This window comes from Eretmochelys imbricata, chromosome 1 (assembly GCF_965152235.1).
Source record: "Eretmochelys imbricata isolate rEreImb1 chromosome 1, rEreImb1.hap1, whole genome shotgun sequence".
NCBI classification, from domain to species: domain Eukaryota; kingdom Metazoa; phylum Chordata; order Testudines; family Cheloniidae; genus Eretmochelys; species Eretmochelys imbricata.
The window spans coordinates 243,743,345-244,320,060 of record NC_135572.1 but is presented as its reverse complement, the minus strand read 5'-3'; the positions used below and the strand labels follow the sequence as shown (position 1 = coordinate 244,320,060).

The window sequence follows — 576,716 nt, the reverse complement described above, 5'->3', positions numbered from 1 at the left end:
GGAAGTGCTAAGGTAGTTGGCTGCAGTGTAGTGCTTTGTAATTAAGTAGAGAATTCATATGTGCCTGAACAAGGCCCTGTCACAATCCAGCCCTGAGAATTTAAGGTAATCACAACTCGTAACTAACTATCGACAGTTCTATGCTACCTTTACAGCCTGAAAACATGTTAACTGATTTTATTTGTTCTTTCTGTATTGAGGATCACTTGAGGTTTTGGTTGATTGGTTGTTCCAACAGAGTCCTTACTACTGTTTCTACATAATGTAAGGCAGATGTTTGTAACAGTGTGACTGACAGCCATAATTAATTCTCATGTTCCCTCTGGGCTAAAATATTGAAATTAAGTTCACTCATTCACTGTGGGCCACAGAATACAGGTTGCAGGAGTGGGCTATTACATATGTGAACTTTGGTCACTGAAAGGTCATCACGATATTTTTGTAAAGGGCTTGTAACAATCCCAATGTAATTTTGAACTACAGTCTTGAAATTTGGTACACTCATTCACTGTGGGACACAGTTAGGTGAAAGAGGGAATCCCAGTGTTGACCTTTCCATCAGATGTCACCCCAAATCTCTCTTTCTGGATTTAATCATTCAAGTGCCCCTTTGAGCTACAACCTTCAAAATGTGGAACAATCATTCATTATGGACTGCTGCTTACAAAATAGTAATAATAAATTGAATTTTCCCTTAGGTCACCAAATGGTCAGTCTAACAGTTTATTAATTTCTTCCATGGAGCATTCATGTTTGGTATTAGGCCTTCAATTTAGAGAAATTAGGGATATTTTAGGGGATCAGTTGAATTTAGCAAATTTTAACCAAGAACATTGTTGAAGGTGAGTAAGCTTTGCAAAGGGTAGACTGCTGTCAACTAGCGGTTTTGTATTTTCTCTGGCCAAATTGCCTTTCTGGATTTCACAGTTATACAAAAGCTGGGTGAAACTCAGAAGTTTTGTTTTGCAAGTGTTGAAAGTGAGAACTTTTTCTTTGCTTTTGACCCACAGTAGTTTATGTCCCTGAGCTTCACTTTGAGTTCCAAGTTCAAAAGAAACCAAAATGTTTTCAAAGTGAAACAATCAAAACTAGTTATGTTTGAATTGTTTGACTAAAATCACAAAAGTACTCAGAATCATCCCTTTTTAAATGATAGAACTGCATTTATGATCCACCAGTTAATCACTGAAATTTTGGTTAAGTGAAAAGCTTTATCTTTTCCCCTCCCTCCATTGAGTGATCATCAGATGTTGTCAGACTGCTGTTTGTGATGCATTCCACGTCTGAGCCTGGTTTGTTGTGATAAGTTAGCAGGAAAAACTCAGGTTTCAGAGTAGCAGCCATGTTAGTCTGTATCCGCAAAAAGACAAGGAGGACTTGTGGCACCTTAGAGACTAACAAATTTATTTGAGCATAAGGGTTTTGTGAGCTACAGCTCACTTCATCGGATGCATGCAGTGGAAAATACAGTGTGGAGATTTATATACACAGAGAACATGAAACAATGGGTGTTACCATACACACTGTAACAAGAGTGATCAGGTAAGGTGAGCTATTACCAGCGGGGGGGGGGGGCGGGGGGGGGAACCTTTTGTAGTGATAATCAAGGTGGGCCTTTTCCAGCAGTTGACAAGAACGTGTGAGGAACAGTGGGGGGAGGGGGGCGAATAAACATGGGGAAATAGTTTTACTTTGTGTAATGTTAGTCTGTATCTGCAAAAAGAAAAGGAGTACTAGTCATTACACAAAGTAAAGCTATTTCCCCATGTTTATCCCCCATCCCCCACCGTTCCTCACACGTTCTTGTCAACTGCTGGAAATGGCCCACCTTGATTATCAAAAGGTACCCCTCCCGGCTCTCCTGCTGGTAATAGCTCACCTTACTCATCACTCTTGTTACAGTATGTATGATAACATCCATTGTTTCATGTTCTCTGTGTATATAAGTCTCCCCACTGTATTTTCCACTGCATGCATCCGATGAAGTGAGCTATAGCTCACGAAAGCTTATGCTCAAATGAATTGGTTAGTCTCGAAGGTGCCACAAGTACTCCTTTTCTTTTTGAGGAAAAACTCACATGTTGGAAGTCATATTTTTTGTTTCTCCTGTATCCCTGACTAGTTGAGCATAAGTCACATGATCAGAAGGACCAGACCAACTCAACAGAAGCTGTTGTCATATGTTATTTCAGAGGTAAGTTGAATTTCTGTTGAGCTACCTGATCCAGCTGGGAAAATACAGGGGAAAAATTTCTTCTAATTATATTCCCTGTGTCCGTCTGACTCTGGCAGACAATGTCCTCGTACATTTATTGCTGTCTGTAATATATTTGGAAACTATCTTAGACCTGATATAAGTTTATCTTGATTTTACAGGAGTAAACTTATTGGTTTCACTGACTGAGTTCTCTGTATCAGCCTGAGGCCTATAGGATCTTGTTATTGAACAAAGGCATTCAGACTGTCTTCTTCTCTAGCTCCCCAATTTGTGGGATGTTATCTTAGCATTTTTGTTATTGAATTGTCTCCCTGTTTTACACCAGGAATTCTCCCTCAGATCTGAATTGTGTTGTACCCCAGGAATGAAGAGTAGTATATAAGTATGTTAAAGAGAGATTGTGGGGAGGGTTTGGGGCAGAACACATTTTAACAGCTATCTTGTCAGTTCCCATATCAGGTCTGTCTCTTTCACATTTCTTGATCTTTTTATGTAGCTGAACAGAAGTTGTATTTGGCAGCTACTTCATATATAAAAAAATCATCTTACCATTAGTGGGAGAGAGTGATCCTATTTATCCTTCGTTGCCAAACAGAGGCTGTATATAGAAAAGCTTTTTGCTCTGCAGTAGTTGTAGTATAAGAATGTGTGTATTCTTAGAACTAAAATTGCATCTAGGTAGCAATAAGTGTCTCAGAGAGACAGGAAATTTTGTGTTATGGTTAAATGAGTGTGCTGGATAATACTTTTCCACTTCCTGACCATTGTGTGTTGGCCCAGTATTTATGTTTTACTGATGTTAATACTGCATATGTTGAAAATTGTCAATGGAAAGTGTAGATTCTGGATAGCTCTATATTTGCAATCACAAAAATAATGTTGTGCCATATAGTTATCAGGTATCATTATTTATTATGATATATGAGTAAAGTGTCTGGTGCTTAACAGAGCTTGATGGCTAAAGATAAATATCTTGACTCTTTATGGGGGTTTTTAAAGTCATTGGCAGTTAGTTTTTGCCAAAGTTGGGAGAATGCAACTGGCAACAATCACCTGTATAATAAATATCTGCATGACTAAAAAATTCACTGCTCATTTGTTACCAATATAGGTTTATTTGTTATTTTTAAAAGCCAGTGTTTTTACTTAGTTTTTGGTTTTTTATAAGACTCTGACTCGTTTTGTACTGCTGGAAACTCAAGAAATCTATATACTCTGTCTCCAAAACTGTGCTCACGTCTGTTGATGTTGTTTCCTGCATTTAGCCATATGGAGTGGAAATCTACCAACTGCATGAAAAAACTTGTACAGATACAGAAAGACATCATCTTCCTTTCCAAATGCAAACAGATGGACATCGTACCAAAAGGACTGAAGGTAAAAAATCCATTACAATCTACATACCACACAGACTATGATGACAGCTTGTGCCACACGCTCTCAAAGAAACTGCGGAACCACCTGATCAACATCCTCTACAGCAAACAGGGAAAGATAAAGAATGAGCTCTCAAAAATGGATACTCTCATAAAAAACCAACCTTCCACACAAACTTCTCGTGGCTGGACTTTACTAAGACTAGACAAGCCATTTACAACACACACTTTGCTTCTCTACAAAAGAAAAAGGACACTAAACTTTCTAAACTACTACATGCCACAAGGGGCCACAGCAATGGTTCCCTCAACCACCCAGCAATATTGTTAACCTATCCAACTATACTCTTAGCCCAGCAGAAGCAGCTGTCCTATCTCAGAGCCTCTTCTTCTGCCCCTCCACCCCCACGAACATGATACAGTTCTGTGATGCCCTAGAATCCTATTTTCGACATCTCCGACTCAAGGAATATTTCCAACACACCTCTGAACAACATACTAATCCACAGAGACCTCCCTACCAACACTACAAAAAGAAGGATTCTAGGTGGACTCCTCCTGAAGGTCGAGACAGCAGACTGGACTTCTACATAGAGTGCTTCCGCTGACTTGCACGGGCTGAAATTGTGAAAAAGCAGCATCACTTGCCCCATAACCTCAGCCGTGCGGAACACAGTGCCATCCACAGCCTCAGAAACAACTCTGACATCATAATCAGAAAGGCTGACAAAGGAGGTGCTGTTGTCATCATAAATAGGTCGGAATATGAACAAGAGGCTGCTCGGCAGCTCTCCAACACCACTTTCTACAAGCCTTTACCCTCTGATCCCACTGAGAGTTACCAAAAGAAACTACAGCATTTGCTCAAGAAACTGCCTGAAAAAGCACAAGATCAAATCTGCACAGACACACCCCTGGAACCCCGACCTGGGATATTCTATCTACTACCCAAGATCCATAAACCTGGAAATCCTGGACGCCCCATCATCTCAGGCATCGGCACCCTGACAGCAGGATTGTCTGGCTATGTAGACTCCCTCTTCAGGCCCTACGCTACCAGCACTCCCAGCTACCTTCGAGACACCACTGACTTCCTGAGGAAACTACAGTCCATCGGTGATCTTCATGATAACACCATCCTGGCCACTATGGATGTAGAAGCCCTCTACACCAACATTCCACACAAAGATGGACTACAAGCCGTCAGGAACACTATCCCCGATAATGTCACAGCTAACCTGGTGGCTGAACTTTGTGACTTTGTCCTTATCCATAACTATTTTACATTTGGGGACAATGTATACTTTCAAATCAGCGGCACAGCTATGGGTACCCGCATGGCCCCACAGTATGCCAACATTTTTATGGCTGACTTAGAACAACGCTTGCTCAGCTCTCGTCCCCTAACGCCCCTACTCTACTTGCGCTGTATTGATGACATCTTCATCATCTGGACCCATGGAAAAGAAGCCCTTGAGGAATTCCACCATGATTTCAACAATTTCCATCCCACATCAACCTCAGCCTGGTCCAGTCCACACAAGAGATCCACTTCCTGGACACTACAGTACTAATAAAAGATGGTCACATAAACACCACCCTATACCGGAAACCTACTGACCGCTATTCCTACCTACATGCCTCCAGCTTTCACCCTGACCACACCACACGATCCATCGTCTACAGCCAAGCTCTGCGATACAACCGCATTTGCTCCAACCCCTCAGACAGAGACAAACACCTACAAGATCTCTATCAAGCATTCTTACAACTACAATACCCACCTGCGGAAGTGAAGAAACAGATTGATAGAGCCAGAAGAGTTCCCAGAAGTCACCTACTACAGGACAGGCCTAACAAAGAAAATAACAGAACGCCACTAGCCGTCACCTTCAGCCCCCAACTAAAACCCCTCCAACGCATTATTAAGGATCTACAACCTATCCTGAAGGATGACCCAACACTCTCACAAATCTTGGGAGACAGGCCAGTCTTGCCTACAGACAGGCCCCCAACCTGAAGCAAATACTCACCAGCAACCACATACCACACAACAGAACCACAAACCCAGGAACCTATCCTGGCAACAAAGCCCATTGCCAACTGTGCCCACATATCTATTCAGGGGACACCATCACAGGGCCTAATAACATCAGCCACACTATCAGAGGCTCGTTCACCTACACATCCACCAATGTGATATATGCCATCATGTGCCAGCAATGCCCCTCTGCCATGTACATTGGTCAAACTGGACAGTCTCTACGTAAAAGGATAATGGACACAAATCAGATGTCAGGAATTATAACATTCATAAACCAGTCGGAGAACACTTCAATCTCTCTGGTCACGCGATTACAGACATGAAAGTTGCGATATTACAACAAAAAAACTTCAAAACCAGACTCCAGCGAGAGACTGTTGAATTGGAATTCATTTGAAAATTGCATACAATTAACTTAGGCTTGAATAGAGACTGGGAGTGGTTAAGTCATTATGCAAGCTAACCTATTTCCTCTTGTTTTTTCCTACCCCTCTCCCCCCCCCCGATGTTCTTGTTAAACCCTGGATTGTGCTGGAAATGGCCCAACTTGATTATCATACACATTGTAAGGAGAGTGATCACTTTAGATAAGCTATTACCAGCAGGAGAGTGCGGTGGGGGGAGAGAAAACCTTTTGTAGTGGTAAACACCCATTTTTTCATGCTTTGTGTGTATAAAAAGATCTTCTATACTTTCCACAGTATGCATCCGATGAACTGAGCTGTAGCTCACGAAAGCTTACGCTCAAATAAATGGGTTAGTCTCTAAGGTGCCACAAGTACTCCTTTTCTTTTTGCGAATACAGACTAACACGGCTGTTACTCTGAAACCTGTCCCTTATTTTTGGTCATCAAAATCATCAGCCATCATTGAGATAAAATTTTCAAAAGTTTGGTTATCCCATTTTTTGGATGCTAAACCCTAAACAACAATAGCTTCCAGTGACTTCAGTTTGAGTTGTGGGAGAACTGGTCAGATTCTGCTATTAGCTATACTTTTATAAATCCGGAATAACTTCATTGACTTCAGCAGAGTGAATGAGATCAGAATCCAGCCTTAAGCCAAACACACAAAGTTAAACAGGTTACATTAGGTGTATTGTATTACATTAGAAAACAGAGGGGGGGGGGAGAAGGTAAAAAATGGTTCCTCACTCTTCGCTCCCTGACAACACTGCAGTATTTGTCATAGCAATATATATAGCTATAAATGCACAGTAAATACCAAAAATGCTAGTAATTTATATCCATGGGGTTTCACTTTGACTTGCCTACCAATTGCTACAACTGAGTTCTATTTTTTTTTTTTTTTTGGTCTGTTTGGTTGGCTGAAGCTCCTTACAGCTGAGAGATCCCTCAGCCTTATATCACCTGTTGAAATCTCAGGGATGATTCAACACATTCCATGCATGACACAAATTATTCATTTTCAGTAGGTCTGACTGTGAAGGCTATAATAATATTTATCAGTTCAGTCACATCTAAAAACACTCTCAGACCTTGATTTAAACTACATTCTGTTTCAGAGATGGCCACACTTCAGTAGTAGGCGAGTATTGCTTCAATGGGGCCTGATCCTGGCAGAACTGAGCAACCTCAACTCTCACTAGAGTTGAGGGTGGTCAGCACTGTGACACTGCACCCTGTATTCTTCACGGTGATGTTATTATGATATGATTATAACATAGTTATGAGTATTTTATGCAAGATAAGTCATGTGAGACGTCATTGGAAAGGTTATGATTTGTATGCATGGATCATTTTTGTATCCAAAGTTATGAATATTGACCATGTATTTATTTCACATATAGCTATTCCTGGGCAACACCCACTAGACAAAACGCTCTCAGTCTAGATGGCTAGCTGGGAAGGGCCCATTCAAATTAATGAGCCATTAGAGAGAAAAATAGGCCTTAGGAGAGCCTGGGGGGGCCTTCCTGAGGATGCTACAGACGGCCTCCAAGTAATGGCTGCTCTGACCCTACAGGGACGGGTCACCTGGTGCTGGACGGGTCACCTGGTGCTGGACTCCTTCTTGGGATGTATTTGAAACAAAGGGTTCCTTCCATATCCAGAAGCTGTATAAGGCAGAGGAGTGACATCATTGTGGTTCTTCACTGACTCCCCTACCCAAGAAGACTCCTGGAAACACCTAAGGAAAAAAGACTGAACTGGAGGAAGTGCTGGACCCAGGCTAAAGGGAAATTTAGCCTGTGAATGGAACACCTGGGGATTCCAAGCTGTAAGCAAGTGCAGCTTGCCCCTTAATTATCTGCAGCTTGCTTGTATCATCACTTAAGGTGAAAATTTGCTATTCATATCCAATCTATGTAGTATATTAAGGTTAGTTTGAATTATTTTGTTTATTTGCTGGGTAATCTGCTTTGATCTGTTTGCTATCCCTTATAATCACTTAAAATCTATCTTTTGTAGTTAATAAACTTGGTTTTGCTTTATCTACAACCAGTGTGTGGGAGTGCTCAGGGTGGGTTAAGTGATTAGGTGGGAGTGCAGGGCTTTTTTTTAAATTCTGAGACACGGAGAGATTTTGTTCTGCAGTTTTTTCCAACTTGACTCATTGTTTTATGTGAGTGGGGTTTGCTTCTGTTTTCTTTTTTATTGTTATGAACTGTGTTTCTGATGATGGCAGAGCACCTGAAGCCTGAGAATAGGCTTGTTTTATTTTGTTTTAGTTTAAGTACCTAGAAGTAAATAATTCCCAATTATGGAATTCCCTTCACTCTAAATAGCTGAGTCTTTATGATTTACTTAATAACTATGACTATTTCTCAATAACCATACAGCATTCAAATACCTATATTTTATCTGAGGGCCATTAAAATCAACTCAAAGTAAAGGGATTCGTATACTCTTTTTTCTGTGCTGTGATGAAGTGCTGGGCTCCATACAACCAAAACAAACTTTGCTGCTTTAACTTCCAACTCCCTCTCACCAGTGGTTTTTCAACCAGAGGTACACATACCCCTTGGGGTACGCAGAGGTCTTCCAGGGGATACATCAACTCATCTAGATATTTACCTAGTGTTACAACAGGCTACATAAAAAGCACCAGCAAATTCAGTACAAACTAACGTTTCATATAGACAAAATGAGAAAGTAAGTAATTTTTCAGTAATAGTGTGCGGTGACACTTTTGTATTTTTATGTCTGATTTTGTAAGCAAGTAGTTTTTAAGTGAGGTGAAAGTAGGGGTACACAAGACACATCTATCTGACTCTTGAAAGGGGTACAGGAGTCTGGAAAGGTTGAAAACCACTGCTCTAAAGCCTTTCACTCTGCCTAGCACTAGATACTGTTGCACCTCGGCTGAGTTGTAGCCAATTTTGGCACTTTGCAGCAAGTAATTTGCCATTCTTGGAGAGAAATTGAGTCAGGTTACCATGTGATTTGTTTGCTTATACTATGTACAAGGTCTTATCTACACTCTATAAATGAGCCATGTTACTCCCCAACAAAGATAAACCCAACAGCACGCAGGCAACTTGATAAATCCCAGCTCAGTCACCAAGAACCATCACCAGGAACAGCTGCCCTTATACTCTTCAAACACCATGGAACCTTCCTTTCCTGGATGCCCTCTCACTCACCAGTCAAGAACGGAAGAGCAGCAGCAGATTCACCATACTGCCCCTGCTGACCTATTATCACTCAGTGGATTCATTGCAATGTTAAATACTATTTAATTACAAACCTTCTCTTAGCTGCAGGAGGGGTCTTCCCCCAGGGAATCAATAAGGGGAAAGTCTTGTGATTCAGACAACTTAGAATGGCATTCATGAGATCTGAGTTCAATTCCTTGCTCCATCACAGACTTCCTATGTGACCTGAGGAAAAATTGCTCAGTCTCCCTGTGCCTGAGCTTCCTATCTGTAAAATAGGGGTATTTTTATTTATTTAGAAATATTCTCTTTCTTTCTCCCTTTGTAGGTCTTGTTTATTTAGATGGTAAAGGAAAGGAACTCTCCCTTACTATGCGTACATACAGCACACAAGCGGAAAGGGGTCACAATCTCAGCGGGGACATCTAGGCACTTACTCATACAAACAATTCATAAAAAAGGGTCAGGAAGAGCAGGAGGAGATATTGAGAAGGCTGGGGTTAGGTTGGTGACAAGGTGGGGAAACTGTCAGAGGCTGAGGAAGCTATCTTTGTTGTGGCATAAAGACGGGGATTTCTGGAAGCTGTAGTCATTCAGAGAAAAGGGATTTATAGCAGCTAGTTTTACCAAAGGGATTAGAGGAGGAGGAGCCCATTTCAGTTTAATCTTAACTCTCTGTTATAATATACTGGTAATCATCACACCTTGGGTTAGTGAACTTTTTGGATATTAGCACTGAATTTTATTTAGCTGAGGCTATGGTTAGCAACTCAAACTCAGGTTATTATTTAGGTATATTGTAGTTATAATCCTAAAACAGGAATGATTTTAGCATTGCTCTTTTGTTTCATGCACTCAGATCATCCACTTTGTGTCACTACTTTATTTCCTATTGTAAATGCTGACATCTGGAGTGTGTAGATCACCAGTAAGGCTAGTTTTAAAACTTAGACAGACTGCTTTGCAGCACAATGCAAAGATGCCAGAAAACACACCCTCACATCTTGGGGAAATACATAAAAGCTAGAAACCAACTTAGGATGTGATTCACTTCAATGGCGGATAAGAGTGCTCAGTACAAGCAGTTCTGTTTTGTTTATTTTTAAATTTTGGTCCTGATTCTGCTACCTTTGTCACACTGAATAGAGCCTTACTCAGCAAATAGTCCCACTGAAATATGACTATCCATGCATGGAGCAAGGTATGACCCAGGGTGGGTAAGGGTGGAAGAATGTAGACATTTATTAATTGATATGGTACCAAAGGCAAAAAACAAAAAAAGTTAAATAAACCAGTACCAGTAGGCAATGCTTGAAAAAAACCAAAGCTAAATAGGCTCAAAACCCCGCAAAAATCTAGAAAGAAAGAAGCTGTTCAAACTGGGGGAGAAATTGGCTAGGGAGGAACTAACCCAAATAGGCACAGATCCTAGATGACAGCAACTGAGGGACTCTTGTGACAAGGCTAATTCTTAATCACAATCAATACTGGCAGATGCTTAGGCCCTGTATTCCGTGCCAACTCTGCAATTTACAGGCTAGACCTGCCTCCCTCTCTGGTCCCGAGACAAGAGCGGAAGGCAACTCAGGGCCAGATTCCCCCTCTTCTGGAAACTTGAGGTTCTGCTTTTACATGGTGCCGTGTAAATCATTGTCCACTCTAGCGAACATACTAGGGCAAGTTGTTCCCTACTTTTAAAGCTTACAGGTTTAAAATGGACAGTGGAATTTTACATCCTGCCACCACCAGCCAAATAAAAAAAAAGTCATTTTTGAAAATTATTTCTTACCAACAAATTTACTTCCAATAGTTTGTAGTAGTCAAGCAACCAAAAGTTATGAAAATAAATAGCATTTAATATTTATTGCTTTGGCCATTAAGTAAAATATTGTCATTGCAACCATAATTTTAGAAGACAATTTATCAAAACCCTACTAGATTTTTCATGTGTGTTTTATGTCTTCCAGCTTTGGGAAGTGCAGTTTGACAGCAAAAATATTTGGCTTCAGATTCTCACAAAAACTTCCTTTCAACAGGGAATGGCATAAAAACTGTAAGTAAAATATTTTAATTAGAGATATGTGGGTTATAAAAGAATCTAACTATACTACTAGCATAAGTACTTTGTAAACACCCTCAAATACCCTTAATTCAGACTGGGTTGGTTTTCTCAGTTTTTCTGCTGTCCAGCCCTAAATTCATGAGGTATAAATTAAAAAGACTCAGCAATTATCTGCAGCTGCATCATAACATCTCATTTTAACAGGTGTATAAAGACATAAGATTAAAATAATAATAATACACAGCATTTATATAGCACTTTACTTCTAGGAAGTGCTGTGCAAACATTAATTCATACAAACAACACCCTTGTGACAAAGGCAAATATATTACTATCCCTTTTCTGCAGATTTGAAAGCAGAAATAGAGAGAGAATAAAGCCAAATTTTTAAAACTTTGGGTGACCAAGGTTATGCAGCCAAATAAGTGGCCCAATTTTCTGAGGTAATGAATATACACAGGTGTCCATTGACTTTAGTAGGAGTGGCGGGTGCTTAGCATCTTGGAAAATCAGATCACTTATTTTTGGTAGCTAAGTATGTATTTAAATGCCTCTCCACAGATACCCTCATTTGAAAATGTTCATTTAAGTGACTTGCCTAGCATGTAAGGCAGTGTCAGGGATTTGGATTAGAACTCTGCAATTCTTTGCTTTTAGGCCTCTGTACAGTCTATTAGACAACATTACTCTCTCAAACAATTCTGAGGTGGACTTGCTGGATGTAACGTAGCAGTGTGAAAATAATTATAATTCTTACTTACTATATACTTTCACCTTTTCATCTGAGGATTTCAAAGTGCCTTACAAACATGAATTAATTCTCATTGGTCCATTACATCATAAGTAAGTATTATGATCCGTATTTTACAGATAGCAAAACTGAGACAGAAAATGAAGTGATTTACCTCAAGTCACACAGTAATCCAATAGCAGAGGCAGGAATAGAACCAGAAGTTCTGACTATTAGTTCCTGCTTTTACTGTTAGAACATACTTAATTCTTTCACAACTGTAGCTCAAGCAAAACCAATGATGCTGACATAAAATAGTTTAGTCTGCTGAAGACTGTAATACTTTAGTCTAATTCTGGTTGTTGCTAGGTGGTGTTTAGTGGCCTGTGATATGCAGAAGGTCAGACTGGATGATCTGATGATCCCTTCTGGCCTTGTATTGTATGGCTCTATGTTGGAATTGTGTGAGAGCCTGCTGGATATGAGCCCCAGGGGTAAGTAAAATAAGTCCAATAATTTGAAAAAACAGTCTACCATGGAATCTTTATACAGGATCCCTCCCAAAAATATTGCCCACTCTCTCACTGACGTGCCTACATGTTGTGCCAAAGCAGCTCTGAAGAAGTCAACACCCTCTGTCAATAAGCGAGGAGGAAAAACTGTACTGAGTCCATTTACAGAACTTCCTCGTTAACTGTACTGAAGTACTCTGTCCAGTTGAATGTCATTGTTGAGGTATAGTAGTGAGATATAAAATGAGAGAGAACAGAATTGATGGAACATAAATAGAACAACTAGGGAAAAGAGAGACAAAGGGAAACATGACACTGGGATGGTAGAGGAGAGACACAAAAGGAGGGCATATTCCTTGATATTTAGTGTTTGCATTTATCTCCCCCAACACACACTTCACAGAAGAACCACACCATGTTGCTTGGGACAAAGGCCTTGTATACATAAAGGGCTACGCAAATCTATGGCTCTACATAAGTTAAAAATACATCCAGTTTCCTCTCTAGACTACAAAACTGCAGCAAAACAGTCTGCATAAGCTTCAGTCAAACAAAACACTTGTTTAACTTTAAACACGAGTAGTCCTACTCACAGCAAGTCACGTACTTAAGTGATTTGCTGAACTGGTGCTGAAGCTGGGCATAAGTAGTGCTGAATCTGGTCTACAAGAATGCAGTCCCTTAGTTTTGATAGTCAGCACATTTTTATACAAATCTATCATGTAGAGCAGTTCACCTACCTCAAATACATGATTAGTGGTAAAAATACCATTTTCCCTTCATGACATTTTTACAATAGCATGAAACATTTTTTAAAAGTCATACTTGTTGAATGTCTGAAAAGATTTACCATTAAGTGCCAGATTTGTACGTGGGAAGTACAGAAGCATTCAGTATTGTTTCTATGTAATGCAACACAAAATTAAAATTAAACAGAATTGGCCAGAACCAGCAGAAAAGCAACAAGAATTTATAAATGTTGTATAGAGTCAGGAATAAAATGATCACCCTCTTCTTAATCACACAACAAGCCTGAATACAGAGGTGATAGTCCTTTGGTCCTAGAAAATGGGAAGAAACCAGTCTATTATGCAGTGACAATATAATAGTGAATTTATAATCCATACTAGAGATTATTTTTGTAATCCAGAGAACAAAATAACCCACTCCAGAGCTCTGGATAGGCTGAGAGTTCAGAGTATAAGCAACCAGGACAGCAGTGGTTTTGTAGGTTCTTCATAGAAGTTTAATTATCACCTCAGCTACTGTCTTATTTCATTTGTAAATAAAAGGGAACCCTATAGCCATAATGGAAAAATATAATTAGATACACATTTTCAGAATGGTACGTGGGCGTTTAGATGTGCTCTATTCACTGATTTGAGGGGCGGGTTTCACATCTAAAACCCAATGTACTACTTAGAAAAATGACCCTTTAGTGTTTAATATGGAGTGCATTTTAAGCAGTAGTTAACAGGAACATTTATTAGGCTAAGGTATAGCCATTACTAACTGAATGAGCTTCTATACTATTGGCCTGATTACTCAACTTGTAATTCATGCAATGTTTCCACGTAAAGGTCAATATCTGATAGCATATACCACACGGTCACCACAATTATTTCCTATTCTAAGGGGATTAGGTACCTGGATAGGTAGATAGGGTGGATAGGAAACTGTGGTATGTGTTGGAAAATACTGATATCTTAATGGTAATTGGAGAAGTCAAAGTAAGTTTTAAAAAGGAAAATAATCACTGTTAAACAAAATAGAAAATAAGTTAAAGATAAGGAGGGAAGGCAGAGGCAATGTCAGAATTCAGATCAAAAGGGAAGCATAACAATTTTGAAGCCCTTCAGAGACTAATGAACAAATGCTCCTGAGAAAAATACTCTGTCAGAGAGTGTAGGGATCACAGACAGCAGCCTGTTAAAGTAACCACTGCTTCCAAGAAAACTACAATTATCATAGTAAATACTGATCCTTATTCGAACCTGGCTTTGTTAAGTTAGAATTTGGCTCAGGAGTTATGATGAATACTTCAGTGGGTCCTTTGCAGCAGGAGTCCTGAAGAGCAATCAGATAAAAGTTATTCCCTCTCAGACCTTTCTGGGGCTGAGGAAAAACACCTGATCTTTAGTAGCTGACTCAATCAGGCCAGGAGACTTCATTACTTTAAAATAAGCCTATTTAAGGGTAATCATACAAGAAGGTCTCCAATTAGAAAGGGCTATAGAAGAAGATGGGAGGGAGATGCTGCCTAGTTCATTGTTGTAGGATGTGTATTAGGGAGACTACTATCTAGAATCCAAAAATGTGGTGATTATGCTATTTTCATTAGAGGCACTAGAAAAGTGACATACCAGTCCTAGGGAGGGGCTCTTTCTTTCACTCATTGTGTCTGTTCTCCTGTGCTGCCCCATGTTTTCCTCAAGTTGGGAGGAAAAAGTATATGTCCTCTTAATCCTTTCAATATCCAGGTATTATATATGGCCATATAAATTATATAGAATCAGAAACACATATTTATTTTTATTTAGTTAATGTAAATACCCACCAAAGATAATCCCTGTGATTGATACTTGAACCAATTCTTTGCTGTTGCTGAGTTGTAGATGGGGGGGAAAAATAGCTCCCCAGTTTTGTTCAAGACCTCAGCTATCTCCTATTCCTTGTTCTCCTTTCAGGCATTGCTCTCCACTCTAATTTACTTTTAAAGATAAACATACTTATTATGTCCTAAATCAGTGGTGACAGGCTACTTTGATTTCCAAATTCTGAACTAGACTTTAATAATTCAATGCCTAGTAAATTCTTTCAACACTGTCGGTGTTCATTTTCAGGGATGTTAGCTGTTCCACATCAGCTGTGGTCTTTGTTTAGGAACAATGATAATGCTGGTTATGAAACTCTTTATGATGGCTGATAAGCAGCTCAGGAATACAAAACTGAGCTTTACCAGGTGAGGCCACTGTCTTCTCTTCAGCTTCCAAAAGGCCAGTAAGCTCTGCCTGGGGCCAATTTCAGAGTGACAAGCAAAGTGTTCCTGGGTCACTTCACTGGGTGAGTAGTAGCAACCTAGCAGATGAATTAACACTCTACAGGATACTAAGTCTGACAACTGCATGTTTTACCTTTTAGCTAGGAAGAGAAGGTGCCAGATCAGTAGTAGCTGGTAAAAAAGATGTGGCTTGTGAGGCAGCTAAAGAGAGGGGCTGTCAGCACCTCAGGCAGTGTGATGGCTCGATTAACAGAGGACTAGTTTGTTTTCCCTACTGCAGATAATGGCAGTATGTCACAAAGTTTTTGTAACAAGGCTATCTTCCTACTGTTCAGTGTACACCCCAGAGAAAGGATGCGCTCAATGTTGTATTTAAAGTATGGGTCGACTAAAGTTTCCTGTTCCAAAATCTTTTATAGCTATCCATTCTCTGCTAGCCTAACATTATTATTATCAATGGGCTCTTCAAATGGTCTCTTGCTACCATCAAAATAATTGCATAGAAATCTAATCAGAATGCTTCTGGGACTAGACTTTGCACTTACTGATGTTGTGTGTGACAATTTCAAAGATTTCCAGTAAGATGATTATTATGCTTATTTAGATTTCAGCTACTAGAAATGAACAATAATTTGCCAGTCTGATATTGTGTATATAATAGTCATTTCCAGCTTTATTTTTAAATGTATATATATTTTGCCTGTCCAGAATTTAAAAATATAATTCTAGGATTTTCAAGCATTGTTTATGGCCTAATAAATTGCATGGCCACTGTGACCTTTTTAGATATTTTTAGGCTTTTACTGGGTAGCTTCAGAGCTGATTAATATTGTATGTCAGAACTACTGTTTTTACAGACTATGAGGAGTCCTTGTGGCACCTTAGAGACTAACAAATATATTTGGGCATAAGCTTTTGTGGGCTAAAACCCACTTGATCAGATGCATGGAGTGAAAAATACAGTAAGCAGTATATATATATGAAAAGATGGGAGTTGCCTTATCTAATGAGGGGTCAGTGCTAATGAGGCCAATTCAATGAAGGTGGAAATGGCCTATTCTCAACAGCTGATTACTTTTGTAGGGCTAATGAGGCCAATGAAATCAAGGTGGATATCGCCCATTTCCAACAGTTGACAAGAAGGTGTGAGTATCAGCAGAGGGAAAATTACATTTTGTAGTGACCCAGCCACTCCCAGTCTTTATTCAGGCCTAATTTGATGGTGTCCAGTTTGCAAATTAATTACAGTTCTGCAGTTTCTCATTGAAGTCTGGTTTTGAATTTTTTTTGTTGAAGAATTGTATGCATCTTAATTTTGTCACAGGATATAAAGGGACAGTTTCACAGAGAGATGAAACATGATGACATTTGCTATCCTTGATAGGTTTTGACTAAAAAAAATTATTGCAAACTGGGAAAAAACAACAGTTTGTGCTGGAGTAATAGTAATGGCTATAAAATATTGGCTGCTTTGTAATCAGCATGGTGTACAAAATATTCTGCTCCCTATACTCCTTAACATTAGGCAAGAGCTACACCCATGTGCTCTGTAGAGTCCTGAAGATCCAGGTTTCTTTATATATAGGGCTCAATCTCCATTTAGCAGTTGGATCCAGTTTACATTAAGTGTAGAATCAACAGGGAACAACTGGTCCTCTTGAGAGGACCTCAAAAATAAGTTAATTTAGGGTGACCAGATGTCCCAATTCTATGGGGACAGTCCTGATATTCTGGGCTTTGTCTTATATTACTCTCTTCCCCCCCCACCCCCTTCCTGATTTTTCACACTTGCTGTCTGGTCACCCTAGGCCAGTGGTTCCCAAACTTGTTCCGCCACTTGTGCAGGGAAAGCCCCTGGCGGGCTGTGCCAGTTTGTTCACCTGCCACGTCTGCAGGTTTGGCCGATCGTGGCTCCCAGTGGCGGCGGTTCGCTACTCCAAGCCAATGGGAGCTGCTGGAAGCAGAGGCCAGTACATCCCTTGGCGGAGGCGGCAGGTAAACAAACTGGTGCGGCCCGCCAGGGGCTTTCCCTGCACAAACAGCAGAACAAGTTGGGGAACCACTGCCCTAGGCTAACCAATAGTTAACCACTATAAATGAGAAACCTTTCAGTTGCACACAGTTAATGGAGGGCTTCAAATACTCATTTTAGAGAAGAGAAATAGATTATATTTATATTTGACTTGTATTACAGTAGTGCCTAGAGAGACCAACTGAGATCAGCCCCCATTGTGGCAGTTGCTATACAAACACAATCTAAAACAGCCTCTGCCTACCTTATACTCAAAATAGACAAGATGGAAGAATGGAGGGAAAAAGAATATAGCAGATTAAGTGACACTGAAGGTCACAAAGAAAACCTAATGCAGAGTAAGGAATTGTTCCCAGATCTCTTGAGTCCTAGTCCAGTGCCTCAGCCACGTAACTATCCATCCTTTCTAGCAACACTGCCACAAAGATTTTCTAGGGTACAGCATTTACTAGCTCTATGCACAGAGAATCAGGTTTCTTTTTCCTCCCTTTCATTTCTCTATCTAAAGAAAATATTTTGGGGTAGGTCTTAGGGAGTTGGAAATAACTAAGGGGCAGCATTCTGGGCTTGTTAATATTTCTTTGTTCAAGCCCTGAAGCCCCTAGAGAGCTCACTGTTGACACCTGTTGCTGAAAAGGGGTGAAGAGAGGCCCTGAGCTCCTTGAGGTCTTAAGACAGAAGTTCCATAGGGTAGGGAGCTCTCTGCAGGCATCTGCTGGAGAGCAAGAGGAAATAAATGAATGGGTCAAGCCTCATTTGCATTTCTGTTTTGTGAGACAAAGCAGGTGAGGTAATATCTTTTATTGCACCAATGTTTGCTGGTGAGAGTGACATGCATACAACAATGGAAGATATCAAATTTTTCTGTTTTGTGACAGTTTGAGATATTTTGGTAAAATTTGAGTTCAATTTTACATTTAGGGGTGATGAAACTTTATTATTTCTGTTGGGAAACTAAATGACCAGTGAACTGCGCTAAATGTGCCTGGGTTGAGGGGTCACCTTGACCAAACCACAGTCTGACACATTTGGATAAGAGAACCTAGATAAGGCGAGAGGGATTTTTACCTTCTGCTAGGAGTGCCTTTCTAGTGGCAAGGGCTCTGTTAGAGGTTTTGCACGTCATTAATTCCTCTCTAAAGATTTAGCACAGAGGTGAGGCAGCTTTGAGGTGGTGGATGGTACAGATGTGACTTTGAGGTCACAGACAGGATGGAGGCAGCACTAAGATGGTGAGGATTGAAGTTGCAGAGAACAGCAGCCTCGCTGAAGGAACTCTGGTGAGGCCTGCCCTACCCAGCATGAAAGTTATAATCACTTCAACTGGGGCTGGTGGAAGAGCCCCTCAAGCAGATGAGGCAGTACTTCCCTTAGAGGCTGGACATGGATTTGCCCAAATTTTGGATTCTGTCAACCCTGCATAACAAACTGAGTGGGGAGCAGGGAAGCGGCTAACACTAGAACACATTGCCTTTTGAGCCGCTCACAAACAAGAGAGGAGGACTGAGGTTAAGACTATTGCTGAGACAATCTGGGTGGTGTGGGAGACTCACCTAATATTTCTGATTTTATTCATTGCTGGCTTTTCCCGTGTTTATTTTGTGTCACCTTCTTCTCTCCCCACCACTGCCTTAGAGCTGTCTTGGTCTTAAGCCCTTGGACTCAGTGGTTGTGAGGTGGGAAGTATTGCCTATCCAGTGTGATTCTGGAACTTCATGTTAAGAGCGTTAAAAATGATCTTGTCAGTAAGATATTTTGTCTTGCAAGCTCTCACGTCATTGCAAAACTGTATTTAAGTACTGTATTAATCAGTCCCCAATGCCTTGGTAAAATCTGCAAGTGAAGACCACCTGTCAGTCATCTACTTTGACAGAAAGACTATATCAAGCTCCGTCAAACACATCAACCCAGTAATGTGCTTTTAATGAGAAGTCTGAAGCAAAGAAAACTGAACATGTCCTCCTTGCATGTACATATCACAGGTTAAGCTGCCAATTTCATAATGTATATTTCTGCCATATTTTCTGTACTATCCACAACTTTGTTTAAAACTTTTGCATAGCCTGGAAGTATTGACCATGAGTCTAATCCAACTCCCACTGCAGGCAGTAGGAATCTTGCCATTGACTTTAATGGAAGTGGGATCAGGGCCTAACTCTGCCCTCTACAAGCTTTTATAGGGATTCAGTGGTACAACTGTTCATTGGAATGAACAACTTGAGTTCAGATAGGCCTCCTGTCAAACTCTCTGTGGCAAGTACATATTTATATACATAATGATGAATATACTACTCAGTTTGTCCACATGAATACCCTGGAATTTGCTCTCACTTGTGGTCTGCCCAAACTTGATTTTTGCAACTCCAGGACATAGTCCAAGAGAGAGCTGTTTTCTCTGTGTTTAGTTGGCAAAGGACCTGCTGTTAGCAGGAAAGGATGGAGAACACTTCAATTTTGTGGCCAAATCTTCTGGTCATTGTTTTTGTTAGTATTTTTTTAAACTGATATATGTGACCAGATACCATGATAAATATTCATTATTCATGCAATAAATCAATACAGTATGTAAGTTAAAAATAAACAGTTCTCTGTATCTTGCAGTGAATTTTTAGATTTCAAAAATTATCCTCAGTTAATTTCTTGTGATTGCCAGGGTAGTGACTGGTGACTGTCAGTCTATCAGGATGTCTTACACTAGAGCTGGACTGGGACACACAAACCCACCCACCCACCCCCCCCCCCCCCAGTTGGAAGCAGGTACCTGTGCTCAATTGAATTGTGCACTCAAAATGTGGGAAATTTAAGAAGTAGGAGGAGGATGGCCTATATTTGCATTATTATATCAATCCCAGTATTCTAATATGGGCTGAAGGAAATGGATCATGTTACATTATCAGTTTTGGTGACCCTAGGTCGCTTTTATTGTGAGAAGAGCCCATCTGTTCACTGTCTTAGAAAGCTAAAGAATGTTTTGGCAGAACTTCCATGAAATGGATTATTTACTTCGGCAAGTCGTACTATTGTTTCTTTCTAAGTATTAAAGATTCCCATTTTTGGCATTCAAATGTTAGTATTTCACTTTTTTGACATCATGTAAGCACTGTGCTATTATCTGTGTGCATTTAAATGGGACTTTTTATTAGTGGACAATCAGAGAAGCCCCAATACGGAAGTAATATTCCATCCAGCAACTTATATGTAGCACAGTTTGTTCAGCATTCTGATAGCAAGTAAAGCAAACAGTTGCAAAGCAAATCTCTTTCCCATTTTTTTCTCTTTAAAGCAAATATTTTGGAACTAATCTTTTTGGTTCAAATACTGATGTACAAATGTATCAGAACTGCTGGAAGAGAGTGCTGTAGGGTATGTGATTTAAAGAGGCTCTTGATTCATTTATGTACTTATTAAAAATAGAAACTTTATAAGCATGATGAGTATGCTTTGCCACTCTTGTCATACTAGCTCAGAGATCTAGTTGAACTTTTCCCCTTTCATGGCTTTTTTCTTCTGCAATATCTGTGAGCATATTAGGTTTTTGGTTTTAAACCCTAGTGTATATTCAAGTACACATTTAGATTAATGCATGATGACTGTAGCACATTGTTCACTGTCCTCAACTTTATCAGCCATATTCTGCTCTTGGTTACACAGAAGCATAACTCCACAGACGTAACTGAGAGAAGAATTCTGGCACATTTTCACTTATGTACTTGTACTCTTATAACTTGATGACCCTACCTTTGGTTGCTGGGTACAGTAATAGACACCCAGCTTCTAAAAAGGCCCTTGTAATTCTTGGTTCTTCTAAGTTTCATATGACTTCTGATTTGTGTCTATTGGAAACAACTGGTTGATCAGCACCATTAGAAATCAAGCCACTTATTTAGGTTCCATACATATGGATTTGGAAGCTTAACTTTAGATTCTTGTTTTTGACAATCTTGGGTTAAGATTCACCTTCCTTTCAGGGGCAAGCTGAAGTTAAGGGTAAAATCCTGATCCAGGTGAACTTGTTGGTAAAAATTCCTATGGACTTCAACTAAACCCGGATTTGGCCCTCAAATTCTGAACTCGTGTTCACGCAGTAGTAGATAGCATGTGTGTGTATATTGAAACTCACTTCATGGCTTACTTTCCTTTTTAGATATACTGTAACTTCACAACTCCTGCGGTTTCCCCATCATTTCATCTCTGGATAACATGTTTATAGTGCAAATGCTTAGAACTGCATTTTGCCTCACAAGATTAATGATACTGGATAGCATATAATAAATGCCTGTCTGATACTGCAGCAGGAAGCATTCCTTATGTTTGTTGTACAGATTTGACTTTCAGTTATATACAGTGGAGACCACATTCAAACACTCACTTGGATATAAATGTTTTTTTCATGGAACATTTAGTAGTACATTCAGAAAGGCTTTGCCTACCTTTTTAACTTTCAAAATTGGAGAATGTATATGAACTTGGGAAAATAAATCTGCCAGGTACAGTAATGTGCATTCTCTTTTCCACCGCTATAGAACTTCCCGCTCACCATAACTTTGAACCAATTACATACCCTCCAACTATGGACTGAATCAGTCCCTTCAAACCAATAAAAAGGCATCACATAATCCTATTTTCAAATCTCCATTTGAAGCAAAACTCCTGTGGAAAAATTCAATTTGGTTTGAGTAATGATTTCATTTAAAATAATTTCAAAAAAATAAAGTCAGCTTGAAAGCAAAGGCTACCTACTACAGATAGCAGTATTATGGAAACTTGAAATATGTTTTCCTCTGCAAATAGTGTGTAATACTAAGGTTTACTGTCAGACATAATAAATAATGCAGTTTCTTTTTCTACAAATGACTGGACCTATTCTGCATTCTTTTAGTCCTTAAGCAAAACTCCCACTAATGTCAGTGAAGTTGGACGACTGTCTTCTCAAAACAAAAGTAGAGAAGCAGACCTATTTTCAATGGGACTTCAAACCATCTTCTAGTTTTGTAGGACCAATCAGTTGTATGAACAGATAAGCAAGCAGGACAGATATGAAGAAATTGGTAAGCTAACTACCTGACTAACATGCTCAAAATAATGTTTCAAATGCTGTAATTCACTTTATTTTTTTCCATCCAAACTACTGCCTTGTGTTCAGCCATGGCAGTGATGCTTCTATTGATGTTCCTATTTCACCCATCACTGTCATGTCTGAGTGTGTTGCACGCATTACATCTTCCTGTTTCTTGTCACTAATAATAGACAGAGCTCAGCAGATGGAGAACTTGTTCTGCAATGAATTTTTACAGCAACTGCATCCAGATGTTAGCTTTTTTAAAAAAACTTCTTTACTTGTCCTTTGTAACATTCTCTTTTGTTCCACTTTTGGCTTTGCTGACATCTGTGCTTATGGCAGTAGCCTCATGCAAGGACTTCAATATTGATGCAATGACCCTCTGACTTGCTGAATAATATCTTCATTTCACTCATATATGATTATGAAGAATGTGCTCTCTGTCATCCTGAGGTTTAGATCATAAATTCTTCAAGAGGGGAAAAAGAGCTTGCCTATTTTGGGCCTAACAAAGGTCAATTAATTGGGCCCTTGGGCGGGGGGCGGAGGTTGCATTCTCTTTACTGGTGTACATAAAAAGGCAGCTTATATACCAGTATAGATCCCAATTGTAAATCATTTTATAAACAGAGATCAGTAATTGCAAATGAATATTTAACACAGTGACAGCCTTCAGCCTATGCAAATTGTGTGGTTGCACAGAGCCCCTATCACATGCTGGAATATCTCTCTTCCCAGACATGCAGCTTCATTCTAAAGTCCCCACTAGTTCCTCCTTCAGCTGTTTGCTATCTGTCTATTCCAAAGAATTCCAGTCATAGCTCCCTTCTTGGTTGCACTCCTGATCCCCTTTTGTACCAAACAGGATTTTCAGTCATCAAGGCTGCTTGAATATAATCATAGAGGCTGGTTGCCATACTAGGGCAAAGCAAATCAGGAATCAGCCAGAGGTCAAAATCAGAGGAGGTATTCTGGATTTACACAGGTGTAACAGAGCAAAATGTAGCCCATTTCAATGCTCAAAGATGATAGAGGGAAGGTTGCCCTTTTTTCTTTTTGCCTTTTAGAGGGGTAGATAGAATCCAGTGGGTAAGAGTGAAGGGGCTGTAATAGGAGATAACAAGACTGTCCATTTTGGCAACTGTGGGGTTAGCAAGATTAAAGGTATGTGTTAATATTGGGGTACTGCTGCATATTGATGCACTGCTGCAAGAGAACAAAATGACAGTTGTCTTTGCAATGTTAACTGTGCATTTTCTGGTTGTGTGAAGTTTGAGTTTTGCTCCTCTCAGTGTCCTGCAAGGGGATGACAAACTACGCAGCGACAACTCTGCCTTAACTTCAATGGCAAAAACTACATTACTAGTTTTTTTGAACATGAAAAGATATGTTGCTGGTAAGAATTAGTAGTCATTTAGGGAGTTGTGTATATATATATATATAATATATATAAAATAATATATATATCATGTCCCTCAATTTGCTTACCAAGCTTGCCAGTCTTCTCCCTACCCCACATATACCCCTGAGGTAGGCCTGTTGGACCAAAAGAGTTAAAGCAGATAACACTGTTACTGTCCAAGCCCTGGTCTACACTACAGGGTTAGGTCAAATTTAGCAGTGTTAGGTTGATTTTATAATGAATGCGTCTACACAAGCAACCCTGTTCCATTGACCTAAAGGGCTCTTAAGTAGACTTCTGTACTCCTCCCCAGTGAGGGGAGTAGCATGTAAATCTACCTTGCTGGGTCAAATTTAGGGTAGCGCAGATGCAAATTGACGTTATTGGCTTCCAGGAGCTATCCCAGAGTGCTCCAATGTGACTGCTCTGGACAGCACTTTCAACTCTGATGCACTAGCCAGGTACACAGGAAAAGCCCTGGGAACTTTTGAATTTCATTTCCTGTTTGGTCAGTGTGGCGTGCTCAGCAGCACAGGTGACCATGCAGTCCCCCAAGAATTGTAAACTAGCTCCAGCATAGAGCAAACGGGAGACACGGGATCTGACTGCTGTATGGGGAGAAGAATCTGTGCAGGCAGAACTCTGATCAAAAAGAATATATATATGCATGCCAAAAATCGCATAGGGCATGAGGACAGAGGCTACAACAGCAGTGCCACGTAAAAGTCAAGGAGCTCAGGCAAGCTTACCAAAAGACAAAGGAGGCAAACGGTCGCTCTGGGTCAGAGCCCCAGACATGCTGCTTCTATGCTCAGCTGCATGGCATTCTAGGTGGGGGGGGGACCCTACCACTACCTCACCACTGTCTGTGGACACCTGCAAGGGGGAGGTTGGGGAGTCTCACACAACACAGAGGAGGATTTTGTGGATGAGGAAGAGGAGGAGAATGCACAGCAGGCAAGCGATGAATCAGTTCTCCCTGGCAGCCAGGATCTTTTCATCACCGAGGACCTTTTCATCATCTTCTGTCTCCAGCTCCTCCCATCCCATCTAACAAAAATTTTGGTTAGACCAGCTACTGGCTATTCTGCTGTGTTCACAATAAATATATCCATAAAATAAAAGTTATGACAACTTACTAAACTTTAGATAATCACGACGGTCCCTTGTGGCCTTAGTCTGGCCTCTTGCACATTGCAGGCCATAGAACCTCACCCACCCTGTCCTCTAATAGATCCCTAATCTCTGGCTGAGTTACTGAAGTCCTCATATCATGATTTAAAGACTTCAAGTTACAGAGAATCCACCATTTAAACTCACAAATGACCTGTGCCCCATGCTGCGGGGGGTGGGGGTGGGGAACCCACACAAACAGGGTCTCTGCTAATCTGACCTGGAGGAAAATTCTTTCCCAACCCCAAATATGGTGATCAGTTAGATCCTGAGCATGTGGGAAAGACCCAGCAGCCAGATATCTGGGAAAGATCTCTGTTGTAACTCCACCTTCCTCATCTAGGTCCCATCACCAGCCATTGGAGATATTTGCTGCTAGCAGTTGCAGATCAGTTATATGCCATTGTAGGCAATCATACCATCCCCTCCATAAATCTATCAAGATCAGTCTTGAAGCCAGGTAGGAAGGCTGTTCCAGAACTTCACTCCTCCAATGGTTAGATACTTTCACCTAATTTCAAGATTAAACTTGTTGGCCAGTTTATATCCACATTAGTGCTTAAGTTAAATAACTCCTCTCCCTCCCTGGTATTTATCTCCCTTCAGCCTTCTTTTGGCTAGGCTAAAACAAGCCAATCTCTGAGTTTCCTCTCATAATGTAGGTTTTCTATCCTTATCCTAGTAGCCCTTCTCTGCACCTGTTCCAGTTTGAGTTCATCTCTTTCTTAAACATGGGAGACCAGAACTGCACACAGTATTCCAGATAAAGTCTCACCAGTGCCTTGTATAATAGTATTAATACTTCTCTCTCTACTGGAAATACTTCACCTGATGCATCCTAGGACTGCATTGTCCTTTTTCCACAACCACATCATGTTGGCGGCTCAGTCATCCTGTGATCAACCAATACACCCAGGTCTTTCTCCTCTGTCTCTTCCAATTGATAAGTCTCCAGATTAGAGACTAAAAACAAGAATTTTTGCTATGTGCGTGGTCTTGCACTATTAAATTTCATCCCATTTCTATTACTCCCGTTTTCAAAGTTGTCCAGATCTTCTTGTAGGATATTCCAGTCCTCCTCTGTATTGGCAATACCTCCCAACTTTGAGACATTTGCACATTTTATTAGCACGCTCCCACTTTTTGTGCCAAGGTCATTAATAAAAATGTTAAATAAGATTGGTCCCCAAGACCAGTCCCTGAGGAACCCCACTAGTAACCTCCCTCCAGCCTGACAGTTCACTTTTCAGTATGACCTGTTATAGTCTCCCCTTTAACCAGTTCCTTATCCACCTTTTAATTCTCATATTAATCCCCATCTTCTCCAATGTAACTATGTTTCCCATGTGGAACTGTATCAAATGCCTTACTGAAATCCAGGAAGATTAGATCTACTGCATTTCCATTGTCCAAAAAAAAAAAAAAAAAAAAATCTGTTCTCTTCTCAAAGAATGAGATCAGGTTAGTCTGCCTTGATTCTACCTTTTGTACCATGTTGTTATTTTAACCCAATTTCTGTTTCACCTCTATGTGCTTAACTACTTTCTCTTTCAAAATTTGTTTTAAGACCTTAGATACAACTGAAGTCAAATTAACAGGCCTATAGTTTTACCAGATCACCTTTTTCCCTTTCTTAAAAATAGGAACTATTAGCAATTCTCCAATCATAGGGTATGACTCCTTTACAGACACATTAAAAATCCTAGCTATTGGGCTTGCATTTTCATGTGCCAGTTCCTTTAATATTCAGGGATGGAGATTATCTGGGGCCCCCAGTTTAGTCCAATTAAACTGTTTCAGTTTCACTTCCACCTCAGATATGGTAATTTTTATTTCCATGTCCTCAGTCATTAGCCACCCTGTCACTACCCCTGAGCTCTTCATTAGCTTTGTTAAAAACTGAGGTGTTGGGCCATGTCTAGATTATCTTTAATCTCCACTCCATACTCAGTGTTTAGCAGTCCCACTTCTTTCCTTGCTTTCTTTTTATTTATGTGGCTATAGAACCTTTTACTTTTGGTATGGATTCCCTTTGCAAGATCCATCTCAGCTTGGCTTTTGGCAGTTCTCACTTTTTTCCTACACTTTGACCTCCAAGAACTAACTTTCCTTGCTTAACCATCCCATCTTTTATTTGTTGTAGGCTGTCTGCTGTTTCTTAGTAACGTGTTTGAGATGTTTTCTCATCTAATTTGGTCTACAGTCCTTCCCTACAATTTTTCCCCCCTTGCTTGGGAAGTAGGCAGAGGCAATGTGCCTTCCCCCCGCCCCCCAACCCTTTGCTGCTGTTTGTACTGAGCATGCTCAGTACAATCTGCTGAAGTCACTGCCATCATAGTGGGGAGGGGCACAATCAGCAGGCACAGGTCATCTCTAGATGCAGGTTTCAGATAGCTTCTACTTTGATTTAAAGTAATCAGAAGCCTCCTCCACATTCAGATCCTTGAGTTCCTCAGTCTAGCCCAGTTCCCTAACTAATTCCCTTAATTTTTGAAGGTTTGCCCTTTTGAAATCACGGACCCTAGTTGCAGACCTATTTCTTTGTCCTGCCATTTAGTTTAAATGGAATTTGCTCACGATCACTTGAACCAAGGCTCTCCCCTAGAACCAGTTCTTCTAGGAGGTCCTTGCTATTAACTAATACTAAATCTAAAATATCACCTCTTGTTGGTTGAGTGACTATTTGGTGAAGAAATCTGTCAGCTATCACATCCAGGAGTATCTGGGCCCTACCTTTATTAGTAGCACTTTTCTCCAAGCTATATCTGGGAAATTAAAGTCTGCCATAAGCTCACAACTGCTACTAGTATTTATTTCATTCAAAACATTAGAGATCTTTTTTCATAGCCAGATTAGATCATGGGCATCTGTGCTTGGGATCTGCTACTAGCCCAGTGGAGCCTCAGTTTTCTTTCTTCCCAGATTCTGTTTTATCCATTCCATCACTTCTAATTTCTTTAGAGTTTACCTCATCATTAGTATACAATGCTACTCCACTACCTTTATCTTTGTCTTTTCTGAACAAAACATACCCTTCAGTACCTGAGTTCCAGTCAGGATTACTGTTCCATCATGTTATCTTTTAATATCTGGTTTCACTTCCTGCACTAATAGTTCTAGTTCCTCCATTTTGTTACCCTTGGCTCCTCACATTGGTGTACAGACATCTTAGTTTCTTCTCAGCTTCACCCAGATTCTTTGCCCAATTAGGTACAGTCATTCTACTGCCAGTATCACCTACTTGACTATTTGTGCCAATACCAATGACACTTTCTCCCACTCTGTTCCTTTCTCCATGGCTGTATCATCTAATTTGATTTTTCTTCTGCTCAGTGTTAGAAACAGGCATGGAGATTACATGAGCATCTCTCAGCTGTCTCCATGAACTCCTAGTTTAAAGCTCTTTTAAGGAGTTGTGCCAAGCTGTGTACCAGAAATCTGTTCCTCTCCCTACTCAGGTGGAGTCCATTTCATGAGAAAAGTCCTGTCCATGAATGCCTCCCAGTGGTCAGACATCCCAAAGCCCTCCATATAGCACCACAGCCTGAGCCATCTGTTGATCACCATAGTCTGGTCTCACTCTCCTCCCTCTAGGAGGAAGTAGAATCCCACTGAAGATCACCTGAGCCTCTGTTTCTTTAAGCATCTTCCCCAGCCTGGCATAATCTCCCTTGATGCGTTCCAGTGAGAATCTAGCTCCATCATTTGTTTCCCATGTGAAGGGCAATCAGTAGATTCTTTTCTGTTCCCATTAGGATCCTCTTCAGCCTCAGGTCTACATCCTGTATCTTAGCTCCCAACAGACAACACAGCCTTCTGTTCTCTGGATCAGGTCTGTCTGTTGTTCTTAGCAGGGAGACACCAATCACAGACCAGCCTTTTCCTGGTGTTGGGGAGAGTCTTTGATCTCACTTGCAGTCTTCTGCCAGTCATCCTCTATCCTCCTGGGGCTTTCTGGCTTTCTTCCTTGCCCTCCCACCTGTTGCCTGCTGTGCCTTTTCTTCATTTCTCTACTTGGCTGACCTGTTCCTGAGCTCTATTTCTCCTTCACTAGCTTGTCTTTTCCTCTGCCTGGCTCTCCTAGTCACATGCTTCCACTGGCCACTTCCCTCACCCAGCAGCCTCCCTCCAAATTCTTCAGTCCACTTGCATCTGCAAGACGAGTCTTCTCTTCAGCCTCCTCTTGCCTTTTTTCCATCATCTGCTTGAATCCCCTTGAAAACCCAACCATAGTTTCTACCTGTTTCTTCCAGCCTCAGACCTTCTCTTCCATCAGCTTTATCAGGCGGCACTTCATACAAATGAAACTTTTCAGGTACCTGCTCCAGGATAGCATACATGCCGCAGCTTCCACATCCGGTCATCTTCATTGTCTCTTCCATTCCTTGGGTCACTACTACTGCTGCCTCTGTAGCAGTCATAGCCTGCCTTCTTAAGCACCTGTCAGGGGGCAGGGAGAAGGGACAAAAACCTCACATATAAACTAAACAAAAATAGGACACCACACACTCCCTCCCCCAAGCTCCCCCTCAAACTCCCTTGTTTCCAGCTCTGTTTGCTGGCTCCTGTGCCATAGCAAGCAATGACAGTTATTAAATCTTTATTGCACAGGTGTACAAAGATTGAGACTAGAAACATTAGAAGCAGGTATTCACCAGGAAAATGGCATAGGCATGGCAGTCTCTTGAGCTATCCAGGCAACCATAAAGTGGCTGCATAAAAACCATCTCACAGCAGTAAAGAAAAATACTGTAAATGCACTGTAATCCTTTCAGATTGTTCACTTCATTTGCATAAATGTATAATTCTTAAATACTGTTTTCCAGTTCAGCTCCCCAAAGGCTTAGTGGGAGCCATTCACTAGTTTGGCTAAAACTCAGATTGAGACCATTTTGACCCATATCATATCAATAGTTTGATCCCTAGTGCTGCACACAAAAAACCCCACCTACCCGGAAACCTTTGAAAAATGGTTATTGGGGTGTGGGGGGGTTATATCTATGCAACACCCAGCTCAAATGACCCAAAATTTGGTCTACTAACCCTGCCCTGCACCCTCTTGAGGCACACCACATTTCAAAATGATCTGACTTAGCATTTAGAGGACTTCAAAAGTTCCACCATAAAACAGAAATCAGGACATAACCTCAGTTAGAGTGGACCTGATGCCCCACTATACATTTCTAGCCCTGCAGTTTCTATGGCTAAGAATGTGAATTCTATGGCTAAGAATAAGTGAATAAGACAATAAGGACAGATTCTCAGGTCTGGCCAAGTTGCTTTAAGCTATCTTTGTGGTTCACCAATCCTGGGGCTAGCTGGGGATTGATTCATTTCTCTGTACTGTATAACTTGAAGCAGCTTCAGGGCTGCTGTGAATTATTCCCGACTGCCCCAAGAAGCTGTTCTGGCAACAGAATTGCTAGAGTGCAAAGGCACCATGGTTACATTTCCTTTTCCCAGCTAGGCACCCTAAGCTATAAGCTGGGAAGAGAGGCAGTATGCAGCCACTTTCATTCCTAGCCCTCATATGGATTTCTTATTAAACTGAAGGAACCCCATGTAGCCATTTAAATTGTTTTTTTCAGCTGCTGTGTTCTAGTATAGAGCAAAGCCAGGGTATAGATCTGGCCCTACATGCTAAAGGCAACTTTAATTGCCTTATATCTAAATTAATAGGTGATCTTCACTCCGAAGTTCAGATCCAGATTCAAATTTCCCAAAATGCAGGAGTGTTTGAACCCAGGATTTTGGTTTGGGCTGATTGCTAAAATAAATGACAATTCTAGAAAGAGAGGCAGGGGCAGGAGGGAATGAAGATTTGTAGAGGGTTATGTCTTCAAGCAGATTTTTTTTCCATTTCATGAATTGCTGATTCTATGAGAGATATTCAGATAAAACTCAATTGAAGTCTGTGTAAGGACAGAGGAATCGTGGAGTAAGAACTTTAGTATTTGACATAGTGAAGTAGAATGAAAAAACCTGGATTGTTTCACTGAATTCAAATTTTGGTTATAGGACCAAATGAAACCCTCAGTTATGTATGCACAACTTCCCTTGATGTCAGTGAAGTGCACCACTTATGCTAGTGGCATAAGTGGTAAACAATGGCAGAACACAGTGCTGTTTTTGGAGGGAGACTGTTAAAGTTCCAGTATAAACACAGCATTTGGTTGCATACACTTTGTTGTACTGAAGAGGTGAGATGAAGTAGAAACTACAAACTATGACAGAGCACTCATCAGAATTCATAGCTTACAAAAACAAAACTGAGGTACAAGTAAAAGGATGCTGGAACAGATAGGGACAGACCAATATGAATGGCAGTTGAGAGAAGCGGACACTCAAAAGTGTACAGAGACAACTAATGAAAGGGCTATTGTGTTTTTATTACATTGTCTTTTATTTCTTAGAGTACATCTTGAAGGCACATTTAGTTGCTGTGTGTTACTTTAGTTTGTTGGATGCAGAATGCAAAACTTGTAAATTGTTATACTTACACTAAGTGATGCGTAACTCATCTGTATATGTCAATGTTACTATAGGTATGTTAGCTGTAAATAAACATTGCTTTTGACAGATGAGCTATTGTGACAGAGAATGAATTTGAGAGTGATGTTGTGATTGCATGCCATATCATTAATACAAACAGCAGTCCATTAAAGAAGCAGTTTCCCTGATGGTATCCACATTTCCTCAAGTGGATCAGTCACTTGTATTTTTAGTTCCTGCATAGTCAGTTTTGATTGGTTGTAAAAAAATGGACATTGAAAACCTAGTGTTTAAATAAGTTTCTTCATCACACTAGCAGCTAAATTAAAAAAGAAATGGGTAACATTCAGTACTGAATTCGCTAACCTGTTAAGGCTTAATGAATATATGCAGATTTCTTTTGAAGAGTGGAGACGTTTGAGAACCAAAATCAGTTTACATGTCTAGTTAGGAAAAAACCTGCCATGAATTCTGCTGATTTTGTAAAATGTAAAACTTCCAATCACACACACCACAATTTTAAACTCAACATTTGTATAGGAAATGCATTATTTATTCTATCTACATCAGTTTCCTTTGCTATGCCTGAAGTGTCCTGTTTTATCCTAAGAGTATGTTTTATATTACATGTAACTCATTTACTCCATTTACTAGAATTGTAGACAAAGTACAAATGGCAATATCCATGTATTCTCTCTCATTTACCAAAGTACTTTTACAGTCTTACAGGCTAGAAAATGTTCTTACTTATGAAAAGGAGCTAAGTTGATTGTACAGTGCAAGATTAAATGGGAAAGCTCTAGCTAAATCGTAAAGTATCTGAATCTTGCTGCTTAAACTGAAATGAGGGAACTTTTGCCCTGATCCTAAAAGCAAACAATTAGTTGGGATAGACAAGTATAAATGCTAGTATGCACTATACTAACATATACATAGCTCAGTTAATCACAAATCATAAATACAGAAATCCCCTTATTTTCTACTGAAATAGAACCTCCTTATGGTGTTAAACATGGTCTCTAGAGGACAAAAACTAAACAACATTTTATGGTGGGAATTGAATTGACATGGCAGAGGCAATTAACATAGGCAGAATGTAAACTGGGCCAGGACATTAGCATCATCATACCTACTCTAACTAATACTGCCAGGGGATCTTTCCATGACCACAAATAATCAGGGTCTGTTTTACATCTCAACCTAAAGGCAGAACCTCAAGATCCATAGTGTCCAAGGATGAAGCAGTGTGGTTTTGGTAGAGCTGGTCAGGAAATGTTTATTCCAACAACATTTGACAAAGTGTGCAAAAAATTTTGGTTTTGACTAAATCTCAGGTTCCCCACCCCACCCAAACATTGTTGGAAAAAGCTTGACCAATTGTAGTTTTTGGTTTCCTATTGATTCAGAGAGAAGAGGACCGCCCATCAAATCACCAATATGACTGTATTCAGCTTTCTGGGTTGTATCTGAAGCACTCCAGTCCAAGTACAGATACATTTTTGCCTCTGTTTAGCTTTCAAGAAGCTAATGAAATCACAGTCCAAGTTGGGTATAGCTGCAAAATGGGGACTGTACAACACCACTTGTCAGAACTAACCCACAAGCCTCTGAAACAAACATTTCCCATCCCATAAAAAGGCTTTTAAAGAGCTATCAGAGACCTGACATTTCCCCATCCACACAGGGGATCCCTGTACAAAATTCTTCTTTAGGTCAGTAATCCAGCAAATCTTTTCAGCCAGAGATTTTCAAACAGATTCTTTACACAGCTCTGGCCTTTTGGGGCCACTCAGGTAACTCCCCTCCTGCTCTACTGTGCCAAGCAGAGCTCTGCTGCAGGACAGAATCTCATTCACAAATTTGCAAGTTCTTAAAAACTGTGCTCAGTTTTCTCAAAGTCAAAGGATAGACTTTTAGAAACTTCACCTCTCTCTGTATGGGGATCTAAAGTGACTGGGCTGAAAAGCATGCCTGAGCCTGTGTTGGAGAGAAAGCATGCAGGATCACAGATTATAGTCACAAGGCCGCCACGAAGCACTGAGGCTGCCAAGAAGTACACAAGTGCATGTGAGCCCTGTCAATGTGAACTAGCACTTTAGTCCAGTGCGAGGAATCAATGTTAGGCCAGTTACCAGTTCTAAAGAAATAGTCAGGTTCCACTAAATTCACCTTTGAGAGACATGAGGCTGTGTGGTTCCTTCTCACCTAGTCCCAGCCATAGAAGCCCTTGAGTCATGGCTGGGGCTGCTTGTCTGGTCCCTCTCCAATTTCTTCCTCCCTGGCAGTATCCCAACAGGGAGAGGTGAGCATGCTTATAAAATGAAGGAGATTAATGTGCTGGAGCTGTGACAAATTATTGCTATCCATCAAGAGACAATCAAGGAGATTATATCAAAATGTAATTATAGCTCTATTTTGCAAGCACTTCAGCTTCTGATATGAAGCCACTTTTAAAACAAAATGATTTTGGAATTGCTTTTCTGTGTAACTTGCTAACAGGAACAAAATATATATTTGCTAAATTTGGAGGATTTTTTTTTCCAGCCTGGGAGATTGGCTTGACTAATGTAAAAATTAAAAATATCTAAACAAGTATATTCTGCCAAGAGCAATGAGTCCATGATACATCATAGTTTGAGATCATTGAGTCTTTAAATATTCATAGAGATGGGCTTTATTCTTGATTCTTCCAAGTGTAATGGTCAGTAGAGAATGGTTTGGCAGAGTACTCACAGGGAGACAAAACCTAAAAATTGATGAACTAGAAAATACTTTGTTCTCTAGCTGGAAATTGGGCCAAGACATTCAGTTTAGATTTAAAATCGAGAGAGAATCTTCCCCAAAACTTGAGGGAGTCTACACCTGGGATTTTAGTTTGGGTCTGACTGTTAGCATTTTTCAGGGTGCATGAACGCAAGTGTGGTGTTTTCCTTTAACTTTGTTGGTGATCTTTAACTTGACCTTCTTGTGACATTTCTTTAATATGTACTATAAAAATGTAGAACAATCTGCTATGAGAAATGTATGGTGGATAATCATCTGGTATTTACAGGGAGATTAACTAGATCAGTCGTTCTTAAACTTATTTTAGATTGGGCCCCCCCTTCTTGTATCTGTAGTCATTTATGCCTCATCTCTCCCCCCCAGTACATGTACTGCCACCCAGCTCTGAAGGCAGAGCAGGGGCTCCTGGCCAGGCACCCGGCCAGGCACCCAGCTCTGAAGTCAGTGCCATGCCAGCAGCAGCACAGAAGTAAGGCTGACAAAGTGATATTCATCAGTATCACTTTTCACAGCAGACTTAGCACCCCATTGCCATCTTTACTTCTGTGCTGCTGCTGCCAACCTGGGATGGACAGCCAGAGTCCCACCACCTCCAGGGGAGGGATTGGGGCGGGGAGGCAAGAGAGCCTGAGCCCAGGTGGTGTGGCTCCAGGTGTCCCCTTTATCCCTACCTCCCAGGTGTGCACAGCCATTTTGCATTGGCCCCAGCCACCCAGGGTGGACAGCTAGAGCGCTTTTAAAAAAAATTAAAAAAAATTAAAAAGCACAGCTCACAGCTCTCTTGGGAGGCCCACCCCATAGTTTGAGAACCACTGAAGCAGAGGATTTAACAGGTCTTTTCCATCTTGAGAAACAGGCCTAACCCATGTCTACATCTGAGAGTTCTCAATTATATTTCAATGGAGTTACTTGGTTGTAGCTAACACATTAGTGCATCCAAACATGATACTTACACACGTTTAGCAGATTTGCAGTTATACCCCCGATCCACATTAGGGCTATACTCCATCAACAGTGTCTTCTGGGCAGGGGCGGCTCTACCAATTTTGCCAATTAGTTGCCACCGAATTTCTGCTGTTGCAACAGCAGCAGAGCTGCCACCGAATTGCCACCATGCCCGGAAGAGCAGCGGAGCTGCTGCCGAATTGCCGCCATGGGACACGGACTGCCACTGCATTCTGAATGCTGCCCCAAGCATGCTTGGAGCCGGCCCTGCTTCTGGGCATGTATCTCAGAGTTCCCGAATTTGATTTCTGGGTTTGAACTGTCCCATAGTTGGAGGTTCTGTCCATTATAAAGAAAGGCTCAGTCATGAAATTCAGATTTACAATTTGTTTCAAATTTCCCTAAATTTAAGAGATGTTCAGATCCATAGGTTAGCTCCATTTATACTAATTCCTCAGCTTCTTTTCTGTGAATCCAAGAAAACTAAATAAAAGATCACACTAACTTTGAGGGCTCTGAAACATGACAATGTCATGTGATCTGGCCGTGACCATCTCTAAGACATCAGAAAGATAGGACATAGTAGTCCAGGAGCTCCTATGAACACACTGCAAGTATTCTAGGTTACTATGATTAATAACTAAAGATACAGCTCATGCAAAAAGATCATAGCTACAAGAACATATCTTGGATACCTAGGAGCCCAACTATATACCATATCACTTCATAATCCTTAGAGAAGACAAAAGGGTTATTTGATACAGTGCAACTTAAAAGTTAACATTTGTTTTTGCCAGTCTGTGGATTCAAAACCCGACAGATGGGACCAAAAACAAAAACCATGATTCCAAAGTTCCCCCCCCCCCCACCATCATGTTCCAGTATATTATGCATAGCTTTGAAGTGTCATCTGGACTTCACTGGGGAGGGGAGGGGAGGGATTGTCTTGTTTCATGGTTGATTAAAAAAGTTTTTAAAAAAGTCACTAATTTTTAAACTACTGTTTTAAAAAAATGGTCTTTGAAACGCTAGATCCATGAGGGTTTTGCCACAACTAACAGTACCGTCAAATTTCTATACAGTGCTGGACATATGGGATCAGGGCTATACATGATAATAAAGGAACTGGCTACATGACTGAATTACTTTGCTTGACATAGAATGCAAAAGCGCTTTTGCGGATATTGCAAATTTGGACCCTGACCCAGCAATGGAATTCACTACCATGGACACTTATTGGATTCTGGGTAGGCAGCTGGCATCTGCATTGTCAGATCACATTGCAGGATTGGGAGTTTAATGCTTGAATCATGACCATTAGGCCATTGCACAACTATGAAATGAATTGCAAAAATGTGTGAAGGACTTATTTTTTTCAAATTAAAATACCACCAAAGCCCTACACATTCTTACAGTTTGGTTCATGTCCACTGTGGATTGTGTAGTGAACTAAGTATCCGGCTTTTAATATGTCGGCTTCCTGCAACCAGAGATTCAGATTTGGCCAGGGCAGAGGCAACTCAGTTCTTTCTTCTGAGCCAAAAAAAAGTATGCATTATAGTTCTGACAGAGCCTAAATTCCTTAACTCCCAGTCTTTACCCACTGGATTATGCTGCCACCTCATTAGATTTTCAATAGCTATTAGTTACTAAGAGTGGCTATGAAAACAAGCACAGCAACTGTGAGTGGGCAGTAGAACTGATTTTATGAAGAAAGATATTGTTGGCTAGAACACCAACAGTCAATCCTGCTCTTGCTGGAAAAGTGCCTAGGCATCTTTAACATTCACCTGACAAACCTCTAAGATTTTGTTTTATTCTCATTTGAAGATCACCTGGACTACATGTACTTACAATTGCAACATCAAGCCTTTACATAGAAGTCCATGGAAAGCTGAACTCTTGTTCCTTTGGCTCAAAACCATTAGTGCCACCAATAAACATAATTGTGAGTAAATTTTATATTGGAATTGCATTTCTCTAATAACTGGTGGTGTTCAGTCTGACAATATGTTCCACTACAGAATGTGGTCCAGGAGGTAGATATAGTAAATACTTAAGCAGAATTAATCTTACATAAATGATCTGATTCAACAACTCATCAGCTACACAGCAAGAGATAAGCTTTATAAATTGTCTGTATTCTACTAATTCAGGCCAGTGTTGTCAATGGAGTGAGAGAGATTTACAGTATTGTGTTTGGAGGCAGATTTAACCTGACACAAACAGTTAAGATGGGCAAGTAAAAACAGAGTTGAGAAACAACATTTTATTTATTATTTATTTTACTTTGCACTATACGACTGCTAATAAAGTAAATATTAATTCTGAGGCTCCAATGCCTCAAGGCCTGTAGGTACCTCAATAGAAAATAGAAAGAAAGTTGCATGCACAAGTCATCTTTAAAAATGATTAAAATATCCTATAAATAATAATCAAGTTTTGTGAGCTAAGATCTTATACATCCACCTACAAGAAACAAACCCCACAAACAATGAAAGGAAAGGAAACCAGCCAATGAGTCTAATCTAAAAATAAGGGTACAGCCATCAATATCCTTTTACATTTGTTGACAAAGTTCCTCCTCTGTCTTGGTGGGTCTTGTGCTTATTGGCAGATTTGCTCGCCTTGGAGTTTCATGGCAGCCCTCAGTTTGGCCGTTTTCGTGAACCCACAGTCCAGGTCAACTCCTCCTGTGTCTGACCAGGAGTTTGGAGGGAACCCGGGCCCACTCTCTACTCTGAGTTCCAGCCCAGGGCCCAGTGGAATGCAGTTGTCTAGAGTGCTTCCTGGAACAGCTGTGCGATAGCTACAACTCCCTGGGCTACTTCCCCATGGCCTCCTCCCAACACCTTCTTTATCCTCACCATAGGACCTTTCTCCTGGTGTCTGATAATGCTTGTACTCCTCAGTCCTCCAACAATACACATTCTCACTCTCCGCTCCTAATGCCTCTTGTTCCCAGCTCCTCACACGCACACTACAAACTGAAGTGAGCTCCTTTTTAAACCCAGGTGCCCTGATTAGCCTGCCTAATTGATTCTAGCAGCTTCTTGATTGGCTGCAGGTGTTCTAATCAGTCTGTCTGTCTTAATTGTCTCCAGAAGTTTCCTGATTGTTCTGGAACCTTCCCTGTTACCTTACCCAGGGAAAAGGGACCTACTTAGCCTGGGGCTAATATATCTGCCTTCTCTTACTCTCCTGTAGCCATCTGGCCCGACCCTGTCACAATTTTTATATATTTAGAATACTTTGTACTTCCAAAGTGCCTTCCTTTCAAAGATCTCAGAGTGCAGTCTTTATATTAAGTTCATAGCAGCCCTGTGTAGTAGTAGTATCTCTATTTTAAAAATGGGAAACTAAGGCATAGCTATGGTAAGTGATATGCCTATTGTCACAAAGTGAGTAAGTGGCCAAGCTCAAAACAGAATCCAGGAGTCCTGACTCTCTGGCCCTTGCTCTATTTATTAGACGCACGCCAATTTCTTTACAGTGTTTATATAGCTGCCTTATTGTATTTAAATCAGATCAATTTTTTCATATAGCTCAGTATGACTGTGCACACTCACCTCTTGTGAGCACCTCCTGTTGGACAGGTACAAACCTACACACTCACTCTGCTCCTGGCACCCCCAGTCAGCTGTTAACCTCATCAGGCAGGTCTTCAGTGGCTCAGCCCTCCTGCCAAGTTACACACTGTCTAAACACATAAAGGAAACCTTTTCAGGGTAAAAGGGCCAACAATAGTTGCCCTCTTCAGGGTCTTCAACCTCCTCTCAAGGCTGATTTAAATTTTAGCCCTTTAGCAGGCTTTTATAGTGAGTTTTATCCTCTTCTAGGGTCTTAGGCCACTTCCCCAGTGAAGGGACCGAGACCCACCCACTACTCCAGGTCCCAGACTAGGGACCCTACAAATAGCAGCCACATGCTGTATCCTTTAACTCCATTGCTGCTTCTATTCCCTGAGCTACTTCCCACAGAGCCCCTTTTTCTTAACTTTTTCTTTAGGGTTCTCTGGCTTTTCCCTGCTTGAGCAGGGTCTTTTCCAAGCCTCTTTACCTGTGGAGTTTCACAGCCATCTGATCCTTTCTCCCCCTTCTGGTCCCAGTCAAGAATTGAATTGCTCGGCCCCTGCAGCTCCTTTTAACTAAGCCTGGTGAACTCTGATTGGCTGCTTTCATGCAGCCTTTCTAGGCAGGCCTGGAGGACCCACCTTTACTGCTCCCTGCACCCAGACCATCCCCCGCCACTGAGCCTCCCCACACTCAAACCCCAACTCCAATGAGTCCCATCCTCTCTGCACATGCATCCTGACAAGCCCCTCGCACCCAGACCTCCACCCCACTGAGCTCCAACCAGCTGCATCTGGACCTGCACCCCACCAAGTCCCACTCCCCCAATCCTGGATTCCCCACTCACATACCCCCTGCTGAGCCCTGTTTCCCGACACTCAGGACCCCACTAATGAGCCCCAACCACCTTCCCCTGGACTCACCTGCAGAAGCCCATTCCCCCTCCACCCAGAACCCTGCAAAGAGCCCCTGTATATCCAGATCCCCCTGTACCTGGACCCTGCACTGAGCCACCCACACCCAGATTGCCCCACACAAACCCTCTCACACCACAACTGGATCCCCACACACTAAGCCCCTCCACACTTGGATCCTGCCTGGCTGAGCCTGCTTTCTCCATACCTGCATCAGGGGCCAGGGCTGGACATGCATGCGAGACTCTGTCCCTCTCGCTTGCTATCTTGATATACCTAGCATGGAGGGAGAGAGGCCTGGGGTGTTTCTGGGGAAGGCCCATCTCTTGCACTGTATCAGAGTTGGGTGCAGCCTCACTGCTAAGTCTGTATCGTGCGGGGAGGGGGCTGTGGGTGATATCCACTTTATTGACAAATAAAATATGCCAAATATTAAAATTTTGTGTGCAGAATTTTTATTTTTGGAGGCATGTGGAATTTTAAATTTTTGGCGCAAAATTCCCTCAGAAGTAGATTGTATGGTTACAGCAGCTTCATGCTTTTATCCTGTTACTCTAGTATTTTTTAAGATGACATTATATAATTAGTTGTTCCTGAAATGTTGGGCTAAGGTGTTAATAGTAATTCATTCCCATAGAAGTGCTGGTAGTACCTGTGTAAAAATGCACATGTACATTGGAGGTGGTGAAAGTAGCAACATCTGTAGTTAAGGTTGTTTGACACTTTCCATTACAAGATCCTGGTTTTGGTTGTTTATAACTTTGCAAAAGTTTAACAATTTGTAGTGAAATTTTCCATGCTGAGTGTTTGTCTCACGCTGAAATTTAAAAAAAAAAAAAAATCAGCAAAACCAGCCCAACTGTTTCTCTGAATGAGGGTAAGGAAAAATATGCTGTTGGGCCTATCATCTTTTCTAGCATGGTTAGGCAGCCAAGAGTGTTTTCTTCAAGGGTACACTGCAACCTCCATATTTCAGGAACCAGAGTGAGACCAGGGATGTAAAGTTTAAACCAGAACTCTCTTTATTAGTTACTTGACAAGATAGCTTCTGCCAGGGCCGTCCTTAGGATTTATGGGGCCTATGCAGTATCATTAAACTGGTGCCCCTATGCCCGATGGCAGCCTGGGCTCGCATGTGTATTTTAGATAAGGGTGGTCTATTGAAGGATTTATTTTAAAAGCTATCTGTCTGACGATCCAAGCATTTAAGGCTAACGATGAATACTCAGATTGTGCATCTAAACATCTATGCAAGGATTTTTTAGAGATGTGATTTTATAACTTCAGCAAAACACTAATTAAATATTTTTAAAGCAAATTTTAAACTGAGGTCCTGTAGACTAACATGTTCTGAGTAAATATTACAGTAATGCTCAACTGCTTTTGTCAGTAAATTCAGAAACTGACAGTATATACCTGGGAGTTAGCAAATGCCTGTTAAATGGCTTCATTACCACTTGAATGGCTCTTTAACAGTTTCAGTGTTGTGCTAATAGATCTGGAAGGCTTTTTCACTTTTAATTACTAGATCCCCTCTGGAGGAAGACTCACCAGGCTGCAGCAGCTAGCTGTGGTGGGAGCCTGCAGGAAGGGTCAGAGTAGGGATAGGAAGAGGTGGGAGGGTGGACATTAAGGTCCAGGGGTGCCCCAAATTTTCGGCTGCTGCTTATGACTAAGGATGGCCCTGACTTCTACAGACTGTGAGCATGCAGACCCTGAAAGTATATCTTCACTTATGGTGGCATATAAAGTACAAACACTGCATGACCAGCAACAGGTATGAATAGCAGCGTATGTGGTGAGGCGTAGCTAATGTGACTAGAGTAGAATACTGTACATACCTGAACCTTAGCGAAAATAGGCACTGACTCTGTGGGTACTCCAGGGCTGGAGCACGCCCAGAGAAAACAGTAGGTGCTCAGCACCCACCAGCCGCCCCGCGGATTAGCTCCTCCCCCTTCTGTTCAGCAGAGTGCAGGAGGCGCTGGGGGAGGAGCGGTGGCAGGAAGAGCCAAGGGGAGGGGGCAAAACAGGGCAGGAAGAGGCAGACTTGAGAGAAGGGGTAGAGTGGGGACAGGGCCTGGGGCAGAGCAGGGGTCCAGCACTCCTGGGGAAATAGCAAAGTTGGCGCCTCTGTTAGAGTGTATACCCTTCATGGCTCTCTACACACCCAAGCAGTGCCTCCCATATCTACACTGCTATGTTTAGCAATGTAATGTCTGACTGCCTCCCTACTGCAAGACCCTTTCCCTGTGTTGGGGACACTGGAAAGGGGGGGATGGAAGACCTCGAGTGTCGATGATGCCCCCTCGCACTAGGTCCAGGTGTCCTTGGCTCCCCCCTCCTGCCTGGAGGTACTCGCAGCAGCTCTGCGTACTAGGCCCAAGTGTTCTTGGCCCCCCGCCTGGAGGCACACACAGCAGTTATGCTGAGAATCTGCAACAATATGTTGCAGAGTCAGACTGCCTGAAACTAAGCAAGGCCAAACAGGGGAGATATGGAAGAACAATGCTGAATAAAGCAGCTTTATGTATAGTTTAACAAATGATACAGAGAATCAGGGAACTAGCTGGGACCTGGATTGGCTGGCTATATGGATACTTGGGGCAGCTTGCTATTGGATAAGTATGCTGGGAAAAAGGATGTATAAAAGCCTGTGTAACTTCCTGCTCTGTTGTGCAGGATTTGAAATTTTATTCTCCCTGTACCTTTTTGCAGCTGCAAATAAACTTTTCTGCTTCTCCACCCCGTTGTGATTATTGGGTGTAGCACACCGGGTAACGAACCAACTCAAGCTGTTGTTCAGCCTCTCGGCACTGGGTGCCGGCAACACCTGCTACCTCCCCCTACCGGAGCCTTTCCCCTCTTCCTTCCAGCTGCCGGAGCCTTTTGCTTCCGTGTGCTGTTACACACGGCAGCGACAAGCATGGACGCAGCCTGCATTTCACTGCAACATGTAGCTACACATTTCCTACACCCCACTGCAAGGCTTGAGTGTGTCTGCTTCGTGCGAGAAACCCCTCCCAGAAGGAGGCCTTCTGGTGACTAATTTTAAGGAGACTGTATCATAATATACTGCAGTGCTCATGTTAAAAAACTGTTTCATTGAGAAGCATTGGAGCAGGGACTGAAAATTTGCAGAGGGAAGGAAAAGAGGAGGCGCCTTTGTCAGGGAGGTGTCTTTTTCCATCCCTGTGTAAAATTTCCCAAAATTTAGCCCAATTATAAGCCTCTGAAAATCGGTTTCCACATGCTCAGTAGAGGTGTGTTAAAGTTTGGCATCTAAATTCTCTGAATATTCTATCTGCACTGCTCCTATGTGCCAACAAAACTGCACGTGTGCCATCCTCTTGAGCAACTGCACGTGTTCCATCCCCGAGCTGCAGGGGCTGAGCAGCATTTTCCCAGCATTTGTGGGAGCCAGGGGGTGGTGCTTGGCGCTGGAATTGAGAGCAGGGAGCCTGCCTCTCCCATTCTGCTGATGCTTCCCCCTGCTGGGGCCCAGAGAGAAAGGAGAAGCCAAAGGAAGGTTGACTGGTGAATCAGGTTGTAGAGTTTTAAGCTATATGAAGCTCCACATCTGCTGCTATAAAGAGAGAGTCCAGGATGGAGTAATTCCTGCTCCCTATTCCCTGATGAGAAAACTTTAGTTTAAAGGCCTTCAACGATTGTATAGGTCCTCCTGCAGAAAGATGGAATTTGGGACTTCAGATCTATTATGTAAAAAATGAGCCAGAAATAGCTTTAATAAATTTTTTGATGAGGATAGCTTTATAAATCAGAAAGAAACACAAATGTATTTTTTAAATTCCATTCAATCTTTAATAAATTCAGGTCAGTATTTTGTATTCAAATTGAAATTATGAGTATGGAAAATCCAAAGAGGTTTGGGATTTAACCAGACCCCATGCCTGCCCTGTGTACTATGGCTAGAGCTGGGCAAAAAATGAATATTTTCCTTTAGTTGCACCTCTTTCTGAGTACAAATGGTTTATGAGTAGATGACCATTTTTGAAGGTATTATGAGCAATTCTTGTACAGCAAATTATTCAAAAGCAGCTTGTTGTGAATATTTGTTATATGAGCTGTTTGACTTTATTGGGCACATAAGTTATTTGGTTTGTTTCTTTTTCCTGAGTATTCTGTATGAATGTTTGCAATTACAAATTAAAGATTCACTTTAATAATGAGTAAACTTACCCTTTGGGGCCCCTATTCAGGAAAGCACATATGCATGTGCTAATTCTATTCCCCGTTCAGGAAAGCACTTAAGCATATACTTTAAGTTAAGTATCTGTTTGTCTCATCATTCCATGGGCTTCAATAGGACTTTGTGCTTAAGTCCTTTCCTGCCTATGGATGCTATCCTGAATCAGAATAGTCACAAAATGCAAACATAATAGCAGCGAGAGCACTACTTAAGCAAATTCAGGTAAAATTCAAATATTAATGGAAAAAATGTTGCAGTGTTTGCCTGGCTTGTCACTGGGCCATATAACTCTGCAGATTGTAAAACCCAGCCTAAATCAGTCCAGTTTAGCTCTAAAGGAAGCCCAAATTCACTTGAAACGTCACCGAATTTAGTCTAGACTTGCTGAAAGGTTTGCAAACCTTTTAATGAACATAGCTTGAATTTGCGGTTTATATCACACTCCAGAACAAAGTGAGCTTCATGTGGTTTGGGGATTTGTAAGGAAAGCTTGGCACAGCTCTTCAAAGGAATTGCTTTGTATTTTAACTGCAGAAGTGCAAAACTTGGACACTTTTAGTTACAACAGAAGAACCTATTCATGAAAATCTTTCATGTCCAAGACTTGCCATGAATTCAACCCAGGAGTATACAATCAAAAGCCTGGCAAACAATTCATTGTTTTTTCAGAACCAAGACACCTCATGGGTTTATTTAATACTACAGATCTTTATAGTCGTGAATAATAATTATTATTAATTATTATGCTAAGCTCTTGGAGGTAAACTGTCTCTTTCTGTGCGTGTTCAGCACCTGGCATGATAGGCCCCAATCTCGGTGGGGGTCTTGGTCTTACTGTATTACAAATATTTCATAATAATTCCTGAGAGTTCTGCACACTAGATTTTTCCCAGGAAATTTGGAATTCAAAAGGTGATAGGAACTGAATAAGATTATCAGACATGTACTGTGTAGCTTGAAAGAAATACTTAATTTATGCAATAAAATTTCCAGATTATTATTCCACCATCTCTCTGAGTTTTATTTACCAAAGATTCATTCTTTCTGTCTGCCATTTGAATGGATTTGCAATTAAGGCCTTTGTTTAATTTCCTTAAAAGATCATTCCTGTTTATACATCCTCTGCAGTTCTGTTTTTAAATGTAATTGCTTCTAAATCCCAGAGGATATTAATAGTAGCCTTCACTAAAACCTTTTAATACTAAGAATTGTGATTTAAACTAGCAAAGTAAAAATTGAACAAGGAAAGCTAGACATAATTCTAACTGTGATTTCGGGGCTGATTTCTTCTTTCTTCTTGCTCTATTTATACCACTTAATTCTGCAAATAGGGTCCATTTCCAGCAAAATGCCTCCATGGTCTTAGAGCTGCAAAAGGTGATGTAGCCTGGCACCATAGACATTATGGGGACAGCAATGAAAGGGCTCTCTCTGCAGTAAGTAGGTACAGAATTAATTGGGGAAAAGTTATAGGTAACCTCTCTTTTTCCAATACTCCACATCCCTGGTCTTCTTGTGTACTCCTCCTTATCCTACGTAAGCTGTTTAGACTGAGGAAATTATTTACATCCTCAGAGCTAGAACTACTTCTGTATATAGCTCCCTCAATGGGGAGATAAATGAATTTTTTCTTCAGTGCCTGCTGTGTGAGGGGTGGGGGAGTCCTTCTAGGCACAACGGCTGGAAAATTGAGATAGAAGGTTCTTTTCCTCCTTACTGAGAGGCCATGGAACCCCCATTTACTGTTTTCCTCTGAGATAGATGAGGGAAGTGATAGTCTTTGACTTATTGAGAGGCACAAAGTTCTCTGTTAGGGAGAAGTGACATCTGCTGCACATACCCTTTACATTTCCTGAGGGCTTGTCTACACTTGAAATGCTACAGTGGCACAGCTACACTGCTGCAGCTCTGCTGCTGTAGCATTTCAAGTGTAGACACTACCTATGCTAACAAGAGGGATTCTCCCATTGGCGTAGGTAATCCACCTCCCCGAGAGGTGGTATTAGATCAGTAGAACGACCTATTGCTGTCTACACTGGGGGGTTAGGTCAACTTAACTACGCTGCTCAGGAGGGTGGATTTTTCACACCCCGGAGCAACACAGTTAAAATGACTTAATTTTGTAGTGTAGACCAGGCCTGAATGTCAGTCAGACAGGGAAGAGCCCACTTCCTCATTTAGGGCTTATGGGAATGCATACTCATTGTCTCCAGCCACACAATTTCCATGAGCCTCTCTGGAGGGGGTAGTAGTCTTGGTGGTTCCAGTTTTCAGGACTTTTTGTGAACCCCCTCTTCCATTCTGATTCGTGTGGAATTATCCCCTGTAATCTTTTGTGAAAATAAACCCAGGTACCCAGAGATACAGCAATAGTGTTGTTTAATAACAGAACTCCAGCAATCCTTTCTATACTCTAAATCCAGCAGCACTTCTCAGATTACAATAAAGGGGCACCTCATTACATCTTCCTTCCAATGCTTTACGCACACACTAAGAGCTAATAAGCATAAACCTCTGTAGTTTTGTTTTTAGTTCTCATATATTATTATCGTCCTGTTGATCTTCTTGAGCGGAAGATAGTCCCATGAAAACACTGCTTATCCCTTTATATCTGAAATTGAGTTAAAGAGTAAAGATAGTCAAAAGTTGCTAATGAACTAACTTGGCATGGTGTTGTTTTACCATATTGTGCCATTCTGAAGTCTTTGTGGCTTTGTACAACATTTTTTCTCCATAAAGACCTTGCTTTTGTCATTTTCTGGTGTCTTCGAATGTCCCAGAATGAAGGGCAGAACATATTTATCTTGCCAGGCTCTGCCTTTGCTCTGCTACACTGGAAGTATACATCCAGACTTCTTCCAACAGCTTTTTGTTTTGTTTTTCCTGATCTTCTCCTGCATTTTGCGGACCAGAGCTTGAGCCACACCAGAGCAGCTTTTAGAGTAGCTCAAAAGGATGGGGTGGCATTCAGCCCCTTTATGCTCCCAAATGCTGGCCTGTCTCCACATTCGACCACTCCCCTGGCACAGCTTAGAGCAGCAAAAGCTGCTCAATGTTACATGAAGCTTCCTATGGCCCCAAGCAACCATTCTGGCAGCCAGGCATCATTGATGGGGCATTTCAGCTACTTCCCTTTCCCCTGGACAAACCTCCTGTTTTGGAGGCTCAGAAAATAAGATTTTCTTTATGCAAGGGGTTTGTTTAAGCAGGCTTTTCAACGCCTTTGTCCTGCCCAAGTCAGCAGACACATGGGGAGAATGGGGGTCCTAGTCTCTGCCTATTTTGGCATCTTTTACCCTTTCCTTTTTTAAGTCCCTCTGTAGTTCTTTTCCAAGCACTTTCTTTTTGGTCTGGGAATGCTTGTAGACTCTGCCATGTCACAACTTCTTCACTTTGCCTTCCGGCTTCTTTTTCACAGCATCACTTTTTATGCTTTCTACTCTTGCATGAACATATTCCAGATGGTCTTGAGAGACCTTTTCCTCTTCCAATTCTGTTATTCCAAACTGTCAGGTTCATCTGTCTCGAGTTAGCAGAATCTCCTCCTATGGCCATTTTCTGATCCACCTGGACTTATTACACATTGGCTGTACATTTGCAAATGGACTTCCCTTCTCCTGTTTTGGATTCAGTCACTTGAGATGGACTGTGTTCCACAAAATGGGGTTTTGTTTGATTTTTTTGTTTTTGTTGTTTGTTTGCTTCTTTGTTTTTTGGCTGTGTTAACAACATTCTTTTCCAAACACCGTCATCTTCTGCAAGGTTATTTTTTGAGACTTAAACTGCTTGGACTCTAGTCTTGCATGCTTATAGCATACACACAGGCTGGTCATGGCATTCCATGCTCTGAGCCTCTAACTCTGCTAATTCCATAGCTCATCCACTGTCCAGTTTGGGATCACTAAGAGCTGTCCTAAGATTAATGAACAAATTGCATAATTTATATCTTTACCTCACAATCTGTGTAGACTACATGGAGTTACATAGGTGGTGAATTATAGCTAAGGCTACGATTTAGTCATGGAGGTTGCGGAAGTCACGGAATCCGTGATTTTCAGCGACCTCCTTGACTTCAGGGGTGGAAAGCTGTAGGGTTCCCCACCACCCATGGGGCCGGGAGCTGCAGGGTACCCACACCGCCTCTGGTGGCAGCCGCAGCTCCCAGCCACCAGGTGAGGTGCGGGAACCCCTGAGCTCCCAGCCACCAAGAGGCAATGGGGGAACCCACGAGCTCATGGCCACCGGGGGCAGCAGGGGAACCCCTGAGCTCATGGGCAGTGGCGGCGGGGAACTCCTGAGCTCCTGGCAGCTGGGGGCAGAGGGGAACCCCGAGCTCCGAGCCGCCATGGGGGGAACTCCCAAGCTCCAGAGCCCCAGAGCTGCGGTTGGTGGGGATACCCCACAGCTCCCGGCTGACATGGGAGCCGAGGACAACCCACAGCTCCCAGCCCCCGCAGGGAGCTGCAGGCGGCAGGGGTACCCCCCCCCCAGCCCTAGCTGATACAGGCAGCTCCTAGCCCCTCTGCAGCTATCCCCTTTCAGGCGGTGTGGGGATCATCAGATCTCCATTTTGTCCCGGATATTCTTAGTAAAAGTCACGGACTGGTCACGGCTTTCATGAATTTTTCTTTTTTGCCCATGACCTGTCCATTACTTTTTACTAAAAATATCTGGGACAAAATCTTAGCCTTAATTATAGCTATGAAATTTGCTAGTGCAGAGACAGCACTGCCTGCTCCAAATAACCGCTCAGGCCCTAGACCAGGGATCAGCAATCTTTGGCACATGGCCCATCAGGGAAATCTGCTGGCGGGCCGGGATGGTTTGTTTATCTGCAGCGTCCGCAGGTTGGGCCAATTCGCAGCACTGGCTGCAGTTCACTGTTCCAGGCCAATGGGGGCTGCGGGAAGCTGTGCAGGCGGAGGGATTTGCTGGCCATCACTTCCCACAGCGCCCATTGGCCTGGAACGGCAAACCGCAGCCAGTGGGAGTTGCGATCGGCCCAACCTGCAGACACGGCAGGTAAACAAACCGTCCTGGCCTGCCAGTGGATTTCCCTGACGGGACGCATGCCAAAGATTGCCGATCCCTGCCCTAGACTGATAGACTCGCTGTGCTGGAGTTTTCTGGTACTGTGGGTTTTCAGTGGCCTCAAAGGGACACATTGTTGCACACACCCCTGAGTTTGTTTTAAATTTGAGTATTGAATTAAGGTAAAAACTGAAACAAAAACCCATTTGAAACCAAAAGGAAGATAAGTGGAGAGCAAATATTGACTTCCTTTTTTTCCCATACGTCTGATATTTTCTTCACTTAACTTTATTGGGACATTGTAGCTAGTCTTAAATGTGTATGAGTTGGAAACAGGAACTACGCAGTGTTGCCAACCCCTGAGCCTCTCACATTTTGCTGGGAGAGTGGAACAGCTGAGGGACAGATATTAAGTTTTAGTTTTTGAAATTAGTGAGACATTATATAATTAGCATTCTGTCACAACAAAAATGCTGAAAAAATATAACAGCTTATGAAATGCCCACCCTTTAAAGTCAGGTCATTGTGATTTCTATTATCTCTTTTCCCCTCTCTTCAATTTCAGCATGATTTCAGCAAAAAATCGTTTAGCTGATTTTAATTAGATATTATGGTTCCAATTATTATCATTCAGATAAGGCTGGAAAGAAGACTTTGTACTTTTATACAGATATATTTCACAATTTTAAAAGTCATTGACTCCATTAACATGATCAGGATACAACATTCAATTCTGTCTTCAACAGATGTCAAAATGGCAACAACTGGAAACAATATGAAATGAAATGGGGTAAGAAAGGGCAAATTGATTATCTAGGTGATTTGCATGTTTGCAGAATCACTAACACAGTAACTCTCAACCTTTCCAGACTACTGTACCCCTTTCAGGAGTCTGATTTGTCTTGCGTACCCCCAAGTTTCACCTCGCCTAAAAACTACTTGCTTACAAAATCAGACATAAAAATACAAAAGTGTCATAGCACGCTATTATTGACAAATTGCTGACTTTCTCATTTTTACCAAAGAATTATAAAATAAATCAATTAGAATATAAATATTGTACAGTACTTACATTTCAGAGTATAGTACATAGACAGTATAAACAAGTAATTGTATGAAATTTTAGTTTGTACTGACTTTGCTAATGTTTTTTATGTAGCCTGTTGTACAACAAGTAAATATCTAGATGAGTTGATGTACCCTCTGGAAGACCTTTGCGTACCCCCAGGGGTACATGTACCCCTAGTTGAGAACTACTGCTTAACCAGCTCGTTAGAAAAAAATATGAATAGATGGGATTCCTAGTTTGCAGTTGCATTCATTAGGATTCCTGGTGGCTTGAGAGATGCTGTACCTTGAAATGGTCACTGACCCTCTAGGACCAGGCAAAAATATAGGTTTCAGAGTAACAGCCGTGTTAGTCTGTATTCGCAAAAAGAAAAGGAGTACTTGTGGCACCTTAGAGACTAACCAGTTTATTTGAGCATGAGCTTTCGTGAGCTACAGCTCACTTCATCAGATACAAAAATATAGTGCATTTCCCAGCAAAGTTAGGATGCTTTCAGCATCTCAGGTATTCTGGGTCTGTCTGTCACGATCCTGACTCTCTCTCCTGTATTTTAACTACAAATATAATGCATTCTCCTTTTACATACTACTGTATAAAATTGACTTTAAAAAGTTAAAAGCAACCCATTACTTCTATTACCTTCCTTCTATTTAGAGTTGTTCTAGGAATCCTGGCTAAAGCATTGTCCACATAAAGTATAGTTCACCAGAGTAAGCAGAGTAAAGAGGCAAGAGTAAACTGTGATGAGACTAAAAAGAACAAAGGGGCAGAAAGTATTTAGAATAGCCAATACCTTATCCTCAGCTAAATATTGAGTATGTCCCATCAGTATCTTTCTTCCATTTTAACCAGTTCCATTATTGCATACAATTAACTTTTCTTTTCTTTTCTTAAATGTTTCTTTTTAGCTTGTAACTTTCTCATTTGGAGATAGACATTGCTTTTCATCCTAATTCTCTGAGTCACTCTTAGCCTAAGAATGTGCTCCATCTTGCACTCCAATGGGCAGCTAATTTATTCTGTGGAATCTGTCTTTCTCTAAGTGTTCTGATTCAGCAAGTCCACCTCCAAAGCAAGACACACATTTTAATTCTCTACCGCCTCCTAACTTTGGCTGGGATTGTTCATAGAATTAATTCAGGGATGATTTATGTAATTGCATTTGAGGGCAGCAGACGGAACTCACTTTTTTATAGTCTCAAGAGATAGAGACTATAGAATGTTTGAATTTGCTTTTTTGTTTTCCAAACTCTAAACTCAGGAAATCAGTATCTTCATTTTACACACCTGTCTTGTTTGTTTTAAAACTTAGTCATTCTTTACTTAGTCCACAACTACATATCCAGAGACTTCCCAGGTGCAGTATGTGAATTCCGGAAAGCTGCTGATGCTAACTTCATGGCAGACAACTACAATCAGAGGGAAGGTTTGTGTGGAATCACACAGAAGTGGATCCAGGGAAACTGCAGAGCTGCCCAGAGAAGTTGCCTCCCTCCTATGTCTCAGTGCTCCCTATTCTTTCAGACAAACCTTTCCCTCTGGGCCGCACAATGTACCCTATCATTGGAGCTATTTTTCATGGCACTTTGGGTTTCAGATGTCACAGTTGTCAGGATAGCTGCACCTCTGACTCCTCTTGGTCTCTTCAAGTGTACCCCCATTCAGGTCTCAAGCCCTGAGCTGTCACCTCTCTCATGGTGAAGTCACACAATTCTTCTGCTCTCAGACTGAGCTTTGAGCTGCAGTCTTTGGTACTAATGGTGATTACCTGAGCAGGCCTGACTTTGGTTCATTACCTGCAGTTCTGCTCCCTCTGGCAGCTATGATCAGTGGTATCCAGTGACCAGACAGCCTTCTTAAGGCAAAGTATTATTTATTTAGATCCAAAGTATTTCACAGAAAAGTATCTTAAGACAATAAACAGATTATATAGGCATGTCTAGCTTACCAGGTGTCTGTCCAACTTCCACTTGGGGATTTTGGCACGGCTAAGCTTCCTACAGACACCCAAAGACTTCTAGCGTCTGGTGCCATAATCTTCTCTTTAATTCACAAACCAGTTCCCTCTTGCTATCTTGGGGAGTGTGTTTTTTTAAAAGCTGCTCAGTCTTTTTATCATCCCCCTTCACAGCAATCAAGTCACTCTTTAACTGTTACAGCACTCTGATCTGTTAGCTCCCAGCATTGGCAAAATATGGCTTGCAACTTAGTTGGCGATAGTCTGTGGGATCCTCAAAGCTGATTTCTCTCCCCATTGTCTCTCAAGGATGTGCAGGGATGTTCTGATCTGGGAACTATTTTCTTCCTGGTGACAGTGTCCATTGATTTAAAGTAATATAGGCACAAACAAACCCGTCACTCACTCTAATATAGTTATATAGTCTATCTCAATAACTAGGGCTTTTTTATATGAACACTTTAGGTTATTAACCTTTATTGTGGCACTGAGGATTCCCCCAACATCTGTAGTCCTATCTGCCCCAATTATCCTTAGTTAGTTAGTTAGTTAGTTTAGTTATATCAGGGAGATCATCTTTGTGGGCACATGGCCCCTTATTTTCTTTCCTTGACTGATCTACAAAACAGATCTGTCAGCCAGAGAGATGCCAGTTATCTTCAGCACATAATCCCTTTAAAATCTTTCCCAGTTCACTGGCACTCACTCAGCTTTCATTCCCAAGAGACTAATAGCTATATTTAGTATGTTAACTATTTTATTTATATATGAAGCCCTTTTTCTCAGCATCTGGATGTCTTGCACAAGATAAAAAAAAACCTTCATAAAAAACTACAACGGATTGGTTTCTAAGAGGAAGACACAAAGGGCCAAATTCTGCCCTAAACCATATAACAATGGGAATGTATATTCTTTGTACGTATCTGGGGGCAGAATAGTAATAGCCCCATATAATGCAGTGTCACGACTGCAAAATGTAGAGTTACTAACTGTTACTGCACAATTCTTTAAGGAAATCTTAAGACAGCCTCTAATTTTGCACCCAAAATCAGTTGCTGGCTCAGTTAGACTTCAAACCACACATGAATGCACATGAATCAGGTAAATATCGAAATACTACCTTTTGTGCATGCAAGTGATTGTGGTGCAAACTTGGAGCATGTTTAAGAAAAAAATTGGCTGAGTCACACAGCAGTAGAAGCAGTGTTTGAGAAGAAACAGCAGTCAGAGGCATCTGGGAGGGAACTTGCACACAAAACTATTTTGCTGGCTGGCATTTTGCAAGTGATGTGCACCATCTGTGAGCTAGATATCAGCTGCACTTTGCTTTTGCCAGCCAACATCCCTAGTCAAGAGAGTACATATTTCTAAATAAATTAGACTGGGAATATAGCAATATGTCAACTCATTGATATTCCAATGAGGAAAAAAGGCAATCCTGGAGGCCAGATATTTGTGCACTCTAGGAGTCCAGGACAAGATTATGCAAAACTGTTTCTGGCTCATCCCTACTGCAGCATTAGGCTTGCAGAAGGAAGCCAATGACCATAAATGAATATCAAAGCTAGGTATTAGTAAGTGCTGCTGTTGTGTTGCTATTTTTTTAAAATACCGTAACTGTATCTCAATGGGCTTTCGTGCTACCTTCACCACTAATAACTAACTAACTAACCATTAATTTGATAAACAAACCTAATGGTGGGCAAAATGGCGTAACATGGAGATATTTGCCAAATGCTATTTAAACATTGACTGTAGTTCCTATCGGTGCATTTGTTTTGACATTTTGTTCAATGAGAACTGACATAGTTGTTAAAAAAAAATCAAATATTGCTGAGCATCGAGCTGAATATAAAAGAGCTGCATTCTCTCTAGAGAATGGTCAGACGAAGTTGGAAAGTGTCAGGTATCTCACACATCATGTTCAGGAGGCCTGTGCATATTTTGGGGTTTTTTGCACTTAACATGCTTTGGCTTTAAGATTTTGGAGTGTCTCAACAAAGATAGTCTTTGGGGCCTGTTGTATTGATGTAGATGGAATATATGGGTCTAAATTGTTAACATGACCCTGTATCTGTCCAACATTCAACAGTTTTAAACTAGGGTCAGGATTTGGAATACAGAGACCTCAGCCTACTTAGTAGCATGGCAAACAGCATTAAAAAAAAATTGAACTTTTTTGTTAAAGATACAGGAAAAAGAAGGGGAAACAGTTAGAGCATTTGAAAGGTAAAGTATTAAGTAAAGTTTTAATTTTAAAAACACCCCTTGTTTCCTTTCCCTTCAGCTGGAGAGAGTTTTCTGAAAGAAACTCCCACTGTCTGACAGTCTCTTAGATGGTATTAAAGATGGTAATAACTGTCCTTTTAGGGGACAGGAGAAGTAATTAGTCAAGCAGGGCTGGAGATGTTGTTAAAGTCTGATTGTTCTTCTTCTAAGACAAAACAAGACAAACATATGCAGAAGGGGAGAGAAAAGAACACCAAAGAGAAAATACAACTTCTGTGTCTGGTGTTGACTTTTACTTGCAACCTTACTGCTGGAGAAACACAGGCAGGGCACACAATTGTATCAGCTACTCTGAGATTTGGCAAACTTGTTCTAGCATCGGGCTGTTTGGGGCATTGCTTTTAACTGACTCTGGTCATAGGTGACATCCGTGTTGCAGGATACTGAAGTCTTGGTCAGATCACCCAGACTCTTATTAAACAGAAGGCAAAAGGAGAGAGATAGGAAAGAGAAGAAATAAGGTGGGGAAGGTAAAAGAACACATGGAAGGAGGTGGGTGACAAAGTCTCACATCCCAGATGGGGGCTGGGACTTAGCCAAAGCCGGTGGAAGTGGCGGCATTATCTGGGTCCTTCTCTCTGGCCTGGCCTAGTCAGGATGTCTCTCAGGATTAGGATGATGAAGGCCCAGCAGTGTTATGATGGAACTGAGGAGATGATGCAGTGGTGTAGGTTGCTCCTTTCTGTTTTCGGTCAGCCAACCTCCCTCTACACATCCTTCATATTTCCCCCCCTCCCCCAAGCCTTTTTTTAAGGACCCCAGAAGAGAATGATGGGTGGAATAGCACATCCCCTTATTACTGTGGCCACCAGTAGGCCTAATTTCTGACACACCAGTTTTGGTTCATTGACTTCTGATTACACACTTCTTTTGTTTACCAGGCATGATTTTAACACAGTCCTTGAATTATATCAACAGGTGTCACACTGACTGGAGTGGCTTGTGACCAAGAGTGCCAACCTCAGAGCAAACTTTCAAAAGCACAGGAAATACCCCAAACTGGTGGTATGTTCTATAATTAGATTTCACCAGCCCAGTAACAAATGCGAACTCCTGGATCACTGTAACAATCTTACCGTGGAGTCACAGACAGTCCCCTTGGGCTCTCTAATCTATCTTGCAACCCAGGCAAGCTGGATTTAGTCATAAATGGTCAGTTATACCAAAAATCACAAAATATTCAGGTTGCTTCCTATCCCAAGAGACCAGTTACTTACCCCTGATCAATTTGAACCTTAGTTCTCACACCAAAGGTAACGCCAATCCTACAGTAAACTAATTAAGGATTTATTAACTAGGAAAAAGAAATGAGAGAGTTGTTTACAGGTTAAAACAGACAACATATGTACATAAATGAGTTTAGTGTATGATTCCAAAAGGTAACAGAGACATAGCAATCTGTTAGCAATGATTGTCCTTTTAGGGCTATCCCAGGTTGACTCTGGGGATCTCTGCCTTTTTGTTTCTCAGCTTTAGCCCTTGTAAGAGTCCAAACAGCAAAAAAATTAAAAATCTTCATGTCAGCTATCTTTATTTCCCTTTTCCAGAATTCAAATTGGTGGGACGTGCTTTCTCTCACCTAGCACCTTCATGGCTGTAAGAAGCCTTTAAACAAGCTTTTGTGCATGATGTTCCACAATGGCCCACTTAATTTTGATAGTTCTTCTGGATAGGTGGGGGAACCACTTTCCGTGCCTATGTTCACAAGTTCAGAGCAGGCATTTTTACAATTATAAAGCAAAACTTACTTATTACCTTATAGTACAGTTTACAGAAATGACAAGTCAGATTAATGCACGCAGCAACTTACAAGCATTTCATAGACTCTAAACACATTCTTACACGTTCAACACCTATCTTAAACAATGTTAACATACAGGTGAGCTGGCCTGGATTCCAGCTTTGAATTTCAGTGCTGAGTTGACACTTTCAGGCTTCGCAAGAGCTGGCACCTGATTTACAGGTATCATAGTAGGCCTTTTTGTTTAAGCTAATACAGTCTTTCAGTCTCCCTTTTGTACCTTGTCCCATCAACATTTATTCTGAGACTTTATAAACTTGTATTCACTTTCCCACAGGAAGGCTCACAAGTTGGGTAAATTTGTAGGCCCAGTTATTACAACAGGCCACATTAACCACATTATCACCTTCACCCGATGAAGCTGTGTCGTAGATAGTCATACTGAGTGTAAGGGGACTGTTGCCTCCTTTCTAACATTCAGTGGGGGTGTTTTAGTTGCTAGCTCCCAGTACTAAAAAGGGGGAAGGATCGATGGGGAATCTGGACCCTGAGACTGACAGCCCCCAGGAACAATGGGGAGAGGCCAATGCTTCAGGGCAGCCTGAATGACAGGGCGGGCAGGCTAATCAGGGAGTCAGGAGGCCAGAGAGGTCCCGTCCTCCATCTGAGCTGGAATTGCCTGGGTCAGACAGCGTGGGGCCGAGCTAAGGAGAAAGCAGGGGCCCAAGCTAAGCTGGGGAGCAGAGCTGTGCCAGATCCAGAGAGAGCAGCCCCTGTCCTGGGAGCAGAGCTGCAGCAACCAGAGACAGAGGGGCCAGAAAAGCAGCCCAGGAAGCAGGTAAGTGCTGGGAGCAGAGTCACAGAAGCAGCCTGCAGAGCAGACCTGTCCTGGGAGCAGAGCTGCAGCAACCAGAGGCAGAGGGGCCAAAGAAGCAGCCCCGGGAGCTGGAGGCAGAGCAGCAGCAGCAGTGCTGAGACCGAGTGGTGGAGCTGGGGCTGGAGCAGTCTGGAGCTGGGTGCGGTGAGCAGCTGGGGAGAGCGAGGGGGACCTTGGGCCACGGTCCCAGCACAGGGAGATGCCTCAGCCAAGAGGCTCTGCAGGCCAGGCTTGGATCATAACCCTGACAGGGTGGGGGCGACACTGAGAAGAAGGGTCCTACCACTTAGAGCCTGAGAGCGTGTGGCCACCACCAGAGCAAGTGTCCAACCCACAGCATCCCTGCAGCACAGCCAGGGCCTGAGAAGAAGGCCTGGGACTTACCAGGAACAGACTGTGAACTGCCATGATGTTCCAGAGACACTGTTTGTGATGTTCCCTGCCACAGAGCAGGGTGATGTGTTTCCTTTAACCTTTCCCATTTTTCCTTATTCTTTTTAAAATTAATTGTTGATTAAATAACTTGCATTTGCTCTAACTTGTATGTAATGGTCACTGGGTCAGAGAAGTGGCCAGTGCAGAGAGAGTACCCCAGAGTGGGGACACCCTAGCCCCTGTCCTAGGTGACCACAGCAGGGTTGGGGGTTGAGCCCCCCAGGAATCCTGGGCCCAGCCTTGTTGGGGTTACGAGGACTCTGCCAGACAGGAGAGTGGAAGGGGAGTCCTCAAGGGCAGGGGGCCACTGGGTAAAGGAAGTGGGAGCGAGGACTCGGATCCTTTCGCTAGCCCACTTCACGGGGGTAGTGCAGAAGCCAGGAAAGTTCCCCACAGTAGCGGGACTATTCCCCCACTTACATGAGGAAAACTGATCCCTAGTGAAACTTCTCTGAAATCAGAGAAGTCAAACCCAGGATGAATTTGGCTCATTGGCCAAGATTTCCAAGACAGCCAGTGACTTTAAGAACTCCGGTTTTGTGCCCAACTTTTGGAGCTTTAGCACTATGAGGGAAGCCAACAATTATGAACTTTGAGAGGAAGGGTGGTTGGAAGCCAATTCTGAATCTGGATACAAATTTGCAATTGGCTATTTCTATAATGAGCTGGCTCAAAACACAAGGTATGAACATCCTCAAACTTTGATGTTCAAAATTAGGATCTGGAACCAAATTTTGCAGTTTGTGCTTATCTCTGACTGGGTCTACATTTCATTAGGATGATAAGACATGAATGTGCAATTTCATCCTGTTGGTGCCATTCGGATACAATAATACAACATTGCAATGCCTGTAATAAATGTGGGGTGCCTTTTCACTGCAAATGGAATAGACATGGACTGCCTGTGAAGTTTTGGTCTGGTGGTAGCTGGACTACAATTACCCCTCACGCTTACTGATATTGCAGGAACCTAAAGTAGACCTTGCATCTTCCTGGTATAGATGTCATTGTGATTTTTGTGATCATTCATGATGCTAAAAAGGCCCAAAGCTAAGATAAAGCAATAGCTAGGGGGACATAGAGAAGATTAGGAGGCTTAAGAATTCCTTGGACTTCCCTCATACAGATCTCTAAGTTTAGACTTAAGGCATTATCCTTGGTTTGATATTGAGTGGTTGTGTAGAAAATATATGTGAAAACTGATGTCATTAGATGAAATAGGGCCTGAAGAACTATTTAGATTTTTGAGCCAGATCCTCAGCTGGCATAAATCAGCCTAGCTCCACTGAAGTCAACAAAGTTATGCCAGTATACACCACCTGGCCCAGTGGTTTTATTTTAGGTGTTTAATCTGAAATGTACTGCATTTTTTAAATTTTGGGGCACCCTGACTGTTTCTACTAGGAAGGGAAGCTAATAACTGGGATTATATTATGTTTTTTAGAGGTAAATACAAATGTGAAGGTATAATAGGAGCAAATATATGGAGTGGTCATATCAGGGGTAAGGCTGTGTGTGAAAGAAAACATATAATAGGTTTAACTTACTGCACTTACCACCTTTCATGTTGTTCCTTTAAAATCAGATGGTGAAAATGAGAAAGAGGATTTGAAGTGGCTTGATCCAGTGAGGTAATTCTCTACTGTATTGAACCATTCTCATAACAGTTTAAGAACCTTTGCATCACTTTAATAAATAAGTCTGTTTGTGAGATATACCATGTTATAGAGGGGGAAATGCTAATCATTTAATAGTGTGTAATAATAGTACAGCTTCCAGTAGCCCCACGTTAATTATTAGTCGTCTTTTTTTTTATTTTTGTTTTCATGAATTATACTATGCTGTTTGAACAGCGATCGCTTCCTCTTTTGGATTTCACAGCTCTCCAGGGTACAGTAGAGAGTAAATCAGTTATGCCCAGCATGCAAACATTAAACAAACAAGAGAGCCATAGAAGTTATTTTGGTATTCTCTTGATTGATGGCATAATTTCAGCAAAATACCCCATGTAACAAGTGCAAAACTCATCTGTGCATCCGGTTTTTAATTGGACCTATTGTAAAAGACAGTAGGTATGTCAGACATACAATTTTGTTGCACGGTATTGATTTGTGTTGGGAAACGATGTCAAAGATTTTATGTGACTCAAAAAATATTGGCTGAGGAAAAGAAAAAGGAAAATAATAATAGTATTTGACACATTTCATCCAAAGTTCTCAAGGTGCATTCATGAAGTTTCACAATACTCCTGTGATACAGATAAGTATTACCCTTCTCATTTACCTATGTGTACACTCAAGATAAAGACACTTGCTCAAAGTCACACTATCTGTGAATGCCAGAGTTTGAGCATATACTAGCGGTCCTTTCTTCTGTTCCTATGGTCTAATCCAGTGGTTCTCAAACTTTTATTTCACGAACCACTTGAAAATTGCTGAAGGTCTCAGTGGACCACTTAATGATCTTTCGAAATGTTCTTTGTACCGTTAACTAACTGTTGTAAAGCACTTTGGATAAAAGCGCTATATACAAAAAACTTAATAATAATTAACTTTTTTTGTTCTACAAATAAAAGCACACAACTCATATTTTAATATCAGTTACCTTTCGCATGCAATGGATGTGCCCTCTCTCCCCTGCTGTGGCAGCCCCCGAGCTGGGGCTGGGAAGGAGAAGAGTCTCTCCCTCTCTCCCACACCGCGGTAGCCCCAAGCTAGGGCTGGGAAGGAGTGGGGTCTCTCCCCCGCCACAGCAGCCACGGAGCTGAGGCTGGGAAGGAGAGCCATCTCTCCCTGGCAGCCGCAGCCCTGGAGCTGGGGAAAGTCACCTTTTTCTCTGGCCACTGCAGCCTGCACGTCCAAAATACCTCTCACCCCACTGCCCCCTCCCACCTACCCCCTACTCCTCCCAAGGCCACCACCTCACCTTACATGTGTGTCTTCTGCAGGATCCAGACACCTAATTAGTGGAGCCACACCTGTGCAGCTCCACTAATTACGTGGGTGGCCCTTCACTCTCTTGTGTGTGGCCGCCCAGAGGCACCTTAGAGGGAACTATCCGTGGACGACCTGAATGTAGCTCATGGATCACTGGTAATACGGTGGACCACAGTTTGAGAACCTCTGATCTAATCCATTGGTTCTCAACCTTTTTGAGCTCAGGACTCATTCGTAATCATTTGTGGCCTTTCTGGACCCAGTAAATAGTCTGGGAGTGCAGGCTCGGGGTAGTTTCAGTTGTATCCTGCCACATGGGCAGTTGGGTCCTGCCTGGCACTCACCGCACAGCTGCAGCTTCTGTGCTGTGGGAGTGGCGGGGCTTGGCTCTCCGCTCCGGGTGTTGCAACCTCTGGGCAGCGCTGCTCAGGTTTGGCCCCACCCCCTTGACTGGACCAAATTTGTGTGAGTGGAGTTGTGACCTCGCTCATGGGTTTGCAGTGCCACTCGCTCAAATTTGGCATATCCGGTCTCCTGCTATCATGACGGCTGGGCTAAACCTTAGTGGTGCTGGGAGCCCAGAGGTTGCAGTGCCTGCAGCAGGGATGCGAGCCTTGTCAGCAGTGCCATAACTAGGCATTTTAGTGCCTAGGGTGAGCAAGCATATCTGTGCCCCCTGCTAGAGCCCTGCATGGGACTATTTTTTAAATTCCGATCCCATCTTGCCCCACAGTACCCACTCCCTACTGCTCCTGCATTGTTTGTTGAATTTTTATCCCGCTCCCGCTATTATGGCAGCGGGTGCTGGCTGGAGAGCAGCAGCTGCTGGCTGGGCGCCCAGCTCTGAAGGTAGCGCTGCTGTCAGCAGCAGCACAAAAGCATGGGTGGCGAGGCAGGGTGCTGCCACCCTTACTTCTGCACTGCTGCTGGTGGTGGCGCTTCCTTCAGAGCAGGGCAGCGGGAGAGCAGTGGCTGCTGGCCAGCAGCGCAGAAGTAAGGGTGGCAGTACCATGCCCGCTGCAGGGCTCTACCCCCTACCATTTTTTGTCATTTTTCCACCACATTTTTCCTCACTCCAACATGGCTTTGCACCCTGGGCAGCTGCCCCGCTCACTCAGCCTTGCCAGCCATGTTATAGCCTTGCCAGCCAGCCATGTTGGACAGAAGCCACAGGGGCTGCCCCGCGACCCTTTGAAACACTCTGGTAACCCAATTTTGGGTCCCAACCTACACGTTGAGAAAGCCTGATCTAATCAACAGTCTTTCATAAATGATAACACAGCCTTTAACTTCCTGTACACTCTTGGGATACTTTCCCCTCTGTAGTAAGGAGAATTATTGAAAATGATTAGATCTATATAAACATCTTAGATTGTACATGAACTTTTTGATGATCAGTCCCTCATCAGAAATAAAAATGACTCAGAGCAGATAAACTATGGATGCATTCAATCTTCACATATATTTCATCTTAAAACGCAATATATGATTCTGAATAAGAATGATTATATTGAACTTTCTTTAATTCTGTTTTTTAATTTTATAAGATGACTAACTGTTGCCAAATTGCTTTTCCCTATTGATACTTCCTCAGTTTGGAGAATTGTTCTTTTTCTGCTGGCTCTAAAATAGAAAAATCTTTATGAAATCAAATGAAGACCTCTAAACAGATCTACAATATGTGCCTGTAATGAATCTAGCAATGGTGGTGTTACTCATAGATCAGTTATACTTGTTTTATAATAATCTCAGTGACCTTGAAAGCTCAGCTATGTGCCTGATCCATTGTGTGCTCTGACTAAAAACAGTCATTAACTATTTAATGTCACTACGCCTTTCTGAAATGGTAAATTGTTATATCAGTAACCTTTTTCTCCATGTGTAAATTATGATAATATATGTTGCGTTACTCAGGATACAATCTGGACAAATGGACAGCTGTGTCCCCGCAATTCCCCAAACTGGAGTGCCTTTTACACTGCTTTGCTGTGAGAGCAACCACATCTGGTCTGCTCACACTCAGCCTCCAACATGTAAATCACTCCCAACTATACTGTATGTAGCCACCCACTCATGAATTACACTGCCGGGCAACACCAGCAAATGTGTGTTTTGTACTGCCCAGCATGTTCCTGGCACATATAAAGTCCATCATTTATCAATAGAAAATGACATGCACAAATCTTATCCCAAATGGAGTTTCCCAAACACTTAAATCCAAACACACTGGTTTAGATAAAACAACAAAACACATTTATTAATTACAGAAAGATAGATTTTCAATGACTACAAGTAATGACAGGTTTCAGAGTAGCAGCCGTGTTAGTCTGTATCCGCAAAAAGAAAAGGAGGACTTGTGGCACCTTAGAGACTAACAAATTTGAGCATAAGCTTTCGTGAGCTACAGCTCACTTCATCGGACGCATGCAGTGGAAAATACAGTGGGGAGATTTCATATACACAGAGAACATGAAACAGTGGGTGTTACCATACACACTGTAACAAGAGTGATCAGGTAAGGTGAGCTAATACCAGCAGGAGAGCGGGGGTGGGAGTTGGGGAAACCTTTTGTAGTGATAATCAAGGTGGGCCATTTCCAGCAGTTGACAAGTAACGAGGCATACAAGTCAGAATTGGGTACAAGGAAATAAAAGGTAAACACAACTAACTTCTAATTTAACAATCTTAGTGAATACAGAGTAAAAGTCTCTCTCACCACATGTTCCAGCAGTTTTACTGCCTGAACCTCTTTCAGTCAGATTTCCCCCCACCCCCAGTCCAATGCTGCTTCCTTTGTTTTTCAGGTGTTGATGAGGTTGCCAACCATCCAGGATTGTCCTGGAGTCTCCAGGAACTAAAGGTTAATTTTTAATTAAAGATTATGTCATGTGATGAAATCTCCAGGAATATGTCCAATCAAAATTGGCAACCATAGGTGTTGACGATGTCATGGGTAGAGAGCAAGGGAGAGATGATTTGGGGTATCTGTCCTTTCCTCTTATAGTCCTTTCTCTTGTGCAGAATCATCTCCAGCTGATGTTCAGAAGACAGAAAATCTGTGTGGCCAGGAAACTTAAACTGCTTCTTTGTCAAAATGTAGATTTTTCTGCTCACACCGTCTCTCATGACAAAGAGTGGCCACTTACTCTGGTAATGGTCCATTTGATCTCATTAACACCTGGCTGAGGCGTCAGCTAGCCTTTTGTCTCTGGGGAACTTGTTTGTTCCCCAGAACTGCCCTCCAGAACATGCTGGAACATGTCTTGGTAAATTATACAGTGGAATCCTATATCTTTACAATGTAGCCACGCATATTTTACCAGGACCGTAATAATCAGCAACTCATGAGTTTTCAAAAGATACTTTACACAGTATGCTATGTACACAATTTAACATTATCTTGTAAAAGGGGTGAACATAGGGGTACAGACTATCACCATATAACATCAGTTCTAATATTAGTGAAAACTATTGTATATAACCATCAAGCAAAGTGGTGTACATATTATAGCTGGAGCTGCTAGAACCACCTATTATTGAAGTTGCCTGACACTTCCCATTATAAAACCCTGTTTTCAGTTGCTTATAACTTCAGCCAAAATGGTTCAGCTATTTTGGAGAATAAGCTCAAGAAAATATGTTGTTTTGCCCACATTAAAAAATTCTAGTGAACTTTTCTTTGAAAAGTTCTAGCACCCCCATGTGCTGGAGCAGAGACTTGAAATTTGGTAGAGCATGGCCTGTGCATCAGGGATGAGGCCTTTCGCCATCCCTGTGAAGATCTGTCCAAATCAGGACAAGTTATAACCCTTTGAAAAATCTCAGTTGTCCCATGCTCAGTAGAGACTTCATAGAATGTCACAGCTTAAAAACCCCTGACAATTCCATCCACACTGAGCATGCTCCAGCTCAGAACTGTAGGAGGCTGGATGGAACTTCCTCTGCAACAGGCCAGGACAGAGATAGGCACCAGAAGTGACAGTAGTATTTCCTGTCTCTTCGTAGAATCATAGAATATCAGGGTTGAAAGGGACCTCAGGAGGTCATCTAGTCCAACCCCCTGCTCAAAGCAGGACCAATCCCCAATTTTTGCCCCAGATCCCTAAATGGCCCCCTCAACGATTGAACTCACAACCCTGGGTTTAGCAGGCCAATGCTCAAACCACTGAGCCATCCCCTCTCCCATCTTCTGTGTTCTCAGTGACCCCCTTTTGGTATCCAGGCAACAGGGAGGAAGTAGTTGCCTGATTCAAAAGCAGAGGGGACACGATCCAGAGTGGGGAGAGCAAGAGGAGTAGATTGAACAAGGATCCCTGGGGTGGGAACACCTAACTGGGACTGGAGACTGGCATTGGCTGGCAAGGAGACTGTGACTGGGAGCTGGGGATGGAAATGGGAGGTGAGATGGAGGGGAGAATGGGAGCCGATGAGTAAGGGAGGAAGAAAGACTGAGATCACATGAGGAGCTGGCAGGACTGGCTGGGCAATGAGACTGGGACTGGGAATGATGTGTGCGGAAAGGAGACAGATCTGATGATGAGCCTGTGTGCAAGGGGACAAATGGGACTGGCTGGGCAAAGAGACTGTGACAAAGAGCTGGGGAAGGTGATTGGACAAGGAACTCAGGAAGGGAGACTGGGACTGGATGTCAGTGGGTATGGAGAAAATGGAGAGGAGGAGAGACAGAAATGGACCGGGCGCTGGAATGGGGGGAACTGGGATTGAGTGGGCAAGGAAACTGTGGACAATAAGGTGTGGGGGACTGGGAATGGCTGGGCAAAGAAACTTGGACTGGGATCAGTGGATGTAAGACTAGAACTGGAAGCTGGGGGGATGGATTGGAGGGACTAGGAGAGGCAATGGGGGCAAAAGGAGTCATATTTATAGGGGGAATGGACAGAAGAGTCTGTGTTCACTGGAGAATACTCCCCTCCAGAGCCTGGAATGGAAACCCTGGTTTCTCAATTTCACCATTCCTCTGCTGTCAGCCAATACCTAAGAAACCCATTAACTTAAGTGGCAGAGGTCTGTGCAGTGGATCTAAAAGTTTCAACGCTCCTTATGAACCATGTGGCTATTAATATGCTGCCGTATGATGGAATTTCTGTTTTTCAATTTGCTATTTTTAAAACCTAGGAAATTACACAGAAAAAAACCATGTTAAAAGAACATTTATTAACATTAAGGCACAACCTTAATTCAACCCCTTGTGGGTATGCATTATGATACAATCTTCAATTACATGATCACATACTCTTTTTTTTCCACAGGCCCCCTGCCAATGGCTGCAGTAATAGCAAAACTGTTGGTTAGGTAGTACACAAATAAAGGAACCAAAGAAAAATGAGGAGGGAATCAGTGCTCATATATAGGCAGGATAATTAGTTATTTTGTAGCAGCACATTTACCAGCATTTTATACCTTTCCAAACTGGCATGCAGTTGTTGAAGCCGCAGAAGTATAGATCTTCCTCCTCTTCTAAAAGCAGAGGCACCACTCTATTTGATTTCTCTCACGCCCGTTCTCTCCAGCGCTTCATCAGAGGTCACCAGAGGGCTCAAGTGGCTGTTGTTCACTCTTCCCTGTTTCCACGGGGATGAGAAGAGCAACTGATAACAGGTGGGAAGGAATAACATAGGAGGATTAGGGTTGACCAGTTGAAGTATCATAATTAGACAGATGTTTGGAGACCTGAGAGTAGGACACAGGATTAAAATGGGACAAGGTAGGCAGTGGAGAAGGAGGGGAGCTGTGGAGGGAGAGGTCTTATTGGACCCTGACTATTTTGCCTTTAAATAAGTTAGCAAGGTCCTGACCAGAGAGAAAGAGAAGGCAACAGGAGTGGAAGGGGAAGAAAGTTCAAGTTGGAGATCCAGATATGTTAAGAAACAGTAGCATGATAGTAGATAAGAGAAGGGAAGGAGGATAAGGTCAGGAGCTGGGCAGAGCTGAAGAAAGAAGACAGTGTATATCATAAAGGAAGTTGGCATGGCAATAGGATTTCCTGCGGAAAGGCACAGCACAGCAAGAGCAGAAGCAGAGGTGAAGAAGGCAAAGACAGAGCTAAAGCTGGCCTTCGTAGGGAAGACAAAGAGATAGGAGCAAAGTAGTCTGGTGTAGAAGACAGGTAGTAACGAGGGGATTAAACAAGTGGAGGACACAAAGGGAAGTGAAGAAAGATTCAAGGCAGCAGAGAAATCAAAGCAGCTGAAAACAACAGAGGAAGGCCAAGTCAAAAGAGTGACCATAATGATGAGCAGGAGAATCAGCACATATTGCCTTTGTTGGTCTCACAATCAGTATTACAAAATGGAAACTTACTGGAAAAATATGAACATTGGTATGACATTTCCTCATCATGACTCCATGTCAGCAAAATTCTTACATACCTGCTTACATTCCATGAAAGTCAATGGGGCTAAAACATGTTTGTAACATTAAGCACTTGCTTAGAGGTTTGATGTTCAAAAGTACCTAGTAGTGTTAGGTTCCTAACCCCCATAGGCACCGTACTCTGCTAGTCACATTTGAAAATCTCCTAAATAGGAACAGTTTATTGATCAGGGCCTATCTGTTGACTTTGAAATGGCCTTTTAACTGAATTTTCTCATTTTTTGTTTTATACACATTTAAGCTCAAGCTCTTGCCAGTTCCTGTGTGCTCCAAACCTTTATGGCATTTCAGTTAACTGAATGTTTTTGGTATCCATGCAAACTTTGAAAATGCAAATGATTTACACAAAAGGCTCTGAATAGCTCTTTTGGAACCATTGTAGACGACTGTATAAATCTGCACCTTTTTCAAAGTGATGTTTTGACACAGTGGATTTCAGCAGCTGCTCCAGAGCCTCTGTGGTGTATTGTGCAAAACCTGCCTGCTGTACTTCATGCCTCATTTCCTTTCTTTTGACATTGTGTATATTTGTGGAATAATCAGTAAAAACATATCGTCGTTAAAAATGTTTACAGTTCTGTCCTAGTGGGGATAGCAATAAGAGAGTAAGGGCAAAAAACAGGTCATTTAACACAAAAAATGGCACAAGGACGCCCTTCAAAGAGGCCTCATGAGGAACTATGAAAAACTTGCTGTTGAGAAACCATTTGCCTTCTGTCAGATTTTCATTTTTGTTGTGTTCCTAATTTTTATACTGGATTTTTGTATATACTGGATATTTGCATGAAGACAGACAGCCAACTTCTGCTCTCATTTAGACTAGCATAAATCTGGAATTCAGTAGAGTTACTGTGAATGAAAGACAGTGTAAGAAAGAGCAGAATTTTTTCCACTATCTTTGTTTCTTCAGGATTCATCTAATACCTGCTGTTTATTCCTTACCTGAAATCCCAGTATCCCAGACTGGATTCCTGGGTGTGTTTCAAAGCAGTTGTCCTGGGTGTTAGAGTGAATTTCACCCACTGTGCATTGCACATTGACTGTGGAACCAGCCTGGTTTGCACTGACCTTTAATGGAAACTCCTACAATAACTTTTTTAGGAAATGGAGGAAGCAGAGTCTTTTAGTTAATACATAGGACTGGGAGTCAGAAGAACATGGTTCATTCCCGGGTTCTGCAACAGATTTCCTGTTGACACTGAGGAAACCATTTAAACCTTTCTGTGCCTCAGGTTCCCCATCAATATGGTGAGCATGCCACCTAGATCACAGAGGTGTTGTGAACTGAAAAGAGCTGTGGTTAGAAGGTACTACTGAAATGCAAAACGTCGCTATTTGAGAAACAGCAAAAGAGCTTCCGTTTTTTATCCAGACCATCAGAGTAGACAAAACAAGTTGGTACAATATGCTTTTGCAGCATGCGGTTTTTTAAGAATGTGCTATATGAGATGCTGTTGTTACCATGGTTACAGTATCCATCTAGGGAAATGTATGTCCTGCCATTATGAAATAAAGAAAATATAACTAATAACTTAAAAACCCAATGGCATGTGTTTTTTAGCATGGTGGGATTTGATTTAGTTTTTTGTCATTTGGTGACTCTTAATACTTATGAAAGTGATAGACTGAAAGAACTAGCTAGAAAATGCTAGTGTGACCGGATAGTGTTTGGATGACCTCCAATGAACATCTAAATGCTTCTGGGCATGGTGTGGTAATTCAGTAGATGACATTCTTCTCTAGGTGTCAAAACGGAACCTGTGGACCAGCATGGTTCTGGAGAACTGCACTGCTGGAGGTGACATGAAACCAAAGCCCTTTCCATAAGAATGAGAATACTAAATCCCAGTGTCCTGGCCACTAGGTGAAATCCTGCCCCCGTCCCAACCTACAGGCAGGGTACATGGTGGCAGTTCAGCCTTTCTACACAATTGCATGGGGTGAGTAGGTCAATGGATCCACATAATCATGAATTCGGTGGTGGTGGTGGTGATATAGTTATTTATTAATTATGAGAGGAGCACATGGTGGAAGAACATGTATTTACAATATATACATCAGAAAGAAATTAGGCTAGAAGCCACATGTCTCTAAAGATCTCCTATGCTGCCTAAGAGCTTGTACCTAGCAGGATGAGACTTTGGAGATGGTCAGCATTTGATAGTTCAAGCTAAACAGTTTTTTTAAAAGGGGAATATGCCTAAAATATGTAATAATGGTCATCAAAAATCAGGAAGAAATCACAAGCTGGAAGCCCTAATTGTATTTGTCAATTTGCTTCTGTTATCTGAATGCATTATAACATAAGCAAAGAATTTACCTCAAAGAATCTGTGCCAGTTTCATTTACCAGCCTTATAAATTACACAACCAATGAAATGCAATGAGATCAAAGACTCTGAACTATTTGATTTTCTCACACAAGAGTAAATGGCTGCTGAGTACATTGATGACACATCAGTGTTGAGTAACTAGAGCAATATAGAATTCTAGAAATGTGGCACAGCTAACTGAAAGCTAGTCACTGCACTGGGCTGTAAAAGAAAATTTTCCAAACTTCTCTATATATCCGTGATAGCCAGCACAACCACATTACTAATAGAGGTGGTCCAAAAAAAATTAAGTAGTTTACTGGATGAATTTGATTTTTGAATAAAACTATTCAAATCTACTTTCCAGTAATCATCTAGCTTATAGAATAGGGTGAGTATTTTGCAAAAATCCACCAGTATCTATGTATATTAATTTCAAAATAGTTTTTGAATAAATATTTGAAAATATTTTTTTCATTGTGGGCTAGATCCAAAACTCATTGGGGAATCTTTCCATTGACATCAGTGGGCTTTGGATCTAGCCTGTAGATGTGCAGCTCTGTTTTCTAAAACAGGCTTACCACGCACTCCTGTCAGCAATGGTATGTCAACATGGCTCTGTGCACACTGAGATTGTCAAAATACAAAGAAATGGCAAGACTGAAATGTTTATATTTAAAGCAAGTATCCATGGACAACATCAAAGCTCACCCTATATCCCTGGGTTGGGGAGTAAAGGTGCAAGCTTCCTCCTTTTCCCCTGCCTGGACAACATACATTGCAGCCCTTTATGGGGCTGTTACTCCCTCTGAGTGGAGAGGGCTGGGGATTGCAGAGAGTTTAGGCTCTATGCATTTCATGTGCCAGCCTGCACAGCTGAGTCAGTGCAGAGGGTGTCAGTCTATTATTGGTATAGGTCCAGAAGCAGGCTTGTTCCCTCCTGTAGTAAGGACAGTAATTGAGAATCACAATTCCCTCCCCATCCTTGGTCTGTACAACTAGACATTGCCCCTTACTTATGACAGATGTAAACTGACAATCTAGCCCTATGTTTTCACTTCAGACTTATTTACTTTTGTGCCACATTTCTTTTTACATATAAACAAGGATATATATTCTGCTAGGCAAACTGTTGGACAGTATGAAAATGACTAGTGTTGAACTAGTTTTTTAATATATAGCATTTTAATGCACATAGTAGATTGCATGGGATGGCTTACTTTAATTAATACCAGCGTTTGTATAGTTCATTGAACTTATCAAGTGTTATATCACTGCTAAGTATTATTACTAGTGTTGGGCGAATAATGCATGATGAATTATCTATTTGACATATGTCACCCCTTTTTGTTTGTCAATTGTCATCAAAATGATTGTGATTTTTCTCAGATTTATTCAAAACTACTCATTGAATAACTTCTGTCAGTGATTCTTAGTTTGCAGCTTACTTGTGAGCAATTCTCTGAGTGTTTGATACTAGCAATTTTAGCTGTGTTGATGGCCATGTAGGTCACATGTTATGGTGGATGAGTATAACTCGTAGATTATACTGCAACATAGCCTGGTCTCAGACTCAGGCTCAAACTCTCCCCCCCCCACCCCCTTCTATCTACACACAGTACTATCTGACTCAGGCCTGGACCCTAGAACCCTGCAGTGGTGGAGGGTTGGAGCCCGTGTCTCATAGGAGCTTGAGCCCAAATGCCATTGTTTTGCAGTATGGACGTGGCTTGGGCCCTGAGAATCCGCCAATACTATCCCACAATCCCATAGGCTAGAGTAGTCAATCAACTCCCAGGACACCCCTTGTTCCAGTTTGACTCTTCCATTTCATTCTGTCTGCTGAGCTGCAAGGACATTGAACCTTCTCCTGCCTTTTCAGTGGCTACCGGACAGAAGAAGTACTTTGCCAAACACGCTGCTTCCTGGTCTTGGGAGCACTGCCAGATTTTGGTGAATCTCATGTTCAAGATGAGCAAACAGTTTGATTTTAGAAAGAATTCCAGGGATGACCATGAGTTTCAGGAAATAGTGAAGGAGCTGGGGATTCACCAGACCAGTCACCAGGGCAGGGAGAGGATTAAGCAACTCCAGACTGACTACTGGAGAGCCTCGAATCAGAACCACACCTCTGTGAACTCATCATCATCCTGCGTCTTTTACTCAGAGTTTGACTGGGGGTTGGGTACTGTGCCAAGGACAGAGCCACCAGAACTTCACAACAGCCTGGTCAGCCAGGATGTCAACCTTCTAACCCCTGAATCCAGCATAGGACTGGAGGGAAGCCAGCAGGCGCCAGATGAGGCTACCATAGTGACTGGTGCTGAAACAGATCCCTGAGGAGACTTTGCCATGGGAACAGCTGCAGCACATCCTGGGTCCCTACTCAGAGGAGGTTTTTGATGCCCTCTGGAGAAGCAGCCTGTTGCAGAACCAGCAGCAGAAATAGAAGAGGCAGAAGTTGCCCCGGAGCCTGATAAGTTTCTGGCTCCATGTTTGTTTTTCTTAATGTAGTAATGGGAGGGATTTCTGATTTATGAACCAATGCAAAGTTATAACCAGCCAAAGGTAGCAGCATGTATCCACTAATGTAGATTCCCTATCGGTGGCTCAGGGCCACCATCACCACCACCGCATGGAATTCAAAATGGAGAGTGGGAAGCTCAAACAGTGAAACAGGCATTTTAAAATAAAGTATAAATAGAAACTCGCACATTATTGCTGTGAAGTGCCAGGGTGTTAAAAATATGAACCTTATATTGCCTTCCCTGTTACTTCACTGCTCAGTATCAGTCCAATGGTTTAATGAGCTACCTGTATACAGTGAACTGTACGGGGGGGGGAGTAGGAAATGTTGTCCTTTTACAAATGTAGTACATTCAGGCTAAAGGTAGTCTACAGATGATGAAATCATTTGTCTGAAATACAACGGGGGGGGGGGGCGGGGGGTTGTTGTATGCAATCCAGAAATGTGCCAGGCGGTGGGGAGGGGGTGGGGTTTTGGAGTAATTTGCGAGTATTAGCATGCGTTTGCATGCAGTCATAACAGCCTATATTGGAAGCCATGGGGAGGCAGTATCTGTGTGGACGCTAATGCAGCCTCCTGTTGATTGTCCCATACATTTTGATCCAGTCCCAGGTGCTCATAGTGGCAAACTTTTCCCATAGCAGGAACTCCAGATAGATAGCCACATTTTGGGGAAGGGTATAGTTTTGGGGGCCACATGGGTATGTGACCAACCCACTCCAGTTGTAGATTTACTGTTCAGTTGTTGCCCTGGATTTGAGGTGTGTGTGTACCCCAAAACGTGATCAAGCTAATTGCAACCATATTATGTGCATTCAGCCACAAGGAATTAATGAAATAGAACACCACATGGTTAAGGGTTAATTTGGAGACAGGCTTTCAGAAGCAAGGTCAAAACTAGCTACAGTTTCTGCTAATCAGAATGGGATGAGGGGACAAACAAGTAAACAATTGAGGCTAAAAACCTTGGTGGTTGGAAAACTTTGAGTCTAGACCCCTTTGATACTAAAAGTTTATTGAAAGTTAGAAAAGTGATGATACATTAGGGGTCATTATGATCTATGTGTTTTGCGAAGTTAGTTATAAAAGATTAGCTAATAGAGTGTACTTTGGAGCAGTCCTCTGAAGCCATTTTGAGTGACGTTTTCCCTGACACCCTTTCTCCCCAGTAGGTGAGCACTGGCCACTGCGAGCCTGCTGTTAATTACTCAATATCATTCCAGATGTTAGGTAAATATCTGGGATGTTCTAAACCTGTTGCTTATGTGTGTGCTTAAATCTAAGGGCACGTCTTCACTACCTACCGGCTTGGCGGGTAGTGATCGATCTATAGGGGATCGATTTATTGCGTCTTGTCTAGATGCGATAAATCGATCCCCGAATCGACGCCTGTACTCCACCTCAGCAAGAGGAGTAAGCAGAGTCGACGAAGGAGCCGCCACGGTCGACTCGCTGCCGTGAGGACGCCCAGGTAACTCGAACGAAGATACTTCGACTTCAGCTACGCGAATAGCGTAGCAGAAGTTGCATATCTTAGTTCTAACCCCCGGCCCAGTGTAGCCCAGGCCTAATAAACTGCTCTTTTAGACAAGAGCATGCTTACTTGCATGAATCTTATCAGAAGGAATTGCTGTGTTCCTGTTGATTTATTCCTTACACTACCTGGAGTGAAGCAGTTAAGTTGCCCTTATTGGGGTTCTGAAAGCCCCAGGTAACACAGTCTCCATAAATGTGAAAATTTCTGTGGCATACACAGCTGGCTTCTTCCTGGCAGTGTGGAATAAAATATCCCTTTGCCATTTCAGAACCACAAGAATTGTTATATCCTTCAAAGTGTGGAATGCCTGAAATGATAGAGAGGGTTTACATAGTAATCCATAGTCCACCCACTCCCCCAAAGCCCAACGTGGTCTGAAATTTCTAAACAAAACCAATTGTAATTTTTAACTTACATTCTCTGCACTCTTTTCACTGCAGTTAACCTGTGCTGTGTTCATAGAACTTCTGGGATCTGAAGCATTCCTCTCACAGTATATTGAAGATCAGTTTTACAAAGTATCATTTTTTGGCCTTAAGATTCTTTGTGGACTTTTCCTATGCTCATGCACTGAACCATTTGTGAATTACTTAGACAATAACATACTATTTTATGTCTGCTTGCTGGTCATTGTACTTTGGAAGCTCGGGCACACTCCAGCAGAACCCTGGGCTCCTTACAGTCATGTATCATTCGAAGAGGAAGTGTTTCCATGATGAACTTACGGTTGACTTTCTGGCCAGAGCCAACAGCAAGTGGAAAGGCAAGCGGAAAGGCACAGGCAGGCTGCAGAGCTTGAGGACAGAATTGCAGCATGGAAGCAGACACTTGCATAGCAGTTCCTGGAACCAGAGTGTCGTCTGAGGTAAGACAAAGCGCAGCAGAAAGACCTGTTTCACTGCAGTCTCCTGCTCCACAGCCTGAGTCCCCTCCTTGATACCATGTGCTGCAAACCAGTAACTCTGCGGACAATTCTGTGTTTGGGTGGCCCATGCAATCAAGACTTAACAGTAGCTGGACAGGGCAAATCGACCCCATACTGTCCTCCACCCCCATCCAGGCTCCTACTCTGCATACTTCCACCCCTGTGATGACCACTTCCTCCCTTCATGCTTTCACATCATGCACTAGTGTCATGCTAAACACACAAGAAAGGGAAAAGAGAACATGCCAGATGACACACAAAATCAGGGGATTGTTTTGATGGCATTGGTTTCACTGTTTGCACTGTTCAATGTTTGGTCTATGTACTTTTTTATTACTAGTTTTGATGCTGGTTTATGAGTGTTGTTTCGGTGTTCCAGTGGCAGCTGGGCTGCCTGGCAATGCTTGAATATTGTTTTTCTTTTTTGTAATTTATCCATGTTCACGAATAAAGACTTTTATTTAATTAAGATAGTTTATTGCTGTCACTACATCACATCATACAATTGTGTATTTCGAATAATAAAGATAAACACATATTAAGGCACAATGGAGAAGTTGTATCCAAACACAATCTCACAATCTCTCAATATAGCTATGTACAATTATCCATCATGTAAATGAATAGCCTCCGCTTCATAGACCGTCATCTCAGCCATTAGAAAAATTAATAATCAAACCCCTCCCCCATTCACTGTGTACAGTGACAATACCCCCATTTCATTCCGTGATGTGACAGTACCTCATGTTCTGTAAGTATTGCTACACAAAAACTCAGAAAGGTACTGTTCTCCCTCTTCCATTGGTCCATAAAAGTCAGCATCCCTGATTTCTCTGGCATGGGTGCCTCCTGCTCCAGCTGAGGTAGGCGCACTTTCTGGCTGAGCGTACCAGTTCAGCAGTCCATTCCTGTCAGGGTCCATTGAGAAGCAAATGGCTCACCTTTGGATTCTCAAAGATTGTGAAGTGCACAGCAATAATGTGAACACCATTGATGACACTGGAATCTAAATGGGTCTGTAGAATGCACCAGTGAAATTTCAATCTGCCAAATGCACATTCAACCACCATTTTACACCTACTGAGTATGTAGTTAAATCTTCTTTTGCCAGGTCCTCTGAGATCAGGATATGGTTTCAAAGGCCAAAGCAAATGGGGGTGGAGGTGGAGGGGTGTAGCATCCCCCAGAATAACAGTGAGGACAGTAACTCAGTTTATGATGATGTCATTTGGTGGTAATAGTGTCCCAGCCTGTCTGTGATTCGATCAACAAAAAACATATCATGAAATTTTCCAGTGCAGCCCACATTGGCATCCATCGATCAGTCTATGCAGTTCACAAAGGCCTGCATAATAATGGAGTCATACCTTTTGCAGATTATGTATTCGTGCTCCTTGAGGAGGGCAAACTATGCGTCCTATCAATGGCCCTGGAGCAGTTTGGAAATCCCATTCCCAAAACTGGCAGCTGCTTCAGGGATATAGTTTATGCCCACCACTTTTGGATAAATCTCACGCCTGCTTGTCTCAGAAACCTCTGCCACCACTTTGCCTACAGTTAACTTTCCAAAGCCAAAGTGTTTGGCAATGTCACTTTAGCAGTCTGGGGTAGCCAGCTTCCAGACGGTTATAGCAACCTGCTTCTGGACCAATCTGGCTGTCCTCATATGTGTATTGTGAAAGTAGGTGGTAAGTATGGTAGTGTCCTAGCATCCTGGCCAAACTGTAAATGGTATCATTACATACCTCCTCTTTAAATTCCCTATGGAATTTCAAACTGAAAAGAATGCAGCTTTCTTTATGTGAAAGTTCTGGACCCACTGCTGGTCATCCCATGTCTGCATGATGATGTGATCTCACCAGTCTGTGTTTGTAGCCCTGCTCCAGGGCTTACACAGGGGGAACAGTGGCTATACTGTTCAAGTCTTCCATGTCTGTATTGTCCTCTTCCACCTATTCCATTAAGTCAGGGGTTCTCAAACTGGGGGTCGGGACCCCTCAGGGGGTCACAAGGTTATTACGGGGGGGTGAGGGGGTCGCAAGCTGTCAACCTCTACCCCAAACTCCGCTTTGCCTCCAGCATTTGTCATGGTGTTAAATATGTAAAAAAGTGTTTTTAATGTATAAGAGGGATTGCACACAAAGGGCAAGTCTACACTTACCTCCAGAGCAATCAATCCAGCGGGGGTCAATTTATCGCTTCCAGTGAAGATGCGATAAATTGACCACCAAGCGCTCTCCCGTCAACTCCGGTACTCCACCAGAGCGAGAAGCGTACGCGGAGTCAGCGAAGGAGTGTCAGCAGTCGACCTACCACAGTGAAGACACCACAGTAAGTAGGTCTAAGTACATCGACTTCAGCTACGCTATTTTCGTAGCTGAAGTTGCGTAATTTAGACTGACTTAGCTCCACCCTCCCCAGCGTAGACCAGGCCAGAGGCTTGCTATGTGAAAGGAGTCACCACTACAAAACTGTGAGAACCACTGCATTAAGTGCTATGCTGGGTCAGAAAATGCCTCAAAAATGTCCACCATTTTCTCATGGAAGTTCTGCCCATTTCCTGAAACAGGAGTGAAAGAACAAGCAAGAGAAGCTCTTGAAATGATGAGTCCTCCATGTTGCTGACTCCAGTTGCCAAGAGCATGCAGATCAAAATGACTGCTCAGCAGCATGTGTTGGTGGGTTGTGACAACATCCTGTGACACTGCACCACAAACAAAAGGCTGGAATGGCCAAATTTCAGGAGGGCTCTAAGAACTCTGGGATATGGTTTGTCGAAATTGTGACTGCATACTGCAGTGTGGGGAGTCTAGAGCCCCGGTGTGGAGCCCGGACTCAAAAATTGTTAACCTAGGGGTCATCAATCAGTGTGGACAGTCAAGCTCTGCGCTTTTAAACCCAGAGTTCACAAACTCAAGTCCCACTAACCCTGGCCTTACATTCGCCTAGAATCATGTTTCCGATAGAGATACTCACTATTACAAATTTTACATTTGCTTTCCACAGATATTCTGTAATATTTGCTTTAATAACATTAGCTTGTGACCTTATTGTGCTAGGTACTGTACAAATGTGGAGCCAATGATAGTCCCTGCCTCAAGGCATTTACTGATTCAGTGAATGTGGCTGATTTGGCAAACATTCTTGTAAGTGAACACTAAGAGGGAGTAAATACAGTCCAAGCAAATTTCTTTAAAAATATAAATGAAAATTCCTGGAAATGTTTTGCAATATGCATCCAGTCCTATTTATCAAATATACATTGCAATAACCCAGTGTTATGCACATACATGTAAAATATACATTAATATGCAATGCAAAGTATATTGAAATTATTCTAAATGGACAATATATAGAGATATCTTTTTCTTTTAAAACTTTTATGTGGGGAAATTAAAACGTGAACAAGGAAGGAGAAGGGAGAAGTGCACTTGACTTCTACAGCATTGTTCAGCCATGTTGGTGCATATCAACAGCATATCCCAAGCTGTGTCAGTCTGCATAAGAAAACCAACTGAAAAGTGAAGGTAAATCCCATTTTAAAACAAATTTCACTTTTGAGGTTTCTCAAGTGTTATCAGTAAAATCTCTAAAGGGCTAGGAATTATTATTAATGGGAGAGTTTCCCTTTAAAGAAAGAAATGATAACTGCTAGGTAACTAATTGCTGCTGGCTAGGCTTCAAATAGGCAAGGAGATTATGGAGGATCTGATGAGCTGGATATTTTAGGTTTCCTGCACTCTGATTAACTATTATCTCCCTCCATCTTGACGCCTCCAAGAATGGAGTACAATTTTAGATGGCGCAGAATTTCTCTCCAAGAAATGAATCTGTACCTGAGTGGGTGTGGATGTGATTTGGAAATAAATATACTCTTTCCTTACCATGAAGTGTATCACAAATGGAACAACCAGCTGTGGCCTACCTACAGCTGTTTCCCTGCAAAGACTTTTAGAATAATATGTGCAATTTCTAACCCTTTCTTGGTCTGCACTAACACATTGTTGGTGTCAGTAAAGAGAAGACTTAAGTCGGGTAGCAGAGCTCTTTGGGACATTGGTATCCTTCCCATTACTGTAGAAGGAGGAAAAATAATGTTCCACTTGTGTGCTCTTGCAGAGGGAGGTTTAGGGATATCTGTTGCAATTCACTGGGGATCAGCACTGCAGAAGTTACAAAACAGCAGTTCAGATGAGGATACAGGGGCACTTACGAAAAAGGCAGTGAAGCTAGAAAACCTTTCAATACATGTATCAATGAAAAATACATACTGAATTTTAACAGGAACAGGGACAATGACAGGAAATGTAGCATTTTGATTTGGATGAAGAAGATTCTTCCCTGGAACAATATTTCAGTGTTATTGAGTGGAATTCACTCCACAGGGCAAGTGAAGTTTTAAGGCTCCGGGACTGCCCATGCATCTGTAGAGGAAACAAACATGAACTCTTGCTCTATAGATTTTGGGCCTGGTCCAGTTCCCATGGAAGTCAATGGCAAAACACCCGTTGACTTCAGTGGAAATAGGGACAGGAGCCTGGTTAAGACCAGCATAAAGCTTACATTAATCTGTAACCCAGCCTACTTGCCTGGCTCATTTTATTCATCCTGTATGAGAATGTAAAAGAAGTATTTATATGTATTACGATGATTAAATTCACTTGCAAGAATGAAAACATTTTTCTTTTAAAAAATCCATTTCCCTAAGTGTCTGAAGTTTCATTTTCCAAGCAGATGTAACAATATAAAATACTGAACCAAAAGCGTTCAGAGCCTTATTCTTCCCTGATTTACACACAGTGCAATTCAAATGACTTCACTGTGGTTGCACAGATGTACGGCAAGGCAGTTATGACAAAAGTATCTAATGGTTGTGTATGTACTAGTATAGTTTGCAAATGACATGTCTGTGTGTCTGAAACGTGCACACACATTTAGTGTCTCATCATTACATTGTGAGATAGATAAAGAAATAAAATATTGAAATGCTGTATATTAAAATACCAATGATTCTGTTACAGCAATAATGAAGCACTTATATAGTGGTCTAGCTTATATTGTTGTCTAGATGTGGCACTGACTCTAATAATGGAAGCAAAAAAATTATCCTCCCAGCAATTGTATTAACCTCTCAGCAAATGTATTAACCTCCTAGCAATTGTACTCCCAGTTTTAGCTACTTTTTTATTAAATATTTGTGGGAGGGAAGAGGGCAGGCAAAGTACCATCAATGGATTAAGGAAAAATTATGAAGATAGGTACAGAATAAAACCATCTCTATCATAGCATAATATAATATTTTACATGTGTTCATTGTTTTATGTCATAAGAAAACAGGAAAAGAGAAACAAGAAACAAGTTATAGGAAACAAGAGGGAAATGGCACACAGAGTATAACATGTCACACAGAAGAAATACCAGGCAGAGTCAGGGAATTGCCATCATACATAATATCCATCTACAGCACTGTTCCACCACTCCCTTTAATAAAGCTCCTCTTATTTATCATTGTTCCATGGTTTCTGTCAGTCTAGCAACTGTAAAAATAGAGATCAAACATAATCAAATTTATGATTTTCTTCCCTTCTTTTCTGTGCTAGTCTTTCAAGAGCTGCCAATCTAGTTTTTTGTCTTGGGAAAAGTAGGTGATTTCCAGTCTTGTAGTTTCAGACATTTGTCAGTACCAATGAAGAATCCATAATATAGCAGCAAAATGTCAGGAATAGATAAAAGGAAAAATTCAGTCATTGTTAAAACCCACTTTAAAAGTAGATGATTGGTTCCTGTGGAATTCTTGTGCCTGTGACCGTGAAAAGGGGTAATTGAGTAACAATTAATTCACGCCCAGAGGCATCTAATCTGGATGCAACAGATTGATCAGGTATCATTGTAAAAAGGGAAGAAGAAAATAGCAGGTATTTTTAGAACCATCAGATGGTAGCACCTTTAAGAGAGGCTGACTCTATTGGTCTGGAAGTTGTCAGCAGAGTGGAAAGGCGAGAAAGTGAAGAAAAAGGTTCAGGAGGACAGAGCCTTGTCACAGAGAAAGAGCAAGACTTCAGAAAGAAACAGGCTGGCTATAGAATATGGAGGAGAAAAGGTCTACAGTAGTGACAAAACAAGTTGCAACACTGGAGAAGGAGACTCTTCTGTATATCTGAAGTACTTATATGGCCTTCATTATTATATTGTCTGAGCACCTCTTAGTCCTTAAAGTATTTAGCCTCCTATCATCCTGGTGTTAGTACCTCCATTTTCCAGACAGGGAACTAAGACACAGAGAGACTAAGAGACTTGCCCAAGGTCACATAGGAAGCCTGTGGTGGAGCCAAGAATTGAATCTGTGTCTCCTGTGTCCCGTCTACTGCCCTAAACAGTAGAGCATCTTCCCTTTCTATTGGGAACAAAGCAGAAGCTACTGGGGGAGGTTCTGTGGCCAATACAGTTCTACAGAAGGTCAGTCTAGATGATCATAAAGGTGTCTTATAGTCTTAACATTGTTGGGCTAGATTCTCCAGTCTGCCAGTCTCCTTTGTGCTGCTCAAAATGGCTGTAAAATGGCCAGTGGAGAATTTTCACTGCACAAGGGAACTCTGTGCTGGTGGAGGCAGCGTAGCCTCCTCTTGCAACAGCTGCTTTCACCATCCCCTGGTGTAGGGAGAGGGAAAGAGTGTGCCATTGGTATGTGGGGGAAGCATGACAACGCAGTAGAAAGCTCAACTACACCCAATCCTCCATTGGTGTAAGGTCACTGAGGGTACGTCTACATAGCAAAGCAAAACTTGCAGCAGGCCTCTGACAGCTGGCTTGGGCTTGCGGGGCTCAGGCTGCGGGGCTGTTTCGTTGCTGTGTAGACTTCTGGGCTGGACCCTGAGCTCTGGGACCCTCCCACCCTGCAGGGTCCTAGAATCCAGGCTCCAGCCCAAACCCAGAAGTCTACATAGCAATGAAACCGCCCTGCAGCGCAAGCCCTCTGAGCCCAAGTTGGCCGGCACAGGCCAGCCACAGGATTTTCTTTGCTGTGTAGGCATACCCTGAGGGATCTTCAGAGGCATGAATTAGAGGTGCTGCTGGCTAAGTTACAGTGTAGCTGGGTAGCACAGGTTCAAGAAGTCACAGATGGCTTCCTACAGCACTCTTCTACACTGCAGCCGAGCAGAGATCAGACAAGGTGGAGAATCCCACCCTTTGAATCCATGAACATTATGCAGAGAACAACTTCCAGTTGAGGCAGACTTCGTACAGCTCCTAAGGGAGGAGCTCCATTTTGGCTCATCTGGTAGAACTGCTGCGCTTACATCAGAAGGGTCCTACTTTACTTCTTGGCTCTGGTCATGTGTAGGAAACAAATCCACTTCAAATCCAGCATCAGTCTGGTGGGGGATCCCACTGAAGGATAAAGTCTGCTCTAATGTCAAGGCATCTGCTGGCAAACATGACAGAGTGAGGGGTGGGATGTGGTCCTAAAAGAATGTGGCAGGTTGTGAAATCAGAGAGAAAGCTAAGACCTTGAAAAGGGATACAGTGTCAGCTGGATAATAGGTTGAGAATTTCAACATAGCCCATGAGAGTTAAGTGCCCAACTCCCAGTGGAATTCAATGGGAGCAGAGTGTCCAATCCCCATATTTTCCTTGGAAAATCCTAACCAGAGAGTGCTTGCAGAAGGGATTTAGGAAAAGAAAGAAGATAGAAGTCCTGGATGTATTGTAGTCCCCCATTAAGATATATTTTACAAATAAAAATATAAAAGATCTAAAATACCTCCTGAAGCATCGATAGAACTTGTAAACAGTTCTATCTATAGAACATCCCCTGGGGTGCTCCCAACCATTCGGAAAAGGGAGAGATGTATGACACAACCAGCTAGCAACAGTGATCTATAACACTGCAAAAACATGCCACGTTTGCTGCTTTGAACTCAATTTTTAAATATTCTTTATCATAGTCATATCTTTAATTATCAAGTGAGAGATTTCAAGGAGATGGTTTCATTACAATAGATTTATCTGGTCTTCCTTCATCATTTAAAAAAAAATGAAATCAAAGACAGATCATTAAATGTAATAATACAGCAATGAAAAAGATAAAGGGGAGAACATCTGTCTCATGAAAGATTTATATTTAGTCCTTAACAGTTGCTTTTTTCCCCCTGTAGTTCTGCAGATCAGGTCATCAGAGAAGGAAAGGATTACATGAACATTTGCAGTGGGATGTGCTGTTATTTAGGTTTGAAACTGATGAAATGTGAAACATTGATGAAGATGAATACAGATGATGAGTACTACAAATCACTGCTGTTTGAATCCTTTTTGATCACAGCCAGCAGCTAACAATTCCAAAAGAAAATGGTTACTTTCTAGAAATGTATTATTACAGGTTGGCATGAAAGTGCTTTCTGTGAGCTCACTCCAGCTCTCATAAATGATAATCATTAGAAATTGACCTGACCTAAAACTCGAGATTCTGACAGTCCTGAATTTAGGAGAGTTCAGGTCCAGATTCAAACTTTGTAGTTCAGGCCTATCTCTAATAATAATAAATAGTTAAAATTAATATAGAGCCTTTCATCACAAAGGGCCTGTTAATGCTTTAGAAACCTACTTTAGTACAAATTATATGGAGAGATCCCTTCATTCACCACTGAAACACAGGCACCTTTGGATTAAAATTATATCATACAGCAGCCCTATACAACAGTTTATGATAGGAAGTGAAGAATACCTTTTACAATTGAAACAGCAATGGAAATATTAAATACGCCCAATGTAATGATTTGATATGTCAGTTGGAAAACACCAGGGTTAAGCAAAATAAACCTACCCCTCCAGATTATTCTGCATCTTATTTACTGGTATTATGAATGATGACATGTCCATTCACACAGACCTTCTAGTCACTTCTCAGAATATGCAAAAAATGCACAGAATGTATTCCTCATTCCTAAACTATTTCTTCACATAATCTCAATACAGTTCGTACCTGCCAGGAGTCCCCAGATGCTAGCTGGCTGATAAAACCTGGACTGAAGTCCAGCCTACATTGTAGCTTGGCATGGCCTAACTCAACTGCACTTGACATGCAGCAGAGTCTGGGCTTGTTAAATGCTCTACCCTCGCCCACTGTGCCCCCGCCCCCACCCCCACCCCCACCAGCTTGTGGCACTGCTGTTACAGCAAGAAGATAAGACTTTGTGTGTGTCTGTGTTCTGTTCTGTTTGGTTAACTATAATGTACTGTTGGGAATGGAGATGCTTGGACAGGATTAATTCAAATGGAGAGGGACCTAAGGAGGGTATTTAAAGGTGCCTCGATGTTTTGTCATGTTAATTCATGAGACTTAGGGTTAAGATGATGGTTTAAATTTGAGTGTTTCATAGCTGAGGGATTTGGATACCCTATAGGCCCTATAAAAAAAACATCTATTGATGATTCAGGTGGCAGCTGGGAGGCATTGTCCCTTATATGGGGTGAGAAACAGATAAGTGCATTATTTCTTTTCAATAGGTCTTGTAGTGATACTTATAGATCATCAGAAGGAATGGATCAGAGGTTGGGGTGCCATACTGTATTTAGTATGTGTGAGAATACGTGCCTGTGAATGCTTTGACTGGGGCCCCTTGGCACTACTGTAATACAAACAATAAATAATAGTAATAATAATCTACCACATTGACCTACAAATCTCTCTTGAATGGTCACCTTACACTCCGTATTATGTGAGAGATGGGTTGGGAATAGCATGTAATTAAGTGCGATAAGAGTGGCAAATACCCATGTAAAGATGAGAGACTCAGGAAGAGTGCTTGCTGCTTAGGTCTGCTAATGAAGGAAGTGATAATTTCAAGATAACTTTTGAAAGTTTAGGTTCTGGGAGATCCTGTTTTCAGTAATGTATTTGAGAGGTGGCAGGGATCGATGGGTGCAGGATTACAATGGTGATGATAATGGGTGGGAGATAGAATTGGTAGTGAATTTTTCAAATGAGGACAGTGCTGTGTAGGCCCCTAAATTACCTCACTTGTTGCTTTGCCTTTACATCATGGTTTACAGAAGAGCCGTGGTGGATTAAACTAATTGGGAGACAGCTAGCAAACTGATACCAGAAGATTCACTTTGACAAGTTACAACTTAAAGAATTTTGAAGCTTTACATGGTGGCTGTGTGGACATAAAGAAAAATTGCCTCCACCATCATATACACTGTGAGAATTTATGAGACTTGAATCCAGGTCTGCAGATAGGCAGTACGCCCTCCCCACAGCCCAGCAGCCTTGGCATAAGTGTGGGCATCCTGTGAGACCAGTCAGTGGGAGACCAGTCACTGGTAGAGATGATGGGCACCCTCTCCCAAGACTTCTGATTGTCTCAGGCCTACTATTTATGTGTGGAGGGAGTAGCAGGAAATTGTACAAGGCAGATCTTTGACCTCCTGCTGAGATAGATCTTGCCTTATTCTCACCTCCTTGCCCTGCCCTTCCGGTTGCTAGCTATTGACTGTGGCCTGATTCTTTGCTCTTGTTCCTGGCTATTAACTCTGGCTTGACCCCTCAGGCCTGCCTGCCTATGGCTCTAATGACTGGAACCGATTACCCTGGTTTCTGACACGCTGGTATTTATTATTAAGTGGTCATTCGTTACTATGTTGTTTGTTTCTAGTTTTAGTTACATGAATTTATATTTCAATGTTGTGAATTTTAAAATATCATTTGGGTGTTCAGCGCTCTGGATAGACAGTTTTTGACTGTTACAAAGGGGAAAAAAGAAAGACATATATGGGCCTGGTCCAAAGCTAGGAGTCTTTCAACTGACTTCAGTGGGCTTCGCAGGAAACCCTAAATGGACAGCAGTAAATCTGTAAAGAGATATGAGGATAATGATCCTTATCATAGAGTGAAGTTGTCCTGTTTGCTTTCAGGCTCTGTTTTTATTTCCATTTTTACTCTCCCCCACCCCCAAACTGTTTTCTGGATCCAAAATCAGGCTTGTTGTCATTCCATAGGCTATGGCACCAACCAGAATTTACCAAACTCATTGCCATTGCTAGACATAAACCTTTAAGACCTCTGAACTAATGTGTATTTTTGAGCTTTTAAAAATGCAGATGATTTACAGGAGCTAAGTTAAGCTGTAAGACTCAATTCAGATTGTGTAATACTGTATTTGCAGGCAAACAAGAGTGAGTCCATCTCCTTTATAGGCATTTTGAGATCAGAGTTACTGCTCAGCCTTAAGGGCTTGTCACTCTAAACCTACATGAAAAATGAAAGGATGTCTTATTCAAAATGGCTGATTTGTCAGTCAGCCTTCAGAAATCTACTAAAAGCTTCAAACTGTGGCATCTTGGCATAGCGTCACACTTTGGCACTTTATTCTCTCTGGCTATGTGCCAAACTCTCATTAATGCCCATGAAAATTCACATGGGCACTCATCAAGAAGAACATTAGGGCCAGATCATGCCATTCTTATTCAGGCTTAGTGCTTTATGCCATAAGTGACCCCAGTGAAATCAATGGGAGTCCATCTGGGCTTCTGTGCACATTTTCAGGATGCGTTAGTGTAGAACTGGCTCACTGTTTGAACAGAGGAAAAACTTTCCAGAGAAGTAACCTGGTCTTACTGTCCTATCCCAACTTAGATAACTTTGTCTACCTAAAATCAGAAACCAAAAAATGTTGGAGTTTTTAGGTTTTTGGCAATGGAAAACAGAATCTTTTTTAGCCTAAACCAAAAACATTTGCAGCTTTTGGACAAAATTATTGTTTTTAAAATCAAAACAATGTCAGTCTGTGGCTTTTTAATGAAAACCCCAAAAAAAACTTTAAAGAAAAATTTTGATGAAGGTAAAAAAATTCATTGTTGTCAACATTGTGTGTAGGGAGAGGGAGCAGTAAAAGAGAAATGTCCTGACTAGCTCATCTGATTTCCCATAGGAACTTCTACCTAAAATCTGAAAGTCCAATATGGCCTCTTACATATAGTGTTGTTTGCTGTTAGCAGGCTTTTACATAAGCTTTCAAATGGCAGTGTTGAGATTATTAGTACCCTATCAAGGTAGCTGTTGAGGTAAAGTAGCCTTGGGTGGTACTGGTTGTTTTAATTTTATGGGTCAAATCTCCTGATTTGCAGTAGCTGAGGATCTGGCTCTGTGTCCATAAATAATGTGAAGCATCTAGAGCGTACAAAGACGAGTTCCACGAATATAAATTAATAAATTTTGCTGAGTTTCACACAAGCGGTAGCTGCCTTTCAGTAAGTAAAATGATCCCTATATGTGGTTCGTACAGACAATGGACCACACCCTCACCTGCTGAAATTGAGTGTCGTTGGAGTTATGCCAGTTTACACTACTGAGGAAGCTGAGGATCTGGCCCAGATATGTCATCTTATGTTTATAAAGACCTTTGGAGAAAAGTGCTATTTAAATATATTCTGTTATGATTTATCATAGAAGATGACATTAGTAATACCTATGGCATTAGGGTTACAGGACACCCTTGTTAAATACAAGCAAAAGAACACTTCTACATTTGTCATAATGTCGCACCTGCCCTTCCTTTTAGTACCTCAGTAAACTAAATACCTCCTTCTTTTCCCTCTGTTGCTGCCAAGGGAATAGGATCAGCCATTCATTATTAGCCATCAGAACACACTGACAACAGGGCAGTTATTGTGACTTATCCATCGAGAGGTTGTGCATGCCATCTCCAGTTCTATCCGTGGCTATTTTATCCATGGCTTGGTGTAATTTGAATTGATGATGCTAATCAAAACAGCTCAAATGTCAATATTCTACAATGAACTGCTCACAAATAGCTGCGGAGGCATACAGTTATTCACAGAAGTTGACTAGGCCAAGATTTTCAAAAATGAGTAGTGAGTTCTATGTGCCTTAATATTTGGGTGCCCAACTTGAGACACTGTAAAACTATGAAGGGACCTGATTTCCAGCAAGTGCTGAATACCACCCTTTAACTCAGGGCTACTTAGTGTGTCTCTAGTGGGACACCCAAAAACTAATGTGTTCAAAAACAGCTGGTCACATCTGAAAATCATGGCTCTGATTAATTATTTTAAATGAGTAACATTCCAGAAAATCATCTTCTTGCGGGCGATTTGCGAAGGGTGGAAGGCAATAAACATTCATATAAATTATTAGAAATTATTTGAGCTGCTCTAGTTGATGAAATTTGGGGGAAGGGATAGCTCAGTGGTTTGAGCATTGGCCTGTTAAACCCAGTGTTGTGAGTTCAATCCTTGAGGGGGGCCATTTAGGGATCTGGGGCAAAAATTGGGGATTGGTCCTGCTTTGAGCAGGGGGTTGGACTAGATGATCTCCTGAGGTCTCTTCCAATCCTGATAATCTATGAAATCTGGAATTGATTACAATGTCAACTTCAGCTTGCTGTCTCAAGTGTTCTCCAGTATAAATGTTATTTGATAGTTAATAACCAGAATGTGTCTTGGTTACACCCTGAAGTGCCTTCCATTTGGAAGACTATATGAAGGCAATAATTTTCACTAGAAAAAAAATCAACATTTTCTGATAATTACCACTCAGTATTAACAAAGATACTGAACTTGTCCCTGTACTTAGACAAAGAAATAACTACAGTGTAAAAAGAAAAGGAGGACTTGTGGCACCTTAGAGACTAACAAATTTATTTGAACATAAGCTTTCATGAGCTACACCGTGGCAGCGTGCCTGGCTCCGGCCAAGCGGCATGGCTGCCGACATGCTGCTCTGAGCGCCATGGTAAGGGGGCGGGGGCTGGGGCTGGGGGGGTTGGATAAGGGGAGGGGGTCCTGGGGGACAGTCAAGGGACAGGGAGCAGGGGGCAGTTGGATGGGGTGGAGGTTCGGGGGGGGGGCGGTTAGGGGAGGGGAACAGCAGGGGGCTGAATAAGGGTGGGAGTCCCAGGGAGCCTGTCAGGAGGCAGGGGTGTGGATAGGGGGCGGGGCAGTCAGGGGACAGGGAGCAGGGGTGGTTGGATAGGGAGTGGGGTCCCGGGGGAGCGGTTAGGGGTGGGGGCGGGGGCCCAGGAGGGGCCTGTCAGGTGACAAGGAATGGGAGGGGATGGATGGGTCAGGGGATTCTGAGGGGGGCAGTCAGGGGGCGGGAAGTGGGAGGGGTTGGATGGGGGCGGGGGCCAGGCTGTTTGGGGAGGCACAGCCTTCCCTACCTAGCCCTCCATACAGTTTTATGACCCCAAAGTGGCCCTTGGGCCAAAAAGTTTACCCACCTCTGCCATAGAGTAAACACTAGCAACACACACCATTACAACAAAGAGCCATCAAAATTGAACAAATATGTAATACATTTCTTGGAGTCTCACTTTGATGTCAGACTCCCGAGCCAATCTGCCTATTAGTTAAAATGGGCTAACTCAAGTCCTGATGTAAGCAGGAGGCGCGTCACTGAAGTATCTGCACTTACACCCTAGCACTAGATTTAGCCCATCAACTAAGAAAGGCTGTGCTATAGCATAGAACAACAATATGATTTCATTACTGAGGAGCTTCCAGTACTTGTTGCAGAGTAAACATTGTATGGAACTTGTTTGAAAGCTATGACAGCAGTTGAATTCTCTTATAACAGTAGAATGCCAGGATCCTCACATCACCAAGGAAAAGTGCCACAGCCACCCACAGAAACATGGCATTGAACAGAAACACACAAAGAAAGAAGGTGTGATAGGCTTGTATTTTGGTTTCTAGTATAATAATTTTGCTGAAATGTCTTTGAATTGATCGCAAACAGTCCCAACTTTAATTGCTTTCTCCTTCAGATGCTCCTGTAAGGTAGTATGTGACCTTTTAGGTTATTTATGATGTGAACTGAACTATCTTTAAAATTGTAATCCTTCAACTGTCAGCACATCCTTGCAAAGTTCAACAGATTCATAAATAATGGAAGCTAATATTCCCCTGCAATATTTATGTAAATTGTAAAGGCAGATATATGTGAGCTGGAAATAAAAACATGATATTTTTTCCATTAGTTTTACTTAAGGTTCAGGGGAGGCCAAATTACAGGAGTCATATTCAGAAAAACTTTATATTTCCCCCTATTAATAACCTATTTCTCTATTTTAAGAAAGTGCTTTCTGGCATTTTTCAGTGCTCAGCCTGAGCTGCAATGTCTACATTGCTTTTTAGCATCATAGCATGAGCCTGAGTCTATAGACTTGGGCTCTGAGACTCATTGCTGTGCAGTGTAGACACACCCAGAGAGGCTAAAGGCTTGTCTATATTACCCACAGGATCAACGGGCAGCAATCAATCCAGCAGGGGTCGATTTATCACGTCTAGTCTAGACACAATAAATCGACCGCCGAGCGCTCTCCCATCGACTCCAATACTCCACCGGAGCGAGAGGCACAGGTGGAGTCGATATGGGAGCATCACTGTGGTGAATAGATCTAAATATAGATTTCAGAGTAACAGCCGTGTTAGTCTGTATTCGCAAAAAGAAAAGGAGTACTTGTGGCACCTTAGCGACTAACCAATTTATTTGAACATAAGCTTTCGTGAGCTACAGCTCACTTCATCGGATGCATACTGTGGAAAGTATAGAAGATCTTTTTATACACACAAAGCATGAAAAAATGGGTGTTTACCACTACAAAAGGTTTTCTCTCCCCCCATCCCACTCTCCTGCTGGTAATAGCTTATGTAAAGTGATCACTCTCCTTCCAATGTGTATGATAATCAAGTTGGGCCATTTCCAGCACAAATCCAGGTTTTCTCCCACCCCCCACACACACACACAAACCCACTCTCCTGTTGGTAATAGCTTATCTAAAGTGATCACTCTCCTTACAATGTGTATGATAATCAAGGTGGGCCATTTCCAGCACAAATCCAGGGTTTAACAAGAATGTCTGGGGGGGTGGGGAGGGTAGGAAAAAACAAGGGGAAATAGGTTACCTTGCATAATGACTTAGCCACTCCCAGTCTCTATTCAAGCCTAAGTTAATTGTATCCAATTTGCAAATGAATTCCAATTCAACAGTCTCTCGCTGGAGTCTGGATTTGAAGTTTTTTTGTTGTAATATCGCAACTTTCATGTCTGTAATCGCGTGACCAGAGAGATTGAAGTGTTCTCCGACTGGTTTATGAATGTTATAATTCTTGACATCCGATTTGTGTCCATTTATTCTTTTACGTAGAGACTGTCCAGTTTGACCAATGTACATGGCAGAGGCGCATTGCTGGCACATGATGGCATATATCACATTGGTGGATGTGCAGGTGAACGAGCCTCTGATAGTGTGGCTGATGTTATTAGGCCCTGTGATGGTGTCCCCTGAATAGATATGTGGGCACAGTTGGCAATGTGCTTTGTTGCAAGGATAGGTTCCTGGGTTAGTGGTTCTGTTGAGTGGTATGTGGTTGCTGGTGAGTATTTGCTGGTGAGTATTTGGTCATCCTTCAGGATAGCTTGTAGATCCTTAATAATGTGTTGGAGGGGTTTTAGTTGGGGGCTGAAAGTGACGGCTAGTGGCGTTCTGTTATTTTCTTTGTTAGGCCTGTCCTGTAGTAGGTGACTTCTGGGAACTCTTCTGGCTCTATCAATCTGTTTCTTCACTTCCACAGGTGGGTATTGTAGTTGTAAGAATGCTTGATAGAGATCTTGTAGGTGTTTGTCTCTGTCTGAGGGGTTGGAGCAAATGCAGTTGTATCGCAGAGATTGGCTGTAGACAATGGATCGTGTGGTGTGGTCAGGGTGAAAGCTGGAGGCATGTAGGTAGGAATAGCGGTCAGTAGGTTTCCGGTATAGGGTGGTGTTTATGTGACCATCGTTTATTAGCACTGTAGTGTCCAGGAAGTGGATCTCTTGTGTGGACTGGACCAGGCTGAGGTTGATGATGGGATGGAAATTGTTGAAATCATGGTGGCGTTCTAAATATGTCGACTTCAGCTATGTTATTCATGTAGCTGAAGTTGCGTAACTTAGATCAATCCCCACACCCAGTGTAGACCAGGCCTAAATGACTTGCCGAAGCTCACACAGGAAATGTGTGGCAGAGCAGGGACTGGAACCTGAGTCTCCTAGGTCCCCACCTAATTCCCAAACTACTAGACCTTCCTTCTTCTGAAGTTCACAACATGATAATCTATTGTCAGCAGTTATAAATTGCACAGTGCATTTGCATTTAAATGATTTTTAAACTACAGTTGTCACTTCAAATCCAGTGCTGGGGCAGCCAGATTGCTGAAAGGAGATTTCAGTGAGTCACAATGGCAACATGACAGCTCAGCATAAGAAGCACTGAGCTCATTTTAAAACGGTTGTGATAAAGGTTTAACAGTTATTATTAAATGTGCCAATATTTTAAATATTGAGCAGGCATGTTTTTCTTCTGGTGTTGAAATCAATATTAAAGCAAGTTGAAAATTAGATAGTGTCACAGGGCGTGGCAGGAAGAGAAAAGTCCACAACTGTGTATGCTCATTTCAGGGAAACTCCACAAGGGAAAGCATGGCTGGGATCACCTGCAGTAAATTAAGTAATTCCCTTCGCCCGTTTATCAGAGGTTGGTGCTCCATGGAGCACCAAAGTTAACTAGCACTGGTAGCTAGTCATGCTTTGTGGGAAGGAGGAAAAGCTAACTGAAAAAAACTTTCTTTTTGATTGGATTCCTTGGTTATGCAAAGCGATGCTTTTAGTTAAGTTCATTCAGAAACCAGCCTGGAGTAAACCTTTTGAACTCTTCATTTTTAAGCTCCCTCCATAAGAAGGTTTAGGGTTGTTTTGACTGAACTCTGACTAGTCTGAGTATCGGTCAATGGACTTTCTAACCCTGGGGCTGTTGGTCCCACACTCAATCATGGCTTTCCTGATCCTGTTACATGTTCCCACACTAGTTTTTTCACAGTCATCCATTTTCAATAAAATGGCCACCTCCAGTGCTAGGCTCAGAAATAACCAACTGCAATTAAAATCTTCTTTAAGCAAATATATTTGTAACTTTTCCTCTGGTGAACTTTCAGACCATTGGGCTGAGCAAAGTGGCCGCCATTTTCCTTTCAGGTCAAACAATTAAAGAAAGCTAATGTCTGCTGCTTCCAGACTCTCCTATAAGTTGCCATATCTTTTCACTTTCTTAGCTTTAACGTGTGCCTGCTAACAATATGCAGTCGAAGTCCCATTACCTGAAATCACTCACTGATCTTGAACCTGCTTCACAAGGGCAATTTTTCAAAAAGCAATGCTCTGACATTTCTAAAACAGAACAAGACTGGCAAAATAACAAACATTAATGGAACTAGCTACAGACCTGAATTTGTCTTCCAAAGTAATGAATGAATACCAAACCTGGTTAGACTTGTAATCTTTTAATATTACTGCTGCATAAGATATTGCCAGTAAGTTTGTTTGTTTGTTTGTTTGTTATATTGGGGGTGTACAGAGCAATCAATCATCATATGCTGGGAATGGGCGACAGGGGATAGATCACTCGATGATTACCCGTTCTGTTCATTCCCTCTGGGACACCTGGCACTGGCCACTGTCAGAAGACAGGATACTGGGTTAGGTGGACCTTTGGTCTGACCCAGTGTGGCCGTTGTTATGTTCTTATGTTCACATTGAAGAACAGTTAGGATTCCAAGTAGTAAAGAAATATAATTATGTAGGGGCAACTATATCCTCAAGAACTTTGGTAAGAAAGGTAAGGAATGAGAAATTTTACAAGCTTTTGTTCTAAGGAGAACTTGATTTTTTTAATTTTGAGTCCAGTTGAAGAGTGCAAAGTTTGACAAGTTTTGATTCAGTCATTTGGTGTTGTGAGTGCTCAGTACTTCTGAAAATCAGGCTTATGTCTCAAGATGAGGACCTTTTTGAAAGTTCAGTCTCAACCTTTAGATGTTCCAGTTTACCTACTGTAAAATATTGCCTACCTCAGAAGTGTCATGAGGCTTAATGTTTATAAAGCTTTTTGAGATGCTCAAATGAAAGATGTTATGGAAGTGTCAACCTTCTCTCCAGAGCTGGAAAAAAAAAAGTTCAATCTGCTGTGAAAAAGAGGAAATCCAAAACATTTGCTCGCTTTCAGATGGTTATATGGGTGAATGGATCCCTGGAAGGAGATGTGCTGGAACTAATACATAATGACTGACCTCAGGTACAAGAGTCTTCAATACTAATCCTGTGACCCTTATTTTCATTTTGTTGCCCTGACCTTGTTTGAGACCTCATAATATGCTCGGAGTGTGATTTCATACTTGCTTTTCACAGTTGTCAGTTATCAGTATCTGTGGCCCTGTTGTTTCACTGTCAAAGAATCTTATCATTTTTACACTCTTTGTGGTACCATTACAAGGTCTCTTGCGAACTCTCACTGTCCTCCACGTACTTATAGATGCTTATTTCCTTTCAGCTTTACTCTTCTATTGGCCTGAAAGGTGTTTTTATTTGATTTACCAAACTAAGTCCACAGCTAGCACTTTGACAGAAATGGTTCTGATATGAAATGATGATCAGTCTGCACACCTTGAAAAAGAGGTAGATAGCTATCTTCCATGGGTAAACTCCCTTTATCATAAAGTCTTAAATTGATAGCATTTCTTTCATATGCAAGTAGTGCAAAACAATTGTAAACCATGGGTCAGATTGTGTCTGGCACTTGCATGGGTACATATGAGGAAGGACCCAAAAAGCCCAAGGAGACTGAAAGGGACACAAAGCAAAGAGTTAACATTAGCATCCTAAATAAATCCCTACTTGGATAACACTCCTTCTCTCATGTGGTATTTTTAATGAATACTAATGGTCAAAATCTCAGTATTGTGGGTCATCTCTGAGGTGTCAGAGTACCCTCTAACATCACATTGCAGCCTTGGTTTGGTATAAAAAACAAAGCCTGTGTCCTTTGGTTTTTCCTTCTGTTCCTCCTTCGGGGGGGGGGAGAGATTGGGGGAGGAGGGAATAAATGACCTTGATGCAGGTGGTGGAGATGTTGTTGTCTTGGCAGGTTGCCAGCCACTCTGTTCAGAGTCTTAAGATTCTGTCCTATTTAAAATGGCCTCTGTCAGGGGGTTGGTGTCAACTGACTCCTGTGGCTATTCTTGTATTATTCAACAGGCCAAACCTTTACTTAGCTGGAGAAAGCCAATAAGATCACAGTCCAAGATAGTATGGCTGCAGAATATACTTTTATCCAAACCACATTTGCATTTAGAAAATACCTACTTTTCTTTGTTTGGAATCCCACATCAACCACTTTCACAAAATGAAACCATATTCAAAAGCTTCTTTGATGTGAAGGCCTGAGTCTTCTCTCACACTAGTGTGAACAGGCATAACTCACTTGAAGTGCTGGTATCCCCCAAATCAGGCCTGAAGGCTTAACTTCATTTAGGGTTGCCAACTTTCTAATAGCACAAAACTGAACACCCTAGCCCCACCCCTTCCCCAATGCCATGCCCCCTGCCCTGCCCCTTCCCCAAGGCGCTGCCCCCCACTCACTACATTCCCCCTTCCTCGGTGGCTCGCTCTCCCCGACCCTCACTCACTTTCATTGGGCTGGGGCAGAGGGTTGAGGTGTGAGAGGGGGTGAGGGCTCTAACTGGGGTGGGGGCCAGAAATGAGGGGTTTGGGGTACAGGAGGGGGCTCCAGGTTGGGGTGGGACTCAGGGCTGGGGCAGGGGGTTGCAGCTCGGGGTTGGGGCTCAGGCTTACCTCTGATGGCTCCCAGTCAGCGGCTCAGCGGGGAGGCTAAGGCAGGCTTCCTGCCTGTCCTGACTCCATGCTGCGCCCCAGAAGCGGCCAGTAGGTCCGGCTCCGAGGTGGAGGTACGGCAGGTGGCTTTGCACGCTGCTCTTGCCTGCAGGCACTGCCCCCACAGCTCCCATTGGCCACAGTTCCCAGCCAATAGGAGTGCAGAGCCAGATCTCAGGATGTGGGCAGCACACGTAGCCCCGTGCCCCCCCCGCCTAGGAGCCAGACCTGTTGGCTGCTTCTAGGGCACAGCGTGGAGCCAGGACAAGTAGGGACCAGCCTGCCTTAGCTCCGCAGCACCACCGACCAGACTTTTAATGGCCCAGTCAATGGTGCTGACCGGAGCCGCCAGGGTCTCTTTTTGACCAGGTGTTCCAGTTGAAAACCGGACACCTAGTCACCCTAACCTCATTGTGCATCTTGACTGTTGTACATTCGTATCTTATTTTTTTATCTACAGTTTCACTGTTTGAAATAGGCTCACACAAAGATGAATTACAGTAAACAAACAATAACCCATGTCTCTTTCCTCAAGATCATTCCTGTATTCAGAAATAAAATTCTTCATTTGATGCAATTACTCTTGAACCCCTGTATTTAAGTATAACACTCTGCTGCAAATCTCAAAGTACAATTATCATCATTCTTCCAAGATTTATTTTCTTGTGCAATGAATAAATTAAAGAAATCAATATTTTAAATGAAAATCTGGCTGCAAAGATATTTTAATTTAAACCTTTGCATATCCAAGAAGTTCTTTAGTCCTTGCTAACGTATGGTTTCTTTCAGTTAGAAAAGAAATGATACAACTTCTGTGCAAGATGTTGCAAATCTCTGAAAAGCTGACATTTTTTTAATTGAATCCGCCCTTTAGTCCCCCTCTCCCTCCCTTGGCAGAATATAGACAGAAAAGACTTAGGCAGTATCTCCACTCCGAATGCTACAATGGCACAGCTGCAGCTATACCAGTCTAATGCTGTAGCATAGATGCTTCCTACAGCAACAGAAGAGGTTTTTCCATCACTGTAGTTACTCCATCTCTCCAAGAGGCAGTAGCTAGTTTGCTGGAAGAATTCTTCTATTGATTTAGCTGCCTCTACACTGGGGGCTGGGTCAGCTTCACTCCGTTGCTCAGGGGTCTGAATTTTTCACACTGCTGAGCGACATAGCTAGGTGAATTTAAATTTCCAGTGTAAACCAGGCTTTAGATTTAGATTCTCCATTCCTTACTCCTCATCTAGGTTCAGCACAAGAACAGGAAGTTGAAGGGGTAAAGCTGGCTTTATACCATTGTTGTACTCCTTGTATTCTCAGCACTGCTTTGTGCCAGCATAGCCCCTGGAGTAAGCCTTAGAGCAGGTCTAATTTCCATAGTAGGGGCTATTGCATAGACACAGCTCTTCACCACTCAGGAAATCCCTTTATGTTAGGGGTAATCCCAAGGACAGTTTCCACCAACTTTCAAGACAAAAGGGGCAGAACATGACATAGGGTTATATTCTCCATCTGAAATATGAGTTTTGGGGGTTTTATTTGTTGTTTTGCCGGAGATTAATGCTTAGGACCTAATTCTTTTTTTTTTCTTCTTCCCCATTTACACTGGTATAAATCAATAGAAGTACAGCAGTGTGAATGAGAGAAGTAAAGTACTGTATAAACTACATGCTGTAAGAGACATACTGATACTGATAATCCTAGCTCCTTGGATCAGGGACTCTCAAATACTATAAGTTTTTACAGTGCCTATCATGAGGGTTTACTCTACTTCGCCTTTCCTTTAAAAAGTGTGGAGGATCTCTAAGATCTGGATGGAGTCCTCCATTTCAGCCTCACTTTAACTCCCTTCACTTCGGCATCACATCCACCATACCTCCTCCCTAGGAAAGTGGGCCTGCCAAGTATACATTTTTCGTATTAAAAAGAGGAGAAGGTTGTAGTCGAGGAAATGAGTGGAGGCTTGAGGCAGCAGGAAAAGGAGAATAGAAGAGGAAGTGGAGTGTGAGGAAGTATGCATTTTCATTACAGATCACAGAATCATTTTTACAAAGTAAAGATAATGGTCAGTGATTATCACAACCAACACTGCCCTGGAGATGATTTGTTAGTTCACCTCAGATAGGGGTGACTAGAATATCAAGCTGAACAAAACAGGGGTGGGCTGCAAGAAAAGGTTTTGGACCATCCCTGACTCTGGTTTGACGTGGAGATGATGGGAGGAAGGACTCCCCTGGAAGTCTCATGAGGGCGAAGGGCAGGATGTCAACTGACACAATATATGGAATCAGTCTTTTTTTTTTTTAACAGGAAAGGTTTATTACAGAAAATAGCTAACAGCATGAATACAAACAAATAGGTCTCCACAAAGATTGAGTGCCAGCATTGTCTCCTTTGTTTACTGGGTGTCACAACCAGGATTAGCGCGGTCAGTTCTAATGGTTGGAGCAGGAGGCAGGCAGGGTCAGGTTACTGGTGAGTCCAAGACAGGCCAGAGGATGAACAGAGTCAGGTGTCAGGAGGCTGGCTGAGATCAGGTTACCAGGAGATTGGGGACATGCACCAGGTTACAGACTGTAATCGAATAGAAAAGGACAAAAAAGGGCTGGAGGTCAGAGTCTCTAGAGTCTATTGCAAGCAGGGTCTGGAGCAGAGACAGGCAGGCAGTCTATGTTGCTCAGACTGCTCCCCTTCATGGCTTCCTAATCTAAGTACTCGTATCGGCAATCAGGGGGCTGTGAGGGGCCACCACTCAGTTCCTGCTGAGCAGTACTTCCTACTGAACCCAACCTCTTAGGATCCTCCCATGGGAGCCATGCCTAAGCCTCATGTGCCAATGCAGCAGTGTCAGCAGCCCAGAACCCCCATGTTCCCCATTTCTAGCCCTGTAGGTTCTAACATCACCCCCATCTTCCCCCATTTGGGCCCCTCTTTGGGATGGTCATGGACATGGGAGACAGACCCCATTCTTCAGGTCTGTAGCCTTCTCAGTCCACCAGACAGTACAGTTGGCTGCACATCCATCAGGAATTGAGGATGGCATGCACTTTGTATTCCTTGTGACCCTGATTTTAATGGTGTGGTTTGGTCAAGGAAGAGGTTCTCATTCTAGGGCTTCAGAAGAGAAACATGGAAAACTGGTGTATTTTGAGGGACTGGGGAAGCTAGAGTTTGAAGGTGAATAGGGTAATCTTTTGGCATATCAGTAACAGTCCCAGGAACTGGTGGTCCAATCGCCTGGTCTTAAGGTGTCTGGTGATGAGCCACACTTTCTGGCCTGCATAAATACTGGAGCTTCGTATTGCCGATGGTCCACATGCCTGTTGTAGGCCTTCTTTGTCTCTTCTAGGTGATTCTTGAGTTCTTCCTGAATAAAATGGATCTGTTGGACCCAGTCGGTGGTGGCAGGGTTCAGGGAGGCTGCTAGTAATGCCAGGTGGAAATGGGGATGGAACCTGAAATTAGTGAAGAAAGGGCTCTGACCCAGGGAGGCATAGTCAGCTTTGTTGTAAGAGAACTCTGCATGTGGCAGGAGCCTAGCCAAGTTATCTTGATGGTAACTTACAAAACACCTCAACTACTACTCCAGTACCTGGTTGACCCGTTCAATTTGTCCATCTTTTTGGGGGTGGTATGCACTAGAGGTGGCTATGCAGATGTCCAGTGGCCTGAACATTTCATACCAGAAACAAGAGGTGAACTGTGGGCCTCAGTCAGAAACTGTGGTCTGAGAGTCCGTTGAGCAGGACCATGTTGTGCAGTAGGAGTTGGACAGTAGCTTCAGCAGAGGGCACCTGGTTGCAGGGGATGAAGTGGACCATTTTGGTCAGGTGATCCACAACCATTAAGACTACAGTGTGGCCATCAGATACTGATAGTTTCACAATAAAGATTAGGTTAATGGTGGACCAAGGCCTAGCTGGAGTCTCCAGGGCTACTAAGGTGCCAAAGGGTCTGGTATGGAGTGGCTTGGTACATGCACAGCACCTCCAGGAGTCCATGTGTGCTTGGTCCTCAGCCCATATGCAGGCCCATGAGAAAAAACTGGCAGCCATGTGGGAGGTCTTCCGGCAGTCAAAGTGATCTGCCACCAGAACATCATGGCACAGCCTAGCACCTCCAGTCAGGAGTGCCCTGGGGACACGTGATCATTGAAGTACATTATCCCATCCTGCACAGAGTGGCACACCTTAGTCCCCAATGGCATGGACTGCATCCTTGGCAAGTGGGGCTTCTTTCAAGGCAGACCAGATGAGGGACAGCTGGTCTTGTTGAATTGTGGCATTGGCAAAGTTACCAGGCATGAGGAGGTAGAGGGGCTTGGAAGTTGGTTCTTCACTTCCCTAGTTTATCTCCCCTTCCGTAGTACAGAATTGGCTTTCCCAGGCAGTAGGTATTTATAAATTCAAACTGAGAAATAAACAAGGCCCACCTTAATTGCCTCTGTTTCAATGCTTAGGTCTTGCAGCGGCACTGAAGGTTCTTATGGTCAGTGAAGACCTGTATTGGGTGCTGAACTCCCTCAAGGTGGTGATGCCATTCTTCAAATGCAGTTTTTATGGTGAGCAGCTCTTTGTCCAGTATTTCATAGTTCATCTCAGTGCGAGTATTCTTTCAAGAAAAGAATGCACAAGGGTGCAGAACTCACTGGCATCCAAGCTGCTGCGAGAGTACCGCCCATAGGCCCACGTTGGCCATATCTGCTTCCACTATAAATGGACAAGTCAGGTCTGGGTGTGCCAGGATTGGGGCTATGGTGAAGGAGTCCATTCTCTGGTCAAAAGCAAGCTGGGCTTCAGGCAACCAAATCAATTATAAGCCTTTGCAGATGAGGGAAGTCAAAGGGAGTCATTAAATTGGGAGACACTAGTGAGGAATCTCCTATAAAAATTCACAATGCCCCGGAAGTGCTGAAGTTTCTGAAGGATCTGGGGTTCTGTCCAGTTGCAAATGGCATGCACCTTCTGTGGGTCTATCTGGATTCCCTCCAGGGAGATGATGTACCCCAAAAATTCAATGGTGGTGTGGCCAAAGGTGCACTTTTCCAGTTTGGTGTACAACCTACGCTTCCATAGTCTCCTCAGGACAGACTGCATATGGTGGTAGTGCTGCTCCAGGTTCTCAGAAAATACCAGTATTTTGTCAAAGTAGATAATCACATACTGGTCCAGGATAACCCTGAACACATCATTCATGGAATGCTGAAATGTTGCAAGGACATTGGTTAGGCCAAATGGCATCACCAATTATTCAACGTGCCCATATCGGGTACAAAAGCAGGCTTCCATTTGTCCCCTGGCCTTATGCTCAGTAGATGTTATGCCCCCCCAAAGATCCAGTTTCATAAAGATCCTGGCTGTCTTCAGGCAGTCCAGCAATTCTGGAATGAGGGGCAATGGGTACCAGTTATGAATAGTCACTTGGTTCAGTATGTAATAGTTTACGCAGAGGCATAGTGGTCCATCCTCAAAGAGGACTAGTGCCCCTGCTAGAGGGGTCAATTGCCAAATGAAGCCTTAGGCAAGGTTTTCCTGGATATACCTACGAAGCCCCTCCAGCTCTGGTTCAGACATGAAGTATATCCATCTGTAGGGCACCCTTTGCCCTGGGCTGTAGGCTTATCTGGTAGTAGTAGCCTCTGTGGGAGGATAGCGAGTATGCATTTTTCTTTTCAAACACCTCCAGGTAATTGTGATACTTGTTAGGAAGGCTGAAGTTCTGGTCTGGAATTGCTTCCATCTAGCTAGCCTCCTCGATCTGGGGTTCCGCTTCTGAGCGTCTCCTCCCATCCTGTGGCCCTGATTGCAGTTCACTTGTGGGTTGGTTGCTTTGCTGGAGGCACACTTTCTGGCAGTATTCGAAAAAGAAGATAATGTCGTGTCTCCCCCGCCTCCCCAGTAGATATATGGGCCATGCTGCTCCAGCCAAGGAATGCCAAGAATTATCAGGAGGAATAGGGAGGAGATTGTTTCTCAGTGCCCTTCCAGTATTGCCTCTAAGGGGATGGTCTCTTGAGTCACTTGTCCTGATGATAGGGGCAACCCATCAATCATCTCCACAAGGTCTGATGTGGGTTTTGGATAGAGGGGGATCTGGAGGGTTTTGGCTACCTCAGCATCTATAAAGTTGGTAGCAGCACTGGAGTCTGTTGTTGCTAGTTGTGGGTGGGGGATCTGTTGCACTTGCCCCAAGACTTACAACCACAGTAGCAACTCAAATAGTGGGGAGGCACCATGATTCCAGGTCAGGTTCTACTTGAGGGAGGGAGTGATTCTGGAGCATGGAGCTTTGGTGGTGCCCAGTCTGTGCCCTCCCCCCATTGGGCCTGGGATGGTCATCTTCCCAAGTTCTTCCAAGCTGGGCAGGAGGCAAGGGTATGTCCTTGACCTCCTCAGTAAAAACAGAGGTTCAGCTGTCATCAGCTGTCTCTCTACTCCAGGATCAGATATTGGCAACCCAGGTTGACGTGCATGCTTTCAGGACTCCGTTCTACAGGCCACAGTGTGGAAGGCAGGCATGAGGGTGTCAGGCTACCCCTTCTTTCCTCCTTCCATTCACCCAGCTGAGAGTCAATATGCAGGGTCAAGTCACTAAAGGTGCCTAGGTGGGTTGGGTTTTTGATGCCAGGTAGTTCATCTTTTACCTCATCAGTGAGCTCCCCCATTGGAACTGGTAAAGTTGGGCTGCCTCATGGCATTCAACATCAGCCATGAGCCATCAGAAACAAGCGGCATAGAAGGTGGCCGGGCCTTGTCCCTAGTGAAGCCTCTGCAGAGCGGACACTATGTAGGTCATCGAAGATGGTCATGAAGGCTAACAGGAAGGTGTCCCAGTCACAGAGCACAGTGGGGAGGCCCCATCAAGCGCTTTGCTAGAGAGCAGGCTTACTACTAGCCCCACCTTAGTCTGGTCTGTGGGTACACTCACGGGTGGAGCAGGAAAAGCAGCCTGCATTGGTTTAGGAAACCCCAGAATTTTCAATGACCCCTGTCAAAGCATGGAGGCTGGTTCTGGTGATGCATGGTCTATATGGGCATGTAGTGTCGCTACTTCTCCCTGTGAGCATGCAAGTTTCTCATATAGGGTCTGTAAGCTGCACCACCTGAGCCTGCAACCCAGCCGCTTTTGCTCACTCACTTCCATCCTCGTGGAGGGGTTGGATGGATGTGTGAGGGGCCAAAGATGGTATAAGTAAACTGTCATGACCGGAACAAGGGCAGTCAGACCTAGTAGTCAGAACAGGAGTCAGTCCAAGTCAGGTATCAGTAGGTCAGACTCCAGGACAGGCCAGAAGGCGAACAGACATACATCAGGAGGCAGGCTGGGGTCAGGTTACCAGGAGATCAGGTTATGCACCAGGTTATAGACAGCAATATAATAGTGAAGTCAAGGACAAACCAGGGTTGGAAGTCGGTCTAGGGTCTATTGCAAGCAGGGCTGGAGCAGAGACAGGCAGCCTGTGTTGTTGCTCAGACAGTTCCCCTTCGTGGCGCCCTGGTTTAAGTACCGGTATTGACCAAGCTGGGGCACTGATAACCAGTACTTAAACCAGGGCTGCCGCTCAAGTCCTGCTGGGTGGTGCTTCCTGCTGAGCCCAGTCTTCCAGGGTCCTCTCATAGGAGCCCAGTCTAACCCTTCTATCATGATGGGGTCATCGGCAGCCCAGAAGCCCAGTGACCCCAGGTGCCATACTGGGGTGGGGGGTCACGCTCTGCATGAAAATCTTTAAATCATATAGAGACCCTGAGTGCCGGTAAACCCCTTTATTCTCCAACCTCCATCAAGAGGCCTGTCACCTGGTGATATAATATGTTTATTGTGAGACGTATATATCCTCAGCTAATCACGTATTGCCAACTCTTCAACATCATCCCAAGTGACAGGGTATAGAGCGTGCTGGAGCTCATCTTGCGATGACATGAGATACTCCAACCACTTCATGAAGTTCAACCCTGCCGGAAGCCAGCAGTCTCTCCCTTCCACTCGCCATTCTCACAGCAGGGGAAGAGGGTAGCAAAGAGCCCAGCATGACTCCACTCACTTCTCCCTACCCCTGAGAAACAACAGACAGGATGGCACTTCTGCTCCTCTCCACTGCAGCATCCAGCCTTGGAAAGGCGAGGGGGGTGATGAGCCCCTGGAGCCAACCCCACTGGCTTGAGATAGAGAACATGAAAGGAGACTCCACTGTAGCTGCCCAACTTGTGGGGTGAGGTGAAGAACTCTAAGAGGAGCCAAGGAGAGGCTGGGGGACTGAATTGGAGGGTTGGGCTTTGATGGGGTTAGGAGGGCTGAACTGATGGAGGTGATGGGGTGCTCCCAGGTCCTGGGAAGAGAAGCCCCAGGGCTGCAGGAGATAATTAAGAGTAATTAAAATAAAAATGAATTATTTTAAGCTATTTGAACAATTAATTGAGACTCTTTTTTTAAAAAAAAATATTTATTGTAATGACTGGGTAATGTACGTATTTATGTAGTTATAAAAATTATACAAAAGAATGATTTAAAATTACTTTTGAAACACTTTGTGACTGAATTGACTATTTAAAAAAAATAGTGAACAGAAAAATAATTACTGTGCTGAAATATAGAAAGCTCTGAAAGGTGGTTGATGTTGATGTAAAGATATTCTTGCTTGTAAAACCTTTGTACCTCACATTAATCTTTACCAAAAAATAATTGGAAAACTTGATACATCAAGAGTGCTGTGTGTTTCTTGGATGTTCGTTTTCCAGCTTCATTTTGTAGGCCTTGTACCATATATTTCTATGTATGTGTGAATTAGGTTTTTCCATCATATTATAACTTCATCACATGAATAGAGCTCTCCATTGAGTACTTATGTTATACCTGTTTACAAGAACTTAACATAACTATTCCCCCCTCTTTTTTTTATAAATGTGCAGAAGGATGAGTATATGGGGGACAGATAAAGGAGGAAGGTTGAGAGGACTATGGAGCGGGAGGGAGAGAAACTCAGAGGAGAGAGTCATGACAGTAATAGGAAGTGGATGGCAATTACTCTCTCCTTACTCCTGGGGGAATTCTGCAAGTGCACAGAATTCATGTCCCCCACAGATTTATTTGCTTCCCGTCAGAAAAATGACTTTCTGACAGGGAAGCTGTAAGAGCAGCACACGCACCACTCCCTAGCAGTGCAGGTACAATGTTTCAGGCACCCAGAGCAGCCAGCGGAGAGGTAAATCACCCCGGGGCTGGGGACACCACAGCCAGTGGCTCCTACCCTGAGCCAGGATCCGCTGCTAGTCCCAGCTGAGCTGGGAGCATGAGAGCACAGGACTTCCTCTTCCCCTCCAAGGAGTGGCTGTGTCAGACCCACCCCCAGAAACTTCCCCCAGCTTCAGGAAGCTCAGCATCCTCCCCTGCTTCCTGCCCCCATCACTCCTCAGCTGCTGGGGGAGAGGTCACTGTACGGGGAGCTGCTCCTCCATCCACCCAACCCCTGTGCATCCGGACCTCCCATACCCAGAAATCCCTGCCAAGCCTCACCCAGTACATCCAGAACTCCCCTAGTCCTCCATACCCAAACCCCACCCCACTGAACCTCAACCCCTGCATCTGGAGCCCCCTGCCTCCAGACCCTCACCCCTGCACCCAGACCACCCCCACTGAGCTCCCTGCACTCAAACCCCCACCCTGATGCCCCCCACACCACCCTGAGCCCCCACATCCAGACCCCCATGCCACTGACCACCAACTAGCTGCATCCAGACCCCCACCCCACCAAGTTCCATTCCCCCAGCACCCAGACCCTGGTGAGACCCCCACACCCATACCTCTCCACTGACAACAACCTGCCCCAACAACCTTCACCTGGAAGTCCCTGCAGAGTCCCATTGTCCTGGCACCTGGAACCCCCCCTCAATGAGCCTCTGTGCATTCAGATCCCCCCACACCTAGACCCCCCCCCACTGGGCTACCTGCACCCAGATTGTCCCACACAGAATCCTTTCACCCCACACCTGGATCTCCCCACACTGAACTCCTCCACACTTGGATCCTGCCTGGTTGAGCCTATCTGCCCCACACCTGGTGCAGAGGGGCATGGTCCCAGGGTGTTTCTGGGGCACGCCCAGGCCTTGTGCTCTGTCAGAGTTAGGTGCAGCCTCACTACTTAATCTGTGTCCTGAGGTTGGGGGGCTGCAGAGTTATCTTCTACCTTCATGCAGCAAGTGGCCTCTGCTCCCCACTGTCATGCTGGAGCCTCTGCATTTACTTGTTGACAAATAAAATGTGCAGAATTTTGCAGAATTTTAAAATATTGTGTGCCGAATTTTTAATTTTTTGTCACAGAATGCCCTCAGGAGTATCTCCTCACCCCTAAAATGGGTGAAGTGGCATCTCTATTTGAGCAGCTAGAAACTTTTCTAGCTTTTCAACCTAAAATTATCCCACTCATATTGCCGGAAGAGTAGACGGGAGTTAAACTCAAAAGACTAAAATTGATGATTTGATATTGATAAATATCCTGAGTAGTGGGGCCAATAATGATTTTTAAAATCCAACTTATGATTTTTGATCCCTTGAGGTTGACAATAATACTGCTTGTCTAATACCACTTCCATAAGCTCTGTTGGAAAATCTTCAGGATTTGGGAGGTTATTTTTTGAATCATTATTTTCAAAAAGGAACAATCCACTGAGTTGTAAAACCAACAGAGAGACTAGGAAAATATTCTAGGGACAGTTTCAGTCTTCAGGGACATGTGATCACCCAGTCTGTAGACCAGAAGAGTCTACAGTCTGCATATGGGTAAAAGATTGCTGTGAAGTCAGCCTGTGTTGGCCTTCACCCTGGAAGGAATGATTCCGAGAAGCTGAAAATGAAAGAAAGGCTAAATGCCTTTAGTTTAGATTAATCAAACAAACAAAGAAAAACAAATTTGATGCTTCCTCTCAAGGGCAAAATACATGTCTCACTCTATTACAGGTTAGAAATAAGTCTGAGAATAAAATGATTATTGCAGTCTGGGCCCAGCAGGCTCACATCAAAGGAGCTGCAGGGCCAGACTAAGTCAGTTCTTTGCTGGAGCTGGAGGAGCATGGATGGTGTGCCTGGCTGAGCGAGCTACAGGACCCTGGACAGAGCAGTGCTAGCAGAGACCACAAGGAGAGAGAAGCAGCTCTGGGGTGGCTGCTGGACTCAGCCAGAAAACGGTAAAGGTGAAGAATGTGCTGAGGCCATGGAGAAGTGGCCCACAGAAATGTAGCAGAGATGCAGTTTAGTTAAAGTGATGTGGTGGACAACTGCTATCGATTCTGCAGGATCCCTGGGCTGATCCCAGGTCTCCTCTTTTCCCCATTAGCAATGTGGAAGTGGCCTGGACCTTCATGCATCCCAGAAGGGGAGCTGAACTCTTTTAGTGGCCCAGCGGGAGAGCTGGGGCCCAAAAGGCCCAGAGAGGGTGAGGACATTGCCTCTAGGGGGGACGCCCTGGGCTTTGGCTTGATACCAGGGCCAAGACCATTGATACTAGGGGACTAATTAAGCCCTGAGCCCAAGGAAGGCTACAGGGAGAAAAGGTGCAGATACTTGCACACTCTGCCAAGAGGGCGCTTGCGAGACATGAGTGCCACCTCGTTACAGGCAGCAACACATTTAACTTTCCATCTGGAATCTGTGACTAACATTTTTAATAAAAGTTAAAATAAACTCAATCAGCATAAATTGACTGGATGAGTGATCTAGTTTAAAGATAAACTGCAAACAAAGGAAAAAAATTGCTAACAACTATTTTATTCTAATTGAACAGACTAGAATAAGTTTCATGTCATTCTATTCAATGTAGCATCTTTCGTACAAATTATATTCCAAAAGTGGTCTGCAGAGTTACTAAAATTTCCAGTTACATAATAGTAGGGTATGATGATGACACTATATAGAATGTGGAATTTAATCATAAATAGTAATTTTATGCATATCAATGATTATTAGACGTGAATTTCTGTAGATGTGAGGCAGCAAACTGTTTCTGTGTTTCACACACAGGAAACTTACATTGTGTAACAATAATGGCTAACTAGGTAATACATTGGAATCTCAGAGTTATGAACACCAGAGTTACAAACTGACCAGTCAACCACACAACTAATTTGGAACCAGAAGTACACAATCAGGCAACAGTAGAGACCAAAGAAAAAAAGCAAATACAGTACAATACCGTTAAACGTAAACTACTAAAAAATAAAGGGAAAGCAGCATTTTTTTTCTTTTGCGTAGTAAACTTTAAAAGCTGCATTAAGTCAATGTTCAGTTGTAAACTTTTGAAAGAACCACCATAAAGTTTTGTTCAGAGTTACAAACAACCTCCATTCCTGAGGTATTCATAACTCTGAGGTTCTACCCTATAGGCAACTTAGCAACTAAAGTGTGATCAGGTAATTTCCGTCTTCATTTCTCTTAGCTCATGTAGTCAGTAATGTATAACACATATTAATACAGTTATTTGTGATACAATGTTGAGGAAGTAAATAGTCTCTTAATGGGGAGAGAGAAAAAGTAATTTAATGTTGGGAATTATAGAGTTAAAGTTCTCAAACACAATCTATAACAGATTCCTTCAGACTGAGGAAGTTCTGTTGCCAAGGCAACCGCAATCACACTATTAGAGTCGTTTGGTCAAAGGTCTATTTTAAATGTGATCAATGAACATAAATAACCTATATCTAATTGACAATTAACAGAAGTACAACAAGGCATTTGTTTTATAACCAATGAGATGATGTATTTTGTCAGTATGCTGAAAAGCCAATGTGAAATGATGTTCTTCAAGGAAAATCAAAATATTATGAACCCCAGGTGATCGCAAGGCATGATTAACTGGTAGTTAGCAGTTATACAGAGAGCACAGCATATTCAAGTGACTCTAACCTAACTACTGCACTAAAAAAAAAAAACAGTTACTTTTAATTAGATGCGTAACTATAACATACTAATAGTGGTTTAAAATCAAGCAGATGAATCAAATGACTTATTGTTGCAAAATTAACTCAAAACTAGCTTTGAATCAAAGCCTTTTTGCATGAAGTATATATATGAACTTTAAAATGGACATGTTGCAAAATAATAAAGCACTGACAAAGAAACTGCAATTGACGGGATAAATGGAGATGTGCCAAATAAACCAAGGACAACACTTACAAGAGGCCAATGTTGGAGTAGGTTTTTGGTCGTACTCTGAACTTGCAGATGTCTTTAAAAAAAACCCACCCTAAATGCAGAATAGATATGGTCCAAGATGTTTTGCATGCATGGACTTTAAAACCCATAAAGGAGATGTTTTGTTTTATTTTTGCTTGGTGAGAACTGCACACAGCTTGCATTCTGGGTGGGTAATATCAGATCATCATAAGAAGAATTGTGTCCACATTAGCTTTTGGAATGAGTGGAGTTCCCTGGACCACACCAATTCTTCATCAGAAGTGCAGGTCGCTTTCTGATTGGCCTGCTTCTGCTTTGCCAAGAAGTACCAGCCTGCACCACCCATGAGAAACTAAATGCCTTGAGGACTTCTTCACCTGTGAATCAAAACTGGAGCTGATTGGAGGTTAACAATAATCATATATGGAAAACTTTAAAAAAAAATCAGTTCTCTTCAAAATTTCCCACTTAAATTTTTTCTATGTAAAACTAAAACCTGAAATTTTGGGTTGTTTTTATTTAAACAGTTTTTGGCAAAAATGTTTTGGTTTTGGCAAAAAATCATCATTTTTTGGCTTTGTCATAATGGAAAATTTCAGACAAAAAACATTTTCCACAGAAATTTTTGTTTTGGTTGAATTTCCATGTCTCGTCATCAATGTTTTGACAAAAGAATCCCAATCAGCTTTTGCCAAAACTCCTGGATGAAAGGGACTGATGAGAGAGAGTGCCCCCTGTGGAAGAACCATAAAAATCTTGTTAGGGACATGCACCATATTTACTTTGGTTTTTTTTTAATATTAGGGAGAATGCTACAAAATCCAGGAAGAACAAGAATATAAGTGTTATAATACTTAGAGAGTTCTGAACTGAATTTTCTATCTGTTATGGGAAACCCGTCACGGACAATGTCAAGCTGAGCTGGAGAATGCTTTCACCTCAATTCAGATTGTTAAGTAACAAGATTTTTTTTTTTAAACACAAGACTGTTACTTTTCAAGCTTAATGCTGCTTGTAAAGTATGTACCTAAATCACAGTTCTGCAAATGATTTAAGTGTACAACATATAGCTGGGTTTCACTAACAAGTTTAGCCTATGTCTAGAAAATTTAAGTCAAAGAATCTTTGAGGTTGCCAAAACTAGGAAAACTCACTACAGTGACTAAGCCTATTGGAATAGGAAATTATCTGTAACAGAAGCTATTCTAATTAATAACAAAGATAGCTAAGAGAATCCCTTAGTATCTAGAGCAAGTATTCTAAATGGACATGCTTTTTACATTAGAGAGACAAGATGCGTGAGGCAATATATTTATTGGACCAACTTCTGTTGGTGAGACAGACAAGCTTTTAAATGACACAGGGACTCTTCTTCAGTAGCTTGAAAGCTTTCTTCTCTCACCAACAGAAGTTGGTCCAATAAAAGATATTGCCTCACCCACCCTGTCTCTCTAATATCCTGGGACCAACATGGCTACAACAACATTGCAGACATGCATTTCCATTGACAGAAACTTAAAATAAAAGGAGAAAGAGGTCTGACCTGCTTTGTAAGCTAAGGACTTTTACCACTGTTCGGACAGTTGTTTAAAGTGGCGTAAGAGCCCACAGTACTTGTATATATCAGAACTAGAATAACCTTAAATTATGTTTGAGGTTTTGTGTGTGTGTGTGTGTGTGTGTGTAAGGGGAAGTCTTGCTATGATTTACAACTTCATTTTTAGTAATTAACTGTATATAACTTTAGAGTTATATTTGGTTGAACTGTGTCACTGCAGACCATAATTTGTTTAGTATATAAATCTTGGCTGAAAAATTGATAAGGACTGTATATTGAAGGATCTGGTTTTGTTTTGATACCAAAACCACTTGCATCTGTTGAACTAGGATAGCTTTACCTATGTAATACGTCTGTGCAATGAGACTGATTAAATGATCTGACACTATCTCTTAATATTTAATTTAACATGGGATGTCAATACTTTTGACCTGTTGTAACACATTTGTCATAAATATAAAGGGAAGGGTAAACCCCTTTGAAATCCCTCCTGGCCAGGGGAAAGCTCCTCTCACCTGTAAAGGGTTAAGAAGCTAAAGGTAACGTTGCTGGCACCTGACCAAAATGACCAATGAGGAGACAAGATACTTTCAAAAGCTGGGAGGAGGGAGAGAAACAAAGGGTCTGTGTCTGTCTGTATGCTGGGTCTTGGCTGGGGATAGACCAGGAATGGAGTCTTAGAACTTTTAGTAAGTAATCTAGCTACGTATGTGTTAGATTATGATTTCTTTAAAAGGCTGAGAAAAGAATTGTGCTGAATAGAATAACTATTTCTGTCTGTGTATCTTTTTTGTAACTTAAGGTTTTGCCTAGAGGGGTTCTCTATGTTTTTGAATCTAATTACCCTGTAAGATATCTACCATCCTGATTTTACAGGGGGGATTTCTTTATTTCTATTTACTTCTATTTTTTATTAAAAGTCTTCTTGTAAAAAACTGAATGCTTTTTCATTGTTCTCAGATCCAAGGGTTTGGGTCTGTGGTCACCTGTGCAAATTGGTGAGGCTTTTTATCCAACATTTCCCAGGAAAGGGGGAGTGCAAGTGTTGGGAGGATTATTCATTGTTCTTAAGATCCAAGGGTCTGGGTCTGTAGTCACCTAGGCAAATTGGTGAGGCTTTTTACCAAACCTTGTCCAGGAAGTGGGGTGCAAGGTTTTGGGAAGTATTTTTGGGGGAAGGACGCGTCCAAACAGCTCTTCCCCAGTAACCAGTATTAGTTTGGTGGTGGTAGCGGCCAGTCCAAGGACAAAGGGTGGAATATTTTGTACCTTGGGGAAGTTTTGACCTAAGCTGGTAAAGATAAGCTTAGGAGGTTTTTCATGCAGGTCCCCACATCTGTACCCTAGAGTTCAGAGTGGGGGAGGAACCTTGACAACATTGCTTTGTGTAATTTCTTGGGTTTAATTCTATTTTGGCTAATGGAATTCTACACATGATCATTCTCAAGTCTGCATCTTTACTAAGCGGTAGAGATGCAAAGAACTGAAAAACATGATATGGATATTTAGTTCATATTATTTAACGAGTTTGTATTTTATATCATATTCTCACAGTAGTGAATGGGAAGAGCAAGAGGAAACAATGTATGCAGACTTAAAAATGCAACTACATTTTAAAGCCAAGTATTTGAAAATTAGTTCCTCCAGCATTTACCTGCCAAAACTTGGGTTCAGGTTTCTGTGTTTCCTGTCCAAGAATTGATGGCATGGTCAACATGCAGAATAGCGCCAGGTGAGGAGAAGAGACATTGCAGAGAAACGTACTAAAAATGCTTCAGTATTATTACTAGTACAGAGTTACATATAGCCATGGGTAGCGTGGCGAGAAGAGGGATAAAAGAGCCTTGATGCCATGAAAAATGTGGGCTGGCTATGCAAAAGAATAAAGCCTTTCAAGCTGTCTGAAAGCATTACATGGCTCTACGTTGTTATGGCATCACAGTGGACAAGTCTGCAGAACAGAATTCGTGAAGTGAAAACAAAACCTATGTCTTACTCCTGCTGAAGTGAGAGCCTTGTTACTCCTGATTTATTTCCTTATAAAAGCTTCAAGGCACTCTTGGGAAGCGAGCCAATGTACACTAACAGGGTGACACTTGGGGTCTAACCTGCTCTCTAGTTTTGTGGCTAACTTAAAGCAGAGACATTTAGGTAGAATCTTTCAGGGCATAAAACACAGTGCAGCACTACGTGCTATGTGTACTAATAGGCAAAAAAATGTGTAGTAACCTGCTTGAACATGTGCAATTGCAATAGCATAGCATTTCAAAGTATTATTCCTTCAGATTTGTTACGTTTAATGTAGAAATTGGTCCTGAGCTGCAAAGTTCAAATCTAGATCTTTAATTTCCCAGAGTTAGGGGTAGTTTTGGTTTAGGCTCAGCAAAGGCTTTATAGAACAGTGCTCTGTTGACACTGTGGGGTAACCAACATACTCTGTTCCCTAGAATCGGATCACCACATACATCCATTCTTCTTTTTTGCGAACAGGGGCCGCTATCAGGGAGTTTCGAGAGGGAGTTCTCCAGGTGAAGGAGGAGCAAATACGGGACCCTTGGGGTAAGTGGCTGTCTGTAGTGTGTGTTTGTGTTTGGGGGTTACGTGCTGTGTGCCAAGCTTGTGTTTGTCTTTTGTAGGACCGTGTGCTGTGGCCGGCCGGTGGAAGCTGTGAGCTTCTAAACAAGGTTTGAAATCTAGAAGCCTCTGTTCATTGGCTTAGTCAGGGGACGGGGCTATCAAGGAGGACAGGGCTTTATAAAGCAGTGAGCAAGTGACCAGGGAGCTTTGCGAACAGGGGCCACTAACAGGGAGTTTCGAGAGGGAGTTGGGAAGGGGGCGAGGTACACTTGCCATTCTTTAACATCTTACACTAAACTATAATTAAAACTTCTTGATTTAAACAAAAACCCTTATCTTTAACCTAGGTAACTGTAGGAGAAAATGCAGGCTGAAGCCCAGCAGCAGAGTGGGCGCTATCCCGTTTATTGCACTCAGTATAGCATGTATGATTGGTATATGTGTGCATTCAGTGCAAGGAGCTCCTGGCCCTCAGAGGCTGTGTACGGGCTTTGGAGGCCAGGGTGGCGGAACTGGAGGAGCTAAGGGAGGCAGAGAGGTATGTTGATAAGGCTTTCCAGGACACTGTAGATCTGTCCCACCTCTGGTCAGACAGCTCCTGCGCCGTTAAGGAGGATGAAAGGTCCAGAGGAGAGCAGTCAACGGGAACACAGAGAAACCTTCCCATCTTTGGGACCCTCCTTCCAGATGATGTTGGGGTATCCTCTCACACTGAGGTTACCTCTCCCGGGGAGGGAACTCCAGTCATTAGAAAAAGGCAGGTGTTACTAATGGGAGATTCAATCGTTAAAAACATAGATAGCTGGGTTTGTGATGACCGGGAGAACCGTAAGGTGACTTGCCTGGCTGGTGCAAAGGTTGCTGATCTCTCAAGGCATCTAGATAGACTTATGTGTAGTGTTGGGGAGGAGCCAGTGGTCGTGTACATGTAGGTACCAATGACATAGGGAAAGGTAGGAGAGACGTCCTGGAGGCCAAATTTAGGCTGCTAGGAAAGAGACTGAAATCCAGGACCTCTATGGTGGCATTCTCAGAAATGCTTCCAGTTCCACGCGCAGGGCCAGGTAGGCAGGCAGAGCTTCAGAGTCTCAATGTGTGGATGAGACGATGATGTAGAGAGGAGGGGTTTAGATTTATTAGGAATTGGGGAAACTTTTGGGATGAGGGAGCCTATACAGGAAGGATGGGCTCTACCTAAACCAAAGTGAATCCAGACTGCTCGCACTTAACATTAAAAAGGTTGCAAAGCAGATTTTAAACTAAGAGATTGCTGCAGAGGAGCACGTGAATCGGACAGAGACTTCTCTTCAAGGAGAGTCTACTGATAGAGATTCTCTAGATTTTAGTCAGGAGGAGGGGGTGAAAGAGGATAAAGTATAGGCCAGATCAGACAAGAAACATTCACATAAAGAATCTGACACATCAGAAACTTTTACGGTGAGTGGCACTATATGTGAAAGATAATGTAGAATCAAATGAAATAAAAAACTTAAATGAATCCACATGTTCCATAGAATCTCTATGGATAGTAATTCCATGCTCTCACAGTAGGGATCTATTATCGACCACCTGACCAGGACAGTGATAGTGATGATGAAATGCTAAGGGAGATTAGAGAGGCTATCAAAATAAAGAACTCAATAATAGTGGGGGATTTCAATTATCCCCATATTGACTGGGTACATGTCACCTCAGGAAGAAATGCAGAGACAAAATTTCTCAATACTTTAAATGACTGCTTCTTGGAGCAGCTGGTACAGGAACCCACCAGGGGTGAAGCAACTCTCGATCTAGTCCTGAGTGGAGTGCAGGATCTGATCCAAGAAGTAACTATAACAGGACTGCTTGGAAATAGTAACCATAACGTAATAACATTTAACATTCCTGTGGTGGGAAGAACACCTCAGCAGCCCAACACTGTGGCATTTAATTTCAGAAAGGGGAACAACGCAAAAATGAGGAGGTTAGTTAAATAGAAATTAAAAGGTACAGTGACTAGAGTGAAATCCCTGCAAGCTGCATGGACACTTCTCAAAGACACCATAATAGAGGCTCAACTGAAATGTATACCCCAAATTAAAAAACACAGTAAAAGAGCTAAAAAAGAGCCACCGTGGCTTAACAACCATGTAAAAGAAGCAGTGAGAGATAAAAAAGCATCTTTTAAAAAGTGGAAGTCAAATCCTAGTGAGGTAAATAGAAAGGAGCATAAACATTGCCAAATTAAATGTAAAAATGTAATAAGAAAAGCCAAAAAGGAAGTTGAAGAACAGCTAGCCAAAACCTCAAAAGGTAATAACAAAATGTTTAAGTACATCAGAAGCAGGAAGCCTGCTAAACAACCAGTGGGGCCCCTGAACGATCAAGACACAAAAGGAACACTTAAAGACGATAAAAGAATTCTTTGCTTCAGTCTTCACGGCTGAGGATGTTAGGGAGATTCCCAAACCTGAGCTGTCTTTTGTAGGTGACAAATCTGAGGAATTGTCACAGATTGAAGTGTCACTAGAGGAGGTTTTGGAGTTAATTGAGAAACTTAACAGTAACAAGTCACCGGGACCAGATGGCATTCACCCAAGAGTTCTGAAGGAACTCAAATGTGAAATTGTGGAATTACAGTTTGTAACCCGTCCTTTAAATCAGCTACTGTACCCAATGACTGGAAGATAGCTAATGTAATGCCAATATTTAAGAAGGGCTCTAGAGGTGATCCTGGCAATTACAGACCGGTAAGTCTAACGTCAGTACCTGGCAAATTAGTTGAAACAATTGTAAAGAATAAAATTGTCAGACACATAGAAGAACATAAATTGTTGTGCAAAAGTCAACATAGTTTCTGTAAAGGGAGATCATGTCTTACTAATCTATTAGAGTTCTTCAAAGGGGTCAACAAACACGTGGACAAGGGGGATCCAGTGGACATAGTGTACTTAGATTTCCAGAAAGCCTTTGACAAGGTCCCTTACCAAAGACTCTTATGTAAATTAAGTTGTCATGGGACAAGAGAGAAGATCCTTTCATGGATTGAGAACTGGTTAAAAGACAGGGAACAATGGGTAGGAATAAATGGTCAATTTTCAGAATGAAGAGGGGTAACTAGTGGTGTTCCCCAAGGGTCAGTCCTAGGACCAATCCTATTCAACTTATTCATAAATGATCTGGAGAAAGGGGTAAACAGTGAGGTGGCAAAGTTTGCAGATGATACTAAACTGCTCAAGATGGTTAAGACCAAAGCAGACTGTGAAGAACTTCAAAAAGATCTCATAAAACTAAGTGATTGGGCAACAAAATGGCAAATGAAATTTAATGTGGATAAATGTAAAGTAATGCACATTGGAAAAAATAACCCCAACTATACATACAATATGATGGGGGCTAATTTAGCTATAACTAATCAGGAGAAAGATCTTGGAGTCATCATAGATAGTTCTCCAAAGACATCCATGCAGTGTGCAGCGGCAGTCAAAAAAGCAAACAGGATGTTAGGAATCATTAAAAAAGGGATAGAGAATAAGATGGAGAATATCTTATTGCCCTTATATAAATCCATGGTACGCCCACATCTTGAATACTGCGTACAGATGTGGACCCTCATCTCAAAAAAGATAAAATGGCATTAGAAAAGGTTCAGAAAAGGGCAACTAAAATGATTAGGGATTTGGAACGGGTCCCATATGAGGAGAGATTAAAGAGGCTAGGACTTTTCATCTTGGAAAAGAGGAGACTAAGGGGGGATATGACAGACGTATATAAAATCATGTGTGGTGTGGAGAAAGTGAATAAGGAAAAGTTATTTAATTGTTTCCATAATATAAGAACTAGGGGCCACCAAATGAAATTAATGGGTAGCAGGTTTAAAACAAATAAAAGGAAGTTCTTCTTCACTCAGCGCACAGTCAACCTGTGGAACTCCTTGCCTGAGGAGGTTGTGAAGGCTAGGACTATAACAGGGTTTAAAAGAGAACTGGATAAATTCATGGAGGTTCAGTCCATTAATGGCTATTAGCCAGGATGGGTAAGGAATGGTGTCCCTAGCCTATGTTTGTCAGAGGGTGGAGATGGATGGCAGGAGAGAGATCACTAGATCATTACCTGTTAGGTTCACTCCCTCTGGGGCACCTGGCATTGGCCACTGCTGGTGGAGAGGATGCTGGGCTGGATGGACCTTTGGTCTGACCCAGTATGGCCATTCTTACGTTCTCATGAGCCTCAAACAAAATTTCTGCCCTAACAGTGGGCCATGTGGGAAAAGAGGTAAGGCCAGAGAGTAGGAAGAGTAAGGTAGCTGCCACACTTCTCAGTATGTCTTAAATCCCTGGTGTGGAAGGTTATTTGTTATTGGTATTAAGTAGCACCCAGAGGTTGAAACATTCATTTGTTTGCTGCCCCATCGGGTTAAGCACTACACACACGCATAATAAGAGGATGCCCCTAAACTATAGCTCCTTAGGAGAGACATATTTCTCCTCCATCAATTTTATTTATTTTTTCTTTGATTTTTTTATCTCAGGAGATGAATACAGGAGCCATAGGTGCTGAAAGAAGAGAAAAAGGAGGGGAAAGGGTGTTAATAAAGAGATCAGAACAAGGAGACATAGTAAGTGATCTCTGTTTTCTAGAAAAGTTGGATGACAAAATGGTAAAATATTATACACTCGCAGGAAATCAGGGATTTGTTTGACATGGCCCTGGTGACTTCTACCAAATGATTGATCTCTTAACTTACACTAATCAATATGCCTAGTGAAGCTTCAATATTGGGAGCAGGCAGCTCAGATTGGGAGATACCAACCCTACCCATCAAATCTCTTCCATTTCTGCAGGCCACAAAGCAGCAATGGCATTTCTGACAAATTTTTTTGTTGCAAATGATGGTGGGGGAATTTGTGTATGTACATAGAAATTTGTTTCTACCTCACAGCACTTCTTAGAATAACAAAATAAAAATGGATGGCTAGAAGTCTTTGAGGAAAGGCAACTCGCGCCCCGCCCCAAAATTTCCTAACCTTTGACCTTTGATTTCAATGGCAGCATTGTCTGGGTGAGGACTGGAGAATCAAACTCAGTGTTTTTGTCCATATAATATGGTTTCTCTTTGTAATGTGAAATATGAAGTTTGCCTTGTAAAGAGCTTTTAAACTTCTTGTCTCCATGTGCTTGTGGACACGTTCTGGTACTCCTTCCTCTTACTGTAAGCTTTTTATGTCACTTCACTTGAGAATGAAAACTCTACGTGTATCTTACTGCTAATGAGGCTATCAAGGTTCCTTCCCCACTCTGAACTCTAGGGTACAGATGTGGGGACCTGCATGAAAAACCCCCTAAGCTTATTTTTACCAACTTGGGTTAAAACTTCCCCAAGGTACAAACTATTTTACCTTTTGTCCCTGGGCCTTATTGCTGCCACCACCAAGCGTCTAACAAATATAACCGGGAAAGAGCCCACTTGGAAATGGCTTTCCCCCCCGAATCCTCCCAAGCCCTACACCCCCTTTCCTGGTGATAAAAATCCTCACCAATTTGCATAGGTGAACACAGACCCAAACCCTTGGATCTTAAGAACAATGAAAAAGCAATCCGGTTCTTAAAAGAAGAATTTTAATTGAAGAAACAGTAAAAGAATCACCTCTGTAAAATCAGAATGGTAAATACCTTACAGGGTAATCAGATTCAAAACATAGAGAATCCCTCTAGGCTAAACCTTAAGTTACAAAAAGGCAGAAAAGCAGGAATATACATTCCATCCAGCACAACGTATTTTATCAGCCATTTAAACAGAATCTAACGCATATCTAACTAGATTGCTTATTAACCCTTTACAGGGGTTCTGACCTGCATTCCTGCTCTGGTCCCAGCAAAAACAACACACAGACAGAGAGAACCCTTTGTCGTCGTCCCCCCACCTCCAGCTTTGAAAGTATCTTGTCTCCTCATTGGTCATTTTGGTCAGGTGCCAGCGAGGTTATCTTTAGCTTCTTAACCCTTTACAGGTGAAAGGGTATTTCCTCTGGCCAGGAGGGATTTATAGGTGGTTAGCCTTCCCTTTATATTTATGACAAGGCACAATACTGCTCTTCTGATCCCTATTGGTTTTGCTTTCTAACTATGTAAATAAAGCAGGCAGGCCTAATAAACTGGAAAAGGGCATTGATCATGTCCCTGGTTTTGTAGTAAAAAGCATAGTCAACTAATCTGCATGCTAGAGTTGCTTGTACATTTAGGAAAGCAATCACTTGGAAGGGAAGGGGAAATAACTAAAGCAAAAGATTTTCTTTCAGCAATTGAGTCTGTTATCTAGGAAATGTTCATAAGGTTTTTATTTAGTTATATTTCTAAATATTAAGCAACAGTAGTAAAGCGGCAGAGAGTAGATTCTGGTCCCCTACTCTACCTGCAGGGCAAAGTTGCCAAACATCTGGCTTACGTAGCTACCCAGGAAATCAACTTTCATAAGAGCCAATGATATGGGTTATTGTGAATAGAAATATTTACAGGGTTTGGGTTTTTTTTTTAATTTCCTAAATGAAAATGGAGACATGGAAGGGGAAGGGAAGGGGTGGGCAGTTGTATGGAATTACCATTTTCTGTACAACCTAAACATCTCAAGATTGTGCTAGTGTAGGGGTCTCAAACTCAAATGACCACGAGGGCCACATGAGGACTAGTACATTGGCCCAAGGGCCACACCACTGACCACCCCCCCACTGCCCTGGCCCTGGCCCCAGCCCCGGCCCCCTCCACCCCTTCTGTGAAGCCCAGCCCCTGCCCTGCTTCTTCCCAGCCCCCTTTCCAACCCCTGTCCCCTGCCTAGCAAGTGCAGTTTATTTGAGGGTGAACCCCTCAATCAGGGTATGCCAAGCACAGTTCTGCTGCTCTTGAGTCAACCAACAAGAATAACAGCCCTTTAGTACTCCTTCCCCCTAATAACTGAGTGATTTGTGATCCAACACCAGCCAAAAGTGATCATTTGGGCAAAGCAGCCCCACCATGCTGAGAACCTAGACAGGGTGGGTGTGCCCATGCAAACAAGGTCAGCTCCTGAAGTCCTCATCCCCAGCTCCTCACTAGATGTCAGGGGAAAACTCATTCAGACCCTGCTTACACAGGTAAGAAAATTTATTTTGATTATTTTTAAATGTTTAATCCAACCCTCCCTTTGTAGAGAGGAAAGATGGCCCAGTGGCTTGAGTACCAAGCCTGGCAGCAGTGCAGAGGTGCACATTGCCGGCTGGCAGGGGAGCGCCACAAACTCATAGAGGCGACACGGGGGATGGCACCCAGATTTCTCCCTGCTTCCTCCCCACGGCAGAAAGTGGTGGGAAGGGGTGAGCAGTGATGCATAGATACAGCTCACCCCTCAAGGGACACCAAAATACAAGTTTGCCCAGGGCGCCATTTTCCCTAAGGTCCGCTCTGCCTCTGTGCCTCTCTGGTAGGTCACTTAAGCCCAAATCCTCGAAGTTAATTAACTCCTGTTGATTTCAACAGGTGCTAAAAGCCAAAGCACCTTTGAAGGTCTGGGCCTTAGTCTCTGTGTCTTAGTTCCTCACCTGTACAATGGGGAAAAGAGCCCTTCCCTACCTCACAGGGACGTTGTGAGGATAAATACATTAACAATTGTGAGGTGAACAGATATTACAGTAATGGGGCCATATAAGTACCAAAAATAGCTAGCTAGATTGTATGCCTACAAAAAACCTCCACAACAATGACCTCAGCTTATCACAGTGATCATAATCATCTCTGTTACCTTGTGCGTCCCCCTTGTTTGTCTCTCATCTTATGCTTATGACTGAAAATTGGTTTTGTTGTTGTTGTGGATATTTTTTTATGCAAGGACTGTCTTTTCTATATATATTTGCACAGTGGCTAGTACAGTGGGCCACCAGTCAAATGCAATAGAAATCTCTTTGTAAAGTGTTTTTGAGATGGAGTGATGGAAAAACTGCTATCTGAGCTCTATTATAATTCTGTTCCTTGAGCAGCAAAATCTCACTGAAGAAAATGAGATCTGGTTAGGCAAAGAATACAGCATTGGGCCCGTTATTTTTAACCTGCTTTCTCTCATGTGATTTATAACCCTTTGTGTCCTTTTAAAGGAATCTGACCATTAGTGCTTTACTATATTTTTGTTTAACTTACTTTCTCACTTTCTGATGTCACCCTAATGCTGTAGTTATACTGTAAACTAGGGGAGTTATTTACCTGCTAGTGTACACAGACTCGCACTAGCTCAGTGAGAGCTAGTATGAGTATATCCGTGTAGCTGCAGTAGCACTGAAAACAGTGGGTATGTACTTGGCAGGGCTGAATCATGGCTCTGCTGCTGCTACCCATTCCACCACAGCTACACTGCTATGGATACCCATGCTAGCTCAATGGCCACTAGAATGAATATGTGTACCCAAGCAGGGGAATCACAGCTCTAGCTTTCAGAGTAGCAGCCGTGTTAGTCTGTATTCGCAAAAAGAAAAGGAGGACTTGTGGCACCTTAGAGACTAACCAATTTATTTAACATAAGCTTTCATGAGCTACAGCTCACTTCATTGGATGCATTCAGTGGAAAATACAGTGGGGAGATTTATATACACAGAGGACATGAAACAATGGGTGTTACCATACAAACTGTAAGGAGACTGATCACTTAAGGTGAGCTATTACCAGCAGGAGAGCGGGGGGAAAAAGCCTTTTGTAGGGATAAACAAGGTGGGCCATTTCCAGCAGTTGACAAGAACGTCTGAGGAATGGGGGGAGGGGGGAGGACTAAACATGGGAAATAGTTTTACTTTGTGTAATGACCATCCACTCCCAGTCTCTATTCAAGCCTAAGTTAATTGTATCCAGTTTGCAAATGAATTCCAATTCAGCAGTCTCTCATTGGAGTCTGTTTTTGAAGTTTTTTTGTTGAAGAATTGCAACTTTTAGGTCTGTAATTGAGTGACCAAAGAGATTGAAGTGTTCTCCGACTGGTTTTTGACTGTTATAATTCTTGACGTCTGATTTGTGTCCATTTATTCTTTTACGTAGAGACTGTCCATTTTGACCAATGTACATGGCAGAGGGGCATTGCTGGCACATAATGGCATATATCACATTGGTAGATGTGCAGGTGAACGAGCCTCTGATAGTGTGTCTGATGTGATTAGGCCCTATGATGGTGTCCCCTGAATAGATATGTGGACACAGTTGGCAACGGGCTTTGTTGCAAGGATAGGTTCCTGGGTTAGTGGTTCTGTTGTGTGGTGTGTGGTTGCTGGTGAGTATTTGCTTCAGGTTGGGGGCTGTCTGTCAGTGAGGACTGGCCTGTCTCCCACTGTGAGAGTGATGGGTCATCCTTCAGGATAGGTTGTAGATCCTTGATGATGCATTGGAGAGGTTTTAATTGGGGGCCGAAGGTGATGGCTAGTGGTGTTCTGTTATTTTCTTTGTTGGGCCTGTCCTGTAGTAGGTGACTTCTGGGTACTCTTCTGGCTCTGAATCTGTTTCTTCACTTCAGCAGGTGTGTATTGTAGTTGTAAGAATGCTTGATAGAGATCTTGTAGGTGTTTGTCTCTGTCTGAGGGGTTGAAGCAAATGTGGTTGTATCGTAGAGCTTGGCTGTAGACAATGGATCGTGTGGTGTGGTCAGGGTGAAAGCTGGAGGCATGTAGGTAGGAATAGCAATCCGTAGGTTTCCGGTATAGGGTGGTGTTTATGTGACCATCTTTTATTAGTACTGTAGTGTCCAGGAAGTGGATCTCTTGTGTGGACTGGACCAGGCTGAGGTTGATGTGGGATGGAAATTGTTGAAATTATGGTGGAATTCCTCAAGGGCTTCTTTTCCATGGGTCCAGATGATGAAGATGTCATCAATACAGCACAAGTAGAGTACGGGCGTTAGGGGACGAGAGCTGAGGAAGCGTTGTTCTAAGTCAGCCATAACAATGTTGGCATACTGTGGGGCCATGCAGGTACCCATAGCCATGCTGCTGATTTGAAGGTATACATTGTCTAGCTTGTGTAGTCTAATGTACTTTGAAACAAATTGAAACTGCTAGTCATCCAATACATATTATTGTTTTAAACAGAATCTTACACCTGGATTGTCAAAGACAAAAAAAAAATTCTTAACCTTCAGCTCAAAAGAGCTATGAAACCGCCGACACAAGCACCTGCACCATACTCCTGTGTAAAATGTTTTTAAAAAGAGAACCTCTCTCCAGCTCTGAAGGCCTTCTGAAATATACAAAACTAAAAGAAAACTCTGCTCCTGACAACATTAAAAATTATGACTTTTTTCAGTCAAGGGAGTATTTCTAAAATCCTTTTAAATATTAAAACAATTGTAAGTATCAAAGACACTGTATTTTGTCACTGGAAACAAGTGCAAAACAATGAGGGAAAAAGTCAGTTTTCTTCACATTTTGTTACAGCAAACAGAACGGTGGAAGGGAAAGGTCATTAGCAAAATGTTAAGTTTGTTTTAAAATTACTTTTCTTTTAATAATGTCCCACATGTAAACCTAGGGCCAAATTCTGCTCTGTGATATGGGTGTTATCCTCCTGGAGTATGGTATAAATCATTTCACACCTCCCATGAAAGTCTCTGGACTAAACTCAGCATTGATGTAAATGGTCATGCAAGCTCAATATGAATTCAGTAAATAGGTAGAAAGGTGTCTGTAGGAGAAAAGGCAACTAAACAAGGGCTATTTTATTAAGGGCTCTTATTAGTTGTTTTTTTCTTCTACAAACCAACTTTCCACCTTTGGGGTGTGTAAATTTCTCTCATTTGCACACCCATATAATCAGATCAGTGAAGGTTACAGGTATTCACCACTTCATCCTTTGACTGACATTTTACACTTCACATGTAACAACTTCATTTACATCATGGCTGCAAGCACAATCACCTGCCAAATTATGTTTTGGTATCCCTAAAAGACACATGAGTTTTGAGCACTGGTAACCATAAATATAGGAGGCGCTGCTATCTAGTAGATAGGGGATCCAGCTGAGAGTCAGGCGACCTGGATTCTGTTCCTGGATGTGCCGCTGACCCAATGTGTGAACTTGGGCAAGTTGCTTCACCTCCTTGTGCATCCCCACCTTCTGTCTGTTTTGACCCTGGCCCTTCAAAAATATGTACATGCTTAACTGTATGAACTGTGAATTGACTTCAGTAGAACTACTCCCAGTGCATAAAGTAAGCATGTACATTAAAGCTTTGCAAGATCAGAGCCTTAGATTGAAAACTCTTTGGGGCCTGGTCTCTCATTCTGTGTTTGTACAGTGCCTACCACCAGATGGTCCCAAACTTGGTTGGGATTTCTAGGCACTACTGTAAAAAAATAATGATAAAATAATAAGGTTCAAAACAAAATCAATCCCGCTTCACTCTATGCGCCATGCACTCTTATTTTCCCTGACAAAACCTTGTTTTGCATTTTTGTCACACATTTTAATGTTCATTCATTATCACAGTTTTGGGCTTAGAGGGTTGATGATGATGGCAAAAATATAGTTTTGGTTTCAGGTTACTACATTTATAATCTGGGATTGTTATGCTTGTGTTGTCTGACAACAGAAAACAAGAGAGATTTAAAACAGATATTTTTTGTTTTGGTTGAAACATATTTTGCTGTCCTGCTGATGGGAAGCCAGCCCTCTCAAATAGGCAAACATTGCCAATTGCAAAATCCAGATGCTCTGGAAGTCTAAAGCTCCATACTTGCATTCAGTAATGCAACTTGCTTGGCTTTATGTTTGTTTTTGCACACATGCATACACACACTTTTTTATATATAAGATAATCAGTGTAACTGAAAGTATTAAGTGACGTATCTAGTACATTAGATATATGAGAGAAAGTGTGCTTCCTTTTTATGTTTAAAGGCTATAAAACATAAAAAAATTGATTATAAGAAACAAGAGCAAACAGAAAATATATCCCACAGATAAGACATCAGAGTTTGAATCTGATATAGCACTGAAAGACTAGAGAATTTTGAGCTGCTCCTGTATAATAAAGCTGACATTTTAAAAGCAAAGCTAAGCAATGGATTCGTTCTTCTATCTTTGTTTTCCCTGGTGTCTCACATATGCCCTGTGACAAACATTACTAAGCTACCAAAGAGAAAATTTCTCAAAAGAAGCCACACTAGGTGGGGGTTTACAGAGAAAGCTACGAGGCTAAAACAAATCAAAATCTGAGATCATTTCCACAGGGTTCAGGGGCGATTGAACTCAGGATGGCTAGCATAGTGGTGGAGCTGCTGCCAATGTTACCATGGCTACACTACTACCTTTAGTCTGCGAGCTCAGTTGAGAGCTAGCACCACTATGTCTACATGAGCTGGGAATCACACCCCAGCTCATAGTGTAGATGTCTAAGCTTCTTCTTATAAATGGTATTTGATTATAAAACTATGGAGTGGGGTTCTTTTCCCCACGTTTACTATGCAGAGTCCCTTCTAAGGATGCGTCTCACCTCTCTAACACGGAGAAGGGTCAGACACCTCTATTCCACTTTTCCTTCCTATTCCTCAACCATATGGAGCACCTTCTGTGGGTCTGGGGTTCTGCGTCTGGGGATGGGGTGATCAGGGCTTGGCACTCCATGTGGACTCCCCAAAAAGGTAATACATAGCCCTTGACATCTCCAGGGAAAAGAGTTCTGGGGTCTGTCCATAAATTACATAACACATTTTTTCAAGACCCACCCATCCCCTGTAACACTGAAACAAGCATGCAAAATTAAGGACCTACCCCAGCCCCCAATGCACCATGTAATTTATGGTTATCCCTTTAGCAGTGTGGCTCGAAAGCAGCTGCACTTCCAGGGAATGGGGAAGAGCAGCGTGTTTTCATGTCCCGCCCTGCCCTGCTTTCCAATAGGCCTCCAGAAATCTTGAGGGATCCATGGAGCTTCATAACTAGACCTCTACCCCTTTCCATAGAGCAAATCTTGCCCTCTCAGAAGAAGATTTTGAAAGAAACTCTGTCTTCCTCCTTTTGGCTCTTTCCCATAGATTTTATCTTGGTAATGCACAATCTAGCCCTTAATTCATTAATTGAAAAAAAATATATCACAAATTTCCTCCAATTAGTGCTCCCTTGGCTGCTAAACTGCTTTTCATTTGTTTCATAAGTGTGATGAATGGAGATATTGTGTTGCAGGAGTCGGGAGGTATCCATGTGCGTCAGATGTGATGCAGAGAAGAGAAACCAGTGTTCTTTCAGAAGTGCCAGCTTTTGTTTGTTGTTTTTGGAGCTCTGAAATAATCGTTTATTTGCAGCAAAAAGAGTTGTTCTGTTTATTAGGGTGAAGCTTTAGAATGCAAGGTTTAGAATCATAGAATATCAGGGTTGGAAGGGACCTCAGGAGGTCATCTAGTCCAACCCCCTGCTCAAAGCAGGATCAATCCCCAACTAAATCATCCCAGCCAGGGATTTGTCAAGCCTGACCTTAAAAATATCTAAGGAAGGAGATTCCACCACCTCCCTAGATAACGCATTCCAGTGTTTCACCACCCTCCTAGTGAAAAAGTTTTTCCTAATATCCAACCTAAACCTCCCCCACTGCAACTTGAGACCATTACTCCTTCTTCTGTCATCAGTTACCACTGAGAACAGTCTAGATCCATCCTCTTTGGAACCCCCTTTCAGGTAGTTGAAAGCAGCTATCAAATACCCCCTCATTCTTCTCTTCCGCAGACTAAAGGAATGCCTAGGAATGTTTAGGAACGCCTAATCCTTTAGAACAGGATTACCTCACCTGTGAGCTAAAGAAAAGTCACTTTGATGAAGTGAGCACAGTATCATGGGAATAGATTAATAACTGAGGCCCTATTTGAATTGCGAGGTGATTGTCAAATAACTGCGGCTGAGTTGCAGACAAGACATAGAAAATCATGGAAAAGTAATAATGGACCTTTATTAATTGCGGTAATTTGGAAAAAGCCAAAGAAGACCTATTTGTTTAAGAAAAATTTGCTGTAACGATATCAACACTCAAGTATTATGTTGCCTGCTTTTTTTTTTTTTTTTTTTTTTGATAACCAGACATTTTGCTGCAACTATATTGCATTAATGCCTCAGCTGCTGTCAGCTCGGATAAATGGCGGGGGGGGAGAAGTGTGAGGTGCAAACCTCAAAATGCATGCAGAATTGTGGACTGTGGGGAAAAAAAACACATTGAAATCAAAATTGTGGTGGAGGCCTAATAGTGTGGGATCCACAATATCACAAATTAAATAGGGCCTTTACATATAACAGATCAAATCCTCAGCTGGTGTAAATCTGAATAGTTCCATTGACTTAAATGGAGGTATGTTGATCTACATTAGCTAAGTATCTGGACAATTGTTACATTTACTTACACATCTTATTCCAAAGGATCCCCACTTGTTTTATAAATGATAAGCATAACTGGCTTCACCACTGAAAAGCAGCCACTTGTGGGGTGGATGGCAGCAGCCAGATGTTCAGCTAACATCTGGGGTTACAGGGAGTAGAAATATGTTAAGGATAAGTCCTTACTCTAACAAATTATCATGGGCTCCTGATATCCAGTAGTAAAGTAGAGCTTAGTTTTCAGGGTCTCATGTGAAAGACCCACACAGAGTAAACTGCATGGAACTCCATTTCAGTGGCTCAGAAACGAATAGCTGAGTGGATCTTGTCAGGTCCAAAGCGTTGGGATATTTTAAACTTGAAGTTTAGACTATGAAACTATTCCCTGTGGGGATTGAGTTAATCTTTTCATTTTAATTGCAAAAAAATTCCAAGCTTATTCTGAGGAATGAAACCTAGTACTTGTCATCATTGTGCTGTACTGACTCCTAAGAGCTAATGGGACTTAACCTCTCTAGCACAGAGGGCAAAACTGGACCCTAGCAGTCCCTCTAATACAGCCTGTCACTGGGTGTATATACCACAGTCTAGCCTAGCAACCAAGGGGTTAATGCAGGTGCTGCTAGCCAATGCTGAGTGGCAGCCTCACAGCAGCTGGGAGGTTAACAGACCTGGAATCAGAGGGGCGGGGCAGCTGCCAGAGGAGCAGCCAAGGCTGGAACTCCTGCTAGCAAGCTGCTGAGATGCTGTCTGTTCCCTTCTCAGAGTGATAACCGGCTGGGAAGCCTGCAGAAACCAGGGGAGGTAGGAAGGAGCTCAGGGTGCAGGGTGTTCCTGGGCTCCCCTACCAAGCCCCTGAGAGACTTAAGAACTGAGGGGGTTTCCAGACCCCCCTGGCCGCCAGAAGCAGCTGACCCCACCAGGAATAAGGAAAAGGAGAAAACCCACACACTTCACTGGGACTCAGGTGTGAGGGACCAGAGGACCACCCTGCCAGACCAAGTGAACTCTGGTGCAATGCTGTGCCTGGACAGAGGGGGCGCTAAGGTATTGACACACCACCTCACACAGCACTTGTAAAAGTGCTTCTGAAGAAAACTGCAGATGACTAACCTATTTTGCAATTAGTACCTATCTCAGGCTAATTAAAACTAGGGATGTGCAAATCAATCCTTTAAAAATTAGTAAATTACTTCAAGCAAACTGAGCTCAAACTTCTGTGTCCAGAAGTTTCAAAGCACTCCTAGTAAATTGTCTCGCTCAACCCCTAAGCCAACCAACTTTCCTCCTTTCTCAACATATCCACAACCTTTCACCAGGCCCTTCTTTCACAGTGAAAATGATGGGGGTGATAAGCTCTGAAGGGGTTAATGTGGGCCTAATAGGCCAATTAACATACCTGGTGGCACTTGTGTGAAAGAGAAAGCCAGGCTTAATTGATGATGAAGCCCAGCTGAGTGGTGGTGATAGAGCCAGGAAGTTTGTAGCAGAAAGCAGCTGTAGGGAGAGAGAGTCTATGGTTGCTCTTTGTGGGGTTAGAGGTAAGAAGTGGTCCAAGAAGGCAGCAAAGAGTCTGAGGGAGGAGACATTGGCTGCCATACAGGATTGCTGGGCTCGAACCCAGAATAGGTGGAGGGCCGTGGTTTCCCGACTGGTCACTGAGGAAGGTGGGGTGAAATCTCTGAGGTAAGGGGTATGAGGACTACGGAGCCTGGAGACAAATGGAAGACTTGCTTTAAGGTCGCTGGACTATACCGTGGTTGGACTTTATTACCACAGAAGGGGTAGATCTAGCAGGAAGGCCAAGTTATGGAAAGAGAGACCACCCCAGCAATGGAGTGACCATTAGCAGGGAGTGTCATAAGGGAAGACAGCCACTATGCAATGCCTGGTCACAAGGAGGTGCTTCTGCCTTGATTGAACCCCCTTTACAGTGACACACACTTCCCAGCCTGCAACGTTCTATGTATGGTGATCCTCCTTGGTCAGCTGGTTGCCTGTGGTTACTTCTGAAGGGGTTACTGCTCTGCTTCGGAGGCTGGGGGATCTTGTGAGATTTCCTGCAACTCTTTTGTGCGGAATTGGTTTCAGATCAATATCTGAAATTTTGGGTTCTTAGACAGTCTTTCTTTTGAAGCTTACTTATCACTAATGACAACCACATGTTAAACTTCTACCAATAATATGGAGAGAGAACATAAAAATGGCCATACTGGGTCAGACCAACTAGTCCAGTATCCTGTCTTCCCACAGTGGCTGGTGCCAGATGCTTCAGAGGGAGTGAACAAAACAGCAATTATCAAGTGATCCGTCCCCTCTCATCCAGTCCCAGCTTCTGGAAGTCAGAGGTTTAGGGGTATGTGGAACATGGGTTGCATCTTGGTGAACCCCTCAAAGAATTCTAATAGACTGGTAAGGCATGATTTCCTTTTACAAAAAGACATGTTGTTTCGCCCCCAACTTATCGTATTCATCTATGTGTCTGATAATTCTGTTCTTTACTGTAGTTTCTACCAATTTGCCTGGTACTGAAGTTAGGCTTACCAGCCTGTAATTGGCAGGATTGCATCATAATGCCAACATTTTTTAAAAGGCTCCTCTTAGCTATCCTCCAATCATCTGGCACAGAGACTGATTTAAATGATATGTTACATACCACACTTCTGCAGTTTCATATTTGAGTTCCTTCAGAACTCTTGGGAGAATACCATCTGGTCCTGGAGATTTATTACTGTTTGTTTAATCAATTTGTTCCAGAACCTCCTCTTCTGACACCTCAATCTGGGACAGTTTTTCAGATTTGTCACCTAGAAATGATGGCTCATGTGTGGGAATCTCCCTAACATCCTCTGTAGTGAAGACCAATGCAAAGAATTCACTTAGCTTCTCTACAATAGCCTTGTCTTCCTTTAATGCTTTTTAGCACTTTGATTGTCCAGTAATCCCGCTGATTGTCTGGCAGGCTTCCATGCAACTTGCAGGCATTTTACTCTTGTGACTATTCCTTTTAATTTCCATTTAATTAGCTTCCTCATTTTTGTATAGTCCCTCTTCTTGAAGTTAAATGCTACTGTGGTGGGTTTATTTCACCCCCTGCAAGGATGTAGTAATGTAATTAAATTTAACCAAGCAATTCAGCTACATTCACCTCTTAGACCAGATCCTGTGCTCCACTTAGGACTAAATCAAGAACGGCCTCTCCCTTTGTGGGTTCCAGGACTAACTGTTCCAAGAAGCAGTCATTAATGATGACTAGAAACATTATCTCTTCATTCTGCCCTGAGGTGACATGCCCAGTCAATATGGGGATAGTTGAAATCTCCCATTATTACTGGATTTTCTGGTTATTGTACCTCTCTAATTGCCCTGAGCATTTTACAAGCACCATCACCATCCTGGTCAGGTGGTAGGTAGTATATGCCTACTGCTAGGCTCTTATTATTCACTCATGGAATTTCTATCTATAGAGATTCTATGGTACAGTTGGATTCATTTTTACTATATTTAAGTAAAGTAAGATTAAGATTTTTGCTATAGCTGATTATATGCTTTCTTTCACATATAGTACCACTCCCCCCGCCACACCTCCAGCGCAACCTACTCTGTCATTCCCGTATATATTTGTACCCTGGTATTACTGTCCCCTTGGTTATCTTCATTCCATATTTAAGATTGTAACAGTTTTCCATTGTATAACTGATTAATATGCAAATATGGTACAGTGTATGTATCTCATGTTGTTAATGCTGAAGATACTCCCCAAAATCATTAAACAAGTGTAAAGCTTTTGTGGGGTGAGTGTGGTCAGGGAGAGTTATGGTCATTTGAAGTACATTCCTCCATATGTTTTTGAAGTGCTGTTTCATTTTGAAAAATGATACTTCTGAAATGGCATCATAAGGTTCCTTGTTTGTTGTCTCTGACTCCAGATAAACATCCACAAAGCTACCTCACTATCCTCCTTCCAATTCCTCCTGAAAACTCTCTTGGCCATGATGCCTATAAAAAAAATTTGACAACGTTTAGGCCGCTGATGTGCTGAGACCATTGCCCATCATGATGACCAATGTTGTCACCTCTGTATGTCTGGGGTATGTACCTCACCTTGGCACTAAAAGGGTTAACCGGAGCTGGAGAGGTCAATTAAGGCACCTGGCTGCACCTGGAGGGTGTGCCAGGCCCAATTAAAGATGAGCCCAAGCTGGGAGATTAGTATAAAAAGAGGAAGCCCAAACTTGAAGGAGGGTTGCAAAGGGAGAGGGAAAGGACTCTTCTCTCCAGTGCCAAAAGAACTGCAGAGAGACCAGCAAGGTCAAACAGGAAGCTTAGGGAGAGAACTGGGCCTGGGACCCACTCTTCAATAGAGAACTCTGACAAGATCTCAGGACAGGGATGGAGAAGGCACTGTGGTGGAGCAAAGTGTGGTGGTGAGCCCTGACAAATGGGTCGGACCTAATCCTCTAGAGACAAATCCCAAGGAAGCATTCAGATGAAAAAAGGTACAAAGGGGAAACTTAAGAGGAATGAAAGTTTGAGCCTGAGGAGGGCAGAAGTTGGTTTAAGTTTGTATTCTTCTTCAAGGGCTTGCTCATGTCAAGTCCCTATTCGGGGTGTGTGCGCCATGAGCACTGTTGCCAGAGATTTTTTTCTCCTAGTGGTATCTGTAGGGGCCAGTCCTAGCACCTCCTGGAGCCCTGCGCTTATGTGTCTGCATAAGGGGAGCCGCCAGCCCAATGCCCTCTCAGTTCCTTCTTACTGCCCATGATGGTTGCTGGAACATCTCTTGCAATTGAAAGCTTCCTAGTGGTTATTGGACTTACTTATTCTCTTGTATATAGTTCAGAGTTAGCTCTAGTTACTTAGATAAGTGTCCCATTTAGGGATGTCATCCCAGGGATGGGGCATGCCCTGGTCCCTGGGTTTCAAACTGTGTCACCTGGTATAAGCACATGCCAGTGAGCGACCCGCATACAAGCTGCTTAAAGTGCCTCAGGGAAGCTCACATCAAGGACAGGTGCAAGATCTGCAAGGGCTTCAGGCCACGCACACTTAAGGACAGGGACAGTCATTGGGAGGCCCTGTTCACGGAAGTGGCTCTTAGGCTGGCCTCGGCACCGAGCACATCACCCTCAGTGCGAAGTGCTCCCCTGGCACAATGCCCTTCCTGGCACCACTCTCCATCCCCCGTGCTGAGGAAAAGGCACAAGAAATAGAGTGCTGAAAGAGGGTACTCCCCAGTGCCTCAGAGGGATAAGTGCGGGAAGGTTGACAAGGTGGGATCTGTGTTGGGCCACTCATTCTCCCCAGAGCTGTGGGTGGCAGCGGCAACACCACCTAGGATGCTGACTCTGGTTCAAGATCCACCACGTACTCCTGGGAGCAGTTGGGGCATCCACTTATAAGCCCTATAACAATGGAGGCTTTACAGGTGGCGAGGGACTTAATGTCTCTCCTGGTGCCCCCTACACCCCAGGAACCTCAACCGGTTCCCTTGGAATCATCAAAGGTGGCCTCCTCCAGGGGGAAACCCTCCATGATCTCTGACTTGACACAGGTCTCCAGCTTCGCGGCACCGGTCTCTGGCTTTGTGTCCTCAATCTTCACATTCGTGACACCAATAGCCAGCTTCCCAGTCATCAGCTTCCCAGCACCAGTCTCCAGTGCCAAGATGCATATCCTCGGTACTGTGGCAGCAGTCACTGGCTCCAGGGCACCAGTCTTTGGCCCGACTCCACTCCCCAGCTCCCTGTCACAGCCAAAAAATGGACTTGGCAACGGCTTCACCATGGTCTCTGAGGGAAGAATCTTTATCAGAGTCCAAGGGCGAATCTATCTCTCCCTCAAGGAGATTCTGGCCTCAGCATTATGTGCTGGACTTCAGTGTAGGTCCATCTGCAGACGCTTAGCCACCAAGGCAGTGGCCGGTGCACTGGCAATATTGGAACCTGTCGGGGTTCCCTTTGATGCCAGGACTTTACTCCCAGATGTCATCTTCAGTGGTCTCAGAGAGGCAAACCCCAGTGCCACCCCAGCTGGCACTGGACCCCAATTTGGACTCTGATCCTGGTACTGAGACCCCGGTGGTCCTGGTGAATGCAGTCCCAGCAATGGAGAAGGAAACAACCCCTCCTGCAATGGTGGCCTCTTCTTCGCCATCCCCAGACAAGGCGGTTGCAGGGCCCCCCAACCCACTACCACCAGATGACTTCAGGGCTCACCGGGACCTCTTCAAGTGGGTCACTACAAATTTGGAGGTAGGGGAGTTCAAGGAATCCGTGGACAGCCTATTTGACATTTTAGCTGCAGCGGCCCCCTCCAAGATGGCCCTACCAGTCCACGAGGGAGTGTTGAAACTGGTTAGGGCATTGTGGCAGACCCCATTTTTCCTGCCCCCGACCTCAAAAAGGGTGGGGAAAAAAATACTATGTCCCAGCCAAGGGATTTGAATACATGTACTCTCACCTTCCCCCAGGGTCCCTGCCAGTGAGCAGAACAGACGGACAAGCGAGTGCAACCACCAAAAATAAGGATGCAAAGAGACTCAATTTGTTTGGTAGGAAGGTATATTCGACAGCCACTACAACTTCGAATCTGCAATGAGCAGGCATTGCTGGGGAAATACGACTTTAATATTTGGGAGTCTATGGCTAAGTTTAATGACTCCCTGCCCCAGAAATCAAAGCAGGAATGCTTGGCCATCCTAGAGTAAGGCAAGACAGTGGCCAGAGCCTCGCTTCAGGCTGCCTTAGAGACAGCCCATTCGATAGTCACATCTATGGTGTCAGCGGTGTCTGTGCGGCGCAGGTCGTGGCTGCAATCTTTGAGTCTCTCTAATGAGGTGCAGCAATCAGTCCAAGACCTCCCCTTTGAGGAAAATGCCTTGTTCTCTGAGCAGATGGATCCTAAGCTGCATGGCTTGAAGGACTCTAGGGCCACACTGCGCTCTTTGGGCCTGTACATGCCCCAGGCCTCTAGAAGACACTTCCGACCACAACCACCTCCCCAGGTGGGAGATGCCTACTGACTGACTGAGGCAGTAAGAAGTCCAGAGAGGTAGCAAGGGATGGATCTGCTCACTATAGGGTCCCTGGGCTGGAACCTAGATCCAGATAAGAGAAAGGGTCTGGATTCCCTTATCAACCACCAGAGAAGGTAATCTGAAGCCCCCTGACACAAGGGGATAAGGATTTTGAAAGCTCCGAGGAGAGGTTGCAAGGACCAGAGTTTGGGCCCAGCATTTGGGCCAAAGACATTTTGTAAGGACAATGGACTCTGTTACCTCAGAAGGGGTGGAACTCAAACATGACTTGGTTGGAGCACTGAGTGATGAGATGAGGCTGACCACCTCAGGGCTGGAGCAGCTGTTGGCAGGGACCACTAGGGGAGGAGAGCCTCCTATATCACAAGTGAGGCAGCAGGGCGCTAGTACAGAGGCCAGTCTTCTAGAGTCTCTATCTCTTCTCTCATTTTATATTAGTCTGTAAGCTCTTTGGGGCAGGGACTGTCATTTGTACAGCAGCTGACACAGTGGCGTCCTGGTCCATGGCTAGGGCTGAATGAAGTAGCAACTGTCTTCTGCAGTAGGTACTGTTCCTTCAATAACTCTTTTCTCAAAAGAGCAGAAGGCTTATGCCAATTAAACAAAATGGAGTACCTACCTGATTTAATTTTTGTTTACGTCAAATGTCATCCCAAAAATACGATCAGAGCTATGTACTAAATTCTGCCTGTGCACACACCTCTGCAGTCCCACTGAAATAAAACTCCTGTGCAGTCATTAAATATTGTTATATTTATTTCACAGAGGTGACGGGAGACTGTAAAGCTAAATAACTTGCCCAAGGCATTGAGGCAGTGACACACCTGGGAATGGAATTACCAGTCAACAATTACTCCTATTTTCCTGCAATATTCACTAGACCACATTGAAAACTTAACATCTGCCCTGCTGATTCATCTGCAGTCAGTGTGTATATAAAGGTGTGGCCTCAGTGTGTCATAGAGGTCATTCTATACACAGTGCTGATTCACTCTTCTTCTTTGGGCTTAGTCTGTATATAGATCCAGGAAAGAGTGCCAGAGCTCCTCACAATGATGGCACTGGTTCAAACTGAGCCATAATGCTGTTGCCACGAGGCACTGTAGTCTATTGGTTAATGAATGGAGATTGACTTCCTTTGAAATCCGCCTCAAATGTATTGACTTTAAGGCACAGCAATCTTTTGATGATGATAAAACACAAATCAAGAGATGTATATTGCATAAATTCTATCTCAAAAGATAATTCACTTTGACATGGTTTTTAATAACTTAATTTTGAAATCTGACCCTTTTTTTTTTTACTGAGTGTAGGTCAACAATTTTTAGGAAGACTGAATGACTCAGGAGGGTGGTAATGGTATATAAAGATTTTTATGTTAAGGTCACTGGTTCCAGTCCAACCTAGGGTGTATCCTGCAAAGGTTTATACATATAAGGAGTTGGGACATGATCCTACAAAGACTTGCTTGCTCTAAACTAAAAAGTTAGGTCAACCCAGCTATGCTGGTCAGCAGTGTGAAAAACCCACACCTCTCAGCAACAGAGAGAAGCCAATCTAACCCGCAATTTAGACAATGCTATGTCAACAGAAGAAGTCTTCCATTGACTAGCTACCACTTCTTAAGCAGGTGGATTACCCTGTGCCAAGAGTAGAACCCCTCCTGCTGGTGTAGATAGTGGCTGCACTTGAAGCGATACAGTGGTGCAACTTAATTTAGTTATGGCTTTGGGACCACATATTGCACATAATGTGACTACTCACTGTGTCCTAAGTTAGGCATGTGTATAAGTCTCTGAGGGTATGTCTACACTATGGAATAAGGTCGAATTTATAGAAGTCGTTTTTTTAGAAATCGGTTTTATATATTCGAGTGTGTGTGTCCCCACAGAAAATGCTCTAAGTGCATTAACTTGGCGGAGTGCTTCCACAGTACTGAGGCTAGAGTCGACTTCCGGAGCATTGCACTGTGGATAGCTATCCCACAGTTCCCGCAGTCTCCGCTGCCCATTGGAATTCTGGGTTGAGATCCCAATGCCTGATGGGGCTAAAACATTGTCGCGGGTGGTTCTGGGTACATATCTTCAGGCCCCCGTTCCCTCCCTCCCTCCGTGAAAGCAAGGGCAGACAATTGTTTTGCGCCTTTTTTCCTGAGTTACCTGGGCAGACACCATACCACGGCAAGCATGGAGCCCGTTCAGGTAACCGTCACACTATGTCTCCTGGGTGCTGGCAGACGCGGTACGGCATTGCTACACAGTAGCAGCAACCCCTTGCCTTGTGGCAGCAGACGGTACAGTATGACTGGTAGCCGTCCTCGTCGTGTCCGAGGTGCTCCTGGCCACGTCGGCTGGGAGCGCCTGGGCAGACATGGGCGCAGGGACTAAATTTGGAGTGACTTGACCAGGTCATTCTCTTTAGTCCTGCAGTCAGTCCTATTGAACCATCTTATGGTGAGCAGGCAGGCTATACGGATTGCTAGCAGCCATACTGTACCATCTTCTGCCGGGCAGGCAAGAGATGAGGATGGCTAGCAGTCATACTGTACCATCTTCGGCCAAGCAGCCATGAGATGTGGATGGCATGCAGTCCTTCTGCACCGTCTGCTGCCAGCCAAAGATGTAAAAGATAGATGGAGTGGATCAAAACAAAAAATAGACCAGATTTGTTTTGTACTCATTTGCCTCCTCCCCTGTCTAGGGGACTCATTCCTCTAGGTCATACTGCAGTCACTCACAGAGAAGGTGCAGTGAGGTAAATCTAGTCATGTATCAATCAGAGGCCAGACTAACCTCATTGTTCCAATAAGAACAATAACTTAGGTGCACCATTTCTTATTGGAACCCTCCGTGAAGTCCTGCCTGAAATACTCCTTGATGTAAAGACACCCCCTTTGTTGATTTTAGCTCCCTGAAGCCAACCCTGTAAGCCGTGTTGTCAGTCGCCCCTCCCTCCGTCAGAGCAACGGCAGACAATCATTCTGCGCCTTTTTTCTGTGCGGACGCCATACCAAGGCAAGCATGGAGGCCGCTCAGCTCACTTTGGCAATTAGGAGCACATTAAACACCACACACATTATCCAGCAGTATATGCAGCACCAGAACCTGGCAAAGCGATACCGGGTGAGGAGGCGACGTCAGCGTGGTCACGTGAGTGATCAGGACATGGACACAGATTTCTCTGAAAGCATGGGCCCTGCCAATGCATGCATCATGGTGCTAATGGGGCAGGTTCATGCTGTGGAACGCCGATTCTGGGCTTGGGAAACAAGCACAGACTGGTGGGACCGCACAGTGTTGCAGGTCTGGGACGATTCCCAGTGGCTGCAAAACTTTCGCATGCGTAAGGGCACTTTCATGGAACTTTGTGACTTGCTTTCCCCTGCCTTGAGGCTCATGAATACCAAGATGAGAGCAGCCCTCACAGTTCAGAAGCGAGTGGCAATAGCTCTGTGGAAGCTTGCAACGCCAGACAGCTACCGGTCAGTTGGGAATCAATTTGGAGTGGGCAAATCTACTGTTGGGGCTGCTGTGATGCAAGTAGCCCACGCAATCAAAGATCTGCTGATATCAAGGGTAGTGACCCTGGGAAATGTGCAGGTCATAGTGGATGGCTTTGCTGCAATGGGATTCCCTAACTGTGGTGGGGCCATAGACGGAACCCATATCCCTATCTTGGCACCGGAGCACCAAGCCGCCGAGTACATAAACCGCAAGGGGTACTTTTCAGTAGTGCTACAAGCTCTGGTGGATCACAAGGGACGTTTCACCAACATCAACGTGGGATGGCCGGGAAAGGTACATGACGCTCGCATCTTCAGGAACTCTGGTCTGTTTCAAAAGCTGCAGGAAGGGACTTTATTCCCAGACCAGAAAATAACTGTTGGGGATGTTGAAATGCCTATATGTATCCTTGGGGACCCAGCCTACCCCTTAATGCCATGGCTCATGAAGCCGTACACAGGCACCCTGGACAGTAGTCAGGAGCTGTTGAACTACAGGCTGAGCAAGTGCAGAATGGTGGTAGAATGTGCATTTGGACGTTTAAAGGCGCGCTGGCGCAGTTTACTGACTCGCTTAGACCTCAGCAAAACCAATATTCCCACTGTTATTACTGCTTGCTGTGTGCTCCACAATATCTGTGAGAGTAAGGGGGAGACGTTTATGGCGGGGTGGGAGGTTGAGGCAAATCGCCTGGCTGCTGGTTATGCGCAGCCAGACACCAGGGTGGTTAAAAGAGCACAGGAGGGCGCGGTACACATCAGAGAAGCTTTGAAAACCAGTTTCATGACTGGCCAGGCTATGGTGTGAAAGTTCTGTTTGTTTCTCCTTGATGGAAACCCCCCGCCCCTTGGTTCACTCTACTTCCCTGTAAGCTAACCCCCCTCCCTTCCTCCCTTCAATCACCGCTTGTAGAGGCAATAAAGTCGTTGTTGCTTCACATTCGTGCATTCTTTATTCATTCATCACACACATAGGGGGATGACTACCAAGGTATCCCAGGAGGGGTGGTGGAGGAGGGAAGGAAAATGCCACACAGCACTTTAAAAGTTTACAACTTTAAAATTTATTGAATGCCAGCCTTCTTTTTTTTGGGCAATCCTCTGTGGTGAAGTGGCTGGTTGGCCGGAGGCCCCCCCACCGAGTTCTTGGGCGTCTGGGTGTGGAGGCTATGGAACTTGGGGAGGAGGGCGGTTGGTTACACAGGGGCTGTAGTGGCAGTCTGTGCTCCAGCTGCCTTTGCTGCAGCTCAACCATACACTGGAGCGTACTGGTTTGGTCCTCCAGCAGCCTCAGCATTGAATCCTGCCTCCTCTCATCACGCTGCCGCCACATTTGAGCTTCAGCCCTCTCTTCAGCCCGCCACTTACTCTCTTCAGCCCGCCACCTCTCCTCCCGGTCATTTTGTGCTTTCCTGCACTCTGACATTATTTGCCTCCACGCATTCGTCTGTTCTTTGTCAGTGTGGGAGGACAGCATGAGCTCGGAGAACATTTCATTGCGAGTGCGTTTTTTTTTTTTTTTTCTTTCTAAGCTTCACTAGCCTCTGGGAAGGAGAAGATCCTGTGATCATTGAAACACATGCAACTGGTGGAGGAAAAAAAAAAAAGGGACAGCGATATTTAAAAAGACACATTTTATAAAACAGTGGCTACACTCTTTCAGGGTAAACCTTGCTGTTAACATTACATACATAGCACATGTGCTTTCGTTACAAGGTCGCATTTTGCCTCCCTCCACCACGTGGCTACCCCCTCAACCTTCCCCCCTCCCTGTAGCTAACAGCGGGGAACATTTCTGTTTAGCCACAGGCAAACAACCCAGCAGGAATGGGCTCCTCTGAGTGTCCCCTGAAGAAAAGCACTCTATTTCAACCAGGTGACCATGAGTTATATCTCACTCTCCTGAGGATAACACAGAGAGATAAAGAACGGATGTTGTTTGAACGCCAGCAAACATACACTGCAATGCTTTGTTGTACAATGATTCCCGAGTACGTGTTACTGGTCTGGAGTGGTAAAGTGTCCTACCATGAAGGACGCAATAAGGCTGCCCTCCCCAGAAACCTTTTGCAAAGGCTTTGGGAGTACATCCAGGAGAACCGCGAATGCCAGGGCAAAGTAATCCTTTCACATGCTTGCTTTTAAACCATGTATAGTATTTTAAAAGGTACACTCACCGGAGGTCCCTTCTTCACCTGCTGGGTCCAGGAGGCAGCCTTGGGTGGGTTCGGGGGGTACTGGCTCCAGGTCCAGGGTGAGAAACAGTTCCTGGCTGTCAGGAAAACCGGTTTCTCCGTTTGCTTGCTGTGAGCTATCTACAACCTCATCATCATCATCTTATTCGTCCCCAAAACCTGCTTCCGTATTGCTTCCATCTCCATTGAAGGAGTCAAACAACACGGCTGGGGTAGTGGTGGCTGAATCCCCTAAAATGGCATGCAGCTCATCATAGAAGCGGCACGTTTGGGGCTCTGACCCGGAGCGGCCGTTCACCTCTCTGGTTTTCTGGTAGGCTTGCCTCAGGTCCTTCAGTTTCACGCGGCACTGCTTTGGGTCCCTGTTATGGCCTCTGTCCTTCATGCCCTGGGAGATTTTGACAAAGGTTTTGGCATTTCGAAAACTGGAACGGAGTTCTGATAGCACGGATTCTTCTCCCCAAACAGTGATCAGATCCCATACCTCCCGTTCGGTCCATGCTGGAGCTCTTTTGCGATTCTGGGACTCCATCATGGTCACCTCTGCTGATGAGCTCTGCATGGTCACCTGCAGCTTGCCACGCTGGCCAAACAGGAAATGAGATTCAAAAGTTTGCGGTTCTTTTCCTGTCTACCTGGCCAGTGCATCTGAGTTGAGAGTGCTGTCCAGAGCGGTCACAATGGAGCACTCTGGGATAGCTCCCGGAGGCCAATACCATCGAATTGTGTCCACAGTACCCCAAATTCGAGCCGGCAAGGCCGATTTAAGTGCTAATCCACTTGTCAGGGGTGGAGTAAGGAAATCGATTTTAAGAGCCCTTTAAGTCGAAATAAAGGGCTTCATCGTGTGGACGGGTGCAGGTTTACATCGATTTAATGCTGCTAAATTCGACCTAAAGTCCTAGTGTAGACCAGGGCTGACAGGTCAGGGCCTATGTCAGATAGGACCAGAGCTGGGCAAAAACAGGGGGGAAATATAAATATTCTGTCAAATAAAACCGGCCAATTTACTTCATTGTTAGTGACACCTTTTTAAATCACGAGTCTATGTACATTTGGGTGAGCAAAATATTGTTCATGAGAATGCTTGTTGAAAGCAGTGCTACAAATACTAGTCCGAATCCATATTTGAGAGGGGTTTCACACCATATGGGTTCCCCTATTTTGAAAAGCCGTTCTTTCTATTCACAAAGATTTACTGATGAATTCTGGGTAGTGAACAAATGTGGAAAAACCATCACTCTTTGTCTGTCTGCTCCAGGACGTAAAGGAAAAAGATGGGTCAGTTTCAAAGGGGCATTCAGTGTCTGAAAACATATACACCTGGTCTATGGCAAATCCGAATGCAGGAGGTGCCATTAGGCTCCAAGCAATAAGAATGGTTCTGGTCATTGCAATAGCAGTGAGTCAGACCCCGAAGAAGAAACTAAAGAGTTCTAGCTTCAGTGTGTGTCTGATGCATTCACCATGGGTCTTGGTACAATCTTGTACGCACGATTTGGCGTGAAAACGTGCATTGATTCTGCAGCACACATACAAACACCATGCTCCAGGATCCAAAACAGCCCAATGATGCTGACTGTGATGGTCAGGCAGCTTATGAACAAGAAGTGCCAACTGGTCTGCACTGCAGAGCAGATCAGAGTAACCTGGAGTAACACCCTGATAGGTTTGGCTGGTAGACATTGCTGCTTATCAATGAGTGGGGTCATGTATGTTCGTCTCACCCATGACGAGTCTGCTGTTCTGGAGCCCCGGAATAGACAGCTTGTTTCTGTTACACATGCTGGGGCACCATCCATCCATGGCTCCATAAAACTCCTGTATCCTGGCTCTCTTTTCCTCTGTGTACGTGCACCCAGCCCACTCACCTAAGGCAATAAGTCATAGCTTACTCCTCTCTTCAGTCACTACCCTGTATTGCTCCCTGGTTTGGTTTCCTAATGCCTAGGATCTGACAGGTTTATGTACTCCTCACCTCTGTTTTCTCCTTGCAGGACAGAAACATTCAAGCAAGCATGAGGAGCCCCATGAGAGTGAGCCAGGAGTTTCCCTCGTACGCTGCCTGACTATGTATTGTGCCCATAGATGTGTTGTGTTGATCACCATGTCACTTTTGGGTGCCTGTGCTCAAGGTGGTAAGGACTGAATGTTGCCATGCAATTTGATCTGTGTATGATATTCTTACTGGAGTGGCTCATGGGTTTGGGGGTATTTTTGTTTGTTTGTTTTTTGTTGTTGTTTTATTTTCCATTTTGTGTTTAACATCTTGGTGTTGTGGCCTTAATTTTTATTGGATTTTGTTTCCTTATCCAGGTCTATTTCCAACAGGCCACCAGGCCTCTCCATGAAGCCCAACAAATTCTCTTCCTCTCCCACTTCTTTCAGTGGAGCCCCATAAGCTATGCTTGGAAAGCATGACTGCTGGATGCTGGAGCAATAAGGGAGAGGTAAGTGTATTTCCTTGGGGCTGTTTTGGGTGGGAGGAGGGCCTATACTATATTTCCCTGATGTCCCTGTTTAGTCTTTTCAGCTTTCTGGATAGCTGGAGGTCCTCCTCCAGAGGAGCCCAGAAAGCTCAGGCAACTCATAATTAGGTGAGAGTGCACACACTGTGTTTTATGTCTTGGAAAACAAACCGAAGGTACAGTTTTTTCTATCTGTTTAGGGCAATGACAAAGCTCCTCCACTCCTGTCTGTTTCCAGCAAGTCTTTCAATGGTTCCCCAGCTGTGCCCCAGATTTTTGAGCTCGGCTTCCACAGCTATTCACCATTTTGTTTTCAGGAAGCCTCATTTTCGCTTGCCTTCAGGTGTCCATCTTATTGCCATTCTGGTGATGGAATCAGTTTCCATCCGAAGCACATGGCCAATCCATCTCCAACGTCTCCTGGCAATGATGGTGCTCAGATCCTCTTGTCTGCACTGTGTCAATAGATTTTGGTTTGAGATTGTTCTGGGCCAAAAGATATGGAGGATTTTTCTCAGGCAGGTTGTATGGAATGAAGACAATTTGGACATGTCATACTTTCTCATTCTCCAGCATTCTGCAATATAAAGTAATGTTGTAAGTACGCAACTCTGATAAATCTTGAGTTTGGTTTTGGTGTTGTATTTTGATGATTTCCAGACTGTATTTAAGCTCCTGAAGATGTTCCTGGCTTTATTGACTTTGTTCCAGATGTCCTGGCTTGTTCTACTGTCCTGGCTGATGGTGCTGCCCAAGTATGTGAATGTTTCTACATTGGTGAGAACATAATCCTCTATCCGCACTGGTGATGGTGAGGCAATATTAAAGGTCATGATATCTATCTTATTGCGATTGATTTTCAGTCCAATTTGCTGACTGAATGTGTTGAGTCTGGCTGTTTTTTCTTGTATTTGGCATTGGGTATGTGATAGGAGAGTAAGATCATCTGCGAAGTCCAAGTCTTCGAGGGATGAGAAGGGTGTCCATTTAATGCCTCTTGGCATGTCTTCTGTTGTACGCTGCATTACCCAGTCAATGGCAATGTTGAAGAGGATTGCAGACATGACACACCCGTGACATACCTGTTTTGACTTCAAACATTTGTGAGGTACTTCAACATTAAAGTGATTAGAGCCATTTCAGAAACTAGACAGGGACCCTTTGTCTAGCATGACTGCTTGGGGAAATAGGGTTTGTGGGTGAAGAGGGCTGAGCCGGAGGATGGGAGCCATTGTTCGTATCTGCCTTGAGTGGGGTTGGGGTAGATAAGCAGAGGTGACTCACCTTACACCTGCTGAGCTAGCTCTGCCTGCACCTTTGAAAATCCCAAATGAGTAACTACACTCTTAGCCATGCCCCTGTCCTGGGAGAGCTGTGGGAGAAGGCTATGTACCTTAGCTAGGAAGAGGAAGGGGACCTCCTCTGCTTTTAGCACAGGAGCAGGAGTTGTGCTCTCCCCCATTCCAACCCCTGCTCATTTAACAATGGAGATGATATTGTCTACATGCCTCACAGAGTATTTTTGTGGATCAGTGTTGGTAAAGCACTTTAAAGGTGACCTATAAAACAAAAGATGAGAGCAAGTGAAATAGTGGCATCACCAGAGCCATGAGAGAAGAAGGAATTTTTATTCAAGAAATATTTAAAATATGTTGTTTAACTTCAATAACTAACTAACATATTGGAGAAAAAAAGCTTTTATTAAAGATTCAACAGCTTCACCCTTTCAATGCATGTCAGAGCTCAAAATAAACATTCCTGAGACCTCCCAGAGTACGGCCATCAAAACCTGGAAAAACTTGGTATTGTTCATATATTTCTAAGCTTAAAAAAATCAGAAGGAAAACATTTTATTTAAGAGAACTTTTTGACTGCCTGAGTACATCATAAAGAAGCAAAAAAAAAAAATCATAAGCCCAATTTTGAACCCAACTTTTTAGGTTGCACATCACTTGTCACAGTGATATATTCTTAGCATAATAAAGTAGATCCAGGAGAGATTTGCCATCTGGGCTTAGCCTCTCCTCCCTCACCATTAACTGCTGATTCCTCCATTTCTTAACTGGACAATTTTAGAAGTCTCTTCATGTCACTGCTGTACTATTATCCTAGCCCCCTGCTGAGCTGATCCATTTACTGTACTTGCAGATGCAGAGCTGCTTTCTCTCAGGTACTGAGTACGTGAACTGGAGCCAGCATGAGACCAGGAACAGAAAAGTGGTAGAGTTTTAAAAGGTGAGTGAGGGGAGCAAGCTGAAGGTGGAGGGAGGATAGAAAGGTGAATGTTTGACAGGATTTTAACAAAGAATACCAATAAAGATCTCGAGAGAGAATATACAAGGGACAAGGAAAAAAGGCTGGCAGATAGCCATGGCTTCAGGGTGGCAATTAAGAATTAAAAACAATGGGGCAGAAAAGAGGAGGGAACAGAAATGAGGGGTATAAATGAACAGAGATATTAGCTACTACCAATTGTGCATTACAGGTGAAATTCTGCAGTAGGTTCTTAGTCTCATTCTGCTTTCATACTTACTTTAGACCAGTGTAATTCCAGTCTTCGCTGTGCCAGAGCAGACTACAGAATCTGACCATGATTGTACTACATAGACCTTCTGCTTATGAGATCTGAAGACTGCGTAGCTGAGGTTATCAGATATGCTGACGCACTTAGTTGGATTACAGCAAAGGTTTTGGGTCACGGAGTGGGAAGGCGGAGTAGTTTTCAAATGCTTGATTTTTCATATCTAAAATAAGGTGTAGTATTTAGAATAAGAGCTATAGGATGGGTTTTATTTATTTGTTCACCTTGATCAGTGGGGAGTTTCTTGATGGTCTGAATCCATTCTCTTATACCAGACTCTTGCTATCAGTTTCTTTACGTTGGAGACATGAAAGGTGCTGAAACACCACCCACTATTTTACATCCAGAGGGCTCTTCATAGTGCGCATAATGGGTCAAATCATGCCTTCAGTTAAACTGGAATGAATCTTTAGTAACTTCACTGGAGCAAACAGACTTACTCTGATTTAAATTATTGTAAAGACAGCAGAATTTGGCTTACTCTGTGTAATAATAAGGTACGAAATTAACCGCCTGACAAGTGGACGCAAGCAGTGTGGGCATGTTAGCATTGCCATGAGAATCTTCACTTAAGCATTTCCTAACTTCTTTCTGACTAAAAATGTGCAGGTACGCAGTGCATGAACATCTTCCCCCCTCTCCGCTAGAAGAGCAGTTGAACAGGTGGAGGCGTTCATACTCTGAGGAGGGCATGTGTCAGTCACCTTCATGATTAGAGTGCCAGGGGAGGCCAGCTTTAAACTCTCACCAAGGCACCATAGGAGCCCTGCTAGTGGAGGCCCCCCAAGCAATCTGGGCTCAGTTCTTGGCTCTACCACACACCTCCTGTGTGATCTTGAGCAAATCACATTAATCTCTGTCGTTTGTCTCCATTTGTTAAAAAGGGGATAATGCCTCCCTTCCGCGGGTGTTTTGAGGACAAATACATGAATGCTTCTGGGGTGCTCAGATACCCTGCTGAAGGGGCCCATGTACAAACTGCTGCATCTCCTGGGTCCTCTAATCCCTTTTTTTAGGATGCACCAACTGGCTCTGAACCCTCTCAGTAGAGCAGGGATTGTGAGTAGCTTGTGCTCATTCACCTCGTACAGTGGACTTTCTGCAAACAGCACCCCACATCCCAGGTTCCTTCAGTAAACTCCAAGCTAACAATCAAACACACTGTGTTGAGGCTGGCACATTTAGAGAGAGAGAAGAATCCCCATTTCTCCAGTTAGGACAGTAACCATTCAAGTGTAGGTTTCAGAGTAGCAGCCGTGTTAGTCTGTATCCGCAAAAAGAACAGGAGGACTTGTGGCACCTTAGAGACGAACAAATTTATTTGAGCATAAGCTTTCCTGGGCTAAAACCCACTTCATCAGATGCATGCGGTGGAAAATACAGTAGGAAGATTTTATATACACAGAGAACATGAAACAATGGGTGTTACCATACATGCTATAAGGAGAGTGATCAGTTAAGGTGAGCTATTACCAGCAGGAGAGAGAGAAAAAAAACAAACCTTTTGTAGTGATAATCAAGATGGGCCATTTCCAGCAGTTGACAAAAACGTGTGAGGAACAGTATGGGGGGGAAATAAACATGGGGAAATAGTTTTACTTTGTGTAATGACCCATCCACTCCCAGTCTTTATTCAAGCCTAATTTAATGCTGTCCAGTTTGCAGATTAATTCCAATTCAGCAGTTTCTCGTTGGACTCTGTTTTTGAAGGGTTTTTTTGTTGTTGTATTGCCACTTTTAGGTCTGTAATCGAGTGAGCAGGGAGACTGAAGTGTTCTCCGACTGGTTTTTTCAATGTTATAATTCCTGACGTCTGACTTGTGTCCATTTATTCTTATCAGACGTCAAGAATTATAACATTGAAAAAACCAGTCGGAGAACACCTCAGTCTCCCTGCTGACTGCATCGAGGTCCAGATATTGAGGTACTTGGCTCAAATGGCACATTCATGGAAAGGCAGCACTTGATAGAACAACTCCCCAGTTGCATTTCCAGAGATTTGGGGAAAAGCAGGGATCTGCAACATAGCTAAACATGTGATGTGGTGCTTTCTGTTTGGCAGAGACCACAGGAAGTGCCACATCAAGCACTTGGATAGGACAGGAATGTGCCCAGTTAACACTGCTCTAATATTGGAATGGTTTTAGGAGCCTAACTCTAGGCATTTATTCTTGATAATCTTAGCCATTGTTTGTTTTTTATTCGGATCTTTGTTTCCGAGGGAAAACATGGATGTGGAGATATAGATAAGGGTGATCAAAATCCATTTCACAGATTGGAATACCAAAATGAACAAGTAAGAACAAGGTTGTTTCACTTATAAGCAATGGTACAGTAGTAGTTTCCTGACCAATGCAGCACATTCACACTGCCTTTATAGTACAATAACAATACTTTCTTGACATTTTTGGATAAATGTGTCTTACCAACACTAAGGAAGACTCACCTTGCAGGGGTGTGGTATTGTTCCCATTGCACGTCTTACTAAACAAAGGCACAAAGACTTGTCCAAGGCCATGCAACCAATAAGTTGCAGAGTCAGGAATGAAACCCAGGGGACAGGTCTCCTACTTCTCTGCTGTAACCACTATGGCTGGGATTTTCAAAAGAGCCAAAGTAATTTAAGCAACTAAATCCAATTGACTTTCAGTGGGAGTCAGATTCCTACTGCTCATTTGTGCCTTTGAAAATCTTCTTCTAGGTTATTATATTTCCTCTTAGTGATCTCACTTCTTCAGGGAGAAGAGTCCCAAGAATATTACAAACACAGTACTTTTGAAGATTTTTGTGTATTTGGTTCAATCAGTGACAAAGCCCATTTTTAGACTGGTACAACCAACTGTACAAAAATCCATTAAGTCCTTAAACCAAATGTGAGTTAGTTTCATTATGTTAAGATGTGTTGTGCATTCAAACAGTGCCAGAATGCTGATTTTTTGTGCTTATGTCTTTCAGTTTCCAAGACTTACTGTAAGTATCTGAAAATGTGGACTATTTCCTTAGTACAGTGACTACCATTATTGCATGATGATCTTTCTTCACTGTCCCTGCTGAAGAATCAACTACAGACGAATACTTGAACCATAAAAAGTGGTAATTATTAGGGTCCCTAGGCCAATTTTGTATCTGTCAATTTGTCTATAGTAGCAGTTGTCCTCTGAATGTAACTTGTAATTTTTCGGATGGAATTTATAGATTGTCTTTCAGAAACAGAATTAATAATTCCTGAAATTCTTTGCTAGGATTAATATATTTAGTTTTATGTACCTTTGTATAGAATATTACCAGTATCTGGGATTGTGACTCTTTTCATGTCACTTACATTATGCTGAGTGCAAGGAAAGCATCCCAAAATAAGGGGGTCCAATTTACAACTTTAATTAGCATTCAAGCTAACTTGTAGTGCAAGACAAACCAAAAATGCATACAGTTAGAGAGAACAGACTATCAGTAAAGCTAAATATCACCTTTCTGAAAATAGTCTGCTTCCTTGTGAAATTTGCATTCGGTGTCACCCACAGGTGTGGCCATATGAAAAAATGTAACATCCGAAGTAAAACTAACAGTATGAAAAAACTCTAGTCAGTGTGTGTGAAATTATTAAGGGATGGTTTTGTAAAAGCCAAGAGCTTTCAGGTGCTGCTAGGTAACAATGTCCATCTGTTCATATTGTGAGTTATGATAATCTTCTACTTAGCTGGCTGAGATTTTTAGCGTCTGCTCTACCAATAGGAGAGTTTCACTGGAAATGGAGTTAGTTTTACAATGCTTATGCAGTTTCAGTTTAGCAGCTGAATGTAGCACGAACACCAATAATTGCTTTTCTAACTTGTCCCTGGATTCTCTTCAGAACGCCAAGAGATGATCAAACCCATACCTCCTCCCACTTACCCAAAGCATTTACAACAGGGTCAGCCCTGCCATGGAAAAGTATAGGGAAGGTGCTCTTCAGGAGGAGTAGTCAGAAGAACTCCCATGTGGAGTTCCTCCCTGATGATTCTGTCAGGGGAGCAGGAATCATTTCCCTCACCTCCATCACATAAGCTGTGCGCTTGCCCTCCAAATGTGGTACGGGGAGGGAATCAAAATGAGGCCAAGGCCATATCACTAAATACCATGTGCCTTTCATCCTCAACATATATCTGGAGCCACTCTACCAGGCACTCCTTTTGGCCCAGGCTGCCTTCAGCAACCTGGGGAAGAGTGTATACAGACAAGATAATACATCCCACCTCAGTTGTGGAGGTAGAGTATGAAGTCGACCCACACATATGCAACATTCTTTGGAAGGCCCAAAAGATGTGGGGACAGTGTGTGGCAGTGACTCCTCCCCTCTTCTAGGTACAAGGTGAAATACCAGATTTGGAACATCCCCTCTAATCACAGATTTGGTTTTTGGGGAGAAGCAAGGAGAAACCCACCTTTAGGGGCTGATCCACAACTCACAGAAGTCAGTGGGAGTTTTGCTGTTGATTTAAATGGGCTTGGGACCAGGCCTTTAGTGAAGGTTGTGTGTTTTGTTTGTTTTGGTTTTTTTTAACGTCTTGATTATCTTTCCACTCAACTTTAGGCTTAGACTACCAATCACTTATTAAGAACAAGGTTTGCTTAATGCAAACTGGGCTAGATTTCTGTTTTGCCTTACACCTTGTGCAAGTAGAAATTCATCTTATTTCAGAAATTCCTAGGTGCTGGAGTTACTTTTCTAAATAGATATTGATTGCAAATTACATACACTAGGCTCCCATGCTCTCCTTTTACTTCCAGTACATATAGTAGCTGATTGTGATTAAAGTTAAAAGCCTGATTAAAATGAAACCTTGCCCAGCATTGAGATTGATGCTTTCAGTGACCAAAAATTAAAGTAATAGAAACCAGGATTCAAGCCCTAACTGCTTCAGGCTTTGGGAAAATAATAGCTGTCTTTGAAATTGCAAGGTTTCACAAATCCTGTGAGAGTGTATAGCACCAGCCCCTAAAACTCTGCTTTCACGGTAAAGAAATCAAAATGTTGTTCTCCAGCATCACTGTGTGCAATCTTCCATGTATTCAATTGTACTTCCTACAAGAACTGAACAAAAAACAAATACTTGTAAAGATGACTAACAGCTCAGCATGATTAACCTAAACAAGCCTTTCAGGAGATCTATATGAAGCCACTTAAATTTACCTGCTGTGCACATATGCTGGATGTGTGCTTAAGTCAATGTATTATTGTTTCCAATGGCACAATATGCTAGGTGCTTTCCAAACATGAAGAAGGCACGGTGCTTTCACTGTACTGTTTACAATCTAAGAAAAACAATATAATGAGGATATGATGCATTATTTGTCACTTATTGAACTTTTCATTTATCCGGCATGCCTTTTACTTTTCATACTTACTCCCCAGACCAGAAAAGCATTTATATACATGTACAATGTTAATCAGCATATGCTTCAAGTTCAGCAGATGGTTCAGTGTTTCACTGGGTTACAACATTAGAAATCGCTTGGATAAGCCAATGTCCTCTAGCCCATTAGGCTGTATAAAGCTAAACGATCTCAAAAACACATTTGCAATGGAAAAGTCATACAGTTTCATTCACCATTGCGCTCTACAAGGATCAGTCATTTATAACCATATAAAGGGAATGTAAAATGTTACCTAATCATAATGGTAGCATTTTACACCCACTTTGTACTGGAGCAAATGATTACACAAGGTAGAGAGCTATAATAAATCAGCCTCATACTCTACAACAAAGGGTAAAGGATCAGAACACAAATGCATGTGGGAGTACATTGAGTGATAGAATTTAAAATAAGGGTTCCTAACTATTTACATAGAGTGTCTCCAGAAACTCCTTCCTCCCATTCATGATCACATCCCATTCCATTCGCATCCACATCAGTTGTTTATGTGGAAAATTAATGTGTCAATAACATAAATAATATACAATATTTGTAATCGCCAGAGGATGCTTATCTATTGCAAAGGTGAAAGGAGGTCATCAGTGTGATTGCCACCTTGCATCCCACTTGCAATCTCAAGCAAAGTTATATTTAAATTAATTTCAACCTAAAAACTATGTTTTGGTGAGCGTCCTCTTTGCACCCCTGTTTATCCTGTTCTTCTGTGCACAAATGTTGTTTTTGTACTGTAACAGAGTTGCCTCATTTCTAGGATCCACCCCAGACCACTACGATGAAATACCACTCCCATTTATGGTACAGACACACCATTCTGATGAGAGATTAATTATCACCAAAGAGTACCTCCCATATTTGTCACATCTGTTTTAAAATTAAACCATATATTTGCAGATTTCACAAAACTTGTTTCTAGTAAATATAGTGAGGGGGAAGTGGCTAGTAGGGAGCCTTGGGACTATTAGAACCTACACCTGCTGGTAGTATTCCCTAAGGCACCATACATCAACCAGTGATGGCTGGAGCTCAGTGCACTCAGATGACAACTCTGACACTGACGCATTCCCTATTGCAGGAATGATACAAGAGCCAGATATCAGAGTTCTGCACCTCGAAAGCTCCCCAGCAACAGGGGAATTTTCACCAGCCAAATGTAGGTATTTTCTGACTCCATTAGGCTAATAGAATAGTACAAAGAGAATAGGAGGCACCAGAGAATCAGACAAAAAATTTTAAACTATGACTAACATCTCTTTACTTCTCAATTATGCTACTTTTACTCTTCTGATGTCGTCATTTCACTAGCTCTCTTGTCTGGCAGCCTAGGCTGGACACACATTTCTAATGTAAAAAACAGGCAGAAAAGAAAATACTTAGAAAAAAATTCATCCACATCTTTGTTACTCTTTGTTAAAGAAGCAACAAGACCTTTTTTTCCCCTTTAATTTACAGGTCACCTGCAAGCAGGGCTCTCCTTCCAGGATGGATGATCAATCTGACTTAAAAATTGATATGGCCCAGGGCCCATATCAGTGACACTTCCTGCTTGCCTCTATTCGACAATCCTGATAAAGGTATTAACAGTTCGATCCTTATTCAGGGTGGGGTTTGCGGGTTTTTTTTATACTCATGGGGTTTGCCAAGGAAGGGGTTGGGTTAAAAACAGAATTAAACCCTCAGGATTTGGCATAATATGTTTGCTGGGTACAGGCAAAGTGAATGAATTTTAATCAATACTATGAATAATATTTGTTATATATAGATATATTAACACTTTTTGTCCTTATGTAGCACCTTTCATTTGAACATCTCAAAGCAGTTTACAAATGCTAATTAATACAACGCTCCTCCAGTGAGATAGGCATTATTATTTATTATGACACTGTTTGCAGATGGATAAACTGAGGTAAAAAGCAACTATACTTGCCCAAAGTCATTCAGTGAAGACCTAATCCTGTTGCGGCCAGAGCCAAGAACAAAAAGTAAGGAGTCCTGACTCCCAGTCACCTTTTATGACTATTGGACACGCTGCCTCCCGCCTTCCTTTACTTAATATGATCTATGTCCTTAATAATTAGCAGGGAGGCTAGAGATGCCCAAAGGGAGCATCTCCCATTTACAAAAACTAAATAATAGAGCAGAATGACAATCTTGCAGAGAGCTCTGGAATGTCAAAGGGAAATAAGTTAATTCTTAACGATGCTAATATTACTAGGCAGTGTTCAGAGACGCTGGGCTTTTAACACCGAATAGATTATATAGCATTATCAACAAAAATGTCTTACATGGGTGAATTTCTGCTTTAATTATATTTCCCTCTTTTATTCTCTTTGTTTTCCTGTTGCTTGTCTGTCTGCCATATGTACATATACCCACACAGTAGTTTTTTTTGTTTGAAACTTCCTAGGTTTTAAAAAAAAAAAAGGCAGTAAGCACATATAAGTAGAACTTTTTGGTCAGACTACGGTAGAATTTCCTGACCCATGCACGATAGGAGATCCCCAAGAGAGAGACCTTCTCCTGTAAACCTTAGAAGCTACAGTACTCACTACTGTGAACCTTAGCAAGTCCCTAAGAACCTTACGGCTTCTGCAATCATTGTTATATCTGTGCAGAATGTCAAAAAATCAGAGGGGTTTCACTTGTGTGTGAGAGTCTGCCACGCACATCCAATTGCAGGATTGAAGACTACAGCCCTAATCTTATGAAAATGTATGCAAGTATTCCCTCCGTGGGACTTAGCCTTCTTTGGCTAAAACAACCATGTCAAAGAAAGACACTAAAAACATAAGAATGTGTATGCTACCCACCTCCCCATCACCCAATCCTCTCCATGCAAATACAGATATGAGCCGCAGCTAGTGGCAGCTGTTTTGGTGAGGACGGATGCCCACTATAATGAAGAGGCAATGTTTCTCCAAAGTCGGTAAAAGCACCTGCATTTGTGCCTCCTTAGTCCCAGCACACCACAGACTGTCCATGAACATAGCAATGGTTCAGAGATAAAAGATCTCTATTAGGCATAGCACAGATGTAGTGACAGCTGATGGCATCAGCAGAGGCAGGCAGACAGACAGCACTATTGTAAAATAAGTGAATAATAGGAACGCAGCTCAGGATCCCAGGAGAGAGTGAGAACTCATGACTACTGAAGTGTACAGAAGGAGAAGAAATGTTTACCTGCTTCAAAGGTTACAGTAGCTTTAAACAGAATTGGGAACTCTCTCACTGCACTAACCAAGGAAGGGGGGAGCTGATGGGGAGCACTACTTACCAAAGCCAGGGACTGGGAGGTCTCCCTCTAATTTTTAGCAGAGATGGGGAGAGCTGCATTCTCCCTACCCACTTTACTTGACCACCTTCCTGACATGGCAGTGCTTATGGATAGGCAGCACTGTGACGTATCATTTCTAAGAGTGGCACATAATGTACCTATGCATGCCTTTCAGCTCCAGAATAATTCTCTCTGATGCACCTGCTGTTAAAAATGCAGTATGCAGATTTCATTCAATCACAAAAATTGGGAACACTGTAAAACAAACAGGGATCCTATCCATAGCAGACATCTGACACTTTCAGACACTGTTTATGTGGGCACCGTTCCCCAACCTTCAGTTATGCTTGAACAATAAACAGGACACAAGCCAGTGCACACAAGTTCCAGTAGATGCAGAATGTCCGTCTGATGTCAGTAGGGTACTCCTGTCACAAAGTATTCAAATTATGTTTGTCACTAATCCATCTTTTATATACATATGGTCTCAGAAGGAACAAAGGCCACCAATACCAATTCATGCTCCACGTCTATGTGCAATGTGGTAAGGATGCAAGCTAAATCTGGTTTAGGCAGCTTTAACTTGCTATTTTTTTGCTTCTTTTTAATGTTGCTGTTGGAGAGAAGCATATTCAGGGCTCAGTCCTAAGTCAGTTAAATCAGTGGGAGTCTTTCCATTGACCTCGGTGTGGGTATTGAATTAGGCCGTGAAAGAAGGGATTTGGTCCTAACCACACCACCTTCTTCAACCACTTTTTTGACAGAGAAAAGAAAAAATGAGCAATCTCTGTACACTGAATTATGGCCCCTCCGTTCCCCTCCCCCAACCCCTTTCCCCCACACCACCACCGCCACATCTTGGGATTACAGGGTGGCCTTTCTTTGAGAGGATTGCACGTAACTTGCACCCATGTACCCATGAGGCTTTTGGGACTATACTGTACAATCATTTGCCAGACTTCACAAAGGTGCAGACAGACCAGACTATCTTTCTCATTCCTGAACTATTATTTGCTCAAATGTCCTGAATACAGATTAGAAATACCTGATTACATTAACCTAGGGAAAGTGTAGAATCAAAATCTGTGTTCATATTTCAGAAGAATATTCCTCATTAAAAAGCAAAAACTCTCTCTCTTGCTTATATCCAGCAAGTACTGGGGTGGGGGGAATTAAATCCAAGTTGGGGATCTGTTAATCCAATTTAATGTCTGTTCTATTTGAAACATTATGTAGTCATCTAGGACTCATCTCCTAGGACAGTAATCCACTTGCCTCATTGCACAAACACACAACATGACTGCTTTTAATGTTTGCTCTGTTCACTTTAAAATGCTAATAATCTCTGTTTAAATTCCATCATATTGAAACTCAGTTCATATTACCTACAGGTTACCTGAATTCATATACAATTGAAGAGTCGTTCATTGGCTTTATTTAAAGATCAAAGAGGGTTGTTCTTCAACTCTGTCCCGCAACATGCAAATGAATCATTGAAAATGTCTTAACATTTCTAAGTAGATTATAACTTGAGGGTGCTTCCTGCAGCTGAAGTAATATGTCATTGTATCTGGGACTTAATAAACTCCATAGGTCTGATCCTATAAGCACTCTGTGACCAGAATTTCTACTGCAATCAGTGACTGTTTACCCTAGTCTTTTTGGCAAAAAGAAAAATCCCATTGTTGCTACTTCAGCCCAAATCCAACAGCAGTAGCAATGCTGGAAGCACTAGAGTAGTCAAGGCTCCCATAGTTCCTCCATGTCATATACACCTGTTTATCAAGTTGTGATTATGAAACATGCTTGACCATCTCACACACCGCGATGTGACCAGCTCCAGAGGCTTGACTTCTTTCCTGGCAAGTAGAGAACTAATTCACTGCTTAGGTTTTATCTTCACAGCTAAAGAGATGAGGATAATGACAGTGAGTTAAATACCGCCAGATTCTTATCACCCTGTAAAATCCTAGTGGAGACAAACTCCTGTGAGGTAACTAGGTGAAGTCAACACTATACCGCCTACCCGTGGCTGACCTTGCCTAGTTTACCTCACAGTAAAACTACTGTGCCTTGTCTTTACTAGTATTTTACAGCGAGATAATGAACATAAATTAGTTATCCAGCAGAAAAACACACCTTTTTCCAGCAGTGGAGACAATGCCTTACACACCTCTCACAGGTGTACAAAGCAGATTAGGAGACAGGGCTGGAGAATGAAAGGACAGTCAAGTTTATCCATAAGAACAGCTAATTGGTAAGCAGAAGAAGAGAATGCAAATCTCCATATTGAGTGTTTATACATAGACTTGGCTGAATATTTGTTGCATATGTAGCCCTCTTTTCTGTTCATGAATCATTTGTGAACCAATCCAGATTTCTTCAAATATATTCATTATTCATAAACTGAAAGGCTTGAAGAGGGCTGCTGAAAATGCAAATATCATTAGAGGTGATATGAGAAGTAGGGAATTTGGTTTATTTAGGGTACTGCCTGGTTATTTCATTATTATATACATGGGGCTACTGTTTCTTTTGTGATTTATTGTCTTTTTAAACATTTGTCTGTGTACCTGGAATACTCATATGAATGCCTTTTGTTTATTAAATCTAAATAAATATTTGTCAAGTAGTTCATGGGGGGGGGGGATAATAATTTGCAAACTGCTAATTTTGAGTATTTATAAGGACACATAGTATTGTTTCTGCTTCATGACTGGATGGCTAAAACATTTTTAATAGCAGAATAATAAATTACAATAGTGAATAATGAGTCTCTAAATAAACATTTGGCTAAAAATGTTGGAAACATTCAGAATTTGTGAATCGTTTCATAAATACTCAGCAGCTACCCAAATAATTGTGAACAACAAATAATGTGACTGCATAAATAACAGCAAAACAAACTTGCCACTCTTACTCAGAAGATATGTAAAAATCACTTATATATTATGATAAACCAGCAGTAATCACAAGACCTTGTTGTATTCCAAAATGGGATGTTTCCTTGCTTATTTTTCCCATCCTGTTTGACTACTTGGTTTTCTTGTTGAATAACTTGCAGACTGAGAGCATTTGCTACCCTACCTACAGATTTCACATTTAGGCCCCAATCCTGCAAACACATGTTTAACATAAGTAGTACCGTTTATTTCCAATGGGACTACTCACAATAGTAAAACTAAATACGTGCATATGTGTTTGTAGGATCAGGGCCTTTATTTTTATCTCTCTCCTGGCAAAAATCCAAGTGGCTTCATCAGGAGCAGGTTTAGACTAAGACTTCATAGATAAATTGAGTGATTTTAATGTTTGTTTATGCGGCCTTTTAAATTTTTTCATCAGTCATTGCTGCTGATAGCACAGTTGTAGAAATAAGGTTGATCAGCTAAGTGCTGATGAACCAGCAGAGGGAATAAAAAAAATATTACTTTTACCTAATGGAGGTCCTTCATAAAAATACAGATTTTTTAAAAATATAATTTTAGGTGTCAGAAGGATAGATTTTAAAATGAACTGTGAAAACCATATTATACTTTTGACAATAAACACTTTCATGTAGGTGTATGACACATTCCTGTGCCACTTATTTTAAACTAACAGTAAGGTCAGAATGTGCTAGGTACATTCAATATTACAAAAGTTACAATTCTACCCAATATACCAATCAAGTGGGTTCTAGCCCATGAAAGCTTATACGCAAATAAATTTGTTAGTCTCTAAGGTGCCACAAGTACCTCTCGTCCTTTTTGCTAGTATTTGATCATGTAATTAAACTGTATTGTAATGTGTACTACATACCTTAATTTGGGCACTTCCTGACTTTTGAGTACCAATACCAAAAGCTTAATTTTTCTCTAACTGTAGTTTTTTGTTTGAAACTTCCTAGGTTCAAAAACAAAAAGGCAGTAAGCATATATTTATTAGAACTAGAGCTTTGGGCCAGACACTGGTAGAATTCCCTGTTCCATGAATTGAAGGAGGTCCCCAAAAGAGAGACCTTCTACAAACCTTAGAAGTTGCAACACTCCTAAATACATCACTACTGTGAACCTTACCAAGTCCCTAAGAACCTTACTTCTTCTACAATTGTTTGTTATATCTGTGCAGAGTATCATAAAATCAGAGGGACTGCACAAAAATCTGACGTGCACATCCAATTGCAGGATTGAAGACTACAGCCCTAATCTTATGAAAATTTATGCAAGTATTCCCTCCGTGGGACTAAATTGGACTCCTCACATGCATAAAAATAAACCTGTTTGTCAGCGTTTTCAGGATTGGGGCCTAAGTGGGTATCAGGAAGACAGGCAATTATTTTTAAAGGATTACTTTTAAATGTTCTTTATGTTTTAAAAAAAAGATAGTAAAGATTTCACTTGTTACATAGAAAATTCAGTTCTTTGAAGTTATTGCACCAACTTTGGAGATAAAATTAATTTATGGAAATGTGAAACAGAATTTTAGTCCTGTTTTAAGGGGTATCTCAGCATGACCTTAACTACAGTCACTATCAATACTGCCATAGTAAGCCAGCTGTACTTCTCCTTTAGTCACAATCAACCCCCAACATAAAGCTATTAGAAATAATCAAACTTAAAAAAAATAAGTCAGAATAGAAGTACTTCATTAGTTTGACCATTCCTACTACACTAGAGAGCCTATGCCACTAGTGTAGACCCAGCATATGTTGACAGAAGGATTTTTCCCGCTGCCATAGTAACACCACCTCCCTGAACAATGGGTTCACCTGTTTGTCACAGGGTAACTGACTGGTAAAGCCCTGATTTACCGAGGCTTCTTTCATCTAGCTGAATGAGTCCAGGCATAGCCAGTACCATCAATCTGTAGCATGATCTTACCCTGAAGCCTGACTTCAATGCTGACCAGCTGAGAAGGAAGCCAGACTCCTAGCACAGCACCAGATGTTTTCCCCACAGGAAGAAGGGAATTTGTTTTATGCTTTAGTCAAAGAAGTTATTGGGCTCAATACGGGAATAACCAGATAAAATTCTATGACCCGTGTTATACAGGAGGTCAGACTAGATTATTTTAGTGGTTCCTTCTGAATTTAAAATCTATTCATCTAGTCTGGACTAGGAAGTGGAAGGGAGTATTGGAGAGTTAGCACAGCTCCAGAAGCTTGACCAGCCTGCATACCATTTCAGGCAATGGTTCCCCTAAATTAATCTCCAGTCTGTTGATAGCTGCCACAGTGGGTGATTCTGAGGTTGATATCTCCCTGGTTGGAAACAGCCCAGGCCCTGGAATTGAGGAGTGGCGAGAAATAAAACTGATCCTGATTGGGTCTCAGGGTGCCATTTTCTATGTAACTTAACTTAGCTAGCTATGGTTAAGTTAGCTAATGAGGCTGTGGTTGGCTTGGCTTATTAAACTATGGCTAGCTGTGATTCCAGCTCCCTCTCTGTCTTTGTCAGTCTAAGTGTGAGCTCTTGGTTCTTAGTACAACTGATACTCCTGGGGGAATTCTGCATAACTGTGCATGCACAGAATTTATGTCCCCAGCAGATTTCATTGCTTCCCCACAGAAAAATGACTTTCTGACAGGGAAGCCACAAGAGTGGTCATGCAACCCACCCCAACAATATGTTTGGGTGCCCAGGGAGGGCTCAGCTGTTAGTCAGACCCACCGGTAGGAAACTCTGCAAATTCAGTCCCCCTTGCTTCCTGCACCCATTGCTCCTCAGCTGCAGGGGGAGGGATCACTGTACAGGGAACTGCTCCCCCATCTGCCCAACCCCCATGCATTCAGACAACCTCGTACCCATACCTTCCTACCAAGTATCACCCCCTCCTGCACCTAGAACCCCCCCCCCACAACGAGCCCCACTCCCCCTGCATCTGGACCACCCTTACAAGCCCCTGCACCCAGATTCCCACCGTTCTGAGCCCCAATCAGCTGCACCTGGATCCTCACTCCACTGAGCCCCACTCCCCCAGCATCTGGACTCCACCACACCCAGGCCCCCCTGCCAAGCTCTGTCCTCCCCACACCCAGACACCTGCCCCTGCTGAGCCCCAATCACTTTCACCTGGACCCCCCTGCAGAGTCCCATTACCATTGCACCCAGAACCCCCAACAAGCCCCTGTGCATCCAGATCTCCCCCGCACCTGGATCCCCCACTGAGCCACCCACACCCAGATTGCCCCACAGAGAACCTGCTCACCCCACACCTGGATCCTCCCACACTAAGCCCCTCCACACTTGGATCCTGCCTTGCTGAGTCTGCCTGCCCACACCTGGTGCACTTAGCATGGAGGGGCAGGGCCTTGGGGTGTTTCTGGGGCAGGCCCAGTCCTTGTGCTATGTCAGGGTTTGGTGAAGATTCACTGCTGAGTCTGTGTCCTGGGGGGAAGCTGCACAGTGGTCTCCCACCTCTGTGCAGCCAGTGGCCTGTGCTCCCCAATGCCATGCTGGAGCCTCCACATTTATTTGACAAATAAAATTTGCAGAATTTTAAAATATTGTGAGCAGAATTTTTATTTTGGGGGCACAGAATTTTTAATTTTTTGGCACAGAATGCCCTCAGGAGTAAATAACTGAAAATCAGGCCATCTATTTTGGTGCCTGAATATGGAGTTAGAAGCCTATCTTCAAATGTACATTTAGAAAATCTTGCTAATAAATCAATGCTGGGCTTTCTTCACCCTAATAATGCAAATTGCTATGATTATTGATGCTGTAAATTGAAAGCCTGTATCAGAAATCAGGACTTCAGGAATATCATGTATTACAAGTTCTGATTTTAGTTTCTTTTATGGATGAGATCTCTGTAAGTACTGCCAACTCAAAAAATTTGGAGAAGTAATCAACATGTTTCTATTCCAGAAAAACAATTTTGTGGCTGGTCACTGCCAATGTCTGTCAGGTGACTTTGTAGATATGTAGTAGTGGTTGTTTTTTCACCATGTTGCATAGTTTGCAGCTCTCTGATAGGGTGTGAATTTGCCTGCTCAATTTAGGCCGTCATCCTGCTTGTTGTGCTCTTGCCCTGCAGTTGTTTATACTCTACCATACCTTGTGGATTTTGTAAAGCATCTTTTTCCAAAGTGCTGAAGTTGTAAAAACGTGCTGTCATATCATAAGCAGTTCATCAGTGATATGATGATCATTGCCAATGAGACAGCATGTCTGGTAGAAGTTTATTCCTTCAGATTTGGGAAAGTTTTTGGCAAGCCTCATCCTGTAGTTGTTTGTTGCAGTCAGAGGGCTGATGCTGAAATTTCTGCCTTTGTAAGGACGACAGAGACCTTGCCTTTTTTCCCTAAAGTCTTTTCTTGTTCTGTGAGTAGCTAATAGCTAGTGGTAATTAATTGGAGTTCTTCATAAAATGTCTGCTATGAGTGCTCTCACTGGGACATGTTCACTTTTGAAATAAAATCACAACAGCTGAGATCAGAATATTTGTATCCTGGTGAAAGTTTATTTAGTTGGTTTAGAATCAAATAGTGCCACTAAGGATTTGTGGGGGGGGGTCAAAGGTTGGTTGTGGGGGTTTTTTTGGCTATAATCCAGCCCTAACTTATTTAAGGCCGAAGTCATTGCTAGAAGTTCCTTTTCCACTTGGGCATTGTGATCTTTTTGTAGTGCCTGCCTGAAATAAAAGCAACAGGTCTCTGTTTTTCCTTTCCCTCGGCTCCTTTTATATGAGCATTGCTAATAAACCTTACAAAGAGGTGTCAGTTGCTGCCTTTGTTGGAGCACATGCCAAGTACACAGTTTTTGTTAATGACACACTCTGTTACATGCATTACAACCATAAGGGAAAGTTATTAATGGTTTCGTTAGCTGTGCAAAAATATGGTAAAGAGCTTCCCCAAGTAACTTGTCATTCCGATGACTCTTCTTAAACAGGAAACATTTTGTGTTCAAGTGCCTTTACTTTAGGAAACAGGATTCAGCCTGATCCAGACAATTATATACCTTAAAAGTTTTATTGGCTTCTTCCCATCCAGGGTGAGGTTGGTTTGTTGGAAGCATCTCAGATTTGCATTTAGCTGGTCTTTTATACTACAACCCTCCTGCATATCAGTCAGGGATTTTCTGGGAAATAACTTTTTTTTTTTTTTTTTTTTTAGGAGTTTGGACTGTCCCCAGCAATGGTGTTGAAATGCATTGAGGACCTGAGAGACAAAGTTAGTTGCAGATGACACCACTCTTATTTTGTTCAAGTTTCCTAACTCTGTGAAGACATGTGGAGTACATCTCCTGTATATAGCTCACCTGTTATCACTGTGTAAGGGGACTGTTGGCCCCTTACTGAAACTTAGTGGGCTTTTTTGGTTGGCCATCTCCCATTACCAAAAGAAATGGACAGGGCCAATGAGAAATCAGAACCCTAAGGCTGACAGTCCCCAAGGGCAATGGGGAGAGGCCCACACTCCAGGTCAGCCTGACGAACAGGGCAGGCAGGCCAGTGAGGGAGTCAGGAGGCCAGGGGTCCCGTCATCTTTGTGAGCTGGGGCTGTGCAGGCCAGAGCGGGGCCGAGCTAAGGGGAGGGCCCGAGCCAGAGCTGAGCTGGGGAGCAGAGGCGTGCCAGCCAGAGCCAGAGAGAACCGGAGAAGCAGCCTGAGCTGAGCAGAGCCACAGCCGCCAGAAGGGCCAGAGGAGAAATCCAGGAAGCTGCACTGGAGGCAGAGCAGCAGCAGCAGCAGCGCTGAGGCAGAATGGGGCTGGAGCAGTCCAGAGCCGGGTGTGTCGAGCAGCTGGGGAGAAAAGGGGCCCAGTGCAGGGAGACTCCCCAAACCAAGAGGCCTTGCAGATTGGACTTGGACGGTGATCATAGCCCCAACAGGGGGGGGAACCCACGCTGGGAAGAAGGGTCCTGCCACCTAGAGCCCTGAAGGCGTGTGGCCACTGCTACAACAAGTGTCTGACCCGCAGCATCCCTGCAGCACAGCCGAGGCCTGGGACATGTGAGGAACAGACACTGAACTTCCCTTATGTTCCAGAGATTGCTGTTTGTGGTTCTCCCATGCCCATAGAGTGGGGTTACATGTTTTCCTTTAACCTTTCCCATTTTTTCCTTTTTTTAAAAAAAATTGATTGCTGTTTAATAAATTGTATTTGCTTGAATTGTATGTTATGATCAGTGGGTCAGGGAAGCATCCAGAGTAGAGAGAGCACCCCAGAGTGGGGACATCCTAGCCCCTGCCCTAACTGACCACAACAAGACTGGGGGTAAAGCCTAAGATTGCCAATTTTGGTGGGAGATATTCCTGGAGGTTTCATGACCCCACATAATTTGTAATTAAAGAGTAAACTTTAATTCCTGGAGACTCCCGGACAATCCTGGAGGGTTAGCAACCCTAGTCAAGCCCCCAGGAATCCTGGGCCCAGACTTGTCAGGGTTACAAGGATTCTGCCACACACAGGAACAATTTTGCAATGGCACCATGGGGCTGGGCTTATGGTCAGAACGGGGCCTGGCCTGGTCCACTCAGCTTGCGCTGTGCCCCAAGGCCCCGCCAGCCCGTTGGCTCCTCTCGGCCCCCTGGCTCTGCCTGCCAGGTTCCCTCCATGGCCAGACCCCAGTGCAGCTCTGGCTTTGGACGGTCTCTGCTGCCCACCACCTCTGGGGTCCCGCCTGCCTCCCCGGAGCTGATCGCCTGGGACCAGTGCAGAAGCCAGTGGAGGGGGGGCAGTGTGTGGGGCTTGGCTGGGCCCCTCCAGGCAAGTGAATCCTGGGGGAGCCTGGCTGGTGTGGGGGAAGGCCCTGGCCTGGCTGCTCCCACTGCTCCCGAGGGGCCGGACCGATTCCCCGCCTTGGGGCCAGGACTGGCCCCGGCCACGCTGCCAGCTCAGCCCAACAGACATAGTCACCTCCCAGCAGGGCCGGTGAGTGCGTCTGGGGGGGGTGGGGAGTGGGTCTCTGGGAGCCTGTGGGGCGGTTCTGGGCTGTGAGGGGGAAGGGGGCGCAGGGCAATGGGGGAGATCTGTGTGTGTTGGGGTGATGAGCGGGGGGGCTGTGTGGGGCGCTGTGTAGTTGTGGTGGGGCTGTGGGGAAGGGCAGTGGGGGGTGGGGGAGATCTCTGTGTGTTGGCTGCTAGGGAGTGGGGGTTTTGTGTGGCATGCTGGGCAGTTCTGGGGCTGTGGGGGGGCACTGGTCAGGGGTGGTGGTGGGCAGGGCGCTGTGCATGTGTGCTGGGGGGTCAGAGTGGGGGGTGCTGGGCATAGCAGGTCCGGGGGATGCTCGGCATAGGGAGTCAGGGAGTGTTGGGTGGGAGGCTATGTGACGTGGCACGGGACCGCCCCAAAGGGAAGGAGCACACTGGCAGCACACAGCCGGGTGGGCCAGCGTGCCTCTGGCGACCGCCGGTTTATCAACAGTGCCCTCGCAGTAGGCTGGGTGGAGCGGGGCCACCCCTGCCATGCCATGCCCCGCCCCATTGCTCCTGGCCCCTCACTCTGGGGACCGACCTCTCTGTTCCATGCTCCATCGTCCCCATGGGGGCCCACAAATATGTTTGGCACCAGGCCCACAAAAGCTTAATCTGGCCCTGCACAGGAGAGGGGAAGGGGAGTCCTCAAGGTCAGGCAGGCCTCAGGGTAAAGGGAGCGAGGACTCAGATCCTTTCTCTAGCCAATTCAACTGGGGTAGTGTATATGCCAGGAAAGATCCCCACAATAGTGGGATCATTCTCCCGCTCACAAATGCAATCAAGTTTTTCTACTACATGTAGCCCTTGCACTACTAGCAACCATAGATGGCGTGCTGAGTCCTTGTATTTTTCATACTGTTCATTGGAGAATTTTCTTTTCTTTTCTTTCTCCAGTTTCTCTTAGGAACTGGCTAAGTTGTGTTACTGGGTGCACGTGTAACACCGACATACCTCAGTTGTATCATCGGCGGGTGGGATTGAACTTGGGACAGCTGGAGCTTAGTGCATGAGCCTCTGCTGCATGAGCTAAAAGACTTATGGCCCTTAGCTAAGGCTGTAGCGCAGACTCATTAATTAATTAATTAATTAATCTCTCATTCGCGCTCTCTCTCTCTGCCACCAGATGGGAGAGAACGCCGCACCCAGGGAGTGTGTGGGTTACACATGCAGAATCTAATCAAGTCTTTTCAGATGTCGTTGGAAAATTTGTACATTTTGGAGGGGGATGGGCAATGAAAATTGCAGATTCATCTACCCTTCATACATTTAGATGGATCTTTGTCGTTTGGAGTGATATTTGTTCCTTTGAGGCTACATCCCATAGGAATATAGACTCATCGGCCAATATCACTCCTCCCCTTGATTATTGCCAATATTTTTAGTCATCATGCTATTACAGCAATAGCCTATATTATAGCATCTTCTCCATTTGGCCTCTTTTGCTGGGCATTGCTTCCAGCTGTGCATTGTCTCCCACAGCTTTTTTATTACTTCCCTTTTTGATCTACTGGTACGCTGTTCTTATAGTGTGAGCATCGCCCCACTGCTCTTTTCAGATTTATTTTTCTCAACTTCATGGTGTAATTTTTATCTGGCATCATGTCTCTTCTGCTGCTAGCATAAAAATTCTACTGCTGATGCTTTATGGTTTATTGCACTCTGACTTGAGTTTTAGCTTTCACTGGTGAGAGAGCTGGGTCTAAATGAAGAAGCTCTGACAACTCACTGTCTCTTAGAACAGTTATAGACATATCTCATATTGGTTCTTATTTTAAGGCCACATATATATTATATATAATTGCTGAACTGAAATGCTGTTATAAAAGTCTCTGCTGTTTCTCCCTTCTTCTTGGTATCACCTACTAAATTTGGCCTTTCATAGATAGTATGTCTAATATCAAATGCCTCTTTCACACTGGTGTAAACTTTTCTTTCTACATCACAGGGGTAAAACACAGAATACCTCTCAGCATCACCTATGACAAACGTTAGGGCAAGTGTCTGATATTCTTACGACTCATGTATTACATTAGAACCCATCCAGAATCTTTCAACTATTTTGGATCCAATTAACTCATCTGCCAGAGTTTCCATAATCAATCTTCTCTAGCATAAGCATTTAGACCATTGGCTCGTGGCTCTTCTGTTACAGCCTGTTGTGAAACACCAGTAGTTTCTGGGCCTTTCAAGCTGCTGCTATCTTGTGTTTGCTATGGAGATGAGTCTCCCCCTTTTTCCATACTGTTTAGTCAGCTCTACCATTTACTTCATTACAGTTTCTGTTTAGGATCCTTTTTCAGACTTCATCCTTGATCTCTGAGTTTTTCTTCCCAGTTCCCACAGTCTTTTTCTTTCCTCTCTTTGGCTAGATTTCTACCTATTTTTTCTTATATTCGAACTTTCCCTACTAACTCGCCCCTTCTGGCAGTCTGAGGTTTTCTTTTCTGTTTTCCCTTGTTGGAAAAAGGGATTCAGACGCTTCTTACAACATGGTTTGGAGGCAGAGAACATAAGACACAGATGCTGTGCTATGAGGAGAGAACACGTGAGATTAGGTACACCTTATAACACTTGCTGGCCTTTTCTGCAAACTGGAAGATCAAAAATGTTAAGGTTTTAACAAAATTTAAGTGACTGAGAGGATGGAGGGAGGGAAAAGCAGGCTGAGAAGAGCAGAGAAGCCAAGGATGCTGATGGACTGGAAATCCCTGGAAGGTTGAGTAGAGGGATGCAGGTGAGAGTGTGATGTTGAAGATGATGAGGTGGAGAGGTCAGAGAGGGAGCAGTACTTAATGAAAAGAGGAACAAGGGAATGTTTATTTTGGTGTATGAGGGAGTTGATCTAGATTTGCAGATCAGACAAGGAGGTGAGGGTGATGCGGTGAGCAAATAATGAGATGAATGGACATCAATATGGAAGCTGAAGTCACAGAGAATGAGAGTAGAAGATTGAGAAGAGCAAAAAGAAAGCTCAGAGTCAATTTCAGAGGAGGATTCATCATTAAGGGGGATGGTAGATGACAGCTATACATAGGTGGAGAGGAAGAAGAATGTTATGGAGCTCTGAGAAGGGAAATGAGTGGAAGACAGAAGTGGGAGGGGCTGGATGCAGCAGGGGCTGGAGAGAAGTGAAGCCTACCTATCTCCTCTCCCACGAATAAACCTGTGACGTTACACCCCATATTCTTCATAGAAATATTGTTTTGGTATGAATATGGCATAACTAAGGTTATGGTTTACTGAATGTGTTTATCCAATTTGTATGCATGTATTATTTCTGTACCTGAAGTTAGGAATATTGTCTATGTAACAATTACAGCTGTGTGGGTATGAGCTTGGGAAACGCCCACGAGACCGTAAGCAATCATTAGCCTTAATGGGCCATTAGGAAAAGACAATGAGTCTTCAAAGATGTGGGTCCCCCGTCTTCCCAGGAGTTCCTTCCTGTGGACCTTGCAAATTAACCTTGTCTCATGGTTGCCTCGACACTGCAAGGTCATGTGATAGTATCACCTGGTATAAAATACCATCTTGGACACTGCTGGTACTTTTCCGCTGGAAACAAAGGCTTCCCACCTTATGTAAATTCTATTTAAGGCTGGGAAGTAAGGCAATTAGGGCTTTCCACTTGCCTCCCCACCCAAGAAGGAAGACTGCTGAAAGCTCCTGAAGAAACCAAGGCACTAAGCTAGGGGAAGGCAAAGGTTAGACCCCTGTTCTCAGCCTGTAAAGAGACATAACTGGAACTCTGAGCTTCAGAAACTCTACAACCTGCCTAAACAACATTTAGGGTGAGAAATTACTATGTGTAACCTGTTTCTATAGTGTATTAAGCTTAGTTTGTGTGTTTTGTTTTATTTGCTCAATAATCCGCTTTGTTCTATTTGCTATCCCTTAAAATCACTTAAAATTTACCTTTTGTAGTTAATAAACTTATTTCTTGTTTATTTCAAAACCCAGTTTGTGCTATTCATATCTAGGGGGGGCAAAAAACTTTGCATATCTCTCTCCATATTGAAGGAGAGGGTGAATTTTTATGAGCTTGCGCTTTGTAGATCTTTCTATACAGCACAACACAATATTATTCTGGGTTTATGCCCCAAAGGAGGTGTGCACATGAGTGCTGGGCAGTCCCCAAGCTGATTCCTCCCACACAGAGCTGATCTCAGTGTCTCTGTGTCCATTTGTAGCTGGGTGTGTCCCTACTGGTGTGTGTGCGCTGGAGAAGGCTTGAAGGCCTGGCACAGCTATGACAGTGTGAGGAAACCCGGGCTAGTGGAATGGGGGAATCAGTAGGACCCCAGCACATCAGGTGGCATCCCGGATGGGGGGGGGGGTCAACCCATCACAAAACCCACATGATCTTTTGAAGAAAACTTGAAGGCAAAGGATATAAGAGAAGGCAAGGTTACGGTAAGAGAGGGCAGGTGCAGAGACAGTCAAAATAGAGGATCTAGTTTCAGTGAGAACAAAGAATAAGCAAAAGATTAAGATAACATGGATGGATGGTAATTATCTGCATGGAGGTGATGTAGGCACTCCTTGGAGGAGGCAAAAGGTTAATGGGGAAGATGGATGTGAGGTTAGAGGAGAAGGCCTGGAGGGGCAAAGGTGATGGTGGGGAAGGGTGTGAGAGAATGAGGGGGAGGCAGGGATGAAGGGAGGACCAGCATCAAGACAGCTGTCACTGGATGTAAGCAAAAGGAGGAAACAAAAGTACAGATGAGAAGAGAGGGAGAAAGGGCTGGTGGGAGTAGTAGAAGGGAATAGGGAAGAAGAGAAGAAGCAATAACAGAAGAAGGCAGTAATGGTAAGCTATGATGAGGGCTCAAAGAGTCAGGTGGAGGAATGATTAAATAGTTGATAACAGATAAATTAAGAAGAAAGTGAGTAGTGAGTCAGGGAAACCTGTAACTAAGCAGATTATCTCATACTCACCTAATTATACAATTATCTGGGTAGATAAATATTAATTTTATTGCTTCTAAATGTCAGTAAAAGCACACATATATATTACAAATAATCAAATTAAAGTTTACATTTACTAAAATTAATACTATCTGGAGCTGAGTTAATAATTGATTTTTCGATTCCATAGTTGAATCCCCAAAAATAGGTTTGGGGTTGAACTAAAGATTTTGTTTGACCTAAAACACAATTTTGCTTTGATTTTTCATTTTGTTACAATTCTGGATGGTATTTTTACCTTTTAAAAAAATCTAGCTACATTTTTAAATGTCATTTCCAAGCAAAGTCAAAACATTTTGTTTCAAAAATGTCAAAATGAACAGTTTAGACTTTTTTAATTTTTATTTGACCAATTCACAGAATTAAACCTGAATTCATTAATAATTTGTTTGACCAAAACTGCAGTTTCTTTGGTGAATAAATTATTTGCCAAAAAGGAATCACTGATCTATAATATTACTTTTAATTTAAGGGCTGTATTATTTTACATTTTTTCCAGCAGCATATACAATAAGGCCCTGATCCAGACTGTTGCCTCTGAGGGCTATGGCAGTAAAGAAGATGATAATAATGTCTTTGGTCTCATATTAGGGAGAAGTATAAAATGAAAGATCGGATTATTTTTCATTTACAATATATTGTATTCAAAAATCCCTTCTAACTTTTTTTTATCCAGGTTAAATAATCCCAGAATTTCTCATAAGTAAACGTCAACACACTGTACTGTACTTCTTGGATCAGTTCCCAACCTATAGATAAAGAGACAATGTAAACCGATTTAGGGTGCCAAATTTAGATTTAAAAAAGTAAGTGTGGGGAAATGGTTATTATGGTTAACATTAATCTGGGTGGAACAGGGTGGCCTGGCCCTTTAAGGATTGGGAGGCCTGGGGCCAGCCAGACCTGTTCTGAGGTGGAGCCCTGGTAAGAACTGGTTGCAAGGGGTTAGGTAATTGCCTGGTGAGTATCTGATTCCTATAAAAGCTGCAAGAGCAGAGTGGAAAGAGAGAGCTATAGTTTCTGTGGCAGGTGGGCTTCCAGCTAGATACCCTGTAGGACAGTAGTCCCCAAACATTTTTCCTGGTCATGCCCCCCTTTACCCCTGTCTGTGCATTCCCCCGGGAGCCGGACACAGGAGTGGTGCTGCGGCTCCTGGACCAGGGGGCCGAGGCTGGGGCCACAGCTGGGGGTGGGTCTGGGGCCAGGAATGGAGCCATGACTGGGAACAGAGTTGTGGCCAGGGACTGAGGCTGGGCCTGGGAATGGAACTGCAGCCAGGGGTGGGGCTGCAACCAGAGTTGTGGCCGGGGGCGAAGGCTGGTGCCAGGAGTGAAGCTGCGGATAGGAGCTGGGGGGCCATGGTAGAGCTAGGGGCAGAGCAGGGCTGGGTGGTGCTCTCTCACCCCCTGTTGGGGATGGCCTGGGCTCTGTTGCACACACCCCACCCCACCCCACCCCACCCCCAATGTTCCTCCATGCCCCACTAGAGGGGCATGCCCCACAGTTTGGGGACCACTGCTGTAAGAGGACTGGTAAAGAGCTTCCAGCAGCAGGGAGACTCTGGGAAGGAAGCCCTGGGTCAGGGAAGTGACCCAACTTAGCTGTCGGATTCATATCAAATTTTTTATTTTGGGATTTTTGATGAAGATTGTCAATGTCGCAAGTAAATGAAGCCCTGAGGAAAAAGACCTGTTCCAGATTCTGGGTGTGGTGTCAGGCCTTTCTTAGGCTGGGGAAACAGGCCAGCAGCCGACATTCATGTATATGAAACGTGAGACAGGGTTAATCAGTTCTCTGAACTTGCTAAATAAGCGTCCTGTCCTCAGGATTGCATTGATCAGCTAATAAGTCCTTGTGATGTGTTTTAGCTGAAGAGGTGTTGTCATGGTGTACTCTGCTGGGAGAGTTGAGTGGGTGGAGTTTCTCTGAATTCATTCAGAACTGGAGTTACTGCTCTCCTGCTGGCAGATTTGAATTAATCTTACTTAATAAGCAGTTACCATTTGGGATTATTTGCTGCTAGAAGTTTAAATATTATTTCAAACATGACAATGAGCAGAGGTGTTGTCATAAATATAAAGGGAAAGGTAACCACCTTTCTGTATACAGAACTATAAAATCCCTTCTGGCCAGAGGCAAAACCCTTTCACCTGTACAGGGTTAAGAAGCTAAAGATAACCTTGCTGGCACCTGACCAAAATGACCAATGAGGAGACAAGTTACTTTCAAAGCTAGAGGGGGGGAGAAACAAAGGGTCTGTCCATCTGTGTGATGCTTTTGCCAGGACCAGAGCAGGAATGCAGGTCACAACTCCTGTAAAGAGTTAGTAAGCAATCTAGTTAGATATGCATTAGATTCTGTTTTGTTTAAATGGCTCATAAAATAAGTTGTGCTGAATGGGCTGTATATTCCTGTTTTTGTGTCTTTTTGTAACTTAAGGTTTTGCCTAGAGGGATTCTCTGTGTTTTGAATCTGATTACCCTGTAAGGTATTTACCATCCTGATTTTACAGAGGTTTTTCTTCTTTTACTTTTTCTTTAATTAAGATTCTCTTTTAAGAACCGAGCACAGAGCTGCCTGGCCGTGCCTCCACATAGGAGCCAGGGAGGGACATGCCGTACTTCTGCCGGAGCCTGCACCCCTGATCTCCTCCTGCACCCCAACCCTGCGTCCCAGCCCTCTGTACCAACCCTGATCTTCCTCCTGCCCTCCAAACCCCTCAGTCCGAGCCCGGAGAACCCTCCTGCACCCCAAACCTCTCATCCCCAGCGCGGAGCCCACGTCCCCAGCCAGAGCTCTCACCCCCCACCACCCCAACTCCCTGCCCCAGCTCAGAGCCCCCTCCCATACTCCAACCCCCACAGCCCGCAGCTCCCTCCTGCACCCCAAGCCCTTCATCCTTGGCCCAACCCCAGAGCCTGCACCTCCAGCTGGAGCCCACACCCCCAACCCCCAATTTTGTGAGCATTCATGGCCCGCCGTACAATTTCCATACCCAGATGTGGCCCTCAGGCCAAAAAATTTGCCCACCCCTGAGTTAGCATATTAAAGCTGAAAGTGAAACTGACCAATCTGTTTGCATTGTAACATGAGTGAAATGTAATAAACACTATAAATAGAAAAAGTAAATTTAACATCTTCATAACCTAAGCGATTAAGTAACAGAGAAAACAAACTAATCTTAAGTGAGTTAAGTGTCCTGTTAACATGGAGACAAATATTGCATACAGTGCTCAAAGCACATAGTTTATGTTGTACTGTTCTTCATCTCCTTTTTAAAATACACCCACACACCTCACTTCCTTTCCTGGTAGAAAAACTGTAGTGAATGTTTTCATTTTTAGAGGAGGTTGTGAGTACCTGGCAGTGTGAAATGCACTTTCCATTAAATTGTTACACTGACTTTGAAGCAGAGTCCAATGCAATCTTCAGAAAAGTTTGGCGAGTCCCAGCAATGCCAGTCTGCACAAGTGATGATGGTTTTGGTGGCTTTTTCATACTGTTTGCAATTCCTGGACTTAATTCTGTGACATGACCAAAACTCATGGTTCCCAAAGAAATTAGTGGAATTTCAGGGGGCATGGCATCCTATAGGAGTAGGCCCTGTGGGAGTAGTCATAGTGTACCTCGTAGAGAAGTGCCATAGCTACAGATCTTCCTATCCCTGCCCTTACTGGGTCTGTTTCATGATGACAAATGAAAGAAACATGTTGGTCATTACTCAACGTGTTCTGCCTTTTGGGACAGAAGAAATGGAACATATCCATTTCCCCTTCAAGCAAATAGAATGGGGAACTCTGGCACAAACAAGCCTCAGTGCACAGAAGCCAGGGGAGACCCCTTTACAAAGAAGATAGAGTGACTACTGCCAGGGCTGGATTAACTTTTTGTGGGCCTAGTGCCAAACATATTTGTGGGCCCCCATGGAAGCAACGGAGCACAGAACCCGCACTCTCTATTGTCCCAAACACACACAGATCCTCCCTGCTCCTTCACAGCCCAGCAGCCCCAAGATTCCCTACAGACACACTCCCCCAAGCCCTGCCTTCCGGCCACACTCACTGGGCTGCTGGGAGACGACTGTGTCTGCTTGGCTGAGCCAGCAGTACAGCCAGGGCTGGTCCCTGGGCCGGGAATCACTCTGTTCCCTCAGGAGTGGTGCGATCAGCCAGACCAGGACCTGCCCGGGCCGGGGTCCCTCAAGACGCACTTGCCTGGAGGGGCCCAGCGAAGCCCTCCACACTGTTTCCCCCCCACCACACAGACACACCTGGCTGAGACTGGCCAGGCTTCTGCACCAGTCCCAGGCGGCTCAGCTCCGGGGAGACAGGTGGGGCCCCACAGGTGGTAGGAAGCAGAGACTACCCAGAGCTGGAGGTGCACTGGGGTCTGGTCAGGGGGCTGAGAGGACCGGGGGTGAGGCCAGGGGGTGGAGAGAGCCATCGGCCAGCTGGCAGGCAGGCTGAGAGGAGCAAGTGGTGAACGGGGGGAGCCAGTGGGGTCTCGGGGCACAGGGCAAGCAGAGCAGGCCGGGGCCCCTTCTGAGCATGGGCCTAGCTCCATGGAGCCATTGTAAACCTGGCACTGACTACCCCACAGGATAGCCACATTCCCCTCATTGGATGGATGAAAGGAAAGAGACTCCACAATGTTAGGTGGTGAGGAGGCCACATGTGAGGGCATGCTCCTCTCCCTGGCTGCTAGAGATGAATGGGCAGAGGCAGATTAAGATTTAGTGGAGCCCTGGGCACAAAGAACATTTGGGCTCCACCCCCTGCTCCTCCCTTCCCCCCCAAGGCCATGCCCCTTGGCCTGCCCAGAATCGGGGCCCTGGTAAGAGATGTCCAGGGAGCCCAGGCCACTGGGTGGTGCATCCTGGGGGGCTGGAACACGGGCCAGGGGCTGCTCTCGCCCCCCCCTCATTCCCCAACTTTGGCAGGTGGAGGGTCTGGGGCTCCCCATAGTTGCCCAGGCTCCCTGGGTGACTCTTACCACAGCCTAGGGCCATGGTCTCCAAACCATGGGGCACAGAGGAACGTTTGGGGGGCATGGTGGGACCTGGGTAGGCCCCCTGGGGTGGGGAGGGAGCACCACACAGCCCTGCTCTGCTCCCGGCTCAGCTCTGGGCCCGCCCCAGCTGTGTCTCTGTGTCTACGCTCCCAGCCGCAGCTCCAGCCCCACTCCTGACCCCCAACCATGGCCTCTGGCTCCCATTTCTGACTCCCAGGGGACGTGGACTGGGTAAGTGGGGGGGAGGGGTTAGGGTTTGGGGCAAAACTGGGCATTTGTCCCATTTTCTCTTGCCAAATGGTGATCACTTTGCAAGACCAAATGGAACAAATGTCCAGTTTTGCCAAAAAGGGTCTTGCGGGGAGAGGGAGCAAGTGGCGGGGCTTGGAGGGGGGGCATGGCAGGGCTTGGACCAACTCTGTGTAGAGGAGGGGGCTTGAGCAAATGGCTCAGGCCAGCTCCATCTGGGGAGAGAGGAAAGGTCAAACTAGGCACAGGGGAGCGGGGGGGAGTGGGGAGGAATATGGTGACTCTACTGCAGGCTCTGGCTTCCAGCCTGGCCTCAGGGGAAGAGAAAGAGCAGGGTAGCAGATGAGGGGGAAGAGGAGCAGGGAGTGAGGCCAGAGTTCTGGCGCTCCTGGGGGCCCCCCCCAAGTTGGCCAAGGCCACTGGGCACAGGTGGTAATCTGCCACTCTGAATGGGGTGCTTTCTCCATAAAGGTCAATAACTTGCAGACAAAGAGCTTGCATCCGGCAGCCAAGAGCTGTCTGGCTGGAGATTTTGGGGGGGTCCTGGTTCAGGAGGAGCCCTGTTCTGGTAGGCTATGGGGAGGTTTGGGTGGAGAGTGGTCGATTGGTTCATAGAGGGTTCTGATCTGGTTTGGTCTGAGGAAGCTTGGGTGTGTGTGTGTGTGTTCGTTCTGGTGGGGGATGTGAGTCTGGTCTGATCTGGAGGGTTGGTCTGGTTTTTTGGGGGGCACAGTAGGTCCTGATTCTTGTTTCTGTGCCTCTCTGCCTCTAGGGAAGGACAAGCAAGGTTAGTATGAATAATGATGCTATAAATAAAATGTATTAAAGTTTTTTGTAATTTTTATTTTTAAAATGTGTTAAAGTTTTAAATCCACCCCAATTTCATACAGAAATGTAATTCAAGCCCCTGTAGTATGAAAAATGTGAAGGTTGAGTATGATGGTTCTGTTTAATGGGGAACATGGCTTTTGTTAGCTTTTTTTACACACTGTTTTTATTTTGTATTTTTTTTAAATATAATTTTATGCACACTTGTGTGTATTCTCTTTGCTCTGGGGCTACCACTGCAGATACCCTAGTGGCAGCTATCTCCGTCTGCAATTTAAACTTGTAAAATTTGTAAATCTGTACAGCTGTGTCAAAAACAACTCTTACAATCGTTCCTCATGGGAGCCCATAAATATGTTTGGAAGGGAAAAACTTTGGTGCTTAACATCATATGTGCGCCATCTTGGAATGCCCAAACAACAACTATGAATCCATCTTGGCTTCCCTTCTCCCCCCTCCTCGGGTATGGTTTCCTGCCCTTTCTACCCAAAGGCGGGAAACCAAGCAATCATGTGACTTGTGATCTGCCCAGTAACAGCAGGGCATATAAGGGCTAGCACATCAGAAGGAAGGGGCTGCCCTTCTGAGAGGCAGAGTTTGGAGGTGCTGCTGCTGCAACTGTTGGAGAGCACAGCAGACATCTCAGCTCTCCAGGTTCCCTCAGAGGAGTACACTGAACAACGCGCTCATTCATCGGGGTGCGGGAGGGTAATTCTGACTTGCATACAGAGAGAATGTCACCAGCTGCCACTCTTTCATTGAGGACAAGCATACACCCATGATGTTGTGGGGGGAGTACAAGCCAAGTCTTCACTGGAGCAGAGCCATCATCGCCTGATCCTGAGGTCCACTCCTTACCTGTGGGTTCCATCTATCTGGATGGAGTCTAGAGCTCTCCTGTCATTGCAAGGGTCCTCAGAGCTGCAGGATATGGTAGTGATCGATTGATCCTCTATCCTGTTACCTGGGTCCCATGCTAGGGAGGGAACTTATCCTCACTACTTACCTTTATATCACCTGTTGTGGAGGTCCTTGCTTTACCTTTGTTCCTATTCATTTAGTTTACCTCTGGTTTACCTTGTTTAGAACTGATGATGGTTTAATAAATACTTTGGTTGTTTACACCCATACAGCCTAATTGGTTTAGTATTTTTAAGGGGCTAACAACAAAGCCCAATGATAGATGCAGGTAGGGGGATGTTCCTTTAGACTGGTTCTCTGTCGGCCTTACTAACCAGTCAACATGTTTGGTAGCGGGACCACAAAAGGTTAATTTGGCTCTGTGGCCAGCAGCCAGGTAGAATGACCAATTCCTTCCTGCCACCTGCCCCCTTTGGGCCCTGGGGCTGTGCAGCACTTCTGTGATCCACTAAAAGTCCAACAGGCACGCTCAGTAGCCTTCAGATACTGATGGGGAGATGAGAAATGTGACGGTGTACCTTGGTGCAAAGAAAGATGCATGTGTCCTCATTTTGCCACTATGTCAGCATCAGTATAGTAGTTACCTCAGGACCCTAAAAGTACATCATCTTCCACTCTGTTGATGCTGCCGGGGAAGATTGAGCAAAAGTTGTTGAGGCTACTGTGGGTTCTCCAAAAACATGTGGCCACAGACAGTCACTTGTCCTAACTGTGCTTTTGATAATTCCTTTAAAGAATGGATCATTTAAACTTATTTTGCATTTAACCTATTTGTATATATTCAGATGAGGATGTATATGAAACACAGCAAGTCTTTGCATACAGTGGTACTCAAACAAGGAAAAGATAGGAAGTATGGCAAGAGCCCACCCTGGTTTAACCAGGAGATCTTCAATGATCTAAAACTCAAAAAAGAGTCCTAGAAAAAGTGGAAACTCGGTCAAATTACAAAGGATGAATATAAAAAAACTCACAAGTATGTGGGGACAAAAATAGAAAAGCCAAGGCACAAAATGAGATCAAACTAGCTAGGGACATAAAAGGTAACAAGAAAAATTCTACAAATACATTAGAAGCGAGAGGAAGACCAAGGACAGAGTAGGCCCGTTACTCAACGACGGGGGAAGGACAATAACAGGAAATGTGGAAATGGCAGCAGTGCTTAATGACTTCTTGGTTTTGGTTTTCACCAAGAAGGTTGGTAGCAATTGGACGTCTAACATAGTGAATGCCAGTGAAAATAGGATCAGAGTCTAAAATAGGGAAAGAACAAGTCAAAAATTACTTAGACAAGTTAGATGTCTTCAAATCACCAGGGCCTGATGAAATGCATCCTAGAATACTCAAGGAGCTGACTGGGGAGATATCTGAGCCATTAGCAATTCTCTTTGAAAAGTCATGGAAGACAGGAGATATTCCAGAAGACTGGAAAAGGGCAAATATAGTGCCCATCTATAAAAAGAGAAATAAGGACAACCCAGGGAATTACAGATCAGTCAGCTTAACTTCTGTACCCAGAAAGATAATGGAGCAAATAATTAATCAATTTGCAAGCACCTAGACGATAATAAGGTAATAAATAACAGTCAGCATGGATTTGTCAAGAACAAATCATGTCAAACCAACCTGATAGCTTTCTTTGACAGGGTAACAAGCCTTGTGGATAGGGGGGAAGCAGTAGATGTAGTATATCTTAACTTTAGTAAGGCTTTTGATACTGTTTCCCATGACCTTCTCATAAACAAACTAGGGAAATACAACCTAGATGGAGCTACTATAAGGTGGGTGTATAACTGGTTGGAAAATCATTCCCAGAGAGTAGTTATCAGTGGTTCACCGTCATACTGGAAGGGCATAACCAGTGGGGTCCCACAGGGATTGGTTCTGGGTCCAGTTCTGTCCAATATCTTCATCAATGATTTAGATAATGGCATAAAGAGTACACTTATAAAGTTTGCAGACAATACCAAGCTGGGAGGGGTTGCAAGTGCTTTGGAGGATAGGATTAAAATTCAAAATGATCTGGACAAACTGGAGAAATGGACTGCAGTAAATAGGATGAAATTCAATAAGGACAAATGCAAAGTACTCCACTTAAGAAGGAACAATCAATTGCACACATACAAAATGGGAAATGACTGCCTAGGAAGGAGTACTGCGGAAAGAGATCTGGGGGGCATAGTGGATCACAAGCTAAATATGAGTCAACAGTGTAACGCTGTTGCAAAAAAAGCAAACATCATTCTGGGACATATTAGCAGGAGTATTGTAAGCAAGACACGAGAAGTCATTCTTTCGCTCTACTCAGCGCTGATTAGGCCTCAGTTGGAGTATTGTGTCCACTTCTGGGTGCCACATTTCAGGAAAAATGTGGACAAATTGGAGAAAGTCCAAAAATGATTCAGTGTCTAGAAATATGATCTAAGAGGGAAGATTGAAAAAATTGGGTTTGTTTAGTCTGGAGAAGAGAAGACCGAGAGGGGACATGATAACAGTTTTTAAGTACATAAAAGATTGTTACAAGGAGGAGGGAGAAAAATTGTTCTTCTTAACCTCTGAGGATAGGACAAGAAGCAATGGGCTTAAATTTCAGCAAGGGCAGTTTAGGTTGGACATGAGGAAAAACTTCCTAACTGTCAGAGTGATTAAGCATTGGAATAAATTGCCTAGGGAGGTTGTGGAATCTCCATCATTGTGGATTTTTAAGAGCAGGTTGGACAAACACCTATCAGGGATGGTCTAGATAATACTTAGTCCTGCTTTGAGTGCAGGGGACTGGACTAGATGACCTCTCGAGGTCCCTTCCAGTTCTATGATTCTCTGACAACAAGCTGACTTAACAATAGGTGTGCTATCTGTATTTGTTTTTTGAATTTTAATTAAACCCTCTGTGAACATAATCCAGCCTCACAAACTGAGTGTTTCTTTCCTCTGCTCCCAACCCATCTACCACTGTTGTGTTCTGTTCTTTCATGCAGTCTCACCACAGTTGATATGATAGTCCTTTTCTGTAGCTCCTGTCTTCTGGAACATTCAACCTGTATCTCTCTTACACCATCAGCTCTCACCATCTTTTTCTCAAATATTTGAAAATAGATATTTTCTCTTTTGTTTTTGGCTATTTTATTTTAACTTTTTGATGGTATCATTTATATTACGTCTGTATTGCATATATCTAAAGCAGTTGTGATTCATTTCAGTATGGAAGAATATGAAATCAAGTAGTGGTGTTTTCAAATGCTGCCATTTAAAGGTGCAATGTCATTGAGTAACCAGAATGGCAACAGAGCCCTTGCTATAGAACTGAGGACAAGGGGAGTTCCCAGCTTTCTTCCACTGCCAATAGCCTGTGCTTTCTCCAGTATATCTTGTTCTGACAGCCTGCAATTCCCAAGTGTCCCACATGCTCAGGGTCTAATTTATCACCATATTTGGGGTCTGGAAATAATTTCTCCCCAGGTCAGATTGGCAGAGACCCTGGGTTTTTTTCACCTGCCTCTGCACCATGGGGCATGGGTCACCTGCAGTTTTAAACTAATGTATATGGTGGGTTTTCTGTAACTTGAAGTCTTGAAATCATTATTTGAGGACTTCAGTAACTCAGCCAGAGGTTAGGGGTATATTAAAGGCATGGGTGGCAGGTATAATAGGCAAGGGGAGGCTGTGCCTCCCCTAGTCCAGCTGTCCCTGCTGCCCAACACCTGGGCTGTGGTGCCCACCCCCACCTCTTCCCCACCCTGTTCTGACCCTTCCTCCTCTCCTCCCCACCCCCTTCAGCGGCCAATGCAGCTGTGGTCCCTGTCCCTCCTCCAAACCCTCCATCCCTGCGGGGTGTGTGTGGGGAAAATAGGCGGGGTGGGGAGGGGATCTCTGAGTAACTTTACACAAGTGAAAAAGCCTTCCAGAAACCTAGTAGCAGATCACTGAAACTGTTAAAGGGCTATTAAAGTGGTAATGAAGCCATTTAACAGGCATTTGCCAATGCTCAGGAAGCCTTTGGCTACATTCAGCTGGCTTATATATTGCAGGAAAATATGTTGTTGGGGTTAAAAACGGTTTCCAAACGACCCATCAGTTATTCTCTGTACCGAGCAGAAGTATTTTTGACTAACCTGGGTCAAGGAGGAGCTGACATAGCCAGTGAGTTTATTTCTTGATCTAGTCGTTTTATTCAAACCCAGTTTAAGTAAATGAGTTTGGCAGGGAATTCTGTGTAAGAAAGGTTATTAAACTACTGCCTTAATGCAGGCTGTCAATGACAAACACTTTTCAAAAAGAGAGATTAGGCTTCACTTTGGCACAGGTAGCCTGGCTTTTCATCTCTCTATACAGTACACCCAGAACTCCTGACCATGCAGAGGAGAATCCAACTGGCAATTGATCTATAGCTGTTGCCTGTTGAGTTCTCTTGGGTAATAAGAAAAGGAGTACTTGTGGCACCTTAGAGACTAACCAATTTATTTGAGCATAAGCTTTCGTGAGCTACAGCTCACTTCATGGGATGCATACTGTGGAAAGTGTAGAAGATATTTTTATACACACAAAGCATGAAAAAATACCTCCCCCCACCCCACTCTCCTGCTGGGTAATGTTACCCTCTTGGGTAATGTTTTATTAGTGCTTTAGGTCAAAAGGGGAGGGGGGGCAGCAGGGTAAGCAGGTGAGCAGTGAGCCAGCTGCACGGCAGGTGGGGGGGAAGGGGAGGAGGAGAGCAGCAGATGGGTGAGTGGCAGGTTGGTGGGGAGGAGATGACTGGAGGGGGGAGACCTCAAAGTGTGTGTGAGAGGAGATGAGTGGTGAGTCAGTGGTGGGTGGGGCCTGGGGTAGAGCAGGGGTGAAGTGTGGGTGGGATTGTTGGCAGAACAAGGAGCAGAACAAGCCTCCCCCAGGGGAAGTTTCACCAACTGCCCATGAATACAAGAATGGGTGGGTGAGGTTCTGTGGCCTGCAATGTGCAGGAGGTCAGACTACACTATCATGATGGTCCCTTCTGACAATAGTCTATTAGTCTGAGTCTATGAACAGGGAGGATTCTTTTACTTGTATTTTGATTCTTTAAGGCATTTTACAGGGACATAAGCTATGATCCACTCATAGGTTTCCATTTTTCATGGTCTGAAAAATCCTGTCTACAGTACAAAACAACACTTAAAGGTCTTTTTAAAACTTGGCTGTAGCTCAACTGTGTCCTAACACTTTGACCACAATGTCTGAGCAGAGTGAAGTCATGTCAGAACTGTGTTTAGAAAAGACGCAGCTTTGTCTTAACTTGTCAAAAGTTGCTTAGAGAGGGACAAGGTTGTCAATTTCCAATTTACTTTTGGATACAGGGATTTAAAATATTTCAATGTACCCTTCATGAGGAAATCAGGACCTGCTAACTTATTTTAAAGAACAAAAACCTCCAGTGTGAGGGTTCTCTTGAGTATTTTCATTAATTACTTACACTCTTGCAGTTAAAACTAAGAAAGTATATGTAGATGAACGTAAATATACATACTACAGTGGGATTATTCACATGAGTAAAGATAGGTAGGTGCCTCCATTTGTTTTTTCCTGCAAGATTGGAGTCTTTGTTACCCAAATTACTACTAACATCTTAAGCCCTGATCCCAGGGCCACCTTACTGTGCCCCACACCTTTCAAATGCACCTCATTTTAAGGAACACTATCATTTTATTCTCCAAGTTCCACACACATTAGGGGTCTCCTCCCTTTACTGTTGAAAGTTGTTTATATAGGACATCTTTATATCTCAGATTAAACCAAAAGTTGTATCCAGTGCAGGGAAAGCCAACCTTTCGGAAAAAACAAACAAACCCTGAAGAGGACTTGTGGCACCTTAGAGACTAACACATTTATTTGGGCATAAGCTTTCCTGGGCTAAAACCCACTTCATCGGATGCAACCCTGTGAGTTTCCTGTAGGAATAATTTTTTGGTACTCATTCGATCTCTGGCATACTGTATCCCACTTTGGGGCCCGTAGAAGTTGGAGGGAGGGAAGTGATCCATGTGAACAACTTTAGGGAGGAAAGCTGGTGTCATAGTGTCAGGTTAATTGCGCCTTTAACTCCCTGCTGGGGTTTCCTCAAGGGCTGCCCTCGAGCCTGCTCCGCTCCCGGGGGAGGGAGTTTAGGCTGCAGCCGCGCTGGGCTCCTCCCCACACAGGTGAGGCTGAGAGAGTCCGGCACCTGCCTTGGACTTCGCTCGGTCTCCAAGGACGCGCTCTCTCCGGCAGGGTTTGTTTGCTAGCGCGCCCGCCCCGTTGCCCGAAGCGGCGGCACCCACGGCCAGCAGCGGCGTGTGAACGCCTCGGCGCTCGCCCCTCGTCAGGCCCCCTGCAGGACGCGGACCCGCCCCGCGCCAGGGCGCCCCGGGCGCAGCAATAGCAGGCGCGCCCCCGCAGGCAAGACGCCGGGCGCGTCCCCGCGGCGGCAGGGGCGGGGCCGGGCGGTTGGTGCGGTTTCCTCTCGCCCCCATAGGTGTTGGCGGCGGCGGTGACGCGCCTGCGCTCGTGGCCGCGCGTAGCCCCCTCCCCCCCCCCACCTCTCCCCGGCTGCGCTGGTGGCGGTAGCGGCGGCTCGGCCATGGCGGACCTGAGCGCGGAGCGGCTGTGCTCGCTGCCCGGCAACTGGAGCTACGGGATCAGCCAGGGCGGCCGCCTCTTCTTCATCAAGTGAGTGCGGGGGGGCCGGGCGGGGCGCGGGGCTTTGGCGGGGCTGGCGCTGGCGCTGACTGACCCGGTGTCTGTGTGTGTCCCCCCCCCACCCCCGCAGCGAGGAGGCGAAGAGCACGACCTGGCTGCACCCGCACACCGGAGAGGCCGTGATCACCGGGCACCGCCGCAGCGCAGGTAACGGCCCCGCCGGGGCAGCGACCGCCTGGGGAGCCGCCGCCGCCTGCGAGTGCAGATTCCCCTTCCCCCCGGGAGCCTTCGCCTCTCCCCCCTACCCCAGCCGTTTCCTCACCCCACCCCCGCCCCTGGCCCCACCCCCTGGAGCTGCCTCACCCCTCTCTGTTCCCCCAGAGCCTCTTGTCCCCCCCCGTCCCCCCACAACCGCTGCCTCCTCCCGACTCCCCCGTCAGAGCCCTCACCGCTGCATCCTCCCCCCCCGCCCCAGCGGCGCTGCTTCCTCATCCCTCCTGTCGAGACCTTGGCACCTAAAGGGAATTACGATAGGTGTACGAGAAATGCCTAGGGAGAGCCCACTAAGTATAGTCATCTAGAAACCTCCCCACCCCCCGCTTTTTTCCAATATAGGCTGAGAGCGTGTGCGTGTTTCTAAGTGACAGAGAGGTGGCATGGGTAGGAGGGAAAAGGGGATGAAGCATGAGGAGTAATTTGGGGGTGGAGGTGGAATCAATCTCCTCTGAGGCTGCTGTTTGTTCCTCTCGGGAGAAACAGCAGCAGAAGGAGGTGCTGGAGGAGGAGGATTTTCAGCAGGCGCTCTGGAGACCCAGAGCCAAACTCCCACTGCTGGAACTGCACGCAGGCTGCAAATGCCACTGGGAGGCTGTGCCTGTGTTTACAAATGCAGTTGTTTTCGTTCGTGTAAACTATGGGGGAGAGAAGAGGAGAATCTGTAGCTGGTCAAGTTATTGGAGTATTCCTCTTTCATGTTTGTATTCAAGAGGTTCTTTATTTTAAAATATCACCCAGGGTTATTGAAAAACATTGACTATACTCCCTCCCCTTTCTTCTTTTCCTGTGAGTTGGGAACAGTTTGTGGAGTGGGTTTCTGATTTTAAATCTCCCTACACTTTTATCTGCGGTGAATAGCTGTGAGTTATAACCATGAGCCTTTGAAATGCAGGAAGTAGAACCATTGGTTTCATGCTCTTCCCCTGTGTAATTAGCATTTATGTTAACTGAGAAGTTATCTTAAATCCACTATGAAGGGGTAAAGGGCCATATATACATGAGGTACATTTGCTGTTGGACATTGCTGCTAGTCACACATGAATTCCTTGTTAAATAACTGTTAATGGCTCTATTGAATCACTGATGTTTTATCCTAATCACCTAAATGCTTGATTTTTATTTCTACCTTCTTGTTTGCCATTATCCTCTTTCAGAGGAAATAGTTTTGTTATGAAGTATTCAGGTATTGGTTTAACTGGGGAGTTATTGGCAGGTAAACTTAAATTTTCTTTTAACGTTAGTGTGAAATATTTTCTGTGTGGTATCATGTACGTATGATAACAGATACAGTATCATGTACAAACAAACCTGTATCTGTATTTTCTGTTTTCATTTGCACATCTGTTCATTCATTTCCCATATATAGACAGGATTTTGTAACTTATTTTGGCTGATTTTGGTTTTGTAACCTAAATTGAAGTCTCTGTCTTAAGGAGGGATTGTGACCGAATAACTGATCTACATGCACATTTGCAAAAAAATAAATTCATTCAAATATTTCACACTATTAGCAGGGAATTGTCGTCTTTAAAGTCCACATCCCTTGAGAGTTAAGTATCTGCTTTGCGAGAACTCCGTTATGGGAGACTTGCTCTTTCTCCATGTGATGGCCATTCCTGTTTACGCTGGAGAGGCATCCTGTTGGTCCATACTTTCCCCTACTCTTTTATCAAAAGACTCTATAGATTTTTCTTTTCCTAGAGAAGACTGCGATATATCATGAAGTGAAAAAGCAGACTGGAGGGATAAAGGAAACAGACCCATTAGACTGGATAGTTTTGTCTTAGCTTTGAAAATGAATTGTTTTAAAAACCCAAAGCATCTGTAGATGGCCTTTATTCCCTTAAGTCGACACAAAATCCCCACCTTTTACAGTCTCGGGGACAGATATTAGAAGGTATTTAAGCACCTAAACATGTAGGTAGTAGGTAGACTTTCAGGTGTCTAATACCTTTAAAAATCTGGTCCTCAGTTTATTCTATGAAGATTTTACTTCTCTAGATGGGGCCTCTGCCTTGTTGACTCATTTTGCTTAGGAAACTGATACTCAACAGAGGGGAAAAAATAAGTCATCTCTTTCTGCCCTAGATGTGAGATGAATGTATTTTCATGCAGTGTTGAACAGAGTTGTCAACACTACAAAAAAGTTGGTGTGTGTCTTAGGGACAGTGTTTAGTGATATACCTATGCTAATATGAACCAAATATCTTCTGTGGTGTATTTTAAGAGGATATCATGCTTGTTAGGATGCATGTGACTTATATGCACTGCAGAACTTCGTAAATTGATTTGCTTAAATCTTTACCTTATCAAGTAATTTAGAACTAATACTTTTTAAGATTAGGCCTGCAACAATTCTAATTATTGTTTAAAGAGAAGGAACACTTCTGGTCTTACATATGTCCTTACCTGAATTACTACTTCTGAAAATGCTAATCTAATTTACATTTTACCATTTATATTGTTTGCACACTACAGGGAATGGTTTAAGCCCAAACAGTTTTTTTTGTTGACTCTATATAAAAACTTTAACAGTTTGTATTTTGTTTCTCTGTGTAGACAAAGGTACATATTGGCCAGGTATGCACATTGCTGTAACTCTGCGCTAGTCTATTCTATAAAATTTATGATGTATCACTTCTTGTTTTCTAGACTTACCCACAGGTTGGGAAGAAGCATATACTTTTGAAGGTGCAAGATACTACATAAAGTGAGTTGAATGATAGTTTGTCCAGATACTAAAATTTGAAATTTCCTAAGTGTGGCTGTATATTATTCTTAATGAGTACATTTTAATTCAGGATTAAATGCAATCTATGAATAATCACTTTAAAAGGAGTGTGCAGTATATAATAGCAGAGATCAATTGTATTTAGTTTATTCTACATTGTTAGGGCAATGATTTCTTGAACTTAGTGTCTAGATTTTTTTTGAGCACTTCAGGTGCAGATGGAAACTATCATATGTGCTATGATAGTGTGTACACATCTAGCAAGAAATGGCTGGAAAATTCAAGATACAGCCTGAGTTTGTGTACATATGTGCTTAAGTGATGTGTGTATCTAAAAAATTTTCAGAAGGACAGTTTTTAAAAAAAAAAATTATCTCTTGTTGGGACAGGATTCCTGGCTACTGAACATCGTATTTATAGTAATTACTTTTTAAAACCACTAAACTGTCAGTTTTGTTTTTAATCTGATTTTTCTTTTATCTTACATTTTTTCAGAAATTCTGTAAAAGAAAAAACTGTCTGCATTTACCATTGTGTGCTTAAATATGTCCTATTGTAACTTTAGCACTGGTTTGAGCGTTGGCCTGCTAAACCCAGGGTTGTGAGTTCAATCCTTGAGGAGGCCATTTAGGGAACTGGGGCAAAAGTTGGGGATTGGTTCTGCTTTGAGCAGGGGGTTGGACTAGATGACCTCCTGAGGTCCCTTCCAACCCCGATATTCTAGATCAACTCAGTTTCAGCTAGTAATAGCTCAGTTGCAGCTTGGCATGGTTTTGTGTGATTCCTTTTGTTGGGATTGGTCCTGCTCTGGACAGGGGGTTGGACTAGATGGCCTCCAGAGGTCCCTTCCAACTCTTATTCTGTGATTCTATGATTCTCAGTTCAAGTATTTTTTCAAATGTCTGTCTGATTAATGAGATGAGGTTTTTTTGTGACTTGACCAGATTTTTGTAGTAGCATAGGATGACTTGATCCTTAAGCTGTTTTCAGAATTCTTCAGTACATTAATATTTGGGTAGAATAAACCAGGTCCTTACCACTCCCCCCCCCCCTTTTTTTTTTTTTTAAGTGATTGGTTCAGGGAAGTGTCCACTTTGGTCGTTTTGTGTAATATTCTTTTAACTGAGAAACAGAGGTGAGGCTTTTTTTTTTAAAGTCAAAAGTAGATGTTCGATCTGTGCAGACTTCTTAAAACCTTTTCAATGTGAGGTGAACATAATATTCTACATTGCACCTCCCCAACCCCCCCCCCCCAAAAAAAAAACAAAACAAAAAATCACAACAACCTATAATATAGAGAAGTGCTTCCTCCTTTTCTGTTCAAGCTTTAGGCACTCCAACAAATTGTAAACGTCTTCAGACTTATGAAGGCACTTCTTAGTATGCTGAGGTTTGATATACGTCCCTTACTTGCATTAGTAGTGTATAAATGGGACAACTCTTATGAGTAAACACTACTAATGTAAGAACGGTAAGCTACTGCCCATTTTTCTACAATTCTTCGCAGTTTTCTGCTGTGAATGTTGAGGAAGGTATGTGATATTTAAGTTGTGCCAGATGGCAAGTGATGGGTACAATATAAATGACTGTATTGATTTGACCCACTGTGTAAGTCTTTTAGAATTGATTTTCGAGTTTTCTGATTTTGATTGTAATACCAAAACTTGCAATTGGAATCCTTACCAAGCTATCTCAAAAGGCCTAGTTGTTGATGGACTGTTACTTGTAGTTCCGAGAAGCTTGTTTGTCAATATTAAAATGTTCTTTCCAAAGGCTACTTTACTATACTGCATTCATGCAACTTTAGGTAGAAATGCTGTAAAATGAGGCGATAAAGAAACGGGATGTTTAAAATTGCTCTGAACTATGTCAGGAGCTTGCTAATTAAGTACCATGCTGTTCATAGTGAAGCACATTTTGTAAATGTTCAAACTTACAGCTCTTGTGGCACAGGATGTTGTTAGAAATGTTATCCAAAGTACACATTGCTGATAGTACTTTCAACACCAAATAGTTAAATATTATGCTTACTGTATCTCTGAAAACGTATGCTGCATTTTAGTTCAATCTGCTTGATATGTTATAGCAGTATAGTAGTGTATCAGTTTTTACTTTAAAATGTGAGGGATGAGCAATGATGTTCTTGACTTCAGTTTGTGTTCATTGTTTGTAAATGCAGGATTTGAGGCTGTTTACACTTTTTCACTACACTGGCTTTTTTTCCCTAAAATTTCCTACCATTCAGCTCCACTAGTGTTAGCAACGACGCGTGGTAGGGTAGACAGGACACCTTAACCAGTGTTGTCTAACTTGTGAAGTACAAGTGTGGATATGTTATAATGTGGTTGTCTGAGCCCAAATGATAGTTGTGTTCCCAGAATTGGTGGAGAATGGTGGGTTGTTGGGGAAGGGAGGTGCTAGTATGAGCAAGATCATAGTGTGAGGCAGTTTTCACTGTAATGCTGCTCATATTAATATTTTGTGTGGATACATTGTTTTGATATTCTAAAATTAACTAATCATCTTAATGAATATTTAACACTTAGAACAATAATAAAAAATAAAATATTAGAATCTTGTGGATTATCTGATTTGCCTAAATAAGAATATAAGAAAAAGACAATTTATTCCATCTTTGTTCCCAGTTAAAGGTTGTAAAGAGAAGATGATCCCAAGTTATATTTAAAGAGGGAGTAGACGGAAGTTAGTGGAACTCTACAATGGTGTTTTTAGCCATGCATGTGTGTAAACTTTATCTATGGTATTCTATAATGTATTCCAAGAGAACATAGGTGAAAATATTATTTCTGTGATAGGAAACTTGATTGTAACTTTTGAAATGTGATTTCAAATATGCTGGTTGAGTTAGAAAAGGGGTGGGCAAACTTTTTGGCCTGAGGGCCACATCTGGGTGGGGAAATTGTATGCAGGGCCATGAATGTAGGGCTGGGGCAGGAGGTTGAGGTGCAGGAGGGATTGCGGGAGGGGGTTGGTGCTCAGGAGGGAGTGCGGGAGGAGTCTCAAAGCAGGGGGTTGGGGTGTGGGGAGCAGGAGGGATTCGGGGTGCAGGCTCCAGCTGGCACTGCTTACCTTGAGCGCCTCAGGGATGGCAGCGGCGTGCAGCGGGGCTAAGGCAGGCTTCCTGCCTGCCCTGGCCCTGCGCCACTCCCGGAAGTGGCCAGCATGCCCGGTAGTGGCTCCTGGGGGTGGGGTGGGGCAGGGCAGGTGGCTCCGCCGCATGTTGCTCTCGCCTGTGGGTACCAACTCCGAAGCTCCCATTGGCCACTGTTGACTGTTCCCGGCCAATGGGAGCTGTGGGGGGTGGTGCCTGCAGGCGAGGGCAGTGCACAGAGCCCTGTGCGCCCCCCCCCCCCCCCACAGGGGCCTCAGGGATGTCATGCCGGCCGCTTCTGGGAGTGGCATGGGGCCATGGCAGGCAGTGAGCCTGCTTTAGCCCCTCTGCGCCATGGAGCTCGAGGCTGGATTGAAAGCCCTTGTGGGCCGAATCCAGCCTGCGGGCCATAGTTTGCCCTCCCCTGAGTTAGAATATTGAATGATTTTTGCAAATACTGTGTAATCAAATGGAGGTAATATAGAGGAGAATACGCATCAAGCAAATCTTAACTACATGCTTTAGTACTGGCATTAAACAAATGTCTCAGATTACATTCTGTATTGAAATGTGATTATTTAAAGAACATATTTTGTTGGGGTGCGTATTTTCATTTTCAGAATATGTAAAGTTTTTTCCACGTTTTTATTTTAGATTTTCTGCTTGGCTTTGGGTCTGTACTAATTTTAAAGCACAGATAGGTAAATAGAGTTCTGCTTGCTCTGGGTAATGAGATTCTGTCTGAAGAATTTGAATAAGATTTATTTAATGAGTTGGGAGTAGGACTTTGAACTATCTTGCAATTTGGGTTAGTAGAAGAAATCCAATACAGAAACTAAATAGCATGGTAGAGGTAGAGGCTCTCTTTTTACTGTGGAATGTCAGTGGCCAAAGCTCACTGCTAACTAAAAGCAATATGTTTTTCCAATGTCTAAGTATTTCATTAGTCTACTTCATTTATCAGTTTGTTGTATACTTCACTTATTTAGAACAACTATTATGGCACTCCATGAGTGCGTTGAATCACATTGGACTGTCTTTTTCATGCATGTATTCTTTTTTTCTTGAACACACTTTACATACATCTGTACATTAAAGTTGTAAAATTAGACGTGTACAGTCAGCTCTGCTTCCTAGTTAAAGAAAATTGGGCTGTTAAGTTATTATGAGGTGAGACATGGCTTGCATGTAAACTACATTTTGCGCCATTCTTTTTAGTAATTGTACACTTCTCTCTGAAAAATAACACTTTCACATGTAACAATTGTAGAATTAATACTTCCAATTATCACTTGCATTTCATTTCAGTTATCTCGCTTGTTAGGTAAATACTTTCACATGGCATGTTCAAATAAGTTAAGATTAAGCTAGTATGGAGAAATTGAATTTGCATAAATGGGCTCAAATTGTGGCAGTGAGTGCCATAGGAATGTCACTAAAATTAGGGGTGGAAAAGCAAAATTTTCCATTGAGCTAGTTGTATATCTTTTTGGTGAAGAGCTGATTGTCAGTGCTGGAAGTGAAATGTTCTAGAATAGGTAGTGGCACTGCAAGCTTAAATACTACAGTGCTCGTACAGATAACTGCCAATATGCCTCAATCTTATTTTGTTTTGGAGGGTCTACTTTTAGGGATATGAGGGATGTTCAGTCTCTCTCAATTCGTTCTTGATTGTGTTCTGCTGGGACATCTATACCAGTTTGGGTAGTGTAAGGTGTCAGTCTTCCCTTGCTGAGAAATGCAAGTGCCTGTGCATTAGAATTTGGGTTGAGCCTGCTAACTTATTTTACATGACCTCCAATTCCTCCAAATACCATCAAATATGACTTCCAGAGAGAATAAAACTTGGGTTTCCTTTAAAATCTGAGAAGCTTGCAAAAATTCCAGAATTTCTTCAGAAAGTTTTTTGTTTTGTTTTTTTTAAATCCCACTCTTGGATTTGAGTGTTAGGTGTCTTAAGAGTTGAGATTGGGCATACTGCAGAAACATTAGTTTTGGTGTTAAACTACAGAAGTGCATATCACATGTAATACTTCACAGATGGTAAGCTGCATGGGTCTGTGCTACAAGTTGTGTTGGTGCAGCAATCCCAGTAGCTGAAATCCTAGAGTAGGTAAGGGCTGAGGGCTTGTCTACACTTAAAATGCTACAGTGCCATAGCTGCGCCACTGTAGCGCTTCAGTGTAAGCACTGCCTATGCCAAAAGGAGGGATTCTCCCATTGCTGTAGGTAGTCTACTTCCACGAAAGGTAGCAGCTGGTTTGACAGAAGAATTCTTATATCAGACCTAGCACTGTCTACACCGGGATTTAGGGTGGCTTTACTGTGCTGCTCAAGGGTGTGGATTTTTCACACTCCTGAGTGTACTTATGTAGAGCTAATTTTCTAGTGTAGACCAGGCCTGAATTTTCATAGACTTCAAAGTAAACACCATTAAGATGAGTGAGAATTTTAGTGGTGGTAGAGTAGTGTGGCTGTAGACTCACAAGACAACAGTGCATTGGTTTCTGTTGCCACTTCTATAATGGCACATGAAGACTCTGTGATGCAGCTGAACCTGTGATAGTTGCAACTGGTTAGAACTTGCCTGAACTATTTTCTTTGACCTTGTCTAAACATAGACGTGTGCTGGTTCAAGTAATAGTGCTTTTTAAAAAAAGGTTTAGTTAAACCAGAGCAGAAACCCTATGTGGGCATACTTAAACTGATTTTAAACCTCATTTATATAATTTAGCTTGCATTGGTAAGTACATCTCTGTAAGCAAAGTTTAAAATCAGTTTAACAATGTGCACACAGGGCTTTGCATTAGTTTAACTAAACTGGTTTTTAAAGAAACCTCTTTAGGCAAACTGGTGCAAGCTTCAGATAGACAAGGCCTTAAATTTGCCTGTCTTTTCTGTAGCCCTCCTGCAGCTCTAGTGGCCATAGACTGGGTGGGAACACTAGTATGCACTAAGTCAGGGGGTTCTCAACCTTTTTCTCTCTGAGGCCCCCCTCAACGTGCTATAAAAACTCCAGGTCCAGCGGGAGATGGCTTGGGGCAGGGGCCTTAGACATAGGCGTAGTTTGACTTCTATTTTGGGGGCAGAGGTCAGCAGTCCAGGGAGGGAGTGCCACCTCCACCTCCTCCTGACTCGCCTCAGCAGACCGCCTGTCTGGCTTGGGGGGGTGGGGTGTAACCAAAAATTATAACTCAAAGGTGTGGGCTTCGCTCAAAAAGTTTGAAAACCGATTAGGGTGCAGAGAGGGGGTGGTTAGGGGCTGTGTGCGGTCAAGGGGGTAGCTCAGGGCGCAGGGAGGGGGGTAGTTGGGGCTGTGTGCACACGGGGTGGCTGTGGGTGCAGGGAGGGGGTTGGCTAGGAGCTGTGTGTGGGCAGTGGGGTAGTAGCTCAGGGTGCAGGGAGGGGGGTACCTGGGACTCTGTGCAGGCAGGGGGTAGCTCAGGGTGTAGGAGAGGAGTACTAGGGGCTGTGTGCCTGGAGGGGTCCCCTGCGGTCTGTGTTCCTGGAGGGGTCTGTCAGCCACGGAACTGGGTCTCCCAACCTGGGTGGAAAGGGGGCTGGGACTCGGGAGCTGAGGAGCAGCTTTAACCCAGAGCACCAGCAGGAGAGGAGAAAATGCTGCGTCTGCCTGCTCCATGGCACCAGGCAGAGCAGCAGCAGCTTCTCCGCACTGCCTGGTGTAACAGCAAAAACAGCAGCTGGCAAATTTTCTCACCAATAGCAGTTACTTACTGAGTCTGCTGAGTTTGGGTGAGCATGCTCAGTACAACCTATATAGGAAATTCTGCCAGGGAACTGTTTGCCACTACATCGCCTCTAGCTTCTCACCTCCGACCTGGCCAGGGGGCGGGGAGAAGAGAGGGGAAGGTGTGTGGAGCTGCCCCCAGGACTACTGTGCTCTTGCTCTGTAGGTTTTTTTGGAGGGAGGCAATGCCCTCTGTGTCCACAACTCTGCCCATGGGCTCACAGCTTCAATGCCCATGGGCTCACAGCTTCAATGCCCATGGGCTCACAGCTTCAATGCCCATGGGCTCACAGCTTCAATGCCCATGGGCTCACTCCTACAGGGAGTACCAGGGCTCAGGACTTGAGCCCTGTGCCTCCTGGCTTGAGCCCCTCAGGGGGCGCTAAGGCTCAGGGTCTGGGTTTCAGCCGCGGGGCTCCTTGGATCCCTTGAAAGGACTCGTGGAGTCCCCAGTTGAGAACTGCTGCACTAAGTGGTAAGGGGTGCATCACACAACTTGGAGCTCAGCCCCTGAGCTCAATGAGGCTTTTGTAAGGAATTGCTCTAATTAAGCAATTAATGACCAACCACTGAGTTGGCTGCACTGGTATTTACCCCTGGTGTAGATAGGCAAGATATTATAAGCCCAAGTTGAACAGAGAAGTTGTACCAGTGCAAACAGCAACATGTAGAGGTTTCGCATGTCTGTGCTTAGGCTTTCTACCATACAGATACATTGGTGGGTACAATCCCCAGAGTAGATGAATCCTGAAATTCGGAAGGATAGGGATTATAAGTAAAGATTGCCCTGTATGAAGCCTAGTCTGCTCTTAAAAAATTAGATCCATTTAGTTACATTACTTGGGGCAGTGAAAAATTTCATGCCCCAAGCACTATAGGTTGTCTAACCCCTGGTAAGGATATGGTTAGTCAGTGGCAGGATTTTTGCTACTGCCTCTGGGAGAGGTGATAAAAAGCCCTTCCTTAGACATAGGAAGTGTATGCATTACAGCATCTATACTGTAGACACACCTTTAGGAAAAAAGACTGGAGTTAGCGAGCATGTATTAACCAACTCTGATCTTACCTTGAGTTCTCTCCTCCACAGGACAAACTCAGAGAGTTTAGAATATTTTTTGTTTTTTGTTTGTTTTTGGTTAATGTTATTGGCTAACCTTTTGGATAAAGGATAGTTCTGTTAGTGGTTTAACAGCCTTCCTGTTGAGCGAAGATGGTTTGCTGTGATCTTTGCCTATTCTGACAGGTTTCAGAGTAGAAGCCATGTTAGTTTGTATCCGCAAAAAGAACAGGAGTACGTCTAAGGTGCCACAAGTACTCCTGTTCTTTTAACCTTTTCTGAGAAGGTCTTCCAGGAAAGATCAGACAAGATATCACTGGGATTTCTGTGATAAAATATAAAAAGAAAAATCCATTTTTGAAAGAGAAATGGAATTTGAGGAATAATAGTTCAGATTGCCTTCATTACCTTAAAGAAGTGTCGTCCATCTTCCCCCCCCCCCCCCCCAAAAAAAAAAAAAAGCACAAGACCAGTTCAAAAAAAATTGTTTTTTGTTGCTTTTAACAAAAATTTCTTGACTTCTACAGAAATTGAGAATGGCCTGAAACTTTTATATAGATCCCTGGCCTTTATAAGATGATCCCTCCCCCCCGACAAGTCACTATGGATCTCTGGGCCAGATTACGGACTGGAGGGTTTGAGAGGCTGTGTTCCTCTTACAGGCCCTAGAAAGAGCGGTCTTTGTCAAATAGCAAAGTAAGAACCTTCACCTGTGACACTTCCAGATTGTACTCTGGTGGCTTGTGATTTTAAAGTGGGTACTATAAAAGATCTTGAAAACAAACTGTAGTCGTCAAGTTTTAATTTTTACCTCCTTCAAAATATTACACAAATAAAAAAACTAAATACTAAGAGTGGTGGTAAGAGATGGTCTATATAGAAGATGAAAAGACAAATAATCATAATAAGTTGTGAGTCCACGGTCACCCTTTCTGGGGAGGGGGAAATGGAAGAAGGCACAGGGCTATATAGTTTGACAGGAAAGTTTTACAACTAAAAAAGAAAGCTGTGCTAGTTTGTAACTGATGGAGCTTACTACTATTACGGTCTAGATTGGTGGCCTTGACCAGTACTAAATACACTTAAAAAAAAAAAAAAACAAACCCTAAACCACCCAACAATTAATATTCAAACATACTTCAAAGGTATTCCTTGGTTATTTCTCTAGTGCGTGGAGTACTGAACATGAAAATCAAGAAAATAGTTGTGCTCTATGTACCTTTACACTGTGTGTGACAAATTGATTTCCAATTGCTGAGCCATTGAATCCTTCTGTGTTTACACTGTAAATTCCACAGTCCCATAAAATGTCTTATTCATAGTAAGGATGGCCTGGAAAATTATGTGAAGAAAATAAACTAAATAGCTGCTGCTATTTCTTATTAGTATGTAAAAATGCAGTACTCAGTGTTTCAGAGTAGCAGCCGTGTTAAATAGAATTAATTGAGAAGATGCTTAAGATACTGAAGGCTGCATTTTATTTAATAGCCAATTAATAATCTCTTTTAATCAAGTTTAAATGGCTCAGTAGTTTTTTGTAAAAGGTGATGCTTCAGTCTCAACCTCAGTCTTAGCTGTTTATTGAATTGGTAATGAGGGGGGTGAATGTGCTTTGTTTTCAGGTGCCCTTTTGTTTTGATATTACATATGAAAGGAGGATAAACAGTGAAGCAAATACTGATCGTAACTTTGTGTGGGTGGCTAGTGCAGTTGTTATGAACACAGTGATGCATTGATTTTTCCATTAGAAAAATATACATCTGGACTAATTTGCACACCAGTATTTCTCTTGAAGACTGAGAAGAGGAAACTAAAGGAGAAGAAAAACCTCTTTAACTAGTGCTTAACTAATGTTGTCTTTTTCCCTAGTTTTCCAGTCACTTCTTTCAGGACCTTTCTTTTCTTTTCCCCAGCTTCCATGCCTCTCTGGAAGCCTACTAGATACATTTTTCTTATTGAAATGAAGTACTAAAAGAGCTGAATTGGCAGCCCAGAAACTTTGGAATGTTTTAGAGTAGAAAAATATTTGATACTCTTCAGTGAAACCTTTTCAGATCCAAATGTTAGCTTCATCCCAATGCACACTTTAAATTTTTCACTTTAAAAGCATTTATTGCTTTCTAATCTGAGTGTTTATGTATATTTATTGCATTGGGTCAGAAACCAGAATCTGTCCTGGTGCTGTGATAAGCCTTTTTTTCCTGTATGTGTTCTATAGTGTGCTAGCTCTTATTATAATGAATTAATGTACATTGTACCAGAGGCACAGTTTGGTTCAGGCTAAACACTGGTGCTCACACAGACAGAAACCGCAGAAGTACAGGGATAGTACCTAGTTGGAAATTGAACCGCCAAACCCTAAATGCTGGGATTCCTGCCAGGGTGCTCTCTGTATGTTTTTTGTATCCTTTATCAAGTAAGTGTCTAAGTTTTGTATATTGTTTGCTCTTCTTCCCTCACCATCTCCTTCAGAAAGGAGGTGGGGGAAGAAACAGCATATTCTCACTCTCCACCCCAAAGAGTGCAGATCTGTGGTTGGAGGGAAGGTGGTGATGAGGTGCAAAGTCATTAGTTGTTTGTGGACTGGGGGAAGGAAGCCCTGCATCAGTTCAAATCTGTGAGATTATCTTTGCTACCTTAAAAAATGAAAGTTTAGATTAATAGAAAATTGAAAGCTTAAACACCCCAACCAAACTGCCAGCAGGAGTAGGCCAGTAGATTTTTTTTTCAAGCCCTTTTTAAATATTGCTCTATTATGTTGTGAACTCAACTAATATTGTCTTAAGTGCAGGAGAACCAGAAAATTAAATCATTGTCCACTTTTAGAGTGAGTGAAATGCAAAAAAAGCAAAGTACAGTGTAAATATTGGAAAACAAAATTTCAGTTAGCATATGCAGATTTCAAAGTTTGTACATTGTTCTTTAGGGATCAAGGTAGTTAAATCAACTTACACTATGTGAATTTTGTTTTTGAATCTTAGTGAACTGAGCACTCTTTCCTTTGGAATATCTTAATATCAGGGTATAACAAGGATAATAAAAAAATAGAATAAAAGTTTGGAATATATATAACCCAAGCAAATGCTAGCTAGCACAAATGCCTACAGACAAGATGTCTTTAGATTGTGTTAAACCTCCATCCTCCAGGCATATAAAATTGTGTCCCTGGGTTTGAATGGAACACTTGAAGTCCCTTCCTGGAAAAAGGGTAATTTTTTAAAACAAGACTTTGAAAACTTATATGGCACACATCCATTTTTAGTAATGGTAAGGGAGTTTATATGAAAATGTTTCCAAAATACTTGTGATTAAGGATAATTTTAGTCACTCTTTATATGGACTATTTTGTCTAGAACTACTTGAGGATTATTGGTAGGCAGAGATACTTTATCCAGCAATCCACTCTTAATAAGTTAGCGTATTGCAGAGTCCATTTACTACCAGAGTTAGTAGAAAAAAGCACTAATGACTATAATTTTGCATGTTCTTAGCTGAAAACATGGCAGTATCTCAAACAGCATAGGAAATAAAATCTTGATATGCAAATATCTTTGAATACGAAATAACCAAGAAAAATATTCAATAAATATTTTGGTTTAAAGTGCCATCTTCAAAACCTTTTGAGTAAATAATTTTAAAGCAGAAATATTAATTTAAGATTTTCTTGTATCCTTTGCCACTAAAAATTGTGATGTATTTCTTGCACAATCAGAACATATCTGATACTTTCATCTGGGTTGAACTACCAGCGAAAGATTATTCTGTAGCTCATCTTGTTGTGAATATTTTTTTTGTCCATAGATCCCACACATGTATTAAATGCAGTATAGGGTCCAGGAATTTTTATTTGTTTAAAATATTCTTAGAGAATGTCTTTCTGAATGTATTTAAAAAAAAAAAAAAAAGCAACTAACTTACCTGTGCATTTGATTTAGAGGAAGAAAGCATATAGACCAAAGTAAATGTAATATATTCTATACCGGGGTAGACGATAGGCCGATCGTGGGGCAAATCTTGACCGCCAAATACTTTTGAATTGATTGCAAAAGCTCTTTATTTACTTGTATTTTTTGTATTTTCTTTGGAATCTGGACCTTGACTATACATTGACCAAGAAATTTGGACCTTGACAAAAATAGATTACCCCTGTTATATATGAAACACCAACCAGTGTTGTTTTTAGAATCCATTAACTTAAAAAATGAGGAAGGAGGGTCTGTTGTGGCTAAGATAGATGTGTGAGATTTTTCAGGTAGCGAGGCCCCAAACTAACATTTGTTGCTGTTATTTTTGCTGACATTTAAAAATTTATTTTAGGAGAAGTTATAGAGAGAGAGAGATCCATACTACAGTTCCTTTAAACCCTAAAATTTCTTGGTTCTGACCTTTAATGGAGACGGATATGGAAGGTAGTTATAGAGAACCACCAACAAAAATATGTATTTGAGCCATCATTTTCATAATTCAGAATAAGGTTATTTAATAGCTATCTTAACAGCATAAAGATAAAATAGGTTAGATGCATATATAACTTTTTTTATGGTAAACATCCAATAGGGAAAAAATTCATTAGCTTCCATATTACCTTCTAACCTGATTTGGGAAGCAGTTCTTATGGAAACTGATGAAGATTCTAACTACGTCAGATTAGCTTTACTTGAATTATTAATTGATCAGTGTTTGAGACAATGAACGTGTTTTTACACTGAATATTCAGAGAGGATTTGGCATTCAGATTAGAATCCTCTTGTTTATATGATAGAAATAACTGTACAAAAGGCTTGTTGAATCACATACCTAAGAATATTTTTAGTGTCATAATTAACTATTGTATTCAATATCTACATTACAAAATCCAGCCTTGACAACGGGAAAAGATATAATTTAAAATTTGTACCTGTAGAGTTTTGAGTTGCTTTGGAGTCTCATAAACTTATGCTAGTTGTCTAAGGCACTGATACCACTTTTACAAAATTTAGCACTTACCTCAACTTTATTTTTCAAGGTTCTGTTTTATCCAATTATCTCTAACTTCTCCTCTTTCCTCCTTCACTGAATTTCAAGGTTAAGATGTGACCAAACAAATGTTGTGTGGTTGATCCATTTAAGGTGGTACTGGTTTCTTGAGATGCTGGTCTGTAATACATAAAACTGACTTGTCACTGATCCTCCTATCTTCTTCTGCCATAATGCATAGGCCCCAGGAAAAAGCACATGATGGACCCTTCTTGATGAAGTGGTTTAGGACAATCTCAGCTTTTTATGCTCTTCATGTATTCAGCAAATCTAATATTTAACTGAAGTGATTTCAGGAAATTTAAAACAAACTCTTCAGCAAAGTTTACTTTTTCCTTACAATGTTTGCAACACAAAGATTGCAAAATATTGAATGTGTTTTGAGAGCCAGCAGATGAAGCTGACCAGAAACAGAAATGAATTCTGTATTGTGTTCAGCTTGGACAAGAATACCAGACAGTGAACAAACAGCTTAAAAGGTGAAAAATGCAGTAAACTTGAAACTTTCAGTTTTAATAGTATCTGGCGTTATGCGTACTGCAGGTAAAATTATTTATTTCTGTCCTGTTAGTCCTCTGGTACCTGTGGATACTTTCATTTCCAACAGTGATTTAGTTTTGTGCTGGGAGAACATGTATTAAGAGGTGTTGAACTGTCTTATATGAACATTGTTGTGTATCTTTTTCACCAACCCCCCAAATTACATGGAATTGGGTGGTATAGTTTTATATACTGTAACTTAATCACCGTTTAAAATCAGAACAAGAATTAATCTTTCATACGCTATAGGAAAAAAATAGTGAACGTTTCCAGATGGTGTCCTTGAGTCCCATATCTTGGAAAACATCCTGAGCAGTAAACTAAAGAGTTTCCAGTTGCTTTGTTGGCAATAAAAAAAATAGGGTGAGATCTAACATATTTCAGCAAAAAGAAAAGGAGTACTTGTGGCACCTTAGAGACTAACCAATTTATTTGAGCATAAGCTTTCGTGAGCTACAGCTCACTTCATCGGATGCATATTTCAGGTGAGTGTCAGACCTGTCTAACTAGAAATGCAGGCATTCCAATACCTTTGAGCATTCCCATTGTGCTTTGGACAACAAAAAGTCCTCCTGGATCCGGCAGCTAATTCAAATCCCAGTACTTTCCATCACCCTTTGAATCTCAGGTTAGGGTCCTTACTTTCTTTTGCTGCAAAGAAATTCATGCTGATGAGCTCACAAGTTAGAATTGCAGCTGGAAACAAATCCTTTTGTGATTTTTATAGGCAGGAGTAAAGAATTTTGTGAACAGGAAAGGGGGTAAGAAGAATTCTGTTGAACCAAGCAGTGGCTTCCTGTGAGTTTCCAGGTGGAGCTTAGGGCTTTACAGGTTAAACTTAAGTGGTTTGATCTTCAACTGTGCGCGCGCAGTTGCTGCAATACGACACAGGGAAAGAGTCAGTTGGCTGAAGAGCTTGGGCTAATAGCGTCCTGGTTTAAACAAGAGGGCGTTTGGGCCAAGGTGGTGTGGGCTCAGTGAGGGATCCTCTGCTCTGTAATTTCATTCACCCCTTCCCTTGTCATTCAACAGAACTAGGATTTATTAACCTTTAGGGCATAGTGAAAAGTACATGTACGTTCCTAATCTTTTTAATGATAGGGGAGAATGCCACTTGGTACAAATTTTAATCCGACTTGATTTTTATATGGTGGCTCATTGCACAGCTTCTGCATTCTTATTGTAGGCTTTATTTTATTAATGAAAATTATCCTTAGAGAAGTTGAGAATAGACCCTTTAATGAAATCCAGATAATCCGGAATTAGGGCTTTCATTTAATGCTTCATGCAGGGTTGTAGCTGTGTTGGTCCCAGGATATTACCGAGACACAGTGGGTGAGGTAATAACTTGTATTGGATCAACTCCTGTTGGTGAGGGACAAGCTTTTCTGCTTATACAGAACTCTTCTTCAAATCTGGGCAATGTACTCAGTGTGTCACAACTAAATAAAGTGTGGAACAGATCGTTTAGCCGAGTGGCTCTCAACCTTTCCAGATTACTGTACCCCTTGTGTACCCCCAGATTCCCTCACTTACAAACTATTTGCTCACAAAATCAGACATAAAAATACAAAAGTGTCACAGCACGCTATTACTGAAAAATTGCTTACTTTCTCACTTTTACCATATAATTAATAAATAATAAAATCAATTGGAATATAAATATTGTACTTAAATTTCAGTGTATAGTATATAGAGCAGTATAAAAAAGTCATTGTATGAAATTTTAGTTTGTACTGATTTTGCTGGTGCTTTTTATGTAGCCTGTTGTAAAACTAGGCAAATATCTAGATGAGTTGACGTACCCCCTGGAAGACCTTTGTGTACCCCTCCCCCGTGGGTACATTTACCCCGGTTGATTAACCACTGGCATAAGATGTTAAAACATTTCAAGAGACCATTCAAGGTAAAGTGGTCTGTTAACACCACTCCAGTTGTAGTGGGGAAAGGAGAAAAGCAAAAAAAAAAGCTTTGCGGGGCGGGAGATAAGTTGTTATAGAGCTGTAGCTCACGAAAGCTTATGCTCAAATAAATTGGTTGGTCTCTAAGGTGCCACAAGTACTCCTTTTCTTTTTGCGAATACAGACTAACACGGCTGTTACTCTAAAACCTGTTATAGACTGTTGCAATGAACTGTAAATTCAGTGTATTCAGTCCATGGTTTTTAGTATTTAGCAAAGTTATGAGTTTAGGATCCCAGGCTCGTCTTTGGAAGGTGTTGTGTCATCAGAGGAAACCTGCACAATGGCTAAAATCATAAGCCTTGCTCTCAAAGTTTCTAGGTGGAGATTTTCTTTGCATAGACCTAGAGAGCCAACTGTTGCTGTGATGTGGGTCAGTGATTTAAATCGGTCAGTTTCTACCCAAGGCAGTGCATGGTACCCACTAAGTCTTTGGGAGACCCAAATTGTGAATGGTATTTAAGAAAATGTTCACTTTGCTTGTGTAGATATGCAGTCTAGAAGGATTACAGTGCACTTAGCCCAGTAAAGAAAAAGTGAGGGTTTCTATGCAGCCAGTTAATGCTTGTCTGGGTACTTTGAGGGAATGTGCCAATGCTATTGCCCCTGGTGAATGCCCCGCTGCTAACATTTCTAGTCCAAACCTTTGTACACTACGCAATAAAATACCTCTTTGCTTCCTGCAATTTGTCTGTTAAGTTATAATATGTTGTTGTGTTGTTGCAGGGTGGATAAAAAAATCAATGATTTAAAAAATTCAGATTTTTTATTTAAATTAGTTTTTTTTATAATGCTTTTTGGGGAAAAAAATCTAAAGATAGGTATGTTATAGCTCAAAGATATCTCATAATGGAATAGGGATTATAAATTCTAATTCTGTAGTATGAGACAATATGTTCATGTAACATTTTAAAGAAAAGTTTTGTAAATGAGTTCCAATAGTTCATGGATTAGGGACCCAATCTTTATGGAGTTAAATTATGAGCATTAAAAAAACGAACGGACAGGCACTACCTCCAGCTCGTTTTCTTGTAAATATTCTCAATACTCGGTACCAGGGTCAAACCTTAACTGCTGAAGAAGAGGAGTTGGCTATGACATGAACATCCAGCAATCATCCTTCCACAATGCCAACTATAATAAGCTTCAGAGCTAAGGGTGAACCATTCAAGAAATATGTTTGCTGATGGTGTTTTAAAGAAAGTCACACCAGTGAACTGTGGAAGTCACTTAAGCACTTGGATGCAGAGACTGTTAAAGTGATGATCTCACTTTTAACAGCAGTAGCTTCTTCTGTCGGTGTAGAAATAATATTTTCTTCCTTTGCACTAATTCATTCCAAATTGAGAAATTGTTTGGGACCTGAAAAACCAGGAAAGCTTGTTTTTCTTTTCCAGATTATGAACAAATAGGAAAATGAAGGTGAAGACGACGGAGTTAGCTGCAAAAGCCAATATTTTAAGTTTCCCATGTTGACCTGGCTGACTTAGTCCATTTGATTTTTTTTAAAATATTTCATTTAACTGTTTTAGTTAAAAACAATTTTAACAAAAACAACCTGATTTTAAAAAAGTTGAATGTTTCACTAAATTAAAAAATTCCTATGCTAGTTTTGTTAAAATATTATATGTTTGCTGTTGAAGAAAAAAAATGCAGAATACATAATCTTGTTTTAGTTAAATAAAACAATTTAAATGTCTGTCTGGTAGTGATCTCCTCCTAATACAGCATGGCAAGAAAATCCTCCAAATATTAGTTCACCTCCCAATGACTTCATAAATATCTGCTTCAGTTACCTTTCGTAAATGAAATAACCAAACAATCATTCATTTTCTGAAATAGCTGTAAAACTAATCTGAAAAGTTTTCAAAATAAATCACTTAAAAATGTACAGTGTACCTTCTAAAAATGAAACCTACGTCTATCTCTGAGTTGTGAAGAATATGTATTAAGTTTATAACCAAACCAACAAGAATGTGCTTTTATGTAGAAATCCATGATTAAATTGAGTCTTCCTGACTAGTGATTTAAATCAAATCCACCCTGTTTTATTGTGAACACAGCAATGTAGTCATCAGCTGGTCTAACCGACATTTTTATCAGGTGATCAGGACTGAGAAGGAGGGGTGGGATAGGAACGGTGAGAGGGGTTATGGCTATGGAAGGGGCAGGAAATTGGGGTGAGTCATAGGCAAGCCTTAGAATGGTTGTTTGAGAACTTGTATTTTATTAGCTCCTTTAATAGTGTCAGAATCTGTGAGTGAGAATGAATGGGTTGTAAAAGGAGATGAAGATCAGCTTGTATGTTTCAGCAACTGTGGGATTGGCAGAGTAAAGGTATGTGTGTTAATGAGGCATTTTAGAGCATTCCTTTCTGCATTTCCTAATTTTGAGAAGTTTGTTTTGCTCAGTATACTGTTCTTCAAGGGGATGACATGCGACCAAGCAACCTTGACCCTAGATAACATAGATTTTTGTCATTGAATAGCTTTATTATTCAATTATTATGCTTATTATCATTAGCATAGACTCAATTTACACTTACATTTTACCCTGGTTTCAAAGCAGGTAAATTGCAATGGTACAAATCGTTCTTCATTTGTGTAAATTTTGTCTGATAGGGTTTTGTACCAGTCTAATAGCTACACTAGCCACCAGAAACCCAGGGCAGACAGAGCCTCCGCTAATGGTCCATCAGTGCTTTTGACTCAAATGGTTTGGCCCTTCTTCATCATTTCTGTGTTTCAAAGTCTGAATCTGCTTTTCTAGGCGTTTGCTACTTCATAAACAAGGTTTTCTGTTTTTCACAGGAAATTTTAATGTCTGCAACTTTTCTGTTCCTTTCCTCTTTGACCTTCTCTCTCCTTCTTTCTTATATGCCTTTGGAACTCCTCCCTCCCATTCACCGTTACTTCTGTTTGCTTCTAGCTCTAGTAACAAAACTAGCATTAGACATGATTTCCCTCAGTTGGACAGCATGCTAAGCTTTCCTAAGGGGGAACTGTAAATACTGTGAGGTCAGTTCAGCAGTATTGTGCTTGTGGCAAAATCCTGGAGCCTAAAATGAAACCTGCAGTATGTTCTGCTGCTCTAATTTAGGATTGTCTTAGCAGACATTGTTAAATATTTGCTAGTTCAGGATTCTAGCTTTCTCACTAAACTCATTTTAAGAAATTGATAAACTTAATGGTGGCAAGAATGATTAGCTGATAAATAAACAGATGTGGATACAAATTTGTGCATATGTTTGGTAGATCCCCAATTCTTATATGATGCATGACTTTAGACTGGAAGTTTCTTGGGGCAGCGACTGGGTCGGTCAGCATGGTGTCTAGTGTAATGGCACCATCACACTATAAATATGAAATAACAGACAACCTGCATCCCTAACTTCCCTCTCTCCCCAAAAAAGAAAGGAATTCTATTTATGCAAGAGTCATCCATCCACTTAATTTAAAAACAGTATTTTCTAGTCCTGTGTGCTTTATACAAAACCCTTGAGGACCACACCACTCCCATTTCAGCCTGTGGCAGCCGTTCTTCTGAAGATCATACAGAACTAATCACTGTTGCTTTTTAATTGGCCAAATGATCCTGCAGATAGAAGTCAATCATATCCTACTAGAGGCTAACTCAGTGCTTTTTCTATCTTTATGGAGAGATGAACTAGGGTTTGGTGATTGACCTCAGTCTTCCACTTTGTGGTGTATACCATGAGATTAGCTTAGTTCAGGGATATATTTTATCTGAATTTTAGTCTTTTAGAATTTGGAAGTCAGAGTGCCCAGTTCTTCCTTAACCTTCATGGTTTCAACTCTTTATTTTTGCAGTGGAATCCATGCAGCAGAATAAATTGGGCCTGATTTTAAGTGCTGTCTGTCCTCTAGAATGGTGATTGAACAAGAGGGGGAGGCTTAAGTGTTCTTTGTGTTCTGTTGTCCAGTACATTAACAAACGGAGTCACACTTTTCCCTGTTATCTCCCAGAGTTTAAGATGATGTAATAACGTCCGTGGGAGAAGTGCATTAAATTATGATTTTAATAGCTGAACAGTTGTTGCACTGTTTTTAAATTGAAAACAAGCTGCTTTTATTTTTTAAAGCCAGAAGAAAGGTAAATGCAATGTTTGTGGTTCCAGGAGGCAAGTATGAAATACTTTATTGGAAACATTGCAGTGTACTCCAGATCTCTCCCAACATGCCTGTAGCTTTTTGTCTGAAGTTTTGTGAGATTTCTATGATCTTAAGGTGAAGAAATATATGATTATCAAATGGTGGGTTTCAATTTTTGTAATGGATTAAAGTATTGAAATCCTCTATACAGGCTGATGGATTGGGAAAGGATGAGTGCAGAACTGGAACTAAAACAGATTTTAAATATATGTGGAATAAATCATTTTAGTGAAATTTATCAGACTTGGACATGGACGGCCAAAGGTTCAAAGATGTGGGCTTATACATAATAATTACCTTCTAAAGGTGGCGTGTTTAACACTGGAATTAACACTTTGTAAAGTAGACAGCTCATTCTGAAGCAAGGGATAAATGTATTCTATCCAGGAAACCACCTGCATACAGAATAAATATCAAACATATTAAAAATTGTATTAACAGTTTTACTACTTCTGAGCTGCATGCTGTTGAACTGCATATTTTTCTCTTCCCATGTCTGTGTGCATGCAGACTAGGTTCCTTTTTGAGATCAAGTTTTAAATGAACACCTTAAATGTAAAAATAAAAACGTTGTCCTAGTAGCATCAGTAAAACAAGAGAAAATACAACAGTAGAAGGTAAATGTTTATTAAATCAGAGAAACACCTGTACTCCCAGATGTCTATTAATCTGTTATCCAAAATAGTCACATTTTAGCAAATAAGCTTTTTTAAAAAAAGTTATCCTGTGGCTGTATGTATTGCCATTTGGTTGTGATGGGAGTTAAATATGCTTGACATCAGAAAAGATTTACAGTGTAGTGGTTCATGATTGATTGCCTTTTCCTTTACACTTCCTTGTAAATGATCAGTTGAGTTACTTGAGCATCAGCCTTTTTTGTGAAAGCTATAGTTTTATAGTTTAGGGTCTGATACTGTAAATATTGATGGATGTGCATAATTTCAGTCAGTGGGACTGCTTGAGTGAATGATGTTATGGACATGCATAAGTGTTTGCAGGATGAAGATCTAAATGTAAAATTCTACCACTGAATGTTCTAAGAATTGTCCAATAATGCTGTAATTGGGAAATTTGCAAACAGATTGTAGTTATGTTCTGTGAAATATCATAAATTGTGGAGGCTCTTTTGAAAAAGCAGGGACAAGTTTTGGATTAAAAGTATCCTTTGCATCATTATAACCTTTTAAAAGAATGCTGATGCAGTTAAATTTTTCACTTAGGAAGAATGATGCAGAGCTGTTCTTTAACTTGTAGTCTGAAAAATAGTTGCCTGGATTTTCTGACTGCTGTGATGCTATGCAACTAAATACCTGTCAAAACTCTAAACTTAGATGAATTGAAGGAAAAAATGACTTGAGGGTAAGGTTTTCTGAAGACACAGTGACTATTGTTCTCCAGATCTTAACTTGTATTTAATGGAGGTATATTTATAAGTGTAATCAAACTAAAACACAAAACTACATTTTTATCAGTTATGCTCATCTTTATGTATGTGCATAATACAGCTGTATTCTCCTACTGCATCAATTCTCAACCACGGGTCCAGGGCCCTGTGGGGGGCTGCAAGCAGGTTTCAGAAGGTCCACCAAGCAGGGCTGGCATTAGACTTGCTAGGGCCCAGGGCAGAAAGCCAAAGCCATGCTGCGCGGTGCTGAAGCCTGAGAGCAACTTAGCTTCACTGTGCCCCCTCTGGTGTGGGACCCCACACAACTTGCCTGCTTGCTATCCCCTACTGTCTGTCGTGGCTTTTATATGCAGAAAAACAGTTGTGGGACAGGTGGGCTATAAAGTTTTTATAACATGTTGGGGGAGGGCGGTCTCAGAAAGAAAAAGGTTGACAACCCATGATCTAAATAAAACTAGTGTGTCTGACAAATTGTCAAGGAGGTCATCTGTATATTTTTTTTACTCATTTAATGTAATTTTTGAGATTAATGTCTTCACTCTTGGTGTGGGTTAAATAGTTTTTATAGGCTTATAGAGCTATGAAACTTAGTTAACAAAAGTTTTACTGACCCTCAGTTATAACTGTTGATAGGAAGACAAGGCTGTTGTGAGCTGTTCATGTTCTCAAAGTGCAACCCAAAATGGAAATTCATTTTTATATTTTATTCTTTAGACTAGTCTAAAGTTATAAGAGAATGATTGGTTTAAAAATGAAAGTGGAACATGTTGGGGAAATTATTTTTATACATAAACAAAATGTCGTCTTGTATATAGAGAAAATAAGCCAGAAGTGAGATGTCTAAAATCAATCATAAAAAAACTAGAAAAATGTGGGATATCTAGACAAGTACCTGTCATATTGTTAAATTAGTGTTACAGGAAATAACTGATTTTTTTTCCACAGAAATAATCTTCCTTTATTCCCACAGGCATTAACATTATTCTGAACTGAAATGCATACTTTTCCAAAAAGGCCACTAACCGTTGGTCTTAGAGCTATTGAGATATAGAGCTTTGTTGGCTGCATTTCAAATTGCAGTGTATTGAAATTGTAAGAAAAGATATATCAAGAAAATGAGGTTAGCTTTTTGGCTTGATGCATTTTCAGATAGCTTCAGCTACTCTAAGACAGTATAAAAATATGAAAAATATTTTAATCTCTTACTTCACAGAACTTGTTAATAACCTAGCCGCTTGGCTTTTGTCTTTATAGAAATACAAAACTTTTTTTGAACTTGCATCCAGGGCCATTTTCTCTTCACTTCATCTCTGGAAGGGTTAGTTTCATGCCTTAGGGTTCTATGTTCTCTTTTTTATACAAAAATGCCATGCAGAAATATTTATGGTTCTTGCAGTTTGTTTCCTCTGTGGAACATCTTTTGAGAGATCCTTTTCTTTACTACCCAACTGCCCAATCTTTCTCAGATCATTCTGTTCTTATGGTTCTGTGGAGCACAGGAAAGAGCTTTTTCAGACCATTTTATACCATAATTTGAGAACTACTGAAATAAAGAATGAGTACATGTATTCCATACTGATTTGCTCAAGCTGTACTATGACTAAATGGGTATAAGCATCAGATCTGAAATACTTAAACTCCTCAAAGTTACAGTTCTAATTCTAGCCAGGATCAGCTCAACTCTTCATCCAAATAAAGATAGCTGAAATGGAGTACCATGCACTTCAGTTTCTTTCAGATGACCTCTTTAAAAAAATGGGTCCTATCTGACCTGTGAAGTCAGATCCTGTAATTCTTTACATTAGAATAACAGCCTGTCTTTAGAGTAGCAGCCGTGTTAGTCTGTATGCTCAAAAAGAAAAGGAGTACTTGTGGCTGTAGCTCACGAAAGTTTATGCTCAAATAAATTTGTTAGTCTCTGAGGTGCCACAAGTACTCCTTTTCTTTTAGCCTGTCTTTCATCAATTTGTGTCTTCCTTGGTGCTCCATGCTGTTGTGAGCTGGCTGTCACTTAGCTGCTGCTTTATGTTCTTTTGGAATAAGAGGTGTACAGTTGTAAAATGTTTAATATATTAACAAGTAACCTTCCTCCTCTTTTTTGAGAAAGGATAACTGGTTGTGGGAAAGGAAAAGTGACACTTTTAGCGTTCGCAAAAAGAAAAGGAGTAACCAGTGGTTAGTCTCTAAGGTGCCACAATTACTCCTTTTCTTTTGCGAATACAGACTAAACACGGCTGCTACTCTGAAACTTTTAGCATTACAAAGGCTGCTTACATTTTCCAGATTAGCAGTTCACTATTACAAATATGAAATTCATATGTTAATCTCTCTGGTTTGGAATTGAGGCATAATATCACATGCTCATTAGTGAGGATGGAAAAACCTGATCCCAAACTGAAATCTTAAATATCACCTGTGAATTGAATAGGAACTAATTCTGTTTTTGATTCATTTTTAGAGTATCACAAAGGAAAGACGAGTTCCTAGAGGCTCTGACAACAATATATAAAGAACTAAAGAACTATAGAATTACAGAAAATTTACTAAAGAACTAATTAAAGAAAAAGAACTAATTAAAAGATAACTTTCATGGAACTTGTAGATGTGTATCACAGCTGAGATAACTAAATTGTTTTGGAATAGGAGTTCTTTGTCGGTGAACCACTCCAGGGTAGAGGACAGGAGGAGATCATGTCGGAGAGAGAACTTATTGAGGGGAAAAAAATAGATTTTAATGAAAGACTGACCCTGGTGTCTTTCCAAATATTCAGAGGAGGATTGGCCTGCTGTGGCAACAGTCAAAAAGGGGATGGGTAATATGTGAAGGGAAATCAGGGATTTATGAATATATAAACCCATGTGGTTGGTTTAGTAGGTTTAGAGAGAGACAACTCATATTGGAGTCAGAGCCAGTTTTGGCTATAGTAGAGAATATACTGTAGCAGTTTGCTGTAGCTTTACCAGATATTTCCAGGACTAAATAACATGGTTAATCTTAAACATTTTATATTCTGTATGTTTCCCCTTCTGTACCTTTTACGTTTTTATCTAACCTGTATTTGATCAGACTTCCTATTTGTAAGAGATCTTGTTATTACAAAGGAGGCTTTATAGGTTTTTGTTATGGAAAAAAGGACTAACAAATGAAGACGTCTGAGTCAGTGGACCAGTTAAAAATATTTTCCTATCATCTCCTAAAGTAGTTTGGCACCAAAAGGGAGCAAGGATGATAAGACCAGATAATGGTTTCAATATAATTCACTTGAATGGATGGATTGATTTCCTTTTTCTATGAGGTGTAAATATTGGCATTCTTTTTCTAGATTTTAAAGCATTTGCCTGGGCTTTCGGTAAAAGTTAATAGTAAAAAAAAGAAGGAAAGAGGAAGTCTTCACCTGGTACTAACAGTATTGCAGGGGAATCTGTGCATTTTTGAGACTTCATACTCTATTCATTCTTTACACACTGTGCAGCTACTGAAAAAGTACTGAACTTTTGTGGCTGGTTGAAAACAAGCTTAACCATTTATTTTACTTGCATATTTGAGTTTCTTTGCGAAATCTGCTATTGCTTTCTCAATATTTTTGATTTGTTTTCTTTTTAAACAGCGCTGTATTGACAGCGTTGGAAACTGCTTGCCCTCTTTGTTGAGTGACAGTATACTGCATGGGCTGCAGTAGTACAAGTTTCCACACTGTCCTACCATTGTGCCTTACCCAAAGAGGAGATCTCTAAGTATATGTCTGTATAATGGAGCTGGAAGTGTACACATAACTGTGGCAGCTCTGATTAAGCTAGCATGCTAAGTAGAAGTGTAGCTATGGAGGGATGGGCTAGTTGCCGGAAGTATGATTCTGTCTGAAACCCTGGGTATGTACTTAGGTGGCTAACGAATACTGCTGCTGCTGTGTCTATTTTTAGCACGCTAGTTTAGGGTTACCATATTTCAGGTCCCAAAAAGAGGATACTGCTATGGGGAGGGGAAGCTGCACAGGAGGATAGGGGGACCTGGGATGGGTATCTACTGTAGGGGTACTCACTGTAGGTGAGGGGCAAAGTCACTCCCTGTCACAGTGGGATGTAGCACCAGCTGTCGGTCAGCTCTTCACTGTGGGAGCCCTTCCCAGGGCTGGAAGTGGGGACCTGGGTGGGTGGGATTCAGCAGCTGTGGCTTGCGGGGCAATGGACCAATCAAATGCAGAGGAACGACTAATCGGGAATCAGACCAATCGGGGTCCTTGCTGAGCTGCAACTTGTCTGCTTTTCAAAACCATTGGACCTTTCCTGTTTTTAAAATTCCTCTCCCTTTTCCTCCCTGGACAGAGAGGTACCTTAAAAAATATGCTGTGGCTGGGAAAACCCAGATGTATGGAAACCCTATGTTAGCTTGATCATAGGTAACACAGGTACGTCTGCCTGAGTGGGAATTTAACCTCCAGCTTCTGTATAGAGAGACTGTAAGTCAAGGTAGAGAGGTCAGTATAGTCTGCATGTCCATTCTTCAGACACTTCTAAACAACTGCCAATTAGTGTGAATTGTACTGTGTATTTTCATGTGCACAGTTGGGCAAGACTACCACCTCCTTTCATATACACCACTGAATATTAGTAGTTGTTGGTCACTCAAAATGGATGTGCGCTAGCTTGCTAGAGGTAATGGCATCTATCACCTTTCTCAAAAAGAAAAGGAGTACTTGTGGCACTTTAGAGACTAACCAATTTATTTGAGCATAGTCTCTAAGGTGCCACAAGTACTCCTTTTCTTTTTGCAAATACAGACTAACATGGCTGTTACTCTGAAACCTATCACCTTTTCTGTGGAGCCATCCAGTCCCATAAGTCTAGTGATATTTCTTTACAAAACTACTTGTTTTAAGAAATGTTTTTTTAGGAAGAATGTAAGAACTACTTTTCATTGTATTTCCTTCTAAACGAATATCTTAATTGAATCCTATTTTCATTTCGTTAGAGTACTTTGAGGGTGAATGTCTGTCTGGGGAATTAGTACTTTTACAGTTTTATTGGGGGAGTTACATTTTTGTTAAAAAAATAAATTTAGTGCAAACTGTTTTGTAATCTGTCACTTTGTGTCATTCTCACTCGAGAAATGAGAATATATACCTGTAGTTACCAAGGATGGTTAGCACTGTCTCTTCACTGGGGAGGTGGATAGTCTGTGTATGTGTGTGTTCATTATGTAATAAATGCTCTACAAAGCCATAGAATGCCACAGTCTGTGCTTCAAAGATCTTGCGTTGTAAAGATGCAAGATATGGCAAAGGGTCAGGAAAAGGTTTAAAAAATATACATGCAATTTATGTATGTAATCTATTCCCAACTGCCCCTCAGCTTTAACCATTATTAGTTGGCTCATTTTACCCACTGTGGCAAGTGGGTAAAGAGGGATCTGAGTGAGTAGCTTTGTGAATCGGCTCATGGAGGCTGTTATAGATATAAGGGACCAATGTTGGAGAAAGTATGAAGATAGTTGTGTGGGGAAAATGGGCAAACAGGGCATCAATACTGGTATAATTAATAGAGCACAGAGGATCCAGTGAGGGACATTGGAGGGTAAATAAGGAGAAACAGAATTCTGCAGATCTTTAAATGCGTGAGTAGGAAGCATTAATGTTGAAGGAAAACTATTGGCTTTAAAATACATTTTAAACCAAATACAGATACTTTCAATTATTAAAACTGGTGTTAAAAACCTGATCTAAGTTTCACTGTTTGCATTTTGTCATCTTGAAAAGACTGATCATAAGTCTCACTAGTGTTTGTTTCTAATCAGCTTCTGACTGCCTGTCAATCTTCTAGTGCAATATTGCAATGTGAAAATTGTAAATATTTCAGGGAGATGCTTAAAAAAACCAGTTCAACTGGAATATAAAACAAATGGTTGTTTGCTGGGTTTTGTAAGCTGGAGGAATTCTAGAAGTAATAGGAGTAAACCATTAGAACACTTTCTGGAAAACATTCTAGACCCAAATGGAAGAAGTTAAATATTTAATTTCTTTCGAATGATTGATTTTCTTAGTTCTAAAGCTTTGAGACATTCATGTAACTCTCCTTAATCTGTGACACCGTTGCTGTTGACTGGTTCAAATACAAATTTGTAATTCTTTTAAAACTAGATTTCCTATGTGGCAGGACAGCACTCCTTTCTAAAACTGGATGTTCATCTTGTGGTGTTGGATTTGTATGCTGACAGAATGTCTTATCGTCTAGATAAAATGTATTCTAAGTATCAAAAAAGGGATTACATTTTTTCTTATGGCAGTACCATTTAATAATTATAAGATCCAGCCTCACTGAACAATGGAGAAAACAGGCTTTTAAAGTCTATCTTCAGCCAAAGAAGTCTCACACATGTAAAGGCATTAAGTAGTGTTGCATAAGTAGCTATGCCCTAGATAACCTCCAAAAAAGGTTGTAGTGCTATTGAGCATGGCTGGTGAGACACGGGCATAATTGTGTCGGGAACTAGCTTTGAATCAAGAGGATCAATGCTATTCGATAAGAAATGAATGGACTTGTCTAGGTCAAAAATGCCTGCATTAATTACTCCATTGATCATGGATAGATATGCAGATCCTCATAGGAGGTGGGTGATTGGTATCCTGTTGCTAGGGCTGTGGTAGAGATTTGACACATCTTTAGTCTGTTGAAAGGTAAGTCTTAATCTCTCAAAAATGAGGTATGTAAATATAAATGAGCTGCTGATCTCCTGTGCAGGCTGTGTTGTTGGGCAAGAGGTCATAATGAGCAGTATGGACTAAGATCCTTTTTTCCCCTCAGCATTGGGAGAGTGGGATTGAGGTAGTTGAACTTTCCTGCCTGGAAACAACAGGTAACTTGTTGAAAGGCTAGAGCAGAGGTGGGCAAACTACGGCCCACGGGACCCTCCTGCCCGTCCCCTGAGCTCCTGGCCTGGGAAGCTAGTCCCTGGCCCCTCCCCTGTTGTTTCTCCTTCCCTGCAGCCTCAGCGCGCTCTGGGCCGCCGGGCAGTACAGTTGCAGAGCTGCGGCCTGACCCAGTGCTCTGGGCGGTGCACCTGTAGCGCCGCCAGGCAGCGCGGTAAGGGGCCAAGGGGCAGGGAGTGGGGGGGGTTGGATAGAGGGCAGGGGAGTTGGGGGGGGGAGTTGTCAGGGGGCAGAGGTGGGGATAGGGAGGGGTCAGGGCGGTAAGAGGGTGGGGAATGGGGGTTGGATGAGGTAGGGGTCCCGGGGGGTAGTCAGGAAGGGGGGGGTTGGATGGGGCAGTGGGGGGCAGTCAGGGGCAGGGGTTCTGGGGGAGGTCAGGGGACAGGGAGCAGGGGGTGGTGGATGGGGTAGGAGTCTGGGGGGGGGGCATCAGGGGACGGGGGAGTTGGATGGGGCAGGAGTCCCAGGGGAGTCATCAGGGAGCGGGAAGCAGGGGGTTTGGATAGCAGGCAGGGGCCGGGCCAGGCCACGCCTGGCTGTGGGGAGACAGCCTCCCCTAACCGGCTCTCCATACAATTTTGGAAACCCGATGTGGCCCTCAGGTCAAAAAGTTTTCCCGCCCCTGGGCTAGAGAGTGAGAGTACCAGGCAAGAAAATCAAAGCTAAAGTGTGCTCTCTTAATTGCAAGAGGAGCTGTGGGTTAAAATGGCACCTGCTTTCAGTGACATTGTGATTGAATCCCCATAAGAGGGAGTCATAATGCACATGAACCTTGGGAAGATCAGGAATGGGGAGCAAGAGCATCATAGTGTTATGGCAAAAAGAAAAGGAGGACTTGTGGCACCTTAGAGACTAACGAATTTATTTGAGCTGTAGCTCACAAAAGCTTATGCTCAAATAAATTTGTTGTCTCTAAGGTGCCACAAGTCCTCCTTTTCTTTTTGCGGCTACAGACTAACACAGCTGCTACTCTGACAGCTGTCATATTGTTATGGGTTTGGTTTTGCTTTGAAAAACAAACTTCAATTTCCTGAGCAGACAGATCATACGCATGCCCCCCCCTCCCTTTTCCACCTCTTGAATGTTTCCTTTCGAACCCCAATTTCCTATCTCTAGAGCAGGAAATAACTACGCTTCAAATGGTGGCTATCCTTCAAGTTGTTCCGTTGCCTTAGAATAGTGTGTTCTGAAACTCAGCTGTCCGCTTCCAGTTAAGGGGAAAGTCCTATGGAAATGATCACAAAAGGACCATCTGCTTTGGAAAGGGCTTTCACCACCATTCAGATCACTTTTATTTCTCTAAAATTAGAATGAGCTTTTCACTGGCCAAAGAAGACTAAATGTAGGAAGTCAGAGCTGATAATGTGCTTTTTGAAGTTATTGCACACCAGAATACTAGAATATTTGTTTTGAATACATAAAACTTCAGTGAATTTGATAACTCATAACTAACACTGAACTTCAAAGATCTATTAGCTATATGCAGACCTTGCCTTATGTTCAGACTTGAGTGAATAATAGACTTTACAGCCCTACCCATTGGCTAGCATTCATAAATATATGGTATGTCTACTCTTTAATACAACTGTGGTAGCTTGTATGCAACTCTTAAAAGTTTGACACAACTTCCAGTTTTCTAACAGAAAGCTTTTTCTTGCAGAAACAATTACCTTTTGTCATGACTAAATTTGTGTCATTGCTCTTTCTCCTGCTCCTTCTCCTTCTTGAAGTATTGACTTACCGTAATGATTCACAGCAGTACTTTTTGTTGTAGACTAGCATTTATCAAAATACTTCTTTGCATCCTTTTGGAAGGTTCATCACATGAGTCCATTTCCAAACATATCCGTGAATAGCTTTAAAACTAAAATATTAGACTTTATTATGTGAAATTGCATCTCCTCCCAGAAAACAACTGTTTTTTAACCTTTTCTAAGTTTTGTGTTCAAATGGCGTTTGCTTTCTTATTCTTGAAGGCAGGATTCACATGTTCCCAACACTTAAAATCGAAGGCAGAAGGGCTAGTATAAATATGAGACCACAAATACTTCAACATACTGGAGCAGACTAAAAATTACATCTGTGGGTAAAAGGCAAAATATGAAGCCCAATGGACGTAAGTGGTAGAAGTCACTTGTATCTTTCAACTTTATCTTTCTGTCCTGCTTTTGGTGTGATGAAGGAGAGGGAATAAAGTAATAGTATTTCGCAACTATGCTGCTCATTCTCTCTCTTAAGACAAAAAGACTAAGGGAGCTATCTAAGGGCCAAAAAGTATTGGAAATTTGGCATTTCATACAAATCTTTGGCCTTAGTTTCCCACCCTTCAGCTATGGATCACCAAGCAGAATTAAGCATTGCACCAATGTCTTGCCAATAATCCAATAAAACTTTGGAATAAGGGCATTCAGTCATTTGTGTACAGGATTTGTCTTTCTCTCAACAGAACGATAAGAGTTCCTATAAAGATAAATTCAGGAGTAGTTAGGTAAATTTTAATCACAGAGCTGTGAATAGAGGAACTTGATATGCTTTCCAGTTTTCAGGTTCTTGTATGTATTTTGGTCTATCTTGCAACCAAGTACTTCACCTTCTACTTTACCGAAGAAGTTGGCTTGTGTCCCAGACTGCAATAGAAGCATTGTTTGGCAGAGAAGTCAGCAACCAGCATCTTGGCACTATCTTCAGTTTTTGAGGCCAGGTTATTGAGAACAAAAATAAGCATAAGTTCTACTTCGCAAAATATTCAGCCTTCCAAAAATGAACCAAAGTGAAAGAAATGGTATCCTTTGGTTAAGAACACCTACCTGCCAAGGTCATTCTGGTGTATCAGCTTTTTACCTCCAGAATTCAACATGGATCTCTTGAGCACCAGTTCACATTTAATACATTTTTATATTTGCAATCATTAAGGGCTATTGACGGACTCAAGGACAACTTTTGTAAAGCATTTTGTTTAGAAAAAACTTCTCATTTACTGTTGGTACATTTACTATTATTGTTGGTACTTTTTGTATGTAAATAGGTTATTTAATACAAAATACAAGTTAATCAGTTATTGCAGTTAGTTCCTTACTTCACTTACAATCCATTTGATACTATTCCCCCATCAAAAAATCAAGTTGAAAACCAGTGGGTTACAACTTCATTTGGTTCAAATTCTTGTTTCCCATTAGCAACTTCTAATATCCAATTTTCACATAAATAACTTTTGTAATAACTAAAGGAAAATAAATACAGTAAATCCTATGAAGAGTTCTCCTGAGGGTCAATTTCAAAGACTTACACAAGTTGTGGTTGGTCTCTGTCATCAATATTGTTGTGTACCCTTTTTTAAATAGCTTAACCCAATTGACTCTGTATCAATAGTTGAACACCAGCTTGGATATAGGTGTATGCTTAAGCATTAACAGAAGCCTCCTTTAATTATGTCAGGCATTCCCGTCATGGAGTGCAGTGCCCTTGTTAGCCATAACTGCCGTTAGATAAGGGGAGAGGAGCAAGCAATAACTGGTAATCTTCACTCGTTCTATAAAACCAGTTCCTGTTGATTTTTTCATTTCTGTTCTGAACCTGAGCTGAACTTACTAGTCAAGGAACCATCTTAACAAATGCAGTTAAGGAATTCTGCAAGGTGGGCCCTGCTGGTGGAGAACTAAGTGTACTGCAGCAAAACTACATGTGGTATAATTTAGATATGGCCCCAAAACTAAATGAATACTTTGCCTCAGATTTCAGCAAGTATGGTAATTTGGCACATGGGCATGAAGGCAGAATGGATGATGGAAATTGCCACAACTAAAGAGCAGTTTTTTGGTTTTCTTCCTCAGAAGTGTCTGAGATGGTTATGGCTGGAGATGGGACACTGGGTGGGGTGAGTCAGTGCTCCTGAGGTGGCACTGAACATTCTCTCACATGCTCAGCTGGTTGGTTCTTACTCGCGTGTTCAGGATCTAACTGATTTGCCATGTGTGGGGTTGGGAAGGAATTTCACCCAGGTCAGGTTGGCAGTGGCCTGGGGGGTGCAGTGGGGTTGTGCCTCTCTGTAGCATGGAGTATAGGTCACTTGCCAGCATTATCTGGGTATATCTCACTTAAATAATTTCCTGCCATTGAAGGTGCCTCAGGCATTTGTGCTCTTCAGTCCCTCCTATTCTCTGCCTGTTGAATATAATAGTTAAATCTCCTGTAGGCTTTAATGCTATAGTCCAATTTTGGTGGTTGGGTTTAGTGGGTGGGTGCTGAGGTGGTGTTCATGGCCTGTGATATACAGGAGCTCTAGACTAGATGATCTGATGGTCCTGGCTGACTTCAAATTCTATGGCTCTGTTGTGTGTTGTGAGATGCCCACTGAACAGTTCCGGTGACTCCTATTTTTATTAGTATTTACTGATTCCTTCATTCGGATCCATAATTTCAAGGTGCATTCTGTTATGGGAATAGCTACTGTCTAGTTGTTCCCATAAGTATCTAGTTGACCATCGGAGCCTCTTGCTCATATATTCAGATTCCAGTACAGAAAACATGCCTTGAAATCTGACACTTCTTTAAAAAGCACCCTAGTGATCTTTATGACCACCTTGAATAGCAGTTGTTGTCAAATAGAGTGGAAAATACCATCCACGGGACCACTGGTCCATCTGTTGTTGTGAGCCTTAGGGTACGTCCATACCTAAGTTCCCTGTAAACTATGTGGCCATGGAGCAGCCTTCTTAGCTCTGCGCAGGAGCTCGGGAAACCCACCCACTCGGGTGCTCCTCTCGCGGCCCCAACCTAGCTCATCCCCCAACCTGCTGCGGCCAGGGTGCCCTTGCCCCGGCCCCAACTCTGCCGGCCCGGACCCAGCCATGGCCCTGACCTGCCGGTGGAGGGGCACCTATCCTGCGACCCCAGCCCTGAAGCTGCCGCGGTGGGGAGAGGCACCCCTTCTCCCAGCCCACGTGCTGCTCTGGGGAGAGAGAGCTGTAGCCCTGGAGCATCCCCTCCACCCCAAGCCCCTCATCCCTGGCCCCACCCCAGAGTCTGCACCCCCAGCTGAAGCCCTCACACCCCTGCACCCCAACCCTCTACCCCACCCCAGAGCCTGCACTCCCAGCCGTGAGCCCCCTCCTACACTCTGAACCTCTCGGCTCCATCCCCACCACATGGATTTTGCTATGTACGCCAATATGAAGGTGATGTGTTACACATAATAAAATTTGTTCCGCACATGGGTAGGAAAAATTAGAGGGAACACTGGTCCATGCTGCAAGAAGCCCTGCAGCAATGAGTCTCAGCCCCAATCAACAGGCTTGGGCTCGTGCTACAGGGCTAAAATAGTTGGAGTCTGCGTTCTGAAACACATGGGAGGGTCTCAAGAGTCTGGGCACCAGCCTGTGTGGGAACACTTACGCTGCTATTTTTAGCTCTGTATGAGAGCCTGAGTCAGTTGACCTGGGCTCTGAGACTCTCTGAAACCGTTTTTCAGTGTAGAGGTATCCTTAGACTTCACCTTAGAACTTCTCCGTAAGATTGCTTATTGACTTTACTTGTCCTAAGACAGAAAGAGGTTGAACGTGAGATTTGTGAAGAGAAATGTATAAGCTGGGCCTTGTAGTCAGTCTTTAAAGATAGAGCTTCTGCACTATTTAGTTTCTCAAGACCCTGTTTTTACAGCATTACATTGGCTTAGTGAGGACTTTGGAAGAAAAGTTCCTGATATGTTGAGAAGTCTTTTGGAATTATGGTCAGGTCATATTTATAGAATGCTTTTTTCTTCTGAAAAAATGCAAAAGTGTTTTTAAAAAACAAAAACACCCCAGTAGAATTGATACCTATATTTCAAAGAACACCATTGAAATACAGCCAATTCTGGGGTGGAATATGGCAGATGTTAAAGCATCACACAGTAACAGTACACAGGAATTTGGAGCAGAATACAATGGTGTCTAAAAATATACGGGGAGGTTAGGTAATTACCTAAATAGGAATTATCTAGAGACCAGGGTTAATACTGCTAATCTTGCAGTGTGCCATTGGATCTTTAACCACAAGTGTTCAGGATCTCAATTTTAATTCTTCTGGTGGTTAAATCACTTATGCAGTGCCAGTCCTTGAAAGTTCTAATATGTCAGTTTAAGTTTTAAAGGTGACCTACAAAGAGAAAAGGATTGGGTTTGTGCCCTTTTGTGCTTCTGTATGATGTAAAAGAAGACCTGAAAGATTTTTCAGTTAGTTTGTTTATACATTTGAAATTCAGGTCTTCAGCCTAGAAGATTTGATGGCAACTAGAGAAATATTGAAATTGACATCAGAAAATGAAAGATGAGTAATTGAAAACAGATTTTTCAATCACATGTTTAAAACTTTTCTAAAACATTAGTGCCTAATGAACACTTTGAGAGGGGGGAAGTGTCTGCTAGTCATGGGTGTGCACAAGAGGGGGCAAGCAAGGGCCCGGTCCCCCTAGTCAGTGGGAGCACAGAATTCCCCTGGGGCTCGGGTGTGGAGAGTGAGCTTCTCCGGCTCTGGGGCCGCGTGGGCGGATGGGGCAGAACTGGGTCCTTTGGCACCGGGGAGAGCCAGCTCCTCCAGCCTGAGGTGGAGGAGGGGGGGAAGATGAGCTAGCTCCTCTGGCTGCGGGGGGCATGGAGGCCAAATTTTTATTCTTGTGCATGCCCCTGGTTAATGAAGAAAGCTGTCCCTCCAATATGTGTTTGAGATCTCCAGCAGTTCTTCCAGCAAAAGCAGGGAAAACCAGACTTGACATACTTGGTATCTCCAAATAATGAAGGAAGAAAATGCGTTTAAGGCTTCATTATTATCAGAAGCAAACTGAATTCTCCAGTTCTAACTTAATTTGCAGGTTACCTTTAAAGTAGTTTATACTACTGTTTATTTGTACTCCAAAGTAATAAAACAGCATTAAGTTTTAAGATTAAACTTTGTTTTAATTTGTATAAAATGGTAGATTTAAGAAAAGGCTTTGCCTACAATATCGACACATTAATTATATGTCAGGATAACGTCATAATTTTGTGTGGGGGGGGGTTTACAAATAAAATAACAAGGGAAATGGATTTTTCATTTATTACATGATTGTGCACCCAGGAAAAATATAGTTAGTGAATATCAAAATTGGGTACGGGAGCTACTTACACTCAGGTCACATTGAATGTAGTTATCTTACTGCTAGAATGAGCTATAGATTATTTCTATTGTGGACCAATACTCATTGTGCTCGGTGCTGTACAGAAGCAGAGCAAGAAGATGGTCCTTGCCCCAAATTGCTTTCAAATTAAGTAACAGGAGACAGGTGGATACAGATGGAGGAGCACAAGGGAACACTGACAATATTGGTCATAATAGGAACTGGGCTTGGCATACCAGCTGTCCAATCTTGGTCTGAGTGACAGGGAGGATAATGGTGTTGTGCAGAGTGATTGAGAAGCAAAGCAGGAGGTCTTGGAAGTGGAAGATTAGAAGTGGTGTTTAGTCCAAGTTAAACTGAAACTGACATCTGGAGATGTTGGAAATGAACAGATTTAAGTTTGGGTAAAATAAGACAGGTCTGATTAGACAGGTAGATCTGAGTCGACTGCTTAAAGATTATAGTTGAAGTTGTGTTTGGGAATGAGATTCTATAGAAACAACATGTAACAGGAAAATAGTAAAGGATCAGGAATGGAGGTCTATGGAATCCCCACAGAAAGTTGGAAGGTGGGTAAAGAGGACTCTAACAGACTGAGAGTGATTAGAGTGGTAGGAGGAGAACCTGAAGAGGATTGAGCAAGTAGTCAGACTATTGGGCCCATAGCAGTGGTGTTGGTTGGTTAGTTTCACATGCCGAGGTGGGAGGTCGGTGATAAAAGCTTGATGTCAGCAGTCACAGAGGGAAGTGCATGAAGGAAAGTTTGAAGGTCCTGGTCTTGAACGCTGTTAAAGGTGGCAAAGGTATGAACCCCCAACTGGGTAGCTGCAGTTAGGGTGTCCAGATGTCCTGATTTTTGGGTCTTTTTCTTATATAGACTCACTCGTTCTTGTCAACTGCTAGAAATGGCCCACCTTGACTATCACTACAAAAGAACCCGTCGTCCCGGTCTCCCCCCCTCCCCTCCCCCCCGGCTAGTCATAGCACCCATGGTTTCATATTCTCTGTGTATATAAATCTCCCCACTGTGTTTTCCACTGAATGCATCCGATGAAGTGAGCTGTAGCTCACGAAAGCTTATGCTCAAATAAATTTGTTAGTGTCTAAGGTGCCACAAGTTCTCCTTTTCTTTTTGCGGATACAGACTAACACGGCTGCTACTCAGAAACCTGATCTAGATGAACTGATGTATCCCCTAGAAGACTCTGCGAACCCCCAGGGTATGTGTACCCATGGTTGAGAACCACTGTCCTAGGGAATTAAACCCCTGGAGCAAAACCTTAAGAATTAAAAAATTCAGGCATTGCCATATTTTTCTTAATTTTTTCCCCTCAAAACATACATCCAAATGCTGAAAAGAAGGGTGGCCAAGTGAGTAGGATCCTAGATTGGGACTGAAGAAACCTGGAATCAGTTTCTGGCTTAACCACAGACTTCCTTGTGACCTTGGGCAAATAACATAACATACCCTATCTCTGTTCTCTGTTTTTACAGTTGGGATAGTATTTCCCTACTTCACATGAGTGTTGAGGATAAAATCCATTAATGATTATGAAATGCTTGAATGGAAGAGTGATGAGGGGTAGTTAGAAACTGTTTAGATCGTATTATAGCAATAGTCTTCTCTTCTCTGCCAGATTGCTGCTGAAGGCTTGAAGTCTGATACAAGGGAGTGCTTATAAAATTTAGCTGAATCATGAAAGGCATTTAGATTTTACTCTGTGAATTTGTTTGGTGTTACAGATGTGTGCTGACTGAAACTCACATGCTGCTCTCACATTTGCTATCACTGTGATTGTAGCTTATGACAGTGGTTCTCAACAAGGGGTCCGTGGCCTTGTGGGGCACCTCAAGTTGGTTTCAGGGAGTTGGTGAGTCCAGGCACTCTCAGAGCAGAAGCCCTGAACTCCTGGGTGGAGTTGGGGGGCAACACCACTGTGTGCCCCCCCCCAAACTGCAGTTCCAGAGCCGGGCAGTCTGAGGGACAGCTCCAGACACCCTGACCCCGGCCAGGTTGGAGGTGGGAAGCTAGTGCCAGGAAGTACGGGATGGCTGCTGCTCTGGCTGTTACCAGGTACGTAGTCACGGCATTTCCTGTCTCTTCCTCCAGCTGCTGGTGCCACGGGGCTGCGGCTGCTCCTTGGCTCCCAGCCCCTTTTGACTGCTTGCTCACCTAAGAGCCATCAGCGCACAGCCCCTAGCTACTTCTCTCCCTGCATCCTGAGCTACCCCCTGCCCTGGACCCTTCCATCCCCCTAGCCCCCAAAATATAAGTCAAACTATACCTATGCCTAAAGACCCCCCCCTGCCCAGCGGCCAGCACCCCACAGGACTAAATTCCCAAGGGTTCCCCCAGCCTGCTGGCTAAAGCCCTGAGCTACCCCACTCCCCATCTTGCTGGGCCTGGAGTCTTTATAGCATGTTGCTAGGGCCTCAGAAAGAAAAAGATTGAGAACCCCTGGTTAGGACCAAGAATAATGTACGTCTGAAACATTGTACAGCTTCTTCAGTAAACATGGTTTATAATCAAATCTGGGCACCTTTTTACAGCTTAATAGTCTCAACTGAGTTATAAGTTTAGCCACAATGGTTTGAATGTTAGAAATGTTTTGGTACAAGAGTGGAAAATGCAGTGTACTAAATACGTTGGTGCCCAGAGGAAACTGAAGCTTGGGCGAGAAATAGCTGGCTCAAACTGAATCCAGGAAAGACTAAAGTGATGCCACTTGGAAGAAGGGAGTATTAGGAGGATTGTGCAAGTTCTGTCACCTGGCTCTGGATAATAGACCATATGTTAAGTCAGTTGGCAGTGCTGGATTCATGACCAAATCATTGCTGACGGTGGACCCTCAACTCGCGACCTACACCAGAAGCATCTTTCACCTCAAGCTAGCAAGCTTGGCTTCCTGAATGGTGATCTGGCTCTGTATGAAAAGTTGTTAATCTACAGCCTATGCATAACACAGCAGCCCATCTCCTAAGTGGATGAATTGACGAGAGGATATTATGTTAGTGTTTTGTAAGCTGTTCAGGGGAAGAACTATGTCTACCACATGCTTGTATAGCACCTAGTACAATGGGGCCTAATCCCTGACTGAGGCCTTCAAGTACTTATAGTAACATTATTAGTCAAAATGGCTCTCACTGCAGCACTGAATTAAACTCAAGTATTTGGTACTGATTTATAAAACCTTTAATTGGATAGGCCCATATAATCTCAAAGACCGCTGTCCTCCCAGGATCTACCATCACAGAGGTACTAGTCTGGAACATTACAACTAACAGAGTCCAGGAATAAACAGAGCTGGAGGATCAGTCTTGTCAAGAACACCCCTTAAAAGGGGTCAGAGTGTAATCCTTCCCATCTCAAAGTCATGTTGGCAAAATCAGAAGAAAGCTGCAACATAATCCAGAGTAGAGACCTAAAATTAAACCAAATGGAACTGAGAATTGCATCACACTTCTGGATAGTTCTTCTATTCTGTAACCTACATGTGGTGCCTAGATGCCACAGCAAAAGGTATTTTAGAACTCTTTATCGACACAGGTTTGTCCTGTAATTTTTCAAATGTCTGCAATATCACTAAACAATGTAGTATTTTGCTATTTAGTTCATGTCATGTATTTGAGAACTACATTTTCCAGATGCAAGGAAAAGGATAGAATTCAAATGTTAAATTGTGATTTAAAACTGTATTTTTATTTACCCTCTAATTCTCATGCTTTGATATTTTTATGGCTGTACATGAAAAATGGGTTCAATATTATGACTAAATTGGAGCTGAAGCAATCAAGTATCTGAATGGAAAGTGAGTTTTTTTTAAATATTAAGGAAAATTATTGGCATATGTTTTTATCAAAAAATGAGTTTCTGAATGTCATTAAAGTTAAGCAGTTGCTTATAATGTTGTTGAAGTAATCATAGAATCATAGGACTGGAAGGGACGTAGAGAGGTCATCTAGTCCAGTCCCCTGCATTCATGGCAGGACTAAGTATTATCTGGATCATCCCTGGCAGGTGTTTTTGTCTAACCTGCTCTTAAAAATCTACAATGATGGAGATTCTACAACGTTCATAGGCAACTGATTCTAGTTCTTAACCACCTTGACAGTTAGGAAGTTTTTCCTAATGTCCAATCTAAACCACGCTTGCTACAATTTAAAGCCCATTGTGGTTTGTCCTATCCTCAGAGGTTAAGGAGAACAATTTTTCTCACTCCTCCTTGTAACAACCTTTCATGTACTTGAAAACTGTTATCACGTGTGTCGTCGTCCCCGCCCTCTCCCCGATCTTCTCTTCTCCAGACTGAACAAACCCAATTTTTTTCAATCTTCCCTCATAGGTCATGTTTTCTAGACCTTTAATCATTTTTGTTGCTCTTCTCTGGACTTCCTCCAGTTTGTCCATATCTTTCCTGAAATGTGTCTCCCAGAACAGGATACAATACTCCAGTAGAGGCCTAATCAGCATGGAGTAGAGTGGAAGCTTACTTGTGTCTTGCTTACAACACTTCTGCTAATATGTCTCCAAATAATGTTTGCTTTTTTTGCAACAGTGTTATACTGTTGACTCATATCTAGCTTGTGATTCACTGTGACCCACAGATCCCTTTCCACAGTACTCCTTCCTAGGCAGTCATTTCCCATTTTGTATGTGTACAAGTGATTGTTCCTTCCTATGCAGAGTACTTTGCGTTTTGTCCTTATTGAATTTCTTCCTATTTACTTCAGACCATTTTTCCAGATCATTTTGAATTTTAATCCTGTCCTCCAAAGCACCTGCAACCCCTCCCACCTTGGTATCATCCACAAACTTTATAAATGTACTCTGTATGCCATTATCTAAATCATTGATGAAGATATTGAACAGAACCAGATCTATAACTGATCTGTGTGGGACTCCACTCAATATGCCCTTCCAGCTTGACTGTGAACCACTGATAATTACTCTCTGGGAACAGTGTTCCAACCAGTTATGCACCCTTCTTATAGCAGCTCCATCTAGGTTGTATTAACCTAGGCCATGTGAGAGTATTAAAAGCCTTACTAAGTCAAGATATACCACATCTACCGCTTTTCCCCTATCCACCCTGTCAGAAAAACTGTAAAGTTGGTTTGACACGACTTGTTCTTGACAAATCCATGCTGATGGTTACTTATCTTATTATCTTCTCTGTGTTTGCAAATTGATTGCTTAATTATTTGTGCCATTTATCTTTCTGGGTACTGAAGTAAAGATGACTGGTCTGTAATTCCACGGGTTGTCCTTATTCCCCTTTTTATAGATGGGCACAATATTTGCCTTTTTTCAGTCCTCTGGGATCTCTCCTGTCTACCATGCCTTTTTTATTTTTTTTTATCATCACCACAATGGCTGTTATCTCTGTAGTCAGCTCTTTGAGTATTCTAGTATGGTGGCTTGAAGACATCTACCTTGTCTAAGTAATCTTTAACTTGTTGTTTCCCTATTTTAGCCTCTGATCCTACCTCATTTTCACTGGCATTCACTATGTTAGATGTCCAATTGCTACTAAACTTTTTTAGTGAAAACTGAAACAAAGTCCTTTAGCACTTCTGCCTTTTTCTCTCTCCTTCTTCTTCCCCCCCTCCCCCCCAAAATGAGTAATGGGCCTACCCTGTCCTTCGTCTTCCTCTTGCTTCTAACTTATTTGTAGAATGTTTTCTTTGTCTCCAGCTAGCTTAATCTCATTTTGTGCCTTGGCCTTTCTGATTTTGTCTCTACGTGCTTGTATTGTTTATATTCATCCTTTGTTATTTGACTTAGTTTCCACTTTTTTTTATGTGTTTCAGATCATTGAAGATCTCCTGGTTAAACCAGGGTGGTCTCTTGCCATACTTCCTATCTTTCCTACGCAGTGGGATAGTTTGCTCTTGTGTCTCTTTGGAAAAACTGTCAATTCTCTTGAACTGTTTTTTTTCCCCCTTAGACTTGCATCCCATGGGATCTTACCTACAAACTCCCTGAGTTTGTAAAGTATGCCGCCTTAAATCCATTTTTTTATTTTATATACATATTTCAATTCTTATTAAATATAATGCTCTAAAATGTCAAGGAATTATTTCTAGAGCGTAAATGTAAAATATTGTAACTGGAGCAAGGGAATAATAAATTGCACCATACATTTCACATGGGTAGCTAATGGTTTACTTAAGTTTGTCAAGTTTTTATTCATTTATATTCTCAGTATAGATGTACACACACACACAGATTCTGATGAGTGAAAATGAAAAGAGCTCTGCTCTCTAGAATTGTAACACAATCAAGATCTGAATCACCTTAACTCAAACAGTAGGTGAGGAATCTTGTCCCGTTGTTTCTAGACTTTGCATTGTAAATCACCTTTGTCCGGCTTGTTCTCGTCCATCCCTACACAAATGCAAGTCAGTGCCACACCATATGCATTTTAAATACAGTTCAAATTACCAGTTATTAGGTTGACGCTTAGCACAACATTGTTTTGCTAAATATGTAGGTTGATTTGTGTTATAGGGTAATTTTTTTTTGCCGTATTCACACTTTGTTTCTTAACTAGTAGGTACCTAGTGGGCTTTACAACAATGGTGTTATCCTGTGGCTGTGGTTTATATCATCCTTTCTGAGAAAGCAAACTTGCCTTTTAATTTATACACTGTAGCTCAAAACATCTATCTGTAAATAATGTAAGGACTTTGTTGTTGAACTGACACATTTGTTGATTTTTATTTGTACCTCGTGGTTTTTCTTGGGGACCAATATTGCTATAAATGCTTCATACTGTGGAGGTATAATTAATTTTATATTTACACAGTTTTGTTTTGCTAATTAGTTTTTTCTTTTGTTTAAAAAAAGTACAGTATATCATTGCTGTGCAAGATGCATCTTTTTTTTCCCCTAAGGAAGGATGCGTTTGGGGAGCATGTGTGCTGAGAGTCAGGGGGACTTGATTATTTATTGTACCTGCTGTGGATGGGGCTTCTGGCGTCTGGTTCATGTCAGACTCTGTACTTAACTATAAAAATAATAAAAATACCAATAGTGGGACAACATATCTGTTTTGCAATACAAAATATAATGCTAAAAATGTTTAAGGTGGCATAAACAACTTCCCCTTCCTGCTTTTCCTATCCCCAAGTAGGCAGGGGAATAGAACCTTGGTAGTTCAGCTCCAAACCACTGCTTAAAGCTAAAAAGTGAATTTTACAGCAGTTTTAGGCTGTCATCTTCTGTGTGTAAGGCCTACTTAGCCATTTGTTACATGCTCCCACTGCCAGGGGGAGTTTATCTCCAGCATTAAAGATCCACCGGAAGTTCAAATTCCAATACGGGGTGACCATTTTGTAACTGCTTCCCCCTCCATGGGTCAGGAGCAAAGAATGAACCTGTTACCTTGAGCCCTTTTTTTAAAGTGATAAATCTGAGGATCTCTCCCAAATTGAGGTGTCATGAGAGGAGGTTTTGGAACAAACTGATAAACTAAACAGTAATAAGTCACCAGGACCAGATGGTATTCACCCAAGAGTTCTGAAGGAACTCAAATGTAAAATAGTTTCGATACCACAGTTCTGCAATCTTTTAAATCCGCCTCTGTACCAGATGACTGAGGGTAGGTCATGTGACACCAATTTTTAAAAAAGGCTACAGTGGCGATCCTGGCAATTACAGGCCAGTAAGCCTGACTTCAGTACCGGGCAGACTGGTTGAATCTATAGTAAAGAACAGAATGATCAGGCACATAGCTGAACATGATCTGTTTTGAGGATGAGTAGGTATGGTTTTTGTAAAGGGAAATCAAGCCTCACCAATCTACTAGAATTCTTTGAGGGCATCAATAAGGATGTGGACAACGGTGGTCCAGTGGATGTAGTGTACTTAGATTTTCAGAAAGCATTTGACAAGGTCCCTCGTCAAACGCTCTTAAGCAAAGTAAGCTGTCATGGGTTAAGAGGGAAGGTGCTCTGATGGATTGGTAACCGGTTAAAAGATAGGAAACAAAGGATAGGAATAAATGGTCAGTTTTCAGAATGGAGAGAGGTAAATAGCGGTGTCCCCCAGGGGTCTGTACTGGGACTAGTCCTATTCAACATATTCATAAATGATCTGGAAAAGGGGTAAACAGTGAGGTGGCAAAATTTGCAGATCATTCAGAATTACTCAAGATAGTTAAATCCCAGGCATGCTGAAAAGAGTTACAAAGGGATCTCACAAAACTGGGTAACTGAGCAACAAACAAAATGGCATGTGAAATTCAGCGTTGATAGATGCAAAGTAATGCACACTGGAAAACATAATGACAACTATACAGATAAAATGATGGGGTCTAAACTACACCTCTACCGCGATATAACGCAGTCCTTGGGAGCCAAAAAATCTTACTGCGTTATATGTGAAACCACGTTATATCGAACTTGCTTTGGCCCCCCTGCTTCTTGTCCCCTGACTGCCCCCTCCAGAGACCCCCCCCAGTCCATAATCACCCCCCGGACCCCACCCTCAACCCAACTCCCCTGCTCCCTGTGTCCTGACTGCCCCGACCCCTATCCACATCCCCGCCACCTGACAGGCACTCACCGGCAGCGGCAGGAAGCAGAGCAGCCTGGTCCCGGCCTGCTCCACTCCGCCAGCTCCCAGCCGCAGCGCTCTGCTTCCTGCCGCCGGTGAATGCAGGGAGCTTGATGAAAGGACGCTCACCAGCAGCGGGAAGCAGAGCACCGCGGCTGGGAGCTGGTGGAGTGGAGCGGGCCGGGCTGCCCCGCTTCCGCCGCTGCCGGTGAGTGCGGGGGGGATCCCTTCCCCCAAGCTCCCTCCCCCGAGTGACACGGCTGGGGCCGGGGCGAGGGATGCGGAACGGGCTGCTCCCGGACCCCCGCCAATCACCCGGGCCACTCTGGGCCTGCGGGGCCCCCAAAAGTCCCGTCTCGTCCCCCCCCCACAGCTTCTGCCTCCCAGACCCTGGTGGGTAAGAGGTCTGCTTTACCGCGTTGTATGCAAACCTGTGTTATATCGGGTCCTGTTATATCGGGGTAGAGGTGTAGCTGTTACCACTCTTGAAAGAGATCTTGGAGTCATTGTGGATAGTTCTCTAAAAACATCCACTCAATGTGCAGTGGCAGTCAAAAAAGCTAACAATGTTGGGAATCATCAGAAAAGGGATAGATAATAAGACAGAAAATATCATATTGCCTCTATGTAAATCCATGGTAAACCCGCACCTTTAATATTGCATGCAGATGTGGTTGCCTCTTCTCAAAAAAGATGATTTATTAGAATTGGAAAAGGTTCAGAAAAGGGCAACAAAAATGATTGGGGTATGGAACTGTTTCCATATGAGGAAAGATTAAGCAAGACTGGGACTTTTCAGCTTGGAAAAAGACTAAGGGGGATATGTTAAAGGTGTATAAAATCATGACAGGTTGGAAAAAGTAAATAAGGAAGTGTTGTTTATTCCTCAAACACAGGAATTAGGGGTCACCAAATTAATAGGCAGCAGGTTTAAAACAGACAAAAGGAAGTATTCTTTCACAGAATGTACAGTCAACCTGTGGAACTCTTCGCCACAGAATGTTGTGAAGGCCAAGACTATAACAGGGTTTTAAAAAGAACAAGATAAATTCATGGAGGATAGGTTCCATCAATGGCTATTATCTAGGATAGGCAGGGATGGTGTCCCTTATCTCCGTTTGCCAGAAGCTGGGAGTGGGCGATGGCATGGATCACTTGATTACGGGTTCTGTTCATTTCCTCTGAAGCACCTGGCATTGGCCACTGTCGGAAGACCGGATACCTGGATAAATAGACCTTTGGTCTGACACAGTATGGCTGTTCTTATGTTATTACCTTCAAAGTCAAATGTGCTCAGGTATGTCTTCGTTGCTGAGTTAACTAGAATGGTAACTCAAGCCCCTAAAATCACTATATCACACTTGAGTTAATTTAAGTTGGCTGACCTGAAAGTGAATTTAGAATCCAGCTGAAATATGTGCAACCTGTCAGCTGGTAACAGTCATTCTGTGCTGCTAATCCAGTTACTCTGCAGCTCGAATGTTGGGCTTGTCCACATGGGAAAACTGACCAGCACAGCTACAACAAAATAATTATTCCTTCAATTTACATGGGTAGACAAGCCCTGATATTTTTGCTTTGGTTGCTCTCTCTGGAGCTAGGCTAACTAGAGGAGTTAATTTGAGTGTAGATGTAGACACTTGAAGTAAAGGGGCCATTCACTAGAAGCAGTTGTAAACTGTTACCTTGCTTGTAGACTGGCAGCCACAGGAGCATGTAACGCATTTGATATGCTATGTAAGCTTTTTTGAAAGAAATTGTTTCTATTTCCCCACACTATACACAACTCAAATTGTGATTTTTTTCTGCTTCGTACAGCTGCTTGTGTTAATTTAATATAATCCCCATCTCTTCCTTTTTGTGAGTTATGGATCATTGTGAAATCATGTCCCAAAGAGGTGGATTTGACTCTTTCCTGTTAAGTCTGAATAGCCACCTACAGTAGTTTGGTCAGGACAACTTTGGCTGCATATTGTGTAGTCAGTCTCTTGTTGGGTGTGGAAAATGAATAATACTCATCAGGACTACTAAAATTATTGCTTTGCTCCATCTAAATGTAGCCAAAACTTAAATATTCAGTGTCAGTGAAGAGTAATACCTTTTTAAGTTAAAAATTTGAGCTACAGTTTGGTGTACTTTTGGCTCTGAATGTCTTAGATATTCTAAACACCTTCAGTTCTTATCACACCACATCACCATGCAGATACTTAAAACTCATTATTGTCTTGCTTCTATAGTAAACGAATAACAGGCTTGGCATGCTTTTTCTAATTTTACTGCTCCTACAAATAGGAATAAAAACCATACCAGAGGGGGACAGTGACCTCCATGTCTTGCATATGACACTTTTGTTAATATACCCCAACTGCATCCCATTGTTGACTCTTATTTAACTTCTGGTCCACTATAACACCCAGATCCTTTTCAGAGGTGCTACCACGTAGGCAGTTATTCCTATTTTGTAGTTGTGCATTTGGTTTTTGCTTCCTAAGTGTAGTTCTTTGCACTTTGTCTTCATTGAATGCTTCTGAACAGCTGATCGAGGCAGGCAGGAAGTGCTGGGAGGGAGGGGGAGCGGCTGCTGGTGGATGGTGAGCACCCACTATTTTTTTTTCCCCCGTGGGAGTTCCTTTTGTTTTTGAAAGCTCCAGCCCCGAAGCCCTGTATTTCCTAGGTCTGGATCCACAGATATATATGAATCTGAAAATGTAATAAGTAGTTCACGTTAATGGGGTTTCTGAAACACAACCTCCTGTCCAAATGTTCCTGCAGTTTGCTTTCCTTTGGTTGCAGTAATTTCCCTTATTCAGGAACACAGTGAAAAGTATAAGTTGTTTATATACTTCATTACCTGAAGTTCTTATATCTTCCCTTTATTTAATGCTGGTTTCCTTGACAATACTGCTTAAGTAAATCATAGTCTGCATGTGATTTTAGAGCTCTTCAAAATATTACTCTTAAACTAGAAGCTTTGGTCTCAGGACAACATTTCCAAAAGGAGACCTGGCAGAATGCAGGCACAGATCAAGGAACATGTATTCTCTAAAACCTGCCAGGGCTCAGACTTCCAGTGTATGGGTGTTGCTCAGGCTCAGTGACCAACTGTACTGCCTTGCTACAGGTGAACATTTTGAATAGGCGTAGCCTAAGCTGACCTGAAATTGCAAACTTCACCCTTATTTTTTTCTTCCCCAGAGAGGCAGTACATAGGGTGACCAGACAGCAAGTGTGAAAAATCTGGACAGTGAGTGGGGGGTAATAGGTGCCTACATAAGACAAAGCCCCAAATATCAGGACTGTCCCTATAAAATCGGGACATCTGGTCACCCTAGCAGTACATGACACACACTAGCTGAGACTAACTCCTATGCTGCTACAGCTGTGCCGCTAAAAGGTGCACAGTGTAGCTGCTGTTTGTTGGCAGGAGAGAGCTATCTTGGGAAGCCTTTGTTCAAATGACTCCAAATTTGGCCCACAAACCCTGTCCTCCACCTCATGATGCACAACAAATTTAGACAATCGGAGTAAGCATGTAGATTTCAAGCACTTTTAATAACCTTTTAAACAGACAGTGATGCTTAGCCTTAATTATAGCAGAGTTGGTGCTCTGTATCCAAAACAGTGAGGGACAAGTTTAATAATTATTTTGTTTTTGAAAGCTCCCAAGCAGGATGGAGCAAGTTAAATCAAAGTGGTATAAATCACTGATTTCAAGCAGGGTTGCCACCGAGATGAAGAATAATTGGCCACCCACCATCCCATCCCTAAATAAAGGGTCCTAATACTACCCATGCAAACCTCATGTCCATCTCACATCCCAAAGTCCTCAAGGAGGTACTCTCTACTGTCCCCTCCCAGGAGCCCTGCTTTTGACTCCCTCCCTACTGGTTAGTCTCAGGTAGGTCCTACTTCCTGGTCCCTGGCTCTGAGAGGAGCTGCCTTGGTTTCAGCAGGGGAGGGTTCAGCTCAGAGCTGTGTGCTGGCAACTCTCCCTACAGAGATGTCCATGGCTGGTATTACAGAATTGTTGCATGCACAGCCAAAAAGGCACACTATATCTTTTGAGATCTAGGCCAGTTAAAAACTAACTGGGTGGCAATCCTAATTTTAAGCATGATTTAAATCAGCAAGCAGGAAATTCTTTTAAATCTTTGATTTTAATTTTGTTTTGCCTTTGTATTTTTTAAGCTATTTTCCTAAAGAAAGGTTGTTGGTTGGTGACCAATTAAGCCTTTACACTAAATTTGGTACTACTTTTTGCTAATCAGGAGAATATTGTCTATATATACATTTATTTAAGATGATATATAGCTTAACGGACATTTATTTAGATTCTTAATTTTTACTTTCTTAAATGGTGAATGATGCACTTCTCATTTACTAGATTAATTTTTTACTTGTGACTTATGTGAAGTTAGATTTTGATGGAAATTAAAATTCAATTAATGTGCAAAACCAACTTTTAAAATTGTTTGTTAAATAAAACTACCTAAAATGTGCTGGATGCACTGGGGGGAAAAAAAATCAAAACTTGTATTGCAGGTTAGCCTAATTTATTAAAGGAAGTACCAAGTATCTCGTTCAAAAAAGAACTAGATAAATTCATGGAGGATAGGTCCATCAATGGCTATTAGCTAGGATTGGCAGGATGGTGTCCCTAGCCTCTATTTGCCAGAAGTTGGGAATGGGCGACGGGATGGATCACTTGATGGTTACCTGCTTCAGAGTAGCAGCCATGTTAATCTGTAACTGCAAAAAGAAAAGGAGTACTTGTGGTACCTTGGAGACTAACAAATTTATTTGAGCATAAGCTTTTGTGAGTTACCGATGAAGTGAGCTGTAGCTCACGAAAGCTTATGCTCAAATAAATTTGTTAGTGTCTAAGGTGCCACTAGTACTCCTGTTCTTTTTGATGATTACTGGTTCTGTTCATTCCCTCTGGGGCACGTGGCATTGGCCGCTGTCGGAAGACAGGATACTGGGCTAGATGGACCTTTTGTCCGCCCCAGTATGGCCATTCTTATGTATCTGTAGTTACTGAACAGAACTGATTGTTTATGGTCACCATATCCTTCATGATTTTCGAACTAGTAGATCTCATTCTCACACCTAGTTTTTATTAATGAATTGGAAGAGGAAAAAAAGTTTTCTTGCATTTTCAACTTATTCATTTTCTCAACTTAGAATGAGCTAGTTACTGAACTGAATAAGCTGAATAAACTAAAATGGAGGAAGTATTCTCTGCAACTTGAAGTATACTCTGTCAAAAAGCTGGATTAGTGCTTCAGCAAATTCAAGTTGCAAGTATTTAGGCAGTGACATTCACCAGTTCAGTGGTTTGACTTTCTTTAAAACTTTGGCAGCAAACATATACTCTGATTTTGTTTGGTTGGTTGGTTTTAATAGCTTATGGTAAGTTTAGGCCTAAAACTTGAAATTGGCATTCTATATTAACTTGAAATAGGTTAATTTAAAAAAAGAAAACTTATTTAAACAATTACATTGTGGAATGGCAGAAACTTGCTGATAGTGACACCTCTCCACTTATGTTACGATTCAGTTTCCCTTTCTGTGAATAACAGACTGCACTCTGGAACCAAGTGTAATATTTCATTGGTTTTAATTGCTTCATTTTGTCTGCACTTTATTTTATCAGTCAGACAATGCAGTGTATAACCCTGAAAAATAAGATTACTGTCAGACTTGAAGCTTTATTTGTTGGTACTGCATTCAGTTGCACAATGGAGTTACAGGGAGTTGCCACTCAAGGGTCAAAGGTACAGTCACTGGTAAGATTATTTACCTATTGCACAATTTGCTGTATGTGTGAACTAGAGTTCCTGGGGGGAAGATCCTTAGCTGTTGTAAATTGTCATAGCTCCAGTGAAGTCAGAGCTGTGACAGTTTGTACCAGTTGAGGATCTGCCCCTTAAAGTATATAGCAATGTAATATACTATTCCAGTCAAACATTGTCAGATTGGAAAACTAGTTGAATGCTTGCTTTGCTGTGTTTCGATACTTGATTCAGATTTTAACACATCTTCTGCTTTTTACTGCTGTTTATTCCTCTTCTCCATACTTAAGATTCGTCTATGAAAATAAAATTATTGAAACTATTTAGCTGTTTGTGAATCATCTTTAAACAGACACAGGGACCAGCACAGAAGGAAAATATAAACATCCTTGTTCACTATTACTTAGCAAAAGTGTATACTTCCTTGCTAAGCCAGACGTTTTTATGGCTTCTGTGTCCAACAGGAATAACTTGTTTTTTAAGCCTAAAGGAGAACCCAATAATATAGCAATGAAGCATTGCTTTTTCTTCCTAGCATGTTCATGCTTTAATTTGTCTGGGGTTATGCAAACTGTACTGATATTTGTTTACTTTTTGGTTTCTTGAGAAGTAATGCATTTCTCTGGAACTGTGTGAGTGAAAGGAGGGGGCAATACTATGGTGCTTAACAGCATTGCCAAGGATCTTCTATCTCAGACTTGCATTGCTCCAGCCCAAAGTGGAGTGAATTCCTTATTGTGAGACTTGATTTGAATCTTCTTTAAAAGAGTAATTTAGGAAGGGTTGAATACTAGGAATTTGTTTATGTACAAGGACAATGGGCAGATACTTTTAACTTTGTACCATTTTTAGAAATGCTTCCTTTCACTTGTTCATACATAAGTAGAAAATGTGTCTTGGCTTTAATATATAGCCCATCTAAAGAAGAAATAGGTGAAGTCTGTGTTAAAGATTGGTCATTGCTACAGTGAACAGATTGAAGAATATAGCAATTCAAAAAAGAGGCACAGTAGGGTGTTTAAAAACTCTAGATTTGTGTCTGTGTTTTGCAAGAAATCCTTTTCATTCATCTTGGTGGTGAGGGCAGGGAAATTAGGGAGGTTCAACTAGGAATAAGATGCTTCTTGAGAGAGACACCATTGCATTAAAGCACAAGGTTCAGCTTCTGAGCATCCGATGAAGTGAGCTGTAGTTCACGAAAGCTTATGCTCAAATAAATTGGTTAGTCTCTAAGGTGCCACAAGTACTCCTTCTGATCTTTGTGACTGCAAACTTCCATTTGTACTTCTGTGATTATATACATTCTGTTTTCAGCACAAACAAAAGATACTGTTGACAAATTTCATTAACCAGTTTACATTGGAAAGCGTTATAAAGCCCATCAAAGGCCAAATAGTATATTAGAATGGGTCAGGGGGAGGGGGAATGGATGCAGGGTCTTAAAATTGGCACTACTTTTTTGTAATCCTTACCACTGTCAAATCAGTGTTCCTTTGCAGTTTTGAGGTTTGTACTTGGGCTGGTTCCAGGCTGTTTCTTCTCACGATGCAGTTCACTTTCAGAATTGACTGTATTGCTGTTTCATCTTTGTGGATGAGGCATAATTCTTGACGTTCCCAAACAGTTTTTGGGATTAGGAGGGAATCAAACTCAGTCTTGGGTTGTCCACACACAAATTTAGTTATGACTAGACTGGGGTGTGAATCTACTCTGCCTGAGCCAGCTGCATGCTGACTTTCCCATGGACTCTGCTCATGCACATTATTTGTTCCTGTGTTTTTTGATCTTGTCCCGTTTCAAAGCGGATTAGATCAGAATGCACTAACACACAGTTTAATGTATGTCAGCTGAGTACACATGGCAAGTTAGTGCAGGGTAGATTCACAGCCCAGCTTGCTCTGAACTAGGTGTTCATATAGACAAGCCCCTGGTATCCAACAGGTTTTTAAAAACTGTTCCAAAACCGTCAACTTTGCAGGGTAGAAAGTGCCTAAATCAGATGACTTTCAGAAAAATCTGTCATGCCAGAGATTCCTATTGTATCCAGTTGGTATCCATAAGAATGGCCATACTGAGTCAGACCAAATGTCCATCTAACCCGTATCCTGTCTTCCAACAGTGGCTAATGCCAGGTGCCCCGGAGGGAATGAACGGAACAGGTAATCATCAAGTGATCCATCCCCCTGTCACCCGTTCCCAGCTTCTGGCAAACAGAGGCTAGAGACACCATCCCTGTCCATCCTGGCTAATAACCATTGATGGACCTATCCTCCATGAATTTAGCTAATTTTTTTTTTGAATCCTGGCCTTCACAACATCCTCTGGCAAGGAGTTTCACAGTGCATTGTAGGAAAAGATGGGTCACTGCTAGCCCTAATAAACTTAGAAAAGTATGAGGGCAGACGTAGGAAGGGTCCAAAAGGGAGAAGGTAGGAGAAGAGAAGGTAGTTACAGTAGAACCTCAGTTACGAACATCAGAGTTAACCACACACCTCATTTGGAACTAGAAGTATGCAATCTGGCAGCAGCAGAGACTTAAAAAAAAACCCCAAAACAAATACAGTACTGTTACACGTAAACTACTAAAGAGGAAAGCAGCATATTTATTCAGCATAGTAATGTTTCAAAGCTGTATTAAGTCAATGTTCAGTTGTAAACTTTTGAAAGGACAACAATAAAGTTATGTTCAGAGTTATGAACATTGCAGAGTTACAAACAACCTCCATTCCAGACGTGCTCGTAACACGAAGGTTCTACTAAACATTCATGTATAAAGTGTCAGAGGGACACTATTGAGATGAACAGAATAGGTGGAATGGGGTAAGAGTGGGAATGTAGAAAGGGCTGCTGGTTTAAAAGGATATTAACATAAAGCACTTCAGTGCATATGATGCTTCCACTCTACCCAAATATTTTTACTAAGGGTTCCCAAAGGAGATGTTAAACCTGAACATTAGACATGCATATTTCATATATCTTCTCTAGTCATGTTTGTCTACTTTTAGACAACTAATTATTTAATTCTATTGTTTCAGTACAAATCTGAAATTAACCTATTAATAGCTAATGCAGGAACTTCTAGTCTTTTAGAGACAAATCAATGAAAGAAATAGATATTACTATGCCTCTACAGTAATTTCAAATGCTGAAAATATATTTCAGGTTCTTTAACAGTTTGTAAGCTACAATAAGTTATGACTGTGAGACAAACTGGCTACTTGTCAATCTCCTCAAATATGTCTTAAAGTTGTTTGTCAGTTGAATTAGGTATTCTGGTCTAATTTATAATATACAAGTTGAAGTTCCTGATAAATGCATGCTAACTGTTTTACTGCAATTTTAAAAAAAAAAAGTGCTGTAGGAGTTTTTTCTTTTTTCTTCAAACCCAAGTTATGGAGCTTCTCTATCATGGTTGTTCAGTCTCTTTGAAATTCTCACTCATTCCTAAAGGTAGTTGGCTATCAAGCTGTTGGCTGGAATAGCTCTCTTATGGAACCACACAAAAGGATGGATTTAGCCTGTCCTGGAGTTTTCCAGAAGCTTGCGGGGCGGGGAGGGGAAGCCACTAACTTCAGTTGTATTTAAGCATATTTGTAGCTAGCACAGTCCTTTTACACATGGTACTCAGAAAAAAATATGAAATAGCTGTATGTTTCAGTGTCAAAGGAGCCTGTTCTCCCAGTGCCCACATAGAGATACCAGATTGATGCAGGTTTCAGAGTAGCAGCCGTGTTAGTCTGTATTCGCAAAAAGAAAAGGAGTACTTGTGGCACTTTAGAGACTAACCAATTTATAAGAGCATAAGCTTTTGTGAGCTACAGCTCACTTCGCTGGATGCATACTGTGGAAACTGCAGAAGACATTATATACACAGAGACCATGAAACAATATCTCCTCCTACCCCACTCTCCTGCCGGTAATAGCCCATCCAAAGTGACCACTCTCTTTACAATGTGTATGATAATCAAGGTGGGCCATTTCCAGCACAAATCCAGGTTTTCTCAGCCCCCCCCCCCCTTTTTTTTTTCCAAAAACCACACACACAAACTCACTCTCCTGCTGGTAATAGCTTATCCAAAGTGACCACTCTCCCTACAATGTGCATGATAATCAAGGTGGGCCATTTCCAGCATAAATCCAAGTTTAACCGGAACGTTGGGGGGGTGGGGGGAGGGAGGGTAGGAAAAAACAAGGGGAAATAAGCTACCTTGCCTAATGACTTAGCCACTCCCAGTCTCTATTTAAGCCTAAATTAATAGTATCCAATTTGCAAATGAATTCCAATTCAGCAGTTTCTCGCTGGAGTCTGGATTTGAAGTTTTTTTGTTTTAAGATAGCGACCTTCATGTCTGTAATTGCGTGACCAGAGAGATTGAAGTGTTCTCTGACTGATTTATGAATGTTATAATTCTTGACATCTGATTTGTGTCCATTTATTCTTTTACGTAGAGACTGTCCAGTTTGACCAATGTACATGGCAGAGGGGCATTGCTGGCACATGATGGCATATATCACATTGGTGGATGTGCAGGTGAACGAGCCTCTGATAGTGTGGCTGATGTTATTAGGCCCTGTGATGGTGTCCCCTGAATAGATATGTGGGCACAGTTGGCAACGGGCTTTGTTGCAAGGATAGGTTCCTGGGTTAGTGGTTCTGTTGTGTGGTATGTGGTTGTTGGTGAGTATTTGCTTCAGGTTGGGGGGCTGTCCGTAGGCAAGGACTGGCCTGTCTCCCAAGATTTGTGAGAGTGTTGGATCATCCTTCAGGATAGGTTGTAGATCCTTAATAATGCGTTGGAGGGGTTTTAGTTGGGGGCTGAAGGTGACGGCTAGTGTCGTTCTGTTATTTTCTTTGTTAGGCCTGCCCTGTAGTAGGTGACTTCTGGGAACTCTTCTGGCTCTATCAATCTGTTTCTTCACTTCCACAGGTGGGTATTGTAGTTGTAAGAATGCTTGATAGAGATCTTGTAGGTGTTTGTCTCTGTCTGAGGGGTTGGAGCAAATGTGGTTGTATCGCAGAGCTTGGCTGTAGACAATGGATCGTGTGGTGTGGTCAGGGTGAAAGCTGGAGGCATGTAGGTAGGAATAGCGGTCAGTAGGTTTTCAGTACAGGGTGGTGTTTATGTGACCATCGTTCATTAGCACTGTAGTGTCCAGGAAGTGGATCTCTTGTGTGGACTGGACCAGGCTGAGGTTGATGGTGGAATGGAAATTGTTGAAATCATGGTGGAATTCCTCAAGGGCTTCTTTTCCATGGGTCCAGATGATGATGTCATCAATATAGCGCAAGTAGAGTAGGGGCGTTAGGGGACGAGAGCTGAGGAAGCGTTGTTCTAAATCAGCCATAAAAATATTCTGTGGGGCCATGCGTGTACCCATAGCAGTGCCGCTGATCTGAAGGTATACGTTGTCCCCAAATGTGAAATAGTTATGGGTAAGGACAAAGTCACAAAGTTCAGCCACCAGGTTAGCCGTGACATTATCAGGGATAGTGTTCTTGATGGCTTGTAGTCCATCTTTGTGTGGAATGTTGGTGTAGAGGGCTTCTACATCCATGGTGGTCAGGATGGTGTTATCAGGAAGATCACCAATGGACTGTAGTTTCCTCAGGAAGTCAGTGGTGTCTCGAAGGTAGCTGGGAGTGCTGGTAGCGTAGGGCCTGAGGAGGGAGTCGACATAGCCAGACAATCCTGCTGTCAGGATTGATGCAGTATATCATGTTTCAATAATAACTATCTCTCAAAACTGACTCAGTCATTGCTTTGAAATAGGATTGTATTTTTATTAAACATATAAGCTGCATTTAAGGAAAAAGGCAAACACGAGCTTTGGCAACTTAATCTTTGAAAAATATGGGTTCAATCCCCAGCTTCTCTGAAGTAGAGCTAGGCACAGCTGAAGAGCAGGGAGGCTAAAGTGGCATAAGCCACTGCCTGTTTTTTGTTCTTGTCTCTGACCAGGAACCAAACCAGTCCCTGGTGCAAGTTATAACTTTCACAAGGTTGCTGTAACTTAAACCAGCTTGTAATGATTCTCTAGGAGCCATTATACTAGCAAGGATCACTAAAATGCAGTGTGGTCTGCTCTGCACTTGACATATCCCTTTGGCCAGTTTTGTGTTATCAGAAAATTTCTCTATGCCAACAGCAAGTGAACAGAACGCCTTCAAAATAGGGTATTAAGCTTTTTTCTTCATTTGCTTGAAAATTTGCAATTCGGTTTCCAGCCTGCTGTATGTTAGAATGAAATAGATCCATAACTAATGCCGCTGCTATTGTCTTTTGGCCTATAGTGCTGCCTTTCAACAATATTTATCTTCATATTTTGCTTTTACTAAATAGTCCTCATTAGTTGGTTTTCCCTATGAATACTTAAAAATATATGGGGTCCCAAGCTACTGTTGTATAAGAACAGTGCCATGTTCTTCATGTTCACCAAATGTCTGAATTCTAAAACAGTAGCTAAAATTTACTCACTATATATATATATATATAAGCAGGCCTATTTTGGCGATGAACTTTTTGTCAGGGATGTAAAGACTTTAAAATTACTGTATTCACAAGAGTGTGGCAAACATTCAAGGAAAAGGTACATATTAGAACTAAACATTTGTCTGTAGACTTTTTTGCACAGTAATTAGAACATTTATTTTGACTCTAGTGATATAAGTTTTAACATTAATTATTTACTGGAGTTGGTACTTTTCCTTGCATAAACTTATTAAATTCATTCGCTGCATATAAAATGTGCAAAGTACTTGGAAAATTCATCCCTGTTTTTGTAGCCTCATGTTGTTGTTTGTCTTTTTCTTGCTGAAAATAAACTCTTTAATTAAACAAGCTTGCATTTTTTCTTCCTATGGACATAAACTTACATGTACACTACACACTTTTTCCTGCATTAATGTTAACACTTTATAGATTCAGAGGACCATGGGAAATGATGAGATTTAAGGACTTTCTGCAGTTCTTTGTAAAAACTTAGTTTAATTAGGTTCAATTATTATTGCCAAGTGTATGTATGTATTTGATATGCTATATTGTATACACACGAGTTAAGTAGTAATTTATATAAAAATTTCAATTGAATGTTTAATTCCAAATCTGATAACATTTTTGTTGGCAGATATAATTGTTATACAGAAGTCTCAGTTTGGTGGCCATGCTTTCCTGTTTCAGATTCTTGGGTGAGAATGGAATGCCACAGCTGAAAGCTTCGTTTTATTTAGGGGTGGACTGCAAAGGGTTTATGTAGTGAGGAGGCAACTCTGGTTCATTCTTACAAGTATAAATGGAAAAACTGCAGCAACATATAAATTTAGCCACTTCTAGTCATCTTGAACTTAAAATAATTTTCTTCAACATTTGAAATGCTTTTCGGGTAGTTTTGCTTCTAAGTACTTTTCCCCAGAGCTATTGCTCTCTTAACTAATGAGAAAATGTTTCTTGAATACCTACTAGCAGGATGTCCAAATGAAATAATATCCAGAGAACCTCTTTAGCATGTTGTCTCTTGAGTGACTATCATTTCAGCAATGAATTTTGAGATAATTAATAATGAGGAAAAACCTTTCTAGCATAATGGTTAAATTTTTCAGGAAACAGGATTGTTCAGTTTATTGACTAAACATTTTCTGGCCTCAAGGAAACAGTGTTTAATTCACCTAATATTTTTTTCCCTCATGTGTAAGTCTGTCTACTGCTATTCTAGGATCCCTGTGGATCCTCCCTCCCTCTCCTCCCCAGCCTCCCATGCTGAATTTTGCTGATCCTCTTACCAACTGAGTACTGGTGAATGTAATTCTCCCTCCTGTAGCCTGCCCCTTGCGCCAGATTAATGTAACACTTGGGCTGGCCAGAGAGATGCCACTTTAGCATGATTCAAGACTTTACTTACTTTCAGTATCTTCCCTCAATTTTCCAGCCTTGGAGTCCATGATAATCTTAGGCTTGGATCCCCCATGTGGAATTGTGGTGCACTACTGCTTGTTACTTGGTCTTCCTGCTTTCCTATTTTATCATCTACACTTAACTGAGTGCATTTCTAATCAGTCCCTTCAGTGTGTTCAAGTACTCCACTTGCACAAGATAATGGAATTTAGATTTCATCAGAACATTATAGTTTGTAACTGAATGAAACTCTGAATATAATTTGAATTTAAGATCTGACCAGGGCATAGTCTTTTTATTTGTAAAGTAACATGAGCATTTATGGTTCTGTAGAAATTACAACCTAAAAATAATGGCCTTTGGACCATTAAAATTTGCTCTAGAAACTGGCTGTAAATATATCTATACTGATCCACAACACTTAGTTTAAAAAATGTAATGAGGAGAACCTTTTGTAATTGATTTTGTTTGCAAAATGCAAAATATTTCATCAAATAGTAATTTGGAAAACCAACTTCAAGAAAATAATTTTTAATTATTAGTATGCTATCACTTATTCTCCAAGAATGTTACTTTCAAAATGACAAAGATTTTATTTGTAGAAACCTTGGTTCAAATCTGCTTCACCGCCATTGCTATGGAAAAATTAGTCAGCAGAGGTATTCTGCATAATAAAGAAACTAATCAACCCAGGCTGCATAATCTAAACACTGAACTCCAGCATTGACTGCTGTCAAGCTTTCATCATACTTGGCTGAAAAGTTCAACTTCTACATAGAGTGCTTCTGCCGACGTGCATGGGCTAAAATTGTGGAAAAGCAGCATCACTTGCCCCATAACCTCAGCGGTGCAGAACACAATGTCATCCACAGCCTCAGAAACAATTCTGACATAATCAAAAAGGCTGACAAAGGAGGTGCTGTCGTCATCATGAATAGTCGGAATATGAACAAGAGGCTGCTAAGCAGCTCTCCCACGCCACTTTCTACAAACCCTCTGATCCCACTGAGGGTTACCAAAAGAAACTACACCATCTGCTCAAGAAACTCCCTGAAAAAGCACAAGAACAAATCCGCACAGAGACACCCCTGGATCCCCGACCTCGGGTATTCTGTCTGCTACCCAAGATCCATAAACCTGGAAATCCTGGACGCCCCATCATCTCAGGCATTGGCACCCTGACAGCAGGATTGTCTGGCTATGTAGACTCCCTCCTCAGGCCCTGTGCTACTGGCACTCCCAGCTGTCTTCGAGACACCACTGACTTCCTGAGGAAACTACAATCCATCAATGATGTTCCTGAAAACACCATCCTAGCTACTATGGATGTAGAAGCCCTCTACATCAACATTCCGCACAAAGATGGACTACAAGCCATCAGGAACAGTATCCCCGATAATGTCATGGCAAACCTGGTGGCTGAACTTTGTGACTTTGTCCTCACCCATAACTATTTCACATTTGGGGACAATGTATACCTTCAAATCAGAGGCACTGCTATGGCAACCCACAGTATGCCAACATTTTTATGGCTGACTTAGAACAACGCTTTCTTAGCTCTTGTCCCCTAACGCCCCTACTCTACTTGTGCTACATTGATGACATCTTCATCATCTGGACCCATGGAAAAGAAGCCCTTGAGGAATTCCACCATGATTTCAACAATTTCCATCCCACCATCAACCTCAGCTTGGTCCAGTCCACACAAGAGATCCACTCCCTGGACACTATGGTGCTAATAAGCAATGGTCACATAAACACCACCCTATACCGGAAACCTACTGACAGCTATGCTTACCTACGTGCCTCCAGCTTTCATCCAGACCACGCCACACGATCCATTGTCTACAGCCAAGCTCTACGATACAACTGCATTTGCTCCAACCCCTCAGACAGAGACAAACTCCTACAAGATCTCTATCAAGCGTTCTTACAACTACAATACCCACCTGCGGAAGTGAAGAAGCAGATTGACAGAGCCAGAAGTCACCTACTACAGGACAGGCCCAACAAAGAAAATAACGCTACTAGCCGTCACCTTCAGCCCCCAACTGAAACCTCTCCAACGCATCATCAAGGATCTACAACCTATCCTGAAGGACGACCCATCACTCTCACAGATCTTGGGAGACAGGCCAGTCCTTGCCTACAAACATCCCCTCAAGCTGAAGCAAATACTCACCAGCAACCACACAACAAAACCACCAACCCAGGAACCTATCCTTGCAACAAAGCCCGTTGCCAACTGTGTCCACATATCTATTCATGGGATACCATCATAGGGCCTAATCACATCAGCCACACTATCAGAGGCTCGTTCACCTGCACATCTACCAATGTTATATATGCCATCATGTGCCAGCAGTACCCCTCTGCCATGTACATTGGCCAAACCGGACAGTCTCTATGTAAAAGAATAAATGGACACAAATCAGACGTCAAGAATTATAACTTTCAAAAACCAGTTGGAGAACACTTCACTTCAGTCTCTTTGGTCACTCGATTACAGACCTAAAAGTGGCAATTCTTCAACAAAAAAACCTTCAAGAACAGACTCCAACAAGAGACTGCTGAATTGGAATTAATTTGCAAACTGGATACAATTAATTTAAGCTTGAATAAAGACTGGGAGTGGATGTGTCATTACGCAAAGTAAAACTATTTCCCCATGTTTATTCCCCCCCCGTTCCTCACATGTTCTTGTTAACTGCTGGAAATGGCCCACCTTGATTATCACTATCCCTTCCCCACCCCGCTCTCCTGCTGGTAATAACTCACCTTACCTGATCACTCTGTTTACAGTGTGTATGGTAACACACATGGTTTCATGTTCTCTGTGTATATAAATCTCCGCGCTGTATTTTCCACTGCATGCATCCGATGAAGTGAGCTATAGCTCACGAAAGCTTATGCTCAGATTTGTTAGTCTCTAAGGTGCCACAAGTCCTCCTTTTCTTTTTGCGGATACAGACTAACACGGCTGCTACTCTGTAACAAGGTTAGCAAACTCTACTTCTGGCTGGATTGCACTACTTGCTATCGCTCTAGAAAGCCTCTCACCCTAAAGTTGATGCTTGAAACTTTTATAATTGCAAGAGACTAAGCATCCACCCACATAAGATGTATGTATTTTACTGATGAATGTGATCCAATTAGAAGACAAATAGTAAAAAAGGTATTCATCCGGTTAAGACATCCTCAGGCTAACAGGAAGTTGTCCTGGAGTAGTGCATAGAGTAATATTCCATATAACGATTACTTGAGCCTCTGTAGTTAATTGACTTTCAGAAATGTCATGAGAACTTTCTTGCAAACAGTTTGGCTAAACTGCTGATTGCTTCACTATTGATAATTAGCTAATTTTATATCCTTGAAGTAGGTCAGTCTTGTTAGTATTCACACTTGCCTTTGAATTGATCTTCCTGAATAAAACTTGTAACCTGGTTCCCTAAGCATTGCCATATGTAACCATTTCCTTTTGTCTTATTGTGAGAGCACTGAATAGACCTATTCCTAGCTGGAAACTTTTGTTGTAGGTGACATGTAAAGAGAACTAACAATTCCTAGTATTTAGCAATGTGTGATGGAAGCCCCCACTATAAGGTGTATTGGCCAAAGTAAATGCTAGGCCACATGGCACTCAATCCTGTTGTGGCTAGCCAACTTCCATTCCCGTTTATTCTTTTTCTGATGCCACTTGTGCATAATGCTGCTGTTGGAAGATCTGCTAAAATCCTGGGTGTCTCAAGAACCTATCCTATAAGAATTGACAGTTTTTTGTATGTTTGCAAATTCACTGCTTTTATATCCCAAATAGTTTTATTTTTAAATTCTCATTTTTATTCTATTCATTTATTAAAAACCACTTTGCTCCTCGTAGGCAAGCTCCAGTGAAATCAAAATAATGAAACCCTTGATTTCACAATTTGGGGAATTTTGTATGGTTAAAGCCAGTTAGCTGTGTTTCTAATTTATTGGAGGTGGATGCTGTGGGACATAAAATGGGTAGGGAGCTAGAAATGTTTGCAGTAGCTAAAGTACAGAATGTTCTACTTTGTTCAGTAGTCATTTGATATGTACTGCTAAAGGTGATGAAGGTTAATGAAGGACTGCTTATTGGGATGATAGCATAAACAATTTCTCATGCTTCAGTCAATTAAATACTTTCTTGAATCTAAATATACATCTGAAAACTAATAAGACACCTAAACACTATGATATACTGTTACAGAAATGCAGAATTTGCTTGGTCCAGTTAGGGATAAAATGGAGGTTAATGGACTAAATAGACCTAAGTGACACCAGTGTTTAATGCTTTTTTGCCTTTGTCATATGTTATGATGGTAAAGTATGAAAGTAAAGGGCTATAGAAATTCCTTCCTCATCTCCAGAACCCTTAGCTTTTGGTTTGAAGCAAGAGGCTGGATTGCTCTTTTTAACATTTCCATCCTGAAAAGCCACAAGTATTACCTTTCTGTTTAATAACTAATTTGACTATCATTGTACATTTTTAATAGTTATACATCTTTGAAAATTTCATAGTTGAAATACCACCTTCTCTACTGCAGATCTTGATGCTAGTTTCTTAAATATAGTTGGATAAGCTGTACTAAATATATATATAATATATATAATTTTTGTAGCAGTAGCTTAGAACAGCATTGCAAAACTGTTTGTTCAGGATCGGTTATTTTCCTGGACGGGCGACTGAAAGATGAGTTTTTCAGGAGAGCAGTCTTTATGCCTTAGTTGGCAGATGCTTGACAATTTCCCAAGGATGACTTAGACTTACTAGACTGATTTGCCTTAGTTTGTGCTATGTATTTTCATGAAGTTTATAAATTCTTCAGGCCAGAAGGGGCCATTGTGATCATCTAGTCCAGCAGTTCTCAAACTGTGTGTCGGGACCCCATTTTAATGGGGTCACCAGGGCTGACTTAGACTTAGACTAGACATTGCCCGGAGCTGAAGCTTCAGCCCTGTGTGGTGGTGGTCAGGTTACAGGCCCCCTGCCTGGGACTAAAGCCCTTGGGCTTTGGCCCTCCACCAGGGGTGGAGGGGTTTGAGTGGGCTCAGGCTTCAGTCCACCATCTTGGGGTTGTATAGTAATTTTTGTTGTCAGAAGGGAGTTGCGGTCTAATGAAGTTTGAGAACCTCTGATCTAGTCTGATCTCCTTAGAACACAGGCCACAGAACTTCCCCAGAGTAATTCGTAGATAATGTATGTTAAACTAAAGTTAGTTGGTATTTTTGGTCTGACAAAGACTTTGAAGCATCATGTTACATTCTGAGTTTAACAGTTAAGATTGTACTGCACATAATCACCCTATTCATTGAGCTGTATCAATGTCAGTTCCTCCCTCTCCCCCCAGATTAATCCAAATGTTAGTCTGGTTACTTTCTCTAAGGGATCTTGAGTCTTTTGGTGACCTTGCAGCCCAAGTTGTGTGGCTAACATAGCGTGGGGGAGGGACAACTCTGCAGGTTTCTTGCCTCCAAACTCTCATGTGTTTAGGTGGCAAGAGGGAGCAGCAGCAGTTTATTAAAGTCATGGTGTATTTTTCTGCACTTTGAAGTGGGATGTACTTACCCATCTCATTGAGTTGCAGCAATTATGTACAGTAGAACCTCAGAGTTATGAACACCTTGGGAATGGAGGTTGTAACTCTGAAATGTTCAGAATTCTGAACAAATCGTTACGGTTCTTTCAAAAGTTTGCAACTGAACGTTGACTTAATACAGCTTCGAAACTTTACTATGCAGAAGAAAAATGCTGCTTTTTTCAGTAGTGTACTTTCAACACAATACTGTACAGTGTTCACTTTTTTTCGTCTCTGCTGCTGCCTGATTGTATTTGTTTCCAAATGACATGTGGTTGACTGGTCAGTTTGTAACTCTGAGGTTCTACTGTATGTCTTTCTTTATCCTCTTCTCTTTATGTTCTTGGCTTCCTTCGGCAGTCATGTGGTATGTGCAGTTCATGACACACTATAAGATGGTTTTGAGGGGAAAAAATCCTGTTAAGCGGAAATTGACATGCAGTCAAAAAAATCCCTGTGGCTATATACAACTAGGTCTGTTACAGTTTTAGCTCTTCAGAGGTTTATGGCTAAATCAGGACTGATATTGTAAAGAATGGTTCATGTCTATTAACTTGCTATTCAACATATTAAAGAATCTGCCTTCAGAAAACTCTGTATTTCATGTTCAAAAAGACATTGAGCATGTGATGGGGAGCTGCATGCCCGACTTCCATTTAAGTTTTTGTGCATAAAAACTGGGTAACTGAATGCAGTATATTGCAGGTGAATCTATTATGGCTTGAGTTGGAAATCTGGAAAAATTGAAACATATACAACTGTTCTCTAAGTTTGTTCTTCTTCTGAGATCTGTGTGACAATGACTGAGTGTGTTTCTTGAACCATTTTGCACTCTGTGGTTTAGGGGGCTCCTGGGCTCGGTAACACTTGTTGCTACTCCAGTAGCAGCCTGTGCTTTCTCCAAAGGCTGACTGCCAAACAGCATGTTTGTAGAGGGCCAGGTTATATCCCATTGGACTATATCGTGCCCTTTTTCCTATGTGCAGTAGTTCACTCTTTTGAAGCCTCTCATACCATCAGTAAATACCTGTTGCCCCAGTCTGCAGAAGTAAGATTTAGTTCTAAAATTTGGGTATTTCAGCAAGTTCCTTTCAGAATTCAGAGTCCAATTCACTTAGCATAAGAGTAATGACCCCTGATATATCAATATGCTGTTATTTCAAGATGTGAACATATAACATTCTTCAGTTTAACATTCAGATAGTTATCCTTCTGAAAAAAAGCCCAATTTTCAAATATTTATTTAGGTGAATAGGATTATACTGTAATCCCAAATACTGTATCTAGTGTATTGATACATATGCTTTTTCAGTATAATTAAGTTAAGGATTGCCTCAAGGTGTTTAGCAAGAAAGGTTCTCTATCCTAAATTGTATTAGACAATAGATTTTCAGAGCCAAGAATATAGCGGTGGTGCTACAGCCGTGTTGCTAAAAGGTGCACAGTATAGCCACTTTTTGTCAGCAGGAGAAAGCTCTCCCACTGACCCCCCCCCCAAAAAAATAAAAATTGCACCCCCAATAGCGGCGGTAGCCTTGTTGGCAGGAGAGCTTTCCTGCTGACAAAGTGCTATTCACGGGTGCTTTTCGTCGGTAAAACTTTTGTCCAGGGATGTGTGGTTTTTCCCCCCACGCCCCTGAATGACACAAGTTTTACTGACAAAAGTCCAGTGTAGACCAAACCTAAGGTTTCTTGTTGGCCATGGACATTGCCAATATATCCAGTCCTACCTTTTGGCCTTTCTACTGTGCTGAGTGTATTTTTAAAAGGTATTAGTAATAGTGGCACCATACTTGATAAAAAGAGGTATTTTGCGATATACCCTTACTTAGATGACTGGCTGATTTGAGGAGGATTGCCCGTCAGATCTCAGAAGCTGTTACACCATCAACCTCTTTCAAGACTTGGGTCTAAAAATCATCACTCAGTAGTACATCGTAATACTATTCATCGGATCATTCGTAGACTCCACAAATGCTCTAGCATTCCTTCTAAAGGACAGATATAAGAACCTCTCATCACGGAACTCACAAATACAGTCACAGCCCACCACCACAGCAAGGACATGCTTGACCTTATTGGGGCATATAGCATCTTGTGCCCTTGTGATGCTGCATGCTAGACTACACCTTTGCATGCATGCATGCCTGGCTGAGGTCAGCGTACACCCCAAGCAAACACCTCCTGCATGTGACTCTTACAATGTCGTAATTTAGTCCTCTTTCCTCTGTCATAGTGCAAAGACCCAGGAAACTTTTGCAAGGGAGTTCTCTTCATACCTCCTCCCTCCTGTGTCAAACAGTCAGATTGTGGAACTGGTCAATAAGACATCATGTTTCCTTCTCAGCTGTCCACTTACCTGACCTGCAGAACTCGGTTGCAGACCATTTGAGCAGACACTTCTCATTTAATCACGAATGCAAGATCAAGGACCCCATTTGTCATCACTTTCTCAAGGAATGGGGCCACTGCCTTATAGACCTGCTTTGAATTTGACGCAACAAGAAGTGCCAAGCTTCGGAGGAGGTTTGAGCCCAGGTTCTCTGACAGATACATTTCTGATTCTGTGGTCAAGGGATATTGTATGTCTTTCCTTCCATTCTTCTAGTTCTTCTACTTCTCAGGGTCAGACAAGAGTCTGCCAAACAGATATGGATAGCTCTGGCCTGGCTGAGGCAGTTTTGGTCCCCAGATGTCCTAAGGCTGTGCAAGGTCCAACCCAATACCATGTCCCTTGTACTGGATCTGCTATCACAGTTCATAAGGAAGATGCTATACCCAGACCTTTCTCTCTCCACATCACAAAGAGGCTGCTGGATGTGTCTCTAATCTAGAATGTTCCTGCTCTTCTCAAGTTAGGGATATTTTGGTCAATAACAGGAAAAACTCCACCAGACATACTTGTGACATGGATCAGATTCTCTACCAGGTCTTGCTCAAGGTCATTCCTGCCTCATGAAGTGCATATACCAATAATCTCGGAGTACCTGTTAGAACTGAAATGATATAATATCTCTCTAAGCTGTGAGAATTCACATGATGACAATCTCTACACATCAGGTGCCTGCTGATTGCCAATCTGTCTTCACTCATCAGACAATTCTGAGATTCATAGGGTTTGACAAGAGTTTTTCCACCTTTTAAGGGCCACTTTTCCTTTTGGGAACCTAAATCTAGTCCTTTCTGTGCTTACGGGACCTCCATTCGCAACTATGCCATTAGGCTTCCTTCTGCATCTTTTCATTTTTAGCAGCCATCAGCTCTGCAAGGCAAGTAGGAGAAATTCAGGCCTTAATGGCGGCCCTCCACCTCCATTCAAAGTTTTTACCTAATGTGGTCATAGAATTCCACCAAAATCAGCAAATACACTTATCTGTATTCTTTCCTAAGTCTTATGTGTCTAAAATGGAAGTGGCCCACCATAGCTGTCCTGTCAGAAGAGCTCTAGCATTTTATTTATGAAGAACAAAACCATTCCATTCTTTCCAAGGCTTTTTGTACCTGTAGCTGACAGAATGAAATGCAAGAACATATCTTCACAACTCCTTCACATATTCCGAAATACATTTCAAGAATTTTGACATAGCAAAGAAACCCACCTGCAGGGATGAAGGCTCATTTCAGACCACCTGATTAGCTCCCTTGAACAATGTCTCAATCTTAGACTTTTGTAAGGCGGCCACCTGGAGCTCTGTTCATACGTTTACCAAGCACATCATCTTACAGAAGCCTTTAGGTCAGGTGCTTGTTTTGGGAATGCCGTTCTCCAGTCCCTTCTTTCACAGACTCCAAGCTCCTATCTCCAATATAATGGTCCACTTGTTGGAGTCAGCAGTAATGGAAAGTTCATATATCTTCCAATAGTGGGGTGGGAGGAATCCACCAGGAACAAGATGCTTGGATTGTCCAAATTTATCCAATAGTGGGGTGGGTGTCTCAGTTTGGAGCAGTATCCCTTCACTTTTGTACACATAAATGGCTTTGTAAACCACTTTTTTGGTGGTAGTTAATATAGGAAATAATATTTACAAACATTTTCCCAGATTTTTCAAATCTGGTCTACATTTTGTCCCTCCAAAAATTACTTCTGGATGTCTTAAAGCTTTCTATAACTTCGCCCATCCCTCCAACAACAATAAACCTTGAGTTGGGGAGTGGTGTGACTAGCAGGAATTATGCAATAAGAAGCAGATTGATATTTCCTTCAGGGTGGACATATCATGTTATGCTACTCAGATTTGAATTGTCTTATTTACATTGTGACACAGTAGATTTATGCAGACAGAAGACTCCAATTTTTTTCATTTATGGCTAACTGTAGAAGCGTCCCTGAATTGGCAGTGGCAGCTGCGGTGGTTTTTCAGGAAGCTTTTTCAATGGCATGTGAATACATTTTAGCTTTTAATGATTGCAAATGTGACTTTATTGAATTAATTAGAGCAAGTAACACTGTGTATTCTATAAATATGCCACATGATTAAAGGCGTTATTGACAACTTGTCAAATTAGACATATACCTTATTAGTTGGTGAAATCAGTCTGGATTGCTTGCACTTCTGAGAGCATTTTGGAAAGCTGTTCTTTAATCTGTTACAGTAGTACTTGATTATTTTCAATCTCATACTGTTAATTGGAAAATCCATCTTGTGATTCAAGAAATTTGTTAACTGGGAAGAAGCAAATGCTTCTTCAGTATGACCGTATTTTTTCTGATAGTGATTAGTCTAGTTTGGAAACTTCATCTGAAGTGCCAGTGGATTTATATAAACAACGTGCATGTTCTTACTATCAAAAGGGACAACCTTCATGAATATATAAGTGACTTTCATAATTGTGCAGAAATGTGCTCTGCAAGTGTGTCTGATTTATCTTAGAGTTCACACCACTATTTTCCTACAAAAATATTTCTACTCAGTAAACACGTCTCGTGCTTTATGGCAATACTGTTTTTGTCATGAGTGTATAAGATGCTGATAAGAATGATAGTATAGCTTCTGCTGTCTTTACCCCTAAATTTACTCAAGTGTACTGCTGATTTGATCAGCTAAATAGACAGAAGTATTAATGTTATAGAATAGCCTCATTATAAGGCACAACATTAATGTTGTGCATAGTAGTTTACTGATGTAAAAGATCAGGTCCTGGTCTGAGGAATTTACCACTGAAATTGAGCAAATCCTTAATTGTCTAGGAGGCCTAGGGGCTGTAGTTATTGGTATTCAAGCAATATGTAAATATGGATACCTCAGGTGATAAGAAGTTGATGGATTAAGTCAGGGGAGGAGACAACACTTATATTTCTTATTGTCTAAATAAAGTTTATTGAACTGAAGACCAGAGAAGGTAATTGTGTTGTTGTGGAGAATGTTTATTAGCAAAATCAGTGTAATCATCCATCTCCCTCCTCGAGTCCCCCATATTGAGTAAATGCCTTAGAAAAAATTATAAAGGGCATTGTATCAGGAAGTGGTACACATGTTCTAATTCCATGGTGCAAGGGCAAACTTGCTACTTTGTATTAAACTAAATTTTAAAAGTTAATGATTTTCTGTAGGGACTGCATCAACATAACGGAAATCTCAAAGGAACTTTCATACAAAAGCAAAAGTGAGAACATTTTTTCAAATCAATTCACTTTGTGTTCCCATATCCATTATTTAAGATGTTTGTCACTAGAGTAAGTGTTCTCAGACAGCCCTTGCTTCTCCTATTGCCCAATCTTGCAGTGGTGGATGAGACTCAGCATAATGTGAGCAGGCTATTTTATACTAGAGGTTTTAGTCTTAGCTGTAGAAACCAAATGTTTGGTATGAAGAATTCATGGAATTAATTTACATTGTAGATGAAGCGTCTTTCAGTAACGTCTGTGCATAAGTTATGTATGTTCACATTAAAATTTTCATGTGGAAGATATTTAACTCCTTGGTGCACGAAGTTGTGTTTTCCAGATGAAATGTCTTCAGGCAGCAGCAGACATTCCAGAAATTGCAGTACCAAAAAAATGACTAACACTAGTGGTGGTATTCCTTGATGTGCTCGTTACTCTTTGATTATTGCATCATACTCATGACTAGAATCAAACATGGAAAAGTCAGTTTTAAAAATTGTTATGCTAATATGAATAATTTTAAGGAGTACAGATTAGTGCTGGGACAGTGGATACAAAGCTAGCCTTTTAGCAGAGTTGGGATGAGATTTTTAGTGGTAAAGGGGAGCAACAAGAGTTTTAAAGTTGGTAAAATACCTATAAGGACAGGATTGGTCTGAAATTGAATATAAAAATTTGACACCTTGGGCGCATTTCATGCGATAAGAGGTATGAAATGTCTACAGTTCATTTGATAGTGTTTCAGTATCTGAAGGGGGAAACCAGTGTTGGCTCTGCTCCCAAAAGCTCCTCAGTAAGTTGAAAGAATAAAAAGCAAAACATTTTTGGATAATTTTTTTCCCTTCTTTGTACTTTGGGCAGTATGTCAATGAATTTGAAATCATTGAAATGTCTTGGGATGGTAAGCTAATAATAAACGTGTCAGCATTTGGATTTATTTTGAGTATCTGCTGCTTGGGCCCAAAAGAGCTGAGTTGTTGAATTTAGTCTTTCAGTCATACAAAGTTTGAGTTTCAAATTTCTTACTCTGAAGGACTAGATCAAACAGTGATAATCAAGGGCAGTCTCATTCTCAGAATCTTTGCAGACCCAGCAGTTAATCAGAATCTCCATCAGTCAATCTTTAGAATGAGTTACTTTCGGAATGCAAGCACAAGAAATCTAAGACTATTTCTCTAAATACTGATATGAAGGTTGTGTATGATAGTCATGACTAATCTTAAACCAGTACAAGGAATATTTCCTTAGGAAGTAAGGGAAGGGGAACTGTCTTGCTTGGATGAATAAACAAAAAGAGAGATCATATTTGGAAAGTAAAATTGGTAGTAATTTTGGATTATAATACTCTTCGTCTAAAGTATTATATACATCAGCAAATTTGCAGTAAAGTATTTGGTTGACAATACCCGTATTCTTGATGATTTGTAAATAAATTGGCATTACAGCACTCCTAATCATTTTAACAGAAGCTTTTTTTTTTTTTAAAAAAAAAAAAAGTCTAAAGAAAAAAAATTAAGGTGTGGATTTGATTCCTGGTCTTTCCTCCCCAATTTTAGTCTTTATAATACATTGTTTAGTAATCTCAATTACAAGGTTTATACCTAGATAAGGAATCTGACACCTTAAGTTACAAATCCCCAATTTTTGCCCCAGATCCCTAAATGGCCCCCTCAAGGATTGAACTCACAACCCTGGGTTTAGCAGGCCAATGCTCAAACCACTGAGCTATCCCTCTCAAAAGAATTGGACAACTTTGCAGTTCTGAGATTGAGGGCTTTTTTTCTTTTAATTTATTTGAATGAAAAGAAATACAGTAGAACCTCAGTTATGAATATCAAGAGTTACGAACTGACCAGTCAACCACATACCTCATTTGGAACTGCAAGTACTCAATCGGGCAGCAGCAGAGACCAATTTAAAAAAAAAAAAAATACAATACAGTACTGCGTTAAATGTAAACTACTAAAAAAAGAAAAGCAGCATTTTTCTTCTGCATAGTAAAGTTTCAAAGCTGTACTAAGTCAGTGTTGAGTTGTAAACTTTTCAAAACAACCATAAAATTTTGTTCAGTGTTACTAATATTTCAGTTACAACCAACCTCCATTCCCAAGGTGTTCGTAACTCAGGTTCTACTGTACTACAAGTTGGGATGCGAAATCAGGTCACTTATTCTAAGAAGTGCAGAGAACTCAGCGATTGTGAAGACAATGGGAATTACTGAGTGCTCTACATCTGTGAACCTCAGGGGGCTTATTTAAGATCCTAATTTTAGGCTCTTGGTTGGGATTTTAGATGAAGATTTTCAGAGGCTAGGAGGCTAAGCAAGTAAATGGCTTCATTGTGCACTTTAGAAATTGGGAGAAATCTAGAAAAGGAGAACTTGTGGCACCTTAGAGACTAACCAATTTATTTGAGCATAAGCTTTCGTGAGCTATAGCATCCGATGAAGTGAGCTGTAGCTCACGAAAGCTTATGTTCAAATAAATTGGTTAGTCTCTAAGGTGCCACAAGTTCTCCTTTTGTTTTTGCTAATACAGACTTTCACGGCTGTTACTCTGAAACCGGAGAAATCTAGGAGTTTGAGACACTAGTTTTAAATCCTGTCACACTTTTCCATGCACTCCTAAAGAAGCACATGCTCTGTACATTTAGAAAGTGTTCTTAAAGTAAGTATCAACTTTGTTTATTCTTGAAAATTATATTGAACTGCACCTAGAAATATATGCATCAGGTGTTTTTTTCCTGATATGTGGGTAAATTGAAAGAGCAGTCTTTAACTCTCATGTCTTAATATTTAGATCTGTTTCATAGAATCATAGAATATCAGGACCTCAGGAGGTCATCTAGTCCAACCCCCTGCTCAAAGCAGGACCAATTCCCAATTTTTGCCCCAGATCCCTAAATGGCCCCCTCAAGGATTGAACTCACAACCCTGGGTTTAGCAGGCCAATGCTCAAACCACTGAGCTATTGCTCACCCTTATGCTGCAGCCTCATCATTTGTCTTCATGCATAAAACATTCTCAATATCTAATAATGGAAAATCTTCAGAATAATTTGAACATGCAGAATTTAATTAAACATTTGTAGTTGTATTTGTTTTCTTCAAGGATGATATCAAAATCTTACTGTTTACTACTGACATTTCTTACGATAGTTCAAGACAGTTGTCAGTACAGAACAATTAAAAGACAGTGCTTGTCTTCACTATGGTGCTAAATCGGCTCCGTTGAACTGATGCAGCGGTGCTGACTTAGCGCGTCTGGTGCAGATGCTTTACGTTGACAGGAGAGCGCTCTCCCGTCAATGTAATTACTTCACCTTAGTGAGAGGTGGAAGCTATGTATGCAGGAGAGCATCTCCTGCCATCATAGCATCGTATAAACACTGCTTAAGTTGATGTAATTTATGTCGCACAGGGCAGTGGTTTTTTCACATCGCATTTTTCACATCGCAATTTACATTGACTTAAGTGGTGGTGTAGACAAGGCCGCGGTAAAATTATGCGTTTTATGATATACCACCACCTGGTGACCTATAACAATTTATAATTCTCTGTAGTGGTATTAAACTTTTACTTGCATTTTGAATAAGATCAGTGTTTAGAAGATATTCTACAGAAAAAAATGTATTTGAAGTATAGTATATGATTATATTTCATTAAAAAGTCACTTACTTCTGTGCAAATTGCTTCATAGCATTTGACTCAAATGAGTTTCTTTAGAGGCATCTGTGCCTGTGACAAGAATTGGTGCAGTAAAAATGTTGATATCTTATTTAGCCAGATGAGGGCACTTTACCTTTACATTTCTAGAATTTGTGTATCAGAAGGCTACAGCAGGTATATTCTGATGTGACTTCCTGATTACTGGCTTGTCTGGACAGAATAGACAGCTATGGAGTGATGTTCTGTTTTTGCAAGTGTCTAAAGTGATGAATTTTTTTTTTTTTTTTGCTACTCTTGTTTTATTTTCTGTTTATACTATTGGCCTCATTGCAGGAGAGTATATATTACAAGGATTTGCAGCAAAATCCATCAACACAGGGCTGCCCTCCGCAAAATGGCATACACGGGATATGGCATTTGTGGATTAAATCTGAAACTTTATTTATTGTCTTTAGACGGCTTTATAATACATGAATGGCCAATATAGCTGCTCTGGGATGAGAAATTTCTAGGTGAGTGGAAGGTAAATGCACTCTCAAGTTGTGCTTGTTTGTTGTTTATACAGCAGTAGTATGACAAGTCTTAACTTCTTGGGGAACATGCAATATTTTTATTTTAAAGCTAATTAATCCAGTAGTTATAGCCGTTCAGCTGTTGCACATTTTTCTATGTCCTCAGTTCTGACACAAGACTAACATCGACACCACTTTTTGGTTTGAAATTACATAGGAGTGTTGTAGGTATCACACACTTGCAGGAGTGTGGGAGTTTACTTGGAAGTTTTCAAAGGCCTGGTCTATAGTGCGTGGTTATTTTGGAATTAGCTGAGTTACCTCGAAATAAAACTGGTTCCATCCGCACGACCAACCATTTTTTCGATTTAAAGGGCTCTGTACTCCGATTTCTGTACTCCACCTTAGCAAATGGAGTAGTGCTAAAATTGAGATTGCAGTTAATTAATGTTTGTTAATTTTTTATTCATTTGTGTCAAACTGCATTGAGATGGAAATGTAAATTGAGTTAAATTCACAATCAAGATTTTAAAGTTTTTATCAAATAAAACTACTTTCAGTGTGCTGAATAGGTAATAGAATGTTTATCAAAATGTGTTTTGCACTTTGTTAAAGTATTTGTAGTTAATGAACTGAACTGTTTGTTGCTAGCCACCTTGTCCTTCATGGTTTTAGAGCTAGTTTATTGCAACCTGTGACATGTGACTTTTATTCATAAACTGGAAAAGGAAAAGCTTTCCTGTTTTTTTCCAACTTTTTCAATTTTGAATTAACTAATATTTGAACTGAATTAGGTGAATACAGTGAAATGAAGAAAATATTCTCTACACCTGCAGAAAAGGCTACTACTATCAAGTTTAGCACTTGAATAAACTCAGCTAGTGACTTGAACTAGTTCAAGTGGTTTGACTCTCTTTAAAACTTCAGCAGCAAACTTACTGCTTGAATACTTTTTATATCAATGATTTTATTAGATTATAGTAAGTTTAGGCCTTAGTCATAATTTTAAATAGGTTTATTTCTAAAGTCCATTTAAATTCATTATCCACTCTCAGAAAAACACAGACCCCATCTAGCTAAGTTTAAATATTATGGTAATTGAGACACTAGGAACATGTAAGCCATGTAAGTTATGAATAACATGTAAATTATTAATAGAAATGAGAGAACATGAATGATGCATTACATAAAAAGGTGAAAATAACATCTTTAAATTTTATATAGATACACATCCACCCTTGTAAATTTTTCTGCTTCCCTTCCGTGGTGCCACAGACTCTGCACATACATGTTTTAGACTAGCTGTAAACATGATCTTCATATGACTTCAGTAAATGCATTGTCACAGACATCCAAGTGTGAGGGCACAAGTGCAGGAGAGAGGCAGCCAGCAAGTGGGAGCACAGGTGATAAGTGGTAAAGTGAAGAAATGGAAGCAAAAGTACAGAATGGGAGGAAGTGGGACCCCAGACTCTCACATTGCTGGAGGGTATGGCCTCAAAATCTTATTAGTGGGTGAAGGGGGCAGAAGAATTAGCTTTTGCAATGTGTCGCTTGAGGCTACAGAAACAAGAATAGGCACAGTGAAACATATTCAAGAAACATGCTTTTGTGTTGGTATGTACCAAAATAGAGAGAAAAGGGACGAAAAAACGGGTGTGATGCATATGACCTTAGAATCTGTTTTGGTCATTAAAACCATTTTTGGTACACCTTTAAAATGTATTGAGGAAATAATATATTACCTATATTCTGTGCATCCTTCTATCATGCTTGATAAAACATTACATTAGTCATGTAAATAAAAATGCTTTAACAAATTCCATCCAAAATAGGGCATAAACTTGCAGACAAATGATCCATTTTATTCAAGGGTGCAGGGGAGTTTTCTGTGTAGACTTAAAATTAAGCAACGTAGCACACTGGTCTTGCTAAAATGAACAACTCTGCTGTCAGAACATATTGTTGAAGGTGTTTGTTTGTGAACTGTTGCATTGTTGCTAAAAGATTTTTTAAAGGGAGTAATGGTACTTCAAGCATTGTGTGATATTCCTGCTAAAGTTTAAAAAAAAATATTAAAAAACCCTCAGGCATTAAATGTTTGCCATTGTGCCTTCTAATTCCATGCTAAGTTTCAGTGAAAACCTTTTTTTCCCCTGTTTCTATAACATTATTCCACACCTCTTCAGACTCATCACCTTTATACTTACAGAAGTCTGGTTATAACATTATAATGTTTTGCTTGATTTCAAGATATTACTAAGGAAGCTTTTGAGAAACACAATTAAGTGCTTCCGTCCAATTTTAAACTTCATTGTGTTCTGGTGATGGGAGAATTTACCAATCAGGCACACGATCACTTTCTAGAAATCTTTTATATGCAAGGGTCCTATTCTCCATCTAGTTGAGGGGTTCCCAAACTGGGGGTCGGGACCCCTCAGGGGATCGTGAGGTTATTATGTGGGTGGGGGGGTCGCGAGCGGTCAGCCTCCACCCCAAGCCCAGCTTTGCCTCCAGCATTTATAATAGTGTTAAATATATTAAAAAGTGTTTTTAATTCCTCAGATGTTCCTATTACCAACAGGAGAGTGGGTTAGTTTTTTTTGGGGGGGGGGGAAGAAAACCTGGATTTGTGCTGGAAATGGCCCACCTTGATTATCGCTACAAAAGGTTCCCCCTCGCGCCCCCCGCCCCCCCCCCCCCCCCGGCTGTCCTGCTGGTAATAGCTCACCTTACCTGATCACTGTCGTTACAGTGTGTATGATAACACCCATTGTTTCATGTTCTCCGTGTATATAAATCTCCCCACTGTATTTTCCACTGAATGCATCCGATGAAGTGAGCTGTAGCTCATGAAAGCTTATGCTCAAATAAATTTGCTCGTCCCTAAGATGCCACAAGTCCTCCTTTTTCTTTTTGCGGATACAGACTAACACGGCTGCTACTCTGAAACCTTTAATTTGTACGGGGGGGCTTGCACTCAGAGAGGTTTGCTATGTGAAAGGGGTCACCAGTACAAAAGTTTGAGAACACTGATCTAGTTCTTATTTTTTGAGAGCTCTTTATTGAATTGCATATTAAATTGTAATTTTTTTAAAAATATTTTTTTCCAAATTTGATCCTGAATATATTAAAAAAAAGTCTTTTAAAGGACTGTTTTAACTTTAATGTTTCACTTTTCTCTGAAAGCATTTTACTTTTTTGCAAGGAACATCTAAGATGACTGTAGGTGGAACAGAAAAATTCTTTTTCACTGTCTGTGCATTTGATAGTACCTTGTTTTGGTCATTTTCACTATTTTTCTTGTTTTTGTGAGTCTTTCACACAACAGCAGAGAGATGAAAAGTTGATTGTAAAATTCAAAAAATTGGAGGAGATAGGCATGTGTAATGCTTGGAATTGCTTTTAACGCCTTTTCAAAAAGGGTCACAAATTTTAAATCTAGTCAGTTTGAACTGCAGAGGTGCTCCCAGAGTTGCCTTTATTTTAAATATGGAGACCTTTGTATAGGATTATATTAAATTAAATTTAAGAAATGATTTGTTTGACTGGAAAAGCATCTAGCCCAGTGGTTCTCAAACTGTGGGTCAGCAAGGCTGGCTTAAACTTGCTGGGGCTCAGTGATGAAGCCTGACCCCCACAGTCCTAGGTAGCAGGGCTCAGGTTACAACACCCTGGCTGGGGCTGAAGCCCTTGGGCTTGAGCTTTGACTACCTTCCCATCTTGGGTGGTGAAGCTCAGGCTTTGGCACCCGCAGCCGGGGCGGTGGGACTTGGGCGGAGTCAGGCTTCAGTCCCACTCCTGGGGTTGCGTAGTAAAGTTTGTTGTCGGAAGGGGGTTGCGGTGCAATGAAGTTTGAGAACCCCTGATCTAGCCTAAAGAAGATTTAATGAATGATTTATGTTCAAAACGATGGGCTGTTGGGAGGCAAAGGGAGCTATGTCTCTAAGATAAGTGTGTAGCCTTAATTTCTCCATGGTTTTCCAGACCCCTTTTTCAACTCTTATACCTCAGATTTTGGAATTAATGACAAATTGATAGCTGTACTAATCCATATCTTGCTGTTATGGGGATTTTCCTAAAATGGCTGTAGATTAAAGGGATTAATCGTTGAATTTATCATTATTGGCCAAATGTGGATGATACCATTATTCGGCCTTTCTTACTCCAAGAACCACTTGTTTTAAAGAAGAGCTGTTTTTGTTTTGACCAACTTGCATTTCTTTTAGAAAATTCTTTACACTTCACCAGTCAAAACACAAGTTGGAGAAAATTTAGAGATCTGATTTGGTTTGGAAAATAAATCCTAGTGAGGAAAGTTTGAGATGAGAATTCATCTTAGGGAAGAAACTTAAAGGACACTTGTGACCTTTTAAATTATTTCTAAAGAGTACAGTGACCTATTTAGTCTCTTTTGTCTGTAGGACAATGCCCAGGTCCTCATTGTGCCACAGCCTTCCTTCCTCAGGCTAAGGGCAGATGAGAGTGCTGATTGAAGCGTATTGCCACCTGGCCAACCTTTTACAGGATTTTAATGTATATCAGTGTAATAAAAACAAATACTAGTCTAGTGGGTATTGAAAATCAAATGTTTGCAGTTAGTATTTCATCATTACCATTAATCTTTCATTGTGCTGTAACTTACTCATGTGGAAGCAGAAATGAGTGCTTTAGTTGTCATGCAAATCAGGTTTTACTATAGCACTAGGTCGATTGTGCATCCTGATTGCAGGGTTTATGCCTTCCAGGGATTTGTAGAATAAAAGTACAATCTGTCATTTTGTGCAAGTTTATAGTCAAATGGCAAGGATGAACATTAAAATAATTACCTTTGATAACACATATTATTCTTTATGCCACAAGAGTTTTTTTAAATATGTTGACATAATTCTCAAATCTCAGACCGTTACTATTTTCAGATTACTTATAATGGTAGCTGCAGGTTCTCATATGAAATATTTCTTTTTTTGCATGGATGTTGAAACTCGTAGCTAATTATTAACAGTAATTGAATTTGAGAATGAAATCTTGCTTTTCTCTTTACTACTGTACCAGTCTTCAATGGCTACATTAAAAGCCAGGAACTTGATGTACACCTCCTGTGGCAAAGCCTTCACTGATCGGGGGTTTGCAGTAGCACAGGACACCACAGCCCCTCCACCCTCACTCAGTGGATGCGGAAGTGGCCAGATCAGGCTCAAAAGTTAGGGGTGCTGCTGTTGAGGGCCTGTAACTGGAGTGCACAGGAAATTTATGATTCAGTATATCTGTCAAGGTTCCTTCCGCACTCTGAACTCTAGGGTACAGATGTGGGGACCTGCATGAAAAACCTCCTAAGCTTATCTTTACCAGCTTAGGTCAAAACTTCCCCAAGGTACAAAATATTCCACCCTTTGTCCTTGGATTGGCTGCTACCACCACCAAACAAATACTGGTTACTGGGGAAGAGCTGTTTGGAAACGTCTTTCCCCCCCAAAATACTTCCCAAAACCTTGCACCCCACTTCCTGGACAAGGTTTGGTAAAAAACGTCACCAATTTGCCTAGGTGACTACAGACCCAGACCCTTGGATCTTAAGAACAATGAACAATCCTCCCAACACTTGCACCCCCCCTTTCCTGGGAAATGTTGGATAAAAAGCCTCACCAATTTGCATAGGTGACCACAGACCCAAACCCTTGGATCTGAGAACAATGAAAAAGCATTCAGTTTTCTTACAAGAAGACTTTTAATAGAAATAGAAGTAAAGAAATCACCTCTGTAAAATCAGGATGATTTAGGGTAATTAGATTCAGAACATAGAGAATCGCTCTAGGCAAAACCTTAAGTTACAAAAAAGATACACAGAAATAGTTATTCTATTCAGCACAATTCTTTTCTCAGCCATTTAAAGAAACCATAATCTAACACGTACCTAGCTAGATTACTTACTAAAAGTTCTAAGACCCCATTCCTGGTCTATCCCCGGCAGAAACAGCATATAGACAGACAGAGACCCTTTGTTTCTCTCCCTCCTCCCAGCTTTTGAAAGTATCTTGTCTCCTCAGAGGTCATTTTGGTCAGGTGCCAGCGAGGTTACCTTTAGCTTCTTAACCCTTTACAGGTGAGAGGAGCTTTCCCCTGGCCAGGAGGGATTTCAAAGGGGTTTACTCTTCCCTTTATATTTATGACAATATCTAAGTGAGAAGCTTTGTTGGTCATTTGGGCAAACCCTTTGCCCATCCTTTCAGGGTAGGGAGAACTCTGCTTGCCTCCTGCCCCACCCATTATCACTTAAATACTTCCACTACAGCAGTCTGGCTCAATTGTGTTTGAAGGCAGGAAGCAGAGAGTGGGCAGTGGTCCCTGCCTTGCTTTACTTCAAGCTCCTGTGAAAAACAGGGAAAAACACAAATGAGGAGACTGCTTAAACCTGCAATGATGCTTCTGTGATCCCATGAGAATGAAGAGGTAGCAACGGTGGGTAGGACAAGCTGCTGTGGATAAAAGGTAAACCCCAGTCTAGACACACAGCTGCAACAGTTTAAAGGGGTGGTTTTTACACTATTCAGTTAAATCAGTATCAGCCATTGTGTGGACACTTATTTCAGTTTAAACTTGACTTATATTGATTTAATTTACTTCATTAAATTTCCAGGTTTAAAATAAACCAGTGTAATCAGTTTAAAACATACAGATAGCCACAGAGGATTTTCACCAAAATCAAATTAATCTACTTTAGTTAAACTGGTGCCCTCCTGCGTGTGCACAAGGCCTAAGATGAAAAGGAGTGGGAAAAAAATCACTGGAGAAGGGAGAGGAGTAAAAGTAGTAGTGGGGTTTTAAAAGACAAATACAATAGTACCAAACAGATTATTTCTTCCATTGCATACTCTGTTTTGTAAAATCAAAGTCCTGCTAGATTATAGGAATCAGCAATCCCTTGTGTGTATTTATTTAAATTACGTGTTCAAAGGAATAAAAACAGAAAAATAGGAAGAAACAGGCAAATACACAGGAAAAGATAAAAGGTGGAGTTGAATGAACAAAACAGAGATGAAAAGTGTTAGACCCCCACACTGGGTATGTCTATACTTAAATCTGAGGTGTTCTTGTGGCACAGATGGAAATCTGTGTGCTAGCGTGGCTAAAAATAGCAGTGTAGATGTGGCAGGATAGGCTTCTGCACAGCCTAGTGATGTGAGTACATACTTAGGATCTCTGATGTGCTTGTACAACCTGTGCTGCTGCTGCTGCGTTTACTCAATTTTTTTTTATTACTAGTGCTGCAATCGCACCTCTTATTGTGGTTTAGACACACCCAGTGTGACGAGGATAAGCAAGGGTGGATAAGGTATGGATCTATCAAATGGTGGACTTCAATTCAAAAGGTTGTGAACTGCTAAACAAAGCTGTTGAATCACTTCAGTTTAAAACTACTGTAGCCATGCCATGGCAAAGGTTTCTTCCCTGCTCCATCAACTCCAAATAATGTATCAGCTGTATTTGTTTAGAGCTTCCTTTTGAGAAGCAGGTGTATATTGCTAATTCAGTAGTCAGGGTTTTTTTTGAGAGTTTGAGTAGTGGGTAGAAGGGAGGTTTATGTGAAAGTGAGAAAATGAAGTCTGTTTCAAATACATAGAGCTGATTAGCATTTCTACATTCAAATTATATTAGGCATATGGCAACTCCTCCTTACTCTAATACCTGATTTCTAAAAAAACCCCTAATCCCCAATTATATGATATATGCAGACCATATGAAAGATACATGCAAATGCTTTTGCTTGTCCTGTGCTGTAGCATATGAAGAAAACATGCTACAAAACACAATGCACTTTTTTCATCAGTGTAACTAGTTTAATTCAGAAACAAATGATTTAATTTCATGGCAAAATAATTGATGAATCTGAGATTTAGAGGGGTGGTAATGTATTACCTGATTTTTTTTTTTAAAAAAAAAGGTAAAACATTAGTACAACTCACTACTAAATACATTGTTTTACTTGGATTAGAGGAAATTGGACAAATTCTGTTCATCACAGACAAGTTATGAACTGCTTTTAAGGTTTTTGGGTCATATGTTGATCTGGTAAGTTTCTATTCTGATAAACTAGCATTGTGTAGTTATGCTGACACATGGTGATGGTGTTCAAGCCTGAGGATATGTTTCAGTAAAACCGTGCAAATTATTGTCTGCACACACGCCGTCGAACCAAAAAAAGGGAAAAATCAGTATTTCTCAGTGGTTCAGATTTACTTATTGGAGTTACTGATTTTAGATTTGATTTACAGCTGAGTTTGTTTGGAAGTAGGGCATCTCTGAGATAAAGCATAAGGCTGTTTCAAATTAGATACGGAGCATGCTCATATCAAGTACCTACCCTTAGGATTGCAGTTTTTCTCAGGTCTATGTTAGTAGAGCTCTCACTGAATTGAGAGGAAGAGAGTGTAGCATGCCCTTTTTTATCATATCAGAGAACATATGATTTATCTTTGGAAACTGGAGGCTGAAGATGGAGATAAGCCTCACTGTGAAGGCATCAGCATTCAACTACAGGTTGTTTTTGGTGAGTTAATGTTAGTCTCTTTTCAATTATTTTAAGAGGTATCGCTGACAAAGCCGGGTGTAGTGTTCAGGCCCCTCACCCCCCCGCATATGTCATGCCATATACATGTTAATGTATTAAACTGAAACTTTATATAGGCAATAATAAAGAAATTTTAGCTGTTGTGATGTGTGGATGTTCATGGAAGAATTTTCATTAAGTGAAAGGTTAATGTTTTCTAAAAAGAATGCTAGGTTAATATTTGGGTCAGAAAAGTCCATGAAAAGTGTGGGATATATTTTTTTCTATAACCTTAGTTTACTCCTGGTATTACTCTGCAATGAAACTTTTCTGCGCACAATATTTTAAAATTCTAAAAAATTCTGCATATTTTATTTGTCAAAATAACACAATATAGTAACACCAGTTTCAATTATTTTTCGCCATTTATTTCAAAATACCTGCCAGCAAGTATGTCTGTGACAATACAGATGACAAAAAAGATTCAGGAAATATTTTTTGACACATAGATTCCTTACTAGACATATTAATACAGAGCTCTGAGTAATAATTCATTTAAACAGAACCATATTTCCCACACCCCTCAGAAGCAGTGCAAAGGCTTGGGGGAGTCAGTATAATGGAGGGAAGTAAATTGCTGGGAAGGAGACTGGATGTGTAACAGGTTTTTTGGAGGGCGCGGGGAAGGGATTGTTAGGGAGCTTCCCCCATGCAGACCAGCCTGCCTGACCCCTAGGCTTTCCCATTCAGTGAGGCACATCTGCCTCTGCCCCTCTGTTCCCTCACGCAGCCACTCCCCTGTCTCTATGTAGCTCTGCACTCCTTCCCCTGCCTCCATGTGTCTCTGTGCCCTCACCCAGCCACTCCTGTCCCTGTGTAGCTCTGCCCCACCTCCCTGTGTGTCTGCATCTCCCTTCCCCTGTGGCCCTGTGCCCCCACTCCCATTCAGCCTCTGCCCCAGTCTGTCCTCCCCCACTAGCCCTTATGAACCCCTGTCTGACGGACACACACCCCAGCACCCCACAGCCTGTCTCCTGACCTGGCCTGACAAGCGCTGTGAAGGCAGCTCTCTATCTTCCCTTGCATTACAGAGGGAGCTCACAAATGTAGTTTCTAAAAGGGAATTTTATTTTGATATTTAAGACTTGCATTAATATATAGAATGATGTTGAAAAAAATCTATTGTTCTTGGCTTCAACAGGAATTGCAAGTTAATAAGCAACATAATATGAGATCTAACTCGATGTGTTTTAAGTAATCTTGGCTATAAACATGTTAGTGAAATGTGTTTACTATTTTCTATCAACTAAGAAATTTAGGAGGGAATCCTTTTAAAATTGCAGTTATGACTACTTATGGTAACTTATGAACTTGCATTATTTCTTTGGTAGCGAATGAACTATGTAACAAGAATTTTGAAAAATATTAATGGTGCTGTTATTAGCTCATGCTTATCGTTCTCATTTCAAGTTTTATCGATTTTGTATTGAGTAACCCTTGAAAAGCAGCATTTACAAAGCAGAATTACTTTTGTCCAATGCTGGTAATTTCATACAGCCATGAATAGGTCTTCCTTCCCTCCAGTAAGATACAGTACCCGTTTTGAGGATTTTCTTGTCCTCAATATGCCTCATTTTGAATGACAGCAAACAATTCTGTTAATATTGTATTGTCTACAATATGCAAATTAGGGCTCCAAGAGGAGCCATGGTTGAATTGCAAAAAAAAAAAAAAAAAATTGGTGTGGATAATGTTGATGTTAATGGTCTCAGCTATTTAATTGGACTATGTGTTTTGATTCAAATATAGCATGTTGGAAATGCCTGTTTAAAATTTAATTAATCACTGGGTTAGGACTTGAGCATATGCTAGAAGGGTGGAGGAGTTTTGTGGCAAGAGCATGTCCTCCCTTTATATAGTTTGACCAGGAGAAGGTACTCCTAGGAATAAACCTGTCTAATGTATTCTTTAACTTTCTTTGAATGAAGAGATGTTTCTGGGTAATTCCCTTTCCTGAGCAGAGTTCTTTGGTGCTGGATATAAAGGATAATTACAGTTTTACAGAAAGGGTGCACTCTGCAATCTTTCTTAGTATCCTGACCAGTTTGCTTTAGCACATTGCGTTCGGTTGTATGTTCAGTGCAGTAGTAAATTTTTGAACGCCATGTTTTTTCTCTGAATGAAGGGGTGGCTGTGCCTGGAGGTATAATCTGGGGGTGCAGAACATCTAATATTTACCTGTAAATCATCATCTTTCTCCATCTGAAATGCCCATATCTTGGGTTCTCAACCCTATTCTAGATTACTGAATGTTAATTTTATGAAATGGTCTGTGCATTTTCTCTGTTTGAGACCTTAGTTATGTGGGCTATTGAACAATTACCTATGGTGATCTAATCTAGTAAGAGAGTGGGTTTTTAAAGACATTCTGGAAGAATGGTTAGTGTTCAAACTAGTAGGGTGGGTTTTTTAGGCTGTGTATTGAGGTGTGATGAATGGAGTTTGAGAGGAGTTGTATGGCTTTTTTATTTTTGGTAGCATTGAGAACGTGCTCAGTCCTGTGACTGGCAATATAAAAAAGCATTTCACCTTACTACTAAAATGTAGATTGGTTTGCGAAGGGTGAAAAAAGTTAATGGATTTTTCCCTGTGGAGAGAGGATTGCTGACTTATTCAATGCTATTTTCAATAGGAAAGCTATACTTTGAAGAGTGCAGCAAAATTTGAATGACCTTACTGCACTGTTCAGAATTTCAGTAATTCAGAATCTGTTTAATAAATGATACTGTAGATTTATACAAATATATTGTCCAAGAGGAAGTTGCTGAAATAATTTAATGTTTTTAGTAATACTTCAGTCTTCTGGCATGCATGTTGATATGGAATAGAAAAGGCCTGTAAAGTCTCATCTGGACTGTATCTCTAGGGTAATAGCTAAACACCTGTATCCTACAGCACAGATATGTCTCTGAATAGCCAGCAGTTATGTGGAATGTAAAACAAAAAGCGAAACATGGAAAATTAGTTAGATCTATTTGTGTTATGTGAATTATAATTTTTACATACAAATGGTATAACATTTAAGCTGTCTGTCAGCTTTTGAGTGACTGAAATCCTTTGGACAGCAAAGGCTCATTCTTTTCCATAGAATTAGATTTATAAATGAGAACATTTACTACTGGCACACATAGAAAGCTGTGACAATTTTAAACTGAAGGTTATTTCGAAGAAACCTTGTTAACATTCTGTTTCAAACCTTCCTGACCCATTTTAGACAATTTGCTAAAATCTGATGCTTTCAGTGGAGCAATACGTCGTATTTGAGTTAGTCTTCTCATATACACTAACTCTCTGACCCCTCACATGGGAGGGGAGGGGTGGAACTTATTTTTTCACTACTTGGAGGTGAATTTAATATCTAATTTTTCCAAACAAAAAAGAAACTGCACTGCACAATACTACTTGGTGCTGAGTTGGCTGTAGTATCACTAATGTTTTCGATAGAAATAAAAATAATAAGGAAAAAAGCGTGAATTATTACATAACTCTTTCTATAGGGAACTCTTCCTATATGGTCATAAATTGGAAGGACAATTATTTGAATTTTTTTTAAAGCAACTACGTGCTCCATTATATTATTCCTGAGTTATTCCTACTTCTGGAGGAATTCTGCAGCAAAAAAATTAAAAACTTTGCAAACAATATTTGAAAATTCTTCAAAATTCTGCATATTTTATTTGTCAAACAACAATATAATCATGCCCGTTTCAATTATTTTGGCAATTTATTTCTAAATATCTGTTAGCAAATATGTCTGTAACAATACAGACAAAGATTCCGGTAATTTTTTTGACAAATTCCTTACTAGGCATATTAATACAGAACTTTGTGTAATTCATTTAAATTACAACACAGAACTGTATTTCCTGCCGCTGTCAGAAGCAGTGCAAAGGTTTGGGGGAGTCAGGGGTAATAGAGGAGTTGAGGGAGAGGGAAGGAGCCTAGGAGTGAACCTGGAGGGTGTTGGGTGTGGGTGGGAGAAGGTTTTTTTGGACAGGGAGGGGGGATTGTTAGGGAGTTGGGAAGCCTCCTCCATGCTGACCCCAATCTTCTCTCATTCAATCAGGCACGTTTACCCCTGTCCCCGCCCACCCCTCTCCCTGGCTCTCCAGCCCCCCTCCCCAGGCTCAATTCTGTCATGCCACTAGCTCATGAGCGTGTGCCCCAGTCTGTCCCCCTCACTAGCCATTCTGATCCCCAGTCTCTAACCTCCCCAGCAGCCCTGTGTGCCCCACTCTGTTCTAACTTGGCTCTGCAGGCAGGGTGCTGTGATCAACTTCTGCTCCTGGGGGAATTCTGCAGCACTGGGCATAGAATTTTGTATTTTCCTACATAAAATAATTTTGCCTTAGGAAGTGCTGCAGTTCTGCCTTTTGCCCACCAGAGGCTGCTGTGGCACTAGAACAGCTAGCATGAAGGCAGGGCTGTTCTGTGGCACAGAGGCCTCTGGTGGGCAAAAAGTGGAACTGCAGCACTTCTGAGGCAAAATGTTTTTTATGTGGGGAAAATACAAAATGATGGGAGACAGAGGAATTATGCTTGTCCGCAGATGCGCAGAATTCCCCCAGTAGTATTCCTCTTCACCTTCCAATCGTGGAGGTCCCAGTGTGGATTATTTTGAGTCTTTCTAGCTTTGTGTGTTAGTGCCAGCAGGTGGAGCTGTTGAAGATTGGTCTTCTGGCTGCATGAGTCTAGAATTGAGTTTTTCTACTCTTTCATTATCTCCAGGGTTTGAAATTAATATTGGACTGAGTTCTGTTGAATTTGGTAGATGTTATCATAGTGTACTAGTCTTGTATAGTTAAATTACAGCTATGGATTTGGAGGGAAGTTATGGTAAACACCTAATAAATAGTCATTTTTCTTTGCTTCATCAAATGATAACTTTTGGCATTTACAAAATAAATTTCTAATAAAATACAAAAAATCTTCAAATATGAAAAATGAAATTCTCTGATAGTGGCATGTGGAGACTGAGGCTTTGTTTCCCACACTGGGAAATGAGTTAGTTGTCTATGGCAGGGACCTGTTTGGGGCTCCAGGGGTTACAGCTGATTTTATCCAGCAACAGGTGAATATTATGTATAGAGTAAGTTTAGCAGCCGTCATCGAGGTGGCTAATCACTTATAGCCAAAGAGTGATGCTAACAAGTGCTATTCTTGTATCTCATATTGTGCAGAAGACAATGGGAAGCCTGAGAATAAAGGGTTGAAGATTTTCTAAGACTGAAACTTGTCATGGACTACCTTGACAGCACTACCTGGATGAGGAGGGAGGAGAAACCTTTCATTGAGTATCCATGTATGATTCTCTAGCAGTGCACCTTAGACCAAAAAAAGTGGAAATGGTTTCCCCCTTTTTGGTTGTGTTGGAAAGACTGAGTAAATGTTTGCAGCATATTCAGGGCATGCTTTGCCAAAAGATATTTAAAAATCTTTCCACCTTCTATACAATGTATTTGCTTCTGCATGTCCACAGTTGTCTAAAGGAACTAGGAACCTCCCCACTGCTCTAATGAATATGAACATTTAAAACATTGTGTGTAGGGGGCATTTACAGTTTCATGCATATTTCAGTTCAACAAAGAAAATGGCTTTATTTAAGCATTTAGTTCAACTGAGAATCAGGTTTTGCATCATGTGTTCTTGAAAGGAATTTAAATGTATAGAAGCATACACAATAGAAGGACTGACTCATTTTTGTTTCTTGTTAAATTGATGCTGTAGCAAACTACATTCTGACATTCAGGAGTAAAAAGGCAATATTTCAGTGTATTGTAGAAAATTTGGGGGACTTGAATGCATTTAACATGCCAATATGTGAAAATACTAATACTTTTTTTTTTTAACTAAAGATTAACAGGTCTCTATTTTTCTTCTACTTGCTTAGACACAGCCAACTCAATTTTATTATTTTTAATCTGTATTTAGGAATCTGTGATCCTGAGAGCATCTCAGTGCCAGTGGGTACGCTGTTGTCATGGTAGACGAAAGATGGCATGTAATATGTCATTGGAAAACTAATAATTGATCATTAATATTCTTGAGTGATGTATGCATAGTAAACCCACGGCAGGACTTTATAGATTTATGCTTCAAATATGTGCTTAAAATGTATTTTGCAAGGAGTGCCTAAGCCCCCGCTTGTTCTGAATAAAGGAATGGGTTCCACCTGCTTGAATGTATCTCTGATGTAAATTAGGCAAGGTGTGACCAAGGACAGAGAAAAGCTCATTTACATGTTAGGTAAACAAAGCCACCAGGAGAACAAGTGGGGGAAAGATAACTAGTTAAATCTCCATGGGGGATGGAGACTGCACCCCAGAAAGCCTGCATGCTTCTTGAAGCAGGGTCAGTGAACTTCAGGAAGATAGCATGGTGTCTGCACGCCAGCAGGAGAGAGAAGCTTTCTCTGGGCTTACTTTTCAAAGAATACATATCGAAGGTTTACTAGACCATAAAAAGAATGGGGAGAGAACCCCGTAGCGATCCATTACTCGATGCACTAAAGAAGCCAGAGCTCTTGAAACCTCAGAATGTTGGATCCTGTAACCAAAGGGGTTGAAGTTTCTGGGACCTGAGTACAGATGAGAAATCGACATAGGCAAAGAATTTAAGCAAGTTGTTTGTAACCATTTCTGTTCTTACTTATTCTACTTGATAGCACTTAAATCTATGATATTTGTTAAATATACCATAAAATGGTTCAGTGCTTTGTTTGAAATTAGGTGTTTGTTAACCCCAGTTAAGGTAATAAGCATTTGGAGCAGCAAACGTAACTTCGGTAAGTGTTCTGCAAGAGGGCTGATGGATTGGGGGAAATTTGGGACTGGAGAGGTGTTGGGTCACCTAGCAAAAGTAAGTGGGTGGTGGAAGCCAGGGTGTGACCTTCATGCTTGTATGCTGGCTGTTGGTGTCAGCGCTGTGAACCATGGCAACATAGCATTGAAGGTACCCAGAGTTGCAGGGCAGGTGGTGACAGTGTCTTACTGGTGTGGGTTGAACCCCAAAGTGTTACACTCTGTCTCATTAGCCCTTATTAAGGCTAAGATTTAGTCATGGGTAATAAACAATAAACAGGTCACAGGCAATAAACAAGAAGTCATGGATCCGGGACCTGTCCATGACTTGTACTGTCTACACCTGACTAAATCTTGGGTATTCTGGGGGGGCTACAAGGATGCAGCTGCTGCTCTGGGGGCCTCTGGGGCACCCGCTAGTGCATGGAGTGGTGGTGATGTGGCTGGCCCTGGGACCACCTGGGCTGCTGCAGTGGCTTTGGGGTCAGTCGTACCTGCTGCCTGCAGAAGTCATGGAGGTCTCGGAAAATCATGGAATCCATGACCTCCGTGACAGACTCGCACCCATAGCCATTGTCTATATTTACACTCATTCACAGGTTTAATACAGATTTGGATGATTGCTCCCTTTGCGTTGTGTACCTTCAGAGAACAGAGCATGTATATGGATTCTAGAGCAGCATATAAGCATGACATAGCCATGCTCATACATATCAACAAAGTCCCCTGTGTGTGTAGAAACTAACATGTGAATAACTGAAGTCCAATCAGTACTCAGTGAAAACAAATACTACATGGAGATTTCTAAGGTGTAAAGTAACATTTTAATTATCTAAGCATTATTAAACAGCTGTCTTGTTAATGAGAAATTTGAGTCAAGAAGTTAATTTTCATTGTAAGTCTAAATGTAAATGTGTTTTTGTTTAAATTTTGTTTGGGAGTTGGTTTGTATCTTTCTCCCTAGAGAAAATAGCCTAAGAAATCTCAGGCTGTCATACGCCAAGCTCAGAAGGAAAAAGTATTCTTTTCAGAGTTCTTTTTCTGCAACAGTTAACTGTCTTTTCATCCCTGAGGTCTAATACTTCAGAAAGGATTCTGATTTCTATCTCAACAAAGGAAAGACCTATTTCTTTAGGATCTGTCATGCTGAGACTGTCAGAACAAGTGTTTTAGTGCCTTCCTGTACTTTATATAATGGTTATATAAATAGTCTATATTTATTGTAGGGACCAATTCACTTACCCCGGTGAAATATTGCAGCTCTTGAGCAGCACAGAAGCACAAGAGTTTAGGACAGGAAATATATAAATAGAAACTCCAGCGGGAGGTTGTGTAGGTAGCCATCACACCAGATGGAATTTGGCTAGAATTTAAATCTCCTCATTTTCTGAAAAATACCCCCATTGAACCACTCTAGAGGCATGGATCAATAAAGAAGAGTGCCATCTACTGAATCACCAACACCACTTCCTGCATACATACAGTCCAGGAACAGCAAATATGAATGGTTGCTTTTAAGTGTGTGAAGTCAGCTTTTGCCAAATTTCATTTTCTTACCTACGTGCTAAGCAGGGAATTGAGCCCTTGTCTCCCAAGTCACCAGCCATCACCTTAACTACTGGACCATAATCCCTGTCTAATTGTTCCTTACCACTTTTTTCATTTGTTACAACATGCATCTGTTTTTGTTCTATTGAAATCACTAGGTATAGCCCTCGAATTCCTATTGGTGTGCTGCAAGGACAATGTCCTATTTTCTGAAATAAAGCAAAAGTGGATGCTAGTTTAGAATTTCTTTAACTGTATTGAATACATACATTTTTGTCACTGGTTGCAAAAAGAAATATCAACTATGGAGCTGTGTTTGACCAGAATAAAACCATCAAGAAATGAATAATTTATGGTCTTAGTTACATTGTTAACTGAATTGACTGAAGAAAGAGGTCACCTGTGAAAAACCGTTGCATTGAAATTGTTAGGACTTTCACTACAACCCTATTTTTACATGTACAAGTTTCTGAAAATCTTGTGGAGCTAAAACTTTCTGTGCTTTCTCACCAGTAGTTCACAAAATGTCTGACTAAAGTAACCTCAGACTTTGTACATATAAGGGAAGTATAGAATTCTTTTGTGGGTTGGAGTCTTGGAAATAGTATTTAAGTTATGATTCCAGAGGCAATTGATGATTGCTGTAATTACTTAATTTTCTTCCTGTGCCCCAAAGTGAAGCACTCCAAAAATCAAAAACTCTGAAATAACCTTTGCATAGCATGGAAAAATCAGTAATCAGATCAGAAGCCTTCTACTGAGATAATTTTAGCAGAAATTAAGAAAATTTGTTGTATCATGATATCCCCCAGGATTTTGCTGGGAATCGTAGTTTGTTTTTTGCAAGACTGGTGTCAAAAATATCTAATTTTCCACTGCTATTCTTTATGTGAAGAGGAATGTATCCTGCTCTTAGTTGTGACTATTCCTTCCAATATTTTGCAGAGGTTTTCTGGTCAACTGGATTTTTAATTATCACAGAGGGTTAGGAACTCTGCGTTACTCATTTAAGAGACCATCTCTTCAGCAGCACTGTATGTTGTAATATGCGGGGGCATTCATGCAATACAATAGACCAGTGTTTCCCAAACTGTGTTCTGCACGATGTGAATAGGTGTTTGGTGAAAGAATCGTAATTAAAAAAAAAAAAAGGGTCTTGCACTTGATTTTTGTACTACTTTATACACACTTTCCAGTTAGAAATTGTTCAAGTTATTTTAAATTTGTATTTTTGCTTTGTTTTATAAAATAAAATATATTTGAGCATAAATAACGGAATTTTTTATTTGAAAACCAAATGACTACAAAATAATATTACAAGTGTTCTGTAAATATGTACCAGGTGTTCCGTAGCCAAAAAAAGTTTGGGAAACACTGCAATAGATGCTTGTTTGCAACAACACCTTGTAAGAGCAACTGCTGCTTACAAGCAACATTTCCCCTCGGAACCCTTTCCCTACCATGAATTGTCCACTTGGTAACAGCAACATAGTTCCTGCATAAGAGCAATGTTTGTGAAGTTGTGACGACATATCCAGGAATGAAGACTGGGGAGGGGCATGTAGGGGCATTGACTCCCCCCACCCCCACCCACTCCCCAACTGCATCTTCCACTTCCTTCCTGACCCTAGCCCTTTAATATTGAAACTAAAAATGTCACAAAATACCACATATGTGGAGACAGCACCCACTATCAGATGAACACTAGAGTTCCTCTGAGCAGGGTCTTTTCTCCGTTTTATACCAAAAACACGGTCAGTGCTCATCATATTGAGTCAACAATGTGATGCTGTTGCAGAAGAGGCAAACATTCTCTGATATTAACTGGCATGTTGTATGTAAGACACAGGAAGTAACTATTGCGCTTTACTCCGCACAGATGAGAACTCAGCGCGAGTCCAGTTTCAGGCGCCATACTTTGAGTGGACAACTTGGGGAGTTCAGAAAAGAAACAATAAGTCAGTTACTCCTTTGTTAGTGTCTGAGCTCTGTTATAGAGCTAAGTGGCCAAGGTTTCACTTCATGCTGAACATCATGCTGGGTGTCACTATGATTACATGTGGTGGAATCTGTGTTTTTCCCCTTTGCTTTTTGAGAAATCTAGGAAACTGCACACGCGCAATGCATTAAAAGAACATTCATTGCAAAGTCAAATATTTAGAAGTTAAGAAATACCCGAATTAAGGTTTCCCATGCCTTGTGCATGTTTTATGATCTTTAGTTACATGTGTGGCTACCTTAATTGTAGCATTTTCTAACGTGAGTGTTTTACTTTGAAACCTTTAGCGTTCTTGTATCATAGGTATTTATGTGCAGTGGATTGGTATTAACCAAGTAACATGGAAAAAAAATTGAAGACTGTTAGGCTCAAATTTGGTTCAAAAGAGCAAAATGCTAATTTAAGATCTAGCCTGTAAATACTATAGATATAACTTTTTTGAAAAGTTAATATAAAAAGTAGACCTATAACTTGCAGTAGATTGTTAGACTAATAGCAAAGACTATTAGCAAATATAGTATTACTCAATACACCTAGCTTTTTAGAGTGTTTTGAATTTAGTAAGTTGTGATGTCTCAAGGCTGCAAAGGATTTCGTTGTCACATTAGCTGAACAAACACAAAGTAGGAGTGCCTACCCTGAGGGCTTACAATCTAAATGGACAAGATAGACAAATGGTGGGGAGGGAAACAGGTGAGGAAAGATGCCCAATGTCACACAGCATTTCAGCAGCGGAGTAGGGATTAGAGTCCGGGTCTCCTGACTCTAGCTAGTATCCTAGACACTTGAACACACTACTCCTAAATGTACAAGAATGTTTGTTTGTATCTTTATCCTTTAAAACTTAATCTGTACGAGGGAAACTAACATCTTTAAACAGCGAGAAACATTTTTATTACATACACATTTCAGTACAAGTAAACATGAGAGAGTGCCAGCTGACAGTTATTAAATATATTAGCAAGTATTTGTGATGCCTTTTCTTATTCTGGAGATGACAAAATGGCCTGTTTGTATTTGTTTCTGGTGAAGTACTTGAGAACTCCTGCATATAACAGCAACTTTGAGTGATTACTTCATGTGCAATTTTTTTAAAGAGCATATAAAGCCACTTAAATGGACAGGTTGATTTTATTTATTAGTTGGCTCTAGGTGTTAATTGTTTTAGTAACCGACAAAGCTGTCTGAGGCACTTAAAAGATGAAGAGGAGCAGAGGCTTCTTCATGATAGATCAAAGGTCCGAGGATTGGTAGCATAACAAAAAATAAAGTACATCAAATCCCAAATAATACATTGTAAATTAAATTATATATATATATATATATATATATATATATATATATATATATATATATATATATATATATAAAAATAAATAAGACTCAGGAAAGAAGTCAGGTTAGTCATTCATGGGACTACAGAAAAATCCTAACCTAAAACTTCTGAGAGAGGTTCCAGCCAAAATCCTGACAGAACTTTCTTCTGGGCTATTGTTATGGATAGATAATTTCATGTTCTTGTAAAATTATAGTATACCCATCAAATTCTAGTAGATTTAAATGTTTTTTAAACCAGTACAGAATTAGTTTGTCAATTGGTATTTTATAGTCAATATTTTAGTCAACTGCCTGCAGAAACAGAGGATTTAAATTTCATTTTTTTTATTATTTTTTTTTAAGATTAAATATACTGAGCTGTACCATGTCTGAATTTAGTCCAGTCTGGCCTACAGAAAATGCTTCTCTTACATACAATATAAAGGATTTAGTGCAAGGCCCTGAACATCGGAATATGGTGTCTTCCTTTCATGTATCTGGGGGAAGGGGGAAGGAGAATTAAAGTGGATCTACAAGGGTTCTTGCTTCAGATGTTCTTGCTTAGATGTTAAAAGTCTTTAATAATAATAAAAAAAAAAAGTCATGACTCTCACTTTCCACTTAATTCTGGACCAACCTTTTTTCATGTTGTTCTTCAGCTTGTACCTAATATGTAACCATACTCATCTAGAATACTCAATCAAGCCATAGACTTGATCAAGTCTTGCAGCTCTCCTTACTGAATATCAATGGAGATTGGCCACTAGAACTGACATACACTGTGATTTTGATTAATGTGGGTTTGTGCCAACAGTTTATTTTGTAGAAAAATTTAATGTGGAATTTCTGGTTTGAATAATCCCACATTCAACCAAAACTCTAGTTTTTCATATGGTTTTTCACTCTAAAATGGTACAAGTATGCCAAAAGAATTGCAAGAAAAGGTGAATCTGGCCAGTGCCTTTTGTTGGCTCTTTGATCTTTGTTTGCTTATTGACGAGGAAATTTTCCCTTTAAAACTGGTACTGACTTCCTGGTACTGGGCACTCCTGTTGCTTTACTTTATTCTTCTGTTGTTGTGACAGTCTCAAATGTAAATATACTGTTAATTCTCTTGCAGTTAAGTTTAATGCTTTAAATTACTATTAGTCTCAATGAGTTGAGCAGCTGTCACGTTCCTAGGCCTTTTTAAAGATTGAGCTCTGTTATCTTTAGCTCTTCAATTTTTGATGCATTTCTAAATGATGAATTAGTCACATCATCAAGTTAAACAACACATGAGTGTCACAAATATAAACAAGAAAAGAAAAATGTCACATACACAATATAGTGATTTTTAGCAATCCTTTTAGGTATAGTAAACCGCTAATTATTTTTGCGTAATATTGTCTGACATAAACCCAATAAATATAGTTAATTTAAAGGAGATTGAAATGGGCTTATCTGAAAAAAAACAAACAAACCCTGAAGTCATTTGACTCAGCCCGCATTATGGGAGTTTCAAACCATCCTTCTGAAGCTTCTGGCACAGGCAGTGTCAGAGAATGCCAAACAAGGTGGAGTAGTTGTCTGCCTGTTTTCAGCATTTCCTATGTCTGAATCTGAAAATTCACAAGATACGCACTTTGTCCTGTGAATTATTGATCAGTTTTTAATATTTTCAAGCCTACTACTTGTGGTGGCCACATTGTTGCAAGTTTATCTAATGTGACAGTCCTAATTTGAGATTGTAGATTAGATTCAACTCTGGTTTCAGCATTAGATTAGAAAGAAAAAGATGCATTTCACTGTGAAATGTACAGATCTTTCTCTGACCTTTTTATGATTCATTTGATAGAAGGCTGAGTCAGGTGAATAGTCACATTGATTTAAACAGGACTACTTTTCTGAGCGGCTTTGCAGGATCAAACCCTTCTTTATATAAGGAACAGGATTAGTTCTGTTGAAAAGGAGTTAAACAGTAATGATTCCTCAGAACGATACTTTATAAGCAACAGTGAAGCATGCATAATTGCATTACGTTATCTCCTCATGGAGTATGGATTAAGCTTTTTTCCACCACTTGGGGGGAGCAGAAGCCTGTGATGGAGAAGTAATGGGCACACTTTTGTCTCCTGCCTCACAATTGTCCTTGGTGCTGAGCAGCAAGAGACTGCGGAAGCTTTGCTATTCACATTTGACTGAAAGCCTATTTTGTGGTGAACATTTGGGGACAATGTATGCCTTCAAGTCAGTGGCACTGCTATGGGTACCCGCATGGCCCCACAGCATACCAACATTTTTGTGGCTGACTTAGAACAACGCTTTCTTAGCTCTTGTCCCCTAACGCCCCTACTCTACTTGCACTACATTGATGACATCTTCATCATCTGGACCCATGGAAAAGAAGCCCTTGAGGAATTCCACCATGATTTCAACAGTTTCCATCCCACCATCAATCTCAGCCTAGACCAGTCCACACAAGCGGTCCATTTCCTGGATGCTACAGTGCTAATAAGCGATGGTCACACAAACACCACCCTATGCTGGAAACTTACTGATCGCTGTACTTACCTACATGCCTCCAGCTTCCATCCAGACGATCCATTGTCTACAGCCAAGCTCTACGATACAACTGCATTTGCTCCAATCCCTCAGACAGAGACAAACACCTACAAGATCTCTCTCAAGCAGTCTTAAAACTACAATACCCACCTGCTGAAGTGAAGAAACAGATTGACAGAGCCAGAAGAGTACTCAGAAGTTACTTACTACAAGACAGGCCCAACAATGAAAATAACAGAACGCCACTAGCCGTCACCTTCAGCCCCCAACTAAAACCTATCCAGCGCACCATCAAGGATCTACAACCTATTCTGAAAAATGATCCCTCACTCTCACAGATCTTGAGAGACAGACCAGTCCTCGCTTACAGACAGCCCCCAACCTGAAGCAAATACTCTCCTCCAACTACACAACAAAACCACTACAAAACAAAACCAGGAACCTATCCTTGCAACAAAGCCCGTTGCCAACTCTGTCCACATATTTATTCAAGTGACACCATCATAGGACCTACTCACATTAGCCACGCCTTCAGGGGCTCATTCACCTGCACATCTACCAATGTGATATACGCCATCATGTGCCAGCAATGCCCCTCTGCCATGTACGTTGGCCAAACTGGACAGTCTCTACGCAAAAGAATAAATGGACACACATTTGACATCAGGACTAATAACATTCAAAAACCGGTAGGAGAACACTTCAACCTCTCTGGTCACTCAGTAACAGACTTAAAGGTGGCAATTTTGCAACAGAAAAGCTTCGAAAACAGACTCCAACAAGAAACTGCTGAGCTTGAATTAATATGCAAACTAAATACCCTTAACTGGGGTTTGAATAGAGACTGGGTGTGGCTGAGTCATTACACAAATTGAATCTATTTCCTTAAGTTAAGTAACCTCACAACTTCATGTCAACTATCTAAATTGGCCATCTTGATTATCACTGCAAAAGTTTTTTTTCTCCTGCTGATAAAAATCTTATCTTAATTAGCCTCCTACAGTTGGTATGGCTACTTCCACCTTTTCATGTTCTCAGTATGTGTATATCTATCTATCTATCTTCTTACTATATGTTCCATTCTATGCATCCGATGAAGTGGGCTGTAGCCCACGAAAGCTTATGCTCAAATAAATTTGTTAGTCTCTAAAGTGCCACAAGTACTCCTGTTCTTTTTGCGGATACAGATTAACATGGCTGCTACTGTGAAACTTTACACTTCTGTTCTTATCAGATGCTTTGTAAGGGAGTCCGTATCTTCTGCAACAGGACCTTGTGGTATCCACAACTTCCCAGACCAGGAAGTTGTCCTTACTCTGGATCTGAAGGGAAGTTAGCGGGAGAGACAGGGAACATACTCAGAAACTCATCTCAGCAATTCCATCAAGTGCAAATCAGCAATCCAAGGCTTTATCTACACTGGCAAATTATGTAGTCTTTGAACGTTTATTAACTAATGACATAAAATTACATTAAATGCAACTCAACACACTGTATTGAAAAGGCTGTTGTGTTTTAACATCATGCCAGCTGGTGATGGGTTAACATTAGGGTATCTCCACCCAACCATGTGAGCTTTTTAGGGTATGGCTACACTTCAAATGCTACAGCGGTGCAGCTTGTGGTACTTAAGTGTAGACACTACCTATGCTGATGGGAGGGATTCTCCCATTGGTGTAGGTAATCCACCTCCTTGAGAGGTGGTAGCTAGTTTGACAGAAGAATTCTTCCATCAACCTACTGCTGTCTACAGTGAAGATTAAGTCAGCTTAAGTACACTGCTCAAGGGTGTGGATTTTTCTCATCCCTGAGCAATAAACCTAAGCAGACTTAATTTTCTCTGGTAGACCAGGCCTCAAAAGAGAGAGCTAGCAGCCGGGATGTGTGCGCTCTTGAGAGAGGCAGGTGCCACCCTGATGTAAGATCAATAAAGAAAAGCAGGCTCACACCTAACTGAGAGAAAGGGAGACATCCATGAGAGGTGGCCTCCCCGAGAAACAACTGTGTTTGCTGGCACTATTGGCCAGAGAAAAGGGAGCGCTTGCGAGAGGTGGGTGCTGACCCCATTACAGAGCAATAATTTGTTTTATAGTAATTGCTATTAGGGTGATTTGAATCTCTTTTAAAATTGTGTACTTTCAGGAGTGATTTCTTTTTAAAGAAAAGTCTAAAATCTGTTAGTGTATTTTGATTAAAAATTTCAGACCTTTATTGCCTCATTTTGTGGGGAAAATGGAATATGAATCACTGTTTACTGCAAGATACAAAACATAGTTACTATATTCAGTGATTTTCTTCCTTCGCATCCCTAAGTACAGGATGAAATTTCAAAATGAGTCAGTATTTTATGAGCAATTCAAGCTGCATATAGAAACCCAGTCTCAGAAGTGAAAGTAAAGTAAAAGATTTGCTGTTTGTGTAACATAATTTGATACTGTTTTTTAAACTAATTGGACTTCAGTATTTTGCCTCTGCAAGCTGTAATGTTTAAAATCTATACTCTTGGTTTCAGTTTTTGTTGAAAATAGCTTACGTTGCTCAGTACATCTTGTTTCATAACACTTATTGGTAACGATTTCTCATTGGAGAGAACTGAGTTAGTGATTTGGAGCTGCAATAACATTAGAGAAGCAGTGTGACATCACTCTGGTATCAGTTTTCTAGTGAGGCTAGGAACCCTGACAGCTAAAGGATGCTTTTTCTTGGTGTCAGGGCTGTGCAGTGCTCATTGGGGAGCAGCTTCAAAGACAAAAGGGCTTTGCCTCACATCGTTTCCAAGTGTTTTTGTTGTTTGTGCGTGAAGCTTTTGGTAGAGAATGAATTTCCCTGAAGACTGGTGAGTAATTCTTGTGTTTTGTATACATTTCATCAGCTAATGACTGTAAGTGACCGGCTTTCTTGGGGGAAAAAAACAAGTTTTGCTTTGTATGAATTTGAATTTGAGGTGCCTTAGAGACTGTATAATTTACATGAGAAGTTAAAAGTTGAGAACTCAGTTTGAACTTTGAACAATAATAGCTACTTATTTCAGATTGCTATTGATAAGTATGTAGCTTGAAGGATTAGTATTTTTAAATATAATTTCAGTATTGCTTTTTTTAACTTTTTAAATGAACTGCTATTAGAGGAAACTTGCGTACTGCATGTAAAGTAGTTTAAATTACTACTATCAAAATCACTGATATGAAAGCTGCAGCCACCCAGTGTGCTTGTCTGTGGTTTGAATCTTTTCATACATAGAATATACAATTCATAATTACTGCTGTTTAGTTCTATAGCTCACTGTGAGTTTTCAAACATTTTTTTTAATTAGTGTGCAACAATAGGAATACCTCAAAATAAGTAGCTTCAAGTGTATCACAGAACATAATAAAGGTAGTGCTAGGAGCTGACCGTATAACAAATATTACATATGTTGAAGTAGGAGTGTTTGTGACAAATATACAGAACGGAAGAGGAAAATCTGATCCATTCTCAAAGAAGCTATATAAACTGCAAAGATACCTTTTAAACCTTGTACTTTGAGCTGTTAACCCTGTCATAAAGTGTACCATGTTGTATTGTATGGCAAACTCTGCATGTCTATTTGCAGCTTTTCAGGCATGAGGTATCTGAAGCATATTCCGATGTCATTCAAACTGATTTTTTTCTTATTACAAAGGTAATATAGGATATCTCGCTTTCATTTTCCAGGCACTGGACAAAACCCTTGAAGGGAAACCTTCTAATGGTAGCTTGCTGTCAACACTTTACATTCCAAAAACCCTTGAGCAGATTCAAATGTTAAGAAAATTATTTTAAAAGCCTATTAAGCGTTCTATTTTTAAGGACAGGAAATTTGACTGGTACATCTATAAATACATAAACAGGTATATTTTATGAAAAAAGCCTGCATATTTATCACAATAAGGATATCAGGTCTTGATGGATAAATAAACGTAAACCCATCTAATCCAATTTTCTGGAGTTCCTAGAGAGTAATGAAACTAATCTTTGTAGATGTTAGATTTCAGCAGAGTAGTAAGTTCAGGATCAAATATGTATGATCTGAATCAGTTCTTTATGTAGCTAGGTGAATGTAATATTAGCTTTCAGAAACTGACTCTGTGTGTCACTTCATGTGTGCCATCTTTGACTTACTGTTTCTGGTGTAATACTTGGTGATACTGTATTGTTATAGAATTAGTATCACGTTAGTGATATGGTTTGACTGCTTGCTATTGCAGTAACCTTTTTTGTAGCTCTGGTTTTCACTTGTGGTGAATTTCCAGCCAGAGCTAAAAATAATTGAAGGAAATACGTAATTTCTTTAATACACTGATACAAATATCTTCATTTATAATATATTTTGTTAAGCTTTCTAGAATGAGTTTAAATGTTTCTGCTGCATGTGTTTTATATCTGTTTATTTTTTTAATTTGGTAATCCACTGGATTATTCTATTGCTGATTGGTCTCCGCCCAATAAACCCTATAATTTTTTCCCTATTAGAGATGCTGCTTAAATGTTATAGAAGATGAAGGGGGGAGTGAAATTTAGTATCAATTTGGTGTAGACATCAAGTTTTGTATAAAGTGGTAAGAGGATAGCAAATAATTATTTTAATTTCAATCATTGAGGGATCGATCATAAGGTCAATTTTCACACAAGTCAGATGCAAAAACAAAGCAGTGTTCCCAGTGCTAAGTTAACTGGAGATCAGGGCACTGGATGTCTCTTTTCTCCCTTCCTCCTCCTCCCCTCCCCCCGCCCCTTGTATTTTGCATGCATGTCAGCTGTGCTACTTTTATTTACAAGAGAGAAAAGACAGATATTCCTCTTAAATTAGAAAAGATAACTTTTGCTCTGATTTCTAGTAAAAGAAAAGTAACTGAAATGATGAGAAAAGGATTTCTTCAACAGTTACTATGCAGGACTAATTGTATCACACAATGTGAACGTGAAACTTAAGGTTTCTATTAACCTGCAAAGTGAGAGTCACTTGTCTTGGATTTGTTCTTGAGTCTGAGTCAGAGCATGGGGAGACTGGGATTTAATGATCCAGCCATTTTATTTCTACCACCTACAGTAGTAACTGCCTTGTTCACGAGAAAAAAAGGATGTAATATATAAGTGGGCTCTGAAAAGCAACTCCTAAACTATTTAATAAATCTGAGCAAATGCTTTTAAATAATCTTCAGAAAGCTAACTTGATTGAAACACCCTGACATTTTTAATGTAATATCACTACTGGAATTGTTTCCAGGAATGTTAAAGGATTAAAATAGTGTACTTCACTTGACAAATGACATTTAAAGTATTCTTAGTGATTTTAAGTTTTATGTGATTTAATTGAACCTGTTGTAGTATCAGCATGACTCTTTCATGAGGAATATTTCATCTTTTGTTGAAACCACAATTACATTAAAATAATTTGATCCCTGTTGAAATCATGTGCTTCATGAACACAGTGCAGAGTGTGGAAGCATGATAGAACTTGTAGATAATCAGAGATGTGAACACTAGATGGGATTTTTCTGATTATTTCCTCTCTACTTGCATGTAGAAACAAGTTTCATTTGTAGCCATGTTCACAAGAAAGAAATTTGTGCACACGCTAGCAGATCTAAGTAGTTCTGAGTTTATTTTATAGTGGGGGTTTTAATTTTCCCATATTGAAATACCAACATGAATTTTTCATACCTTGATACTGTGGGCAAAGGAAAAACAAATAATCTTTTTTGATCTTGCAAAAGTAAATACACACATTCTTTGGAGCTGAGCAGATAAAAGTTTGTTAAAACGTTTCCATTTGCTAAAATATATTTAGGCAAGTGAAGCTCCCAATTTGGTAGAGAGACTTTTTTTTTTCCCTCCAGCTGTTACTTTTATCACTACACGTTTTATTTTCTGTTGGTTAAAAATTGAGATGGCATCTCAGAAGTAAAAATTTAGGAGCTAGCTGGCAAGTTTCCAATAAGAGCTATGAATTTTGAGCAAATCATTTGCCTTGCTGTCAACCAAGCAGTAAATGAAGGTGTAAACAGAACATCCCTCTGCTAGCTCCTTACAAGTTCAGTTTAAATACATAGCTATTTCTCCCTAACAATGAGGAAAAGTCATTATAAATAGCGGTTAAATTGATACTGAATTTAAAAAAAAGACAACTGTTAACACACTAACTTTTCAGAAGCTTACAATAATATCTAATTCCTCTATAGATTTTTTTAATCTGTTTTGTGCATAATTTATTTGTGTTAGTTTTCTGGAATCTACTTTTTATCTACTTTGTTACCCAAAACATTTATTTCAGTAAAATACGTACATACAGAAATATTAAGTCTAGTTTTAATGTAACAGCAACAAAGTCCTCAATTATCACTGATTTATATTGCCCATATGTACTGGCAATACTGATAGGTTTTTTGTTCAGGTTAAAAATATTTTAAACAAAAGAGTTTTTTCTTCTTATTACAGGTAATCTACAAAGAATTATAAGTTTGGCTTGTGCTGTTTTTCTGCTTTAAAATGCATAAAGGTAGCCTGAATTTTTTAAATGTATTTTAATTTTTTTTAGTGATATTTTGAAGGAAAAATACAACTGTCAAACTTGTTCTTCCTTGGTTATGTTGGAAGACCTGTTGGAGGTGTCTGGAACATTTTGTTGTGAGCTCCAATACTTTAATTAAAATATTGAGGATGTTGGGTCTTTATTAAAGATGTCATTTCTCCAAAATGTTACTTTACCATTGTGCTAACAAACAAAACATGCTTTTAAGCAGTCTCACTGAAAATCCCTTTGTCAATTGCTCAGCTTTCACTCTTTTTACTTTTGTGATATTAACATTTTGCTAGTTCTTAAATCGTGGAACCCCAACAGGACCTAAATTCCTAATGAAAAAAAGCACAAAAGAAACCACTTTAATAAACAAAACAAAAAAACCTTTCAGACCTTCTTTATGCATCAAAGAAGCGGGGGTACGGGGGACAAACTCATTTTTTTCACTTGGAGGTCACCTTTATGCAGGAATTTTGTGACTAAATTATAAAAAATGTCAGGCCTTTCTTTATACATCAAATACACTTAAAATGGCACAAATCCAGTGTTTTCTTCCCTTTCCAGATAATCTTTTAAGGGTTTACAATCCAGAAGAATATTTTTCCCATTGCTGTTGGAGAGATTTGGATGAGACAAAAAAGTAAGAGCATTATTGGTAACCATAAATAGTTGCTGATTGTGAGTGGAGGGATAGATTGCAGGGTTGGTTTTTTGAAGTTTGCTGCTATTTATGATGCCTTAATACTGGTGCATGGTCACAGTCCCAATAGGATGATAAGAAATTGTGTCCACTGGCTGCACTAAGACTTATTTTCTTACAACTTCCCACTAGTGGTAGCAGCAGTATAGATGTGGCTGTGGGCAGCTGCCGGTATTTTAAGTGTCCTATCACGTGACTGATCAGAGCAGGTCTATACAAGCCAGAGGTTAAAATGCCAGCAACTACGTAGGTCTGGTCTGTAGTAGTAACACTCCCCTTATTGTTGCTGCCTTGTAGTGCCTGGAATCCCAGTGATACCAAAAATTTCTTACTGAAGAAATTTAATACGGTGATTGGGAAGCACTGCAACAACTAAAAAGTTGTACTGCATGACCTCAATAGACTTGAAGGATGCCCATGTCCATATCCCAGGTTAGCAGTCTCGCAGATGCTTTCTCAACTTTGCTCTGGGAGCACAACTCTACCAATCCAGGCCCTTTGGTTTAGCAGTGGGACTGAGAGTGTTTACAGAAGTTTTGAGAGAGCGACGGTCTTCCAGAGCAGCCTAACATCAGTTCTTCCCAAAGAATATTTCTGTAATCTGAAAGAAAAAAGTGAGGCAAGTAGGTGTTCATTTTTGCTTCCCTAGGGAAAGTTAATGATTTAGAAATCTTTTCTGTCTGTGCATGTTTACTGGTGAAATGAGTAATGCAACATATGGTAAACTGTAGTTAATTTTTCCTGTTGAAAACGAGTTACTAATTGTTTAGATTGCTAATAAAACTAGTTTTGACACACGTATGCAGTTCTTTAAGAATTTAGCAAAAATTAAGCTTCCCAAGGCGTGGGAATGCAGCAACCAGGTCACTGCCATGCTTTTGTTTTCTAAAACGTATGCACTTTGATAGATACAGACTCTGTCAGGGGTGGGCAAACTATGGCCCGCGGGCCACATCTGGCTCGTGGGACCATCCTGCCTGGCCTCTGAGCTCCCAGCAGGGGAGGCTAACCCCTGACCTCTCCCCTGCTGTTCCCCTTCCCCTGCAGCTATGCCACCGCCCAGGCAGCGCGGCTTGCGCCCGCCCACCTCCCAGGCTTTCAAATAAGCATGTCCTGCCGCTCTGAGCGGCTTCATAAGGGTAAGGGAGGACGTCCTGGGGGGCAGTCAGGGGACGGGGGGCGGTTGGATGGGGCGGAGGTTGCGGGGGGGGGCAGTCAGGAGACAGGGAGCTGGGGGTTGGATGGAGGTGGATCCCGGGGGGTTGGTTAGGGGAGGGGGGTCCTGGGAGGGGGCGGTCAGGGGACAAGGAGCAGGGGGTTGAGGGTTCTGAGGGGGCAGTCGGGGTGGGAAGTGGGAGGGGCCGGATAGGGGGCAGGCACCAGGCTGTTTGGGGAGGCACAGCCTTCCCTACCTGGCCCTTGATACCATTTTGTAACCCTGATATGGCCCTCGGGTCAAAAAGTTTGCCCACCCCTGCTCTAAGTGGTCCACACTATCAAAGTTTCCTTTTATCCCTGTTACCTTACTGCTTTTCTACAGCCATAAAGAGTTTAAGCTCTGATATTGTGTAAGTGGCTTTATACTGAAGGCTTGTCTATGATGGGATGTTCTGCACATATGTAGTTAACACCAGTACAAACACCTAGTGTAGATGTGCTGCTCTAACATAAGTGACTTCACCAAGTAGGATACTAAGACCTTGTCTACATGGGGAGAAGCTGAAAAGCACAGTAATTCTAGATTGCCCATTCTTCTACAGCTGTGCTGATACAATTTATCTATTCCAAAGTAACCCCCACTTGAACACTGTGTTCTCGAATAAGTGATTTTATTCTGAAATAATTGCTCATCTTCCCAAACAAAGTAAGTATTCTGGAATAAGGTAACTTTTTAAAAAATTTCTGAATAGTGTGCTCACATAGGGGAGTTATTTTGGAATAGCTTTTATTTGTAATGAGGTCCACAGATCCTCGATGTTGAGTTTCTGCTTTATGCAGACCAAACTTGTCAATTAGTAGCAGGAGAGATTGGCCCCAGTTCTGAGAAACTGCCAGTACAAATATCATCTGCCTCTTTAGCTGCAGGCAGGCAGACTGTCTCTTCCCTAGTGCGGAGCAAAATTTAAAGAAAGGGGTGGGGAGGAGTCCTCCTTGAGGAAGTGGAGAAGTCAGGGCATGCAGACAGCACAAAAGTACCAATACAGGCCCTTTGGTTTAGCAACAGGACTGCTAAGTGTTTACAAAAGGTTTGGTAGTGTCTGGCATTTGTGTTTACCTTCCTATGTGACCCTCTTATCCAAGGCCTCATCCAGAGTAAGTCATACATGTTACCCAGGTGAAAAGGATGCTGCAGAGTCACGGGTCTGTGAAAATCAGTTTAATACAATCTAAGCCGGTGGTTTTCAAATCGTGGGTCGCGGAATGGAAGGGACTGGGTCGCAGCGGCTCTGGTCAGTCCGGCCAATGGGAGCAGGGGGAGGAGCCTGTGGGCCAGAGCAGTGTGGAGCTGCTTGCGGACCTCCGCCTAGGAGCTGGACCTGCTAGTGGCCACTTCCAGGGCGCAACACAGTCCGCAGTGTCAGGAGAGGCGGGAAGCCTGCCTCTGCACCCCAGCTGCACCGCTGACTGGGAGCTGCTGGAGGTAAGCCCCTGCCCCAGCCCTGAGCCCCCCCAAACCCAGAGCCCCTTCCTGCACTCCAAATCCCTCATCCCTGGCACCAGCCCAGAGTCCTGACCCCCTACTGCACCCCGACCCCCTGCCCCATCCCTGAGCCCACCAAACTTGGAGCTCCTTCCTGCACCCCAAACCCCTAATCCCCAGCCCCACCCCGGAGCTTGCACCCCCAGCCCAGAGCCCTGACCCCCTCTCGTACCCTAGCCCAAAGCTCTCCTCCCACACCTTGACCTCCTCATTCCTGGTCCCACCCTGCAGCTCTCACCCCTGCACCCTAACCCTCTGCCCCAGCCCTAAGCCCCTCCCACATCCCAAATCCCTCATCCCCATCTTAGTTGGGTCACAGGCATCAACAATTTTCTTCAACTGGGTCGCCAGGAAAAAAAGTTTGAAAACCACTGATCTAAGCAGATTCCCTATCTGTGTGGAGACACACTGTCTACAGTGTTCCTTATTTCAGGAAAGACGGGAGAAACTGAGGGATGTTATTAAAACAGTCAACCTCTCAAGGGCAGTGTCCCCATTTGTATGTTTCTGTCTCTGCTGGGATCAGTGGTCTCCTCTCTGGATATTCTTTGTGGCCCTGTACTCACATGAGGCCACTATTGGGCTGCTCCTTATACCTCCCTGAGCTATTGCATATCTTTCCTTCAGTGAAGGTATCTTTCCCTAGGAAGATTCTAAGGTCATTCATATGGCAGATGAGTTCAAGCAACTTCAAGCCAGGCTTTCCAATAAGAGAACCAGTAAGGACAGTTGTCTTCGCAGATGCAAACCAGGAAGGATGGGGGTGTTCACACAGAATCAAAGTGTGTCCACGGGATGTGTTCCAAATAAGAGAGCAAGCACAATATAAGCTGGTGAGAGCTCAGGACAATCCAGTAAGGTCTCACGACTTGCTCCCTTATCTGGACTATCCTTCATGTGCTGATGATTTGGGCGGAGGAAGATAAGCAGTCTATTTGCTTCCTTTGCATCTAAGAAATAACTAATGTTACGGCCAAGTGGTTCAGCTGATGTAAGTTAGATTAGTGATACTCAAACTGAGACTCGGGAGACTTTTTAATGTGTCTCCTGCAGCTCTTTGCAGCACATATTAAAACACCGTGTGATTTGGTTAATAATTAAATCAGGGTGCTTTTACTGTGTTGTTAACCAATTGTAGAATACTTGGGGGGCAGGGGGGGGTTATGTATGTGTGTGTATTGTGGGTGGGTGGGTGTTTAAAATAAAATGAATTCTCACTGTAAAATGACTGACTAGATATTCTACAAAGCATCCTGATATATGTAAAAATAGTAAATGAAACAATGAATTCACACTACTGTGGCTTTTTTCGGGTAATGTTGATTGCTAATTTGGCTCCTGAACCACTGAGGTCTGAGTTAGATGATTCATAATGGGAACTATACCCATAGGTGTTTTCATCTACTGGTAAAGGAATTTGGTCCCTAGCAGTAGATCTTTTTGCCTCCTACTTGAAACATGAAGTTTTTCTTCAAGTGATTGCTTATGTCAATTCCAAGTAGGTATGGGCGCGCCACATGCACAGTTGTTGGAAGAGTTTTCCACTAGCGGTACCCGTCAGGTTGGCTGTGGAGCCCCTGGAGTGCACATTTATAGCAATGTATATAGGTCCCTCCCGACCCGCCGCCTCTTCAGTTCCTTTCTCTCTTGCCTCAGGCAAGCCATTCCCTTGCATTCCCTTTCTTTGTTTTGTAAATAGTTTTATTAGCATAGTATTGTTAGTTTTTAGTGTAGTTAGTAAAGTTTTTTTGGGGGGTACCTCTCTACCCCACAGGCTGTCCCCTTGAGGGACTGGGGGCATGCCTCGGTCTCAAGGCTTCAAACCCTATGCGTCCTGTCAGAAGCCTGCACAGACCGTGTCAGCGCCAAAACCCTGCATTTTGGCACGGAGTGCACCGGCCTCAGTAAGGGAGGCCGCGGCACTGGCAAAGGACCCAGCACCCAAGGACTTGTGGCACTGACGCTTTCCGGCACCAAAGACAACCTCTGTGGCCTCTCGGCACTGGCGCATAAGAAGCAAAGAAGAGCCAAGAGGGGGGAATTTCTAACAGTTAGAGTAGTGGAGTGCGACTGGGCCTGCAGTGTGTCTCTCATGCCGGGACACTCAGCTCCTGCTCAGATGAAACCGACACCACTGACTCTGGCCGCACGGGCAGAACCATCGAGTCCAGTCCAGTTGGACTCCCCAGGCATGAGAAAGCCAGATGGGGGAGCTGGATATGCCATCTACCCAGGACATATTTGAGGCCGGAAGGGACCTTATAGAGATGACGGCCCAGCAGTCTCTGGCACTGGAACCTCACAAGGGGCCAGTTCTCTCCAAGGGCAAACCAGCCATGCTTTGGCAATGTTCCCCCTCTCCTCCTGCATGGCATCCGCATGGTCCTCAAGGTTGGACTGGTTCTCGGTGCCAGAGTCCTATATCACCAGGTGGAGCAGGCACCGTTCTCGGTGAGAGGACACACACCAGGTCCCTGTGGTGCTCTGTCTTTTTCAATGGCAGGCTCCCATACAGTGGCCATTCTGGACCCCATGGGCATACCATCAAGCCCAGGGGCCAAGCTCCAGGTCCCTGTCCGTTGCCTTGGATGGGCGGGGGCCCCCATCTTCCTCAATAGTAAGGAGACATCCAAAAGGATCGGTGCCCGACCCCGTGTCGGCATCGTGCAGACAGCATCACTGGGGTAGGAACCCCGTGAATTGGAGGGTCAGGAGGAACCTGTGCCCATGGGGGCTTCTACATCTTCCTTCCTAGGCGAGGCAATAGTGGGCAATAGCAGCCACATCAGGGAATAGAAATTGTATGGTGGACCATGAATGCTCACAAAATTGGGGTTGAGGTGCAGGAGGGGGTGCCTGGCTCTTGAGAGCTTCTTAAACCAATGAGATTATTCAGAGAGTTAATATCCACAATTTTTGCTCCCAAAAATAAATCTTAACTCCTCTGTATTCAAGGGCCTGCTTGGGGTTTGCCCACTGATACCAGGGTAAGAGTCTTGCCCCCTATGTCTGCATTGGTAGTACAAATTCATGAATTTCTTAAATTGACTTTGGCTAGGCCTGGCAGTTCAGACCCTCCAGAGTGGCAGGCAAGAGGCAGATTTCATCTTATCCAAATGTCCAGTGTTGTGGCTTTTTTTAAAGCAGCATCTTTTCTACATTCTCCCGAAGTGCACAGAGTTCTTTTAAATGAACTTATCTGGTTCTCAGTGCCATTACAGGCTCTCCATTTGAACCATTCATGAAGGTGTCTCATTACTTCTGAAACATTATGGTGACCTTTTTGATAGCAATCATGTTAGTTTGCACTTCTTTGATTTAGGTACTCTTTTCCTGGAAGCTGAGTTCTGCAACTTCCATAAAGAAAAGGTAGTATTCTGAACTGACCTGGTCTTCATGCCAAAGACTAACTCCATGCTCCACAAAGTATAGGAAATTGTCTTTCCATCCCTTTGCCCAGCTCTATTGCACCTAAAAGAGAAATTGTGGCATACTTTCAATGTCAGCAGAGCTCTCCAAGTACATGTTCACCTTACAGCTCAGTTAGGACAGATACTTTATCTGGTGTCAGGGAAAGAAGGCTTTGGAATTCTACGTTTCCAGATCCAATATTTTAACTCTCTCTCAAACATACAAGTAGAAAAGCATAACTCCTTCCACTCTGTAGAACTGTGGCACTTCATGAACAGATAGACCATAAGCAAAGCTGTGTTGCCAGAAGGCTCATCTGTAGATCTGCTACTTTGTCATGTGTTCAAACTTTCTTCAAAATTCTACAGGTTGGGTGTTCAGGCATCAGCTTATGCTGCTTTTGGTAAATGGGTGCTCCAAGCTGTAATATCTCAGTAACTGCTCGGAAGAGGTTATTCCCTTCTACATCTGTACATAACTGTATATAGTGTCTCTCCTCTCCCTCTCTCCAGTGGACGCTACTTTGAAAATCCCAATGTTGTGGATCTGTGGCCCTCATTACAGGTAAGAACTGGAAAATGTATCCATGACTTGTCTAAAAATGTCCTTTCTTGGAGTAATGAGGTCCATAGATCTAAGCCACCCTGCATGGGCAGTTAATTGGATAAAGGTATTATATTATTAATTGACATTCAGTTTGTTGCTCATTGAATTTCTTTCTCTGTAGGAAGATTGTTCTGTTTTGTTTTAATGCTTAATTATCCTTACATGGAGTAGTTGGTTTTCCTAGGCTGTGGAAGTATCTCTACTGGTAGTTTCTCGGAGTTGGAGCCACACCTCCCTTGCCACCAATTGACAGATTTGGTCTACCTCCAAGGCTGCATGGAGAGCAGAGATTCTGTCATGGATTTGTAGTCCTCATTACTGTAAGAACAGAAATTTTCAGTTAAGACACATACATTTTCCCATTGTGGAATACCTATTCCAGAATAGCTGTGCCAGTCAGTTCCCCCACATAGACTGCTCTAAGTGCTTACAGTGCACATAACTTCTTTTGCACTAGTGCAACAAATTTTACAGTAGGGCTTTGCATCAATGAATTAGTGGGGTTTTTTTAAAGGACAAATCCTGAATATTTGTAGATATTCCTTTGTTCACCTCTAGTTGACTGTCCCCAGGCTTCTGTTTTCTGTCACTGATTGCAAAATTGGGCCCTTGGACGCTTCCAGGTTGTTTGGTAAATAAATATTTTAAGCATATTTTGATTGCAGGTTTAGGACTTAAGGTTGTTTGCATCTCCTGTACTGATAAAATGAGAAGTTCAAATACTCTGAATAATTATTCTTTTTCTTCGTACAGACTTAATTGCTAATGCAAAGCACATAATGATTTAGGGAACTGAGTATTGCCAATGGTTAAACCACTTTTTTCTCTGGGTGAGATGATGAATTTATAATCTATGTACTATTTATAGGCTTGGCAGTATTTGATGTTTTTGTTTTATAATTTTGATGGGAAATGTCTGTTTACCTTTAAGCATTTTCTATTTGTATCAATTTAAATGTTCATAGTGGTGGGAAACTGAGGGGATCAGACAATTAATGACAGTAGCAGAGATTCAAAAAGTAAAAGCTTTATAATTGTTAAAACACAGATTGTCAACATCACATGTCAAAATATTAGTTTGATTTTAAGGGTGTTTACTTTGTATAAGTTCTCACAACGTTTTTCTTTGTCTACCTGTAAATTTAGATTATCGATAGAAATATGTTACATCTGTGTGTGGGGTAAAATCACCGTTTACCAATAAATCTAATCCTTCCAAGCCTAGGTATTTAAGCCAAAATGAGTGAGAGCTTTGCTTTTTATTTAGTTCCTGAAAATAATCCCTCCCATAAATCTTATTTTTGTTATTTAGACTTAATTGAATGATATTAAGAAAAGGCCGTGTTTCTTCATGTGACTTTAAGATATGTCAGTGTTACTAATTGCCTATATACTGTGTTGCCATGAAGCAGTTGTTGTTGAACTCGTTTACATCAGAAAATTGCAACTCTTGGCAACAGGTTAACACCCAACATAGATTATTTAATGCTCAGTAAACTAATTCTTTATGATATGATTTTCTTTAAGTAATCCACATTTAAGAACAGTATATAGAGGAGATGCTGTCAATTAAGAGATTGATGTGTGAGATTGATGTGTGATCCTGTAACTGGGTTTCTCACGCAGCAATGAAACCTGCAGTTCCCGAGTTGCTCTGCTAGCTAACCACTTATTTTGTAAATAAAGTAAATGCATTCCCTTTTATTTATGGGGAAGATGCACAGTGCAGAAAAAGCTGAACAGATGTTGAAAACTGCGTAGATGTGACAATATAGGAGGAGACAGCCAAGAAATGGTTTCATCTAGCAGAAATTTCCAAAACTTGGGTATCCATTGGTTTGAGCATATTGAATACATTGTTTCAAGGATTTGTGATTCAATGCAGCAGATATGCAAATAAACCAGTGCTTTGATACAACTTTCTTTTTCACCTCACCCAATACCACTCATATAATGTGTTTGCTGTTGAACTAATGTCATGGTAGCTATTTCAGCATTTTTAAAGGAAATATGGTTCTAATGTATTTTACACAGAATGAGATATGGGGACACCACAGAACAAAAATCATCCAGGTTTCCAACTGTAAGCAGCCAGCAGACTCCAGAGTGCTCAGAAATTATTATTAAGCATTGGGCAATTGATGAAAACTTTTAATAAGATTTTATGCTAAAATTTCATAATTAAGATTCTGGTAAAATCAACAACAACCTAACCTGTTACCTAAATGACCTTGCTGTAATTGCAGCTCTTATTGTGCTGCTTTGGCCAATCAACCTTTTGAAATACCTGACTGAATGCATTATATCACACTCAAGTGATTCTAAGCCCTTAGCAATAAATTTGTTTCCCAGTATAGCACAAATCATTGCTGCTTTTAAAACTTGATGTGCTTTCAATAGTTTGTCTGCTTTTACTACATGAATGTATCTGTGCAGTTAAACAAAAAGGAATGCTGTGTATAAAAGGCTTAGAAGTAATTACTGTTCATAGTTACAAAAATATTGTACTTCCCATTTATTCAGGAAAGCCATCTCTCTTCCATCCCTATATCTTAGTAACAAAGAACCAGTGATGTTGTTTCGAATAATCATAGATTACTTCAGTTTCCACAGTATGTGTCCGATGAAGTGAGCTGTAGCTCACGAAAGCTTATGCTCAAATAAATTGCTTAGTCTCTAAGGTGCCACAAGTACTCCTTTTCTTTTTGCGAATACAGACTAACACGGCTGCTACTCTGAAACCTGGGGAGAAATGCTCAGAAATGCTGAAATTTGATAACTCACTCCAGTCTTACTCAGTGGTGGTTTTTCGGTTTGTTTTTTGGTTTGTTATATGGTGGCAGAAGGCTATCCTGTGAGTTGCCACTCCAGCCCTTACAGTAATTGGAGAGGCAGATAAAGACATGGCTACTGAAAGAGGGTGTATCCTTCAGCTCATCCCATGAGTCCTATTGGACTGTAGTTACTTCAGCGTGATACAGGGGCCACTAGCTGGTCATGTTCTGACTGCTGAACTCCTTGTAGTATGCCACTGTGTGGATTGTTTATTTCTGGCATTGAAGATAGGCAGAATCCCTTGTGTGATTTCTCTGGAGTCTATACACCCTTTTCTGTCTTGAAATGACCATGCTTCCACTGCTTTTTGGACCTTGCACAAGGGAGCCAGGAGTTGATTCTGAACAGAATGAACTTATTTGCTCGCTGCATTCAGTGTCAAGGAAGAGATTGCATAGTTTGTGGTAAACTTGAAATTTACAGTGATTGAATCCTAATAGTGTTAAATTGCCTAAAATGTGGCAGAGACTGCATAAAACATAGATTGCAGTTCTTTAATCATTGTTGGCAAGACTACTTAACATTTATTTTTATGCCAATAATTACTGAAGTTTACTTATAATTAAAAACAGTGAGGTCCACAGATCCATGACATTGGGTACTCTGCTCTATTCAGCCTTGAAGAGGGATCAAACATGTCAATCTGAGGTAGGAGAGGTGTGGCTCCACCTCAGAGAAATGACCAGATTTCATCTGCCTCTCAGGCTGAAGGCAGGCAGATCAGCTCCTGCCTGCAGCAGAGCAAATTTTAAAAAGGGAAAAAGAGAAAAAAAAAGCCTTAATCTCCTGACTGTCAGGGGTCTGCCTTTATTGGGAGAAAGTATTCCATTTCTCCTAAATTGCTGGGACGCTCCATGCCCCCTGCTCACCCATGACAGAGAAAGCTGAAAGGGAAAACCAGATGTCTACTGCCCTCCCTTGCTGATTGCATGGAGGTCTGCACCTGTTCTATAGAGCCTTAGGCCTTTCAGATGCTTAAACAGGGACAGGGTTTCCAGCAGCCTCCCTCCCAGGAAAAAGTAGCAGCAAAATCACTCAGGCCTACCACAGGTGACAGCAGCACCTTTGGGACAAGTAAGTAGAAGCGCCTTCCTACCTCTTACACATATAGTGGCATAGTAGGTTGAAGCACAGTATCAAAGGGGCAGCAAAGCTTCCTGCCCAGCTTCTGGAGCCTACACCCTCAGCCCAGTGTTTACCCCAGGAATTGAAGTTGTGTGTGTTCAAATTGACAAGGGTGGCGTGAGGGCGGATGAAGGGTTAGACCATGATGGCAAAAGTGGGCTGTGTGGCACCATAGTAAAAACTGAAAAAGTTTCACAACCATTTTATTAGACCTAACTCATTTTAAAATCATCACAAATTAAAGTTGGCTATTCAAGCCTACTATAAAGCACTAGATCATCATCCTTCTTGATTTGTTGTAATTTTGCACAACTCTGTTAATAAACTTCTCAAATGCAGTGCATTCATCTTTGGTGGCATCTTTTGTGACCCATGCTACTAGTCCATGATATGCTCATGATCAGATAGAAGGCAACTTCTTTCTGAACTCACAATTCTGTTCAATGAGGAAAAACAATGCTCAGCTGTAGCTGTTGAAGTAGAAAGAAATGAGTTTCCACTTCTTTCACCACAGGAAACATAGCACAAAGTTTGGGTAGAATCACTAGTGGTAATAAAGAAGAAGTTGAAGTCAAATCTTCATTCGTTTGTCTCATGATATTTCACTGTGTTCAAATTTCCTGTTCTGTCCTGATCAATAGCAGCCCCACTGTTGGTAGTGCCTCACTCTACTCAATTATCAGTGTTTTATAAGATAGGCATCTGTAAAAGGTAAGTAGAGGTTGAGTAGAATCCAGAAGTCACTGTTGTAGATTTGTAATAGAGTCTGTGCACTTCTTCAGCTGGCTTAACAAACACTTCTCGTCCTCTTTACATAAGGACTCAATATAAGTGCCTTCATTAGTCAACTTCTGGACTCAAGTCTTTTTCTTCCAGTACGATTTCAAAGGATATCTCTCTGATCCAAATGTACCTTCTATTGCTGGACAAAGATCTACTGCTTTTGTAGGAGATGCCTGGATGGCATTGTTTAATGACCCAAGTGGTTTCAGCAGTAGATTTACAAGAGAGAGAATGGTGATAGTCTTCTCTGAACTTAGTAGCAAAAGTAGTCCACCAACCTCACTACTTACATCTGTCTCATCTTGATAGATACTTTCCAAAGCCAGTAATAATGGTTGCAGTAATTTTAAGACAGCAGCTAAGGGTTGTTCATGAGAAAGTCAGTGGGTTTTCCCAGGTTGGACTAATTTGAACTTCAGTCCCAGTGGATATTCCATTTTTTCCAAGACGTTCAGCCTTTTTTGGACTCTTGCTGAAAAAGTATAATGAAGGCATTCAATGTATGGCTTTTTAAATGTCTCTTGTAGATTCTGCAGCTTATACTAGTGTTAATTGGAGTAGGTGGCCTCTGCAGTCTGTATAAGAGAGATTAGGGTTACGCTTTCCTCTGAGTAAAACCTGTACTCCCCTATGGCTTCCAGAGAAGTTTGTAGCTTCATCAAATGCACAAGCAGCCATCGGTTTGGGGTTCAGTTTACAAGAATTTAACTCCTGTAAGATGTGGGTTGTCACCGATGCAGCTGATGTCTTCTATAATCTGAACATCTAGAAATGGATCTATTGGCCTGCCACTGACCTCAAAATAACATACACAGTGACTTAATACTTGATGCTCATTTGAATTGGTCCAGTTATCAGCCATGTGTACACGTTTTTTGAATGTGGTGAGAGAGTTCACTTTTTCTCCTGCTGAGTCTCACTGTTACGCCGCATGCCAGCTAGTTGTTTCTTGCTGAAAGATAGTGAGCATTTTCTGATCTTGTGCGGAACCAGCGGCCAACTTCAGGATTAAAAAGTGGCAATGCACTTTACAAACTGGAGGCCAATGTTGTGTGTGGTATCTCTTGCTTAAATAGAAAGTATGATGTGACAGCTCTGTTTGTTCACATAAACTGTGTTGTGCCTTCAGCATTAACAGCCTCATTAAGTACTTCTAAAATTGGCTTTGACAGTGACTGGCTTATAAGGCTTTCTGCATGTTTATGCAATCCAGAGGTTTGGTGTTTTGTAGCCTTTTCACTTAGTTTGTCAGTATTGGCTTTGCTGATTGGTCTGGCAAACAAAGCCCCTCCACTCTTACTATATTAATTCATGGTATGCCCACATCTTGAATACAGATTCCATATGAGGAGAGATTAAGACTCGGATTTATCCCCCCATAGTCATTTATTTTCAAACTGATTCGATAGAGGTCTATAAAATCTTGACTGGTATGGTGAAAGTGAAAAAGTAAATGTTTACTCCTTCAAATAATATGGGAACTAGAGGGTCACCTTAAGAAATTAATAGGCAGCAGGTTTAAAACAAAAGGAAGTACTACTTCACACAGTGCATAGTCAACGTGTGGAACTTTTTGCCAGGGGATGTTGTGAAAGCCAAAACTATAACAGGATTCAAAAAGAACTAGATATGTTCATGGAGAATAGGTCCATCAATGGCTTTTAGTTTGGTTGGTCAGGGATATAACACCATGCTTTGAGTGTCCCTAGCATCTGTTCACCAGAGGGCTGGGAGTGGATGACTGGATGGATCACTCAATGATTGCCTGTCCTGTTCATTCCTTTTGAATTATCTGCCATTGGCCAATGTCAGAAGACAGGATACTGGGCTAGATGGACCATTGGTCTGACCCGGTGTAACTGTTGGTATGTAAACATTAATTATTTAGTACAGAAACTTCCCAAGATAATCTCTTGAGGTAGCGACAATGTGAGATAACCATGGAAAATAGTGCATATTAAAAATCTTGGCCTATTGGGAAATGTATATTTAAATAAATTTCCCAGTCACAATCTAGCATTCTGGGGTCAAAGGCACTAAAACATAGTCCAACCAGCAAATTTTCCTTTAATGTGCCCCTCCTTTGTCCCTCCACTGTATCCCACTCATAGTTGTCCTTCATCAGTGGAGATCCAGAGTTTAGAGGTGCTTTTGTGTGAGTTCACTTCCCACCCTGATGTGGGGGAAGGGAGAAGGCACCTTGCTCATTCCTCCAGCTGCTCACCACTTGCTCCAATTGCTCACTCTGGCCGCTGTTGTTTGTCCTGCCACCATTCACTCCAGTGCTCTGTCACCAATGGCACTGCGCCATCACCTTCTGCTGCCACTGTGACCTCTGGAAGTCAGTCTCTTGAGGTTCCACCTAGCTGTATGATTTCAGCTCTCAGTGGAGGAACCTCACACCTCTTCCACAGAAGCTGCCCCCCACAGCAGGTCTAAGCTCTTAGACCTGGTTATCAGTGATTTCAGCTCTAGTGGTCACTTAATGAAACAAATGACTGATTGTGGAGCCAAATCAGCTCTATCTTTGAACAGGGGAGAGGGGCAGGTCAAATAGTGCCTGTGACTCTTAGGCAGAGCCCACACCACCAAGAAAAACATCTGTCCCCCACCCTCTCTCTTTTGACGTCCTCAATCAGAGCAGGCTAAGTACAGTTCTGCTGCCCTTTACTCATACAATAATGATAACATTTCATTACTCCTGCATTCAGTATTAAAGTGATTTGTAACCTAGCACCAGCCAAAATTGATTACTTGGGCAACACAGCTCTGTTTGCTGGATACCTACACAGAGTAGGTGTGTTCATGTAACTACAGCATCTCCTCTCCTCTCTTGCCCCCCCACCCCACCCCCGGCTCATCACTAGCTGTCAGGGGAGAACTCATTCAGATCTTGCTTACAAATCATAATTTGAAATTATTAGGATGGCCAACATCTCTGAAACAAATGTGCCAACATTGTCCTTAAAAACAGCTGGGTGAAGAAGCTGGTCTTTGTTCATACTTTTCAAACCTGTTGTGCTTTTTCATGTACAAGTATTTTATCATATACTATATAGGCTTTTAAAGTGTGTATTAATGTTTCAATTTAAATTCAAATTTCCAACCAAAGACTAAATTGGCAACACTGCTTGTTAACTAGTTGACCACTGGCAGGGTGATGGGGAAATTGTGGTGGGGGGAGGGGAGGGAAATCCATGTCACAGCTGTATATGTTGACTGCAGAGCAGCTGCCCTTAGAAAAGCTGTCATTAAATATCCCTGCTCATACATACTATGAGTGTGTATTAGTGGGTCAGGGATTTTCTGCCACATCAATATATTGGGAAAGCATCAGGCTGCCATCCTCAGCTGCTGTTGCTGGTCACCATGCCTTAACTGTTGGGCTGTCTTTCCCAGCGATCACTGTAGATCATCAGGCACTAATGTCAAGTTTATTGTTCCCAGCTTTTGTTGCAGGTTGCCGTGCCTCACTTCCATCTCCATGCCTCAGCAGATGGCTATGGCGTGATAAGAGGGACAGAAGTCCTAGATGAGGAAGAACTGGCAGGTAGTGAGGGACCTCTTGGCCTGCCCTTTTTCTCTTGCCCCACATGTCTTCTGGCCTCCCTTTTATAAAGTCAGATGATTCCTTGGTGTCCACAATTCACACTTATCCTTGTGTCACTATTGAAGATAAATGTTCCTTTTTCACTGGTGGTTATGGACTTGTTTTGAATTGGGAAAAAATTGTACCTCAGAATGGCCTCCTCACTGTATAGAGCCTTCATAGGCAGCCAAGTCCAGGCAGGCATAATCTCTGCTTCCTCCTGCAGGCATGAAAACTATCAAGGACATCAGGCCAACAAAAATAAATGAACAAAAGAGAATTGTCCTTTGACATAGAAAGTGCTCCCACATACTTTCACAAGCAGTGAGAACATGGGTGGACAATGTTGCAAGTATGTCTCTTCCAACCTATTTAAAAAAATGCACAGCCTAAGAGCTTTTGCCTGAGCTGTGCAAGCAGGGCAAGCAGACAGCCATCCTAGATCTCCTGTGAATGGGAACAGTAGAACCTGCAACCCTCTTTAGTGGAACTGGGCCTTTCTCCATATTGTTCCTAGTTCAAAAAAAAAAGTCACAAATGTACACGGTACTACTTGTCATCATGTAGCTAACCAGATCCATAAAGAAATGAAAATGCAAGATGGAGACATAAAAATCCACGCAAGCTGCCATCAATGAAGATGTGAAGGATGCCTGTCTCCATATCCCAATTAGATATCCCATTTAGTAAGATGATTCCTAAATTTTACTCTTGGAGCACAGCATTACCAATGCAGGTCCTTTCCCCTTTGCCCTAGAACTGTTGCATGTCCTGGTAAAGAAACATATTCTCTAAGATAGATCTGCTTGCCTCTGATGTGAAAACCAAGGTGTCAGGGTTATCAGCGGGATCACAGAGCCAAGGCAACAGATGCATTGTTGCAAAGATGGCCAAAAGAGTCTTACATGCTGACATGTTGCACTCCAAATATGTTTATAAGTGTGAAATATAATGTAACTGGAATATGCTGTATGCAAAAGGTCTCTTGTAAGGTATCATTGCAAAGCTTATAATCTATTAGTGTGTTCATCCTATTTGTATGGATGTATCATTCTTGTATCTGAAGCTGGAAATATGAAGTATTACTCCGACATCCTATTGTAATTATGCATAGTGTGGGCCATTAATGATGGCTTGGAATCTTGATGGCTCCCATTGACTAGGACAATTGGTTGTAAGTGGCTCTTTTTACTTGTAAGTCTTCCTGTGTTCCTGAGAGTCAGGCCAGGAAGAATGGAGGTTTGGGGGTCTCACAGGACATGTGACCATGTCACCTGGTAGTGGAATCTATCTTAAACCTGATCCTTTTCCATTTAGGAGGAGGGGTGGGGATCCAGAGAGACAAAAGATTCCTGCCTTGTGCCAAAGCTATAAAAGGGGGTGGAACACAACAAAGGGAGCTGCAGTCATGAGAAAACCCCTAGTTACCACCGGAGCTGGAACTAACAAGAACTGTACCGGGGGAAGGATTGGGCCCAGACTAAGGAGGAGTCTAGTCTGTAAAAAAAAAAAAAAAAACTTATTGGAACCTCTCTGAGGGTGAGATTTACCTGTATTCATTTTTTTCAATGTATTAGTCTTAGACTTGTGTGTTTTGTTTTATTTTGCTTGGTAACTTACTTTGTTCTGTCTGTTACTACTTGAAACCACTTAAATCCTACTTTTTATACTTAATAAAATCATTTGTATTAACCTAGAGTAAGTGATTAATATCTGGGGGAACAAACAGCTTTGCATATCTCTCTATCAGTGTTATAGAGGGTAGACAATTTATGAGTTTAGCCTGTATAAGCTTTATACAGAGTAAAACTGATTTATTTGGGGTTTGGATCCCATTGTGAACTGGGTGTCTGGGTGCTGGAGATAGGTGACTTGCTGAGCAGTTTTTGGTAAAAGCTTGCAGCTTTGGGGGTGTGGACCAGACCTGGGTCTGTGTTGCAGCAAACTGGCATGTCTGGCTCGACCAGGCAGAGTCTCAAGTCCCAAGCTGACAGGGAAAATGGGCTCAGAGATAGTTTCAGAACATCAGGTAACAGTCCCAAGGCGGTCTCTGTGACTGAACCAGTCACACATGCCTTCCCTCTCTTTCTCTCTTCTCACCAGAGCACCACAGGAAGATCAAGAGAGAAGCAGCACTGTTAATTATGGTATCCCCATTTTGGCTAGGGAGGACTTGGTTTTAGAGCCCTGTGCTGGACTAATGTACAACTTTGCAGCAGGATGGGGATCCACTGTCATGATAGTGGGAGCAGGATTACAGAATAGCTACGCACAGAGCTCTACCTAGGTTCTCTTACCTCTTTGACATGGAACAGAGACAACTCCCATCTGTTTTCCATCCAGAAGGGATACACTGTTACATGGGCCAGTCATGCATCAGAATTCAGACAGTCTTAGCCTAGCTGCCTGGCCCTTCAACAGAAACTCTTAAGCCAGGAAAGCTATTCAGAGAGCTAGTGTCCATTATTTCAGCTTCCAGAAATCTAACAATTCAGTTATTCAAGGGCCAGGTTGAGCTTTAACAGTTGGTGGAAGGACAGGTGTCTCACCCCTGTCTGTATCTGTGCTACAGATTCTCAAATATCTTTAAAGGGACTCTGTTTAGACTTACACGGCTACAATGACTCTGGTTAGGCGTGGCAGTTGACTTTCCAGAATCAGGTTGTTTCTTTGTCTAGTATTCTGTGTGCTGTAGACAATTAATGATTTAATCTTATTCAGATGTCCAGTGCTTTTCTTATAAGAGCACCATCTCTTTATATCCTCGTGATGTTCATAAAGTTATTTTATGTGATCTTACCTGGTTCTCAGTGCCATTACTGGCCCTACATTTCAACCGTTAACGAAGGTGTCTTACTTTCTAACTGTAAAATAGCTTTTTTTGATGAGCTATGTTTTCACAGGATGTCTAAGTTAGGATCTCTTTTTTTCCTGGAACTTCACTACTGCACCTTTAAAAATGCTAAAAGAGTACTCAGAATTGATCCTGTCTTCATAGGGAAGATGAACTCCATGTTCAACAGAGCATAGGAAATTGTTCTTGCATCCTTCTGTCCAGCTACATCACACTCCAAAGAGAAACTGTGGCATTCTTCGGATGTCTGCAGAGCTTTCAAAGTATATATTCACCACACAGATCAGGCCAAGACAGCAAATGCTTTGTGCTTTATTATCCAGTGTCAAAGGAAAAGACAGCTTTGAAATCCTCCACTTCCATCATGCAATGTCAGAGCCCACTCCTTCATAGCCATGGCAGCTTCATGGGCAGAAAGGTTGTGCCTCATACAAGGAAATCAGAAAAGCAGCCACCTGGTCAACTATTCTACAAGCTGGACATCCAGTCACCATCTGATGCTGCCTTCAGTGAGGATGGGTACCTCCTCATTGCAGTATCCCAGTAGCTCTTAGGAAAAGGGTTATCCCGTTTTGCATCTGTACATAATGGTATGTAGTTCTCCCTCCCACTCCAAGTGGACACTGCTATGAAAATCCCAGTGTCATGGATCTATGACCCTCATTACGAATAAGACTAGGAAAATTTATCCATGACTTGTCTGAAAATTTCCTTTCTTGGAGTAATAAGGTTCAGGGTGTTACCCACCCACTCTAGGGCATCCCAGTTTACCTTTACGTGGGTTCAAGGCATAACCCGGTTAACTTAAGCACCCCCATCTGTACCCCGTTCCTAGGGCTCAGAGTGTAATCTTTGTGGGTGTGCAGGGCCTTTTCCCAGTGAAAGAGCCTTACACAGTAATATCCTTAACCTCTATTTTATCAACAGTCACCAAGTAGAATACACACCCTAAGCATACAATGCTATGCTCACTGATCCTTTTTCCTTGTTGGCCAGGCGAGGTCTGTCTCATCTGGGTTCTGGTTGCTGCATGTCACGGTTGTGCATAGGATTCTAGCAGCTCTGATCTTGGGCTGTGTCTTGGAGGTGAGTTGTTCTTCTTCTTCCAGGTCTTTATTCTTTCTTTCTGTCTTCCCCCACCCATCCAGTCTCCTTCTTGGGCTTCAGTTTATATAGTGAAACTTGAGTCCTACTTAGCTATATAGTAACCAATCATTTTACCAAAGTATTACAGAATAATTCTTTGACCAGTCCTAACATATTGCGAAACAATTGTTTAACCAATCATACCCCATCACATTAGTTGACTTAAATCTTGCAAAATTAGCTATGCAACAGATAGAAACAATCAAAGAACCAAAGACCATACAGATAAACAATAGAGAAGTGGGAAATACGAAGGCAAAACAATAAAGTATAGTTTTCAGTCACAAATATTGATAAGTGATTCCTTACCAGATAGAATACTGTCAAAGTTTTCTTTAAATATCTTGAGCTATGTTTCGTTATCTGGTGATGGTGGGTACTATTAGGACAGGAGTGCCTTCTTAACAACCTGATATTACATTGTTTTAATGTCATTTAGATGGAATGTGAGAATGTGACTTTCTACTTCGTGGCTCGTGGCAGGAGAAGAAGGCCGCAACTCTTACAACAGATCCAATCCACCAGAAATATGCTGTTAATTGGGGAAAATACTGAATTATTTTTCATACTCAGTTTGTTGTTTGAATTCCTTGCTCAAACATAAGAACAGCCATATTGGATCAGACCAGTGGTCCATCTGTCCCAGTATCCTGTCTTCCAACAGTGACCAATGCCTAGTGATTCAGAGGGAATGAACAGAACTGCAATGCCGAGCCCCGGTCCTGTCATGGGGCGGCAGCCAGGAGCTGCAGTGTTGGAGGCCTGAGCCACGGTGGCATTGTGAGGCTGGGAGCTGCATGGGTGAAGCTCTGAACCCTATTACTGCCGTGGGGCTGAATCACAGAGCCTGGGTGCCCCTCCTCACAGGCTTAAGCAGGGAGCCAGAGTGCTGAAGTGAGAGCTGGGAACTGAAGCCCAGATCTGTGGTGCCTCTGCAGGCTGAAGCCCCTTCCCACAGTGGGCTGAAGTCAAAGCCCCTGGCCCGGCTTCATCCCCAGGATGTGAGGCTCAGACTTGTGGGTCAGCCATTGGGATGTGGGCCTCACAGCCTGTAGGTCAGCCTCAACATTTTCTGGCCCAGTGCTTGTTCTGCTCCCGGAGACCTGACGTGAGAGCTCACTCCTTGGTTTCTGCCCTGGGCCCAGTGAGTCTCACGCCAGCCTTGCAGGTTACATAGCTCTATTTACTGGGTGGAAAGGAGCTATTTCAGTGTGAGAAGAACAAGTTACACAGCACAGAGAAAATTGGTGTAAACATAAACAATACATATTAATTATGGATACATTTTTAATTCAGCCATCAGCTTCAAAACAACAAAACCCACAGAGCAGTGATACTGAACTTCCTTCAACAAGTTCAACCACCATAAGGGCTGAAGAATACCAAGGAGGTGGTGATCGTAAAAAAACATAAAGCCGTTATTAACCTTTCAAAATTTAGGAAGTACAAAGACAGCTATCTAAATTTTTGGTTTTATTTGTTCTGGAAGTGGCGATCTATCTCAACCTCAGTGTGTAATTTGTGCATAAGTACTGTCTAATGGATGTTTGAAACCCTCCAAATTGCAGACATTTATTTACAAACAATGAAATCTAGAAGGATAAGCATGGTTCATTTTTTGAGCAAAAGGCCAAGGAGCTGCTTGGTACTAAAGTAGTAGTGAAATCCACAGCTAGTACGGGTAAAAAGCTTTTAAGATCATTTTAGATAGGGGCTAGAAAATTGCTAAAACAAAAAAAATCACATACAGTTACTGAGACTTTGTTAATGCCTTGTGTTGAAATAACTAAGGGTATGTCTACACTACGAAATTAGGTCGAATTTATAGAAGTCGGTTTTGTAGAAAGCGGTTTTATACAGTTGTTTGTGTCCCCACACAAGTGCTCTAAGTGCATGTAGTCGGCGGAGTGTGTCCACAGTACCAAGGCAACCGTCGACTTCCGGAGCGTTGCACTGTGGGTGGCTATCCCACAGTTCCTGCAGTCTCTGCCGCCAGTTTGAATTCTGGGTAGAAATCCCAGGGCCTGATGGGGCTAAAACATTGTCGCTGGTGGTTCTGGGTATATATAGTCAGGCCCCCGTTCCCTCCTTCCCTCCGTGAAAGCAAGGGCATACAATCGTTTTGCGCCTTTTTTCTTGGGTTACCTGTGCAGACACCATACCACGGCAAGCATGGAGCCCGCTCAGCTAACCGTCACCGTATGTCTCCTGGGTGCTGGCAGACGTGGTACTGCATTGCTACACAGCAGCAGTTAATTGCCTGTTGACAGCAGACAGTGCAGTATGACTGGTAGCCATCATTGACGTAGTCCTGGGTGCTCTTTTAATCGGGCGCCTGGGCAAACATGGGAGTGACTCAGCCAGGTCATTTCCCTTGTTTTGTCTTGTGGCGATTCAGTCCTACCGGCAATGCGCTGTCTTTTAACCTCCAGCCAGCAGAAGATGATGGCCAGTAGTCATACTGCACCGTCTTCTGCTGAGCATCCAGGAGATGACAGCTAGCGGTCGTACTGCACAGTCTGCTGCCAGCAAGATGTATAAAGATAGATGAAGTGGCTCAAAACAAGAAATAGACCAGATTTGTTTTGTATTCATTTTCTTCTCCCTCCCTCCTTCCCTCTGTGAAATCAACGGCCTGCTAAACCCAGTTTTGAGTTCTATCCTTGAGGTTTTGAGTTCTATCCTTGCGGGGGCCATTCAGTTTCTCACAAAGCCACTCCCTTTGTTGATTTTTAATTCCCTGAAAGCCAACCCTGTAAGCCATGTTGTCAGTCGCCCCTCCCTCTGTCAGGGCAACAACAGACAATCGTTCCGGGCCTTTTTTCTGTGCAGACACCATACCGCGGCAAGCATGGAGTCTGCTCAGATCACTTTGGCAATTAGGAGCACATTAAACACCACACACATTATCCAGCAGTATATGCAGCACCAGAACCTGGCAAAGTGATACCGGGTGAGTAGGTGACGTCAGTGCGGTTATGTGAGTGATGAGGACATGGACACAGACTTCTCTCAAAGCATGGGCCCTGGCAATGTGGGCATCATGGTGCTAATGGGGCAGGTTCATGCTGTGGAACGCCGATTCTGGGCTCAGGAAACAAGCACAGCCTGGTGGGACCGCATAGTGTTGCAGGTCTGGGACGATTCCCAGTGGTTGCGAAACTTTCTCATGCATAAGGGCACTTTCATGGAACTTTGACTTGCTTTCCCCTTCCTTGAGGTGCAAGAATACCTAATGAGAGCAGCCCTCACAGCTGAGAAGTGAGGGGCAATAGCCCTGTGGAAGCTTGCAACGCCAGACAGCTACCGGTGAGTCGGGAATCAATTTGGAGTGGGCAAATCTACTGTTGGGGCTGCTGTGATGCAAGTAGCCCACGCAATCAAAGATCTGCTGATATCAAGGGTAGTGACCCTGGGAAATGTGCAGGTCATAGTGGATGGCTTTGCTGCAATGGGATTCCCTAACTGTGGTGGGGCCATAGACGGAACCCATATCCCTATCTTGGCACCGGAGCACCAAGCCGGCGAGTACATAAACCGCAAGGGGTACTTTTCAATAGTGCTGCAAGCTCTGGTGGATCACAAGGGACGTTTCACCAACATCAACATGGGATGGCCGGGAAAGGTGCATGACGCTCGCATCTTCAGGAACTCTGGTCTGTTTCAAAAGCTGCAGGAAGGGACTTTATTCCCAGACCAGAAAATAACTGTTGGGGATGTTGAAATGCCTATAGTTATCCTTGGGGACCCAGCCTACCCCTTAATGCCATGGCTCATGAAGCCGTACATAGGCAGCCTGGACAGTAGTCAGGAGCTGTTCAGCTACAGGCTGAGCAAGTGCAGAATGGTGGTAAAATGTGCATTTGGATGTTTAAAAGCACACTGGTGCAGTTTACTGACTCGCTTAGACCTCAGCGAAACTAATATTCCCACTGTTATTACTGCTTGCTGTGCACTCCACAATGTCTGTGAGAGTAAGGGGGAGACGTTTATGGCGGGGTGGGAGGTTGAGGCAAATCGCCTGGCTGCTGGTTACGTGCAGCCAGACACCAGGGTGGTTAGAAGAGCACAGGAGGGCGCGCTGCGCATCAGAGAAGCTTTGAAAACCAGTTTCATGACTGGCCAGGCTACCGTGTGAAAGTTCTGTTTGTTTCTCCTTGATGAAACCCACCGCCCCTTGGTTCACTCTACTTCCCTGTAAGCTAACCGCCCTCCCCTCCTCCTTTCGATCACCGCTTGCAGAGGCAATAAAGTCATTGTTGCTTCACATTCATCCATTCTTTATTCATTCATCACACAAATAGGGGGATAACTACCTAGGTAGCCCAGGAGGGGTGGTGGAGGAGAGAAGCACCAGGAGGGGTGGTGGAGGAGGGAAGGACAAGGCCACACAGCACTTTAAAAGTTTAAAACTTTAAAACTTATTGAATGCCAGCCTTCTGTTGCTTGGGCAATCCTCTGGGGTGGAGTGGCAGGGTGGCTGGAGGCCCCCCCACCGCGTTCTTGGGCGTCTGGGTGAGGAGGCTATGGAACTTGGGGAGGAGGGCGGTTGGTTACACAGGGGCTGTAGTGGCAGTCTGTGCTCCTGCTGCCTTTCCTGCAGCTCAACCATACGCTGGAGCATATTGGTTTGATCCTCCAGCAGCCTCAGCATTGAATCCTGCCTCCTCTCATCATGCTGTCGCCACCTTTCTGCTTCAGCGCTCTCTTCAGCCCGCCACCTCTCCTCCCGGTCATATTGTGCTTTCCTGCACTCGGACATTGTCTGCCTCCATGCGTTCGTCTGTGCTATGTCAGTGTGGGAGGACAGCATGAGCTCAGAGAACATTTCATCACAAGTGCATTTTTTTCACCTTCTAATCTTCATTAGCCTCTGGGAAGGAGAAGATCCTGTGATCCTTGAAACACATGCAGCTGGTGGAGAAAAAAGAGGCAGTGGTATTTAAAAAGACACATTTTCTAGAACAATGGCTACACTCTTTCACGTTAAACCTTGCTGTTAACATTACATACACAGCACATGTGCTTTCGTTCCAAGGTCGCATTTTGCCTTGCCTCCCCCCCCCATGTGGCTAGCTCCTCACCCCCACCCCCATGGCTAGCAGCAGGGAACATATCTGTTCAGCCACAGGCAAACCACCCAGCAGGAACGGACACCTCTGAATGTCCCCTGAAGAAAAGCACCCTATTTCAACCAGGTGACCATGAATGATATCACTCTCCTGAGGATAACACAGAGAGATAAAGAACGGATGTTGTTTGAATGCCAGCAAACATACACTGCAATGCTTTGTTCTACAATGATTCCCGAGTGCGTGCTACTGGCCTGGTGTGGTAAAGTGTCCTACCGTGGTGGGTGGAATAAGGCTGCCCTCCCCAGAAAACTTTTGCTAAGGCTTTGGGAGTACATCCAGGAGAGCGGCAAATGCCAGGGCAAATTAATCATTAAACATGCTTGCTTTTAAACCATGTATAGTATTTTAAAAGGTGCACTCACCAGAGGTCCCTTCTCCGCCTGGCGGGTCTGGGAGGCAGCCTTGGGTTGGTTCGGGGGGTACTGGCTCCAGGTCCAGGGTGAGAAACAGTTCCTGGCTGTCGGGAAAACCGTTTTCTCCACTTGCTTGCTGTGAGCTATGTACAACCTCATCATCATCATCTTCCTCGTCCCCAAAACCTGCTTCTGTGTTGCTTCCATCTCCATTGAAGGAGTCAAACAACACGGCTGGGGTAATGGTGGCTGAACCCCCTAAAATGGCATGCAGCTCATCATAGAAGCGGCATGTTTGGGGCTTTGACCCGGAGCAGCTGTTTGCCTCTCTGGTTTTCTGGTAGGCTTGCCTCAGCTCCTTAAGTTTCATGCGGCATTGCTTCGGTTCCCTGTTATGGCCTCTGTCCTTCATGCTCTGGGAGATTTTGACAAATGTTTTGGCATTTCGAAAACTGGAACAGAGTTCTGATAGCACGGATTCCTCTCCCCATACAGCGATCAGATCCCATACCTCCTGTTCGGTCCATGCTGGAGCTCTTTTGCGATTCTGGGACTCCATCATGGTCACCTCTGCTGATGAGCTCTGCATGGTCACCTCTGCTGATGAGCTCTGGCCAGCATGGCAAGCTGCAGGTGACCATGCAAACGGGAAATTGAAATTCAAAAGTTTGCGGGCCTTTTCCTGTCTACCAGGCCAGTGCATCTGAGTTGAGAGTGCTGTCCAGAGCGGTCACAATACAGCACTCTGGGATAGCTCCCGGAGGCCAATACCATCTAATTGCATCCACAGTACCCCAAATTTGACCCGGCGAGGCCGATTTAAGTGCTAATCCACTTGTCAGAGGTGGATTAAGGAAATCGATTTTAAGAGCCCTTTAAGTTGGAAAAAAGGGCTTCATCGTGTGGACGGGTGCAGGTTTACATTGATTTAACGCTGCTAAATTCGACCTAAACTCCTAGTGTAGACCAGGGCTAAGGAGGTGTTTGGAGAGGAGAAAGCCAAGGTAATGACAAAGATACTGACGTCAAATGACTGTCAAACGACAGTTTCTCAGTGTATTTTTTGATTGGCTGCCTGACAGTGATTTTGCTATACAGCTAGATTAATCCATAGACGTTTTGAAAATGTCTCATTTACTTGCCTATGTTCCTTATGTGTGGAGTAAGGAAATAAAGAAAGACTTTTTGTTTTGCAAAGCACTCAAGAGAACAAAGTTGGACGGCATTTTCAAACTGTCAGATGATTTTATGATTTAAGTAGAAATCAGCTGGACTAATTGCATTGGGGTCTGCACTGATGGAGCCACAGCAGTGACTGGAAAGCATTCTGGTTTTGTGCAAAAAGTAAGACGTTGCACCTCGTGCTATTTGAACACACTGTTTTTTAGGCCAAGAGGCACTTGCTGCAAAAGATATTGAACCAGGTCTTTACAGTGTTCTGAACACAGCAGTAACACTCATTAATTTTATTAAATCTAAAGCAACAAACTCCAGGTGTGTTGCTGCACTTTGGGAGGAGGTGGGTACAGAGCACCATTCCTTACTCATGTATACAGAGGTGAGGGGACTATCGTGAGGCGGCTATCGTGAGGCAGAATGCTTGCCCGTTTCTTTAATCTCAGGGAAAAGTTTTATGTACTTACTTAACTGATAAGAACCCTGAACTTGCAGCAGAAGTGCTGAAAGATGACCTGTGGCTGGTAAAACTGGGTTACCTTGTTGACATATTCAGTGAAATGAATAAGCTGAATAAAACTATTAAAGGTGGGAACACTAATTTTATTGCCCAGCATGAAAGAATTGAGGCATTCAAAAGAAAACTACAATTCTGTAAAGTTTGTATTTGACCGTGCACTACTGATATGCTTTGAGCTCTTCTGTTCTTTCATTCAGGAACGAAATACTGACTTTGACATAATTAAACCTCTGCTAGCAGCGCATCTGTCTGGTCTGCTTAACAGATTTAGTGCTTATATTCCCGAACTCACAACGGAACAAGCTGCTATACACGTGGACTACAAACTCCTTTCGTGAGAAGCTAAATTTCCATATCTTGTCCCATCAAAACTGTTAGAGCTCATTGGCATTTCATCAGACAGCTCCCTCAGAACCAGGTTCAAAGAAATGCTGCTGGAAACATTTTGGTGTGAGTATTCCAATGAATACAACACTGCTGCTTCTGCAGCGCTGAAAGTTTTGATCCCCTTTGGTACCACCTACTAATATGAAGCCAGATTTTCTGCCATGACATCAATGAAAACAAAGTACTGAACCAGGTTGAATACTGACCATGACATACATGTGTGCTTGTCAAAACTACCCCCACTTCTTGACAAGATTGTTGATCAGCACCAGAAACAAGTTTCACACTGAGTAAACGAAAAAAAAAAGTTTAAATTTGTACCTATCTTGTCCTTTTTTATATATTTTGTGTGTGTGTGTTTAACTGTATAACAGTCCATTTAATACAGCTTTTAATCTACTGGATATGCAGAAAAACAGTAGTGGCACGGGTGGGCAATGGAATTTTTATAGTGTTGAGGTAGAGAGGTGGCTCAAAGAAAAAAAAGGTTGAGATCCCCTGCTATAGAACATACTACCAGTTCGGGGTGTCTGCCCTGCTTATGACAGTCTGCCCCAAAGTAGACTCAGGGTCGTGAGCCCCTCCAGACAGCATGGCACATAATTTAGAATAAATGTTGGGTAAATATTTAATAAGAATGTATTAACATCAGGTTAGTAGCAGGAGTTTTTTCTATTTAAATTAAACTACAGACTTTCAGGCAGATTTAAATTGGCTTTTTGATTAAGAAGGGTAAGCTTGCAATTCAAAAGGACTGGTACAGCAGAAGCAATCATAGGACAATCTTTGAGAATAAATATTAAGTATAGTGAAAGAATCTGAGAACAATGATCTATGTAAAAATGAAATAGGAAGGCAATTGGACGTCAGCAAGAGGGAAACAATCTTTTTGTACGTTGGCAATCCTGTTTTGAATTAATTTTCTTAAAAAGCATTGGGAGAATAGGCCCCTTCCTTAGGAAATATATTCTCGCTAGATCAAGAGTGGTGACAGCAACAGCCCTAAAACAGATTATGCCCTTGTCTGCCAAACAAATGGAAAAATTTTGTGTGCACACACACTAAAATATGTGGCTGCATGAAGGGAAACAAATTAATTCCAAACACTGATGTTTTTCGCAGCTTAAAGTGAGTGGCTGTGTGCACACACATTGGAAGCATGGATTGTCTTTTTCACTCTGTCTTACTGAGAGTAAAAACTTTTGATATTCATCTGTTTTCCAGTGCAGCCATGCAATATGGTCCCCAAATTTATTGTTCAAAAACCCTTAATTGAAAAAAGGCTCATAATAGATGGGTATTTGCGTACTGACTGGAAAATGCTTGCATGTACTGTTTACTATGCCATGTGGTATTACATTTTTAGTAAAATGTAAGGAGTTGAACAACCACAGACCACATCCTTGCTAACAGTTGTACATAGGGGCTGCGTTTACTTATATTTTTTCCAAATTCAAATAACTTTCTATTAGGTAACCATAAGTTCCTGCATTTATTTCAATTAGAAATGAAAAGTTCTTCTTTGGCTGGAAAGCAAAAATGAGGCAGAAGTTGCTGACATACTTTTTTTCTGTTCAAAAATGAAACACTGGTATAGAAGTAGAACAGAGCTTGATCAGACTTGCTCTGCTTGTCTCCAGTTTAATTTTATGTCTGTGAAGAAACCTAATGCCTTTATATAGAGAGAGCAGGGATGCATCTGCCCAATAACTTTTTCTGGAATTTGTTTACAATTTTTAAATATAAGTAAGTAGTGGTAGAAACAATACATAATTTTGCTTTTCTTGCAAAATGAGGAAAATTTCTGAAGTGCGTATTGCTGAATAAATAATGTGACACATGAATTATGTTTGGTTAATAAGGATTTGGTTAATAAATCAAAAGCTTGGTAAATCACTAAGTCTTCACATATACTCTTTGCCCTTAGTATTTGTTAGGCTACTTGTCTTGATATTATAACACCCTAAGCATTCACTTATTAAAATGTCTGTTTAAATTAAGATATGGCTTTTAGTTCATAGCATGTTTTTTGTTTTTGTTAGTATTTTTTGCAGTGAAGCATTGCTCAGCTTTTGCTTTATAACAGTCTTATTGGAAATGAGCAAATAAGAAGGCTCTAGTGTTACCTTTGAACATAGTATATGCTATTAAGGCTTGAGAGAAGCACTGAAGTAGTCTTCAGTTTTAGTTTCAATGGGAAAAAGCCAGATGTTCTGACTTCAGAATTCTGAGAGTTCTGGCTGACATTTCTTGTAGGGTAGGGAAATCAAACAAATGTATTTTCAAGGAGAGCCCAAAACCAAATGTCGCAGCCCTGATCCTTTGATCGCTCTTGCTCAGGGTGGATTTGATTTAAATCAAATTGATTTAAATTACTAGTCAGGAAGACTAGATTTAGTCATGGATTTCTACATAAAAGTGCATTATTGTTGGTTGTTATAACCTTAATACATATTCTTCACAACTCAGAGATAGATGTAGGTTTTATTTTTAGAAGGTACACACTATACATTTTTAAACAGTGATTTATTTTGAAAACTTTTCAGATTAGTTTTACAGCTATATCAGAAAATGAATGATTGGTTATTTCATTTACCAAAGGTAATTGAAGCAGATATTTATGAAGTCATTAGGAGGTGAATTATCTCCAGTTCAGCAGGTTAATCATTAATATTTGGAGGATTTTCTTGCCATGCTGTATTAGGAGGAGAACATCACCAGACGGACATTTAAATTGTTTTATTGAACTAAAACAACAACGTTAAGTATTCTGGATTTTTTTCTTCAACAACATGCATATAATATTTTAACAAAAGCATAGGCCTCTCCCTTCTCACATTTATCTCCAGACCTCTTCTCCTTGTCCAGATCTGTTCCGTCCCCAACAATCTTCTATTCATTGAACTTTTTGAAACTTTGCACTTTTAGAGAGAGGTAAGGGATTGACTCTGTATATACAAATTTGCAGAGGAACAACAGAGTTGGTCTGTTTCTCACCTCCTATATTTATTTATTTAAAAACATTTTTTGCTGTTAACAAGCATGTTACCTCTGGAGACACAAATCCACAGTTTGAGAACTGCAAAACTCAGCATCTCTGATGGTATCTTAGAGACTGACAACTGAGTCCCATAGGGTAGATAGAAAGATTAACCTAAATAATCTATACAGATGCCTGTGGAACCCCATAAGATTGGGTTCCTAATCCATGAACTATTGGAACTCATTTACAAAACTTTTATTAAACATTACATGAATATATTGTTTCATACTATAGAATTAGAATTTATAATCCCTGTTCTATGATGAGATATCTTTGAGCTATAATGTATCTTAATTAAAACGATCTTTAAATAGGTTTTTTCCTCAAAAAGCATTTTATTAAAAACCTGATTTAAATAAAAAAAATCCGATTTTTTTTTTAATAATTGATTTTTATCCACCCTGCTCTTGGTACTTCTGACTGAATTGCTCTGTTCCAGATGAAAGCTGTTCTTAGCCCTCATTTTTCCCTGGTCTTCTATCCTGCTGTACAACTGCTCTGTGTACCCTTCATTCTGTTCCATCTACTACTACCTGAGTTGCTCACCTCTTCCAAACAAAAATCACAGAAAAATACTAGTCCACTCACAATGAGAAATTGGACAGAATACTAAATTTACTTCTTCATGATTTGTTTAATACTATAAGTATGACCGTACTGGGTCAGATCACTGGTCCCTATAGCCCAGTAACCTGTCTTCCGACAGTAGCCAGTGCCAGACGCATCAGAGAGAATGAACAGAACAGGAATCTTAGAGTAATCCATCCTTGTCATCCCCTCCCTGTTTCTGGCAGTCAGAGGTTTAGAGACATGTGGTTGCATACCTGACCATTTTGGCTAATAGCCAATGATGGACCTATCCTCCTTGAACTTATCTAATTATTTTTTGAATCCAGTTATACTTCTGGTCTTTGGTTTTGAGAAAAAATATTAGGATGCTTTTTTTGGGCCAACACAGTCTTGCAAGATGTGGGTAAGCTAGAAATAAAAAGGATTTTGAAATGGGAGCATCTGCAAGCCAGTAACTACATAGGAAGGCATATGTAGTTGTCCTAGAAGACTGTCTTCTAATATATCCAGATGAAGGGAAAGTACTGCAGTTACTATATTAGCAGATTGGATTATAAATCAAGTACATAACATCTGACTTCCTCTTCATTATGGGCTAGATTGTAGCAGTTAGTGGTGCAAAGCAGGACTACCTCTCAGGCAGGGCTGCTTAGTCCACATTAAGATGGAATATATTGCTCTTTGTGTACCAGCACCAATGTGTGGATGGGTAGTTTAGTAGATATAAGCCTCGGTTGCATCTTTTTCCCACTTTCTCTGAGGAAGCAGGAGTGAGCGGTCAGTGTGCTCCATCTGAAGTGCAGGGACTGCTGTTGTGGGAGGCCCTTCTGCAAGATTGGGGAGGGTGGGGTAGGCTGTTTGCACACCTCCCTGCCCTGCATAGCCCAGGAAGAGTCTTGCAGTGTAACTAAAAGGAAACTGACAATTTGAAGCTCATGTTCTTCCTTACATATGCAAACTGCTTGTTATGCAAGTACTACCTCCGGAATTGTTGAATAACGTAGTTTTAGGCTGTTATTTAGGCCCTATCTACACTACAGTTAAGTTGACGTAAGGTAGCTTACATACACCTAATTATGTCAGTATATGCACTAGAGCCTTGTCCCGCTGATGTAAGTACCTTACTATTGAGACATAACTCCACCTCCACAAGAGGCATAGGACTTATGTTGGTGTAGTTAATGTGACGCAGTGTCTGTGTAGACACACTGTTACTTTTATCAGCTGTTGGCTGTCTTGTGAATTTCAACGTTCTATGCTAGAGCTTTGGCTGCCCCCAGGTCCCTGCTCTGAGCTGGGCTGCACTTGCCCAGCTCCCCGGTGGGGAACCGGAAGGAAAGGAGCCCAGGAGGCTGGCCCCCACTCCATATGAGGAGCTGAGCCCTGGCTGCCAGCCTCCCCTCGCACTGCACCATTTCAGTCAGTGGAAGCACTCCTGATGAGGATGCACACCACTGACAGAAGGAGGGTAGTGTGGTCATCAAGTTGATTTTAAGTCTGCAGTGTAGACATGCTCTTAGGAGGAGAGAAATGTGTCTGAAACTTTATATATGAAGCTTTTTTTAGTCTCACTTTGAGTCTTTGTCCCATACATGGCCCCAGTTAAATTGATTCTGTATTCTTTATGTAGAATTAGGGCTTGTTTACACTAACCGCACTACAGCACTTAGTGAAAACATTCCCAGCGCTGACAGGAAAGCTTTTCCCATCAGTGCAGGTACCCCACCTCCTGGAGAGGCAATAGCTATGTCAATGGGGAAAGCACTCCTGTTGACACTCTGCTCTCTACACCTTAGGTTAGGTTAGTTATAACTACATCACTTAGAGGGGTGGAAAATCGACACCCCTGAGCTACATATGTCAGTGTAACTAAGTTGTAGTGTAAACCAGGGCTTAGAGCAGGTTAACAATGCAACAAATGTGTTTGGACAGAGAGAGGGTATGAAAGTGCGTGATAGCTTGTACCACATGCTATAAACAGACCAGTGCTCTGAAAGAATGTTAGGAAGGGGAGGGAAGCAGAGGCTAGAGGGCAACAGCATGAGTGGAATGTAAAATGGATAGTACTGAAGCTGCCATCCTGAAAGATGGCTTCCCACGTGGAAAAAACTGGGTTTTGTTGGCTCTTCACAAAGTAGTACCAGATCCTGTACTGTTGAAGAAAAAAATCAAACTCTTGTTTTCCGAAATCACATGGAACAAGCTAAATTGTGTTTTTGTTACAGTGAATTGCTGGGTTACACCATGTAGTTGAGAATAGAATTTGTCTCCAAGGTATTATAAAACTTAATTGAAATTTTGACTCACTTTTTAACAGGTGACCATTGGTGGACCTTAGTGGAACTAGGAACAAAATAAGATCCATGACATAGGCAAAAAATTAGTTTATTTTCCAGTGAATACATATCTGAAATGTCATCTCAGCCAGCTGTACCTGCTTCTGGAGTTCTACATACCCCAGTGCAGTGATACTCAGACTTCAGTGGTTCAGGAGCCAAATTACTGATGAACGTTACCCAAAAGAGCCGCAGTAGTGTGAATTCATTTTTTCATTTTACATAGAGAGACATTATTCTCACAGCATAATGACTGACCAAGTATTTTATCAACTACAATTGATTTATAACATAGTAAAAGCATCCTAATTGGTTGTTAATTGCGTTTTTTAGTGTCATGTGCTGCAAGGAACCACAAGAGGCACATTAAAGATCCACTGTGGCTCGGAAGCCCCAGTCTGAGTATCACTGCCCCAGTGGCATATATAACAGCCACCTGTATGTATTGAGTTAAGGAAATTGTGATCATGAATACTAATAAAATATCCAAAGAAGTTTTGATTTCTGCTTTTGGATCTAGACATGATGGTATTGTTGAGATAGCCCAGCACCTGGAATTAAAATAGTTAGGGCAAGTTCCTGAGTGGTGTTAATGGAGTTACTCTGTTTATAATGGTGTAACTAAGAACAGAATTTGGACCTCCATTTTGAGAAAAGTTTTACTGCCATGTATATATTCACAAGGATGTGATATTTCTGCCAAAGCGAAAGGAAAAAATGAGTTAAAATACCTTGGCTTCTAACTGTTTTTAAGCCCACTGTAATACAGTCCTTACCACACAGTACAAGTACACACACACAAAGATGCGACACTGTAATTTTGAAGTGCAGTATTGGCATTGTGGAAACTGGGAAATGAATGTGCTGAAATATTAGAGAAAAATTTGGCTTAATTTCCATTGAATTGTATTAATTAGGTGCACATTATCATAACATATAAAATACTGTGCTTGTATAGAGAGCTAGAGTGGACTTTTGTGGGTCACGGATGCCTAAATTGAACATACTGGAAATTGTGCCTTGTGTGGTAGCTTTTAATAAAATTTTCAATAAGCTACAAGAGATGAAGCATGTAAATAAATGCCTTGGGGCTATTGTTATATGGAAGGGACATAGAAATTCTCTAGGGACAGTACTTCTTACGTAAGTATTTTGAGAAATCTAAGTAAAATGTTAGTAATCTAAGTTAAAATAGTGCTGAAACCCAGTTGTTTGGGGTCAGAAATGAAAATCAGCTGTTTTTAAAAGAAAATATTTGGGTTTTAGTCAACAAGTTAAATTTTTTTACATAAAGCAATTTTTAATACTAGAACAAGTTGACATTCATTGTTAACTGCAACTTCAATGCATGTTCATTCACATGACTTCATTTGGGAGTCTAGGCTCAGGAGAGATGGAAAAAAGAGTGTACCACATGTTCCTTGCCCATTTAAGTGGTAGATATCTCTAAACAAAGAAGGGAAATGGCTCCTTGCTTCACAGTGTACTTTTACAATGTCCAAGCCAACTTTCGAGGCCCCCTTTCTACCAGAAACTCGTTATTGGGCCAAGTTTTCAACTTCAGACATGCTGTCTCTTTATCACGTACCAGTTTGAATGATGGGGAGAAAGGTGGTGCCTCTTTTTTTCTAGGTTTAACCCTAAAATTATTGACCTAACAGTTGTTCTCAAATGGTTTTGTGTAGTCATCTGGGATTGCTCCCCTCTCCCATATTTTCCATTTATTCTTGCCATTTGCATGACCTTCCCTTTAGTAAGGAGGTGTGAATACGGCTTCTTATTGAGCTAGGCAGTGCCAGTGTGTTCAAGTTGTTCCCTCCCAACAAAAGAGGTAATATTCTAATTGGCAACCTTTTGGGATGCCAGTTGATGGCCAGGGGCATCAAATGGTCAAGGTTAAACATTAGCGAAGTCTACATCACTATAACCTAACTGAGTGACACCCTTTTTTGGCTTAGTGTGGGATTTTAAAAAAAGCCTGAATTAGAAGCACAAGTCCCATGGAAAGTCGGTGGAACTTGTGCTCCTGAGGCACTTTTAAAAATCCCACCGTTTATGGCCAATTTAGTTGGTCGCAGCTTAATGTTGTCCACCAAGGCCACGTGGAAAAAAAAGTTGAAAATAATTATTTTATGATGATAAAAGTTCAATTCATGCCGTGTGTTTCATAATCTCAAGTGCTGTGGATACAGTTTTCCAGCCTTCCTCGAGAGATCAAGAAAGTGAGTGTGTTGAATTGGAGGAGAAACATCCACCTAAAAATGGATGTTGTGCAGTGATGTTTGTAACTTAGTTTTCTTTACTCTGAGCCACTTTACTCCCTAACGAAAATATAGAATCATAATTTAGGATGGCAGAAACTTAGCAGATCAGAATCTATCTCATGGCCCTTCAAAGGTTATGGATGTACTTTCCCAATAGAATCTTTTTGAGGTTAAACTGATTATAGTTGTTGTGAAAAGATAGAGAATGATGTACTTCAGTCATTATTAGCCCCAAATATCCACAACTTGCTTTAAACTGACTCTGTGACATAAGAAAGAAATGGTACAAAGAAATGGGGTACATTTTTACCTCTTTTCTTTTTGTGTTTGCATATTATATCCAATACTGCTTACACATGAAAGAAGCTTTAATTTTTTACTGTAGATTTTTCTGTGAAAGGGGATTTGTGTCTAGAGCATGACTGTGAAACTGCAAAGTGATCAAGATCTAAACATTTTAATATAAGCATCAGCCAGGGAAATGTTAAGATTCCTCTCAGGAGTGGTCTAGTTATTTGATAGTCCTGCCTTGATTGCAGGGGGCAATGACCTCTTGAGGTCCCTTCCAGTCCTACACTTCTGTGATTATCTTGCTGAAGTTAAGACTTTGGGGGGTGGAGAGCAAGGTTTGCAAGGTAAACAGTATTTTGTATTATTAAAATGTTAGCGTCCATAACCGAAGGTTATCCTTAAAGAGCCGTAAGCTTTCATTCTGAAAGACTTTTAAGATTTTTGTAATTTTCTGAAAGTTTCATTGAAAGGCTGACATTTTCCAGGTTTGTTACTTAAGTGTGAATTTTTGGGGGAAATTGGTGCCGTCTGTTAAGGGTATTTCCCTTATACAAAGAGAGGGCTATGTCTCGTATCAGTATTTCTGGGTAAATAGATTCATAGCAAAAATCAATGTTTTAATTTTAAATGTACCAAATAAAAAGTAGAAAAGAAAAAGGAAATATTGGCAAAAATTTTCTAATGGTTTACTCCAAATTTATTGAACTTATCTAGACTCAAACAAGCTCTCTGAAAATGAAAAACCTCATTTCAGATAGGGAATTAATATTGCAAAGCATTTGCTATTGGATGTATTGCATTCATTATAGATATTATCGTTTGAGATGTATGCATAACAGTTTAGTTTGATAGGACGGACTGTCAAAGTATCTGAAGACTTTAGAGTGGGATCTTCTGTTATTTCAGTTAATAGGTTTTATGTTTCCATACAAATTCCTTTGACATTTTCCTGTATCCGCCGCAACAGTAGCAGCAACAACAAATACTCTGTTTGCTTACATAACCTTCATGATTCTAGTATCTGAGTGCCACACAGACATGAATGTACGTATCCTCTCTACATCCCTGCGAGGCAGGGAAGCATAACCCCTAATTTATAGATAGGGAGCTGAGGAATAGAGAAACTAAGTGACTTGTCCAAGGTTACATAGGATTGGAAATCTGTGGCAGAGTGGGTAATTGAACCCAAAGATCCAGCATCCCGTCCAGTGTCTTAACAACAAGACCATTGTTTATCTCTGTGCTTTTGCCTAAACAACTAAAAGAAAAAACTTCAGAGGAAGTCTGATTCTGGTGAGAGAGAGAATGTGTCCAAGTTGGAACACTACTTTGATCTTTTTATTTTAGCTTCATTTTATGTTTGTTCCCTCTTGCAATATACATCTGATTTTTATTCTTGTGGCCCTCAACTTTTGTCTCACTTGAATCCTCTCCCTTGATAACTTTCCTTCTCAGTTCAACTCCTTCCACTAAATTAGTATGAAGATGCTACTTAAAGTTACTTTGTGCAGAGGTAGGAAAGGGCCAGATGAGCACAGGGACATTTATCATCTCTTGCTTCTAAGATAACAGGTCTGTAACTCTATTTAGAATTTCTTTAATACCTTATATTTAGAAAGGCTCCAACTTGAGACCTGCTGCAACTCTTTATTTTGTAACATCAGGTTTTTACCCTCTTGCCAGGAGGAGGAGGAGGAGATCAAAAATATTTCCAATGTAGGCAATCTTGAAAAATTACCAACACACTGGAGGGTTTGATGGTATTGACTTGCCTGAAAAGTAACAAAATGGAAGAGGCGGCAGCAGCATTCCAAGGAACGTCCAATATATTATAGAATGCTTCAAGCCATTTTCCCACTGAATCCATGAGGAAGCTCTTGTGAGGATAAAACATTCTAGCTCATCTCCATTTTCCTCCTCCCAGAATCTGCGAGAGTTGTATTGGGATCACATGCACACATGATACTTTCACATGAAGCAGACACACTTCTGGGAATACAACAGTTTTTTTGCATAGCCGAAACAGGTGGTGTGATACTTTTTACATGCTTCTGGTGTAGTGACCAAGTGAACCCCATTCTTATTCCCTTATGGTATCATTATTCAAAATTAACCTACTTTGAAAGGTTACAGCTTTTTTCATAGGTTTTGCTTATCCCTGCGAACTTTCCCCCTCCTTCCACTCGTTTAGCATTGACCTTAGTCTGCCTGTCTTCCACAAAATCTTGGTATTGCTGGTGGAAGAACCTTCTCTTACAGAGTTGCTGCTGTTTTGAATGGACTTTCTATATAAGTCTGTCTTAGTGACTCAATTTCTTTTCAACTCTAAGGTAAAAGCATACATTTTTCTCTTATCCCTTTTTAATTTCCCCCTACTTCTGTTGTTAAATTACATGAAGGATCTTGGGATACAGGTTCTATTAAATACCTCATGCAAAATACATTTGTACCATAGTAAATATGCTGAATGTTACACTACTCCAGATTATTCTAGGTTTAAATCTCTCTTTTAACTTGGAGAAAATCCAAAAATTTGATTTAATTTTGAAATGCTTCTTCAGTTTTGTGCCAAATGTTATAAAGTCATACATCTTCCCCACAGTGATGGGAAGAATTTAGGACATCATTACAAAGCCATTGATTTTAATATATTCTCTTGTTGCGTGAATTTATTGTGCCTAACTAATACTTATGACATTTGCATTAATTATGATGCCATAAACAATATTCAGGGGTAATAAGACCATGAAATGTAATTTATTTGTGCTTGATTAAGTTAAAATTAAACATGGGTTTTATGTATATATCTAACTGTAATCTAGTTCTTCTCTTTTTTTGGCTCTTAGGAGTTTATAATGTTTATAATGTTTTTTTGGCTCTTAGGAGTTTATAATATCATGGCATTTTACTTGGAAGTTTTAAATGAAAAATGCCAAACGCCAGATTACAAATCATTATTTTTTTTTAATCCCTAGAGCAGTCTTAAAAGCTCAAATATTTTATTTTCCTCTCTAAATTGTTAGAAAATATTTACCATAAGGGTTTCAATCATACTGTGAATGAAGCAATATTAGCATCTATTTTAAATATAAACTGGTGGCATGGTTTCAACTGTAGTGTGGGTTAGGGCACAACATTCAAAGCCACATAAATGTTTTACATCTGCAGTTGCCAGGAGTTAAGTTCCTGATGTCACAATGAACTCTTTGTGGAACCGTCCAGTTATTTTCCTTGTATTTGGACCTTACACTAGATCTTTAAAAGAATTTTTTACAGAAAACTACAAAATACAAAACTTTATAAATACCTATCTCTCTTCTCCACAGTCATAATGAACGGAAAGTGACCTGCAAGCATCCAGTAACAGGACAGCCATCACAGGATAACTGTATTTTTGTTGTGAATGAACAGTAAGTGAAATATGCTTTGCACAATATAAAATACATGCATTCTTAATTCATAAATTTCACAGTGAGCTCCAATCAATGTAGAAATTGATTTCTTTTATAATCTAATTCTTCTGCACTCTGCTAATGCAAGACCAAAGAAGCACAGTAAAACAATTAAAAAGAAAAAAACTAACCCAAATGGGGCTTTCGATGTTTTAATGAAGTGTTGGGGCCATTATTTCACTGTTCACTTCAGCTACCCTACCCAATTTGCATGCAGAGTAAACTAATATATTTTTAGCAGAATTGTCCAGTAGGCTACCAGAAGGTACATTTTTCATGGTCCGTTTGAATTGCTCTGGAATATGTTGGCAGTCCATATCTCCTGTAACAGCTAGTACTCCTTTTTTCCATTTAATATTGTTATTCCATTGCCCTGTCGAACTTCGCTAAGCAGGTGGATGATAGATTTGTTGACTACTGTTTCGTTACTCTTGCAGAATAAATCATGAATTACATGATTTCCTTAGACCTTCCTGAATGTTTAGGGGAATCAAGAATTTATTTACAGTAGTAATTCCTGACCTCTGGTTGTGAAGTGGTTGAGCCTTGTGTATCTAATCAAATTACCAGACTGAACTTCAGTAATACTTAAGGAGCCTCACATTTTCACTAACATGGTATTGGTGTACAGCATTCTCTTACTACCTGTGCTATGTGGTAAACCATGAATTTGAATTAGTTTAAAACAACTTTAAGAATTTCCTATAGTAGAATTAAGTTTGTCTTTGCTATACAATTTAATGACCTTTTTAATACTTGGTGCAGATAATTTTCTCATGAAATCTGAATAGCTTGCTTCAAAATTGGAAAAGTAGGACATAGCCACTATTAGAGAATATCTTAGGGACACTTTTTAATATCAGTCTGCACACACAGCAGGTTCTAGTGTTATTGAATATTCTGTTTTCAGGACAGCTGCAACTATGGCATCTGAAGAAAAGAAAGAACGAACAGTAAGCACAATAAGTGACGCTTCCAACTATAATTTGACATCAGATTATGCTGTGCATCCAGTGAGCCCTGTGGGCAGAGTAAGTCACTGTATCCAACATTTATTTATTAATGTAAAATTATTCAATTATTCTATAAGATAGCGAACAAAGTACTGTAATTAAAGAGAAACTTTGTAATTAATTTTTCCATTTTAAAAAAGAAACAAAGCATATGTATATCTCCGCGCACTTGATAACCTGAATATTTTTATTTGGAAGCTGAGGTGTCTGAAATAACTTATCACTAAAGCTGTAATTTGTGTCACGGGTTCTTGGCTCTTATGACTTTCACGTTCTGAAATAGTCTTTGGTATTAGACGTCTATCTTGTTTTGTATATGAGCAAATGTGTGTTTGAGTGGGCATATAGGTAAGGGTGCATGTGAACGATTGCATTGTGTTTTGAAAGATTTGACCTAACATCCTCATGGCAGGAGTATGGAATTATAGCAATTTGCAAGGGATTGGTTGCAGCCCTTGAAAGTGGTTATGGGAACAGACCAACATTTACATATGGCAAAGGTTACATTTTAACTAGCAACCACCAGTACTAGAATTTCAGTGCAGTTACATAGGAAAATTGCTGAGTAGCCCATGAAATCATAATCAATCTGTTTTTTGTTTTGAAGTCTGGTCTTGTGGTTAAAGCACAGGACTGGAAGTGAGGAAGCTTGAATTCTGTTCCCGGCCTTGCCTTATTTGTGGGATCTTGGGTAAATCAACTTAACTACTTTTTGCCTCAGTTTCCCCATCTGTAACTGGGAGGTAATACTTCTGTGCCTTTCAGAGATATTATGAAGCAAAAGGCTTCAATTTGAGGCCACTTTGTAGAAGGAGAGTTCACTTACTACAAAACTGAAAATTTTCATTGGGTTTTGCCAGGATAGATTCATAATCTTCAGAAAAAGTTAGCCAGATGATATCTTGGTTAGTGATGAGATTAGCAGTGCCATCTGTCTTGTAGTTGACAGTTAACATTTCTTCTTGAGTATTTTTACATTCTCAGTTGCAAACAAAACTGTTGAGTTAGGCACTGAAAGACTGTACCCAGCAAAGTGGTTTTCCTGCAAATGAATCAGATTTGCAACATATGTACTTTGAAGTGTTAGTGTTAATTGAGCAATTTCTTTAATTTCAGCAAGTTTGGATTGAAACCCTGTTTATTTTCTCTGTGAAAAAATAAACATTTTACGGTTGCCCATAAAATAAAACATTTTGAGCATGTTGGAGACTGCTGTTAAAGCAGCTTTTGTTTAAATGGACACAGTCAAATAGGTCAGGCAAAAGCTTGACCTACATTAAAACCATTATCTACTGAGGAAAGACTTCCAGATTCTAGAAAATGCATTAATCTAACAGTGTTGCTGAGAAAATAGTAGCAGTGTTGATTAAAAAAAAAAAAGCTATTGTTAAGCATGACCTTACAATAGTTGCTAAGCCCCTACAGGGACAGCCATCAAAAAAGCACAATAAAATCTTTTTCTCAGAACCGTGCTGACGACATCAGTGATGCTGATGCAAAATTATTACAACAGAGCTGTGTTAGAGTTAGTTATGTGGGGTGAAATGTGGATGAAGGGAAGGGGAAATATATTCACTTCCATTTGGGAGGCAGTCAGGAAATTAGTTTAGGGCTTTTACAGACAAAATTAAAATAAACTACTTACTGTATTTGGTTAACAATGTACTGGAAAGAAATGGAGATGAGCGTCTGAATTGTTAAGTTTGAGGCTTTGACATTTTTATTGAATGGGATTTATTGAGATACTTTTTAGAGAAATCAGGCTTTTGTTTTTATACTAAAAGCTATTCTCATTATTCTTTTTTCAATTACTAAATTAACTACTTAAGATGTTCATGTGAATGGTATTCAAGTTACTTTAAACATAGTTATCAAAAATAAACTTGTTTCCATGATTGTACCATTTTTAATAGTCCAGTCTCCGAAGACAAGCGTCTGCAACATAGAAACCATAGTTGACACTAATCAGCCTCTTTGGCAGTTTCAGAGGGCCCATGGGTTGAATGCATTTAAGACTGTTATTCCCTTGTGCTTAGAAGTGGCCCTTCAGTGATAGTATTGAGGAACTTTAGCCCAGCCATGAGGAGATTTGTGCTATCAGTTTTGATGTCCACCTCTATCTATGAATAGAGGACTTGAGGTGCCAGGGCTGCCTTACCAACACTAGTCTTTCACGGTCTGTCTTAAAAATAGTATTATAATGCACGAGAAAGAAAATAGTTGGGAGAGTAGTTATTTAGGTTCTCCATAAACTAGGGAAAGAGAGAAAGAAAAAGCTACATTTGGTTACTTCTAAGAAAAGCAAAAATATTGGTGGCAATTTATTAAAGTTGTTTGTAAACTCAACCATTTTCAGGGATGACTAATAAAAATTGCTAATGGGTTTATCTAATTAGTTGAGGAGATCATGAATTTCATATTGGGTGGGAAGAGCACAGTTGAGATGAAGGAATGTTTCAAGGCTCTTGGGAGTACAATGCTGCTCTTTTTATTAATATAAACCAATCCAGAATTAGCATAACAATATTTGTAGAAAATTCTGTTTGCAGTTTTGTTCAAAAAAAGGCTGACTAGAGTCTAAAGCCACTATTCAGAGGCTGATACAAAAGGTGAGGTGAGTGAGACCAAGCAGCAAGGGGCTTGATTAAACACTCAGGCCTCCTTCTCTTGTTCCCATCCTCTCTCCACCCAAAAATAAAATAAAGTGCTGACAAAGGAGAAAGTGGAGATTCATGCCAGGGTGGTTCATGCCATCTTTCCAGTCAGCCTCAAGTGTGTTCTAAATTCAAAGCCACTTGTCCAACTTCCTGGTTTCTGGAAAGGAAACGGTGCTCTTTTACTTCCTTCCCATCCTAGACCAAAACGTACTGAAGATGGTGTGAATAGAGCCTGGCACTCTCCCTCTATAGCCTCATGGCTGCTAAAAGGTGGAGTGGTGGGAGAGTTTTTCCATTATTCTACCCTTCTTCCAGTCTCTCTTTCAAAGTTGGTATCCTCCATTTATTCTGCAGATGGTATTAAAATCTTTATAAAGGCCTTTGTGAATAATATGATCAAATCCCTATAGCACATACAGGGAATATTGTTTAATAACATGGTATGTACGTGCATAGGCAAAATTGTACAGGTCTCATGGTGATCTCTGTGGCTCCAATGTCTACCTCAGCAGTGCTTCATAGCTTTCCCAAGCATTAGCAGACATTGGGTTGGGAAACTGACATGGTCCTTGTTAGGTTCATTGTTGCCCACAAACTTCTGAATAATAGCGGCACTGCCCAGTCTTCTCTATTTCCCTGCCAGTACTTGGAAGATTGAAGCAGCATTGATGCTGGAGTTGCCTACAGAATTAAGAAGGCAACACTGCATTGGTTCATAATTGGAAAGTTATCAACCATAAGGGTTAGAAACTTATTTTTAAACAAAAAATTAAATTTGGCGGAAATTGATTGCTTAGATTCACCTCATCACAACCCACACACATTACAAGGGAAAGCTTCCAATTCATTACTGACATTTCCAAGGCTAGTTTTAAAATGCTTAATCAATAGTTTTGCTTCTGTGTTCTTTAGATAAACTAATCTACAAGTGACAGCATAGTTTTGTTGTGATATTTAAGTAATACAGAAGCTTCACACAGTGTTTAAAGCATGTTGGGTCAAAAAGGATTGCAGACCCAGGAAATATCTACAGCTGGAGCTGGCTTGCTTAGAGGCACACATTTTAGTCCTACTTGTGAATGAGGGTGTGTGTGCAGGGGGGAAATCCCCTCTGATTTGCATCTTTTTTTCTCCACTAGCTGCTCTTCTGGGGAAGAGCCAGTCAGGGCTGCTGCATTAGGCAGGCAGAACTCTCTCTCCCCAGGAGCAGACCTGACCATTCACACAGGAAGGGAGCAGGGAACAGAAATAGCCAAGGTGCTCAGGTCAGCTCTGCTCCCTCCTCCCCTGTCCACCCCACACACACTTTTCTTCACTAAGCTCTGGCTTGACTATAATATTGATACTATTCTAAGGTTTTAAAATATAGTCTTGAGATCTCTAGAACTCATTATGTGAGAGCTGATTCTCATTATACAGTATAAGATAAAATAATTGTACAAGTCTCTAGTGTTCTGTTTATTAACTAATATTAGAAAACTCAAGCAGTGCCCTGTTAACCTAGGTAAATATTTGCAGTTGGTAAAATGTATGAGCCTGTAAAGGTTCACTTCTGAGCTCCATGAGCTTTGTGTGAAAGTGTGCATGTACTTGGTTACCAAACCAAAGAGATGGGCATTTAAATTACCTGAATCTGCTAGAGGACTTGAAATTATTATTTGTTTTTTGACAGCACCACCTGGATGCATTAAGCATTTTCCAAACAAAAAGGGATTTGTGGGCTTGGGGAGCTTACAACCTTTCATAGGAAATGGTAGCGTGGGCATGAGTATTGCACCACTGGTTCTTAGAACATGCAAAGACCATTTTGTTTGTATATTGCATGGTAGAAAATGTTGAAGGGTTTTGATGAGTAATTAGTAGTGCTGGATAAATAGCTGGGTTTTTTTTGGTTGGGGAAAAAAAATTTCAACCAGAAACCAAAAACTTTTTTCTTTTCTTTTCTTTTTTTTTTTTTTTTTTTAAATAAAAAGATTTCAAACAAGTGGACACATTTTGTTTCTGGTCAAACAAAAACATTTTTTTTTTCCATTTCCAGTCATCCTTTTTTAAAAGGAAAGGAAATGAAGGGCTAGATTCACAAAATGGTTGCTGGTGATAATTGAATTGCTTCCTCATTTGCAGCCTTTAGACTAGCGGTTAGGGCATTTACTTATGATATGGGAGATGCAGGTTTAATTTCCCTATTTGTCTGATGTGGGGTAGGGATTTTAACTGGTCTCCCACATTGCAGGAGATGCCCTATTCATTGGACTATAGGGTGCCCTATTCCTTCAGTGCTCCCTCTCTCCTGTTGACTGTTCCGCTGTGTATAAATAGTAATTGGAGCAGGGATTTGTCTCCAAGGTGAATGCCCTAACTTCTCACGCCACCCTCCCAGCCCCGGTCTGTAGTGTCGTTCTCACTCTTGCTCACCGGGGATTAATCAAGTATTTTATACAGAATGGAACAGTTTCAAAAAGGAGGGATTGAGATCACCCTTATTACCCACTGGTTGAGATACTTTGTGGCTGTTTTGTGAATGACAGCTAGGTTCCCTTTTGAATTTTTTGGACAAACTATTTGGCAAGCGTGTCAAATTTTCAAAGTTTAGGTCGACCAAAACTGCATTTTTAGCCAAAAATAACTTATTTTGGTGAAAAATTGCACCCATTTTTAGTAATCAGCTCTTTAGTGGGACATAGGGAAATGTCTGTGAAAACAATTATGAAAAATAATGAAATTATGAAAATCTATTTTTAAAAAAAATTAAAACTTAAACATAATAATTTGAATTAAATTTATCACAACAACTTCCAAGTTTTGGAATCTTAATGAATAGTTGTCAGAGCTGATCTTCAATTTATTCTGTCTGAATAGTCTTTTCTTCCGCATTCTTTCCTCTGCTTCTTATAAAATAAATCTTCCGAGCAACATATGCTGACTTCTCCTGAATGTGGACTGAGTTTCCCAAACCAAAATGTTGAGTTTTAGAGCAATTTTGACTTTTGTTTTGAATTGTGTGTGTATTTTAAATTGCTTTAGCTTTTTTTCTAAACCAAATTTTGTTCAGCTGGCTTACTTCCAAATGAATTTAAAACAGCCTCTTCACCCTTGTTTTTCATCTTGTGAGCTTTAATAAAGTGTTGACTTAAGATTTTGGACTGTAAACCTTTTTTTATTGTAAGACCTTATGCTGTTGTTCACAGAATAATATTGTTCACAAAAGCTGCGTATTATTATTAAGGTAAAATAGATTATGCAGTGTTACATGTGCTACTATATTATGAAAAATCCCTTTGAAATCTAATCTAAATATCCTGTTCATTTCAACAAGGCTGTTTAAAAATTTTGTAGTGTCAGAATGTACTTTTATTAATAATCTATGCTTTGCAAACTTAGTAGAGAAATACATTATTAGCATGCTTTCAAGAGAATACAAACCAGAATTTCAGAAAAATATATAATATAGTCTTCCTTTTGAATTTTGTATTAAAATTAAAAATCCTTTTTTCTTTTTCTCCCTCATCTCCTCTGTTGCTGGTGCTGGTGTCTTAATATTGTCTGCTATATATATGGAAAATACTCTGTTACAGGCAGAGTCGAAATTCAACAGTTACACAGTGGGCACTAAAGTCTTTGTTCTTCTGAAAATCAATTCCCAATGAAATTTTATCTATTATTGTGTTGGCTCTTAATCTGAGGTACACCTCTATGCTCTGTTGTTCTATAACAGCTAAATGGTGACCATGCTCCCACTGCTTAATTTATGCAATCAAAGAGCTGTCCTACGCATGGGTTACTAAGATAGCCAGTTGTTTGTTTGAGGGCAAAGCCATAATTGTCCATGTTCAGCATTTGTGTTGGCTGTATCCTTTCTTTGTACACTTTTCAGATTTGTCGTTCCCTCATAACTTATGGAATTGTTTCTCTAATTTAGAGGCTTTATAGACCACAGCTAAGTGTAAATCCAAATTTAGAAAGCGCCTCCACAAAGCAACCCCATATCCAGGCAATAATTTTTGGAATACAAGTTTGTAGATACGAGAAGCAATAATAGTATTTTTCACATTTATAAGGACCTTTCATCTGAGTAGCTTAACAAACACGAGCTAAGGCCTTACTTCACTACCTTAAAGGGGAATTTTATCTCATCAGTGTTAGATTAAACTGAGGTGCAGAAGTTACATGACTTGTCCAAAGTAAAGCAGTAAATCTGTAGCAGAGCCAGGAACAGAACCTAGGATTCTTGTTTCCTAGTCCCCTGCCCTTTTCCTTGTCAATACGCCAGCCTCTAAGCCATTAATTTCTGTGGAATTTAAGCTTTTAATATAAAAAATAGGATTCTATCCTTTGTTTGCAACAGTAACTTTCCAAATAAAAACTAAATGTAAACCAATGCAGAGCAGTATTCAAGACACAGTGAACCCCTCCAGTGCCTCTGCTGCTACTTACTGCTTTATGAGGCAGAAGAGGAGTGGAAAAAGATAGGACTCTGGTTAGTTTCACAACTGCTCTTCTAAACTGTCAAGAATCACTTTAATTTCATTCTGTAGCAGCTTGAAAAAAAGCTATAAGCATCATGAGAAATGGATGCTGGAGTGACAAGGGAAGGAGAACCAAAACATCTGTTGGAGCAACATGTAGAGTAGTGAAGATCTTCTCCCTTTTGTAGCAGCCAAGAGAAAATGAATGGAAAGATTGTGAGGGGAGAACAGATAGAATAAAAGCTATTTCACCGGAGGAGGATATGAAAGGTTCAATCAGAAGCCAGAGATTGCACCCTTGTAGCAATCTGACCTCTATCCCAGTTATTGGGGTTTTGCTGGGAACAGAAGAAAGCTGGGCTTTTCTCACCAAGGTGTTGCTTTGCCATCTATCATAGTTTTAGTTCTCTTGCTAGTTCTTGTATTGTCTTGTAAGTGCTCTTCAAGCCCTGTCTTAGAATAAAGTCAGCTGTATTTTTGTTTTTAAAAAATTCTATTAAATCTCTATTTAAAATGTTTTGATCCTGTTATGCTCTGGGATTTCTCTTTCTCACTGCAAAAAATTTAGAGAAATTCTGGAACCAGCAGAAACAGCATGGCAATTACCATACTTATTTGTCTAAAAAGGAACAAAATAATATCCTGCAATTCTCAACGGGAAACATGGATAGAGAACAAAAATCTGAAGAAAGAAATGTGTGACAATTTCCTAGACTTAATAGACACTGATGGTGCATTTTCTAACATGTTCATTCCATTTAGACGTCACGGTCTTCAAAGAAGGTTCATAATTTTGGAAAGAGATCAAACTCAATAAAGAGGAATCCGAACGCACCAGTCATCAGACGGGGGTGGCTTTACAAGCAGGTATTCATATTTTTTCCTTGTTTGTTATTGTATGCAGGACAATAGTTTGTGAAACCTAATGCTAGAAACATTGGAGCGAAGATGACAATATCTTCTGGTGCATGTGCGTTGCCTTTCATTAACTCATATCACCTACTAAATAAAATATACAATGAAAAATGAATAAAGTCAGCCAGGAAGTACAGAATAGTGGTTTACTTGTTGTATTTCTTTGGGAAGCATAAGAAGAGAAAGGTACAATGTTGTAAATTCAGGGACCTGTTATATCTGAAGGATTTGGGGGATAGGTGTCTGGCAAATACATATTGGGAATGGAAGACTAAGTTGTTAAATCATAACTGGTGGGAAAATGGGACAAGAGTGAGTGGCCAAATGTTTTGCTATTTATTATTCTGGGATGGCTATTGGGGGATATTTTTTGGCTTGAACATTGGTAATGTATATATACTGGGAGTGTGTGTGTTTGAACTGTGATTTTTTTAGTCACTAATGTACATTAAGGGGAAGATTTTTAAAAGTATAAATAGCAATTAGGCACCCAAATCCCACTGAAAGTCAATGGCTTTTTGCCATTTTTGCTTTTGAAAATCTCCTAACTGGTTGTACTTTCTTGCAATCAGCAGTTCAGCACTATTGGATCTTAGGGCAAGAACACCTCCTTTTCTAGCATGTCGTGGGTGCTACTGGAAAACAAACTGGTGTTTTTAGGTGAAAATAGGCATGGGGCTTGGGGGGTTGGGGGGGTTATGTATGTATTGGACCCACAATTGCCAAGCATAGTCCAGTTGACTGTGTTGCAAACAGATGACCTGAAATAGTTTTTCCTCTGTCTTTTTTAGGTAGAGAATTAAAAACATTGATCATTTAACTACATTAAGCACTGGCTGATCTTCACTTGGGGTGGCAGTGGGTTTCCTCCTCCATATTTAGATTCTTCTCTCTGCCCATGCTTTTATCCAGCCTTTGCCGGCTAAAGGACCATAAGGTTGGGTTATGTGGGCTTTCCTCTTTGGTTACTTTATGGCTTGAAAAGAAGCTGCTTTCGAATTTCTGGAGTAATTTCACTTCTAAAGTTATGTCCAGTTAACATATTAGTTTGGGAAAAAGAAATTGTACTGAAAAAAACATTGTGGTGGAATTAATAGCCTAACCCCCATACAAAATGTTCAAACCAACAAATACATTCTATACTAAGAAAAAAAATGATATGTAAGAAAATACTACTACTTTGCACCAAGAACAGAGTTGTTTAATGAATTCTAATAAATGAGATGATCAGTTATCCTAATTTAAATCCATGAAGACCACAATTTTGTACAGTTAGCAGCAGCATAATTTGGCCAGCAGAATTCTTACTGTTAGTGGTGGGTAAGAAGGAAAAAAAGCCATTTGGATTTTCAAATTCCAGTTTCAATTAGGAAGGATGGCAGAGAAAAACATGTTTTTCTGCTGCACTTTAACCCATTAACACACATGATTTATTTCTCTAGCTAGTATAACGGGGGGCAGTAGAGCTCAAGCAATATTACACTCCCCTTCTTCCTGCACCTCAGCTTAGCTTCAGGCAGACCACAGTTCTGTCTCTCTATGACTTCTCAAAAATCATTACACAGAATTAAACCTCGGGGCTCTTGTATGTAAAACCCTGATAAGTGGATGTTAACAGTTCCCAGTCAATTTCAGAGTACAACATATGTTTTGTTAGTTAAACATTTAATGGTCACAGCACACTGTAAATAGTCTAAAATATTGTAAATACTATGAATAACGTCAAAACAAATGTTGTTAGACAATAAATCTACTGGTGTTCCTTATAGATTTCCCCTTTTGTTTGTTACAAACATTCAAATATAAGGTTGAAATATAACATTTTCTAACTTCATTGCACACATCAAAACACATTCCCCTCTGATTTTCTCTCAAAGATGATTTCTCATCTTTCTAGTGCGACCATAGTATGTAGTGTGTGTCACCTGTAAGATGTAAAAAATTTTAATAGTGAGAGTAATTAACCATTGGAACAATTTACCCATGGGGTATTCTGATAAATTTTAAATCAAGATTGGATGTTTTTTCTAAGGATATGTCTATGCTACGAAATTAGGTCGAATTTATAGAAGTCTGTTTCTTTAGGAAGCGATTTTATACAGTCGATTGTGTGTGTGTCCACTAAGTGCATTAAGTTGGCGGAGTGCATCCACAGTACTGTGGCTAGCATCGACTTTCAGATCGTTAAACTGTGGGTAGCTATCCCACAGTTTCCGCAGTCTCCACCGTCCATTGGAATTCTGGGTTAAGCTCCCAATGCCTGATGGGGAAAAAACATTGTCGTGGGTGGTTTTGGGTACATGTCGTCAGTCTTCCATCCCTCCGTGAAAGCAATGGCAGACAATCATTTCACGCTTTTTTCCATGCGGATGCCATACTACTTTCAGCAGACGGTGCAGTAGGACTGCTAACAGTCATCATCGAACCACCGCTTCCACTGCAACTCTGCTCTCCTGCTGTTGTCTCAATAGCAAATTTCTCTATGTTGGCTGTCATGGGCTCCCACTTGCGCTGCAACTCTGCTCTCCTGAATCCACCTCGCAGGTCATCAGCCATTGCTTCTGCTGCAACTCTGCTTTCCTGCTCTCCTACAGATTCCATACCATGGCAAGTGTGCAGCCCGCTCAGTTCAGCTCACCAACACCGCCGCTGTTGTGTCCTGGTGCTGCTGGCAGCAGACAGTGCAGTAGGCCTGCTAACCATAGTCATCCACTGCTTCCGGTGCAACTCTGCTCTCTGCAGACTCCATACTACAGCAAGCATGGAGCCCGCTCAGATCACCATGGCAGTTATGAGCAGTGTAAACACCTCGTGCATTATCCTGCAGTATGTTCAGAACCAGAACCTGCAAAACCAGGCGAGGAGCCAACGGCAGCACGGTGATGAGATTGATGAGGACATGGACACAGACTTCTCTCAAAGTACGGGCCCCGGTAATTTGGACATCCTGGTGGCAATGGGGCAGGCTCATGGAGTGGAACACCGATTCTGGACCTGGGAAACAAGCACAGACTGGTGGGACCGCATAGTGTTACAGGTCTGGGATGATTCCCAGTGGCTGCGAAACTTTCGCATGCGTAAGGGCACTTTCATGGAACTTTGTGACTTGCTTTCCCCTGCCCTGAAGCGCACGAATACCAAGGTGAGAGCAGCCCTCACAGTTCACAAGCAAATGGCAATAGCCCTCTGGAAGCTTGCAACTCCAGACAGCCACCGGTCAGTCGGGAATCAATTTGGAGTGGGCAAATCTATTGTGGAGGCTGTTGTGATCCAAGTAGCCAACGCAATCACTGAGCTGCTGCTGTCAAGGGGAGTGATTCTGGGAAATGTGCAGGTCATAGTGGATGGCTTTGCTGCAATGGGGTTCCCTAACTGTGGTGGGGCAATAGACGGAACGTATATCCCTATTTTGGGACTGGAGCACCGAGGCAGTACAAGCACCAGTACATAAACCGAAAGGGGTACTTTTCAGCGGTGCCGTAAGCTCTGGTGGATCACAAGGGACGTTTCACCAACATCAACGTGGGATGGCCAGGAAAGGTACATGATGCTCACATCTTCAGGAACTCTGGTCCATTTGAACAGCTGCAGGAAGGGACATACTTTCCAGACCATTGGAGATGCCTATAGTTATCCTTGGGGACCCAGCCTACCCCTTAATGCCATGACTCATGAAGCCATGCACAGGCACCCTGGACAGTAGTAAGGAGCTGTTCAACTATAGGCTGAGCAAGTGCAGAACGGTTGTAGAGTGTGCATTTGGACGTTTAAAAGCGCGCTGGCGCAGTTTACTTGGTTAGACATCAGCAAAACCAATATTCCCATTGTTATTACTGCTTGCTGTGAGCACCACAATATCTGTGAGAGTAAGGGGGAGACATATAGTGGCAGGGAGGTTGAGGCAAATCGCCTGGCTGCTGGTTATGCACAGCCAGACACCAGGGTGGTTAGAAGAGCACAGTATGGCGCGCTGCGCATCAGAGAAGCTTTGAAAACCAATTTCATGACTGGCCAGACTATGGTGTGAGAGTTCTGTTTTTCTCCTTGATGAAAACACGCCCCCTTGGTTCACTCTACTTCCCAGTAAGCCAGCCACCCTCCCCTCTTCGATCACCACTTGCAGAGGCAATAAAGTCGTTGTTGTTTCAAATTCATGCATTCTTTATGAATTCGTCACACAAATAGGGGGATAACTGCCAAGGTAGCCCAGGAGGGGTGGGGGAGGAGGGGAGGACAAGGTCACACTGCACTTCAAAACTTATTGAATGCCAGCCTTCTGTTGCTTGGGCAGTCCTCTGGGGTGGAGTGGTTTGATTGCCCGGAGGCCCTCTCCCCGCATTCTTGGGCATCTGGGTGAGGAGGCTATGGAAATTGGGGAGGAGGGTGGGTGGTTACCCAGCGGCTGAAGCAGCAGTCTCTGCTCATTCTGCCTTTCCTGCAGCTCAACCATATGCCAGAGCATATCAGTTTGCTCTTCGAGTAGCCTCAGCATTGCTTCCTCTCATCACGCTGCTGCCACCTATCATCTTGCACCTGCCACCTCTCCTCACGTTCATTTTTTGCTTTCCTGGACTCTGCAATTGTCTGCCTCCATGCATTCTGCTGAGCTCTTTCAGGCGGGAGGACTACATGAGCTCAGAGAACATTTCATCGCGAGTGCGTTTTTTTCGCCTTCGTATCTGCGCTAGCTTCTGGGATGGAGATGATAGGGGGAGTGTTGAAACATTTGCAGCTGCGGGAGGAAAAAACGGGAGAGTAGTATTTAAAAAGACACATTTTAGGGAACAGTGGGTAGACTCTTTCATGGTGAATGGTTTCAAACAGCAGTGCCTTCCTTTCCCATACCAAGCACCCGTTGGGTTGGCCATTTAAAAGGAGGGGCTGCAGTTTTCGGGTTAACGTGCAGCACAAACCCAACTAAGTCCTCCCCCCAAATTCTCTGGGATGATCGCTTCACTCCTCCTCCCACCGTGTGACTAGTATCAGGGAAGATCCTTGCCAGCCAAACATGAACAGCTCAGCGTGAACGTCCCCCACCCCTCCCTCCAAGCGTGGCTAAAAGTGGGGATGATTTCTTTTCAGCCACAGGCAAACAGCCCAGCAGGAATGGCCACCTGAATGTCCCCTTAATAAAATTCCCCTATTTCAACCAAGTGACCATGAATTATATCACTCTCCTGAGGATAACACAGAGAGATAAAGAACGGATGTTGCTTGAATGCCAGCAAACACCGGGACCATACGTTGCCAGGCTTTGTTATGCAATGATTCCAGACTACGTGCTACTGGTCTGGCGTGGTAAAGCGTCCTACCATGGAGGACGGAATAAGGCTGCCCTCTCCAGAAACCTTTTACAAAGGCTTTGGGAGTACATCCAGGAGAGCTTTGTTGAGATGTCCCTGGAGGATTTCTGCTCCATCCCCAGACAAGTTAACAGACTTTTCCAGTAGCTGTACTGACTGCAAATGCATCCCAAGTCTTCAGGGAAAATTAATCATTAAACATGCTTGCTTTTAAACCATGTATTATATTTACAAAGGTACACTCACCAGAGGTGCCTTCTCCGCCTTCAAGGTCCGGGAGCCTGCCTTGGGAGGGTATTGGATCCAGGGTGAGAAACAGTTCCTGGCTGTCTGGCAGAACGGTTTCATCTTCCGCATCATCATCGTCCTCGTCCCCAAAATCCTAATCCCCGTTGCGGGAGACTCCCCCACCTTGCAGGAGTCCACATACAGGGGTGGGTAGTGGTAGGAGCAGCACCTAGAATTGCATGCAGCTCATCATAAAAGTGGCATGTCTGGGGTTCTGACCCAGAGCGGCTGTTTGCCTGTTCGATTTTTTGGTAGCCTTGCCTGAGCTCCTTAATTTTCACGTGGCACTGCTGCGGGTCCCTGTTATAGCCTCTGTCCTTCATGCCCTTGGAGATTTTTTTCAAATATTTTGGCATTTCGTCTTTTGGAACGGAGTTCTGATAGCACGGATTCGTCTCCCTATACAGCGATCAGATCCAATACCTCCCATTCGGTCCATGTTGGAGCTCTTTTGCGATTCTGGGACTGCATGGTCACCTCTGCTGATAGAGCTCTGCATGGTCACACCACGCTGGCCATACAGGAAATGAAGTTCAAAAGTTCCCCGGTGCTTTTCCTGTGTACCTGGCTAGTGCATCTGAGTTGAAAGTGCTGTCCAGAGCGGTCACAATGGAGCACTCTGGGGTAGCACCCGGAGGCCAATACTGTCGAATTGCGTCCACACTACCCCAAATTCGACCCAGTGATGTTGATTTCAGCGCTAAACCCCTCATCGGGGAGGAGTACAGAAATCGATTTTAAGAGCCCTTTAAGTCGACAAAAATGGCTTCGTCGTATGGATGGGTGCAGGGTTAAATCGATCTAACACTACTACATTTGACATAAACTCGTAGTCTAGACCAGGGCTTAAAGATGTTCTCTAGGAATTATTTTAAGGAAGTTCTATGGCCTTTGTTACACAGGATGTTGAATGAGATGATCACAACGGTCCATTTTGGCCTTGAAATCTGAATCTTCAGAGCTTGAGAAGTTTCAGAGTGACAGTCGTGTTAGTCTGTATTCGCAAAAGGAAAAGTAGTACTTGTGGCACCTTAGAGACTAACAAATTTATTTGAGCATAAGCTTTATTTTATTTATTTTATTTATTTGAGCATGAGCGACAGCTCACTTCATTGGATGCATTCAGTGGAAAATACAGTGGAGAGATTTATATACACAGAGAACATGAAACAATGGGTGTTACCATACACGCTGTAACAAGAGAGTGATCACTTAAGGTGAGCTATTACCAGGGGAGGGGGTGAAGAACCTTTTGTAGTGATAATCAAGGTGGGCCATTTCCAGCAGTTGAAAAGAACGTCTGAGGAACGGTGTGGGGAGGATAAACTTGGGGAAATAGTTCTACTTTGTGTAATGACCCACCCATTCCCAGTCTCTATTCAAACCTAAGTTAATTGTATCCAGTTTGCAAATTAATTCCAATTCAGCAGTCTCTCATTGGAGTCTGTTTTTGAAGTTTTTTTGTTAAAGAATTGCAACTTTTAGGGAGACTGCTGAATTGGAATTAATTTACAAACTGGATACAATTAACTTAGGCTTGAATAGAGACTGGGAATGGATAGGTCATTACACAAAGTAAAACTATTTCCCCTTGTTTATTCCCCCCCATTGTTCCTCGGACGTTCTTGTCAACTGCTGGAAAGAGCTTGAGAAGTGTCAACATCTCTGTCCTGTCAAACACTTCAGAACCCAGTAGGCAAACAAACAGTCTGGGGATCTCCACAGCTAGTATCATTCCAGCTGTTGTGTAAATAGCTGACTGGTCCTCTCAGTTGCTGGTGAAACAGAAGTCTGTACCCTGTATCCAAAGTGTGACAGGGATTGGGATCACATATAAAATATCCATTTCCTCTCTCTAGAGCACAGTCTTCTCCCTTTAAGCCCAGCTAAATCAGGCAAGAATTCACAAATCCTCACCTCACTAAGTAGTGCCCCCATTCTCTTTCTGAAACAGAATCCCAGTTTAAAGCAGTTAGCTGATAGCTAAATATATGTGCTACAGGCTCTGTAGCTGCGACATGTAACACATACTCCCCCCACCTGTCCCTCTAGGTCCATAAAACGTACTGTGGTGGATCAAACATTATCCTAATGGAGGGCTTCCTTAGCCAGTAAAGCTGAAGTTGCGCTCACTTGCATCCAAAGTAGAGGTATTGGGACCTAGCCCTCACAGCAAACCAATTCTTGCTTCTGCATCCATCAACTGTTGAATCCACAGGGTTGTTCTTAACTCCTTTATTAAAATCCCTACTCCCTTTTGCTCTCTGGCTCCGCTCTCAGAGCACGGCTAGGATCTAACCTGCCAGATGGGTTGTCCACAATGAAAACTTTATATACAGCCCAGAGCATCTACTGAACATGTCTGGTAACTACCATTTTATTCTGAAAGTTTCTGAGTCTTTAACTCCTTCTGAAGGTCGAAACAGCAGACTGGCCCGACGTGCACGGGCTGAAATCATGGAAAAGCAGCATCACTTGCCCCATAACCTCTGCCGTGCAGAACACAATGCCATCCACAGCCTCAGAAACAACTCTGACATCATAATCAAAAAGGCTGACAAAGGAGGTGCTGTTGCCATCATGAATAGGTCGGAATATGAACAAGCTTTCCACGATTTCAGCCCGTGCACGTTGGCGGAAGCACTCTATATAGAAGTTCAGTCTGCTGTTTCGGTCCACATAGAATCTGGAGAGTGGGTTTGTGTGTGTGTGTGGGGGGGGGGGGTGAGAACCTGGATTTGTGCTGGAAATGGCCCAACTTGATTATCATACACATTGTAAGGAGAGTGATCACTTTAGATAAGCTATTACCAGCAGGAGAGTGGGGTGGGGGGAGGTATTTTTTCATGCTTTGTGTGTATAAAAAGATCTTCTACACTTTCCACAGTATGCATCCGATGAAGTGAGCTGTAGCTCATGAAAGCTTATGCTCAAATAAATTGGTTAGTCTCTAAGGTGCCACAAGTACTCCTTTTCTTTTTGCAAATACAGACTAACACGGCTGTTACTCTGAAACCTGTAATTTGCAAATGTTTCCTTCAGATGTGTCACTGTCATCTAGGGTCTTCACACTTGGGCCACAAGTCATTGTGGGTTCGCACTCCAGGAAGAGGACACCTAATCATTTGAGACACACACACACGCAAACAGTGCAAATTATTAAAAAATGTTATGTAAGGAGCAAATCTGCATCAGCAGGATGATAAACTAGATGACTTAACTCTAACTTTCTAACTCTAGTTTCTGTTAATCTATCAAGATACTGGAAGCTCTATTTGAAAAGGAGGGATGTATATAGGGATGCAAACATACATATTGTGTTCAAAGGTAGGATATGATTTTCATAAAGAGAGCTTTGAAGCCTTCTGTGCACATTGGCGTGCCTATAATTTGTGACATAGTCAGTCCGGATGGCTGCAAGAGGGTCCTGGAAGGCAGATATATTTGCCCTAGAATGTTGAAAGCTTTTTTTCCTACAAGCTGAGAAGGGGTTACCTCAGATCAATTAGGGACACCTGAATCCAATTAAGGGCTGCCTGAAGCCTTTAAAAACCCCTCCTCTGGGGAGAGAAAAGGAGGAGAGAGACACAAGCTGCTGCCAGGCTAATGGCAGCAGAGAAATAGGCGGTTCCACGTGAGAGGCTGTGCTCCTTCCCATAGGGGAAACCGCCAAACCTGAGTGCCTGCTAGGGGAAGGACTGACACCCCAGGGCAACCAACCGGACAACACCTTGCCCCAGTGAGAGGTTGCAGTGAAAGGCACCTTCCTGGGTTTTTGTTTGACTGTTTCCTTTTGTTTGGTGGAGGATCACCCCAGAGGCCGACCCTCAGGCCTACTCTGAAAATATGACCAAGGGAGCACAGAACGGGGAAGGCAAACCCTGCCAGAGTGGGGCTGATTACTCCAGGCCCGCCATCGCCAGAGGGGGAAACACTAAGTCTGGGGAGAGAAAAGAGGTGCCTTGCCACAAATTGTTGTGCACAATTACTGCCATTGCATGTTCAACATGGGCATTTGCACACAAATGGTTTAGACCTATTTCCCACCACAACTGCTATAAATATATGCACAAACATAAATGTTAAAATGCGTACTCAGCCATAGCCTAAATTTGAAAATTAAGCTCTCTGTATACATGTGATATCACATCCACCTTTTGTCAAATTTTTTTGATTGCAGAAGAGCTGCCTCTCACCCCATCTGTTATGAACTTTTTTAATGTTTTAGTATGCGTATATTTATACATAAATCCAGTTAACTATGGCTTCAAAATTTCATTGATATATCAATTTGTAGTTTTTCTTGCCAAGATTTGTCAGTCCTATTTTTAATTTACTAGCTGCTTCTTCAGTTACTTACTGAATCTTGAGTTCTTACAGCTGGCTTTTCATGAATATTGTTTTGTGTTGATATAGAAGGCAGTACCAAAGAATCTAGAGTCATGTGAATGGTTGTCAGCATTTGGGTACTCTGCTTCGGAGGAGATCTGATAGGTGGTGAAATAGTTCAGTGTGAATCAAATAATTAAATATCTTCCAATGGGGCCTCAAAGTACAAAGGGTTTAACCACTTCCACTCTCTTCTACTTAATTCCTTCTGTACACACAGGCTCAGTCCTGTCTCCTAGAGCTTATTTATGTCCAGTGGAACACACATTGAGGTAGTATCAAAAAGAGAAGTTAAAACATCCTGAATATAGCTAGTCAGATAGCGACATTTAATCAAATAATTGGTGGGAAAATTAGTAAAATTTGCATTAAATTCTGGGATGAATTTTTATTCTAGGGTACATTAGGACCAACTGAGAAACAAATATATAGTGAGAATATTGTCAAAATGAGCCCTGGATAACTCCATTAATAAAGGAAAATCATGCATTATGTGTTTGATGAATTTCACTACCATGAGGGGTAAAAACGTAACAAGGTGATTCAAAGAATAGTGCATCCAGATGTAGTCTGTCTATGCTGTAATCTCTCATTTCAGAAATTGAATTTACTTCCCTCACGTTCCTGTCTATAATACTCACTCCTTTGAATATTTGTCCACTATAGGATGTGCGCACATTTGTGCGCTCTTGACTGGAAGTTGCAAAAAGCAGCATCTATAGGGCTGCACCTGTGAGAGCAATGCCTTGTGCTCTTGGGCAAGGGCATATAAGGAGGTGCGGACTCACTGCCACTCCAGTTCCTTCTCAGTCACCTGTGGGTTGAGATGGAACAATTGCAGTATCTGCTTCTTTCATCTACTTCCTGCCTTTTCTTTCTTCCCTTGCTGTTTTTGTTTATGTAGTTAGTTTTCCTTTTTCCTAGTTATTATTTTCTTAGCTGTAGCACAACTTGTACTCAGAGGGTTCCTAAGCTCCCCACCCCCAACTTCTTGCCTTCCCCATTGTGGTGTATGGCACTTCTCCGTTTTACGCCTAAAACCCCTGGGTTCAAGCCCAGCCAGACCTGCCATAGGTCTGTCTTCCATAGTTACAGGCAGGCTATTTTGAGTGTCTCAGAAAAACTCATGTCCTGTTGTGGTATACAGTACACATGAGTTTAAAGGCAGGTCCTGCAAAGAGAGAGGCCCAGCTGTGTGCTTAAAAAAAAAAAAAAAAAATTTGCTGTTCTGGTCTGTGAGGGGGCGGGGCTGGCTGAAGGGGAGATAGCATCTGGCAGTCTGCTGGAGCGCTGCTGGCAGCAGGGAGCTGGTGAGTGCTGCAGGGTATGGGAGAGTGGGTCTCTGGGCAGGTTTGTGGGCCAGGGAGGCACTCTGGGCAGTGGGGGGCATTGGGAGCTAGGGGTGTATGGGTGCTGCAGCACCACCAGGTTTTAGGCTGCCCAGTCCCACATGGCACGGTCTGGCTCTGCGGACAGGGTGCTGCTCCTGGCCCCATTTTGTGGAGGGGGACTGTGGAGGGGTTGGGGGGGCTCTATGGTTCTCAAGGTATGGCCCTTGTAACACATTGTGGGCCACATATGCAGCCCACAATGATAAATAGGTTACAGCCTTCCCATATTTGGACAACTGGCTCTGCAGAGGCCACTCCTCCCAAGAGGCTCAATTAGCAACCACCAAGGCCCTAACCCAATATCAGTCTCTGGGCCTCTGTGTCAATGTAAAAATGTCTAACACCATTTCAGCAATAGACTTAATCAGGTCCATGCCAAACTCCCTGGCTCAGAGGTGGGCAAACTACAGACTGTGGGCCACATCCAGCCCGCGGGACCGTCCTGCTTGGCCCCTGAGCTCCTGGCCCGTGAGGCTAGCTCCCGGCCCCTCCCCCGCAGTTACACCGCCATGGGCTCATGCAGGGCAGCGCAGCAGCGTGTCTGGCTCCGGCGGCGCAGCCAGACATGCTGCTCTGAGCGGCATGGTAAGGGGGACAGGGGATTGGATAAGGGGCAGAGGGTCACAGTCGGGGACAGGGGAGTAGGGGGCGGTTGGATGGGGCGGAGGTTCTGGGGCGGTCAGGGGACTGGGCGCAGGGTGGGTTGGATAGGGGGTGGGGTCCCGGGGGGGCAGTTAGGGGCGGAGGTCTCAGGAGGGGGCAGTCAGGGAACAAGGAGCGGGGGGGTTGGATGGGTAGAGGTTCTGAGGGGGGGCAGTCAGCGGGCAGGAAGTGGGAGGGGTCGGATAGGGGTCGGGGCCAAGCCATTAGGGAGGCACAGCCTTCTCCATCCAGCCCTCCATACAGTTTCGCACCCTGATGTGGCCCTCAGGACAAAAAGTTTGCTCACCCCTGCCCTAGCGGCTTGGGCTTACCTGCCCAATGACAGATTCTTCACTATGTCCGGACTGATCTTTACGGCACGGTCCCCAATAACTGCAAGAACCTGCCTGCAACGGCTGGGCTACGTTTTGGTCTCCTTGTTTGTTACACTGCATACATGCACTTCAGGTGTCTTCAGGCATGGCTAAGGACTACGTACACCCTAAACAGGCAGTCTTTCCAAACAAATCACCATGCCTATGTAAGTAGTAGACTCTTTCAAGTGGTGGAAAGACCCACTATAGGTCTTTATGGGAACTCCATTTTCACATCCACCACTTTAGAAACAGCTCATTATGGACGCTTCTTTCCTGGGTTGGGGGGGTGGCATATCTGTGAGGTGGACAGCACAAGACAGATGGTACTCACAAGAGAGAGTGCTTCACATTAACATCCTGAAACTAAGGGTTGTCTGTGTGTTAGCACTTCCTCTGTGATACCGAGGGGCACACTCTAAGGGTAATGTGAGACAACAGGGTAATTTGTAGCTGTACAATACAAAAACTGATAAGTGGGAGCAAGATCCCAGTCCTTAAGCACAGAATTGCTAAGACTGTGGGACTGATGCTTTTTACATCACACAGAAATCTCCATGATTTACCAGCCAGGTCTTCAGAACACAGTTGCAGACTTCCTGAGCAAGGACCGTCCATCAGGACCATGCACGGGAAGCTCAATGGCTCCATTTTCCACAGCACCTGCCAGATCTGAGGCCTCCTCAAGGTAGACTTCTTCACAACTTCAAGCAATGTAAAATGTCATCTCTTCTCCTCCAGAAGAGCATATTGCCACAGTTCCTCAGGAGATTCCTCACTAGAATCTTGGCCGCACTTCCTGCTCTATGCTTACCTGCCTGTTCCTCTAATCATCAAGACTTTGCTCAGACTGAGATAAGAGTGGGCAAGGGCTATCATGGTAGCACCATTGTGGCTGAGGCAAGTGTGGCACATTGTTTTCTGGCAGTGCCTTTCCGCCTTACCCTCAGGGAAGATCTGTCATAAACCTCAGGTGTCCTGACCTATCCCAACCTCTCGTCTCTGGACCTGACAACTTGGCTCCTAGATGGTTCTCGGGCACAGAATTCACTGCTCAGCCAATGTTCAGTCAGTCCTTCTGTCTATCAGGAAACCTGCTACTTGTAAGACTTACTGCCAAAATAGAAATGCTTCCATTCTTGGTGTTTTCACCACTCTGCAATCCTCAGAAGCTCCACTCTAGGGATCCAAATGACCTACTGGACTTAGACATGAGGTCTTTCAGTGAGCTGAGTTAGTGCTCCTGGCCACCGTTAAGGCCTTCCACTTACCTATAGAAGGGGTTTTACTCTTTGCCTCTCAAACCACAAATCATTCCCTAAGGATTTATTCAAGTTATTCCCTCTTGTCCGAAACCACACTTCTCCATGGAACATTAATCTGGTCCTCAACGTCGTGAGCAACTCCCCATTTGAGCCGAAGGCTGCCTGGTCCTTCTCACATCTCTCTCGAGGCTTCATTTTTGATATCCTTCTGGCTGAGGTGATGGCTGGGAGAACTTGGGGCACTCATGTCAGAACCATAGTATGCTACTTCCTACTATGACAGGGTCATGCTATGCCTCCATCTTTGTTTCATCCCTGAAGTATCGTTGGAATCTCATATCAACCAAGAGATCCATTTATTATATCCTAAGTTCCATACCCCGAGGGAGAAAGTTAGTCTCCACACATTAGATGTCAGAAGTGCCTTGTCTTTCTACCTTGGCAGAACTAAGACTTCCGGGCTTCTCCCAGACTCTGTATCCTTTGCCAAAAGGATGAAGGGACAGCTAGTTTCCACTCAACTATTGAAGTGGTTTTGGGTTGTATCTTGACCTTCTGTTAAGCTGCTGAGGTACATCCCCCTCACGGAGTGACAGCTGACTCCACTAGGGCTCAGTCTACTTCTGTAGTCCTCCTTAAGGATGTCTCCATATTGGAAATCTTCAGGGCTGCAACCTGGTCCTCAGTTCACGTTTGCCAAACATTACGCCATCATACCTGCATCTAGAGCTGATATTACCTTCAGTGATGCAGTCCTCTGAACTGTCTTTGATTTGCCTCCTCAGCACCTACATCAGTGACGAGAGACTGATTGGGGATCTGCTACAGTGAAGCATCCTTAGAGACATATACTAGAAGAGCCAGTTACTTACCTGTACAGTAACTTGAGTTCTTTGAGATCTTTTGTTCTCTATGGATGCCCCACCTCCTGTCCATCTTTTCTTATGCTGTGGAGTCTTCCCAGGCTTCGTGGTTAAGAAGGAATTGGATTGGTGGTGGGTCCACATCTCCTTACATGACCTTATGTGGGAGCACAAGGCACACCTCTGAGATTGTGGCCTTTTACAATCTCCAGTTGAGAGTACACAAACATGCATACATCTTACAGTGAAGCATCCACAGAGGTAAAAGTTTTTGAATAACTCAAGTTATTGTTCTGGTGAATAATCTCTCCTTTTTATCCTGAGCTGTGTCTTTGCAATTTGTTTTATAGGAAGATATACTTCCGTTGCTAAAACAATTTGATACTTTCTTTATTGGAAGGCTCAGGAGGAGGGGGAAGTTCCTTTTACATATTACTCATTTCATAAGGGATATATAATGTCTTGCCAGGTTAGTATATCATGGTAATGCTGAAATATTCAAGAACTGATATCTATTGTGTAGAAAAGACTTACTATGGGAGAAGTAGTAAATTAAGGTACGGAGCTATGCTATTTTTGTAAAAGTTGTATTCTCCTCATTGCTATATACTAATGTTCAAGTCCCTTTTAGAATGTAATTCCTGTCTTGTTTCACTAATGAAAAGCCTACAGCAGATAGATTTTAAGGTAAACTCAGTTGGAGTGGGCTTAAAGACTCATTTATTCTCTTAACGTTTGAATGGTGACTTCAGATAGGAAGGGGATGCTATAAATTACTGTGCTGTGTAAGTATTTGCAATGATGGTGATACAAGTCAGCTGATCTAAGAGTGTTATCTGGGTATGATGCAACCTTCAGAGAGCTACAGTTAAAGTACATACAGCTTTCATTCTCTGACAAGTTATCTAGTAATAGCATTCCTACTGTATTTAATTATACAGAACAGTAATTTGAGTCTCAGGATGTGTAAGCTCATTACACACAACATCATTCTCAAATCATTCTATATTCTTTCTACCAAATCTGAGTCTAGAACCAATTCTTAATTTTCTCATTGATGGAAAACACTGTCCAATTGCTGTGTAATGACACTCAACTAAAAGAAAACAAATAGTAGCGTGCAAATACACCATATACAAATGTATTCACTTTACTGGAGGATTTGCCATACCCTAATCATCAACTCCACTCTTCTGCATCTTGGCCTGATGATTCAAAGGAAAGCAAAAAAGAAAATCCATAATGTTTGAGTAGTAGTGCAGTTATGGGCATGATTTGGGGAATCTTCTTGATCCCTGTAGATATCAGTTGAGGTCCTTGAGTAAGAGAATGTCTTGTGTTGGATGGCTCAATTAAACAACCTCTTAAATGGTCTGTCATGGGTTAAAAGAATGCTTTAGATTAAAAAAAAAAAGCTTTTACAAGCATTTCAAGTCTTTAAAGTTAATGGTCTTGTGGCTAAACCACAGTCCTGGGAGTCAGGATCCCTGTGTTATAGTCCCAGCTCCACTGCTGATGTAGTGTATGATCTTGGTAGGGCAGGTCATTTGACCAAGTCTTGTTTCCCCATCTGTGAAATAGGAATACCACAGACAGTGTTGAGACTTGATTCATTAATGTTTTGTAAAGCATTTTGAGATCCTCTGATGCAAGTTTTCATAGTGCCAAATATTCTAATTATGAAAACTTTCAGTGGCAGAGGGTTTGCTAAGTATAGATAAAATTATTCAGAAAAAGTAGGTTTTACACTCTGGGTAATATTTGTTTTTTACCTAGGGAGCAAAGCTTGAAAAGAGCAGCCAAAATATTTGATGACTCTTTTTTTTAAATTTTTTTATAGCATACTCTCTTCTTCTTTGAGTGTATATAAAGCTTAGGGTTTTACTATAGTGCCATCCTTGAATATCACTTTAAATCCCATTCACTATGAGAATACTTTTAAAATTCACAAATACCTTTCTTTTTGGAGTACATTAACATATTTATTAAATCTTATTTTACCAGGATGTGCACACCGCAAAGCTTCATCTTACTTACACTGCAGTAGTCGTGGCAGTCCTTCATTCTGAAAAATGTATTGCAAATTGGTTAGATACATAAAAGCAAATGAAATTGGTTTAGGAATAAATTTTTTTATGTTGGAGAGAAATTTGCTTTAGGTTTATGAATACTGGTGGAGCGGGGAGTTTGGCACACACTTGATATGAAAGACAAGAAAAGATAAGGATAGCTTTTAAAATATTGGCTCACATAGTTCCTCTAAAAAAGCATACATGTTTATTTCCTTCTTCCCATTTACTGTAAATTGTAGTCTCTAGGTTCCTAAAATAATAGGCTTGTATTTCATTTAATCTTAAATTAGATCATCTGTACGCTTTCTAGGTAATCAGCTTGGTATTTAAAGTCAGGACTGTGTTAAGAAATCAAATGTGCATAAAACATGCTCTTAAACAAGAAAATCAATAGATGACATAAAATCATTGCAAACCAGGGGATCTGTTTTCAGTATGAGGCATTAATTGTTGATCGTCTGACAAATGCTTACTTGAACACTTTGATTTAATGTAGGATAGTACTGGTATGAAGCTGTGGAAGAAACGATGGTTTGTGCTTTCTGATCTGTGTCTCTTCTATTACAGAGGTAAGTTTTCTCCAGAAAGGTTTGTTTTTGTTTTACTTTAGAAACAGGAAAATCTTTGCATCTTTAAAAAAAAAAAAAAAAAGTTTAAGAGTTGTTGACATAAACTGTTCTCTTCCTCCCCCCCACCCCCCTTCTGCCGCCTGCCTCCAACAACAATTGAACCTTTAAAATAAAGCTAATCCTGTCTTCTAATTGGTGAAAGGGTACAAAGAGCTGTTGGTTAACTTGACATGTAAAATCAGCACACTAGTAGAACTAGCTGCACTTCCCAGGTCAGAACCAACTGCTGACATTGTGTGTTTATCTGGCTTTGCCAGAAGGAGTACAGGAGGCACTGGATGTGGTTTAATTAAGCTGCAGCTTTATTCTTAAATATCTGGGAGTATGTGGCAGATAGACTAGTACAGTGCAATTCCATAACCTTTGGCACATACTTGGGGATTGTCCCCTTATCCATGCTGGTCCCAGCCAATCCACTGTTGGGACCCAGCCACCCCCCTCATATGAGGGTTGTGTGTGGGAAGGCTATAAAGAAGGAGGCTGGCTCCCCACCATACCAGTTGTAGGAACCCCAAATCCCCTTTCTCTGCTCTTTTAAAAATTCTTTACCAATCCATTTTGAGAGATCAATGTATCCATTCCCTGTGGAGTACCTGCACTGGACATCTGCCACAAGCTTGCCTGGTCCAGATGAAAGGGGGCTTTTCTGGCACAGCTCTGGGTATAAATACCCAGAAGTGAAAATGATTATACTTATTTGAAAAATGTGCAGCACATTTTTACGTTAATCAAGGTAAACTAAGTCTCAAAGCAGAAAAGCTTTCTTTGTAATTCTTGTTAGTTGAAATTCTGAATTATTGGAATGCAGTCGTCATGCTTGCACTCAGCACTTGAAAGATTACATGTTGTTAGATAAACCACTGCTGGGTCAGAATTAGTCTACTCAGTAGGACTGTAATTTAGACATGGAGACATTGGTTGAGCTTTAGTTATTTTATGTAGTTAAATGGCCAGTGCCTATTCTGTGGTTTTCCTTGTAACGTTTGCCTACTTTTAGGAAGTCCTTTAAGGGTATGTCTGCACAGCCCATGGAAGTTTCATTTGTTTAATATTCTGGGTAGGTTGAATCTCAGATTTATGTCCCTCCCCCCCCCCCAAATGCAACTGAGAGGTGTTTTTGTTTTTTTGTTTTTGTTTTTTAACTTAAAAGTCTAAGGGTATACCTACACAAACTGCAGCAGCAAGCCTCCCAGCCCTGATCAATAGACTTTGGCTAGCTGGGCTCACTCTTAAGAATAGCTGTGTAGATGGTGCTTTAAAGTTGTAGCTTGGGCTCTGAAGCCTATGGAGCTGTCCATTCAGCTATTAAACATAAATAAAACTATGTATTCAGAGGTCTGTTTCCAATTTCCCATTTGTTCTGTGTTTGATTAAGGTGTTAAGAGAGACAGAAATAAAAGCAGAGTAGTCTAATCTGTATAAAGTAAGAAGCTGAAGTTTCAGATAGCTATTTTAGCTGTCATTTCATTACTGAGACGTATTTAAATCAAAAAGTGTTTCAACAATGGTTTACAGTTACTAGAAATTATTGAAACAAAACAAGCAGACAAATTCTAAACCCTATTCTTTGGAAGTTGTTTATACTAGGTTAGTGCTATCTCATTCAGGAACTTAGATGAAAAGGGGAAAATGTGCATTTGCTCTTAAATTGCAAACAGTATTTCTGGTTGTATATCTGACTGTAACACCAGATAGGTTGATAAGGTTTAGTCCAAAATTTTACCATGTTAAAATCCAGTGCCAAGTCCTGATTTAAGGGTAGAAAGAAAACTGATTTCATTGTAATTTTTAAATGCTTAGAGTATTATGTTTCTGTTTTCACTGGGGGATAAGACTGACTGCTTGCACATAGAAAAGATATTGCTTGCAACAACAAAAAATCTTAGAGACCAGCATAAGAAGATTCTCTCCTATTTATACAAATGAAGATGGATGTAGTGGGTAGAGTAACATAGATAAAAGCTCAGATGATGGGAAGCAGATTTTTAAAAATTTGGAAACTATAAGCATAGCAGTATGCATGTAACAAAGAAATCCAGTTCCTCAAATACACAACTATTCAATGTAACAAAAATGGGTAGTGCTTTTATATGAGTGCTACTGAATGAGATTTACTTATGGATAAACAAGTTAGTTTAATCTAAGTGTTTTCAGAACTCACTAGTTTATGTGGAGGAGAAAATACCACGTTGCCTTTTCTAGAGTTTTTTTTTCATATTCTGGACTAGGGAGGAAAAATGATACATAGTACCTCGTAAGGGTTTGTCTGCATAGCACTTTGGAGCACGCAGGATTGAGCCTTCCACCTGGATTAACAGACTTGGGGTAGAAGGGCTTGTGCTAGTGCTCTAGAAAGAGCTGTGTAGACAGCTCTTTAAAGCTGCAGTTCAGACTGCAGCTCGGACTCTGTAGCCTCACCACCCCTGTAGGTTTCAGAGTCCGAGCTCCAGCCCAAACCAGAACTTCAAAGAACTGTCTACACAGCTGTTTTTAGAGCGCTAACGCCAGCCCCACTAGCCCAAGTCTGTCCACCACAACTGGGAGGCTAGCTCCAAGACACTGTGTATATGTCTACACTGCAGTTCAAGCCTGGGCTTGAGCCTGAGCTCAAGCCTAACCCCCTTTGCATCCACACACCATTTGGGCTAACCTAGGCCTCAAAAACCAGAGTCCCAGGACCCTGAAGGGTCTGAGCCTTATTGCTTTCTTATGTGCACATGGCCCCAGCTTGACTCAGGTCCCAGAAGTCCTCCATATGTTTCCCAGAGTTCCTGACAGCAGAGGAGTAGCGCTTTGGGCAGCAAGCATGGCGGCCAGAAGTCTCATTACTGCCTGGCTGAGCCTGCTCCCCCTTCCTGCTCTGGTTCCTCCTTGCTGCTGCGTGGAGTTTTTCCCCAGAACAGGGAGCAAAGCTGATGTGCGAGAAGCAGCTCCCGGCTGCTAGGATGTTGTGGGTCACATCACTCCCCTGGCCATGCTGAGTCAGGAGCTCTGTCACTCTGTGTTCCTGCAGGAAAGCTGCTTAATACTTGCTCTGCTGTCTGGCCCTTGCTCCCAGACCTCCCCTGCCCTCTCTGGGGCTGTGTGTGCCAGGGCGCCTGGACTCTGTGCACTGTCGGGGCAACGAGTGGGAGCCAGCCCCAAAACCTCATAGAGCCTTCTGCGGCTCGGTCTCCATCTCCTCCTCGCTATGGGACAGCTAGGGACTGGCTCCCATGACATACAGCTCAAATGTCAGATTTTCACTACTCAGTGTTTTTGTAGTATAAATCTAAAATTCTGTAGAAACTTTAAATAGTTCAGGATATGGCAACATGTGTGATTTGTAGTGACTGTATTGTAGGTCTTCAGTCCAATTAAAATGCTAGAGAAGGAGTGTAAATATATTAAAGAGCATAAACCGTTGTCATGTGAGATTTAAAGCATTCAATCTTGTAATTGAATATGCCTGACTTCAGTCCATAATTGGAAAGGATGTGCAAATTGGCTCAGAGGCCAACATTTTTAAAAACTATTTTGAAATCTTTCTGCTCTCTAATGTATTAGCAAGTTGTACTGAATAAACAGTGGATGCAAGTAGTTCTTTTGTCCCTGTCTTTTGCCTTACACTTTTTCAAAGATGAGGAGCGTTGGAGCAACTTCTTTTGGTGAAAGAGACAAGCTTTTGAACTACACAGAGCTCTTCTTCAGGTGTACAACTTCCACACCTTTTTCAGTCATTTACACGTGTGGATGCAAAAGACAATTATTCTGATTGGGAAACATTTTACACTTTAGACCTTGATCTGCAAAAGATCCGTGCACACGAGTAAGTCTCATTGACATCACTGAGATTACTCATAGGCGGCATGTATAAGAGGCTTGGGGAGGTTTAGCCTCCCCAAAAATAGCTGGCCATACAGGGGGCAAGAAATGCCAGCTGTGGCACAGATCACCTCCCTTTGGAGGCACACTGGCCAAGTACCCTTGGAGCGCCACCCTCAGAAGCTCCCTAGAAGTGGGGAAACCACTTGCACCTGGACTGACCCCGCCCTCACTCTGACTCTACTCCCTGAGGCATCCCACCCTTGCTCTGCCTCTTTGCCCCAAGGCGCCCTGCCCTCGCTTGCCCTTAAGCCATAAAAAAAACGACACTTTTAAAAATGACAAACACACGCTCCTTCTAGCGTCCCTTAGCTGAGTTGCTCCAGCATCAGCATGCACAACCTCTCACTGGCTGGCCCAGCTATGGGGGTACTCCTCCTGCTGTGCATGCCAATGCCAGAGCAACTCAGCGAAGGGGTGCATGAATGGAGGGTGGGTTGGGGCCACGCTCCCATCACTTTTATGGATCTTCCGCTGCTCACATAAGCCTCCCCAAACAAAAGTCATGTGCCATATATGGGATTACTCACATGCATAAACCTTTGCCGTTATAACTGTGAAGTTATAAAAAGAAAAATAGAAGATAACTTTAAAAAAAATGTTCCCTTCCTTGTTCTGCACCTTTTAATGCAATATTTAGGCATTCACGTTTGTTCTGTGGGTGGTTGTTATAGTGAAATCATAGAATCATAGAATATCAGGGTTGGAAGGGACCTCAGGAGGTCATCTAGTCCAACCCCCTGCTCAAAGCAGGACCAATCCCCAATTAAATCATCCCAGCCAGGGATGTCAAGCCTGACCTTAAAAACTTCCAAGGAAGGAGATTCCAAATGTTCTCATTATATTTAAATCTTTATCCCCAAAGTAGTAATGTGAAGAAGTTAACTTGCCCATTGTGAAAAGATTTATATTTGGACATGAATGGCATAGCTCTTCTATTATAGTTTGCTTTGTAGGCTGCATGCTCAGTTTGGAAAAATGCTATCATTGTGCTTCATAGCTGTCATCCAATACACTTTATGAACAAATGGTGTCATCTGTGGAAGCGTATCTTAAGGTATATTAAGGCTAGACATGCACTGTCAGTGAAATACAACATTCACCCAGTAATTTCTGAGTTGCAGATTCTTGTTTCTCCAGTAGTCACAATGTGTCTCTACTGTGGGGGTGTTATTAGTAACTCCTTAATTAAGCTTATGTTGAGAGAGTCAGTTAAAGCAGGATTAAAAATCCTATTTTCCACTTCAGTGATTGAATTTAGTATCTGAGTTTAATACAGATCTTCAGAGGACAACTGAATTTCCCATAGTATTTGATTAGTAAAATATTTATGGTTTTCACAGGAAACGTTTTAAAATGAACCTCCTGTGGCTATCCAGACAGGAGCGTTGGTCTGACTATCTAACTTTAGCAAGCCTGCTGGGGCACTCACTCCTGTGGCATTACATCCCAGAGAGGCTGAGTAAGGACATGAATTTGGGGCACAACGAGGAGGTGGAAGACTTGACAGTGGGATTGCCTGCCAACCCCTCAGTAGCACCCACTCCCAGACCCCTACCTAACCCAGTTCCCTGGCTGGCCCCAATGCCCAATCCAGCTGTTTGGTTCCATGTCCACGTTCTTTCTCTTTCCCTCCCTTCAATAACTTCCCTACCACTGTCCTGTGCCATGAAAAGCTTCTACGTTAAGCCAGGGGCGGGCAAACTTTGTGGCCTGAGGGCCACATCGGGTTTCCAAAGTTGTATGGAGGGCCAGTTAGGGGAGGCTGTCTCCCCCCCAAACAGCCAGGCGTGGCCCAGCCCCTGCCTCCTATCTCCCCCCCCCCCACACACACACACACCCTGCTTCACGCCCACTGATGGCTCCCCCGGGACTCGAACCCCATTCACCACCCCCTGTTCTCTGTCCCCTGACCACCCCCGGAGCCCCGACCCCTGACTGCCGCCCTATCCAACCCCCCCTCTCATTCCTGACTTGCCCCCCGGGACCACTGCCCCATCCAACCCCCCTGTTCCATGCCCTCTGATGGCCCTGACCCCTATCCACACCCCCGCCCCCGACAACCCCCCCAACTCCCCTGCCCTCTATCCACCCCCCCGCTCCCTGCCCCCTTACCGTGCTGCCTGGAGCACCGGTGGCTGGTGGTGCTACAGCCGCGCCATCCAGAACACCGGGTCAGGCCGTGGCTCTGCAACTGCGCTGCCCAGCTGCCCAGAGCATTGCGCCGGTGGCATGGCGTGCTGAGGCTGCGAGGGAGGGGGGACAGCAGGGGAGGGGCCAGGGGCTAGCCTCCTGGGCCAGGAGCTCAGGGGCTGGGCAGGAGGGTCCCATGGGTCGGATGTGGCCTGCGGGCTGTAGTTTGTCCACCTCTGTGTTAATCTAATGTTAAAGTAAAGTACTCCTGGTGTTCAATCTGGACACTGGCCATCTACTGAAATCCATCGTGAAACACTGAATACAGTTGAATTCTCTGATTTTCAGTGAATGAAAAACATATCCATTGGACATGGGGAAAAGGAGTCTAAATGTATGTATTCTGTGTATAAAACTGTTGTTCTAATCAAATATTATATTTTAGATGAAAAAGAAGAGGGAATATTGGGGAGCATACTTCTACCTAGTTTTCAGATATTGATGCTTTCTTCTGAGGATCATATTAATCGCAAATATGCTTTTAAGGTGAGGGCATTCATTTTCAGTTGAAACACATAGAGTGCAGAACCTTTTCACTGTGTGTTTATGCAAGATAGGATAGACAGAAACAGCCTCTGAGTTTGATTTTGCATAATACTATACGCAGATGATCCAAACAGTGGAATCTAATCAAATGAATTCGTTGTGGATATAGACAGATAATTGCTAAACTTGATGAAGGCGCTAACCAGGCATATTTCATCATTTTGCAATTCCTTTATTTTTAATTCACAACTCTTAATAAGCACATCTTGGTGGCTTGGAATTGCAGTCTCCATGTGGAGCTAGGCTATGTCTACATGGCCCTGCAGTTTCAACTACAGGAGTGTGAATCACAGCACACACTAACGTGCTGCACTGTAATTCCCCTGTGTGGACACTGTGGGCATGAACTAAAGGGTACCTTGTTGACGTTAACTTAGTCCTGGTCAAAGAGGATTAAGTCAATGCCAACTAAGGCTATGTCTACGCTAGAGACCTTACAGTGGCACCGATGCAGCTGCACTACTGTAAGATCTCTCACGTAGCCACTCTTTTTGTTGACAGGAGAGAGCTCTCCCATTGACCTAATTAAACCATCCCCAACAAGCGGCAGTAATTATGTTGGTGGGAGAAGCTCTCCCACCAACATAGCACTGTGCAGAATACCACTAAACGCCGGCGAAACTTACGTTGCTCAGGGGTGGGGTGGTTTTCACAGCCCTGAGTGACATAAGTTTTGCTGACATAACTGGTTGTGTAGACATGGCCTTAAGTACCTTTTACTTCCCATCCGCAGCATTCACACAGCATTCATACATCTCAGACCACTAGTGTGTGGTGCAGTTTTAACCCCGTTAGACCGAAATGCAGGGCCGCATATGTAAGCCCTAAAATGTATTTTCCTCTATTGTACACATAGTTGTTTATGAAACTGGGATTACTAATATATGCACACCGTGCTCTGTCTCTCTTGAATTTTGGGAAAAAACACTTGAGGTATTTACTATGATGTGAATGGATGAAAGAAAAAAATTGAGTTTAGCACTTAAATTTCAGTATTAGACAAACTATTTTGTGTTTATATGTTTATTTTAGTTGGTATATTCTTTAATCATGAGTAAAGTCATCCCTTACATATTCTCTCCTAACATGGAATTTCATTTCTTGGCTTTGAGTTCCTTTTTGGCTGTCCTTAATGACTGTTGAGCTGTACATCACTGAAAGTTACAATGGTGAGTACAAATTAAGACTTACTGAATTTTTCAGAGTGCAGAAAATGTATAACTTAATATATTATTTATATTAAGTTAATGTTTTATGAACATCAGTATAAGATTTTTGATAGCAGAAAGATAGCAATCATTTCAGCAGGGTACATGCACAGAAGCAACAATTACAACTTTCAAGCTAATTCTTTTATTAATCTAATTTCACTGAAAGAAAAGAACAACAGTGAATTATATTGTTCTTGTACGAAATGTTTTCTATAAATTATTTGTAGAGTTTTTTCATAAACCTAACAACAATGGAGTAAGAAAACAATAACATTTACCTTTTTTTCTTTTACAGAAATCTTGTCTTTTTATTACAATGACCTTGTCATTTCCAATCAGGCAGCTCATCCAAACATGAGGACCTATTATTTCTGCACAGATACAGGGAAGGAAATGGAGTTATGGATGAAAGCCATGATAGATGCAGCACTTGTACAGACAGAACCTGTGAAAAGGTAATGCAGATTGGCAAACCAGTAGAACAAGGAGTTAATTTCCAATAGTGGGTTTGAGTTCGTTCACTTAAAATGTAAGGTAATTCAGCTGTGGTTCAGCCCCACCAGTGATAGCAATGATGAGAGCACTTGTGGGGTATGTCTGCACTGCAATTAGATACCTGTGACTGGCCCATGCTAGCTGACTCAGGCTAAGGGGCTATTTAGTTTGTGGTGTAGACATTTGGACTTGCACTGCAGCCCAAGCTCTGGGACCTTCCCACCTCACAGGATCCTAGATTCCAGGCTTCGCCCCAAGCCTGAACATCTACACCACAATTAAACAGAGCCTTAGCCCGATCCCTGCTAGCCAGAGTCAGCTGGCATGCGCCAGCTACAGGTTTTTAATTGCAGTGTAGACATACCCATGCTTGTTGAGAGTTTAAAGCCTCTAACCTTCCTCAGAATGACATGGTAGTTAAAATACTAATGGCAGCCAGCACTTCGTTTATGTTTGTGAGCCCATTGTTGCTACTACCATTTGATCTGAACCAATGGCAGTAATGGTGGTACATTTCAAAAGGAAAAAAAATTCCTATGAACATGGACACAACAAAGAAAAAAGGGCAAAAAGGTGAAAAATCAAGCCCACCGCACTATTAGTAAAGCTCAAGAAAGACATTTGCACACTACACATTGTATGTGATAAACTCATTCCTGCTTCATGATTCTAGTGTCCTTGCTTCAGGCAGTATGCTGATAAAAATTGAAAGTCCATAAGGAATGCTCTGACCAGTGCTGCTAACAGTGTTTTGTAGATACATGCATCTAACCTGTAGTATTTTGAGAGCTTCTCCATTACAAGTGTTCTCACTGCCCCTTTTACTTCTGTCCAATGTTCAGAGACTTAGGGGGATGATAGTCAGACTAACAAAAAATCAGAATATACTTAGATTTAATATTAAATACAAGTTAAACAGAAAAAATTCAGAACGTTTAGCTTTAGTCCCAGCTAATATCCTCGAAGAGAACATTAGTTAATATTAGCTTGTGTTTTTTCCCCATCATCTTGAAGACAGAGTATTAAAATAGAGTAATTTTTTCATTAATCTGTGTGTGCCTAGCTCTTTTCATATAGTGATTATTACAGATTATTAAGCCTCCCAATGTGCCTCTGTGAGATAGAGTATGGTAGGAATACCTACCCATTGTATATCTGGGTAAACTGAATCCCAGAAGTTAAATGACTTGCCTATAATTACACATGGGAAAAGCTGGATATAGTAGTCAGGAGTCTTGCTCCTCTGGTGTAGCACGTACAGGGGTTCTGAAAGGTATTCATAACACAGGCTACATCTGAGAGTGGTTGTTTCATACTCCACGTCCTGCCCCATTCATGATCACATCATCTATCTCTGAAATTTGACCTTTTTACACTACTTCATGTTTGTATTAATGAAATTTAATATGTGCAGTATTTTAAAGGTTAAACCTTTTGAAGATCAATGAAAATGTATTCTATGCGTACTGAAAAATATCATTGGGGTGTCAGTTCTTAAGATTTAAATTGTTATAATTTGACTTAATGATTCCACTGATCACTTTATCAAAATAATGTAAGATATTCTCTGAATGTAGTATTAATCTTTGGGATGTGAGGTAGCTTTTTTCTGTCAAGAGTGGCTGGAGTACAGAACAAGGAATTAAAGTCTCCTCGCTCCATATTTTAAGTCCACCATCCCCTACCCAAAGGGGTGGAAAGAAATGCGCATTTTCTTACCGGTACTAAAGGCCTCATCTGTCAAGTGGTCCCCATGACTGCTATCCAGTTTTTCTGTGACAGCTTCTGCAGTCTAATTATATTTTAATACCAAAATCTAGAACAAATTGAACATGAAAATGTCTAGGAACAGTGTAAAATAAATTTTAATTTAATATCTGATAAATAACACCAGGAATACTGCAGGGATTATAGCATTCCATTTCATATTTAATTCAGTGGAAATCTTCGTTTTCAAACTTGTATAACTTTTACAGTCTTTTCACTTGGGCACATCAGAGCACCCCAGAATCTACCTAGAAGGGTCTTGTCACAAGTTTTAGGTCCAGCTTACCTAAACCTGGACCGTATTCCTAAAATACTTTAGAGTGGGGCTGCCTTTCTGTGGATCCTGTGCTTGGGAGAGGCAGCAAATCATGGACAAACCTATCAGGTCAATTCTGTCTACTTTAGCAGCTGAATATTGGAAAACAATGTCTTTAAAATGTTAGTGGGTGAAGGGATTGGTGGTAGTGAACAGAGGATCTAGAACTTCTGACCAGCAAGATTTCCCTCTTTTGTGCGCTCTTTATTTTCAACATGCAATGGTCTTTGTTATAGTAGCAGTGAATGGAGGGATGAGGTGAAGACTGAGGAAGGGAGGGATGTGTGAGTGCTGCAGAAATCTGTGATCTGTCTCAGATAATGGGTTTGCGTATTTTATATGGGGTCTTGGTTATCTTAAGATATGTCTGTGCTACGCTGCAGTGTGGACTATGGAGGTGTAAACTGAAAGAGAACTAATGTTAATGTGAACTAGGTGCCTTAATAGTTCATGACAGCAGCTTCCATACAGAGCAGTTAGGTCGCAACAATTCACACCCCCTGTAGTCTGCAGCAAAATGTAGATACGCCCTTAGTTGTGTCAGGGTTGTAGGATTTAGCCTTAGGTTTGTGAGTATATTTTAAGGGGTTGATACTGCAGTCCATGTTGCATGCAAAACTAAAATCGGTCCCCTTGAAAGGCACACTAATAGTCTTGAAAGAATTAATTGAACAGATACTTTTCAAGACTAGCAAAGTCTCTTAGGCTTTTGTATCTTTAGCTATAACCAGAGGGCGGGGGGAAAGCAGACATCTGTTTCTGGTGAATCAATCTTTTGGCTATAAAATCAGTCTTTAAAAATGAACTGTTTAGCAGGATATGATCTTGTACACATACTGTAAAATAAGTATTGGCTCCCCAGGCAAATCTGTTAAATATTATCTATGACCTCATCCTTAAGTAACCTGATGTTTTAGCATTCCCGTAACATATGGGATAAAGTGCTCTTGGTTGAATCATCTAATCAGCAAGTGCTTTTGTCTCTTTATTTTAATTTTTTTCTTCTTGCTAGGAGTTGTGTATCCTAAATATAATTTTCCTATTGAATTTTACTTCAGGTACAATAGGTAGGCTAGTATTAATCCAAACTGATGTTCAGCACCTTACTTCCATACCTTTTGTTTTCTGAAGTTAAATTGCCTATCAATAAAATGATATATTTATTTAAATGTAGAAGTTTTGCTATTTCACGAACAATGGCATTCCTGGAACTTGCTTGTACCTAGGCCTAACAGTCTGTAAAATTGTGCATTTCAGCTTTAAAAAAATTCCAGCCTGCAATTTTTCTGTCTTTTGTGGATATGAGAATAATTATTCTTTTTCTGATGAAAGCATTCCTTTTTATCCAGATTTGCCCTAAAGTGATTTTTACTTCCCCCGTTTAAAGCCTGCTTAAAATAAAACAAAATTTGAGGTGAGGAAACAGTTACTTTATTTCTTTCTTGGATAATTGATCTTGAATGATTAATAGCTTAAGTCGAGGGTTTGAGCTTTTGGTGAAAAATCCTATGGAGAGCTAATGAGAGAGGAGAATCTTTGATAAATTCCTCAAAAGCCCAAACTGGTCCTTATTGCCATTCTTACCTGTTGTACAGTGAATAATTTGGTGAGTTTTCCGGATCATTTTTATATATGCAATGGAAAAACACTTGATTGGTGTGTTTATTGAGTGAAATGACAATTATGGCTTCTTTCCCTCTATCCCAAATATTTTAAAAATTGAAATAAAGTAAGCATTTTTGTTACTTCCATAGGAAAAGCACTGAGTGTATATAATATTGTAAGGTGCATATTCATTATGGTTGAATTTATTTTGCCCCATAGGCTTAATTGTAATTGCTTTTACCTGAGTAAGTCTGGCTTTATTTTTTTAAATGGTAGACCTTTACAAACTTTAACCAGGTCCTCAGGGTCCTATTGATCTCAAATACTTTAATCTATCAGGAATCCACTTAGACTTTTCATTCATAAAATGTGACCTGAAACAACCGCTTGAAATTGACAAACCATTGGATTATTTCCAAATTAGATCACCACCATCTTAATGATAAACCATAGCAATGTAGGTGTTTTTTTGCCTGCTCTAGTGATGTTATCAGTGTACTACTCATGTCATTTTCTTGTGCTGATCACCTAGTGCAGTACACTATTTACCCAGGATTGCTGTGGCCTGTGCCACAGCCAGTTCAGAAAGTAAGAACTGACAAATCTAACGTATGTCTTCACTTTAAGGGCTAGAGTCTGCCATATTAATGTACACTGAGTAGTCACTTATTTCTTGAATACCAGGGAGTAAGGTACTATTCAGTGTTCGTAAAGGTGGCAAAATCAACCCCTAGATGACTCAGACACAGGCATTTATAGCAATGTAAAAGTTAACAATCTGTTAACTTTAATTATCTGTTCAGTTGTGAAATTTGTTTCTGAATTTTAGTGTCTTACCTAAAGTTACTAAAGATAGGAAACAAGTAATCCCAGGCTGTGCCATCAAAAGCCACCTTGGCATCAAGCAGGATGGTAGAAACAGGGAATCTTTTTACAAGGTTAGGTTTATTCTAGGTTCCCAACATTTTCCAATGTAAACATTATTCCTCTTTTTTGAAAGCTCTGCTGCCTCTTGGTTTGCAGCAGGAACTTGAAATTTGGCAGGGGGATAGTCCAGGTGTGAGGGAAGTACCTGACAACATAAAAATCCATTCAGACTTTGTCATGTTCTAAGCAGTTGAAAATTGCTATTTTCCTCTATTCTGCTCAGTACATCTTATTCCTGGCTTACTGTCAAAACCCCTGAATATTCTGTTAGCCCTGTGCATGCATCGTCTTCTGGATTTGATGTAGACCTAAAAGGAGGAGAATCTGGCAGTGGCAACAGTTTACACCCCACCCCCATCAAAATACCCTTCAGCCTAGGTGAAGATGCCCTGATTTGGGGACCAGGAGACCATGAGTTAGTCTCTGCTTCTACCCACTAGAGTTAATAATTTTTGGTCCTTCACAAACCTTACTATTGACAAGGCCACCTAATTATATGAGCTGGGAGTAGAACTCAGATAGCTAATTTGGCAGGTCCACATCACTCAGCCACCTTTCACCTCGGAAAGAATCTGTCAAATCTAAATACTTTGCTGTTCTGTCAGTAAAATGGGGTTCCCCTTAGCCTGTGCACCTCATGCGGTTGTGTGTGATCATGTAATTAAAGACTTAGTGCATAAGTGCAAAGGGACTGAATTAAGTTGTAAAAAAATACCTTAATTTTGGCATTTTCAAATTTTTTAGTGGTGGTCTTAGAAACTTTTAACATTCAATTTTTCGTATCTGTAATTATCAATGCTGTACCTATTATTATCTGTGAGAGGTCTTTGGCAGAACCTGACATCCATTTTCTCTTTTGGGTAAGTCCTTTAGTTTGGGTTCAATTGTGTAAGAGAGCACATTTTTAGAAAAAAAAATTTCACAAGTACTTGCTTAGGCAAAAATACTGGAATGTTGGTAGACCAAGAAAGAGAAGTGTCAGCCCCATGGGCATGTGCTTATTCTTCTACCAAAAAACCCCTTTGAAATTCCAATGAAAAAATCATCAGAAGACTTAATGTTGCCAGATGCCATGTTGACCTGATAGCAGAAAACACCAGATGGATCAAACGTGGGAATCCACCAACACTGCAAGAAACAGTTCATTGTCCTGATGGATGACATGTTGATGCAAGCAGCCACAGAGATACACTTTTGAGTATTGGTTTGCATGTTTCTCAAGTGCCTTTCAGCCTGTATGTTTTCTGCCTCTAACAGCTGGGCTCCTGCACACCATGAACATTGCTATTTCTGGCTGAGATACGTTAAATACATTCTTTTGTAAAAGTCAAACTTTTTTCATACTTCACAGATGGGTGAATGTAGGGCTAGGGGTTATTGTATCCCTTCACTTCTCAGAGATTTCATCAGATAATTCACAGCAAAGTAGGACAAAGTAGGACTTGCATAGCTTTAACCAGTGGCTTGTCCACAAGAACACTGAGGGTATTCCTGCCTGCGCTGCAAAAAAGACTCTTAGCAGCAACTCTGAGCCCAGATCAACTGACTTGGGATCACAGGGGTCTCTCTATGGGGCTGAAAATAGCAGTGTAGATGTTCAGGCTCAGGCTGGAGCCTGGGCTCTGAAACCCGGCAAGGGGATTGAGTCTGAATTCCTCCAAAAAATGAGACTCCTCCGAAAGATGACTAGATCAAAGCACATTAATGAACTGTTAATGTATGTCAGCAGGGTCCACATAGACCCTTAGAGTGCAGTAGGCTAGTGCAGGGTAGATTCACACGCCAGCTTGCTGCAAACTAAATATTTGTATAGACAAGCCCTTGTAACTGCTCTATGAGTTTGAGTATTTTAACTTGTTTTTAGAAAGGAGATACAGTGGAGGAAGAGTTACAGTATATCCTACCAATTTGGTAGATCTAGTTGACCTAGCAGATGCATACTCATACAGAATTGCCTTAATCTTTCATTAATTCTCATAACTGCCTGTGTAGTTTTAATATGTTTTGCTATGTTAACGGTCTTGAACCAAGAGAAATGTACCTACAAAAAAGGCTCAGTTCCACTCTAAAACTACACTGCAGAAATGGTTTATTTTCTTCATTTGTAAGTCGTTAGTCTAGTTGAGCTAGCACTTGTGGCTGGGATAGGAGTTTGTGTCAGTCTAAGAAATTCCTTGTAAAAACATTTAAACTAGTTCATATATCTGCAGTCCGTCTGTGTAGGAGTTGTTACAACATATTAATAGAATTCCTTACCAACTGCTTGGTATTAAAAGGCATGATTCTACTTAATTTGTAAGCATTTCACCAGTGAAGTATTTGAAAAATAAATGTCCAGAATTCTTGAAGGAAACTATAGGAAAAATGGGTAAAACTTTCCAAAGGGAATTCAGTTTCGGTGCGTATGAAAATTATATCCAACATGATTCGCTTGTGAAAATATTCTTAAAGTATTTATGGTTTAAATAAACTTCTGGAATGATGCTTAATATTTGTCATACATTTAGGCCTAATGCTCAGAATTCAAGTGAACATAAATCAGTGTGCGTATGCAGTTACTTAGATTGCATGGAAATGGACACAATGGGCTGCTTGCACTGATAAATAGTATAATTGGTGATATGCATCTCAAAGTACTATTTGCACATGCAATTGTCAGTTGTGATACAAATTAGGCACACAGTTGGAAACTTAGGGCTCAAATGTCCCAGTGTTGAAGCACCCTTGACTCCTTGAAACACTAGAATTTAAAAAAGAAAATCATTAAGCTCTCAAGGTATACATTTCTATAACTTGTGTAATATAAATACTGTATAGCAGTTACAGTTTGGTTCTAAAAATATATATAATTATTCTGTGCCACAGTTCCATAGTCAGCAGATATTTTCCTCCTAAAATTAAGGAAGCCACAAGCATTTCCCACAAAATATACAATAGCTGAAATGACAACATACCAGAGAGAGGTAATTGATGTCAGTGACCATATAAAGTTTAAAATATAGAATAATGTGCCCATTATATGTTGAAATGACTAGCATAGTGAATTATGAGCTAGACAGGAACATAATATGCTGCCATCTGAAACACTTTGGTTTGAAGTCAGTCTGGATTTTAAGCTGTTTGCATTCCAGAGGCTTTGATTCCTGAGAAGAGCCACAGAGTATGTGCTGTTCCAGCCTTTGGGAAATTAATATCTGCTCTTCCAGTTTCTCTAGCTTGATGACAACCTGTTCAGTGCCACTTACCATGATGGTATAACTTGGAGTTTGGATTGGTATGAATATTCCTAAAATAGAAAGAAGTGGAGGGGAATTCTTAAACAAACAAACAAACAAAACCTACTACTGACCATTTAAAACTGGCCTGGATTATTCTCCCAAAGACAAGCTGTTACATCTTATTGGTTAGACAATGGTCTCTTAGAACAATCTGGAACCCATAATAATCAAGGGGTGTTTTTTCAAAAGCAAATACTTCAGCTATTACATTTTGTGTGTAGTTATGTTGTTATGCCATTCCCTTCTCTTTGCAGAGTAGAGAAGGTAACTGAAAACACACCATCTCGAGAAGTGAATAACATTTCAAACCACAGAGTGTTAATTAAACCAGAGGCACAGAATAATCAAAAAAACAAAGAAGTAAGCAAAAATGAAGAGAAGTCGTCTTTGGAAGCTGAAAAATATGGATTTCAGAAAGTTGGACAAGATAAACCCTTAACTAAAATTAATAGTGTAAAGCTAAATTCAGAATACAGAACCTTACCAGTGAGTGCACTTCAGGCTGGAAACTACAGACCAGTTCATTTAAATGGGTCTGAGAATAAAGCTGTCAATATTGTGGCGGAAACTGGAGATGGAGGACAGCACAATACAGTTCACGCACATATGGAGTCTGAACGAGTCATACAGAGAACTAATTCAATGCTTCAGTTGGAGCAGTGGATTAGAATTCAGAGAGGAAAGGGGCAAGATGACGAAACAAGAGGGTAAGCAATTTGATTATTTTTTTTAATTTAGATTTTCTGTCAAAATATCTTGGTCAGATTCTTTTTCAAGTGTGTAATTGACTCAATATTACATTCCCATAAAGTCCAATTTTTGCCTTAAAGAGGTTGTCATGCATTATTGTGCACACTGGTTATCTAGTTTTTAGGCACAAAATTTAGGTTGGGGAAGAATATATGAAATGAGGTAAGATATGTCGGGGGGGGAGTTTGGGGGGGTTTTTTATTTTGTTTTTACAATTGGCGTTGCTGGTGACTTTAACATTCCTTGGTAGTATTGTGTGTGTAAATATCTATTAATGCATAAAAACAAATTGAAAGCATTTGGAAACAATTACATCTTTTTTTTTCGGGGGGGGTGGGGTTCAAATTGCATAAAATTCAAAGCGTAAACAGCCCCCATAAATGAAGAAGAGTAAATTAGGAATTAAAACAAAATGTTTGCTAAATTCAATCCTTGACTTCAAGGAATACTTAAAGTGAGACCAGGAAATAAGACAGATGTAAACTCTAAAAATACGCATATTAAACACAAACAAAAATATTGCATATTCCTGTTAAAACTTTGGCATGGGGTTTGTGTGCTTAAGAAGGAAATGTACAGATAAGTAGATTCTTGTATTGTCAATTTAGGTGATTACTGTGAAATGCACGGATTGTTGGAAATGTGATTTGCCTTCTCCTCTGCCCTTCCTTTCCACTCCCCTCTCCCATTGGTGGGGGTTCTGACATCAGAGGGAAATCATCCCTCTTTCTCCCCTGTCTTGTTTCTGTGTTCTTCCCTCAGTTGCCATCATGGTAGAATCAGTTCATTGGTGAGTAGTGGATTTGAACAGAGGTGGTAGGTAATTTATGTGGTTAAACAAGAGGGAAAGCACTGACAAAATGCATACACCATATGAGGAATTAGAATATTGAAAGTAGAATTAAGTATCTGAGTTGCATATTAAAGCTGGTCAAAAACCCCTCTAAGTGAACTTAGCCTCTATTACAGTGCAAAGTTTTCCCTAATGAACCATCAATATGCCTCAACTGTGACGGGAGGGAAGTGAGAAGTTAGTCTTGGACTATTACAATGCAAACTTCATATGTAGTACACCTGGGGGAATTCTGTACTTGTGAGCTGTGCTCTGTGGGGTCCAGTGGCCCCTAGTGGCGGCCAGCTGCTCTGCAGCCCATATCTGTGGAGGAAAAGGAAATTCTGTGCAAAAAACTAAGTCCTGTGCAAATTCTGCATGCACCGAGGTGCAGAATTCCCCCAGGAGTAATGTAGTTAAGAATTTTCCATTCCAGCACAGAGAGTGGTGATTCTTTAAAACACTTGTTTTTAACCACTCCATGAGGAAAAGTCCCTGTTCGTGAAATTGCCTGAGCACTGTTTTTAAAAAAGATTTTATACTATTTTTTTAAAAAAAAGTTAAAAAGAAAAGTATATCCTAAATTTTATCATTTGGAGTTTGTCATGCAAATTCATCTAAATTCATGTTAATCGCTTTCTTTTCTACATATAACCATGCTTATGGTATAGCACCTCCAAAGTCTAACGGTGCATTCCAGTGATTAATCAGAGAACTTTAAAGTACCTCCGTGAATCATTGACAGTATTAAATCTTGCCGTGTTAGCAGTTGTTCTGCATGACAGAAGCATAGGGACGTCACTTTCAGGATGTCTAACAGGCAACTGCATTGTATGGCACCCTAAACATGAGTTTAGAATATTTATTTCTCAAACTTCTATTAAAATTTTTTGCTTTCAATTAAATTTTTATGGGAATGTCACTGGAGGAGGAGTTTGGAGAGTGGGAAATTATGCCCTTCACATTGTAGGGAGTACAGAGTAAGGAGGAGGTAGGTTGACCTGAATAATCTTTGCTGGAATGTTCCTAAGATCTGTTCCTTGCAAAGCTGTGAAAGTTTACCTTACTCTGACTCAATTGCTATAGCTCTAGAACAGCCCCATCATTAAATATAATTGGTATCTGGAGGTCAAATAGTATTCCTGATATATTTGTGTTGCCAGTTGATCAATTTTAATTTGTACTACATGGAGTGACTATTAAACCTTGACATTTATCATGTTGTGTGTGCTTGGGCAATGAGAACTTAACACAGTTTTGTGATGTAATTAGATTTTTTTTAAATTAGAATTAAAAAATTGTGTAACTTGCATCCAGACAGTGATAGTTGAATAGATGTTGTTTTTCAATTATGAACAAGGATAAAACCTTTTGGATTTCTCTTATCATTGCTCCAGTGCAGTATTATGTTGGCTGTATTCCAAAACACACTGATTTCATTGTGGAAGGTGTATAGTGGAAAACATAAACAAAACATTAACTGGCAGAACAGAATCTCCTTGAGCATAGAAATCATTTCTTATTTAAATGTGGATGAAATTGGTAGCACAAACAATATACTTAAAAATGAAGCTTGATGTAAAGCTGATCAGCAAAGTGGAATTAAAATTGGGCTTGTGCCCTTCTTTGATTTTTTGGGATACATAAAGGTGGCCTGAAGGTTTTTTTGTTGCTGCTGTTTTGAGAAAAGGGTTTATAGTGCTCCTTTTTTACACTAGAAATTCAGGTTTTGTCTAGACTAGAAAATTTCTGATTTGGAGAACTAGTGAAAAGGTGACATCACAAGAGAGTGAAAGATGAACTATTGAGAGGGGAAAGGAAGTTTTAATGTTAAAACTGTTTTGTTTTGTTTTTCAGTAAGGTTGGATTTTGTTGGTTTTTAATAAGACCTATTTAACTTCCATGACTAACATTTTGGAGAAGGGCAGCCTTTGTTTAAAGACTCAGCATCCTCAACCCTTTTACTGAGGTTCTTTTAAAAAAGCATCCATGAGACCTCCCAGAGTTTTCCAGCTAAAGCAGGGAAGACAAAACTTGATTTTACTGTACTAACATTTCTAAGGTTAAAGAAAAAGTCTTAAGGCTTTATATATATCAGAGCCAAAGGCACAAGCCCAATTTATTTTAAAAAACCCCAAAAAACAAACCCTTACAGACCGCCTCTATAAACTACAGATAAAATTTAGAATTTCAGGGTTCTGGGGTGTTTGTAACATTTGTTAGTTTTGATAGTAGGTAAAAAGTTGCTTATCATAACAGTAAGCATCTGAAGAATTACTTTTTAGGAATACTTTTAAAGAGTAGGGTGACCAGATGCCCTGATTTTATAGGGACAGTCCTGATTTTTAGGTCTTTTTCTTATACAGGCTCCTATTACCTCCCACCCCCTGTCCCGATTTTTTATACTTGCTGTCTGGTCGCCCTATTAAAGAGGAGCGGATACTCCACCATTATAGTTCTAAATAGCCCAAAGCACTTCAAGGGCAGAAATAATAGCACAACTATTAAACCCTGAAATTCTGTATTCCCTCCGCCTTCCCTTCCCCTCCCGCGGCTGTCCTTTCGCATTCATAGTACGTTCAAACTAAAATCAGTAGATTGGGAGAGATCAGTAAATTTTCCATAGGACAGTTTGTGCAAGCCAGTGGATGTCCCACAAAATAGCTCATGTACACGATTTTTTTTGTAAAAACATAAATTTCTCCAAAGAATATATAATAAAGGATGTCTAGACATTAAAGAATAAGTTGGAAGAGGTACTGCATCTGATCTTGATTCCCCTTGTTGTTTATGTTTTTCTCACTTGCTGTGTGAGAGATTTACACAGAGGGGACTGTGACTATTCAAGGCAACCAGGAAGACTTTTGAACAGCGAAAGTTTTGTCAAATAATCATCTGAAAACTGAAGTTGTCCAGTCTTCTGTTACATTAACTGTAGGTGTTAAAAGTAACAGTAGTAGGTAAACATTTTCAACAAAATAGTGATTCAGCTAACTGTTCTTACCAGGGCCAGCTCTAGGTTTTTTTGCTACCCCAAGCTCCAAGAGCACAACTGCCCAAGCAAAACAAAATAAAATAAAATAAAAATGATGGCCGGAATGCCGCCCCTGGAATTGTGCCGCCCCAAGAACGTGCTTGATTTGCTGGTGCCTAGAGCCAGTCCTGGTTCTTAGTTGTGAGAAATGTGTGTGCCAAATATCTGCATATTTGTAGTCTTCGTTACAGAGTACACTCTGAGTATATTCTTAACCAAAAGATTGGTCCCATACATAGTTTTGGATTCCTCTACCCTATATTTTGAAGAGATCACTTAAATCTCCTCCATTTTGCCATTTTCCTCTATACTCTTACATGAGGCAGTCTAAGGAAACCATTAACCGTACTCTTTATGATTGAGGGGCATTTTTAGCCTTGAGCTTGTAAGGCGGTGCTTTTTGTACCGATAGGTCTGAGAGCACTCTGTATGTCACAGGATTGAGCACGTAGAAAGCATATCAGCAAGCTCTCTCCCCATTTAGAGTGAGTTAACTTCCAGACTGGAACAAATCTTAGATCCCAGCAATAATCACATGCAATGGAGACATTCCCAAAGTTTTAAAGAGTTTTTTTATCTTGCAGAAGTTTTTCTATAAATTGAAGATTTTGTGGGTCATTTATAATGCCAGCCATAAACTGTTACTGCAGCTCAGCAGCTTACATGATGGATTACTTAACTGCACTTGTCTCGCTGCTGCCCATGAGGCATCTTGCTTTGAGTAGAGGTTTTGTGTATCCTCATAACACTGACAGCCCAGCTTTGGGTTTAATCACTGGATTGAAAACCAGGGCTTCATTTAAGGATTTTTTTTTCTAGTGCTAATAATTAGTAAGAAGTGGTGGGTGTTTAAATCTTCTGAAATTCCAGAACTTAGGAACAAATAGTGGGGTAGACATTTTTAAATTACAATTTTTCATACGTTAAAATACAAAAATAAAAATTCCCCAAATTAGACTGGGTTTTCAAAGACGTTTAAAGGAGCCAAGTGCCCAATTCCCACTGAATGAGAGTTGAAATTCAATGGGAGATGGAACATCTAGCTCCCTGGGATTCCTTTGGATAATCTTAACTTTTAAAATCCTAAACATTACAAATAGTTAAAAATTAATTTGACAAATCCACTGGAAAGTATAGGTAAGGGGCATTTGGATGTGTTGTATTGAAATACAAAAAAAAAGAAACTTTGAGTGCTTGTTCATGTCCATTGCATGCTAGGTGTGTGCATGCCATGTGCAGAGATGCGGGAGATGTTTTTCCGTTAGTGGTATCCATAGGACTTGGCCCTAGCACCCTCTGGAGCCCACACACATGCGCTGGTATGAGGGGCGCTGCCAGCTCTGCACCCTCTTAATTCCTTCTTACCACCTGTGACGGTTACTTGGAACCACCTCCTTGTTCTCTTGGAAGTCTTTCCCAATGGTTTGGACTCTGTAGTCTAGTTTATATAGTTTTTACAGTTAATGTATTTAGTTATCGATCGGCATTAGTCTATAGAATGTAAATAGTGGTCCCAGTCATCAAGGGACATCATCCCAGGGACTGGGAATGCCCCCATCCCCGGGCTGCAAGCCGGGTACCTCCTGCGGCAAGCCCATGCCAGTGAGCAACCCGCATTTGAGCTGTTTTAAGTCCATCAGGGAAGCTCATGTTAAGAAGAAAACTGGCAACTGTGCACGTGGCACGCGCACACCTAGCCTGGAATGGACATGAGCAACACATCTCGAAGAACAACAGTTATGAAAGGATAGTGACTGTTTTTTGTCTTTTTCATAATTACAGCAGTGCAAATGCACATAGTTGGGTGTAAGGAAAGAGGATGGTCTTGAGAAGAGACTTGTTTGGAAAAACTAACATTTTTGTATACGATTAATTTACCTATGTACAAAATGGGGTAATACTTCTGGGAGGTTCTGTGGATTGATTCATTGGTATTTGTAAAGCACTTTAAAGCAGTTTCCATCTGTGGTTCTTGCAAAGCATTATAGATCATAGTAAATGTTCAAAAATTATTTATTTAGTTTAACTTTTCTATATTGCATGACTGAAAGGTAAATAGTTACTACAAACAAATTTTTTTAATACTTATTTTGTAAGGCGCTAATTATGCTTAGGTCTTAACGCTGTTTTTAATGTGCCCTTTGCCGTAACCCACTAATTTTCAGTTCCAGGACCACAGTTAGTGATTCAAACAGTTAAAAGGCTCTGATAATAAGATGTTTAGTGCCTTTCACCTCTATGCTGTCAGTTTGAATTTAGCCTACTTTACGTGTGACTGGAAGATACCAGCTCGTGCCTGTTCCATGTCCTGAGTGAAATGAGTTACGCGTTATTCTCCTTCTCACTAGAAAAGTGTCAACATCCAAAAATCGCCATTACAAATGGCATTAAATCGAAAACATCATGACAGGTCAGACTCCTTGGTCCAAGACTAGCTTCTCACTTCACTCCAGTCACAGTTGAGGCATACTGATTGTTCATTAGGGAAAACATTGCATTGCCTGATCTGTCACTGAAGGACTTCAGTTTTCAGAACTGTTAATCTGGTATCTAATTAAAGAAGAGTTTAAATTCACACACAAATTAAAAAGTAAAAAATAGCATTAAAATTATGTTGTCTTGTAATACAAAGAAATAATTTGTTGTTTGTTCTGATTGGGCTGATTTACGTGAATGGTTTATCTTAGATTGCAGAATATAATTGCATTAGGTAATTATTACCATTTTTTCTGCCTTATTCTAGCCATAATAAATAAATGGTTTTGATATCATTTTGCAATTATCCGCTTTTATAGACAGTCAGTTTTTGCCTGTTGATTAATTTGTATTGGAACAAACAATATAAGATTTAATTTTAAGTTTTAAAAGCTTGAAACTAAACTATTCACCTTGCAGGTTTGAGCTGAAATAAAAACAAAATAAAAGATCATAGGGTTATGTATCCCAAGTATCTGAAACATCTGTTAAAGTTTATAGGAGTTGTAGGTGCACCTCTCAGGAGCTGACCCAGAAATGGGTAGTAAGTAAACTGATGTAAAGATTGGATTTGTATGAAATATTGGGTTGAATAATTAATCCAGTCAGTGAAGAGATCCAGTTGCATCATATGTAATATATTCATTTGGCATACTTGATTCTTCAGTAGCCTTTACTGTTTCGTTCATAAGATGGAGAGCATAGATCTTTTAAAATGTGATGCCTATAGTATCTGAACAGATTATAAAGTATTATATCTAAGAAGTGTGGAAAAGAAATTAGATAACTTTGTATTCCCATTATAGCAGTATCCTTCACTATTAATGGAAAACTCTTGTTTCAGCATAATTTCATATCAGACGCTACCAAGAAATATGCCAAGTCACCGACCCCAAGTTGCACCCCGTTACCCAGAAGGCTATAGAACCTTGCCAAGGAACAGCAAAACAAGGCCAGAGAGTGTTTGTAGTGTGACACCATCAGTTTATGACAGGACCATAGGACCAACAACAGCTGAAGAAAAACGGAGATCCATGCGGGATGACACAATGTGGCAACTCTATGAATGGCAACAACGTCAATTTTACAATAAGCAAACAACTCTTACTAGACATAGTACTTTAAGTAGCCCAAAAACCATGATCAATATTTCCGATCAGGTGATGCATTCCATTCCCACATCACCTTCCCATGGTTCCATAGCTGGTTACCAAGGATATTCCCCTCAACGGACATACAGATCAGAAGTGTCCTCACCAGTGCAAAGAGCAGATGTAACAATTGACCGCCGACATAGGACGCATCATGCTAAGGTGAAATACTTTCCTTATACATAGTTAATAAGCCAACTTATTTCCAGTTTTCTTCTTTAAATAGAAAGCGTTCTTTCACCTTGAACCAGACTTTCCATGTTACTTTGGAAAGTTCTGCTATTGTGCATCTATCATAATTTAGGCACAGTTACATGCCACTGTTTTTATGAAAAAATAATTATGATGTGAAATGTTTGTTTAAAAGAAAAAAAATTACTTTACAAAGTCAGGTGTATCCTGTGTAAGTGATGGGAGACGTTATTTTCGTTTAGAGGATGGAGATGTGTTCTCTTAATGGCACTAAATTTAACATTGTATAACATACTCTGCATTGCTGTGAGAGACAGAAAGCAAGTCAATATTCCCATTGGTCTCCAGAGTATCTTAAGGGAGTGCAAACAGGTTTCTGAAGAAAAAGGGTGTTTGGAATTTCTGGGATTCTAATCAAGGTTCAATCTGATTTTTGGAAATGATAGTAATCTTTCTCAGCTTTCTCTTCAGAGCACTCACGGTCCTTGCCTATTTATTTTTCTGACCTTCAGCCACAAGTTAGACTAACTTTCTAGTTACTGTTAATTTATCCAGTGAGATCACTACGGAATGGCAGAGCCACATGCATATGACCTCAGGGACCCTCCGTATGTCTGTTAGCCCTTTCCTGTTCAGGGTAGAGGGAATAAGCTAGAATCCTAAAACTAGATCCCCAACATGCCTTGGTAGACTCACTAAATTATGCTATGCACATTGTTACTGCAGTTGAGAGCTCCTTTTAAAAAAATCATGCTGTTGTAAGTAGGATGTAAAACTAACCATTTTCCTGCCCTACACTGTGGTAAAGTGCTCAAGGATTACATTGAAGCTGTTCCTTGAACTCTAACCCAGGATTCTTTATGAAATGTTGTGGTTTGCTGCAATATTGAAGCATGGAAAGGCTTTAAAAAACTTTAAAGATCTTCAAATTGCTTTGTGTGTTTTCCCCTTTGGGATTGAAATACCTCCAACCAACAAAAGAGCAGTTTCTTTCTGTTTTGAAGTCCATTGCCCATTACTGCTTTAGAAATTTAACTCAACGTTTTATGTAGCCCTGAAAAAGAGCATCATAGTCAAGTGCACACAGGACATATATTTCTTATATAACAGTGTCTAAAATGAGTTTTCAGTTTACATGTATAATACATTTTACTAGTATTATATATTCAGTTCTTTTTAGCCAAGTTAATCTAGAAAGTGCCATTCATTGTCATCTACTGATTTTAAGTTTTCAGGTTATTTATTTTGTACTTTTTAACATTAAGCTAAGTTTATTCATAAAACCTTTAACACATTGCTAATTCCTTTTTAAAAAATGTACCGGTTAGGGGACTGAACGGTTTAGGATTGATAGTGCTGAAATACTATATTGAATCCATGTCAGCCCCATAGAGATCAAAAGCTATTTGAACAAAAACCTTGAAATATTTCATGATGTAGATCAAATAATTCAGTGATCTGTCTAGTTCTCAACAAAAAGTGTTTGTTTAAAAAATATCACAATGCTTGGTCCCAGCTTATTCTTGCTGGAAGTCTAAGTGGAAGGGCCATGAACTGAAAGAGCCATGAAGGCTGAACTACCTTCTCAACTTTAGAAGCGATCCTTCCAGGGCATGGATTCAGGCACGCCAGAGGATTTGAGTTGCTTTTGAATATATTTGGTAGACCAACAGAGGACTTCATTATCTAATGCTGTCATTCTGGGTATGTCTTTACTGCAATTAGACACCTGTGGCTGGCGGGGCTGTTTCATTGCAGCGTAGGATTCTTGGCTAGGGCCGAAGCCCAGGCTCTAAGATCCTGTGAGATGTGGGAGTGTCTTTGAGCTTGGGCTGCAGCCTGAGCCCAAATGTCTACACTGAAGTGAAAAAGCCCCACAACCCGAGTCCTGCAAGCCCAAATCAGCTGGCACAGGCCAGCCATGGGTTTTTACTTGCAGTGTAGACATACCCTCTGGCACGTTTCATAAGAATGAAATTGACTTGAAAAATTATATTAAATTCCTATGTAACCCTCAAAACAAAAGACTTTGGCAGACAACCATGGATTATAATATGCAGTCTTGTTTTTCCATAGCATGTCTTTATGCCTGACAGAAGGTCGATGCCAGCAGGTCTGACTTTACAGCCTGTTACTCCCCAGAGCCTCCAAGGCAAAACGGTGAGTGGCACTTTTATTTAGTACATCATTTATTTTAGAACAATCCATAAAATAAAATATGTGACACTGCAACATTTCTGTTTGTAGAGCTTGTATTAAATGCAGTCTTCAATTACCAAAGGTTTCCAAACCAAGTTGATTCTGTTTGATAACATTGAGGATTTGCAAGAACAGGAGTTTTAGTTAAAATTTTCTGCCAGCAAATATGATTATCTTTCTGGAAAGAGCTTTCATTTACACATTGAGTATCTTATTTTGGAAACATCTAGGACAGTTTAACTTGACAGTGTCAAGTTTTCTATTTTAGGATTTTTTCAACATGCATTTGACAAAGAAGTTGCCTCTTCTGAATTTTTAAGAATGGTACAGTATATATGTGTTCAGTAAAATAATGTGCTCTTATTCACCTGTATAGAGCATTCGTCTTTGTAATAGAATTAAGACTTCTCTTTCATTAGATATTTTCCATTAATGGTGATGGGTCAGTGTAGTATTGTCAATTCCAAGAGCCTAAAACTCATAAGATTTGTAAAGTATGTTTGAACTCCCCTTCCCTATCCTCAAAGTTTGAAAATTACAGGTTGAAATTTGTACCTTAAATCCATATGTAATGTCCCCATGTATAGTGCAGGTCCCATTTCCCAATTGCACTTGTTCTCTGACTCCATTATTGCCCTCCTACTGCCCAGAGCCCTCCCTGCTTCTTGCAGCCCTCCACACCAACCCCAGCAGGCTGCTGGAGCTGCTTCTTTCTTTCGTTGGACTCTGATCACCAATAACTTCCTCTTCTTACACTGTGGTGCTGGGGTGAGGCTGCTGAGCTGGGTGGGAAGCAAAGGGTTGTTCTTTCTGTACTTGTTCCAGGGCTTTGCCTGTTATGGGCAACCAACGGGTACTGTAGGCAGCAGCCATGGGCAGCCAAAGGGAAAAACTGTAGGTGGCTCTGGAAAAATACCGAGCTGCCTGTATTATCACAAGAGCCCCCAGAATCTGTCTGATTTACAGCACTCACAGTAATGTCACAAGGATTGGCAACGCTATAGCTGATATTGGGAGTTGGAGCAATCTGTTATGCATTGTGCTGCTCTAGGATAAGACAAATATGCACAAACCAAGGATTTTAATTAATATACCATAAAAATAATTTATTTACTTTTTAATTTGGAAATTATGTTCATACAAGACTTCTCACAGGAAATGTTTTCATCCCTGAAAATATCAATTGCTTATGTATTTACTCTACAGAGATGTTACTGCCTTCAGTTTATTTCTGTGAATGTGGTCATGCAGAGAAATTAGTTCTGTTTAAAATTTAATTTTTTACGTAAAAATTTCATTGGGAACACATCTTAAAATATATTATAGTGACCTAAATCCTCCTTATATATTTGCTGGAAATAATACTCAAGTTGGTACTGAAATGAACAGTTAGAAAGTGCAAGATTAACCATTATGGAACTTGATTCTTATATTGTGTTTTCCAGTGAAAGCTAGATAGGATTGACAACTGAAGTTATACTAAAATTATTTGCTCCCTCTAGTGGACTTCTGCAGTATATGCCCACAGTTGTACTGATGTGTGTTTTGATCACGAAACACACACATGAGCTTGTTCTCTTACTCTTGTTCTGTGTTTCAGGAAATGGATAGTAATTTTCAATAATATAACCTCATTCTACATTTTCTATATTTTTCCTCCCCACTTCTTGATTTGGAAGTTTTATGAAAACAGAGTAAAAGTTAATCTACTGTATTCCTGTGTGGTTTTCTTCCTACTTGAATTCAATAACTGTGACAACAAAGTCAATTGCTGTGTAAATAATTGACCTCTCATTATAAGACTTACTTTAGGTGGGGAGTAAGCAACAGGAGCAGGTGAGCTGTTTACAAAACAAAGGTCTGTGGCTTTTTTGCCAGTATTGCTAATAAGAAAAGAGAGGATCCTCAGAAAATTGAACAGGGAGAGATGTTCCTAAAAATAAGGCGGTTTGAAATTATGCACATAGTAGTTGCACATGACTATTCTTTCCAAATATTCACTATTTTTAGATGTTTAGTGAGAGCCTAACCTATAAATTGCTGGTGGCTTTAAAGGTATAGTGTCAAGGTATATTTATAGATTAGTAATTTTGTTATAAATCCTTGAGGAATGGAGAGGGACAAATTCTCTTTCATGCTTCTGACACTTTCTTCTATGCCGTATGCTTGTTTTGATGGTCTTTGGTTAGTCTCATTATTTAGTAAAACAAAAGGGCTTTGAAATATGTCCTAGGGGGGAAAAAAAACACATGCAGAGGATTACCAAGGACTTTTAAAACAGATAAAAGAGAAAGTAGGTCACATTCTGAGCCTACCAACCTTGACAATGTTTCTTTTAAAATAGTTGATTCAGTAAAGGGTGTAAACTTTAATATTTCCTCCCCACTCCTTTTTGCTATTGTATAGACAATATTTTCCTGGGGGTTGGAATATCTGGCTAGTGGGTCTTGCCCACATGCTCAGGTTCTAGTTGTTCGCCATATTTGGGGTCGGGAAGGAATTTTCCCCCATGTCAGATAGCAGAGACCAGGGGGTTTTTTTGCCTTCCTCTGCAGCATGGGACATGGGTCACTGGTCACTTGCAGGTTTAAACTAGTGTAAATGGTGGATTCTCTGTAACTTAATGTCTTTAAAACATGATTGAGAACTTCAATAACTCAGCCAGAGGTTAGCGGTCTATAACAGGAGTGAGAGGGTGAGGTCCTGTGGTCTGCAAAGTGCAGGAGGTCAGACTAGATAATGATGCCTGGTCCCTTCTGACCTTGGATTCTATCTTCTTCCTCTCTTATATTGATATGGATGACACTTGTAGCCTCCACTGTTGTAGTAACCACATGGATTTTATTTTCTCCTGCAAGCTCCTAACCTTTGTGCCCCTTGTACACAAAATTCCAGTTTCTACCATTTGAGGTTCAAGTGCTTTGAATTCTATGTTGACCTTTTGTTCTAAGTTCTAGGGAAGCTGTTTGGGGAAAACATTATATAAGTTCTTTAAAGGAATTTAACACGTGTTTGGCATATTAACAGTTAACTGTGAGAAGATGCCTTTAGTTTAATTAAGTGTTGTTCAGGACACCAGTTAACCTATTCTCCACTCTTTGGCTTCTCACACTGCACTCCTTCAGCCAGAGGAGCTCACGCTGCTGCTAATAAAGCTGAGACGGCAGCAAGCTGAACTGAGTAGTATCCGGGAACACACACTAGCACAGCTCATGCAACTAAAACTTGAGGCCAACAGCCCAAAGGTCAGCTATGAAGTAATGTGTGCTATGTACCATCCTCACTAGCTCTGAGCCATTCATTAATCAAAGTTTGCGTTATGCCATTAGTGCAAAGGTCTCTGGTTAGCCATGGATGTAAATTAGAATACCATTGTTGCCTTGCATATGTGATGTTCAGCTATTAACCCTTTGAGTTCTTAATGCAAAGCTTGAGAGTACATTACTGAATCAAAATAGGGGTAGGAACACTTCCAAATGTATTGTTTCCACAAAACTGGAAGCAAAATTACAGGCTCTGTACATTGATCAGGTGAAATATACTAAAATAAGTAGTGGTTGCCATAAACAAATGTATTATGGTAGATGATAAAGCGAATTTATTTTGATTATTTGCCTCATCTCAGGTGTGATTTGTTTTCTATAATTTGTTCAAAACTAGGACATTCATTAAAGCTTATAAACTTATCAAAGGGTTTATAGTTGCTATGTAGTCATGTATAGAAAATCCACATGCACGTACTGGTTTTCTGTGTGTATTAAGAAAATTTTTACTAAATTCACATGAATAAAGAAAGGAAATTACAAGTTAATACGTCATCAAACAAAGGTATACCTTTTTTGGTATCTTCTTGCTTCCTTGTCTAATTTAATATGCTAAGCTTTTTAAAAATTTACTGTGGTAGTTCATAGTGAGATTTGTAGGAAATTTTAATTATCCATTTTCTCTTGAGTTCAAAGCAGTTTGTATACAAATGTAACATTTGTTTTTAATTAAATTGAAAGATCACTGGCTAGTTTAACTCTTTCCAAACTGACTTTTTTATATGTTCTGCACCTTCTGTCCCTTTCCTTTATCTTCTTGACTGCTGCCTGCTAGAATGAGATTCTTTCACATCACCTTCAAAGGAATGCCATATATTTGAATCATCAGGTGGGATTAGCAGCTTTTTCTTTGTTTGTCTCAGTGTGTGTTCGTGCTATTGCCAAATTTAAAGATGCTAGATATTTAAAGATGTTTTCTATGAACTGGAGTTGGGTATTTTATATATTACCTTATTTACATATCACAAAAAATCTTAAATGTTATTGAAAATTGGATATAATGAAATAATAAGAACCTGAGCATTAAATTTAAACCAGAATGTAGTTTTAATTCTCAGGTTCCAGTTTATTCCTGCTGTTCATTGCTTCCTGTAATGTAACTAACTAAAATTTCCTCAACTTTTTATCATAACCAAACTCATCAGAAATTTCCAAACTGACAAGTGTGACAAGCATGCTATTTCATAGAGAACAGCTATTTCTGATTATTTTAGTGTTCAGAACAAAGAAAACTGAGATGTTTCTTCAAGATATAAATTTAAAGAGGGACATCACATTGGATCAAACTTGAAAGTACATTTTAAACATAAGGCAACTTACCTAATTTTGTTTTTTGCTAAGTTGTTTGCTCATGAGTTATGTATGAATAAGATGTTACTCCTTCATAACTCAGTTTTTTCTTCTGCTGGATTTCAGAGTGAGAGCATAATGCTGCATTTGACAACAAAATCTGTTGATAAAAGAAACAGTCGGGCTTTTTGTCTTCAAGACAGGATCAAATGAAATGTGCAAATGGGTTCTGCAAGAGAGCTTTTTAAACAGAATGATGAGACCTTTGATAGAAATAGCAGAGAAAATCATAACAAGTACTTGAAAGGAAATATAGGCAAATAGATGTTTAACTATTGTTTTCTTACATGAAAATCTCAAAACTGATTTTCAAACACTGCATGCTGCATTTTGCATCTTAAACATTACACTTAATGCAAACAATTTCCTGATTGTTTTTGCACCTGGACATCCTATGCATTGCTGCAGTAGTCAGGACTTCATTGAATCGTGTTTAAAAAAACCACCACCACCACCTTCTGGCTTGATTTTTCCATCACCTTGCACCTTGGGTGATCACTTATGAATGCAAATTGAGAGCAAGGTTGCATTCAAGATGAAATGCTACCATTCTGATTTGGTCGTGATTTACACTCATCTTGCACTCAGTTTGCATTGATGTATGTTGGTAAATGACTACCCAAGGTGTAAGGTGGTGGACAGTCAGAACCTCTGTTGTTAGTTGTGTTAGACCAAAGTACATTTCATCCAGCTCAACCGTTTCCAGCTTTGATTTTCTTATTGCTTATACAAGACATTAAACTACTACTTACTTTCCATTTTTTAATATTATTGGTTGGTTACAGGGTTTGTTCAGTGATCTGTCAGTGTGATATTCTGATTTAAATAAAGGAAATGGTATTTACTGTTTGAGGGATAGTAAAGCAGTTCTTTACTTGCATAGTATGTCAAGTAAATACTGATTATTAGAATTCCAGAACAAATGTAATTATATCATATAAAGCTGAGGATTACAGAAATACTTACTTCCACATTTGTTGAGTTTCTTATAAATTCATTTAATGCTGGCATTTAAAAAAATAAACCAAGTCTCTGCAGTAGATCAAGGAAGTGGCTAAACTTCACATACAGTAAGAAAGAGGCAGTTAGTATAAAATGGGATTCCCAGTCATAAAACCATAGGGCATAGGGTTGGAATAAATGTTCTGGGTCATCTGCGCCATTCTTGTCCCCTCTCCCTTTGCACTAGAACAGGATTGTCCCATATACTAAATAAATTCCGTAAGAGATTGTAATCTTCTTGAACACCTCTGGAGCTGGTGTTTCAACTATTCCCTTAGCAAATTAGTCCATTATCCAATTGACCTTATTTTTAGGAGAAAAAAATCCTACTACATAGCCTAAATTTTTCCTAGTCTCATTTCAGGCCAATGCGTCTTCTTTACAGCATCTTTAATCACCTTGAATAATCTTTTACCCTCTTGGGTTGCTGCATTTCAACTTTATATATAAATTACACATTTCCTTTTTTGACTAGTCTGTAATTTCTGTATATAAAATTCCCTAAACCTCTCTTCATGGTTCATGTAGCTGCACTCCAGTCCTTTTATCTTGGTCACCCACCTTTTGGATTGTGAGAAACTCAGAACTGTACATATTACCTACTGCCTTTTAACCAAGGCTGGATTGCAGAACTCCACTCTTCTCAGTACTATGTGGAAAACCTTATGTATAAAGTAACCTACGGTGATTGCTGAGCTCACACAATGAAATATTGCCTGTGATTGTGATTAATTTCACAAAGCCCAAGAAATCATAGGAACTTTTTTTTTTTTTTTTTTTTTACTAGAGGGCAGTTCTTTATACTGCTGTTTTCCTTGGAGATACTTATGATTTGTTACATTATAGTTTTGGATTTTTATTTGCTATAGTTTTAGGTACATAAGAACAGTGCAGCACAAAATTGTCTCTAGATAATAGATTTCCTTGAAGTCTCATGGCCAGCAGTTCAGATCACCAATCAAACACCACGTCTTTTAAGAGGGGTTGAACCACTCTTGTGGCTGCGGTATTCAGGAAACATCAGAGGAGCCAGGCATGTTTGCTGTCTTTTTTGCAAGTGCCCATTTGGGACACCAACAGTGATCATAGGATCATATTTGCTTGCCCAGTGGATGCTCTTTTACGAGGGCAGCAGTATAAAAGTAATCATTTCATTATATGAATCCAAAGGATTAGTTATCTAAGTGTACTACTAAATCCATTTCCAGTGGCCTCTTTATTGCCCTTTTTTTCATGACCATGCTCACACTGAGTAGTAATAGTAACCACAAATGGAAACATCAAAATTTCAAATAAAGACTGTGTCCACAACACTTAAATGTTTTATTACACCTATAAATGGATGTTTTGTTAGAACCTGCACCCATTATCAGAGGGCAATTCCATAAACAGGTCTTAGAACTTAATTGTAATTTTGTTATTTATGATGAAAATCTCCTATAATTACCAGCTATACTTTCCAGTGAGATTGAGCTGTGTATTTTAGGGTTTGGTGCTGGGTCTCATCACCAGAGTATATGAGCACCTCCCAGATTAATTAGATTGGCATAGTGACATACCTGTTGGACTGCATGAAGTCTTCTGTCTTCTTCCTTCTCTGACAGTAGGAATTTCTCCACTGAGAGTTTTCTTGGATGTTCAGCAGATTTTAGTTAGGCTTATAGTGTTGCTCTGTATTCTTTAGTGTTATGGCATCAGAGTATAATATACTCACAAATTTTAAATGCTAACTATTAGATGGATTCAGCTGCTTTAATGTGTGTCTCATTTAGGTAGAAATTGTTCATTGTTTCTCACTCTGAGAAACTTTCATATACCACACTGAGTATAAAAAAAAGCATAGCAAAGAAAGACATCAGTTTTGGGGATGGGTTAGTGAATTACAGGAAACAGCAGGCGTATCTAAAATAGGATTCTTGAATTCTATTCAGAGTTCTGCTACTGACTTGCTTTGTGGCATCAGGCATTTCATTAAACCATTTTGTACTTTAGCTGGCTTATGTGTAATACTTTTGTGACTGGGGTCCCGGGGGAGGGGGTCACGCTTAGGTTGCTCAATTAGGGCATACCCCAAAGAATGGGGCAGACAACCCCCAGAACTGGTGGTTATTCCAACACTTAGATTCACTCAGCCAGCACCAAAACAGCTTTTACAATACTTTACTGGTTACATAGAAGCCAAAACACAATTCCCTTAAATCAACCCAGCCTGGGGCACCCAAACAGCAAAGTCAAATATGATGGGGATTACTGAAAATCTTGTTCATCATATAAAAAGTTGTGCACACATTACCTCCCAAGTTAATGAATACTTGAGATCATACCCAAATACACGCTTCCACCAATTCTTATTAACGAAACTAAAATTAATTAAAGAAAAGAGAATGTGTTGGTTAAAATATCAGTATACATACAGACATGAAGACAGTTCTGAGATCTGTTTCATAGTAGAGATGGTGTGCTTTTGAGTTGCAAAGAGTGCTTAGAATTAGTCCATAGGTTTTGTCCAATACCAGGGTGATTCAAATGAATTTGGAGACCTCAATCTTGTGGCTCGGTGCTTCCCCTGGTAAAACGTGAGCAGATTTGATATGAACGGATCAGGTCCCAGGAGTCCTTTATACAGTTCCTGGGCAGCATGCAGTCCTTGGATGAACAATAGGCTTTTGACGTAACCTTCTGTTTCCTAACCTTCACCAGTAATTAACTATATGGGTTAACATAAGGTAATTATCCATTAAGCAGTTTATAGACAGTTTACCACAAACTTTAAAAAGACATATCGACAATGACCCAAGTTCTGTCTAAATGTTGTTTCATTTGGATCTCTGAATTAACAGAATACAGCCCTAGACAGGAACCGTTTGGTTACATTGTTAACCTCTAACAAAACATAGGTAAACATAGGCTACTACAATCACTATCTTCTTCCAATTCTTTAACAATACAAGTTTACATTTTAAAGCGCTAGACTCTCTAACATGGAATGGCCCTAATTATATCTACATACTTTCCTAACATGTCTCTAAAGGTTGAATCTGGGTCAATTAGCCTACAAGTTGCTTAACCCTTTTTGGCCACGTGTCACAACTTAAATTAAAATTTGTAAAGAACTTTGTATGCCCCAGATAAAACGAACTATATAAATGCACTATTACTACTGTTATGGTGCAGCTGTTCTGTAAAATTTTGTTTTCATAGCACTCATAATACAATTTGAATCTGTTTTTATGTTAGTACTGTGGCTAAGTTGCTGTCTTACTCAGTTTAGGCTCCATTTTGCTCTACCACTTCTGCAGATAATTGTACTGCATATCTGTGGGTTAATATTATTTATAAAAATGGTAGAGTGAAATTGAATATATATTATATCACCTCTTGACAAATAATGAACATTTAACGGTCTGTCAGTTAAAAATATCATTTTCATAGGGATATAAAAATCATTTGGTTTCTGCTGGAATGGCCTTTTGGTCAGCACTTTGCAGTGTTTTATATAGAGGATTGTTTCCCAATTGTTGACCCTCCAGCTTCTTTAGGGACTGGGATTGCTGTTGAGCAGTGACCTTTCCAGTCAAAATTATGGAGTGCTGTTAACCTCCACAGGTAAAAATGCAGTAGGAGGTCCCCCAAGATACAGTAAAAAGTTGTGTTATCTGGCACTTTACCATCTGGAAACCTCTAGAAATGGGCATTTCGGGATGCTGGATCTGGGCAGCGCTCACCTTGAGTGGCTCTCCGCAAGTGGCGACATGTCCCTGCCACTCCTAGGCGGAGGAACGGCCACCGGGGCGCCATGCACTTCCCCTGCCCTGCCCCAAGCACTAGCACTACAGCTTCCATTGGCCAGGGACCGCGGCCAATGGGAGCTGTGGGGACGGAGGCAGCACGCAGAGCCGCCTGGACATGCCTTTGCCTAGGAGCAGCAGAGACATATCGCTGCTTGCGGGGAGCCGCCCGAGGTGAGTGCCGCCTGGATCCGACGTCCCAAAACCCCTCCTGTGCCCCAACTCCCTGCCCTGAACCCCCTCCCACACCCAAAATCCCTCCCAGAGCCTGTGCCCCGCACACCCTCTTGCACCCTAACCCCCAGTCCTGAGCCACCTCCCTCACCCAAACTCACTCTCTCTTAGTTAACCGGAATTTTTGACTTACCGACTTCCCCCATTCCCCCAATATGCTGGATAAAAAAGCTTTTACTGTAGTATTAAAATTAGAGCTGCCTGGAGGATGACAACTCAATTTCACAATACGTTTCAAATTTTCAGGATTTGTTTTTGTTCTGTGTTAGAACAAAACCAAAACCTTTCAAATGTCTTCACAAAACAGAATTGTGTTAAAACATTTGTTTTTGGATTAAAAGATCAATCTTTCAATTCAGTTCGCTGTCTCTGTCTCTCTCTCTCTTCTCTCTCTGTCTCTCTTGTCAGAAGTTCGAAAGAGCCCTGGACCTTAGAAATCTTCCTGATGAAAACTTGGTAGTAATTGATAAGTCTCGGTGAAATGGTTCAGCTTCGAAACAGCCTGTTTGGTTGACGGTGTTTTGGCTTTCTTTAGTTAAAATTATTTTGTTCAGGTTGTCAGTAGTTTGTTATATATTAGGTTTAAATTAGTTCTGTCACACTTTAGTTTTTTCTAGAAGAGCTCTTGATTGGTGTACAGCATTGGTAGTTTTGTTTAGTATTATCATGGACGGGGGCTGCCATAATACACCACCTCTCTCCAGGAAGAGGGGAGATCATTGTACATTATGAAAGATGTAGTTCAGATACTTCATGTTCCCACTCTCTTCCATAGGCTCACCTCCCTGCTCAGACAACAACTCCAAAAAGGCACTTCCTAATAGAAATGTTTGTTTTCAAATTTAGCCAAAAAATTTAAATTTATCTGTGGAAAAATTATACAAGAATTGTTTTCTATAAAAGAAGGAAAATGTGTTTTGACTAGCTCTGGTTTTTAGTAGTTTCCTATTTACTGTATATTATGGGGAACCTCACTGTTGTAGAGACAGTATTTTCCTTCAACACAGGCCAGTTTAAGATTTGGTCACATGACTCAAAAATTGTCCTCTTAGTGTAGAATGCTACTGACCTGCTGACAGGTAGTTATCAGCTGAGACAAACTTGTGTAAAGAAGCTAAAGCATCAAGTAACTGTTGTTGCAAAGTAGGACAAAAACAGAGCCTTTGAGACTTTTAAACTTAGTGAACACTTAAGTATTTCATATGTGGCTGTCACCTTATTCTGCTTCTCTTTAGGTTTGTCAACAATATATTGTAGGAATAGGGGAAAGAAATCTTGCTAGAAAAATGGTACTGAAATAAATACTTTCAAATGTTCCCTGTGGCATAAGGATCTTTACCTTGTGGGATTGGAGTAAAAATGGATTAAATGTAAAAAAGTGAGGAAAATTTTACTGTAATCCAAGATGGGCCTGCTTTTGCCTCTCAGACTCTACTTTTGACTGTAATAGGGATATGTTATCCTGTAAATTAAGACAATTATCTCATTAGAGGCACAGTATGAAATATATTCCTCACATATACTAGAACCTCAGTATTTCCCACTAATGCCTGGTAACCCATTGTGAATTAATGTTGTAGATGAGTGAATAAATGAATGCACAATAAAGCAAAGAACATATCACAATATACTTCATTTAGTAATTGTATCTTACTACTATTTGTAATTCAAATTTGATTCTTCATAGTATACTAGAAGTATATTTGCTTTTTAAATGTAATTAAAACTTCACTAAGAATGGGGGAAAAACGGTTGTTTTGGTACAAATTATGGGGTCCTTAGCCAGTGCAAATTAGTGAGGTACCACTGATACAGAATGTTGGGGCTCACCTAATACCACACACAGATTAGAGTTTTCTGTTTATGGGGAAATTGTCGTCACTTGGGTTGGAAAATGTGCCTTTTAATGGGCAGCAGAGCAGTAGCTTGTCTGTCACATCAAATTGGTGAGGCAATAGTTAGTCTGTATGAAAATCCACTGTGTATACAGTTACATGGTAAGAGAGATGAGAGACATACATCCTCTATAGCTGGATGTAAAATTGATGTAGCGCAAGAGCTGGTTGAAATTTTTGATTCAAAGGGTCTTTCTACAAAAAATGGCATATCAAACGGGACATTTCTAAAGTAAATATCCATTTTAGATATTTTTTGACTTTTTGTTGGAAAAAACAGAATTTTTCACTCCTAAGACTGAAAATTATGGGTTTTGTTTTCTCAACAAAAGTCTAAAAACTTCTGAAGAAAATTTTTGACAAACTTTTTTACTTTATATTGATTTTTGACAGGAACAAAAATGTCTTAACCAGCTCTACCTAACACAATATTCAAAAATCTTATAAGATTGTAAGAATTCTGACCAGCATGCTAGCATAAGAAGACCATTTGCTCTATGCATTGCTTGGGTTTTTTGAAGGCCTAATTCTATAATTTTTTTTCATAAATGATCAAAGAACTTGTTTTGGGCAGTTGCACTTGTGGCAGTAAACATAAATGATTTGTTCTGCAAATATGGCAGCACATATGTCTAACCTAGCTTGAAATGTGCAACAGATGGTTTCATTGCCATATATGGGTAAATGCAATAACTAATATAATTGAGTACCTTTGTATATAAAAATTGCTGCATTGCTACCATTGTTACATTGTAGATTGTGAAGTACTGGTGTAGATCATTGTAAAGTTGATCTTCGTATTCAGTTCCAGAAGGGCTCAAATAACTCGTAACATACTGAAGATGTAATCTACATGTTAATGTCTGGGGGACTATTTTATAAGATGGTTCTCAGATAAGAATTTGGATGTTGCTTACTGCATATTTAAATTACTGTATTTGTGTTTTAAATTACTTCAAATCTAGCTGGCTTATTGCTAAGTAGTATCGTGGTTTGGCTACTCAGTATTTTGTCCAGTTGTTCCTGATGTTTTACCTATTGTAACTTGAGTTTATTGGTGAAACATCTGAAGTAATTAGACTTACTAGTGACATGAACCACAGTGGAAATGATGCAGCTTTTATGAAATATTAATATAGTAAAATCTTGTGTGTATGGGAAACATGAGTTTGATATTTATCACTTAAGTTTTGCAAATGTTTACTTTTTCTAAATGTTGGAATCTGTAAAGGCATAGGTTAAAATGTAAAATGCTGCATTATTAGAAAAAATATTGAAGTAGAGGCTATATTTACAGTGTCATCTTTCAAATCTAGCTATGGTGTAAACTGATGTTTGCTGTATGCTCCTCCTGATTTGAAATAGATGAAAGAGAATGAACCTTTAATCACCATGGTTCACACTATGATTGAGAACTCGGCGCTAAGACCACAACTGTACCAGCAAGTAAGGTCTTGGACAGTGAATGAAATTGCTTTATCATCTGCGAAAATTTTCCTCAGTGACAGTTTTTGGTTGTTCTTCAGATTTACTCATAACATCAGTGTTTCTCTTATTTGTTTTGAAAAACCACAAATCATTCATGCTTTATAAAATGCTGCGATATTGTTAGCATGGCTTTTGCTGAACGCTTTTGTTGTTGAGTATATTAAGTGTACCCTTTGGATAACTTCTGTCTAGAATGTTTGATCATTTGGTATCGTATGCAGGTGTCCAGTAAACTCATAAAATTTCCAGCAAGCTTCCAACATTTGTCTTAACGTGGTCCTATGCACAATTAGCTTTCAAAGGTGCTTCTTTTTGTTCAACACAAAAAGCATGCCATTGGTGTTTACCTGGTCATATCTGGCAACTTTCTTCATTTTAGGAGATGGATTTATAGATTTTAGTTGGTTGGTTGGTTTGTTTGCAGCTAGTTAGTTTTTAGCCTTGGAGAAAAACAGATCAAAATAACTTTGATCTGGAGACTAGATCCAAGGGGCAATGTTTTATTAATGTCAGAACCAACCTACCAGAGTACACATTTCTAGACTATATAGTCATGACTGCAACTCTGGTGAGACATAAAGAGGGGGAAAATGTGCTGAATGGAAATATGTCTTTGGGTTGAGACCTGCATTAACTTCAGACTAGATGATCATAATGGTCCCTTCTGTCCTTAATATCTATGAATCTAACTTGCAAGCATGGCCAATACAAATCTGTAAGCGCAGCAGTTTCTTAGGCACATGAGTTTTGCTGCACAAAATACTGTATTTCAAACATCAAAGTTTTAAAGAAGCCTAAGCATTCTTATTTAAGCAATTGCTGAATTTTGTAGATAATTGAGCTATGAAAATCTCTGGCTGCCAAACAGAATAAATATTTGACCTGTTCTCCTCAAGTTCAGGAATTACTCCAAAATGGAAAGAGTGTTAAACAAAGTTGCATGGCTAGAAGGGAGTAAGACAAATTCTGCTATGAAGAACTCTCATTGATGGTGATAAAATTTTTTGATATGCCACTGTAATAAGGCTCCCATGCGATTTTTGTCCTTTATATTGGTATATCACAGTGTAGAATATAAATAAACCCTCCAATAGTTGCCTTAAGTTAGGAAAAAACTTCCCCTATGGACATCTTACATAATGTTCGTTTTCATGGTTTTATACCTTGCTGTGATTCAGCAGATATTGCCCGTTCTCTAAGATGCGATACTGGACTAGATGGACTATGTTTCTGTAATTTTTGAAATCTCTACTTGCTAAATTCTTCTTTGTAGATGTACATATTGTTCACAAGACTTAATTCACAGATAGGTAGAGTGATACTTTCAGCATTACATACTAGACATTACACATTTCTCATTGAATGCGGTGGCAGTTGTGTAACACCACTGTAACTGCACACACAGAATTATTTGCCCCAACTATACATGTAGCTTACACTAACAGCCAGCAATAAATTGTACTTCAGGTGTATTTAAAATGCTGGTCATTCCTCTGCACTCATACAATGTGATTTAACTATATATTTCAATGTTAGTAGGAATGGGCTATGTCAGTACTTGGATAGGAAGTCTTCAAGGAAAACTAACAAGTCTGTGGGAAGTGATGGTGGCAATGCAATAGATGGCACTCTTCCTCTTAAATCAGGGCCTTGGGAGGAACTGTCACTGGAGGTGTTTCCACTGGATGGAACATAAAAACAAGCTCTTGGCCATTTGGTCACTAAATATCCTGTAGCATACTCCAAGAGGTAGTGTAAGCTACCTCAGTTCCTCCTGTAATTCCAATTGAATATGAGTGTGTTCTTCACATCTTGCCTTAAACCATCTCGTAGATTTGCTGTACATTATTAAGCAGCTGCTGCACTGTGCACTGACAGTGATGGGCAAAGTAGTTCATATAATTTTGAGATTTTCTGTGTTAAATGAATGCAAAATGTTATTTTACAGTATTCCCTGTTGTGTGGAGGTGAAGTGCTTCTCTAGAAGTTTCTGCCTGTTGTGTATTACTGATAAGACTGTAAAAAATGGAAACATTTCAGTGGCTATTATAGACTGTAAAAAAGTGCTCTCATTGCAGGCATGCCCCTTGTGGCTTGGCAAAGCAGCTCTCTTGTCATTTAACATCAACTGCCGTCAGCTGCATCAGGCCTGCGGTGTTCTCTCTTCTTGTGACGTGACCCTCTGGCCAGGTCATTTAAAAGTCTCTTCCCTTCTGATGTGTGAGTGGGTTTTGGGCAGCGGGTCAGGGAGCGCTCTGGGTCTTGGGCGGCAGGTCCTTCACTCACTCTGGTCTTCAGTGTCACTGAAGGACACACACACACACACACACACACACACCCCCCGCAGAGTCAGTGAAGGACCTGATGCCGAAGTGCTGCTGAAGACCCGCAGCGCTGCCTGACCCACCACCCAAGACCCGGAGCGCCACCGGGTGAGCAAAAATTTAAAAGGTGCCAAAGAATTAAAAAGGTGCCACTTCTGCTCGGTGAGGGGGCGGCTGCTGCCCCGCTCTCCCCCAGCTACGCTACTGGTTAGTGTCCCACATAACACTGGTCATCAGTATGACATCTGCCACTCCTCCAGGGCTCCTTTTCTGTTCCACTCTTAGAGCCAAGGCCTCAGGGCTTCAAACTACAAAAGGAAAATATAAACCACAACGAAAGCAACTTTGGCCCTTTCCCATGGCTTGAACTTTTAAATTATCCTGAGTCCTCCTCAGCTCTGTTTTTCTACAGAATTCTGACTCAGAGTCTAACTTCGTGAAATCTTGTCTGAAACCTCAACTTTTTGCTTGTGGGTTGGCCTTCACCCGGGTGCACTAGCAGAGTCCCCTGCACCCCTGTTAGCCTATCCCATCAAGCCCAGAATGTAAAATCTGTCCTGAAGTTCCTCTGCTCTCTACTACCCAGAGAGTGACTCTAAGGTTCTTCCCCTTTCTCCCTGCAACCCTTTTCTACTCTTAGCTTCCTTGCTTTATGGAAAGCATGTAGCTCCTCCCCCAGCTGGACTCCTCTTTTAATTGAGTCTGGCCCACCCTCCAAGTGCAACCAGCTGTTAATGAGCCACATTAACCATTTCATTGCCTGTGTGGGGTAAACTTAAACTTAATACCATTTGAATAAAAGTATTTTACAAGTAATTATTTACAGGTATTAAAACAAATTTAATGTTCTGTACCTATCTCATTAAAAGTGCACTTAGGTTTTCTAAACAGTTATGTAATAGGAATAGGTGTTGATGATAGATCATCATCCTATTTTAAGCTAGGCTATAATTAAGACTGGGCTTCTGAGGACACAAATAAATGAGCTTTTAAAAAAGCCACTAAACTTGAAAAGAATTACTTTGTATATCACTGTCCAAGGAAGCTGCATAATATCTAAGAGTGTTCTGGAAAGATAAATTTGGGGTCTTGAAAAGCTACATAATGTCCCTGTTTTGTTACATAGAAATCAATGTAAGGTTTTAACCATATTTTTGGGGTCTGGGCCAGATTTATATTGACCATGCTTATGAGCACACTCTTAAAATATTTCCATTCCTAAGTTCTTCCTTTAGTTAAGATAGAAGCTGTAGTTCGGAAAGGAGGGTTTTTAAAAAAATATATTGTTTCTACTCCATTAGAGGTTTAAATAGATTTTTGTTTAAAAATTGGGTTATAATCTTAATGAAGTGCAAAAGTGCTGTGGCTTTTTCATATTCTGATACTCATTTTCATTAAATATTCATTTCAAAGAAAGTTACTATGTGGTTTTAATACACTATACATACTTTTAAATTGTCACCAGATGCATTTGCATGAGGTATGTGGAAATAATGTCTTGAAATGAAACACTTAAGTCTTTAAAGGTTTATTGTATGTTTGGAATGCTTGTATGTTTAACTTTCCCCAATTCTTGCATTTATAAACCTCCTTTGGACTTGTGTTTCTACAGTCTCTTTTCTGCACAATTGATGTAAAAATGTTCCAATTAAATAACATGCATATGGAGGGGAAATGTATATGTTAGGAATGAATGAATATGCATATATTTTTATGTATTAACTAAAATGGGATATACAAAGTTTGGCACACATGGATATCTATATATGTTAGCCCGTTTTAAGTATTTTAAAATATATCACTAGCAGTCAGTCTTGAGATGAAAAGAAGTAAAAAGTTAATGCGTTGAGCATTCGTTCATATCAAATCAGTGTATGAGGATCCCTTGTACTGCTGAATAGGATGACAGTCATAACCTTGGTAAAAAGAGTTTTCATACCTCAGCACAAGAAATAGAATTGTACAGGAACTCCTCACTTAACGTTGTAGTTATGTTCCTGAAAAATGCGATTTTAAGCAAAACAATGTTAAGCGAATCCAGTTTCCCCATAAGACTTAATGTAAATGAGGGGGTTAGGTTCCAGGGAAATTTAATACTGGCACACAGTGATGATGATTGTGAAGCTTGGTTGAGGTGGAGGAGTCAGAGGGTGGTATATTTCCCAGTATTTACAGTACTGCTAAATGATGAACTAGCAATTGGCTGAGCCCTCAGGGGTTAACTCTCTCACTCTACAGGGCAGCAGGAAAGGAGGGAGGGCAAACAGAGACACACACCCTGTGTGTGTTTGAGAGATGGAGATGCACATTTCCCCTTTAAGTATGAAGAGTGGGGTCAGAAGTACACTGCCTTGTTAATTAGATCAGCAAGCTGAGACCAGACTGCAGCTGCTGCCTAAGGCAGCAGCTCCCTCTGTTGGTGTGTCCCCCCTCCTCTATGGAAGATGGGGTAAGCAGGGTGCAGGAGCAGGGGGGAGGGGGACACCCTGACATTAGCCCCCCTCTTCTTCCCCTCCCACCTACACAGCAAGCAGGAGGCTCCTGGGAGCAGCTCCAAGGCAGAGGGGCAGGAGCAGCACATGGCAGTGGACAGCTGAACTGCTGGCAATTGACAGCCTGCTGAGCAGCTGCTGCACAGGGAACTTAGGGGAGCAGGGAGCTGACAGGGGGGCAGCTGGTCCACCCTAGTTCCTTGCCCCCACCAGCTAGCTGCAACGGGCTGCTCTTCCTGCAAGCGGTGGACAAAGCAGGCAGCTGCCAAATGTTAGAAGAGAGCATTGCACAACTTTAAATGAGCATGTTCCCTAATTGATCAGCAATGTAACAAGGAAACAACCTTAACTGGGACGACTTTAAGTGAGGAGTTCCTGTATTCAGTTACAGCAATTGCTGTAGTATGGAGTACCATATCTAAAAGAGAGCTGAGGAAAAAGTGCAAATTTAAAAAAAAATTCCACCTACATGCCAAAAAAAGTGTGTATATCTGTACATCTTACAGTGTATATGTGAAGAGTTAATCTGGTGTAAATTTGTAACTACACTTGAACACACTGGAATTTCTATACACCGCCATTAACATAAAAGAGAGCAGAATAAGGCCCTGTATTTAGAATGCACACATGAAATTTTATATAGTGATATATAATTGTGTGTACGGATGTAATTTTATCTACTGCATAGTCTAGATTTGATTGAATTTTTATATTGCAACTATAGCACTGAACATTTTTTCTGAAGAATTATGCATGCCTAATAAACTTAACACAGTTCCACAGTTTCAGTTTTAATTAGCAAGATTTAATCGTTTGAGTAAATAACTGCGATATACCTTTCTCCTTCTGACAATCCATATTTGACATTCCATTAGGTACACTAAGTAACAGAATTAAATATTGTGTATTGTCTCAAACTATATAGTCATACATTAAATGTTTGGCATTCTAATGGAATCTGATTTTGGTGTATTAAAATTTTAACTGTAAGATTAACATCATTTTCATGGTTCTGGTGAAGTTATTTTATGCGAATGTTGTTCTTCCTTATAGTTGACACAAGACGAATGTAGGGGTACACTATACAAATATAGATCTGAAGAACTGGATATAGATGTAAGTATATATGTTTGGCTTTCCCCAAAGTAATGTTAGTCTTTGGCTTACTGTGTTGATATTCTCATGTAGAAGTTTCTACCCTGGTCATAAAATTTAGATGGAAAAACTACTTAATATAGTGGGACACTAGTAGCAATTGCTTCAGTTAAAGTGGAGGGAAATTTCTATTATAACTCCCAGTTGCCATGCTTCTAGCTTTCTGAAATTATCACATTTTGGCCTGAAATTTTCTAGTGTTTGTCTATGCTGAAAGGGGAAATATTTCTGGAAGTTTGAGCAAATATCCCATAGCTGGTTTTTAATTTATTGGGGTTGGGGAGATACTAGTACTGTAAGTGAATTTGTAAGGGTGTGTGTGTATACATATGTATATATATTTTTGTGTGTATATTTAAAAAAAAAATCCCTTGAATCATCAAGAGATTTACAATATTTAATTATGTAAGTCTCTTGAATCAGCAAGTCTACACTTAGATGCACTGTTTGTAGACCTGTAGGCCTTTTCTAAAGTACATGTTCCATATGCAGTTTTAAAATGGGTAACTTCGTGAAATCAATTACTTTAAAGCTATTAAATGCATATAGTCCTTTTTCATGACTATTGTCCATGTCAAATTTCAGTTTTAAATCTTCAGCCACTATAAAGGGATTACAGGAAAAATTAACACTACATTTATACATGGTTTGTTCTCATTTTAGTTATAAACGTGCACAAAACTGGCTCAGCCAGTTTGAGTGAGACAGAAACGGAAGGTTACCTATTCACTGAATATAGTATGTGAGATAAGACATGCTAGTTGAGGCTAAATATTACAACATGAATGTGTCCTGTCCAACTGAGCCATGTACATTAATTGTAGAAGGTTTTGCAGATGCATTATTGCCTAAACTCAGGCCACAGAAGAAAGTATTTTCTAAGGGTATGTCTACACTAGCAAGTTTCAGTGCCACAAGTTATACCATTTCTATTAAAATGCTGGGATTAAACCACTGTTGCTTGTCCACACTGTGCTGCTTGTGACGCTGGAGCACATCCACATTAGCAGCTCTTGCAGCAGCAAAGACAGCAGTGCATTGCGATAACTATCCTGCTGTGCAGCTGGCCGCTGGGTGCTTTGGAAAGGGTTTGCAATGTCTCATGGGGCAGGCACAGCATCACATGATGTAGTTGATCCCATTGTTCCATGGGCATCCTACTACATTGCCAGCTGCTTTTCAACTGAAGTTGGCGGTGGCGGGGAGTGTGTGATAGGGAGACAGTGTGTGTGTATGGAGGTGGGGGAGAGAATGTGTGTTCTGGGGGACAGTGTGTGTCCTCATGCTGTCTTGTAAGTTCAGACAGCAGCAGGCAGCAACCAGTCCTGGGGGAGGGGGAAACCCTGACATCAGCCCCTGCCTCCCTTCCTGGGCTCTCTGTACAGCAATCTCTCTCACCTGCCTCTGTGTTCAACAGCACGAGCATTCCACATTAATGGTTTGCTTTGTGTCCCAGAGCAGATCAGCACACAAGGGCTGTCAGAAATGGTGCTTAGAAAGGGGAGGGGCACATGTCTCAGGGCAGCCGAGTTCAAAACAATGAGCAGAGTGGTCACTTGAGGCATTATGGGACTGCTCCGGAGGCCAATTACAGCACAGAAAACAATCAAGAGTCTACACTGGCAATAGAGCGCTGGAGCTTCTGCGCAAAAGCCTTACGACTCTTGTCAAGGTGGTTTTTTTGCAGTGCTGCAACTGAGGAGTTTCTGCCCACAAAGTGGCTTGGCAGCGTGTACACGTCTGCAGTTTGAGTGCAAAAAGCTGCCTTACTGCACAGAAACTTGCCAGTGTAGACAAGTCCTAAATGTTTCACTACTTGAGTCTAACACAAAAGACAGGTGGGTACAATGCCTTACTTGACTTCATTATATTAAATACAAGTATTTTACCTTTTCCATTTATTTGATGACAACTCACTTTACTTTCTACATCTAATACAGTAAAATGTAAAAAGCTGCTTTATAAGTTTACATTTGAGATTTAGAAAAAAGAAACCATATTTAGTACGTAAGCAACTAATTGAGAGCAGATTTGAGTGTTTCATAAAGCAAGATAAAAGGTCAGTGCAACCTCACAGCATAACTCAGTGTATATTTGATACCACTGTGTGTTAATATGCCTAAAAAGGAGGCTGAAAGTGGACATCTCAAGATTCTCCACAGCCTTTCTTAAATTAAAGCCATTTCCGCTTGTTGGTGCTGAGACCATTTGTTTCATCTGATCTTTCTGTAAGTAATTTGGGCCTGGTTCACCCTACTAGCACAAAGGGAGGCAAATTGCACCTCCAGGCCAGCAGGGCTATTTGATCCCTAGGGAAGGTCAGTCAGTCTGTTTATACCACCTCCCTTCCTGGGGAGTGAGTTAGCCTTACCCTCCAGCTTTGAAAGCTGTCCACAAGATATTCTAATTAAGTGTATTGCTGGGCATCCTGAGCAGCGCCACCTATTTTGAGGTGCTGCACCTACTCTCTGGCCCCCAGTGCAGTAAATGTTGCTGGTGCCCTGTTCTCCTCTGACCTTCAGGTGGACTTCTGATTAAATGTATGCCAGCAGAATGAGTCAAGCTAATGTCTCTGAATTAGTTAGTTTCTAGCAGTATGTGTGCAAAGTTTTATTTGACTGTAAAATCCATTACATTTCATTACAAGAAATGTGAGAATCTTTATATACTCTATGTTCACGGACGGGAATAAAACCCATAACTGACAACAGATTTTATTTTTGCCTGTGCTGGAATCTCTTTGTCAGTGTAATGGAAGCCTATACTACTGATGAGTTCTTCAGAAGGATATTGGCCCTTAAAATAAAACTTACAATGGAAAGCTTTTAGAGAAACCATTGCCTCCGCAGAACACAGCAGGAGCTGAAATTCAGATGTCTGTATGTTTTAGCAAAAAGAACTTAGTACTTATGGCACCTTAGAGATTAACAAATTTATTAGAGCATAAGCTTTCGTGGGCTACAGCCCACTTCATCGGATGCATAGAATGGAACATATAGTAAGATGTATAGAGATATAGATATACATACAGATAAGTTGGAAGTTACCATACAAGCTGTGAGAGGCTAATTAGTTAAGATGAGCTATTGGCAGGAGAAAGACTTTTGTAGTGATAATCAAGATGGCCCATTTAGACAGTTGACAAGAAGGTGTGAGGATACTTAAGAAAATAGATTCAATATGTGGAATGACCCAACCACTCCCAGTCTCTATTCAAACCCAAGTTAATGGTATCTAGTTTGCATATTAATTCAAGCTCAGCAGTTTCTCATTGGAGTCTGTTTTTGAAGCTTTTCTGTTGCAAAATTGCCACCCTTAAATCTTTTACTGAATGGCCAGAGGGGTTGAAGTGTTCTCCTACCAGTTTTTGAATGTTATAATTCTTGACATCTGATTTGTGTCCATTTATTCTTTTGCGTAGAGACTGTCCGGTTTGGCCAATGTACATGGCAGAGGGGCATTGCTGGCACATGATGGTGTATATCACATTGGCAGATGTGCAGGTGAATGAGCCCCTGATGGCGTGGCTAATGTGATTAGGTCCTATGATGGTGTCACTTGAATAAATATGTGGACAGAGTTGGCATCGGGCTTTGTTGCAAGGATAGATTCCTGGGTTAGTGTTTTTGTTGTGTGGTGTGTGGTTGCTGGTGAGTATTTGCTTCAGATTGGGGGGCTGTCTGTAAGCAATGACTGGTCTGTCTCCCAAGATTTGTGAGAGTGTTGGGTCATCCTTCAGGATAGGTTGTAGATCCTTAATAATGCGTTGGAGGGGTTTTAGTTGGGGGCTGAAGGTGACCGCTAGTGGTGTTATGTTATTCTCTTTGTTGGGCCTGTCCTGTAGTAGGTGACTTCTGGGTACTCTTCTGGCTCTGTCAATCCGTTTTTTCGTTTCAGCAGGTGGATATTGTAGTTTTAAGAATGCTTGATAAAGATCTTGTAGGTGTTTGTCTCTGTCTGAGGGATTGGAGCAAACGTGGTTGTATCTTAGAGCTTGGCTGTAGACAATGGATCGTGTGGTGTGTCCTGGATGGAAGCTGGAGGCATGTATGTTTTAGCAATTTGATAGTACTTAGTACTGTGTAAAGTAAAAGACTTAGTGCTCCCTGTCATTTTCAAGCTGATAGATTATTTGATTTGCAATGCCATCAACAGAATAGTCACACATATGTTTTTAACAGAAGGGTGTGAAAATAGAACCACACAGGGCTCCCACAAGATTGCTTTTGGCTTTGGTGAGTAATTGCTCAAAACAACCTTCTGTAATATAGGATAGAAAAGAATGGATCTACTTAATAATATGTACCCCAACCAAGGCCTGCAGGTGGGTCAAAATAGTGTGATCAGCTGTAGTAAAAGCTGCTGTGAAATCTAGAAGACTTAGCTGTAGAATAACTAGTTACTACATTTGACCCATGCTGTTTGAAATTACAGTAATACTCTAGTTTATAGGGCCTTTTTCAGAGTTTCTTAGGCTGCTTTGAAAATTCAGTATTCAACTTTATAACATTTAAAGTTAATATATAGTAATAACAAAACTTTAAATACTCATGAAATGGTTTGATACTGTGTTAATACAGATGATATGCAGAATAATAAATACTAATTACAGCCATCTTCTCTTAAACTAGACTAAGCTTAGCCGATTATGCGAACAAGATAAAGTGGTACAAGCACTGGAAGAGAAACTTCAACAGCTACACAAGGAGAAAGTAGGACAATTATATTTATTACCTAAAATGGATGTTATTTTACATGGCTATTATCACAACACTGATAACTAAAGTAAAACGAAAATCAACCCAATGATGCAGAACATTAAAAATTAATTCTTTTTATTATAATAGTACACGCTTGAGCAAGCTTTGCTATCAGCCAGTCAAGAGATAGAAATGAATGCAGATAACCCAGCTGCCATACAGAATGTAGTCTTACAGCGAGATGACTTACAGAATGGACTGCTTAGCACTTGTCGAGAAGTGTCTCGAGCGACTGCAGTAAGTAATAGATTTTTTGCCAGTAAAACTCAATGAGGTGTTAAGCGATTTTTCTTCGTGTTGGTACTTTTAATTGAATTGTCTATGGGTTCGTTCTTTCTTATGTCCCAGCAAATCTTAAAATTGTCTTTCATTTACCTCGAGCTTCTGGTGAGGCAGTTAGAAATTTTTTTTCCTTTTAATCCTGTCAACAGGTGAAATTTTTTGCTTTAAATTACTTTAAAAGGGATAAATGCATACAAACTTTAATTGATTTGGCAACTTTTTTCTGTGAGATGAAGAGTTGATTGTAGAGCAAGTTATATAATACCAATAAACCATATCTTATTGAGAAGTTCTGATGATAACTTAAGATGCTGCACTTAATTTTCAAAAAAAGTATTGGCTCCTTTGTAAATGTGTTAATATACAATAGAGGCAAATACAGAGAGGTGGTATTCTCCTGTTAAGTTTACTATATGTTGTTCTTAGAGTAGATGTAGCAGCGTATTCCACTTAGGTATGTGTTCACCCAGCATGCCGGAGCTGGAGAATTTTGCCTAATAGTACCTGTATAGGAGCTGTGCTTGCACCTCATAGCCATAGCCCCTCCCCTAGATATATGAGGCAGCACTGCCCTGACCGCTCTCAGTTCCTTCTTACTGCCCATGGCTGGAGTCAGAGGTGTGTGTGGTTTCACCTCACAATCCCACTCTTTTAGTGACTTTTCTAGTTGTATATAATTAATTAGTACCCACGGTATAGCGTTAGTTAGATTTAGTGTTAGTTAGCTATAGTTTAAGTGTTTCCCTGGTTGTTGTGTTGACGTTGTTGTGTGGGGAAGCAGCCCCCTTCAGTGATCCACACGTGGTGCTTGATGTGCCTAGGTGAAGCCCATGTCAAGGAGCAGTAGTTCAATTTGCAGATCATTCACCAAATGGACTTAGGTGGCAAGGGATCTTCAGCTGAAACACCACCTGTTCAGACAGGCCTGCTTCAGCCCAAGGCCATCGATATCCTGGAGCTGGTGCTTCTCCGGAGACACAGAGGAGTTGTTCCTTGTCAAGTGCATCAAGGAAAAGGTCCCATAAGACTGAAGAAGGTTGCTCCAGGCCCTGTGGGGACTTGTTTGCCTCCTCCAGAAGAAGTGCGGATCTGCACTGGATGAATGCCAGTGCAAGGGATGGAGCATTCCCTGTCAACCACTTCCCAGTATACTATGCAAGGAGGATTGGAGACACCATGCCGTTGACTCCAATTCTGGCCCTGGGGTGTCCATTGAGTCCAGTACTGACGAGGGCGATGCTGGCATCAGCTGTTTCTGTGCCAGCGATTTATCAGGAGCCAATGGACCTCCTCTGCCTTTCAGTCCCTACCTCGCCCTTGGTCCAGGACTTTGCAGGGCTGCGTCTTTTATAGCCCCATTGGCTGGGTAGGCTGCTGAAGCTGAGAGTTTGCACAGTACCCTGAGATCTCTCTTTCACAGTCAGTGGAAGTGGGGCTGCTGCTGGGGTCAGCACACTTTTTGGAAGCCTTTTCCTGCCCCAGAGACAGCAGGACTACCCCAGGAAGGGTCATAGGTACCATAGGAGAAAGCAGTCGGGTCTGGGGTTCGGCTAATCCACATGCCCTCTCCCGGTGCCTACCAAGCACTGTGTTTTACTTTGTTGGTCCAGAGCAGTGTTCCAGTCATCTCTCCTTTCTCCCACTTCCTCCATTTGGGAACAGGCTGGCCTGCTTTCAGAATGCTTGGGGCTCAATCACCACTGTTGGGCTGTGTCATCCAGTTCCTTTCCATCCCTCCTCCTTCTGTCCTTCTTCAGGGACCCCTCTCAGGAAGCAGGTTTGCTCTTTACCAGTTTTGGGAGCAGCAGAGATGCCGCTGCTGGAACACCAAGGTCATAGTTTCTATTCCCAGTACTTTCTGGTGCGCAAATCCAAGGTAGAGGTGAGACCCATTCTCGAGCTTCATGGCCTCAACAATTATATTGGATAAATGAGGTTCTAAACGGTCATTCTATCTACTGTCCTCCCTTTGTTGTCTCAGAATGACTGTTTTACTGCTCTGGATCTTCAGTATACATACTTCCATGTGGTGATTTTGCCAGGCCACAGAAAATTCTTTTGATTCGATGTGGCAGTGTGTCATTTTCAGGACACGCTGCTTTCGCTTGGCCTGTCTTCTGCCCCCCCTGGGTTTTTAACCAAATGCATGGTCGTTGTGATGGCATATTTCAGGAAGAAAGAAATCCACGTCTTTCTGTATCTGGGTGACTGATTACTGAGGGGCAGGTTCAAAAAGAAAGTTCTTACCCACATCAACATTACTCTGCGTTTGCTCAACCGTCTGGTTCTCATCCTAAATACCAGAAAGTCAATTTTAGTTGCCGCTCAGAAAATTTGTTGGGGCCTTAGTAAATTCTACATGTTCGGGAGCATTTCTTCCGACCAACAGTTTTCAGGCAATTTGCCATCTTTGCCTTAGTCTGCAGTCTCAGCCTTTCACGTCAGTTTCCCAGATGTGCCGGAAGCTCTTGGGCCATATGTCCACTTGCATGCAGGTAGTCCAGTTTGCAAGGTTGCATCCTCTCTCACCCACCCACCCACCCACGTGTACTCAGGACTGTTTGCCCACTAGACAGATTGGTCTGTCATCCTCTACTGGTCCTGGACTCCTTGCAGTGGTGGACGCATCTAGAGAACATTTGCCAGGGTATTCCCTTTGTCCGCCCCTGACCAACCAGGTCTGTTGTTACCTGTTTGGGAGCACACCAAGGGTCACTGAAAGTCCAAGGTCTGTGGTGGGAGCAGAAGAGCTCACTGCATATCAACGTGATGGAGGTTGGGGCCACCTACAACGTATGTCATGCTTTTCTGGACTATTGGGCTCAGTGGTTCACATACTTATTGACAATACTGACAAGATGTATTATGTGAAAAAGCAAGAGGGAGCACACGTCTCCAGTCTTCTCACACTGTCAGTGCAGCATCCCATATTGCTTCCTTTCCATCCCGAACTACTCACTTAGAATAACGTTCACACCCTCTTTCCTGAACTCAATTTCCTGTATCTCATGACGTGGCTGCTGCATGGCTAAATGAGGAGGAAGAGCGGTGTTCAGCAGCTGTTCAGCAGGTCCTACTTAACAGAAGAAGGCCATCTACCAGAATGGGCTATTCAGCTAAATGGAAGCAATTTTCAGTGTGGTCATTAGACTATGGAATTCAACTGAGCCTGGCTTCTATCCAGGATATCTTGGAGTATCCTGCTGCACCTTCAGTGGTTGGGACTTGCACTTAGTTCAATGAAAGTGCATCTGGCAGTGATATCAGCCTTTTATTCCCCACATTCAGAGAAGATCAGTCTTCTCCAATGGTAGCAAGATTCTTAAAAGGGCTTCATCTCCATCTGGTCTGAGAGCCAGTTCCTCCATGGAACTGTAACACTGTCCTAGTGGCTTTAATGTTACCTCTGTTCTAACCCCTGGCATTTTGTTCCTTTTTGTTTTTGTGTCAGAAAACTGCATTCCTGGTAACGATAACATCCACAAGAAGAATTTGACTTGTAGGCTCTGATGGCAGAGCCTCCTTATAAACAATTCTCTAAGGACAGAGTGACTTTACGACTACACCCCAATTTTTTTATCTAAAGTGGTTTCTTAGTTTCATTTGAAGCAGGCGGTATATTTACTTGTGTTCTTTCCTAAGTCATATTCATCTCCGGAGGAGCAGTGTCTCCACACGTTAAATGTCAGGCAATGTCTAGCCTTTTTTGTGGACATGATTAAACAGTTGTGCTTTGCCTTGCCTGTTTGTGTCACATGCAGATCCTATGAAATGTCAGACGGTCTCTTCACAGACTGTCATATCAAGACGGTCATATCAAGACTGTATGAAATAGCTTCAGCTATGCCTCCTCAGCGAGTGCAAGCTCATTCTACAAGAGTTCAAGCAACATCAATAGCGTTCCTCAGTGATGTCCCAATATTGGGCAGTTGTAGGGCTGCTAAAATGGTTGTACATATGTTTATGAACCATTATGCCGTCACGGATGCAAGTTTTAGTACGACCAAACAACATTCCAGAAGCTAAAGAATTGTCTTTTGCTGTGGAAGAAGAGGGAGACGAAGTGGACGTCATTCCAACATCAGCTGTGACCATAGCCGGCTGAGACTGCTTTGAGATCATTTGAGATGTAAAACGTTGAGCCTATAAAAATTATGCAGCTACGTAGTCTTTTGCAGTTTGCTAAGTGGAAGCGGCACAGCAGCAAGAAGCAAAAGCAACTCACCGACTTTTTAAAGAAAAACTAGACTAGTTTATTGTCATGTCTACTTTAAATCTCTAATAAAGCAACACTTTTTTTTCTTGTTTGTTTCCTTCAAGTAGGAGTTTTTCTATACTTTATGGATGTGACATTTACTGTATACAGTAATTTCATTTTTAACGCAGTCCCTGCTATAATGCGATACTTGGCATGGATCCCAAATCCCGCGTTCTAGCAAGGTCCAGTGTATCTTACATTAAACATAAAAAAAATAGATGGAAGGGTGGGGAACCTAAAGAGGGGAAAGTTAATCCTGATTCTCGTCCATGGGGCCAGACGAGTTGCATCCGAGAGTGCTAAAGGAACTGGTGGCTGTGATTGCAGAGCCATTGGCCATTATCTTTGAAAACTTGTGGCGAACGGGGGAAGTCCCAGATGACTGGAAAAAGGCTAATGTAGTGCCCATCTTTAAAAAAGGGAGGAAGGAGGATCCTGGGAACTACAGGCCAGTCAGCCTCACTTCAGTCCCCGGAAAAATCATGGAGCAGGTCCTCAAAGAATCAATCCTGAAGCACTTACATGAGAGGAAGGTGATCAGGAACAGTCAGCATGGATTCACCAAGGGAAGGTCATGCCTGACTAATCTAATTGCCTCTATGATGAGATTACTGGTTCTGTGGATGAAGGGAAAGCAGTGGATGTATTGTATCTTGACTTTAGCAAAGCTTTTGACACGGTCTCCCACAGTATTCTTGTCAGCAAGTTAAAGAAGTATGGGCTGGATGAATGCACTATAAGGTGGGTAGAAAGTTGGCTAGATTGTCAGGCTCAATGGGTAGTGATCAATGGCTCCATGTCTAGTTGGCAGCTGGTGACAAGTGGAGTGCCCCAGGAGTCGGTCCTGGGGCCGGTTTTGTTCAATATCTTCATAAATGATCTGGAGGATGGTGTGGATTGCACTCTCAGCAAATTTGCGGATGATACTAAACTGGGAGGAGTGGTAGATACGCTGGAGGGCAGGGATAGGATACAGAGGGACCTAGACAAATTGGAGGATTGGGCCAAAAGAAATCTGATGAGGTTCAATAAGGATAAGTGCAGGGTCCTGCACTTAGGACGGAAGAACCCAATGCACAGCTACAGACTAGGGACCGAATGGCTAGGCAGCAGTTCTGCGGAAAAGGACCTAGGGGTGACAGTGGACGAGAAGCTGGATATGAGTCAGCAGTGTGCCCTTGTTGCCAAGAAGGCCAATGGCATTTTGGGATGTATAAGTAGGGGCATAGCGAGCAGATCGAGGGATGTGATCGTCCCCCTCTATTCGACATTGGTGAGGCCTCATCTGGAGTACTGTGTCCAGTTTTGGGCCCCACACTACAAGAAGGATGTGGATAAATTGGAAAGAGTCCAGCGAAGGGCAACAAAAATGATTAGGGGTCTGGAACACATGACTTATGAGGAGAGGCTGAGGGAACTGGGATTGTTTAGTCTGCAGAAGAGAAGAATGAGGAGGGATTTGATAGCTGCTTTCAACTACCTGAGAGGTGGATCCAGAGGATGGTTCTAGACTATTCTCAGTGGTGGAAGAGGACAGGACAAGGAGTAATGGTCTCAAGTTGCAGTGGGGGAGGTTTAGGTGGGATATTAGGAAAAACTTTTTCACTAGGAGGGTGGTGAAACACTGGAATGCGTTGCCTAGGGAGGTGGTGGAATCTCCTTCCTTAGAAGTTTTTAAGGTCAGGCTTGACAAAGCCCTGGCTGGGATGATTTAATTGGGGATTGGTCCTGCTTTTGAGCAGGGGGTTGGACTAGATGACCTCCTGAGGTCCCTTCCAACCCTGATATTCTATGATTCTATGATTCTCTTTGATGGGACAATGTCTGTCTCACAAGCCTTGCACTTTCAAAGACCAAAAAAGGCACAATCACGTCATCCTCCAACTTGTCACCACTCTAGCATTATAAGAGAGACAAGGCAAAGAATCTTAAAAGGAAGCAAAGAATCTTGGTCACTTAGTTAATGGTCTCCAAAGGAAGGGCATCTGTCCCAATTGGATGGAGGAGAAAGAAACTCAAGACAGACACCTTTCAAGGTTATGTTAAATAAACGTATTTAACTCCAGCCTGAGCAACCAGAAGAACAGGAAGTGACAGACAAAATCCCAGAACAAAAATCTTGCCCTTTAAATTCTGAGGAGCTGTGTGACCCCATCCATCCACGATTCGGAGATTCAGAAATGCAGAATGAGCATTACCTGACAAGTCTAGATGACCCAATTGGTAACTTCACAGGTTTTACTTGCTGTTGAAGGGCAAGCTGGGCTTGAGTTACTCTGCCTTAGATGGAAGCAGCAGCCTCTTCAAACAGTGGCCTTAGCGAAGGGTGAGGTTTTTACCCTCAGTACCCATAAAGATAATCCACTCTAAGGCATGATTCTGGACTTGGCCTGAAGGCATCTGTAAAACTCAGAGGAAAGACTATTAAAAATCTTAATTCTGAATTAGACACCCTACTTTTATCCTGTTAAATAATAATAATAAAAAAATCTACCAATGCATCCTGTGGGGGAAAATTGACAAAATTTAGTCTGCTGCAGTGCGTGATGATTGAAAGTCTTGTCTGTCTCCATTGTCTCCAGATGTGTTTGGAGTGCAAGGGAGGAATTAAGACAAAGGGTCCAAGAAGGAAATTCTCAGGTGCAAGCAGATTTTTTTCCCTTCTTTACCTTGTTGTCCACAGAAGAAAATGGATGCAACACCCCAATTGAAAGTGAAAAACTATTTTTAAACAGGACCAAAATGAATTGCTTAATTTGTTCTTGAGAGGTACTGCTGAACTTGAATCTGCTGGGCTGAGAAAAAATTGGTGCAAGTTTTTTAAACTGGTAACATCTTTTTTTTTTTTAACTTGTCAACACCTAATACTACTTTTCTTCTAAATTAAGGAACTGGAAAGAGCATGGAGGGAGTATGACAAATTAGAATACGATGTAACAATTACAAGGAACCATATGCAGGAACAGCTGGACCAACTTGGGGAGGTTCAGGTATAGAAGAATTGTAATATGATTTTAAATCTGTTTAAAATATAAATTTAAAACAAAACTTCTTTATTTCATGCCTGTTTGATTCTTCCTGAAAGATCAATAAAAGGAAGAGGGTGGGGAAATGAGATTGTCCTTTGCTGCTCTTTTGGTATTATTTTTTATTTTTATTACTGTAAAGGCCTAAATGGTAGTTTGGGTTTTTTTGTTTTTTTGTTTTTCTGGGGAGAAGGGGGGATATTATATCTATCTTTTTTGCCCTGTTTTATTACTTTGGAAATAGAGTAACTCCTCACTTAACGTCGTTCCGGTTAACGTTGTTTCATTGTTACGCTGCTGATCAATTAGAGACCATGCTCGTTTAAAGTTGCACAGTGCTCCCTTATAACATTGTTTGGCAGCCGCCTGCTTTGTCCACTGCTTGCAGGAAGAGCAGCCCGTTGCAGATAGTTGGTGGGGGCTTGGAACCAGGGTGGACTGTCAGCCCTCCATCAGCTCCCCACTCCCCTAAGTTCCCTGTGCAGCAGCCACCCAGCAGGCTGTCAACTGTCAGCAGTTCAGCTGTCCCTCCCCCCACTGCCATGTGCTGCTCCTGCCCTCTGCCTTGGAGCTGCTCTCGGGAGCCTCCTGCTTGCTGTGGGTGGGGGGGTGAGAGGGGGAGAGGGGGGGCTAATATGTCTGGGTGTCCCCCTGCTCCTGCCCCCCGCTTATCCCTTCTCCATATAGAGCAGGGTGGGGACAGGACAGGGCTCAGTACGGAGAGAGCTTGCTGGTCACAACTGCTGTCTCAACTTCTTGATGTACTTTAAAAGGCAATTTACTTAGAGTGGTGTCAGCGTACTTAAAGGGGCAATGCGCATCTCTCTCTTTCCCACACACAGGGTGTGTGTCTGTCTCTGTCTGCCATGCTGTCTCCCCTCCCTCCATTCAAGCTGCCTTGTAGAGTGTGAAGCTACATTAACAACAATGTCTTAACAACAACCCCTTGAGGGCTCAGTCGAATGCTAGTTCATCATTTAGCAGTAAGGCATTCCCTGGGAAATATCCCACCCTCTTCTACCCTCTAACTTCACAATCATCATTGCTGTGTACAGTATTAAATTGTTTGTTTAAAACTTATACTGTCTGTGTGTGTGTGTGTATATATATATATACACACACACACACACACAAAATAATATAGTTTTTTGTCTGATGAAAAAAATTTTCCTGGAACCTAACCCCCCACCTTACATTAATTCTTATGGGGAAATTGGATTCGCTTAACATTGTTTCGCTTAAAGTCACATTTTTCAGGAACATAACTACAACGTTAAGCAAGGAGTTACTGTATGGGGAATATCATGTCTAGTCTTCCTTATTTTTTCTTAACTTGCCCTTGAAGGAGCCACAGAAATGGAAATTTTTCAAGCCTTAATTGGAGGAGCAGATGTGTTAAATTTATAACACAGAAATTCTTCTTCCTGAGTAACTATCAAGCAGCTGAGTTACATCAGTGCTAGCAAAACCAAGCAAAAATAGTTGAACAGTCTAAGTAAAAATTCCTTCTCCTCTTAATTGGGTTTTACACTTTGGTACTCTGCATGTTTACCCTGCTATTCCTGGAAGACACTGTAGGTACCTAGCATGATGACAAGTCTTAAATTTCTAATGCAATAAGTAGATGGGTGGAGTGTAGGGAACCCTGTGCAGAGGAATGCCACAAGCCATGCATGCTACAGATTGGCTTTCCACACACAAGGAAGGGATATTGCAGATGAGTGGCAGGAGCAGGGAAATAAGTAAACAGCAGACCCATTGGCACAAATCCTGCATAGTTATGGGGACACGTATCGGCCCATAGTTTATTCACCAGTGTGGAGTAGTTCGTTCTGAGAGTCTGGACAAAGACCAACTCAACTCCACACTGTCAGTCATGCTGCTTTTATTTTTGATTGGATCCACCTACCAGTCTGTACTGATGGTGTTTCCTTTTGGCCAATGCAAGATGTGCAAACAGCTCAACATCTGAAGAATCATCCCACAGAGCTGTAGTAATGTGTTCAGTGGTGAATTCCCCTGTTTTGATTTTCCTTTGTAGATTGAGACATTGTGTCCTCCTGTTTCACTAGTGAAATGCTCTGTCAAATTGCTTAATTTTCATTTTGGAAGATGAGATTTGCAAAGCTGCTGAATCAGGCAGCTGGAATGTGTGAGCAGTCAATTGTTGTGATGGTGACTACTTCACTAACCACCCTGAAGAGATTACACTAACCTCCAGATAGTGTGAACATTATATCAATGTGGATGGGGAGTGTCAATTATCAGATTGTTTCCTAAATCCTGGTTCCTTTCAGTGAGGAGATAAAATTGTGTACGTGATACTGTCTACAGATAGTAAAATTGTTTGTTCTTGCACCATATTATACATGCTATCCCGTGTCTCTTTACTGGCAGACTGAGTCAGCAGGTATACAGCGTGCTCAGATTCAGAAGGAACTTTGGAGAATTCAAGATGTCATGGAAGGTTTGAGTAAACATAAACAGCAAAGAATTTCTACAGAGGCAGGTAAATGGGCTGCTTTTATTAAACCACATTGTACTTCTAGGGAATAAACTTTGTATTTGCTTTTTTGCTTGATTGAAAACTGTTTGACATCATAGTTGCTGTAAACAAGTGTAACTGAAATTATTTACCAGTTGAAATCAGTGTGTGTTTAAGCCTTTCAGTCAATACAGAGACAAGGCTTTTGTGCTAGTTCCTAATAGTTATTTATTCTAAACAGATTTTCATGTTTTTTTAAACAGGTACCATCGGATCAAAGTCTTTTTCAGCTATTAAGTATAAAAATGAGGTATGATTTTAGTAGTTTTACATTTTAGCATCAATGAATTTCTGAATTAAAAATTATTGGCTGATAAAAATTATTTCTGAACTCTTCTAATGGTATAAGAAATGTGTATTCAGTATATTTAAATTGGTAGATCTGTTACTGAATTATTGGATTACTTTTGAAGGTTAAAGTCCCAGATAGTAATTCTAATTTTCATTTCTTCTGTGACTTCATATTCTTACCAATTCATGATTCTGTGTCCCCCATTCCTCACCCTTTTCTGTTCCCAGGCCTTTACCGCAAAAATGTAAATCTTGATATTCTTTTCCCCCAGGCATATTTCATGGAGAGAAAAATTATATTGTTTTACATCTCTCTTCATATATAAAGTCTGGTTCGCAGGTGTGCCGAGCACCCCAAAAACAGATGAAATCGATGGGAGTGTCAAGTGTTCAACCCATCTGGAAATCAGGCCCAAAATATCTAGAAATTGTAGCTTTAAAGGGACACTGTCAACTTTGTGTTTCACCCAAAATTTAAGCTTGGTTTATAAAGGTTATAGAAAATCTAATATGCACCACAATCTTTTAATAATAATGAATTTCAATTAAAATGGTGGGGTAATGAAATCAGTACTCTTAGTCACAACAGAAGCATGTTTGTGCATGAGAGGCAGAAAGTACAACTGATAGAAATGAAAACATAACTAGCTGAGTGAGATGCAGAAAGTAAATAGTGAAAATGAGATTTAAAAGAGAAGTATTTCAATCTCCATGAATTTAGATGGTGTTAGGAAAACAATGTTGTTTGTTAATATATCTTTTTAGTATGACAGTGTCACTTCAATTGCAAAACACAAAGCTTATATAGCTATAGGAATATACTTTTTAAAAGTTATAAATAATTGTAACAGGTGTGCATATCTAAATAAGGTAACTATTCTACAATCTTTAGGAAGAGGAAGTAGTCCCACCTCGTCCTCCACTCCCTCGGTCCTATGACTTTACAGAGCATCCTCCCATAATCCCCTCTCTGCCCAGTGATAGCAGCTCCTTGCTCTGTTATAGCAGGGGCCCAGTACATCTGCTGGAAGAAAAGAAGATTCACCAAGTTCAAGGATATCAGAGAAATGGATCTTACTGTGTAAGTGGCTAAAATTGCCACAATGTACATTAAGCATTTCCCCCATCCTCTGCACAGTCACTTTTATTTTGACATCTGGATGCTTTTGTGCTGTGTAATTCCTTTTTGGCTAATTAGTTTTATTTCCAGCTGCATCATTTGCATTTGACATTTTTTAATCAGATATACCATGCTTATAAACGTATTCTAAGAATCAAACATCAAAACAAGACTCTCGCGGAGATTCTAAATATTTTGATCACTTTTTCAAAATCAGATTTTTCTGAATTCTTGTTACATGACACAAACCCCAGTCCTGGCAATCATGTATCTGTTGAAGCCTTTTATAGTTAGTGTTTGTTTCTTGGGGTTAGTGTTACATAATAATGGTAAATTTTCTCCTTCACATCAGTTACTCAGTTTATATAGCGTTTGAAAGTCTGTGGCAGTTTGTTTCATGTTAATTGCAAAATGACTATCACTACACAAGCCCCTGAGCAATGGAGCATTGGCTTACAAAAACAATAAATTTAAATGAGAGCAAAATCAGCTGCAAGATTACGTTGTTTGATTCTTAAGATACTAACATTTAAATGATAAATCAGTGTTCGTTATCTGTAAAATATTATTGTCATCTTCTAGGGTCCAGATTATAGACTTTATAAGAGTGAGCCAGAGTTAACAACAGTGGCAGAAGTTGATGAGTCTAATGGTGAAGAAAAGACAGAACCAGCTTCAGAGTCAGAAACTTCTACAACTAAAGGTTAGTGCCAAGCATGTTGACTTCCAATCTGTTTTTCAGTCTTTCACAAGGAGTACAGAATATTGTAAGTGCCTTGTAGAAACTGTTATTTTATTTGTGTGTGTGTGTGTGTATAATGTTTATTTTACAAATAGTATGTCCATTTCTTGATACAAATGAAACAGCTCCCGCAATCAAATGCTTTAGTTATACAACAAGAGAAGGATTTCAGTCAATCAAACCACAGAGAAATCAAACATTACACTCAACAATAATCCTGAAATCCTTATTGACACTGTGTCAGATCACTTCATTCGCATCCCACGCACATCACTCCCTTGAACAATTACCCATTTTCTGTCCTTGCCCTTATGCAGTTTTTTAATCCAGCTCACAACAGTATGTTATCAAAATGTCCAAAAAGGCAGCATCACAGAATTTTCAAACTCTCTCAAGACAAGGAAATAACGTGGGGTTTTTTTGTTTGTTTTTTTTTTTAAACCCTGTAACTGTTGAATTGCCTTCTGTCCTGTGATACAATAGAATTAATGTTATTGCCCTTGGAATATACTCACAATAAAGGTCTGTGCTGTTGCCGAATGCCTGTTTCTCTTCTTCATATAGTCCCCATAAAAGCTATTAATTACTTGGTAGAGTCCTTCACCATGAACGCTCACTTAAGGAATCTAATACCCCTTGTTAAAACGTGTAAAATAGCTTTTTAAAAGTTGTGTTTGGAAAAGGCAGTTGTAAAAATCCCCTCAATTTACCAATATGTGCTGCACCCCCATTAGCCAAATTGAAAGATGTGATGACTCAGCAGGCACATGAGATGCTGCTGTTATGGGACTTGGCTGAATGTGGCCTAAAGTTAACTGTGTGGTTTTATGTTGTATAGTTTTAGAGAGTTGAAAAAGCATTTAATCCCTGTGGATTACCTCACTCACCTTATCTCTCATAAATGGAAAAATAATTTTGTCTGTCTGTGAAAAAACAGGCCTCACTAAAGAAAAGCAGATAATAAGCTGCCTAGCTGATATAGATGGCACTTAAAAAAAAATAGCTACAGCCTCAGTGTGGCAAATGAGTGGGAGAATCTTCCTCTTACCAGTAGATTGAGGTAATTTTATTGTAGCTGTTACTGTTTATTCCACCCAGTGAGCACTTAGTCTTCTAAGGCACTTAATTCAGTCTAGTTCTCTTTACTCAAAAAAAACCCCAACAGCATGAGGGAGAATATAAGTAGTCAGTTTTTCCCAATTGTCTACATGTAGTAACAGCATATTGCTTATACTTGTATTTGTATTGTTTCGTACCTTCATATCCCAAACAATTTCAGCAGAGCTCAATTTAAAAATCACATATCTAAAATTTTATTTTACTTACTGTTGTAACAAACCACATATAAGGGCTTGTCTACATGATGGTGTAATGCGCACTCAGTGTGATTTCTATAGTGCACTAAGGTGTTATGAATTAATTGGTCCATATATACCCTGCTTGTGGGCACTAAAGGTTTCGAGTGTGCTTTAACCCAGCACTATGTTTAAAGCGCACTAGGAACCTTTAGTGCACACCAGCAGGGTCTGACAGACTAACTAATGTGCAACACCTTATTGTGTTTTAGAAATCACATCACAGTAGTCTGTATTGCCTTACCATGTAGACAAGCCCTAAGATGACTATACCCACATATAGTGGGTGCTACTGCAATAAAATAATAAGAGATTGGAAGGGAACATTTTATTTTCATTTTTATGATTTGTTTGTTTTGTGCACTTTACAGCACTAGTTATTTTTAATGTTTCCCTCTGTCAATTATTTTCCTTTCATTTGTCCTTCACCCTCCAAGAAAGAAAAAAAATTTTAAAAATAGGAATTTGTGACTGTAAAACTCTAGAAATTGGAGACCAGTGACCTGCAAAGGAGAAGAAAAATAGGCTTGTGCCCTTTCTTTTACTGTTTTAATGACTACAGAAGGCCTGAAGGTTTCTTGAAATGTGTGTGTGTGTGTGTGTTGGGCAGATGCTCAGCATTCCTTGTTCAGTAAGAGTTCAGGGCCTATCTAGTCTATTTTGTTTTAGAAAAGAAAAAACTTCCATGACTAATTCACATTTTGGATAAAGGAAGCTTTAGTTAAAGATGCATCCTCCCACTTCTCTAATTATAACAGTAGCAATCTGCTGAGATCTACAAGAGTTCTTCTAGCCAAACCCAAGAAGATCACAGCTGACATTCCAGATATTTTCAAAGGGAAAAAACTTGCAAAGGAACACAAAATTGTGAAAGCCCAAGCAAATCTTTTGGATTTTCTTTATGTATCATGAAGAAGCAAAACAGGAACAAGTTAATTTTTTTTAAAAAAATCCTTTACTGGTCACATTTAACGTACTGGTTAAACACTGACTAGATTTTAGTTTGACTAGGATTATTTACATAGAAAAAAATCTGCAGATATACTAGTTAGGCATCATGACTTTTATAGTAAATATAAGAGTGGTAGCCTATCAATTAATGATTTCACATCCTAACATGTTTTTGTTGGAAAACAATACAATATTGTATGTGTCATTTTGCATAACAGTTAAGATGCTGTTTTATTACTTTATAGGTTCACATTTTCCTGTTGGAGTTGTGCCTCCCAGAACCAAATCACCAACTCCAGAATCTTCAACTATAGCCTCTTACGTCACTTTAAGGAAAAACAAGAAGATAGATCTAAGAATGGTATTTAAAAATAATTTGCAAGCATCGAGATTTATAACAGTGTATTTGTTTTCCACGTTTAATTTCTGGATCTTTAGTTACTTTAAAAGCTTTATCTTTCATTTACTTTAAAACATCCCACTGGCTTAAAAAGTACAATAAAATGTATTACCTTAGTTCATTCAGTTCATAAGTAAGCAATGAGAGCATTTTAAAATTCACTTATGCCAGAGACCCCATAGACGTCATTACATTTGAATTGGTAAAGTGCTAAACGTTGGTGATAAAACCTACTGAATAACTGAGGGCCTGAAATCAGGCTCTTTGATTTTTCTAGTGGTTGCCAGTATTATTGCTAAACTAGTTATTGAATCTAGTGCCAGTGAGTCATCCCCAATACTGAATTAAAAGTACATAAAGTCCTGCCTTTTGGGCTTTGTTTTTCAAAGTGTCTTTCTTGTTGTGGGGCAAAGAGACAGCATATTATCAACCTGTGTTGGTAAATCGTTTTTTTTTCCCAACCCAAAAATAATTTTTGAGACATCTGAAACTATCAGAACAATTGAGGGTACAGTGCATAGTACTGAACCTCTTGTGATTTTCAGATGAGATGCCAGGGTGGGATGAAGGAAGAAGACAAAATGACTACGATAGGAAAAGGGAGCAGGGAGAGAGGGAATAGAGACGATAGAAGGGAGAACTGATAGAGGATTTTAGGAATGAGAATGGAGGCAGAAGCAAGAGAATAACAGAAGAGTGAGTTTAGAGAAGAGATTACTTCCACTTTTGAAAAGACACTATCCAGACTTTTTGTGAGCTTTTATGATATAAGCATATTCGTTTGGGAAATCAGAGTCCACAACTACAACGTTACTCTAGTCTTCAACCTTTGTCTGTAGTATGAAAATTTTTTATTACGGCTTAATGCAGTTTAACTGTAATCATAGAACAAAATGAACCATGTCCAGAACCATTCAGAAAACAGCTTAAAACCTTTAAAATGGCAGTTGCAGAAATGGTGCTGAACATCATTTGTCTTGGTCTATGCTTGCAGTTAAATTGTGTCCAGCTGTACCCATTCATAGAGTTTAAGGCCAGACGGGATAATTTGATTATCTCATCTGACCAGGCCATTAAATTTGAGCAAACCCTGTATTGAGCCCAATAACTTGTGTTTGGCTGAAGCTTATCTTCCAGAAAGATATCTTGTCTTGGTCTGAAGACTTAGATGGAGCGTATGCCAGTTCCCTTAGTAGTTTGTTCCAATGTTTAATCACCCTCACTGTTGAAAACTTTTGCCTAATTACTAATTTGAATTTGTCTGGGTTCAGCTACCAGTGGTGGCTTTTGCTATGTCTTTCTTCACTAGATTTAAAGAGCCCTTCAGTGCTCAGTTTCTCCCGGTGAGTACATATACATTGTAATCAAGTCACCTGTCCTCCTTCCTTTTGATAAGGTAAACCGATTGAGATCTAAATCTCTCACTGTAAGGCATTCCCCCAGCCTTTGAATCATTTTTGGTGGCTCTTCCCTTTACCGCCTCCAATCTTTCAAAAAAAAAATTTAAAATGTGGACATCAGAACTATATGCAGTATTCTAGTAGTCTCACCAATGCTATGTATAGTGGTAAAAACAACACCCTACTCCTTGCTCCCCACCCCTCTAAATGTAAACATCCAAGGATCACATTAGTCCTTTTTTGCCATATTGTTGCATTAGAAGCTCATACTGAGTTGCTTGTCCATTACTCAACATAAGTTCCCAATGTGATGCTGTGAAGAGAAGGGCTAATGTGTTGCTGACACCTGTTGTCAGCAATGGGTAATAATTTTTCTAGTATAGACAAAAGTTACTGATACTTCTTAGCTCATTTGACAGCAGATTAACAACTACAGTGCTGGTATATTTTAGGAATAAATTAGGTGTGAAGAAGCAACATGTGGATGCCAAATTTATGGTGGTTCTTTGAGGAATGTCCCCCTGGGTGCTCCACTTTAGGTGTCCATGTGCCCTGTGCTTGTAATCGGAGATTTGTGGTAGCAGTGCCTAGCTTGGTTGCACATGCACCATTGTCATCTTGCGCTGCTCAAGGCAGTTACATCGTGCTGCGCGACCAACTGTCCCTCAGTTCCTTCTCTGCTGCCCTTTGGCTTGAGTCAAACCGCTTAGCAGCACCCTCACTTACCTTTAGATAAGATATTTTATAGTATACTTAGTAGTTAATCATTGTTACCCTTTATGCTTATTTTATTTATTACAAGAAAAAGTCTCCTTTATTCCCCTCAGTAGGAAGATTAAGTTTAGGCTCTCGTAGAGTTACTGCTCCCTTCTTATTTGGGACAGAACCTCTCCAGCATGCCCGGATCACTGGGATTCAAATGCTGTCTGACTTGCAGACTGTCAATCCCTATCTCTGTCAGACGTGCACAGTGTGTCTGTTGTCTCGGCAAGACACACATTCCTCAGAAGTGTCCACATTGCTGTAATCTCACGGCCAGAGCAAGAAAAGTTATGGATCTTCAACTTAAGCTCCTTATGATGGAGAAATCTCTGAGACCAGCCTCAGACCCCAAGTTGAGGACCCTTCCGGACCAACAGTCACCATCAACAGCCACTACGAAAGAGACTTTACCCAAGAAGGTTACTAAAAAGCGGGCGGACTTCATCACAACAGGAATTGGCTAAGAAAAAGCTATCCCCTACCTCCAAGTCTACCTCGGTACCCATGGCACCAAGCACATCGGACCCAGAGAAGCCAGGACCTTCCGGTACCACAGGTTTTCAGAGAGCCAAAGACCCTAAGCTGGCAAGCTCGAACTGAGGCTCACAGGGCAAAGTGAAACCCTCCACCTCGGTACCCACAGAGCCAAAAAGGTGTTTGGCACCAAGTGGCGCAATGGCGCCATCTGCGGTGCTTACACAGCAGAGCACAAGATCCTTGGCACCAGCAGTTACTACTCACACTCTTGTACCACCAGCAGTGCCAACATTGATACCGATGCTCATGGTACCGCACCAGTTCCTGAGACATACAGACCTTCTGGTCTGCTCAACACGGCTCCTCGGTACCGAAGGCACTCCGTCTTGATCAGTACCAAGCTGCCTGACCACCCCACTCAGCTCCCCTTCTCTCTCATGACAATGAGGATGAAGGGGTGATGTATACAACTCATCACTCCTCACCCAAACCTGGACCATCCCACCAACCAGAGTACCACTCATTGTCAGAGTGGTGATGCCTGGTATCGGCACCTATGGGCACCACCCTCCATGCCATTCCCACCAAACTGGCCCTACTGGGATCCATGGGCAGTATACAGAACTCAACATCACAGGTCCCCTAGCCCACCAAGATCAAGAGCACCACAATCACCATCATCACCTATCCCAGCAGCCTCAGAAACACAAGAGGAGGTGATTGAGGAAACTTCAGACCAGGAAGCATTACCAACAGTGAACCTGTCATCTTCGTCACCAGATGAAAGTATAATGCTCCCACCACAGGGGATGACTTCAGGCAATTCCAGGAACTCTTCAAAAGGTTGGCAGAGTCCTTTGACATATCACTAGAAGAGGTACCTGAATCACGGCATAAACTACTAGACATACTTCAAATATTTACCTCTGCAAAGATGGCATTTCTGATCAACGATGCTATTATTGAGCCTGCCAAAACTATCTGGCAGACACCAGCAACAGCACCCCCATCATGCATGAGATCAGTCAAGAAATACTGTGTGCCATCTAAAGGAGTTGAATTTTTATTTACACGCCCCACACCAAACTCACTAGTGGTGGAAGCAGTAAATGAGAGGGGGAAACAACACCATACAAGAACAAACCCGAATGACAGAGACTGGAAGAAGTTAGACCTCTTTAGCCGCCAGTTGTATTAATTTGCAACACTGCAGTTTTGCATAGCTAATTATGAGGCCCACTGTCCAAATATACACAGAATTTTTTTGAAAATGTCAGAATTTATTGAAGAGAAAAAATAACAGTTTAATGCTAATATCGCTGAAGGCCATCTCATTGCTAGAACAGCGCTGCAGGCCTCTCTTGACTCTGCAGACATGGCTGCATTCTCCATCACAATATCTGTGGTCATGCACTGTGCATCATGGCTTCATCTCTCTGGGTTCCCCAGGGAGATCTACTCCGTGGGGGAGGTTTAGGTTGGATATTAGGAAAAACTTTTTCACTAGGAGGGTGGTGAAGCACTGGAATGGGTTACTGAGGGTGGTGGTGGAATCTCCTTCCTTAGAGGTTTTTAAGGTCAGGCTTGACAAAGCCCTGGCTGGGATGATTTAGTTGGGGATCGGTCCTGCTTTGAGCAGGGGGTTGGCCTAGATGACCTCCTGAGGTCCCTTCCAACCCTCATATTCTGTGATTCTAACGGACGAGGACCTGCCCTTTTCAGGCCCAAAATTATTCGCTGCCAAAACAGACAAGTTCCTCCATACCCTGAAGGACAACATTAAAATCCCTGGGCATTTACATACTTGCAAATAAAAAGAAATGGCTGGTGTTCTACCCAGAGATTCTGCTCGCCACCGTACTTGCAACTGCACAGGCAATACGACCAACGCTACAAACAAAGACAAACCAGACATCCACAAAACCAAAACCAACACCAACCTTTGCCATCCCAGCAATCCACCTTGAGACAGCAATGTTGAAGGTGTGGTCGAGGGCATGAGACACCACACGTTCTAACACTGGAAACAGACTATATCTCCCAAACGTTCGGAAATCGCCTGTCACCAAGTACCGAGTCTGGAACACCATTACTACAGATAAATGGGTTTTTAGAAATTATCCAACAGGGTTATTCCATCCCCTTTTATCTCCATCCCACCTACCCACTCCTCTTCCCTGTCCCTCTTCACTGACCAATCTCATGAATACCTGCCACAACAGGAAATAAACTATCTCGTAGCCCTAGATGCAGTGGAACCGTTACCAATGCAGCACGGGGGAAAGGTTTTTACTCACACTGTTTTCTAGCGCAGAAGAAGATGGGTGGGTGGAGACCCATTCTGGATCTAAGAAAACTCAACAAGTTTGTAAAAACACAATGTTTCAAAATGGTGACACTAATAACTATAATTCCAGTATTCTTAGCCCTCGGCCTGCAAGATGCGTATTTTCACTTTACCATCCATCCATCCATCACATAGAAGATTCCTAAGGTTCACCCTGGGAAAACAACACTTCCAACACAAAGTATTCTCTTTTGGCTTGTCAGCTACCCCGAGGATTTTCTCCAAAGTTTTAGCAGTGGTGGCAGCACTCCTCCGCAGACAATCATGATATTTCCATATCTGCATGACTGCATCATAAGGGCACCAACACAACACAAAGCAATAAGTGCTGCACAGTACGATAACCCTTTTCACAAATGTAGGGTTACAAATAAACACGCTTTAAAAGTCAACATTGAGTCTTGTCCAGAAACTGGAATTCATCGGAGCTTGTCTCGACTGTTCAACAGCGACAGCAACACTACCTCAGCAATGCTTCATCACACTCATCAACTTAATTTCAACAGTGACGGACAATCCACAAACATCTGCCAGAACATGCTTACAATTACTGGGACACGTCTGCAACGTCATTTGTCATCAAACACAACAGACTTCACATGAGATCCGTGCAGGCCTACCTTCAAACAGTGAACATACCTCACAGGCGCAGCCTACACAGACATCTCACATTGCCAAACAAGGTAAAGGACTCATTAAGATGGTGGACACAATCAAAGAAAGTCTGTACAGGAGTCCCATTTCTACAAAGGACTCAGCAACACAGTACAAGGTCAGTGGTTCCCATCAGAGTCCAAAATGCACATAAATTTGTTGGAACTAAGGGCAGTTTGGAACACAGGCAACCACTTTCTACCACTAACAAAAAATCAAAGCCATCAGGATGCTCACGGACAATGTAGCGTGCATGTTTTACATAAATCTTCAAGGGGGTGCACAGTCACACTCCCTATGCACAGAGGCAATACCGCTCTGGAACTGATGCATCAGTCACAACACTGACATATCAGAATCCTACCTTCTAGGATGTCAAAACACAACAGCAGATGCACTAAGCAGAGAGTTCTCCCAAAATCATGAGTGGGAAATGGACCCTGGAGATCTACATACAATATTCAAACTATGGGGATTTCCTGTCATAGACCTCTTTGCAACAGCACAGAACACCAAGTGCCCACAATATTGCTCCAGAGCCAGACTGGGACCCCGTTCTCTAGGCAACACTCTCCTCTTAAAATGGGATGCACCATTAATGTATGCATTCCCCCAACCACACACTTTTAACCCGGGTCATACACAAGATCAAGAGGGACAAATCCGAAGTCATCCTAATAGCGCCTACATGGCCCAGACAGACATGGTTCCCGTACCTGCTAAAGATGGCGGTGCACTCTCCTCGAAATCTTCCCCAATACCTCACCTCCTTGCACAAGATGCAGGACACGTCCACCATCCCAACCTCTCAATACTCCATCTCAAAGCCTGGCTTCTCCATGGCTGAGAGGAATTGAAACGGCCTGTTTTGAAGGAAGTAAAAGACATATTGCTGTAGAACAAATACAAGAAAGACCTGTATATCCGTAAGTGGAAATGGTTCAACATTTAGTGCCAAGACACAGATCTTACCAATATCCTCCCTCTTACCAAGGGTACTGGATTACATATCAGCACTAAAAACACTGGGCTCTTCATAAGCTCTGTCAAGGTACACTTGGCGGCTGTCACAGCTTTCCATGATAAGATGGACGGGGTCACCATATTTGCCCACCCAACAACTAAACATTTCCTCAAGGGCATTGAGAACATCTTCTCCGAAATAAGGAACCCACCTCCTACGTGGGACCTCAACCTCGTCTTACGTGGACTTATGGGAAAACCATTTGAGCTGCTTGCCACCTACTCGCTATTCCACTTATCTATGAAGGTGGCTTTCCTCATCGCCATCACCTCTGCCAGATGAGTGTGGGAACTAGTGGCCCTAATGGGCACACACAACTTTCTTTAAAGGCTGTGTTACCTTAAGGCCACACCCCAAATTCCTACCCAAGGTTGCATCCCCCTTTCATTTGAACCTACCCATTTACTTACCTGTGTTTTTTCCAAAACCACATGCAGACAAAAAAAAGGAATCACTCCACACGCTGGACGTTCAAAGAGCATTAGCTTTCTACATTGAAAGAACAAAAACATTTAGAAAATCACCAAGACTAGTTGTCTCTATAACAGAATGTTCAATAGGGGAAACCCTTTCAAAACAGAGACTATCCAAGTAAATATCAGGATGCATCCACCTTTGTTATCAAAAGTTTCATTTACAAGCCCCAAAGGGAATCCGCTCACACTCTATGAGAGCACTTTCGGCATCCATACCTTTTCTCAACAATGTTCCCGTTAGCGACATTTGCAGAGCAGCAGCTTGGGCATTAGCCCACACATTCACGAAGCACTATGCTATAGAGCAACAGTCATAATCGGACACTCAGTTTGGTCTCACGGTTTTATCCACCATCAATAACGCAACTCCGAAGCCCTTCCACTGGGGGACAGTACTCGACCATCACAAAAGTGGAGCACCCACAGGTCTATTCCTCAAAGAAGAAGAGAGCGTTGTGCCGTAACTGAGGTTCTTTGAGATGGTTGTCCCTGGGGGTGCTCCACTGCCCTCCCTCCTCCCCTCTACTTCAGAGTTTCATATAGATTCTCTGCGGTAGAGAAGGAACCGAGGGATGGTTGGTCACGCAGCACTGTGTAACCCCTGGAGCAGTGCAAGACAGCGACGTTGTGTGTACGACCCAACTAGGCACTGCTACCACAAATTTCCGATTATAAGCGCAGGGTGGATAAACACCTAAAGTGGAGCACCCACAGGGACAACCATCTCAAAGAACCTGTTACTGCACAAGGTGAGTAATCCTCACTTTGACTGGGTCAAAAAAACACTAGTCCAGCATGAGGTGTGTGATGTGTAAAAGATAATTCCTAATAGAAGTAGAATTTGGTAACAGCATATAATTTTGCAGGGATTCTCTCCCTCAAGAAGCAGGATCAGTGTTTTCAGGTCTTGTAATAGATGACCTCTTAACCTTGTGGATTTCCTAGCAAATTTTTCCTAGAAATTCAGTGCTGAGGAAAGTGAAAAACAGCAATACCTGGATTCACACCTAATCTAGGGTGTGCTGTGTAAGACTCTGCAGTAGAGTCCTGACTTGCTGCAGCATGCAAATATAAGTCCTGGGCCACTCTTGACTTATATGTATGTCAAGCTGTGGGGCAATTTTGTGATGTGGATTTGGAACTAATAAGGATTGTAATATAGCCCTCTAGAGAGGGCTAGTGGACTTAGACACTAAATAACCTAGTTTCTGGTCTCATATTGCTAGTAACTTCACTTACAACCAAACATCTTATTTTATATGTATTGATAATCTTGCTTCTATATGAGATGTTCTTTGAGTAACTTATATGATTACTTGTAAAGTGCTCAAACAGATGGAGTTCAGGTAACATTTAGACTTTCTATATGTGATCATCAGTAAAAAACTCTTCAGAAATTATTTGAAACCCTCAAAACTATTTTCAGTTAAAGGATGACTGCAAAGCTAAATTTTCTTTCCAAATACAATAGAGTATAATTTACAAAAACCATCAGAAGTAACTATAAATATATGCATTTTAAGGCAGCTGTCACTGTAAGATCGAGGTACCATTTCTTGTAAATCACAGCCCTTGATAAAGAGGAAAAAGGCCCAGAAAAGGAAAACACCAACTCATTTGCGTCCCAGTACACATCTCTCTGGTCATTCTGCAACTTAGGAGAGAGTCTGCAAACAGAAAGCGAGGTAGCCATCTACCATAAAGATGGCAAGATTTGGGATCAGCGTGGTCACTAGTGATGGTAAACTCCATTTAGATTACTCTGCTTTGTAATCTAATAGTTAGTAATGAGGGGTTTTTTTAATTGACTACTTTTTAAAGAGTCCAAGAACTTACGGCCCCCAAACCCACACCTAGCTCTGCATGTGCTCCTAGGTCTACCCCCCTGGATCCAGTTACAGGGTCGAGGATGAAAGTTACAATATTTTCAAGTCCATTTCTGTATCCCCCATTATTGAAATATTGATTTGAATTCTTATGCTTTTCTACTCATTACTCTATACAGTTTTCAAAATCTCTTAAAAATTGTGCTGTCACTGACATTTTATGCTGTCCTCTTAATTCATTGTTTCAGGTAATGTTCTCATATTGAAACAACTTTATATAAATTTAAACAACCATTTCATTTTGACTGGAAAACAAACTATAGTGGGCATTATTCAAAAATTGGACATTCATTTCCAGCTTATTTAAACTGGAAAATTACCTTGTTAGAAACACATTAACTAGCAGTGTTAAATGTCATGTTTTTGTTCTGTATTTGTACAGTGTCAGTTTGTACTGGTCCATGACTGAGACTCTTAAGTGCTACAATAATGTGAATAACAATAAAGTTGAATGCCATATCAGCTGGTCATGGTAACCACTCCTTATTAACTGACCAGCTGTTATTTACCTCAGGGCAGGTCTACACTACCACTTAAATCGATGGATCTTCGATCTCTCAGGGGTGTGTGAAAAAGCCAACCCCTGAGCGACGCAACTTACAGCGACCTAAGCGCTGTCCACAGGTGGAGTAATTGTACCTTCAGCCTAGGGCATTGTCACCAGACGCAGCGCATCTGCATCTAGTGCTTCTAGTGTAGCCCTTCTAGCCCTAAGTAACTGCAAAAGAAGAACAAAGGCAGCTGCATCTATTAGCCCCAACCCAACGGTAACCACGATCAGCTGACACATTAAACAGGCCAGTCTTTGTCTACGTTGAGTGCTCAGTCATGTTTAACATTAAAACATGTTCTACCATGATATAATTTTCTAGTGCAGATAAATCCTGTCCCTAAAACTTCCTCTGGTACTTGATGCATTGACCAGTTTTAATATAGGAGATACCAGGGTTAGGCCAAATGTAGGTGTGCAGTGCAAGCTTTTTTAAATGAACACCCACACTATATGTTCACGACATTGCTTCAAAAAGTACTCTTTAAAAAAGTATGTTCCTTTCTTTTAAGGAAAGGCCAAGAAGTGCAGTGGAGCAGTTATGTCTGGCAGAAAACACTCGGCCTCGAATGACTGTGGAGGAACAGATGGAAAGAATAAAGAGACACCAACAAGCTTGTCTGAGAGAGAAGAAAAAGGGGCTAAATATTATTGGCGTTTCAGATCCATCTCCTTCACAGAGCTTATCCTTTGTTAGAGATAATCCATTTAAGCTGGCTCAGGTATGCCAAAAGTTCCTTGGTGTACACAGTAATATGTTAGAACAAAAAAATATATATTTATATTGCCGGGGGGAAAGTCGCAAAGTCAAATGCTGCTGCTGCTTTGGTGGCGGCATCGGCCTTGCGCGTCAGAGTGTCCATTTATAGCAGGCTGCCAAAATTATCCTTAGGAATGCAAGTGGGAGAAAGGGAAGTAGATTTTTTTAACGGTTTATAACTCGGCTAAACCTAAATGGAATTTCCTGGGATAAAGAAAAGGCACTCCTCTAGCCTGAGGTTACCAAATTTGAATGGCCTGCTGCAAACAATGGAGGTGTTAGCGCTTCTCAAAAAAGGTTGTAAGTTTTTTTTTTTTTCCCATAATGGAAAATGTTAGGCAGCCTAAATTTAAGAGTTGCTGCCAGCTCCCCCTACTCTATGCAGTTATAAAATTTATGGCTATCTGCTATAAGCAAGAAATTGTTCTTGACTTATTACAGTTGGATGTTTTAATTACACAAAAGTCAGGATATTTAAAGTTAAGGTTTCAAAAGGAATTTTAACTCTTACCTTTTGCATTAAAAAAAACCTGCCACCCATATGAGGAAATGGGAGGTGAGCTTTTGAATTGAGGTCAAGCAGTCTAAAAAAATTTTTAGTAACTTTTAACAGTGTTTAAGAGGTCATAATGGAAGTCTATTCATAACAGGAAAAGAGTATACAGTAATATCACTGGATTTTTATTGCAAGTATCTCCATATATCACATTTGTTCTACAGAATCGAAGAAAGGACGATATGGTATCTAGTAACATTAAGGAATTAGAGAGTGCCATAAGAGAGAATGATTTGGAACAAAATCATGAAACTCCTGAAGAAGAAATAACACAGCTAAATGCTGGATCAGAAGAGCATAATGCAGATTTTACTAAAGAGGTAATAAGTTATATTTAGTGTGTTCAGTCCTACCTCAAAAGTAACTTCTTCCACAAATACTGAGCACATCTGTAAGTAACATCACCTGCCCAGTTCAGAAACTGTTCTAGATTAATTTAATTCAGGTCTTCCAGTGCATTTTGTAACATGAGGTTTCCTCCGCAACCAGGTACCTTTTTCTTCCTTTTTTGATTTGTATAGCACCTAGCGCATCAAATTGTTTAACAAATAAATAGGAGGACAGACAATAATTTACACGGCATGGAGTTGGGCAATAATTTTGACTTGTGACGATCATCAAAATGGTGGTACTTTCAGATTTATTTTACATCCCACCCAGTTTTACCCTGTTTTAAAATATCCTAATTGCTATTCAAAAGCATGATGATTTACAGGTGGAGCTAAAGGCTGTCAGAACCACTACAATGCAATCATATCTCCTTGTAATTGAAAACATTTAAATCTACTTATGCAGAATTTCTTCTTTCCTTTTTTTGCCGATATTCTTTCATTAATCCCCTTTTCTTTTTGTTGCTGCCTTTCATTTCCTCTCCTTTTACCTTTACCATTTTCTTTATCAAGTTTCCGCAGAGTAACAACATAAAATCAAGTTATTAAAACTGAGTGATCGTCTTTTTCTTAACACCTTTAACTTGAAGCCTTCTTGAGCCTTTTGAAAGAGTGCTACTTCACACACAGATAATAACTGTATCTAATCAAAACTTCTAAAGTATTCACACTGAGTAATGTGTCCAAGCAGTTGTGTGTTGTATTAATTTTGGATGGTGGTGGAGGTATGGAAACAATACAGAAACTGCAATCCAGATTCTAGATAGTTCCCTCATAGTTCTAGGTCACTCGCAGAATTCATTGGGCTGAATTCTGCACATTTCTTCCTGTATTGCTCTCCAGGTAATGGTATTGATATAAATTACGTAAACGTAATTCCTTAGTTATACCTATATATATAGGCCAAAATTTGGCTCTGTTGCCAAAGCTTATTTCCTGAAAATCCGTTCGCTGCCCACCATTCAGCATGTGCTCACAGTATATAATGACAGATTTTTCTCAAAACTTTTCAACTTTTCTTTTTAAAGTTGACAAAAAGCGATGACCTACTGTTACCAGCTGATCCAAAAGAAGGGAATGCTGAAGAAGGAGTAGAAAAACCAAAGAAATTGGGAAAAACACATAATGTTGATATCAGGTAAAAATAAGATAATTGCATATTGAACTAGTCCAACAGTTTAATAATGAATTATTATTACAGTTTAATAATGAATATTTTAGGTTTTTTATTTTGAAAGCTTGATTCACCGTTCTACGCAACTCCAAATAGGAATTGTGGGTAGTATGGGGCTGCATGTAAACAAATATGTTAAAGCTTTATTTTCTCTATAAAAGTATAAAGAATATGAATGGTTAGGTGGTATGAAAAATGGAAACATTGTTTTAAGCCCGGGCAGGTTGTTCATTACAAGATGGTTTTTGTGTTAAGATTTGATTGCCTAATATAATCAGAGAAAGAAATAGCACATATTTGACCCAGTCCTGAATTCATCGTCAGAGGCAGGTATAGGATCAGGCCATGAACTGTTTACAGATGGGCTTTAAACGTTGTGATTCATGGAAATAAATTCTTCAGGTCTGAATAATATTATCAAAGTTATTCTGCTCATTAGTTTCACTCTTAGATTCTCTCTTTATATATATTGAGAGAACTAAAATACTCAAGATTTTTCTCCCTACTCTTCTTCTCCTCCTACTTCCAGACAAATTCAGTGTCCATTCTACTTAGGGGCTCCGACACAGACTTCACTCTTCTGGGAAGTAGAACACTGCACAGCTATGGAAGGAAATATAAAAATATAACATATTCTGAATGCAACTTAGTTTTTCTTCCTATTCATAGCAAACTTGTTATACTTATAGTCATGATTCATTTCCAGCTGCCTATTGAAATCAGAAATTCACTGAGTTCACCCACCATGGACTGGTAACAAGGAGGGAACTTGGTCAACACTTGTTCTTAGCTCAAACTTGGGGCAAAAGAAATAACAAGTAATTGTGAAATAGCTTGGGGTCAGGTATCCTCCCTAGAATAATTTCTGGGTTAGGTTTTGGTTTTGTTTTTTCCTTTTTCTGTGTTGCTGTTTTTACTCAGAACTAATATGTGGGAAGTTTCAAATACATTTGTAAGCACGTGTTCATCATGGACAAAGACAATTTGTGGTTTGCTTTGGGATGCAAGATCGAATCAATAATGTTATCTCAGGATGAGGGCTTAATAGCTTTCCTTGCCTGATCAAAGCTTTCCATAAGGTTCCTGTTAAAAGCCTCATTTGAAGGCTCCAAGGGCAAATTTTTTATTGGAGTCCATTGTACTGTGTATGGAAGCCATCAGCTCAGGAGCAGTCTGGACTAGTTTGACCCCTTAGGGCAGTTCTCAATCTTTCCAGATTACTGTGCCCTTTTCAAGAGTCTGATTTGTCTTGCATACCCCAAGTTTCACCTCACTTAAAAACTACTTGCTTATAAAATCAGACATAAAAATACAAAAGTGTCTCAGCACACTGTTACTGAAAATTTGCTTACTTTCTCATTTTTACCTTATAAAATAAACTATTGGAATATCAATGTTGTACTTACTTTTCAGTGTATAGTATATAAAGCAGTATAAAACAAGTCACTGTATGAAATTTTAATTTGTACTGACTTGGCTAGTGCTTTTTATGTAGCCTGTTGTAAAACTAGGCAAATATCTAGATGAGCTGATGTACCCCCACAAGGCCTCTGCGTACCCCCAAGGGTATATGCATACCCGTGGTTGAGAACCACTGCCTTAGGGTACTTCATCACCTTGTAGGGTTTCCATTAACTCCATGATTTCAGAGTACTGGAGCTTTGGTGCACCTCTTCAGTAGTTCTTGCCTGACTGGAAGCTAGACACGTGTCTTACTGTCAATGTAGAGTGAGGCCCTCTCACGAGACACTGTATCTATTTCAGTGTATAAGTATGAAAAAGGAAAAAAAACTGTCCAGTTCCCAGTTTAAAGTTCTTTTTACTCTAGAATGAATTTTATAAGATTGAAACAAAACTAACTATTGCTTTGATTCAGGATTTCAACACTCTACTATAGGTTCCAGAAATATGTATTTGATTTAAACAACACAATCTTGTAAATTAGAGGGTTTTGTGTTAAGAGAAGAAAATTAAGTGCTGGAACTCCAGTTGCACATAAATATTGGTTAACACCTGAAATTAAATTAAACAAACTTTAAAAATAGCAACTTTTTTTAACTAGTCTGCAGAACATGGCCCCAATTGAAAACCACAAACATGAAACCAGTCCAAAAGAGAGTGAAGCAGCCAGTGTTCAAGAGCAAGAAGGGATTATTTCTTCTTTTGAGTTAGCAGTACAATCTTCAAGAGAAAATCAAACAGAAGGTATGGAAAAGAGACTGTCAGTTACACAGAAGTGTAAATTGGGATTAAAAGTTACATATGTAATATACATCTGATTGTTTTCTGATGCTCTGAAATTCTTGTGTAGTGAAAAGAAATCTAAACTAATCTGGGTCTCGTATGCATATTTTTTCACCTGATGGGGAGGGATGGACAGAGACCTGGCCAATTTCCCAATGGGCGAGTCTCAGAAACAGTTTTCAGAGGTTTAAATGCAGATCTTTTGGAGGCAACCAGTTCGAGGATCAGAGGGGGTTCCCAGAAGTTTCTCTTGGCTGGAGCAAATGATTCCCTGTCTCCTTCCAGAACCACCCTCCTTCTCCCCCAATCCTCTGCACATATTCAGTGCTGTCTACCTCCTTGCTACTGGTTCCAGTCAGCTCCGTGACTTTTTCCTGTAGGTCATTTCACCAAAGGCATCTATTCTAAACACACGATTTCCTGCCGTTGATCCCCTTTCCTGATCCTTGCAGGTATGAGCTCCTTGACTGGAGCATAGATACTACAGTGTTCATATTAACACTAGCTAGTTTCCAACTTAGACATTAGATTATGAACCAGTAAAATAACAGAGAGGTTGGTGTGTGTGTCTCCAGAGGTCAGGAGGGATGCCAGAAGTGGAAAAGATAGGGTGGCTGCGAGTACCTTAATGGCACATTTTGCAAGAAAATCATAGTGCTGAGGGAAGGCCAAGTTGCTTATGGAATGGGCAGATGGAATGATCAATACTTGAGGTGATCAGTAGTAGTTTGGTGCCAGGGAGGAATAAGGAAGTGCAGATGTGATATAAGGATAAATAAGGCAAACGGCACAGTCCTTTCCATGACTGCTTAGTTCAGGCCAGGACTAGGAAAGATCCTTTGTGGTGACATCATAGGGAATAACAACGAGGAGTCTTTGTGGCACCTTAGAGACTAACAAATTTATTTGGGCATAAGCTTTTGTGGGCTAGAATCCACTTCATCAGATGCATGGATGGAAAATACAGGAGCAGGTATAAATACATGAAAAGATGAGTTGCCTTACCAAGTGTGAGGTCAGTCTAACAAGACAATTCAATTGACAGTAGGATACCAAGGGAGGAAAAATAACTTCTGAAGTGGTAATGAGAGTGGCCCATTTCAGACAGTTGACAAGAAGGTGTGAAAAGAAAAGGAAGACGTGTGGCACCTTAGAGACGAACAAATTTATTTGAGCATACGCTTTCGTGAGCTACAGCTCTCACGAAAGCTTATGCTCAAATAAATTTGTTCGTCTCTAAGGTGCCACAAGTACTTCTTTTCTTTTTTGCGGATACAGACTAACACAGCTGCTACTCTGAAAGAAGGTGTGAGTAACAGTAAGAAGAAATTAGTATTGGGGAAATTAGGTTTAGGTTTTGTAATGACCCCACCGCTCCCAGTCTTTATTCAAGTCTAATCTGATGGTGTCCTATTTTCAAATTAATGCCAGTTCTGCAGTTTCATGTTGGAGTCTGATTTTGATTTTTTTTGTTGAAGAATTGCCACTTTTAGGTCTGTTGTTGAGTGACTGGTGTCAATTGAATTGTCTCGTTAGACTGACCTCACATTTGGTAAGGCAACTCACATCTTTTCATGTATTTATACCTGCTCCTGTATTTTCCATTCCATGAATCTGATGAAGTGAGTTCTGGTCCACGAAAGCTTAATGCCCAAATAAATGTGTTAAAGGTGCCACAAAGACTCCTCGTTGTTTTTGCTGATACAGACTAACACGGCTACCACTCTGAAACCTATCATAGGGAATGTTGATTTTAAAAGTTTCTTCTGATTATTTTAACCTTTACTTGCAAAATACTTATCTTGCTCACAAATTACATGTTGTTTGAAATATTTTCAATTTGTCTAACTTTTGCCTTCTGTGATATTTATTTTTTAATTTCTCTTTTCAGGAAAAAGTCTGCCCTCTTCACCAGAGTCCCCACCATCACCAGCTCCATCAACGCAACCACAGCTCACAGAAGGATCACATTTCATGTGTGTATAGTCTCAGAGAAGTACGTCTGCTTTTCACAGTCATGCGATTTTTCTGGGTATACCATAGTTTTCTTTGAGAAAGACCCACAAACAATTTTATTAAGTAGGGTGAAGCTGAGATGTATATATCAATCAAACAAGCAAACAAAACAGAAATGTATTGATTCTTTGAGTAAGTGCAGCTGCATATTCAACTGAGGTGCATTCACCCCTAGCACACTGGAGCTGGAGAGTTTTGCCAAGCAGTACCATTAGAGGATCACCACTCACAGCTTGTGGCTATAGCCCCTTGTCTGGCTATATGAGATAGCACTCCCCTAACCTCTGTCTCTTCCTTCTTACCATTTGTGGCTGGAGTCAGAGCTCTGTGTGGTTCCTAACCTCACAACCTCTCTCTTTCTTAGATGCCCCTGGCATCTTTTCCCTTTCCACTTTTGTCTCAGAAGACTATGTTCCTGATAGCAGTAGCATCCACAAGGAGAGTCTGTTGCATTCTCTGATGGCAGAGCCTCCTTACATACAATTCTCTAAAGACAAACTGACTTTATGACCACACCCAAAAATTTTATCTGAAGTGGTTTCTCAGCTTCATTTGAACCAGGCGGTATATTTACCTGTGTTCTTTCCTAAGTTGCATTCATTTCTGGAAGAGCAGCGTTTCCACACATCAGATGTCAGGCGATGTCTAGCTTTGTATCTGGACTGGACTAAACTGTTTTGTGCTTCACCATGCCTGTTTGTGTCATATACAGATCCCATGAAGGGTCAGGTGGTCTCTTCACAGTCTCTAAATGAATAACCTCATTTATCGTGACTTCATATGAAATAGCTTCAGCTACACCTCCTTCAGCGGATGCAAGCTAGTTCTGTGAGAGTGCAAGCAACATAGGTAGCATTCTTCAGTGCATTTCAGTATTGGACATTTTCAGGGCTGCTACATGGTCGTGTGTGTACATGTGTGCGCGCGCAAACCCATCCAGTCATTACTGCATCTTTCAAGGTGGATGCATGTTTCAATAGGGTGGTCCTGGGGTCCTTGTTTAGGTAGTCTCTGAGCCCCGCCTCCTTAGGGTACTGTTTGTGAGCCACCAAAGTGGAATACATGACTGCATCTACTTGAGGAAGAAGAAACTGTTTCTTACTGTAACTGTTGTGGTTCTTCAAGATGTGATTCAGATGTGTATTCCACGACTCACCTCCGTCCCTTCTGTGTCGCAGTTTCTCTGGGCACTTGGTGTGAAGGAACTGGCACGGTTCGGGACTGCACTGCCTTATATAGCCAGGGAAGGGGCTGCAGCAACGAGGCACAAGTATTCCCCCTCTACAGGTACTGCTAGGTAAAATTCTCTGGTTCCTGTGCACTGGGCACATGTACACACCCAAGTGAAGTACACATCTGCATCACATTTCAAAGAACCACAGTTAAAGTAAGTAACCATTCCTTACATGCATATAATCCATACAGTATTCAGATAAGATAATAATAGTTAAAAATGGAAAGGACCAATTAGCTCATCAAGCATTTTCTTCTGTAATGGTAGAATAACAGTTCCTTGATATTAAATTGTAATGAAAAGTGATTATGCAGTCAAGGTAAAAATGTATCCGTATTTGGGTGTTTTAGCACCCAAAGGCTCCTGTCAGGATAATAGCCCAGTTGAACTATGAATTGTACATACAGTATGCTCCAAAGAGTTTATAATCTAATTTAAGACAAATAAGTGTGACATGATAAATAGTAGAAGGGAAGAGGATAGCAATAATAAAAACATGCAGTTAGGCTCACTGTGTGTGTAGAATTTGATGGTTCTTATTTTATTTTTTTTTATATCATAGATCCCCACTTGGCCCCTCCACCTATCCATAACTGGTAATTCCTTGTAGGAATCAAGGTAGAAATCATTAGCTTGGTCAGAGGAAATACTCTTATTATATAGCATGATATGATGGTCTATTATGATATATAATATAGATAGGTATCACATTATGATATACAGACAATGGAACAATGATCAAACAATCGGTTTGTAACCACCTAGAAGACAATAAGGTAATAAGTAACAGTCAACCTAGATTTGTAAAGAACAAATCACGTCAAACCAACCTAATATCCTTCTTTCACGGGGTAACCAGCCTTGTGGATAGGGGGCAGCAGTAGATGTGATATATCTCAACTTCAGTAAGGTTTTGATACGGTCTCACATGACCGTCTCATAAGCAAACTAGGGAAATACAGCCTAATATGAACTTACTGTAAGGAAGGTGCATAACTGGTTGGAAAACCATACTCAGAGAGTAGTTAACAGTGGTTCTCTGTCAATCTGAAAAGGTCTGATGTATCAAATGATGTATCACAGGGATCTGTCCTGGGTCCTGTACTGTTCAATATCTTCATAAATTATTTAGATAATGGCAGAGAGAATACAGGTATAAAGTTTACAGGTGATACCAACCTGGGAGGGGTTGCAAGGTCTTGAATTAGAATTCAAAATGATCCTGACAAACTGGAGAAGTGGCCTGAAATAAATAGGATGAAATTCAATAAAAATTAATGCAGTACACTACTAATGTAGTACACTAAGGAAGAAATAATCAATTGCAGAAATACGAAAAGGGAAATGACTTCCTAGGAAGAAGTATTGCAGAATGGCTCTGGGGTTATAGTGGATCACAAATGAAATATGAGTAAACAATGTAATACTCTTGCAAAATAAAGCAATCATTCTGGGATGTATTAACAGAAGTGTTTTAAGCAAAACATGAGAAGTAATTCTTCCACTCTACTCAGCAATGATAAGGCATCAGCTGGAATACTGTGCCCAATTCTGGGCACCACGTTTTGGGAAAGATGTGGACTAATTGGAGCAAGTCCGGAGGAGAGGAACAAAATGATTAAAGGTCTAGAAAACATGACCTACAAGAAAAGATTGAAAAAATTGTGTTTGTTTAGTTTGGAGAACAGGAGACTGAAGTGGGGCATAAGTCTTCAAGTATATAAATGATTGCTGTAAAGAGGAGTAAAAAGGAGGACAGGACAAGGAGCAATGGCCTTAAATTGCAGCAAGGGAGATTTAGGTGAGACATTAAGAAAAATTTCCTAGCTCTTAGGGTGGTTAAGCACTGGAAGAAATTACCTAGGGAGATTGTGGAATCTGTGTCATTGGAGGTTTTAAGAACACGTTAGATAAACACCTATCAGAGATGGTCTAGATAATACATAGTCCTGCCTCAGTGCAAGGGATTGGGCTAGATGACCCTTCCAGTCCTATATTTCTGTGGTTCTGAGAGTTCCTGTTTATTGAATGTGAGTGGAAATAGAAGTAAGCAGGTTTGTTTATACAGGTGTTTAAAGAAACTAAGGGATACAGGTCAGAACGTTTTAACACTTTTACCAGCACTTTAATTAGTTAAAACTTCTACGTTGTCAGGGATTACCTTTTAAAATAAGCCTTCAAGGGAAGGCTATCAAAAGAATATGCCTTGTTTCATAGGTCCTATAAGCTATATAACTATAAGGGCATATAAGTAGGAAAGGAGAACTTTCTCAGTTTTTAAAAGATGTTTCCTTAGTGAAGTTTGAAAATGCATAACCTAGTTCAGATAGGGCACCTGCGTTTTGTTTTAACAGTCATAATTATTGTATGTAATGTGATACTTTCTTGTGTTAGTAATAGGCAGAAAGAGGTATTACCTCTTTGTTAAAGTGAAATGGTTTTAATCTCTTGTTTCTTGTCCATACAAAAACATCACATACAGCCTTTGTTGTTATTGATTTTCATGAACAGTATAGCATGTCATGTTCAGATACAGGTTTGACTCTGAATATTAGTTTCAAACTTAATATTATAGTAAAAATATTTTAAATGGTAAATCATGATACGCACTTTCAGAATGTATAAATAGAGCTGTTTATGTACAAATCAAATGGCATATGTACAGATACACACGAACGTTGGAGGGGTGTGTGTATATATTCTGGGCCTTTAAGTAGGGCTGTCATTACCCAACCAACCTTTTCTTTTACATAGTTTCAGTTCAATGGACTGACTGGAGCTAGACTCTACTGATTATAGCTCTGTTAGCTTCCCCCATGCGGATCAGTCTCGGCATCTGAAGGGAACAACCTGGCATTCTTCTTCAAGTGATGGTCCCTATGTGTATTCCAAACAGAGGTGCGTATGCGCTGGAGCTGGAAGTTTTTCAGCAGCAGTGTTTTTTGACCTGCACGGCCACCTTATGTTGCCACACGCTCTGTGTGAGGTCATAAGAGGCCATATGCGGTGACATCCCCTCAGTTCCCTCTTACTACATGGTTGGAGTTGGAATCTCCTCTTTGTGCTCAGACCCTCTATGAGAACAACTCTCCGTTGTAAATAGTTAGCTCTGTTTTCTTTCTTGTCATACTTTTGTACATACTTTAGTTTAGTTAGTGTATATAGTAGCTCCTTATGGGGCCTCTGCCAACCCTGTCGGGATTATGCCCTGTGTTCCAGGGTTCAAGAATTGTACCTTGTGCCCTCACTCATTCTCCGTGAGTGATGAGCACACGCGCTGCCTCTTCTGCCTTGGCAAGATGCACCTTGTTGTTCACAGCAATGTGTGCAAATCCTTCCCCTCAAGGACCCACAACACTTGACTTCAGCCCCTCTGCAAGTTCCTCATCACAAAAGCGCTGTTCGGGCCCCAGGCAGAGTCCAATCCTGTGCTGGTGATTCACCGACCATTACCGGCAGTGAGCGTCCTGTCCTTGGCTTCACACCTGGATCCATCAGCACCGCCAAGATGTGAGAAGGTACATAAGGAGAGTCAAAAGCCCTCTCACAAACACCGCAGCAGGTCCCCATCGTGGACCACTGCGCTGCACTGCGTTTCCTTCCCGAGCTGGGTTCGGTCAGGTGAGACATCGCATGACGACCCTGCAGGGCCACCACCTAAGGCGGGGCAAGGCAAAGCGGAAGTGAGACCTGCCAGTTCCTGCAAGGATCAAGAGTCTCGACCACCCACCAATGCGCACTACTTAGCCACCGCAAGTCTCTCCAGGCTCCACTCCGCACACCCACTCCTTGGAGCAGCAGACAACGGGATGTGCCCTGGACACCGGGTCAGCTGGATCCCACTGATTCCCCTCCACACACACACATCCCACCTCAAGCTGTTGTACCCACCCTTGCCGCTTCTCTTGGCCCCCCATCTCCCTTCATTGGTGGATGAGCCGCCACTCAGATACAACCCAGCCACACCAGTTGCAGTACTGCCCACACCGATGGCTCAGCCACTTGCGGAGGCTTTTTCAGACCAGGGGCACTTCTCAGTGGACAACCTGTCCTACTCCCTGGTCTCGTGGCATAGTGTGGACTTCTGGGCTTGCCCACCATTTCTGACCCCCTACACTCTGTGCCTTCCTCCCAATGGCCCACTTTGCCACCCTCATAGCCCTTGTGAATGTCCTCTGCTACAACCCGCACATGAGTGTGCACCATTGCCTCTGCCTCCTTGGCCACATGGTGGCCTTCACCTATGTCACACCGCACATACATCTCACCCAGGACCACGGCAGGGTTTGCCACCCCAACCGAAGCCTGCTCCAATTGATAGCCTGGTTTTTGGATGGGGCTCAGGTGTAGACAATGCCTGTTCATCACCTGTCCACCATATTCTCTCACAGAGTAGGCAGGAGTCTACGAGGACATGCTACACCACAAAATGGACGCGCTTCACCTCCTGGGCACAGCGCCAACTCCTCCCCCTCCTCAGTGTTTCTGTGCCTATCATCCAAGACCACCTTCTAGAGCTGAAGACCTCAGGTTTCGCACTTAGCTCGGTCCATGTCCACCTTGTGGCGCTTAGTCCCGTCCTTTCACCTCTCTTTCTCCCCCCACCCCCATGGACAGACAGTTGATATTTACCCACCCTACCACTACCCAGTTTCTGAGGGGCCTGACAAACTGTTTCCCACCCGTCCTTACCCCCACTCCCCTTAGAACTTCAACTTTGTGCTATCTGTGCCCACCTGACCTCCATTCAAACTGCTGGCTACATGCTCCCTGGTCTACCTAGCTATGAAGGTCCTCTTCCTGATGGCTATCACCTCTGTTGAGCGGATCAGCAAACTGGTGACCGTGATGGCTAACCCCCATATACGGTTTTCCATAGACACTGTCTCCCTGTGCCTCCACCCTAAGTTCCTCCCAAAGGTTGTCTACAAGTTTTATCTCAACCAGTCCATCCATCTTCCGATCTTCCACCCTAAACCACATGCCACTTCCGCAGACAGTACGCTACACTCCCTGGATGTCTGCAGGGCACTGGCTTTCTACCTAGACAGAACTCGTGCATTCTGTGCCTCATCAAGCCTCTTCATAGACATTGTGGAACAGTCAAGAGGGCAGGCCCTTTCCTCACAGTACATATCCAGTTGGATCTCGAAGTGCATTACAGAATGCTACACATGCTCCAACGCAACACCATCTGGCAGGATCCACCTCCGCCTCCTTGGCATGAGATCTGCCAGGCAGCAACATGGCGCTCTGTTCACACCTAAACAGTGCACTATGCCATCGACCAGTGGGCAGATGCCACTGTAGGTCATGCCATTGCAACAGGCCTTGCCCATTGCGTTCTCGCTCCTCCACCTCTGAGTCTGTCACTGTTCCATACTCACCTATGTTTGGAATACATATAAGGACCATCACTTGAAAAGAAGGTTACTACCTGTATCTGGAGGTTCTTTGAGATGTATGGTCCCTATTTGTATCCCAATACCAGTCCACCTTCCTCTCTGCTGCAGACTCACTATACTGCGGTAAGAGGAAGACTGAGTGCGTGTCACCCCGCATGGTCTCCTATAATGTCACATGGAGCACGTGGCAACATAAGGTAGCCATGCGGGCCAATGCACACGGCTGCTGAAAAACTTGGGGCCATGCGCACCTGTGTTTGGGAGACATATAGAGACCATACATCTCGAAGAACCTCCAGTTACAGGTAAGGAACCTCCTCGTCTCTTGAGCAGACACTACTAATTGTGTCAAATTGCATTTGGCTCTGTCATGTGCATCAATGATGAGCTCTCCAAAGCAATTTTCTCTCAATTATTTATGCCACAATATAAATTCAGGTCTGAGATGTGAAAGACTGGTAATCTCTTTTGCTACCTAAGACACTTTCTCCAACATCCTACACAGTTACGTGTATGTGAAGATGGCGATGTGTCCATAATATTGCCATCTTAGATATGATGCTTCCACGAGTAACACTGAACTGCTGATGACAAAATAATATGTTCCTAGGATGGTACTTCTAAAATGGACTCTGTTTCTAGTTCCCTAGTTTTAGTAAAGCCAAGGATATTAGAGCCTAAAAATAGTTTTCCTCTGTTCAGTATCTGAATTTATTTGGAGGCATTAGTCCATTTCCTAGTGTATACTTCAAATCTGCATTTGACACACTGGTTAGCAGTCTCACCAGAGCCCCAATATTGGATGGTCATTGTATAGCTGGTTTCATATCAGGATTAATACTGGACCTGGAAAACAAGAATTCCATGTCACAAAAAATATTTTGACATGTGGTTTTGTTCTACGTTGCAATGAAACCTAGACCTTCTGAAAGGTTTTTGCAAAAAATTAGAGGGAGACTCTCATGAAGGCTCAAGTCCCTGCCATGCATGATTTGGAGCAGGGACTTGAGCCTGGGTCTTGTTGATCCCAGAAGAGTGCACTAGCCACTCTGCTATTTGACTGTTCTGGGGTGGGCCTTTTCTTCCCCTGTTGAAAACAATAGGTTTCCACAAAAAGTTTCAGTTTCGGTAAATCAGTGTTTTACAACGAAAAAATGTTTTGTCAAAAAATTCCTGATCCATTTTAGTTGAAACACAATGAAGCACAGTGTGTGTGGGAGCCTGCACTGCTGCTGCTGCCCACGCTATACTTCTCTGACTAAAGGTCTTTCACCAGGGCTGTCAGTCAAACAACTTTCTTACGCACTACCCAACACATCTAAAATGTTTGTTGAATGTGAGGAGCATTGCTGTTACCCATGACTAATGTAAGAGCTGTAATTTCCCAAATGAAACAGCAAATGTACCAGGCTGTGAACAAGTTTCCTGTCCTGTAGGAAGAGTTTAATTTTTTAAAGCAGGAACTCGTTTACTCAATGGGATGCAAACTGTACAGCAAGAAATCCTCTGCAATAGAGAGAATTTATAAGTTGGGGGGTGCATTTCAATTCATAGGCCAATTTTTAAGCCAGGGTCTGAGAAATGCATGATGGGTTTCAGAGAGGCAGTGGAATTTGGAAAAGGAAAATGGTGCTATGTGGTATCATAGGACTAAGGAGAGAGCTTATTCACACATGACTTTTTCTACATCATGTCTTCTGGCATCACTAAAACAAATTTTGTATCTCTCTCACAAGTATATTGTTACATTTTAAGCATGCTGATACATGCTAAAATACAGTTTAATAGAGTGATGATGGCATTTATTTAGAATCTTTCATCCCAAACACTGCATTACATCATAGCAAGTGAAGAATACTGTGTCCTGTTTCTAACCTTGCCAGTCCTTTGGTACAGCATTTAGGGGCTTCGCTACTAATTTTACATGGAAAGCTCTTAGTTACTGTATTGATGGTGGCAGTATAAAACCCTGAAATGGTTCTTTGTACAAAATAACCCGATTGTTTCTGTTCATTTGTGAATTGCTGTCAAAATAGCTTTAATGCCTTAAAAGATAGGTTGTGGAAACTAATGTTTTCTTAGATTCTTTTTAATATAATTTGCCATATATACTCGTTCATTAGCCCATTCATTTATAGGCTGACCCCCCAAGATGGATAGCTAAAAATAGCAAAAACTGCATGACCCTTTCATAAGCCAACTCTGTATTTCAGGGGTTGGCAAACTTCGGCTCCTGGCCCGTCAGGGTAAGACTCTGGTGGGTTGGCAGGCACGGAGTCCCTCAGCTCCCAGTAGCCGCGGTTCGCCGTTCCCAGCCAATGGGAGCTGCGGGAAGTGGCACCACTTCCCACAGCTCCCATTGGCTGGGAACGGTGAACTGCAGCCACAGGGAACTGAGGAGCTCCATGCCTGCAGACGCTCCAGGTAAACAAAACAACAATGTATTAGATATTCAATTAAATGATTTAATAGAGTTTAAATCATCAAATTTTGATGTCAACCCCTTTATAAACCACCCCCCCGCTCTTTGATGTCACTTTTTTACCAAAAATATTCAGCTTATGAACGAGCATATACGGTAATTTATTTCATGGATAGCCACAGCGCGGTCAAAAACTCCCCACCAGGCCTAATCCTAAGAGGAACTTTAAACAGTGTTTTGGTAAAATACAGTAACTTTATTCATGTCTGTCTTTCAGCTCTAACAGATTCTGTTGAAACCATTCATGGCCAAGGAGTGTGGACCTATGGAAATATGAGAAGATATTGTAGAGTATATTTTAAATCTATGAAATTCATAGTTCTGATGCTTTTGGCCACAGAGCATCATTTTATCACTTCCTGGAAAATGTTTATTCCAAGACAGCTTTAAATGGCCCATATGTACAGTCAACAATCTGAAGATTGTTCTTCTGATACCAGCTTGCTGCTATGATTTCCATGCACATAAAGATTCTTTTTAATATGCAGCCTAAAGTCAGAACCTTAGTTGATGATTTACAGAATTTAATGTTTTTAATTATGAAATCATTTTAAGTTTGCATTTTTGCTTCTTTTAGGTACATAACAGATCAGTTTCTTTTACATATCACCACTAAACCTTGTTTTACACTTTTTAAACACTAGTGTATTTTGACATTTGATTTGTAAAATTTTTATAAATATTTAAAATGTGCCATTTTTATTATTGCTAAGTAAAGTATGTCCTGTTTCTGCTGTAATTATTTCTTGGTCAGGTTGCAGCATCAGCAGTTAATGCCACACTGTTATCAACATATACCTGAATGTTTGTGCTTACTTTTTCTTAAACAAAATGAAGTGTAGGTATTTTGAGGTACTGGGCTCTTACTTTGTTGGAATAGGGTGTGTACAGCAATAAACAGGTTTTCAATTCCAGTACTTAGTTTGTGTACAAATGTAATTATGTTCATTGTGTATATATTATACAATGAGCACATCCAGAGTAAGTATAAGAAGCCACTTACTATTGTTCAAATGCAAATGTTCATATCTCATTTCTTTTTTATCATGTTAAATAAATGTTAATGTTCTTAAGTTGTGTGGGTAGTATTTCTTTCAGCAAGCAGATGACAGACCGTGTACTCGTTGTGACTCTTTGTGTGGGAAGCACATCTTAATAAGGGTTGTGGACCTATTACAGCAGTGGTTCTCAACCGGGGTCCGAGGCCCCCTGGGGGGCCGCAAGCAGGTTTCAGGGGGGCCGCCAAGCAGAGCCGGCATTAGACTCACTGGGGCAGAAAGCCAAAGCCCTGCCACATGGGGTTGATGCCCGGGCTCTGAGCACTGCCACCCAAGGCTGAAGCCGAAGCCTGAGCAATGTAGCTTTGTGGGAGCTCCTGAGGCCCCAGGCAAGTGCTCTACTGCTACCCCCTAACGCTGGCCCTGGCTTTTATATGCAGAAAACCTGTTATTGTGACACAGGTGGGTCATGGAGTTTTTATAGCATGTTGGGGCAGGCCTCAGAAAGCAAGAGGTTGAGAACCCCTGTATTACAGGATTAGTTGGAGAAGGGTCTGTGATGTGAAGGAGATAAAAGTATTTGATGGTGGTGGTCTCTTCTGGCCTTCAAAACTGAGGCTATGTCTACACTAGAGAGCTTACAGCGGCACAGCTGTACCGATGTAGTTGCACTGCTGTAAGATCTCTTGCGTAGATCCCAGGCCGATGGGAGAGAACTCTCCTGTTGACCTAATTAATCCACCCCCATGGCGGGAGAAGCTCTCCCACCGACAGAGCTGTGCACATGACCACTTATGCCGGCAAAACTTTTATGTTGTTCAGAGTGGTGGAATATTCACACCACTGAGCGACAAGTTTTGCCGACAGAATATGTGATAGTGTAGACATAGCCTGAGTGACATTACCTACAAACAAGAGCAGCATTGGTAGACTTGTAAGGGATTCCACCTTGCCCAGCTGGAAGTAGTGCCCACAGCATAGAGCAAAAAGACAGCCTCGTGGCTGGTACTCAGGAAGAAATTTGGGTTTGGTTCCTGGCTCTGCCATGCTTTCTTCTGTGACCTTGGGCAAGTCACTTAGTTGCTTTTTGCTTCAGTTCCCAATCTGTTTATGTAAAATTGTTTATCTCATAAGGATGCTGAGAGGATTAAATTATAATTTTTAAAGGCATTAAGACATGAGAGTGAACACCATTTATGGTAGGGGTGAGGAGAGGAATGAGATGATTCCTCAGGGCATTTGCATTTGCACATCATCTTCCAGGAACCAAAAACCAAATGTAAAACCATTTGTCGTGCATGTCATCTTATTACACACAGTACTGGTTTCACTTCTCCATCCCCCACTGCTGTCTGAACTAGTCTAAGTAGAGACTGTGCACCTTTTTAGAAAAGGATAATGAAAAGTAGATTTGAAAGAAAATCGTTTGGATCCAGACTGCAAAGATCTGAAATCTTTTTTCTTTTTTTTTAAACTTCAATACATTTTTCACTTCTGGGAGAAGTCAGTCAGACTGTCAGAGCTATTTTTGAAACCAAAAAGCAATGTTCGCTGAAGACATTGTTCAACTTCTGACTTACTTACCTATTTGTTCATTATTATGCATCCGATGAAGTGAGCTGTAGCTCACGAAAGCTTATGCTCAAATTGGTTAGTCTCTAAGGTGCCACAGGTCCTCCTTTTCTTTTTACCTATTTGTTCAGTATCTTGGGCCACAACCACAGAAAAGCCATTGGCCATTATCTTTGAAAACTCGTGGCGAACGGGGAAGTCCCGGATAACTGGAAAAAGGCTATTGTAGTGCCAATCTTTAAAAAAGGGAAGAAGGAGGATCCTGGGAACTACAGGCCAGTCAGCCTCATCTCAGTCCCCGGAAAAATCATGGAGCAGGTATTCAAAGAATCAATCCTGAAGCACTTACATGAGAGGAAAGTGATCAGGAACAGTCAGCATGGATTCACCAAGGGAAGGTCATGCCTGACTAATCTAATCGCCTTCTATGATGAGATTACTGGTTCTGTGGATGAAGGGAAAGCAGTGGATGTATTGTTTGTTGACTTTAGCAAAGCTTTTGACACGGTCTCCCACAGTATTCTTGTCAGCAAGTTAAAGAAGTATGGGCTGGATGAATGCACTATAAGGTGGATAGAAAGTTGGCTAGATTGTCGGGCTCAACGGGTAGTGATCAATGGCTCCATGTCTAGTTGGCAGCCGGTGTCAAGTGGAGTGCCCCAGGAGTCGGTCCTGGGGTCGGTTTTGTTCAATATCTTCATAAATGATCTGGAGGATGGTGTGGATTGCACTCTCAGCAAATTTGCGGATGATACTAAACTGGGAGGAGTGGTAGATACGCTGGAGAGCAGGGATAGGATACAGAGGGACCTAGACAAATTGGAGGATTGGGCCAAAAGAAATCTGATGAGGTTCAATAAGGATAAGTGCAGGGTCCTGCACTTAGGACGGAAGAACCCAATGCACAGCTACAGACTAGGGACCGAATGGCTAGGCAGCAGTTCTGCGGAAAAGGACCTAGGGGTGACAGTGGACGAGAAGCTGGATATGAGTCAGCAGTGTGCCCTTGTTGCCAAGAAGGCCAATGGCATTTTGGGATGTATTAGTAGGGGCATAGCGAGCAGATCGAGGGACGTGATCGTCCCCCTCTATTCGACATTGGTGAGGCCTCATCTGGAGTACTGTGTCCAGTTTTGGGCCCCACACTACAAGAAGGATGTGGATAAACTGGAGAGAGTCCAGCGAAGGGCAACAAAAATGATTAGGGGTCTGGAACACATGACTTATGAGGAGAGGCTGAGGGAACTGGGATTGTTTAGTCTGCAGAGGAGAAGAATGAGGAGGGATTTGATAGCTGCTTTCAACTACCTGAGAGGTGGTTCCAGAGAGGATGGTTCTAGACTATTCTCAGTGGTAGAAGAGGACAGGACAAGGAGTAATGGTCTCAAGTTGCACTGGGGGAGGTTTAGGTTGGATATTAGGAAACACTTTTTCACTAGGAGGGTGGTGAAACACTGGAATGCGTTACCTAGGGAGGTGGTAGAATCTCCTTCCTTAGAAGTTTTTAAGGTCAGGCTTGACAAAGCCCTGGCTGGGATGATTTAATTGGGGATTGGTCCTGTTGGACTAGATGACCACCTGAGGTCCCTTCCAACCCTGATATTCTATGATTCTATGATTCTAAGTTGTTGCATTCCCAGTGGTGCGGCACGTACTTAAGATAAGGGTCTAAGGTTTCACTTCAGTATGTGCTGTGTTTAAATTGTGCACCACATTCAGTGGCTGTTTAAATGCAGAGAAGTGAGGAAAGGGAAAGGCACCATGGGGCTGTTGTCTAGGCACTAGCCAAAGAAAGAATATGATTAGTGATCTGGACCCTTCTTAGGCCTTGTCTTCACTTAAAAGGTTTGATGGTATAGCTATACCAGCAGACCTTCATAGTGTTGATGCAGTTTATACCAGCAAAAAAGTCCTTTTGCCAATAAAGTTTATATCCATTCCCTGAACAAAATAAGCTATACCGGCAAAAAGAAAGGTTTTGCCCGTATAACTGTCTACACTAGCTTTTGCTGACACAGCTACGTTAGCAAATAATCACATCCTTCTAACCAACACAGGTAAGCCAGTGTGTCAGGCCTCAGAATTTCCTCTGCATTTGCACTGAAGATTTGAAGTACAATTGGGTGCTTGAAACTATTTTCCACTGTGTTTGGAAAAGTAAATTGATTTAAAAAAGCAGCTACTTCCCGTTCTCCTGCCTCATCAAAATTTTTCTGTTGCACTTACCTTTTAACTCTCCTCCCACTGGTCATGCTTTTGAAATATTCACCACTAAACAAGTGAATCCTGAGATTGTCAGCCTGGAACTGGCTATATTTTAAGTTTGTGTCTAGGTTATCTTTTAAATTTCTGATTGCTTCATTGGCTACTGTGCTGACATTTGTACATAGTTTGCTTTCTTCCTCAAAAGCAGGGTCTCTTAGGGATATACGACAGACACATGCTCTACAGATGTTCATGCTCTTCAAAACCAATTACATCTCCTTCCGTCTGGAGCTTTTGTTCACCACTTGCATTGTTCCAAGAAGACTAAGGAATGTAGTCCTTTCAAATTCCTGAATAAAGTAACATCACTAGAAAAGCTGTACTTTGTCCTGGGAATTTCTTGTGCAAACTGGTCTGGGCCAGTTCGGGGAGTAGATAGATCATCCAGCAGTTAAAACCTTACTCTGATTCAGTGTCATGATTGGGGGGGAGGGGAAACTTTCTATTCTAATTCATAGTTTTTTAAAAAAAAAAAATCATAAAGGAACCTGACAAAAACACTGATTATTTTTTCAAATAATCCAAACTGTTTCTTCTTACCTAAATTAATGTGCATTAATCAAGTTGAAAGTAAACTGTGTGACAAGATGGCCGATGTTAATATGGTGGGTCCTGCACTTTTCTTGGCAGGGGGGCTAAGACGCCACCCCTTGCCCCTGCTCTTGGACTGCCAAGGTCCCCGCTAGTGGAACGTAGTCCTTCAGCATATGAAGAGATTCGTCTGTTTTGCCAGCAAATAATTATGGACCCTCAAATGGGAGGTCTTCTACAGTCGTTTGTACTTCTCTGGGAAAACCAGACAGGTACAGCCAGGATATTTGTCGCATGACTACGGCTGTGGTCACAATGTCTGCGGAATCCAATGCCACTTGCAACGCTGTTCTGGCAATAAGAATCATGGCTCTAAATTGCTCTTTCTTTTCCTCCGGGAGTAATTCAATACATTTTGAGTGTTTTGAATAATTTGTGAAGTCGTACTTAGCTAGTAGTGACTGCTAGGAATCTCTTCTCATCCCTATTTTACAGGGTATTTCTGGAGTAGTGCTATCTGCCCCATTCACTCACTGCCTCCATCATCTGGCTGCGAAAAAGGAATTCAATTTTCCTAGAGGGTGCATAATATTTTTTTATCTGACCTTTTACAGGTAGGTGGAGTTGTTGCCAGAGTCTGCCAGATAGTTTTTGCTGATTCCATGAGGGTGTCGTTAATTGGTAGGGCAATTTTGGAGGAGGTTGAGGTATGTAAGATGTCTAATAGCTTATGTTGGGATTCGGCCACTTCCTTTAAAGATATGTCCAGTGAGTCCACTACCCTTTTAAAGAGCTCTTGAAATTGTTTAAAATCATCCCCCGTGGCGAGAGGTGGGGGCATGACATACTTGTCTGGGGAAGAAGATGGCTGCAGGGGCATTCTTCTGGTCCAACAGCTCCCCAGATTCCTCAACAGCCACTTGTGGAAGTTCTGCCAGTCCCTGTACTGAAGGTGAAGGGGAATGTTTTGGCCTCACCCTGGGTGGACAAGGAGACTTGTGATGGTGTGGGGGGTATGCAGCCCATGCCTCCAGTAAAGCCAATGTGTTGGTATAGGCATTAGTGGCATTCCTGGGTGCCTGGACTAGGTCTGAAGTTCAGGCCCTGTGTAGTGTTTCTTTGCTGTGAAGTGCCTGGTCTGGCAGAAGTGATGGGGGAAGAGTGGTGGGAGGAGTAGATATCTCCATCAGCATCCTCCTCATCACTCGAGAAGGGAGGAGCAGATTTGGGTGGTGTGGGAAAGTGGCTCGGAACCAACTGAGTGGAAGTGATATCAGTACTGAGAAGAGAAGATTCTGGCACTTCGGAGACCAGAAAATCTTTCTGCCATAGGAATTGTTGCGGTACTGGGAGTCTCAGTGCCGCTGAAGATGTTGTCAGTATCAACGGCTGTTGCACGGTTGTCAGTGCTGTGGATTGCATCGTAATGGGTTTTGCAGGCAGTGGGCAGCACCACAGTGTGACTGGTTCGGTCACAGAGATCCCCTTGGGATTGTCACCTGATGTGCTGAAATTACCTCTGGTCCTGTTTTCCGTGCCAGCTTGGGACTCCAGAACCCTGCCTTGTTGAGCCAGACATGCGACCCTGCTGCAACACAGACCCAGGTCTGGTCCACTCCCCCAAAGCTGTAGACTTTAACTAAAAACAGTTCAGCAGGTTACCTGTCTCCAGCACCCAGACACCCAGTTCCCAATAGGATCCAAACCCCAAATAAATCCATTTTACTCTGTATAAAGCTTATACAGGGTAAATTTGTAAATGGTTTGCCCTCTATATCACTGATAGAGATGCACAGCTGTTTGCTCCCCCAGGTATTAATCACTTACTCTGGGTTTATTAAGTATAAAAAGTAGGATTTAAGTGATATCAAGTAATAACAGTGAGAACAATGTAAGTCACAAAGCAAAATAAAACGAAACACGCAAGTCTAAGCCTAATACATTAAGAAACTGATTACGGGTAATATCTCGCCCTCAAAGATGTTCCAATAAGCTTATTTCACAGATTAGACTCCTTCCTAGTCTGGGCCCAATCCTTTCCCCGGTACAGTCTTTGTTAAATCCAGCATACAGCTCAGGTGGTAAGCAGGGGTTTTCTCATGACTGGCCGCCCCTTTTGTCCTGCTCTCCCTCCTCCCCCTCCCTTATAACTTTGGCACAAGGTGGGAATCTTTTGTCTGTGCTTATCCCTACCACTGCCTCATCAATGGAAAAGTACAAGGATTAAGATGGATTTCAGTATCATGTGACATGATCACATGTCACTGTAAGACCCCTAGTCTCCATTCTTCCTGGGTTGGCCCACATGTACACAGGAAGGTGTGCAGGTAAATAAACCATTTACAACCAATTGTCCTATTCAATGGGAGCCATCAAGATTCTAAACCACCATTAATGGCCCACACTTTGCATAATTACAGTAGGCCCTCAGAGTTATACTTCATATTTCTAGCTTCAGATACAAGAATGATACATGCATACAAACAGGAGGAATATATTCAGTAGGTTATAACCTTTGTTATGGTACCTCACAAGATCTTTTGCATAAAGCATATTCCAGTTACATCATATTCACACTCATAAGCATATTTCCATAAAACATATGGAGTGCAACGTCACACATAGTCTGTGGTGATGTTGAGCTGCTCAGTGCCAAGTATCTTGTCAGCTCCAATGGTGCTAAGGCAGAGGGTTTCAATGTCCCTTTGATGCCCTTGTCTGAGCTAGCCTGCCTAGGGTATTTTGCTCTTGTGGTAGCGGTGGTACCGGATGGTCCCACTATCTTGGCAGTGGTAGGCCCCGGTGTAGTCAGTACTGACAGGGTATATTGAGTTGGGGAATGCCTTTTCTTGGCATATTCCCAAGGAGATGATGCCCACTTTTTAGTAGCCTTCTTGACACGGTGTTCTTTTGCTTGAGACAGCCTGGGAGAGCCTCTGTCAGAGGCTGTTGTGGGAGACAGTTGTCCAAGAGGAGTCCATGATTCGGGCTCAGACATCGGGCACAGAGACTTTTCCATCATCTCTGTTTCAACTGCAAATCTCTTGCCATCCTGGTGCGGGCTTTCAGTTTATGGCAATGCGAGCACTTCTGCAGTATGTGCATTTCACCCAGGCAGAGAACAGACTGCAAATGCCCGTCCAAGGCAGGAATAGATAATCTGCACGTCAGGTAGCATTTGAAACTTGGGGAGCTGGGCATGTTCCTCAGAACGGGGTTTGCTCCCTCGAGGGAGAACAACTCTATTCTAAGGGGTCACTTACAACTGAAGCTTAATCTAAGTAAAGTAAACCGGGAAGAGAGGCTGTTGTCTAAATAAACACTATTAACAGCAAGAACGATACTAAGTAGGTAAGGTACAGAGGCACCGCTAAGTACTCCGATTCAAGCCAAAGGCAGAAGAGAAGGAACTGATGGGGGGTTGGCTACATGGCGTTATATAACCTCCACAGGAAGCGCAAGGCGGGGGCAGCGCATACTACTGCCCATCCGGGCACTGCTGCTGCAAATACCTGATTACAAGTGCAGAGGTGGCTGAACACCTAAAGTGGAGCACCCACAGGGACATGCTTCAAAGAAGAACAACGGCTATTGCCCACAGGTGGTTGTAGGAATCAGCCTCTCAGCCCCATATAGCAAAATGTGTCAGTGAAGGAGAATTTGTTAGTGTGGAGACAAATTAGAGCACTGGGAAAAACATAGCTGCTTACATAATCTAAACCCTTGGGAGGCTTCTTTGAGGGAGAAAATTACTCTGATCTCATTGAATTCACTGAAAACTGCACTACCTGAGTCATTCAAGAGGAATATGGAAGTGAGGCCCTCTTCACATATCATCACATTGTCATGATCTCCTAAACATGACCTAGCAGAGCTGCTTATTGGGCACCTTAACCAGGCTTTAGGACAGGGAAGGACAGAAGCCATCTAGTAGCTGGATCAATGTTCAATCAGTAAATCCAGGCAATCTAAAAATCTGATACAGCTATGATCTCTTGACAAAATAAAATCCTTCACAATCCTATACAAAACAATAGACTCAGCATTTCAGATAAATTCCTTAATTAACACGAAGGTGCTCTCTTTGCTGCATTCAGAGATACAAACTCTGCTCTGATATACAAAGGGCCCCTTCTAAAATCGCGAGGAGAATCTGCTGTTCATTTACATTCATTGAAAGGGGCCCCAAAGAGCTGGATCTGTGTTGGAAACTCCTGGTGGCAATCAAAATTACTGCTCCAGGAAGTTTTCTCCCACACCCTCCCTTCTCCTGCCACTTGCTGCTTTCAACAGGCACAGCGTCACTGAGTTGTGTCATAAAAGCAAAGTTAGTACCTCTTGGCTCTGCTGACACACAAGCAATTAAGCCAAGTTAATTTCCAGTTTCTGCACTGGGGAGACTAGTTGTGTTACAAGATGAAGCAGAAGATGAAGGGCCCGCACATTCTCAGTTCAAGTTCAAGTATTTTACCAGAAGGACCCCTAAAGAACAAAGTTAGCTCAGCACTCAGCAGCTGCTGCTGCTTTCCCACTGCAGTTTTCCTCCGTTTGCCTCTCTCCCTGTGCTTTTGTCCTCCTGGCAGGGCTACTATTGTATAGTGGTTTTAAGGAATGAAAGCAAATAATTGCTGATGGGTGACATGATAGTACCTTTCATGGGAATGTAGATTGATTCCAATGGGGAGCAATATAGTAAGCCAGAAAAAACAAATGGCGATAACACAACAGGGTTAAAATGATTGTCAAGCATGAACATAAGTGACAGACAAAAGAAACTGTTGTACAATTCTCAACATGCATAAAAAGGTTTAATATTGACTCAAAGCTCAATTTTTAAAAAATACATAACAGGCTGTCAAAATCTTGAGGCCTGGGGTAATTGTCTAGGTTTTAATCCATCCAGAGGCACAATGAGCCATAACAGACATGTCATTTTAAATGTTCTTTAGAAAATATCCAGTTCTGTTCTGGCTTTACATGTATCTGGGTGCTGAGCACGTGCAAGACATCTGCAAACTTACAAACTTGTCTGAACTTTTCACTGGAAGACATTAGCATGCATGTGCAGCAGCCTGTATGTAAATGATGCTATCTGAGCTGTGTTACATGTAAGGTTTCAGGATAAGAAAGATTATTCCATTGTGTAAATTAATTACCTGTAGAGAAAAAATAGCTCTTTTTTAGTTAGTGTAAGATTCTATTTTATTAACCTCTTTACCAAAATGGTCCAATGTTTTACTTTTATTATGTATTTTCAAATATTAAGGGCTCACTCCTGCACCCCTACTGGCAAAAGAAGTCCCAGACTGAAATAGGCTTCTGCATAGAATTGTAGCCAAAACTGTAATAAATTTCACAGGCCTCCTATGACATAAATATAGGAATTACTACACCCATCACTAAAATAGTCAGCTTTTGAAATGAAATGCCATAACTATTTAATAGTACACAGGAACAGTACACAGCAGTTTAGGACAGGAAGTGAAGAATTATTATTATATCAAACTGGAATTATAGGGTGAATTGAAGTAGGAGTAATGCATTTACCAGAAGTCAAATTTGACCAAGACAACAAGGTTAATGTTCCTATAATGGGTGCTCCAGTTCTGCGAGGGACTTCAATACACTGACTTCAATGGGACAACTCACATGATTAAAAGTTAGGCACATGCTGAAGTCCTTGCCATTTCATCTGAAAGACAGTACAGTGAGCCTTAACACTGTGCTTAGCTAAATAATGGAACAGATTTTCAAATATTTTGTTTTAATGGATATCGATTTAAAATTATACATGTGTTCTGTTAATATCGATTTGGGATGGCAACTGTGACAGATGAGGGGTCAGTCTGTATTAATTTATGAATATTGTATGTGACTGTGTTATCAGAATGTTTACTGCATGACAATATTGGGTTAATTCACTGTATGCCCTGGATAGCAGCATGTATCCACAAATGGCGATTGCATGCCAGTGCCTTGGCATCCCTCCTCCCCACCACGTGGAATTCAAAATGGAAACCAGGAAACACAAACAGTAAAACAAGCACATAAGAGAATTTTTACTGGGAAGGCACACATTGTGCAGTTCATTCTAGTTTGTTAAAATAAGAACCTTATATTACCTTCCCTGTACATATGCTGCTTGGCACCAACCTGTAAGGAGTTGCCTGAAAAGACTGAACTGTACAGGGGTGGTGGAGAGGTTCAAAGGTAGTCCATTTCAAATGAGTGTTTTATTATGTGATCCAACCCCATTCTTAATTTTCCCCTTTGCACTGTGTTATACTAATTTGCTTGTTACATGCTGTCATAAATATAAAGGGAAGGGTAAACCCCTTTGAAATCCCTCCTGGCCAGGGGAAAGCTCCTCTCACCTGTAAAGGGTTAAGAAGCTAAAGGTAACCTCGCTGGCACCTGACCAAAATGACCAATGAGGGGACAAGATACTTTCAAAAGCTGGGAGGAGGGAGAGAAACAAAGGGTCTGTGTCTGTCTGTATGCTGTGCTTGGCCAGGGATAGACCAGGAATGGAGTCTTAGAACTTTTAGTAAGTAATCTAGCTAGGTATGTGTTAGATTATGATTTCTTTAAATGGCTGAGAAAAGAATTGTGCTGAATAGAATAACTATTTCTGTCTGTGTATCTTTTTTGTAACTTAAGGTTTTGCCTAGAGGGGTTCTCTATGTTTTTGAATCTAATTACCCTGTAAGATATCTACCATCCTGATTTTACAGGGGGGATTTCTTTATTTCTATTTACTTCTATTTTCTATTAAAAGTCTTCTTGTAAAAAACTGAAAGCTTTTTCATTGTTCTCAGATCCAAGGGTTTGGGTCTGTGGTCACCTATGCAAATTGGTGAGGCTTTTTATCCAACATTTCCCAGGAAAGGGGGGGGTGCAAGTGTTGGGAGGATTGTTCATTGTTCTTAAGATCCAAGGGTCTGGGTCTGTAGTCACCTAGGCAAATTGGTGAGGCTTTTTACCAAACCTTGTCCAGGAAGTGGGGTGCAGGGTTTTGGGAAGTATTTTGGGGGGAAAGACGCGTCCAAACAGCTCTTCCCCAGTAACCAGTATTAGTTTGGTGGTGGTAGCGGCCATTCCAAGGACCACGGGTGGAATACTTTGTACCTTGGGGAAGTTTTGACCTAAGCTGGTAAAGATAAGCTTAGGAGGTTTTTCATGCAGGTCCCCACATCTGTACCCTAGAGTTCAGAGTGGGGGAGGAACCTTGACATGGTGGCGCAGTGGTGGGATTAACCTGAAATCATTTTGAGATCCAGTTGAGATTTTTTGAACTAGAAATACAGATTTTAAAAAGGAATTTTTTTTTTCCTTTGGAAAGCAGTTGAAACTGAAAGCAGATTGTTTTTCTCTGCTTTGTGGCCAAGCAGAGACAAAAGGGGATTATCTTGTGAATTGCAGGTTTTCTTTGCCTGGAGGCAGGGTACTTAACTCCTGCAGGGAAATTCACAGTCTTCCAACCCAGAGGTTTTTTTTTTGTTTTTTTTTTTTTCCTTCCTAAAAGTAAATAGGGGGTGTGTGCTCTACCCATTTGCCTGGAGACAAAAGTGGCAGGGGTTTTTTTTTTGGATTTTGATTTTTTTTGTTTTACAAGGAGCACAGGTTTGAAAGGGAATTTTTTTTTTCTTTGGGCTGGGTAAGCAGGTTTCCAAGTAGTTGGAGGTTTTTTGCTTTAATTTAGGCCCAGAGCAGAGACAAGGGAATTGTCTTTTTCTGTAGGCTGACAATCACTATCAGAGAATAGGTATTCTATTCCAGCACAGCAAAATTTTACAGCCAAGTTTTTTTTTTTTGTTTATTTCTAAACCTCGGGTGTAAAGTTAGTTAAAAACAGAGAGGTTAGAATGACCAAATCCTCAGCTCGACTACAGCTGGAATTAGCCAAATTTCAGGCTGAGGAAAGACAAAGGGAACATGAAAGACAGATAGAACTCATGCGGCTGAAGAAGGAACAAGAAAGGAAGGCAGCGAGAGAAGCAGAACAACACCAAGCGGCTGCTCACAGGAGAGCTATGGAAGCGAGGGACAAAGAACTGGAGGAGAAGGAAAAAGAGAGGAAGTATGTGGAGGAGATGGAGAAGATAAAGGCTCAGCAGAATATCCCAACAAACCCTAGTAATCCTTCTCCAAGTACCACTTCCCATCCCAGAAAGTTCCCCACCTACAAGGCAGGCGATGATACTGAGGCATTCCTAGAAAACTTCGAAAGGGCCTGCCTTGGGTACAACATCTCTACTGACCAATACATGGTAGAGCTGAGGCCGCAGCTCAGTGGACCCTTAGCTGAGGTGGCAGCTGAAATGCCTAAAGAACACATGAACAAGTATGAACTGTTTAAATCCAAGGCGAGAGTCAGAATGGGGATAACACCCGAGCAGTCTCGTCGGAGGTTCAGAGCCCTAAGGTGGAAACCAGACCTGTCATTTACCCGACATGCCTACCACATTGTGAAACATTGGGATGCCTGGATATCAGGAGCAAGTGTTGAATCTCCAGTAAATTTGCCCTTCCTAATGCAAATGGAACAATTCTTAGAGGGTGTTCCTGAGGAAATAGAAAGATACATCCTAGATGGGAAACCCAAAACTGTAATCGAGGCAGGAGAGATTGGAGCCAGATGGGTGGAGGTGGCAGAGAAGAAGAAAACTGGTCGCAGTTGGAGCGGAGACCAGAAGGGACCACCCCAGACCACACCCTATTACCGGGGGCCGCCCAAGGCCCCACCTACCTCCCAAAGAACCCTCCAGACCCCTTATCGTCCTGCCACCCCGTTCTCCAGCAACCCTCCTCGCCCCAGTGACCCGTCAGCTGGACGATGTTTTAAATGTAACGAGCTGGGGCATGTAAAGGCCAACTGCCCCAAGAACCCCAACAGATTACAGTTCATTGCACCGGAATCACACCAGAGGTCCACAGGCCCAGATACCTCCCAGATACCCTTCGAGCGGAGGGAAACTGTGAGTGTGGGCGGGAAGAAGGTCACCGCGTGGAGGGACACCGGAGCACAAGTGTCAGCTATCCATGCTTCCTTAGTGGACCCCAATTTAATCAACCCAGAGATCCAAGTGACGATTCAACCCTTCAAGTCCAACTCTTTCAATTTGCCTACAGCCAAGTTGCCTGTCCAGTACAAGGGCTGGTCAGGAATGTGGACTTTTGCAGTCTATGATGATTATCCCATCCCCATGCTGTTGGGGGAAGACTTGGCCAATCATGTGAAGCAGGCCAAGAGGGTGGGAATGGTCACCCGCAGCCAGGCTAAACAAGCCGTGAGGCCTAGCTCTGTTCCGGAAACTTCTATCAGGACCCAGTCAGAGGTGATGGACCCGGACCCCAGGCCAATGTCTGCAACAGCAGTAGTGGATCCAGTCCCAGAGACCCAGACGGAACCAGTCCCAGAACCGGAACCAGCCGAACAACCAACACCAGACCCCGTGCCAGCACTGAATCCAGTACTTGCAACCTCAACACCAGAGGGCCCCACCGAACCTGAACTGGCAGCAGCCGATAACCCTACACAAGAGGCTCAGCCGGAGCCTGAATCCCAACCTAGTGCACCAGCGGAGAGCGGTTCACAGTCAACAGAAACAGCTCCATCCCCTATATTGCTTCCAGAGGGACCAAGCCTAGGTCCACAATCCAATGAGGAACTGATGTCCCCAGCATCAAGGGAACAGTTCCAGACCGAACAGGAAGCAGATGAAAGCCTCCAGAGAGCTTGGACGGCGGCACGGAGCAACCCACCGCCTCTCAGCTCTTCTAATCGATCCAGGTTTGTTGTAGAAAGAGGACTTTTATACAAGGAAACTCTTTCTGGTGGACACCAGGAAGACTGGCATCCTCAGAGACAGTTGGTAGTTCCAACTAAATACCGGGCCAAGCTCTTGAGCTTAGCCCATGATCACCCTAGTGGCCATGCTGGGGTGAACAGGACCAAAGACCGTTTGGGGGGATCATTCCACTGGGAGGGAATGGGCAAGGATGTTTCTACCTATGTCCAGTCTTGTGAGGTGTGCCAAAGAGTGGGAAAACCCCAAGACCAGGTCAAAGCCCCTCTCCAGCCACTCCCCATCATTGAAGTTCCATTTCAACGAGTAGCTGTGGATATTCTGGGTCCTTTTCCGAAAAAGACACCCAGAGGAAAGCAGTACATACTGACTTTCATGGATTTTGCCACCCGATGGCCGGAAGCAGTAGCTCTAAGCAACACCAGGGCTAAAAGTGTGTGCCAGGCACTAGCAGACATTTTTGCCAGGGTAGGTTGGCCCTCCGACATCCTCACAGATGCAGGGACTAATTTCCTGGCAGGAACTATGAAAAACCTTTGGGAAGCTCATGGGGTAAATCACTTGGTTGCCACTCCTTACCACCATCAAACAAATGGCATGGTGGAGAAGTTTAATGGAACTTTGGGGGCCATGATACGTAAATTCGTAAATGAGCACTCCAATGATTGGGACCTAGTGTTGCAGCAGTTGCTCTTTGCCTACAGAGCTGTACCACATCCCAGTTTAGGGTTTTCCCCATTTGAACTTGTATATGGCCGTGAGGTTAAGGGGCCATTGCAGTTGGTGAAGCAGCAATGGGAGGGATTTACACCTTCTCCAGGAACTAACATTCTGGACTTTGTAACCAACCTACAAAACACCCTCCGAACCTCTTTAGCCCTTGCTAAAGAAAACTTACAGGATGCTCAAAAAGAGCAAAAAGCCTGGTATGATAAACATGCCAGAGAGCGTTCCTTCAAAGTAGGAGACCAGGTCATGGTCTTAAGGGCGCTCCAGGCCCATAAAATGGAAGCATCGTGGGAAGGGCCATTCATGGTCCAGGAGCGCCTGGGAGCTGTTAATTATCTCATAGCATTCCCCACCTCCAACCGAAAGCCTAAGGTGTACCATATTAATTCTCTAAAGCCCTTTTATTCCAGAGAATTAAAGGTTTGTCAGTTTACAGCCCAGGGAGAAGATGATGCTGAGTGGCCTGAAGGTGTCTACTACGAAGGGAAATGTGCTGGTGGTGTGGAAGAGGTGAACCTCTCCATGACCCTTGGGCGTATGCAGCGACAGCAGATCCAGGAGCTGTGCACTAGCTACGCGCCAACGTTCTCAGCCACCCCAGGACTGACTGAACGGGCATACCACTCCATTGACACAGGTAATGCTCACCCAATTAGGGTCCAACCTTACCGGGTGTCTCCTCAAGCTAAAACTGCTATAGAACGGGAGATCCAGGATATGTTACAGATGGGTGTAATCCGCCCCTCTGAAAGTGCATGGGCATCTCCAGTGGTTCTAGTTCCCAAACCAGATGGGGAAATACGTTTTTGCGTGGACTACCGTAAGCTAAATGCTGTAACTCGCCCAGACAACTATCCAATGCCACGCACAGATGAACTGTTAGAGAAACTGGGACGGGCCCAGTTCATCTCTACCTTGGACTTAACAAAGGGGTACTGGCAGGTACCGCTAGATGAATCTGCCAAGGAAAGGTCAGCCTTCATCACACATCTCGGGCTGTATGAATTTAATGTACTCCCTTTCGGGCTGCGAAATGCACCCGCCACTTTCCAAAGACTTGTAGATGGTCTCCTAGCGGGATAGGAGAATATGCAGTCGCCTACCTTGACGATGTGGCCATATTTTCGGATTCCTGGGCAGACCACCTGGAACATCTACAAAAAGTCCTTGAGCGCATAAGGGAGGCAGGACTAACTGTTAAGGCTAAGAAGTGTCAAATAGGCCTAAACAGAGTGACTTACCTTGGACACCAGGTGGGTCAAGGAACTATCAGCCCCCTACAGGCCAAAGTGGATGCTATCCAAAAGTGGCCTGTCCCAAAGTCAAAGAAACAGGTTCAATCCTTCTTAGGCTTGGCCGGTTATTACAGACGATTTGTACCGCACTACAGCCAAATCGCTGCCCCACTGACAGACCTAACCAAAAAGAAACAGCCAAATGCTGTTCAGTGGACCGGAAAGTGTCAGAAGGCCTTTAACAAGCTTAAAGCGACACTCATGTCTGACCCTGTACTAAGGGCCCCAGACTTTGACAAACCGTTCCTAGTAACCACAGATGCATCCGAGCGTGGTGTGGGAGCAGTTTTAATGCAGAAAGGATCTGATCAAGAATTCCACCCTGTAGTGTTTCTCAGCAAAAAACTGTCTGAGAGGGAAAGCAACTGGTCAGTCACTGAAAAAGAATGTTATGCCATTGTCTACGCTCTGGAAAAGCTACGCCCATATGTTTGGGGACGGCGTTTCCACCTGCAAACCGACCATGCTGCACTGAAGTGGCTTCACACCGTCAAGGAAACTAACAAAAAACTTCTTCGGTGGAGTTTAGCTCTCCAAGATTTTGATTTCGACATCCAACACATCTCAGGAGCTTCTAACAAAGTGGCTGATGCACTCTCCCGTGAAAGTTTCCCAGAGTCAACTGGTTAAAATCGTCCTTGAGATGTGGAAAATATTGTTAGTCTTTATGTACTTGGTAGTATATTTAGAGATGCATGTGTCTTATTAACTCTGTTTTTCCTAGAGCTCCAGGAAGAAATCCCAGCCAGTGTTTCACCCTAGCTGAGATTTGGGGGGCGTGTCATAAATATAAAGGGAAGGGTAAACCCCTTTGAAATCCCTCCTGGCCAGGGGAAAGCTCCTCTCACCTGTAAAGGGTTAAGAAGCTAAAGGTAACCTCGCTGGCACCTGACCAAAATGACCAATGAGGGGACAAGATACTTTCAAAAGCTGGGAGGAGGGAGAGAAACAAAGGGTCTGTGTCTGTCTGTATGCTGTGCTTGGCCAGGGATAGACCAGGAATGGAGTCTTAGAACTTTTAGTAAGTAATCTAGCTAGGTATGTGTTAGATTATGATTTCTTTAAATGGCTGAGAAAAGAATTGTGCTGAATAGAATAACTATTTCTGTCTGTGTATCTTTTTTGTAACTTAAGGTTTTGCCTAGAGGGGTTCTCTATGTTTTTGAATCTAATTACCCTGTAAGATATCTACCATCCTGATTTTACAGGGGGGATTTCTTCATTTCTATTTACTTCTATTTTCTATTAAAAGTCTTCTTGTAAAAAACTGAAAGCTTTTTCATTGTTCTCAGATCCAAGGGTTTGGGTCTGTGGTCACCTATGCAAATTGGTGAGGCTTTTTATCCAACATTTCCCAGGAAACGGGGGGGTGCAAGTGTTGGGAGGATTGTTCATTGTTCTTAAGATCCAAGGGTCTGGGTCTGTAGTCACCTAGGCAAATTGGTGAGGCTTTTTACCAAACCTTGTCCAGGAAGTGGGGTGCAGGGTTTTGGGAAGTATTTTGGGGGGAAAGACGCGTCCAAACAGCTCTTCCCCAGTAACCAGTATTAGTTTGGTGGTGGTAGCGGCCATTCCAAGGACCACGGGTGGAATACTTTGTACCTTGGGGAAGTTTTGACCTAAGCTGGTAAAGATAAGCTTAGGAGGTTTTTCATGCAGGTCCCCACATCTGAACCCTAGAGTTCAGAGTGGGGGAGGAACCTTGACACATGCAAACTATACTTACCACTCCAAGTATGATTTTAGTAGCAATTTAGCTTTTATATTAAAAAGAATAACAAAAATAAACATGATTTAAAAATGTAATGGTCACTGTCTCTTTATATGACTAGCTGCATTGCTGACTCCTTGCTGGTCTCTCTGAGTGCACCCTCTCAGGTTTGAGCGTTCATGTAACAGTCCATACCTGTTAAATGTAGTTCATGCATTCCATGGGTGATGAAATCATTAGTCCCGAATACAAATGGGAGCTTGAATTCAGTGCAGAAATTTGCCATGAGGAGAAGGGTGATGGCAATGGAGTTCTGTGTGTTTGCATGCAGTCTTAACAGGCTGTATTGGAAGCTATGGGGAGGCTAACGCACCACCATGTTGATTCCCTCATTAATTCTGACCCAATCCTGGGCACTGATAGCTGCAAACTTTTCCTTCAGCAGGAATTCCAGACTGGTAGTCGCATTTCAGAAGAGCATATTTTTCATGGCCACCTGGGTAGGTCCATTCCACTCGTAGCTGTCCTGTTCTGTCTCCAAACATTTGAATACTTCAGTGGCGCACACATATGGTTTCCCATTGGCAAAGAGATATTATTCCAAGCTGCCAATCGGGTATCTCAAACTCTGTACGTCCCCCAATGCCTGAAATGACAGATAAGGTTTATATAGCATAGCACAGCCACCAACCTCTGCCCAAACTCCATTTTATTATTTTTTTAAGTTGTGATTTTTAACATACCATTTTCTCAGCACTTTTCACTGTGATTAACCTACCTGTGTCCAGGGAGTTTCTGTGGCCTGAAGTAGCTCTCTGCGAGCATATTATTGAAGTTCAGTGTCAAAAAGTAACATTTCTGTCTTCGACATTCCAAAATGATTTTTCTGTTCTCCTGCTCTCAGCAATTTGACACAATAACCCTCTGGGTCTGGTCCCATTCCAGGCCCCTCAACCTCTACAGGCTGCAATACTGCCACAGCTCGCCCACACTACAGGAGCCTGTCTCACTGTACCTTCAGGGACTGGTCCACGAGGAAGTGTTTCCATGATGAACTTATGGTTGAAGTTTTGAAAAGGGACAACAACTAGGTCAAGTAACAAAGGAACATGCAGCTACAGGAAAAACATGCCAAGAGGCAAGCGGAAAGGCTCACGCTGGCTTCGAGGTTTGAGGACAGGCATGAGAGCCGGCATTCGCTTTGCAATTCCTGGAACAGGAACGGCGGGTAAGGGAGGAAGACGGTGTGCAACAGAGAGAACGGTCTGAGCAGCTGTTGTCTCTAATAGCCGCAAGGTCCTACTGCTCCCGCACCACAGGCTGTGACCCTCTGTGGTATCCTGGCCTGCATTCAAAGAACAGCTAGGACAACTCCATGGCTGGGTGGGCCATTAAATCTGGTCCTCTGAGCATCTGGACTGGCCAAATGTGCCTCATTCAGTCCTCAGTGCTGAACCCCTTCCCCTGTGGACGTCTCCACCCCCCTGCCCAGTCACCATGTGTACAGCAAACATGGAAAGCAGGGAAAGAAAATGCGGGGTAGGGGACACACAGTGTGGGGGTGGGGGGGAAAGCGTGCCTTAAACATAGTTTAACTGTTTGCATTTGTTTATACACTTTGTTCTGGGTTACTTCTAAAGCTTTTGGTATTGCTGGTGTTTTGGTGTGCTAATGGCAGTTGGCCTGATGGGCAATGATTTAATATTGTACTTTTCCAATAAAGGTTTTTATTTTATAAATGAAATTTTACTGCCATCACTGCACTATCATAAAATGTGTATTTCAAATAATAAAGATAAATTCATGATCAGGGACAACTGGGAGGTTGTATACAAAACCCATGTCTCACTACAGCTACATACTTCAGTCCATACATGGGTTATTTACATCAATTGTAACCTTTACGTTGAAATGTTCCCAATTAATATTAAGTTGTTAAAGATAAGGGTGCAATAAAACCCAAGTTAGTTTTCAGGTTTGAGCCTCTAGATCGGTTACAGAAAATGTACTTAATAGAAGACCGCTAGGTGACACTTTAAATGATACCAAGAAAAGAAAATGATTAGTTCAGCAAACAGGCATGCAATTACTACCTATACAAGTGGTACTATTATACTCGCACTCAAAGGTGAAATGGTGTATCAATGGGTGATCAGTTCACTAACAACAAAGTGAAGTACAGTCTTATAATCCTGGAACCTAATCATACTCTTTTGATGTTAATTGGAGCTCCCCCACAATTTAGCAACACTAGTCCTTTTATACTCCATAATACTAATTGACATTAAACTACTCTTTACTATAATTATATTTCTGCCACCTTCTTATTGGCTCTTTACATACTATTTAAACTAACATCTGCACTAATGTCTTTCCCATTCCATTGGTATAGATAGCATTTTAATAAAACCTTCACAATCCTTAAAAACCTTGCTCAAACCAGTTGTAATCAAAACATAATGGTAACATAACCCTAGTTTATGACCTTGCTAACTCTTGCTTTCCCATAACACTTTGTCTCAAACTTACCTTTAACTTTTCTCACTCCAGCAATTTCAATTTCCCATACTCCACTACACTTAGACTAACTTAGGCCCAGAATCTAATTTACACTAATTTCTTACCTAAACCATCCTAAAGGCTACAAAATCCATACTGTTTTCCACCTCCCACCCCATTTCATAAGCAGTCATGTCATTCAAAAGTATAATGTATAGCAATTACCCCCACCTCCAAAAAGCACATTCATAAAGGTACTATTCTCCCACTTCCATTGGCCCATGCAAGTCCATAATGTGGGAGCTCAAAGCATCCCTGATTTCTGTTGCCTGGGTGCATGCACCTCCCGCTGTGGTAGGCCCACTTTCTGTCTGAGTGTACCCCCCTCATAGGTCCATTCATAGGGGAAATAGCTCTGTCTTCACAAAGTTTGAGACAAGCACAGCAAGCCACAGTAACGTGGATGTCATTGATGATGCTAGAATCCAAACGGGTCTGTAAACATTGCCAGCAGGATTTCAATCACCATTCTACACCGGCTGAGAGTGTAATTATATCTTCTTTTGCCAGGACCTGTGACATCAGGGTCCGGTTTCATAAATCAAGGCAAAAGGAGGTTTGTGGGGCCCCTGAGAATAACAGTGAAGACATTAACTCCATTTATGAAAATGTCATATTGTGGGAATAGTGTCCCGACCTGTCCAGGAATGTAGACCCATGATTGTCAGAAAACCCTGGCATCATGAACTTTTCCAGTGTAGCCAACACTCATGTTCACAATTGACCTCTGTGATCCACAAGTGACTGCATAACGGAGTTAATACCCTGTATGTACTTGTGCTCCTTGAGAAGGACAAATTATGGGCATGAGGCCCATCAATGGCCCCAGCACAGTTCGGAAACCCCATTCACTCAAAGCTATCAATTACTTCAGGAATTTTTTTATGCCTGTCACCTTGGGGTAAAATACATGCCTGCTTGCCTCAGAAACCTCTGCCAACACTTTACCCACAGTCAACTTTCCAATACCAAACTGATTGGCAATGGACCTGTAACAGTCTGGGGTAGCCAGCTTACACACAGTTACAGCAACCTGCTTCTGGCCCAGCATAGGCATCCTCATGCTGGTGTCTTTATACTGGACAGTTGGGCAAACTGCTCACAAAGCTCCAGAAATATAGCTTTCTTCATATGAAAGCCCTGGACCCACTACTGGTCACCCTAGGTCTGCATGACAATGTCATCCCACTGCTCTGTGCTTGTGGCCCTGCTCCAGAAGCACTGGCCTATGTAGTGGGCATCAGCAGCAATAGCAAGTGTCATGAGCAACATCAGCCAGTTCAAGTCTGCCATGGCCATGTCCTCCTGCTCCAACACTAGCTCTGTTGGGTGCCTTCAGTTGGTCAGAAAATGCAGGTGAAATGTCCACCAGCATCTCCGCTCATTTTCTGAAACAGGAGTGAAAGTGCAAACAAAAGAAGTTCCATCTTTCTGGCTCCGATTGCCAGGAGCCCGCAGACCAAAATGACAGCTCAGCAGGATGTGTTGGTGAACCCTTTGAACTTCCTATAATGTGTGGGGATGGACAGAGACGTTTTCCCACACTGTACCATAAACAAAGGGCTGGAGCAGCCACATTTCAGGAGGGCACCAGGAAGGCTAGGACACAGATAGTTTGACTCAGGTCTGTGTACTGCAGTGTGGATGATGGAGCCCAGGTTAGGGCCAGGGTTAAAAAATTCTTAACCTAGGGTTGTAAATTGCTACAGATGCTCAAGTCCTGGGTTCTCAAACCGAGGGTCTGCTGACTTGAGTCCCACTAACCTTGGGCTTACATTGCAGTGTAGACATACCCTGGGAAGTCAGAAAAGCCACTTTTCAGAGTAGCAGCCATGTTAGTCTGTATTCGCAAAAAGAAAAGGAGTACTTGTGGCACCTTAGAGACTAACAAATTTATTTGAGTATAAGCTTTCATGAGCTACAGCTCACTTCATCGGATGCATTCAGTGGAAAATACAGTGGGGATATTTATATACATAGAGAACATGAAACAGTGGGTGTTACCATACACACTGTAAGGAGAGTGATCACTTAAGACGAGCTATTACCAGCAGGAGAGCAGGGGGGTGGGGGGGAAGAAAACCTTTTGTAGTGATAATCAAGGTGGGCCATTTCCAGCAGTTGACAAGAACGTCTGAGGAACAGTGGGGGGAGGATAAACTTGGGGAAATAGTTTTACTTGTGAACTGACCCAATTAACTTAGGCTTGAATAGAGACTGGGAGTGGATAGGTCATTTCACAAAGTAAAACTAATTCCCCATGTTTATTCCCCCCCCCCCCCCACCGTTCCTCAGATGTTCTTGTCAACTGCTGAAAATGGCCCACCTTGATTATCACTACAAAAGGTTTTCTCCTCCCCCCGGCTCTCCTGCTGGTAATAGCTCGTCTTAAGTGATCACTCTCCTTACAGTGTGTATGGTAACACCCATTGTTTCATGTTCTCTATGTACATAAATCTCCCCACTGTATTTTCCACTGAATGCATCCAATGAAGTGAGCTATAGCTCACAAAAGCTTATGCTCAAATAAATTTGTTAGTCTCTAAGGTGCCATAAGTACTCCTTTTCTTTTTGAGAAAAGTCACTGAAGCTTGTGAGGGCTCAAGGTAGCAGTGAGAACCAAAGAAGCCATGTCAGCTTATAACAGATTTCAGGGGTGAGATTCTATTTTGTGCCTCTTAGATGCACAGCATAGCACTTAGTGGTGTGGTGTGAGGGGCATCACGGTAGCTTTAAGCCACCTGTGTGACCTCACAATTCTGGGAAGCTCTATAGTCTCCGGTATAATGGGAGGCCTGTCTAACTAATGGGAGCTGCTATAGCCCCAGACTCTTCACAGTGCTTCTTGCTGTGGTCTTCCCCCTGATTTGACTCTCCAGCCCTCAGCCATCCCCCAGCACACCTCCTACACCAAGGCTTGCTCGGAGGTCCTCTGAGGGAAAACCTGCTGTTATCTTCCTCAATTCCTGCTCTGGGACAATCTGAGAGCCCAACCTGGGTGTGAAATCCTAGCCCCACTGAAGTCAATGGGAGTTTCACCCCTTTGCATTATTCTTGCTCTTCTACCGGACACAAAGGTGCCAGAGGGGAGGTGAGAATCTCATCCCAGGATCCCTTATTACCAATCTCTTGCTCTGCTAGATTTAATCCATATTAGTGTAATTGTTGTGACTCTACAAATTTTCAAAGTTTCAAGTTTATATTTCTCACCAATTTAAATAAAGAAGTATTGAAATTCAGCCAATCTGCATATAGCAAAACCATTTTTTCTACAACACAAAATTCCTAGCCATGCATCATATCATTTTCTGTCACTTCTGTAAAACAAAAGCTTCACTGAAACAGTAACAGTCTCATATGTCCCCAGAAGTGATGTGACTTGCAGTGATCACACCATGCCAGTTGACATGGGGGCAGGCTGCCAACTGCAGGCTAAAAGAAAATAATTTTATCTACCCAAGGAATGGCCAGAATTGATCAGATAGGATATAAGGCTTGTCAGAATATCATCCCAAGCAAGTGATGCTCCCACAGAAGTCTCTTATTTTAATTCCCATTGCAATACTACAGTAGTCACTAATAACAGGAAAAAAATTGTAGTCAAGATTGTAAAATGTGCAAATGTGACTCAAATTGCAGATCACTGTAGTATTTTTAATCAGGTTTTCAATAGCCTTAAACTGCTTCTTTGGTACAATGCAATTTTGCCAGACAAGGAAGGTAACAAGCAGTGAGGAGCAGAATAAGGCATTTTCTCCTTGTTAAAAAGCAAAAAATAGATGTTTGAAAAAGGCAGCATTTTTGCAAAATTACCAAATTCCAGGTTTGGGAAAGTTTGAAGAATGAAATTGGAGAGGTTCATCGAGTTGGCATGTCCCTGTAGTTTTCAGAATGCAGACTGGCAGTGTGATTCCATTGGCATAGAATTGCTGCAGTGAGCTGATGAAGGGCTTTTCAATCCCCTGGCTTCCCGGTGCTGTCATGACAACCGTCACTTTTCTCAATCCTTTTGGAGCCCTTTTCACATTCAGTGAATGCCACGGACAGAAAAGTGAGTTGTTCGCATCAATCTCTCTCTTCTCTGAGATTTGATTGAATGAAATAGTGAGAAGTACTGTACGTCTCCGAAGCTAAGCAGACTCTATCAGGTTCATTTAATTTCAATATACGTGGTAGGTCCTTGAGCATAGGAAAGATGACAAGAGTTACAAACTGGAAACAACATGGTCTATAGCAGTGGTTCCCAAACTTTAGCAACCCGCAAACCCCTTTCACTAAAATGTCAAGTCTTGTGAACCCGCTCCTAAAAATGAATATTTCCAGGGATTTTCTCCCTTACCTCAGCATAAATTATAAAAGCAGTGATCTTGGAAATATAAAATTTGTTTTTAGGACATGCTTATTACACACTATTTATTATTATTTATCATTACAGTATTTTCATTACATTATGAAAATGGCAACACTCTTCCAAGATCTCACTTTTGTAACGTGTATCACTTTTGATTAAGCCTGTTATAAGACAAGGCTCCTATCAGAGGTGCCAGTAGAAAAGAGGGGTGCGGGGGCAAAGCCCCTGTGCACCCCGGGGCCAGAGGGAGCACCTCTGGAAAAGTGCGGGGACCTGCCAGAAAAAAAGGGGAGGGAACCATGGGGGGTGAGCCAATGCGGGGGCGGCATGTGACCCTTGTCTCCCCCCTGTACTGGTGCCTCTGGGTCCTATCTTTCATCAAGGAGTATCAAATGTGAAACAGCATGAAGGTATTTAAGAAGCCAACTCAAAGAGTTCCTCCTAAGCAAGCATTCAGGTCTTGAGCAGTCCAAGTAAACAATGCATGTTACAACAAAGCTTAAACTTGTTCTTCGTAATAATTTAAAAACAACACTAGCAGCCTATTTAATTTTAAAAACAGCAAAAAATATCCACCTCCCTTTCTATTTCATTTAAGGTGTCTTGAAGTTTAAATCTCCTCAGTGTGACAGATATGCTTGCTTTGATCTGCTTAGCTCTTGGAAGTCCCCAAGGCTCCAGGCCCTGTGCTGCCCGGGGTCCCGATGGACAGCTCTGTCCGCCATTAGGGAATTTTTTCCTGAGAATCTCCTGTAACATTTTATGAACCCGAGTTTGAGAACCACTGGTCTGTAGGCTAAGAAGATAAATGTATGATCCATAATCTCCTGTATTATGTTTTAATGGCACATGACAGTGAAATTGTCTGCTCTTTGTGTTCTTACTAGGAAACTCATTTGACCTACTTGAAATATGACCTATTTATACAAGTAGATAAAGACCGTAATTGTACAGAGAATGGATATCATAATAAAGACAGGCTTCAATGCATATCTCAACTTTTTTGAAGTTCAAGAGTGTTTGGATCGCACATTCTGCACCATGAAATTCAGGTCTTAGGACGTCTACACTGCAGTTAAAAACCTGCGGTTGGCCCGCACCAATTGACTTGGGCTCACAGGACTCAGGCTAAGGGGCTGTTCAATTGTAGTGTAGACATTCAGCCTAGGAATGCAGCCAGAGCTCTGGGACCCTCCCACCTTGCAGGTAATCCTTTAAATCCAGTAAAGGCAGTGGAAGACTCCCTCATAAGCAGTTAAGTTTGAAGTATAATTTCTTAAACTATGGTGATTTATTGGCTAGTGTGCATATGCAAAATTGCCCCATCTGCTGGATGGTCTACTCAAGTTTTTATTTTATAACTCTCTTGACAGGCCTGCAAGGAGAACTAATGGAGGTGTCAGTAACAGCTCCATAATTAAGGTAAGATTCAGATTTTCACTTACAGCAGGGATCTATATCTCTGTTTTGTATAAAGAATACATTGTATCTTCCACAAAAATACTACATGTATAATTTAAAATTTCCAAAGATTTTCAAGCAAATCTGTTAATTAGCAGGCCACACCTCTTAGATAGAGAGTGCTCTCTTTCTTCATCAGATGCCCAACAAAGCAGGGAAGGATCCTCTATATATTCAGTAATGGTCCCCTCATTTAATCCTTATGAGTCTCAAACAGTCAAGAGTCTCATACATGCCTTGATTGTACAGGGATATAAAAGTAGACATGTGCCCTGGTCCTGGTACTCTTCTCCCTGGGCTTCAGGTGCTGTTCCAAATAACATTTTATCATGACCTCACTCTGGGGTCTTCAAAACAAGGTACTATGTTTCTGCACCATCTTCCAGGGTGAGAACCCCTTCTCCTTCACCTTCCCAGGGAGCTACGAGGTCTCAGCTTGCAGTCCATGAATCTGAGCCCCCTGAGGAATTATCTGCCAAGGAACACCCCCAGACAGAAGATGAGTCAAAGCCAGCTGCTGTATTAACTTCATTCTCTGATGAGGCAGTGGTCCCATCTATACTGTCTCACCCAGACAACTATAAGAGCTTTCAGAATCTGCTCAGACATATCACTGATTCTCTTGTGATATTGGTGGAGACAGCACAAGAAAGCTCACATAAGTTCTTGGACGTTCTTTGTGCTTCCATACCCGGTTGCTCATCAACAAAGCCCAGCAAAGCACATCTGGCAAACAATTGCATGAGAACCTCCAGCCTCTAAAAAGGCAGGTAAGTGGTGCAGGTACCACCCACCAGGTCTGAGTATCTACCCTCACCTATACCTTACTCATGAGCGGTTACGGTAGCTAATGAAACAAGCACACAGCAACAGACAAAGATAACTTCCAGAGATTTATTCAGATGTCAGAGTTATTCATCAGCCAGCCAGCAATTCTGGATTACTAATTATCAGGTGTTATTGGAGATGACTTTTTAAATTACATTAAATTTTCAGATTTTACAAACAATGTCCCCCTGTAGAACAGAGTTTCAATCTTTGACTGCCGATGAACAACTAATAGCCAGGATGTCCCTCCAGGTAGCAATGGATGCCTCTGAATACAGCCTCTCATTCAATGACACTGTCTATCATTAAGAGGAGGGCACCCTGGTTTTGGCATCCAATGGGAGGTGCATTTGATGGTGAAAGATGTTCCCTTTTCCCCCCTTTTTATCCACTTCTCCCACTCAAGACCTTAGTGATAGACATAGAATCATAGGACTGGAAGGGACCTCGAGAGGTCATCTAGTCCAGTCCCCTACACTCATGGCAGGACATGTCCCTTCTGAAATGGGGAGCATATCTGGACCATCATCAAGCTCCAGGTCTACACACCCCTGAGGATACTTGACTACACATAAATGTATTAGGGCCCAAAGTGGTTTGCAGAGCCTGTGTTGCATTCCTACCAATTATCCATGGACTGACAGTTCAAGTTATGACTGACAACACAACAACCACGTTTTATATAAACAGGCAGGGAGGAACCCTTTGATGTCCGGCAGGAGGTTAACTATGGAACTGATGTTTCAGCACTAAGTAATCGCTCATAGCAATGCATATCCTAGATCTGCAGAAATGCTCTAGAAGATAGTTTTGTCAAGCCATGAGTGGATGATCAAGGATTCTGTTATCCATCACATTTTCCACATGTGGGGTCATCCTTCTGTAGACCTATTTGCAACCGCCCAAGAACATGAAATGTATCTTTTTCTGCTCCAAAGGAGGTCTAAGCCCAGAATTCCTGTCTGATACATTCCTCACTCAGTGGTTGCCAGGGATGATGTATGCTTACATCCCTCTGATTCCCAGGATGTTCAAAAAGATCAGACAAGATGCTGCCATGGTCATTATGATAGCAGCTGCCTGGCTGAGGTAGTGTTGGTACCTGGAGTTGATGCTCTTATCATTTCGTCCACTGAAAACCTTTTAAATTCTACCAGATGTAATATCTCAAAAAAAGGGGAACATCTTACCTCTAAATCCATCCTCCCTCCATCTCACAGCTTGGCTACTTATTGAATGTCAGACATAGAGAGATCATGTTCTTCAGATGTTCAGAACATTTTGATCTGAAGTAGAAAAGATTCCTGACTAACATAGACTGTTACGTGGAAAATATTCAGGATTTGATGTAAACAAAGTCAATTACAACCTGTTGATTCCCAGATCCCTAATTCTTGGACTACTTGCACTCTTTAAAGAGCTTGGAACTATCTATTAGAGTGTTCCTGGGAGCCATATTGCCACATCCCTGCTATTCCGCCCCACCCCGCAACGCTATAGTTTTTTTCCACCTAGTATGGATTACATTTCTTAAGGGCCTTATACATGTTTTTTCCAACCAGTAAGGGAACCTCCTTCTCCCTTGGACTTTAATGTTGTGCTGGCAGGTAAGCCACATCCATTTAAGCACCTAGCAAACTGCTCCCTGTTGCATTTATCTACAAAAACATCCTTAGCAGTGGCAATTACATCAGCTAGAAGATTTGGGGAAATGCAAGCTCTCATGGCTGGCCCTTCCTGTACAATATTTCATATGGGTGAGGCATCACTCAGATCCCACCTTGAGTTCCTGCCCAAGGTAGCAACGGGTTTCCATTTGAACCAAATGACCCTTTTAGTGGTGTCTCCCCTAAAACACTTACTAATCAGGGGAAAGCTACGGTGCACATTTCAAGTTCACAGGGCCTCCTTTTATTCACGAAGAGCCTAACCTTTCAGAGTTTCAAAGAGAAGATTTGTACCATTTGCCGACAGAGAGGAAGGTCAAGCGGTATCTCCTCCGAGCCTACCCAAGTGGGCGTCGGGATGGATTAGGGTCTGCTATGAGTTAGCTAGTTTAAATCCCTCCGGCTCAGATTAGGGCTCACCCCCACTCGGGGTTCTTCAGCCCATACGTCTCTTGAGTGTTATGCTCTGGCGGAAGCATCACCACCTCCTTTTGGCTGCCATCTTCCCAACGCCACGGGGCACCCCGCGTCCACACGGTGGGGCACAGGGAGCGCGGTGCTACGAGTGGGATGGATTTGCACAAGCACTCGAAGAAGTAAGAAAAGTTACTTCTCTGAGTGGGCCGGGAGTTTGGGGCGATTCGTTACCCGCCTCCGTGGCACGACCCACCCTCCGTGCCGGCTCCCCGCCAGCGCCTGGAGGGGGCAGGGGGAATGAGGGTCCCCGTTTGATCTGGAGGGGCCTGACTGGAAGAGTCAACGGTGCGAAGCCCGGAGCCCTGACTCCTGCCCCAACCACTGACGGCCTCCCAGCCTCGCGTCCCCCTCAGAGCTAGCAGCTGCCCCCGGCCTCCCACTGCCTTGCCTTCCCTCCCGCCTCAGAGCCGCCCCCCGCGCATTTGGTTCTGCCCATTCTCTCCCTCCCCGCCGCCCCCTCCGCGCGCATTTGGTTCGGCCCGCTCCCAAGCCGCCTCGTGTCCTCGATTCCCTTCCCCTCCCGGCGCCAGCCTCCCAGCTCGGTGTTTTGTCCCCGGGCGGGTTCCGTAGCGCGTGCAGCGGCCCCTCCCCTCTGCGGCTCGCTCGCTCGCTCGGCTGCGCGATTGTGCGGGCGAGAGGCGGCGGCGGAGGGAGCGAGCGAGTGAGTGACACAGGAGGCAGCAGCTCGGCGGCGCCATGGCGGCCGCTCTCAGCGACATGGCGGAGCCGGAGGGGCTGTTTCCCGGCGAGGCGGCGGCGGGGGCCGAGGAGGAGGAGGAGGCCGGGGCGGCGGCGGCGGCGGAGTCCGAGGCGCTGCTGCTGCTGAGCGGCGAGGCCGAGAGCATGTCGGAGCCGAGCCCGGAGAGCGCCAGCCAGGCCGGGGACGGGGAGGACGAGGAGGAGGAGGAGGAGGGCGGCGAGGAGAGCAGCCTGGTGGGGAGCAGCAGCACCAGCAGCGGCTGCTGCAGCGACGCGACCCGCTCGCCCAGCCCCGGCGGCAGCAGCGAGGCCGACGCTAAGGAGGAGCCCAAGGGCCCCCGGGGCAGTCAGGAGGACGGGCTGGGCCGCGGCGGCGGCAGCAGCAGCAGCAGCAGCGTGTCCAGCGGCGGAGACGAAGGCTACGGTACCGGCGGAGGGGGCGGCAGCAGCGGCAGCAGCAGCTGCAGCGCCACGTCGGGGGGCCGGCGGGGCAGCCTGGAGATGTCCTCGGACGGGGAGCCCCTGAGCCGGATGGACTCGGAGGACAGGTCAGTGCGGCCCCCGCGCCTCGGCGGGCTGGGGCCGGCCACGGCCCTGCGGTCGCTTCCCGCTCAACCCGTTCGGGGATTGGTGGGGGGGGACGGGACGTCGGCCCTGCAGCTCTTCCCTCAGCCGGGGGAGGCCGCCAGGGAGGCTGGGGCAGGTTCAGCCTTGAGAAGCCTCGTGAGATGGGGGCCCTGAGACGCCATCTCCTGGGCCTCCTGCACACACCGGCCTTGGGAAATCACCTCCCCCAGCCCAGAGACACACACCGCCCGCACACGGAGCCAGCCCCAACCCCAAACCACCGCCACCCACACTCCTCCTGCCCCTGGCCATCTCCCAGCCAGGGGCAGCGGGCAGCTGGTGCAGGAAGAAGGGATGGGTGGGGATTGTCATTCCTAGAACCGAGAACAAGGGCTAGGAGCCACCAGGCGGGTTATGTTTTCTTCGTGTACTTACCCAGCAGAAGGAAGAGAGGTCTCGATACTTTTATTTGCATATTGAGCTTTTGCATGGTTAGTGCTCTCTCCTGAATGAGTCTGCTCTTACCAGCCTTAATGAAAAAAAAGTTGCCGACTTCCGTACTTTCAGAAATCTACTTTGTCCTTAGGCCTTCATTTTCTTCCTGAAGGTTTTATTTCCCCTAAAAAAATCTGTCGTCAGGTGAGAGTGGAGTTCTTGAGGAATAGAAATCATTAACTGGCTGTTTTGAGAGCTACTCGATTTGGTTTCTTCTAATTTGATGTGCAGGTCAGTGTTTAAATAGGAAAGTTTAACGACTGTTTTCCTGGGATGCCAATGTCTCTTTTATAAAACAGTGGCAAGTGCCTTTGTAGTTGTATTTTGTGTTAAAATGCAATCAGCATGACCTAAAGTTCAAAGATGAAGTGTTAAAGGTGTTGGTGTATTTTACCTATACCAGTGCAGGTGTTTGTGTATTACAGAGAGAACATAAAAAAGCAACCTGTCTGTAACTATAGAGGGGGGATTTTAGTTTACTTGACCAGCATAGGTTGTTACCTGGTATGTGGAAAGGCCTTGTTATGTACCAGCCTTTTCTCTGACCATAAAATAGTTTTCTTTGTTTAAAACAAATACAGATTAATAATCAGTGTAGTTGACAGACAAGGTAGGTGAGGTAATATTGTTTATTGGGCCAACTTCTGTTGGTGTAGTTGTCATCTTTAGGATGTTTTGTAAGGATTAAAATTGAATAGAATATGTATATAATTGAATCCAATAAAAGATAAACATATGATTCCTATATATGAAATATTTCTTTTACACTAAGTTTTTAGTTAATTCCTTTTTGCAAATGAGCAATGAACTAAGTGTGCAGTAGTGAATATAATTACAAATTATTGTTTTTGATGTGATTCAAGCTGTTCAAAAACATGTGCTGTACCAAGTAACTCTCTTGTTTTTGTGTGCTAGCATTTAATTAACAATCAAACTAAATGATAGGACAAATAAACAGAATAAGAAATTATGTTAAATTATTTACTTGTCACTTTACTCGTCCAACTCTATTCTAGATCTGGTTAATATTGAGTTTTAAAATGGTTTAAGGAATTCTGTAACTTTGATAATAAATAGTGCTTTGTGTTCTGAACAAATCTAGTAGATCATTGCCCATTATGATTTTTACATAAATGTGTTTCTAGTTTTGCTTCCATTAAATGGAGAAGTCTAGTTAATATATTCATGTAGAGGAACAAATGCCAAAACAGTCAGGTTCTTAGTACCTTTTGAAAAATTACTTATTTAGGTTTGCAAATGGGCTGTTTTATCACTCCTAACATTGTATCATAGTGTGGGAAGAAAAAAACTTTAATGTCTAGTTGGACAAAAAGTTTAAAATAGTCCATTCAGATATTGGAGAAATGTAACAGATGAGATTGATGTCAGTATATTTGAGTATTGACAACCCCAAATGTTCAAAAACCCTGAATCAGTCCTCCTCCTCCCTCCCTCCAAATCATAGAATTGGCTTGAAAATCATGATGATTTAAAAAACTATACATTTGGGGTGCTTTGTATTTGCCAACTGTATCATGTGCCTTTAGTGTGCACTGGGATCATGTTTTCATACCTTTCTCCACTGTTGAATGCTAAAAACTTCTTTTAAATGAAATGACATGAAATCTGGGAGTTGGAGCTTTAAAAAGTACACCAGAAATTGCTAGATGTTGCAATAAAATTGTGAGGATTGGCAATACTGATTTTTTTTTTTTTTTTTTTTTTTTTTGTATTTTAAACTAATATAAACCCCTTCATGTGTTTGAGTTACTATCTCAGGGTCTTATAGATACTGGAACACAGATGAGAGCTAGGTAGCACGGTGAGAGTGAGACTCAACCCAGATAATTAGCTGGGTAAGGGGAGTAGTGGAAAGAAATGGTGGAGTTTCTCTTGTGCGTTTTATTTTCTGTATAATAGAATTCATCATTTTCCTCTACCCTTCTTATGTTCATGCTTCGCAAGAAAGTTTGAAAACTTTTTTTGGATCCATGCCTTGTTACGTGTTTGCCTCTAGATTGTAGTATTAATGATGTCTACATGGGAATACACCTTAAAATCATTTGGAAAGTGCAACTATAGCATTTTGCTTATTGACTGGTGTATCTTGTAGAGAACTTTACACCAATGCTCTGTGATCTTCACTGATACCTGTTAATTCTGAGTGAAGGCTAAGGCTCTGGTTTTCACCTATGATGCTCTGAGGGGCTTGAATTAATAGCCCCCTTGTTTAAAGGAGGAAGGGGTTAGTGGAAGGGCACTGTTGGTGAGGGATCCTTTGCTAAGATTTGCCACAGCCTAGGTCTGGTAACATTAAGATTACCATTCAAGGCTTGTTTTCCCATACTTTTTCTTTGAAGGTTGAATGGGTGCGAGGGAGTTGTGAGAGGGTCAGAATTTCAGGTGAGTGTTAGCATTCTGATTAGTTCAAAGTGTCTGGATTTTATTACTGTTGTCTACAATAATAGAAAAATGCCCAAGTAGTTGCTTTGCTTACCTTTTGGCAGAGAACAATTGTATGTGCTAGTATGAAAGTATTCTAAAATAATCTCTAATATATGGATGGTCTTAGTTAAGTTTTTCATATTTAACTGAAATCTTTGTCCTTCTAAGAAGCAGTAAGTACATAGTTTATTTATAGAATATGTTTCCAGGATTGTCACCTGTCTGTATGTCATGCTGAAGCCTGGAATATCTGAGGCAGTGTGAAGAAATGGAAACACTTACATGCATGATTTGCGACCCTTTTTTTCAGAATATCACCACATTCAATTACTGCTGAGATTCACCATATGCTACCATCCAGTTTCTAAGTTTTCAGCCATTTTGACTTTATGAATTACGCCTGTATGACAGCAAAGCATGTATCTCTGAGTCTAAGACTGTTGTGATATCTGTGGTAACTCAGCCAATCACCACCCTCATTCTACAGCTAATTTGCATGTAGCAATTTCGTTGGCTGCGTGAGGGCAACTGCATGGTGGATTACTTGGACCAACTGGCACGTCCATGTAACACAAAATACTCCAAACACATATAGTCCCTCACCTGCACAACTCTCCCGGTACAGTAACTCACAGTAAGCCCAAACACAACCCCTTACCACAACAAGTACCCCTCATTTGCCACCTGCACAAATCAACACAAAACACACACTCTAGCCTACCCTGACTTATGCTTACCATTAACTTGAGCAGCAAATCAAGGTCATCACAAATAAAGATTATTCATCTGTTATTACTGATTTTCATACTTGATGAAACCCTGAGGATCAAAATTTTTTATTTCCTACAGCAAAAGTCAGAAATTTTAAATGTTAGAAATACTGTGTAGAAAATAGACACTTTGACATTGAGGCTGAATTTGACTCAAAGGATTTTACCCATTTACTCCCAAATGGGAAATACTGTCCTGAAAGTAACGCATATGCACCACTTCGTTTCTTAGAAAAATAGGCCTGTTTATCCAATTAATAAATTGCCATGTATGAGAACTTTTTTCATCTTTAAAGTATTTCTAGTGGTTGACTTTCAGTGCCACTAATGTTTGAGAAGTTGTAGGTCAACACTGACTTGCTGATATCAATCTTAAAAAAACATCTTAAGCTGATACTCCTAAAGGATGAAATAGACAGCTAGTAAATGAGTCACCCTGGGTATGTCTTCGCTGGGTATGGGCTTTTACTTGGTTGTTGTCCCTAACCTCACTCCCATCCCCCCACACAAACTTCTGACCTTAGTTTGGTTCTGTCAGCTAGTTGGCTTGTCTGGGGCCATAGGCTAACGCCTGGGTGCGGCATTCAGTCGGACTGATATCCCATTTCAGTGAAGATGCAGGCCAAACCATTCAGGAGCTGATTGTCCTCCAGTGCCTCCTACAATTTTCCTGTGTACACAGAAGGACACACAAGTTCTCCCACAATTCACTTCAAAAGATTGAGTGGCTCAGCTTAGTGCAGTACAAAGAACCATGGGATATGCCTGCAGAAGTACAAGCAGCACTCATGGGTGAGGACAGCACCAGTGTGTACCCAGTAACTTGGGTATGACTGTGGAGTGTGGCTACTCATACCCAGGTGCTTACACTAGAGTGCTGATTACCCAGGTTAACTCTGGGGCAAAGACATACTTCACAGTATTCTGAGGGTAGCAGGGAAAGTGATTTTTAGACAAATGCATTTCAGAAATTATTTTTCAAGGGTTAACTTTTAAACCTTAGATTAAATTGTTCCTTCCTAAATTATTACTTTCAAAATGAGAATGTGGTAGCACTAGAAATGAAAATCCTGATTTCCTTATTTTGTCTGATTTGAAATGGGGATCTCCTTAATCTTTAGTTGTGTGTGCTTCCTTTTTTTTTTGGTTAGCTCATTAGACCTCCTAAATGCCTAGTGTCAAGATTGCCCATATTTGACCTACTTTTTTTTAAACTGTGAGTTGTAAAACTTAGTCATCTTCTAAATTGACTACTTTGGAGTGACATTTGTGACCGTATTATGAATTATACGAGTGACATTTATGAAGGCGAACAGCAATCTAAAATACAATAAAAAGGCAGGAGGTACTAGTGCAGATGCTTCATTTCTGTGATGTGTTCATGTGACCAGATTGCAAAATGCTTCAGGCCTCTTTTTAGGTATGCATTCTCATTTGTGAAGGCTGCACATCCTATCCAGGAAGTGAAGATCATCCATTTTGCACCTACAACAGGGTGCTTAAGCAGATGGAATTTAATAGAATTTGTTCTAGTTCTTACGTAATACTGACAAACCACGGTTGACAATTGGCTATACAAGCTGTTATTTACCGTTCAAGGATTCTGCTGAAAATAACTTTTACCATTGGTTCTTTAAAAGGTGTTCCTGACACCTTTTTGCAGTTGCTTTGAGATTCAAAAGTAATACATGGAACGGGAAAAATAAAGTCTAAGTTCTTGTTCCCATAATGTTATGTTCAGGTCTTTATGTCACTGGAAAAAATGTTTATTGGAAGATCAAACTGCCCAGATGTTTTATAGGAAGGCTAGTAACATCCCTTGCTATAAAATCTGTTGCTAGTTTTAATTAAGCATGGATAACATAAAGGCTTTTTCTGGACTAGTTGAAAGAACTTGATCACCTGTACTGAACGTTAACATAGGATTATTGCAGCGATATCTAAAAATTATCTAGAATCTGAGTTTAGTACTCTTGCCACCCAATGAAACAAATGAGTGATATAATTAATTTTACATAAATTGTATAATTCACACACACATAGTTGGGATTCATGATAAAAATACTGGCCTTCATTTCCAGATTTTAATCACACCTACAAACTAAATTTGTTAGATACTCCAGGGGGTTAAGGATTTTTAAATATTTTTGAGTTTTCAGATATCTCAAACTGCTTCCTTTTGAACTTTCAGTGGGCTTAGTCGTTAATGTCAAGTGCTTTTGTCATGTATATCTAGAGTATAAGCAGCATGTTCAAAGAAATTGTTTAGAAAGAATGTTATAAAACCATTCTGTATTTCACTTGTTAGTTTACAGTGCACAGAGATGTAGTGTTCTAAATTCTCAGCAGCAAATTATGACTTTATAAAACTGGCAAATATGTCCCATTTCATGAAGTTGGTGTAAAGCATCCTGCCACTTCCTACTCAAGACTTCAATGGCCAGTTCTTGCTTAGCTTTTCTTTTATGCCGATAGGATGCAAAAAGATGAGTCCTGAGACTTGTAATTTCAAAGTTTAATTTTCTGTATAGGACTCTCTTTGTGCTAGCATTTAAGATCCTATGGGTATGTTTACACAGGGATAAAACAACTGTGGCTGTCTGGGTGTGGGCTTGTGGGGCTCAGGCTCCAGGGCTAAAAAGTCAATGTGTAGCTGCTTGGGCTGGAGCCTAAACTCTGGGACCCTGGGAGGGTAGAAGGTCCCAGAGCGGGGGCTGTTGGATGGGGCGGAGGTTCTGGGGTGGTCGGGGAACCAGGGGGAGTTGGATAGGGTGTGGGAATCCCGGGCTGCCTGTCGGGGGCAGGGGTGTGGATAGGTTGGGGCAGTCAGGGTATAGGGAGCAGGGTAGGGGGTTTGATGGGGGGTGGGGGTCGGTTTGGGGAGGGGGGTCCCAGGAGGGGGCAGTCGGGGGATGGAAAGTGGGAGGGGGCAAATGGGCGGGCTTGGGGGGCACAGCCTTCCCTACCTGGCCCTCCATACAGTTTTGCACCCCGTTGTGGCCCTCAGGCCAAAAAGTTTGCCCACCCTGATCTAAACAGTGATTTTTAGCTCCATGAGCCTGAGCCTTGTGAGCCAGGTTTAGCTGACATAGCCTACCTGCGGCTGTGCCATGGGTAGTTTATCCCATGGCACATGTAGCCGTACCCTAAGTCTTTTTCTGAACTTTATTGTTTGGTTAGTTTCACTGGGCAACTTCTCCAACTGTAAGTTCTGAACGGCATATGTAAAAATACCCTGTGTATTGGTAATGAAATGGAATCCATGCTGACCGAGTTTGGCTGCCAGATGTGTTGTCAGCCTATTGAATGTTGTCCAACACTTGACTGTCTAAATACTGTGGTTGATACAAAGGGGGCCAAGACTATTTAAGAAGCTTGTTTGGGTATTAGCCATTTTAAAAAATCCAAATTACTGGCAGTTACCATGAATTTCCTTTATAACTTGGATATATTTAGCCAAATAAGGACATAAGGTAATGGATCTGTGATTAATGTTACCGTCCCAAGACCAAGGGCTTGGTTATCTGTTGCTCTTTTTAGTCTGCTCCTGCGGTGTAAAGGGGGCTTAAACACAGTGGGGCAGATCCTTAGCTGGTATAAATTGTCATAGGGATCATTGAAGTGGATTTTGGGGGAGGGATAGCTCAGTGATTTGAGCATTGGCCTGCTAAACCCAGGGTTGTGAGTTCAATCCTTGAGGGGGCCATTTAGGGATTGGGGCAAAAATTGGGGATTGGTCCTGCTTTGAGCGGGGGGTTGGACTAGATGACCTCCTGAGGTCCCTTCCAACCCTGATATTCTATGATTCTCTCTATTGTAGAGTTGCTAGACTGTATCTGCACTGGCTACCTGGACACAGAGGCCAGGCCGTGTGTGTGTTGAAATGAGGGAGCAATTCCAAGAGAAAAGAAGAGGTGGGATCAGAGTGCACTAGACACTGGTTATTCTATGCTTCACACAGCCCACAGAATATATTTAATTCATGAATTAATTTTCTTGATTTTCTTTAAGATGTACGTATTGCTTTATACAATTTTTGGCTCTTTTAAAAGGGAACAAGGAAAGGAAATGTCAAAGTGAACAAGCAGTTGTACAAAAAAAGTGTGATAGGTTAATTGGGCTGCCGTGGAAACTTGTAATAAAAATTTGAAGACTTTGGAACTTTCAGATAAATTTAACTATAGTGATCTAGTCAGTCTCTCAGTTCTAGAAATTGATCAAATAATCACTTGTCAGAAACGCAGACTAAGAAGTTTTCAGAAAACTAAAATTGAAATCTAGATGCATTATAATGTATAAAAATAAGTACTGAGCAATAATAATTAACTATTAGTGATTGGTATTCAAGAATTGTAAATTCAAAAAAATCTAATAGCTTAAGGCCATAAAAACGTAAAACTTTGCTTATCTTTATGCACTATGAGAGCAGAAAAATTAAGCATTTTTCTGTTGAAATTCCTTACTTTTGTCAAGTATTAGCAAATTTCTTTGTTATTTTATATGTTAAGTTATGGCCTGAAAGATTTGTGTGAAGAGTTGCAGGATGGATTTGATTTAAATCAAATAGATTTAAATCATGATTTAACTCACTAGTCAGGAAGACTTGATTTAATCATGGATTTCTACATAAAAGTGCATTCTTGTTGGTTTTTATAACCTTAATACATATTCTTCACGACTCAGAGATAGATGTAGGTTTCATTTTTAAAGTGATTTATTTTGAAAACTTTTCAGAGTAGTTTTACAGCTATATCAGAAAACGAATGATTGTTCGGTTATTTCATTTACCAAAGGTAGTTGAAGCAGATATTTATGAAGTCATTGGGAGATGAACTATCTGCAATTCAGCAGGTTAATCATTAATATTTGGAGGATTTTCTTGCCATGCTGTATTAGGAGGAGAACATCACCGGACGGACATTTAAATTGTTTTATTTAACTAAAACAAAAAAGTTATGTATTCTGGATTTTTTTCTTCTACAGCAAACAACATAATATTTTAACAAAACAAGCATAGGAATTTTTTAATTTAAACATTCAAGGTTTTTAAAATCAGGGTTTTTGTTAAAATTGTTTTTATCTAAAATAGTTAAATGAAATATTTTAAAAAACCAACGATTAAATGGACTATGTCAGCCAGGTCAACATGAGAAAATTAAAATATTGGCTTCTGCAGGTAACTCAGTCATCTTCACCTTCATTTGCCTGTTTGTTCATAATCTGGAAAAGAAAAACAAGCTTTCCTGCTTTTTCAGGTCCCAAATGATTTCTCAATTTGGAATGAATTAGTCCAACGGAAGAAAATATTATTTCTACACTGGCAGAGGACGCTACTGCTGTTAAAAGTGAGATTATCACTTCAACAGTCTCTGAATCCAAGTGCTTAAGTGACTTCCACCAGTTTGCTGATGGTGACTTTCTTTAAAACATCTTCAGCAAACACATATTTCTCCAATTGTTCTTATTCCCAAACTGGGTCTCTTTTACGGCGTGCTGCCATTATAGGTTTTCCCTTCTAGTGAGAGAATGGTATGGTAGATCTGAAATCAATGAAGCCTACACTTAGAAAGACCTCAAGCCTTCTGGAATATGCTGCTCAAATAGTTTCACTTTTGTTTCTACTGCCTGTCCCTACCTTCTCACATTTATCTCCAGACTTCTTCTCCTTGTCCAAATCTATTCCACCCCCAACAATCTTCTGTTCATTGAACTTTTTGAAACTTTGCACTTTTAGAGAGAGTTAAGGCATTGACTCTGTGTACACAAATTTGCAGGGTGACAAATAGGGTTGAGGTCTGTTATTTCTCACCTTTATATATTATTTATTTAAAAACATTTTTGCTGTTAACAAGGATGTTCTCTCTGGAGAGACAAATCTACGGTTTAAGAACTGCAAAACTAAGCATCTCTGATGGTATCTTCTAGACTGAGCACTGAGTCCCATTGGGTAGATAGAAAGATTAACCTAAATAAGCTATACAGAAGCCCCTGGGATCCCATAAGATTGGGTGTCTAATCCATGAACTATTGGAAGTCATTTACAAATCTTTGAGCTATAATGTATCTTAATTAAAACTCTTTAGATAGGTTTTTTCCTCAAAAAGCATTTTATCAAAAAAATCTGATTTAAATAAAAATAATCTGATTTTTTTTTAAATCATTGATTTTTGTTCACCCTGAAGAGTTGTACTTAATGTGTGCAGTGCCTAGTGCAATGGGGATCTGACCTCAGTTGTGGCCCCTAGATGTCACTGAACTACAAATAATTAATAATTCACACAGTGCAATAGTTTAAAGTTTTATCAATAATTTCCATTTTTTAAATCAGATTGGTACTTTAGGAATAGCAATTACATACCTACTATTGGAATAGGCACATACTGTAGTTATCTATTAAAAGGATACAGTAGAACCTCAGAGCTAGAAACTCCTCAGGAATGGAGGTTGTTCATAACCCTGGTATGAACTCTGAACAAAACATTATGGTTGTTTTTTCAAAAGTTTACTGCTGAACATTAAGTTAGTACAGCTTTGAAACTTTACTATGCAGAAAAAAAATGGTGCTTTTCCTTTATATTTTTAGTAGTTTACATTTAACGCAGTATTGTACTGCATTTGCTTTTTTTCTCGTCTCCTGCTGCTGCCTGATTATGTACTTCCAGTTCCACAGGAAGTGTGTGGTTGACTGGTCAGTTCGTAACTCTGGTGTTCGTAACTTTGAGGTTCTACTGTACCATCAGCTCCTGTCTTTGTTTTTTGCCTACTTTTAAATGACACTTAAGAGACTATAGCTGAAAGATTAGAGAGAATATTGGTTTTCTTTGTGCATTTGGCAGCACTTTGCATATAGTCAGTGTAATGGCTTTTCCTGTTTAGTGTGTTTCCTCAGTTTTGTGGATCTTACATATAGCAACAGGGAAGAATACTGAAACCACAGAAGTTTGCAGGAATACTCAAGTAGGTGTAGTACCTGAAACTATTTTAAACTTTTCTTATATTGACTGTTTTTCATGTTGATGGTATCCCTTTAAATAGAAATAATGGTTTCTTAAATATTTGACTGGCATTCTAGAAATACTGTTCAAATGTAGAATAATTTGTTGTTTCCACAACATGTTAATTGTCTGAATAAAGCTATACATATTCAGCTGTTTAATCTTTCCTCTTAAATTCAGTCTCCTCCAAAAACCCCTGGCCATTTGTTTCTGTTCCCTGAACTCCCAGGAAAATAGACAAGTTGAAGGTAATGTAAACCTCAAATTCATGGTGTCTTTGTACCAGAGCCATCTACAGACGCTTTTCTTGATCCATGTGATAATTTTGCGTATGTTGGCCAAAACTGTGGTCAGAGTGGGAAAAACTGATTATTTGAAAATACATATAAAATATAAAGTATTTTTTTATTTAAAGTGAATACAGGTTTATTTAGGAAAAAAACTATTTAAAATTAAATTTGAAACCCACAGACTTTAAGGCCTAAACTTCTTATAATCTACTGAAATCATTTAAACCAAATACAAAAAATATTAAGTAGTACATGTTTTCTGCTAAGTTTAAAGAATATCGTACTACTGAACTGGTAGAAGTCACTGGCTGAGCACCTGGAACCAGAGTTTGCTGAAGTGCTAAATCAGTTTTGATAGCAGTAATTTCTTCTGCAGGTTCAGAGAGAATGTTGTCTTCATTTTAGTATTCAACTAGTTAAGTTCAATGACTGGTGCTTAAGAAACAAGTTTGAGGTTGAAAAGGCAAGAAAGCGTGTTTTCCTCTTTCAATTTATGAATAAAATCTAGGTATGAGAGAATCGGATCTACAGGTTCTAAAATCTTGTAGGACGTGTCCAGAAAAAATTAGTTCTCTTCATAACTACAGATAATACTTCCTTTGTTTAATAAATCAGTAAGTTTTAAATGCAAAACATGCTCTGATAAACTTTTTTCTTATGAATCTAACTCATTTAAGTAGTTTTATTCAATAAAAAATTAAAATGCTGTTTGTCCTTTTTAATTGAATTTCCATGCAGATGAGCTTGACATAAATTTTTACTTGATTTAAGTATCATCTAGTAAATAAGAAATGCATCATTCACCATTTTCTAACATAATAAAAAAAGTAAGAATCTGAATAAATGTAAGTTAAGCTAAATAATTGCTTAAATGTGTTGAGGCATAGTCTAATTAAGAAAAAGAAGCACCAAATTTAATGTGAAGGCTATATTTAGTTTTCATCATGTTTTAATAACAAAAGAGGATCAGCCTTTTTTACCTTTTTTTTTTTTTTTTTTTTTTTTGAGGAAAGTAAAAAGTTTTAATGCAAAACATGATTAAAATAGATGATCTAAGTCAAGGTTTTCCTACTTGCTAATTTAAATCATGATTAAACTTGGTAATTTAAATCACTCTGATTTAAATCCAGCCACTGTGACTCCATTATCGTGTATGTGAGAGAGACATTGCATGCTTGTTTAACTTGCGTCTGCATTCTTGCTGCTGTATCTGTTTCACTATAACTGCTTTCCTGTTTTCGCTTTCCTGTTAATTTATTATTTGCATTATAGTAACACCTTGGGACCCCAAACAAGATCAGGGTCCCACTGTGTTATCTGCTCTACAAACTCATAATAAGAGTTCTTGCGTTGAAGATCTTACTGTGTACACAGTCAGGATAGACAAAGCATAAAGGCACAGAGAGGTGGTGATTCAGAATATCTTTTATTTTGTTTTCTGTCCATGTTTCTTACCTCTCTACGTCCCTTCGTCTTATTTCTCTTGTCCTCACTGATTTTTGTAAATCCTCCCAATGTAATGTTAACAAACTTTAGTAAAATGATGTTTCTAGGGGTTAAGAAATGTGTGGCGTACCCCATCTAGATAGTTTCACAATTATCTACTTCTAAAAAGTACTTTTTAAAACAAGATTCAGTGCTGGCATGGCAACTCACTTTTAAAATTATCTCTAATTGATATGTATCTATTCATTTTCCACTGTTGATTTCTCAGCATTCAAATTACATTATAAAAATATATATAGTTGATTCTTATGTTTATTTTTGATAGGCTTTCCAGTTACAAACTTTCTTGTTTATTTCACATGGTTTTAGTTATCATGGCTTAATCTGGGTATGGTTTAGGTATGATTTTCAAAAATGCTTATGTGATCTAGGACCACAAACACTTTCAATTAGACTTGTGCACCTAAATCACTTAGATGATTTGAAAGTCGCATCCTGTATTGTTTATGATAAAGTTTTGTCTTAATTTAGGACTTTACACCTAAATGGCATCACTTAGTAGGGTGTTGTTGTTCAGCACCTAAAGTGTCCTGGGCTCTTTAGACACATAAGAGTTCTGTCCCCTAAAGAGCTTTAAATGTAAGTAGGCCACACACCCAAGAGTGGGAAAAGGATGTAGTGAAAGTCAGTTTATATTGATTCTTAATTTAATTATTTACCCATTTTTAACTCCTATAACCTAAATATAGGATATTTACTCATTATTTTATCCCTTCCATCCCTTTCACATACTGATGTATCATCCTAGGTTTCTCTCTGTACTTCCCTCTCCATTTTGTAATTTTTCCTTCCTTCTTGGAAGACCCTTCTTCTGTATAAGTCAGCAGTTGACTACAGTTGGGTTTTGTGGATATTTCTGCACTTGCTGCTGCTAGATAGGAATTTTTGCCTCTGCTCCCAATGATTTCTGTGTTACTGCTCAAATCCTGACATTCTGGCCTAGTCCCTTTTCTCCCTCAAGGGCATTGGGTGTTCTGTGATCCATTATTCTATGGTGATGATGCTCTCTACGCTATACATTTTCCTGATTATCAGTGGAATTTCCTCAATCAGGCACCAGATTATCTTCTGCACCACTGAAGGAACTCAGATAGGTCCCATCTAATTCAGAGCAAACGGCTGTCCCAGGAAGCTCATCAGAACTCCTCCCTAGAGTAGAAAGCAGTTAGTTTTCTCTCTACTCTTAAGATTCAATCTGGGTTAGTTGCCATTCATACGACAATTAACAGTAGGACCTCTGTGGCATATTGGCACTTGCAGGTTGGAACAAGAAAGAACAAGTTAAAAATCCCAAATTAAGCAAGGGAAATTCTTTTGTTCCTGGAACAGGAATATTTTTGATACTGGATATTGCACTGATAGTTGGGAAAACTTGTAGAGTAGAGATGCCTCACCAGTATGGAGTTAAAAGACCACAGCGCACCAGTTGACCACTTCAGAGAAGAAGAAAAATGTGTAGGTAAGTAAATTTTATCTTTTCCGCTTCTGTTGCTTGCCATGTGTCTATCTCCTGGAGAATCTTACTTAATAATAACTCATATTTTTCAGCATGTGTACTTAATCTTTCCACAGACCTATATTATCCTGTCTTGAAATTGATATAACTAGTACTTGAAGAGCATTGGTTTAGATTCCATTAAATCTGTACTTGGGCAAGTGATAATTGCTGCCATTATCTGTGCATTTTGTCCTACTTCAGTACCCAGAATGTTGGTCTTAAAACTACCAAATACTAACATTGTAAGAAGTCAGTATTTAAAACCAGCTTCATATTCACAGATGATCAAGTTGACCATGTAATATTTTTATAGTTACATATTTAAATATATACTTAATTTCTGTCTTCGTCTGTTACAAGTATTTAACTGAACAGCAATCCTGTGGTCTAATTCCTCCATCTTTGAAACTTGTAAGAGTCAGGCAATGGAAGGAACAATGTGTCACTCCCAGAAGCGTGACTGTATGTTTCACTTCAGAACAAGTTTGGTTTGCAATTTCTGCTCTTAAGTGAGAGAGCAAACAGTGAGTCAGATTCTCCTTATTACCGACATAGTAACTAGACACCCACAGCTGACCCGTGCCGGACGACTTGGGCTCGGTTTGTGAGGCTGTTCCATTGCTGTGTAGGCATCTGGGCTCAGGTTGGAGCCCGGGCTCTAGGACTCTGTAAAATGGGAGAGCCCCAGAGCTCAGACTCCAGCCTAAGCCCAGAAGTCTACACAGCAATAAAAAAGACCTGCAGCCTGAGCCCTGCAAGCCTGAGGCGGCTGGCATGGGCCAGCCATGTGTTTTTCTTTGCTGTGTAGACATACCTTTACAGTGTTTCTGGTATCTGAGCCCTAGTTTACAACCAGTGAATGCTGCATCAAAGCAGAAAGGATCGTAACGTTACATGCTGCTCAGGACACTTCCTTCATATGGAAAAAGCTTGCTGCAAAAGCAGGTGCTCACAGAGTTCATCTGATTGTGTCATTTTCAGACTTTGTAAGGATCTATCCTGACAAAGTGTTATACTTGTGTGGAGTCCCAATTACAGGTGGTCAGGAATTTTTCAGCAGTGTTTTTTTGTTGGAAAATGCTGATTTGTCAGAACAAAAGCTTCTTGCAAGTATGGATCAGTCTTGACAGGTTTTTTACTCAACATATTTTTGGTTCATTTTGACCTTTATAATGAAAAACTGCTTTTTTCTGCTTCAAAACAACTTTGTTTCAAAATTTCATTTAATTTGTAGTAAAAAAAAAAAGTGGTCTAAATAAAACAAAACTTTGACTCAAATTGAATTGTTTTTTCTTCAGATTTTCAGTTTGTGAAAATTTCTGAGATTTTTGACTTTTGGCCCTGTTCGGGATGGGAATTTTTTTTTTAATATCTCAGATTTTCTTAGGATGGAAAAACTGTTTCCTCCCCATCTCTAGTCCTTCTGAAGTTAGTAGGACTCAATCCATAAATCCTTTAGTTGAATTGGGGCCTTCGTGGGTATTTTATGTGGAGGTAGTCCATTGCCTCAGGCTGTACTTCCTAGCATTCTGTCTGTTTTCTTCTTGAAAAGGAATGTAAAGCATAGGAAAACCTGTAAACTAACTTTTCAAGTGCCTTACTTCTCACTTGGATGTAAATTAGTGAAGTGGCCAGATAATTACCTCCTCACAGCATTCACTGGGGTATGTTTGTTTTAACTCCCAACCTGAGTTGAGTGGTTGGAATTTCTCTTCCTTTTTTGGGGGAGAGAATAACAACATAAGAATGGCCATACTGGGTCAGGTCAAAGGTCCATCTAGCCCAGTATCCTGTCTTCTGATAGTGGCCAACATCAGGTGCTTCAGAGGGAATGAACAGAACAGGTAATCATCAAGTGATCCATCCTGTGTTGCCCATTTCCAGGGTCTTGCAAACAGAGGCTAGAGATGCTTCAGAGCATGTTTTGCATCCCTGCCCATCCTGGCTAATAGCCATCGATCGACCTATCTTCCATGAACGTATCTAGTTCTTTTTTGAACCCTGTTGAAGTCTTAGCCTTCACAACATCCTCTGGCAAAGAGTTCCACAGGTTGACTGTGCGTTGTGTAAAAAAAAAAATACTTCCTTTTGTTGTTTAAAACCTGCTGCCTATTAATTTCATTTGGTGACCCCTAGCTCTTGTGTTATGAGGAGGAGTAAATAACACTTCCTTATTTACTTTCTCCACACTGCTCATGATTTTATAGACCTCTTATCATATCCCTCGTTACTCATCTCTTTTCCAAGCTGAAAAGTGCCAGCCTTACTAATCTCGCCTCCTATGGAAGCTGTTCCATACTCCTTATTAATTTTTTTGCCCTTTTCTGTGTCTTTTTTTTTTGAGATGGGGTGACCAGATCTGCATGCAGTATTCAAGATGTGGGAGTACCGTGGATTTGCATAGAGGAATATGATATTTTCAGTCTTTTTATCTGTCCCTTTCCTAATGCTCCCCAACCTTCTGTTAGATCCCCCAGTAGTGGTTTTGGACAATTGCTCATCTGCTTTGGGAGTTTTCTCATGCAGAAAGCTAGTCTCTAACCTAAAAAGAAAAGGAGTACTTGTGGCACCTTAGAGACTAACCAATTTATTTGCGCATGAGTTGCATCCGATGAAGTGAGCTGTAGTTCACGAAAGCTTATGCTCAAATAAATTGGTTAGTCTCTAAGGTGCCACAAGTACTCCTTTTCTTTTTGCGAATACAGACTAACACGGCTGTTACTCTGAAACCAGTCTCTAACCTTTCTTCCTTGATGGATATGTGGGGCTACTGGGGGAGGTAGTGAAAGAAATGTGGATGACATGCAGTTTTAAGGTTTCAGAGTAGCAGCAGTATTAGTCTGTATTCGCAAAAAGAAAAGGAGTACTTGTGGCACCTTTGAGACTAACCAATTTATTTGAGCATAAGTTTTAAGTCTCCCTTTTATCTGATCTTGATAGTAGTCTCCCTTTTCTGTTGTCTGGCAAAGATAGATTAGATGAGAGTGATGTGGTTAAAGCAGATAAAAAGAGATGTGTAAGCCTTTGGAATTATCTAGAGAAGATGGAAGGGGTATCTTCAACCTCTGTTGGTCTTTAGACAGTGATCAACAGTAGTGCTGCCTTCCTATTCTCTGGTTAGATACTTGCTTTCACCGCAGTTACCCAGTATTTTTCACCTTCAGAAGCTGTTCTTAAGGATCTCTCAGAAGTTATGTCAAGTATAGAATGAGGCTGCCTTATTTAGCAGCGTTGACTATAGCGATCATGTTTCCTGGAATCTGTACTGGCATCAAGTTGCCGACAAACCAGTGGAGGTGTACACACTGTAAAGCTACTTTTGGCAGCAAAACAAAACCACCTTGATGAGAGACGTAAAGCTTTTTGCAGTAAAGTTAGAGTGACAAAGCATCGGTGTAGATGCTGCCGTTCATTATTTTGATATAACTGGCCTCCCCCAGCATTCCACAATGCCAGCCGTGATCACTCTGTTCGCTGTTTTGAACTTGGCTGCCCTGCAGGCATTCACCTCTCCCCTTTCAAAGCTCCGGGAAGCTTTCATTATTCCTCAGTGTGGAGAGTGCACAGAGCTGCTGAGGATGACTCTCCTGGTATGGGAGAACTCAGAGGGAATTACAGAATCATTAATGTGGAATTGGCAGGCAGGCAGAGCAGGCTGCTGCTGTGGGGGTGGGGGGTGGAGAAACTGCTGTGCTGTGCAAAGCTGGGGGCTGATGGGGTGGGTGGTGTCCCACCTCCCCCAGGATTGGTTGCTTAGGCTGCTGTCTAAACTTAAAGACAGCATGCCGACACACACTCCCCCAACGTGCTCGCTCTCTCTCCTCCACACCCCCCATTTCCCGTCACACAGTCTCCCTCTCCTCCCCCTACACTTCAGTTAAAAAGCAGCTGCAATCTAGAAGGATGCCTGTGGAACGATGGAATTCAGAAACCTGCATCATGTGATGCAGGATCTGCTGCGTGAGGCACTGCAAACCCTTCCCAATGCACCCTGCAGTCAGTTGCAAAGTGGGATAGCTACCCACAGTGCACTGCTCTCTGTGTTGATGCAAGAGCTGCTAGTGTGGATGTGCTCTTCCAACACAAGAAGCGAGCGCATGGCTACACTTGCAGATGCAGAGCTCTTTGAGTTAAACCAGTCTTCGTAGAGTGCAGTAGGGAAAGTGCTGCAATCTATCCACACTGACAACTGCAAGCGCATTGGCATGGCCACATTAGTAGCTCTTGCAACGGCCACAGAGAGCAGTGCATTGTGGTAGCTATCACAGCATGCAAGTGGCTGCAACATGCTTTTCAAATGGGGTGGGGGTGGGGTAGAGTGTGACAGGGAGTGTGTTGTGTGTATGTGGGGGGAGAGTGGGTTTTTGGGGGGCCTGAGAGCATGTCAGCATGCTGTCTTGTAAGTTCAGGCAGCAGCAGATCACCCCCCTCCCCCCGCGCCTCTCTCTATCTCTCACAGCATTCCATGGTAATGGTTGCTTTGTCTCGGAGCAGATAAGCATGCCGGCTGTCAGAAATGGAGCTTTCAAAGGGCATAGTTGCATTCCAACAGCGAGTTCAAAACGATGAGAAGACTGGCCACTTGACTTAAGGGGATTATGGGACGTTTCCGGAGGCTGATCAGATTGCAGTAATGCAACACCTTGTTCATACTGACGCCTGGGCGTTTCAGCCGAGGCGCACCAAGTGTTAATCTTCTCACCGAGGTGGAGTACCAGGAGCGCTTTAGCCATGGAGTCAGAGCGTTCTACGTGCCTTGCCAGTGTGGACGGGTAGTGAGCAAGGGCGCCCGGGGCCGCTTTAATGCGCTCTAACTCGCAATTGTAGCCAAGCCCATAGTGTGGACATGCAAGAGCGGTTTAATTAAAGTGGCATAACTTTTGTCAACAAAACTCTGTAATTGAGACAAGGCCCTAGATTTGAGCATCTGAAGGCTGAGTGTTCTTAGTGGAGGGGCTGTAACTCTGAAATGTTCTTCTTTTGATCAGACGGAACTATAGTTTGTTGATCTTCAAGAGCTTCTCATAAGGCTCATCTGTTAGGTTTGAATTTTACCTGAGGGAACATTGCACCAGTTAAGCTCCTGAGGGGAGAACAGTTAGTTCTAGAAAACACGATTGTAAATTTTACAGGGTTTGGTATGTACCTTTTTATTCAGTGTCTGGCTCTGAAGTAGCATTTATGTAAGTTGACTGTGGCAAGTAATGATGTGTTTATAGAAAGGTAGAACAGAATTATGCTGTTCTTGTTTGTCTTTTTAATATTCATTCTCCGCCCTTATGCTGTGTTCAGTTATGAAAGACTGACAAAGATGAACTTTGAGATAAGTGCTTTCATTAAATTGGCCAGAAGGGATTACTTGCAATAGTGATGAAATCAGCCTCCTTGGAGAACTGGAGTGGTGTGTGCTTACATCATTTTCTTTAATGAAATAAAATATATTTTCATTCATACTTTATTTTGTAATGCATTTTTCAAACTTGCACAGCCATTAGGTCTGAAGAATGTGTGTAATCAGTTTAAAATGCCAAAACAAAGCATTTACAGTTTTTCTTTAATTTTCCAATTAAAAAAAATTAATCTTTCAAAATACAATTTCATACCCACTTAACTTGAAATTGGCTTAATGGATTTTGTTTAGGTATTCTTTTAAAAAAGAAAAGGAAAAATAGAATCTGTAGATCAGATGATGCTTGAGGAACTTCGGTCCTGAAGAAAAACGTTTGAATTAAAAAAAAACAGAAATTAGTGGTTTAAAATTGAATGCACTTATCAACCTTTATATTAGGAATGTGTTTTTCACTTTTTCTTTAAGACCGATATTAAATTTAGCCCATGGGCCAGATCCAACCTTCTACAGAGGGTAAGCTCTAGTTTTAAAAAATAACTTCCTAACCCTCACAAAGATTGTGAATTGAAGATAACTTTCCAACTCTGAACCAAATGTAGACCAATTGAGCATTGTGAGCCTGAAACAATGGCTATGAAGTGTGAACTCCCCCACCTGGGCCTGTGTTCATATTTTGCCTCATGAAGTCTCTCCAAATATCAGCATTAACTATTTAATTGGTGATCATTTTAGTGAATGAAACAGATGGGAATAAAGTCTTATGAGGCTGGGATTTGGGAGATAGTGTAGAGAAGGAAATGGAGAGGGATGAAAGGAGAAAACAAAAAGAGGGGCAAATGCAGGAGGATAAGAAGGGAAGGAAGAGAAACAAAGGGCAAAGATGGCAGTGGTTTTAAAAGTGATAAATTTTTCCCACTGTGAGTGTGAATGTAATAGTAAGGTATTTAGGTTTGAAAGAATTAGGTTTTTATTGGTAACGATTGGAAAATTTTGTACTGTACACACAAACTGAAGAGAAAATATTTCTATTGCTGATGACTGAAATTTACAGGTAGGGAAAGTAAGAAAAATGCTGTTTGAGAAATTACTGGAGTTTGATTTAAGGGTATTTATGGTTGTATTTTAACGTGGTGTTGACCATTTGTGTTTTAACTGTTATAAAGTTTTAACTTCTAGAATTCAGCATCTACTGACATTAAATAATTGTTTAAGGGTCCCCTAGTTTCTTGCAACTCTGAAAATTTAAATAGATAAAAATTGAAAAAAATGCTAAAAACCCATAATTCTGGTCAACTGTGAATTTTAAATCAGTAATTAAAAATGCTTAAAAATAACAATCCATATTCTCCATCAGTTATAAAAAAAAAAAGTAAAAATTGATTTTTGCTAAGACTTAAGATATTGAACAAATAACTAAGTTTATTTACTATATAGAGGCTATTGTCTACCTTCAATGTTTCATTAAATCTACTGTTAATATCAGTGGGAGATAATATGGGGAACAGAGAGGATTTGAACGTCAGATTGCTATACTTGATCACGCTATTTGTCTTTTGAGTCCGGTATCATGCTTCCAAAAATTACCAATACATGGATGTTTCAGAGGTATGTTTGAAAATCCCACCATGCAGTGCGCAAGACTGCAAGGAAAAAATCTCCCTCCTGACCTTAATACAGTTATGCCTAAATCATGAATTTGCATAGCAGGTGCATCTACAAGCATTTTTTTTATTTAAAAAATCACAGTGCAGTGTACTATAAACTCAGAATAATTTGGCCAGATTGGTGTGCCTTACTCTGTTATCTGTACAGTTGGACCTACTTAAGCATACAAAGCCTTCAAGAGAGACTGGAGAATTTGCTTAGCAAATAGTTACATATGATGGAGTTTCTGTCAACTGAACAGGCAGGGAACTACAGGGAGAGAGAGAGAGAATGAACATGTGCTTAATATAATGGACTTGAACCCAAGAGAACTGAGTTCTCTCTCTGCCACAGTTCTTATTTGCTGTTGGGCAAGTCACTTAAACAAGAATTTTTGATGGTGACAACTAATTTTGTCTTTTATCTCTGCTTCAGTAATTGAGACGTGATTTGGGAATACTGGACACGGCACAGACACTACTAAATGCTCCAGCACTGGACAAGGACCTTGGAGCCAAGCACCTTCCTTCTGCTGCCACCTCTGTAACATGCTTCACAAGGGTCCCTTACTGATATTCCCCAGACTGGGTGGGGACAGAAAATGCAGACGGTGTGGACTGCGTGTGGTAGGGCGGTGCTGTGGGGGGGGAGCCATTGTGTTTCTGGAGAGTCCATTCACAAACCCCAGTCCTTGAGACCTAGAAGAGGTGGTTGAGTAAGAAAATCAACAACAAGTCCAGCGTCTTTGAGGGCAACAAGAACCCTGATCACCTGAAATGTATATTCTGTTATCTCCTGTGCCTCTGAAACAATCAACGTGTTTCTTTCTGCAGTATCACTAGAGAAGTTACCAACTTAAATATGTTTCAGTAAGACTGAAACAAAAAGTGAGATGACGGCAGGCTACTTGTATTTCTGGGGGACTGACACACAAAAATAGGGGGAGACATCCAACCATTTATTCTGAAAGTAATGGACTCCTTGGGTAGCTTCTGCTGATTATCAGTCATGCTAAAAAAGCAAAATTTAGCTATTTTTAGAATAGATCCATTTGTAACAATACTTGTGAAATGTTCATCTTACTTCCCCCATAAATCATTTTGAGATCTACTGATGAAAAGCGCTACATGAGAGCTAGGTATAGTTAGTGGTATTCTCGATATTTTAATGTCTTGCATAAAGATATGCTGGGAAGGAAATGAAAAAATGTGATGACAGCAGCTCAGCTGGGAATGACAGTTTATGTATTCTTTATCTCTAGGGCATATATCAAATGGATTGCAGAAATCCAGGCAGATAAAGCACTTTATCCAAAATACCCAAGGAATCCCCAAAACTCATTTCAAGTGCAAGTTGGCTATTAAGTGACATTTCCCAGGATTCCGTTAAAAGAGTAGGAACTGCCACTGGCTCATTGTACTCGCTATGAGAGTCCTATCCTATAGCTTGAGCAATGAAATGGGGACTTCACAGATGGAATTGCGTTTATGCGGTGCCTGTTCAGTTGCAAATTAGACTGGTTCTTATCCATCATAAAATTAAAGCAGATGTGGAGCACAGATGATCCAGATATGAACTACCTACCATGGGTTACCTGGGTTCCAATTTCTGGAGTGTTAAACTTCAGTTTAAACGCACAGTAGGTCCTTATCAAACACTTCTTCCGGCAGTTATAACCAGTCCAAATTCTAGGGGTTATTGTTTTCCCATTTTATTAGTAGTCCTGGCCGTGATAACAAAAGGATTCTTAGCATCTTCACACCACCTTAAGGTTACCGGTTTCAGCCTTTCCCATATTTTCCCTAAGAGGAAAGAATTTTCTGAAAGCAATCCAGTATCTACAGAAAGTTCAAGCTTTTTGCAGAGTCCTGAGGCTTCAAAAAGTCACTGAGGTTTGTGACTTTGTTTCCAAAATAAGTAAGCTAGTGCACACTCCAAGGGTTAAATATAGATATCCGTTCTATTCCCCATTGTCTAGAGAGATTTTTCAACTTCTGTAGACTTGTATCCCAGTAACTATAAATCAGGAGTAATTCCTAAATGGCATACTCTATTCATCATGTCCAAAACTGCTCTACTTCCATTTTGGTCTGACAGTAGGGTTGCCTTTTAACACCATCTTTCTGTACAGTGCCTAGCACGGTAAGGTCCTGATCCGTAACTGGGGATTCTAGGTGCTATGGTGATACAAATAATAATATGTATGGAACCTGGGTGAAGTAACCATCCCTGCTCCCGCCTTCTCTACCTATTGTATTTGTGATAGTCCCTCATGCCTGCCTGTAATCTATTGTGGTCTGGCTGTAGCAGCCTTTTCTCCCCTTCCCCCCCACGCACACCTGGTTGTTTGGATTCTGGGGGCCATTCTGTGTGGACTTGAAAGCAAGGAAATAAGGCCTTAAATCGCATAGGCCTAAACCTGCCACTTTTTTGTAACAACCTTCCCACCACACTTTCACAAAATCATGGTGGTGGTGGCAGTTGCCCCCATAAGAGTTATTTATGCGATGTGATACAATGTCTGGCTCACTGGCACTTGAGAGCTATATCTTTTCAGAAAACATACAGTGTAATCTACAGGGAAAGACCAGTATTCCATTCTTTGTGTGTTAGTAGCTGAGGAAAAAACTCTTGGGGATGGAGCTTTGATAGATTATCTGATGTGATGGCTATAAGGAATGTCTGCTGTAGAAAAGACAACGGATGCTTTATCAATGACTAAGGATATAGTCAGCACTAGAAATATCAAGATAAAATTCCTTTAGCCCACTAGCTGTAGTCTACAAGGTCTCTGGACAACATATCTGATAAATCTAGTGCTATATGGATGGGAGAGGAGACTTGAAATAAACTTGAGTTAATACTTCCCAAAACTGAAACATTTGCTTTGAGATAGGTAACTTGAGCCTTTGGTGAATCTTGGTAATGAACTCAGATTTTCTCACAAGGCAAACCATATCGTCCAGGTCCAGTGATGTTTTCTCAAGGTAGAGGCATCTTTGGAGTTCATCAAGAATTCTGCTAGATACTGCAGATAATGGTATGGCAGTAAGCTTAGAGTTTCAGGTTCTAAGCTTTCATGTAACTCAGGAGAGTCTGGTGCAGTAGTGCTTTGAATGGGCCTGTCCATAGTTAGAGCAGTTCAAGGTTCTGACACAGATTGCTTTCCTAGTGAGAGAAATATAGCTTCTGAGCCACTCCGGTGACATTAAAAGTCATTGATGCATTTTTGTGGGCTACTTTTACTAGTAGTGGAAAAGGATGTATTTCACATTTGTGTTCCTGAATGAAGTACACAATTTTTTCATGCTTGCAGGTGCCTGTGGCAGATTTAAAAAGATCCAGAAAACCCCCAGTAAGACAGGCAGTTGTAAGTTTTCTAGGGAGAATTCTTTTTAATCAGCTTAGCCAATCCACATGTTTGTTCCACCCCAGGTGAGTGAGTGGAAAACTCATGAGGAGCTCAGCTTCTACAAGTTTGAAATACTTGTCTTCCAGTTTGACTTTTTGCTCTTGGCTGACACCCTGCTGGTTGCCCTGTGCAATGTAGGTGTAGAGGTTGTCTTCTTTGTACAGGTTGTTGATCTCTAGGATTGTAGGAAGAAGGGCTCTGATGATATTCTCAACCACCTGCAACTTCAGAAGGAATAAGTTTTAAATTTTTCTCCAAACAGACACACAGTCCAAAGCCATTTGAGCTTTCCAGCCAGAGAGGCAGGCATTCTTGGTGATTTTTTTGAGTAGTGGTCCAATAGCTATTTCCCTGATTTCTGTCAGAGACTCACCATTGCAGAGATTTTTGTATTGAGTTTGGAATGACCTGTAGTCTGTCAGAGCTATCATATAGCAACAAAAAAAGGGCTTGAGGTATATTTGGAAATGGTAAAGTTTGCTTAATGTAACCTTCTTCTGTGAGGATCTCTGCATTTCTGTGTGTGGATATATGCCTTGAAAAACCATGACCATTGGGGGGATGCATGAGAATTCTTGTTTGAGGGTGGTATCATCATCCTGCAAAGGGAGTGCACTCTCCCAACCGCCTCAGTTCCTTTGCTGGCATCACAGAGAGGTAATGGAACTTACTTTTGGTCTTCAGGATTAGACTTACGCTTTGCCTAATTTGAGACTTTATTGTAAATAGTTTAGATTATTATATAGTAATATTCTGGGAGCCCTTAGCTTCTTACTGGGACGACTAATAGCTGAAAGCCCATGCTGTTGTACAGGTGTAATTCATAAAGTCATGTACAGTATGTAAAAAAATCCAATAATAGGGGCTCTTCTTTCCGTGCGCTGCATTGTAGTAAGCAGTGTTGCTGTTTATACGTGTTCCCCAAAGTTTGTGTGCAGAGTAATATTCTAAACAAAAAGTGCAGTCAGCCATGCTTGTAGCTGTTTCCATTGCTTCATACTGAGTCAACAGTCATTCCAGGCTTCAGAGTGAGACAGTGATAATCTTGGAATCTTGTTATATAGTTGTCTGGCCCTGAGCCTGTAAGGGCTTCAAGAAGTATGTGCCTCTTGCTTGCTGATCATACCAGAGACAGACACCCACATTCAGTGCCTTCTGTCTGCAGAAAAGGGGAGTTAACAACAAAAATCTCATTCCATCCTTTCTGGCACAGAGGGCTGAAAGTTGGTGTGAGACCTTCAGACAGCCAGTTATCAGGCCGTTGTGTCTCCTTACAGTTAAGGTCTGTGGGATGCCATGAGTCCTATCTTGGACTCCTTGCAAGAGGATCAGAAGAAAGTGGCCAGTGTGCTGGTCAGTATGTCTCATATGCTTATTAGGCACTTTGAGGACAGAACATGATTCTTAGGACACCAGTGCAAGTCCAGTAGTCAACACACATCTTTTCTTACTCTACCGTCTCTGGGTTTTTAAGGGCATAATAAATGGTCCACCCATTAGGAAGCTCTGCCTTTGAGATCTAAACCTTGTCCTGATGAACCTGATGAGTTCTCCTTATAAGCCTCTTACTTCCTCTGTCATTTATCAGTGCAAACAGCTTTCCTGATAGCTATCACATCTGCTGAGAGGGTGAGGAAGTTCAGTGCTTAGATGACCATTCCACATTACTCTGTGGTCTATGAGAGAATCACCATGAGGGAGCATTCTACCTTCATGCCAAAGGTGGTGTCATATTTCCGTCTACTTCAGTGCATTTCACCGGGGTGGATAAAAATTATTTCTTTGATTTAAATAGGATTTTTTTATTTAAATTGGATTTTTTTGATAAAATCCTTTTTGAGGAAAAAACCTATCTAAAGAGTTTTAATTAAGATGCATTATAGCTCAATATCTCATCATGGAATAGGGATTATAAATTCTAATTCTATAGTATGAGATAATATATTCATGTAATGTTAAGAAAAGTTTGTAAATGAGTTCCAATAGTTCATGGGTTAGGGACCCAATCTTATGGGGTTTCAGGGACTTCTGTATAGCTTATTTAGGTTAATCTTTCTATCTACCCAATTGGACTCAGTTCTCAGTCTAGAAGATACCATCAGAGATGCTTAGTTTTGCAGTTCTTAAACTGTGGATTTGTCTCTCCAGAGAGAACATCCTTGTTAACAGCAAAAATGTTTTTAAATAAATAATGTATAGAGGTGAGAAATAACAGACCTCAACCCTATTGTACCTCTGCACATTTGCATACACAGAGTCAATCCCTTACCTCTCTCTAAAAGTGCAAAGTTTCAAAAAGTTCAATGAACAGAAGATTGTTGTGGGTGGAATAGATCTGGACAAGGAGAAGAATGGAGATAAATGTGAGAAGGGAGGGACATATGCTTTTTTGTTAAAATATTATTTGTATGATGTTGAAGAAAAAAATTCAGAATAGTTAATGTTGTTTTAGTTAAATGAAACAATTTAAATGTCTGTCTGGTGATGTTCTCCTCCTAATACAGCATGGGAAGAAAATCCTCCAAATATTAATGATTAACCTGTTGAATTGGAGATAGTTCACCTCCCAATGACTTCATAAATATCTGCTTCAGTTACCTTTGGTAAACAAAATAACCAAACAATCATTCATTTTCTGATATAGCTGTATAACTAATCTGAAAAGTTTTCAGAATAAATCACGTTAAAAATGTATAGAGTGCACCTTCTAAAAATGAAACCTACATCTATCTCGGAGTTGTGAAGAATATATATTAAGATTATAACCAACAAGAATGCACTTTTATGTAGAAATCCATGATTAAGTAGAGTCTTCCTGACTAGTGGTTTAAATCAATTTGGTTTAAATCAATTTGGTTTAAATCAAATCCACCCTGCATTTCACCACTCCGTATCTTTTCCAAATCCTCAGTCCCGTCCAAGGGAACCTCTTCTCCATGCCCCAGGTGTAAAAAGGTCACTACTTTCAAAAGACCAAGTTATTTAGACAGTCTAATAGGTTATTTGTAGCCTGTTGGGAGTGTGTCAGGAAAACCTGTTACCAAGCAGACTTTCACTCTGGATTGGTAGATGTATAGAATATTGTCACATCTTAGCCAGGAAGCGGGTATTCCCTGGTTTAAAGACCCAGTTGATGAGATTTATCACCGCTTCAGTGGCGAGTCTTAGACAAGTTCCTGTGGTGGAGATATGCAAAGCAACAACTTGCAGTTCAGTACAGACATTCACAGAGTATTACTTTTGGACTTGACTTTGTGCTTGAATGCCCAGTTTGGCAGAACAGTGTTGCCATCCAGGTTTAGCTAAGAACTTGTCCATCATCCCCTTGGTGGAATGTTATTTGCTAATCTCCCACAGGCAGCAAATGGCCCTTGAAGAAGAGAGGTTACTTTCTAGTGACTGTTGTTCATGCTACCCACCCACCTTTCCCTCTACCTCAGTTCTGTATAACATCAAACCTGCAGTTTCAGAGAAGGAACTGAGGGTAATGGTGGGGGCTGCACTCCTAATATAGAGTAGGGTGATGGCATCACTCTTGTGACCTAAGGACGTGGCTTTTTTCAAAGCATTCTGCAGCTGAGCATCAGGGAAACCTTATTGCTGAAGTGTGAATACGAGTGCCATTCTTGAAGAGCATTAGTTACTGATGAGTAACCTCTCTTAAAAAAAACCAGGGTGTATTATTAGGTTGTATTGGGGACTGGATTTTATTAGTTGACTGTTAAAGAGATGTGAGACCTTTCATCTCTAGATCTGGCTCTTGTAAAAACTGCAAATCCTATAATATGACAGCACTTCGGCTTCTTAGGGTTCAGTTTTCATTATTGATTAACAAGACGTCAGATAACTCAGCTCAATCAATTTATTAGACATAGACAAATCAGCACAGATAGAGAAGTTCATACTTTTATCAACTCCAGGGAGCAAGCTTGCAGTGATCACAGCTTACATCGTTCATCTGTGTCTGTTCCAAATATTAGCCCAACTTAATTTATATTGTCCTGGTTTACAACACAGAAAATTAATAGAGCTTGCTCCCTCTTTCTTACCTACTTTCATACTGTACCATTCTGGATGTTGTTAGACTGTAGAAGACAGATAACATTAGGCATGCGAGATCTACGCTAATAGTATCTGGCGCACAGTTCATATTTGGCAAGCCTCAGTAGAATATACATTGTGTTTTTGACAACTCAATAGAACATACATTTTATTTTTAATAAAGTCTACACATACAAGAAGTCAAACTAAAAGACAGATGTTCATTATCAAGTGTTTGCCATGTTAATATGCACCAAGGAATAACATTCTCTTTTTCTCTTTATAGCATAAGCAGCACTATCATGGACGTAGACAGCACAATTTCCAGTGGACGTTCAACTCCAGTTATGATGAATGGCCAAGGAGTTACTGCTTCCTCGGCAAAAAGTATTGCTTATAACTGTTGTTGGGACCAGTGCCATGCTTGCTTCAACTCCAGCCCGGATTTGGCAGATCACATTCGCTCCATACATGTAGATGGTCAGCGAGGAGGGGTTGGTTTTATTTCTTCTTTGCTGTCCTCTCTCCATGCATTACTATTTTGTAGCACTTTTATGAAGTTACGTAGGCAGTTTTGCATTTTCAAATAACTATCTTTACCTATGTATGTTTGTTGAATGATAAAATTAGATGCCAGCTATTGCAGCTTTATTTGGAACTGTTGCAGGCTAGTATATGTCATCACAAATTTCTGTGAGTAGATAAAATAGCTCCTATTAGGAAATGCAATGTCTAAAGGGAATGGGTGCTGGATGATTTATACTAGTCATTCTGCTTAGGGCTTTTTAAAAAAATGAATTCCTAAAGTTAGACTCCTTTGGAAATCTGACCTGATATTCAAAAGTTCTAAGCTCCAAATTTTAAATCAAATTAAGAAAAAAACCCTAATATTTTAAGTTGACTTGCATACATGGTGGATTTTTTTCACAGCAGTTTGGCCATAATGGCAGTTGTCACAGATACAGTGGAAGATAAAGTATGTATGTTGTGTTTTGATTTAGGTGATTGTGGGTACCTTAACATTCAACTCTTTCTTGCCATTTATTTTTTAAAAAAATTCATTTAAAAGCTTTTGTATAAGGATTTTTTCCCCCCCCCATGCCCTGTTTCCGGTTCCAAGTGTTATAATTTGAGTTGCAATTACATGGTTTTAAAATGGAATAGTTAATTTTTGGAACCCTGTGCTTCCTCATAAGCTCTTTATTGTTGTTATGCTTCCTTTGATACTTTTTTTGTAAGCGAGGAAAGGATTGGTCGTTCGTGGTGTTGGTCCTAGGATATTGGAGACCAGGTGGGTGTGGTAATATCTTTTATCGGACCAACTTCTGTCGTTGAAAGAGGCAAGCTTACATAGCGCTCTTCAAGAAAACACCTCAAAGAATTTGTCCACAGAGATGTTGGTTATTTGGGTGCTAAAGCTGTTAGTATCTCTTTTAATTACCCATAGTTGGAACTTGTTTTCCAATGGTTTCTAGAGTACATATTACTGCATACAGCTCAGAGAAAAGCTACATTTGACCATTTTAAGAGTGTAAAATGTCTTTGGCTTGGCATTGAATATGTAATAGTGTTGGCTGGCATTGGTCCAGTTTATCTTTAGAATGCAGGATCTCGTAGTTACAACGGTATTTGTAGTTTCTGTGACAGGTCTTTACAAGATGTGCTTTGTATTTTCAGGCAGTGCATAGTCTTAGGCCTTGTTAATACTTGGGGAATTTTATAAAAAAAATATGTATTACTTGGTCTGAAAGCTACTGGCTTCGTTATACTAGTGTTAATTTGAAGCTACTTCCCGAGTTAAGTATTAAGAAGCCTACTGTGTTACAGAGCATTAATCTGTTCCTTTATCAACACATGAAGCCTTCCTTGTTCTCATAGAAATCTGAGTTTCTTAAAACGATATAGTTTAAAAAAATAAATTGAAAGCCATAAAATTAACCTCGTGTCAGTGATGTCATTTCAGAGTAAACTGGTTTTGGATTAGGTATAAATACTAGAGACCCATCCAATTTCTATATCATGTAAAGTGCTTCAGCTAGAGTGGTGTCAGTCACTCATCCTAAATTCCTGGGACAGGTAGAATCATTACTTAAACTAGTCTGTGATCAGTGTTTCTCAGTTTCTTCATGCCTGTTCTGACAAGGATCTTCCCTACAAATAGGGCATTAAAAGTCATTAACTTCTATAGAATTTAGAATTGTCCAGTTTTGGATATAATAACTCATTAGATCAGTCTGTTACTAAGGGAGACTTGATGGTATGACTGTATCTTGTTAATGTTATTCCTTAGCAGGACTTAATCTTCCTGGTAGATGTTAGGTAATATTCAATCGCAGGCATTGCAGTGCAGTTAGCCAGTCTCAGACATTTTACCGTGCGCAAAATATGCAGAGTTGCCATGTGAAGATCTCTGCATATGTTCACCAACCGTTACGCATGGAATCTGGATTACAGCAATAAAACTGCTAGTCCACATCAGTATTCTGCCAGCTTTCACACACTCCACTCTTTCAGGCTTTTTTAAAGTTGGATTTGTTTTTTTGAAGCTTTCATGTTTCTTTAATGTTTGCATATTTCTGTGTAATTTGGTATTCTTGGGGTTTTTAGTTTACAAAATCTGCTCTGTGATAGACTATCCTTTTGTTTTCAGAAAAGAGAAGTTGCATGAAGCTCTGAGTGTCTGAATTGCAATCTGTCTACACTTGTCCATTTGTGTGCCTTGCTGTAGTTTGGAATTTTTTGTTAAAAATTAAAATTCTTTAATTTGGTAAGAAAGAGACTGTCAGGTTTGTTTCACAAGAGTAGGTGTATGTGCACCACCTGTAGGTGAATAGCTCATGGCTTTGAATAGCTCATGGCTTTATTGTGGAGTTTTCAGACCTACTTATGCACAATGACTGTAGTTTGTAGAGAACAAGAATTATAGGCAAGGGAACAATGGGGCACATTCAACATAGTATGATTAAATGTAGAAGCTGCATAGATATATAGATATATAAAATATATGTTAAGAACTAATACCCAAACCATTCATAGGACTTTTTCAGTGTGGGCCCCAAATGGCACATGTTCCTGGAGGTAATCTAAACCTGAGGGTGAATGTGAAGGCCATCCTTGTGAATGGCCTTCACATTCACCCTCAGGTTTAGATTACCTCCAGGAGCATTCTATACATTCTATATCTCAGGCCCGTTAAAGGACCCTGATGGAAGCCAGAATCCCATCCCACTCCCTTTCCTGAGGTAGGAGAGAGAACATGAGGAAAGCCATGAGCTAGGTAAGGTACATGGTACATGGGACAGAGGCATACCCACCCATCATGAGCTGCTGTGTCCAGGACCAGTCCTCATGCAGCCCATTGCGTTATATGGACCTCAGTCAAACACTTTAAAACCCACCAGCCACACTGGAACCTTTCAAAGTTGGAACAATTATAATTGAAACACCCAAAACCAGATGTCCAGCATGCCAGGTGAAAAGTGAAAACCCATATGGCAGTTTCACAGTTTTGCCATTGAGTAAAAATCCGTTCCGGATCCCCAAATGATGATCAGCCCCTGCCATCAAAGGAGATCCAACATACTAGTTTAAGGGTAGGGCTGAAACAGGGAGCTGAAAATGGCTGTTCGCCTATGCAGCAAACCATTGCAGCCTTCTTCCTCCTCCAGGAAGGAGCCAATCACACTATCTCATTGCCACCCTCACCATCCACGAGTAACAGTGGTGAGTAGGACAGGCTCTGGAGCCAGAATGCAACATGCAATACCCTTTCTTCCTCTTCCCCCTCCCCTGCAGCATGAGGGGGAGGGTGAAGGGGAAAAGGAAGCAGCCACCTAACAACCCCCCCCCCCTTATAAAGGAAAAGGAGAGAGGGAAGCAGCAGCACATGGAATACAGTTGTAGTTGCTCTTGGTTGAGATCTCATCTCTCCTCTTCCTTCCCCCCAACCCCTCATGTCAGTGCTCCCTGCTCCATCAAAGCTGCCAACAAAGTGATCATTTTCTTTTTACCCACGGACATGAAATTAGAAAATACCTGGGAAAATTAATTAAAAGAGATGCTATCAATTTAAAGACACTTCTGTATGATGGTTTTTTACTTAATCATTTTGCAATTAATATGTTTGGATAGAATAGAAAAGCAAAAAACATGTAAAATCACAAAAATTGGCCTGGGAGATTGGGGGTGGATGTATATATAAAATAACTTTTTACTCTTTTTAAATTGCCAAAATATGAAGGTGTCCCTTTAGTGCACAGCTTTTACTTTTTCATCTGCTTAGGTTTCTGCTCCAAAGACCAGAGAACTGAGATCTGTTTTTTTTGTAGTAAGCTAAATAGAACTGTGTGTGCAGGGGAAAGTGATCAAAAAATTACAGAAAGAATTATTTCAAGTTGATGGTATATACATGTTTGTTTGAAAGCCATACTTAGGGTCTCCGGACATAATGATTAAAGACAATAATTTCAAATTCAGCAGTTCCGTCTTTTGAAAGTGAATATGTATTTAAAACATGCTTTTTAAAATTACTTGAACATAGCTGCGTATGGCATCAGTTAATCTTTGGAATATGATGAATAATAAAAGCCTAGTTAAAGCTTATGTTGGAGGGTTTTTGCTGCTGTTGTTTTTTGTCATCAGCATTTTGAACCCTGTGAGGATGTGGAGAGAGAACTCAGGAAAGTAGAAGTTTGAGTTTTATGGAAGGAAAAAAATGGACATAGAAATAATTGGCACTTTAGAAGGAGTGTTAATTCATATGTATATCTAGAAGTAAATTCCTTTTCGTCCATCATCCAGAAGCAGTTAGATTCCATGGTGATAAATCCCATAGAAAAACCCAGTTACCTATGGTAGGGGTTAAAAATCATACTGGGCAAGGACATCTTTTTCATCCTACAATAAATATGTCTGGATATATGCTGTGATGGGAATAATGTGAATATGTGGTTTAGTTTGGAGCCTCCAAAAATTCACTAATGTTGAACAGTTATTTAAATACTTTTTAGTACCTTGAAACAAAGTTTTAACTTGATTCTCTCATATAGAAGAAATGGGTTGTTGCTTTTATATGAGACTAAACCATTTTGTCCCTTTCTCTTACGAGAAGAATGTAAGGGTGATTAGTCAGTTTGGAGCTTTCTTTTCCTTTCTTAGTATAGGTATTAATCATTAGAGGATTTCAATATTTGGAAGATATCTCAAGGGTTCATGGTGTAGCTCCTGAACTTACTTATGGGGGGAAGTACTTTGGCACCAAAATTTTGTTCCAGAGAACTGCCGTTATGAATGCCTTTGGGCCTTATTTCTTTCCCAAAATTCTGGGCAAGCTGTTATGAGAAAGCAAATAATTCTGATATGTTTATTCAGGGCCTAAACACTTTTTGTGTGTCCTTTGAACCAGCATGTTTTGTATTCATAACCTAATCAAATAATGTTTTTAGACTTCTATAAGAATTAATGACCTATTTTTCCTTTATTAGGTATTTGTTTGCTTGTGGAAAGGTTGCAAAGTATATAATACACCTTCAACAAGTCAAAGTTGGTTACAGAGGCATATGCTGACACACAGTGGGGACAAACCTTTCAAGGTAAGCTGTTTTTATAAGAAATCATGTTTTGTATGTTGAAAATGTTAAACAATTCTACTTTTTATGTCTGGGCTACATTTTTAACACAGGAGGATTTTCTAGAAGTATCAAGAGAGACAAACTTTGGCCAATTGCACTTCGTTCATCATTTATATTATTATAGCACATGAAGGTTCCATCACTGTATGAACACAGATGAAGACACAGTCCCTGCCCCACAGAGATTATACATTTATTCCCAATGCCTTTATCTGAAGTGGTATGGGAGTCTTAAATTTAACTGTCTTTCCTGAAGCTCAGCTTCCAGTTTAACCTACTGTTTATGCTGAAAACAGGTGGACGCATGACTCTTATGTTTTAAACTTCCACTCTTGAGGAATAAAAAAGCATGTGAATCCTGCATCTAGATGACAGCCATTTTGCAAACAAAATTTAGTTGAAACCCAGTGAGCGATATTTATGATCAGCATATTCCTTCTTAATATAGTAAGGAAATGTGAGTCAGGAATAGAGGTCCATATAGCTGACTATATTTCTTGCATAGCATTTTCTAACTTTCTCTCTCTCTCTCTTTCTCCCCCCCTAATCTGTACCTGTGATTCTAGGTATAGTAGTGTTTATCATTCCCATATCCACCTATCCGTTATTAATGGGTTGCTTCATCCTCTTATGGATACAGTGGGGCAGTTCATAGCTGTCAATCCTGGATCACTTGATGGTAAGTCCCACCCACACTATTTCCAGTCTGAAGTTCTCCCTCCATGCAGGGTTCATCATTTTGATGGAACATCAATTTGGGCTTTTCTTCCTCTTTGATAACTTACCTAGGTAGTATTTTTTCTCTCTAAAAAGTAGTACTGTTTTTTTCCTGGCTACTCTATTCCGTTTTCTTTTTTAAGGCATTTATATTTCTCAAATAGAATTTTTTTGTTATAATGACCTCTGCCAGACGTTATTTCTCTGCAGAGCTCATGTTTGCGTCATGGCAGAAAAAGAGACGCTACGGTCAAAGTCTGAGATGAAAAAATGCAATCCATCTCTCCAACCTTGTATGAAAACTAAAGTGTTGCTTTTCATCGCAAACTGCATAACATAATCTGAGGATTTCTAACTGAGAGGATGAATGACAAAGGGCAGTTCACTACCAGCCCTCAAGCTTGTTTAAGGGAATTAAATTGGCATGGAGATGATGGCTCCTATTTTTAGAAGCTCAACAGATGGGTCAGAGATCCTTAACACCTCCAGATATGATTATTCCAGTAACTGATCCAGCTCTGGCTGCTAGTCCTGGAAACAATTTTGAAAGTTATTGTGTCAGATGAAACTTTTCCTTTAATTCCATCTCACTTTGAGATTTAAAATGGGTATTTTCTGCGTTATAAATGGAAGCAAGTGGTGGTGATTGTTCTGAAAGATCATCTCTTCCTGTAGCTTTCTGGTGGCATGCAAACTTGTATTGGGCCTAATCCTGACTAGATAGGCCTATCCTAATTGTCCGTATGTAGCAGTTAGAGATGTCAGATACATTTTTTTTATCATCAATCTGCTCAGGCCATCAGGATTGTTCCTGTCAAAGTTTTAGTATGGTATAAACAAGCAATTGAAAGCCATAGGCATTCAACCAAGACATTGCTATAAATCATGGAATCGTAGCCCATGAAAGATTAGGTAAAAGATAATCCAATTTTAGAGACATTTGCCTTTGAAAATATAGTCTTTAGAGGGAAGTACACCCAACAAATGATGATGAATTACTTCATCTTCAGTTATAGTTGTCATAGTTAGTTACCTAGCAAAAGACAGAAGCTTCTATAAAGATCCCAGCCCCAATGGACTTCAGCTTTTAGGTTAATGCATTTGCATATAGGCCTGGTGAGAACTCATACATCTAAACGTCCAAGCAGTTTGTCTTAGATGAAGGCATCTTATGTTAAATGTACTGATATTGCTAACCGGTTCCCAATACTTTCTGGCTAAGGTTGGTGAAAGAACTCTCTAAAGACTATAACTATTGGTCAGTAGCGCACATCATGGCTCTGTCTGAGTAATTTCAGCATTTCATCCTATTATCCTCTAATTCTTTGCGTGTCTGGTGTATTTTTCTTAAACTCTAGTGATTTTTTTTTTTTAAACACCTCCTGTGGTAGCTTTGACAAGGGGGGACGTTTGCATCTCCAGTGGAGCTTACTGCCCTCTTTTTTTGGTTCCTTTCAGAGAATCTAGCACCAAATGTAAGCATCAGAAATCAGACTGAAGTAATCAAAGCACCCATGTGCCATGATTTCCAGGTATTGGGGAGTAGACTGTTCCCATATATACACATATGTATGGGGGCAGAGTCTTTACTGTCTGTACTTGACCGGATGGAGAATATGCTATGGCCAGTGCCGAGACTGGTTGAACTAACAGTATGGGTGCCCACCTCTGATCTGATGTGCTGGATGCTCTTTATTAAGGTTTTCTGGACTGCAGTGTTAATGGCTTACACTGGTAACCACTTGTCTTTCATTTGGAAAATGCCATTTTGAGCAATGGAAGAGTGTTTCCACCTTCTGTCCTTCAAGAACATGATTAGTGAGGGAGTGCATTCGGATATGAGGTGCAGTCATCCTTTGCCTGTTGTATGGCAGAGAGGATAGGTAGCATTGATGATACAGACACATGGCTATGATTATCTGGCCTTCATATAGTATTAATTAAAGGCTCAAAGATCTGCCATATCACAAGAAAACCTCTTTGATGAAAGGTAGTGTCTAGTCTCACTAAGGCCAAAGAGAATTTGTACCCCCCAGTTTCAAGTATATTATCCATTCGTCATCCTTCATGTACAACAGGAAAAAGTTTTTTCAAGAGGCTGACTTCTGGGTCTGATTTCAGGAGTTCCCAAAGTCAAATTGCTCAGCATCCTAGCAGAAGCCAAAGTATTCTGAGTCCTATTTACACACTCAACTCCTACTCTCAGCGAAGCCCTGTGTTTGCTACAAGTTAGCACATAGTTAACCCTGGTCGGTATCTGCTTCTCAGAAACTTCTTTTCAGGTTGACTGGGACCTTTTGTTCCTGATGACCCCAGTCAGCTCAAACAAAGGATCCTCAGCAATATCCAGTTACAAAAGCTACTTCAGAGAAATCCCTCCAAATTATCCCCTTTGAGAATCATTTGAGTTCCGTCATACCAGCAAGAGACATTGCAGGAAATCTGATCCCATCAAACCTGAGATACCTGGTAAAAGGTGGGAAGTCTTGTAATTTCAAGGAGGGCTTCCTGATACCTAGAAAGCCAATCCTTACATGAATTCCTGAGGAGCCAAACTTCACCCGGTTAAGGAGAATTTCATAATGTCTCTGCGTGCTAGCCACTAGTGTTCATGATTGATTACCCAACATTCTGTCTTGTCCCCACAAAGATCACTGAAGTTCATAGAAGTCCTACATGGTTCAGACATGATTCTCCTCAAAACCTTCTTGCCCAATGATGGGATCCAGAACATTGTGGATTTGGCAGGCAGGATTTGCCAGAGTAGGCATCAACAGGAACTGTGCTACTGATGTCACTGCTGAAGGCCAAAACAATGTATGGATTAGTCACGACACAAATGTGTATACTGCAAGACCATTCATGTGGCCACAGAGCCTTGTATGGCATTCAGGAAATGTACAACTTCCTAGCCTTGCTGACTTGGTAGCAGATCAAGGGTCAAACTACAGTTAGGCATGGACTTCTCCTAATCTCCAGTTACTCCAGTGGGATTGTGAACCCATGCAGAGAGACTGCACAATTCAAGTACTTGGTCTCTTCAGGTATTGCAGCAGCTTCATATTAATGTTATGGAGATGAGGGCTTCTTGAAAGCACAGTGGACTTTCAGAGAACTGACATTTGAGCCGCTGTGTTTCGTATAAGTGCTAAAAAAGAATCTCACTTCCTTTATTAGGAAGCCTTTCACACGTGAGATTGGGCTGTCCCCCACAGGACATTCCTAGTTGCCATTTACGTAGCACAAAAGGAAAACAAGATTGCAGATGTGCTTAATAAATGGGTAATGGACCTACCAAAATTAAGGGATAAGGATAGTTAGTGAATGAGAGCTTTTTTGGGTGGCACCAGAGAGATCTATTAGGTACGTTCCAGAAGATTGAGCTGCCAATGTTCTATAGAAGGCACTGGGAAGAAATGCATTTCCACAGACTCTTGTCATAGCAAAAGTTCTGATCAAACTCAAGAGATTGAGTAATTCTATGACCCCCTCCCCCAATGCTTTGGTTTCACGTGGGTCTCAATCCCGTTAATGATAGTAGTGGCTAATCCCATCAGCATGAGACTTTGGCCATATTTTATCACAGAACTTGGGCACCTCTGTACATCCCAGCTTAAACTCTCTCTACTTGTTGGCATGGGTTTTACAGTTCAAGAGCTAAGTATTATTGTGGTGGAAATTAAGGTGATGTGTCTCTGAGAGTCCTGATTCAAATCCTTTTAGTTTTCTGAAGGCATCTCATAAGAATGAAAGATAATTGTGGAGATGCTAACTGATTTTTGTATCAGTCTTCACTACAGAAGATACTGTATGGGGTGGAAGGAGTCTTACACTGGACCTTCACATGTTTAGCTAATAAAGATGAGGCACTGTCAGACTGAGATGGCAAGAAGACTTGCTGGAACAAATAAAGTACTGCAGTTTAAAAAGACCTAATGGTACACATCCAAGAATGTAGTGGCTGAGTTGCAAACAAAAAATGTAGTCTAATTAAAATCGCATGGGCTCCTATAGCAGGACTGGAAGGGTAGTCAGTGTTGTGCCTATCTTTATAAAAGGCATTAGGGTTGATTCTAGGAATTAGACCTTGGAGCTTTTCTTCAAGTCCAGGAAAACTGGTTGAAAAAAATCAGAGAATTCTAAAACGTGTGTGATAGGAACCAACTACCAGGGCTTTTACAAAAGAAAATTGTGCCTGTAGTCTATTAAAAGTAATTGAATGTATCTATAAAACAGCAATTAAAAAAAACTGGTAGATATAAATGGTTTGGATTTTCAAAAATCCTTAAACTTAGTTGCTTTGTAAACTAATATGGAGTAAGAGGCAAAGTTTTATCTTGGATTAGAAACTGGCTAGAAGAAAACAAGGAACTGGAAAAAATAGTTCTCAACTTGGCAAAAGATTAAATAGAAGATTGAGGAACTTCAGAGGAGCAGATCAGAGTTAAGCCATATGTCTTGTTGACAAATGTAAGATAATGCATACTGGAAGGAATAGTTTGAACTGCTCATACACATTATTAGGTTCTAAATTAGCTATAGACTTGTCAGGAAAAAGAAATGGATGTATTGGGTATGTACACACTGCATGCTAAGCCTGGGCTCTGACTCAGGTTTGAGCCCACCCTCATCTGTCCACACGGGTATGACTCAGGGTAAGCAAGCACTCAGAATCCTCCTAGTGCTTCTGGTTGGTCAGAGCTAAGTCCTGGTGTATCTTGGGTTCATGTCCCATGTCATTTTGCAGTGTAGACTCGGTTCCAGCTGCAGAGCCAAGTCAGAAGGTCTGTGTAGTACAGTATGGATGCATTAGCACAACTGAGACTTGGGTCCAGCAATTGTAAACCCAGGTTTACAATGCAGTGTACACACTCAAGTGTGCAGGCTTGGAACTGAGTCCATAATTCTAGGTCCCACAGACCTGTGTGTACAATGTAGTGTAAACATCCATTGTGGACAGCTCAATGAAAATCTCTATTCCTTGTGAAGCAGTGCTCAAAAAAAAAAAAGGCAAATAGTGTTAGGATTTATAAAGGATGAGAAAGAAAATAGTAATGAAACTATAACAGTATATACATCAATGGTACAGATTTGTCTGGAAAACTGTTCAATTCTGGTCAGTCTGTTTCAAAAAGAGTAGAGTAAAAAAGGGGAGAAGAGCTACTATTGATTAGAAAGATTTCTTATGTGGAGAGTTATGAAATGACTGTTTAGAGAGGAGACTAATAAACTGTAAAGAAGGTAAAGTGGGTACTGCTGTGCACCCTTTCTTTTAGTACAAGAAAAAGATGTGTTCATTAAATTGAAGGATAAGCTTAAAAGGGTGTGTGTGTATGGGGGGGGAATGTATGAATCAAACTCTTAAAAAAACTAGCCTGGAATTTATTGTGATAGATACCGCTGAGGCATTCAGATGTGCTGGATTAGAAAAGACTTCAGCATTTATGTGGTTAATGAGAGTGTGCACCATTACATTAAATAGGATTAAAATATATATTTTTAAGAAGTATGTAAACCCTCATGCCAACCACTGAAGGTTTGTCTGCACTGCAAAAGGGTGGCATGACTGCAGCGCCTATCGGTGTACTCAAGCCAGCTTTGATGGAGCTAGTTATTAACAATAGCAATGTAGCCATGATGGCATGGGCTAGTCACCTAAGTACAGTCCTGCTCAGGGCTATGGGTATAGAGTTGGGTGTCTAGCTTACATGTTGTTCCCCGAAGATACACTGTATGTTTGAATGAATTCTTATTAGAACACCACTTTCCCCACAGAGTTGAGGATTATGTTAATGATGGGTATTTCTCTTTTAATTGATTATGGTTATGAAAGTGTTTTTGCTCCCTTAGGAAGGAACTGATGGAAGACTATGGCCAGCCTAGCTACATCATGAGTAGTATGAGATGTTTCCTTCAGTCAAGTGATTTAGATCTTTTGGGCTGTGGTAGTCCACACACACATGGAACCAAGGGTGGTAATTTGTTGGAGTACTTCTCTTCAGAGAGCTATAATTGCATATAACTGATTACCTCTTCCAGAAGAGAGACTGTCTGCCTTATACTTCCTTAGACTGTCCTGTTGTTTGCTTATCACAGACACGATTAATATTGAACTTTTAATGATCTCAGCCAGCCTGATCACTCCACAAAGTGGATTGTAGTGCTTATGAGACTGACTTGCAGTGTCCCTTTTTATGCCATATCCTGATAAAGCAAACAGAGAAAGGAAGTTGACCTGATTAAGCTGTTAGATGTACTAAACACTCTTAAAAAACAGTTTCCTCAACAAAATCAACAGGAATTTGACTCTTGCTGAAAGGATTCATATGCTTGGGAGAAGTGAGAAGTTCAAGGCAAGATGCAACAATTAATTATTGACTTAGAAAGGATTCAGTGAGATTTAATCTTGGAAATTATAACCCTGGATAGAAATATCCCTGTATGCAGGATTCCATATTGAGGACATTGTAACTGTTTCTTCCCAGATAAAATGATTCCAGTGGGTGTATTGTGAGTTTCTTACATCTCTCTTGCACATGAAGGATATATAAAATATTAAGGCAGATTGCCTAAGCAGACTGATAATTGAGCAATACCAGTGTTCAGATCTGTAGGATTTATGCAGATGACAGATGTTTGAAACATCAAGATTGGATTTATTTGCAAAATTTCACATTTGTTACTGTCAAAAAGAGACATCATTTCGTTGAAACTAATAGAAATACAAAGGCAACATAACTTTTTTCAGACCATTAAGAGTCTCTTCTTTATTTGTTAGAGTCCCATCAAATTTAAATGTTGACCCAATATATCTGCTCTTTACTTCCTAAAACCTGTAGGTAGTGTTCCATGTTTTCATCTTCCAGAATTGAGGTATGTCAATACCCAAGGGTTGGATTTTCAGAAGTGCTCAGCTTTAGACTAACTGTTCACCCTTGGAGTCAGAATTTAGGCCAGGGCTGAATGCTTCTAAAAATCCCACCCAAGCAGCATAGTCATTGTGGCACTTAGAATTATTTTAGGATTTAATAATGTCCTCTCAAAATAAATACAATGACTGAATTAAGTTTAGATTTTTAAATTTGGAGAAAAAAAGTTTTGTCTTTAAAACCTGACCATAGAAAGTAAGGTCTGGCTAAAATAAAAGCTCTGGTTTGCGAAGAGAGAACTTTTTTTATTCTTGACATAGGGTATTCTGTGAATCTGTAGGGGAATATTAAAAAGTATATTTTACATATTTCAATATAATTGGAATGGTTAACTGCTAAATGTTATACTCCCATCCACGTGCTGCTAGATATTAGAGGGGAACACATCTTGCTAGTCGGCAGTAAATTGGGAAGTTCTGAAAGAAGGAACAGGACCTGAATGTTTGAGATAAGATTGAATTTTTGAAGTTATTTTAGCTGTTAAGTTGGCAGTATTATAAAGGATAAAAAGTGCAGATTTTAACCAAAAACAAATGGCATAGTGAAAGCTTTTAAAGCTATAATTTTAGTGGATCAGGTGCTGGAATATTTACAAGTGTCATGGAGGGGAAAACCATTGTTTAGCATATTAATGAAAACAACTGTATGGTCAGAAAGAGTGCAGATTTCTTAAGAGAAATCTATGGTAGAATGTCTAGTTAAAACTTTTCAAAATGCAAGTTGGCACTGAGAGTTTGTATAGATACATCCTTTCTTATATATAAACTATAATTCCAAAATAGCGTTTATATTTAAAAGATTATAGCGATCTTTTGTTTTATTTCTTTACTACCTATTTCTTGCTTGTCCCTACCTATTCTGTAAATTAAATTCAATGTTCATTACTGCCCATTAGTAATGGTGGGTATGGGTACACTGGAGAAATTAAACTTCTTACATGTTAACTTATTTTCTCTTGAAGTAACATATCCACCAATCCGGACCCACCCTATGGTATTAACAAACAAAACCAAAAAAACCTTAGATCTGAGTTTCTGAAAGAGAGAGGTTTAAAGTTATGCATAATAGTTGAGTTTGATTTATCAGAGGTCTTCTAAAGCTGTATAAGTATTTGGTGGGAAGCTGATTGGATGGGATTTAAAGTCCAGAGATCCTGAAATGACAGCCTGAACTGCTCCTATATCTTTGGAGAGGAAGAGACATAACCCATTAGTAACGGATTGCTGGATATATTATTTTAGAGAAAAAAAGAAAAGAACAGGTAAGACATTTTTCTCTTCTATTTCTTCTTGACTACAAAGTGTTCTGTAGCATCTGTGGTATACTATATTCTTTTAATTAGCTGTAATAATATAATCAACTGTTGTCAAACTATGTTGCACAAGAAGACAAAGTAAAACAAATGGTCCTTATAAAAAATACTTTTGTATCTTGGTTACAGGCTCAATTGCTTAACTTATAAATTTTTGGGTGCTTTTTAGATGTAAGTATGCTGTGTCAGTTATGACCTGGAAAAGAACTCAGTTTTGGATAGAGCAAGTGCTGATTTTTATGGGGAAGCTCTTGAATATCTTGTGTGTGGTTGGAGAACTAGCAAGTTTTGACCAATTGTGTAATCCACCCAAACAGACTAGAAACACCACTGTGTCTTATGAACCTGCCTTCCAGAAACATGCCTGGTACACATTTATCTGGCATATTTGTAGAATGTATTACTGTTTCACTTTCATTTAATAAGTTTGTAATATTGTCATGCTTATAATATTCCTTTTTTTTTAGGGACTATTTTCTGAGCTCTTGCACACATTGCCAAGAGTGTGGCTTTAAATTTTGCAAGGAGTGTGGTTCTACTTTGGGTCAGGTTTTCTGCTTTGCTCCAATCTTGTCAGAGCTAATGGAGCTAGGAAGATTTCTAAGTGAAAGTTAAGAAGGCTGTGTAACACAACTTCAAGTGTCACCTAAAAACTATTTTTTTGTCACCTAAAAACTGTTTTTTTAAATAAAGGCTAAATAGTAGAGAACCTCAAGTTTTATTTTAGTGACTTTGTTTCCTTTCATGAAGCCATCTTGTGTTCATGTAGAAGTCACCAGCTTCTAATGACTTCAGAACTACAGAAGAAACAATTTTTGCTAGAAATTATGCTTTCAGATAGGATGAAAACAACTTACTTCCGCTGGCACAAGTTCATTGTTTTTTTTTTTTACATGACTAAACTCAGATTCTTAATTCACGTCACTATGAATTCAGAGTAATTGAAGTCACGTTGGTATTACTCCGGCTTTACAGTTGTGTAAATGATACTAGGATCCTGGACCACTGTGTTTAATTTGTCCACAGATGCACTTATTAGGTGCTTATATATGATTCGTAGGTTACAAAGCGAAAGGGATGATTGTGCTCATCTAGTCCGACCTCCTGTATATAACGAGTGTCTATAGAACTTTCACTAAATAATTCCTAAAGCATATTTTATAGAAAAATATCCAATCTTGATTTTAAAATTATGGTGGATTATCCATCACTAACAACCCTTAGTAAATTGTTCTAGTGGCTGATTACTCACTGTTAGAAATTTATGCCTGATTTCCAGTCTGAATTTGTCTGTCTTCAGCTTCCAGCCATTGGATCATGTTATACCTTCTCTGCTAGCTTGAATGGCCCAGTATTAGGTATTTGTTCCCAATTTAGATACTTACAGATTGTAATCAAGTCACCCCTCAACCTTCTCTTTGTTAAAATAAATAGATTGAGCTCCTTGAGTCTGTCACTGGGAGGCATGTTTTCTAATCATTTAATCATTCTTGTGGATCTTCTGAGAGCCCTCTCCAAATTATCAACATCCTTCTTGAATTGTGAGCACCAGAAGTGGGCACAGTATTCCAATAGCAGTCATAGCAGTTCCAAATAGAGAAATAAAATTTCCTTTCCTATTCAAAATTCCCTTATTTATCCATCCCAGGATCATGTTAGCTCTTTTGGCCACAGCATAACATTGGGAGCTCATGTTCAGCTGATTACCCAAATCTTTTTCAGAGTCACTGCTTCCCAGAATAGAGTTGCCCATTGTGTGATCATGGCCTGCATTCTCTATTCCATAGCTCAGAATGGCTCAGTTAGGAATGAGGGAGCAGAATATGCTAAGTGGTAGCCCCATCTCCTCCCTTCATTCAGCCCGATTTGCAAGGTCAGGGTATATGAGGAGGAGGTTTGTGGTTTTATTTCTTGGTCTGCACATGGCTGTCATTACATGCAGAGTTACAGCCTCCCCAATTCCTCCAACCGCTGCAGTGCCTGACTATCAAGGGTGTTTTCATAAGTGAGATGGGAAATAAGAGGATGCAGCCCAAACTCAAAACAACAAAGTGATAGTAGCGAGGGAAAGAGAAATAAGAGCACATTGTTTCATTTTGGGGCAGTGATATTTTAGTTCCTTTCAGCTACTAGTACAGTTAACTATCACTGTTGCTTGGAATGGGAGCTGAAAAAATTAATATTACATTCTCTCTCACATCCATTCTTATCCCAGAAGGAGCATCAGACTCTTTTTTTCCCCTACTTCCATTTTCAAGTGTGTGGCCCTGGAGGGAAGGTTTCCCTCCCCAGCTCCTAATCAAAGTGAAATTAAAATATTTTGTCAATGAACTAAAACTAATTAAAATTAAGACAAATATTGAATTTTATTGTTGAAACATTGTTTTATGATTTACCATTTGTCGAATTGTTTCATATAACCAGATATGAGAACACTGACTATATCCATAATTCTTTTGTTTATGACCAGGAGATTTCTTGGTCTCGTCTTGTTTTTCTGTTTTGTTTTCCGTCATTATCTTTTGATTATGCATTTTCTCAAAAAATTTGCTAAAGTAACCTTACCAGGCCAAAATAACTGAGGTACTTAAAATTTGTAAGATATGTATTACAGTATCTTTAAAAAATAAGCATCCTTTATTAATAGTATAGTACTTCACAGTAAGTGTTAAGCTCAAAAACTACTTTTTAAAAACAGTCTCAAACTATGAATTGTCACAAGGAAGGGCAGAAGAGGTAGATGTAAGAGAACATTATATTTGATAGGTAAATAAGGTTGTAAAATAATTGCAGAGTAGAGCTAGTTCATGAATGGAGGGTTTTGAAAAAGGGGTAAGTTTGAATTGAAAGGGGAAATGTAATTGAGGAGGAGAGTGTATGGATCTGCTTCTTGCAACAAGAGCTGTAGGTACAGTGTCTAAGGTTTTTCTCTGAGCTTTGAGAGAACTTTTTTATTCTGTACAGTAATCTGTTTCACTGGAAAAATATGTGACACAAGTTAGGATGGGAATTTGTATCAGAGTTTTTCTGTTCTTGGATAGAATTTCGTGCACTTTGAGAACTTGAATTGATTGCTTCTAATTTGTTGGAATTCAAGTAAGAAAAGGTAAACTAAAAAAACTAAACTATAACAAATCAATTCTGTGCAGACTATCTGCCGTTTGAATGAATGCCACAAATAGTCCCCAATATTCTCTTGTCATTTTGTTTCCCTTTAGTGTGTGGTTGGTGGGTGCAATGCCAGTTTTGCATCTCAGGGAGGGCTGGCTCGTCATGTGCCCACACACTTCAGCCAGCAGAACTCTTCAAAAGTTGCCAGCCAGCCAAAGGCCAAAGAGGAATCTCCTTCTAAAGCGGGAATGAATAAAAGAAGGAAGTTAAAGAACAAAAGACGACGCTCATTACGTAAGTGTATGAGTTGTACTGATTTTTTTACCTCCATTGACAGTATTATCTTCTTTTCCCCTTTTCCTTCCGCCATGTCATCTCTCCATGCTCCCAGCTGCATATTGGAGATCCCTTTCCAATGAAACTCAGAGAAGCCTAGGATATATTTGCCAGGCAGTGAGGCTGCAATAAGCATTGTTGTGCAGAGGAGCTGTTGGGAAAGATTTTTCTGATACAAAAATTAACCTGTTATATGTAGATATTGGGTGGGGAGAAAAGAAACCAGTTTTATGAAGTGATCTATAAAACCTTACTAAGTTTAAATACATTTATTGAAATGACAACTGATCACTTTTTACACATAAAAATAAAGGTTGAAAAATCAAAGGAAATCACTCTGAATAACAATCTCCATTATTTCTGGTTTGAAGAACGAGTTCAGCTCAAAACTAAAAACAATTATCATGTTTTCAGCATTTGGTCTGAAAGTACTGATGGCTCCACGGTCCAGTATGAAAATGTGGTGTAAACTAAAGGACTTGATCAGCTGCAAATCAAAACCAATGTTTTCTTTCTGCTATGTTGTGTGTTTAATTTTCATTTGAAGCACTTTCATCCAATGAAGACTTAACAGGAGCTTCTGGATCTTGCCAAAACTTTCATGACAAAAGCTAGGCATCTCAAAATAAATAACTGCACTTTAAGAGATGCTGAGCCCTACAGCTCATTTGAAGTCAAAATATGATTTAGGTGGCTGACTTTAAGTATCCAAATTGGAAAGTATTGATTCTTGTGTCCAAAAAAACTATTCTAAATTGGCGGTATGCACTTCTTATTTATATTTGATTGAACATGATTGAGTCATAAGAGTTGAGTCAGGGCTTCCTCAGTTAAAGCTGTGACAGAGCTCTTTGCCAGCATCAGGTTATCTACATCCTTTGAGATTTACACAGCTATAATATGAATATATTGCTGAATTTTTCTACAGCTACTCTGTAAAGAATACATACTCTGTATGTAATGGGGAAGGAAATGGAAAAAAATCTGTAAAGTTGTAGGTGGTGGTAGGAGTTACACACACATCATGCAGAGTGACCTAGGAGATTAATATGAGTGGAAGATGCTAAAATGAGATTATCTTGGACAAATGCAATTTAATAAATCTGAAGTAAAAGAATCTGATGCAGATTAATCAGGGAGAAACTAGGAATGGACAGTAAGGAACAGTACTCACTGGGAGATGGACTAGATGACCTAATAGGTCTTTTAATTTTTCTAGACTCTATGATTCAAAATCTGATACTCTTCCTTTTTTTAGCAGGTGTCTTGTGTATATGTGTTGCTTGGATAATTTTAGTTAATATGCCATTTTGTCTACAATGTGTAAAATATTTACTTTTTTTTTCCCCCTCTTGACATTGCTTGAGAAATTCTTCCTTACAGGACTTCACACAAAGTATTGTTCTGTTGCAGTTCTCTTCAGCGTGCTGACATCCTGTAGCTCGTTAATTTCTATACACGTGGCTTCATGAGTAACTTTTTCTTTTGAAGTAAATAATATTCACAGTTCGTACTCTTTGGTTACATACCTGTCTCTCTTATTACTTTGTAATTTGCTTCACTTTACTTTCAAAATTAAGTTCTATATAGAAAGAGAACTGACAGTTGCCATGAGCACTTTCTTGCTCCATGCAACAAAGCTGTTTGAATGACTTTACCGTAAGGAAAAATTCCCATCTAACTGAGTTGAGGATAGACTCCTATAATGAACTTCTCCAAAGGCCATATGACCAAGAAGTTTATCCGAAGCTGATAACACTTTCACAAAATGCTACGTATAGGTATCTTGTCTTAAAACTTTCTCCATGGGTTGCAAATCTTGTTAAGTTCTGAAATCAGACTCCTTAACAGTTTCATAATTCTGTTTCTTTGTTTCTTCAAAAGTAGTGGGCCTAAAGTTAGGCATCTAAGGCAGTGATACTCAGACCTCAGTGGTTTAGGAGTCAACTTAGTGATCAGCATTACCCAAAAGAGCCACAGTAGTGTGAATTCATTGTTTTATTTACTGTTTGTATATGTAGTAGAATTTGGCTCCTGAACCACTGAGGTCTGATCATCACTGCTTTAGATGCCTAACTTTAGTTACACTACATTTGAAGAAACTGTAAGGCAAGTAGAATATATAATTAATTAATTCTCACAGCAAAATGACTGACCAGGTATTCTGCAGTTGGTTAATAACGTAGTAAAAGAATCCTGATTGGTTAATAACTTAAAGTGGTTAATAATTAAATCAGTGTTTTAATATCATGTGCTGCAAAGAGCCGCAGGAGACACATTGAAGAGCCACCTGCGGCTCCCGAGCCTCAGTCTGAGTATTGCTGATCTAAGGTCTGGTCTCACTTAAAAGTTAGGTTGACATAGCTACTGCATTCCAGGGTGTGGATTTTTCACACTTCTGAGTTCTGTAGTTCAGATGATCTAACCCCCAGTGTAGATGCTGCAGGTGGACGGAAGAATTCTTTCATCGAACTATCTACAGCTGCTTCCTTTCCTGCATCAAAGGAAAAACCCCTTTTCATCGCTGTAGAAAGTGTCTATGCTACTGTGCTAGTGTGGCACAGTTGCAGCCGTGTCGTCATGCTGCTGTAGTGCCCATAATGTAGACGTAGCCCAGATCTGTATTTAAGTACTTGAAGGAGTGGCCTGACTTTCAGAAGTGCTGAGCAGCTCAGGTTAGAATAAGTTATTGATTAAACAAATTCTGAAATATCATAACATACAATTTGCTAAAATCATCCAGAAAAAATAAATTCCTAAAGTTTGTCACCTCCCCACCAACCTTCCAACTTCCTTTTTCATTAACTGAAGAAAGTACTTATTTCCCTCCTACTCTGAGGAGTGAATTCTGTGTACCTAGTTACAGTTTATAACTCCGGCAATAACTTTTTGTTATTGAGAAGTAAGTGTGTCTGACGAAAATACTTACTAGCTATTGATTGTTTATACATGATTACACTGAAAATATCCTCTTATATACATCTAGAAAAGTCAGAGTAAAGAGATCAGATTCTCTGCTCAAACCCGAGGTTCTCAGTGGAGGGTATTAACACAGAATAGGTTACCATGAATGTTTAGGTGGCAAAAGCAAGATCTTACTTAATTTACTAGAATATAAACAGTTTATTCTTCATGTTCATATTTTGCTGGTCTTTAACTAGTTTGTATTTTGTCTTCCTTTTCATAAACACTGTGTATATTTTTTCAGTTGCTTGTTATAGGTGTATATGGCTTTAAAAATAATTGGTAATGAAAGATTAGATATTGTGCGAAATTGAATCTAGTATTTTTTGACAATGTGATTTTTTTTTCTTTTTCTCTTGCTGTAGACACCTTCCTAGCTGATTGCATAAGCAGTCAGATGGAGACTTGCTGACCTTGTTACTATAAGTGCTATCAAAATTGACACTCATGCTCACAATTATAATATCTCTGCTACTGAATTCTGTTCTGTGTAGCCTCAGATTCTCTGTTCCCAATACATTTGGAGGCATCCATCCATACTTATTGAAACTGATTCTCAACTTTGTACCATGACTCTAAAGTGTGTCTTCATATTTGCTACAGAATCTAAGCTTCTTCAGTTGCTTGTCTATATATATTCTGCTTGTGGTGTGCCTACACCCCATGCACTCAATTGGAATATTTGGTCCAGTAGTGCCTGTTGAGACCATGCCTGTACCAGGGAGAGCCCCCACCCCTTCCAGAGGCATAAAGGGTGGAGCAGGGCCAGCCATCCCTCAGTTCCTTCTCATCACCCATGACTGAGAGCAGTTTCCCTGTCTCTTGCACTTGTGGTCCTTAAACTGGAATTTTTGTATATAGTTACATTCTTAGGGCTTGGCCACACAGTGGTGTAATGAATTCTACAAGGGTGTGATTTCTAAAGCGCACTAGGGTGCATTAATTGTTCCGTGTAGTCCCTGCTAGCATGCCTTAATGTAGTGCTGTTTGAAACAGTAATTTGTAAAGGCCTGGTCTACACTAAAAAGTTAGTTTTAGTCCTGTGGCTCAGGGAAGTGAAAAATCCATACCTCTGAGTGGCATAGGTAAGATGACCTAACCCTGGGTGTAGACAGCACTATGTTGACAGAAGAATTCTTCCATCCATCTAGCTAGCATCTCTTGGGGAGGTGAATTATCTGTGCCGATGGGAGAACCCTTCCCACTGGCATAGGTAGTGTCTACACTGTAGTGTTTCAAGTGCAGACAAGTCCGAAAGCACACAAATAAATCTTTAGTGCTCATCAGCGGAGACTCTGTGGACCCACTGATGTGCAACACATTAATGCACTTTAGAAATCACACCCCCATAATTTGTGTTACCCCACTAATATTACTCAAGTCCCTAATATACTTTAGTAATTAGGATAGTATTTTTATTAGGTTTTAGTTTGGGTTAACTATTTCTAGCTATTTGTTTACCAGTACCAGGTGGTCAACTTCATGGCTGACCAAAAATCTGCTGGTTTTTAATATTGCTGTTTGTGTGGCACAGCTATACTATTCAGTGATTGACATTATTATTTTTTCTTGTGAGGGACATATCACTGAGAAATAATTTGTTTTTCACTTGTTCTCCAGACAAACCCTAATAGCCTGGGGTGCATGTGTGACATACCCAGGGTACAATCTATGCTGATGAACAGTTGTCACCTTGGCCCTCTTACCTGCGGTTCCCTTTACGCTGCTTTGTGCTGTAGCTGCCACTCCTGGTCTGCACTCACACAGCCTACAGCATGTAAGTCACTCCCAGCTACATTGTATGAGTTCTGCAGCCAGCCACTTCTTGAGCCACACTGCAGCATGCTACCAATCCCAGACTTTCCCTGAAATGTACATCTTGTACTGCTCAGCTTTCTCCTGGACATATCAAGTTCATATCAAGTCCATCATTTTATTAATATAAAATGACATGCACAAATCCTGTTATCCCAAATGGAATTTCACAAACACTTCAATTCAAACACATATTAAGATAAAACAATAAAACAACTTTATTAACTACAGAGAGAGAGATTTTAAATGAATACAAGTAGTGAGGCATGAAAGAATTGTTTACAAGAAAAATAAGTGACCAGCTAGAGTAAATTCAAAGCAGAGTCTCTCTCACCACCTGTTTCAGCAGTCCTATGGGCTGAACTTCTTTCAGTCAAGATACCTCCTCCAGTCCAGTGCTGTTTTCTTTGTTCTTCAAGTGTCGTGAATGCTGTTCCTTTTATAGTCCTCTCCCTCCTTTGAGAGGCTTCTCCAGCAGGGAGCCAGGCAATCTTCCTCGTCAGAAACTCTGTGCTGTTTCTTTGCTAAGATGTAGACTTTCATCCATATCCCTTTTCCTGCCAATGAATAGCCATGTAAGCAGGTGATGGCCTGTTTGATCTTGTTTACACCTGACTGAGGTTTCAGTTTGCCCTTTGTCTCTGAGGAAGTAGTTTGGCTACTCCCAGAATTTGAATGTGTTTCAGTAACACCATACAGCGGAATCTCATAACTTGAAATTCAACGTTGCAACACATATTTTGCCAGGACAACATTGACCAGTGAATTATGGGTTTTCAAATAAGATCACCCAAGGCATACTTTGTACCAAGATGTACCAAGTGTGGAAGGGGTGAATTCAGGGGTACAGACCATCAAAATGTGCTTGAACATTTATTCTTTTAGATAAATAAATGAGACCTTCCTTGGATAAGGGCAGACAAGAATCTTCTGGCTCCGAGCAGTACTCTTCCGAAAGTACCCCGGTAGGCACTGGCTCTTCAAGTTTCAAGGCTCCTGCTTCTTCGCGAAAGCATTCCTAGACTGTTCCAGCTGTCACGTCTTCCTCAGGAGATGAAAAGGGTAGGGGACAGCACCACTCCCCTAAGGAGCACAGATGTGGTCCCAGGGACCTAGCAAAAGAAAGAGGGGAAAGTCTCGTCTTTCCTTTCAGATGAGGATTGCTTATGTAATGGGGGATTTAACTGTATCGGTACTGCCAGAGTCACCTTTATTGTCTTCCATAGTGAAAATATCTGCCACAATACAAACTGCTATGATACCAGGGACGTCTTTGTCGCTAGTAAAGAATTTTCTTTCCTTAGGCCGTCAAACTTCTGCTAGCTCTGCTCCTCCGCTACATGTGGAGGAATTGTACTGCTTCTCTCTTGAATCATCACGGTGGGGAGTCACCACATACTCACCTAGGCCACAATCTTATGACTCCTACTTTTCAGACAGGGATTCCAGAGCGAGGAGTCATAGTAGGCACATGGAATGTAGGGAGAGACCCACTTCTTGGTATCCCTCACTCTGGCTACCCACTAGTTACCCGTATGGTTCTCATTCCCGGCCATACTGGTCACCTTGAACATGTGTCATTATCAGGAAGCCCTGCTTCTATTTTCGATTCAAATCCAGATCCCTCTTGACAGAAATCCAGGTACAACAGCAACCACCTCATAGCTCTCCTGTATAGAACTTAAGAATTCACATGTTTATGAGGAGGAGCAGCATTATTGTGCTAAAGTTGCTCCTGCAGGCATATCTTCATCACCAAGTGAAGCTGATGTATCTTACACTTCTCTCCCTGTTGTGTATAGGACTTTTTCTAAATCTTCTTTGAATGGTGGCAGAGATGCCGAAAATACCAAGAGAGGTTGTGCAAGAAAAGGCATACAACATTTTTGGACATATTGCACTCCTCTCTGCCTGAACCTTCACTGTGCCTGTGAATGAAGGTCATCATACTCCAACCTCTATTCCACCATATTCTGAAAAAGCCAATACAATATACAAAGTCCATTCTTCAGACTTTTAGTATTTCTGCATGCACCCAACACCTGGGTCACGGATGGTTGCTCCAGCTCAGGAAAAGATAAGGCAGCAGCATTCAAAAACTACACCGAAAGAGGAGCCGCCGAAACTTTGTCAGAAAAAGTTATTAATGTGCTAGTCGTCGTCTTAGAAAGGAGAGGCTGATAATTAGTATGAAAGTGGGCACAAAGTGTCTGACTTCCTTGATAAAGGAGACACCCCCCCCCCCAAAAGATTAAAATATCTAACTTCAGAAGGACAACTCATTGCGTGCACCTCTTTATAAGCAGTAATCAATGCTTCAGATACTGCAGCTAAGTCAGTGGCAATAGCCATTTCTTTGAAATATACCATGGCTACTATCTTCTGGTATTCTCAGAGAAGTTCAGAATGCAATAGAAGATTTTCTTTTTGATGGAAATTAAATTGCATCACCCAAACTGATAATGGTCTACTTTCACTAAATGATTTTAGGGCTGTGCTCAGATCTTGGGCATTTACATCTTTCTGCCCAGGAGGAAGCAGTTTAGGTACAAACCTTATTCAAGACAAGCTCCTGCTTCCTCCTGTCAGTCATACCACCGAATTGCCCGGAAGGAAATAAAAGTTTCATAGAAGACCCTCCTCTGCTGCTACTGTGACTTCATTGAATCACATGCCAGCTTAAAACAGTTTTCCATCTAGAGCTGTTGGGAACCTCATCTAAGGTTTCGTTTACACTGCACGTCACTTGTGGCAGCATGTAGTGTTCGTGAAGTTCGCAGAAAAGCAGGTTGCGTCCACACTGCAGTGTGTAGCTGCATATGTCAATGAAAGGTTGTGACTGAGTGGATGCAGCTGGGAAAGGCTCGGCAGTGGGTATCTGCCAGAACCTTTCTCCGCTGCCTCCCCCCTGCTGCTGGAGTCTTTCACTGTGGCAGGGAAAGACTGACAGCAGGACATTACGCTGCTAAAAACAGCAGCGTAGATGAGGGCGGGGTGAGGTACTGTTTGGGTGGGTAAAGAGTACATACCTACAGGTTTCAGAGATGTCTGTATTCTACTCGCCTAAGCAGTGCTTTACTGTCCATACTGCTATTTATATCCTTGTTAAGGAAGCATGTAGTGGATATACTGTACATGTCTCCAAAAGGGGTGTGGAATGTAGGCATACCTTAAAATATCCCTATTCCCAAGTCAAAAGCAGTTGATTTTATTTTCAAGAAGCTTGGAACAATGTTACCGCAGTCCGGTGAGTCCTAGAAATTATAATTGAAAAAGGTTACTCAGCTCAGTTTCAAGCACTTCTAAACCCCACCAATCTTCCTTTTCCCTTCTCAGGGACCCTTCTCACCAGAGATTGTTGAATCAAGAGGTGGAACCCCTTCTTACACTGGGAACAATGGAAGGAGTTAATCTTCTGTTTAGAGGGAAGGGTTTTTATTCTCATTAACTTAGTCCCTAAGAAGAGAGTAGGGTGGTGGCATATTCTGCATTTGTGACAGCTAAATGCCTTAATTTGTTTTTTCGATTTCAGTGTGGCCCCTCTGGCCTCAGTTATCCTTATGTTAGATTCTCAGGATTGGACTGCAGCTCTTGATTTCCAGACCACATATTTTCATATATTGATCCATCCAGCTCACAAGAAATACTTAAGATTTGTAGTTGCAACATCACACTACCACTACAGAGAACTGCCTTTGTCATTAACCCCAAGAGTCTTTGTCTGTCACAGGAACAGCACATTTAAGGAGTCAAGGTATTATAGTTTTATTCATGACTACTGTCCAATTCAGGAAAACTCTCCTCAGCAAGTCAGACACCATACATCACATTCTTAAGCTTTTCACCTCTCTGGGTTCAAGATCAACAAAGAGAAATCCTCTTCAGTGCAAACTCAAACAGAATTTGTAGGAGCTGTTCTAAACCCAACAGCAGTGAGAGTATACTTAACCCAAAACTGATGTAAGTCAGACCTTGTCAGTTTCAGACAAATGAACAGATAGATGACTGTGAGGACTGGTCTAAAAATGTTAGGCCACGTGGCATTGTGTTCATTTGTGACTCAGTATCCCACACATCACCGTTGTTGTTTGCAAGTCTAGTTCAAGTCCACCTATCACCCAAGCAGACGCCTTCCTCTGCAGTGTGGGGCTTGGGTCACTTGCTGGAGGATTCTCTGCACCTTGAAGTCTTTAAACCATGATTTGAGGACTTCAGTAGCTCAGACACAAGTTAGGGGTTTGTTACAGGAGTTGGTGGGTGAGATTCCGTGGCCTGCGTTGTGCAGGAGGTCAGACTAGATGATCATAATGGTCCCTTCTGACCTTCAAGTCTATGGTTCTATGATCTTGAACATGTGGCAGTTGAGATTCCACAAGAAATGCTATTATGTTTAAATTGGTGGAAGAATCTAGATCAAGTTTGCAAAGGCATTCCATTTTCTCCACTTCTACCCCCAAAGATGACAGTAGTAAATGCTTCTAGTTTGTGATGGGGAGCTCATCTTTTCCATCACAGGATCTGTGGTCATGTATGGAAACTTTTTCCTTTCTTTCAAGGCAAGACCGTTTATAGTAGTACCACGACAGTGGTTTATGTAAACAGACAGTGAGGAGCTGCTTGGCTGTGGAAATGGTACACTGAACACCAAGTTATAATCATTGCTCTCTGACAGGATTACAGGATAAGTTGGCAGATGGTCTGAGCAGGTACAGACACTCATGTTCAGTAAAGGATTTCCTCATTCAAAGAGTAGTCCGGTGCTGTGATCAGCCGGACATAGACTTGTTTGTCACAGAAAATAACAGTCAAACCTACTGTTTAAGTGGGTCAGAACCCAGAATTCCAAGCTCAAACATTTTTCATACCATCAACTGGGGTGTGATATATGCGCGCCTACCCTTTTTTTTAAACAAGGCTTTTGAGAAAAATCAAACAAGATTTTTGATAATAGAGCTGGACAGGAAACAGTTGTCCCATCCCATGATGATCTTTGAGATTTAAAAAAAAAATAAATTCCCACCCTGAAACAGGACAAAAAGTCAATGTCAAAAGTTTTCGTGAACCAAAAATAAATAAAATAGAAACATGGTTTGAGTTAATCAAAACGTTTTTTTTTTTGATTTTTCACCATTTTTGTTTGTAATTAGCTTAAATTTTGAACCTGCTCAAAATGACTTCTTGGATTTTTGTTTAGAAAATGTTTAAAAAATGTCGCAACAAAACATTTTGGCAGCTTCGGGGTGGGGGTGGGGGTAGAAGAAATAGATGGAACCAACCTTTTCCTGCAAATAATTTGTTTTGACAAATTCACATTTTCCAGGGGAAAAAATGTTTTGTCAAAATATTCCCGACCAGCTCTATGCGGTACTGATTTTATTAGTACCAGCGAGGCCCAGACAGTACTGATACACAGACTGGCTGAAACTTTCCAAACATCCTCCAGAAATGTCAGTGTCTATGAACGTGATTTCTCAGGACAGTTGGAAGTGTTCATCCAGATCTGGCATCTCTGCATCTTATGGCCTGGATGTTGAGTGGCTAACTGATTCTGAGAAACCTAGCCTCAGAGATGTACAAAACATTTTGATATGAAGTAGAAAAGATAAAAAATATTGGATATACCATTTGAATTTTTTTCCCCTGGATCCAAATGGTGTTATCCTGTAGCTGCTATGAACTGGTTCCATTGCTATAGAGATGGTTTACTGGAGCAGAGGGTCCTGCCCAGGCCTTGGAGGAAATTCCTAAAACAGAACATGGTTACTCAGGCTATGCACTGTGACCAGGCTTCAAGTGTAGCTTACAACCCTTGTTTCATGCAACTTGCAGATTCAGGAAGGAGACTGCATTGGTTTATGTTTGAGTCATAGTTGGAAAAGGTGTATTTGTAACTCAAAAGCTCGAAATTTAACTTTTTAAGAATGAAAGCTTAGATTCCGTAGAGACTGTTAAGCCACCCCATTCACCAGAGAAAGTCTTACTCACCACTGGTGAGTGGATTTGTCAAGTACTGAATGGTAACTTATTTTTTTAATATAATAGAATTATTGCTTAGATCTATTTTTATATGAGTGTCATATGGCACAATGAACTTTTAAAAAATGATATATGATAGCATTTGGATCATTGGAGTAATGGATCCAAGATACTGGATCAGAGAAGAAAGAAGCTGGTTTGAGGTTATGGGTGGAAAAAGGTTGAGAATCCCTGCAGTTGTGGAAGCTTAAAAGTGTTACGCCAAATCAAGCCTTCATAGTGCTAATACAAATACCATACTTGCCTGAGAATATTACTGTACATGTTTTATTCATACAAAAATGTTTTTATGGTTGTATTATGAACAAGGAAAATTAGTATTAAGGCTATTTGGGGTGCAAGGCTATAGCTTTGTGTTAAAACAAAGGTACATTTTGCATCCATTACAACTCTGACAGAATAAAGTCTCAGTATAAAAAATGGTAGCTTCAGTAGCCTCTTGTGGCCAGGCCTACAATTTTAGGTTATCTGATTTCAGCAGGAGAGCATTTACAACTGAGATGATTGCCCAGTTTGCACTATTGATTTCTGAGAGAATAAGGCACATCATGTGAAAACCAATGTCTAAGCAGTAATTGGTCCTAAGAGTGTAGAAAATAGTTTTTTCCAGTAGAATTTTTATAATTGTTCTTAAATATTTGATAATTAATCTTTTTTTTTTTGAGGGGGGAAAAGAGTAGAAGTTGTTTAAAAACTTAAATAATTTTCAATTTATATGGTGATGTAGCCCATGCTATAATATTTGCTTTTCTTATGAGCTAACCTTTACTTTATCTTTCAGTAGAGATGGAAAATTTAATTAAATGCAGGGTTAAACTGTTAAAATTTTCACATGAAATTAAAGGATTATTTTTTTAAAATTGTCACTAGTACAGCAAAGCTTAACATTATGTACTTTAATATGATATTTATGTATGCTAGGTAAAGCCTAAAGTATTTTTAACAGAATAAGATGAGAATATGTACTTTTAATTGCAATTACCATTTAATTAGATGCAATTTTCTGCTTTTCTTAAAAATAGCTTAGATGTAACAATTTTCCGTTAACCCCGCAAATCACATACTATAGCAACCTTTTACTCCTAGTTCTTGAAGTGTTTGCAACTAAGGTCCACCTCTAGCCAAAAAACAAACAAAAGTCTTTAATACCTGAGACAAATCAGTTCTGTTGGTTCACCAACCTTCAGCTCACAAACCAATGACTGTACAGTACCAGAAGGATGTTAATACCACTTCACCTAAAACTGTAAGTTAAAACTTAAGGTCTGATGGAATGGTTGGAGCACAACTGGCAAGTGTTCATTTTTGTTTTAATATCAAAAATTTGTTTATTATCAAACAATAGAAAACGAAGTACTGCACAATGTAAAAACTGGCTTTTTTTAAAAAAAAACCAAAAAACGTACCAGTACACCAGTGTTAATTTTGCCTTAGTCCTTTGTGCTTTGATTTAAAAGCATCTGATAAATACATGGATTTAAAAAAAATATATACCCTCAGTCTACTTTTACATATAATGGTCCACAGATAAACCCTCTGGTTTGGGAGTCAGAATTTCTTGTCATTTACTGATTTTCTTACCCTGTCAGTATAGTTGAAGTGCTGTTTAAACTTGATGTGTGTTCCTCTGCAGCCCTAAAAAAGATTGACTGAAACAACACTCCATATAGAATAGTGTAGTCAGTCTGTCTGTCTTTGAAACAATTGGAGTAACAGTGGGTAAACTTTAGTTGTAATTTAGTTAGGCCTCTAATGAGATTCCACTTCCTGGATTCCCCTGGGCCTGCTGGAGTATCATGCAATTTGTCTACCATTGCTATTTTAGTATGTTGTAAGTATGAGGAGTTCCCTTTTTAAATAATACTTTAAATTAAGTCATAGCAGCAGTAATGAAACTAGTTGGACAGCACTTCAGGGTGCTTTGGAGAATTAGGTTTGCAAATATATTCATTGCAGTGCTGGGAAGCATTCCAATATTTCTTTTGCCATACATTTGGATTCCCAGTTGTTAAAAAGGAGTTGATCTGTTTGGAGTGTGAGCAGTAGAACTCAGTTTTTATTTTTTTATTTTAGAAGAGTGCAATACTTCTGGGAAGCTGTATTCTTCAGTAAATCCATCATAAAATCCTTGCTCTTAATACTGAAGGTTTAAAAAAGAATAGTATGTACTCCAGCAGTGTAAAAGCAAAAGGATTTAAAACAGTAAGGTTTAGTGCACATATTGATGCTGTGCTGGGACTTTAAAGTGAAAGTTTTAAAAATAAATTTTTCTGAGCAAACTTGAAAGGCAAACTTGATAGCCAGTTTTATGAGTCAGTCCCTCTTCTTCTTCTTTTTTTTTTTTAGCCAAATTAATTTTTACATCATATTGACAAGATACGATGCTCACTGACTTGTATAAGTAACTGACTTATTAATGACATTTCCCAGCCTTTTGGTGTATATATAAAGTATTTGCAGGTATTTGAATGCTTGCGATGTCTTGGAATTTAACAGTAAGGATTTTTTTTTTCCAGCAAGACCACATGATTTCTTTGATGCACAAACACTGGATGCCATACGACATCGAGCCATCTGCTTCAACCTCTCAGCTCATATAGAAAGTTTAGGAAAAGGCCATAGTGTTGTATTTCATAGTACTGTAAGTATTATGTTGTTTCCTCCTTCATATTTGCATTTGTGTATCTGAAAGTGTAATGGCTACAGTGGTATTATTCTAATTCTCACCTTAGTGAAGATTTTGTTAATATTTTTGCACGTGGAATATTATTAATAGGGAATTTTAGCTTATTATTAAAAACAAGGAAATGGAGGAATTTAATTTTTAAGGTATGTTGGCAATTATTTCCAGTAATCCCAGTTTTGTGCCCTAGGTTTGAGAGATCCAGTTTTGTGCCCTTGGTTTGGGCAATATCTTACAGGCAATATCTTACAGTAGATATGTAGTGATGAAAATTCTAATTTCAAGGTGTTTTCTCAATCAAAACTCATTTCATTGGCTTCGTAGTATGAGTTCATGTTAGTATGTGGGATATTTAGGGCTTACTATTAAAAAAATTCAAAAAAAGGATACTAGAGTGAGAATAGTTGAAAATATACTTATCAAAAATGATTAACAAAGTCCTATAAAGTATGTGTGCTTGTTTTGTTTATGTATGGTACTATTGGTGGACTGATTGGGACGTCCAACCATGATCTACATCAAGGTCTTTTTTTCGTTATAAAGTTATGGCCAAGATAAGTATCTTAATCAAAATTCACTGTCTGTAATATTTTTAGTATTGTATTTTAGATTTCCTACTAAGAATATGTAGATGGACAGGACTGATATTAATATACACTCATGCAGAGGTCAGCATGGTTCACTTCAGAAAATTGTGTGGTAGTGTTCCATCAGTGATGAAATATAGGGATCAGAATGGCTCCCCTCCCTAATGGCTCCCTCCTTCCCCCATCTCTCCCCCCCCCCCCCCCCCCCCCCCCCCGCCCCGTACAAACTGACCTTTTGGAGGTGGGGGCTTCCTTCTCTTCCTCAAGTCTGCCATTCATGAGATGGTGGGTAGGTGGGGCACTGACTAGATCCCAAGGCCATTAGTCACTTAGGTCATAGCCAACTTAAATACCCATAGATATTAGCCTAGCTCTCATTAACACAGAATTTCAAATTTGTCACATGCAGTTTGGCAAATGGTGCTACCGCCCACATACACAGGACATCTTCAGATAGGGGTGGGAATGGGAATTGTAATCTGTGAGAGCCTTTTACGCCAAAGGAAGAAAAAATCCAAAAGAAAATGGACTTGGCTCCTGGAAACTAGGTGGAACAAAATGGAGTCAGCACACTGCAGTATTGCATATGATGAATGTCTTTGCAGTGGGAGAAAATTAGAAGTCTTTTCTAGGGTGAAAAATCTGGGAATAGTGGTTATAGATTTGATGACTCACCCCTTACTGAACGCACTCCTTTTGTACATTTTTGAGCCTATTCCTCTGTAAGCAGGATAAGTTAGACAGTTGGGGTACTATTTCATTAATAAGACTACATACTAAAGTTTTTGTGTAGTATATAATAAATTCTTGTCAAATATGAGATGGTTTGCTTTGAATATCACTGTTTTAAAACTATAGAGATTATTTCAAATGTTAGATCTTTGGTGATATAACTTTATCAAAATAGAATTCTTCGAGCAAGATTTTTGTGATAAAACTTTACCTATCTTCCTATCTGACTAGGCTGTTTGGCTATAGTGGTTGCTGCTTACTTTGACTAGATGCTTCCATGTTTACATTCTTCCTATTTTTTTTTCTTTTCTAAACTCAGAATTGGTTACTGTCATCTTTGTTGTTGGCATGTGGACTCTCTTCATAATTGAGCTAAGTAGAAAACACAAGATATCACATTCTGTTTACCTATCAGTAATAGATTCTAATCTCTGTTCAAACCTGCAATTTGTAGTTTGTCTGCCTCAGATGTTGCTTTCTCAAGATGATGTTTTTTTCATTTATGACTAGCTTTGAAATTGATAGAATTACTTCCTTTTGGAATATTTGAAGGCTGACCCACTTCTCCCACGAGAGATTTCTGGCTTCCAATAGACTTCAGCTTTGTGAAACTTCTCCTTTGAACACAACTAGTGTTACACAGAAATTGTGGGAAAAGTATACTGTTTTGAATGTTAATATACATTTTCCCATCTCTTTGGGTATTTGTATTTTCTCTGCAGGCAAGTTAGAAGTATAAAAATAATTACTATATCTTCTGGGTTTATTTCAGAGTTCTGTTTCTTGCTGGTTCCACTTATCGCAGACCATTCCAAAGATGTTTAAAAATGTGAAATCAATAATGTAATTGCAATGGAATGCAGGAAGTTCAGTTGTTGCCAATTTTTTTTTTGAAGGTGGGGTTTTTCTGCTCTCCAGAAGAGGTCAGCAGATTACCATTTATCTATAATTAACCTTTCTGATTCCTAACTGGAAAGACTTTCAGATGATCAGTACTGTAATAGTAGATATACTGTAATTCAGTTCCCCTCTGCAACTAGATTCCTATATACAGTGTAAGTATTTTATAAGAAAGGTATATAACTTTTGTAAAAGAAATAGTACTATACATAACTCACCCACTTAAAATTATTATCTCTTCCATAATAAAATGTTTTGTTTTTTACAACAGGGTGAATGGTACACTTACAAATAGAATACTTCACGTGAGTGGAATAAATTTAGCTTTAAAAATAGTGTTTTTCTTTTAAAGAGGACCTTCAAGTCTTCACAGCTGTATGGTGACAGCAAACCTAGCTTCTACTATTTTAGTTATATTGTGGATTTTACAGACAGAAGCCATATTCTAGTTGCTAATATTACAGTGGCTGGTTTGCACACTCCTGACTGTACATGTATTCATGGTTTTCACCATGAAATGAGCACTACTTGTGACTCTGGTCCTCTCCAAATTAGATCCATGGGAGAGTCAGAATTACTAAATACTAATGCAGCACTATTTCTGATAGATGAGTGGGTTCTGTAGCTGATTGGGTAATCTATTTTAACTTGACTTTTCAAGATTTTAGAGGTTTCTGTCTTTCAGGGAAAGAGTTCTGGTCAGTTTAGTGTGGAAATTTAGGGGATAAAAATTAAAACTCTAAAAAGAAAAGCCAATGAACCGTGTTCATGTTAGTAAAAGTGTTCTTACTTAGTGTGAGTAGAGAATCTGTCATCCCTGTCAAACTAGTTATTCAGCTCTCTTTTTAGGATACCAAGTAATCCATGTTTTGTAAGGGTAAGAAGCTGATGATACAAGTTGCAAGAAACATTTTTTTAAAGAGTGAATTGGATTTAGAATTTTTGTCTAGAAAAACCCATAAAATATACCTTTCATAACGTATATATCTAATTGCATGCTATAACTATGTACTAATCTGTAATGGATAGTCGTTATTAACTTCTCCATTATAAAATAATCAGCATCTTGACCTTGAGCCTATCAGTTACTGTTAATTCTAGAGGGCTATTGAGGCACTGGTTTCTTGCATTGATCACCTCTGTTCACATACAATTCTGATTTCAGTTGATCCTCTGTTCCTTATAGCCTTCCACTTTAAAAAAATAAACGGGCTCTTTGTCACGACCTGCCCATTCCTGCACACCGTATTAAGCACCTGTGGGACCAGTGTGTCCTTTTTGCCCCTCTAATCTTAGAAACTTGCCTGTAAATATCAACCATTGCTGGCTGCTTTTCTTAACTCTTTTTTGAGGGCCCTGCAGGTCTCTTCAAAACTCACTGATAGACTATACCTGCAGTCCCGGGGCTTGACAAAACTGTTATTTAACAAGAGTAAATATAATACTAACAAAACAACAACATTCAGTAACCTTTCTCCTTCATACTCCACTGAGGACAGCCTAAGCTTATAAAAGCCCATCAGTGCTGCTTCTCCTCACAGGAACCAACTGACTAACCTTCTTCCATTTCCCAGGAGTTAGCTGCTAATGCTTCAGATTCACCCCTGAAGTTCTGAATGAGCTGTCTGTGTGGAGCTTCCATCCAGAAGTCCAAGCCTCTATTTCTGTGCACCCGGGTGGATTTGATTTCAATCAAGATATAAATCATGATTTAACTCACGAGTCAGGAAGACTCGATTTATTCATGGATTTCTACATAAAAGTGCATTCTTGTTGGTCGTTATAAGCCTTAATACATATTCTTCACAACTCAGATAGATGTCGGTTTCATTTTTAGAAGATACATAGTGTACATTTTTAAACAGTGATTTATTTTGAAAACTTTTCAGATTAGTTTTACAGCTATATCAGAAAATGAATGATTGTTTGATTATTTCATTTACCAATGGTAATTGAAGCAGATATTTATGAAGTCATTGGGAGGTGAACTATCTCCAGTTCAAGAGGTTAATCATTAATATTTGGAGGATTTTCTTGCCATGCTATATTATAGATAGATATAGATATTTAGGTCAGAAGGGACCATTATGATCATCTAGTCTGACCTCCTGCATAACGCAGGCCACAGAATTTCACCCACCACTCCACCACTTAGGAGGAGAACATCACCAGACAAACATTTAAATTGTTTATTTAACTAAAACAACAACATTAAGTATTGTGGATTTTTTTCTTCAACAGCAAACATATAATATTTTAACAAAAAAGCATATGTCTCTTGCTTCTCACATTTATCTCCAGACTTCTTTTCCTTGTCCAGATCTATTCTGCCCACAACAATCTTCTATTCATTGAACTTTTTGAAACTTTGTACTTTTAGAGAGAGGTAAGGGATTGACTCTGTGTACAGAAATTTGCAGAGGAACAGTAAGGCTGAGGTCTGTTATTTCTCACCTCTATATATTTATTTAAAAACATTTTTGTTTTTAACAAGCATGTTATCTGTGGAGATACAAATCCACAGTTTGAGAACTGCAAAACTAAGCATCTCTGATGGTATCTTCTAGATTGATCACTGAGTCCCGTTGGGTAGATAGAAAGATTAACCTAAATAATCTATACAGAAGCCCCTGGAACCCCATAAGATTGGGTCCCTAATCCATGAACTGTTGGAACTCATTTACAAAACTTTTCTTAACATTACATGAATATATTGTCTCATACTATAGAATTAGATTGAGCTATTATGTATCTTAATTAAAACTATCTTTAGATAGGTTTTTTCCTCAAAAAGCAATTTATAAAAAAAATACGATTTAAGTAAAAAAATACGTTCTTAAAAACATTGATTTTTATCCACCCTGCTGTGAACCCAGTGGCATGTGTACTTTTTGCTCTTTGTCCCCTAACATACCTCGTGTAATCCTGCATGGCTGTCCCTTCTGGTTTCTCAGAGGGAGGCCATGCAGTGGAGCCCTTAGCACTGCAATCAATTAGTGGGTATTAGCAGTCTTGAGAGCTCAGTCCGCTTGATCCGGGCAGGGCAATGGCGAGTCTATGAACCCTAGCCCTCAGGCAGGGCATGGCACCAACAGTTAAGGGTTCTGAACTGAAATCGGGACAGAGTAACACAGTCTGTAAGCCAAGGCCCTCAGTCAGGGCAGCAAGCAGTTAGGGGCTCTGGCCTGCAGCCAGGACAGATTGGTAAGGCAGTCACGATGCTCAGGCAGGGGTGAGCACCAAACATAGGCCTCCTGGCCTAATGTGGGGAGGCCGCCGCCCCAGGAGTGCGGTCGCAGGGAGACCCCCCCACATCCTACTCCACCGGTCCCAGCCCAGGGCCCTAATGATGGCAGAGTGGTCCACCATTGGGTCAGCGGGGATTCACCTGCAGACTGTCATCTAGTTTCCCCAGGCTACTTCCAAACGCTGGGGAGGTACGTACCTCCATGCTGTAGGTGTCCTCCATCTCCCCAGGATTGGTGATCAGCGGTAGCCCGAGCCGCTTGTCGGTGCCTCGGTCGGCCAGCAGCCCTGGGAGCTCTGGCCAGTCCTCAGGAGGCAGCACCGGGAGCTCCTTCTCAATGTTGCACTCCAGCAGCAGGGGAGAAGCCTCTGTCTCTGTTGGCAGCTCCAGCGCAGCTGAGCTCCCAGGCCCACCTTTTGTACTTCCTCTTCCCTGTCCTGCCCCTCAGCTTCTGGTGGGGCAGGCACGGTTTTCCTGGCTCCGGAGCCGAAGGGATGGGTTGTGGTGCTTCCTGGTCTGTCTCCTCATACCCACCATCATACAGTTTTGCTAAACATTTATCTTTTGACAGCATTTACTGTCAGACAGTTTTCAAATCAACGTAGTTCCTTCTCAGAGAGAGGGTGAGGTAATATCTTTTATTGGACCAACTTCTGTTGGTGAGAGACAAAGTTTTGCTAAAGTGACCATTGCTTGATGCAGATTATCTTGCCCGTTATTATCCCATTTTGCCAGACCTTGACAGTGTAGTTGATTTGGCTCTCTGAGTGCTCACTGAGAAAGAAGGCATTGAGAGCTGTTTGGCAGAATCTTAACCTTAATAAGGCAAAGAGAAAGTTGGTAGGCTGGGGGAAGCAACTGAAAGAAATGGTAATGATGGTACAAGCCAACGTTTTGTTACTCAAGTTGTGAATATGAGCATTTTCCTAATCTCTTACGTGCTGCTACATGTTTAAAATGTTAGTAACCAGCACTTGTCAAGGAGGTAGTGATGCTTCCTTTTGATTATAACTCTTGTGAGTTATCTGTGCCCTTTTTTTTCTATTATTGTGGTGCTGTATAGGTGTGGCAGTACTTTGAAACCCTTCAAAAACTTCAGCCTCCTTACTTAAAAATGCATCTTGCTGGGAGCATGTTACACTCATGCATCAGTATATGCTTTCTTCCAGTATGCACACATGGTGTTGACTTTGATCTTCTCACGCCCCTTATGGATTGAGTTCAGTACATCTTAGAAGTTACATATATGAGAGAAAGTGAAAGGAAATTAGAAAGGAAATTATTTATAATGTAAGTTTGGAGGTGCAGTGTTTCCAGGGTGATTCTGGCCATTTAAAGTTACAGCCGATCAAAGTTTGAAACTCTAATCCAGCACATTTTAGAAGTTTTCTCTCCTTGGGTCTTAAGACAGCAGTTTGAAATCAGAAGGGAATCTCAAGTTGACTGTCCTTAGCTATGTTCATCTGAGGACATATAGGTGGAACAAGTTTTTCTCCACATAAGGTCCTTGAATTTGGTACTTATACCCTTCGTCAGGACATAATGTTGACGACTAGGGAATGCTGGATGTTTTACCAGTGAACCCAGCTTGACCAGTGTTGGGGAATCTTGTGTGATTATTTTAGATTTTCTTGTCTGGGAACTATGTTATTGTTGGCATGGTGTATTAAAAAAACCCCAAATATGAAATAACTTTTTATGTGTCTGAAGATGAGTACATTGTAGAAGTTTAAATATTCATACAGTGCCTTTAATTTTTCTACTGGAATGCTCCTTAAAATTACAATGACGATAGATACAGGGTTTTATAATAAAATGCAAACAATATTTAATTTTCTGTTTAATTTTAAGCTAAATTTACATAACCATGTGTTGAACTGAATCCTTTTCTGTATGTCACAAACTAGTAAAAATAAGATTGAATACTGTTAACCTAAGAAGTCAATATGGTTTCTAATTTTGGAATTCTAGGGCTACAATGGCCATTTAAATTTACTGTAGATCAAAGTTTGATATTCTAAAACAGGGGATTAAAAATCTCAAAAGGGCAAAATTCATTCTATTTTGATAAAATGAAATCTCAGTGAGGAAGGTATTCTTTTAACATTCCTTTAATTCTGAATTAATTTGTTGTTACCCCATCCACATAAGCTCGTAACCCAAATACAATATTTAGTTATCTTAATCTTTCTTTGTAAGTCATTTTCTCCAGACCCTAGTGGTTTTTGTTGCTCAGTCTCAGAACTCCAGTTTCATTATCATTCTAGCTGTGTTATATCCAGTATTCAACACAGCGAGCCAGATTCTTTGGTCAGATAGAGCCATTCTTCTTCGAGTGCTTGCTCATGTCCACTCAGCATAGGTGTGTGTTCTTGCCTCATGCACCAGTGCTGGAAGTTTTTTCCCCAGCGGTATCCATAGGGAACTGGCTCTGGCGCCCGCTGGAGTGGCGTGCACATGCCGCAGTATATGGGGTGCTGCTGGCTCCCCCCACTCTCAGTTCCTTCTTGCCGCCAGTGATGGTGCTGGCACTGTTTCTGCTTCAGCTAACGCTGTTACTTTCTCGTTCGTGCAAACTCATTAATTCTTGTATTATAGTGTATATAGTTTTCTGTTAGCGTTAGTAAATCCCTTAGCTATAGCTAGAGACTTCGTAAGTCCCGAACAGGACTTTGCCTCAGGACGGGGCATGCCCTGGTCCCCAGGCTTTTAAGCCCTGTGATCGCTGCAAGAGGTCCGTGCCCATTAGTGATCCGCACAGCAGCTGTCTGCGTTGCTTGGGCGAAGGGCACGTTAGTGGAAAAGTGCAAAATTTGCCAGTCCTTCAAGCCAAGGACTAAGAAGGAGAGCGCGATATTCGTTTAAGAGCGCTCCTTATGGAGTTGGCCCTTACCCCGGCGGTGGAGCAATGCTCCAACTCTGCACCAAGCACTGTGACCTCAGTACGCAGTGCCTCATCGGGACCGTCCACTGGCCTGCACCAGTCCCCATCCGTGGCTCCAACCAAGAAGCCCAAGTAGGAGGGACAAGGCCGGTCTCCAGCCTCCCCCAAAGGTGCGGGTAAGGACCTGTGCCGAGCAACTCTTCACCCCCATCGGGATTTCAGGCCCAAGCTCTGGTTGAGCAGGGTAGCCCAGCCCGCTCCCCGCCAGCCACCCCGGATAGTGACAGAGGCCTCCGCTGGCTTTGGGTACCGTCCGCACCGGAGGCCCTGCAGGAGATAGTGTTTCTTCCCCGTACTTCCCACACCAACTCCTGTAGTTTCTCGGTCATGGAGTAAACCTGTGTTTGGACCACCACAGTCTCCATCTCAGTGGCACCGTTCCCCGTCGCGGGGGACGTTCCACCAGCGCTCGCCCTCTCGTAGCCGTGACGCCGCTGACCTTAAAGGCAGACAGCGCAGTCCCATTCGGTCCCCGGACCTTGGGCACGGGCAGAGAGGCTCAAGGCGCAGCTCGCTGGCAACCGGGCCCAAACCTCTAGAGGCACATGCCCCTAGTAGGAGTACCGGTCCCGGCACCCAGTATTTCTGAGACCACAGTACCGCTCTAGGGACCCATTGAGGGATTGACGCTACCATTCGTTGGACCGCCACCAATCCCCTAGAAGGGCATCACCCTGTGCGGGTGCTTCGTGGCACCGGGCCTGTTCTGACTCCCAGTACTGTTGGTCAAGTGCCAGATATAGATTGCTGACTGCAGGCCGTTGTGGCTCCATCGAGAGCCACCGGTCCCCAAGACCCCGTTCCAAATCAGACTCCAGATGGAGTGACCGGCATCAGTCAGGGCAGAGTCACCATTCCTTGCTATCCTGGTCTCCTGGAGCGACTGCTCAGGATCCAGCCCTGGTTCAGAACGAGGTTCCCTGACAGTGGGACAAGCTTCAGTACCAGGCACAGTGACCAGTGCCGTGGTACCCATGAATAGCCCTTTCAGACGGCCTGCGCTGTGTCTGGAGCCTCAGAGACCAGATGCCTCTCTCTCCTACCCTCCTCCAGTGCACGAAGCCTTGGGCGCAAGGAAGCCACAGGTTCAAGAGGGAGTAGGGGAGCAGGCCACCAGGGGTTGCGAAGGACCCTACGGCACCAGCATCTTCCTCGTCGCCAGACGAGGCTATAACAGGGTCCCCTCTCCCGGTTCCTTCGGATGACGCTAAAGCGCACCAGGAACTACTGAAGAGGGTCGCAGGCAACCTGGGTCTTCAGGCGGAGGAGTTAGAGGAGCCCTTGGACCCTCTCTTGGGCGTCTTAGCCACCAGCCTTCTCAGTTGAGCTTGGCCTGCAATAAGCAGGCAGGCAAGTGCTCATTTTGAGCGTACGCCTGAGGGCGACCTGCCTGACTGGGCAAGGGCTCCCTGTCCGATGCCTTCCTCCTGCCATAGGCAGGAAGCCTGACGTACACGTTCCCGCCGATTCCACTCATCAGCGAGGTCCTAGCGAAAATTGAGAGAGGAGACTTCAGGTTATCATGATCGCCCCAGCGTGGCCTCGCCAGCACTGGTTCGGGACGCTGTCGAGCCTGGCAGCGATCCCTCTGTGGCCTCTGCAAACTGACCAGACCTGCTGTCACAGGATCATGGTAGACTCTTACACCCCAACCCTTGTGTACCTCCACCTCAGAGCATGGATGTTGTGAGGCTGAACCCTGAGGAATGGGCCTGTTCGGAAGTGGTCCAGAAGGTCCTCCTTGAGAGTAGAAAGCCCTCGACTAGACAGACTTACCGGTCAAAGTGGATGAGGTTCTGTTGCTGGGCGGCCAAACAGGGCATCTTCCCTTGGCATTCTTCAATGCAGTCAATCTTAGACTCCCTGCTTCATTTGAGGGGAGTCTAAGTCTAAGACTCCTCTATCAGGATGCATCTGCCGGCCATTTCCACCTTTCATCCGCCAATCCAGGGCAGACAGTGTTCTCTCACGACATGAGGGTCAGGTTCCTCAGCGGTCTTGAGGGACTTTTTCCACAAGTTCGATCCCCGGTTCCTCATTGGGATCTCTACTTGGTTCTGTCCAGGCTCATGGACCCGCCCTTTGAGCCTTTCGCTTCATGCACCCTGTCCCACCTATCGTGGAAGGTAGCTTTGGTGGAAGTGATGTCAGTAAGTCAAGTCTCCAAGCTGCGAGCCCTGACCTCCGAAGCACCGTATATGGTTCAGTTCAGGCCCCACGCAGTCCTCCTTCCCATAGTGGTGTCTATTTTCCACATGAGCCAGGACATCTTTCTTCTGGTCTTCTGCCCCAAGCCCCATGAGACTGGTGAAGAGAGGCGCCTTCACACTTTGGATGCAAGAAGGGCCCTGGTTTTCTACCTAGATGGGACAAAGCCTTTCTGTAAGTCGACTCAGCTTTTCATCTCTACAGCTGATAGAATGAAGGGCCTCCCGGTGTCCACACAGAGCATTTCCAACTGGATCACCTCTTGCATTTGCACATGCTGTGAGTTGGCGGGAGTGCCATTTGACCAGAGCACGGGCATCTTTGGCAACCTTCCTGGGACACTTCCTGATCCAGGACATCTGTCAAGCCGCAACGTGGTCCTTGGTGCACACGTTCACACCCCACTGTGCCATCACTCAGCAGATCAGGGACGACGCTAGGTTTGGCAGAGCTGTGTTGCAGTCTACACGTCTGTGAACTCCTACCCACCGTCGAGGGGTACTGCTTGGGAGTCACCTAAGTTGAATGGACATGATCAAGCACTTGAAGAAAAGACAGTTACCTTTTTCCGTAACTAGTGTTCTTCGAGATGTTGCTCATGTCCATTCCACGACCCATCCTCCTTCCCCACTGTTGGAGTTTCCGACTAGAAGGAACAGGGTGGCGGGAGCCGGTGGCACCTTATATACCGTGGCATGTGCGCGCCACTCCAGGGGGTGCCGGAGCCGGACCCTACAACTACTGCTGGCGAGCACACACACCAAAGTTGAATGAACATGAGCAACACGTCTCGAAGAACACGAGTTATGGAAAAAAGCAACTGTCTTTGCTGCTCAGGAGGCACAAAGAGGTGTACAGATTCTGGAAGTAAATGCCAAGTGAAGAATTCACTTTAAAAAAGGAAACTCTTCATTGGCATAAACCCAGTGGAGGTGGTATCTGGTCCAGCAGGAGGTGTGCCAGAGTAGAAAGCAGGGGCAGAGCTCTGCTATGCTAATCTCCCACTGGTATAATTTAGAATAGCCTCAAGACTGCTCTGACACCAGGGCTGAGCCAGCTCACTAGCGATCACCCTCCACCCCCTGAGCAAAATTCAGAGGCTATGGAGAACTGAACCTAATATTCTACAGCTCTACAGAAAGGAATTGTTATTCACTTGCTCCATGGTGTGATACTCCAAAATGTTGATGACTGTTTTTTGCTGCCATATTGCACTGCAAACGTCTTAATTTCCTGCTGCGATCACGCTAGGTCTCTCAGTATTACTACTTCCTGCTTTTTCTATCCCGTTGGTGGGATAATTTCCCATATTTTTGTGCAAAAATATAGGAAGCATCTAGTTTTTGACATTTAATAGTAATTTGTCAATAATTGCCACCTCCCTTAGTAGAAGGTACTTTACGAGTGTAACCTTTGATGCCCATCACTTTATGAACTTGTTGCAATGCTAGTTCTTCTCAGACACCGTTCTTTTATGCAATTATTTTCTTGTTAAAGAAGCCAAAGGTGAAATATTTTCTAAAAAACAGTTATAAACAATGTGTATGGTATAATTAATGTATTTTATTTCTATGGAAATAAAAACTGCATTTAAAATGTCCTCAGAGGCCAATAATTTTCTATATCCTTGACTTTATATCACGTGTGTCTAACATATTTGTTCATTATTGTGGATTTCTAGCCAATGGCAGTGTTTTCCTGTCTTTAAGCAAAATGATTGTGAATAATCCATGTTTTTCAAAAATCCTCATATCTCTTTAATTAAAAAACTAGTAAAGTAGATGCCAGCCCTGGAATCTCAGGTGATGAAAGACTACATTCAGAGGCAGAATGCTTGGAAAGCTTAACAGTATATTAGACAATTATACATATTTGAAAATTTGTACATTAGTGTGATATTAAAAGCAGCTGTAGATGAGTTTTTGAAGGTACAAATAAGGAGAGAAAAATACACAAACGTTCTAGTAAACCTAAATGTAGACCTCAATTCTATGTTTTGTTTGATACCTCGGGGCATGTTTACACTACAAAATTGACTTGACCTAACTTACTTCGGCATACAGCTGCCACACTAATTACATCACTGGTGCATGTCTACACTTTACTCCTTGTGTCAGCAGTGCGTGTCCTGACCAAGAGTGCTTGTACTGATTGTACTGTCAGTGTGGGGCATTGTGAGATGGCTTGTGGAAAGCCTATAATAGTCAATGTAAGCAACAGTGTTAAGTCAGCACAGCAGGGCAGTTAAGTCAGCGGAGCAAAATGTTAGTGTAGACCAGTGGTTCTCAACCTATTTACCATTGTGGGCCGCATATGCAGCTCTCTTTGTGTAACGTGGATCACATCCACACAATATATATCCTACCTGTATGGCACAGAGGATGTCACATGGGCTGCAGCTGTTGCTGATCGGGCGACAAATGGGTTGTGGGTTGAGAACCACTGGTGTAGACACTTACATAGGTCGATATAAACTGACTTGCATCGACCTAGTTCTGTAATGTAGACCAGGCGTCGGTATAATTAAATTTACTATATTTAGTTTTATCTATGATTTGTATGATTGGCTTTTCTTTTGGTAAATGAAATCACCCAGTTTTGTCTTCTGTCTTTAAGTATCCATTGGTAACTTAAAAGCAAGCATAATTAGAGTCGAAATATTTTTATGGAACAAAATTATACAGAAAGCCTTTCCCTGGCAAGAAGACTAATTCCTGTTTTGTAGTGAAGGTGAAATCTAATTAAATCAATTCAAGTGACAGGTAACTATCAGTGTTCTTATCCACAGATAAGCACCATGTCATCAGCCTAAGTGTACTAGAAAAAAAACAGTTCAAGCTTATTCTGAAAGCGTTCATGCTTTCTGTCAAATCAGCTTAAAGGAAAGGGGATATGAAATTGAATCAAGTCAGCCTTTTGTTATGAACGTGACTGCACATACCTGGAAGTGTAGGCATATCTGGAGACTTGATTACTCTGAAAAAAAATTTTTTTTACACTGTCCTGTTGATGGCATGATATTGATGAATGAGTCAATCTTATTACTTTCTAGAATGGTTGCATATAGACCACTGAAAAGGTAGGTCAGTTCTCTGAATTCATAGTGTCAGTAGGATTGTAATAGAATCCTAGTGCCTGGGTCTCCACTTTCAAATGTCAGGTTTCAGAGTAGCAGCCGTGTTAGTCTGTATTCGCAAAAAGAAAAGGAGTACTTGTGGCACCTTAGAGACTAACTCTAACAAATAAATTCATTAGTCTCTAAGGTGCCACAAGTACTCCTTTTCTTTTTACTTTCAAATGTGTTACACGTGATTTGAATAAAGTGAAAAAAAGTTGTCATTTGAAAGGTTCAATATCAAACAAAGTGGAATTTTTCAAGTAGCAAATTAACCTGTCTTGTGCCTGCTCATTCCTTAGTGTCTGAAAACATGCAAAATTGTTACGTAACAGTCTCAATTAAGTAAACAAATTTCTATTGATAGTTTGATTTCAACAAGCAGGGCTTATTTGGGACAGCAAGATCACTTCAGTGGAATTTAATGGTATGTGCTGGATGGTTGTCCCTTTGCAATATTGAAGCTGCAGAATTCTGACATGTATACTTGCATCTGCAGCCAGCAATTTCTGTGTACTCCTGCTGTCTGCCACAATGAAAACAATCTTTTTTTCTATCTGTTTCATTTTGTTACTCTGAGACTCTTCCTGTCTTGCAAAGTGATTAAAATAAGTTTAGCATCAGTGTCTGGGTGATTAGTAACATCTTCCATCGTGGTGAATACCTTCTTAATTGCACAATTTTTGTATCCAAGAATACAAAGGATTTAGTCTCTCATTAAGCAAAGATGCCATTTTCTTTATAGTTGTCACAATCAACTTTCAGTTCTGAAACTGATTTTCCCCCTCATTGCCTCACTTCTATATTATTTTTTAAGAAATTTGTTTGTTCTTCAAATTATTTATGAGGTCTTTGAGCAAAGGCAGATCTTCTTTTATTAGATTCCAGGGGCCTTTGACAAGTCATGTGAAGTGTGACACTTCCAAAATAGTGTGTCCATTTTTTTTAATGTTTTGGTTAGGCCATATTTTTTTTCAGCTCTCTTGGCCTATAGACATCACACTTATTTTATTTTAGAGTCCTGGAAAATATGTCATGGATAGGACTAGTTTGGAGAGGATAGCTTGGGCATTAGTTGCTTGGGTATGGTAACATGGGAACTGCTTCGGTTCTGGCACAGTTTAGGAACATCATTTTGAAACATCTACATAACTTCTTGACATTAGATTTTAATCCTGCACATTTTGCAAAGGCCATTTGCAGAACAAGTGCACCTACCTTTAAAAGCTCAGCAGTAATCTGTGGATCGGACATACCCTGAATTGGTAGCGTCACAGGCTTTAGAGTCTCTGCCATGGATTCGATGGACTGCCATGCGTTCATAGATGCATAGGAATTGTTAGGATTAGTGTTTGTACAGCTCTTCGACAGTGTGTGTGTGCATAGTATATAAGTGTTAGGTCCAGCCTTGGAGAGCCAAAGAACAGTCCAGTACATGAGAAAGCAAGCAGCCCACCCTGGATTGTACGTTATTGGAAAGTTTAATGTGAGTATTAACACATTGGTGTTAAGGAAAATACACTGCATGTGTAAACTGTCTGCATTAACTTGTATTTTAATGCTTTTTTAATGCTTAGGTTTCATCGTGTTTTATTTAAATCTTGGCCAAGACTTTGAAACCTAACTATAGGATCCCATATTTAAAAATCTGGCCCTTGACTGTAAGGATTTATTTTGTGGGAATAGACTTGCAAGTGCTCTCCAGTACCAGCAGGATAGAGAATGGTTTGTTTGCAAATAATTAATTTTATGATCCTCTGTAGAACAGTGAGTCAAGTGAATTTCTGCCAAGAATTTCTGATATGCTCTCCTACTGTAAGTTAGTCTGAATTGTAAAAACACAATCTTCATCTTCTCCTAAAAACCCTTTGTGGGGAGAAGCATTTTCTGTTTGAATATTACCACCTGTGTCCATGTCTTCTGCATTTTAAATGTCTTGGATGTTACTTTTGGGGGAGCTGGAATCCTGTGCAACCTTAATTTGTGTATATACACTTTTATCTGTCGAGAGAGAGAGAGAGAAAGAAAATGAACTCTTGGGGGCATTCTGCGCCAACAAAATAAAAAGCGTGTGCCCCCAAAAAAATCATTCTGCACATTTCTTTTGTCAAACTAACACTACATAATCATGCCCGTTTCAATATTTTGATAATTTTTTTTCAAAATACCTAAGTATGTCTGTAACAATATAGACCAACACACACATTCCCCCAAGAGTAGAGTGTTAAAGAAACCCCTGTGACAACCCGGTGTCCCCTGTCCCCCACGCAGAGTCCAGCCAGGGGGCTAGACACCCTCAACCCCTTCACCACCACCACCACTCCCAGCCCACCGGGGGGCGAGGGGGAGCCTCCAACCAATACACCCAACCCCCCCCCCCCTCCGCAGATCCCAACCACGGGGGCCTCCCAGCCCAGATATATTCTCTCCTCCCCCCCCCCCCCCCCCCCCGCAGAGCCTAGCTGCGGGATCCACCCTTACCCGGACACCCATCCCCCAGAGCCCAGGGATCCAGAGGGATAAACAGCCTGATGCTCTGTCCCAGGCTTGTATGGAGTTTCCTGTGTGTCACCCTCTCCTTCCCTCAGGGCATGCTGGGAACTACAGCTGCCAGGAACCCTCTAGCTCCCTCCCCCTCCTCCAGCATAGTCTTCTACGTGCAAGCTGGGCTCTGCAGAGTCCAGTGACAGCGAGCAGCACTTCAGCCCATTTCTGTGGGGGAAAGGCAATTCTGTGCACACACCGTTAATTTCTGCAAAATTTTGCATTGTGCAGTGGTGCAGAATTCCCCCAGGAGTAACAGTTTGTAGGTACAAGGGGGAAGAATTAAGATTGCATAGACATCCATAAAGTATTTCCTAACTTTTGAGTGATTTATTCTGCAATCTGAATAAATTAAAGGAACATTAGGTTTTGGATACAATGTTGGAATGAGATTGTAAGCTCCATCAGGCAGTAACTTTGTCTCCTTAGGTATTTCATAAAGCATCACATTCATGTTCATAACTATACATAAAATGTGTGGATCTTATTCACTAATTTCAGTTTTGAAATAACTTTGCAAAATCTTGACTGATTTTTAAAAAAAAGTAAATTTCAAGATACGTCTGTATTTTCATTCACTGATTATTGGATATGTCAAATACGAAATTTTAAGGGAAATTTAAATGAAAGGGTTACAACCTTACTAAGAACTATTTGAGCAGTTCTACACATAGATTTCTTATGCATATAATTATCACGGTCTTTGATGAAACAATTTTTATTTCCTAAATAGTTGTTTCAGTTGGGATAAAACCTAGCAAGGGAATATAAATGTGAGGAAAATATTCTGCAGATTTGATTTTTAAATCATGTTTATTTTAACTGTTAATGTCAGGTAATAGCTAAAAGAAAAGAGGAGTCTGGAAAAATAAAACTCTTGCTTCACTGGACGCCAGAAGACATGTGAGTATATACATTGTCAGTTATACTATTTGTATGTGGAAGCATTTACAATCCAGTTAATGTGCTGTCCTTTATTATTCTTTGAATATTTAACAATACATTTTCTGTGTAAATTTATTGGGGTTTTTTAAAGTAACCTGGGTGTTTGGAACAAAACAGTCATTAACTTTCTCCTTTGTCTAGTTGATCATCTTCTGTTGCCAAGTCATTGAGATGATCAATTATTATTGTCTATGTAAATGCCTTTTTAAAAATACTTTGTTTTTCCATAAGCAGGTGTACTTGCTATATTAGACCAGAGTAAATGTTAATAGGCAGTGCTGCTAGTCGCCAGTGCCATTAATCATTGAAATGTGGAATTACTAGGGCTGTCAAATGATTTAAAAAAATTAATCGCAATTAATGGTGATTAAACAATAATAGAATACCATTTATTTAAATATTTTGGATGTTTTCTACATTTTCAAATATGTTGATTTCAATTACAACACAGAATACGAAGTGTACAGTGCTCACTTTATATTTTTGATTACAAATATTTTCACAGTAAAAAAAGAAATAGTATTTTTCAGTTCATCTAATACAAATACTGTAGTGCAATCTCTTCATTTCTAAGTTCAACATGTAATTACAACTTTCATGATATAGAATGATGTACAAAAAAACTGCATTTAAAAAAAAAAAGTACAACTTTAGAGCCTACACGTCCACGCAGTCCTACTTTAGTGAATCACTCAGAAAACAAGTTTGGTTACAATTTGCAGGAGATAATGCTGCCCGCTTCTTGCTTACAGTGTCACCTGAAAGTGAGAACAGGCTTTCGCATGGCACTGTTGTAGCCAGCGTCACATGATAATTACGTGTCAGATGCGTAGTACCTCACTCTACTCAACTATCGGTGTTTTATAAGACCGATATATCTGTAAAAGCTACGTAGAGGTTGAAAGTAGAATCCAGAAGTCACTGTTGTAGATTTGTAATAATCAAGTCTGTGCACTTCTTCAGCTGGCTTAACAAACACTTCTCCTCCTCTTCACATAAGGACTCAATATAAGTGCCTTCATTAGCCAACTTCTGGACTGAAGTCTTTTTCTTCCAGTAAATTATAATATATTTATATTATATTTAATACGTTTCAATTAGTATTCTATTGTTTAACAGTGCAGTTAATCGAGATTAATTTTTTTTGAGTTAATCGCGTGAGTAAACTGCGACTAATTGACAGTCCTAAGAATTACAGATGGTTTTGTGACAAAGATAGATAGAGATAAATGAAATGGTGATTGTTCTGTCACTGTGGTTTATCTGATTCTCAGTATGTCAGGTGTGAGGAAAGTGTCAGGAAAGTGAAATAGCAACATACTGCATAAAGTGGACACATAATAGTATTGTAATTGGTAATACACAGCAGGACTGCAAAATACGTAAAGCAAATGCTGCAATGTCGCAATAAATTTACCATGGGAATATTACATTTTGTTGCTTCAACTGTAAATTGTGTAATGCTGCCATTTTGGATTCTCCTGTTTTAACTAAGACACTAAGGTGGGCAAAGAAAAACCCGTGACTGGTCTATGCCAGCTGATGTGGGCTGCGGCGCTGTTTGATTGCTGTGTAGACTTCTGGACTTGGGCTGGAGACCGAGCTCTGGGACCCTCCCACCCTGCAGGGTTGTAGAGCTCGGGCTCCAGCCTGAGCCCAGAAGTCTACACAGCAACGAAACAGCCCCACAGTCTGAATCTTGTGAGCCTGAGTTGGCTGGCATGGGTCAGCTGCAGGTTTTTCTTTTCTGTGTAGACATACCCTAAGAGCAAACTGCTATACTGCATTTGAAGCTTTCTCAGTGTGTTTGATTGCTTTTTCTTTTGATTTTGAATGTTCTTCAAGTAGTGTCCTCCATGTCAGGATATGTGCTCCTGTGCGCTCTGGATCGGAAATTTTTCATCAGCAGTGTCTGCGGGTCCACAACGGTGTTCTCATGCTCTTCTATGAGGTCATATCAGGAGGGATGGACCTGCTGCCACTCCAATTCCTTCTCATTTGCCTATGGCTGTGTTGTGACATCTGCTAGCTAACCTCTTGGTTTGCTATCCTGTTGCTAAAATTTCTTTATTTTTGTTTAGCACAGTTTGTGCTTTTATAAAGGGGGGTTTTCCCCTTCCCTTTTTTTGCCTGATTCAGACCTTTGTTTTTTCTCAGGTCTTTGGGTCATGGCCTGGAATTTACGTTATGCCCAAGACCCTGGGCTTTAAAGCCGGCCAGACCTGCCATGGGTCTTTCCCCCACAGAGACAGTTCAAGCTGCTCCATTGCCTTGCGGAATCTTGCATCCCCTCCCAATCTAAGATCTGCTCAGGATTTAAGAGCAGATCGAATAAATTGAGGAAGGACAGGTTCAGACACCTGTCAGTGGAGTGCTCACTGAGACCTGTGGGATTCAAGTAACCCCCCTTGTACATCAGATCCTCAGAGAGCTCTGGTGATAGTCTCTACTGGCAGTAAACGAAGACCCTGCAGGCCTTTCAAAACCATCTAAGCCAGAAGTTCTCAAACTTCATTGCACTGTGACCCTCTTCTGTCAACAAAAATTACTTCACAACCCTAGGAGCGGGGACCAAAGCCTGAGTCCACTCAAGCCCTGCTCTCTGGGTAGGGGGGCCAAAGTCGAACCCCAAGGGCTTCAGTCCCAGGCAGGGGGCCTGTAATCTGAGCCCCAGTGCCCAGGGCTGAAGCCCTCGGGCTGAAGCCCCAGCTGGTGGGGCTTAGGCTTTGGCCCCATGCCCAAACCGAGTCTAAGCCAGCCCTGGCAACCCCATTAAAACAGGGTCACTACCCACCGTTTAAGAACCGCTGATCTAAACCATTGAAGAAGAGAGGGCTTTCTTCCCCGGAATGGGAGAAAGGAAAGAGAAAAGTTACCCTCAATCTGGGTCTCCGGGACCTTGTGACTAGTTATGGGAACTACTGAGGCTCCCACCAAGACCACAGCCCAGGCTAAAAAGGCCATGCCATGTACCGAGAAACCATCTGGTAAACTGCCTAAAGTGGCACCTATATTAGCATTGAACTCTGACTCCGAGATATAAGGATCCCAAGTCAAGTCGTAATCGTTGTCAGTACTACCTCCAGCCGCCAGACATGAAGGAGGCACCAGTTGTACTTCAGTAACGTCTCTGGTACTCCTGATGTTTCCTATCCAGAGGCCCTGGTACTGTCTCGTCTTTTGACCCTTGAGGACCTTTGGATTCTGGAGGAGCCTGAGCCATTGTTGCTGAGGGGTACTGTGAGATGCTCCCCACTGGTACCATCTTTCTTGTTGGAGCCTACTTAACCTCCACTACCATGTTCAGTGTTCTCTTGCCCCCGGTACCATCACTGCCTTTAATCCCTCATGGCTCATTGCGGATACACAGATGCATTTCCAGTGGTATCAATTGGATACCATCTGATATCTTAATATTAACAGGGTCTGGTACTGATGCAATTAAAGGACCCATTTCAGGACTCTGTACTCATTCAACCACAGGTAACTGGCACCATTTGCCCCTCCAGTTGACACAGGCAGTAACTCCTTATCAGATTCAGAAGTGTCTATTCAGAGTTCCCCTTTTGAGCCTCCTTCATTTGGGGTTCACCTTGGAAAAACTTTTAGCAGGGGATACACCCAACCCTGGCAAGGAGAAGTAGGGTCCTGTCTCTTTCCCTCCATCCAATGTGAAGTGCAGATGATTCTGCTTGAGGCGAGGATACAGGTGGAACGCAGTGGGAGATGCCCTAATAGTTCTTTGGGCTCACATACTGCTGTATGTTTAATCCTGACTCCCCTACTGCTCAAGCATCTAAACATAGCAAAAAAAAACTGCATAAAAGGATACACTTCTGGACTTGGTACAGTCACTGATCTATACTTCCTCTTGCATCTTGTCTGACTGACACTCTCAATTACTAACTCAGTTTAAAAATCACAGGATTATCCCTGAATTCACCTAGTTGATATAAGTCTTCCCTCCCTCCATTGTGGGGTTTTCAGTCTTCACCTACCCAACCATGATGAGGTTTCTCAAAGACCTCTTTAAACTTCTTCTCTCCAATTAAAGAACCAACTCCACCACAGGAACTCCAATTTAGTCCTCAACGCACTGAGAAAACCCCCATTTGAACCTGTGGTGAACTATTTTCTCTTCCATCTGTCTGTTAACACCTCATTCCTCATACCCATCACCTTGATCAGGAGGACAGGGGAGGTTGGGGCCTTGATAACTGACCCACTGTACATGGTGTTCTGTCACAACAAGGTGACTGTATCCATGCCCTCGCTTCTTTCCTAAAGTTTCCTCGGGATTCTACTTCAGCCAAGAAAATCACCTACTGTTCTTTTATCCCAGGCCTGACTCTTCAAGAGAAGATGTGAGCCTTCATATACTGGATGTAAGAAGAGATCTTGCCTTTTATCTAGATAGCACTAGGCCCTTTAGGACTTCACCCAGATTTTTTTTCAGTTGCAGAACACATCAAAGTACAGGTGATTTCCCTTCAGACTACCCAAATGGATTGCAGGATCCATCTTAAAGCCTCAGGGTTTTGTCCCCTTCCAACTGGCTGACTCCACCAGTTGCCATGCTGAGAAACATATGTATCACAGACAGGGCCAGCTCCAGGCACCAGTGAAGGAAGCAGGTACCTGGGGCGGCCAATAGACAGGGGCGGCACTCCCTGCGTTATTGGGGTGGCACATCCTGGTCTTCGGCCGCAATTCGGCGGCGAGTTCTTCATTCCCTCTCTTCCAATTCAGTGGCGGCTCAATTGGGTTTTTCTTTCTTTTCTTCGCTGCTTGGGGCAGCAAAAAAGCTGGAGCCAGCCCTGATCACAGACATCTGCAGAGCAGCACCCTGGTCTTTGAGACACACGTTCTCCCTGCACTACGCTCTTGTGATTGCTTCCAGAGCTGATGCTGTTCTACATTCTGTAATGAATGCACCTCCTCAGCTCCCTCCTTTATGATGGAGGTACTGCTCAGGAGTCTTTGTGGCATGGAGCACCCATAAGGACGCTACTTTGAAAAAGGAGAGGTTACTTACCTTGTACAGTAACTGGAGCTCTTCAAGATGTGAGTACCTATTGGTGCTCCACTACATGCCCTCTTTCCCTTCTGCTTTTGGAGTCTCTAGTTGGACTTCTGTGGTTGAGAAGGAACTAGAGTGGCAGCGGGTTCACCCCTTCCTATATGCCCTTGTACTGGGGCACGAGGGTATCTAGGTAACAAGCGTGCAAGGACCTGTGGCCACTGCTGATGACAGAGCTCCATTCCAAAGTGCACAGTCATGCACACATCCTGCTGAGGACACATCTCAAAGAACTCCAGTTACTGTACAAGGTAAGTAATCTCTCCTTCTGCCAGATTTCATATGACAATGGTTTCAGCCCTCCTCAAATAGGTTTAAGGCAAATAGAAAGTTTTAAGTATCAAATATTTCATACATCATTGATTTACTTTTCTAAAATACTCTACTATAAATGTGGATGAGAGCTCTCTCTTTCAAATAAGAAAAGTTCTTTTGTATGCAAATATTATAATCCTAATTATATGGAAAAGTGGAATAATCTTTTTATTTCCACCTTGTTCTAATATTATTAGGAGACCCATTAGAAGTGTAGTTTAGCCAGTGTTGCGCAATCCCTGGGTTTTCCACAAGTTTTTTTAATGAAGTTACTACTTTTTCTTCTCAAGGTAAGTAGAATTATAATAGGTCCACATTCTTGAATCCATGCTCTTGCATATGACTGGATCTGGAATACGTCAGAGCTAAAATTCAGAAAATTTAAATGGCTGCATCGGTAAGGTGGCATGCGCCGTCCTTCTTTGGAGACTTTCAAATAAAATCCCTGTGGTACTGTCGATCAAAGAAGCTCTAGTTTTGTAGCAATCATCATATAATTTGAAATTAGTCATGGATTTTCAGGTTTCAAGCATGACACTATCATAAGTGAATTTCCATTTATTATTATTTCCAGTAATTGCATATAATAGCTCTGCATTCATTCACTCAATCAACATCTCTTGGAGCAAGGGAGTATTTTTAGATTCAGTGATACTTTTGATCAAATAAGAACTGAAGATTGATGCAGATACCACTGTGATGAGCAGGTGTAATCTAAATAGCATAGATCTTCTAAAGCAGGTAGGCAAACACATGTTCTGATGAGGTGGTTTTAACCCCTCAGATTTTCAGTGTCCCAACTGGTCGTGTGCAAGAGCATGAACCCAACGGTGTGGATCTATTATAATTACTGTCTTCAGAGAACAAGGATTACTGGTAAGTTATTTTTTTCTTTCCTGGAGTCGTTGGCATTTTGGTTTGGTGTTGTAACTACCTGTGGCCTTTTTTTTTTTTTTTTTTTTTTAATGTGCTGCTGTACTGTACAGTAGTGCAGGATGATTGAGTAATTTTCAGCCAGGAATGGGAAGGGTAATATAAATATTTCAGCTGCCACTAAGAAGTACTATTCTTGCCATTTCATTGGGCAAGATTGAGTCTGAATGTATTAAAAATAGAACTTAATATCTTGTAATAGAATTATAAGTTATGAGAGTGTTTATAACAGTACTATAACACATACTTATTCCTATTACAATACAGGAGATTAAAAAGTTATTTGCTTAATTAATTAATACCTGAAAGTTTCAGGTCTACGATCATTCTAATATCAACAGAAATATGATTTAAATGTTCAGTGCAATATTTTACTTTTAAAGAGTCATGCTAAATTTCAATATTTCAATTTAAAGAAATGAACAACATTTTAAAATCTATCGTAGAGTGTAGAAGAGAAGTTACTCAGATACGTTAGACAATCCCATATTTAAAGCAAATGTAAAGAGTGGAAATTCTGGTCCATTTAAAGGAATGCTGTTTCAACAGAAGTGAACTGTTACCCTACTTTTCCAAGAAAGCCAGTCAATTTGCATGTTCTGACACAATAATCTTGGACTACACCTTTGTAGCTAACTTGATAGTAGGCCTAATGTATTAGTTGTAAATCCATAAACATTCTGTACTATCTGGTGTAGGTAAGAGTCAGGACAGAGCGCCAGATGGCATGTCTTCCCTAATAAACACAGGGAATAAAAACTATAGTTGATTTTGGGGGTCAGAAAAAGAATCTGTTCTACTGTATTTTCTCCATCTTAAGTGTTTCAAATTGCCTCTTAAGCTTACAAAAGGATTACTTTTCATAAATTGCTATCTTTGGCCATTTGTTCTACGTTCCAGATATCTCTTGTATGAAGTTTATTTACTTCTGTTTCCTTTTCAGCATCAGTTGGTAATTTCTTGTTTTTAATTTAATTTCCATTCCAAACATCTGACTTAGATCAATCCATTGATTTCTTTTCAGTATTTTCTGTGCCACAGGCTCCCTTAGGAACAGTTATTACTTATTTGTAAAATACATTTTATAGACACTTCTTTTTACATTTCACCAATGTTCTCTGTAAAATGCATGCATATATGGCCATGCAACATTCTTCCATATACCGTGCATGTCACAAACCTTAGCACTCACAGCTTCCTAAGCAGCAAAAGAAAAAGCCAGTTTTAAGTGGACTAGTTTTGTTTCAGAGCATTGTTGAGTACTAAGAACTGGGCCAGTGTGTTTCGTTTGTCCCCAGCCCTTACCCATGAGCCTCACTATACGCAGCACTGGGACTACCTCTAAATTTAGGTAGTAACCAGGTTCTACTGTATCTCACCCTAAGAACAGTTGAAATACGAGATACTGAACATGCTTGAAATCAGCTGTCTGTATATCAAAAAAAAGAGAATTAATACATTTTACTTCATTATTTTGACTCAGGAAATCATATTTTGATGAACATGTGAAGTAAGCTTTAGTTTTATGAAAATTAAGCAGATAACCAGTAAGTTCATTGGTCCAGGGTGAAGCTCAGGGCATTTAGTATTCTAAATTACCATTACCTAATACTTGAAAAATCAAACATACTATTTTTGTTTTAGTTTTGAGACTAAGTTGAATTTATTCTTTTTTGTTAGAAGTCACTGTGTGCTTTTCTTTGTTTTACATTTAAAATGCCAAAATTCTGAAATTCAAGATACAAGGACATTATTTTATTTTTTCATCCAGTATTTCTAAGGAACTATAACTTCAGCCATTAGCGTCTCTTTTGCATTGTAAAGGTAAGGAATGTATGAAAATTCTGCTGTCCTTTTACCACCCCAGTGGGGATGCTATTTTAGTGCTTGGAATTTGAGGTTTATATTAAAATACTTCATAAGTGCAAGTTTGCCACATACTTTTGTGGTGAGGAAAAAGGATTGATCTTTTTTGAAAATTTTTATTTTATTTATTCATAGTCTGCCTGATGTGTGGGTAAATGAAAGTGAACGACATCAATTAAAAACTAAAGTAGTTCATTTATCAAAACTACCAAAAGATACTGCCTTGCTTCTGGACCCAAACATATACAGGTAACTTCCTAATTTTAAACCTCTTACATTATTGAAACAAAGTCTTAAGCCTCGCTTAACTTTTTGATGCCAGAAGCCAAGATTGCTAATGCATGATGCACCAGTGCAGGGGACTTCAATCCTGCCAGTGTACAGGGGTTAAGTTCTGAGGTTTTAAGTCTTTTCAGAATTGCTTAACTTCTTGAACTGAACTCTAGTAACTGAGAAACAGGGAATGTATGTATTTACCAAGTGTATTTTACTTTTTTGTGCTTGGTGTACAGAAATTCTAGTAAAGGAGGTACATACAGTGGAATCCTGAAAGATCACTTCTGTTAAGATCACATACTGGTTTGTATACCAATTTTTTTAAAGTCCAAATTTATCTTTTCATATTTTACATTCAGCTGTAATACATGCAGTATTACTTTGGCTATGTCTACACTACAGCCGGATCGATGCTCTGAGATCGATCCACCGGCGGTCAATTTAGCAGGTCTAGTGAGGACCCGCCAAATTGACAGCAGATTGCTCTCCAGTTGACCCCTGTACTCTAACCCCGACAAGAAAAGTAAGGTAAGTTGATGGGAGAGTTTCTCCTGTCGACCCCTGCAGTGTAGACCCCGCGGTAACTCAACCTAAGGTATGTCGACTCCAGCTACGTAGCATAGGTCGACTTACCGCGGTAGTGTAGACATAGCCTTAGAAACCTGTACTTGTATACAAGTACTATTTTTTTAATACAAGATTCTTTAGCCTTTGGGGTGGGGTGAGGGATAGTACATGTCTTTGAGCAGTACACACGTGTTTTTAGGACTTCGGATTGGCTTCTAATCATCACATTTCTAATATTTTCTTGTTATTCCTTTGTATTAGCGTGCTATACTTAATCCTATAGATGCCCACAATTGTATCTTGTGTAAAAAATATTTTAAAGGTAATCTGAAATGCTTTTATTTCTTTTTAAACCAGTTAAGATCCCAAATCAATAACAGGATGATACATGTGTAGGATTAATTATAAAAACTTAAATTGAAAATCTGGTTGTTTTCCATTTACCTGCCATGTTCAAAGTTCAGTGTTCTTGTGTTTCTTGACATCACTAACGTCTAAAGTAATACACAGAACACTCAGCTGAGGTCTGGATGTGTATTGAGCCTTTCAGTTCACCTTCATAGTCAATTTACTTCACTAATCAAATTAATGGATTTTGAGTATGGAGAGAATTAATTTTACTATATGTTCGGTCTCTCTAAAAGTAAGTATTTTAAATACTTACTTGAATATGAATGACTGATGTGAACTAATAATTCATAAGTGTTATGAGAAAAATTAGACTGTATCTTGTTTTAAAATGTTTAACACAAACTGTTTTTATTCCCTGCTTTAGGTATTAGTTACGTGTAATTTTATGGCCCAAATGGAATTTAACTGATGTCATATAGATCAATTTGTTTATTAATTTATTTTTTGCCAACTTTCTAGAAGTTCTCATGAAAATGGTTATGATGATCCTTTCAAATGAAACTCTAATGTTTTTTGGGCTAAGAGATACCCCAGTAAAACTACTAAAATTCCCCCCCAGGAAGTAATCTAGAATTTTAACTCATGGAATTGTGTACTGATAAATATTGCTCTTTTGGAAACCTCACAGTATTGTTTGATCAAAGAACTGAAACTGGAGCCTAAAACTTGCATGGGGGAAGAATTATTGAGGGGATACTAGTCACAGTACAAAGGCTGAAATAATGGATCCTAGTATGGGGTTTTTCTAAAATGACATTTGTTTGAATAAAATTTTATGAAAATAAATTGTGTATAATCATGATTCCAAAATACTCCATACACAGCTATATTGAATCAGCTGTTGAGATGACCTCGAACCATAAATGTATCCTCTTCTTTTGCAGAACAATGCCACAGAAGAGGTTGAAGAGGTAAAAACCAAGCAATTGGGGACACCTGCAGTCTTAGTCACTGACAATGGAATTAGAAATAAAGTTGCACATTAGTCAAGGCCCCCCAACCCACCCCCATCCTTTTTTCAAATCCTTAGATAATATTTATGCTTAGTGTAAACATTCTGTGAATGAAGTAGATGCTTCTGTGGAATATATTAATATATTACTGTATATCCACATTGTCATGGAATGGTACAGTGGGAGACTGAGCAAACACTCTTCTGGCAACTTAGTGGAACAACTAAAAGGCTTTGCATGCTTGCTTCTTTAAGCTGCTTTTCTTTTGTTAGTATATACAGTAGTTTGATGAAAAGAGGAAGTAACTAACCATCACAACTTACACAGTTCCCGGGAGAACTCTTAACAAGCTGCTAAGAGTTTAACACTCACCAGACAATGAACAAACTACCAAGGCTTTATCCTATTACCTTCTGAGTATGGTGGATCGTGATCAATCGTCATTTGTACACTTGTGCGTCCTTTCACAAAAACTAATAAGAGACATTAAATGATGTTTAAACAAATGTTAATGGAATGCTTGTTTTTCCCAATCAGCTATAAATTCATATATCCAAGTAAGACTGAAAGGTGTTGTTAAGAGTGTTGCAGTATGTCTGACCCTTTTTCAGGACTAGTACTGTATGTTAATGAGGTCTACTTTTATGTAATCTTTATTACTGAACGGTTTTTGAAAAACCTCTACTTTAGCAGTTAGTGAAATTGGTGTTTGATTTTAATTTTTCGACCTTTTAAGACACTGTCACTTGTACAGTATATGTTTTTTTTTATTTGGCCTAATCTTTTCTAGATGTAAAGAAAATGATATTTTTTTAAAACATCTAGAAATTCAACCTTTATGCACCAAAGTTGGCTTTGAAAAGGAAAATAAAATCACTTTCTTGCTTAATAAGCAAGAAATCATGGATTTTTTTAACTTACAGAAATAGAAATGTGTGTAACTTGTTAGTCTTGTATGGAGACAAAAATGTTGCATATAGATAATAGGACATTGCTTGTAAATAATTCAGCAGATTTGTAATATATTTTTATATTATGAAATGTACTGTAGATGTTTTTCTAGAGGCATGAAAGTTAAAATGTATATATTATGTTAGAAAATATGGAAGGATATTGTAATTCACTAGCGCTGCCAGAAGAAATGTTTAAAAAAGCACCTTCCTAACAACAACAAAAGTCGTTTGCATACCTAAGGGACTATGTACTACTGTTAATATCTGTTGTAAGAACAAAAATACATTGAACATCCTTCCCAGAAATCTTTGAAGGATGAACAGAACCCATAATGGCACTCCTTTCTGATAGTGAACGTGAAATCAGTCATTTCCTTGCTGTTGGAAGGAACTAATGTAAAATATATGTGCAGTCAAACTGCAGAATTAGTCTTCCTTATTGGGGAGGAATTTTCACGTTACTACAGTGAAACGAAAAACCAGCAGTTTTTACACTAAAATTTTATTAAATAGAATAAAACTTAGAATTAATCCTTTGGCTGCAGGGTTAAGTGTTTCCTAATATAATACGAATGCATTCTGCATTGGTACTGACACAAGAGACTTGCTTGGCTCCAACGGGTTAAATATGTTACTTATATACATGAAAAATCTTATCAAACAAAATGAAGTGCAGATTAAAAGCACCACTAATATAAGATGTTCTGGAATGGTTGGTTAATAAATAAGGGTATTATTCATAAGATTTGTAGCAACCTGACTTTATTTTTAAAAAAAGTACAGTGTTTTGTTTAATTTTTTTGCTTGAGCACTTCATCTACTGCTTATTCTGTACCTATAAAGTAATACACAATCTCTTTTTTTGGTTCTTTTTTAAAATTTGTTATAAAATTGCCAAATAGAAGTGTTTCAGATATAGTTTGTATTTGTATTTTTTTAATTTTATTGCTTCATGAGTTCCTTGTAAGTCATCTATAATTGACAGATGATTGTAGACCTTGCCTGAGTATTTTTTCTAATAAAACAAAGCAAATAACCACATGTTAGCTTCCAAATTGTAACCATTTAATGAAGGTTTTAAAAGAGCTGAAGATATAAATTAAATATCTTTTTAGTTTCTCTGTAAATGATGGAATGCACACGTAAGAGTTGTTGGATATAAATCCTGTACTATACCTGTAAACCATTAATAATCAACCGGTGATTGTCTGTTCTTGCATTTGAGAAAAGCATTCTGTGATACCCTAATGATGCAGGAGTTGCCTGGGGTGGGACAGAGGGGCACGAGGGTGGAAGAGTCCATTTAAAACCAAAATGCAGGGGGACAGACAGAATTAAATCTGAGTTTGCACTGGTAACAAAAAGGTAAGTGCATTTTTTTTGCTTTGTTTTAGCTTGAAGAAAGTTTCTGAAATGATTTATGCTTACACATATCCACTTTCTAAATATATCTAATTCTTTTGTGTCTGTGTGTGCTTCAGATGCAAGAATTAAGTGCCAATGATTTGTTGCTCCAAACAAATACCAACTTTGATAGAGGTATACCAGGCACATGCAACAGTATTTCCACGCATCTGTCTGAGTGACTAGTTGAATGTTACTTAGTATTTTTGAAGAAGAACATTAATTCTCCAGTTTGGACTAATTCAGGCTGTTTTCTTTTTTCTTGGTATTACCCAGATATATAACTTTTACGCATGTTTTTCTGTTCAGAGATTTGTTTATAGGATGTTTTTCATAAGGGAGAAGCCACCCAAATAGTTCAGTCAGAGAATGCATTTTCTCATTTTGTATGTGTGAAGGTTTGCTGCTTTTCTACAGTATATGACTGACGGGTTCACCCAGGGGTACCACCTGGAACTGGGGTACTTCTGAGCCCTCTGACCCACCAGCCTGGGCTCCCTTTCACACTGTATTGCTGTGACAAACTGCAAAGGCCTCCAGCCTGCACTTTCACCAGCATTCACACAGGTAGGGGCACACCCAGGCTCTCTGACCACCAGCTTCCCAGCCTAGGATTCCAGAGCAGTACAGCACTGTCCTGCCTTCGTCAAATCTGGCCAGTATATGGGTTTGATACCCGGTCCACCTCACCCTCATTCTGAAGAGGACAGTGCGCACTTGTGGTAACCAAGCAGAGATTTCCCCCAAGCACTCCAGTCAAAGCTCACTGGTTTAGATGGAAACAAAAGAGATTTTAAGTGAGCGTAAGTGATAGCAAACAGATCAAAGCAGATTACTGGTCAAATAAACACAAACTAAGCTTAATATACTAAATAGATTGGATATGAATTAGCAGAATCTCACTCTGAGAAAGGATACAAGCAGGCTGCAGATCCATGAGCAAGCTGCACTTGCTTTACTGCTTGGAATCCCCAGGTGTTTCATACACAGGTTAGAAAATGGCTGTGTGGGTCCAGCCCTTCCCTCAGTTCAGTCTTTGTTCCTCAGGTGTTTCCAGGGGTAGTCTTGTGTGGGGAGTGAAGAACCACAGATGATGTCACTCCCCGCCTTATATAGATTTTAGCACAGGGCGGGAACCTAAATTCCTTCTAAGCTGCACAGCTGTCTATTAAGCCCTGTGGCCAGCTTCATGGCTGCAGTGGGGAGAGATGCCTCCCCCGTAGAAGGGACCTGCGGCGGTTGGGGAGAGGCACCTTTCCCTGCCAGCCCCAGCACAGACAGTAGGCAGTTTGCTGACCCAGTTATATGTTTTTTAAAGAAGTTTGGAAATGATTAAGCTTCATGGCATAAAACAGCCTCTCACTAAGGGTATGTCTACCCTGCAGTGTAAGCCTGGGCCTAACCCAGGTTGCGTCCACACACCAAGTGTGTTAACCTAGGGCCCCAGGACCCTGCAGGGCTGGAGGGTCTGAGCCCATGTTAAGCTGGGACCTAAGGTCTGAGCCCTATTGCTTTCCTGTGTGCATTCTGCCACAGCTTGAACTAGGTCCTGGAAGACTTCTGGGTGTATCCCAGAGTTCCTTGGGGCAACTTCTTAGTCCTTTTTATGCCAACAATATGGTGCAGTACAAGGGTTCTCAACCTTTTTCTTTCTGAGACACCCCTCCCCTCCCCCAACATGCTATAAAACCTCCAGGGCCCAGCAGGGAAGCGGGGGAAAGGCTTCAGATACTGGGAGGCTCAGGGCTCCTGGCTTCAGCCACTCGGTGGGGATGGGGGGAGCCAGGCAATCTAATGCCAGCCTTGCTTTGCAGACCACATGGAACTGGCTTAGAGATTGCAGCCCCCTGGTTAAGAACCGCTGGTGCAGTCTATTGCACTTTATTGCAAACAGAAGCCACACCTCCCTTTGCAAATGGCAGCAGCTCAGGTCAGTGTTAGCCCATTGTCTACAAGCACACTACCAGAGAGCCTTCAGGGTTTTCAGTGGAGACTGATTAGAAGAAGCTTTTTGCAGAGAGAGCTATTTTCTGGTCCTAAGAGCACAGCCAGATTTTGATGCAAGGGCCAGAGAGCAGAATGGGGACTAAGCAGCTGATTGAAAGATGACCCCCCAACATCCCAGCCGTTCCTGGGGCTACATGTGCAGGGGTGCCCGGGCAGCTGCTTGGTCCCACTCTGCTCTCTGTCCTTTTGCTTCTGGCGGGTGACCCTCCCCCCCCACCCCTCACCGGCCCCTGTCCTTGGGGCTTTGTGTGCAGGTGGGAGGCAGCTCCCAGCTGCCAGGATGTTGGCAGGTCATCCCTCCTCTGGCTGTGCTGACCCAGGAACTTTGTCACTTCCCCTACCTGCAGGGCAGCTGCTTGGTCCAGCTCTGCTTTTTGTTCTTTGCGCCTGGGCCTCTCTGCTGTCCGTGGTGCTACATGTGCAGGGTTGCACAGGCAGTGTGCGCTGTGAGGTTGGTGAGTGGGAGCCAACCCCAGACCTTCCCACAGCCTCCTGAGGATCCCTCATCCCTGTTTCTTGGGGTTCGGTGAGGGCAGGGATAAGGTTTCCCTGGGGACTGCTGGAGCACACTGCGTTCCACGCCATGGGTGTGCACTTCACCGCTCTGCAGCTGGCAGCAGCCAGGCTTGTACGGGGGTTCCTCTGAAACCTACGTTTCATGTCAAACTTCAAAACAGACAGAAATAAATTTAAAAAAACAAAACACCTTCATTGAACATCCCATTTTAAAAATGAAGAATTGCAAAGTTTCATTTTAATAGTTTGACAGTCCTGGAGACTGATGTCCTGATTATCCTCAGAACAGGGGCATGTGGGCATTCTCCTGCCAACGTGACTCAGTCTAGAGGTGGAGAGCCCAGTTCTCAGATTGATGGTAGTTCAGTGTATAAAGCTGCCTCAACTGCAGTCATACTCCTGAGAGCGCTACCAAAGGAGCTTATTTTGCAGTTTATGTACTCATGTGTTCCTTATGGGCACCTGAGTCCCATCAATAGAATTGGGCTAGGGTATCGACACAGGTGGAGAGGCTGATAGCCACTCTGGGATAGGTTACTTTAACTCAGGACTGTTCATTGCAGTATGGACACCAGCGCCCCAGGTTCAAGCGTGGGTCAGAAAATCCCTAATCTAACGTTAAAATGCAGTATAGATGCTCAAGGCCAGGGTTCCCTGATAGTGGTCAGCTGACTCGAGTCCCACTAACCCAAGGCTTATGACCAAGGTTGCTGTGTAGATGTAGTCTAAGAGGATTAGAAGAAACTTCTCCATAGGCATAGGGGGCTATGAAATGGTCAAACTGCCCCTGTCAGGGATCTCTCCCCACTCTGAACTCGGATACAGATGTGGGGACCTGCATGAAAAACCCCCATAGCTTATATTCTACCAGATTAGGTTAAAACTTCCCCAAGGTACAATTCCTTTCCTTGTCCTTGGATGGTACTGATGGTACACACTGTAAACCAAGTGATTTACACAAAAATTCAGGAAAAGGGTCACTTGGAGTCCCTCTTTCTTCAAAATATTCCCCCAAACTCCTTCACCCCCTTTCCTGGGGAGGCTTGAGAATAATATGAGTACTGACCAGACCCTTTGTCTCTAGGACACTGAAAATCAATCAGGTTCTTAAAGGAGAACTGTATTTAAAGAAAAAGTAAAAATCATATCTGCAAAAATCAGGATGGAAGGTAAATTTACACAGTAATAAAAAGATTTAAAACAGAGGATTCCCCTCTAGGCTCAGCTTCAAAATTTCAAAAAACAGGAATAAAACTCCCTCTTGGCATAGGGAAAAATCACAAGCTAAAACGAGATAATCTAATGCATTTCCTTGCCCTTACTTACAATTTTTGTAATCTTAGCTCATTTCAGGTATGTTTTCAGGAGATGTTTTACCTGCCTGGTCTTTCTCTCCATCCAGAGAGGGAACAACAAAGAGAGCACAAACAAAACCTTCCTCTCCCCCAGATTTGAAAGTATCTTCTTTCCTCATTGGCCCTTCCAAAAATAGGAGAATTGAAGATCTGCACAATCTATAGAATCCTGTTTAATTTTGGTGCTGTGAGTGGAACAATCTGACTCGTGAAGCCAAAAAGCCAGAAGGAAGGACTAGAGTCCTCAGGTTACATCCGAGCCCTAAGGAGGAGCAAATTCTGCAGAGCCCAGCAGGGAATCTAAATCCCCAAACCAGCCACAGTCTCCCATCTAGCTCTGCAAGGGCCAGGTCTGTTGTAGTGGCCATCTTCCCCCCTGGCTCTAGTGACTGCTACTTTTCCCTCTGCTGGAGGCAGCCTGCGGATTCTTGCAGACACTTGGATCATATTTTCAAGCTCTTCTTTCAACTGTTAGGGTTAGAAACTTTTTTTAAAGTGAAAGATGAAATTGATCACATTGAATAGGAGCTGGGGCTGTAGACAAGTGCCTCTGCGTAAATCTGACCTTACTAAATGTATATCTGGACCCCACAGGCTTATCCAGGATTTCAAGTCTGGTAAGCCCAGCAGAACTTGTGTTGATCATATGTTGAACATCTTCGCAATCTATTGCAAGTGGAGTAATATTTTGGCAGTTGGCTTGTGGGTCTTGAGGCAATTCTGCTATTGTTGATAGTTGAAGTTGGAGGGGCAGAGAGCAGAAGAGGGATAGATGATGGTGTCTGCTCTTCCTTTTGATGGCTAGGAACACTGAAGTGTGTCTACCCTGCATTTTAAAACCCATGGTAGCAAGTCTCGGATCCCAGGTCTACAGACTCAGGCTCGCAGTACAGCACTAAAAACAACAGTGCATACGTTGCAAAGGTTGGAGCGCAGGCTCTGAAACTTCCCCTCCCGCAGGGCTTCAGAGCTGGAACTCCGGCTTGAGCCCAAACATCTACACAGCTGCTTTAGCGCTGAGACTCGTGGCCACAGGTTTTAAAACTTAGTGTAGATGTAGAGCTCGTGTATGTGTGTGTGTGTGTGTGTGTGTGTGTGTGTGCGTGCGTGCACACACTCACTCTCTTTGCTATTGTTTGTAAGGTTCATTGGCTAACTTGGTTGAATCCAAGGTCTGTTTTTGGAAGTTTTGTCCACAGAGGAATAAATCTCTCCAGAAGTATTGTGCCTTAGGAGAAAAACAAAAAAAAATAACCCTAAAGCTTGGGAAAACCTCTGTGCTCCCTTGCTCTCCTGCTGGGTGGGTCAGGTAACACAACGCATCAGTTTTAATTTTGGGTGCTAAATGTCAGCACTCATGTGTATCCTCTGAGGTTCCATCTCTGAAATGTTTCTACCTTCCCTTTTGAGAACTGATTTGTGGGTAATGTTAACGGTGGAGAGACTTATTTATATTATGTGCTAAGTATTGCCAAGTTAGGGCAAAATATGTCAGTGCCATCAGAATACAAGAGCATTCATTGTCTGATTCAACAAAAATGAAGCTTCGATAAATGTTGCTGAGCTGGATGGCCTTATCAGTGACTAAATCTATGGTGTCATTTCACCTGATGACCTCACCTGATGACCTGACATTTCCTTAAGCCCAAAACCTTTCTTCCATTGCAGTTAAAAATGTTGCCCAAGGTTTGTATAGGCTGGGTGGCTTTGGCAGTAGCAATAGGCCGTGCTTCGGGGAGATATGGCTGACCCAAATACAGTAACAGATGAGTATTATAAGCATAACATCTTATTGGGGATGCATCTCATCACTAATTTACATGAAGTTCTAGAGACTGTAACGGTTTGGCTGCTAGCAATCTGCGCTATAGTTGCAGCAGGAGGAAAAATATTAATGACTGCCCATCTTTCCTCAGAAGAGCCTGCAATTTCAGTCCTTCAGTGTATGAGTAACACACCTGACCTTGGTCTTACTCTGAATTTGTTTTGTGTTCAAATTCTCTAGCTGCTGTTACTCTGAGGATGTGGAGCAGAAAACAGAGCAGGTTGCTTATTATGGTTATTAACCTTTGGGTAGTTGACTAAGGCAAGGATTTTCAAGAATGACTGATTTGGGGGCACTTTTACATGCACAATGCACTTTAAAGGACCCCTATTTTTAAAGAGTACTGAAAACCCTGTTCTCTGAAAATTAGGCCTTTTTAAGTGTCAGGTTGGGCACCCAAATTTTGAAGCATTCAAAATCTTCTAGGCACTTTAGAATATCTTGGCCTAAGCTTCAGGTGGATGGTAGAGATTTGGAATAAGGAGTGGTGAACAGCACTTTTCTGGGAATGAGGGAGAATGGCTACTAGGAAGCTGAGCCAGTGGAAATTGTGTTCCTAAACTTGTCCATGCTGAGAACTGGCAGTCCATATAGTGCTCAGTTTCCATATACTGCGTTGCATTAAAAGACAGATAAAAACACATCCATACTTTCTTAATGTTTACTTTGTCATATAAATAGTTATCATGAAATGAATTACTGGTGTAACCAAGATGAGACTCTGTCCCAATTGCACTATGTATGGCCGTGTAATTTTGCTGTTCACAAAGTAATAGTCAGTGGGTGAGATTCTGATTTCAGTTACAAAACTATATACATTTGGACTAAGTCCATTTGAAAACAATGGAGTTATTCAGGATTCTGTACTGGTATAATTAAGATCAGAATCTCAAGCATTGACTTTATTCCTTGCTGCTTTTCACTGCAAGATGTGAGAGATGGTGTCTTGTGGTAGTATGTAGCAGCCTCAGCCATGCACAGGACTCCATCGTGCTAGGCAGTGTAAAGACAAAACAAAAGACAGTGCCTGCCCCCAGAGCTTATGATTCTGGTTAGGTTAAAATAGGCTTTATCCAGGATTTCAAGCTGAACTTGTCATTTCCTGCTCTACCACTGCTATTACACCTTGATTGTTTTACACATGGACATGAACACAACCACAAATGTTTCTCTTCTTTTTCTTCTAAATGTGTGACACACAGGATTTTTCCTTCTCCATATCAGAATAGTTTACTTTTAAAAGGGTAGATAGTTGAACCTACAGTCTTTCCCTTTCAACCATTCTCTATAAAATTGTTCAAGTAAACATTCACAGATCTGTTCTTCAAATGGCTCCCATATGCACACAGCTTTGCAAGTAAAATAAACAGTTTGGTCCCTGAAAACGGGGTATTTTAAACAACATTCCAGAAGGGAAAGATGTCTAAACATAACATAGGCTTTTATAGTCACATAAAGATGCACTTTTATCTGTTAATGACATTAACCTGGTACTTGCTTGAGGCAAGCAGTGTTCGGGGATTGTTTGTTTTTAAGATATCCATTGATAAATTATTCTGCTTAAATTTGAATGTATTCTGAAGTGTAGTTTTGGAAAAGCAAAGAGATGTGTGTTTTGCTTGAGCCTTATGAAACTGATGTATGAAAAACAAAGGCGGTATTTTCATTGGAGTTTGGAAAATTTCACCTGAACCAGCATACTCACATTTCTAAATTTTTCCATATTCAGAAAGAATGGATGAGCTGAATTGAAGCTAACATGGAGGGGAAAAAATCAGCCTGTCAAATACTTTGACCAGATTACTTTTTAAGGGCCCTGGGTACTTTCACAACAACTATCAATGTTTGCAGATCTGCCACTTAAGAGCTATATCCCCAAAACATAGTACTTACTGTCTTGAAGTGTTCCATTGAGAAAATCCTTATTGTAGCAAATACTAGCCAATAACTTAACTAAATGTAGGCAGTTTTTCACAATGATGGCAAAAGGCTACAGAGGCCACCCTATAGGCAAGTTTCATCCATTCTCCAAAGCATGGAGCCTCTGGACTGTTCGAAGAAAAGGTCTACAGAATTTTTTAACCTGAGCAAAACTATATATTTTTTCCTAGCCATGTTCTCTGAAATGGTGAATCATTTTGTCTGAAATTTTCAAAAATAAGCCTGAGGCAGACACTCTGCATGCAAAATTTCAGCTCCAAGAGTTAAAGTTTGGCAAAATTATAAGCAATGGAAAACTGGGTCTTATAATGAGAATTGTTGGGCAACCTTAATAGGCAACACTATTAGCCTCCCAGAACTGATGCAATGTGTATTACCATGCTAGCCAATTAATTAACCTTTTTGTATTCTTTCCACCGCTCCTTTTGCCTGATATCTTTCCCAATGTTCTTGTCATGTGCTCAGTTTAAATTTTAAAATCTTCAGGATAGGGATGTATCTTTTACTTACTACCTGGGCCATTGTCTGCCACACTTACTCATGTTTAGTACCTTATTCTGTAAAGCAATCATGGAATTCAGAGGGGTTACTCATGGAGTAGGGTACTAAAACATAAGAACGGAAGAATATAGCTTAGTCATGCACACTTGTGTTATGTGCAAACACTTAATTATATAATACTCAGCTTTCTAAAAGCTTCTTTAGCAGATTTAACAGAAATGCTTCACAATTGCACAGCTCGTTAGCAGAGGGGAGTTGCGATCAAAGGCTGTTTGACATCACAGCAGAAATTACAGGTAAGTGAAGAAATTTAGGTTTAAGGGTAAAGAATAAAATTCCTTGGATTGCTTGCTAGATCCAGTCTGCCTGTTGAATAAGGGTATGTCTTCACTACCCGCCGGATCGGCGGGCAGTGATCAATCCAGGGGGGATTGATTTATCATGTCTAGTCTAGATGTGATAAATCGACCCCCGAGCGCCCTCCTGCTGACTCCTGTACTTCAGCACCGTGAGAGGCGCAGGCAGAGTCAACGGGGGAGCGGCAGCAGTCGACTCACCGCAGTGAAGGCACCACGGTGAGTCGATCTAAGTATGTCGACTTCAGCAACGTTATTCACGTAGCTGAAGTTGCAGAACCTAGATCAAAATCCACCTCCCCCTTCCCTCAGCGTAGACCAGGGCTAAGTCAATTTAGCATCAGCTGGGATAACTTACACCGCTGTTGCACAGGATTGAGCGGTGTCTGAGGGTGGTATTTGAGAATGTGGGTGTGCAGGTTTTAGGCTAACAGCTACACTCCGGTCTCTATTGAGAGAGGAGATGATTCAGAGAACTATGAGCAGCAGAAAATTGGCTCATAAGAAGGAAGGGGGAAAAAAACAGCAGGAGGATGTTTAAAACATTATAATAAAATTGTATTAATGAATGCCCTCAGAGATGTGTCTGTATAAAGGAGGCTAGCAGGGTTGTAGCTGAATGTGAGCAAAATTTTAATGGGAGAATATACCATCACCAAGGCCTCAATTCAGGAAATCATGTAAACCTATTCTCAAGTCCACCCCTATTTATGACAGCACTAAGCACGTGCTCAAATCCCACTGACGTCAGGGGGACTTCAGTAGGTGTTTAAGTGCTGCACTCAGTTAAGTCCTGTCGACTTCTATGTGACCTGAGTGTGTGCTTCCTTGCTGCCCTGAATAGGTATGCGTTCTTGGATTGGCCCCTGAGAAATAACTTTCAATTTAATTTCAATTAATGGAATGCTGCCAGGCATTTGAGGCCCAAAATTCAGGTTTTGAATGAAAAAGGTAACAAGTAATAAAACCTCCGCTAGAAATAAGAAGTTTCATGCAATGAATAAAATGTAACAAGCTTTTTTTTTAAATTCAGCATTGAAAACCCAAACACACCAGCATTGTAGTAGTGCTTGAGACCCAGAAAGTGGCAGACATATCCTCTGCAATGACTATGAAAGAATATTTGAACACTCGGGGTTGGGGGGAAGCCTTATTTTCTCTGTTTAATGTGTTCTAAGCTGTGTTGGCTGGACTATAGCTCTGGGGAAGAGACAAAAGTCTTAGGGAAGGCAGTGGAGAGTTCAGGTCTGGACAAAACCTGCTTGTTTGTTTAGGACCCAAGGCTGGAGCTCTGAGGGTGGACAATAGCATTCCCTCTCTCCTAGTCAGTGCTCTGTTACAGTTAACAGTGTGTATATATAGGGAAATAGTAGGGTTGTTCTCCCCCGCTTCTACTGTATAGTGCGACCCTTACAAACTAAAAGTCTCAGATTTGGCACTCCTGTTGGCACACTCAACAAAGGGAACAAGGTCTGAGTGGACATGATCCTTCCAGGTCAGTGCTGAAGGACAAGGACAAGGCACTTCTAATGCTGTACCCACTCCTGGGATCAATAGGACTTCAGGGTAGACTACTGTCCATCTGGTACCTTTCAACAATACTAAATTCACCAAGAAAAATAATTAAACCGTAAAAAGATCCAAGTAGCAGCCTGCTATTTGAACACATTTCATGTGAGATGTTCCCCCAAAAGTTACAGCTTCTGAAATACAGATTTGTAACCCCAGTTATCTTTGGGATTGGTCATAAATCTTAAAATAATAATTTATCTTTCACTGTAGCAGCTTTTCTCATGTCACCAGAAACTGCAAAAAAGAAAAGAAAATGTATCTTGTAATCGTGTCACAAAGATTAATGTACAGGGATTGACGGTGGATTCCCATCTGCTGCTTCTAGAAATGCCCCTTTCATTGTGGTATAAATCCTTTTTGGTAATAAAATAACAAAAAACAAGTAATATGACGATAAATCCCATTGCTTAGTCCCAAATGAGACATCATTGCTAGTCGTTCAGCCACGCTTTGGGTGGCTTCACTTGTAGAAGGTTTGAGTAATGCCTATTGGATGATGTTTAAAGGCTTTTGTTAAGTTTAATGCCCTTACCACTGAGTATTTTTCCTCTATTTGTAGCCTGCTAGTGGAGGTTGGGGTCAAAAGATCCCCTCATATACTTACTGTGAAGGTGACAAGCAAACTCTCCTATGAGTCAGAGACATAAGATTCAGCAGGCCTTCTGACCCCAGCAAAGTTAAGCAAGAAATTGAGCAGAGTCAGTGCTTTTCTTTCAACTCACAAGTGAACAGTTGGGGCCGGTGAGCAAAGCTGAGAGAAAAACAACATTTTTCCTGTTTAAAAGGAAGAAAGTTTATTGCATTAGGAAGTGAGGACTAGGACATTTAATGGACAGGTCCTTCCTTCTTGGATGGGCTACAGCAGAAGGGATGATGGAGGTTTGACCCATACTTCCCTTAGATGCTAGTGTGTATTCTGTAGTACACAATGAAAGTTTCCCATAAGGCAGCGCACCTGCAGGCAGCCTGGGATACCTGAGAACACTGGGCCATGCTTACATTGATGCAACATGTGGATGTGTGAACACATGTTGCAAAGTGCACTTGTGAGTGATTGCATTCCACTAAAATCATTGTATTGATCTAACTAAACTGATATAGCTATGGAGTGGTGCAACTTGTGTGTAGTGCTTAAAGTGTGCCAGGTTGAAAGGAGTCGGAGACTTGGCAAATAAAATTTCTACAGCTCCAGAGGAGTTGTTGAGGGGCTCAAGTTTCAGCTCTGCCTGGAGGGTTAACCCCTGGTAATTAGCTGCTTTCCCTACCTCCTGGGGTGCAAGCAGCCAATCACAACTGCTTCCAATCACAACCAAGCTGAACTCTCTCTCCTCCCTCCCCTCAGGAGCCTATTCTCACACATGGGGAATGGAGGGGAGAGGAGAAAGCAGAAAGATCACTGCAGGTCAAGGCAGGTCGGCTCCCTTCTCTTCCCAGCTTTTGCAACTGGGTCTGTGTGGGCTGACCGTGTCCAATGCCTCATTGACTTTAATGGGACTCAACAGAGGCACAGGGATTCATCTGGGCCTTAAATTGTGAAATCTTTGGGGCAGGGACCTCGTAATACACATAAACCAGCATATTTAACCCACTTACTGC

The 576,716-nt window shown here is 41.4% G+C and overlaps 2 protein-coding genes across 16 annotated transcripts; both read left to right on the top strand.

Annotated features, from left to right (window-relative positions):
• The first annotated feature begins 181,437 nt into the window (after nucleotides 1-181,437).
• PLEKHA5 (pleckstrin homology domain containing A5) lies at nucleotides 181,438-444,642 on the top strand. Of its 9 annotated transcripts, none has more exons than XR_013347132.1 (27): nucleotides 181,438-181,549; nucleotides 181,650-181,726; nucleotides 184,448-184,505; nucleotides 325,725-325,808; nucleotides 326,761-326,881; nucleotides 334,749-334,853; nucleotides 351,985-352,057; nucleotides 358,560-358,660; nucleotides 360,271-360,386; nucleotides 368,574-369,026; nucleotides 376,255-376,723; nucleotides 378,830-378,913; nucleotides 397,902-397,964; nucleotides 402,635-402,715; nucleotides 402,851-403,000; nucleotides 410,192-410,293; nucleotides 412,727-412,838; nucleotides 413,078-413,124; nucleotides 414,868-414,988; nucleotides 417,579-417,694; nucleotides 427,822-428,031; nucleotides 428,790-428,945; nucleotides 430,043-430,152; nucleotides 432,251-432,393; nucleotides 432,813-432,884; nucleotides 434,324-434,408; nucleotides 443,787-444,642. XR_013347132.1 is itself a non-coding variant. In XM_077826614.1 (26 exons), the coding sequence occupies exons 1-26, from the start codon at nucleotides 181,461-181,463 to the stop codon at nucleotides 443,803-443,805; spliced, it is 3,345 nt and encodes a 1,114-aa protein (XP_077682740.1). In that variant the 5' UTR covers nucleotides 181,438-181,460; the 3' UTR covers nucleotides 443,806-444,642. The 9 variants fall into 9 exon arrangements, 7 of the variants coding, with proteins under 7 accessions (XP_077682740.1, XP_077682748.1, XP_077682772.1 ...); XR_013347130.1 differs by having other exon boundaries at nucleotides 434,324-434,428; nucleotides 443,787-443,803; XM_077826614.1 differs by lacking the exon at nucleotides 432,813-432,884.
• A 29,825-nt stretch (nucleotides 444,643-474,467) lies between these two features.
• On the top strand, nucleotides 474,468-564,684 carry AEBP2 (AE binding protein 2). Of its 7 annotated transcripts, none has more exons than XR_013347121.1 (9): nucleotides 474,468-475,069; nucleotides 503,821-504,028; nucleotides 509,018-509,125; nucleotides 521,341-521,527; nucleotides 534,901-535,025; nucleotides 552,180-552,247; nucleotides 558,469-558,560; nucleotides 560,619-560,732; nucleotides 562,622-564,684. XR_013347121.1 is itself a non-coding variant. In XM_077826577.1 (9 exons), exons 1-8 carry the CDS (start codon nucleotides 474,519-474,521, stop codon nucleotides 561,048-561,050), a joined length of 1,416 nt encoding a protein of 471 aa, XP_077682703.1. In that variant the 5' UTR covers nucleotides 474,470-474,518; the 3' UTR covers nucleotides 561,051-561,062; nucleotides 562,622-564,684. The 7 variants fall into 7 exon arrangements, 2 of the variants coding, with proteins under 2 accessions (XP_077682703.1, XP_077682712.1); XR_013347122.1 differs by lacking the exon at nucleotides 562,622-564,684 and adding an exon at nucleotides 560,996-561,062; XR_013347123.1 differs by lacking the exons at nucleotides 558,469-558,560; nucleotides 562,622-564,684 and adding exons at nucleotides 560,389-560,441; nucleotides 560,996-561,012.
• The last annotated feature ends 12,032 nt before the right edge of the window (nucleotides 564,685-576,716 follow it).

Excerpts from the sequence above, each read along its gene's own strand:
- PLEKHA5 (XM_077826614.1), top strand. The coding sequence starts at position 181,461 with ATGGCGGACCTGAGCGCGGAGCGGCTGTGCTCGCTGCCCGGCAACTGG. Across the intron at positions 358,661-360,270 it reads ATCGCAAATATGCTTTTAAG|GCAGCTCATCCAAACATGAG; the intron begins GTGAGGGCATTC and ends ATTTCCAATCAG. Across the intron at positions 397,965-402,634 it reads CTGAAGAACTGGATATAGAT|ACTAAGCTTAGCCGATTATG; the intron begins GTAAGTATATAT and ends CTCTTAAACTAG.
- AEBP2 (XM_077826577.1), top strand. The coding sequence starts at position 474,519 with ATGGCGGCCGCTCTCAGCGACATGGCGGAGCCGGAGGGGCTGTTTCCC. Across the intron at positions 475,070-503,820 it reads CGGATGGACTCGGAGGACAG|CATAAGCAGCACTATCATGG; the intron begins GTCAGTGCGGCC and ends TTCTCTTTATAG. Across the intron at positions 552,248-560,618 it reads CACTGGACGCCAGAAGACAT|TCTGCCTGATGTGTGGGTAA; the intron begins GTGAGTATATAC and ends ATTTATTCATAG.